Source organism: Ambystoma mexicanum, chromosome 11, assembly GCF_040938575.1.
Source record: "Ambystoma mexicanum isolate Mex_15411 chromosome 11, UKY_AmexF1_1, whole genome shotgun sequence".
Taxonomy (NCBI): Eukaryota; Metazoa; Chordata; class Amphibia; order Caudata; family Ambystomatidae; genus Ambystoma; species Ambystoma mexicanum.
In genome coordinates, this window is record NC_090934.1 from 36,663,530 (window position 1) to 37,083,588 (window position 420,059).

At 48.8% G+C, this 420,059-nt stretch overlaps 3 protein-coding genes across 5 annotated transcripts; 1 reads left to right on the plus strand and 2 right to left on the minus strand.

Annotated features, from left to right (window-relative positions):
• Window positions 1-209: 209 nt before the first annotated feature.
• EIF3I (eukaryotic translation initiation factor 3 subunit I) lies at window positions 210-64,444 on the minus strand. Its single transcript, XM_069622482.1, has 11 exons — window positions 64,264-64,444; window positions 36,422-36,514; window positions 35,716-35,803; window positions 30,070-30,135; window positions 27,129-27,278; window positions 25,060-25,187; window positions 24,410-24,520; window positions 23,821-23,910; window positions 23,249-23,322; window positions 23,036-23,128; window positions 210-973 (listed from the first exon to the last, which is right to left on the minus strand). Exons 1-11 carry the CDS (start codon window positions 64,264-64,266, stop codon window positions 892-894), a joined length of 978 nt encoding a protein of 325 aa, XP_069478583.1. The 5' UTR covers window positions 64,267-64,444; the 3' UTR covers window positions 210-891.
• A 51-nt stretch (window positions 64,445-64,495) lies between these two features.
• On the plus strand, window positions 64,496-148,451 carry TMEM234 (transmembrane protein 234). Of its 2 annotated transcripts, none has more exons than XM_069622483.1 (5): window positions 64,496-64,645; window positions 80,731-80,882; window positions 100,796-100,862; window positions 144,870-144,962; window positions 145,133-148,451. In XM_069622483.1, exons 1-5 carry the CDS (start codon window positions 64,633-64,635, stop codon window positions 145,195-145,197), a joined length of 390 nt encoding a protein of 129 aa, XP_069478584.1. In that variant the 5' UTR covers window positions 64,496-64,632; the 3' UTR covers window positions 145,198-148,451. The 2 variants fall into 2 exon arrangements, with proteins under 2 accessions (XP_069478584.1, XP_069478585.1); XM_069622484.1 differs by having other exon boundaries at window positions 64,551-64,645; window positions 80,736-80,882.
• A 563-nt stretch (window positions 148,452-149,014) lies between these two features.
• DCDC2B (doublecortin domain containing 2B) lies at window positions 149,015-333,582 on the minus strand. 2 transcript variants are annotated; one of them, XM_069622481.1, is made up of 14 exons: window positions 332,537-333,582; window positions 319,015-319,072; window positions 294,615-294,691; window positions 286,790-286,921; window positions 283,887-284,024; window positions 280,450-280,489; window positions 263,015-263,083; window positions 260,321-260,513; window positions 167,165-167,268; window positions 161,174-161,236; window positions 160,979-161,041; window positions 159,754-160,047; window positions 159,329-159,388; window positions 149,015-152,411 (listed from the first exon to the last, which is right to left on the minus strand). In XM_069622481.1, exons 1-14 carry the CDS (start codon window positions 332,812-332,814, stop codon window positions 152,073-152,075), a joined length of 1,908 nt encoding a protein of 635 aa, XP_069478582.1. In that variant the 5' UTR covers window positions 332,815-333,582; the 3' UTR covers window positions 149,015-152,072. The 2 variants fall into 2 exon arrangements, with proteins under 2 accessions (XP_069478582.1, XP_069478581.1); XM_069622480.1 differs by having other exon boundaries at window positions 159,329-159,391.
• Between the last annotated feature and the right edge of the window lie 86,477 nt (window positions 333,583-420,059).

The window sequence follows — 420,059 nt, forward strand, 5'->3', positions numbered from 1 at the left end:
AGGATGGGTGGGGGTCGGGGATTTCCTAAGAGGCCTATTGAACAATACCAATACATTTCTCACATAGTTCAAACCTGCAGAAGCCCGACCAGTGCACAATGATCAGAATGGTGTTTTCCTACAGCGAAGAGCAGCCATGTCGCACTCACTGACATCGCATTGGCCACTGTGTCGCCAGCAGAGGACAGACCCAGCACAAATGCCAGTCGCATCTTCAAGCTTACGATTTATTTAAGGTTTTTATACAAAAAACACATTATCCAAGGTAACTTTTTTTTACTGTGGTATGTAAAATTTCAACAAAATGGCAATTTATACTACTCCCCCCACAGCTCAGGCTGAAGTGTGTGACCTAACGCGCACTTGATCATGAATCATTTCATTTACAGGGGGCACAGTCGGTGAGCAGGCAAGTTGAAACAAAAGAAATCAAGCATAAAAGACGCTGGACAGCTACTCATTCAATTAGCCAGTTTCAAATAACCGGGTCACTAACTGCGGTGAGCAGAAGTACACGTTTTTATTCTGTTCACTGGATCTGGTAACCATACTTCCCATGATATCAGCCGCATCCGCCTTACTTCCTCATGATTCAGACGATGAGTCACAGCGTGAGGTCACACGAGAATTAGGGCATCAGAGAAAAGAACATCTGTGCTCCCACAAAACTCCCTCAAATTGGGGGGTGGTGGGACGGAGGGGTAGAAATGGAAAAAAGGCCACGTGGTGTACTGTGTGTCCTGTGTCCGCATTAACTTCATCCACGCTGCCACCTGCTCCTCGTGGCAGGCCAGTGGATGGTCCTTGGAAATCCTGGTAGATAAATAGGAAATTGAAAGCAGAGTGAGAAGTCATGTTGGGGGGGCTGGGAATTAGATAGTGAATAGACCTTCAAGCTTCAAATTCAAACTCCAAGTATTGGGGGTCAAAGCTGTGGATTCGCACGTAGCCATCTTCACCGCCACTGCTGTAACTGTAATGAAAAAAAGAGAGGTTGCTGAATTCAGACAACTGCACCAAGAGCCAGAATCCTGGACACTAGATGATGCTACAGGGTCAGAATCCATGACGCTTCCTATGGGCCCCTTCACACCTCCTCACCACAGCGTTACACAGATCCAACAGGGCTTGAGTACAGGACACATTTCAATTAGCGAACACTAGAATCCAAGACAAAAAGTGTTCCCACAGAACCAAGAGTCAAAACAACTGGCCATCCTGAAGAGCCAGGATGGTGGACACTTCACAGAACACCAAAGAGCGTCTACGGCAACAAAGAAGCCCCTAGAAAACCACAGGATCACAAAACCCAGGCTATTCCACAAGGAATGCTACCAACCTCAAAACGGATGTCACTGGGCCGGGTACCAACGCCCTATGCCAGAATCCAAGCATAGGACTGGGTACATGCACCCTATGCCCGAATCCAAGCATAGGACTGGGTACATGCGCCCTATGCCCGAATCCAAGCAGAAGACCGGGTACCAACGCCGTATGCCAGAATCCAAGCATAGGACTATCTCAAAGGGACAGAATTCAGTACACTTTCACTTAGCAGCCAAGTCCAGAAGCAGGATGCAATGATCGCACTGCGGCAGAGGAATTATCCCATATTTCAGAACCATTTCATAACATCTCAAGTCCAAATCCCAAAAGACCAAAAGAAAGGAAGCTGTGGGGAAAAAAATCAGTTACTTAGCTTCTGGAAATGATCTGCATTACTCCCACTGATGCCTCATCTAAAGAACTACCCCTCCAGATGCAGACTCACATGGACACAAGATAGCCAATCCGCAAGTGCCACATGGTTCCATACCCACCTGTTTACCTTCGTTCTGACCTAATCTCAACAGTGGATCTGCCATTAAGAGTCAGAGCAATACTGCATACATTATACATGGTGGCTCAAAATCTGGGAGATGGAAAAGATTACTGCCACCATAAACGACTCGCCCCAAGTTCAAGGACCTTGCTCCTGTGGGTGACATACTGTAGGGACAACTTCGGCGCTCTCCCCCGCCCCCAAAACCAGCTGTCTTTCTTCCTGCCTTAGAGTCCTAGTTCTCTGATCCAACCAGCCCCATGGTACTATGATCATAAGGCGTGCTCAAGTTCAAATACTTTGCCATAGCAATTGGACCAATCTACCTCACCTGCCCCCTTATCCTTCCCTTCCCATTTTCTCCACGTTGTCGTGAACTTATGACAATTTGATATCTTTGATTGTCTTATGTAAAAACAACACCACAAAATTATAAATAAAATGGAGTCAAACATTACCAAAAGCAAATTGTTCAAACGTGATACCTTCCTCCAAAAGTATAATCTCTTGAAAGACTCCTATAGCCATAGGGCAAAGGTCAGAAGGGGGGGGGGGGGAGGGACCCAAATACTCTACTGAAGGAAGCTCAGTAGGACCAAACACCCAATTCTTGCACCTCCTCCCCCAAAACGCCAGCCTGTCAAGACAGTAATGCTCTGGGAAAGGAAGCAAATTGGGTCATGAAGCTGTCAAACAGATTGGCAACAAGGCACTCCTCCCCCTCTGCACACGCTTGAAGTATGCATGCTCCTACGACAACGTGCTCCCATATCAAAACAGCACTTCTTTCATGAGCCTGTTCGTAACAGGTTTTGACAGGGGCAATTAAACAACTAGAAATAGTCCGCTTTCAAACGCACTTCCTCTTTCAAGTGCCAGCAGAGCCAATCAGCTGAGTTTCTGTAGTCCACACACACGTTCTTAAACCTTGCTGAGGGATAAGGCAGCAGAATCTCTCCTCTGCCCGGGAGGGATGAGAAAGAAGAACGAAACCTGGAAGGTGGATTCTCTGCTGCAAGTGGACTTCAGAAACCACTTAAGGTAAGAATGACTGACGTACCCTGAACGTTAGGGAGCTATAGGGTCAGAGTCTGAAGCAAGTCAACAAAAAAAGAAAAAAATAATAAACTACTCAAAAAGGAGCCCAAGTAAGATCACATTGTGGAATGCTCCATGCAGTTGGTAGAAAGGAATTCACCAGACCTTCCAAGAATTGGTCAACAGTAGGAATAGCCAAGTACGACCCTTCCTCAGAGGTTCTCTTGAAAACAGAGGGCTGCTAGGTAGTCCTTGAACAGAGCCAATGCCAACTCCTGCTTTAGCCAAAGACGGACTCCAAACATTCATGAGGGGGAATACCAATTAGTCTACTATGTGCCTCACACAGCAGCAGCATTAACATCATCGGTGCAGCTGTAGAACGCACGCAGAGGGGTATCTTTGCACTATTCACAGATAACAGGTGTGGTTACCCAACTCAATGGTACTCATTTTACCGACCTCAGAAAGAAGGGTTCTGTGGACCTGCGGGGATTTGTACCTGTGACCATGAGGTCAAATACAGGTCCCTGTAGTGGATGCATTAGTCCACTTAGCCACAAACGTGGTTATGTCATCTACAAGCATACATTACTTTGTGGATCAGACAGTAGTAAATCTTTACCTTGTCCGAAAAAATTATTCTCATAACTCAGCCTGACAAAGTCAGATACTAAGGGTCAACAGGGCAACGTTAGGATGAAGAATCTTCCAGCTCCCTGCAAAAGGAAGTCTGCTTTCCACAGTATTTTCCAGGATGGACACATCAGATCCAGCAGCACAGGAAACCAAGTTCACCCCCAACCAATCTTATTGAAATTGGCTCCCTGCAATGCTTCAGTTTCCACAGGGCCATCGGAACAAGTGAAAATGGGGGGGCGGGAAGCATACACAAGGCAGATCCCTACTGGATCATCAAGCATCGCCCAGGAGTTGTACCGACTGTCCAAGATGGCCACCAGGGTGCAAGACGTAAATCCCTGAGCTCCACCCTGGGCCTAGCAACATAACACAGGACTCGCTCGCTAAGGGAAGCACACGCCACCCCGTCCCCCGATGACGATAGGGTCCAGTATAGAAGCAAACAAATGATGAGGAAGGATTGCCCCCACCCCCAGAACACCCGGCAAATCAAGACACCAAGGACAGCAGTGAAGTGGCAGGCGAGCTCCCACCACAAGGTCTGAGCCCGGTGGCGATCCCGCAGTGGTGGGCAAATAAGAACAGCGAGGAGGAGCAACTGCGGTGAGCAGAAAGTGCACGTTTTTATTCTGTTCACTGAATCTGGTAAACATACTTCCCATGACATCAGCCGCGTCCCCTTACTTCCTCATGATCCAGTCGATGAGTCACAGGAGGAAGAGGAGCGAATTCCCCAGCACCTGCCCACGTTGGGCGGGCACTACCTATAAGATACCCTAGAGAGAGTAGCGTGGACGCTCTTTCCAGGGTGCGCGGGCAGGAACCAACGTGAAGACAGACCCCCAGTACAGAAGCGGCCCAGCAAGTGGCTGTGGGAGGCCAGACTCTGCTCTATCATAGGGCGAACAACCCAGCTGCAGACAGAGGAGCTGGCGGCTCTGTGGCGAGTGGCCAAGTCAGGTCATGCAGCGGAGCACGGAATAGCTGTGGCTGGCGGCACCCCTACAGCGAGAACCAGGCAGCCTGGTGGGTTGCGGTACCTTGGGCCCATAGCACTAAGGCCTAGGTAGGAGCAGCTGGGAGAAGAAGCAAAGTTATTGGGACCAGACCACCTTTGAAGGAAGGGAGACCTGGTGGCAATTATTGCAATACCGGAGGAACGGGCCCTTATGCAAAGAGTGGCATAGATGAGCCTGGGCTCAACCGACTCAGCAGCCTGCCACCGTACAAGCACCATACTGGGTCTCAGGAGAGCGAGCTGGTACCCGAACTCAAGGCACCAGGAAGACGGTATGTGGTGAGTGGAGAAGGCCAATTGAGGAGGAACCGGCAACAAGGATACACAGACACCCAGATGGCAGGTCAGAAAGGAAGGAGCACAGCGGCTCATCCAAAGCAGGAGCACAGCGGCTCGTCCAAAGCAAGACCCCCGGCACCAAGAAGAGCAGATCGAGAGCTCTGGACTCAGGGAGGGGAGAAAGCATCAGAGACAACCAGCGAGAAGCAGAACCAGGGACCAGTTTACATCAATCAGGGAAGAACTGCACAGCTCCCCCTAAAGGAGATCAGAGGAGAAATAAAGGACCTGGGGCACACAGAGTGGACACAATGGAGCATGGCCTGGCCAAGGTGTCGGAAGACACGAGACAGAACAGTGAACTCTTGGAGCAGCTAGCAAGGATATCCCATAACCTGGAGATACAAGCAGAGGACATGGAAAACCACTCGTCAGCCCGGTGGGTCCGTTGGCTGGGCCTGGGGTGTTTGCGGCCGGTAGTCGTCGTCTACTGTTGTGCGAGTCTATGTGTGGTTTTGTTTTGTTGTTGCAATGTAGTGAAGTCTTTGCGGTTTGTTGTGCTGTAGGTTTTGGTTTGGAGTTTGAGGGGTGTATGCAGAAGGGGAAATTGTTAGTATGGTTGGTTAGTTTGCGTCTCTATCCTGAATTGAGGCGCTCGGCTTGCGTATTCTCCCCTGATCTGGGTCCGACTGGCGTACAAGGTTCCTTACTCCTATGGTCCCCATCTCTACTCCTATGGTCCCCACCTCTAGCATGCTCTCTCATAGCTCCCCTTATCCTCCCTTCATCCGCCTGTGGCCAGTGCACCTGCCAATGTCAACATCTCAGGTAGTGTGGTGATTGCCAATATCTTGCAAATTCCACAACACTGTGGTACCTGGCGGTAACTAAGGGGCAGGGGGAAGTGTTGGTGGAATTATCTGGGGTGGTTGTCTCCGTGCGCGTCGCCTGTTTTCTAGTCTATCCAGTGTCACCCGTCTAGGTGCCGTGGGAGCTTCCCTGTCTGTTCGGGTTTGTCCGTGTCCTTTCCAGTTTAGTCATCCTTTTTCCCATTTTGGTTTTCAGATTTAGCCTGTGGTGTTGAAGAGCCAAGTTTTTAGTGATTTCCTGAATTTTAGGTGATCTTCAGTGTTTCTCATTTCTTTTGGAATGTTGTTCCAGGTTTTTGCGGCTAAGTGGTAGAAGGAGGTGCCTCCAAGTTTTTTCTTAAGGTATGGTTTGAGTTCCAGGCGGATTTTGTTGCTTGATCGGAGGGGTCTCGGTTTGTAGACTTATTTTCTTTTATAGGAATTCTGCTCCTTGTCCGCTGATTGCCCTATGCGTTATGCACATAAGGTGATGTGATGTTTTACTGGGAGCCAGTGTAGTGTTTTTAGGGCTGGAGTGATGTGGTCTCTTCTGGATAGTTTGAGGAGTAGTCTTGCTGCTGCATTTTGGATCCGTTGCAGTTTCTTCAGGAGGTATTCTGATATTCCGAGGTAGAGGCTGTTTGCATAGTCGATTTCTGACATGATTAGGGCAACGATAGTGAGTGTTGTGTGTGTGAAGGAGGGGACAGGTAGAATTCTTCTTGCCGTGTGGAGGAGGAAAAAGCATTTCTTCACTGTTGCATTTATTTGTGGTTCTAGGCATAGCGTGTTGTCCATTAGGACTCCCAGATTTTTTTCTAGCTTCGATGGTGTTGGTGAGTTTCCCATTTCCGTAGGCCATGGGATGGTCGTTTCGTTCTCTTGGTCTTTGGATACGATCATGATTTCTGTCTTTCCTGGGTTGATTTTCAGGTTGTTGGCACACATCCAGTTGAAGACTTCTTTTAGACAGTCGATTAGGGTTGAATGGTCGGCATCAGTGTCCTTGATTTTGTAGATGATCCGAGTGTCGTCTGCGTAGTTGTAACATGTAATGTTGTATTTTTTGAAGATTCTGATAACCGGAGTCTGAAAGATGTTGAAATATAGTGGAGATAGGGAGGATCCTTGTGGCACTCCAGTGTCGTTAACTCGTGGAGTGGATTTGAAAGGTTTGATCCATACGGTTTCTGTTCTGTCTGCTAGGAATGATTTGGTCCAGCGTAGTGCTGTGTCCATTATGTCTGTCTTCTAGTCTTTTGGTCAGGGTGCCGTGGCTAACTGTGTCAAAGGCTGCGGAGAGGTAGAGCAGAAAGGGCGGAGGTAGTGTTTGAGTCTGCGTTAGTTTTGAGGTTGTCCCAGATGGATGGATAGTGCCGTTTCCGTTCCTCTCGCTGGTCTGAAACAGATTTGAGCTTGGTCCAGAAGGTGGTGTTTTTCTACGTGTTCTTGGGTTAGTTTATATACGTAGGTTTCTAGAAGATTTGCTGGGTATGGGATGTTAGAGATCGGCCTGTAGTTGGAAAGGTCATCTACGTCACCACTTGTGTTTTTCAGGCGTGGCTTGATGTATGCTGATTGAAGATCCTCGGTACAGTCCCTGTTGCTAGTGATAGATTTAGAAGGTTTCTGTAGTGTTCTGCTGGCGATCCTTGCGCGAGGATTGATTTGTAGATGTCTGGGGGACAGGGGTCCATGGGTGATCCCGCTTTCTTGCTTCGTTTTACCAGCATTGGGAATGCCTCTGCTGATATTTCAGGAAAGCTTTGAAGTTTGTGCTGTAGTTCCGTTTTAGGTTCGTTTGGTTGTATGTTGTGGTTGGTCCCTTTTGTATGGTTTGTCGGATGTAATAGATTTCTTTTTTTTTTATTTTATATATTTTTTTTTTAAGTTGTCTGCCAGGTCGTTGCATAGTTTTTCTGAGGGGCTTGGGGTGTTATCGCAGCCTGGTGGGTTTCTCATTTCTTCAATGATGCTAAACATTTCTTTTTGTGTGTTGGTGGCATTGTTGATTCCGTCATCGTAATGTCTTCTCTTTGCCTTTTGAATTTCCTTCTTGTATGCGCGGATTTGTTTCTGGCACAGTGTTTTTCCCTGGGTTGTATTCTTTCCTCCATTCCAACTCCATCTTTTTGTTCTCCTTTTTCATGGCGTTTTAATAGTGGGGTGAACCATTTTGCATTGCTCTTTTTTTTGATGGGGTGAACGGTTTTTCTGGGGTGAGCTTGTCTATTGTATCTGCAATCCATTTGTGTAGTATCTCTGCTTTTCCGTCTAGGTCAGCTAGCTCTAGTTCTGTAGTTGAGGGTTTCGTTAATTCCAGTTGTTCAAATAGGTTGCTTTCTTTGGCGCGTTTCCAGTTTCTTTTGGTGGTGGTTGTGAGTTTCTGATGTTGTATGTAGGCTTGGGTAGGCAGAGTGATCACGAATGGGATAATGAGATGGTCGCTCCATAGTATTTGTATTGGAGGTGCCGTGGTGATGAGTTTTTCTTTGACGAAAATTGCGTCTAGGTTGTGTCCTGCCGAGTGTGTTGCTCCTTTGACTAGTTGACGTAGTTTCATGGTGCCGAGTTGTTCAATCAGTGAGTTTTGGGAGTTGGCGTGGCTGTCTTCAAACCAGATGTTGAAGTCCCCCAGGATGATTAGGTGTTCGTGGCTGATGGCTAAGTTGATGATGGCTTCTATGAAGTTATCGACGAATGTTGCATCATATGTCGGCGGTCTGTATACCAGGATGAATGTGATGTTGGTTTTTGGGCTTGCTGTTAGGTTTATTACCATAGTTTCGCAGTTGAGGATGTTGAGCGGTTCGTCAGTTTTTATTTTCAGGTGTTCTTTGAATGCTATAGCGATGCCTCCTCCTTTGTTTTTTCTGTTTTTGTGTAGGCCTTTTTTGGACGCATTTGAAGTCGGTCGGAAGGCAGCTTTGGAGTGCGACTATGGGTTGACAATGGGGTGGTCGGGGGTTAAAGGCAGTGTAGGTAAAGCTAAAGCAGTAGGCCTGTTAAGATTGATTTCTGAACTCTGACCTGGTGGGCAGAGGTTCAGAAGGCCAGCCTAGTTTCTTGAACCTGGACAAGCCAGACCAATCTAGGTAGCATTGGCGGCAGTCAAAACTAGGTCTCAGGAGGGGTAAGGGTGATCGAAGGACCCCAATGAGCACACAGTAAACAACTCCACAAATTACTGAGTCTGGTGTATATATCAAAAATACATATACATTTATTAAAGCCTTTTTAAATCAAACAAGATGAAACCACAGCAATATTAATACTAACGCAACCAAATACTAGGGAACATATATATACAGTGCTATTATCCTAAAGCAATATTTAAACAAGTATGGATCCACAAATTGTAACAGAAGGGGGGTCAGACAGTGCAAATATACTTTAGGCAATTCTTCAGCAACCCAAACACTAACTAATAGGCAGTCCAATCCCTACGAAGTGTGGAGCCTTGTGCTCAAAAGTACATTTAGCGCAGCAGCGCTCGAGCGTGCGTTAGTACAAAACTTGTCTCTTCAAGTGGTTGTAATGGCTCAGAAAGGTGGGTGAGATGATTAAGAATAAGGTTCCACTATTCAAGGAGGGTCTCCACAAGCTGGTAGAGCGATTTCCAGGAATCGGATGGTAGCGCAGGCTACAATAACAAAAGAGACGGACCCTTGGGGGGGTCACTCGTGCGTAAAGGTCTATGGATGCGCCAGGTGCCACCGGTAAGTGTTGTGCTCACTGACCCTCAATGCAGTCCTTACCAAAGTTCGCCAGTCAAGTCCAGTTCGCTCGAATGTTCGAGTCCCGCAGTTGCGCGTCTCTCTGGCTTTCAGGGGCTGCGTTCCGGGACATCAGTCCGTGGCGGGACAGTGGGCCTTTCTCCACTTCTGGGGAAGGGAATTGGGCCAGTTCCACTGAAGGTCGTCTTAGGGCACAGCAGCAAGGCACCCACACACCGTCACCACAGCAGGGCGACAGGCACCACGTAGGCTTGCGTTCAGGGAACCTCTTCTAATTCCAGACCTAGGAAAGCTAGGTGTACGAGATTTGGCAGGAGAGTGCCGTCTACCAAGAGCTTACAGTTTCCCAAAGTCTGAAGTCAAAACTCGAGACGGCAGCAATTCCAAAGCAAAGGTCCCGTACGAGCTGGTCAGTTCACTGGGCGGTCCAAGAAAACTTCCTAAGAGGCTGGTTTGCAGGGTAGGCAGGAGGTCCGAGAGTAGTTGGTCCCACTACGGGTCGAAGCGCCCTTGCAGGCCTTCTATGGTCGGTGAGAAACAGGCGGCTCCGACAGGACACCAGCGGGGTCAGGGTGCCAAACCTTCCAGCGGGTCACCAGCAGTTCCACAGATCCTTTTCCTTGGTTCAGGATACTTGGCTCCTTTATTAAGTTCGGTGTAAACTCAGAGGATCGAACTGGAATAGGTCTAGGGTGCCTTCTCTTATCCAAAATCTCCTTTGCGCCAAAATGAAGAGAAACCAATAGGAGATCTACTCAACCATTCCAGACGTGGACCACGGTGGTCCCAGTTATCCCAGCACACCAGCCATCCTGGCACCCAGGATGTGTATTGCCACTAGACAGTCCAGCCCACAACCTGGGTGTGCGCACACACAAGGCATGTAAAAAGCCTGTGAAAGCCTTCAGGTTTGCGCGGGGGTCCGTATGACCAACTAAGGAATTTCCTGGGTCTTCTCAACCTGGGGAAGGCTAAGAGACAAAATGGCCAAAGGACTTCGTGGCATGTCCATTTTAGGCAGTGGCCATTGTCCTGGGCCAAACACGGTTTGGGCCATTGAAAAGAGTCAAATGCTTTAAAAGCAACAGCTGCCACCAGCTCCGCCTGGGCACACTTGTACATTCACCAAAAATCCTTTGAGGGTGTCTAGGGCCATAAAAATGAAAGAGACCCCAGCGCACTGTACTGGAAGGTACATTGTGCACTGATAAAAAGTTATAAAGAAATGGCAACAAAGTGAAAGACTAAGGGAAACAAAGGCTCCCAGTACTGACAGTCTGAAGGGCATGTCAATTTCAAAATTAGCAAAAGCCCAGCGTAGTACAGCATAAGGCTGGGCGCCACTGGTAAAAGTCACGCCAGGAGGGTCAGACAAAAGCAAAAAGTTGGGGGTTCACAAAAAAATGACAACTAGAAATCTTTCCTAACAAAGCCCAGGGGGAGGGGGTAGAGAACTTGGATTATGGTGGGAGGTATGGAGGAACTCAGGGATATATGTATCCTAGGTACAAATACGGATGAGGCCGGTGGGGGTGGGTCGAGGAGGCTGTCCTCTCAGACCCCCGATTCAGACCCCCGATTCAGACCTGGAAGGCTAGGAGGCAAAAGGGGGCGGGGACCAGTTGGGGCGAAGAGGGGGAGAAGGTTGGAGAGAGGAGGGAGGGGGTTAGGTGGAGGGGGAGTTGGGTGAAGGGAGGGCTGAATGAGAGGGGGGGGACACTGCACCAGGGAAGATGGGGACTTCATCCATTTAGGATATGGCTCTTAAGATCTGGTCACATAATGTGGGGGTCCAAAATACCCCAGTAAAGCGTAAAAAAGTGGAAATGCAGATCAGACGTGGCCAAACTAATGCTGCAGGAAACGCATATACGGAAACAGTACAGAGCCATTATATGGTTTAAATAATTTGCACATCTACATAATGCTAATGCTCAGGGGGAAACAGCTGGGGTGCTAGTAGGGCTCAACTACTCTCTCTCAAAGCACAGGTAATTCGTACTCAAGCAGACACACAGGGAAGGTATTTATTCCTACAGATACAGGTTGGCTACAGAATGACTGGCAGCGGTTTACCGCCAAACACGGGACAGGACGGGGTTCTGATAGAAGTGGTGGCCAAGCTAGAGAAGTTGTGTGTGGGTCTCGTCAGCGTGATGGTAGGGGACACAGAACTTGGGGCGATCATGATATCGGGCCATACACCCATGAGGGTGACCTTGGGAGGGGGGGCACCGCACAGGGGTCTATGGTCGTGGACTTTACCTCAAGAGAGGTTGCAAGACGCAGTAAAGGTGGAGGAACTAGGCAATAAAATAGGCGAGTACTTTAAAATAAACGCCCAACATGAGATTTAACAAGAAGGCCTCTGGGATGCATTTAAGGCTGTGATACAGGGAGAGATTTTAACACTCAGGGCCAAGAAATCGATGCAGAGAGGGGCAATGGAAAAGGAACTAAAGACCCAGGTGTGTGAGGAGATGCAGGCCATGGCGGGGACAAAAGGGACAAAGCGCACAGCGCTGTACAAAAGACTAAAAGAGCTGAGAAAACAATTAGAGCTTCTGCCAACGGGCAGGGCGGAAAGAGCCTTGCTGGGATCAAAACAGAGGTACTACATCCAAGCCAACAAAGCTGCTAGGCTTTTAGGTTGACAGCTAAGAAAGAAGCCAACTGTACCATTGAGCGTATCGGATGCAACGACAGTGACTGATTCAGAGGCTATCACAGGGGCCTAGGCAGAGTTTTATAGTGCTCGATAGGCATCAGACAGTCCAGATTTAGGATCGGCCGAACAATATATCCGACAAGTACCCCTACCTAAGATATCACACAAACAGGGAGCGACTAGAGGAAGGCATAAGGGAGGAAGGGGTTGAGGCAGCAATAAAGGCCCTGCCTAAGAATAAAACGCTGGGCCCGAATGGAGCACTAGACTCCCTGCCCTTTTTAACACGATGGGGTGCAGCGTTGCGTGATGCAAACAATGGGGGAAGAAAAGGTTGTGGTATTTGAGAAGCTGAACAAGGATCTGACAAAGTGTGGGCTGTACCGGCCCATTGCCTCATTGAACATCGATGGAAAAATATAAACCGGCATCTTTGCATCGAGTCTGAACCCTGTGTTGCCGAGCCAGATTGTGACAGACCAGTCAGGATTCATTAGGGGCGGCTGGCGTGGGACCACACGAGGCGGATAATACACCTGGTAGAAAAAGTGACCATACAATGGGTTCCCTCAGTGCTCATCTTCCTCGACGCAGAGAAGGCTTTCGACAGGTAGAATGGCTGTTCCTATTTAAGACTATGGAACACACGGGAATGGGTGCGAAATTTTTGCACATTGGTCAAGTCAAATTTTCAAAATCCCTCGATGCGCTTCGCAATCAACTCTGATTTCCAGAGCATTAGTATCACAAGCGATACTAGACAGGGGTGTCCCCCGTCTATGCTTTTATACGCAGTATATTTGGATCCCCGGCTGGCTACAATCCGACGGAACTCCAGGGCATACCATTACGGAGGAGAGGTTCACAAAATAGCGGCATTCACAGACTACATGATTCTGTCCCTAACAAGTAGAAACAATGGTACCCGCACCCATTATGGAACTCACCAAGATGGAACAAGTGACGGGACTTAAATGAACATGTCCAAATCAGAACTTCTCAACCTAGGGCCCACAGAGACAGCGGGCTGACTTGCCTAGATACTCTCTCTTTGCAGTAGCTGCTGATAGTATAAAGTACTTGGGGATGAACATAGTTGACTCTGTATAGCTGACACGAAGTTGGCTATCGAGCGCAGGTTAAGGCAGACTTGGGGAAATGGTTGCCTCTACGAATTCCGTGCTTCCGGGTAGGATCGCTACGATAAATATAGTAACACTCCCCAGGGTACTGCATTACATCCAAGCACTCCCCATCGGGATACTGCGGCTCTTCTTTAAAGAACTCTGCAGGTTGGTGTAGCGATTCATCTAGCATAATAAGCACCCTAGGGTGGCCCTGGAGACGCAGATGGCGCTTAAACATAAGGGGGGCGTAGGCCTCCTGAATTTTTATAAATACTATGAAGCAGCTCAACTGCGGGTAGTCAGGGAATGGCTCTCGGGGGACAAAACAAAACCACGGGCAAGAATGGACAAGGCTGTAGCAGGTACACAGCTATTGGTATGGCTATATAGGCATGACAGACCCCAGAATACTTGTCTAAGTCAAGTTCTAGCAGTGACCTGGAACTGGGACCAGATCGTGGATCAGAGGTATATCCTCACGCCCGTCCCCCTTCAGACCGCTATTCGGAGACCCCAAATTCTGCCCGGTGCAGGATTCATTCAGCAAGTGGCACAATGTGGGATGTACGAAAGTGGGAGACATGACGGGACATGGCATGCGATCTTTTGAAGAATGCAAGAAAGAGTTGGGAGTGACTGAGGAAGATATACTGGGGTACTATCAAGTGCAACACTGGCTGATGCACCCGGCAATGAAGGGGGCTGCCACTCAAGAGGTGACAGCGTTTGAAAAGTTTGTCACCACGCACACAGGGGACAGACAAATGGTCTCAAAGATATACACGATTCAAATAGACATGGGAACAAACAAATCCCGAGAAATGTGGGAATACCGGTAGGGAAATATACTGAAGCTAACCAGATCTAGTCAACTCAGGGAGGCATGGTACAAGATTATGTTTATTGAGTTTATATAGCGCTTTACTCCAAAGCGCTTTACAGAATAACAACAAGGTACAGTAATGAAAGAAGCATATTTACAAACATGAAACAAACCAGTAGTACAGTATGTGGAACAATTTACTCAAAAGGAGGGGAAGGAGGGGAGTGGAGGTAGGTGAAGGGGGTATCAATGTCAGGTTTGAGGTCAGCAGGAGTGGGAGGAAGCCCCCGGTTGTCGTCCTACACCTCCTGGTGGTTACAGTATCCAGTAGGAGGAGGGGGTAGGAGGGAGGGGAGGCAGAGGGTTTGAGGGGGGAGAGAGGTAGGTAAGGAGAGTTGGGGGGGGTGGAGAAGGGCTTTCAAGGAGGAGCAGAAGGATGAATAGGTGGGGGTGGAGCGGATAGAGGTAGGGAGTTCCAATGGAGGGGGGCCAAGAGTTGGAAGGAGCGGAAGCGTGAGGCGGCACAAGGGGCAGGGTGTACAGTGAGAAGGTAGAGATCAGCTGATCGGAGAGAGCGGGAGGGAGAGTAAAATGAGAGGAGGGAAGAGAGATAGGGGAGGGCAAGGTCATGGAGAGATTTGTAGACAAGACTGAGGAACTGATATTCTAAATTGTGAGAGGAATAGAAGCCAGCCGAGTTGAGAGAGTGAGGTAGATCTAGAGTCTCGAGGGCCAAGAAGACAGTACAGATAGAGGAGCAGTAGAAGGATTTTAGGGGAGTCAGGTGAGAGATATGGAGTTCAAAGAGAATAGAGGAGCAGTAGAAGAGGCGGGAGAAAATTAGGAGTTTAGAAGTGTGGAAGGAGTGGATCTTGAAGGCTTCTTCAGGATAGGGATGATGGTAGTGATGGTAGCGTGTTTGAAAGCTGAGGGAAAGGTAGCAGAGGAGAGACAGAGGTTAAAGAAGGTGGTTAGGTAGGGGATGAGGAGAGGGTAGACTTTGGGGATGAGGGAGGTGGGGATGGGATCAGAAGGGGCAGCGGTAGGGTGAGTTTTGGACAGGAGACGGAGGCTGGGGTGATGGGAGAGACAGTGGACATTAGCAGGAGGTGGAAGAGGAAGGAGGGGAGAAGGAAGGAGAGGAGATGAGAGATGTTTTGGCGAAGAGAGAATTTTGGATGAGAAGAAGGTGTCAAAGTCAGAAGGAGAGAGGGGAGAGTTTGTGGAGGGTCGGAAGTAGGAGGGGGAAAGAAGACGAGAGAGGGTCTGGAAGATACGGCAGGGGTGAGAAGCTTGTGAGTGGAGGAGGTTAGAATAGAAGGCGCGCTTGGCAGATGTGAGGCAAGAGTCATAGAGAGTGATATGAGAAGTAAGAAAATTGGTTAGCCAGAGAAGGGGATTTGAGCCAGTGACGGAGGAGGCGACGCATTGACGGAAGGTGAGAGAAGAGCCAGGGTTGGGAAGGTTTGTGAGAGGGTGAAAAGGAAGTAAGAGGATAGAGTTGGTCAAGACTGGAGGATATAGAGGACAGCGAGGAGAGGGCGTCGTTGGCCGAGAGGGATGAGAAGCCAAGGAGAGGGGAAAGGGAGGAAGAACAGGAGTCAAGGAAGAGAGAAGGGTTGAAGTTGCGGAGATCGCGACGAGAGAAGGAGGGAGAGGGGAAGGACAGTGAGGAGGGGGGGAGTGAGGGAGAAGGCGAGTAAGGTGTGATCGGAGAGATAGTTGGGAACAGACGATACGGGGGAGGAAGAGTGAGATGAGAGAAAGATAAGATCGAGAGTGGAGCCAGAGGAGTGGGTGGGGGGGTTGGGGAGAGAGTAGGTAGGAGTCGAGTAAGGAGAGAAGAGGGGAAGAATGAGATGAGGTTGAGAGAGGGAGGTTGAAATCGCCGAGGACAGAGGAGTAGGGGAGGGAGAAATGAGAGAGAGATGATGGTCTAGGTCTTCATAGAAGGAAGAGAGGGGGCCAGGAGGTCTGTAAATGATTAAGAAGGAGATCGCGTGAGGTTAAGTGAAGGCCTTGTAGAGAAATTCAAAGGAGGAGAAGGTAGGGAGAGGTAAGGTAGGAGATGAGGAGACATTTAAGGTGAAAAATTAGGCAGACGCCGCCTCCGCGACCTGTGGGGCGTGGAACATGAAAGGAGGAAGAGGGGGTGGAGAGAGATGCAGGAACAGTGGAATTGAAGGGGGATCCAAGTCTCTGATGCAGAGGAAGTGGCGGTTGAGTCGGAAGAATAGATCAAGAGCCGCAGTGGCTTTATTGCAGATGGATCGGGCATTCCAGAGGGCAATGTTAATGATACTGGAGGGATTGACAGTGGGGAGGTGGATAAGATTGGAGCAAGAAGGGATAGTGCGAGGGGGAAGTGGGAGGGGGGCATGAGAATGAGCGGAAGGTAAAGGGGGAGGGAGATGGAGGGAGGGAAAGACAGATCGTGTGCATGACAGGAACAGGATGAGAGTAAGTGCTGGTGGCCACACGGCAGAGTGTCCACAATTGGAGTAAGTGTCCGGAGCTGTTGCAGGTTCAGTAGAGGGGTGGGGGGAGGGGAAGGTTTCAGAGAAGGATGGGGAGTTACAGCAGTGAGTGGGAGTCCAGGCAGTGGAGTGAAGGTAGCAGCAGCAGAGGGTGGATCGGTGAGGGTGGTGGGATCCTTTAGAGATCAGCAGGAGAGCGTAGGAGAGCTGCACAGGATGTATCCCAATGTATCACAGTAGTGCAGGAGGGAATGTCTGGGGAGAAGAGACTGGAGACACATATGGTTGGACTGCCCGGGGCTAAGGGTTTTTTGGAAGGAAGTGGGGGTCCAAATACAGTGAATGATCCCTTCTCCCTTGTCTCTTAGTCCCAGGGAATGGATGTGCAGTCTGTTTGTCCCAACATTTTCGCTCCTCTCTAAACACCATCGTAAAGCTTCTATAGTAATGCTTATAGCAGCATGGTTAGTATTGGCCAAACGGTGGAAGCAGAAAGAACCCCCAAATGGGTAGAGTGACTTAATAAGCTATGGGGAATACTTGCAATGGAATGGATCACCAAAAGGGTGCAAGGTGATGCCGGGCAATTCAGACAAGACTGGGGCTGTCCCTGTAATCTCTCAAATGCGACAATGGTGCCCGCAGAGTGTTAGGCAAGATTGTGTGCAGTATCCTTTGGAAGACTACAGCAGCCTTGAACTCCTGGCAATAGGAACCCTACCTTTGGTACAAGTCTGTACTACACAGGTTGGTAGTGTGGCTGAGCAGCCAGGCTTATCAAGAGGAGTCAAGGTGAGCAAAGGGGTTTTTACAGAGATTCACAGTGACAAGTATTCAAATAAACTTACACTCAATGTTTCTTTATTAAACAATTAATTTAACAGTCAGTTCAATAAGCCTTCTTCGGAAGGGAGCAATATATAAGCAAATACACAAATACACTTCAAAATACTTCCCCCAAGTTTCTCTAAAATCAGCAAGTACCCATTTGGGATGGCACACAGATGGTTCCTACACCCTGATGTGACTTCAATAACTATATCACTGGTACATTTAGAGCAATATTGAGGTTGGTGTCAAAGAAAAGGGTCTGGAAAGAAAACAAAAAGGTCACACAAATATTCTGAAGCAGGCAAGTACTTTTTAACCCCCAATGCAAAGTAAAGTAACCCTTTCCTGGAGGAAAGTTAAAACAGTCAGAGGTAAGTAGTCTCTTTCAGGGAGCCAGGCCAGCCAATGTCAATTGAGAAAAAGTTTAGGTTAACTGAAGCACTTCTTGCAGGTAAGTAAAAGACCTGCACAATGTTTTAGAAGTCTTTGTAGAAAAATAGAATCCCTGTAGGGCCACAAGGTAGGAGGCTTGTGAGGGGCAAAGTTGCAAGACACTCGGCAAAAGCAACCAAGACCAGTCTCAAATGAGAACCAGTAAGGGTATACAACAAGACAAGTCCCCTTAGTTTTACAGTACCTTTGGTTAGAAGAAATGGTTGCAGCTGGCTTCCGTTTCCATGTAGGTCAGCAGATCCTGTTGGTCCTGGGCCTCAGTCGTAGGGACAAGAGGGAGGAAGTCTGTGGACTCTGCACTACAATGGGAGGTGAGCGGCAGCAGTGGGCAAACTTCAATTCGGCAGCACTTTGCGGTTTCAGCTCCTTGCGTCTCTAGCAAATAGCAACACTGCGGTTCTCGGATACCACTTCAGACTTTACTCACATCTGGGGTCCAGCACTCCGTTGAGGTGGCTCAAGCTTGGTCAGTCCTGCTTCCTAAATCCGGAGGTTCTTCCTGGAGCTCGGGTCCAGCTTAAAGACACTCACTCGATTCTGGAGACTTCTTCTCCCTGGCACTTCGGTTCCTGCAGCAGCAATGCAAGTACAGCCAGCTCCGAGAGGCTTTCCAAATGAGCTTGTCTTGGGGTCGATTGGTCCCACCAACCCAAGAGGAGAAGTCATCCTTTGCTTGTCTCGTCTAGTCGAGGCGAATTCAGAGATTCATCACTGCAGCAGGGCTTCACTGGGCAAATCAACGGTCCAGGAGTTGCAGCAGGCGTCTCTTCCAAGTTCTTCATCGGATTCCTTCGCCCAGTGGTCGACTTTGCCTTCCAAGCCAAAAGCCTTGCCCTTTTATGCAGGTTTCTCCCATTTATTTGCAGCATAGCTGTCAAATACACAACAGGTGGCAGCCCTCCAGCCAGCCAATCACCCTTGGGTACATTCCTGTAATCAATAGACTAAGCACAGGGAGTTTCGGATACCTCCCTCACTCCCTGCCCCTGCCAGACATGCTGAGGTCAGAGGCGGGTTTCACTCGTGAATCCCGCCAAAGACAAAACGAACAAAGGGACCAAACCTGGTTTGGCATGCAGAGTAAATCTCAAGAAGGACCTTTCCAACAAGAAATGGCGGAAAAAAGACGACCAGGGCAGTTTTGACAAAATGGGCACCCATGGGTGTCTTACTGCAGCTGCAATTACAGCCCGCGGTAAAAACACACAATGATAGTAAAAGTTAAACCACTGCCATCAGAGATTAATTGTAGAATGGGTAACATAAAAATGTCACATGAGAAACTAGACAAAGTAACCCCTCCAGCAGCCCATTGTAAGATAGTGTGTGCTGGGTCTAGAAAGTTATAAAATGTAAGTAAAGTAAATTTCACTGCTCTTGGAAACAGTAGTTCAACAAGAGAAGGTATTCACCTTTGGGAAATCTAAGACACTTCCCTGTGCCACTGAACTGAAGGTGTTATGTGTGACAATGTAAAGATGATACCAATGGAGTTTGTCAGACTCCAAAATCAAAGAAACAGTCCAATCACAGAAAAATACATGAAAGTGGGAAAAAGGTTTCGCTCTCTCCAGGTTAGAAATGAAAAGTCCTTAAGTCTAGCAAAAAGAGCTGGGGGTCTCTAAGGTAGAAGAGAATTGGCACATTTCTGAGAATTCTTCCTAGCCCGACATACGCATGCTTGATATAATGTGAAGGGTGTGAGATCGCAGAGGGGTGGCGAATATTTACTAGCTCTGGGTGAAGCAAAGTGGTGCCGGGGGGGCGTCAACTGCACACAAAGTTCTACTTGGGGAGGGGGGGAGTGGAGCCCTACATGTAAACGCCCGGCAACTAGAACCAGAGGGACCTGCACTCCCTGCAAGGGTTAAGGGAGCCCACTCTGCCCCTCGGCCTGCTGTTAAGATCATGCATGGTGAGGAAGCAGTCAGTCAGGACCAGGACAGACTTGTCCTAGACTAGTGGAAAGAAGGCCTTTAATTCCAATACCATCGCACTCAATTCAGACTGAAGCAAAAAGCGTTTACCTGGCCCTCAAGGGATGCGGCTCCCTGTAAGACCTTGTATATTGGCACTGCAGCCCTGTAAGGATAGCAGTAACCAGGGATTTGAGTACCTGGTGGGCAATGTGGCTCCCCAAGAAGCAAACTGAAGTAAGGCCACCATTCCAGAACCCTGCAAACCTGAAGCTCACTGAAGGTTGTCTCATGCCACCCCGAATTGCCACCCCGGACTTCTCAATCTTGCCTAAGGACTGGGCAGACAGATGAGGTCCAGAAGATTGAAAAGAATCCCATCCAGGATTCCTTTTTGATGCGAGACCCACCATACTGCGTCTTGGATACTGTGGACCCTAGAACCTCAGAGAATAAATAACATGCCATGTCCTTCCCAAATTTCTGAGCACACTGTAATATGAAATTGCACATAAAGTCAATAGTAAAGGTATGAAAGGCCCTGATCTTTTCCACAAAGATGAGCCGCAGACGTCTATCAGAAAGTCAGCATAGTGAACAGATAATGGGTTTTACCTGCAGAGTAAAGGAGGCAGTAATCCTAGGGGAGGATTTGCAGAGCTGAATAGTCCGAAGTGTTCTTCTCCCCTTCCAAATAGACAGGTGAGGAATGGGATCAGTAAGTGGTTCTAGACACAAACAGCCTGGTTGCCTCAGCATGCACCCTTTTCCCTTGAGGGGGAAAAGTACAGTCACAGGCCTTAGCCAGCAAACCTCCGCCCCTGAAAAGGTAACATCCTGTAATGCTCCATCGCTGGTATAGATGAGGATGCAGCAGAGGAGGCCGACAAACCTAGTGGCTGTTGCTCTTTAAGCACTCAATTTGGCAACAAGTCATCAGTTTGAATATCAAAGAGGCTTATGCAGGCAAAAGGCCAGTAGCTGCTTGAATTAGACGCTGTGGCTAACGCACACATCCTCCTAATAATGCCATTCCCAAGCAGCAGCTTTATCGTTTCTTTCCATCAATAGGGGGCAGATACTTGCATACTTTACTTGTGTGCCTAGCCAGGATACAATATACTCCTCCACGATAGGCTTGCAGAAGAAAACCGTTCATTTAAGAAAGCATCCATAGTCTTCAGCTAGGTGATGGCATAATTTGGGAGTGGCTCACGCTGTAGAAGCCTAAACAATTACACTGGTCTGTACAATGGGTGGACAAATGATTCAACCTCTCACCCACCTTCACCCTGTTAATGCTGCACAAGGATTGTAGAGGGAAACAGAATGAAGGTGGCCTCTTCTGAAGTAACACGAAGAGATCAGGGAGTGCCTTACGAAAAAGGAAGGGGTTTATCATGCAAAACCTGCTTCTAAACTTTCTATGAGACGTGAACCTTGCCATCAACCTTGAGGGCTGGTATGCAGAAAGAACAGAACGCTGCCCCCGTCACCACACCACACAATGATCAGAATCTGGGGTTGCGTTATGTCCCCTTGCCTAGTGAAGCCCTTGGACTAGATAAAGCAGCTTCTGATCAATTGGGGATTCAGGAACATTCTTCAGGGGCGGACAGAACTCAAGTCGCATCTGCATGCCAGACTAAAAAAGGCACAGATCCTTCCTCCTTAGCATAGACTGAGCAAAGTCATGCCTGAAAGGGATCCTCAATGGGGACTCAAGAAGGGGCTCACAACCCAAAGGCTGCAAATAAACAATGGAGCTGGCAATAGGTTTGTAAAGAATTGTGCTGATGGACCAGCACTGAAGATGCAGGCTGCAAGTGGACCATTGCCTGAGGCCCAGCTCTGAGGTGGACATAGATGGAAAGATGGAGCTTGGGATCAAATCAGGAGGTATGCAGTAGCTTACCCAACCTTGGCCTTTGCCGGCCAGTGATGGATCACCGGGTAAGGATGGCACAAAGGCAAATCTCAAGGAGAGGCTGGGCCTTCTGAAAAAAATCAAGCATTTAACAGCCCAAATAATTCCAAGAGGGGACAGCTCACCTGTCGCTTGTTTGGAGGAACTCCACAGAGGACGATCGAAGTAGCACCCCTGAATCAATGGTGTTGCCAGAAAGAAATGGTGGCAGTGGGTAAGGAGATGTGACAAAACCTGGACAAACACTTTGTTCACTGCCATCTCCCAACAGAAAACACTATGTAACAGTAGTCTACACAGCGTCTCAAGCCAGACACTATCGCTTTGCTGTCAAATGTCATCTGTCTAACCAGTCTTGTAGCCCACTCTAACCCCCACTTTCAGGTGAATCCGCCTAAAGGCACACTCCTGCTGTTGTGGTCCCTTCCCAAGCACCAAATGCACCGGTGAGCCGGTCAGAGCACAACATTGGCTGGTCACAGTACTTATAGGATTTGATGCCGGATATAAAGAGACATAACATTGCTAGGAAAAAGTCTAAGCAGCTGTTTTGAAAACGAAAAGCAAGTCTTTCCATGGAAAAAAGGAAGCGGTAAGAGGGAATGAAAGCTTGATGCATGTACCAATGGAATCCCTACTACCATGCGGAGGCACCAGCAAAGCTGATCAGAACCGTGTGGGCCTTTATAATGACTATTAAAACATTCCAGACCAGTGGGCACCTGAAGGAGTATTTCAAGACATGAGTAATCTGTGGAAGGAAGACACTCATTAGAACAAATGCATACAGGTCAAAACAATCCCAGGGAAAGGAACAAGAGATCATGCACACTCAAGCTGCTTGGCACAGCAGGATACAACAGGGGCAAATCTGTGTGGAAGCCAGGAAGTAGATACACCAAGAGCTGTGCATGTACAATACTAGAAAAGCAGGTGTCATTTATGGTTGAGTTGCATGAACAGAGATGTGGATTAAGTCCCAGGGGTACAGGCCAAGATGAAGGTGCACTGGTTGTGCGTGATTCTTTGGACTAGAAAAGTATAAGTTGTGCCATTAAGGGATGAGGTACATTTCAGGACTTGGTAACATTGTGGTGCTATTGAGCACATCAGTAAACTCTGTGTAAGACCAGTAACAGGAAAACAGGTGTTGCAAGCCAAGGTTAAGGGGCACTGAAGGAGCAGCATCTTGGTACCAGGGCTAGGACAGCACAGGGTTCTCTTAGAGCAGCGTGGAGATGCCATGGCCATCATAGCATGAGGTGCTAAAGGTCAGGGATTGAGGTACACCATCAGAGCTATATAAATTTAGGAAAGACCAGGCTATAAAAACGCAGCAGAGAAGAAGATTCTCTCACATGAAGACAGGCTTGGATGCAAGAATGAAATGAAAACAAGTAATTGATAAAAGCATAAAAACAACCCATACCTCTTGCCATCAGGGTGGAATTCAGCACTGTTGATTGGTCCAAAGTGACCTTTAACCCTCCCAAACTCTTCTTCAAACGCCAAATGGAAAAACCTAGTAGTAGAAACTGCGTTAGTACCCGCTATTAACATGGACGTCATGCTAACAGTGACCAACCTTCAGAACAAACGTCCAACCCGAACTCAAAATTCATGATAAGAGTCTCGGACATACCTGGCCTCAAACTTCCCAATTCTGGTCGAAGTCGTGGTCACATCCATGGCCTCCTGACCACCGCCCAAAATCACCTACAGAGAGCGAAATGGCAAAGTGTCAGACAGGTATGGTATCATAGCTGAAGGTGCTTAGAGCTCACATAACCTGTTAAAAAAGAAATCTACAACTACATCAGCAGCAGCAACGGTTAGCACTTTAAGTTCCATAATGCATTAAGCATAGCCACTCTCCAACCCCAGCCGCACTGTGTTCTAGTGCTCAATCCTCAGAATCCTCTCTCTTATGCATAGTAAGAGGAGGTTCAGAAGCTCCAACCTCAAGAAGGCACCTTTAGGACCAACACACCACTCGAAAAGTCAGCCCTCTATGGTGGGAGGCATTGGAAAAGTAAAGCGCTCCCTCTGAATAGTAGAGTGAGGAGGGAAGGGACAAGGATGGGCTTTCAGCCCCACCAGCACGAAGGACTGACAGGTCGCCCTGCCAAAGCAAACCATGCTGGAAAAAATGACCAGCCCAGCAAGCATCAAGGATAAGCCCATCACCCTGCCAAGAAACTCCAAGCCACTCACATGGTCATAGATGGGGGATAGGGCAGCAGAGTTAACCGGGCGCTCTGTGCGGAAGGTCTTCAGGTGCTCGAGCGATGTGGCATCAAAGAGCTGTGGAGGAAGTGGCAAGAAACACAAGGTGAGCTTAAGGGATAGACCTAAGGCACGGAACACAAAATGTAAGCATAGCTGGCATTTTCTTACAGTTACCGCCATGTAAAATAATTATGTGGAGACATTTCAGCAACACAAAGCAGTCATTGGATAACCTGCAACCACCTTGCCCTAACACAAGAGATGCATGCTGCGGGTGACACTGAAGAGCAGGCAAGGTCTAGCTCAGGTCAGGGCAGACATTGGATACATAACCAGAGTAGTAGTACTTTTCTAAATTATGTACTGGGGCACTTCAAATGTCCTGTACACAGCAAAGGGCCACCCAGCTGGATATCTACTAAGCCAAGCCTCACACCATTCCTTTCCTACCAACAGCCATTCACAACCACCTCCCCTTACCCGGACACCTTCCCAAGACAGCCAGCCTCCCCACTGCCCTTGCCCAGTTCCTGCTGGGACCTTAAACCTCTCAATGGCAGCCACAGGCCCGTACCTTGGCAGTGTTGTCTTTGGAGGCGGTGATAAACATGGTCTTGTCGCGGGACGTCTGGATGTCATTGATCTGCTTGTGATGCTCCTTTATGTTGCCAACGATCTCACCAGACTATTGAAGGAAGATTATGGAGGGGTAGAGAAATATTGAGTAGAGGTTAGAGTTCAATGTGTGGAACTTACCTAATCAGGCAGAAGCATCCGACCCTGCAAGCAGCAAAACTAGCCTCAGATATCAAGCTTCACGGACACCCCCAGATATAAAATGTAATGCTAAAAGACAAGCGGACCACTGGAGGACATCATTAGTTGAGCACATTCTCTGCTCTTCCCTTTAAAACATGGCTTGATCAACCAAAGATTTATACCAAAAAAAGTGTAAGCCATCTTCCAAAACATGTACTCTGGACTGCAGCCCCAAACCAGGGGCGTCTTTCCCCAGACTCTCATTCCAGCTCAAATCTAACATCGCTCCAGATAGATATAGCCTAAGCTGGCAGTTCCTGCCACTCAGTTTGCATTCTTACCCGCTGCCCGCCTCGTGGGGCCCGATCTCACTCCTGCATACCCCCAATTCACTCGTGCCATCTCCCCAGCCCGATGACTACCCTGTGCACCTGCTGGCGAAGTGCATGCTTTCTGGACATGTACCTTAGCGCTGAACTGGTTCAGCTCCCCACTCTCATGTCCAGCGATGACGCACTCGCCCAGGGGACCCCATACAGCGCTTGTGATCTTGGAGTCATTGCAGGGGATCTTCATGTATGGTTCATTGTCCTCTAAAAAAAAAAAAGAAAAGCCGCTGTAGAACCAACACACTGACCATGCGGTTGACAAAGCCAATGCTTACTTCCTCTCAACTGTTGAACTGCATTACCCAAAGCTCACAAACATGAGCTCCTCTTATACAGCAAACATACACTAAAATCACTTCATCACAGGCACTTCAGCCAGAACCAACTTCTAAATATCGGGCGAACCCACCAACACCTCACCCGCCACTCCAAAACTGCTCAAGCCCACTCCTGGGCCGCCTACACTCATTCATTCATTCAGCTCAACCAAGTACTCAAATAGGTAATATGCACCATATACAACCTTCCTAGGTACTCCCAAACACAGTGTGCCATCACCGTACCAGGTGGCTCTTTACAGTGGGTAAAAAGAATTTTTAAAAAACAAAAAGAAAACATGCTCCATCTCTAGCTTTTCACTCCTATTCTTCAAAATCCATCCTTGGCATAGCCCCCTACTACCTTGCTGACTGATTTCCCTCTACTCAGGCTCCCTGCTCTATTCTCACATTCGGGCATCCTGCTAAATAACATTTCGTTCCACTGTGTCGCATCTCTGCCTCTGGGTGGCGCTGTCTGCAGACACACAGGGTGTTGTCAACCATCACCAGAGAAGATCCTGAATCATGATATAACGTTTCCTTTCATAAAATTCTATTTCCAAAAACATGGGCTTCCATGCCCATAATGCACCTGCAAAACCCGGCAGCCCAATCCAGAAACTCCTTTGGGCTCAACGAGTGGCATGCACAATGGTTTGTCCGCACTGGATCCTCTACTAAGTCCATGTCAGGGATTGTCATTAACCACACAATGTACTGTTTGTGAGCTGGTACAAGGTTACAGAGGCAAGGAGCTCCCTTGTGAGGCTCTTAGTGTCTCGTAAGTGCTTTATGGTGTCCGCATCCATGCCTCTCTGTATTTCTTTGTACAGAGACTGGCTCCTATAACCTCGTAGGCAATCTGTACCCCTTCCTTTTGTCTCATTGTACCGGTAGTCTATTCATATAACAAGTGTGCTGCGTTCTGTTCCCACAGAAGGCATCCTCTGTATTTTCCGGCTGGACCCATACTGGCTTGTCTCATGCAAGTACACTCCTTGTTTGTGCCCTAGGGTCCAGTCACAGAAGCCACTCTTGCTGCCTCCTTTAGACGCTTGCAGGGTGTGGTACCTCCAAGAGTCTCTTTCACAGAGGCATTGAACTTCCCTTTTTTCTGTGGGTAGACTTGAGCACAACTTGTGTGTATACCCCTAGTGAGATTCCTCATTGTTTGTCCAGTACATGGTCCCCATCCCCTCTTGTTCACCATCAAGGTCTGCCCTTTCTTGATGTTCCCAGATTTTCCTTCTCCCTGAAGGGTTGTCACCACTGGAATGTTCTGCCTCCTGGCATCAAAGCAAATGAAATCAGTGGAATTCACCAAGACCAGGTCAAAGCAGATATATGCAAATATGTAATAATTGCTAACCCAGGGCCTAAATGTACACTATATTAATGTACGCCTCTGTCACCAGTGTCCCCTCTATGACCCAAAGCATTACTCCTGCACTAGCATACGATCTGTAAAGTTCCACTGAAAAGGAATTGCCTCCATGGTCTGTATTTTTGGTATGTACGGCACTGTAGAATGTCGGACCACCCTAAAATACATATAAGCCGGGTTTACCTGAATTTAGGAGGTGAATGACAACCTGCCTGTGGTCACGCACGCAACACTGGATCCTCCATGTGGAACCTTACAGTCCAATTTACTTTGATTCCTATGCGGCAAAAACGGGGCTCAATGCCTTCCTCTAAACGTCAATACTGTTGCACAGCACCTGCTTTTGCAGCAGCAGGAGCACTGTTTGATCTGAACCTCTAACACGCTACTACCTGAAGCCCTCCACACATGCACACTCAAGATAGCAGCAGATGGCCTTACCGATCTGGCTAGGGTCTCGTAGGTCAAAGAAGTTAATAAAGCACTGGTATCCCATCTGCTTATCGGTGGAGAACATGATTATGTTTCCTCCAAAGTCAAAGCCGCAGGTTCGCACAGCAGAGTTGGTATTCACCAGTGCCAGCTGCTTCCCTGAAAAACAAGAAACAGTCAAACGACATCCAAGATGCATCAGCCTCGCAAGAAGAGCTCAGCCTCTGAACCCAGAGACGGACTCTGATCTAGCACTACAAAATGTGAAAAGACACGCCCTCGGACCCATTGGCTCCCATTGCTGATGCCACTTCCCATCTAATGTGAACATTTAAGGACAACTTAACCCTGACAGACATTGCCAAGTCACACGCTCTACTAAAGGAGCGAGTCAACCAAGCACAATCTTCTAATTCATAGTACACGTAAGAACTAAAAAATAAAAGCAACATCACAAGACAAATAATCAAGAGGAAATCTCAATATTCAGAGGCCCTCATCACCCCGAAAGCTCTATGCCCTTCACGTAGGACCCCGATCACCGCAGTAAACACAGAAGCCTCCAAAAGGAGCACGACCATCTTCAAAGCAGACACTGCAACAAGCCTCCATTAAAACCCAGAAACCATCAATCCCTAATGTAGACAAATCAATTACTTCATGGATTAAAGTGTCAATATTAGACTACCCCAAGAGCAGCAAAGTCACACCACTCACCACAGGATACGCCACAATGACACTTGAACGGATCAGCAAATTCACCGCGCTTAAGGCCACCACCAATGAAGAGTTCTTCCCCCGAGGCGTCGTCAACACAAAAGTGTCTGAAAAATCACGCATCCCACTGCTCTTCATCTATGCCTCCATTCACAACACATCTTTGCAGATGTTATTCGAGACTGTCCACCCCCAGAAGAAGCCTCCAATTGCCACAGATTACTTGGCAAACTACTAATTCAACATGAGAAAGAACAAAAAAGCAGTGGCCCTTCAGTTACACGTAAAGTGCTCCAAACAGAACCTCCTGCAGCTCCATCAATCCTGATCCCAGCAAGGATGCAGCACTAAGATGACCACAATGGCCTCATTATGGAGAGATTCGTCCCTTTCTACTTGTCTGCTCAGCCGATTCACTGCCTTTGTAATAGCAGACAGTAAAACATCTCAATATACTTACAAGCCACATGGGGTTTAGTAAACTCATGGTGGATGCCTACCGCAAAAAGCCAGCTCGCCAAGAGGGCCACCCACAAATCACACTATCACGTAAACTTCCTGTCCCAAAAAGCCCATCCTATCCCCAGTCTATTCACAGAACCAATGGTGGACAGAATGGCCAACCATGACATCAAGATCTAGCCAATAGACTAACACCAACCAGCTTTACCAAAAAGGGCAATTACATCAACAACATTCAGCCTCTCACTTCTACAGTAATGGATGTCAAGCACCTACCCTGAAATTTAACCCCGCTCAAACAGAATCCATCCTCCTTACACCCTGCACCAAACACCCTCAAATGCAAAACTGACTTCCAGGAATGAAAATGGATGACTTCCCTCCCCAGCTCGCATCCAGAGCCAAATCCCTCCGATTTATAGACGGCAACCTTTCCTTCAAACCACAACAATACAAAGAAAATGCACCATTCCCTTTGGAAAAACAATCCCTTCATCACAGCAGCAGACTTGGAAATCATCGTCCTCGCTCTGCCTCATTTAGACTGCGGACCTCCTTCCTGGCTTCCATGAAAGTGGTCGATGTGCTGCAGCCCATCTGACAGTACGAACAAATAGGACTATACCCCCCCCAAAAGTCAGAAAGCTACATTTCCCCCAACCAAAATCACATACACGTGACAAGTGACAAGTGTGTCTGGCTGCAAATACTCACCATTTCTAAAGGCAACTACAGAACTATTTTTTTTTCAACCCACTGCTCCACCTCCTTCCCCGATTCACTCCCCCAGTCTTTCCCATTCCTCCTCTGCATGCTCACCGCTTTTTCGCACAGTGCTGTATTGCTTGCTAGCTAGGTTTCTGCTATATTAAATCCACTTACATACAACTCCAGTGTCAAAGAGACTGCCAATCAGGGCTGCAGAGACGCAGCACCCATTTCACTCTGTACAATCAAACTTGTACTCCCAAGGAGGCCATTGGCGTTCATGTCTGGGGGGCGAGTGGCTTCTCTGGCTAGTAGAGATGTATTCGTCAAGTCATTTACAGACATTCTCAATTAAAAGAAAACCGATTAAAAACAAAAATAATCTTTTTCAAAGTTATGAATCCATTTTTTGTTTGGTAACTCTTTTGCTCCCTTAAAATTTACTTTTATCTCCAACATCCAAAAGTAGTACCTAACATATTGAAAACCTTAGAGCAATGACCCAAAGCCACCAACTGGGCGAGTTGGGACTTCCTTGAATACTAATAGATTACCAGACACAATTCGAGTGTAGGGGGGGAGGGGTTGGCAAAGCCCACCCTGCAGGAAGACCACCTCTGATCCATCCCTCTCGTTCTTCCATCCGTAGCCTTAATTCAAGGCCTTACATGACTAAAGGCAACATCTGCCAAACGAGCCTCTATCACTGACAAAGACAGTACTCTCGTCATACTCCAGCCACTGCACTAAGGGAAGAGCTTTGACCCCAAAAGACAGAACGCCCTCAGGGGAGACTGATACCGTACAGCACCTTCTTAAAAGGTACTCTAGCCAGAAAGAGACATCTCTAAGACTACCAGAGATCAATGAGAAACATTAATTCCTAAGCAGCAAGCCAGAAAGAGAATCTCCCCGACACAACCAAACCCGTTCTGCCAACGCAGCTCTAACAAAGAGGGAATTCACTTCTGACCAAATGCTCTCCTGCTGTGCAAGGAGAACATTACCCCAACACTGGCAGACTACTTGTCAAACTAATCAATTGCAATAAGCAAACACATACCTGTTTCACAATCAAAGAGTCTGCAGGAGTTATCAGCGGAGCCGGTGAGCACGTGCCTGGTATCCCCTGGTGCAAAGGTTAAGGAGCATGAGAACAGAGAACCCTTGCAGCACCAGTGTCCAGGAAGTGCATCTCTGGAGGGCAGGAACCAAGGTGAACAGTCACATTATAGCTGGCATTAAATTCCAGAGACCGAGGGTGAATCGCACAGAGTAGAGATGAGAAGCAACATCAATATCGGACATGCAGCAAGCACTGGGGGCAAGCCTACCGCTCATTCCCCAGGACTGAGGGCAATGATGGCCTACCGCTCATTCCCCAGGACTGAGAGCAATGATGGCCTACCGCTCATTCCCCAGGACTGAGAGCATGGCCTACCGCTCATTCCCCAGGACTGAGAGCAATGATGGCCTACCGCTCATTCCCCAGGACTGAGAGCAATGATGGCCTACCGCCCATTCCCCAGGACTGAGAGCAATGATGGCCTACCGCCCATTCCCCAGGACTGAGAGCAATGATGGCCTACCGCTCATTCCCCAGGACTGGGAGCAATGATGGCCTACCGCCCATTCCCCAGGACTGAGAGCAATGATGGCCTACCGCTCATTCCCCAGGACTGGGAGCAATGATGGCCTACCGCCCATTCCCCAGGACTGGGAGCAATGATGGCCTACCGCTCATTCCCCAGGACTGGGAGCAATGATGGCCTACCGCTCATTCCCCAGGACTGGGAGCAATGATGGCCTACCGCCCATTCCCCAGGACTGAGAGCAATGATGGCCTACCGCCCATTCCCCAGGACTGAGAGCAATGATGGCCTACCGCCCATTCCCCAGGACTGAGAGCAATGATGGCCTACCGCCCATTCCCCAGGACTGAGAGCAATGATGGCCTACCGCTCATTCCCCAGGACTGAGAGCAATGATGGCCTACCGCTCATTCCCCCCAGGACTGGGAGCAATGATGGCCTACCGCTCATTCCCCAGGACTGGGAGCAATGATGGCCTACCGCTCATTCCCCAGGACTGGGAGCAATGATGGCCTACCGCCCATTCCCCAGGACTGGGAGCAATGATGGCCTACCGCCCATTCCCCAGGACTGGGAGCAATGATGGCCTACCGCCCATTCCCCAGGACTGGGAGCAATGATGGCCTACCGCTCATTCCCCAGGACTGGGAGCAATGATGGCCTACCGCCCATTCCCCAGGACTGATCCCCAGGACTGAGAGCATGGTCTACCGCTCATTCCCCAGGACAGAGCAATGATGGCCTACCGCTCATTCCCCAGGACTGAGAGCAATGATGGCCTACCGCCCATTCCCCAGGACTGAGAGCAATGATGGCCTACCGCCCATTCCCCAGGACTGAGAGCAATGATGGCCTACCGCTCATTCCCCAGGACTGGGAGCAATGATGGCCTACCGCCCATTCCCCAGGACTGAGAGCAATGATGGCCTACCGCTCATTCCCCAGGACTGAGAGCAATGATGGCCTACCGCCCATTCCCCAGGACTGAGAGCAATGATGGCCTACCGCTCATTCCCCAGGACTGGGAGCAATGATGGCCTACCGCCCATTCCCCAGGACTGAGAGCAATGATGGCCTACCGCCCATTCCCCAGGACTGAGAGCAATGATGGCCTACCGCCCATTCCCCAGGACTGAGAGCAATGATGGCCTACCGCCCATTCCCCAGGACTGAGAGCAATGATGGCCTACCGCCCATTCCCCAGGACTGAGAGCAATGATGGCCTACCGCCCATTCCCCAGGACTGAGAGCAATGATGGCCTACCGCTCATTCCCCAGGACTGAGAGCAATGATGGCCTACCGCTCATTCCCCCCAGGACTGGGAGCAATGATGGCCTACCGCTCATTCCCCAGGACTGGGAGCAATGATGGCCTACCACCCATTCCCCAGGACTGATCCCCAGGACTGAGAGCAATGCAATGATGGCCTACCGCCCATTCCCCAGGACTGAGAGCAATGATGGCCTACCGCCCATTCCCCAGGACTGAGAGCAATGATGGCCTACCGCCCATTCCCTCAGAGCTGTGCCACTCTAGCATGGCAGGGTCCCCTCTCTGAGCAGCATGTGATTCATCCATTTGCCACGTTGGATATAATCCTACTGCCCATGCCCTCACAGCAGGGATGTGCCACTCGAGCACACCAGGGTCCCCACTTGAGAAGCAGGTCATTCATACATTTGCCACATGCCACTCAAGCACGACAGGGTCCCCCATTTGCCTGCTCGGATATAAACCAATTTGAAACCTAAAACTGCAACCAGAGAGTCCTTTCAATATACATTAGATTCTGCAACCAGAGAGTCCTTTCAATATACATTAGATTCTGCATACTTAATGTGTGATGTCAGCTGCCATTAGTAGATCATACAACCAAATTCATCCGTTTTAGAAGTTAAAGTGGCATATAGGACAACTGCAGTAACATGTAATGAAATGGGCATTTTTATTCTCACAAAGGCAAGACAATAGCATGGAAAATACAATACAAAATAAAGTTTATCCTGTGACCCCCAATTGAAGGGCTAACAGCAACATTCAGGTGTGGAAGGGGGGGGGAGGGAGGCTGCACCCGGGCTCTTTTTGCTTGTGGTGGGGTGCTATTTACGTGGTTGTGCACGAAGAGGATGGAAATGTCCTTATTCGACAATATACTGTAATTTAAAAAAATGTAAAGTAAATGCAACGAAAAACAGACTTGACAGTGTAGCTATTTGAACTAGGACTGTTGCAATATTTACAAAGTGACATCACACGTAAGCGCGTAATGACATCCCCCGCTAACATGTGGTGGGAAATGTTACTGCATTCAAAGTGGCTCAGTGGAGGACCAGAAACCAGACAGTCACTATGATAAAAGTAGGATGGGAATCAAGATGAGGTGCCAGGGGATAAACAGCTAACAGGTGTATTTTGTAGCGCCTAACAGTGCAGTGCAGGTAAGTGCAGGGCCGAGACAAACCACCCGACAGGCAGGTGTGGACCCAGAAGACAGTGCAGGCGGGGCTGGGAGTGATAGGGCAGAAGGCTAGGAACCTATGGGACTCTTGATGTACAAGGCTGACAATCTCAGTGACAGAAGGGAGGGTTAGAATGGGAGGGGAGAGGGAAGGAGATGGAAAAGAGAAAGGTCTCGAGTTCTTTGCAGAACTTGAGGTAGTGCGGTTCAAGATGGCGAGAAAAAGGGAAGCTGTTGCATAGGAAGAAGCCAGCTGAGGAGAGAGAGCTGCCCTCAGCTCTCTGCTTGGATGAGCTTTTGATCAGCAGAGTTGAAGCCAGAAGATTGAAGGGATCTGGAAGGAGAGTATTTGGTAAGAGAGTTGCAGGTAGCCTGGTCCCAGGCCCCAGACAGGCTTGTGGATAACGCAAAGGGTCTTTAATTTGATCCTTGCAACAACCGGAAACCAGTGGAGAGATTTTAGGGCTGGAGAGATGCAGCCGCAAGGTTTGAGGCCAAGGATAAGTCTTGCACCCCCTATTCTGGATTAGTTGAAGAGGACGGAGCGAAGACAGAGGCAGGTTCAGGAAGAGGCTGTTACAGTAATCTAGCCTGGAGAGGACCAGAGCTCTAGAGACTTTGAGCTTCTGGGGGGAAGGTGAGAAAAGGGAGACTGACTCTAAGGAGGTGAAGCTGAAAGTGGAACTTCTTGGCAATGTCCAAGATGTGAGGAGTACAAGGAGACAGAGGAGTCTAGATGACCCTAAGGTTTCTGGCCTCAGTGGAAGGAGACGGAAGTGAGCCCATAGAGGGCAGGAGGGAAACAGAAAGCAGGTGTCCCAATAGGAAGGATCTCGGTCTTACTGGCAGTACAGATCACTGGAGGTGCACCAAGACTGAATAGCAGATAAGGCAGTCATGGATGAGAGAGAAGGAAGAGGGGAGCTCGAATAAGAGTTGCGTCTCATCTGCGCAAGAGTGGAAATGAGGAGAGAAGGCAAGAGATGAGTTCAGCAAGAGGTGCAAGGTAGAGGTTGAAAAGCTAAGGCGAGCGGATAGAGCCCTGGGGAACACCACATGTGGAGAGAGTGGTGGAGGCAGCGAAGGCGCCCAGGCGCACTTGGGAAGGGCAGGCAACGAGGAAGGAGGTCAACCAATCTAGGGCCCGGTCTGAGATAAAAAGAGTATATTGGAGCCGCTTTATGAGGATAGAATGGATGACTGTGTCAAAGGCGGAAGAGAGGTCAAGGAGAATGAGAACAGCAGGAGAGTTGGAGTAAGATTTGCGAGCAGTGCTTCATGGGTGTTCAGGAGAGCAGTTTACGTGTCTCTGGATGCTAGGAATCCAGAGTGACGGTCATGTAAAAAACCAACAAACTCATTGTGTTGGGTCAGTTGGGAGAAGACCAACTTCTCCAGGAGTTTCCCCAAGGAAGGGTGTATTAGAGCTAGGGAGGTAGTTGGCCAGACAGGAGGGAGTCTGCAGAAGTTTTTTTTTTTTTAATAGTTTTTTTAGGAGGAGATGCACAAGGGTGTGCTTGAGAGAGGAAAGCAAAGAATATGGGTTAGGTAGAAGGAAATCCTGTAAGGCTTAAAAATGGCAATAGGCAGGACCTTGGAAGTATGATGTTAAACAGAAAATATATATTTTTTGTAATACCAGGTTTGTAGAGGAAAAATGAGAGATCACAACTTAATGTGCAATCATAACTAGAGCAGATCTTTGGACACATATCTAGGAAGAAAATGTGTGTGTTTTGATAAGAATGTCATCTGCTTGTGTACCACAAAAATAGAGTCGAAGTGGTACTTTCCGTTCCCATCTGCTAACCGCCCCATCTGACCAGCGTGTGAGTGACTAATGTCCGATGAGATATTTGCTCAAGTATTTACCACTCTGTCAACAGTGCACCTGTAATGGAATGGAAGGAAAGCTGCGATTCTCAGTGGCGAAATGGGTTACCCGTGGATTACCAGGGACATGAATCAGAACTGAGCCCCCAAGCAGGGAATGACAAATGCCATAATTGACACGTTTGGTTCTTCAAAGGTGAATGAAAAGACATGGGGGGGGGGGGGGGGGGGGGGGGAGAGCAGGATCGTTTGATTCCAGTACGGCATATTAGGATGGGCAATTTCAATAAATAATGTTCGTTCAGTAACTGTGTGGCAGTGATCATGCTACCACAAGACTGGTATTAGGCCAGTGGGGATGGGCTCCGGCATTCACGCAAGTGCTGTCCCTACATGAGACTGGGGGCAGGCACTCCGGCACAGTAACAGACTTATTATGGCAATAATCATGGCAAATCATAGGTTCCCGCTGCCCCTCTCAGATAGCTACTGTGCCGGCCTCTGCGTACGTCGATGTGGCAGAGGCCAGTTATAAGCCAGTGATCTTTTGCAATCTTCCTAAAGGTTTTCAGCAGCGTTTTCATCCAACATGTACTTATGAGACTAAGAGCCGCACTGGTCCCCTAGTCTTGCAGCCTCGAGGACACTTGGGACACCAGTCACCTGGTGCCTCCGAGACATGCTGTCTCACAGGTTACTGGGACCGATTCCTCAGGCTATGGCGGTCCATCGCTGGGCCCTAATCTCTGTTCAGCATAAGTTGAATTCTGTGAAGTGGGCAAGCTGCAGGCAGGACAGGCCTATAGTTCTCGTGCAAAAGGATACAGTCACAGTCGACGCACCAGACGGCTCCTGTATGCCCATTATAGGTGCCGAGCCGCTCCCCGTTCACCGAGTACCAGACATTGACAATCTGCAAAGATAAAGGGCCAGGTTAGAAACAGCTGAACAAAGAGACCAGAAGCAGAAAAGCACGGGCGTTATCTGACTACATCTCCCCAAAAAAACAGTGGTAAAATGCGGTGACCTACAGAAAAGAAACGGACTACCCCTCATGGTTTCAGTACTACGGGAACATATGTGCTAAATGCGTGCAAGCCCCTTTAGTGACAATGAACAAGGATTTGGATGGTACCTCTTACTGTCTCAGGTGTATAAACAGCGTGAAAATCCACTCCCAACAGAGAAGCTAAAGAACTATTGGGTAAGCTCCACGATGGCAGACTGGTCATAGGCATTCCCAGTACTTGCCTAAAAGGGAACAACCCATTAGCACGCATCCCTGCGCCCCAATCGCAGCGTCGCAATTAAACATTGAGCAACACAGCCAAGAATAAAACCCTGATGTATTCAAAATACGGTAGAATTGAATGATGCATAAAAGACCCACTTGCGCGCACTGCATCATAGGACCGAGACATCCCAACACACAGGAAGAGACTACTGGATCCTCTCCGTGAAAAGCAAGACACAGGATCAGACGGATGTCTGGGCAAGTTCCTGCGGCAGGGCTCGGAAAGCGTAAACCTACCGGATCTTTTGCGACGGTGAAGAGGAGATCGCCTTCTCGGTTATATTTGATCTGGGTAATGGACCTCTCGTGGCCCTGCAGCAGGATAGGTTTCTAAAGCAAAAAGATCGAGAAGAAGGCTTTAGTACTCGATAAGACCAGGGGCCAACACGCAGGTGATTAACACAAGCACATTACGCAAAAGGGTGGCCCCCCCACATCTGGCAGCGTTTAGGTTTTTTGAGGTTTGGCATTAACAATACAAGGGTATTCCAAATAACAACATGCAATGTGTTAAAGTAAGCAAGAAAAGCACTGTAGCAGAAGATCAAAACTTCATACGAGCACTGCCTTGCCTCCCCAACAGGAGTTATAAATAAGCAGATTGACACCCCCCCGCCCTGCCCCCCTTTGTAGGTTGAACTCCTCCCAGCTCTCCCACACCTTAAAACCAGGTCTTCCAACTTTCCCAATGCTTTCCTGACAACCTTGTTTAGTGGCAAAGAGGTCTTCTACACTGACTCATCTGCCAGCCAACCCACTCCTTGCCATTATGTGACAATGGCAGCCAATTACAACAAAGAGGCCTAGTCAGTGTCAGCATCGGCCTACCTGCTACAGCGTTGCTATTGCCCAATCTAGGATTTCTGGCGATGCTTTTTCAAGACTGCGGTTGGCAGTTTCCCAAACCATTATGGCTGTTTATCACTGCTTTGCTGTCAAGCGATTAGCTGCCCAGTGTAGAAGGACCGACAGTTGGAGGAAAGTCGTGTAGTAACACTTCTCTGCTAGTCAACACGCGTGTAGTTGGTTTTCATGAGTCTTGGTCCACTGATTGATTGGTTATCTTTAACGAGCTTAATACTCAGAGGTTTCCAAGCGTGGACCCGGGGATTGAACCTGTGGTGCTCTGTCTCGTCTTGCTTCCAAGGCGAGCACGTTGCCCCTGAGCTATCCTCCCAAGAGGACTTTAAGTAGTATAAAATTAATGTTGTCCTACATTATCCTTCGTTCGCCAAGTAAAGCTTTGGCCCACGCTGCAGGTTTATTACAGAGGCACCAAGAGAGGCGGGGAGGGGCAGGAACTGGGTGTGAATGGCCATAGGTGGACAATGGATGGAAAAATAACCAAACAACCAAAAAAGCTTTGTTTCCCGCCTCATATGCCTTTTCTCCCACCCCGTACGCCATTTCTCCCCAATCTGTACTCTAATGTTATCGTTTTGGCTTGTAGGTTGTGCAAGTAGCACCTAATAGACCAAACTAAAATGCTAAATTAAAGTTAATCTTGCTCTTCAGTGAATTAGTCCAGCTACAACAACAAAACGTATGACTCAAAGCATCTAGTTCAGGTATTGAAATTAGTATTTGTTCAGTATAAGTACGAAATTGCTGGGATCTGGGAGCTAACTAGCTCCAGGATAGGGCCTAGAAGAGCCTGGTCAGCTTGAAACCAACAGCTACTTTTGGCTCCCCAAGCCAATTGATGGCATACAAATATACTGATCTGAGTGACATGAACAGTGAATAGGAATTTCATTTAGAGGTACAATAGTATATCTCCAGAAGACACGTAAAGCATAAAGGGTCATATGTACTTGGCATAAGGTAAAGTTGTGCCTCATTTCTAAGTTAGATTCATGTATTAGGACTCAATTCGGCAGGAGCAGTAAAGAGAAAGGGAGCAAGCAAGGTCTGTCACATCAAGATGAAAAAAGTGGTGGAGCAAAGAAAAATAAATGTGGCAGGGTAGATGTAGTGGCAGTATCAAGTAGCAGCAAGCCGGGATAAAGAGTTAAAGGAGAGTTCCGGGACTTTTTTTTTTTATTGTCCCTACGGTTCGGCCATGTGTTTTTAAGCATAACTCGGTAGATCGTGGAAAACTTTCCTATGGACCTTACCCGACTTTTCGTCCATTAACGCACTCGAAATCAGCCGCCATTTTATGATAATCCTATCACTTGCCGCATCGCCCTGGCTCACCTGCTTTTGCGGCACTAAATCAAATCCCCCGCCCCCGAGCCTGACATCAGCAGACGCGTACCGCCCATTTCCCAACGCCAAAGCACGTTTCGTGTCAACAATCGCTGCGCCTCAGCTAATGAAGTGTCGCCATGGAAACGGCAGGACGCCTCTTTCCTCAATAAGTATAAACACACCGTTTCACAACACACAGCAGCAGATTTTCGATTCCATTACTCTCGCTGTGTTACTTTGAGTATTCTGTGACTCGTTTCTGTGCTCTGGTCAAATACCTTCGTTGATTGTAGCCCGTGTGAACAGATACCAGTACCACCGCTATAAATTATTTTACTTTCTTTACCACACAATGGCTACAATAATGCCGTATATGTACGAGCCCGAGTACACCGAGGAAGAACTACTGGAAAGGCAAGCACGCGAAAACGATGGGGATTCGGACGGCAGTTGGGAGGACCAGTCAACGGATGAAGAGCCTGGACCATGTCGCATGGACGGCGTCTCCACCTGGTGCACGTGCAATCGTTGCGAGCTAATGCCAACTGAGGAGGAGAACTGCTGCTGCCGTGAAAATTCCGGGTGCTTGGCCTACATTTCGGAAGGCGAGCCAAGTCCGCAATGCATCACCGAGCTGCCAGAGTTCAGGGAAGCCTGCCTCTCACGGACAGTGTTGAGGATGATGATGGTGCTTATGCACGAACTTTGCGGCACTGTTCGTCCGCGTAATCCGAGTAACGAGTAAGTATACTCTGGTTGTGATGTCAGTGATGCCACTACTATTTCATGGTCGTCTCCCACATATAAAACTACATCTACATATCATTCGAATGCATGTAAATTGGTTCCATGTTGTGCATTTTCTAGATAGAATTTTTTTCAAAGCAGAATGACATTTTTGTACCTGAATCGACAGTGATAAGAAAGTTGTCATTTTAATACAGTTTGCATCTTTCATTTTCACAGGTGGTACAGGCTGGTGGCCTATCGTTGCTTCACTTGGTGGCTTCACGGGAGGCTCGGACACCGCGTTCGGAGAGTAATACCTGCCTGTGCGGTACTTGCCATTAGACAACATTTCCCCAGCGACAGTGGACAATACCGCGGCTTTTCCCGGGATGTGCTGCAACCGCAACTTTACAATGTGTAATGTTTATTATTTATGTTCAATTGAAATTAAGATCTAAAATAAAACCCAACATATATTTTAACAATGGTTGTTTTGATTTTTTAAATGAATCTAGTGTGTCTCCATTGAATAGTCTTCCTGTGCCTTGTCTTGTCACACCACATGTCTCCGGCCAGCATCCTCCCTCACGCTGGCCGCCCACCTTCAATCCACATAACCGTTGAACCCATATGCAGCAGACATACATATGTTATTTTGCGGGTTGGCATCAAGCCTCCCGGCCTTGCCTCCTCCCCCAAAAATACTTACCACACCACTTTGTTCAGGGTCTCCAGGGTGAACTGCACCCATATATTCTCCTGGGAGGCTGAGGTATTTATAAACTCACCCCCCTGCCTTCCATGTACTAGATCCTGCAGCCTGCCTCTTACATGCAGTTAGATGGCCTCTCCTTGGTGAGGCCCTACGGCAAACGAGTCTTGTCTGCACGACCACCGCCCGCACGGGGGTACTTGCGCTGGCAAGTGGAGCTGTCAGGGAGCGATAAAGGCCAAGAGGTGCCAAAGACCATGTACACTTCAAAGTGGTCTATAGAGCATGGGTTGTTGTTCCCATGTCTACCGCCAGACCCCGTGTCTCCTGCCAAGCATCTCCCCTCACGCTGGACGGCCCCCTGCAATCCACATAAGTGTGTCTCCATTCACGAGTCTTCCTGTGTCTTGTCTGCACGACCACCGCCCCAATCCACCCCCCGCCCTATCAAAGGCAGTTCGCACCGGGGTACTTGTGCTGGCAAGTGGAGCTGTCAGGGAGCGATAAAGGCCAAGAGGTGCCAAAGACCATGTACACTTCAAAGTGGTCTATAGAGCATGGGTTGTTGTTCCCATGTCTACCGCCAGACCCCGTGTCTCCTGCCAAGCATCTCCCCTCACGCTGGACGGCCCCCTGCAATCCACATAAGTGTGTCTCCATTCACGAGTCTTCCTGTGTCTTGTCTGCACGACCACCGCCCCAATCCACCCCCCGCCCTATCAAAGGCAGTTCGCACCGGGGTACTTGTGCTGGCAAGTGGAGCTGTCAGGGAGCGATAAAGGCCAAGAGGTGCCAAAGACCATGTACACTTCAAAGTGGTCTATAGAGCATGGGTTGTTGTTCCCATGTCTACCGCCAGACCCCGTGTCTCCTGCCAAGCATCTCCCCTCACGCTGGACGGCCCCCTGCAATCCACATAAGTGTGTCTCCATTCACGAGTCTTCCTGTGTCTTGTCTGCACGACCACCGCCCCAATCCACCCCCCGCCCTATCAAAGGCAGTTCGCACCGGGGTACTTGTGCTGGCAAGTGGAGCTGTCAGGGAGCGATAAAGGCCAAGAGGTGCCAAAGACCATGTACACTTCAAAGTGGTCTATAGAGCATGGGTTGTTGTTCCCATGTCTACCGCCAGACCCCGTGTCTCCTGCCAAGCATCTCCCCTCACGCGGGACGCCCCCCTGCAAACCGCATAATGCCACGACATATACACGTCATTCATTCACAAACACACCCCTGTTTCGAATTCTTTATAACCCACTTCATATTTCTAATGAGAACTTCTTTGCGCTTTGCTAGTCAACCCGTGAAGGTGCTGGTTGTCTGCTCTTCGTCTCTGTGAACTTCCGTGACCACTTTGAGCAAACTCATCAGTTTGCAACCTGTGAACTGCTCCCTGTTCTACGACAAGAAACTACTCTGATCCCTGCATCTAACTGTTTGCTCGTCAAGGTAAGGCCATGTACCATACTCATTTTGCGTCCAATTTCTTTTCGTTCAAGACAGTACATGCAAGGAACTAGTCACATGTTCTGAGTTTAGTGAAATTATTTTTGTATTTTTTTAAAGTTATTCAAATACTTATCCGCATGTGAATAACGTGTATAGTTCCAAGAACCAAAACATACCTTGCATTGAACCTTTTATGTATTTAATTTTTTATCACAATGGTATTCATAGAGAATTGTTGATCTTTACTTTTCAGAACTTTCCACAATGCCTGCCTGTTCCATTGGCGGTTGTCCTTCGAAGACCCATAATAAATCTGAAGGTACTATAATGCATGTTTTCCCTAAGACAATAGATCAGATAAGAGAATGGGTCCGATATTGCGGATATCCACCCTCTGAGCTTGAAAGTAGAGTCCTAGAAGTCTTTGCGGACAAGAGGGGTGATCGATACCGCAATATTGTGTTCATTACTAATGAAAGTCCTATGTTTCAGGGAGTCGATGGAGCATTAGTCCAAGAAGAAGGGGGAGCGTGCAGTTACGGGTCGGCGCAACAGCTTGCAGAAGTGTGCACCGCAGTCACATCGTCCCTTGATGTTCTTATGCATTTCGAGGTATGGATACTGACAGCTCGATCAAGCGAGATCATATGACTTGATTACATCCGCTATACTTCCTTCTTTATTAACGCAAGTACTATGTTTCAGGGAGATGACGGAGCTTCTTCTACAAGAACATCACCCCTAGTAGTTGATGCAGATTTCTGGGTGGTGACACTTCCAACGATCGAGCAAATCGAATCATATTTAGATATCCATTATTTATTTTAGACAACTGATCATTTGTGCAGGTCTATTTAGATGAGCCGTTGACGCCTGCACAAACTTTATGTTCTTTTTATCAAAATAGAAAACCATACTAATGCAATTACTGTGTTTCAGGGAGTCACTGAAGCATCATCTTCAATAATATCATCAATGGAAGTCTATGAGGAGCCCGAGGTATGGATCTTGACAGTTCCATCTAACTAGATCAACAATGCGTGAATAATTGTCGTTTGAATGTTCTACACAAAGCGTTCATTCGTGTTTTGCTATTGAGATGTACGTGGGTATTGGTCCCCAAGTACATTTTGTGTTTTCAATATTATTATACATACTAATGAAAGTTCTATGTTTCAGGGAGTCGATGGAGCGTCAGTGCGTGATGGATGTGCTTATCATGAAAATATAGTCGTTGCAGCGCAAGAGGAAGTGGAGACATGCACACACGAGTCGGAGCAACAGCGTCCTGATGTTGAAGTTCGAGGCAAGAAAGTTTCAAAGAAAAGAAAGCAAAAGAAGGTTAGTGTCCTGGGCACTATATTATGTTGTTTTTCACTGTTAATAGTTCAATACTGTAAGTTGTGTTTAAACTGAACATCCCTTTTCCAATCTGTCCTCTAGTTGCGAGTGGGTGTACGAACTAGATCTACACAGACAGTGAAGCGAACGAGAGATGTTGCTTGTCAAACCTTTTGGCAGGGACTTGAGATGCATCGTGCCAATGGGAAGAATATGAAGTGATTGACAACGGAGCTATACCACCACCAGCCATTGATAGTGAATGTCCTCCTGGTAGTTCGGATGCAGTCGGAGATCAATTCACAGAATCCACACCCGCAAAAACTAAGACCGCGAGAAAGTTGAAGAAATTGTTTTATTCACCCATCGCCGGAGAAGGAACAGATGTTGCAATGGAAGAGAATGAAGTAGACGACAATGAAACACCATCAATATCACTGAACATAGCGGAAGACGATATCAGAGATTCTACCTTTCATGTGAGTGACATGTCCTCAACGTTACAGGCCGAACCAGCTGGGATGCAGAGTGACAGTATAAGGAAAGAGGCCAAATTCATTGTTTTCGATAGTTGTTTGATTGATATTATTATTCGGATGAAATGTGGGCATTTGGTTGGTGGGGAAGTATGTGGGGAGCCATTGATTAATGTGACTCGTGCAATTCGAGGCACTAACCTTAAAATACATGCCACCTGTACAAAATATCATCCTTTCACATGGTCTGCACAACCTATGCTGGGACAACTGCCAGCAGGCAATCTACTTTGTGCAGCGGCTGCACTTTTTAGTGGTTCAAGTTTTAAAAAATTAGAGTCGTTCTTTCAGTTTGTGGGAATCCATTTCATTGCGAAAACTCAGTTCTACAAATACCAAACCGATTATCTATTTCCAGCCATTAGCGAAGCTTGGAGAATGGAAAAAATGTCTATTGATAGTACATTCGCGGGCAAACGGTTCAGGCTAGCCGGTGATGGACAGTGCGACAGCCCAGGATTTTCAGTCAAGTACTGCACCTACCACTTTCAGGACATGGAAAGTAAGAAAATTGTGAGTTCGGTGGTCGTGCAGGTGTCACAAAGTACATCCTCAGTGGCCATGGAGAAAGTTGGCTTTGTAGCATCATTGCAAGAACTACAATCGCGGGGAATGGTGATCGACCTGATAGCCACGGACAGACACGTTTCAATTGCCAAGACAATGAGAGAACAGTACAAAAATATAAATCACCAATTTGACGTTTGGCATCTTGCAAAATCAATCAATAAAAAATTGTCGGCTGCAGGTAAAAAAAAAGAATTGCAAGTTATTTCACAGTGGTCCAAGTCAATCAGCAACCATCTTTGGTGGAGCTCAAAAACATGTGGAGGGTCGTTGGAAATTCTACTGGAAAAATGGCGGTCAGTAATGCCACACTGTACAAATGTTCACCGATGGAACACGAACCAACATTTCCACAATTGTGAACATGGCCATTTGTCCACAGAGGAGGCACGGAAGAAGAAGTGGTTGATTCCTTCATCACCCACTCACAAAGCCATTGAAAAGATTGTATTTGATAAAACTATAACAAAAGCTTTGAGTGGACTCACGGAATTCTGCCACACAGGAGATTTGGAGGTGTTCCACAATATGTGCCTAAAGTACAGGCCAAAACGATTGCATTTTGGCATGGAGGGCATGATAAATCGGACTCTTTTAGCGGTCTTGGCACATAACCATAATGTTGGCCGTCAACAAAGTAGGACGACCGGAACTTTAGGGACGCTTCGCTACAATAAGGCCTTCACTAAAAGAAGTAAACAATGGGTGATCAAACCAGTGTTTGAGGATATGCAATATGAGTTTATTGAGAAACTTATTGTTGACGTCCTAGATAGGCACATAAATGGAGCTGTGAACGAACCTGTGCAGGGGACAACTGCATTGCCACCCAACATTGCATCTGTTCCATGTCCACCTAAAGAAGAACTCATTGAGAAATACACATCACGGTTTAAATGATTGTAATTTGATTGTCTGTTCTCTCAAGTCTCCTCATGTCGCAGGCCCATTGAATATGTGTATCTATGTATTGTCTAAATAAAAGTGATTGCTCAGTGTACATGCAATGTGTCTCTCCACCCTTGTTCATTTGCGCATTAAATTAAACCAAACAGTAATATAAATCATTTTTCAATAAATATAGAATCTCTCCGTATTTATGGTTCTGTGTGGCTGCAAAGCACGCAGACAAAATGCAAAGATGGAGTGTAAATTTCAAGTCCTGTGAGAATGCCTTACACTGAATGTAGCTAACTTGGAATGTGTGCTCGTTCGAAGTGAAGGTCAGCTGCTTTGATTTTTTCTCGGGTGCCAGAATGGCCCACGACTCAGAATAAGGTTCTATTGTATTTTGACCTTGACAGGCCTGGACCACGTAAGAAACGATAATGAATATAATTTCAGAAACGAAAGCCATTTCATGTTCGTTCATTAGAAGAAATAACGTCGGCATAGAAGGAGTGGTATTTCGGGGCTGCCCTACGCACAGACGCAATGGAAAATGCAAATATAATGTAAGTAACTCTTTAGATGAGTTTATACCGCAATTTAATTACTATACAGTTGCTTTAAAGACGGGTTAAGTTGTACTTGTTCGTTCTATGTGGCATGTTGTTTTGTACCGCACACTATCTTGGGGAGAACCGTCTACTTTTACGGAAGCACCTCAAAACCTTTGCTTCTGCTTTCTCTCTCCCTCTCCCCTGCAACAACTGGTCCACTGTCTGCGATCTCGGTCCTGGGCCCTTCCACTCTCCACCTGCACTCCCTGTCAACCCCTGCACTGAGGGACTGTCTCAGTATCCTACAGCCCCCCCTTGACGTTTAAAACCCAGTTGCACTGTCCTAGCTATGAAAAAATTTACCGACCGAATATATAAAATGAATAATTTTAATAAAGATCTGATGGTGAGACTAATTTCATTGTTTATGTTTTTCAAACAGGTACATCATGCATTACTGCATGTGTCACGAGTACCAGACACCGGCGGACGGCTTCTTTAACCGCCAGTTGCTTCTCCGCGTGAACAACGTTACCACCCTGACCATTTTATGGGACGATCGCCAAGTACAAGTATGCCCTTACGCGGTACTAACGGCTAGATGCAACATACAGACCGTTGTGGTGGCCTAGTGCCTCGTTGTTGGAACAGCCATGCGATTATCAGTGCGACCGAAGAGCTTATTTTATCGTAAACCAACACCATGTCTACTGCACACGAACATCGCTTGCCTCAAGACGAAATATTTTGGATCGAGAGCAAATAAAAATTCATTTATCTAAGACCCTGTGTACAGCAAAGGAACATCGTGTGCCTCGAAACGAACTTTTCGGAATGTGAACAAATAAAAATGCAAATCGCTGAATATTCTCAAAACATTTGATGTCAAATAAATGTACTTTGCCAAATGTACAATCTTGCCGTTTGCTTTTAAACCACTGTTTCATATTCTGAATTGTGGCGCTGTATTGTGAGATGATCTAAGACCCTGTGTACAGCAAAGGAACATCGTGTGCCTCGAAACGGAACTTTTTGGAACATGTGCAAATAAAAATGCTAATCGCTGAATATTCTCAAAACATTTGATGTCAAATAAATTTACTTTACCAAATTTACAATCTTGCGGTTTAATTTAAAAGTACAGTTTCATATTCCCAATTGTGGCGCGCTGTGTTGTTTGAGCTCATCTGTGTTGATTTCCTGGTTCTGTGTGGAGTCGCGTAGAAGACGCCTGGGCGCGTTTGCCTACGCAGCTCAGTCACGTCACGGATAGAGGCGGGGAATATGAATGTTTTGATCAAGTCTGTTTCAGGGGCGGGGGATTTGATTTAGTGCCGCAAAAGCAGGTGAGCCAGGGCGATGCGGCAAGTGATAGGATTATCAGAAAATGGCGGCTGATTTCGAGTGCGTTAATGGACGAAAAGTCGGGTAAGGTCCATAGGAAAGTTTTCCACGATCTACCGAGTTATGCTTAAAAACACATGGCCGAACCGTAGGGACAATAAAAAAAAAGTCCCGGAACTCTCCTTTAAACGAGAGGTAGCAGCGCCAAGGCAGAACTGACAGAAAAGAAATACGGAAAGAAAAAGCAATGTAAAGAGAACATGAAAGTGAAGGCAGATAAAGCAACATGGCAAGAGGCGGGGGATTCAAAGTACAGCACTAGAGTACAAGACATAGCAACACAGCAATAGAAGGTGAGGGGTTGGGGGGTCAGGGAATGTGATTTTTTGGCAAATGCCCAAGTTTGTCAAAAAAGCTACTTCTGCCATCTTGCAGGTACTCCATTTATGTGACTGGACTAGCTCCTGTGTCATAATGGGCGACTCCTAGTTACATGAAAATACTGACACTCGGGAGCTACTTCTGGCTCCTGTTCATTGAATTCCAATTTCGACCAAGTAGGGTCTAAAAGTAGCTCCTGAGTACCCGGAGCCAGCCAGTAAGCAGAAGTTCCCTCTCAGGAACTCAGAGATAGTATATAGCGAATTGCAAATCCAAATTGCACATCAGAGGCAAACTATAATCTTTAGTCCATTATCTATAACCCGCTATAGTTTAAAAGTCTTCTAGATGTGTCCTAATGGGCACATTCCCAAACACCCAGAGTTACATTTCTACTACACTAGTTAGTCTGGTAGGACACAACTTCAGCTAGCTGTTGGTATCAAGCTAACCAGACTCTCGTGGACTACAACCAGGCGCTAGATAATCTCAAAACCAATCTTTGAAATTTATGATAATGGAGTGGCTATTCAAACATTTGCTGACCGATATAAAAATAAAATATTTTTAAAGAAAAATCAATTAAAAATTGCAAAACACCTTCGATTACTTCGAAGAGTTGAGAGTTTACATTTTTGCAGAAGTTGAATGTAATTAATCTGCAAGCTATCTCCAAATGTACACACACGTTAAATACTATTAATGCATAAAATAAATGTGCCTTCACAAAGTGCAAGGATAGAGCAGAACATGGGCCACGTGTCGGCGATTATGAAGGAGTAATTTAGGCGATAGAGACATTTTCAAGACTTTAGTTATGCAGTGAACTTTCCTAAATGACCCCAACATAGCCATCCACCAGTACGAAGACGACACTCGGCTGTATTTTAAGGTCAGCAGCCCCTAGGACATTGCTCACCTCTGCGAATGCCTGGTTATCAACCGAACATGGGGTGGGGGGAGGTCGGCCGTACCCCAAACGAAAGCCCCAGAAGGCCGAATTTGTCCTCCTCAGTCACCCCATGAAATAACTTGCGCAGCAATAGCTGGGCAACATGTGCCTGAAGGATTAACCCTGCAGCTGCCAAACTCAGCCAGTTCCCTTGAAGTAGCCTTTCCTACAAGCATGCTGCCAAAAAGGTGCAAAATGCATAGCTACAGATCGCCACACTGTGCAAAATCAAACTTAAACTTCGCTGTCCCCCCCCCCTCCCACCTATCATTACTTCCACACAGTGGTCCAAGGGGCTGTGATCTCTCACAATGAGAGAGGAAACGTCCTCCTCACTGGGTTTCCAGCCGTGCACCGCCCCCCCATGCCGCATGCCATCTCATTACAGGCGCCCACAAATTCAAACATATCTGTCCAACACTGTGCAGGCTTCAATACCCGCGACCCTTTCAAAACAAGGATATTCAAAACTGCAGGTATCACGACAAAGGAGCCTCGAACAGAACAAGTTGTGTGTGTTTAGAGACCACAAAGTGGTTGGTGTGTACTTTGCGTGACCCCAACTGCTCGCCCCCCTATTTCCTACAAGCAGTTTATATTGCTCACTCCCAGGCGGCCAACACATGCAACTGCTCAAGTTCCCTACAAAAACTGAATAACGCCACCCCCCTCTCCTGCCCTTGTACCCATATACCAATACCGTTCCTGTTCTCTTTTTCAGAGGGGTCCCACCACTGAACCATCCTTCCCATGCCCCCACTACTCTACTTAGAATCCCCCAGCCTCTACCCGTGTTGCACCCCCCCCCCCCCCCCGTTTGTTCCCTGACATCCCCATGTATCCCACCACACCTCACCCCTGCCCTCTCCACAACATTCAGGACTACCCCCATCCTACATTTCCCCACCCGCTTTCACGCCAGCCCCCTCCTCGCCTTGGATTAAGGTCCATACTTATCACTAAGTGGTTGATCAGTTGGCCAGGTCGACTTTTTTTTTTAATAAAGACTTTGTTTTATTGTGGGCTAAACCCGCAAGCCGCTGATTTAGCTACGACAGCTTTGTCAGCTTCAAGGGTCGAAATTGAAACTAATGGACCAGGAAATACCTCCAGGGTGTCAGGATTTTCCTCTGACCGTATGTTACTCATAGTGTCCTAGGAGCTATTAAAGTAAATCCTCATGAAAGTGTTCCTAGGATGGTGTATTTTAATGAATGGATCAAAATAAATCAGTAGAATAAGAAGATTAAAAGAGTAACACAAGATTAAAATAAACTCAGATTTAAAAAATGCTACTTTGGCAAAACAATTTAAAACTGAAATACCGGGATTTCAAAACAGCGACATTGGAGTGATTGAATGATTTTTTTTCTCCATACCATTGATTGCACCCAAATGTCACTCAGGCACAAATGTGCATGTTCGTATGACACCAGTTGGCATGGGGAGCTCAAAGCAGCTCCTCTTGGTAGCTGTTGCTCCAGCCTCTCGACCACTTGCCGATGAACACTTCCGCTTATAAATTGGGGATCGGGGAGAGATAAGGGGTTACCGATGAACACTTCCACTGATAAATTGGGGATCGGGGAGAGAGAAGGGGGTGGGCGGTTAGACCAGGTACTCGAACAGCAAAATAATTTCCAGCTAAACACCACACTGATGGAGGCTCTTGCAGCTCAAGTAGCAAAACTATCAAAACGTTGAAATCTAAACTAGCCCGCAAAGACAAGATTCGCAAGCAGCCCTTCTCCTGCCATAACCAGCCCATGTGGAACTGACAGCTGGCTGAGGCTTCAAATACCCAGACCACCCTCCACTTTTCAAAACAATAAAAACATGGCTCTTTCAACAATAACTGCCGGATTAAGATCCTGCCCTCCCCAACAGTACTGCGTTACTGTATAAAATCCAAAGCCAAATGCTGGCACCATACTGTTGAAAAGTGTTCTGCTACTCAAGCTAGGTTTGCACTGCAAGCACTAAAATATATAAAAATAAACAAACATCAAGAATCTCAGCAACCTAAACATCAGACAACACCACAGAAGTTTGACTCAAACAGGAATGTGCTGTGAAAGACTTCCTTTGAAAAGTGGGGATCCAATGGTATCTAGGGATGTACCGGGATAACGGTATACCGTTAAAGATACCGTGAACCACTTCATTGAACAAAAATAACCGTCACATTGTTTATACCGTTAAGTGAGCTTTTCAATCTGATTTGGAAAGGCTGCAGTAAGCAAGTGCTGCGCAGTCTTGGTCTTGCACTGTTGGATGTGCCGTCTGCCAAGTAGTTCAGTTGGAGCAGTTTTTAATGCCATTCCATAAACCACACGTGCCCGACACAAAATCAATATGTTAGCAATAGGAGGAATAAATACAGTGCCAAGAAGGAAAAGGGTTTACTTTGGATTGGCGGCTTTGGGGTTTATATATTTATAATGGATAATGTTTTCTAAACATAACAATGGGGAATTTCCCTGGTTCTATCATTGAATTTACATATATTAAGTCACACTGCGAAATTCACTCATCTCTGTGGGTATTCCCTGCTGCCATACCAAAGGGTAATATGTCCGTGATTACTGAACACCTTTTGGCCCGCAAGTAAACTAAAGGCTGTAACGTAAAAAGAGTGTGTGTGCGCGCGTGTATGTATGCACACAAGTGTATACTACCATCAGCCTCCATTGATCTCTGGCATGCAGGTTATCAAGATGGCAACATGTTCCTCTTCACCAGTAGCCAGTGGGGGAGCTAAAAGCCTAAATGACCTCTTAAGAAAAGCTATTCAGTTTGCTTTGCCAGTCGCAGCAGAGATCCCCCCTTCCTCCTCTCCACACATGTTTGTGTTTGGTGGAAGCAAGGGGTGGCTTTCAGTGGAAAGTATGTTGAAAAGCCCATATCTGGCCCTGGGTGCCTGGTTTTGTTTGCGATGATAAATCTGACAATTTATGACCTTTTAGAAAATATTTGTTAAGATTAGTTAACTCCACCTTCTATACCGCGATAACCATGATATACCGTCATTTGGCAAGAAGGTTATCGTACCATCAAAACCAATACTGTGACACCCCTAATAGTATCCAATTTGTAAATGAACCATTCTTGGTTAATCAGCTATATAAAGATGGTTTGGGATACATGCTCATTCAAGACAAAGGGAGAAACGCTTCCCAACAGTGACTCAGACGCTCACAAAGCCCCCCCTCGAATACAAGACAGGGACATGACACCGAAAAGACAAGGATTTGTTTCTAGAATCCGATGTGGAAAACTCGATATACAAGATCGCACAAGACTGGGCTACAACCAAACTTCCTCTGGTAGGTGCCATTACTGCAGCTTTGCTCTCAACTAAGGACAACTGATGTCCTTTATAGGCCTCACCAAATGTGTGGACAACTCCACAAGGAGAACAGTGAAGATGCTTACCAAAGAAGCAAACAACTTCAAGGTCTGAGCTTTGCCAGGACACATTGAATTCCATCGAGTAACACAGACACACAACAAGCCATTTTAGCCCAATCCTAGAACAATCCCTGCAGTGGACATCAGAGGCTACAGCTTAGGCACCATTGCGATGAAGAGCAGCATGGCAGAGCAAATGGTGCCATTTGATTCCGATGTGTCGCAGTACAACTACTCAGCTCAATGAGGACATTCTAGCGTGCCCTGCCTGACAGAGCACTTCAAAACCTACATTTTGGACGAACCAGTGAGAGGAACCAGGAAACATACATCTCAATTGGCTCACCTCGCGGCCAAATGGCAAGAATTATCCTTAGAAGAAAAGGATGTGACTGGATGTCAACTCACAGGCCGACTGCCTCTCAAGTCTGTCGCCATCATCATCAGGAACACAAACCTCCAAACGAGCCAGGGAGGGATAAGACTCAGCATTACAAAGCCTGATATCATATGCTACCTGAAGATGGCTAATTAAATGGTGCCTCAAACCCGGTCGCCACCTAAACTGGAAAGTGGCCTCCAAAATTAGAGAAGATTCTGGTCTGTTGGTTTGTAGTGACAAGTTCATCACATGGGAAACCCTTGTACAACGCTGTTAGGGTTAGCACATGAGAGAAATCTCATCATCACACCCCCAGAGTGTCAACTCAGGAAGACATACTGGCAGCTGGCCATGGATGAGACATCCTGGGTGACCAGTGTCGAGGGTGAAAACCATTCAATCAAGCACGCACCACAAAGAGAACTATGGAATGATCAGGAAGGTCTCTACTAGCATTGATCCTGGCTTCACAGGAACAATGCAACACGTGCCAAAAGAATGTAGTTGCACTCAGCGACTACACACCCAAGTGGACTGAGGCACATTTCCAGTAGGAAGTTATTATAGTTTCACCATTACTTTACTCGCTGGAGTTTTTCAATGAGATCGGGTTTGGGTTAATGGAGTCCAATTAGGTCTAGGGCAAAGGTCTCGGCGGGAATCAGCCCAGGTTCTCGCATACCACTGAATCCACAGACCTCTGCACTAAGAGGCTCTGAACAGTTAACCTTGTATAATGTTTCTTTGCTTGTGCTAAGCTCTCATCAGAACAAAACAGCCCACCTGTGTAAACAGGAGTCTATAAAACCTGGCCCCTTGCCTACATCCTTCATCTTGCAATGTCAACCGTCCTTGGGGGCTCATTGGCTACCATGAGTCGTCATGACTCATTCCTGCTGAGATTTGGGACCATGCCTTCAAGTGATCCATCATGACCTGCTTGCCCATCGCCCGATTTCCTCTGCCAGTATTGGGCACAACTGGACCACCCGCCTTGGTGAATGTGGAGTTATGCAGTGGGGGGGTGCAAGCACAGATTACTCTTTGCTCCCCTCCGAACCCTGCTGAAATTCCACTACCCAGCGAGCCATACCAGCCCTTCCTGCTTCCATGACACACACTTGAGGGAAGAGGCCCACTCCTGTCCATCACAAACGGTACCTAGCCCACTCCAATGCACCAAGTTATCTCCTGAGGAGGAGTTTAGAAGGGTGGTGGCCTCAAGTTGGTCGACACCAGTTCAAGTGTGATATGAGAGAGTTTAAAGCCCGACAGTTTAAGAGACCAACCTAATTCCGTACCCAAACTAATGGCACTCAACAATTAAGTGCAAACAGAGGTTGCAGCAGTAGCTAAGAAAACACAAGAGGATGGGAGGGGTATAAAACTAGCTTCTTACCATCTTCTGTGCCCAGCTTCAATCCAGTACACAGAAAGGCATCATATATGTTAGAGCAACACCTCTATGGCAATCCAAATAAGTATGAACTTTAACGCAAAGACTCTACATGCATGGGGTGGTGCATTAACCTGGGCCAGCTCATTAACAACTTTAGGCTATCCTAATCTTAAATAGTATGCTGCATCTGGTACCTAGTTTAAAAAATATGTTTTCTATCGGTGCAATATGCAAGTCAAGTGCATGGCAAATCATGACAATATTCTGATCTGTCAATCTAGGTGACCGAACAAAAAATGTATTTCAAAGCAGGAACAACGTGACTTGCTCAAAATTCAGCAATCCACTACAAATGCTGAAGCATAGAAGTAGTGAACCATGAACTATCACTGAACAATGGGGTCTGGCAAAACCGGGTGGCCGTGCTCCCTGTGGTATGTGCAAGTGCTGTGCACTACCGAAAAGTAGCACCTGTGTAGATATCGGCCTAGCAAGACCGTGGCAATAGAAGGGGTTCACCAATTGCAACACGAGCGGTGTTGTGTATGCCATTTGGTGTCTGTGTTCAAAATTGTATATTGGAAAAACGGAATGAAAAATTTAAGTACGAATAAGTGAGCATAAGAGATGTATCAGGAATACAATTCTAACAGCTCCTATGGTCAGACATTTTATAGCCAGTAACCATGGTTGTGACAAACTGAAGAGGTCTATTCTAACAAAAAAATTATGCACTTCTAACGGTATCAATACAGATTTTTTAAAAACCTGTTGAAGGAGGAAATGAGGCTAATATTTCTCACAAGAGCCTTCAAATCCATTTAAATCAGCAGTTAGATTGGGTTAACTGCAGGTGAGTAGATAACACCCACTTGTTGGATAGGAATTTTATCTTTTTCATCCTCCTGGCGATATAGATTGTCGCTCTGGTGTGGTATGTGGTGGCTATAAGTGCCTTCTGCGGTTTTGCTTTCAGTGAAGACAATTTGAAGTAATTCAAAGTTTTTCCTCCGTTCTGAAGCTATGTGTGAGACAGAAAAGACATTTCAACATTGCCGCCGTCAAACCAATTAGACTCAGCTAGTTGTGTCCAATTGAGATGGACTATATATAGAATGTGCTCGCGGTCCGTCCACTATTTCCTTGATTGGCGATGAATTCCTTCAAGAAGTTTTCTTACTGTTGCCGAGAGTGTGTTAATTTATTTGTAAGGCACCAGTTAGGCAAGATGTTGATATGCGTGTTTCTATGGTCCCCGATGCTAAATGGCAACTTGGGTTATGCATATTTGCTACACGGTGATGCCATAGCACAATCGTTAGCCGCACCGTTAAGGGAGGTGGTGTGCATACGTTTTAAGCAGCTGTCGGGAGCATTGTTTCGGGCTCCTTGAAGAGAACACGATGCCATGGTTCGAGACCGTCCCAAACTAGTAATCCTCTTAAGCACAGCTCAGTGAAAAGTTTTTGTATCCAAACCTTATTGGACCAGTTGTGGTGGTTTGGTTCACAATAGCGACGAGACTACATTGGTTTGGAGTTTGAATACGAGAACCACTGCCATTTGCCATTATGATGTGGAACAGCGAAGCCCAAGAATCTTGCTAGACTTACTAACGTTTTAATAAGTGCTTTGGATATCTTTTCGAATATGGCTTTTGCCCAGCATCACGATAATGGCACTTCCGTCTGTTGCATTTCCATTATTTACAGTCCACACCTGCTATATACCAGCCAATATACGCAGGGTATATCTCCTTTACCAACATTGGTATCTGACGATCTCGACATCAGTCCTAACCAACTACTGACAGACGGGTGACGAACATCCTAATTGCGGCAGTCTAAGTATCCGCTTTAGGTACATCACCACTATGGTGTCCACACAAAATCCTTGTGTTCCACATGACCCGGTTTGAAAGACAGAACACCACTAATGAGTCTCCTTTTCTAATTCAACATCTCTCTGGATTCTTATTTAATGCCTGGGATGGGGTGTTGATTTTTTTCTTACTTTTCCCACCCTTTCTCTCTCCCTCTCTCGTTTTGTTTGTTTGAACTAAGGTGTAGAGAGTTCTATTAATCACTGTGTTTGACGCAATTTCAGGGATACTTTTTTAACTCATGGACACAGTGCCCCGAGTAGGAATGAAATTGAACTATTTCCTCCTCATCCAGTTGCACCAGTAAATTGTCCAACTGGCCCAATGTGAATCTGGTGTAAAGGTCGAGCGACCTTCTGCTTCCGACTCTTTTACAGAGTCATGTTTTTGCAGAATGAACTCACTGATACAATTTTATATGAGTTCAGTAATGTTTGCTTCTATTGCAAATACAGTTGTAAATCCAAGGTAGAAGAAATCAGTGTACAGCAACAATCAAGTATTGCTTTCTCTTGAAGACTCCAGGCCATTCAAACCCTGATGAATTTCCGTAAAACAGATTGATAATGGATATGGAAAGAAATATGTTGGGTCTTCTTATTAAGAATAATTTGTATTAAGAAGAGACTAGGTTTTCCAGTTACCCATACCATTGTATTTAACAGTGTTTTTGCTTTTCTGGATAATTATGTTTAGTTTGTGTTAGTCATTTTTCCTGGTGCTCACTTATATAGTACAGAGAAGGTGTATGAGTGTAGTATGGATGGAGGTTGTTTTGATGTACACTTTAAATTGTAATGTGAATGAATTGGTTTAATCACATTTGTTATTTTTCATGTATATATCTATATCTATATATATATATTTATATATATATATATATATATATATATATATATATATATATATATATATATATATATATTAGGACTCAGGATACCCCTCCCTTCTGACACGTATAGGTGATATTAACCACACTTAACAGTTGGCATGTGGTTCCAGGATTGAACCGTCAGATTTTGTGTGTCTATAATGGTATATCATATTTAGTATAGGGTTAGTATTTTTGTGACTTAGAGTATAGCAATAATGTCCATACGCCTAAGTCACAAAAATACTAACCCGTTCACAGTGGTTTTTTATCAAAACTTGTGGGACATGTATGTAAATATATGATTAGCATTATAGGCACAAAAAATCTGACGGTTCAATCCTGGAACCACATGCCTACACATGGTAACAGCTAAATCATCCAAAAATAAAAATAATGTTGTGAAATGCAAGTGTGGCGATCTATTATATGTACAGATTAAATATGAATATCTGTTAAAAGTGTGGTTAATACCACCTATAAGTGTCAGAAGGGAGGGGTAGTCTGAGTCCTAATATATATATATATATATATATGCGCTGTTAATTTACCCTCATGACACAGGCCCCCCCACCTAACAAAAAAAAGAAGGTCCAGCACACCCCAAAAAATATATACATATGCATTTCTACATGACATGTGTTATGAGAGATTTTATAATCCAGGATTGATTTTATGATTAAATACATTTACTACAGTAAGAAGTTATTGGATGTGAAGTGAATTCTTTCACCTCCTATCCCATTAGCATATATGTGCTCTCCAGGTACGACCGGGGTTAACTATACCTGGTGTCCCTGTTCTTTTCTATATATTTTTTGTAGTGAAATGTGAGCAAAGTGGTACTGTACAAAACTACTTCTGACACTAATGTAGCACAGACAACTCGGGTTGTAGACCCGTCCAACCACAATAATCATTCTAGTACCTACAATAGTGCACGACAACCACTGAACACTCAGAACTGCCCCACAGGACACACAACAGATGTACAATGCTCTTCAGTTAAATCACAATGTCATGAGACTCATCAACAGCTTCACGCAACAGCTCAAAAAGAATACACCACACAGTCCATAATCAGGAGCGAGGAGAGCAAAAGTCAATTCCCGGCTCAAAGACCACCGTCAGCCAGCTTGGCTTTACTAGAAGCTTTGTCTGGCTATCAGCAGGAGGGCATCCAATATGATGATCTGGTTAGCAGCACCACAGCTGCTAAAAACTCTTGACCACACCTCAAGACCAACACAGAACCACAAGCCTTCACACAACAGCACATTAGTGATGGTTTCCATAAAGGTTCTGCCAGCCAATAAGGGAAGCTCTTGTCAGTTTTTATTGACATTTTTTGCTGGTCAAAAATACCCAAAACCCATACTTGCATTCCAATGATCGCCATCACTCACCTGTATGGTTTTGCATTTCCTTACATGTTAAGTTTTCCCTCTCTGACTTTCCACACCTTGGCCCCTTTTCACCCCTCAGAACAGACCTGGTGGACACCATGGACAGTGTTCACAATTTGCATCTACACGAACGAGTTTCAGCCCTTTAAGACTACTACACTATAGTGGTGATAGGCACTGTATAACAGACGCATTACATAACTAACAGTTATAAAATCTCCACTTAAGAGAGGCAGTGTTAGTGTGCTTGTACCGGTCTTACACGCAGCACCATTAGTACCTGGAATGTGTAAACTAAAAGGGCTCGAATTTGCTGGAAGCTATTTAGCTCCCGCTTGTGGCCTATAAACCTGGTAAGCTTGAAAGCAGCTACTTTTGGCTCCTCGTGTCAACTGGTGTCATACGAGAATGCACGTTTGTGTCAGAGAATTACACTTTTGGGTGCATGCAACAGTATGGAGAAAAAAAAAAAATAATCAGCCACTTCAATGTCGCCATTTTGAAATGTGGGTATTTCAGTTTTATATTGCTATTTCACACTAGCATTTATTTTAATCTTGTGTTACTCTCTTCTTATTCTACTGATTTATAATGATCCATTCATTAAAAATACACCATCCTAGGTACACTTTCATGAGGCTTTACTTTAATAGCTCCTAGGTCACTGTTGTGTTTCCGCCCGGCGTCCCGCTATGCGGTGACGCAGGGCGTATGAATAAAGGCCCCGCCCCCGAGCATGGGAGGCAGTTCTGGGGCAGACCGCAACATACGCGTGTGTCCCTCATTAACCTCTCCTGCTAAAGCTGCACCACTGATGTCTACGCACAGGTCCTCACTTAATGCAGGCCCAGGCCCACACTACGCCAGGCCTGGAGACAACACTGGCGACGAGGACGGCGATATCCTGAACACGTGTGAATAGCACAGTAAGGCGCGCATCACGACGGCGATAAAAGCAATTTTTGGACACCCGGTGGGGGGGGGGGGGTCACATAAAACCCCCCCGCCTTCAAAAAAAAAAAAACTATTCTTGTTCCCTCACACATCAATTATCCATGCGCGAATTTAAAAAGGGTGCCTATGATGTGGTGAATGGAAATCCTGAAGTTGGGAGACACCCATGTCAACAGGAACGCCCATGAGTCAAATCACACACCACAGGAGGCTGTAAATGTACCAACACAAAGGGGAGCAGGTCATACAACAGCAACTGGCCTCCAGAAGTGCTGGACATCACACAGAAGCCTTTTTCTCTACACAATAAGGGGAGGAGGTAATCCCTGCCAGGGAAAAAGGGAGTTTACACCATGGCAATGGGCACGTCTACTCCCAGGTCAAGCACACCATCCAGACTTGCCGCAAATTTGTCGGTATCAACACCTCAAGCCCGTCCACAAGGTGGCTCATCAATAATGATACAGCCTTTTGACACCTTCACAGATCCATCTTCGGTTGGCCCCCGATGGCAATTGTGGATTCAAAAATTTGAAATGGCTATGGAATGCAAAGACATCATTACTGACAGGAAACTGAGATCTCATTTATTGTTAAATGTGGGGGATGAGGTGCTGCGCATTTTCATCGCACTAACCATTGATGATGGCCTAGACGTCTATCGACAAGCCAAGGATGCCCTGACAGCCCATTTTCTCCCACAACTGAATCCGGATTATGAGATTTTCATATTCTGCACCACAATTCAAGCAGAAGAGGAGACTCTTGATGCATATCACACCCGACTCAGGAAATTAGCCATTTCATGGGAGTTCACACAAACTGAAAAAGAAATTAGAAGGCAAATAATAAATGGCATGCAATCGGAAAAATTAAGAAGAATGGTTTTGAGTGAAAGATACATTTTGCTAACACGAATTCTGGAATTGGGCCCCCAACGAGAGTTGGCACATGCTAGGGCAGCCCACATGGGCACCATGCTACACAAACTACAGCCCGCCGTAACGGCGGCCACCGTAGCCCATGTAAATCACTGTCAATCACCAAAAGAAGAGGTTAGAGAAAATGTTGCGCATACCCGATGGCAGCCACGAATCCCGGGTCCCACTGAATGCGGATGGTGTGGTGGACCACGACATGGACGACAAAACTGCCCAGCACAAGGAACCACATGCGGTGCCTGTGGCAGGAGGGACCACTATGCAAAGGTGTGTCGGTCGTCAGGAGCCCCGCTATCACTACCCAACACACGAAACGCTAATGAGAAAAGTGGGAACAAGAAAAAGAAACGAAGCTGGAGCCCGACGAGTGGAGGCCACAAACTCATCTACAGAGGATGAAGGAGACCACATGAATGGAACCCTACAAGAACCGATCAAGGAAAAATGGGGAAAAGGAAGAAAAATATACATGTCTCAGCTCTCCATCACCAACATGCCACGCCAAGGAAAGGCCGTAGGAGGCGGAAATGCCAAATCACGATCCAAGATCAGCAAATATGGATGACCAGCGACACGGGAGCATCCGTCAATGTGAAGCCCATAAGCACATTTCGGTCACTACAGCCTCAGCCAAACCTTAAAAACACGGACACATTGCTATTCGCATATGGTTGTAAGAAACCCTTACCTGTAGTAGGCAGATTCCGTACCACTCTCAGCCATGGGTTAAACAGTTTACCTTCCAAAATGTATGTGGTGAATGCTGGCATTGAATGCCTTCTGAGTGGCGATGTGGCAGAAGATTTGGGTGAATTTCATCTGCAAAGTAAATGAAGCACAAGAAGTGGAGAAACTCCTGGAAACATACCCCAACCTGCTGAAAGGAACAGGATATTTAAAAGGTAAATCAATCAAACTCCACATAGATGAGTCCATACAACCGAAAGCTGTTAGACACCGAAGAACACCATTCCACATGCGCGAACAAGTGGAAAAAGAACTGAGAACGCTAGAGAAGGCTGGAATAATAGAAGAGGTAACAGGACCAACACCCTGGGTTTCCCCGTTGGTTGTCACTAAAAAACCAAAGCAGCCGGGGAAGGTCCGAATCTGCATAGACATGCGATTCAATGCCGCTATCAAGCGAGAGCTACACATAACGCCAACACTTGTGGCTGATCTCACGGGGTCAAAGATATTTTCAAAAATAGACCTAAACGCCGGATATCACCAACTACGACTACATAAGGAATCCTGATACATAACAACGTTCTCAACACACATTGGGCTACGAAGATATAAACGTTTAAGTTTTGGGATTTCCTCCGCAGCTGAAGTTTTTCAACAGACTATTCAAGAGCTCATAAGGGACATTCCTGGAGTACTAAATGTGAGCGATGATATTTTAATTCATGCAGCCGACAGAGAGGAACACCTGAAAAGACTGCACATGCTCCTTGGCCGATTAGAAAGCGCTGGACTAACCATCCACAAAGAAAAATGTGAATTTTTCAAAACGGAGTTGTCTTTTTTTGGTTACACATTCAGCAATACGGACATCTCACCGGACCCACAAAAGGTTGCTAACATTCAAACTGCCAGCCCCCCCACAACGCCGACGGAGGTACGCAGTTTTTTTTAGGCATGGCCACGTACTGTGGGAGATTCATCAGGAATCTAGCTACAATATCGGAGCCATTACGAGAGCTCACCAAAACCAACACAGAATGGGGAACAGTGTGTCAAGAAGCATTTGAAAACATCAAGGATTCACTGTCAACTGACACCAAAATGGCATATTAGGATACCACGCTCCCCACAGAACTGTACGTAGATGCCAGTCCAGAGGGTTTAGGAGCCATACTCACAGGTGACAACAGAGGGGATACAAAGACCGATTGCGTATGCCTCACTAGCACTCACTGTGACCGAACGACGATATTCTCACATTGAGAAGGAAGCGATAGCCGTATTGTGGGGATGTCAATATTTTCATATCTACCTGTATGGCAGAAAGTTTACAACATTTACTGATCACAAGCCTCTACTACCCATATTCATGGGCACCTCCTCCCACCCACCGGCCTGAATTGCCAAATGGCTGTTGCATCTCCAACAATATGATTTCGAGCTGAAATATCGACCAGGAAATGAAAACCCAGCGGATTTCCTTTCCAGACATCCTAGAGAGGCGACCACACAGGAAGTCCAAGTGGCAGCGGACACAGAAGAACATATCTGCCAAGTGGTATGTGAAATGAGACCGAAAGCTGTCAGCACTGAAGAGATTGCGGAGGAAACACGAAAAGACCAATGTTGCAATTTGGTGGAAAACAAAATTGTGTCAGGAGAATGGAACTCATTCATGAAAAATATCCACAACAAAACACAAGAAGCAAAAGCATTTCTTGAGGGAATGTTCACTGTACGGCAAGATCTCTCCCTTACAGAACAGGGTTAAATCATCAGAGGAGACTGCATTATTATCCCCGTTAGTCTTCAGGAAAGAATAGTGGCGCTAGCCCATGAGGGCCATCAAGGCATGGTACGGACAAAAGCCTGCATCAGTTATCGAGTGTGGTTTCCACAAATAGATGCCAAGGTCGAAAAACTCATCAACACTTTTTTACCCTGCCAAATCACTGGTGCCCCACCAAACCCAGAGCCGATCCAGTCACCAGTGAGAGGATGTGGCAGATGGGAAGCAGTATTGATTTTTGCAAGCTGCAGGAAGGTTTTTATCTCTTAGTGGCTATTGATGACTACTCACACTACCCCGAAGTAGAGATCGTAAACTCCACGGTAGCGGAAGTGGTAATCCCTCGATTGAAAAAATGTTTGCAACACATGGTTTGCCCACAAGAATAAAGAGCGACAATGGCCCTCCATTTCAAAGCGAAGAATTCAAACATTACCTGCAAGATCTAAACATACAATACCACCACATTATGCCACATTGGCCACAAGCAAATGGAGATGTGGAACGATTTATGAGGACACTAAATAAAGTACTGAGAATATCGAGAGCAAGTGCTAGCCATGGAAACTCGACTTATACCGTTTCCTGCGAAATTATAGAGTGACACCACACAGCACAACTGGTATTCCCCCAGCAGACCCAATGTTTGGCACGTTACTGCAATCTTCCATACTGCACATCCCTAACAGAAGCCCGGACAGAATTGACGATGAACGAATAGAAAAACGGAGAACAGACGCTAATGAGTATATGAGCACCAGGAGAAGAGCGAAATCGTCGAATCTTCAAGTGGGTGACCAAGTGGTCATGCTGCGCAATCCTACTAAATCCAAACTGAACTCCCGATATGAGCCAGCCCCATGGATCTTCAGTGAAAAACAAGGAACCATGTTAACAACACAAAAAGGACACCAACGCGTGACACGCAATGCGGCATGGTTCAAAGCTGTGCCATCTAACCTATGGACAGATGGTGAATGCCCCAGAGAAGATGACACCTCCATACCAGACGGGGACGAAGCTGTATCTCGGCATGAAGAGGAAAGAGCAGATGACGGAGCGTGGGAGTTGTGGAGTGAACCTGAAATGGGTGAGCAGGACAGTGAAGGTGAGGCACCCCGTGAGACATTGGGAGCAAGGTCACAGGGTGGGGATTATAGTCGGAGAGGCGCCACCCGGCCACCAGCTCGGTTGAAAGACTATGTATGTTCAGTTTGGGCTCCCAAGGACTAGAACAGATGGGAGGCACCCTGTTAGCAGTAAATGTGTTAACCCATGGTTGATAGAGTCATTGATGCAATGTTGTTTTGTTCATTTTAGAATAAAGGAGGAATGTTATGTTTCCGCCCGGCGTCCCGCTACGCGGTGACGCAGTGCGTATGAATAAAGGCCCGAGCATGGGAGGCAGTTCCGGGGCAGACCGCAACATACGCATGTGTCCCTCATTAACCTTTCCTGCTAAAGCTGCGCCTCTGAGGCCTACGCGCAGGTCCTCACTGCATGCAGGCCCACACTACGCCAGGCCTGGACACAACAGTCACTATGACTTACTCCAAGTTAGAGGAAAATCCCGACAACCTGGAGGTATTTCCAGGTCCTGGTCCATTAGTTCCAATTTCGACCTCCCAAACCGACATTGCTGTCAAGTAACCAGCGGCTTGCGGGTTTGGCCAACAATAAAACACAAACCCCTTCAGGCCACAAAGGTGTTAGAAAACCCGCAAGTGGGGGGGAAGACAGAGAAAAAAGTTCATTAGGATGCTAAAGTGGGGATCCTTTTATATAGCAAGCCTTTCGTCTGCGTACAATGGCTTTACTGAGGTCTGCTTCTGCCAATCAGAGCTATGGCCAGTGACCTCTTAAAGTTTGCAGATTTCACAGTCCAGAACAAAAAAGTATCACCTGGCTCCCACATCTCTCCCCAAACAAACAAGCAATGATTTCGAGTCAGGTACACAAGTCATTGGTGGGGGTGGGGGGGATGTTGAAAATAATGCTCGTTTCTGAAAACAACCCAGAAACTACTGGGTTAATTCTTAGTCCAGATAATTGTGTTTGCTCCATCACTAGACACATGTTTTACTGAGGTTTTAGTTTGTCAAGAAAGTCACCGATAGTCAACACATGCTCCCCAGATCACGAGTCATACCAGTGCAATGCGACCACTTCTGAATGCCTATTAAAGTGTTAATAAGAAGTACAATGCGGTGCACAATTCCACTGAGTGATGCAACTAAGATGAAGTTCCTGTCTGTCACACATCACAATCCACTAAAGTGGGGTCACCTTTATTTGGGCAAATACTATTATTTACACTATTACACAAGGGTAAATAATGTTAAACATGCTTTTTTGTGACTCAATGTTATGGGGTGGGGTCACATCCCAGTTTCTCCTTTCAGTGAGGGTGGCTGGAGCTGTGCAAATGATGCAGCTCTTTGGAATGAGGGCCCTGGACGTGTTGGCAACCCGTAAGGGACATAGAACAGGGCACACACGTTGCTAGAGCATGCTAGAGAGGAGCGGGTGAGGGGGGCTGGACTGGGAAAGAGAGGGAGCTGTGCTTGAGATAAACAGTAGGTGCGTGCCCCGGCCAGCAGCCGCACTGCACCCCGTGGCCCCTCCTTCCGCTTCCGGCCCCCGGGTAACCCCGTTACCCCGCCCCACGATGTACCACCCCCGCCGCCTCGTCTACTCATCCTCACCCACCATGTTGCCGGCGCGGGATCAGCCAGGCCCCTCCTGGCAGATCAATCAACGTGGGGGAAAAGGAAGCCAAAAGTTGAAAGCACTTCCGGGTCAGCGTCATAGACAACAGAGACTAGTTTCAAGACCATCGACGTGAAGAAGGGACCAAATGTATAACGTTCAGCGCCATCTTGGGCAGGGAAGTGTCAGGAGCCGGTGCAGTTCCGAGTGCTGTCTTCTTTCTATGTTACTGACAGGCTGTCGTGGCTCTACTATGTGAGATCGCTTAGATGCCAAGGAGACAGGAGCGGCAGGAAGTGAGTCGCTGGAGGGCGGAAGTGAGTCGCTGGAGGGCGGAAGAAGCTCTTGGGGTGCAGTCAGTGGTTGGCAATGGCCTCAGCAGGTGGGTGACACCAGATGAAGAGAGTCTGGACTGTGTGAGCTGTGCACAGGTTCTATGTCTCCAGATGACTACTATATCACTTTATGTTTGCTGGAGTTTTTGCACCCCCCTACCTTCGACATCCGGGCATGACTACTGCTTGCCAGGAGTACTGGTATGAGTACTGTAAGTCTCACCAAGGTTCCATAAAACAGGATACCTGAGTGAAACTAAAGCCAACCATAACTAATAAAAAAAATACTAGTGACCTGGAGACTTCCCTTTGGTGGTAGCAGTGCGCGGTATAAATCAACATAACACTTTAAAGGAGACCTATTACATGCAGTCTTTGACACTAAGGGGCATTCTAGGTTTGAAGACGGATGCACAGGCATGGATTTTAGCAGCAAAAAGTTCACACAATATTTCTTTTAACAATAGAACATGTGGTAAAGGGGTTTTACTAGATACTGAAGCCCGTTGAGTTGCGCCAAACAGATAGAACCTCTTCAGTTTTCTTTTACTGCTTGCTCGTGGAACCCTGCAGTGTTTAGCCAGGCTTCTTGACGCTTTGCAATGGGCCGTGTTGGTGTCAAAGCGTTTTGATTCTATTGTTCCCAATCAATCACACTGGTGTTTGAGACAATAGAGTCCGCTCCTGATGGTCTGGCAACGCAACACGGTCCTGTAGTGGTTGGTGATCGTCTCCAGTCGGGTGAAGAAACAGGCAAACAATTCTCGAATCGGTCTAGTCCGCTAAAAGAAGTCCAATAGTGCAATGCAGTTTTTCAGTAGTGATTGGCTTGAGGTTAGGCAGGCGATGGGTTGAGCCTGCGGCTCAACAACAGATCGAGAAAGTGGTTGAGTGTCAAAGGCAACTCCGGATTCTCGCAGCAGCTCAAAAGTGGCTCACGGGAGTGGAGTCAGTTCAAAAGCAGAACAAAGCTTGAAAACAGGATACAAAGTGGATTCTTGCCTGCTGGTTGTTGGAGGACCCCTTCCAGGATTTCCAGGTGCAAGGTAAATCTTTGTTCTACACTTCCCGACCAGGAAGGTTTCTAGAGAGCACGTTCAGGGTTCTGTCACTTCCAGTGAGCAGGTTCCTGGGGAAGAGTGTTTTCGGCTTGCATTAGGCCTTCTCCAGTCAGAGGGTCATCCCAAATCTTTCCTCTGGGATGATTGATGGAAAAGGCGTTTCTTGGAGGTCTTTCGCCTCACTTCTATGGAGGAAATGTTTGGGGCAAACTGTATTACAACAAAGTTCCAGGTGGAATCCTTCCTCAGCAGTCCTAATGATTCAATAGGTAATTTCCTACAGCTGATTGCTTCCCTTCTCGTCTTGTGTAAGGGCCAAATCCTAAGTGCTGTGTTTAAAAGTCTTATTTCCCAAAGTGCTTATTCCACAGGAAGGGGGGCGTACAGGAAGATGGGAAATCCCAAGATGGTGGATCCCTTCTCTTACTGGAAAGTCTTCTCCTGAGCTACTCTACTCTGCCCCTTTCTCCTGTCTGATTATATCAAAGAGTCTTTGTTAATTGCCACTGTGGTGTGATTTGCTTTGGCTTGACAGAGCCTGTCCTTTGAAGCATTAGACCTCTCCTTGCCTCCTCAGGCGTTTCTCTTCTTGGAAGTTGACAACCTTTTCCCAGAAAAGACACAGGCTATTGCTGGAGCAGAACCCACATGCCCTGTTTTGGGTGTAACTCAGTCCCAGTGACTACATAAGACTCCCGGACATGAAAGTCACTAGTATAAACCAAACCGACAGTAGAATTACACCAATATGTTTTGGTCAATGTAATTGTGGAATCCCATAGACCACCATGTCAAAACCAGACATGGCTTATTCAGATTTTCATTAGCCACCAGGTTCTGGGATCACACAATAGTTTAATGTATGCTCTGGATTACCCATGGTTAAAGGCGGTTGTCGACTAGTTTTTTAGGTCCAACAGCTGTTGGCATGAATTAACGTGTCACTTTGTGACTGCCATGTTGCCAAACTACATGGGAGCTGTTGAGAGGGGTCAGTAGATCGACTCAGTAGAGTTACATATGTGCACTATGCTTTTTAGAATGGTGTTGTATAAAAGGTGTGACTAATTAGTTCACCGTACTTTCAGAGACATATTTGCACACCTCATTTTATTATTAAAAATCAGAAAAGCTCAGGGTGTTCTACCCTCACAGAGAGCGTTCTGTCACGTATCTTTTTAGCATTTTTTACAAACAAGATGGCATTGATTAGTGCTCTTAAATTATAGGCTTGCAGGTATCTGCAACCTTTGGTTATCTAGTTGTTTTGGACTACAATTCCCATCAGCACCACCAAGCCAGTGTATTCAGTGGTGATGGCTCATGGGATTTGCTGTCCAAAACATCTGAAGAGCCACCAGTTGCAGACCCATGGCTTAATGTACAGTAATACCCGTGCAAAGGAAGGTCTGACACTGCATTAGTCAAATATTAACACCAGACAAAATTGACCTGAGTGGAAGATCTATGCAGAGATGGATGCATAAGCTTTCAAAGTCCCATAAATTTCTTCATCTGATGCTGCAGAGAGAAAACCGGCATTTAAAGTAATACCCTCTATAATATTTTCTCTACGCCTTTCTTCAACATCCTTGAATCACTCTGCATAGTCTACACCAATTCTGCTGATGATACACAAAACCTCATCCCACTCTCTGGCAATTACATAACTGACTCTAACACAAACAACAACATCTACTCAACTATTCAGCCTTAGGTTAATAGTCGGCCTTCCAAATGCCTTGAAATCTCTGTACAAACAATACTCCTCTTTTAACATAGACATTTACACTATTCCCGTTTCCTCAACCATGAAAACCGTAGGAGTTTATCTGGATGCTTCACTTACCATGTCCAGGCAAATAAGCGTGATTGCTTCCTCGGCAGCCTACTCCTCCAAGGTCCTTAATGCAGCCAGATCCTTCCACAACAAAAACAATTGCCTCACAATTGCCCGCGCTATCAATGGCTCAAAGCTAGATTACTGTAATGTCCTTTTCACGGGCACCTCAGCAAGAAACATAAAAAGATTACAAGAGGTCCAGAACAACGCCTTGAGAGCAGCACCCCACATCTCTAAAAGAGAAAATATCACCAAAGCTAGAAGAGAAGCCCACTGGCTGCCCATCTAGGAGCGCATTAGATTTAAAGCGCTCTCCATTATGCACAAATGCCTATCAAACACTGCCCCCCATACCCAAGGTTCCTCGTGATATCGCTTGTGCCCCCACCCTCTGGTACCTGTGATATTGTTGTGTGCCCCCAGCCCCTCTGGTCCACCATGATGTCGCTGTGAGTCCCCTCTGGTCCTGTGATATTGCTGTGTGCCCCATCCCCCTCATGTTCCTGTGATGCTGCTGTGTACCCCCTGACCCCTAGTGATGTCGCTTGTGCCACCCAGCCCCCTCTGGTGCCCTGTGATATCGCTGTGTGCCCGAGCCCCACCTGGTTCCCTAATGTTGCTGTGTGCCCCTTCCTTCTGGCCTCCTTATGTCTTTCCCCCACCCCTGCCTTCCCTGATCTCTTCTCCCACCACCACCTCTTATAACTTTCCTCCATTCCCCCGTCCCATTCAAAGCAGGAGTTTTCTTGATTCATGAAAGGTTCACCATCAACCTTTTGCCAACGCTTGCATTTGACTGTTGGACACATTGACTTGTGGTGCTTCACCCCTCTACTCTCTTGCTGGACCTCCCCTGCATTGTGCACTCAGGTTGGCCCTGAATCATGCCGTGCACATCAGCGTGAATGTTCGCATACATTTTCTGTTCCCGTACAACTTTGTGTTTTACTGACCTCTGCATCTGTATTCGTTCTCGCCTCTGCTTCTCTGCTCTTTCTCCTCTCCTATCCCTCCGTTCCCCCTTCTCTCTCTTTCCTCCCTTACCTTTTCTCTGCACCTGCTCTATCAGAATTGTCCCTAGACCTAGTTTGAGTTAAATGGTTTGTCCCCCCCCCCCTTTACTTGTTAGTCCCCTCCACCCCCACCCCGCCGGCACCGCCTGAGTTGTTGTAGGGCCTGGTCCGATCGTCGCCTGTTTTGTTCCTCTCACTCCCTTCTCCTCCCCTCACCTTGTGTGATTCTCCGTTGATGTTGGCAGGCCTAGTGCGGTATTTGCCTGTCTGTTCCCATTTCCCTCCTGTCTCTGTCTTGGTACTTGCACTGTCCGGGGTGTCACCAAGCCAAGTGCGATGGTTAATTTTGGCAGTCTTGTTGTTCATGGCCTTTAGGCATGCTTTTGTGTTTTCTCTTGTTCCCTCCCTTGTCATGGGGCGCTTTGAAACGCACTGTATGTGTACGTTGTATAAATACACTAACATATCATATCACTATGCTTACTCTACTCTGCACCATCACACAATTAGAGTGCAGCTACACTCCTCAATCAATTTGGCCTAGCTGCTCACATACAAACTATCCCATGAGCACCTCATCATTATAATAAAACGCAGCTATACCCCACGACAAACCGACCTGGCTGCACACATAAGCGTCCCTCAGGCCTAACGCAGCCAGAACCCAGTCTTGGTGTCCACCTGCCAGACTGCACACATTGAACTGATATCAACATCACCAGACCTAATGCTAGGATGCAGCTACCATCAGACAATTACATCAGCTGCACACTTAAGTGGTGCACCCTTCGACACCCTACTCTCTGAACTGACCTGGACTGCGGTCCCCGAGGGCGTTCAACCTACCTTCGATTTGAGGTCATACCAATGATCTAAAGAGCGCTATATAAATGCCAAATAACATAACCTCACACACAGAATCACCAAGGCACGCTCTTCCAGACCCACTAGGTCCCCGTACACCGACCGCCTAGTCCTGCCCAAATTCAAACCAAGTTCAGCAGGAGGCACAAGCTTCTCTTGTCTTGCTGCAAAATTGTGGAATGAACCTCCCTACCCCCCGATCTTTCGCAGTGCTCTCAAAACACAGCTTTTCTTGTAACACACCACACTCCCTATAGTACTTAACTTACTGCACAACAATGTAACTTTAATGTAAAAGGTACTTTATTCAAGGAATCGTTTAGCACATACGAAGACCATTTTAAAGAGGACAGGTGATGGCAACTACATAGCCTCTTATCTCTGCTTCCAACAGGAATTTATGTAAAGACTCTCACCCTTGTACTGAAGCGCCCAGCACTTTAATTTACTGTTGACTCTTTCTGGACAACTGTGAAATCTTGAATATAAAAAGGTACTTGAAGGAAAACATTTAGCATGCATAAATACCAATTTAAAGAGGACAGGGCATAGCACTCTCATATTAACCTACTTTACCAACTCAAGGCTTTTTGACTTGCAGATACCTTCTATAGCGGAAGTGAGATCTACTCACAATGTGTGCCACAGTTAATCGGCTTTACTACCGCACTATGTGGGACTAAAAAGGTATTTAGCGCCATCCTCAACAATATAGAGCATAGCATTAGGACAACAGGATGATCAGTAGAAATGTATTCACAGAGAAAATGTTGATGCCTCGAGACAGCAGTCACTATCTGTACACTTGTAGTTATGCCTAAAGGTTAAATAATACAACTTATAGATATATATGTTGTCGCGCCTTGAAACACTTGTGTATAGGCGCGTTACAAATGCCATATCGTATCATGTATTGACAAAGGCTTCAGGATACTCGTCTTAAACAGCAAGATGATTGCCTGAACACTATAGTTGGCTCAATCAATTACTGATGAACCACAATAGATATGATAGGTTATTTATAACGCGCTTAATAAATAGAGGTTTCAAAGCGCGGACCCGGGGATCGAACCTGCGTTGCTCCGTGTCGTCTTGCTTCCAAGGCGAGCATGTTGCCTGAGCTATCTGCCTGTGGTCAAATAGTCACAGACCTAACATATATCCTCCCTTAATGTTCCATATATCCTCCCTGAATGTCCTTTTTTTCTTCTCCTACGTTCCTTTCCTCCACAGGTTTCATTGAAACACAGGTATTGAACCACTTTAAATGCATCTTGTGACAATACTTAGTAATCACCAACCAATGTGCAACACATTTGGTGATGTCCTTTATAGCATATGGAAAATGATCCACTTTGGGACTGAGCCAATAACCACTAAGATTGTGAATGAACTATGCTTTTGATGATCAAGGGGGCACTAGCTTGTATTTCTAGACATATCAATTGGTTTTGATATCTTGCTACGCCCTGACAAAGCCTGATGAAGGGAGAAACATTAGCCTGTGCCACCGTCTGGATGATGGTGGCTTAGGAAGGTTATACTATTAGCCTAGGACAACTTAGAACTGCTTCATTGCCCCTAGGGCAGAAAATTATTTTGAACAATACATTTACTTTGTATATATCTGCTTGATTTGAGTCTAATAACAACTGGCGCAGACCCTTACCTAAATATCCTGCACCACTAGCCTTTATCCACTTGACCTCACAGTTCTTTTGCTTTTACTGAAAGATGTTATCACTGTATTTAGGGTAAGTGGAGTCTGGGCCATTTCAATGTAGAGCAAAACTTTGGAAGGACCCACGCAGGGTCTGACGCCAATGGAAGCAAAATGGGAACCGAGAATTTCCTCTTACGTTGCGGAACTAGAACGACCCGTGCCGCCTCCCTCAGAATTTTGGTCCAGATTTGTGGAATGAAAATATTCGGGGGTTGAGGGAAAAGGAATAGCAACCTTAATTCCAGTGCAATAAATGGAGCATACCATCTGCAGGCCTTCTCTTCCCTCTGCCAGGAGAAACATCTGGCCAGTTGTGAATTTGCTTTTGAAGCCACCACGCCCATCCAAAGAACCTGCTTTCAAATGTAGGCCCATTGGAACTTTCGATTGTCAGGGAGAGAAAGAGACTGCTCAGTGAGTCTGCATGTACATTTTCTTCCTTGGGATGGAAGATGCAGAATGGGTGCTGAGGAGAACGTCCAACCAAGAGCCGGTGAATTGATCCAGGTCCACCAGGAATTTTATATAAGGTGCCGGCCTGTCTGTTTACATAGCATTTTGCCACTCATTTTTCTGTGCCGGCATGAACCCCTGACCCCTGGTGGAGAAGAGCAAACTTTCTCTCTTCCCCCTGCACTTTGGCGCTGTCACACTGGCACGATCTGCATGTCACAAGGCCTAGTATGATCGTTTGTATTGTCCCCTTCAGTCTTTCCTCCCTTGTCTTGTTGCGCCTAGAAACACTTGTGTACAAGTGCGTTATAAACGACACAACATATCGTACCGTATAGTTGTCAACTCCCTCAAGTCTGATGGGTTTGACTCCCCTGACAACCTCTGCTCCTGAAGCAAACTATGGTTGAAGGTTGGCCTCCAACCCAGTGGACTGGCATAAGATATGATCATCACAGGAGACCTTTGGAGATGTTCCCATCTGATTAACACCAATGGGGAGGTTAAGCTACAGCTAATGATGCTGCCATATGTATATATGGGTATATTAGACTTTGCCTGTTGCTGCAGGAACTATGCCCAAGGGGGAGTTTGAGAAGAACCCGCTTCCCCATCCATGAAAAGCCCATTATTTTCCACCCACGCGTCCTTAACTAACACACAAGCACTGTCCATTTTCTGTGTACATATGCACAAGGGAGGGAGGAGGGACTACACATTTATGCACTAGATTTCCCTAAATTCATGCTTGCCATCACGGTTAAGCGGAAGGAGAGGTGTTGTACTTGGATCCCCGCCTTACTTCCAGTTTCTGGACAGGTCACTATTCCTAACCGGTAACCGGGTGTCGTCGCGCTCCAGGCACATCCGATACTGTGAAGCAATTTTGCAGAGCAGCAGGAGGATGTGCTCAGACGTTCGTACTCCCTCAGTACCCATTTGACACAGAGGTTGCGTGTCCGCACGTGACAATCAATGGATCAGAGAGATGAATGCACTTCACGAATGCTCCTGCTAAGCAGCTTCCCCGTTCGATGCATGTTGGTGGCACAGGGCAGTGCATTTGTGCACAACAATCAACGAGGCCAGTCTACAAAGTGAACCGATAAATATTCCCAGTTTATTTTTTACATGCATACTCATACTGAAATAAACATACAGCAGCCTTGCACGTTCTGCCTAGCATACCACGGCTCTCCCCATACCACAGTCCTTAGGAGGCAAGGTGATCTACACAGGTTTATATGCTGCAGTGAGACTACATGATTCCCAAACTGTATGTGACAGAGCTGTATCACGCAATGAGGCATTTTGATGGCCACGTTCCAGATTTATTTTCCTTTAGGTTAGGCGAGGTACAGGGCTTAAACAGGCCCCCGATTGGTTTACTCAGACACTCCATAGCATTGCTTTCTCTAACTTCCTCAGCATGAAATCTCCTTCTGCAGGTGGATTCGTAGTGGTACAGAAGATTCTGGGTGGGCCTGGAAACCTGTTGAACTGGATGCGGGCAGGGTTCCAAGTACATCACCCTCATAATCCACCTTTTCGGATTTCACGTCTGCAGCAGGTGATGAAATGGGGGTCTGAGGTGCGGCCTGCCCAAGGGTACTGTAGACATACTGGCTGCAATCTACCCCTCGACGAGGGGGGAAAAAACGATCCTTATGGTGTCAGATAGGACTCTGATGTTCTCTAAGAAAGGATTGACTCCCGACTTATCCTAATCCAATACCCACCCCTGCCCTTTCAGGGACTTGCAGACGACCTTCACATCCACTTCTGTCTGGAAGGCCGATGGAGAATGGACCATTCAGTTGTACAGGTTGGATGGAAATGTCCCCTAATGGAGCCAAACTTAGATGAAAAATCTGGGCACGTCTTCAGCCCAAATGTGAGAGCAAAAAACAAATTGTGGTCTTCGCCCACTCCGTACTGTTGGTATTGCTGGCGAATGCCTGAAACGGGGATGTGAGAGTATGCGTGTCTTATTCTTTTGTTGCCATGAACTCCCCTAAACCTAGGAGGTTGAATATAGATTGGTCGGACTCCGGCAAGTTGTATGCTGGACATAGAAGTTCACAGCCATCAGATCTAGGATGGGCTGTAATCCTCCTGATTGATTCAACGCCAGTAAATGGATGGAACCAAACCCAGTGTTGCTTTCATGTAGAGGGACCCTGATCTGTAACTCCGCACAAGGGTGCAAATCTCTTCACCGGATTCTGCAGAGTGGGAGTTCAAGCCCCGTTGCTTCTCGAAGCTAGGTCCGGGAGCAGTAAAAACCATAATAATAATGACCATGTGGGGAATGGTGGTCTCCTGGAGAAAACCTTGCCTCACAATGTCCAGCAACCACACATCTAAAGCAGCATACATCCATTGCTCATAGAAACCCAGCGTCTGCTGCCAACCGGAATCTTCATGGGCGTTGCCGGGGGAAGATGCTCCCCAGTCGGGAAGGAAGCTGAGGCTCCAGGGAGTTCATTGGTATGGAAACGTATTGCCACTCCTCTTCCTCATGGGCGTTGCCGGGGGAAAATCCTGCCCAGTCAGGAAGGAAGCTGAGGCTCCAGGGAGTGCATTGTTATGGAGGGTAAGCTAGCCACTCCTCTTCCTCTGCTTCGCTGAGGTTTAGTGAGAAAGATGGTTGCTGCACCTTCCTATTAGGTTTTATTTCCAACTGGATAGCTGCTTTGGACCCAAGGCAATTGAGTGCTTCCTATCATCTTGTGCCTAGAATAAGAGGTCTCCCAACTTGGGGCCAAATGATTTCTTCCCTAATAAGGGCAGCCTAAGAAGAAAAACCGTTTGTGCTGTCCTCCTTCAGAACACGCATCCAGAAATTCTGGCAATGGAAAAAGCTGAAGTCAAAGCTGCAGATATGGTTGCTGGTTATTTCAGAGAGGAGCCATCCCTGTTTCTCTATGGCCTAGATATTCCCTGAACAATTTGACTACTCCTTAGCAGCTTTCCAGACCTCAGAAATGTACATGACCGATGGCAAAGTTAGTGGAGGCACAGGTTCTCTTGTCGTTTCCAGCTTTCCGTCCACTGGATTGTCTGGATCAGTGTCTTCTGAGACGACACAAGGTAGGCAGAAGCAAATCCATCTTTACTGAAGCGGGTTGTCCATAACGAATACCCTCGATGAATACAACGTGATAAACCTTGGCACTCCAGTTTTCTTAGGCTCCTTCCACTGCTTGTTGAGAGCCTAAACACTTTCTGGAAGCACAAGCAGGCGAGCTTTTGGAAGGGATTTAAGCAGTCGGATTTTGGCCTCTGCTGAAGTGGATGGCTTTGCACCAGCTAGAAAGATGGAAATCCTTTTGAAGTGGTTGTTTGGCCTCTGCTGAAGTGGATGGCTTTGCTCCAGCTAGAAAGATGGAAATCCATTTGAAGGGGTTGTTTGGCCTCTGCTGAAGTGGATGGCTTTGCTCCAACTAGGAAGACGGAAATCCTTTTGAAGGGGTTGTTTGGCCTCTACTGAAGTGGATGGCTTTGGGGCTGTTTGACCTCTACTGAAGTGGATGGCTTTGCTCCACTTCAGTAGAGGAAGATGGAAATCCTTTTGAAGGGGTTGTTTGGCCTCTGCTGAAGTGGATGGCTTTGCTCCAGCTAGGAAGATGGAAATCCTTTTGAAGGGGTTGTTTGCCCTCTGCTGAAGAGGATAGCTTTGCTCCAGCTAGGAAGATGGAAAGCCTTTTGAAGGGGTTGTTTGGCCTCTGCTGAAGTGGATAGCTTTGCTCCAGCTAGGAAGATGGAAATCCTTTTGTCAAGGCTGTCTTGTCTTGAGCACTCGTCGTAGGCTGCATTGATGTTTCCGGGAATGCAGTCATTGGAGTTGGCACGGGCTTAGAATGCTTTTGCTTGTACTTCCTGCGTTTATCATGGCACTTGTTCTAGCCATGGTTAGGAGAGGAAGGCATTGCACAGATAGTGGGGTAGAAACGCGGATAATCGCAAAGCAGTTTTAGCAATCATTTTCAATGCACCACGCACCTCGCCTTCCAAGCTCCTTTTAAGGAAGTGTTGTTGGCGCAAGGAGTGTGTTGCTAGACAAGGAATTTGTCATCTCATCTGAGACACACAAGTCAAATCTGTCCGACTTCAATTTTCCCATGGCACCTAGATTGTCTGTCACGAGGAAAAGCATTGCCGTAGCTCATCACGGGTTGGCCACATAACTTCTTACGCTTCCTATGGTAAGCGAGTCCTGTCTGTTGCAGCGCCAGCTCCATAATGTGAATTAGGAACTGGGTTTGCTCTTTAGGCCAACCTGTCCCGAATCCCACCTTCCTGAAGGCCCAGCATTTTCCTTCGTGGGGAAGTAAATCCGCATACTTCCTAAACCGAGCCTGTCTCAAGAGGGACAAAAAATAGGATGTCAAGGGTTGGACCTCGGTAATATAGCACAGCCCCTCGGGCATTATATGGAAACTTGTGTCATTTTACTTCAGGTCTGTAGACGTACAAGACCCTCGGACGGTGCAAAACAGCAGGCATTATCATAATGATGTAGGCAGAGCCGCAGGGGTGGTGATGTGGATCACGTACTGATTGGTGGCAAATGCACAGGTGCCTCTAAGGCTCTGTGAGGATGAAGTAAGCCACTGTCCCAGGGGCAAGCCCACCTACCTAAACACTGCACATTAGATTATGAAGCTGCCTGAGAACCGGCCCAAGACCGCATGATGGCTGAGTTTGCAGTTTTGGTAACCTTAGGTGCAATCGAAAGCTCCCAGAAAGGAGGAGCTCTGTGAAACTTAGGTGGGCCGAGCGATATTATATTGTACTTGGATGGTCCTGTAAAGTCATGCCCCCGGGATATACTGTTAAGAAGTCCATTGTTAATGTAACTGACTGCTACATTATTGGGACAGGATACTATGCTGGTTCCCCGACTCATGTCTGCTCAGTTGTATGGAAATCAACCCTGTCTCTGCCTTTGTGGCTTGTCTCCCTGTTTGATTATTTGATGAGGATATGCAGGTTTCTGCAGTGGGCGGGGGGAGGAAAAGCTATGTATTAAAATGTATGCTTATATTTAAAGCCTAGCTTACTATTAAGTGTCCACCCAGGCCTGACACACCTCACTGGCATTGACTGGGGCAATGATGCCATGGAATGAAGTCTTCCCATAAGGAAATGGCCCTAGTTTTCACTTGCAAGTCAACGCTTCCTGTGTCCATGGTCCAGGGAGATGTGCATAGGGTTGTACATTGCATTGGAACTTATTCTGCATTTCACCGCTCAGTGCTGAGTACTTGTACAGTCGAACAATAAAAACAGTGATTCTGCCTACTACCAATACATGCTGTGGGCCAAGTTAGCATCAAGTGTTTCGGTTTTCTTTTATCAAAACTCTTTGGAGCCCTCACTGTAAAAACGGAGGGCAACTCGGGTTAATGTAAGCAAACAGCAGATACTGCCTGTCCCCCACAACTAAAACATGTGCACATAATTACTATTGTATGCCCTTTGAAGGGTGTTTCCCTGTATGACGTGTCAGAAGAACATGGACTCTGATGTTCCAGCTTACTTTTACTTTTTTATTATGTAAAGGGAATAAATGCCTGACTTTCCCTATGCTATGGATTTCCCTACCTAACAAAACTAAAATAAGGTCCTCGTCAATGAGTAGCCTAAAATCAGGTTCAGTTCGCTGTCCAAACTAACCCACTCTGGCCCTACCGCTAATGTAACAACAAAAGTCTAGGAGACGTGACTCCTTTCTCTTGTGAGCTGGTTCTCCACCATATTGTATTCAATAACATAGTGTCAAATGGTTCTCGGTGACTACTTGTATCAAGTCAGAAAGTTCTACTACTGGGTTCGTCAAGGTTTCAAGTCTCTCCCTGTGTTGAATCGTCTTTCGTTTTTTCTTATGTCTTTTCCTTTCTTCTACTTGTATTTCTCCTTTTCCTCGCTTAGGGTGTACTTCTATCTTGATGTCTTAAATTCTTAATCTGTACTTTACACGCCTTGTCTTCACTTTGGCCTTGGCCCTTAGTCTCTGTTTCAATCTGTTCTCTTATATTGACTCTCTCTCTCTGTGTCTCATTTTCAATATTATCCGCTTGATCTCCTGGTTTATTAACCTTCCTGTTGGCGATATCACTCCATGTTAATCTCTCAACTTGACTGGGACGAGTATGAACGTTCTCCTCTGCATCCTTCTCTTCTGCATCTCTCACTTTTGATGTTTTGTACTGATGAGCAGGAGTATATGTCACTAATTACTTCACTCTATGTGAATGTCTTGCCAAAACTGGAACAAGTACGAGCGTGCCAGTCATGATTCCCGTCTTTCACCTTTTGGTGTTTTATTCTGACTGGCATGAGGATGAATGTGCCAATAGCGATCCTCTTTCTTTTTACCCCATGTGTACACTTTGTTAGGATTGGGACAAGTCTGAGCATGCCAGTAATTGTTCCCTTCATATTTACTCAATGAAAATGTCATGTCTTCACTGGGACGAGTAAGAGCATACCAGTAGTTATTCTCTCTAGTACCTCTCCCAGGTCTCCTATGTTCCCCGTTACGTCTGACACATGGGAACCATGTCACCAGTGTTTCCAGAAGCTTGGGACTTCACTTTGCAATTATCAGGTTAGCCTCTAGTAGTTTGTGTGCTTGTGTACATGAGCTCTGCGGTCTCGGCTTCACCGCCTCATTTCTTTCTCCTTTCAGGTAAGTGTTGCTGACGTTGTTCTCGGACCTCCTGGTCCACCTCCTTTCACCTTCATTCGCGCCACCACTGGGTTCTTGTTCTGTGCTAGAACGCACAGCCTGCTCTTCAGCTGCTCTCGTCCATTCGGTGCTCCCATGCCACTTGTTGGGAATCTCATTGTACTCTGCCTTTGCATAAGCCGCTTTGTCTACCACTTTCCCTCGGGACACCTTTCGAAGCCTGTTCGTATCTCACGGATTATCTCTCCCTCTCTTCTTGTCTCAGCCTACTTTTATCACGCTGCCTTGGGCCTTCCGCAGTGTAATGTCACAGTCCTTTCTCTCTATTAATGCCGTAATCTGCATTCCTCCAGTACAGCATTCTTTGGTGTCTATATGAACTGCCATTTAGTGTGATAGTACAGTTCTCCAGACACCCCGCCTTATCGCTCCACCCGCGAATGCACCTAAATTGGAGCAATCGACCTAGTAGGCTAATAACCGGCATTCCTCCTTGTACTCCCCATCCCAAGCCTCCAGAACATCTGTGGATGTCTAGTCCAGTCTATTGCTTTCAGAGGGTTCCACAGAGGTGTAACCCATTGACTACAGGTACACTCCACCTTAAGGACCCAACTCTTGTGAACTCTACAGGCTTCGGAGGACCCACCCCTTCTGCCCTGTCTGTGGCAATGAATCCACACTCCCAACCCACCCCCACTTGGGATCAGGGGAGGGCTCTCTCCCACTCCGTTATTGCGTTGATCCTACTCCAATGACTAGGTACCTACAAGCCCCCCCATCGCTTGTTCCAGGGTACGTGCGTGTAGTGTAATGACCAAATCATGTGCAGGCACGCAACCTGCTGAGCTAGCCACATTGTTCATAGTCACACAGCCTGGCGAGGACGGATATAGGGTTAATAGTTTATCGACGCACATACTCAATGCTCACAGCCTTTGGTTCTCTTTTGCTTTAGCAAGCAATGTTCCATGGTAAACAGGTACGGGTGATTATGGGAAATTCAAGCTGACCCTGGGCACTGATAAAGATGCATTCCAGAGAGGTACTTCACAGCCACGACTTGTCTCTGAGATGAGGGGGGAGAGAGAATGGGAAGGCAGGTGTCTACCAGTACCTTTCCCTAGACAACAAGTTAGCAAACCCTTGAAGAGTTTGAGTCGCGCCAGATTGACAAGCAAACCTAATATCAGATCTGCACCTACAGGGAGAGGGGGAAAGGGGGAAAGGGGCAGAGGGGCAGAGGAGCGAGAGACACTCTCTCAAACGAAAGGGGTCCCTGGTGTTAGCAGCTGATATCTGAGGAACGTAGGATTGTGTTCTTTGTAACTTGTTACTTGCAATCCTTTCTCTCATTGCTGACTAACCTGAAATTCATGTGCAATTTGTAGTGCTTATCTGTCATGTTATCTACTTGTTGCTAAATAAATGGCTAGTAAAAATATGTGCGTTCCTTGCTTCTGGAGAAGTGGAACCCATACTGTGTGTCTGTGTGTGTTTATTTTGAGCTGGTTCCAAGGGCACACACACACATAAGCATAGTACAATCCGACAACTCCTTTGACCCTCCCACTCATGCACAGATAGATGAACCCTGCGTCAGCTCAGGCTTTGCCAAACCAATTTAATTATTTTTATGTAATTTGCTGGACCATTTTGAAGAACATTTGTTTATTATTATAATTATAACATTTGTTTATTGGTCTCAAAAGGTTTATGCTCCCGGGGTGGTGTCTGTGTGCACTCTAGTAAGCTTGCAGAAATGACGTGTTCCTTCTTCCCAATGGAGGCTTCTGTACATGGTCCTCTGCTCCTTGATCCACACCCGGGGGGGTGTCTGTGTGAGCTCTAGTAAGCTTGCAGAAATGACGTGTTCCTTCTTCCACATGGAGGCTTCTGTGCATGGTCCTCTGCTCCTTGATCCAAACCCGGGGTGGTGTCTGTGTGAGCTCTAGTAAGCTTGCACATGTTCCTTCTTCCGCAGAGGAGCTTCTGTGCATGGTCCTTTGCTCCTTGATCCACACCTGGGGTGGTGTCTGTGTGCACTCTAGTAAGCTTGCACATGTTCCTTCTTCCGCAGAGGAGCTTCTGTGCATGGTCCTCTGCTCCTTGATCCAAACCCGGGGTGGTGTCTGTGTGAGCTCTAGTAAGCTTGCACATGTTCCTTCTTCCGCAGAGGAGCTTCTGTGCATGGTCCTCTGCTCCTTGATCCACACCCGGGGTGGTGTCTGTGTGAGCTCTAGTAAGCTTGCACATGTTCCTTCTTCCGCAGAGGAGCTTCTGTGCATGGTCCTCTGCTCCTTGATCCACACTTGGGGTGGTGTCTCTGTACACTCTAGTAAGCCTGCCCAAATGACGTGTTCCTTCTTCCGCAGGGGAGCTTCTGTGCATGGTCCTCTGCTCCTTGATCCACAGCTGGGGTGGTGTCTGTGTGAGCATGAGTAAGATCGCAGAAATGACGTGTTCCTTCTTCCGCAGGGCAGCTTCTGTGCATGATCCTAGTTGGGATCCTGTGGGGCGCCACCAACCCGTTCCTGAAAGCTGGAAGTGAAGGACTGGAGAAGATCAAGAAGGAGAAGTGGCTGCTGCAGCTGCTGGAAGAGATGAAGTTTCTCCTCCTCAACTACAAGGTAAGTAGTGTTGGGAGCAAAGCTAGGCACTTTCGAGGACAGTGGGCCATACCACCTGCAAACGTGGTGGCAGCGGCTTGGTTCATTACCTGCGGCCTGCGGTGTCCTTCAAACATACCCAATGCTATTTTCCGAGATGCTTACCGAGATCTGTTTCTTTTCTTTGCATTTTCAGACTTGTAGTTTTACTAGTGCCATAATAAATACAGTACTACATGTCCCAGAATGCAAGGGAAAATTACAGGACTGGATGAACAAATATGATGGGGCATAATGGCATATCCCCAGGTCTCTCTTCCTCATGCCAGTATGTACGTGTGAGTGGCCCCACACACCAAATGAGAGCTTTTTCTATTCTATGTTATTCATGTATATATCAGTAAAAAAATCTATTTTAAAAATAAAAGTACGCTTATTTATAAAAAAAAAAGATGAGCATGCAGGGATTAAGGGGCCTTCTGCGCAATTCCCCAGAATCACTTATCACCTCCCATTCAGGGTGTAGAATTTGCAATCGCCACTACCCAGTGATGTTTGATTATTTGCGTGTAAGAAATGGTGTGCTGTGTGTGTGTGTTTTGAATTGAGGTGGCGAGTGGCTGTATTTTGGCAGGCAAGTAGCTTGCAACTGGCATTTCTGCTCCATCATAAATCAGCCAACGATCACGCCGGGTAAGGGTAAATGACAAGGTAGTAGTACAGGGCACATGCAAGCTTCTGATGGCCTACCTTCTGGGTTGGAGGCAAGAAATTGGGTAGCACTATCCTAGCTCATTTGCCCCCGCCATGAGGCTCTGCTTGAAGCCCAAAGCCAAGTGAGACTCCTGGTACGACTCAGACCTCACCACCCTTAAATGCAGGTGCAGGGTGGCTGAGAGGAAAGGGCGTGCTTCTGGTACATCCTCTGATGCACTGGCCTGCCGCCTGCTCCAAAGGCAATTCCGGCTCTCTGGGTGCACCAGAAGAGAGCCCAAATCCAAGTCTGCGTCTCTGGGGCATCTAACAACTCGGCCAAACTCTTTAAAATCTGCAAGGAGCTGACCAATCCTGCTGCGGTCTCTACCTCTCCTGTCCCCTCCCAGACCCTCTGCACGACCCTGGCCTCTCATTTCACCTCTAAAACTCAGGTCAGCTTGTCCTCTCTCTCTTTCTCACCTCCTCCCTCTACTCCCCTCTCTTCCTCTAGACCTTCTTCGACCACCTCTCCTCCCTCCTTCTCTGCCTTTCCCCTGTTCTCCCCAGATGAGGTTTCTAGACAAGTCCGATCTATGAAAGTCTCGTCAAAACAGGCTCACCCCTGTTCCTCCAAAACCATCAAGCACCACATTGACACCTTGGCCCCTGCTCTGGCTGACTTCTGCAACCACTTATTTGCAACAGGAGTCTTCCCTTGTGCACCCTCTTCTTAAGAAACCCACAGCCGACCCCTCTTGCCTGGCTAACTATTGCCCAATCTCCATCATTCCTTTCCTGGGCGAACTCCTGGAAAATCTAGCCCTCTACCAGCCTAATCTGCACACTAAATCTGTTGGTTGTCTTCATGACCATCAGTCTGGCTTCAGAGCTGCCAGAAGCACGGAAACTGCTCTCCTGAACATCCGTGAAGACCTGCTCTCCAACCTAGATTCCAACACCCCCTGTGTCCTCATCTTACTTGATCTCTCTTCTGCCTTTGACACGGTCAACCATGCCATCCTGCTCAGCTGTCTCTGTGATTACCTGGGTATCACCGATCAGGCCCTGACTTGGCTGACCTCTTCCCTCTCCAATCGACCCTCCCAGGTCCAACTTAGGTCCTTCCTCTCCTCTATCTCCATCTCTACCTGTGGTGTTCCCCAGGGTTCTAACCTCTCTCCCTGGCTGTTCAACCAATACCTAGCACTCCTTGCCCACCGCATTGCCGGTCTCTGCCCCAACTTTCAGTGCTATGCGGATGACACTCAACTCAATTTCAGACTACTCTCTGCCACCTCTTCTCCTTCTCTCATCTCTGACTGTCTGTCTGCTGTCTAGGAGAGTTGTGCCGCCAATGATCTCTGCCTTAATGCCAGTAAGACCGAGATTCTTCCTCATCGGCACACCTACTCCCTCCTTTCCTGTCGCTCTCTGGCCGGCTTCTCTTGGCCCTCTTCCTGCTCCCACCTGTGAGGCTAGAAACCTCTGGGTCATCTTCGACTCCACACTCTTCTTCTCACCTCACATCAATGATGTCTCTAAGAAGTCTCACTACCAGCTGCACCTCCTCAGAGGTATTCTTCCTTTCCTCTCCTTCCCCCAGAAGCTCACTGCCTCCAGATCTTTGGTTCTCTCTAGGCTGGACTACTGCAACAGCCTCTTTCTAAATCTGCCTGCCTCTACTCTCCACTCTCTGCAACTTATCCAGAACAGGACTGTGAGACTTGTCCTTGGCCTCAAGCCCAGGGATCGTATCTCTCCAGGACTGAAATCTCCACACTGGCTCCCAGTGGCAGCGAGGAGTAATTTCAAAACCCTCTGCATTGTCCACAAGGCCCTGTGGGGCCTGGAGTCTCAATACCTTCAACTCTCTCTTCCTAAATATCTTCCTTCTCGAGCTCTTCGCTCATCTGCCTCCAATTCCCTCAGAGTCAGACGCTTCTCCAAGCAACGAGTTGGTGGTTGATCTCTTTCTTCAGCTGGGGCCTCCCCCTGGAACAGCCTCCCTGCCTCTATGAAACTTGAGGAGAACCATCTCCGTTTCTGGAAGCACCTCACAACCTTCCTCTTTGCTTCTGCTTTCTCTCGTCCTCTCCCCTGCTGATCTCCTGGCTGAAACTGCACTGGTCACCTGGCTACCCTCTAATTTTGGGTCCAGGTCCCCTCCCCGGCCGGTTGCACCACTGCACTGCCTCCCTGGCATCCCCCGCACTTGGGGACTGTTTTCTGTATCCCTACAGCCCCCTGCCAGCACTTGACACCTGATGTCTGCGCTTACCCTTGCATTTGCCACCAGCCGGCCGCACTTTTACTTTGCTTTTATTTATTCTATTTATTTTTACTGTCGTTCCCATGTACTGAACTGCCCTCTCCCTCTTGCACTTTTCCCCTTCCCCTGCACTCAAGCGATCTCAATGTCACCTGGCCTAGTAAGATCGTTGTCTCTGTCTTCCCTCTGTTCCCCTCCCTTGCCTCATTGCGCCTTGAAACTCTTGTGTGTAGGCGCGCTATAAATTCCATATCATATCATATATACCTAGGGCTGCTCGGCAGGTCGACTGGGTTATGGCAAGCACTGGAAGATGCCCTTTGTCCCACGCCAATCCTGCTCAGTTTGAGTTGCACAGGACTTGAGTATTGTCTATGGGTTCCCCAGCAGCGGTAGCAAGTGGCATGCCGCCACCACCCACCAGAAGCACCAGCTCGGGGGTTCCCAGACACAGCAAATGTAGAACACACTTCATGTGGTTGCTAACCGGCTGGGGGAGTAGAGAGAATTAAAGAAGTCCTTGCTTTCCTGGTGTCCAACAAGATGGGGCTCACAGACCTGGAGGAACAAGGTCCCTCTGGTGAGCCATCATCTGCCCGCCTAAACTGGATACCTGCTTAGCAATCCCAGTGATCTTAGCAGTAAAAATATAGGTCCCGAGGGAATGTCAGGATCCCAGCGGGATCTCAGTCCGAGAAGCATGACCACAATATACCCCCCAAGACCCTCCCGTGAAAGTATAGGTGGTCGTTATCCTGCAGCGTATTTATTAATTTTATTTATTGGATATTTGTGGCGCCATATACCAAATGCTGTTTCAAGGTATCATAGGGCAAAAGGAAGGGCAGGGGGCGAACAAGGGAGAAATATATGATGACATGATACAGCATTTGTAATGCGCCTATACACAAGTGTTTCAAGGCGCAATGAGGCAGGGGGGGGGGACAAGGGGAGACAGACAACGATCCTACTAGGCCAGGTGTCATTCAGATCGCGTAAGTGCAAGGGTAGAGGGGAAGGGAAAAGTTCAAGGGGAAAGGGAGAGGGGAAAGTGCAGTACAGGGTTAGTAGAATACAAGATAAATAATAAAGGCCAGCTGGTGGCAAGTGCAAGGTAAGTGCAGGGAGGAGGGGCTGTAGGGATACAGAGACAGTCCCGCAGTGCAGGGAAGAGTGGCTGGGCCAAGGACCGAGATCGGGGAGTGGCCCAGTAGCAGATTCAGTGATTTTAGCAGGGGAGAGGGGGAGCGAAAGCGGAAGCAAAGAGGAAGGTTTTGAGGTGCTTCCGGAACTGGAGATGGTTCTCCTCGGTTTCAGGGAGGCAGGAAGGCTGTTCCAGAGGGAGGCCCCTGCTCCGGAGAGAGATCTATCCCCAACCCGTTGCTTGGAGAAGCGGCTGACCCTGAGGGAGTTGGAGGCGGATGAGCGAATAGCTCGAGAAGGAAGATATTTAGGAAGAGAGAGTTGAAGGTATTTTGGGCCAAGGCCCCAGAAGGCATTGTGGACAATGCAGAGGGTTTTGAACTTAATCCTCGCAGCCACTGGGAGCCACTGTAGTGATTTCAGTCCTGGGGAGATACAGTCCCTGGGCTTGAGGCCAAGGACAAGTCTCGCAGTCCTGTTCTGGATGAGTTGCAAAGGGCGGAGAGTAGAGGCAGGCAGATTTAGATAGAGGCTGTTACAGTAGTTCAGCTTTGAGAGAACTATGGCTCTAGAGACAGTGAGCTTCTGGGGAAAGGAGAGGAAAGGAAGGATACCTCTGAGGAGGTGTAGCTGGTAGTGTGACTTCTTAGAGATGTCAGATGTGAGGAGAGAAAGGATAGAGTGGAGTCGAAGATGACCCCGAGGTTTTTTGCCTTGCAGGAGGGAGCATGAAGAGGGCCCAGAGAGGCCGGATAACAATAACGGTCCTACTAGGCCTTGGGACATTAGAATTGTGCAAGTGCAGTAACATGAAGTGTGAGGGAGACGGAGAGGGGAAGGGAGGGAGGTTCCCGGTCTGCGCAAAATGTGAAGTGCTAGGGTGGGAAGGGAAGTGAAGGACTTATGCCTGCACTCACCACCAGCTGGCCGTTCTTTATTTATCTTATTTATTATCCCATGTACTGCACTTCCCCTCCCCCTGCACTTTTCCTCCCCCCCCCCTTCCCATGCACTTGCACGATCTGAATGACACCTGGCCTAGTAGGATTGTTGTCTGTCCTCTCTTGTTCCCCCTCCCTTGCCCCGTCGCACCTTGAAAGACGTGTGTATCGGCGCGCTATTAATGCCATATCATATCATGGGTAAAGTGGAGAGAGTGCAAGTGAAGGGGGGGATGGTGGAGGGGGGCACAGGGGCTAGGCGGGTGCTAAGGAGTGGCCAGGAAGGCAAGTGCCAGGGATTGCAGGGGGTGAGGGTCCACATGCTGACTGCAAGGAGGGGGATGGACTGGGCAGGGGGGTCCCTGGTGCCCTGTAGAAACACAGAGGGAACACGACAGTCAGTCACTTCCGCAGATGGGGGTGTTAGCAGGGGAGAGGGAAGGAAGAAGAGAAGTTCCCACAACCCAAGGAGATCCGGCTCATGCCCGAGAGGGTCAGGGAGATCATTCCAAAGGGAGGCTCCTGCAGTGGAGAGAGATCTACCCCCCACTCGCTGCTTAGAAAAGCATCTAATCTGCAGAGAGTTGGAGCTAGAAGACGGAAGGGCTCTAGCAGGGAGGTATTTAGGGGGAGACAGTTGGATGTGGTGGGGTGCAAGGCCCCAGAAATACTTGTGGATGATGCAAAGGGTCTTGCATTTGATCCTAGCAGCAACAGGGATCCAGTGGAGAGATTTTATGGTTGGATAGATGCTGTACCTAGGCTTTAGGCCAAGGATAAGTCTTGCAGTCCTATTCTGTATTATTTGAAGGGGTGAAGGGAGGATAAAGAAAGATTGCAGTAGCCCAGCCAAGAGAGGACCAGAGTTCTGGAGACGTTGAGTTTCTGGGGGGAGGTGAGGAAAAGGGGAATGCCTTTGAGCAGGTGCAGGTGCAGCCGATAGTGGGCCTTCTTGGCAAAGTCCATTATGTGAGGAGAGAAGGAGAGAGGAGTCAAAGATGACGACAAGGTTTTTTGCCTCACAAGAGGGTGAGGGTAGGTGACACATAGAGGGCAGCCAGAGTATAGGCGGGAAGGATGGAGCTGGGGTTCCAATGAGAAGGATCTCAGTCTTACTGTCATTAAGGCAGAGATCATTGGCAGCACACCCAGCCTGAATATTCATGAGGAAAAGTGTGCATACGTTTAGAATTGGTGTATGCAAATGTATCTCATGAATAATAATGAGGGGTATCATGAAAACCCGACATGGATCTGGCCCTTGAGGCCTAGAGTTGGACAACCCTGACATTGCTGGGTGTACTGTCATCCTCAGCACCTTTTTTGAAGCCATCGATGAAGGTGCAGATTTCAGCAACATCCGGGTGGAGTTTCACTGCCAGGTGCAACTATTGACCTTGACCTTCCATTTGATTGGGTTTGTTCATCTGCTCTCACCATTGGGGCGCTGGGGCGAAGGCGGGAATCGGCTGCACAAGACCTGCCCACCCGAGAGACTGTAATAAGGTGATTTTACAAAAAGATTTCAGCCCTCATTCCAGTGTGCCAAGCTCTTCGGAGAGATGAGTGGTCCCCCCCACCCCAATCCTCCCGACCAGGAGGTAGAGTGACGTCTCTAATTTAACTACTGAGATGAGGAATTCACTTTTGAGGAACGGGTAGTCGGGAAGGCCATTCAAGAGTTCCACCAACATGAGCGAGGGAAGGGGGTCCATTTCATGATCTTTGGGGTCCAGAAGACCTCAGGAGGAATCTGCCTGGTGCTAGGCCTCAAGGCGTTGTATACCATCATCACAATAACAACACATCACATGTGCAGCGCATTAACCAAAATACTGCCAAGAGGAGCCTCTTGGCATCGAACGACCATCAAGTCCATATAAGGAAATCATGCCGCCAATACCTGCGGTTTGCAGTTTCGAGCACGTACTTCAATTCCATGTCCTTCTATTCAGGCTGAGCACGGACCTCCGGGTCTTCACAAAGATTGTGCCCTTCATTGAGGCCCTCCTTCATCAATGCAGTGTTCCCCTCTACCATTAATTGGACAACTGGCTAACTCGAGCATCAGAGAAGGATGTCCTGATGACGCGTTGGCAATATCTTGCCAAGCACTGAATGAATTTGGATTCATCATAAACTGAACGAAGTCGGCTCGGAGCGCTTCCAGGCCCATGCTTTGGAGGGTATATATGTCTTTACTTCCTCTGCATTCACTTTACCATACATTCACTTTGTCACTTTTACCTCTTCCTACCTATACTTTGTCTTTCACTTCTTCTAACATTCACTTCATTGTTGCAGGGGAAGATCACCTGTAACCACCCTTTTCTAACCCATATTCTTCCCCCTACCCTTACCTCACCCTTGGCCCCACCCTAACCTTACAGCTAACCTTATCCATATCCATTGCCACCTTGCTGAGGTGACATTGGAGATGAAGTAAATGTCTGAAGAAGGGAAAAACTAAGATGCAAGTGTATGTTGTCTGGGCGAAGGGATCATGTTCTTGACAGCTATGGGCCAAGGTCTCCTGCCACAGCCCAGGGTTCAACAGATAAAGCAGGCTTCTATACAAGTGTATTCGGTTTTACAGATGCCTGTCGGACAAATGCTCCGGCTACATGTCAGCCTTCATCTTTGTTGCGCTGCGGTTGGAACGCCACCTCGAGCCACGCCTAAGCTCCCTGCACAGTATTGAGATCCGGCTTCACGGGAGTACAATATCCTGATTCATATACCATAAAAGCTGAAATGATGACTACTACTTGGAAACACCCTTTGTGGTTTTCTCCTAGCCAAAGAGAACAGTGGGGAGAGGGGCACTACTTATTACACAGGTTCGTCCGGCTCCTCACGATACTAGGGCACATCCAGCTCCCTCTCACCGTCTCAGGCATTCCAGGCACTCAGCACTTGGACACAAATAATAAACAAAGCCAGAAGTTTGGTGTAAAAGCTCTGTAATGCTAACGGACACAGCAGGCTCTGGAGGGCTGCATTCGACTCTGCCCCCTCCCAGGCCTGGCTCATACTTATGTACAATGCGAAAGAACAGAGAGAGAGAAAACCTATTTCGTAACTTCAGATTATCTTTGCAAGGCAGTCTCTTATCGCCCTTGGGACTTGAGCCAGCAGCTTCAGAACCGTGTACATTCTCGAAGGGAGGGCTGTTGATGCCCATCTGCGAGGCCTGGACGGCATTCCACAGCTTGGCTGCAACATCTGCTTCCATGGCTGTTAGTTGTGAGGCCAGTCTGTATGCCAAATCAGTAGGCCAATCTTCCTGCTTCAGATGTGATGTATCTCAAACCAAAAGAAAGTGCAGAATCAGAAATGTACCAACGGATTTCTTTTAACCTTCTTCAGTCAATCTCAGACTATTTATAGTCCAAAAGAATTAAAGTAATTAAATATTTCAGGTGCCAGAAGGCGAGAGGTCTCTACGCCACAGGAGACCCTCGCAAAAAACAGCTAAACACAAAGGTAGCCCTCTTGCTCTCCTTCTAGGACGGTATCCTGATTGCGATTGTAATTAAGTAGTTTCAATTTTCAAAAGTAAAAACAAAAAGGTTTTGTCATTACAAAACAACTTTTCATTACCAAATCGTTAATCAGCAATTACTGTAAAAGCAAAGACCTAATCAATGCAAATTTGGAGTTTTTGGAGTTATCTCCCAAGAGCACATTCAACCCTCCCATACAGAATCACATCCTCACTACTTTTGAGAAAGAAGTCCTAGAAGAGTTGAAGGAATTGCAATTTTGTCAAAGGAAACGTGTAAACTTTTCGAAAGCAGAAAGTAGAGTGTTGAAGAGACTATTAGACAACCATGAAACTCGTCCTATTGGATAAAGTTGATCATCTAGAGGAAGTGAAAAGACAACTTGGAGACGAGGAGACGTGTAAGGAGATTAATTTTAACCCCACAGAGAAAGTACGTGACCGTATCAAAGAAGTATTGGAAGAAGCAGAGGAGAGAGGAGTGATCAGTGCAAGAACACATACATTCCTGGTTAATGAACATCCCATTATGCCAGTATTTTATATACTCCCAAAAATACACAAGAGCCTTGACAAACCTCCAGGTCGCCCTATTATTGCAGCAACAGAGCGCATTTTAAAATCGTTGGCGAAGTATCTTGACCAAGTCCTGCAACCCTTGATACAAAACAGCCCCACTTCATTTAAGGACACTATGCATTTCTTAGCCCAGCTGAAGGATATTCACTTTATGAAGGGTCGTGACATCCTATTCACAATGGATGTCCCCTCACTATAGACAAACCTTGTTCATGAAACTGGCCTGGATGCCGTTGAGTGGTTATTATTACATTCAAACTCATGCTTGGGAGATAGACTCCTCGTCCTGACGCTTCTAAAGCTTGTGCTTTTTCAAGTTCAAGGATAAATTCTACTTACAACTATCTGGCCCCCAGTTATGCCAAGGGGTTCATGTTATATCTTGACACAGAGTATGTCCTAAATTCCCCTCGTTGGCTAAGGCATTTGTCAATGTTCGTACGCTACATTGATGTCTTTGGCATTTGGACGGGTCCTAAAGTGGATGATTCTTTCCACATGATGAATAACATGAACTCCAGAATAAAATGTACGGCTCAAACCAGTGACACTACCATCAATTTCCTGGATGTACAAGTCTATTGGGGAAAAGGACCTGAACACCAGAATTTACACCAAATCTACAGACAGCAATAGTCAATTGCTGGCAACTAGTTTTCACCCGCAGCGTACCCTTGATAGTGTACCACTTAGCCAGTTTCTGAGATATAGAAGAAACATTTCGGACATGGAGGAATACAAATTTCAGTCCAAGACTTTGGTAGTCAACTTCCTGGAAAGAGGGTACAAGCCTTCCACAATTACCACAAAAGCAACAAAAGTAGAGGCAATACAACGTGAAACCTTTCTGGAGCCCAGAACCCATAGGCCAGAGGCACAACTGGTTATATGTAACCACTCATTCATTACAAAGCAATGAAATAAAGAACATCAAGAAGAATTGGCCAATTTTGCAATTAGATCCACAATTAGAAAACGTGTTCCCACGGACACTGATTGTTGCTCACAAAAACATCAAAGCCTTTCGCAACAGCTTGATCAAAGCAGAACCATTAGAAGATCGAACAAGGAGTAGGAAACACTGTGCCACTCAACCGTGCCACAACTGTCAACATTGTGGAATCATCATGACGGGAACAAAGATTACATACCCATATTCTGGAAGGATTATTGAACTCCAACATTCTTACACCTCTGACGCCATCAATGTGGTATATGCACTTAAATGCCCATGTGGGTTGTACTATGTTGGGATTACTACTCGGAAGGTGATTTTAATGTGCTTTGTGTAACATTTTTCTGTTTGTTACCAGAATGTAAGTTGATGCCTACCTATGAGATGATGTGAAGTAGGGATTAAATTCTCATTTCTCCAGCATGGGGTCTGGCATGGATTCACATGCTTTAGCTCTCAAACATGTCGGGCCCCGAATGATCTAAACCAAACAGGACGAGGAAGCTAAGCTGTACCGATCGCCCAGGTGAGCTGATAAAACGGAAACAGAGCATTGGATTGTGATTGTAAAGAAGTGCACATCTTTCTCCAGCATGGGGTCTGGCATGGATTCACATTCTCATGAATATTCCCTGTCGTCAGTCTGGGAATCCTCGGTAAAGAAAAAATCAGTTTCAGTTTCTGAACTGTCTTTCTACTAGTAACCAATCACTGGTCTCTGGGTCATACTGCCCCCAGCCAATGACTGCCCTCTACCTAAACCCCTCCTCTGGCAGCCATCTTTCTAAGACCTTTGAGGGCGCTCCGGCGACTGGGCCCAATAAAAGGCAAAGCACTGTGAGTCCGCGAGCACCGGGAGCGCCGAACGGTCGGGCTCCTCGGCTGCCAGGCAGGGCGCACTTTCACCAACGCCATCAATCACGAGCCAACGCTCTGGCTCGGGGAAGAGGAAATCGGAGAACCCGGGGAAACTTCGGGAGAAGATCCAACGGAGACGGCCCAGGGGGAGTGAGGCGGCAACCCTCTTCCCCCCCCCCCCCCCTCCCGAGGTGAAGGCCTCAAGCGCGCCCAAAGTCGTGAAGGCCTTGATTCACCCGGCTAAGGTCTCTATCGAGGGAGTCGTGGCGGCCCTGGCAAAGCCTGTGGAGGCTACCCAAGTGGAGGCGATCTCGGGGCCCAGAGTTTCCCTGCCACCACGGAGGGAATCCTCTTTTTTTTTTTTAACCCTTCGATAAGGCCCCCGTGATAGACCCGGTGGAAAAAGAGGGGGGGGGGCAGTGGCCATCACGGACACGGATACAGCCTCTGAAGAGGAGCTGGCTGGAGTCGTGAAGATCCTGAACAAAAAGTTCGAGGAGGTCCGGTCCCATGGGAGGGATCCCGACGAGGCGGACAATGAGAGCGACGGTGGTGCCGATGAGGTTCCCTTGGAGGCGGAGGATTCCACTCCCCAACCGTTGCGCCCATTGCAGCCGGTGCCTGGACCACAGGACAACTCGAGAGCGATCTTGATGGCGATCCAGGCCTTATGTACGGAGGTGGACGAGGTTGCCCTTACCCTCAACGGATGATCCAGATGAGCCTGGCCCGTCGGGGAGCCCTCGAAGCAAGCGGAGGAGAGTTCATCCCCAAGCCCCCACCCTTCCAGCCTTCGCAGCCCTCACAGCCTTCATCTCCTTTCCCTGATCCTAGGGAGGACACAGGAACAGAGACAGCCACGACGGGGACGGATGACGACGGTGGTGACAACGGGATGGGCCTTCCATCACCACCTCCTCGGGCCTCCCCGCCCGACGAAATTGGCTCCTTCCATGCCATGATCGGAAGGGCATCCGAGCTCTTCCAGCTCTGCCCCGAAGAACAGAAGAAGGAAGGCTTCCTCTATCAACGGCTTAAGGCCAAGAGGAAGACGGTCCTCGCGGTACCGTTACTTGACGACATCTGGGACGAGGGACTGTCGCTCCTGAAGAACCCGTCCACGACCCCTGCCAAGAGAGACCGGTACGAGAAGAAGTACCGGATCCTGGATTCCGCCCCCTTGTGCCTGAGGGCGCAGCCAACCCCGGATTCGGTCATCTTGGCGGCCAAGAAGAAAGCGGCAGGGGCGGCGGCTTCAACTTCAACCTCCCCGCCGGACGAGGGGAAGAAACTGGACGCCATGGGACGACGGGTCCTCTCGGCGGCGACGACGATTAAAGCAGCCAACGCCCTTGCGATTGTGGCCCGCTACGACAGGGAGCTGTGGTTTAAGATTGCTCCCCTGCTGGACTTCCTTCCGGGCGACAAGAGGGCTGAGGCCCTGGAGATACTGCAAGAAGGCGAGGTGGCGTCGGACCACATCAGAATGGTGGCCACGGACATTGCTGACACCGGTTTCACAAAGGATTCAGCGGCAGTTCCTCGACGTACCATCAGGCGGCCTGCTCCTCGTCGCAAGAGGCCTACAGAGGATGCAGCAAGTCAGGAGGATCTCGTTGTCGTCACCAAGGAGGCCAAGGCAGCAAGGCCTCTGCCCAGCAGGACTGAACCAGCCGTAGCTTCGGGCCCCCACATGAGCACCCCGGTGGGAGGCCGGCTGGCGAAGTTCGTCAGTGTGTGGGAGTCAATCTCCACCGACCCATGGGTGCTTGATGCCCTGGCCTGCGGACACACTCTCGAGTTTCTAAAAAAGTGCCACCACATCCCTCCTGTGGCCAGGAAGGAAAACCACGTCCCTCAACTGCTGCTGGAAGTAAGAGCGATGCTAAAGAAAGGAGCCATCAAGCTCGTCCCTGGGCTCCACAGTGTACTTGCGATACTTCCTCGTAAGAAAGAAGACCGGCAGTTGGCGACCCATCCTGGACCTTTGTCGTTTAAACAAGTACATCAAGGCCCAGAAGTTACGGATGGTCACCCTCCAGCATGTGCTAGGGCAGCTGGAGGAAGGCGACTTCTTATCGTGGCTGGACTTGGAGGATACCTACTTTCACATCCCATTCTAAAAGGACATCAAAAGTTCTCAGATTTGTGGTCCAATGGCGGCACTACCAGTTCAAGGCCCTTGCTTTCGGATTGAAGTCAGCGCCCAGGGTATTCACCAAGTGCCTAGCACCAGTGGCGGTGCGACTGCGCCTGCAGGGGATCCACATCTACCCCTACCTGGATGATTCTCTCATCCGAGCAGGGACAAGAGAACTCGCCGTCGGACACACAGCAAAGACCGTCCAACTGCTCACGGATCTGGGATTTTCCATCAACTTCTCGAAATCCCACTTGGTTCCGTCGCAGGTCGCACTGTTTCTGGGAGCCAAGCTCGACACGATGGCACGACTGGCCTCTCCGTCGGAGGAAAGGACGAAGGCCATCCTGGGCAAGGTGCAGCGGCTGTTGGCCATGGACGTGGCATGGTTGAGGTCCATCAAGTCCCTTCTCAGCATGATGTCCTTATGCATCTACCTAGTGCGCCTGTGCAGGCTGCGGATGCGTCCACTGCAAGAGTTCCTCGACGCCGTTGGATGCAAGCAACAGGCAGCTTTGATGACAGGATCTTGCTCAACGAGACCTTCTGCCAAGCAATCCGGTGGTGAGGCACCTTTGCGCATCTGGTGGCGGGTACAGACTTCCATACCCCGGTACATAAGGAGACGGTGACGACGGATGCCTCCCTGGAGGGATGGGGAGCGCACACCAGAAATCTCCACGCAAGAGGCCTTTGACTCCCGGAGGAGAGGTCACTACACATCAACGTCCTGGAGCTCTGAGCCTGAGATCTTCACTGACAACACCACCACGATGTTCTACATCCGGAAGCAGGGAGGCACCAGATCCCCAGCCCTATCTAAGGAGGCCCAGGATCTGTGGCCCTGGGCCGTCGCCCAGGGGATGTTTCTGGTACCCTTCCACCTGGCAGGAATAAAGAACACCATCGCTGACTCACTCAGCAGGGAGCTGCGCTCGTGCCACGAGTGGGAACTGCGGCAGGATCAAGTGGATCTGCTATTCCAACGATGGGGCAATCCCCAGATCGACCTATTTGCGACGCCGACGAACACTAAGTGCCAGAGATTCGCCAGCAGGTTTCCTCAGCCAGGGAGCATGGGCGATGCCTTCTCATTGCCCTGGGACGGCCTGTTCCTGTATGCGTTCCCGCCGTTGCTGCTGCGACTCATCAACCAACTCGGACGGTCCCGGTGCAGGATGATCCTCGTCGCACCGGCGTGGCGGAGACAGATCTGGTTCTCGGACCTTCTGGCCATGTCAGCGTCCCCCCCCCAGTCAAACTGCCGACTGGCGTGGATCTCCTCTCCAGAGAAGGAGGCGCCATCCTCCACCACGACCCAGGGTCGCTGAACTTGCAGGCCCGGCTCCTGCAGCACTAGGGTTTGGAGGGTATGATATCCCGGCGGACTGCAAGGAGATGCTTGCAAAGGCCAGGGCATCCTCAACTCTCAAGTGCTATGGACACAAATGGAAGAGGTTTTCTGTCTGGTGCCAGGCACAGAAGATTAACCCTCTGCGGATTATGGCCCCTCAAGTGCTGCCGTACTTGCTATCACTGGCCAAGGTGGGGCTGGCCCATGCCTCCATCAAGATCCATCTGACTGCGATCTCATGCTACACCAGAACTCCGGGGTGCTCATCCCATTGGTCCCATCGCCTGGTGAAGGAGTTCATGAAGGGACTTTTCCGATCATTCCGCCGGTGAAGGCTTCGGCCCCGGCGTGGGAGCTCAACGTGTTGCTGACCAGGCTCATGGGGCCGCCATTCGGGCCTCTGCAATCGGCACTGTTGAAGTTCCTGTCTTGGAAAACAGCCTTTCCTGTGGCCATCACCCCCGCACGATGTGTGGGAGAGATCCAGGCCCTCTCCTGCAAGCCCCTATACCTGACTTTCCACGAGACAAGGGTATTGCTGAGGACGCACCCCTCGTTCATGCCCAAGGTGCCGTCGGACTTCCATTTCAACGAACCTTTGGTGTTACCTGTTTTCTTCCCGCGCCTTCGTCGCCGGCCAAGAGGACTTTGCACTCGCTGGATGTAGCTAGAGCACTGAAGTTCTAGGTGGACCGCACAAAGAGTTTTTGGAAGACTTCACAGCTGTTTCTGAACTTTGGACCTGTGAACCAAGGGAAGGCCTTCTCGAAGGCTTCCATTTCCAGATGGCTCTCCGGCTGCATCATGCACTGTCAACGGTTGGCAAACCGACCGTTGCCTGGCCGTCCGAGAGCCCATTCGACCAGAGCGATCACTGCTACCACAGCGTTCCTGTCTGGTGTGCCCCTGCTAGACATCTGCAGGGCTGCTATGTGGAGGTCGACGCACACCTTCACGAAATTCTACTGCGTCAACATGGATTCCAGGGAGGAGTCCAGAGTCGGCCAGGCAGTGCTGCGCAACCTGTTCGCCTGAAGTTGGGCCTGGTGAGGAGGTAAGATATGCTTAATGTTGAGTTGAGGAAATGCTTAATGTTGAGCCTTGCCACCTCCCTTGGTTGTGCATGTGTGTACTGCTATGTATTCATGAGCATGTGAATCCATGCCAGACCCCATGCTGGAGAAGGAACAAGTTACTTACCTGTAACTGTTATTCTCCAGCATGGGTCTGGCATGGCTTTGCATGCAAACCCTCCCTCCTACCCCTCTGTGGCTCTTCACTTGGTCCTACTGCCACTTTACGTGCTACCAAATCTGAGGATGGCTGCCAGAGGAGGGGCTTAGGTAGAGGGCAGTCATTGGCTGGGGGCAGTATGACCCAGAGATCAGTGATTGGTTATTCGGAGAAAGACAGTTCAGAAACGAAACTGAAACTTATTTTTTCTTTACTGAGGATTTCCAGCCTGACGGAGAATATTCATGAGCATTTGCATCCATGCCAGACCCATGCTGGAGAACAACAGTTACAGGTAAGTAACTTGTTCCTTATCACAATTGACTTGTGTATTTTGTATTCAACTGTAAATTGACCAATTAGGGAACAGATTGTAAGGGGGTTTATCTGCAAGATAATATGTAGTCTGATGTTAAATACATAGGCATTTTGTAATTAGTTCATCAGTGCATTTCACCTTATAACCATGGTGGCGACTTGGGAATTGTGGAACTAAGCCGTAGTTTAGCTACATTTATACTTTGTGAATTTGATTACACTTATTTTGAAACCCCACATGGTTCTAACATTTCTTGAAGATACACGAGCCTCAGTCTCCTACTACCTTGCAATATGTGGCAATAACCAGGAGAGACATGGCAGCAGCGCTCCAAAGCGTGAATGCGCGCTTTGATATTGCTATACATTTAGTGTCGATACCATAAGAAGGTATTTACCTCATGATTATAACCAACGACCGAGGATGCGCTCGCAGGGCCCGGGGCACACCCCTGGTTCCCTTTCGATATAGCCGCACTCTAGGTCGTCACACTTACACCTACAGCTATAATCGACACACGTAGCATGTCGCGAGCGATGGGAAAAACACTTGCCCAAGTAAATAGCTCCACGGCATATAGCAACATAACGGCACATGAGAATACTGTATTCTGCACGATACCACAAGGGTATCTCTGCAACTACAGTTGCTAGGACATGGTATCTAGTGTTTGGCCCACACCAAGATGGAGACTGTGGGAGCCGTGCTAATCTATGCACGTGTGTGATCACCAAGGGAACCAACAAAACTTGCCCAAGCCTATATAGACGCGAGCTCTCGCTTCGCACACAGACGCTTCGGTTTGTGAGTGTTCCCCGGATTCCGTATCGATTAAGGCACTTTTTGAACCTAGATTTTGAAATGCTTTACACAATAAGAGCACACGGAGATGAACCAATGTGCTGTTAGTCGACAATGTTGTTTTTTAAGGGTGTCTTATCTCTGGCCGTATTAGTAAGACGCACATAACCATTACTTTGAGTGGAGGACATTAGGCTGGTTTAGCTATATGGGGTAAACTGTTTGGCCTACACTAGATATAGATGGGCAATCCAGTAGCTGCCGGTTACATGGTGTTTGGTGGGGCATGTTCGAAGAGGACACAAGTTATACGTGCCTACAACATGTCTATGGAAAACATCAAACATGATTGATAAACCCTTAAATCTTTTCTTTAATCTTAGCATCTCGTGAGCCCACAAGGATTTTTTCACCTACTGCCATAGACGCGTGCCCTGACCCACAATGAGGGTATATGTACAATAATTTACACTGACACCAAGGTCCGTACCCTTAATTAATTTTTTATCCTTCTCACTATTTTTTGACTGGGAAAGAGAGAGACTTCATGAATGGATAATATTCATTAGAAAATACACCTGTTGTATTTGCAGGATGAACAAACGGATAGGGAACACTTATCTCAAATGCCTTGAGGATGAACTAGTAGTTTGAAACGCGTTGGCTTTAGATGTTTAAACAACAATTTCAGTTTATGTGGACAATTGACTTGTTTGAGTCCCTATGACATTTTGTGGACTTTTTTGACTGAATGTTGCAGTAACACACCACACTATAACACACATGGGGAAGGAGACATTTACACTGATGTGAATAGTGAACATTGGATTGCTACTTTTTACAAGTTGTGTTTCTTTGAAATTATGTTTCCCTGTAATAGTTCACTTTGTTAAAAAAGCGGGTGGCTTAAAAATGTATTTGTACTTGGTGTAGAACCTGCACGGGATACCACGTGAGCCAAGGTTGTTTTATTTTCAAATTGTATTAAATACATGTCACACTAATTATAAATTTGCATTGATTAGATCTTTGCTTTTACAATAATCACTGAATAGCCATTTGGAAATGAAAAGTAATGACAAAAAATGTTTGTTTTTACTTTTCAAAATTGAAACTACTTGATTACAATCGCAATCAGGGCATCACCCTAGGAGGACTGCAAGAGGGTTTCCCCGTTGGCAACAGGCTACCTTTGTGTTTCTCATAGCCGCCCCACATTCATAACTACGAACGGCAAATCCCTCCGGGATTGACCGTCTCGGAGAGATCATCATTCCAGGGGAAATGGTTATTGTTCGAGGACGCCAAATCCTCCAATTGGAGGCAGTCCGACTGCGGTTCTGCTGATCTGGCTTGGATCACTTGTCACTGACCAAGGCCTGTCTTCTGTCCCAGGGAGCAGTCCCTAATCATGAGGATTGGACGCTCCTTATTGTATCTCGTTGCGTCTCCAACAAATGCCTTTCTGTCCTTCCTCTGCTCAGGAGTCTCACAGGGAGAGGCTGTGAACCTGCCCTGGTGTTAGGCAGAAACCTGTGCAGTTCCCTTGGGGACCACTGCAAAAGATTGAAGATTACAGGTGTTTGGCAGTAAACGCACTTGGTAGCAGTCTGTACCACACAGATTCACTTGGTAGCTGTGGCTGAGCAGTCAGACTTCCCTCAAGAAGAGTTAGGCAGTATGCAGAGTATACACAATAGGTACAGAGACGCAGTAGCACAAACAAACACAAATTATTTATTTAAAGACACACTTGGGATTTACACTAGCAAAAAACGAGGTAAGTAAATTCAGCACACTGTCACTATCATATATATACAACCCTATTCACTTATTAGACAAGTCTTAGTGAGAAACACCACTTATTTTCAGACAGAGGTGAGCGCTTAACGTAAGATGACACTCTAATAAGTTATAAAGAAAGGGAGGGAAAAAGGCAGAGTTAAGGAAGCACACAAGTTTCAATACTTTTAAAAAGAACCACAGTAAGGCAGGATAGGCAGAGTTCTACTGGAGAGCCAGGAAGTCAATTGCAAGGCCCACTCTTAATTCTCCCTAACACCTGGCCATAGGGGCTTCTTTCTGCATCCTCTCTTCCCCCAATTTCTGGATCCCGGTTTCCCCTGTGTCTGAGTATGTTGATCCAACCAGTCTGGAAGTTTCCCTGTTCATTCCTTATCCAAGGAACTTGGCCCTCCCCCTCCCAAGTGGCAGTGGGAGTTCTGGCGGCGAAGGGGTGAGGCTTGAAACATCAGGGCTTCTCCAGAGAGCAGCCCAGGCACCCATAGGTATCCTACGCAATGGGGGCATGTCTATTCCTGGGCGTGGGATAGTGGGGGGTTTGAGGGGACATAGGTGGGTGACTGAAGCCCCCAATAAAGGATAGATGTGCTAGGAGGATTGTGTATAGACCGAAGCATGAGGTAGGTGGGGTGAAGGGTATATGGAAGGAGGGACGGATGCAGATTGGTTGGTCGTTGTTAGTCATGAGCAACAGCACTTAAAGCAGGGCCAGTGTGGACCCAAAGGCAGGTAGTGTACAGAATAACTTTACATCGGCCAAAAGCAACCAACAGAATACGTTGCCAAATAATTTGTGGTCTTGTAGCTGTGCTTGAGGTGGGTAAGGTCTACGAGCTGAGCCTGAGCTGGCATTGTTTTTCAGAGTTGGGATAAGTCCTTGAACCTGAGCTAAGGTAATCTATCCAAGCTTCCCAGGAGGTCGCAAGGCTAGGTAAGAGCAGGAACACCTTTTGGAAGTCTTGAAGTTCTGCGATGGGAAGTCTTGCAGTTTGACTGAAACAAGTTACGGCCTTGGGGCTATGCATGAATCCTTCAAAAAGTCTCATCTCAAGACCTGATTATGGTAAGGTTTTAGAGCTGTGTCTGTAGTGCAGTTTGTGGATTGTGTCCATGTCAGGGTACATTTTGGGCAGTTTTGCTTAAATCAGGGTGAGTAATTGGGGCTTTGCCTGACCCATGGTAGAGTCTAGGAAGCTGGGGTAAAGTCTTGGAATGACGCTTGATCTGGAATCTGGTCGTGCAGGTGGGCGTTGGCTGGTGAAATGTAAATGCTGCATCTGGAATCGCTGCTTTTTGTATCGGAACCTAATCATTAACCTTCATCCATTCTTCTTGCAGTGCTTATTGCCATTCCTCATGAACCAGTGCGGGTCTTTGCTGTACTACTTCACTCTTGCATCTGCAGGTAGGTTGGACCAATCACGTCTCGGAGCATGATCCAGACACTGAAATGCAAAAGGTCTCTTGCTTCAGGCAAAGCATACCCCACATCGGTAACAGAAATATGCCCCTCTATTTACTGACTGAGAGGTGGCAGGGTTGGATTCTGGATCAACAAACCACCACATCTACCACCCTCTCCCTTCTGACTTTAAACATTTGCCAGTAAAGTCTTACAATCTAGCCCCTCACTTTTCTCACCCTCCTGTATTCCCCCCTTCCCCTGTACTCTCAACTTCCAACATTGCTGATCCTGTACCCTTACTAGAATCCTTGACCCCCGATTCACTGATTTGTGTGCAAGGGTGACTTCAACTTCCCAAATTGGGGGTGCCCTCCTGATGGCGACCTTAAACTTCTGTAGTTCATCACCTCCACGGACAACTGAGCGTCTTAATAATCCACTCAACTTCACCTTTCAGTCTGCTCGAACCCTGACTTCCACTCCGATCCTTGGCAGCCTGTGCCACCTGATTGCTCCAGATTCACCCATAGCCTCAAAACTGGCTTCATCTCTATACACCACTGGTCCCTCTGTATGTACCTTCTTCTGGCGACCTTTAAATATAACCATGGGGAGACCCCCATACCTCACTCTCCTGTTACATCGCTGCTCATCTTCTCCCCCACCCAATGTGAAGCCCTCCTTAAGTGCTCTGCTCCTTGCTCATCACGTTCCTTTTCCCTTCTGGCTTTCTAAGATTGGACTTGCCCCCCATTGTTCGTGGTTTTAGAATTTACCTTAAAAAAAGCACCTCCCATCTCTCGAAGGAACTCTCGATGCCTGCACAGGACCCTCCCCCCGCCCTCTATCCTTCTCCTGGGTAGAACTAATAGAATACATATAATCAAACTGTTGCCGATTGAATTTCCTGTGATGGGTCAGCACAGGAAGTACCGGTGGGAAATAACACATATTTTTATTTGCTGGAGGAAAGGATGCCTGATCCTCAGTGGGGTTGTTTCCTGTTCAGTTTTGGGCTGGTAGATCGTGCATCAATTATTAGTCATGCCCCATACATGCCCCATACATGTCGCTTGCCGTCTGTCAGGGTACAGTGCACACTTCTTCAGTTTTAGGCTCTCATCTGTCAAGTTGCAACGTAAGACTTGCTTCAGTTCGTTTAAACTTGAGTCGGAATTCTGAAACGCACTATTATGTAGGAGACAGTGGAGCCCAAAAATCAAAAAGGAGGCACCAAGTAGTGACCAAAAAGGACACCATTGCCTTGCGGTTTCTTTTGCTTAGTATATTTGGTATTCTGTACTGGGCGGCAAACAAAAAAGTAACTGGAAACCACCCATACAAAGCAAAAGTAAGAAGAATAATGAAGCAGTTGGGACGCTCTCATCCAGGTAAGCGTCTCCCCCACCGGGTGATGTAAGTACCCTGAACTCTGCAATCAAAGTTCCAAGTCATCTGAGCTCCTTGGAGGTTGCCACACCTTCTTCTTCCCAGGTTGTGGGGATTCCATAACCCTCTTCTTTTGCCAGTTCTAGATGAGTGCTTTCTGGGGTCCTCAAACCAGGTTACCAAACCTTCAGAGTGTCCGGAGGAGGGGGGTAATAATAGCTGGCAGGAGAAGCTCGATATGGGTCCCTCGAGAAAGGTGTACGAATCGTACTCTGCCTAACCCCCGTCTCATTTCATGCCCCGTAGTCTGGGCACGCCAGATCATGTCTATTGTGACTGGCTAACCTCCTCACACACTTCCTGGCTTCTAGCCCTGCCGCGCCTCTTCCCATGTGCCTCCGTACCACTCTCCTCTGTTTTTAGTGCTGATTTTGTACCACTCCTGAACTCTGGTATTCTCCCCCTGTTCTTCACCTGGATGTTCTGTCTCATTTGCCTGATTCTCCTCTTGCCAACCGGTAGCTTCATTTTCTACCACCTACTTGACTGTCACCGCCTCCTTATGCCCCTCTCCTCAAATATTACCACCCTCTTTACTAAGTTCCTACAATCCACTCTTCGCTCCTGATGTTCAGACCTTCAGACTGTCCACTCCTGATTTTAGTACATTCTTCATTTTCTCTTCTGTTGTTACCACCTCTTTACAGTCCATGCCTGAGATTATCACCTCCCCCGATCCCCACTGCTCCTATTGTTGCCGCCTCCTTCCTCTCCTGATATCACCAACTACTTCTCTGATGCCAACTCCTTCCTCACACCCTCAGCTTTTTTTTTTGTACTTGTTTCAATTTACAAACATTTTTTACAAGAGAAGAAATCAGAAATCCCTCCTTCCTCCCTCCTCTCTCTACTGAAAGGTTCCTTGAGTCCAAGCAAAACAAGATTTTCAAAAGTCTCCCCAATCAAAATCTCACAATCTCTTCCCAATTACAATCTTAAAGCTTCAAGTTCATAAAGAATTGGGAAACCGCTATCCCGTAACCAGTATTGTCCCCCTCTATTAAAGGGTTTCACCAATCCTCTTCTCCACATGTTCTTGACTCTTTAAATAAGTGTCCCAGATGTGTGGTTCTCAGCTTTGACAAGGTTGTATATGATAATAGTAAATGTCAAAGTTTCTCCGTTTGATCCTTATTTTTGCAGAAACGGCAGCTATTATCAGGTGTTATTTTTCTTATGGATCTAATCTCATTCGTTGGAAGGAGATTCATTTGAACTCGTAGGAAGGTGTCTCTCAAGGTCTTACTTGGGAATTTATTTAGATACTTTGGTAAGTCATTTAAGCCTTGTGTTGTTGGTGGCAAGTGACTTATCAATTTACTTCTCTGTTTTAAGGATGTCGTCTGTATCCAATCTTGTTCCCACAATTTTTGTTTTACTTTGTTTGGATTTTGGATGAGCTCTTCTTCAGAGCTGCCTATTTCTTCCAGAATTTGTTGTTTTTTTTTCGTCCAAGTCATCATAAAATTACTTTTTTGTTCTTTAATTTCTGCATGGATGATGGACATTACATTCGGATAGTTGCTAATTATGGTCTTCCTGTATAGCATTGGTGTATTTCTGACGACCATCGACTCTAATGATTGCAGACAGAGTTCCTGACGTATAGTCCTTACTGGTGTTGATAGCGGTAGATTCAGCGTATTTTTCCAAAACGGCCCTTCTATACGTTTCCAAAATTCTTGTGGTATGGTCAGCATTGCATCTGCACCATAAATTCAGGAGGGAGCTACCTTTCCCTTGTAGAATTGAATCAAATGGATTACTGTAAATCAACAGAATCTTCTGTCTATTGCTTTCTCCTGACTTGCCAATTTCCTCGCCTTTTCCAAGAGATGATTTTGCATTGGACGCTCTTGTTTGTTATGGTTTAGGATTACCCCCAAGTATTTAAATTCCTTTACTTGTTCAATCTTCTCCCCTTCCAGGGTCGAAATAAAGATCTCGGTGCGGTTGCTTCGTTTCTCCATAGTCATAGCTTTGGTTTTAACCCTATTGATCTCTAGGTTGTTCTTCTTTATATAAATCGCCAATTCATTTAATTGGCGCTAAAGGCCAATTGGGGTGTAAACCATCAAAATTAGGTCGTCCGCATAGAGCAATCTTGGGATCCTAGTCTTCCCTACTGTTGGAGGGAATGAACAGACCTCCAATTCGCTTTCTTCAATGTCCCAAAGCTATGAATTGAACAGTGTCCGTGCGAGGGGGCACCCTTGTTTGACTCCTCTGGCCGTAGGGATTATCTCTGATAACATCCCTCCTTGGTTTAAACATACCCTAATGGAGGTGTCTTGGTGGAGAGATCTAATAGGTCCTAGAATACTTTCCGGGCAGTTTCTTGTTCTTAGTGTTTCCCAGAGAATTTCACGGTTGACCTGGTCAAAAGCCTGGACCAGGTCAACAAAAGCAAGATGAATTTATAGGCTTCCTTCCTGAATCTTAATTTTGAAAGTGCTTAGTAGCAGAATATTTGGTGCGGTATCTGTGTCTTTTACAAACCCAGATTGAAGTGGGTCTTCATGTCCCATCGATCTTGCCCATTTTTGGAAGTTCTCCAACAGTAGCGAGCCAAACACTTTCCCAACAACATCTAAAAGTGCAATTGGTCGATAGTTCTTAGGTTGGTCTCTAGGACCAAGTTTATAGATCGGTACAATGGTTGCTGTCGTCCATGAAGAAGGTATAAATCTTGTTTCAGTACAGTTTTTTTATTGCCTCAAAAATTAAGTCTGCCCATTCTACCGGATGTTCCTTCAAGTCTGCGTTCGTGATGCTGTCGGGCCCCGGCGCCCTTGAATTGTTTAAACAAACAAGTTTTCTCTTAATGTCATCCAGGTCCCAGGTATTCTCCCAAGGTGTGTTTGACAGATCTTGCTTAAGAGGGATAGAATGGCCAACTTTCTGGAATAGCTTTGTAAAATGGTTCGACCAGGCTTCGTCTCCAACAAAATTATTTATTGGATTCATTTGCATCTCTGACGTTGTTCTGATTAGGGTCCAGAAGTCTCTCGTTTTCCTACCACACACTGTCTTTAACATTGCAGCTGCATCAGCTTGATTCATGTTCTCTTTGTTGTCTTAGCCAACTTTTATGTGTCCTTGTTGCAGCTTTTACCTGGACCATAAGATCCAGAGTATTTGCTTTTTTTTTGCCTGACGTTTTAATTTCCTCCGTTTTTTTCTCTCTTCAACGATGCATTTGTTAAATTCGTGTAGATGTATTTTTTTTTTTTTGGCCAGGCCTTTCTTTTAACTTCATAAACTTCTAGCAGAGGTTGGTAGTCGATGTTATTTTTTGAATCTGCTAACAGATTTGTCTTACAGATGTTAGTGTATGTATCAGTCAGTTCTACGACTGCGTTTGCGGACAGTCACTTTGTTCCTCCCTTACAAGCCTCTATCTCCACTGCCATGTTCGGTCTGGAGTTTCTTGTGCAGGCCCACTCTACCTTTAAAAGGTTATGATCACTATTAACAGTCCTCACGACCTCAAATTCAGTTAAAAACATCTCATTTGAGACAAATATATGATCTAGGTTTGCACTTTGGTTATTTCTTTCCCATGTCGGCCATGGGCCGTTATTTTCCCTTCTAGTTCTTTCCCCGCCTTTCGTCTTCCCGGCGAGTGCTGGCTGTCCACTTTTCTTTCAGCGGAAATCTTCAATAGTTTTTCCCGCCTTTCTTCCAAAGTGAGATATGTGCTCAGTTGTTGCATATCGTTATTTGATTTCCACAATCCTTTTACACTATCCTTGCTTGTTGTACCATTAGTGAGGTTTGTGGGTCTGAATTGTCTACCGAGTAAACCGACAAGTCCATGAGGTCTACACTTTTTTCAGGGTCATCAGTTTCCAGTTGTTGCTTATTTAAAGTAGCGTCTGCCCCGCTTTTTCTAGGTTAAGTGGTTCTAAAACCTGGAAAGTCACAGATCTATTTCTCAGCTCTTCTTCGGTATGAACTGCTTTACTCTGGTTTTCCGCTTGGCTCATTATTAGGTCTGAATGTGTTCGCTGATCTTCTACTGTTACCACTCGTTTTCCTAGTTTTTTCGTATGTCTCTTTTCATTTACAATAAGCGGGTATGATGTCCGCTCCTTCCCTTTAGATCCAGTGTTTCTTTGTTCCAGAGGGCCTGAAAGATTGACCCTGCAAGGCTCGATTTGAGACTCGGTTTCCCGTTCGCCTACAATGGTAGTCATCTCCGGTGCGTTTTTGCCCACAGTCATGATTACACATCCATTAGATGGTTGCTTCTTTGTTATAATCAGCTGATAGGCCCTCTGTTTTAATGTTTTTACTAGAGGGACTTTCTTCAGTACTTCGGAATCTTCAACTAAGGAGCTCTGTTTGGCTGTATCAGTTCGTAGTTCACTTAGCCGATAACCTCCCTCTGTACAAGACACATTTGGAACTGTCGTAACTAACTCCTGTCTGTACTTCGACCGAGGTTTTTTTCTGGATGGTCTTTACCACTTCCCACACCTCTTGTTGCTTTGATTCTCCGTTGGTATTATCCAGTGTCTTGTTGATTGTCCCGAGCCCTCCTCCCCTCGCTTCCAAAGCCGTAATATATCCTTCTATGTAGATCATTTTCATATGCAGCATAGCTGCCAGAGTTGTATGATCCTTCAGAGTATCATGAATGGATTCGTATAATTTACAGAAAGGTGTGAGGGCAATTGTTACGGCTGACATTACAGAGAAAATGTCCGCTTTTTTTGTTGGTGTTTCTTTCTCATTATTGGAGATCAAAGTTGAAGATCTTCTATTTAGAGTTGGTGAATGCAGGTGGGGTCAAGGCTTAGCGTTCGCTCCAAGGTCGTTATTCTTTGGTACCTTTTCTACAAGATTTCCCCCTTCCAGTATCTCTTTTGTCGATGTCTTTTGTTGGACTTCACCCATAAGGGAAGTCTCCTGTAGTGTAGCTTCCAAATTTATTTCACTCAGAGACAAGGCATTTTCACTTGTAATTGGTTCGTTTATTTCCTGAGGGGAAGAAGGGTATACGTTCTGATCTCTGTTCTCCTCAATATTTTCTTGTGAGTCAAATATACACCCTTTCAGCGAGTAATTCTTACTGACAGCAGGACTGTCTCTTAATTTCTCTGTTTTCTCCAATACTTGCTTGTTTATCGTGGGCAGAGCCTGAGTTTCCGGCCCAACTTGTGATTCTGGATCTTTAAAATACCGAATTCCAGTTTTTAAAGTTGTACATGGAGTATCCATTCTCATTCCTGACCAAACAAAACTCAACCCGTGTGAGCTATCATTTGTAGGCAGGGCTGTTCCTTCCAATAAATCCGCGTCCGACAATACCTCTATTTGAGTTCGCTCTTCCATTGTTGGTTTCTGGAAGAATCTTGCCACAGAATTTAAAGAAGAGGTTTTTGTCCTTGTGCCAGGAATAATCTTGACTAAAACTCTCTTGTTTTGTGACATTGAATTTTTTCTCTGATGTACTTCACTGATGTACTGTTATTATCCTTTTTGTTCTGCCCACACACTCTCCACAGGGGGGGGCAGCACTCCGCCCACAACCTCCCTAAAGTTTCCCCCCACCCGGATTTGCAGGAGTTCACACGTCTCCTTCCGCGCCTCTCGTGACTGCTCGATCACTCGCAGCCGCTTGCTGCACCCGCCTCAACGGTCCAAGAGCGGCAGCCGTCCCGCTCCTCCACCTCATCACCGTCCCCTCCATCAGGTAAGTGAAGCGTTGGGGCTGTCGGGGATATATGGGGAGGTTGGGGATTTTCTAGATCATTTGCGGTCACAGAATAAGTTACCAGACGCTTAGTTTTAAGCTGGGGGCATAACAAAGGGGTAGGCAAACTGAAAATGCCGGGGTTACTTGATTCCATTGACGGAAAATTAAAAATGTTTTGTTCCATACCTGTCTTTGACAGTATATTGAGCGATGATGCAGAAGCCAAGCATCGTTGCCGGGGTGCGTGTTTCAAGGGTCTCCTCAAGTCTAAGCCCGAGTCCTCTCGGCTTGACCGTTGACTTCGGAGGCATCGGCCCGCATCCTCCATTCTTGGGGCGTGCTCACTGCACCGTGCTGCACCGGACTGCAACAGACTGCTTCCACCTCAGCTTCCAGTTCCGCGGCCGCTCCGTGGTGTATGGTGGGTTTTGTGAAGTTGTCTCCTTCCACAGGCACCAGCAGCAATCGTGTACAGACTGCAAAACACAGGGGGACTGCAATAGACTGCTTCCACCTCAGCTTCCAGCAACCCATACTTCTGTGCTGGGCTTGCAGGCTTGCATAGGGCGATCTCCCTCTTCCATTGCTGGTACTCTGACTGAGTTTCTGGACCTGTGGCCCCAGCTTCCTGTAGGTCACAAGGCAGATGAGGTGGCCCAAGAGTGAAGCACTCCCACACTTTTTACCCCAGGTCAATAAGGGCAATACAGATCTGGAGCCCTTGCTCACTGAGCTTCAACTTCACCTTCCTGGTGAGACCCAACAGGGCTGATTGAAGGCCGCACACCAAAAAGACAGATTTTGTTTTTTTAATACATTTTGTAAAATTCTTTTTTTTTAATGTTGTGCACATTTGGTGCCACCTTCAATATTCAAAATGTATCACTATTTCAGGAGAGATTCACCCCACCCTCCGCGTCCCCCGAATCTCCCGAACGTGTGTTAAAATAAACAATAAAAAAAGCTAGTGTTAGCCCCCTGAGGCAACATAATGGGCCACCTTGCTCTCTCCCATTGGGCAGCATCTGCTGTTCATTCAAAGGTTTGAAAAAATGCTCACCCTCCACGTGTTTCTTTGGAGGGGAGGCGGGTCCTGGGACCCAGTTCTGCAAATGTCACAAGAGGGCTAACTGTCCAGTTAGTAATGTGTCCAGCTAACTGGTCAGTGTTGGGATTTCTCCCTCAGTTGCTTTTCTTTCCAGGCTGTACTTTTCTGTATCTGTCGGCATCTTGAGGAGGTCTGGAGGCTACTGTCCAATGGGTTGCATGACTTGAAGATGTGCCACTCCTTCGGCACTATTAGCTTCCTTCTTATGTGGGATCACGTAACACTGCGGGACAAATGAGTAGAGGATTTGTTTTTAGCCGGTATCCGATAGGAGCATCCTTCCTACTGGCCTTGGTCATGAGTCCAGATTCCCCACTCAAATCATAGGGCCTCATTATGAGTTGGGTGATGCAGTCAAAAGCAGTTAACACTGCATTACTGCACCACTATGGTTTTGGTGGTGAGGTGGAGGAATAACCTCCACTAAAATGCTGCCGGTAATTCCTCCACCTTACTGCCAGTGGAATTACTGCTGATGGTAATTCCGCCGAAATCCCCATGCAGCCCAAATGGGGACTAACCCTGCATACCACCACTTGTAATCCAGCAGTAATTCTGCTGGACCAAGTGGTGGTAATGGTAAATTCGTTTGGTGGTATCTCGGTGGATTTGCTGCCGAGATAGCACCAAACTCATCATTTATTTATTTATTTATTTATTTATTTATTTACATTTGTTAAGCGCACATCAGACCGAAGGCATTGTGGCGCTGGTTACAGTGTTTCTTAAACTTAGTTACACGCAGTTGTACCCTTGGTTACATTGGGCAATGGTTATGCTTAAGTACATGTACATAGAGAACACAGAGGTGGTCAGGTGCACAAGTTAGTTGAAGAAAGCAGTTTTAAGTTGTTTCCGAAAGGAGAGGAGGGATGTTTCTGCTCTGAGGTTGGTGGCCAGTGCGTTCCAAAGCTTTGGTGCCAGGTAGGGGAAGCCTATACCTCCTGCCTTGGATCTATTGGTGCGTGGTATGGTGAGACGGTTGGTGTATGTAGATCTGGTGGGTCTTGTGTACTGGGATCTAGACAGGGTGTCGGATAGGTAGGATGGTGCTGTGAGGTTGATGCATTTATGCGTTGTGGTGAGGATTTTGAAAGCAATCCTATCCTTGACTGGGAGCCAATGGACGGCTTTCCTGGCTAGGGTGATGTGCTCTCTTTTAGGTATGCTGAGTGCTGCTCTAAGAGCATTATTTTGGGTGGTTTGGAGCCTTGCTAGGTTGTTCTTGGAGGTGCCAGCTAGGAGCGCGTTGCAGTAGTCCAGTTTGGCTCCAATTGTGGCTCTTGCGATGGACATGCAGTTTTCTTTTGTTAGGAACGGTTTTATAGCATTGATGAGTTTAGTGCTCAATGCCGATGCCGAGACGATTGCGCTTACTTGTTTATCCATAGATAGGGTGGCATCTATGTGAACTCCTAGTGTTTTAACTGATGATAGGACTGGGATAGTACACTTGTCTATGCTAAAGTTAGTGTAAAGTGGGTTAAGGTTGGCAAGGGTGGGCTTCTGGCCTAAGATGAGGATTTCAGTTTTGTCCCCAATCAAGCAGAGTCCGTTGGTGGCCATCCAGGCTTGTATGGTGGAGTAGATTAGTTGGAGGGAGGTGGAGTCTTGATGATAGTTACCAGTCAGGGGCAGGAGTATCTGCGTGTCGTCAGCGTAGTTCGTGTAAGTGATCCCCATAGCGTCCAGTTTGTCGAATAGAGGCTTAGTAAAGAGGTTGTATAGCGTAGGGGCCGTGCAGGAGCCTTGAGGAACCCCACAGTGGATGATGGATGGCGCAGCATGAGCTGTGTTGGAGAAGACTTTCATAGCTCTGCCTTGTAGGAAGGAAGTTACCCATGAGGCCGCGTCCTTAGAAAAGTGTGCTGCTTGTGTTAGATGATTGGTGAGTGTGTCGTGATCTACTAGGGGGGTAGGGGGGAGGGAGTGTTGTGATCTACTACAGGGGGAAAGGGCTCCTGCCCTCTTCCCTTGGCGTGTGCGTCGGAGTGGGGTCGCAGGCGCAGGAACAGGCCTTTGTATGTACTCATAGTCCTGGTCCTCTGAAGCTCAAAGGCCAGCCGAATCATTGTCGTTCTTCAATAGGCTAGGTCATGGATCCCTCACTTGAGATCTGGAAGAAGCCCCTGAAAACCCTGCCTGGGCAGAGTATTGCTTTCAGGACCTCCCTCTCTGACTGATGGACTCCTATGTTTGTGAAGTAATGGGTCGGAGTACTGTTATCTACGATGGATCAGTGGCAAAGTAAATTCTTTTTGGTTTTATGGCAGGTCTGTCGGGTCTGCAGGACAAGAAGTGTTTTTGGCACTTGCCTCTTGGGTTGGGTGTCATATGGCATTTATAACACGCCTATACACAAGTGTTTGGCCATGATTTTGAGCATGCCAGTCCGGGAAGAATGCCAGTAAAACGGCCAGTAATACCAGATATGGCATTTTCCCCAGACCCGCACACTGAGTTTGCGGGAAGGGGCAGTGAACTATAGGCAGGCCTGACCTGCCAGGAGTTCAAGCGCCTACCGGTAGATATTTGCCCCCATCACTGACACTGTTACTACAGGTGCCAGGGATAGGGGCAAACCATTCCATGGACTCCATTGGACCATTACTGCCACCCGTAATATCCCGGTAACACCGGGATATCAGTTGCCGGTAATGGTAATGCGAGACTGCCGGTAAAGCGGGTTACCGGCAGACTCGTAATAAGGGCCTAAACCTTCTCGATCCCACTTTTGGCATACGCTTTTAAAACAGCAGAAACCAAGAAGGATGGTAAGACCTTGTGGTTCTTTCACTGGGTTTATTAGGTATCATCTGCAGTGAGATTAACTAAAATGTAACTGAAAACTTCCCATGCAATGGAAACATAATAAGAAACACAAAATGGGATGCTCTTTTTCGGGTAATTGCTCGGAGAGGTTTACATTGCCTCACTCGCCTCTGGCATTGCAGGTACCCAGGGTTGCCGAACCGTTTTCTTCCCAAGTCTTTTAACGGCCCATGGAGGTTGCACCTTTTCCTGCTGTTTCTGGTTCAGTGTTCCTAGACTCTCTGCCTCAACCAGTTCTAGTTGTGGGCTTTCCGTGGTCTGGTACCTTTTGGACAAATGTGGCTACCAAACATCATAAGTGCCTAAGTTGTTGATTGTATCTGGCAGGGAGACCAACTCCTTGTTTTCTTCCCTTTCTCCTCTCTGTACTGACTGTACTCTCCCTGAACCCCTTTCTTGTTTCACCCGCCACTGTCTGGGCCTGCCTACGGCTGATGTGGCTCACCAGAACCTGTCTATTCTGGATGACTAGACCCTGATATTCCTCACACTGTTCCTGACGTCTAGTTCTGCTCCGCCTCCTCCCCACATCCTCTGTACTATTCTCCTCTGTTTTTAGTGCTGATTTTGTATAACTCTTGGGCTCTAGTGTTCACCCTGCTTCTTCACCCAGGAGTTCTGTCTCCTGTACCTGAGCCTCCTGTTGCCAACTCTTACCTCCAGGTTCTACCACCCCTTGACTGCCACCAAATTCTTATGCATGCTCACTCTGTGTTACCTCCCCCTTTACTACCACTTCCTTCAAGCCACACTCCACTCCTGTCTCCATCCTGTCCACTCCAAATGTGAGCCCTTTCCTTCCTCAGCTCTACTCCTGATGTCACTACCTTCTTCCTCTCTACAAAAGTTACAACCGCCTTTCTTACCATTGCTGATAGTACCATATTCAACCATTCCACACTTGTTATCGCTACTTTTCTTATCCCTTCAGCTCTCACACCTTCTCCTGTTCTCCTCTGGGGTTACCCCTCCAGTCTCCTTCATTCCTGCAGCCTCCTGGTATTCCTCCTTCTTCCAGCCTCCACCCTTCAACAAACACTAGCCACCTGATCTTCCAACGCACACTGCTGGAAAGGGCTTGAGATCTTCCTTTCCCCATGGTGAGACTCTGAATGAGGGCCTGCACCTGTGAGTCCCAAATGTTAGAGGTCTGGGATCGATTGTGGGTCCCAGCATCACATGGGTCTGAATGAGGCTCAGGGAGGCGGCCGAAGTCCAGTGCTCCAGATAAGATTTTGAGGTGGGAGTATTTTACGCATGATTTTTCAAATTAGAGAGTAAATGCAATTTCAAGTGAGTAAAAGTGACTTTTCTCCTCTGCAAGAGAGTAAAACGTATCCAACACATATACCAAATGCATACGTAAAATCATACCCTTAGACCAAAAGAGTTGTAGATCGAAGTTTTTTTTTTTTTTTTTTTATTGTAGTTGTTTTTGATGATACATCTTTACAACATCCAATTTGTCTTCAAGGATAAAATTCAAATTACAAAGATACATAATAAACATATTTTTTCAATGTATAACATAGTTATTCTTAAAATATAACATATAACAACCAACATAAACAACATCATTTAAAATTAATGTCCAAACACTTCAAGTCTAACAGTATCATGAATGCTGTCAGTATATTTAGGTAATAAATTTGTAGAATTCACATCTATTTTTTTACTACAATTCTCAACCAAATCAAGTTTTTTTTCAATAATTTGTAGGACTTTTACTAATGCAAATATAAGTGAAATCCTGTTTCCCCACATACATTGTACCCATAACGATTCTCGGGTAATTCCCATGATACCAACTAGGAATTTACCCAAGTATTTTTGTCTGTCTTCCTCGAGAGAAGTACAGTATAATACTAGATGTTTCAAGGATTCATTTACATTGGTCATGCAAAATCTACAATTCAGGTTGTGCCGCTCGTTTTTATTATGTTTCCAAGATTTCATGCGGTCTTTAGTTAGCATTAGATTAAATTTGAATCGCATGTACGTTGCTCTTATCAGATTACTAGGTACCTGCCTAATGTATAGTAATAATGGTTTTTGGTTATGCATAAATTTAGAGTATTCTTCATACATTTTATATTGTCCAATTAGATCAGAAGTATTCGCCCAATCGTATATATATAGTTTTTTTTTTACTATTTGAGGCAAGGTAGCTAGATCTGTCGTACTTTGCGCAATCAACACTAATACCTGTTGTGTCTCCTTGTAAGCCTTCTGTAGAGAGTCTGGTTTACCCCTCTTAATCATAACTGCCAAATCTTCATATAGCGAGTTTTCCATTGGTTGGAGAATTTTGGCAAAGTTTGCCAACCTGCGCCATGTCATTTTTGACGCTAAAGATGACAGCCCCAGTTCATAGATTATTATGGGATTTGGCATCGAAAGGGGCAGATGTAATACCTTTTTCCAAATCATTCCCTGTAAGGAATTTAGAATGTGCCCCATCGCTAGTGTGCATAAATCTAAACCATATAATATGATTGCCTCTACTTTAAGCAGGTAAAACTCTATTAATGGAATGAGAGAAAATCTACAAAGCTTACGATGGATAATCTTCATTTGTGCTATAAGCGGCAGTGCTTTGATTGAAATTGCTTTTTGCCATTTTACCAGTGAATCAGAATTCGTTAAGTTATATCCCAAGTAAATCAACCCTAGTGTACAAGGAATCAAGTTTCCATTAATTAACCATTTAGTTGATATTGTTTTCCTTTTATTAGAGAAAATCATTATATTCGATTTACCAGGGTTGACTGCCAAATTGTGTTTTTCACAGTAGCCATAGAACAAATGTATTTTGTTTTGTAGTCCAAATGGCGTGCGATCTAAAAGAATGATATCATCGGCAAAAGCCAGCCAGTTTATGCTTAGATGTCCCAGTTTTGCAGCAAAGCTATTCGAGTGTTCCCACAACTTATCAATATCTGCTAAATACAAATTAAATAGGGTGGCCGCAAGATTACATCCTTGTTTTACCCCAATAAATGTATTTATTGGGTCAGTTAGCCGACCCGTACCATCAATTCTTACACTATAGCTTGTGTTAGTATGGAGCATGGCTATCATTGTTATTATAAGCGCTGGGATCTGCCAATTATGCATCTTTGCCCACAGTATTTCTCTAATCACACAGTCAAACGCTGATGACAGGTCCACAAATGCCATGTATATCGGACCATTAAGAGCTCCTGTTGAGCTCTTTAATAAATGCGCGAGAATAGTTGCATTCAGTTGTGTTCCCATGCGTTTTCTAAACCCTGTTTGAAAGCGTGAGAGAATACGTAAAGCCACTATGGATTCATTCAATTCTCTAAGGAGTAAGCTGGCAAAAATTTTTGCCGGAGTATCTATCAAAGCAATCGGTCTAAAATTTTTTGGTTCAGCTGTTCCTCCTTTTTTGTGTAGAGGAATAATTAAAGCAGATGTCCAGGAGACTGGTAGTTTTTTGGTCTTAAAGATATTATCAAAGCTGCGCATTAAGTGTCCTGCCCAGAATTTTGGGTCATCCTTCAACAAACATGGAGGAATTCCATCTGGGCCCGCTGCTTTTGAGAACTTTATGCTCTTAATCACTGACTCAATTATTTCGACGTCCCATGGACAAGTGTCAGGCAGCAGTGATACATTTACGACGTACTTAAGTGACTTGTACTTATCTGGTACTACATATTTATTAGTGTAAAATTCGGTCCATAGTTCGCCACTCACTGTGGAGCATTTCTCCGCTTGGCTTCTTTCCATAGGATCTCTTAGTATAGCCCAGATTTCACGTGTTTTCCTACCTATCATGAGATTAATCATATTTTGATTTTTTCTCAGATATGCCTTGAATTTAATCATTCTAATATCTTCTTTATATTTACTCAAAATTAATTTTTTCTTATGCAGTATTTGTTCAAAATGATTAATATAATCCTTTGTGAGATTTCTAATTACAGCATTTTTTTCTCTTTTTCTTTTCATTATCTCCAAGTTATAGCCTTCAACTAGAACTGTAGATGTTTCTTGCTTATTTCCAGTGCCAATCTGACTCAGATGGTAGTGAATCATATTCTCATTTATGAGATCTAATGAGCTACACTCTACCGTTGACAACTGTTTAGGATTATATTTTAATATGTCACGACTGACTAGACTGTTCAATAGCCTACAGGTTTTCAAGTTCCACCTTACTGATAACATCTGTCTGTCGGATTCAGGTAACGCCAATGGTTTATACATAGAATAAACACCAAATTTACAACTAAAAGTACATGTCAAAATCGAATGGTCACTCAGGGCAGACCATTCAATTGTACAGGGAGAGGCCATCGTGGCCAGGGTTTTTGATGTAACGATGTAATCAATGGAGGAGAAATATATTCCCCTACTCCAGGTCACTTTTGACCCATCACTTGCGAAAGGAATAACAGCCATATCCCATTCTTTAAAAAAGTCTGACCACAACTGGCCCCTCTCACATGACAAATTTTACATACTGAGCGTTTTGACATTCTTCTTCCAGATTTTCTTGTGTAAGGGTGGAATTGAAATCCCCACCCACTATAATTTCAATGTTGGGCATTTCATCCACCACCTCCAAGATTAAAGCATTCAATCTTTCAAGAATACCATCAATGTATGCTCCATTTGAGTTCCAGTATAGTCCTATTATCAACAATGGAGCATTCTGATTATTCCTTGACATTACAGTAATTGCTAGCATCTCTTCGGAGGAATATATCTGCCTTGTTTCCACATTGTATGCCAAGGAGACATAAATGGCAAGACCGCCCTTTGGGCGTCCAAGTTGGCCCTTTTGGGCATGACTAAAAAAGCTTGTAAAACCCTCCATAGGAATATCTATGGTGGCCATGGTTTCTTGCAGGATGATAATGGCTGGACGATTCTCACAGTCTAGCATCCGAAACCACGACTTTAGGTTTTTAAAGCCACAGCAGTTCCATGATTTTACTAAAAAAGAATCATTTTATGATTTGTCGTCTCCTGGGTTCTCTTTAAGGATTGATTTCATCAATGGTTCTAGCCATGCTAAACTTTTTATGATTTGTTCCACAGACTCTGCTTGTGAGTTTACCTTTGCCTGCAATATTGTAAATTGATTGTCATTGCGTTCACTTTGTATATTTTGCTGACTTTCTATTTCTTGAAATTCTAGAAACTCGATTGCATCATCCATTGAATGAAATACAAATAACTTGTAACCCAGAAACTCCAAGTCACCATAATGGGACCGAATCAGGGAGGCAAATATAGGTGATTTAAACTTGCATATCATCCGGTAATTACATGAGGATGGTAGTTTTATCCAATCAATATCATTTGATACCAGATTACGGAAAGCCGGGATTTGACAGAAAATCTTCATTACTGCACCACGATTTAAACTGGGATTGTCAAGCACTGCTTTATCAGCCCACCAGCCTAGCACAGATCTCATTTCCAACGGGATATCTTTTGGGGACGCTGCTATTCCTTGCTTTTCTATCTCATTGTTTTTTTTTTTTCTGATACTGCTGGGAGGAGTGCCTCTATTGGCCCTTTCATGACAGGAACATTTTTCTCCAAAATTGGCAACAAGTTGCCATCGTCGTTTATGTCTTGTGCACCCCTCTCAATATTCTTTATACTATAAGCCTCCTTCTCTACTATGCACTTTGATTCTTTAGAACCCTGAACAGTCATGGTGGTAAGTTTTTTTATCAATTTTATCGAAGAAACTTTGTAATTGTGTTTGAATTAACAAAGGGGCGTGATCCTGCAACCCACCCATGTTAGATATCTTTAAGGCAGATCTTGCATCATGTGGCGCTTCGGGTGCCTGGATCAAGGAGGGTAAAGAGGAATCTGCTTCGACAGCCTGTGAATTTTTTTCCTCCAACTGTGGCAGTTTTTCTTTTCCAATTCCTTTATCTCAATGCCCATATCCTCTAAATGCCTTTGGCCAAGACCTATAGAGGCGTTAGGACTGGAATTAGGACTGCATGATTTTATATTCTTTGTTTTTTTAGAGTTTTTTTTTGTTTGTTTTTCTATTGGCACTAGTGGGACAGTAGATCCACCCTTTCTTTTCTGAGCTCTTGCAAATGCTTTTTTTGCTTTTCTAGACATAAAAAACGTGGATTGTTGTAGATCACCTTTTTCAATATCATTGATAGATTTATCCACGGTTGACACTTGATTCGCTATATCTAGATCAATCAAGTCTGTCAAAGCCGTGGGACTATCAGGTCGTTCCGGCAGTTCTTCTACTATTGTCTGTGGAATTCCGTCATTTTTCATTAACTCTAAAGGTATTAGGTTTGCAGCTACTATGATGTTTTCAAGGACTAATATACGATCATGTTGAAGTTTTGCAATTTCTAGGTATTCGGAGGCAACAGGTGCAGATTTTCCGATACCCAATGGTGTATGCAAGTTTCGACCATTTACCGTTAAATCTGTATTCTCCTCTGTTTGAGAGGATTGATCATGCTGAGTGGTATGGATCTTCTCTACTTCCTTATGCCCCAGCTGTTTTACAATCATCAATTGAGATGCCCAAAAGTTGTTACACTTTTCTTGGGAGATCATGAACCCTTCCATTCTACATAGTGTATTCATAATTTCCGCATTAGAATTACTCAACGCATGAATTGCGCCATGAGTGTACTCATGGCCCTTATCAAGAAGGTTCAGAATTCTGGTTAGAACCGGCAAATTCTGAAGCTCGTGATTATTTAAGTCCATAAGAGTATCCTCAAGGGGAAAAAGTGGAAGAGATGAGTTTGGACGACGTGATGGATTATTTCTTCCCTTTTGCTGATTGATGTCCCCACCCAGAACCGGAGAAGGGACATAGCTAATTTCGTCATGGTTATTTCCAGACTCATAAGCAGGGGAACTAGCCTTAGGTGTTATGTTTTTTCCTAGAATCTTCTCATCCTTTTTTAGATTCTCTTTTAACTCTTTCAAGTTTACCTCTATTGCAGCATGAAAATGGACCTGATCCCTCAAGCCATGAGAACTTGCCGCGGGTGTAGATGGCCCATTAGACAGTCTCATTCGGCTGTGTAATTCTGCCAATACTGCAGGGGCTACCAATGATGTATCTGATGCCGGCAGAATAGACACGTCTGCAACCGCACCCAAAAGCGAATTATCATTGATTGGTATATTACATATGAAGTTCTTTGGGTGAGTAATAACATCAGACGCCTCAGTACATACAATGTTAGAAGCAACCGGTAATACTAGTAATTCGTCTGTGGACACTATACCTCTGTGCACTACAGGAACACCCAGGTGAGTCCCAACTTGTGATTTAACATGCTCAGATTGTGACATATTCGCATTGGTATTACCTATATTGCGCCCTTTTTTTTTTATTTGATACATAGATTCTTCATAGTACTCATCCTCTAAGATATTTTCCTCATTTGAGGCAGCTGGTGAGTTATTTAGACAACGTTTCCCACTCCGTAAATTTTTTACCATGATGGACTATTTTTCCAAATCGTGCCACTCAGTTAGTTAGACTTTACGGGAGTTCTCATACACTCCTACACCAGCGGTGTAACCACACAATACTACAGAGAAAATAGTCACAGACAGAAAGTAATAAAACTTGCAACTTTCTCCTACTTCTGTGTTTGTTGTTATCTACACTTTACAGTGTAGTAATTCCACAATTAGGTGTAAATTAAGAGGTGAGTTTTTTACCTGTAGCTGATCACAGACCCACACCTCCACACATCCAAACAGCCCAACAGCCACTTTGAAAGCCCACTTCGAATGCGCGCGCGCGAATGCGCGCGCGTTCCCTAGATATTAGAAGTGAGGCTTGGCTGGGCGGAGCGGGCCACGGGCGGGAGGCGGAGACAAGGTAGCACTTGAGGACTGTGAGGGGAGAGGAAAAGAGAAGGGAGGGACTCGGGTAAGTAATATTACTGTGTGCAGCCACAGCGCGTCGCGGCAAAGCCGCGATTCTTTGAAATAAAGTACACAGAATCAAGTTCCTTAGTTACTTGTTAGATAGTAACGGTGACACGTTACGACACACTTGTGATTCCTCTTGCAGACGGCTCGATTCGAAGTCCCTCGAGGTCCTCACTCAGCAGCAGACAGCAGTCAGTCAGCAGCCCAACGACAGCCCAACAGCCACTTTGAAAGCCCACTTCGAATGCGCGCGCGTTCCCTAGATATTAGAAGTGAGGCTTGGCTGGGCGGAGCGGGCCACGGGCGGGAGGCGGAGACAAGGTAGCACTTGAGGATTGTTAGATAGTAACAGTGACACGTTACGACACACTTGTGATTCCTCTTGCAGACGGCTCGATTCGAAGTCCCTCGAGGTCCTCACTCAGCAGCAGACAGCAGTCAGTCAGCAGATCGAAGTTGTCTGGCTTGCGCAGAGCCCTTCACTCCACAAGCAAACAGCACATCACTCCCCTTGATAATGGCATATATCCGCCCTGTACATGCTAGCTACACATCTCCTCTTGACACATACTAACGAGTACGGCACATGGTAAAGACGCATCTCCTTTCAGCATTTTCAGAGATGTGCTGTTAGCACTTGAAGAGCAAATTTGTGTCATTTGCATGTGTACATTGCACCTTTACACCGTGCGCATGCTAACAGCACATCTAAGCCCTGAGGAGAAAAGGGCTGAGGATTTTTCTCTCTGCTGTTTAGCTGTGGCGAGTGTGAGTGGCAATACTGAGCTACTCTATTTTCTTTTTCTTCTGTGCACTCTACCTGCTCTACCTGCTGTGGACAAAGAGGACAAAGAGGTGCGTGTGCCGGTACCTGTACCTTTAATTATCAACAACCAGTAAGGATACAGGGTACAAAAGGCCGCCTCTTGCGCCCTTGTGGCGCTAAGCCCTGAGGAGAAAAGGGCTGAGGATTTTTCTCTCTGCTGTTTAGCTGTTTGGCGAGTTGGGAGTTGAGGGACAAAGGCACGCAAAATCCATTAAAGAACCTTTGAGAAAGATGTCCTCGCCTAAAACTCGCGCTCAGAGGAAACGTGGAGACTCAGTAGCAATTCACCGAAGACATCAATGCAGTCGGCAAATCCAAGTAAGTAACTATCATTCATGTGTATCAACAAGTGAAGATCAGGAAGACACGGAAACACACACGCATACAAACATGCTTGCAAATTCTGCCGCTTTATCAAACTCTGGCACTCTAAATGATGATGTATTTTGCGAAGAAAGCACTTGTAATACACAGACTCAGCGGGGTGGGACAAAAACTCCCTATTTGATTGATGCACCGGAGGAACAAGTGCAAGCCCCGCCCCAAATTCCTGCTCCTGAGCCATACAGTGCTGTGGCAGACCAAGTAGCTCAACCCCCACATGACGTACTGGAGACACGGACAGTAAACAAAGCCATGAGTGACACAGGAACTCACTCTAACTTATCTATGGTGTGTTGTTCCCTGGCGGAGGCCGAGTGGGGGGCCGTGTTGTCGGCGGCACCGGAGGCGACGATGGGTGCCTCGGCCGCCTTGTCCGCGAGTGCGGCGCGGGGCGAGGGGTCGCTGCGCGGAGAGCGGGAGGCTGGAGCGGAGGATCGGCGAACGGTCGACGCGGGCACTCGTGTCTCGCTGCCTTCGGGTGACCATCGTGGATCGGGTTGCCTGTCTGCGTCTTGGACGGAGGACGGGCCTGCTTCTGGTGGGAGGGGCCGTTCCGGCGGCTCTGGCATGGACGCGCTCGCTGACGACGAGGGGATCGGCCCGCCCACTGACTTCTGTGTGGGCTCGCGGGCTTGCGCGGCGCCGACAGACGTGCAGATCGCTCAGAGAGCACGGCGGGAATCGTTGGACCTCGTAACAAATGTGCTACAAAAATTAATTACAATAAATAAAGCACAAAAAAAAAAAGACAATGGCGCCGACACAGTAACAACCTCAAACACCCCTAACAACGAAGGGGTTAAACATTCATTAAAACGCGACATCTCGAGATTAGCCTGTGGGGGCGGCTCAAAAGACGAAGGAGCTGTAAACATTCCACACAAGCGAGCAAAAATGTCGACAACAAGAGAGCGGGTGGATTTCAGCCCGGATTCGCATGGGTCGCCACCTCTGTCACAAAAAAGATCAAATAACACAATAAAACGTCAAACGACCATGATTTCTGCACACAAAAAAAAGACATTGTCGCTGAGTAGTAAAAACTCCGACCTTGACTCTGACAGTGATGAGACCACTGATTCTTCCTTTATTGAACGACCATTCCCTAAAATGAGAAGAAACAGAACTAATACTGCAAGAAGCCTCAACCAGTCGAAAGCACCCATTCACAGCTCCTTAGATAACACCGCTATGACGACCACATGCCTGCAAGAACTAGTTTTATCCACATTAACCATCTCTCTCGCCCCGTTCATAAAATGGTATGAACATTTACATGAGGCCACGCGAGATTTGACAACGGTAGTGGCTCTACTTAATTCAAAAGTAGTGAATGTAGAACAAATATGTGGATTAACTAATAAAACACAGCTGGTGGGAGTAGAAAAACTAGACGACCTACACAAGCTTGTGTCAAAACAAAGGACTAACGACGCAACTGACAAAAGACTACTCGCTGAAGTAGCCAAGGAAGCATTAGCCATATTCAAATGGGATGGAAAACGACCATACTCAGTACCAGGACAAAAGGGACCCCACGACCTATCACAACTGGCAACTGAAGAATCTATGCAAGGAACGGATCACTGTGGTGTCACCGCAAATTCATTGGGCCTTCATCCAATCACCAAATCTAACCCAACACAGGCGAACCCTGGAGTCTTGTCTGAAAAGACACTTGACCAGATTCCACCTGTGGACTCCTCTATGGCCCCCACTACCACATCAAAAAAACTCAGACCACAGCCAATAAGACTCTGTGCCTCAGCAAGTATAGCAACTCCAAGCCCTGAAGCCATTCCAATTATTGAAATTACTGACGTATCCTTCCACACTGCATTCGAACAAGCTAAAAACTCTGCAAATTTAGCTTTGAGGGATTCACAAGTTGAATCAACTTCTACCACACAGCCGCAGTGCGTGGAACCAAACTTGACCGAGCAGGGCTCCATTGAAGACTCAAATCGATTATTATTCCCTATTTTCAACAAAGAAGACGTGACATCATCACAAAAAAGTGTAGGCAAACAACTGACTAGACAACAACTAAAAAAAAAATCTAAAAATCTACCTGCTAAGAGAGGCAACAAACAAAATGGAGCACGCACATTTTTACGTAATATCAAGGTGGTCCACACATTAGCCCCGGGAATAATAAAGCAATCTGATAAGCAAACTCAAAAACAGGTTCCTGTCAGTCTACCTGACACTGACAGTGTCCCTAAGGAATCCAACAAAGTAGGTACAGAGCAAGAACCATCAATTGACTTACTAAACATGTCAATTTATGATGACAGCGTATACGAGGACTTGGAATCCAGTGCTGTACTTTGTGAAAAACTATATACTGGAAATGAGCTGCAAACGGAGTGCTCAAAGATAGGAGCACCCACGACGGGAAGAGTGATTTCCATTGGGAACAACGCCAAAGCGAGTGCTCCTACCATGTCATCCAAGGCTGACGTTGAGTATCCACCTGGGCGAAACTTCCAAACAAACGACACGGAAGTCGCCCTACCGAACAAGAGCAATAATTTTCTGACCATGCAAGATAAACGGCAAGAGCAAAATAGAATTTACCAATCAAAAAAGTGTATTGATCAAGTTCATTTACTCTCGGACCAGAGAAAGAGTCAAGTAGGAGCTTGTAATGAAAGAGTCGAGTTCCAACGCTCATTACTACCAGAGAGGAACAATAATGACCACACAACAAGATCCACAAACACAACTAAAATAACGAAAGAGATTCTAACATCCAGGGGATCCCAGCATCATCCCTTAGTTAGAATACTTGTCGAGCGATTGCAGCCTCATGACAACTTGATTTTAAATCGCAGGAATATTGTAATACTATTACATCACGTTCCGAGATTACGTGCCATCAACTCAGACGATCTGCTCTTAATCGAATTTCCTGAAGAGTCCCGGAACGATAAAGTGGTGCTTCACATAACCTCTCCCTTGATCGCTTCCTCCATTCTGGAGGAAAACGTGTCTCTTCTTTCTCTGGGCTTTGATGTCTACAAGTTGCAAGATGAATCACCTACTGCAGAAACACGCAACCATAGCCCTCAACTCAAGTCCTTAGGACACGTCTGGGACACCCAAAAAGCAACAGAGAGCCCGTCCGAGGCAGCTTCAAACGACTTTGCGAGACGGTTAAAGTCCCCGCATCAGAACTCAAATGATGAGAGTTCAAAAGCAAATATAACAAATAAAAAGTTTCTGCCTATTGGTAAGAAACACGTCTCATTTGATAACAGTCACTGCCAAGATGAAAGTGTACCTATAAAGCAGTTTTCCATAACAATTCAAGGGTATGGGAAAACAATCGACGAAGTGACAAATACTCACATTACCTCTCTTCCTCTTGGGGTGGAACAAAATTGGAATTGGGTAGCAGCAACATTGAACATCAATCAACCACAATAACGTCAGGTTGAGCCTCCACCCCAGACATGTTCATTAGGATCGTGGAACACACGGGGTTTCAACCACTTGTTCTACAGTGAGTGGTTGGGTGATTTGACAATTGCTTGTTTACAAGAAACATGGTTAACTGAAGCTCCTGTAGCGACGGGCTTTCAGATCGCCGTAAACCCTGCTACACAACATGGCAAGGGGCGCCCAATGGCTGGCCTGCTAACGATGGTAAGGAGTGCATCTGGGTTCAGGATTACAAACTCTGTGAATCGTTCTCCTTTTATTCAAGAATCAACCCTGACCAGACCAGACTGCGATAAACAAGCACCTGAACAAATGACGATTATAAACGTTTATTGGAACCATGCCAGTGCGGGGAAAGACGACTTCATCGATGCAATCTCGACCATCATAGATCGTCTACTTGTGAACCAAAGGAGCTCCAATATAATACTTTGCGGCGACTTGAACATCGACTTCTTCCATGCAAGAAAATCTTCAACAAAAAACCTGGGGTCAAAAATGAAGAAAGAACTAGGCGCTCGGAATTTGTAAATGCTGAACGGTCACACTCAAGGTGACATACCACCAGCGCATACATGGAAAAGTGGTTGTCATGGCTCAATAATCGACTATATATTTGTCTCAGCAGATCTTCACAAACAAGTAACCACACTAAAAGTGATCCCAAAGGAAATGAGTGACCATGACATGCTAATAATGAAATTCACTATTCAGACGCAAAATGTCAAGTCGAAATGGTCACAGAGGATCAAAGTTAAACCAAATAGAGTGAGGTTAAGGCTTGACGCCGAAGAAGTCGTTCACATATTCGACCAATATTGCACAGGAGAACCAACACCTGACTACGCAGGTCTATTAGTAAAATTTCAAACAAACAAAGGTGGGCTCAAACAACCTAGCATAAAACGCCTTCACTGCTTTGATCTCAATGTATTGCAACAAAAACGATTGATGAGGCGTACTATCCGACAAGCCCGGAACTGCGACAACGCCACACGCGTAACCTTGACCAAAGATGCCAGACAGCGGTACAAGAACTGGATTAAATCTCACAAAAGGTTAATGTTACAAGGTGACTCGGAACGAATGTTAAGAAGTCTCGGAAATAAAAATTCCAGAGACTTCTGGAACATCATTAACGATTCAGAAGCCTCTCAGTGTGGCATGCAAGCCGCGATGGTGCCTGAGTCAGTTTGGATTGCTCACTTCAGCGACTTATACAAAAAGAACTCTGAAATACCAAATCCGTGTGTCATAATCTCAAACAAATGGGACCTGGTATTCGACAAAGATGACATCATAAACATAATTAAGAAAGCCAACAACTCGCGAGCTCCCGGCCCGGATGGCCTTACAAACTTCACAATCAAGCAACAACCAGAGTTGTGGGCCGACTTTTGCATGACATTATTTCAGAGAATAAACGACCAAAGGCAAACACCAAGATCATGGAAATCAGCAGTAATTGTACCCATTTACAAAAAAGGTGACAGAACCTGCCCAAAAAATTATCGCCCAATTGCGTTACTTGACGTATTGGGAAAAATTTACGCAACCATGTTACAAACAAAGTTAGTGACGTGGGCAAACCAATCCAACCATGTCGACATGCGTCAAACTGGCTTTGTCAAACGTGTGGGATGTTCTTTGAATTTATTGCTGCTGAATCTATTGAAGATGGAGGCCATTAGATCTAAAACAGCTGTATACCTCGCATTTATCGATTTTTCCAATGCTTTCGATATGGTAGATAGAGAATTGCTATGGGAAAAACTGAACAAATGGGGGTGCCCAATCGACCTTTTAGACGCAATAAAAGACTTACATACTGGCACCACTGTGAGAGTAAGATTGGACCAAACTGGAACATTGTCTGCACCGATCGAAACATTTAAGGGGGTCAAACAGGGTTGCCCCCTGGCGGCAGCTATATTTTCCCTGTTTATTTCTGACATTGGAATTCCAATAGAGGCCGTAAGATCTTTTCCGCCGAAGATTCATGGGTCTCCCCTGAATTGGCTTCTGTATGCGGACGACCTCATATTATTGGATCGGACACCGATTGGTCTGCAAAGGAAAATCAATGCAGTACAGCAGTACGTGCTTGAAAATCATCTTTTCATTAACACAAAAAAATGTGAAATTCTTACGCTAAACAATTTGCAGAGTGGTCAGAAAAGAATGCGAAAAAACCAATCTTGGTTCCTAGGAACGGAAAAACTTCTGACATCGTTGAGTGTCAAATACCTTGGAATGATTGTTAGTTCCAATCTTAATGACAATCCTTGGGTAACAGAGTCAAAACGTAAATGTAAACAACTAGCAAACCAAGCCTTAGTCCTAAAGAAAAGATTCGGCAGGTTTTCACTCAAAGTGGTACTAAAATTCTATCAACAAAAAGTAATCCCATCCTTAACATATGGAGCAGAAAACGCCTTGGGGTGCTCTTGGAAAACTTGGTCCACGCTCGAGAATATTTTTTGGGTAAAAGTCTTGGGATTACCCAAAGGGACTGCGACAGCATTAATTAGGTACGAACTATCACTGATCTCCATGCATGCACGTGTCTGTTGGAGTTTGTTGTCTCTATATCGGAAAACAAAGGTCGGAGAAGGAATTCCGCAATTTGCCATTTTCAATAATGAAAGCACATCAACTTCAGGAGTATTAGAAATGTGGCTAAAGCGCTGTGAAAGCTTAATGTCGGAATACGACATCAAACCAGCCCTGTTAGAAGGCAATCCTGACGCAGCAAAACTAAAACTATGGCGCCGAGACTGGGAGCTGACTTGCTCTGAAAGAGGAGCCTTGAAACAATTGAACGAAGTGCCACCTGAGGCTTGTGCCTTTAATAACTTACAAAAATACATTGAACTATTCCCTGATCCGAACGCAAGAAGACTGTACATGCGTTTTCGGCTTAACACGTTCAAAACAAAAGAACGCCTGAGAACATGGTCAGCTAACAGGAACATGAATCCAATGTGCCGACTCTGCGATCAAGAACCAGAAACTTTAAAACACTTAGTGCTTTTTTGTACAAACCTTCGTACAGAAAGAACCCGACTTTTGGGTAATTGGAGCGAGAGCCATCCATCACTCAATGCTGAGGAGTGGTGGTCTCATATGTTCAGAGGAACGGATCAAAAACTGATACTACCACTGACAAATTTGCTAGCACTAATTGAGAATTGTTTACTGGATTAATGTGGTGGCTCAAAAGAATTGTAGATAACGTGAATGTAATGAAGAGCGATGTATGGTCTCATCCTTATGTTTTTTTCTTTTTTTTTTAAAGGTTTGTAAATAAACCAATAAAAACATAAATAAAAAAAACAGCACATCTCTATGCATATGCTAATCACAGACATTGTTTTCACGTATTGATAGAACACGTTCTGTTTGGCCAGCCTGATATTTGCACATGTTGACAGGACATATCTCTACCCATAGTGACCTCCAATCTCTTCTCTGCGCATGCTATTGGCACATCTCTTCTCGTCTACTAATGGTGCATCTTCTCTGCGCACATACTAGCGGGACAGGTCTCTGTACATGCGTGCTAACAGCGCGCATGTGGACAGAGATGTGCATGTTAATGAAACGCCTTCTCTACGCACATGCTAATGGGACATACCCTCTCTCTGGCACGTGCAAATGACACACCTTTACTAAGTACGTACTAAGGGGAGGTTTCGTCTCTGCGAGGGCTAACGTAGAATATCCTCTGCCCGTGCTATAATGGCACATCTCCTCTCTGCCAGTCTTAACGGCAGGGCTCCCTTCTGCACAGGCTAATGGTGGCAAAGCATATGCTAACGATGCATCCAAAGAAAGGGTGGAAAACTATCGGGCAGGAGGGTGGGCTGCACTTCCCAAGTTCCAATTATGTGGAGGGCTGACGCAGCCTTGATGGGTGTGGCACAGAGGGAAGACTGCAGAGGAGTCGCTTCTTTCTTACAAGAAATGCAACAATGAAGAATGACCGTTCACACAAGTTACTATCAGTGCTAGAAGGGGCCAAATGTGTACCCGATTTATTTTTTCTTTTTTTCTTTTCCCCCCTCACATTTCCTTATTCAGCCTGACTCGAACACGTCCTCGCCAGCCCCCACCACAATGCCCAACAGTGTGTTCCTGGCATTCTGCTCGTTTTTGAAGTACCATTCAAAATGGGATAATAACGGTTACCACAGTGCTTAAAGGCTGAAGGAATTTGGCTAAAAGCACTATGTAAGAACACATACTCCCTTTCCACGTTATTGGCATAGCCTTGGTACACATGCAGCAGCACATCTCTCTGCACATGCTAACTGAGCATCTCTTTTCTGCATGTGCCAGTGGCACATGGCCTTCCTGCATGTGCTTATGGCAAATATATTCAATTCCCGGGCTGCCCTGCATCTCTCGTGCAGGGTAATGGAACTGTCCATCCCTGCATGGGGTAACAGCCCATCCCTCGTGGTATAGCCCAACAGCAAGCGCACGTCTTACTACAGCCAGCATAACTTTATATTTTTTTAAAATCTTTATTTTAAAATTTGACAAGTGCATTTCAGTTACATGACATGTATTTAACTTATACAGTTTCACAATACAACAGTGTATGCAGTATCGATTATGGTCCCCTTTGTATTGTTCGTTCAGGTGGCTATTTACGTGCTCTCTGCATGATCTCAATAGTCTTCATGTAGGCCTATCGGTCGAATCATTGGCAGAGCAGGTTGATTCAATTTCTGATGTGTCGGGGGATTTCTCCAGATACCTCCTCAGGGGGGCCCATATGTCTTTTGGTCTACAGGTGGGCACAACATTTTGAATATATACCTCTTCAGTTTCTTGTACATGTATTAGGTCTCTCAACTAAGCTTGCCGGGTGGGGGGTAGAGGGGTTCTTTCTTTCCAGGCACGAAGGATACACCTTTTGGCGACCACCCCCTGCAATTGCCAACTAGTCGACGTGTTTTGATTGAGACCTTCCCGATGTTGCCAAGTAGTCCCAGTACATGTGAAATGAGTTTGCCCCTTGGGCCTGGCATTTAGGGCATTCTGGCTTTGACATAGGGTCATATTTGCAGATTTTCCTGGGCGTAATATGCAGACGATTCAGTATCTTGAATTGAATCAGTCTAAAGGGGGTGCATATAGAGACAGACTTGGGGAATTGGCAGCATTTTGCCCATTGGGCGTCATCAATAGAGATCCCTCGGTCCCTCTCCCATTTGGCTTTCATTGTTTTTTTGGATGGGGTATGTCGTTGGACCTCTTGATAGAGTGTAGAAATCCCACCTGTGGAGCCCTCTGGTGTTATGGTATCGGTTAAGAATTGGTGAGTGGGTGGAACTTCCGGAAAGGAGGGCAATTGCTTATTGCACACAGACTTTAACCTGTGGTATTGTAATGACGTGACCAACCCGGCCCCGTCTTTCGCCTTGACAGTTCCAACAGATGCAAACTTCCCATCTGGATATAGGTCTCCCATCGAGGGTGGGTTTGAGCTTTGGGTAATGCGATAGCGGGGTGTGTGGCCAGTATGGGTTGTCGCACCCCACTCTTTCTAATAGGCCAAACCAGGCTTGCACTGTAGTTCCCACCGGGTCAACCTCCTCCCGGTCTCTCTGCGCCTTAGAGAAGGGCACTGCCTGCAGGTTAAATGAGGCCGCCGCAATCTTTTCAGCCTGTATGTGTGCGTATGAGCATGCTTCCGTAGAGTCTGACCAATATTTTGCAAAGTGTGCTTGGGCTGCCTGAAAATATAGTAGAAAATATGGGGCTGCTAGGCCCCCGTTTCATACCTCTCGTTGGAGTCTTACGGTTGCCCCTCCACAAAACCTTATGCTAGTCTCTGTAGTTTTTGAAAGCACAGTCTGCGTGGCCAGATAGGGATGTTACAGAACAAGTATAATAACTTCGGGGCCATTACCATTTTGAGTAACGATATTCACCTATATAGCGATATTGGAAGTTTGTCCCATACTTTGTTTGTGCTCTAGGAGTACTAGGTATGGTTCGTAGTTATTAGTATAGAGGGTCTGTTTGTCTACGGCCATTATGATTCCTAGGTATCGGACGATGGTGGGTGACAATTTGAATTTTGCGATGGCCGGGGATTGCATTGTGGAGGGCATAAGAGGAATGATTTCTGATTTAGCCTGATTAACTCGGTACACCGAGTATTTAGCAAAGGTCCCGATTTCCTGCATTACCAGTGGTAGGTTGTTTTCGCGGTCCCTGATGTATAGCATTGTATCGTCAGTGTACAGTGAGATGAACTGGGGAAGTCCCCTGCCACGAATGCCCCTCCGTGAATGTACATGTCTCAGTTTGGCTGCCATGCCCTCTACGGTGAGTGCAAATATGAGTGGGGATTGCGGGCAACCTTGTCTAGTGCCTCTCCCGAGTGCAAAGCTTGGGGATAGGGATTTGTTCGTTCTAACCATAGCCCTAGGGTCAGAGTATAGGACACGAATGTATCCAATGAATACCGGGCCAAACCCCCTCTTGTCTAGCATGGCATACATGTAGTTCCAGGATACTGAATCAAATGTTTTTTCGGCATCTAGAGTGACCGCTATTGTCTTGGCTTTCGGGTTTAATTGAGAGGTGATGACGAAGAACCTCCTGAGGTTCAATTACGGTGGATCTGATGGGGATGAAACCCGATTGGTCGGGGTGGATAAATAAATTCATGTTTTTATAAGACGGTTTGCGATTGCTTTGGCATATATCTTAGGATCCAAATTGATTAGGGATAGAGGTTGGTAGGACGTGGGATCTTGTGGCTGTTTGTGGGGCTTGAGGAGCACTTTTATTATTGCTTCTTTCATGGTATTCGGTAGTGCCCCTCTGCCTAGAGCCTCCTCCCAGACCTCCAGTAGTATGAGGGCCAGTTAGGCTTTAACGTTTTTATATAAATCGACTGGGATACCATCGGATCTGGGGGCCTTGCCCGCCCGTAGGTCCGCTGTGGCTTGTTCTATCTCTAAGGTGGTTAGTGGGAGGTCCAGGGTTGCTTTTTCGGTTTCGCTCAGTCTGGGCAGGGTAAACAAGTCTAAGTAATCTCATAGGTCTTCTGGGGTTGCCTGTTTTTGTTAGAGTAAAGTTTCTTGTAGAACTTCTGGAATACCTTGTTAATGTTGGCAACATTATTCTGCACATTCCCATCCGCATCCGTAATGCTGGTTATGTATCTCATTCCTTGCTCGGCTTTAATGAGGTTGGCAAGTGTTCGGGTAGCTTTGTTTCCTTCGCCGTATCTCCTGGCTCTCGTGGGTTGTGTCGCGTAGAAGAGTTCACGTCCGGCGAGTGACCTGAATTTCGTCAGGTGTTCTGAGATATTTTGCACAATGGCTTCACTATGGCAGAGGGCGTGTGCGTTTTCCAGGTCTCTTGGTGCTCGTTTTGTGTGATCTAGTTCCCTCCTTATTGCTTTCAGCGCTCCGCGTGTCTGCGACATCAGTTGCCCACGCAGCCAGACCTTGAAGGTTTCCCAGATCGTTGCCTTAGATTTGACAAGTCTGTGTTGCATTAATGGAAGTCTATTATTTCCGTTCTGAGGGGTTCTATCGGTGCGGCGTCCTTCATTAGTGCGGGGGGGCATCCTCCAATTCCGGGAGTATATTCTGCGATAGCCGGTGTCAGTTCGAGAAGGACCAGGGAATGGACCGACATTGTGCAAGGGTGGATCGTACAAACGGTCACTTCTGCAAAAAATAATGTCGGGGGTACATAGCCAATAGTCTATACGTGAGCTGGAGCTGTGTACGGAGGAGTACAAAGTATATTCCCTCTCCTGTGGGTGTAGTTCTCTCCACGCATCTGCGAGGGGGAGTGTGGACATGGCCTGTAGTATGGTCAGGGTGGATTTGGAGTGGGTCCTGCTGCCACTAGATGTTCAGTCTAGGTCCAGGTCCAGAATAGTGTTGAGATCCCTGCCCACCAGCACGTTGACGTGACCTGCCGAGAGTATCAACGTAAGGATCTTTAGATAGAAACTCAGAGAGTCAGTGTTAGGGCCGTAAGTGTTGATTTATAATTGTTCCTTTGTTGTACATTGTACCCCAAATAATTACATAACGGCCCTCCTCCTCCGTTTCGGACCTAGTGAGTTGGAAGTTGGTTCGCTTATGCACCACTGTGAGCACTCCTCTGGCTTGTGTGGAATAGTTTGTGGCAACTTTAGTGGGGCCCCATGTTGTGGCAAACGCATCCGTCACTTTCCTCGTTGCATGGGTCTCCTATAGTATTAGGAAGTCAATTTTGTGCCTATTTGCGTAACTCAGTAATTTTCTCCCCTTGATCGGGTGAGCTAGGCCTCTAACGTTCCACGTTAGTAATCTCACCCCATGTGGTTTCCCTGGTGTGGCCATTGGTGGTGTATTTTCACTGTTTTCTCAATATCTTGCATCGATTCTGGCATTGTGTGGTCCTTGCACTTGTCGGTTTTTCCTGTTTCTCTCACTTTCCCAACTAGGCAACGTGCCCTGTACCCGACCCCCACCACCCTCACTATCCCCCCAACTGGACGGTGTAGCCCCAACGGTGAACATGAAAAAGGTGGGTGGCTCTGTTAGGTCGCTGCTCACAGAAACCTAACCTGACCGCCCTGAGGGCCGCTGCGCTGTGCTTTCTCAGATTGGAGTAAACGATTAGTGTATGGTGGTGTCATTGCATCCCTCTCCGTCACACATTCCGTTTAGCCACGGGGTCCTTGTCCTGCGGGGGCGGCAGGATGTTATGCTCTTTGTAGATAATGGCTTCTTCTGAGGACTCAAAGAAATGAGTTGCGGGAAATAACATCGCATATGGCACTGATCGTGTTCTGAGCGCTTTTTTCACCTGGTCAAAGGTATGGCGTGCCGACTGAACCCCGCTGGAAAAATCATGGTATATGTGGATTCTAGCAGAGTCCTTCAACAGTGTTCCTTTCTCCCTCGACAAGCGCAGGATTGGATCTCTGTCGCAGTAGTTTAAGAGGCGGGAAATTACTGTGTGGCGGCACCCCAGGTTTTGGGGAAGGTGCTAGTGCTCTAGGGGCCCTCTCGATAAGAAATTGCTGGGAGAATTGTGCCTCCGGCAGGATGGTGCATAGCACTTCTTCTAGATACACCTCCATTGGAACATTGAGAGATTTCTCTGCCAGTCCAACCACTCGGATGTTGTTCCGTCGAGATCTCGATTCTAAGTCATCACACGTCCCTTGTACCCGTCATAGACACTTCTTAATGTCTTCTATGTCTCTGCCGTGTTTATTTCAGGCATCTTCTACTTCTCCTATCCTGTTTTCCACTTCAGTGACACTGGTGTTCACTTGTTGCACATCAGCTCTGATAGAGGCTATGGTGTTGCAAATGTCATTGCCCGTGAGGGACCAGCCCCCTCCACCTCTAGGCCGGGGTGAGTGAATGCATCCATGGGTCCTTTCTTGTTGGTCTTGTTACCTCTGGGCATGATTGGAAGAGTGTAGTAGTCAGGAATGTGGGCCGGCACTGCTGACCGTATAATGTGTGAAGTTGTGTTTTATGCTGGTGCCACTCCACTGCCGGGGCCCAGTTATGATGCGCTGCACTTGCAGGGTTCAGCACCTTGTTGCATGTGGCGCCGGAGGGGGTCTTGCCGTATGAACCTTTAGGATCCACGTACCTTCAGTGTCTGGAACTCGCCGATGGAGGAGGGGCCTCCCTCGACCCAGGCGCACCTGCCGCTCGCACACGGTGGTCGCAGGGGAGGGAGGTCCGTGTTGGGAGACGAGGGTAGAGTCTGTTTAATGGGCACACACTCCCCGCTGCTTGGGGCAGTTCCGCTGCGGACAGCTCCGAGGCCCCCCACACCTCACCACCACAGCGTTTGCATCACTCCTACGGGGATACCAACTTCCATCCACTGTCTGGCCACGGGCAGGATGATGCAGTGGCACACACGGGAGCTCTCTAATGGCCAAGGGCTGGTTCTACAGCACTGGAGGGGGAGGGGAGACACGTCCTGTTTTCGCACCCACTGGACCTCAATGTTTCTCGGGACCCACACACTGCAGTAGGCTATCCGCAGCTCCACAGGCTCCCTGAAGCATCCGCATTCCGATTCCGGGTGGGCATTCAGTTGATTCACTCCCGATCTGCGGGATTATATAGAAGGATTTTGAGAGGCAGCGCAGCTACACACTCGGGCAGTCCTCTTGATCGGCGTCCAACAGCGCCCCCAGCATAACTTTATAAATGATACATTAAAGAGCTGGTTTGCAGCGGGCCATGGTGCAGCAAGTAAAGGAATGATTGCAGATGTGTTGGCTCCTGCCCGTTTATTTCAGCACTGTGAGGGCAGCAGTGGGGGTGGTTTAAGAGTGAGCCGACCTACCTGACCTCTCTCCCATGCAGGCCTGCAACAAAGCCTACATTTCGGGGAGGACAGGGGGGATGGGAGGGGCCTCTTCAGAAAATAGGCAGGGCAAACTTGGAGGCTGTGCCCCCACTGTTCTACCCACCTGCCCCCATGGTTTGGTGTGGGGACCAACTATCGATTAGTATATTTTAAAGCGCAATATGCAGAGAGGTGATGCAGGACTTAAAGTAACAGTTTTAAAGTTTTACTGCATTTGTTCAAGTACATTTTTCTGAACAAACACATTAAAACTTTTACGCTGCCAGTTTCGGGGACAGGCTTCCCTCACCTCTCTACCTAACAAAATGCAAGTGTGCACATCCAGGGGTGCACCTAGGCTAAAATGTAGGCATGGGCTAACCCTTCAAATGTTGGAAGAGGCACTAACTTCAGAGACTGTGGAGGAGTGGCAAACTTACTTGTGTAGGGGCATCTAACTCAGTAACCATTGTAATAAGACTATTCTAGTGCAGCTTCAATGTTACAATCAGTTAACTGCTCTCTCCTTTGAGTCTGAAACACCCACTTCTTGCAGATCCTGAAGGTCCTAGAAAGTGTGAAAATGGAAGATGGTGTGCAATGAAAGCCTCAATATCATAGCAAAACAGGAAATTGCAGAGTGTGGGGCAGTACTCTCGACGGCCCAAACAACTTCAGTAGCTGGGAGCAACAGGGGGAAAATGTAATGTTGGTTCTACCACAGTCCGTTATAGCAGAATCTCTGGTGCACTGACTGGCTGGTGAGACTATGTCTGCCTGTCCAATCCAGTGTTACAAGACTGGGGGAGGGCCAGTGCAGCAATAATACAATTTTATGCAGCAGTATTCGAGCCACTAGCAGATGAGCACCAGGATACACCAACTTGTCCCTACACTTATTAAAACGGGCCTATTGTAAGGGTGTAAACTTTAATCATTATAAGCACTCCAATTCTTGCAGTTGAAGTCAGGGTGAGATTACCTTATTTGCCCAGCATCACACACTTACGCTAAACAGCAAATCTTTGATTTTAACCCACTCTTCCATTTGGGCACGCCACCTTCTTCCGTATTTTACTTGGAACAAAAATAAATAAGTTTTGGGTGTCAAGATCTACAATAATACTGTCCTATAGAGTTTACTTACAAAATAAACAAATTGCATAGAAAAGCATCATGACAACATGTAAATCCTTATAGCAGCATGTTGGGCCGAAATAATATCACTATCTTTATTTTACACATCCTGAATGGAAAACGATAAGATGCAAAAAATCCTGATTTACCCACTTTATTTTCAGCGCTTTAAAAACGCACAAAAAATAAGTTCTGCCATAAACTCACTTAGGTTTGGAGATTCGTCACAAACCTCCACTGTGTTGTTCTTTTCGGTTAAAGAACATTCAACTAAAGACATCGGAGTAAACTTAACTTTTTATCATATGAATCTATTAGGCGTTATAGGTATGAACACATTTTATGGAACACCCCATTTGGGCGCGTCCGATTTGCCACGGCCAGTTCGGCGATGGGATGTTTTGGCGTGCCAGTACTGGTAGCTGAGTCGGGGGAAAGCTAGCACACAGAAGCCTGATCTCAGGGCTGAAAGCACTTTGGCCAGGGCGAGCTCCAGCTAGCGCACAGAAGCCTGATCATCTGGACTGAAAGGGCTGTGGTCAGGCCAGGGTGAAGCACATGCGTGGCTTTGGCGTCTGCAGGTGGTGTCTGCAGAATGTGGAGCAAAGCCCATGCATACGGAATGACGCCCCCCCCCCTGTGGAAAGTGATGTATGCTGGAATAATTGGGTAAGACCTTGTAACCCTCTTTTTGTTGGGCAAATTGAAACCTATGCAGCCCTCCCCACTATCGATTCTCGTTTTTCTTCTCTTTCCCTTGGTACTTTGTCTCCTTTTCTACTACAAATCATATTACAACGTGGCTTCTTGATTTATAACTAACTGCTATATGACTGTGTCTAAATTACCACACTCTGTCACTATCACTTACCATCACCCAACATGGTAAATCACCTCCCCTGGGTGTCACTATATGCTGTGATTTCGCATGTATTTTGTCTCAACTGGTTTTGTTTTCAAAAATCGTTTTTGAATATATGCATTATGTGTATGAAATGACCATTATCAAATACTGATTGACCTTGAAAATCAGCACACTGGGTACACCTTATCACTACCACACCAATTTCTAAAATCACAGCCTTAAAAGACTAAGGCTGAAACGCGCGTCGGCTGTGTGAAGTGCCATTATGTTACAAATGTATTTCATTAGTGCTGATTAACTAAGGAAATAAAACAAATCACGTGTTCAACACAAAACAAACTTGACTCATCCATTACCTGTGAAAGTTGCTAAACTAACAAACCCCGGACCATCTAATCCGACCAGCGCCTACAGGTCCACAGTCTGTCAACCCCCCCAAATATGCTGGAATACACTTGCAGATCCTTGCATAGGGTCTATAGGCATGGTGCTCTGTGCAGAGGCAGCAACGCCTTCCACCAGTCCCAGAGGCAATGATTCACCAGACCATTTCCGTTACATTGCTGTAAACAAAATGTTGGCATTATGCTTGCGTAAATTATGGTTGCATTTGGGTATTTTTTTTCCAACATATCTGCTACCATGACATAGGTTAACCCGTTTCTCCTTTTCCTGCACTTTTAACCTATATTCCCCTGTTTTCCTTTCCCGGATCTTTGGTCAAATATTGCACTTGCCCCCAAATTCACTTCGACATTTATGTGCGGCCAGTTCGGCATGGGCTCCCCCGCCGAACCGGCTCCCGCGTCGAACTGGCTGCGCCGAAATGTCCTGCTCCGCCCATTTTATGCTGCTGATGACAAAAACGCAACAGTGCCATCTAGTGGTGGAAAGTATGTTTTTTAAATGAATAAATACAGCGTAAACGGTATGCAGTAGAAAATAAAATCATCTGTATTGGCTACAATTACATGCGTAAAAAGGCAAGTTATGCATCCTATCTGGAGGGCTGCCTAAGTCTGTATGAACCATTGAGGCCATTTTGGAATTCCTATGTGTGTATGGTGAATCGGGGAGGTCTATGCCTGTGACAAACCTGCATTTGATGTCTGGGCAGTGTGAGGAGGCAGAATTGCGAATGAATACAAAGGTATAGTTTTCTCAAACATTGCCATATTGTTAAATAAAAAGGGGTGAGATAAACGCCTATCTTTCCCTAACCAAACAAGGATAGCCCTGCCTGGCAAAGTAAAACTAAAGAAAAAAAGACCAAGTGTCCAAAATGTATCTCACCCTCACATTAATACACACACTACAATTATACAAGGGTTGCCTGGCTGTTCTTAGTTCCACAAAATGAAGTACCAATTTAAATCCAAAGTCTTTAGAAAGTACTCCTTGTGACCAGGGTTGGATTCCTTTCCCCTGAATCAAGTCAGGAATACCTTGAGCAAAGTTCAGATTCAATAGAGTTTGGTGCAACAACAAAGTTCCATTCAACGTAGCACAACGTCTTTTGCATTCATTAGCTCCTTCCACTTGGCAAGAAAATGTCTCTTTCACAAATGCTTGGTCACAAAGATATTTTCCACAGTCTCTTGTTTGGCAAAGTAAATGTTTCCCCCTTGAAACACAAGCTCATAAACTAAGGCAATCATTCTATTCAATGAGGCCAAGTAATTATTACCACATCACACTTCTTCTTCAAAGGAAACACTTTAGTCAGGATACACTAGCAATACAACAGTTCATCAAGAAAGGTGATGGGGTTATCAAGTTCTTTCTAACACACCTTTTTTACCACAAAACCAGTGCTTCAAATCATCTTCTTTCCTGGTACACTCTCCTGCCAGGGCTAACTACTGCTGGTGCCTTTCCTGATATACTCGGCTGCCAGGATAAAACTCCTACAACTACAATTGTGTTCAGTGGTAATACTTGTTCCAAGATTCTCCACACCAGTAACCTATGTGAGGAGGTTGGAACAATAACTGCTTCTTTAAAGTCTCTTGACAATATGGGTTACAGCTCTCCCCAGATTGGTATTCCACAAAAGGGAAGTTGCGCCCTTGTTGTCTTTGTTTTATTCTTCTATGGCCTTTTGGCAATACAGGTTACAAGTTTCTCCCCATTGGCGTCCCATATAAGGAGAGTTGTGCTCCTGCAACTTTTGTATTACTTTCATGCAACCTCTTGACTGCTGGCAATGCAGGTTTCAATTATCCCCCAATTGGTATCCCTTATCAGGGAAGTTGCTCCTGGCTGCATTAGCTTTAATTGAGAGTTCTTTTCGGAGTGCCCGGGGCACCTGCCGTTTCAGGCGGGCTCACTGGTCTTCCTCTGCGTCTCCTGTTGACTAGCGGGTGCTGCAGTGGATCTCTTCGGGTCTGTTTACACTGCTGCCAGCTCTCATGACTGTTGCAGCTGGCAAATTCCTTCAGGGGAGCTCTGACCGCTCCAGGAGACCTCCGGCTCTGGTTCTTGACCGGAGCGGGTCACAGCGTGTTGGGAGCTTCTCTCCCACACAGTGTAGCTTTCCCCAAGGTCGCTTCCAGCTGCCTTTGCTCTGCACAGCCACGCAACTTCTCCCGCATTGGCATCAGCTGGTGCTTCCTCTGCATCTCCCATATTCAGTCCTGCTGCCTCCTCTGCCTCTACTCCTGCTTCTGCCGCTCTCTCCACCTGAAACTCATTCTGGCATTTAAATATCCCACTCAGGTGCTTCTTACTACAACAACTAGACTGCTCATTAAACTTCATGGTACTTTGACTCTTCCCTCTTCTTCGTCCCAGTACCTCAGGCATTCTGGGTTCTGAAGTCTGTAGCGGTTTTTATAGAAAAAACATCAGTTTGATTACAGTAAGCTAGCAAGGCGTTAGGAACATTAGGGGAATCATGAGTTAAGGAGGTCACCAACTCCCCCTGATATGAGTCCCCTTCCATGTAATCCTCCTGCATAATTACCACCTCTGAGGTGCAGTATCAGGTAACGGCCGTCTTTCCCTGGCTACATGAGAGGAGGACCATATCGGGGTCTCGTGACGATCTCACTAGATTCATCACAGCAGATAAATGCACTTTGGGCAAGCTATTGGTGTTTACATAGCCAATGCCATATCGTTGACATTGGTTGTGTGTGTTACAGACTTAGGAAACCCATGGAAATATAGATTTGCACTGTTCAAGGGCTAAGGTGCTCCCACTCAGCATCCCATTGGGGATTTCAGAAGTCGGGAAGTGTTTTCCACCGGGAATGGTTTGGGGAGGGGCGCTATAGTATTTGGCCTGCATTGGGGAGGTACTACCGTGACTAGCCCCAGCCATGCGATACAGACCGAGGTAGAGCTTCCTGTGGATCCTTGCCTTGATCCACCAACTCGGGGAGGCACCCATCCCCCTGGACAGCCCTCTGCAGCTTCGGTCAGGGGACTACCAGTATACAACATAAATAACTTGTATGATTTGTTCTTCTCATTTTATGTATGAGCTGGCCACCTGGACCTGATCCTTCCAGCTTGCAAAATGGTACATCTTTGTCTTTGTGTTATTTTTGGTGTTTGAAGTAGTTATCGTGACCACATCTACCAGTATGCATTCAGAATGACTCCTTGCTCCACTTATCTGTGAATCTCTGCTTCTAAACTGTACTTTTAAGCTGACCTTCTCTTGCATGCCGTGTAGCTCTTCTGCCCCTGTTGGGCTTTTGTGTTCTGATGCATGTCAATGTTGCACATCACAGCTAAAAAGTAGCTTGACAGATGTATATTTGGTGACCGCTTCATTAGGAATTTGGGTTAAAGAAATTCTGAGGGGAACAAACACACACTCTAAAACTACAGAGGGACTTCTATATAAACGGTGTCAGGATGGGGATAACGAAATGTGTGCTTCTCGCCTTCCAAATCTCCAGTATGTCAACTCCAAGTATTGGCTAATATTTTCAAGCACTTTTCAGTCCTGGTGACGAGACGCCCCTATGCTGCAATCTGATGTGTCCAACAGAAAGGCTTCAAAGCTAGTCTTAAGAGGCTTTAGTGTCCACACTACGCTAAGCTAATAAACCAATGTTCAAAGGATTGGCCAAAGCAAACTGTTGCCCCTAAGTTAATCAAACAAACAAGGTTTCCTGGGTAGGCGCCTGCATAAGGTACTCAGTCTGATTCCTTAAGTAGCTGTTCACTATTGGGCTTCTCCCCACTATCGAGTCATCAGGATTCTCATCCTGGACCCATCAGGATTCTCATCCTGGACTCTTAGAATTCATCATAGTTCCCTCCTGAATCATGGACTTGGGAGTCCCAAATGGGACCTTGGCTTTCATGAGGATTTCCTCCTTATCTTTCAGGGTCTTTTCAGGCTGCTGCAATTCTCTGGCCTTCCTATCACAGGCCTTCATATTCTACTTGGGCTCGCTGGTGGAAAACCGTTGGGCCTATCTGATCAGCCTTCCTCTTCCAGTGCTTCCAGGGCTCAACAGCTTCCCACCTCTCCTTCTTGTACTGGCTTCATCCGAGCAATGGCCCTTCCAGTCTTCTTTCGACAGCAGCCTCCCTGTGTATCAAGGGAGCATCAGCTGGTACGTCTGCCTCCTCCAAAGCCAAGACCCCGAAGGAATGTTGCCATCCCCTTCTATACCCATGAGGCTTTGGGGTGTTTTCTAAGACTAACTCTAATTGGATCTTCCACATGTGTTCTTGTATTCTCTCCTGGGATAGGCTATTCGCTTTATGAGTTTTTATTCCCCCTCATATCTGATTATTGGCTAAGGACAGGGATTGCTCCACGGGATAATGGTATATAATGGGGTTTAATTCAAACTTTAAGATGTTATAAGCATATGCGGCATGCAGCACCATCTTGGAAGTCCTTGGATTGAGTTTGGTGGCTCTGCAGGATTTCACGGATTTTCTAATTTAGGAGGTTTGTTGTTCCGTAGCACACTTTGTTCCTGCATGAAGTCTTCAGGGAACTGAAGCCCTGGGGTTGAGCGACGGGTTAGGTTCCCCTGGGAAGGAAGATACCATCTCTTCCTGGGATCTCTGGTGCATGTATATGATTTGTTGCCCTGCTTGCAAGAGAAAGACACCTCCTCAACTCAGTTGGTGGGTTGCTGGGCAATGTAGTCTGCCATAGCAGCAGCTACAGAATGCAGTGACATGGCCTCAGGAATTGAGCATGCTCGCTTTGAAAGGAAGACCGAGCACCCATGAGGCTCGCTACAATCGCCCTGCAGGTCCATTGTGTCTCAGAAAGGAGAAACCCGTGCAGAGTAGGAAATGTGTCTAAGTGGAGTGAATGTGGCAAAGAGTACAGTGTCTTTGAGTGTTAGGTATGGGGCTAAATAAGTCTCAAGTGTGAGAAACCGGAAGGTCTTCTTCTATCCCTTTGTATCCTCTATGCAGGTGGCCAGGGAAAGGCCATCGCTTTTGTATTCTGCCCCTGTGGGCAGACAATCGAGGGAGGATCACCTGGATGGAGGGTCCTTGGGGATTGGATGTGGGATGCCCATGGGTGCGACACAATATTTCTTTCAGAAAGGAACCCCTGTCCCAGAAGTGGCTATGGGATATTGTTAATCTTGTTCCCTGGTCTCTCAGAAGGGTAGGAGATATTATCATCCCAGCAATGTTAAATAGAGGATGAGAAAGAGTGGGGATGAGATACTTTGTAACAAATCATGGTATTCCATTATATCCTCATGATAACCAATATAATCTCCCTCTGACCTTTATGGATCATTATAAAAGTATTCCACTTCACCCCCCCCTTTGCAATGCATAACAGTACAGAGACGAGGAAGAAACAACTAGGAGCCATGAGGATTACCTCCTTTACACATTTGAGTACTGGGACGAACAAGAGGTCAGGCATGTCCCACAGGTTTGCTTAATTGTGGTCAGGCAAGCCAGGTAATGCAAAACCCAGATTCACACCTGCAGCCTGTTGGAGCCCAACACAGATGTATAAAAGGAGGAGCTGCTGAAACGGGATAGGGAAGGAGAAGGAAAGTGGAAGCCGTGAAGGAGTGAGAGAAACCAAGACGCCAGTACGCTGAAAGAGACCCTGGATGGTGAATGCAGACCAGAGCTCTCACGGAGGGGAAGGCCGGCAGTAGACCCTCCCGACAGGCGAAGCTACGCATTGCAGCCGGCGAGTACTTAGTGGAGTGCCTGGCCATCCGACTTTCCCTCAGGAGTTGCCAAGACAGGGTAAATATTGGGGACACTTAAAATTCCTGGGGCGCTCGAAGAACACTGTGAATACCGTAACGGTCAATGAAACAAGTGAAAGTAACTTATAGATTTGAATGAAACGAGGCAAGTTACTTCTATTGAATACTGCATTGAATGAAACGAGCAAGGAGGCATTGATTTGAATTCTGAATTGAAAGGAACAAACAAAGATATACTTTATTAAGTGAAAGCCACTGTTATAAGTGAAAACAACATCTTTGGACAAACTGAACTACATACCTGAATGAAAGAAACTGAATAAAGCCGAATCAAGATTAAGAAACAACATGTGATAAAGTTGTGAAGCTGTGGTTGAAGAAACTGCCTGTTGATCAACTATTGAACTCTGACAGAAACCTGTAAGTTCCTGGTTGCGTGGCCTGTACAGAGAGCTACTATTTGTGAAACAAAGGAAGATGAAAAAGTAAATGCTAAGTTCTTGGTTACATGTCATGTAATGGGTGGACCGTGTGGTCTAAAACTGCGCCAAGACCAGAGAACATATACATACCAACAAGGAAGTTTACTTTGATGAAAACAGGAAAACAACTGATTATGAATTGGGGAAGTGAACTGTCAGTTATAAAGAATTGCGAAAGTCCATTTGAAAGATAAAGCTACAAGTTATTTCTTCTGGTATTTACTTTAAGCTTGGGGAAAGGAACCCTAAGTATTGGTGCCTTGGAACTGTGTTGAACCTGGGGAAGGGCATCCCGATCGTCACAAAGATATATAACTGTATTTTCTTTCTAATATTCAAAGGAAGACAAATTGAACCCTGTGCTGAACTTATTGACATTTGGGAAAGGAAGCTAGAGTAAGCCAGTGCTGGAAAACGGCTCTGAACCTTATGTTTGGTGCACTGTTTTGGTTGACGCCCCTACACCTTGTTTTGTATTGGTTGGGAGGGAAAGTATAGGATTTGAATACAGACAGAAAGTTGAACACATGGGCACAGACTTTCCTTTAGGTAGGGAAATCCCACATTAGTATAGGGCAAGTTAGGCATTACTCCATCCCGACCTTTTCTTTAATAAAATACTATTTTTCAGCTTTGAATCTGTTGTCTGTCTCTCCTTCCATGATGCCAACCTCAGACAAGAGACACAAACACACAGAACTGTGAGGCAGATGGTGATCCATGTCGCTGGTGTATGCATGATGTCATGTCTGGCTAATAATGTGACATTGTTCGGTAACACGGGAAAGACACCAGAAGACATTCATGGCGAAAGAGAGGCACACTCTTGGTTTTACTAAACAACACACTTGTAGCAAAAAAATACTGCAGTCTTTCTGATAGATGGCAAGTAATCTCATCTGTTTAATGCTGCAGCACATGTCTGATGTGTGCCCATCATGAGTTGGGTTTGCGCGTTCATATGTTGGAAGCTTGAGTGTGCTGTTGTGTGATACATTCACAAATGTTGGGGAATGTCTTCATTGCCTGATTCAGCACCTAAAAATTGAAATTGATCGCCCTGTTTTCTGTGATTGAACTGAGCCTCAGGTAGTTGCCTGCTGTACCTTTGTTGTGATTTCCACATTGCGTGTGTTTGTGTTAGAAGGGTTTGGAAACACAAGACCCGATCATGTTTCTGTATCACTATAGTTTGTATTGTTTTAACCCTTTGTTCTTCATGTTGATTCTATTGTCTATTTGGTGTCTGCCCTCAATGAACAGTATGTTGATAGGGGCTCCAGGGCACTAACATTGTCCTTCTGGCTTGCAGACCTCTCTCTCGCCGTGCCCATCTGTAACACCTTGGCCTCAGTGATCACTGTGGGAACCGGGATGGCACTTGGAGAGGAGCTTGGTGGAATGAGTAAGTAAGCCGCATTTACCTCCACAGTGGGTGTCATGTGCTGCTTCCTACATCTGCTCTGTGGTGGGCTGATAATGGCGGGTGTCTTCCCTTGTCTGACCTCAGTAGTGCTGTTAATGCCTGGTGCCCTTCCTTGTTTTTGTGACGGTCTCCCACTGTTGTTTTTCCAGGAGCCATGTTGGGAATGGCCATCGCCACTATTGGGGTCACACTGTGCGTTATCGCCTCTCAGTAGTGGAGTGCACCTGCCATGTGCATTCGGTTTGGCGAACAGAAGCCTAAAAGGAGATGGTGTTCTCTGAAATGGCCCGTTGCAGTCACAGAGACCAGCGTCCTACAGGAGGGAACATGCAGACACACAGACTGAGCGACCCACTTGGGCGTGGGGACCAAAGACCTCAAGATGAGTTCAGAGAACTACAGGGGAGACCTTGAAGAGACCAGAGACCTATAGAGGAGAACTTGCAGCCACAGAGAAGACCAGAGACTTGGAGGGGAGAACTTGCAGACACAGGGGAAACCAAGAACCTGTAGCAGAGACCAGAGACCTACAGGGGAGAACGTGCAGATGTTGAGGAGCTATAGGAGCTCATTGTAGTCACTGCATCCACTGGAGTTTCCCGGACCTTAAGGTGATCCCTGCAGCCACTAGGAATGTCTAGGAGCTCACGGGGAGGGTGGTGGGGGAGGAGGATTACAGGTCAATGCAGCAAACAACTGCACATGGTACTGGGATGGAATCACTGCAAGGCATCTAGGGAGATTGCTGGCTCTAAATGAATCCTCTGCAGAAGTTAAGGGGATCTTTATTCAAAGATGGTGGAGAGATGACCAGGAGTGGGTGCTCTTTGAGGAGTACCTCAGTGATAAAAGGGATCCTGTGGTCTTGGCATATTTCTGTGGCTGGCAGGTGGACACTCTGGTCTTGAGAGATTTATGCAACCACCAATGGAACCTTATGGTGAGTGGAGGGGATCAATTTTAGGGCACTGTGATGTCACCAAACATATAAGATGCCTGCAACTGTGATGAGGACAACCATGCTCCAGGAACATTCCTGCTGCATGGAGAGCAGGACCCCTATGGTTCACAGACATTCCTCATGGATATTCCTGCAGGCAGAAAAATAACTGGTTCTGACTGTTTCTATGCAGATCTATAAGGGGACTGGTTCTTCAGGAAGAGCCCCACAGCCAGGGCTGGCATTTCCTGTTTTAGTGAAGTGTTTTGGCTTTCCTACTGAATGTTCTGTTTTGACATACTAAGTGGTGGGACCCTCTCCTTGCATGTACCTCCTGACTTTGTTGTGGGCCATTTCTCACTTATTTGGCCGTTCCCTATAACAGAGTATCATCCCTGTGAGTTTTCGTTTGATTGCCGCCCACATCAGTTAGACTGGTGGTCCCCAATAAATCTGGTGGCAGGTCGCCATCTCTGTACCATCCAGAGTACTTCTAAAGCACTTATTTCTACTGATGTGACAGAGGCCAGAAGAAACTGTTAAAGGGCTTGCAGAATCTATTAGCCCACTCGCATTGGCAAGTAGATTTTAGGAACGGCGAGTACCATTTGCATGGTACTCGATCTTGCGGGCGGGTATGGGGATTGTTAGGGAGAATTCTCTGTTAAGGCTAATTTTCCAAACCTAGTGAGTCCCCCAGCAGCTTTGCTGGATTTTTGGGGTTTATTTTTTTCTCCTGCTAAAAGGGACTCTTTTCCTCCCACTCTTAGACATGATTTGAGGTGTTCCTTTGACTTTGTGTGTGTTCTATGGGTTATGGGGTCCTTTACCCCATAGGGTTTCATGTGTTTTTGATATGTGGGTTACAAAGCACCCTCCGTGCAGGAACCCAGGGGTGTCGTAGCGACCCCCCAACATAGACTCCATACCCTGGGACTGACTACTGTCTCCCAGGGCATGTAAAGTCTCCATTGGATTTACTAGTCTTAAATTGTGAACAGAACCAGTATAAACCATCATATTGTGGACGTACTGGTCTGGGCAATTCGATTGCCCCGGGGTCTGTTGTTCAAGGGGGCACTGTCCAGTCCCCTCCGACCGAGTTTTGGCTGGTGGCAGTGGATACTACTTTTTATATTCGACCGCAAATATATTCCTATGGGATTTTCCCATTGTTCGAGGCTACGACTTTTTAATATAGCCTCGAACATACCGCCGGTTTATTAAATTAATATAAATTCACCGGTTGGTATTTTCTGCCGAAACTTGGTTCCAAAATGGCGTTTGTGTTCGCTTCTGTGACTCCAACCCAAGTCGAGCCCTTTGTTCCACTTTTTGGCGGGCTTCTCCACAGAAGCCTCCAAAAGTGGTGCCACTCTGTCTGGGTACCACAGGGTGTGTGGGAGGGGCTTTAGGCACCCTGGACTGAGTTGCCTCGGCAACTCAAGTCGCACTCTTGTGTGATTGGCCCAACCACTTAGCATGTTTGAGTGACAGCTAGGCTGAATGAATGGAGGTTTTCTGCATAAAAGCAGGGCTTTGGGGACTGGGACTTCAGACGTTGCCACAGGACCTAAAGAATCTGAGGAGGGAGAAGCCGAGCCGACCTGCAACGACGACACCACCGGTGGAGCCCTGCTGAACCGTCTCACCACTTTTCCCGACGACAGAGGAGATCTCCAGCCCGGAGAGTCTTCTTCCTTTGACTGATGGAGATAACCAGTTTGCCTGTCTTTTCGCCTTCCTGGACCATCTCGTGGCCACCTTGCCTGTGCCAAGCACCCCGGCAACCGGAATACCACGGTTTACCACTAACGCAAAGAAAAGGGTCGTACCTTGTCACTGGAAAACTCTGCGGCTGGTTTCTTCCCTGGCAGCGCAACAACCTTTAGCTTTCCTCCACGTCGAGACCTCCTCTTCCTCTGGACGAAACACTGACTTGCACCCGCTGCCAGGAACAACTGCCCCCGCTGGAGTGTTCTTCCCATTTTCAGGTACTGTCTCCCGCCTGGCTTCCCTTGCGACAGATCGTTCGGGGTGACAGTAAATCCTCGACTTTCTAACCTGGGTTGGCCTGAGGCCCGTTAACTAACTTTTCCTGACTTGATCTCAATCTTTTATGAACTATCTACAAAGACTCTTTGGGCATAACCCCACTGTGTGACCCTGGACACATTTTGCTTGCTCTCTGTAAGAGTGGGCCTGGCATTTGAACTTCCTTGCTCTCCAGTAGACTTTGCCTGACCTGCCTCACTGTGGTTCTTTGAAAAGTATTGAAATTGTGTGCTTTCATAACTTTGCCTTTTCCCCTCCCTTTTTCTATAATTTATTAGAGTGCCATCTTATGTTAAGCGCTCACCTCTGTCTGAAAATAAGTGGTGTTTCTCACTAAGACTTGTCTAATGAGTAATTAGGGTTGTATATATATACATATATAATAGTGACTGTGTGTTGAATTTACTTACCTCTTTGTGTGCTAGTGTAATTTACAAGTATGTCTTTAAATAATTATATACTTTTACACCAAAGCTCTGGTCAGTGTTTGCTTGTGCTACTGTATCCCTGTACCTATTGTGTATACTCTATATACTGCCTAACTCATCTTGAGAGAAGTCTGACTGCTCCAGCCACAGCTACCAGGTAAATCTGGGTGGTACAGACTGCGACCAATTGGGTTTACTCCCAACCACCTGTAGTCCTAAATCTTTTGCAGTGGTCCCTAAGGGAACTGCACAGGTTTCTGCCTAACAGGGATGTTTGAAACTTTACTTGACATGTACTGCAAACCATTTTGGTTTGCAGTGGCTGGCAAATAAAATGGTCGCTGTGCACCAAATCTGAAGTGTGCTTATGGCGACATGCTACATTTTACAGAAATGCTGGTAAATATTTTGTCACCCGTCACCATGGCGCAAGTGTATTTGTCATAGGTCGAGTATGAAAAATAAGGAACTCTCCATGCAGGTCTAGTGGGAATTTTGCAAATTTGCAAGGCCTGCGTTACCTGACAGAGGTGCTGGAAGGCCTGAGAGGAAGGCCTGAGAGAGGCCCAGAATGCAATGCCAGTGAAATAAAGCGAGTTCAACACAAGCATTGTAAAATAGTTTATTAAGTCTTATATGATGTGAATGAAAGGTTATTGATAAAACACAAAAGACATTGGTTTGGACTTCTTGTGCCATAAAAACAGGCTTCTGACAATATGCTGGTAACTTGGAGGGATTTATATTTACATATGATTTGCGATAACCAGGTATTTAATGCACAGAACTGGGCTATGGCAAAAGCCGGAACTTAACATCGATGGCATTAAGTGGCAGATGATGGTACCAGACATTTCTCATTGGCAAGCTTTTCTTGTACAGGCTCAGGCCATAGACAGCCAAGACATCCTACAAAGTGCACATCCTACTGGCTGGCACTGAGCAATGAAGCCATCGCCCACGTTACCAAAATCATTCAGACTCAAGCTTTGGGTGCCAAAGCGATCACTCAGGTTACAATTTCAGTCGTTGGGCAGCAGAGTTGTTGTTCTGGTTTTAATAATCGTGCAGGCCCTGGGGCGAGTCTGTGGAGCTAGCATCAGCAATCTTTCCATTGAACTCTTTCACATATCTACCATAAGCAGTATCTACTGTGGCCACAATGCACATTTGTCTCTTTTGGCCCCTTCTGTTGACTGAGTAATGCCAACCAAAACGTCACCACTGAAGCAGGATGTGGACCCTGAGAGTGCATTGTGTTGGTAGCCTGAATCCTATCCATTATCTAAAGCCCCACTCTTGGTGCCACATACCGCCAGCCTGCTGAAGGATATGAACCTTGGGAACAACAGAAGGTTGGACTCTTTCTTCTGCAAATCTTACATTTGAACCCCTTCCTATGGAGGGTGTATCCTTGGCAATCCCTCGTAGCTAGCTAGCTAGCTGCATGCATGGAGTTGGGTGTGCTCCAGGGGTGACCTCGGAGGCGGTGGAGCATCCCAGAATGTATTCATGTTACAGTGGGAACTAGTGAACTGCTTTCAGATCTGGGCCAATCAGATTGTGGAGCAATGCTCCAATCAGGCCCTGATTATATTCTGTAGGTCAAGCCTTGGCTTTATTGAGATCCGACATGGGATTACTGATTATTTCCTCAAATTAAATGTGATCCCTGGGAATGATGCAACTTGACATTTCTTGGACTTCTGGCCAGCAAAGATTAGGTGTTGGCCAGTCCTACAAACCTAGGTTCATTATGGGCAGCCACTGCTGGCTGGGCAATGGAAGACATTATGGGCAGCCATATTGCTGGCTGGGTAATGGAAGACATTATGGGCAGCCATATTGCTGGCTGGGCAATGGAAGCCATTAAGGGCAGCCACTGCTGGCTGGGCAATGGAAGAGATTATGGGCAGCCATATTGCTGGCTGGGTAATGGAAGACAGCTGTCTTCCATTGAGCAGGTTAACGCTATATCCAAGCCCTGCTTCCTCCACCATGAGGCTCTTAGTAGAGTCTTTCCACACCTTCCCACAGCCCAACATGAGGTGGTGACTGAAGGTCTTTACCTAACAAATATTTCTAAGGCCCTTCATTGGTGAATGAATTTCCTAGGTTATTGGCAATAGTGAGTCCAGGCCACCCTACTCATGGACAGGGTGCGCTACTGCAGTCGAAATACAAAGTGGGCCGCCCAGGCCAATGCTTTCACACAGTTCTTAGATGGTGGTCTAGAGAAGCTTCCACCCCTCTATTTTCACCAAACCGCAGAGTGAAGTGAAATATGAAGGTTTGTTCAGCTTTATTGATGCACTGTTGTTCCCTTTCTAGAGCTGATTTATCAACATGCTCTTTAACACCTGTATGAACAGGTAGGACGCCCCAGAGGCAACAATAGAGTGCTTACCCTATAGGTAACGAGGAGACTGACTGCAAGTGATCCCATGGAGGCAATGAGTGGTCCCAGGACTGATGGAAAGGTCACACAAGGATGAATGACAATGGGATGGTCTATGGACAGTTTGACGTGTACTGGGAGTGGAGATATGCAATTACCTTATGAACTGTTTATGCCGCACGCAGGGCGTATAGCTATGCAGTGATCTGATGAGTGGTCAGCAATGGTGTTGCTAGGTCTGGAAAAGACCCGGGGCTATGCTGATGTCAGAACTGTTGGGACTGGGGGGCTAGCTAGACTTTTGGTTGTAGCTCCTGAGATTCCATCCGGGGCTACAACCAAAAGACCAGGGGCTATAGCCCCCTTAGCCCCCTCCTAGCAACGCCTCTGGTGGTCAGAAGGGCTTCGCACCAAGCAAAAAGTAGTTGTGATGGCATCGAAGATCGACATTGGAAATATACTGGGCAAGTGCTTGTTGCTACAACCTGCTCTGAGAAGGTTTAGGACATTTTATTAAAGGTGTAAAACATACAAATTTAATTTGACTGACTAAGTAGCACAGACTGATCAAAGGATGCTTGTATCCCCATCAATTTGACATTTCTGCTCACAGGGCTCCTCGTATCCAGCAAGAAATCTCACAAATGCACCCCATGACCAGCAAGAGGCACGCTTTTATAATGAATGTTTTCCAGCCATTCTGCAACCGCACCCTGTTCCTGTGCCACCCGCACTATGTTGGTTGTTATTGACGGGGTTTCGGTTTTCCTTATTGAACCTAATCTGATTTCAGGAACAAAGCAAGTGTTTTTTGATGGTGTTGAGGGCGTTTCCAACTGTGGCTATTTGGGAAGTTATTTAATGTGTTCAGGAATGCATTAGATTCCAAAACCGGAGATGTCTAAGAACTCGCCCCTCCCCCTCGAGCAAAAGGAACGGAAATCCAAGAGAACCTTCTGTAAAACCCCTTGTTACTAACAAATAAAACACTTGACCCCCCAAGCACTCTCCCTGCCACCCCATCCCATATTTCCAGATTTTACATGCGAGGTTCTTGTGAAGCACAGGGGGGATTCTGATGTAAAAGCTAAAGAGCTTGGGCCTCTGAGATGCCCAGACGAGGCCTCGGAAATGGCTTTATTTCAGGAAGGTGGCATAAGCGGGTGGAGGTTGCAAAGCTGACCAGCCACTGAGTCCTAAGTGTGGTCTTGGTCCTTTTTTATTCCTCAGGACTGGGCGCTACCCCCAGAGGCTGCACTTGCCCTGCCCTAACCACCCTCCTCCTCCACTTCATTTGACGCTCCTTGGCCGTCGGCCCCATCATCATCATCATCATCGTTGGCTGCATCGTTGGACACTTTGTGGTCACCATCTGCTTCGATGTTGGGATCCCTTTCCTTCTTCACATCATGGGATGTTCCTTGGTCGTCATCCTCTTCGATGTCGGGGTCCATTTCCTCCTCAATGTCACGGGAACCTCTCCTCTTGCCTTTTGCTTTAGTCTCATGCAGTGCTTTCTTGTCTCCAGCTTTTATGCCCTTGGTATCTTTGGGTGCTTCGAGTTGGCTTGTCCGCGGTTCTCTCTGCTCCTGCGTCTTTCGAGGTGTCTAGAGAAAAAAAATAGAATGCCAGATTAGGATCATAATATAATGGGCTGGAACTCCAGTTCTCACTGTTCACTTTCTCATTCATCGCTCGGTGTCTGGAAAAATCCCAGCGGATGGAGCATCATAACATAAGACGCTGTGGTTGATTCCAACCCTGGAGAGCAGGGCAGTTGGCCCTCTGGCAAAGCAGGACAGTGCTTGCTCATGGGGGGGAGGGGGTGTGCTGAAGGGCATCCCACCCCACCGCCCCTCACCTTTGGAACTCTATCCTGAAGACCATTTGAGGCAATTCAGGAAGGCCTTGAAAACAGGCATACTGTCCCGCTGCTCTAATGCTAAGTCTTAGCGCACTTTTCTTCTTTAATAATTTTTTATTTGTGTCTTTAGCCAAATCATGGCTTTTCACAATAAAACCGCATTTACATACAGGAAACAGCAAATCTACAGCATAAAAATAGTCTATACACAATTTCATAAAAGTAATAAAAAGGCGTGAAGAAAAGAAAGAAAAGTGAAGAAGAGAGATTAAGAATAGACGCATTCCCTCCCCACCGCCCCTCATCTGAGAGTAATGGCGGATAGCGATGTTATGCTGATCATATATCGCCAGTTCTCCTCCTATGGCATAGATCAATCATAGCATAGATCAATCATATAATCGCCTAAAGGCCAGCCTATTTATGAACAGGCTTTGGCAATGAGACCTAAAGCTTGGAGCACTCGAATCCCTTGGATTGTTACAGCTGTTTCTTACTCGGCAATCAGTCTGTTTCAAAACATCTGTCTCATTTTTGGATTAGGGAAGCGTCTTGGGTACTTCGGATCGATTGCCATTTTTTTATCAATTGAGAGGAAGGATTTCGCTAGGACTTTGCAGTGTACAATTTTAATAGCGGCTCTAGAGAGAACTTGCAGTATGTTTTCAGATCTTGCCTCTTCTTGCTCGGCCACCTGCTGGATTTATCATCTAGATCCAGGTTCAGTTCATTCAACATCGGACAGGCACAGGCATATCATTTAATGCCCAGATAGGTTGCCTGGTTCACTATAGGTATCCCCTCTTCTCCTAAAGCCCATTTTAGGTGTCGGACCTGTTTCCCTGGCGTTTTGCAGATCATTCTGTTAGATTGTTTTGCGTTGATCTCTAATTAATTTCTCTGCGTAGTTCCACATCGCTTTTAAGAGGTGCTGCAAACCCACCGGAGAGTAGTCCAGCAAGACTACATCATTGGCATAAGCCAGCCAGCTGATGGGAGTACCACCTAATTTAGGGCTGACCAGTGCAGCAAGATCATGACTTATAAAAAGATCCGCCATATATAGGTCAAACAGAATAGGAGCCAGGAACAACCCTGCCTGACCCCTCTGCCCACCTGTTCCGGGACCGACAGCTGGCCTGCTGCATTCAGTCTGATCCTCAGGAAGATCTCTTCATGAAGGCTTGCCAGTATAGCTAGGAGGTGCCGGGGTATTCCCCAAACATCCATTTTAGCCCAGAGGCACTCTCTACAAACCGCATCAAATGCCTTCGATAGATCGATCCAAGCACCATACAGGGCAGGACCTCCTTTAACCCACAGGTTTTCACTGACTAAATTCAGAACTAGGCCATTTATGGAGGCAGATTAGACCCCTCCTAAAGCCTATTTGGGCATTTGCTAGTATTTCATATTTTGTTGACCAGGCCTCCAGCTCTCTCAGTAACAGCCCTCAGAAGATCTTACTCCCAGCATCCAGAAGGGCGATCGGGCGGGAATTTCCAGGATTCGACCGATCGCCTCCCTTATAAATCGGGATAATGCTGGAGGACTTTGAAGAGGTAGCAGGCTTTTTCCCCTTTAGGATATTCTCAAAGAGTATACCCAAAACTATGGACCAGGTTGCTACGTTACTCCTCATAATGACATCCGTAAGCCGATTCGGACCGGATGCCCTCGAAGGGGAGGATTTGATTATTTGTTCTCAAATTCTCTCCTCTGATCTCTAAATACCATAGGGCATCCCTCTGTTTAGTAGCATATACATTGCGGGGCTTCCTGTATACAGCAGCAAAGTGTTCACACCAATCCCTTTCCCCATGATTGGTGGCCTGACAGTGCACCTGGCATTTGTCCGTTCTACAGACCATAAGTCGGCTTGAATATGTGTTGGGGTGCATCCCTGGCCTAATTCTACATACCTCAAACCCCAACATCTATTATAGAGCTCTTCATTTAATCTTGCACCCCCTTTCTTAAAGCTTAGGAGTCTGTTCTTACCATCCTTAAAATCACGTTAGGGCATAGACCCGCATGGATTGTCGGGAAGTCCCAATTTATTAAGCCGGAGATTCTCCTATGATCACTTGCCCCACCCCCCACCAATATTTCTTCGCAAAGGGCGAATAGATAGGGGGACAGAAAAACATAATCCAATATTTAGCTTGATGAACCCAAACTCCACGTTGCAGCAGGAGGGATGTCTCCCATTATGGCACCATTTGCCATCACTAGATTCCACTCTGTTAGGAAGCTTAACCATTTTTCAACCATTACCAGTCCAAGAAGCTGCCCTTTATCACCCATCTGTCTATCTATGGGGTTGCACTGGGAGTTCAGGTCACCCGCTAAGAGAACTTTGGGAGACCCTTTGCTCATTCTTATTTCTAGGAGTAGTCCTGCCAGGCTATCCAAATAGGCCCGCCAGTTCGACTCCGGCTTCATTCCAAAGGGTCACGGACACTATGACGTTCTGCTCGGTTTTGTGGATTAGATTCAGCCTCGCTGCTTCGATTCCGCTCATGTTTGTGGGAATCAGCTCAAAGTCAATACAGCAAGAATTTCGGACTGCTATTGCCAGGCCTCCCGACGGTCTACCACAGTTTTTATGAGAGGCCAGTGTATGAAAGGTTGTAAATCTGTCTATCTGGAAAGAGTCAATCAACGACATCTCTTGTAGCATTATCAAGTCGTGCTGGTCAAAGAGAAAAAAAGATCCCTGTGGGGCTAGAGAGAGTCCTCCCCTACACCCTGTTTCTCAAGATTTGGTTTAGGATCTCGGGAAGCATAGACCAAGACTTTGATTTGGTATCGATTGGTCTGCAGCCGCTTTTCCCTGCTGTCTTGATTCGAGAGGGGCGGAGATACTACTGTATCGATACCCCCACTCCTCAAACTCCCTGAGGTGACTTTAGAACTTTCTCTGGCGGCTTCGTCAGGACTTCATAGCTCCTGTTGTTATTGAGGTCTGATTCTAACCGCCAAAATTGCTTCCGCCTCCAACTTAGACTTTAGACCTATTTGCACAATGGTCACACAGTCTCTATCCGGAAAATGTACACATTCTATATCTTCACTTGAGAGTAGGTAAAGATCTGGGATTTTCTTGAAGATTTCTAATAAAGCACTGCGGTTCAAAGCCCTCTGGCTTCCCCCTTCTTTGTAGATTTTATCCAGAGCCTTGGAATAGCGCACTATACGTGCACTTTGCCATATCCCTTTAAAATGAAACCTTACTTCCCTAGTGGCAGCTCTCTTACCCTCAGTGGCATAGAGATGATTTCTGCAACCGACTGTCCAGCACCATTCACCTTCCTTCCTGCCTGGCACAGCCTCGGCCATCCCCCCAAAAGGCCACCCAGCATTGGAGATGGGACTTTCCTTCTTAAAGGCATTCCATTTTCTGATCTTCAATGGAGTGGCAAGCCTGGACACGAGTGTTCAGCCTTCAAGCAGCTTAACAGGGGTGTGTGGACGTCTGTGAAGGAAGGTGACCTGCTTGTCACTTAGTGGACCTGATACCGAGACACGGGGACAAGCTGAAGGAACATCATCCTGTTCCCCCCCTGGAACTGAGATGGCATTGGTACCTTCCAGGGATTCACGTGCTGTGGCGCTACTGAGTCATGCAGAAGAACATGCATCTCCATGGAACACACCGACGCTGGAGAGCCACAGAAACAGGTCCCCAGTAGTCTTCTTTCTACTTCCTGCTGTAACCCAGGGGTGCAGTGCAGCTGAACGGACTCTGCTATGACATTGGCTAGCTGGATTCCATGACATCTGAGAGCATGGCTCGGACAGGAAGACTTTTTCAGGGTTAACTGAACCAGTCAAGAAGGATGGGAGGGGAATTTTGACCATGTTTTAAAGCTGAAGCATGCATGCTTGTCCAGCTCTCTTATCTGCTGCTTCCTAACCCAAGTAATGTGAGCCCGCTTTACACCTGTAATCCAAGCGCCTGCTATACCCCCTATTTCAATCCTTCCTGCTACTCGTGTTACTTGCATTTGTGTTGTGTCTTCTGTTACACACCTATGATGCCCATACCACTCTTACATGCACACTCCGGTTACTCCTATGTCTGGTGTACTCCTTACCTGTTACATGCACACTCCGGTTACTCCTATGTCTGGTGTACTCCTTACCTGTTACATGCACACTCCAGTTACTCCTATGTCTGGTGTACTCCTTACCTGTTACATGCACACTCCAGTTACTCCTATGTCTGGTGTACTCCATACCTGTTACATGCACACTCCAGTTACTCCTATCTCTGGTGTACTCCTTACCTGTTACATGCACACTCCAGTTACTCATATGTCTGGTGTACTCATTACTTGTTACTTGCACACTCCAGTTACTCCTATGTCTGGTGTACTCCTTACCTGTTACATGCACACTCCAGTTACTCCTATGTCTGGTGTACTCCTTACCGGTTACATGCACACTCCAGTTACTCCTATGTCTGGTGTACTTGTTACATGTTACTTGCACACTCCAATTACTCCTATGTCTGGTGTACTCATTACCCGTTACTTGCACACTCCAGTTACTCCTATGTCTGGTGTACTCCTTACCTGTTGCATGCACACTCCAGTTACTCCTATGTCTGGTGTACTCCTTACCTGTTACATGCACACTCCAGTTACTCCTATGTCTGGTGTACTCCTTACCTGTTGCATGCACACTCCAGTTACTCCTATGTCTGGTGTACTCCTTACCTGTTACATGCACACTCCAGTTACTCCTATGTCTGGTGTACTCGTTACATGCACACTCCAGTTACTCCTATGTCTGGTGTACTTGTTACATGTTACTTGCACACTCCAGTTACTCCTATGTCTGGTGTACTCATTACTTGTTACTTGCACACTCCAGTTACTCCTATGTCTGGTGTACTCCTTACCTCTTGCATGCACACTCCAGTTACTCCTATGTCTGGTGTACTCCTTACCTGTTGCATGCACACTCCAGTTACTCCTATGTCTGGTGTACTTGTTACCTGTTACATGCACACTCCTGTTACTCCTATGTCTGGTGTACTCGTTACCTGTTACATGCACACTCCAGTTACTCCTATGTCTGGTGTACTCCATACCTGTTACATGCACACCCCAGTTACTCCTATCTCTGGTGTACTCCTTACCTGTTACATGCACACTCCAGTTACTCCTATGTCTGGTGTACTCATTACTTGTTACTTGCACACTCCAGTTACTCCTATGTCTGGTGTACTCCTTACCTGTTACATGCACACTCCAGTTACTCCTATGTCTGGTGTACTCCTTACCGGTTACATGCACACTCCAGTTACTCCTATGTCTGGTGTACTTGTTACATGTTACTTGCACACTCCAGTTACTCCTATGTCTGGTGTACTCATTACCCGTTACTTGCACACTCCAGTTACTCCTATGTCTGGTGTACTCCTTACCTGTTGCATGCACACTCCAGTTACTCCTATGTCTGGTGTACTCCTTACCTGTTACATGCACACTCCAGTTACTCCTATGTCTGGTGTACTCCTTACCTGTTGCATGCACACTCCAGTTACTCCTATGTCTGGTGTACTCCTTACCTGTTACATGCACACTCCAGTTACTCCTATGTCTGGTGTACTCCTTACCTGTTACATGCACACTCCAGTTACTCCTATGTCTGGTGTACTCGTTACCTGTTACATGCACACTCCAGTTACTCCTATGTCTGGTGTACTCGTTACATGCACACTCCAGTTACTCCTATGTCTGGTGTACTTGTTACATGTTACTTGCACACTCCAGTTACTCCTATGTCTGGTGTACTCATTACCTGTTACTTGCACACTCCAGTTACTCCTATGTCTGGTGTACTCCTTACCTGTTACATGCACACTCCAGTTACTCCTATGTCTGGTGTACTCCTTACCTGTTACATGCACACTCCAGTTACTCCTATGTCTGGTGTACTCATTACTTGTTACTTGCACACTCCAGTTACTCCTATGTCTGGTGTACTCCTTACCTGTTGCATGCACACTCCAGTTACTCCTATGTCTGGTGTACTCCTTACCTGTTGCATGCACACTCCAGTTACTCCTATGTCTGGTGTACTCGTTACCTGTTCCATGCACACTCCAGTTACTCCTATGTCTGGTGTACTCGTTACCTGTTACTTGCACATCGCTGTGTCCCCTGTCCCCTTTTACTTGCAACTCTTAACCCGTATCCACGTTTCTTGAACCCTGTTACTGTCATCACCTGCTTCTCACAAACTGTTACTCATAGCCCCGTGGCCCACCCTCAGTTATTCAGGGTCCTGATGCTCGCACCCTCATTTCTTACACCTCCACTGCCCTCAGAGCCCTCACCCTCTCCTATAAATTGATGAATATACAGTGTATGATAACCCTGCCTTGTATGTGAAGAGTCCATGCTGTTAGTCCTGTTCTAAGCATGCAATACACTTGTGTCGTCAGTGCTGTCCCACTGTTGCTGCTAATGTATCTTCTGCTGCTGCTCTTGCACTAATGGAAGACCCCCTATTCTTAGTACTGCCCACCCAGCATTCTTGCTCATGTGCAGGTCCTCTTGTTGAATCGCGTCTTGCTGTGCAAATGAATACTAATGCTTTCATCGCGACCCCTCCATTACCCCCACCCATCACTCATAACTGTACCTTATTGGGAGGTGCTGGCTTCTTCTTGGGTGCCTGTTCGTCTTCGATAAAGTCTGCAGCCTGCTGAGGTGAAAAACAAGCAAGCTTCACTTACTGAGGAAATCTCGCTTAACCTCCTGTTATTTACCCCACTTTCACTTGCAGTATCATTTTTTGTCCACTTGTTGGCCCGTGCTCTGCTACTTATAACCTTGGTACCCACCCACCCTTTGTGGCACCCCCTTTACCTGCACACTCTTAACCACACGATTTTCATCTCAGAGCCCCCTTTATTTATGTCCCCAATATTCTCACTGATAGCAAGTTCACTCACACTCCGAGTCCTGTTAAACGCAACCCCATATAACTCCTACGAGTGAGTGACTGCTCCCCTACGCCTATTTCCTCACCTTCCCCCCAACCCAACTTGTTACCCATCACGCTACCTGATTGGGAGCTACAGCCTTCCTCCTTGGTGTACCTTCCACCTCGAACGTCTCTTCAGCGCCCTTCCTCCTCCTTGGTGTAGCTTCTGCCTCCATAGGCTCTGCAGCGCCCCTCCTCTTCATTGTAGCTTCTTCTGCAATACTCTCTTCAGCGCCGTTCCTCCTCCTTGGTGTAGCTTCTGCCTCCATAGGCTCTGCAGCTCCCTTCCTCGTCATTGTAGCTTCTTCCGCAATACTCTCTTCAGCGCCGTTCCTCCTCCTTGTAGCTTCTGCTTCAATACTCTCTGCAGCTCGCTTAAAAGGACAGAAAAACTTTGCTTACGGAGGACAGAACCTACGATGACTTCCCCACTACCCCGACAACCTAATGTATTGTTCTGATTATTTACATGCTGTTAGTAATCCCTATTTTACTCACATCTTCTGTAGCTTAAAAATCTGATAATCTCAGCAGTACGGCTCGCAAATATCTACTAGGCCACTTTCATTGTCGAGGAGCTTGAATGAAAGTGAGTGACATTTGCATGGTACTCGACCTTGCTGGCGGGTATGAGGATGTGAAACTTGTATTTGACGTTTACTGCAAACAAACTTTGTGTTCAGAAATTAAATGGCAAATAAGTTTCACTGTGCATGGCTGGTCTTTGGGTGGCAGCATTGCACCAAATTTGAAGTGTGCTCATTGTGACGTGCATCATTTTACATAAAGCACTGGTAAATATTTTGTCGCCCATCGCCATGGGGCGAGTATGTAAACCACGGAACTCTCCCTGCAGGTGTGGTGGGATTTTTGCAGCGCAGTTAATTCCATAACATTCAACCCCATCATTCACCCCACCTTTACCTGCTCACCCCGTTACATACCCCTTTTCCCAGCAGCTGCTAAATTCTCACTCCCACTACTCTCGGCTCTCTTTACTCACAGTCCTAATATTTTCACTCCAACTATTTATGTCTGCTGGTTCTCTCGTGTTATTAGCATTCATACCACTTCCCTGATTTCTCTCCCCGCTCTTTGATTTGTGCTCCGCACGCCCTCTTGTTATTTACTCCTTTGATCAACTCTCACAATCCTTTACTCTGACTTTTCCTCTTGCCATTTTGTTACAACTGACATCATTCTCAACCCCACACATTGCTCACTCCCACCCCCCCCCCAGTTACTGACACCTGCCAATATCTGCTACCCCATTCGTCTGCAAGCTTCTGTTGCCCATCCCTGTACCTGTTTTGGAGCGGGTGCTTTCCTCCTTGGTGTCGCTTCCTCTTTGATGATCTCCGTAGTTCGCTGTGAAGAAAAAATGAGATACGTGTGTCACTCAACAGTAGACTCTCCGCTCCTGAGGCACTGAAGGAGACCATTGGGAGGATTCCATGATCTGCAGCTTGCACTGCCACCCACTTTTCCACGTCACTGTACCTTATTGGGTGCTGCGACCGTCGTCCTGGATGTAGATTCCTCTTCTATGGTCTCTGCAGTGCGCTGAGAAGAACACAAGAGAGTATCACACGCTGCAGCCAGCCAACCTTCCCAGGAGATTTATCAAGGGTGGTGGGGTCTGTGGATGCAGGGCATGAGAGTCTGAGGCTGTGGGGGAGGGGAGGAGCATTTGGGGGTGAGGGTTGTGTGTGAGCCTGGTATCTTGGGGGCAGGGGTGGGCTGTGGAAGACATGTAATCTCAAGGTCTAGAGATCTGGATGGGCAAAGGGGATGTCTCTGTGGCACCCAGTTTCAGAGTTAAAGGGGTGGTGGTGGGAGGTCTCTGTGACTACCAGGTTCTGGGGGTTAAAGATGCAGAGGTGGGAGGTCTGTATAACCCCTGATGCTGTGGGTGCGGGATCCAAGTACGGTGAGGAATTATTTTTTACCCTGGTTTGGGGCGTGTTCATGAAAGGCCTGTGTAGTCCCGGGGTCTCAGGCTTCATGGTTCAGCCTGTGGCAGAACTAGGACAACCCAACAAACTAAAATACAAAAAAACCACCGGAGCAAAAACGTAAGACGTGCAAAATACTGAACTTGGGCAAAACTAATGCCAAAAGCACATGCACTGGAAATAGAGACACAGCTCAAACAAGAAGCTCGGAGAGGCCAGAATCTGTCAACCGTGGGATGCAGGAGAGGTATCCCCAAAGCACATGCACTGGAAATAGAGACACAGCTCAAACAAGAAGCTCGGAGAGGGCAGAATCTGTCAACCGTGGGATGCAGGAGAGGTATCCCCAAAGCACATGCACTGGAAATAGAGACACAGCTCAAACAAGAAGCTCTGAGAGAGCAGAATCTGTCAACCGTGGGATGCAGGAGAGGTATCCCCAAAGCACATGCACTGGAAATAGAGACACAGCTCAAACAAGAAGCTCTGAGAGAGCAGAATCTGTCAACAATGGGATGCGGGAGAGGTATCCCCAAAGCACGTGCACTGGAAATAGAGACACAGCTCAAACAAGAAGCTCGGAGAGGGCAGAATCTGTCAACCGTGGGATGCGGGAGAGGTATCCCCAAAGCACATGCACTGGAAATAGAGAGACAGCTCAAACAAGAAGCTCTGAGAGAGCAGAATCTGTCAACAATGGGATGCGGGAGAGGTATCCCCAAAGCACACGCACTGGAAATAGAGACACAGCTCAAACAAGAAGCTCGGAGAGGGCAGAATCTGTCAACCGTGGGATGCGGGAGTGGTATCCCCAAAGCACATGCACTGGAAATAGAGACACAGCTCAAACAAGAAGCTCGGAGAGGGCAGAATCTGTCAACAGTGGGATGCGGGAGAGGTATCCCCAAAGCACACGCACTGGAAATAGAGACACAGCTCAATCAAGAAGCTCTGAGAGGGCAGAATCTGTCAGCAGTGGGATGCGGGAGAGGTATCCCAAGCACATGCACTGGAAATAGAGACACAGCTCAAACAAGAAGCTCAGAGAGGGCAGAATCTGTCAACCGTGGGATGCGGGAGAGGTATCCCCAAAGCACATGCACTGGAAATAGAGACACAGCTCAAACAAGAAGCTCGGAGAGGGCAGAATCTGTCAACCGTGGGATGCGGGAGTGGTATCCCCAAAGCACATGCACTGGAAATAGAGACACAGCTCAAACAAGAAGCTCGGAGAGGGCAGAATCTGTCAACAGTGGGATGCGGGAGAGGTATCCCCAAAGCACACGCACTGGAAATAGAGACACAGCTCAAACAAGAAGCTCGGAGAGGGCAGAATCTGTCAACCGTGGGATGCGGGAGTGGTATCCCCAAAGCACATGCACTGGAAATAGAGACACAGCTCAAACAAGAAGCTCGGAGAGGGCAGAATCTGTCAACAGTGGGATGCGGGAGAGGTATCCCCAAAGCACACGCACTGGAAATAGAGACACAGCTCAAACAAGAAGCTCGGAGAGGGCAGAATCTGTCAACCGTGGGATGCGGGAGTGGTATCCCCAAAGCACATGCACTGGAAATAGAGACACAGCTCAAACAAGAAGCTCTGAGAGAGCAGAATCTGTCAACCGTGGGATGCGGGAGAGGTATCCCCAAAGCACATGCACTGGAAATAGAGACACAGCTCAAACAAGAAGCTCGGAGAGGGCAGAATCTGTCAACAGTGGGATGCGGGAGAGGTATCCCCAAAGCACATGCACTGGAAATAGAGACACAGCTCAAACAAGAAGCTCTGAGAGGGCAGAATCTGTCAACCGTGGGATGCGGGAGAGGTATCCCAAGCACATGCACTGGAAATAGAGACACAGCTCAAACAAGAAGCTCAGAGAGGCCAGAATCTGTCAACCGTGGGATGCGGGAGAGGTATCCCCAAAGCACATGCACTGGAAATAGAGACACAGCTCAAACAAGAAGCTCAGAGAGGGCAGAATCTGTCAACCGTGGGATGCGGGAGAGGTATCCCAAGCACATGCACTGGAAATAGAGACACAGCTCAAACAAGAAGCTCGGAGAGGGCAGAATCTGTCAACCGTGGGATGCGGGAGAGGTATCCCCAAAGCACACGCACTGGAAATAGAGACACAGCTCAAACAAGAAGCTCAGAGAGGGCAGAATCTGTCAACCGTGGGATGCGGGAGAGGTATCCCAAGCACATGCACTGGAAATAGAGAGACAGCTCAAACAAGAAGCTCAGAGAGGGCAGAATCTGTCAACCGTGGGATGCGGGAGAGGTATCCCAAGCACATGCACTGGAAATAGAGACACAGCTCAAACAAGAAGCTCAGAGAGGCCAGAATCTGTCAACCGTGGGATGCGGGAGAGGTATCCCAAGCACATGCACTGGAAATAGAGACACAGCTCAAACAAGAAGCTCATAGAGGGCAGAATCTGTCAACCGTGGGATGCGGGAGAGGTATCCCCAAAGCACATGCACTGGAAATAGAGACACAGCTCAAACAAGAAGCTCAGAGAGGGCAGAATCTGTCAACCGTGGGATGCGGGAGAGGTATCCCAAGCACATGCACTGGAAATAGAGACACAGCTCAAACAAGAAGCTCGGAGAGGGCAGAATCTGTCAACCGTGGGATGCGGGAGAGGTATCCCAAGCACATGCACTGGAAATAGAGACACAGCTCAAACAAGAAGCTCATAGAGGGCAGAATCTGTCAACCGTGGGATGCGGGAGAGGTATCCCCAAAGCACACGCACTGGAAATAGAGACACAGTCAAACAAGAAGCTCGGAGAGGGCAGAATCTGTCAACCGTGGGATGCGGGAGTGGTATCCCCAAAGCACATGCACTGGAAATAGAGACACAGCTCAAACAAGAAGCTCGGAGAGGGCAGAATCTGTCAACCGTGGGATGCAGGAGAGGTATCCCCAAAGCACATGCACTGGAAATAGAGACACAGCTCAAACAAGAAGCTCAGAGAGGGCAGAATCTGTCAACCGTGGGATGCGGGAGTGGTATCCCCAAAGCACATGCACTGGAAATAGAGACACAGCTCAAACAAGAAGCTCGGAGAGGGCAGAATCTGTCAACAGTGGGATGCGGGAGAGGTATCCCCAAAGCACACGCACTGGAAATAGAGACACAGCTCAAACAAGAAGCTCAGAGAGGGCAGAATCTGTCAACCGTGGGATGCGGGAGAGGTATCCCAAGCACATGCACTGGAAATAGAGACACAGCTCAAACAAGAAGCTCAGAGAGGGCAGAATCTGTCAACCGTGGGATGCGGGAGAGGTATCCCAAGCACATGCACTGGAAATAGAGACACAGCTCAAACAAGAAGCTCTGAGAGGGCAGAATCTGTCAACCGTGGGATGCGGGAGAGGTATCCCCCAAAGCACATGCACTGGAAATAGAGACACAGCTCAAACAAGAAGCTCTGAGAGGGCAGAATCTGTCAACCGTGGGATGCGGGAGAGGTATCCCCAAAGCACACGCACTGGAAATAGAGACACAGCTCAAACAAGAAGCTCAGAGAGGGCAGAATCTGTCAACCGTGGGATGCGGGAGAGGTATCCCCCAAAGCACATGCACTGGAAATAGAGACACAGCTCAAACAAGAAGCTCTGAGAGGGCAGAATCTGTCAACCGTGGGATGCGGGAGAGGTATCCCAAGCACATGCACTGGAAATAGAGACACAGCTCAAACAAGAAGCTCAGAGAGGGCAGAATCTGTCAGCAGTGGGCGACGCTGGAGAGGTATCAAATGAGAGACATTCTGCCAGAATAAGGAAACGTTCCCAAGTAAAACGGGACAAGAACAGCTCTACGCCATCCTCCGACGACCACGTGAATTAGCGAGAACCGCAAAATATGTCAATGCCAAAGAAGGCAAAGAGCATAAAGCAACATGGGCTTTTAGAGAAGCTGAACCCCCAAATGATCCTTGCTAGAGGGAGTGTATCCCATGCATTTCGTTTCTAAACCTTGGTTTAGCTTGTCATGCAATCAAAATGCCTCGCATTGAAGGGTGGTTTTATATTGATGGCGCACCTGTGAGACCCTACTGTCTGGGATGAGGTTTTTAGAGGTGGGATGGATACGCAACCCCATGCTCTATAGCAGGGTTGTAACTCCAGGCCTCAAGGGACAGAAACATGTCGGATTTTCAGGGTTCCCCTCAATAATATTCATGAGATATATTTGCATACAATGATTATAAATATATGCAAATTCTTATGAATATTAATGAGGGCTATCCTGAAAACCTGGAGGCCTGGGGTTGGACAACCCTGCTCTAGAGGTACAAGGTCTACAGATGAGGATGAATTGTGTGTGACCCTGGTATCTGGGGAGGCCTGTTAAATCCCTGGTTCTGGGGTTCAGGATTGCCAGTTGAAGCCCTATCTGACCTCCAGGATCTAGGAAGAAATCTGCAAAGGTGTGAGGCCAATGTGGGTTCAGGGATTGCAAATGCAAGGCCAGTGAAGCCCTAATGATCTGGGGGTGAAGTATGTGGGGGTGGGCAGGCAATATGACCCCTTCGCTTCCCGGTTTTCAGAGATTGGAGATTCATCGGCCTGTGTGATCCGCAGTGTCTAGGGTGAGGTTTGCAGAAGTGGAAAGGCCATGTTTCCCCAGTGTCTGCAGGGTGGCCTTGTGGGGCTCCACAGTCTGTGGGTGTAGAGTGGGTAGTAGGGGAGAGTGTGTGAGCCAAGGGATTGGGAGTAGAGTGGCAAAACAGTCCGGTGTGAATTGTGAAATGAATGGCAGACTATCTGAGATGTTGTGGCCATGTTGGGCAGAGTGGGACCCTTTTGTGTGCCCTCACTCGCTCCCCCACCCCCACCCAGGATGGAGAATGCATGCCAGGCTGTGTGAGGAAGTCTGCCACTGCCATGCCCCCTGTGGTGGCAGACAGTCTGCTTTTCTACCCCCCAGTCACTGGCGGGTAGGAGGGGGGGATGCCAAGCTATGTGGGGGGCTCTGACCATGCTGTGCAAACTGTGGTGACTGAGAGGGAGCGAGTCTGCCCTCTAGTGTCTGTGTGATGATGCATACCAAGCGGTAAGAGGAGGTCTCACCATGCCAGGTGGAGTATGGTGCTAAAGTGGGTAGGTGGGGCCATGTGCAATCCTCTGGCCTGGTTGGGGGGTGAATGGCAGGCTATGAGAGGAGGTCTTTCCATGCTGTACTGACCGTAGTGGCAGGTGGAAGTTCTATACCTTAGAATGTGTGTGCCCCCAGTGTCTAGGGGAAGGGGTTAATGGTAGGCTATGTGAGAAGGTCTAACCATGCCATGGTGACTGTGGTGGCAGGTGCCCCAGAATCTAAGTTGTAGAGTGGGTGGGGAGCCGCTTATCTGGCCACCATCAACGTTTGGATATCATGCTATGGGAGGAAGTAGGACCGTGTCATGCAGACTGCAGTGGCAGGGTGGGAGCTTCTCTGCCTATGCCCCCCCCCCCGTGTCTCAATGTCATGTTGTGTGAGGAGGTCTGGCCATGCGAACGGTGGTGGCAGAGTGACTTACCTGATCGAGCGGGAGTTCCACACGAGTGTGGTCGTCCTCCATTACCTCCATAGCGCCTGCCGTCTCCCACCTGGCTTCCTTCACCCTAAAGACCCTTTTGGCCTCTGTGGGAGAGAGAAGGGCACTTGTTAAGGAGAATGCTTGGCCGTGGCAAAAGAAGACACCCACTCAGAAAGTAAAACGTTGAAACCCTGCATGCCAAACTTTCTGCAATGTCCGTTCACATTTGGGGTACAACATGGAAGTCCCCAGAAGCACACTTAATCAGCTGCAGAGCAAAAATAAGCAAGAAACCACAAGAAATGTTCCAAAAATGATTTACGAGTGATCGGTTGCGGGCGAGGGAGGGGTCCTATTCAACACCTCAGATGCTAAGCTATTCTACCTTTGTATGGGGAAAGGAAGGACATATTCTCCTTTAGCACTTGAACAGAAAGGAACTGAAGCAGAGATGTCAAAACTAAAGAGGTGATGGCTGGAAAGTTTAGAATTAATTTTAACCTCCGGCATCGCCCTGGACAACCCTCCATACCCCCGTTCTTCGCCTTCTAAACCATTGGCATTTGCCAGCTCCTCAGGATTGTCTAAAGCCAAGAACAAGGTTTAAAGTTACACACAAGCCCCAGGGTGCAAGAGAAGGAAGAGGGCCGTATAAGGCAGATATAAACTCAAAATAATGAAGATTACCTATTGCCTCCTTCTGCAAGCTTCCTGTTCCCAGTCCTAACAAAAGTGAGGCTGTGGCAAGCGGTACACCTTGAAATACAGAACTAGAGTCTGCAGTGCAACCAGCTTTGTTCACGCATGACGGCCCCGTGTCTGTGACTGATGCCTCTGTTGGGTCTGATGTGCTAAAAAGAGACAGTCCTTGACATTGGGGGTTTATCCAGGATGTATTGGATGAGTAAGGTTAGACTGGAACAGTTAAAATGAAGTCTGCTTGTTTTTGGTACAAGAACCAAAGGTGCAGCGTGGACAGATTCTGAGAAGCATCCGCCTCCAGCAATGTTAACCAGGACTGTCTTCTGGCTCCAACTTGAGTCCTAAAGCAAATGCTACCACTCTTAGACTGTCACAGGCGATGTAGGAGAGAAGCAGAACAGGTTCCTCCATCATTTGTCTCGGGAGGATAGCTCAGGGGAAACGTGCTCGCCTTGGGAGCAAGACGACACAGAGCAACACAGGTTCGATCCCTGGGTCCGCACTTAGAAAACTCTGGCTATTAAGTGCGTTATAAATTACCAATCATATCATGGGCAGCTTCTCAGAACAGTCAGACCGCTGCCAGATTGCTGTGAAATCATCTAGCACAGACTGTGTTACGTATGTCATGTACGTTGCAGCCCTTATGGAGAAATTCTTTGAAGTGTAGGTTCTCTTTAGGGAAGACTGCATTTTCTTATCTGCATATCAGATGGGACAGTGTCCTCGGCGGCAACCTCTATTTTACTCTAAAGGGTGGGCCGAAAAGATTGAATCTTTTGTGTGGCTTCATTTATTTCCCCAAACTCCTAAAGGGAGTACATCTTACGCAGAAACCTGGCAAAGCAGGTTTTATCTGGACCATTCCATCAGGGATCTGTACTGTAACATGCTTCTTTAGCTGGCAGACCACTTCAAAAACAAAATCAACGATGTCTGACAAATCATACAAAACGGACCAATCAACCCTAACACTCAACCAATCAGACCCGACGAGGAGCCACAGCACAAACTCCAAAACTTCCCGGAAATAACAGTAGAGACATTCGTCAAGCTGGTTAAACACAGCAAGATCACCCATGGACCACTGCCCCGACATCTGCAAATGAATCCTCACACAAGGAACGCCATCTGAATACTACAGAAACCTCTTAAATCTGTCACAACAGGGACTGTACCACGATCCTTCAAATCAGCATATATTAAGCCACTCTAAAAAAACACAAGTGGTGACGTGGAAGACCTTTCCAACTACAGACCAATTTCAAACATTCCCTACCCGGCAAAACTCCTAGAAACATACGTATACAAATTAACCCAAGAATATGTAGAAAAACACCATCTGCTAGACCAAGCACAAGTCGGCTTCAGACTTTTAAGAGGAACAGAAACAGCACTAATATCCATCTGGGACGACCTAAAAACAAACGCAGACTGCAACTCCACGTCGGCTCTGATTCTGCTCGACCTCTCTGCAGCCTTCGGCACAGTAAGCCATGACACCCTAATCAAATGGAAGATATAGGTATAGCGGACATGGCACTACTCTGGATTAAATCATTGCTAGCAGACAGAACATAAACTGTATGTATAAAACCCTTCAAATCTACTCCACGAGTTAACGACTGTGGAGTACCACAAGGATCCTCACTATCACCACTATACTTCAACATCTACCAAACTCCAGTAATCGGGATCTTCAAAAAATACAACATTACTTGCTACAACTACGCAGACGACACTCAAATCATCTACAAAATCGAAGACACTCAAGCGGATTACTCAACACTAATAGAATGTCTAAAAGAAATCTTTGATCGGATGATCACCAACAACTTGAAAATCAACCCAGGAAAGACTGAAATCATGATTATATCCAAAAACCAAGAGGACACCACCTACATTCCATGGCCGACGGAAATGGGAACTACGCCCACATCATCTAAGGTAGTAAAAAAATCTTGGAGTCCTAATGGACAACGCCCTAACCTTAGAACCACAAGTAAACGCAATAATTAAGAAATGCTTCTTCCTCCTTCACACAACAAGAAGAATTTTACCTTTCCTCTCCTTCACCCACAAAACACTGACAATCATCGCCCTCATCATGTCAAGAATAGACTACGCAAGCAGCCTCTACCTCGGGATGCTGGAATACATCCTGAAGAAATTACAACGCACCCAATATGCAGTAACCAGACTCCTCCTCAGACTATCCAGAAGAGACCACATCACTCCAGCACTAAAAATTCTACGTTGGCTTCCAATCAAACATTCTATCACGTTAAAAAAAAAAATTGCATAATACACAGGGCAATCAGCGGACAGAGCAGAATTCCTACAAAAGAAATAACAATCTACAAGCCAACGAGAATCTTCAGGTCAAGCAATGAAATCCGCCTGGAACAAAACCATACATTAAAAAAAACTAGGGGGCTCCTCCTTCTCCCACCTAGCCGCAAAATCCTGGAACAACCTCCCGAAAGAAATAAGAAACACCAAAGACAACCTAAAATGGAGAAAACTTCTAAAAACCTTGGTTTACAACACCTCAGAAACAAATTGAAACTAAAACCATCAAACAGGAAACACAAAGAACAGACTGACTATATGATGACACAAACAACACCCAAGGCCGACTAAGGGGAACCCCTACAAGAACAAGACAGACGACGCTAGGTGGAAAAGAACACACGCAACAACCCCATGAGAACAGAAATGAGCATACATGCCCAACACTACCAACAATCTTACCCACTCAGAAAGGACGTAGGGTACAGGCGTAGCTCGCAAACAATCACTGCAAAACTAGGTCACAGCAAGGACAAACTGGGATAAAAGGGCAGACCAAATACAAAGATGGAAACACGAAAGTAGCTAACTTAGCATAATGACAGAGAGAAGAGACAGCCGCATGATGCTGAAACTTAATCACTGAAAGGAAACTACCTCTCTATAGCATGAAGGAGACACAATAGGAATATGCATATCTCCCAATATGCACAAGGATACTAACCAGTCCCAAAAACTACCAAAAACCTCACCGCTCCTCACACACCTATCGCACTCTAATCAAACACAACCAGACCTCTTAAAACCGCAGCAACCCACACGCACTTCACCACACCGCAACCACACCACACACACCTGCAAGCAACAGCACACGACGCATTTGGAACCCAAAAACACACCAATATGCTCGGCGAACGGTGTTAACCAAACCGAAGCTGCCAACATTACTTTACAGCTCCCTTGCTCTTCTCCAAACTTTATCCTACTAACACGCCTAACCTACCCTCCTTTGTTTCAGATCCGCCAGGGGACCGCTCCGGTGGTGATAGTGCGCGGTACAAATATCCTATATCATTAACATATCTTGGCTTCGGGCATGGAAGAGTTTTTTCACAAGGAACGTCCAGGTTTCTTCTACACGAGAGAGATATTTGCCCCCCCCCCCCTACTCCAGAGTTTCTTCAGTCCTTCCTGGAGCTCCCCAGAGGTGTCTACCACGGTCTCATTTGCCCTTTGTCATCTGGGAGGAGAAGGCTCAGCAGAGGGAGACTTTGTAGCCACACATTGTTTATTTTATTACTGTGTGTGCTTGCCAGTCGGGTTCTGTCAGGGAGGCTGATGCCTCTCTTCTGTTAGCACTGGGACGAGCAGGTTATTGGACAGAACCCTGAAGTGAGGGGTGGGAGACCAACATAAATGCTGGAGTAGGCCTAGCCTACAATGATTTCTTATGGCAATTCAGTAACAACATAGATGCCCTTAGCACTTAAGGGGGTTACCACTTTGCACCTCTAAATTGTCGGACCCTGGGACCATGTTTGCAGGTTGCTTCCTTGATTGTCTGCCTCTGTTTGCCCCTTGCAGGTATCTATTGATTTGAATGTCTGCTTCCTTGCGAGGGTATGTGTCTATTTACCATTGGCTTGCTTGTCTGCACATGTCTACCTTGTACGTACAGGTCTCTGCAGGCCCCTACTTAGGATGCCCTCAGCCTCCATGCCTCAGAAGGCCCCTACCTTGCTTGTCTGCCTCCTGCGTGGCTGCACATGTCAACCTTGGATGTGTAGGTCTCTGCAAGCCTCTACCTAGTATGCCTGCAACCTCCATGCCTCGGTAGGCCCCTACCTTGCTTGTTTGCCTCCTGTGTCTCTGCACATATCTACTATGGATGTCTTCCTCCCGAAGCCCCTACTTCGGATGCCTGCAACCTCCATGCCTCAGTAGGCCCCTACCCTGCCTGTCTGCCTCCTGTGTGTCTGCACTTGGCTACCTTGGATGTGCAGGCCACCATCTAGAATGCCTGCAACCTCCATGCCTCGGTAGGCCCCTACCTGGCTTGTCTGCCTCCTGTGTGTCTACACATGTCTACCTTGGATGTCTTCCCTCTAGAGGCCCCTACTTAAGATGTCCTCAGCCTCCATGCCTCAGTAGGCCCATACCTTGCTTGTCTGCCTCCTGTGTGTCTACACATGTCTACCTTGGATGTCTTCCCTCTAGAGGCCCCTACTTAGGATGTCCTCAGCCTCCATGCCTCAGTAGGTCCCTACCTTGCTTGTCTGCCTCCTATGTGTCTGCACATGTCTACCTTTGATGTCTTCCCTCTGGGGGCCCCTACTTGGGATGCCCTCAGCCTCCATGCCTCAGTAGGCCCCTACCTTGCTTGCCTGCCTCCTGTGTGTCTGCACGTGTCTACCTTGGATGTGGAGGTCTCTGCAGGCCCCTACTTAGGATGCCCTCAGCCACCATGCCTCAGTAGGTCCTACCTTACTCGTATACCTCTGGTGTGTCTGCACCTTGAATGTCTTCCTCCTGCAGGCCTCTCCTTAGGATGCCCTCAGCCTCCATGCCGCAGTAGCCCCTACCTTGCTTGTCTTCCTCCTGTGTGTCTGCACATGTCTAACTTGGATGTGCAGGTCTCTGCAGGCCCCTATCTAGGATGCCTGCAACCTCCATTCCTCGGTAGACCCCTGCCTTGCTTGTCTGCCCCCTCCCCCCCGTGTGTCTGCACATGTCTACCATGGATGTCTTCCTCCTGAAGGCCCCTACTTAGGATGCCCTCAGCCTCCATGCCTCAGTAGGCCCCTACCTTGCTTGTCTGCCTCCTGTGTGTCTGCACTTGGCTACCTTGGATGTGCAGGTTTCTGCAGGCCCCTACTTAGGATTCCCTCAGCCTCAGTAGGCCCCTACCTTGCTTGCCTGCCTCCTGTGTGTCTGCACATATCTACTTTGGGTGTACGGGTCTCTGCAGGCCCCACCTTCGGATGCCTGCATCCTCCATGCCTCAGTAGGCCGCTACCTTGCTTGTCTGCCTCCTGTGTGTCTGCACATGTCTACCTTGGATGTACAGGTCTCTGCCGACCGCTACATAGGATGCCTGCAACCGCGTGCCTCAGTAGGCTCCTATCTTGAGTGTCTGCCTCCTGTGTGTCTGCACATGTCAACCTTGGATGTGTAGGTCTCTGCAAGCCTCTACCTAGGATGCCTGCAACCTCCATGCCTCGGTAGGCCCCTACCTTGCTTGTTTGCCTCCTGTGTCTCTGCACATATCTACTATGGATGTCTTCCTCCCGAAGCCCGTACTTCGGATGCCTGCAACCTCCATGCCTCAGTAGGCCCCTACCCTGCCTGTCTGCCTCCTGTGTGTCTGCACTTGGCTACCTTGGATGTGCAGGCCACCATCTAGGATGCCTGCAACCTCCATGCCTCGGTAGGCCCCTACCTGGCTTGTCTGCCTCCTGTGTGTCTACACATGTCTACCTTGGATGTCTTCCCTCTAGAGGCCCCTACTTAGGATGTCCTCAGCCTCCATGCCTCAGTAGGTCCCTACCTTGCTTGTCTGCCTCCTATGTGTCTGCACATGTCTACCTTTGATGTCTTCCCTCTGGGGGCCCCTACTTAGGATGCCCTCAGCCTTGATGCCTCGGTATGCCCCTACCCTGCTTGTCTGCGTCCTGTATGTCTGCACATGTCTACCTCGGATGTCATCTTCCTGCAGGCCCCTCCTTAGGATGCCTGCAGCCTCCATGCCTCAGTAGGCCCCTACCTTCAGTGTCTGTCTCCTGTGTGTCTACCATGGATGTCTTCCTCCTGCAGGCACCTCCTTAGGATGCCTGCAGCCTCCATGCCTCAGTAGGCCCCTACCTTGCATGTCTACCTCCTGTGTGCCTGCACCTTGAATATCTTCCTCCTGCAGGCTCCTACTTGGGATGGCTGCAACTGCCATGCCTCAGTAGGCTCCCACCTTGCTTTTCTGCCCCCCTGTGTGTCTGCCCAGGTCTACCTTGGATGTCTTCCTCCTGCAGGCCCCTACTTACGATGCCTGTGTCCGCCAGGCCTCTGTAGGCTCCTACCTTGCTTGTCTGCCTCCTGTGTTGTCTGCACATATCTACCTTGGATGTACAGGTCTCTGCAGGCCCCTACTTAGGATGCCCTCAGCCTCCATGCCTCAGTAGGCTCCTACCTTGTGTGTCTGCCTCCTGTGTGTCTGCACATGTCTACTTTGAATATCTTCCTCCTGCAGGCCCCTACTTACGATGCCTGTGTCTGCTATGCCTCCATAGGCTCCTTCCTTGCTTGTCTGCCTCCTGTGTGTCTGCACAGGTCTACCTTGGATGTCTTCCTCCTGCAGGCCCCTACTTACGATGCCTGTCTGCTATGCCTCCATAGGCTCCTTCCTTGCTTGTCTGCCTCCTGTGTGTCTGCACAGGTCTACCTTGGATGTCTTCCTCCTGCAGGCCCCTACTTACGATGCCTGTGTCTGCTATGCCTCCATAGGCTCCTTCCTTGCTTGTCTGCTTCTTGTGTGTCTGCACAGGTCTACCTTGGATGTCTTCCCCCTACAGGTCTTTATCTTCGATCCCTGCATGTTCCTACCCTAGATGCCTGCCTCCTCCATCCCCATGTCATGGATTCCAGCCTCCTACATGTCTATGCCTTGGATGATTGCCCCTGCAGTGCTCTACCTTTGATGTCTGCCTCCTATGGCTCCCTACCCTGCCTTGGATGTCCTCCTCCAGCAGGTCCCTACAGCTGATGCCATGCCTGCCTCCTGCAGGGCCATACCTTTGTTGATTGCCCCATGCAGGTCCCTACCCTGGATGGCTGCCTTTTGCAGACCCCTGCTATGGATGGGTGCCTTCTTCAGGCCCCTACCATTGCTGTCTGGCTCTTGTAGGTCTCTTGGTTGGCTGCCTCCTGCAGATCTCGACATGGGATGCATAGTCTCTGCCTTAAATGGCTGCCTCCTGATTGGCCCTATCCTGGATTCCTGCCTCCTACAGGTTCATGCAGGCTTGGATTTCTGCCTTTGGCAAGTGCCTAACTACCTTGGATGTCTGCTTCTTGCAGGTCCGTGTCTTGGATGTCTGCCTCTGACAGGTTTAAGCCTTGGACGTCTGCCACTTGCAGGTCCCTACCTTGGATGTCTGCTGCTACATGGCCCTGCTTTGGATGTCTGATACCTCCCTACCATGGATGTATGCCTCTTGAAGGTCTATACAGGTCTCTGTCTTGGATGTCTGTCTCATTCAGGTCTCTGCCTTGGATGCCTGGCTCTTGTAGGTCCCTACCTTGGTGTGCTGCCTCCTGCATATCCCCCTCCTGATGCCTGCCTCCTGCATATCCCCCTCCTGGATGCCTGCCTCCTAAAGGTCTATGCCTTTGATGTCTGCCATCTGCTGGTCCCTACCTTGGATTCCTGGCCCCTGTCTTGAATGCCTCCCTTCCTGAAGCTCTGTACCCTTGATGCCAACCTCCTGCAGGTCCTTGCTTTGGATGCCTGCCACCTATTATTATGGTACAGAGGTCTACATAGATTTCTGCTTTCTTTCCTCTTTGCCTTCTCCTCTCTCCCTCTCCCCTGCTAACCAACTCTTTCTGCTCTCTCTCCTCTACTTCTGCTCAATCTCGCTGACTGGCTGCCTGGTGTACCTTCAGAGCCTTCAGAGCCTCATAGGTCCGAAGCATTCCTCACCAGTCTCCTGCACTTGCCCCCGGGCCTTGCACTTGCCACGGTACTACTGCACTTTGGTTACAACCCATGAGAGTGGTATCTCTCCGCTCTTAACCCATGTTCTGACGGAACTGGGCGCACTTGGTCCCTACTGCACCCCACGCACTTCCTGTTCTGTTCACCTGCATGATCCGAATGTACCGTGCCTAGTAAGATCGTTTGTCTTTCCGTCCCCTCCCATGCATGATTGCGCTTTGAAACACTTGTGTATAAGCGCATAATCAATAAACAAGCAATCAATCAATCAATGTGTGCCTCCTGCAGATCCCTACCATGTATCCCTGCCTCTTGAAGGTCTATACAGGATTCTGCCTTGGATCCCTGCCTCCTACAGGTCTATACAGATCTCTGCCGTGGATGCCTGCCTCGTGAAGGTCTATACAGGATTCTGCGGTGGATGGCTGCCTCCTACAGGTCTATACAGATCTCTGCCGTGGATGCATGCCTCTTAGGTATATACAGGTCTCTGCCTTGGATCCCTGCCTCTTGTAGGTCTATACATATCTCTGCCGTGGATGCCTGCCTCTTGTAGGTCTGTACATATCTCTGCCATGGATGCCTGTCTCCTGAAGGTCTGTACATATCTCTGCCGTGGATGCCTGCCTCCTGAAGGTCTGTACATATCTCTGCCGTGGATGCCTGCCTCCTGAAGGTCTATACAGGTCTCTGCCGTGGATGCCTGCCTCCTGAAGGTCCATACAGGTCTCTGCTGTGGATGCCTGCCTCTTGTAGATGTATACAGGTCCCTGCAGTGGATGCCTGCCTCTTGAAGATCTATACAGGTCTCTGCCTTGGATGCCTGCCTCTTGTAGATCTAGACAGGTCTCTGCAGTGGATGCCTGCCTCTTGAAGATCTATACAGGTCTCTGCCTTGGATGCCTGCCTCTTGTAGGTCTTTACATGACTCTGCCTTGGATGCCTGCCTCTTGTAGGTCTATACAGGTCTCTGCAGTGGATGCCTGCCTCTTGTAGATCTATACAGATCTCTGCAGTGGATGCCTGCCTCTTTAAGATCTATACAGTTCTCTGTTGTGGATGCCTGCCTCTTGAAGGTCTGTACAGGTCTCTGCAGTGGATGGCTGCCTCTTTTAGGTCTGTACAGGTCTCTGCAGTGGATGCCTGCCTCTTGTAGGTCTATACAGGTCTCTGCCATGGACGCCTCCCTCTTGTAGGTCTATACAGGTCTCTGCCTTGGATGCCTGCCTCTTGTAGGTCTATACAGGTCTCTGCCTTGGATGCCTGCCTCTTGTAGGTCTATATAGGTCTCTGCCTTGGATGCCTGCCTCTTGAAGGTCTGTACAGCTCTCTGCCGTGGATACCTGCCTCTTGTACGTCTATACAGGTCTCTGCCGTGGACGCCTGCCTCTTGTAGGTCTATACAGGTCTCTGCCGTGGACGCCTGCCTCTTGTAGGTCTATACAGGTCTCTGCCTTGGATGCCTGCCTCTTGTAGATGCATACAGGTCCCTGCAGTGGATGCCTGCCTCTTGAAGATCTATACAGGTCTCTGCCTTGGATGCCTGCCTCTTGTAGATCTAGACAGGTCTCTGCAGTGGATGCCTGCCTCTTGAAGATCTATACAGGTCTCTGCCTTGGATGCCTGCCTCTTGTAGGTCTTTACATGACTCTGCCTTGGATGCCTGCCTCTTGTAGGTCTATACAGGTCTCTGCAGTGGATGCCTGCCTCTTGTAGATCTATACAGGTCTCTGCAGTGGATGCCTGCCTCTTTAAGATCTGTACAGGTCTCTGTTGTGGATGCCTGCCTCTTGAAGGTCTGTACAGGTCTCTGCAGTGGATGGCTGCCTCTTTTAGGTCTGTACAGGTGTCTGCAGTGGATGCCTGCCTCTTGTAGGTCTATACAGGTCTCTGCCATGGACGCCTGCCTCTTGTAGGTCTATACAGGTCTCTGCCTTGGATGCCTGCCTCTTGTAGGTCTATATAGGTCTCTGCCTTGGATGCCTGCCTCTTGAAGGTCTGTACAGGTCTCTGCCGTGGATACCTACCTCTTGTACGTCTATACAGGTCTCTGCCGTGGACGCCTGCCTCTTGTAGGTCTATACAGGTCTCTGCCTTGGATGCCTGCCTCTTGTAGGTCTATATAGGTCTCTGCCTTGGATGCCTGCCTCTTGAATGTCTATACAGGTCTCTGCCTTGGATCCCTGCCTCTTGAAGGTCTATACAGGTCTCTGCAGTGGATGCCTGCCTCTTGAAGATCTATACAGGTCTCTGTTGTTGATGCCTGCCTCTTGAACGTCTATACAGGTCTCTGCCGTGGATGCCTGCCTCTTGAAGGTCTATACAGGTCTCTACAGTGGATGCCTGCCTCTTGTAGGTCTGTACAGGTCTCTGCAGTGGATGCCTGCCTCTTCAAGGTCTATACAGGTCTCCACCTTGGATGCCTGCCTCTTGTAGGTCTATACAGGTCTCTGCAGTGGATGCCTGCCGCTTGAAGATCTATACAGGTCTCTGTTGTGGATGCCTGCCTCTTGAACGTCTATACAGGTCTCTGCCGTGGATGTCTGCCTCTTGTAGGTCTATAAAGGTCTCTGCCTTGGATGCCTGCCTCTAGTAGGTGTATACAGGTCGCTGCCTTGGATGCCTGCCTCTTGAAGGTCTATACAGGTCTCTGCAGTGTATGCCTGCCTCTTGAAGGTCTATACAGCTCTCTGCCTTGGATGCCTGCCTCTTGTAGGTCTGTACAGGTCTCTGCCTTGGATGCCTGCCTCTTGTAGGTCTGTACAGGTCTCTGCAGTGGATGCCTGCCTCTTAGTTCTATACAGGTCTCTGCCGTGGATTCCTGCCTCTTGTAGGTCCATACAGGTCTCTGCCGTGGACGCCTGCCTCTTGTAGGTCTATACAGGTCTCTGCCATGGACGACTGCCTCTTGTAGGTCTATACAGGTCTCTGCCTTGGATGCCTGCCTCTTGAACGTCTATACAGGTCTCTGCCGTGGATGCCTGCCTCTTGTAGGTCTATAAAGGTCTCTGCCGTGGATGCCTGTCTCTTGAAGGTCTATACAGATCTCTGCCATGGATGCCTGCCTCTTGTAGGTCTATACAGGTATCTGCCTTGGATCCCTGCCTCTTGAAGGTCTATACAGGTCTCTGCCGTGGATGCCTGCCTCTTGTAGGTCTATACAGGTCTCTGCAGTGGATGCCTGCCTCTTGAAGGTCTATACAGGTCTCTGTTGTGGATGCCTGCCTCTTGTAGGTCTATACAGGTCTCTGCAGTGGATGCCTGCCTCTTGAAGGTCTATACAGGTCTCTGTTGTGGATGCCTGCCTCTTGTAGATCTATACAGGACTCTGCAGTGGATGCCTGCCTCTTGAAAGTCTATCCAGGTCTCTGCCGAGGATGCCTGCCTCTTGATGGTCTATACAGGTCTCTGTTGTGGATGCCTGCCTCTTGTAAATCTATACAGGTCTCTGCAGTGGATGCCTGCCTCTTGAAGATCTATAAGTGGTCTCTGACTTGGATGCCTGCCTCTTGAAGGTCTCTACAGGTCTCTGCAGTGGATCCCTGCCTCTTGAAGATCTATACAGGTCTCTGCAGTGGATGCCTGCCTCTTGTAGGTCTATACAAGTCTCTGCAGTGGATGCCTGCCTCTTGTAGATCTATACAGGTCTCTGCTGTGGATGCCTGCCTCTTGTAGATCTATACAGGTCTCTGCCTTGGATGCCTACCTCTTGTCGGTCTATACAGGTCTCGGCTGTGGATGCCTGCCTCTTGTTGGTCTATACAGGTCCCTGCAGTGGATGCCTGCCTCTTGTAGATCTATACAGGTCTCTGCAGTAGATGCCTGCCTCTTGAAGGTCTATACAGGTCTCTGTTGTGGATGCCTGCCTCTTGAAGGTCTATACAGGTCTCTGTTGTGGATGCCTGCCTCTTGTAGATCTATACAGGTCTCTGCAGTGGATCCCTGCCTCTTGAAAATCTATACAGGTCTCTGCGGTGGATGCCTGCCTCTTGTAGGTCTATACAGGTCTCTGCCCTGGCTGCCTGCCTCTTGTAGGTCTATACAGGTCTATGTCGTGTATGCCTGCCTCTTGAAGGTCAATACAGGTCTCTGCCTTGGATGCCTGCCTCTTGAAGGTCAATACAGGTAATACAGGTCTCTGCGGTGAATGCCTGCCTCTTGAATGTCTATACAGGTCTCTGCCGTGGATGCCTGCCTCTTGTAGGTCTATACAAGTCTCTGCAGAGGATGCCTGCCTCTTGAAGATCTATACAGGTCTCTGTTGTGGATGCCTGCCTCTTGAACGTCTATACAGGTCTCTGCCGTGGATGCCTGCCTCTTGTAGGTCTATAAAGGTCTCTGCCTTGGATGCCTGCCTCTAGTAGGTGTATACAGGTCGCTGCCTTGGATGCCTGCCTCTTGAAGGTCTATACAGGTCTCTGCAGTGTATGCCTGCCTCTTGAAGGTCTATACAGGTCTCTGCCTTGGATGCTTGCCTCTTGTAGGTCTATACAGGTCTATGTCGTGTATGCCTGCCTCTTGAAGGTCAATACAGGTCTCTGCCTTGGATCCCTGCCTCTTGAAGGTCTATACAGGTCTCTGCCGTGGATGCCTGCCTCTTGTAGGTCTATACAAGTCTCTGCAGAGGATGCCTGCCTCTTGAAGATCTATACAGGTCTCTGCCGTGGATGCCTGCCTCTTGTAGGTCTATAAAGGTCTCTGCCTTGGATGCCTGCCTCTAGTAGGTGTATACAGGTCGCTGCCTTGGATGCCTGCCTCTTGAAGGTCTATACAGGTCTCTGCAGTGTATGCCTGCCTCTTGAAGGTCTATACAGGTCTCTGCTGTGGATGCCTGCCTCTTGTAGGTCTATACAAGTCTCTGTTGTGGATGCCTGCCTCTTGAACGTCTATACAGGTCTCTGCCGTGGATGCCTGCCTCTTGTAGGTCTATAAAGGTCTCTGCCTTGGATGCCTGCCTCTAGTAGGTGTATACAGGTTGCTGCCTTGGATGCCTGCCTCTTGAAGGTCTATACAGGTCTCTGCAGTGTATGCCTGCCTCTTGAAGGTCTATACAGGTCTCTGCTGTGGATGCCTGCCTCTTGTAGGTCTATACAGGTCTCTGCAGTGGATTCCTGCCTCTTGAAGGTCTATACAGGTCTCTGTTGTGGATGCCTGCCTCTTGTAGGTCTATACAGGTCTCTGCAGTGGATGCCTGCCTCTTGTAGATCTATACAGGTCTCTGTTGTGGTTGCCTGCCTCTTGTAGATCTATACAGGACTCTGCCGTGGATGCCTGCCTCTTGATGGTCTATGAAGGTCTCTCTTGTGGATGCCTGCCTCTTGAAGGTCTATACAGGTCTCTGCAGTGGATGCCTGCCTCTTGTAAATCTATAAAGGTCTCTGCAGTGGATGCCTGCCTCTTGAAGGTCTATAAGTGGTCTCTGACTTGGATGCCTGCCTCTTGAAGGTCTCTACAGGTCTCTGCAGTGGATGCCTGCCTCTTGAAGATCTATACAGGTCTCTGCCTTGGATGCCTGCCTCTTGTAGGTCTATACAGGTCTCTGCCTTTAATGCCTGCCTCTTGAAGGTCAATACAGGTCTCTGCGGTGGATGCCTGCCTATTGTAGGTCTATACAAGTCTCTGCAGTGGATGCCTGCCTCTTGTAGATCTATACAGGTCTCTGTTGTGGATGCCTACCTCTTGTAGATCTGAACAGGTCTCTGCAGTGGATCCCTGCCTCTTGAAAATCTATACAGGTCTCTGCAGTGGATGCCTGCCTCTTGAAGGTCAATACAGGTCTCTGCCTTGGATGCCTGCCTCTTGAAGGTCAATACAGGTCTCTGCGGTGGATGCCTGCCTCTTGTAGGTCTATACAGGTCTCTGCCCTGGATGCCTGCCTCTTGTAGGTCTATACAGGTCTATGTCGTGTATGCCTGCCTCTTGAAGTTCAATACAGTTAATACAGGTCTCTGCAGTGGATGCCTGCCTCTTGAATGTCTATACAGGTCTCTGCCTTGGATCCCTGCCTCTTGAAGGTCTATACAGGTCTCTGCCGTGGATGCCTGCCTCTTGTAGGTCTATACAGGTCTCTGCAGTGGATGCCTGCCTCTTGAAGATCTATACAGGTCTCTCTTGTGGATGCCTGCCTCTTGAACGTCTATACAGGTCTCTGCAGTGTATGGCTGCCTCTTGAAGGTCTATACAGGTCCCTGCCGACGATGCCTGCCTCTTGATGGTCTATACAGGTCTCTGCAGTGTATGGCTGCCTCTTGAAGGTCTATACAGGTCCCTGCCGACGATGCCTGCCTCTTGATGGTCTATACAGGTCTCTGTTGTGGATGCCTGCCTCTTGAAGGTCTATACAGGTCTTTGCAGTGGATGCCTGCCTCTTAGTTCTATACAGCTCTCTGCCGTGGATTCCTGCCTCTTGTAAGTCCATCCAGGTCTCTGCCGTGGACGCCTGCCTCTTGTAGGTCTATACAGGTCTCTGCCATGGACGACTGCCTCTTGTAGGTCTATACAGGTCTCTGCCTTGGATGCCTGCCTCTTGAACATCTATACAGGTCTCTGCCGTGGATGCCTGCCTCTTGTAGGTCTATAAAGGTCTCTGCTGTGGATGCCTGCCTCTTGAAGGTCTATACAGATCTCTGCCATGGATGCCTGCCTCTTGTAGGTTTATACAGGTCTCTGCCTTGGATGCCTGCCTCTTGAAGGTCAATACAGGCTCTGCGGTGGATGCCTGCCTCTTGTAGGTCTATACAGGTCTCTGCCCTGGCTGCCTGCCTCTTGTAGGTCTATACAGGTCTTTGTCGTGTATGCCTGCCTCTTGAAGGTCAATACAGGTCTCTGCCTTGGATGCCTGCCTCTTGAAGGTCAATACAGGTAATACATGTCTCTGCGGTGGATGCCTGCCTCTTGAATGTCTATACAGGTCTCTGCCTTGGATCCCTGCCTCTTGAAGGTCTATACAGGTCTCTGCCGTGGATGCCTGCCTCTTGTAGGTCTATACAGGTCTCTGCAGTGGATGCCTGCCTCTTGAAGATCTATACAGGTCTCTGTTGTGCATGCCTGCCTCTTGAACGTCTATACAGGTCTCTGCCGTGGATGCCTGCCTCTTGTAGGTCTATAAAGGTCTCTGCCTTGGATGCCTGCCTCTAGTAGGTGTATACAGGTCGCTGCCTTGGATGCCTGCCTCTTGAAGGTCTATACAGGTCTCTGCAGTGTATGCCTGCCTCTTGAAGGTCTATAAGTGGTCTCTGACTTGGATGCCTGCCTCTTGAAGGTCTCTACAGGTCTCTGCAGTGGATGCCTGCCTCTTGAACGTCTATACACGTCTCTGCCTTGGATGCCTGCCTCTTGTAGGTCTATAAAGGTCTCTGCTGTGGATGCCTGCCTCTTGAAGGTCTATACAGATCTCTGCCATGGATGCCTGCTTCTTGTAGGTCTATACAGGTCTCTGCCTTGGATCCCTGCCTCTTGAAGGTCTATACAGGTCTCTGCTGTGGATGCCTGCCTCTTGATGGTCTATACAGGTCTCTGTTGTGGATGCCTGCCTCTTGAAGGTCTATACAGTTCTCTGTTGTGGATGCCTGCCTCTTGAAGGTCTGTACAGGTCTCTGCAGTGGATGGCTGCCTCTTTTAGGTCTGTACAGGTCTCTGCAGTGGATGCCTGCCTCTTGTAGGTCTATACAGGTCTCTGCCATGGACGCCTGCCTCTTGTAGGTCTATACAGGTCTCTGCCTTGGATGCCTGCCTCTTGTAGGTCTATACAGGTCTCTGCCTTGGATACCTGCCTCTTGTAGGTCTATATAGGTCTCTGCCTTGGATGCCTGCCTCTTGAAGGTCTGTACAGGTCTCTGCCGTGGATACCTGCCTCTTGTACGTCTATACAGGTCTCTGCCGTGGACGCCTGCCTCTTGTAGGTCTATACAGGTCTCTGCCTTGGATGCCTGCCTCTTGAAGGTCTATACAGGTCTCTGCTGTGGATGCCTGCCTCTTGTAGATGTATACAGGTCCCTGCAGTGGATGCCTGCCTCTTGAAGATCTATACAGGTCTCTGCCTTGGATGCCTGCCTCTTGTAGATCTAGACAGGTCTCTGCAGTGGATGCCTGCCTCTTGAAGATCTATACAGGTCTCTGCCTTGGATGCCTGCCTCTTGTAGGTCTTTACATGACTCTGCCTTGGATGCCTGCCTCTTGTAGGTCTATACAGGTCTCTGCAGTGGATGCCTGCCTCTTGTAGATCTATACAGGTCTCTGCAGTGGATGCCTGCCTCTTTAAGATCTGTACAGGTCTCTGTTGTGGATGCCTGCCTCTTGAAGGTCTGTACAGGTCTCTGCAGTGGATAGCTGCCTCTTTTAGGTCTGTACAGGTCTCTGCAGTGGATGCCTGCCTCTTGTAGGTCTATACAGGTCTCTGCTATGGACGCCTGCCTCTTGTAGGTCTATACAGGTCTCTGCCTTGGATGCCTGCCTCTTGTAGGTCTATATAGGTCTCTGCCTTGGATGCCTGCCTCTTGAAGGTCTGTACAGGTCTCTGCCGTGGATACCTGCCTCTTGTACGTCTATACAGGTCTCTGCCGTGGACGCCTGCCTCTTGTAGGTCTATACAGGTCTCTGCCTTGGATGCCTGCCTCTTGTAGGTCTATATAGGTCTCTGCCTTGGATGCCTGCCTCTTGAATGTCTATACGGGTCTCTGCCTTGGATCCCTGCCTCTTGAAGGTCTATACAGGTCTCTGCTATGGACGCCTGCCTCTTGTAGGTCTATACAGGTCTCTGCCTTGGATGCCTGCCTCTTGTAGGTCTATATAGGTCTCTGCCTTGGATGCCTGCCTCTTGAAGGTCTGTACAGGTCTCTGCCGTGGATACCTGCCTCTTGTACGTCTATACAGGTCTCTGCCGTGGACGCCTGCCTCTTGTAGGTCTATACAGGTCTCTGCCTTGGATGCCTGCCTCTTGTAGGTCTATATAGGTCTCTGCCTTGGATGCCTGCCTCTTGAATGTCTATACAGGTCTCTGCCTTGGATCCCTGCCTCTTGAACGTCTATACAGGTCTCTGCCGTGGATGCCTGCCTCTTGAAGGTCTATACAGGTCTCTACAGTGGATGCCTGCCTCTTGTAGGTCTGTACAGGTCTCTGCAGTGGATGCCTGCCTCTTGAAGGTCTATACAGGTCTCCACCTTGGATGCCTGCCTCTTGTAGGTCTATACCGGTCTATGTCGTGTATGCCTGCGTCTTGAAGGTCAATACAGGTCTCTGCCTTGGATGCCTGCCTCTTGAAGGTCTATACAGGTCTCTGCCGTGGATGCCTGCCTCTTGTAGGTCTATACAGGTCTCTGCAGTGGATGCCTGCCGCTTGAAGATTTATACAGGTCTCTGTTGTGGATGCCTGCCTCTTGAACGTCTATACAGGTCTCTGCCGTGGATGCCTGCCTCTTGTAGGTCTATAAAGGTCTCTGCCTTGGATGCCTGCCTCTAGTAGGTGTATACAGGTCGCTGCCTTGGATGCCTGCCTCTTGAAGGTCTATACAGGTCTCTGCAGTGTATGCCTGCCTCTTGAAGGTCTATACAGGTCTCTGCCTTGGATGCCTGCCTCTTGAAGGTCTATACAGGTCTCTGCCTTGGATGCCTGCCTCTTGTAGGTCTGTACAGGTCTCTGCCTTGGATGCCTGCCTCTTGTAGGTCTGTACAGGTCTCTGCAGTGGATGCCTGCCTCTTGAAGGTCTATACAGGTCTCTGCAGTGTATGCCTGCCTCTTGAAGGTCTATACAGGTCTCTGCCTTGGATGCCTGCCTCTTGTAGGTCTGTACAGGTCTCTGCCTTGGATGCCTGCCTCTTGTAGGTGTGTACAGGTCTCTGCAGTGGATGCCTGCCTCTTAGTTCTATACAGGTCTCTGCCGTGGATTCCTGCCTCTTGTAGGTCCATACATGTCTCTGCCGTGGACGCCTGACTCTTGTAGGTCTATACAGGTCTCTGCCATGGACGACTGCCTCTTGTAGGTCTATACAGGTCTCTTCCGTGGATGCCTGCCTCTTGTAGGTCTATAAAGGTCTCTGCCGTGGATGCCTGCCTCTTGAAGGTCTATACAGATCTCTGCCATGGATGCCTGCCTCTTATAGGTCTATACAGGTATCTGCCTTGGATCCCTGCCTCTTGAAGGTCTATACAGGTCTCTGCCGTGGATGCCTGCCTCTTGTAGGTCTATACAGGTCTCTGCAGTGGATGCCTGCCTCTTGAAGGTAATACAGGTCTCTGTTGTGGATGCCTGCCTCTTGTAGGTCTATACAGGTCTCTGCAGTGGATGCCTGCCTCTTGAAGGTCTATACAGGTCTCTGTTGTGGATGCCTGCCTCTTGTAGATCTATACAGGTCTCTGTTGTGGATGCCTGCCTCTTGTAGATCTATCCAGGACTCTGCAGTGGATGCCTGCCTCTTGAAAGTCTATCCAGGTCTCTGCCGAGGATGCCTGCCTCTTGATGGTCTATACAGGTCTCTGTTGTGGATGCCTGCCTCTTGTAAATCTATACAGGTCTCTGCAGTGGATGCCTGCCTCTTGAAGATCTATAAGTGGTCTCTGACTTGGATGCCTGCCTCTTGAAGGTCTCTACAGGTCTCTGCAGTGGATCCCTGCCTCTTGAAGATCTATACAGGTCTCTGCAGTGGATGCCTGCCTCTTGTAGGTCTATACAAGTCTCTGCAGTGGATGCCTGCCTCTTGTAGATCTATACAGGTCTCTGCTGTGGATGCCTGCCTCTTGAAGATCTATACAGGTCTCTGCCTTGGATGCCTGCCTCTTGTCGGTCTATACAGGTCTCGGCTGTGGATGCCTGCCTCTTGTTGGTCTATACAGGTCTCTGCAGTGGATGCCTGCCTCTTGTAGATCTATACAGGTCTCTGCAGTAGATGCCTGCCTCTTGAAGGTCTATACAGGTCTCTGTTGTGGATGCCTGCCTCTTGAAGGTCTATAAGTGGTCTCTGACTTGGATGCCTGCCTCTTGAAGGTCTCTACAGGTCTCTGCAGTGGATGCCTGCCTCTTGAACGTCTATACACGTCTCTGCCTTGGATGCCTGCCTCTTGTAGGTCTATAAAGGTCTCTGCTGTGGATGCCTGCCTCTTGAAGGTCTATACAGATCTCTGCCATGGATGCCTGCTTCTTGTAGGTCTATACAGGTCTCTGCCTTGGATCCCTGCCTCTTGAAGGTCTATACAGGTCTCTGCTGTGGATGCCTGCCTCTTGTAGGTCTATACAGGTCTCTGCCTTGGATCCCTGCCTCTTGAAGGTCTATACAGGTCTCTGCTGTGGATGCCTGCCTCTTGTAGATGTATACAGGTCCCTGCAGTGGATGCCTGCCTCTTGAAGATCTATACAGGTCTCTGCCTTGGATGCCTGCCTCTTGTAGATCTAGACAGGTCTCTGCAGTGGATGCCTGCCTCTTGAAGATCTATACAGGTCTCTGCCTTGGATGCCTGCCTCTTGTAGGTCTTTACATGACTCTGCCTTGGATGCCTGCCTCTTGTAGGTCTATACAGGTCTCTGCAGTGGATGCCTGCCTCTTGTAGATCTATACAGGTCTCTGCAGTGGATGCCTGCCTCTTTAAGATCTATACAGTTCTCTGTTGTGGATGCCTGCCTCTTGAAGGTCTGTACAGGTCTCTGCAGTGGATGGCTGCCTCTTTTAGGTCTGTACAGGTCTCTGCAGTGGATGCCTGCCTCTTGTAGGTCTATACAGGTCTCTGCCATGGACGCCTGCCTCTTGTAGGTCTATACAGGTCTCTGCCTTGGATGCCTGCCTCTTGTAGGTCTATACAGGTCTCTGCCTTGGATGCCTGCCTCTTGTAGGTCTATATAGGTCTCTGCCTTGGATGCCTGCCTCTTGAAGGTCTGTACAGGTCTCTGCCGTGGATACCTGCCTCTTGTACGTCTATACAGGTCTCTGCCGTGGACGCCTGCCTCTTGTAGGTCTATACAGGTCTCTGCCTTGGATGCCTGCCTCTTGAAGGTCTATACAGGTCTCTGCTGTGGATGCCTGCCTCTTGTAGATGTATACAGGTCCCTGCAGTGGATGCCTGCCTCTTGAAGATCTATACAGGTCTCTGCCTTGGATGCCTGCCTCTTGTAGATCTAGACAGGTCTCTGCAGTGGATGCCTGCCTCTTGAAGATCTATACAGGTCTCTGCCTTGGATGCCTGCCTCTTGTAGGTCTTTACATGACTCTGCCTTGGATGCCTGCCTCTTGTAGGTCTATACAGGTCTCTGCAGTGGATGCCTGCCTCTTGTAGATCTATACAGGTCTCTGCAGTGGATGCCTGCCTCTTTAAGATCTGTACAGGTCTCTGTTGTGGATGCCTGCCTCTTGAAGGTCTGTACAGGTCTCTGCAGTGGATAGCTGCCTCTTTTAGGTCTGTACAGGTCTCTGCAGTGGATGCCTGCCTCTTGTAGGTCTATACAGGTCTCTGCTATGGACGCCTGCCTCTTGTAGGTCTATACAGGTCTCTGCCTTGGATGCCTGCCTCTTGTAGGTCTATATAGGTCTCTGCCTTGGATGCCTGCCTCTTGAAGGTCTGTACAGGTCTCTGCCGTGGATACCTGCCTCTTGTACGTCTATACAGGTCTCTGCCGTGGACGCCTGCCTCTTGTAGGTCTATACAGGTCTCTGCCTTGGATGCCTGCCTCTTGTAGGTCTATATAGGTCTCTGCCTTGGATGCCTGCCTCTTGAATGTCTATACAGGTCTCTGCCTTGGATCCCTGCCTCTTGAAGGTCTATACAGGTCTCTGCACTGGATGCCTGCCTCTTGAAGATCTATACAGGTCTCTGTTGTTGATGCCTGCCTCTTGAACGTCTATACAGGTCTCTGCCGTGGATGCCTGCCTCTTGAAGGTCTATACAGGTCTCTACAGTGGATGCCTGCCTCTTGTAGGTCTGTACAGGTCTCTGCAGTGGATGCCTGCCTCTTGAAGGTCTATACAGGTCTCCACCTTGGATGCCTGCCTCTTGTAGGTCTATACCGGTCTATGTCGTGTATGCCTGCGTCTTGAAGGTCAATACAGGTCTCTGCCTTGGATGCCTGCCTCTTGAAGGTCTATACAGGTCTCTGCCGTGGATGCCTGCCTCTTGTAGGTCTATACAGGTCTCTGCAGTGGATGCCTGCCGCTTGAAGATTTATACAGGTCTCTGTTGTGGATGCCTGCCTCTTGAACGTCTATACAGGTCTCTGCCGTGGATGCCTGCCTCTTGTAGGTCTATAAAGGTCTCTGCCTTGGATGCCTGCCTCTAGTAGGTGTATACAGGTCGCTGCCTTGGATGCCTGCCTCTTGAAGGTCTATACAGGTCTCTGCAGTGTATGCCTGCCTCTTGAAGGTCTATACAGGTCTCTGCCTTGGATGCCTGCCTCTTGAAGGTCTATACAGGTCTCTGCCTTGGATGCCTGCCTCTTGTAGGTCTGTACAGGTCTCTGCCTTGGATGCCTGCCTCTTGTAGGTCTGTACAGGTCTCTGCAGTGGATGCCTGCCTCTTGAAGGTCTATACAGGTCTCTGCAGTGTATGCCTGCCTCTTGAAGGTCTATACAGGTCTCTGCCTTGGATGCCTGCCTCTTGTAGGTCTGTACAGGTCTCTGCCTTGGATGCCTGCCTCTTGTAGGTGTGTACAGGTCTCTGCAGTGGATGCCTGCCTCTTAGTTCTATACAGGTCTCTGCCGTGGATTCCTGCCTCTTGTAGGTCCATACATGTCTCTGCCGTGGACGCCTGACTCTTGTAGGTCTATACAGGTCTCTGCCATGGACGACTGCCTCTTGTAGGTCTATACAGGTCTCTTCCGTGGATGCCTGCCTCTTGTAGGTCTATAAAGGTCTCTGCCGTGGATGCCTGCCTCTTGAAGGTCTATACAGATCTCTGCCATGGATGCCTGCCTCTTATAGGTCTATACAGGTATCTGCCTTGGATCCCTGCCTCTTGAAGGTCTATACAGGTCTCTGCCGTGGATGCCTGCCTCTTGTAGGTCTATACAGGTCTCTGCAGTGGATGCCTGCCTCTTGAAGGTAATACAGGTCTCTGTTGTGGATGCCTGCCTCTTGTAGGTCTATACAGGTCTCTGCAGTGGATGCCTGCCTCTTGAAGGTCTATACAGGTCTCTGTTGTGGATGCCTGCCTCTTGTAGATCTATACAGGTCTCTGTTGTGGATGCCTGCCTCTTGTAGATCTATCCAGGACTCTGCAGTGGATGCCTGCCTCTTGAAAGTCTATCCAGGTCTCTGCCGAGGATGCCTGCCTCTTGATGGTCTATACAGGTCTCTGTTGTGGATGCCTGCCTCTTGTAAATCTATACAGGTCTCTGCAGTGGATGCCTGCCTCTTGAAGATCTATAAGTGGTCTCTGACTTGGATGCCTGCCTCTTGAAGGTCTCTACAGGTCTCTGCAGTGGATCCCTGCCTCTTGAAGATCTATACAGGTCTCTGCAGTGGATGCCTGCCTCTTGTAGGTCTATACAAGTCTCTGCAGTGGATGCCTGCCTCTTGTAGATCTATACAGGTCTCTGCTGTGGATGCCTGCCTCTTGAAGATCTATACAGGTCTCTGCCTTGGATGCCTGCCTCTTGTCGGTCTATACAGGTCTCGGCTGTGGATGCCTGCCTCTTGTTGGTCTATACAGGTCTCTGCAGTGGATGCCTGCCTCTTGTAGATCTATACAGGTCTCTGCAGTAGATGCCTGCCTCTTGAAGGTCTATACAGGTCTCTGTTGTGGATGCCTGCCTCTTGAAGGTCTATACAGGTCTCTGTTGTGGATGCCTGCCTCTTGTAGATCTATACAGGTCTCTGCAGTGGATCCCTGCCTCTTGAAAATCTATACAGGTCTCTGCAGTGGATGCCTGCCTCTTGAAGGTCAATACAGGTCTCCACCTTGGATGCCTGCCTCTTGTAGGTCTATACAGGTCTCTGCCCTGGCTGCCTGCCTCTTGTAGGTCTATACAGGTCTATGTCGTGTATGCCTGCCTCTTGAAGGTCAATACAGGTCTCTGCCTTGGATGCCTGCCTCTTGAAGGTCAATACAGGTAATACAGGTCTCTGCGGTGAATGCCTGCCTCTTGAATGTCTATACAGGTCTCTGCCTTGGATCCCTGCCTCTTGAAGGTCTATACAGGTCTCTGCCGTGGATGCCTGCCTCTTGTAGGTCTATACAGGTCTCTGCAGAGGATGCCTGCCTCTTGAAGATCTATACAGGTCTCTGTTGTGGATGCCTGCCTCTTGAACGTCTATACAGGTCTCTGCCGTGGATGCCTGCCTCTTGTAGGTCTATAAAGGTCTCTGCCTTGGATGCCTGCCTCTAGTAGGTGTATACAGGTCGCTGCCTTGGATGCCTGCCTCTTGAAGGTCTATACAGTTCTCTGCAGCGTATGCCTGCCTCTTGTAGGTCTGTACAGGTCTCTGCCTTGGATGCCTGCCTCTTGTAGGTCTGTACAGGTCTCTGCAGTGGATGCCTGCCTCTTGAAGGTCTATACAGGTCTCTGCCTTGGATGCCTGCCTCTTGTAGGTCTGTACATGTCTTTGCAGTGGATGCCTGCCTCTTGTAGGTCTATACAGGTCTCTGCCTTGGATCCCTGCCTCTTGAAGGTCTATACAGGTCTCTGCTGTGGATGCCTGCCTCTTGTAGGTCTATACAGGTCTCTGCAGTGGATGCCTGCCTCTTGAAGGTCTATACAGGTCTCTGTTGTGGATGCCTGCCTCTTGTAGGTCTATACAGGTCTCTGCAGTGGATGCCTGCCTCTTGTAGATCTATACAGGTCTCTGTTGTGGTTGCCTGCCTCTTGTAGATCTATACAGGACTCTGCCGTGGATGCCTGCCTCTTGAAAGTCTATACAGGTCTCTGCCGACGATGCCTGCCTCTTGATGGTCTATACAGGTCTCTGTTGTGGATGCCTGCCTCTTGAAGGTCTATACAGGTCTCTGCAGTGGATGCCTGCCTCTTGTAAATCTATAAAGGTCTCTGCAGTGGATGCCTGCCTCTTGAAGGTCTCTACAGGTCTCTGCAGTGGATGCCTGCCTCTTGAAGATCTATACAGGTCTCTGCCTTGGATGCCTGCCTCTTGTAGGTCTATACAGGTCTCTGCCTTTAATGCCTGCCTCTTGAAGGTCAATACAGGTCTCTGCAGTGGATGCCTGCCTCTTGTAGGTCTATACAAGTCTCTGTTGTGGATGCCTGCCTCTTGTAGATCTATACAGGTCTCTGTTGTGGATGCCTACCTCTTGTAGATTTGCACAGGTCTCTGCCGTGGATCCCTGCCTCTTGAAAATCTATACAGGTCTCTGCAGTGGATGCCTGCCTCTTGAAGGTCAATACAGGTCTCTGCCTTGGATGCCTGCCTCTTGAAGGTCAATACAGGTCTATGTCGTGTATGCCTGCCTCTTGAAATTCAATACAGGTCTCTGCCTTGGATGCCTGCCTCTTGAAGGTCAATACAGTTAATACAGGTCTCTGCAGTGGATGCCTGCCTCTTGAATGTCTATACAGGTCTCTGCCTTGGATCCCTGCCTCTTGAAGGTCTATACAGGTCTCTGCCGTGGATGCCTGCCTCTTGTAGGTCTATACAGGTCTCTGCAGTGGATGCCTGCCTCTTGAAGATCTATACAGGTCTCTCTTGTGGATGCCTGCCTCTTGAACGTCTATACAGGTCTCTGCTGTGGATGCCTGCCTCTTGTAGGTCTATAAAGGTCTCTGCCTTGGATGCCTGCCTCTAGTAGGTGTATACAGGTCGCTGCCTTGAATGCCTGCCTCTTGAAGGTCTATACAGGTCTCTGCAGTGTATGGCTGCCTCTTGAAGGTCTATACAGGTCTCTGTTGTGGATGCCTGCCTCTTGAAGGTCTATACAGGTCTTTGCAGTGGATGCCTGCCTCTTAGTTCTATACAGCTCTCTGCCGTGGATTCCTGCCTCTTGTAAGTACATCCAGGTCTCTGCTGTGGACGCCTGCCTCTTGTAGGTCTATACAGGTCTCTGCCATGTACGACTGCCTCTTGTAGGTCTATACAGGTCTCTGCCTTGGATGCCTGCCTCTTGAACATCTATACAGGTCTCTGCCGTGGATGCCTGCCTCTTGTAGGTCTATAAAGGTCTCTGCTGTGGATGCCTGCCTCTTGAAGGTTTATACAGGTCTCTGCCATGGATGCCTGCCTCTTGTAGGTTTATACAGGTCTCTGCCTTGGATGCCTGCCTCTTGAAGGTCAATACAGGTCTCTGCGGTGGATGCCTGCCTCTTGTAGGTCTATACAGGTCTCTGCCCTGGCTGCCTGCCTCTTGTAGGTCTATACAGGTCTTTGTCGTGTATGCCTGCCTCTTGAAGGTCAATACAGGTCTCTGCCTTGGATGCCTGCCTCTTGAAGGTCAATAAAGGTAATACATGTCTCTGCGGTGGATGCCTGCCTCTTGAATGTCTATACAGGTCTCTGCCTTGGATCCCTGCCTCTTGAAGGTCTATACAGGTCTCTGCCGTGGATGCCTGCCTCTTGTAGGTCTATACAGGTCTCTGCAGTGGATGCCTGCCTCTTGAAGATCTATACAGGTCTCTGTTGTGGATGCCTGCCTCTTGAACGTCTATACAGGTCTCTGCCGTGGATGCCTGCCTCTTGTAGGTCTATAAAGGTCTCTGCCTTGGATGCCTGCCTCTAGTAGGTGTATACAGGTCGCTGCCTTGGATGCCTGCCTCTTGAAGGTCTATACAGGTCTCTGCAGTGTATGCCTGCCTCTTGAAGGTCTATACAGGTCTCTGCCTTGGATGCTTGCCTCTTGTAGGTCTGTACAGGTCTCTGCCTTGGATGCCTGCCTCTTGTAGGTCTGTACAGGTCTCTGCAGTGGATGCCTGCCTCTTGAAGGTCTATACAGGTCTCTGCCTTGGATGCCTGCCTCTTGTAGGTCTGTACAGGTCTTTGCAGTGGATGCCTGCCTCTTAGTTCTATACAGGTCTCTGCCGTGGATTCCTGCCTCTTGTAGGTCCATACAGGTCTCTGCAGTGGATGCCTGCCTCTTAGTTCTATACAGGTCTCTGCCGTGGATTCCTGCCTCTTGTAGGTCCATACAGGTCTCTGCCTTGGATCCCTGCCTCTTGAAGGTCTGTACAGGTCTCTGCTGTGGATGCCTGCCTCTTGTAGGTCTATACAGGTCTCTGCCTTGGATCCCTGCCTCTTGAAGGTCTATACAGGTCTCTGCTGTGGATGCCTGCCTCTTGTAGATGTATACAGGTCCCTGCAGTGGATGCCTGCCTCTTGAAGATCTATACAGGTCTCTGCCTTGGATGCCTGCCTCTTGTAGATCTAGACAGGTCTCTGCAGTGGATGCCTGCCTCTTGAAGATCTATACAGGTCTCTGCCTTGGATGCCTGCCTCTTGTAGGTCTTTACATGACTCTGCCTTGGATGCCTGCCTCTTGTAGGTCTATACAGGTCTCTGCAGTGGATGCCTGCCTCTTGTAGATCTATACAGGTCTCTGCAGTGGATGCCTGCCTCTTTAAGATCTATACAGTTCTCTGTTGTGGATGCCTGCCTCTTGAAGGTCTGTACAGGTCTCTGCAGTGGATGGCTGCCTCTTTTAGGTCTGTACAGGTCTCTGCAGTGGATGCCTGCCTCTTGTAGGTCTATACAGGTCTCTGCCATGGACGCCTGCCTCTTGTAGGTCTATACAGGTCTCTGCCTTGGATGCCTGCCTCTTGTAGGTCTATACAGGTATCTGCCTTGGATGCCTGCCTCTTGTAGGTCTATATAGGTCTCTGCCTTGGATGCCTGCCTCTTGAAGGTCTGTACAGCTCTCTGCCGTGGATACCTGCCTCTTGTACGTCTATACAGGTCTCTGCCGTGGACGCCTGCCTCTTGTAGGTCTATACAGGTCTCTGCCTTGGATGCCTGCCTCTTGAAGGTCTATACAGGTCTCTGCTGTGGATGCCTGCCTCTTGTAGATGTATACAGGTCCCTGCAGTGGATGCCTGCCTCTTGAAGATCTATACAGGTCTCTGCCTTGGATGCCTGCCTCTTGTAGATCTAGACAGGTCTCTGCAGTGGATGCCTGCCTCTTGAAGATCTATACAGGTCTCTGCCTTGGATGCCTGCCTCTTGTAGGTCTTTACATGACTCTGCCTTGGATGCCTGCCTCTTGTAGGTCTATACAGGTCTCTGCAGTGGATGCCTGCCTCTTGTAGATCTATACAGGTCTCTGCAGTGGATGCCTGCCTCTTGAAGGTCTGTACAGGTCTCTGCAGTGGATGGCTGCCTCTTTTAGGTCTGTACAGGTCTCTGCAGTGGATGCCTGCCTCTTGTAGGTCTATACAGGTCTCTGCCATGGACGCCTGCCTCTTGTAGGTCTATACAGGTCTCTGCAGTGGATGGCTGCCTCTTTTAGGTCTGTACAGGTCTCTGCAGTGGATGGCTGCCTCTTTTAGGTCTGTACAGGTCTCTTCAGTGGATGCCTGCCTCTTGTAGGTCTATACAGGTCTCTGCCTTGGATGCCTGCCTCTTGTAGGTCTATACAGGTCTCTGCCTTGGATGCCTGCCTCTTGTAGGTCTATATAGGTCTCTGCCTTGGATGCCTGCCTCTTGAAGGTCTGTACAGCTCTCTGCCGTGGATACCTGCCTCTTGTACGTCTATACAGGTCTCTGCCGTGGACGCCTGCCTCTTGTAGGTCTATACAGGTCTCTGCCTTGGATGCCTGCCTCTTGAAGGTCTATACAGGTCTCTGCTGTGGATGCCTGCCTCTTGTAGATGTATACAGGTCCCTGCAGTGGATGCCTGCCTCTAGAAGATCTATACAGGTCTCTGCCTTGGATGCCTGCCTCTTGTAGATCTAGACAGGTCTCTGCAGTGGATGCCTGCCTCTTGAAGATCTATACAGGTCTCTGCCTTGGATGCCTGCCTCTTGTAGGTCTTTACATGACTCTGCCTTGGATGCCTGCCTCTTGTAGGTCTATACAGGTCTCTGCAGTGGATGCCTGCCTCTTGTAGATCTATACAGGTCTCTGCAGTGGATGCCTGCCTCTTGAAGGTCTGTACAGGTCTCTGCAGTGGATGGCTGCCTCTTTTAGGTCTGTACAGGTCTCTGCAGTGGATGCCTGCCTCTTGTAGGTCTATACAGGTCTCTGCCATGGACGCCTGCCTCTTGTAGGTCTATACAGGTCTCTGCCTTGGATGCCTGCCTCTTGTAGGTCTATATAGGTCTCTGCCTTGGATGCCTGCCTCTTGAAGGTCTGTACAGGTCTCTGCCGTGGATGCCTGCCTCTTGTACGTCTATACAGGTCTCTGCCGTGGACGCCTGCCTCTTGTAGGTCTATACAGGTCTCTGCCTTGGATGCCTGCCTCTTGTAGGTCTATATAGGTCTCTGCCTTGGATGCCTGCCTCTTGAATGTCTATACAGGTCTCTGCCTTGGATCCCTGCCTCTTGAAGGTCTATACAGGTCTCTGCAGTGGATGCCTGCCTCTTGAAGATCTATACAGGTCTCTGTTGTTGATGCCTGCCTCTTGAAGGTCTATACAGGTCTCTACAGTGGATGCCTGCCTCTTGAAGGTCTATACAGGTCTCTACAGTGGATGCCTGCCTCTTGAAGGTCTATACAGGTCTCCACCTTGGATGCCTGCCTCTTGTAGGTCTATACCGGTCTATGTCGTGTATGCCTGCCTCTTGAAGGTCAATACAGGTCTCTGCCTTGGATGCCTGCCTCTTGAAGGTCTATACAGGTCTCTGCCATGGATGCCTGCCTCTTGTAGGTCTATACAGGTCTCTGCAGTGGATGCCTGCCGCTTGAAGATCTATACAGGTCTCTGTTGTGGATGCCTGCCTCTTGAACGTCTATACAGGTCTCTGCCGTGGATGCCTGCCTCTTGTAGGTCTATAAAGGTCTCTGCCTTGGATGCCTGCCTCTAGTAGGTGTATACAGGTCGCTGCCTTGGATGCCTGCCTCTTGAAGGTCTATACAGGTCTCTGCAGTGTATGCCTGCCTCTTGAAGGTCTATACAGGTCTCTGCCTTGGATGCCTGCCTCTTGTAGGTCTGTACAGGTCTCTGCCTTGGATGCCTGCCTCTTGTAGGTCTGTACAGGTCTCTGCAGTGGATGCCTGCCTCTTAGTTCTATACAGGTCTCTGCCGTGGATTCCTGCCTCTTGTAGGTCCATACAGGTCTCTGCCGTGGACGCCTGCCTCTTGTAGGTCTATACAGGTCTCTGCCATGGACGACTGCCTCTTGTAGGTCTATACAGGTCTCTGCCTTGGATGCCTGCCTCTTGAACGTCTATACAGGTCTCTGCCGTGGATGCCTGCCTCTTGTAGGTCTATAAAGGTCTCTGCCGTGGATGCCTGCCTCTTGAAGGTCTATACAGGTCTCTGCCATGGATGCCTGCCTCTTGTAGGTCTATACAGGTCTCTGCAGTGGATGCCTGCCTCTTGAAGGTCTATACAGGTCTCTGTTGTGGATGCCTGCCTCTTGTAGGTCTATACAGGTCTCTGCAGTGGATGCCTGCCTCTTGAAGGTCTATACAGGTCTCTGTTGTGGATGCCTGCCTCTTGTAGATCTATACAGGTCTCTGTTGTGGATGCCTGCCTCTTGTAGATCTATACAGGACTCTGCAGTGGATGCCTGCCTCTTGAAAGTCTATCCAGGTCTCTGCCGAGGATGCCTGCCTCTTGATGGTCTATACAGGTCTCTGTTGTGGATGCCTGCCTCTTGTAAATCTATACAGGTCTCTGCAGTGGATGCCTGCCTCTTGAAGATCTATAAGTGGTCTCTGACTTGGATGCCTGCCTCTTGAAGGTCTCTACAGGTCTCTGCAGTGGATCCCTGCCTCTTGAAGATCTATACAGGTCTCTGCAGTGGATGCCTGCCTCTTGTAGGTCTATACAAGTCTCTGCAATGGATGCCTGCCTCTTGTAGATCTATACAGGTCTCTGCTGTGGATGCCTGCCTCTTGTAGATCTATACAGGTCTCTGCAGTGGATGCCTACCTCTTGTCGGTCTATACAGGTCTCGGCTGTGGATGCCTGCCTCTTGTTGGTCTATACAGGTCTCTACAGTGGATGCCTGCCTCTTGTAGATCTATACAGGTCTCTGCAGTAGATGCCTGCCTCTTGAAGGTCTATACAGGTCTCTGTTGTGGATGCCTGCCTCTTGAAGGTCTATACAGGTCTCTGTTGTGGATGCCTGCCTCTTGTAGATCTATACAGGTCTCTGCAGTGGATCCCTGCCTCTTGAAAATCTATACAGGTCTCTGCAGTGGATGCCTGCCTCTTGAAGGTCAATACAGGTCTCCACCTTGGATGCCTGCCTCTTGAAGGTCAATACAGGTCTCTGCGGTGGATGCCTGCCTCTTGTAGGTCTATACAGGTCTCTGCCCTGGCTGCCTGCCTCTTGTAGGTCTATACAGGTCTATGTCGTGTATGCCTGCCTCTTGAAGGTCAATACAGGTCTCTGCCTTGGATGCCTGCCTCTTGAAGGTCAATACAGGTAATACAGGTCTCTGCGGTGAATGCCTGCCTCTTGAATGTCTATACAGGTCTCTGCCTTGGATCCCTGCCTCTTGAAGGTCTATACAGGTCTCTGCCGTGGATGCCTGCCTCTTGTAGGTCTATACAGGTCGCTGCAGAGGATGCCTGCCTCTTGAAGATCTATACAGGTCTCTGTTGTGGATGCCTGCCTCTTGAACGTCTATACAGGTCTCTGCCGTGGATGCCTGCCTCTTGTAGGTCTATAAAGGTCTCTGCCTTGGATGCCTGCCTCTAGTAGGTGTATACAGGTCGCTGCCTTGGATGCCTGCCTCTTGAAGGTCTATACAGGTCTCTGCAGTGTATGGCTGCCTCTTGAAGGTCTATACAGGTCCCTGCCGACGATGCCTGCCTCTTGATGGTCTATACAAGTCTCTGTTGTGGATGCCTGCCTCTTGAAGGTCTATACAGGACTTTGCAGTGGATGCCTGCCTCTTAGTTCTATACAGCTCTCTGCCGTGGATTCCTGCCTCTTGTAAGTCCATCCAGGTCTCTGCCGTGGACGCCTGCCTCTTGTAGGTCTATACAGGTCTCTGCCATGGACGACTGCCTCTTGTAGGTCTATACAGGTCTCTGCCTTGGATGCCTGCCTCTTGAACATCTATACAGGTCTCTGCCGTGGATGCCTGCCTCTTGTAGGTCTATAAAGGTCTCTGCTGTGGATGCCTGCCTCTTGAAGGTTTATACAGGTCTCTGCCATGGATGCCTGCCTCTTGTAGGTTTATACAGGTCTCTGCCTTGGATGCCTGCCTCTTGAAGGTCAATACAGGTCTCTGCGGTGGATGCCTGCCTCTTGTAGGTCTATACAGGTCTCTGCCCTGGCTGCCTGCCTCTTGTAGGTCTATACAGGTCTTTGTCGTGTATGCCTGCCTCTTGAAGGTCAATACAGGTCTCTGCCTTGGATGCCTGCCTCTTGAAGGTCAATACAGGTAATACATGTCTCTGCGGTGGATGCCTGCCTCTTGAATGTCTATACAGGTCTCTGCCTTGGATCCCTGCCTCTTGAAGGTCTATACAGGTCTCTGCCGTGGATGCCTGCCTCTTGTAGGTCTATACAGGTCTCTGCAGTGGATGCCTGCCTCTTGAAGATCTATACAGGTCTCTGTTGTGGATGCCTGCCTCTTGAATGTCTATACAGGTCTCTGCCGTGGATGCCTGCCTCTTGTAGGTCTATAAAGGTCTCTGCCTTGGATGCCTGCCTCTAGTAGGTGTATACAGGTCGCTGCCTTGGATGCCTGCCTCTTGAAGGTCTATACAGGTCTCTGCAGTGTATGCCTGCCTCTTGAAGGTCTATACAGGTCGCTGCCTTGGATGCCTGCCTCTTGTAGGTCTATACAGGTCTCTGCCATGGACGACTGCCTCTTGTAGGTCTATACAGGTCTCTGCCTTGGATGCCTGCCTCTTGAACGTCTATACACGTCTCTGCCTTGGATGCCTGCCTCTTGTAGGTCTATAAAGGTCTCTGCTGTGGATGCCTGCCTCTTGAAGGTCTATACAGATCTCTGCCATGGATGCCTGCCTCTTGTAGGTCTATACAGGTCTCTGCCTTGGATCCCTGCCTCTTGAAGGTCTATACAGGTCTCTGCTGTGGATGCCTGCCTCTTGTAGGTCTATACAGGTCTCTGCCTTGGATCCCTGCCTCTTGAAGGTCTATACAGGTCTCTGCTGTGGATGCCTGCCTCTTGTAGATGTATACAGGTCCCTGCAGTGGATGCCTGCCTCTTGAAGATCTATACAGGTCTCTGCCTTGGATGCCTGCCTCTTGTAGATCTAGACAGGTCTCTGCAGTGGATGCCTGCCTCTTGAAGATCTATACAGGTCTCTGCCTTTGATGCCTGCCTCTTGTAGGTCTTTACATGACTCTGCCTTGGATGCCTGCCTCTTGTAGGTCTATACAGGTCTCTGCAGTGGATGCCTGCCTCTTGTAGATCTATACAGGTCTCTGCAGTGGATGCCTGCCTCTTTAAGATCTATACAGTTCTCTGTTGTGGATGCCTGCCTCTTGAAGGTCTGTACAGGTCTCTGCAGTGGATGGCTGCCTCTTTTAGGTCTGTACAGGTCTCTGCAGTGGATGCCTGTCTCTTGTAGGTCTATACAGGTCTCTGCCATGGACGCCTGCCTCTTGTAGGTCTATACAGGTCTCTGCCTTGGATGCCTGCCTCTTGTAGGTCTATACAGGTCTCTGCCTTGGATGCCTGCCTCTTGTAGGTCTATATAGGTCTCTGCCTTGGATGCCTGCCTCTTGAAGGTCTGTACAGCTCTCTGCCGTGGATACCTGCCTCTTGTACGTCTATACAGGTCTCTGCCGTGGACGCCTGCCTCTTGTAGGTCTATACAGGTCTCTGCCTTGGATGCCTGCCTCTTGAAGGTCTATACAGGTCTCTGCTGTGGATGCCTGCCTCTTGTAGATGTATACAGGTCCCTGCAGTGGATGCCTGCCTCTTGAAGATCTATACAGGTCTCTGCCTTGGATGCCTGCCTCTTGTAGATCTAGACAGGTCTCTGCAGTGGATGCCTGCCTCTTGAAGATCTATACAGGTCTCTGCCTTGGATGCCTGCCTCTTGTAGGTCTTTACATGACTCTGCCTTGGATGCCTGCCTCTTGTAGGTCTATACAGGTCTCTGCAGTGGATGCCTGCCTCTTGTAGATCTATACAGGTCTCTGCAGTGGATGCCTGCCTCTTTAAGATCTGTACAGGTCTCTGTTGTGGATGCCTGCCTCTTGAAGGTCTGTACAGGTCTCTGCAGTGGATGGCTGCCTCTTTTAGGTCTGTACAGGTCTCTGCAGTGGATGCCTGCCTCTTGTAGGTCTATACAGGTCTCTGCCATGGACGCCTGCCTCTTGTAGGTCTATACAGGTCTCTGCCTTGGATGCCTGCCTCTTGTAGGTCTATATAGGTCTCTGCCTTGGATGCCTGCCTCTTGAAGGTCTGTACAGGTCTCTGCCGTGGATACCTGCCTCTTGTACGTCTATACAGGTCTCTGCCGTGGACGCCTGCCTCTTGTAGGTCTATACAGGTCTCTGCCTTGGATGCCTGCCTCTTGTAGGTCTATATAGGTCTCTGCCTTGGATGCCTGCCTCTTGAATGTCTATACAGGTCTCTGCCTTGGATCCCTGCCTCTTGAAGGTCTATACAGGTCTCTGCAGTGGATGCCTGCCTCTTGAAGATCTATACAGGTCTCTGTTGTTGATGCCTGCCTCTTGAACGTCTATACAGGTCTCTGCCGTGGATGCCTGCCTCTTGAAGGTCTATACAGGTCTCTACAGTGGATGCCTGCCTCTTGTAGGTCTGTACAGGTCTCTGCAGTGGATGCCTGCCTCTTGAAGGTCTATACCGGTCTCCACCTTGGATGCCTGCCTCTTGTAGGTCTATACCGGTCTATGTCGTGTATGCCTGCCTCTTGAAGGTCAATACAGGTCTCTGCCTTGGATGCCTGCCTCTTGAAGGTCTATACAGGTCTCTGCCGTGGATGCCTGCCTCTTGTAGGTCTATACAGGTCTCTGCAGTGGATGCCTGCCGCTTGAAGATCTATACAGGTCTCTGTTGTGGATGCCTGCCTCTTGAACGTCTATACAGGTCTCTGCCGTGGATGCCTGCCTCTTGTAGGTCTATAAAGGTCTCTGCCTTGGATGCCTGCCTCTAGTAGGTGTATACAGGTCGCTGCCTTGGATGCCTGCCTCTTGAAGGTCTATACAGGTCTCTGAAGTGTATGCCTGCCTCTTGAAGGTCTATACAGGTCTCTGCCTTGGATGCCTGCCTCTTGTAGGTCTGTACAGGTCTCTGCCTTGGATGCCTGCCTCTTGTAGGTCTGTACAGGTCTCTGCAGTGGATGCCTGCCTCTTAGTTCTATACAGGTCTCTGCCGTGGATTCCTGCCTCTTGTAGGTCCATACAGGTCTCTGCCGTGGACGCCTGCCTCTTGTAGGTCTATACAGGTCTCTGCCATGGACGACTGCCTCTTGTAGGTCTATACAGGTCTCTACCTTGGATGCCTGCCTCTTGAACGTCTATACAGGTCTCTGCCGTGGATGCCTGCCTCTTGTAGGTCTATAAAGGTCTCTGCCGTGGATGCCTGCCTCTTGAAGGTCTATACAGATCTCTGCCATGGATGCCTGCCTCTTGTAGGTCTATACAGGTATCTGCCTTGGATCCCTGCCTCTTGAAGGTCTATACAGGTCTCTGCCGTGGATGCCTGCCTCTTGTAGGTCTATACAGGTCTCTGCAGTGGATGCCTGCCTCTTGAAGGTCTATACAGGTCTCTGTTGTGGATGCCTGCCTCTTGTAGGTCTATACAGGTCTCTGCAGTGGATGCCTGCCTCTTGAAGGTCTATACAGGTCTCTGTTGTGGATGCCTGCCTCTTGTAGATCTATACAGGTCTCTGTTGTGGATGCCTGCCTCTTGTAGATCTATACAGGACTCTGCAGTGGATGCCTGCCTCTTGAAAGTCTATCCAGGTCTCTGCCGAGGATGCCTGCCTCTTGATGGTCTATACAGGTCTCTGTTGTGGATGCCTGCCTCTTGTAAATCTATACAGGTCTCTGCAGTGGATGCCTGCCTCTTGAAGATCTTTAAGTGGTCTCTGACTTGGATGCCTGCCTCTTGAAGGTCTCTACAGGTCTCTGCAGTGGATCCCTGCCTCTTGAAGATCTATACAGGTCTCTGCAGTGGATGCCTGCCTCTTGTAGGTCTATACAAGTCTCTGCAGTGGATGCCTGCCTCTTGTAGGTCTATACAGGTCTCTGCAGTGGATGCCTGCCGCTTGAAGATCTATACAGGTCTCTGTTGTGGATGCCTGCCTCTTGAACATCTATACAGGTCTCTGCCGTGGATGCCTGCCTCTTGTAGGTCTATAAAGGTCTCTGCCTTGGATGCCTGCCTCTAGTAGGTGTATACAGGTCGCTGCCTTGGATGCCTGCCTCTTGAAGGTCTATACAGGTCTCTGAAGTGTATGCCTGCCTCTTGAAGGTCTATACAGGTCTCTGCCTTGGATGCCTGCCTCTTGTAGGTCTGTACAGGTCTCTGCCTTGGATGCCTGCCTCTTGTAGGTCTGTACAGGTCTCTGCAGTGGATGCCTGCCTCTTAGTTCTATACAGGTCTCTGCCGTGGATTCCTGCCTCTTGTAGGTCCATACAGGTCTCTGCCGTGGACGCCTGCCTCTTGTAGGTCTATACAGGTCTCTGCCATGGACGACTGCCTCTTGTAGGTCTATACAGGTCTCTACCTTGGATGCCTGCCTCTTGAACGTCTATACAGGTCTCTGCCGTGGATGCCTGCCTCTTGTAGGTCTATAAAGGTCTCTGCCGTGGATGCCTGCCTCTTGAAGGTCTATACAGATCTCTGCCATGGATGCCTGCCTCTTGTAGGTCTATACAGGTATCTGCCTTGGATCCCTGCCTCTTGAAGGTCTATACAGGTCTCTGCCGTGGATGCCTGCCTCTTGTAGGTCTATACAGGTCTCTGCAGTGGATGCCTGCCTCTTGTAGGTCTATACAGGTCTCTGCAGTGGATGCCTGCCTCTTGAAGGTCTATACAGGTCTCTGTTGTGGATGCCTGCCTCTTGTAGATCTATACAGGTCTCTGTTGTGGATGCCTGCCTCTTGTAGATCTATACAGGACTCTGCAGTGGATGCCTGCCTCTTGAAAGTCTATCCAGGTCTCTGCCGAGGATGCCTGCCTCTTGATGGTCTATACAGGTCTCTGTTGTGGATGCCTACCTCTTGTAAATCTATACAGGTCTCTGCAGTGGATGCCTGCCTCTTGAAGATCTTTAAGTGGTCTCTGACTTGGATGCCTGCCTCTTGAAGGTCTCTACAGGTCTCTGCAGTGGATCCCTGCCTCTTGAAGATCTATACAGGTCTCTGCAGTGGATGCCTGCCTCTTGTAGGTCTATACAAGTCTCTGCAGTGGATGCCTGCCTCTTGTAGATCTATACAGGTCTCTGCTGTGGATGCCTGCCTCTTGTAGATCTATACAGGTCTCTGCAGTGGATGCCTACCTCTTGTCGGTCTATACAGGTCTCGGCTGTGGATGCCTGCCTCTTGTTGGTCTATACAGGTCTCTGCAGTGGATGCCTGCCTCTTGTAGGTCTATACAGGTCTCTGCAGTGGATGCCTGCCTCTTGAAGGTCTATACAGGTCTCTGTTGTGGATGCCTGCCTCTTGTAGATCTATACAGGTCTCTGTTGTGGATGCCTGCCTCTTGTAGATCTATACAGGACTCTGCAGTGGATGCCTGCCTCTTGAAAGTCTATCCAGGTCTCTGCCGAGGATGCCTGCCTCTTGATGGTCTATACAGGTCTCTGTTGTGGATGCCTGCCTCTTGTAAATCTATACAGGTCTCTGCAGTGGATGCCTGCCTCTTGAAGATCTTTAAGTGGTCTCTGACTTGGATGCCTGCCTCTTGAAGGTCTCTACAGGTCTCTGCAGTGGATCCCTGCCTCTTGAAGATCTATACAGGTCTCTGCAGTGGATGCCTGCCTCTTGTAGGTCTATACAAGTCTCTGCAGTGGATGCCTGCCTCTTGTAGATCTATACAGGTCTCTGCTGTGGATGCCTGCCTCTTGTAGATCTATACAGGTCTCTGCAGTGGATGCCTACCTCTTGTCGGTCTATACAGGTCTCGGCTGTGGATGCCTGCCTCTTGTTGGTCTATACAGGTCTCTGCAGTGGATGCCTGCCTCTTGTAGATCTATACAGGTCTCTGCAGTAGATGCCTGCCTCTTGAAGGTCTATACAGGTCTCTGTTGTGGATGCCTGCCTCTTGAAGGTCTATACAGGTCTCTGTTGTGGATGCCTGCCTCTTGTAGATCTATACAGGTCTCTGCAGTGGATCCCTGCCTCTTGAAAATCTATACAGGTCTCTGCAGTGGATGCCTGCCTCTTGAAGGTCAATACAGGTCTCCACCTTGGATGCCTGCCTCTTGAAGGTCAATACAGGTCTCTGCGGTGGATGCCTGCCTCTTGTAGGTCTATACAGGTCTCTGCCCTGGCTGCCTGCCTCTTGTAGGTCTATACAGGTCTATGTCGTGTATGCCTGCCTCTTGAAGGTCAATACAGGTCTCTGCCTTGGATGCCTGCCTCTTGAAGGTCAATACAGGTAATACAGGTCTCTGCGGTGAATGCCTGCCTCTTGAATGTCTATACAGGTCTCTGCCTTGGATCCCTGCCTCTTGAAGGTCTATACAGGTCTCTGCCGTGGATGCCTGCCTCTTGTAGGTCTATACAGGTCTCTGCAGAGGATGCCTGCCTCTTGAAGATCTATACAGGTCTCTGTTGTGGATGCCTGCCTCTTGAACGTCTATACAGGTCTCTGCCGTGGATGCCTGCCTCTTGTAGGTCTATAAAGGTCTCTGCCTTGGATGCCTGCCTCTAGTAGGTGTATACAGGTCGCTGCCTTGGATGCCTGCCTCTTGGAGGTCTATACAGGTCTCTGCAGTGTATGCCTGCCTCTTGAAGGTCTATACAGGTCTCTGCCTTGGATGCTTGCCTCTTGTAGGTCTGTACAGGTCTCTGCCTTGGATGCCTGCCTCTTGTAGGTCTGTACAGGTCTCTGCAGTGGATGCCTGCCTCTTGAAGGTCTATACAGGTCTCTGCCTTGGATGCCTGCCTCTTGTAGGTCTGTACAGGTCTTTGCAGTGGATGCCTGCCTCTTGTAGGTCTATACAGGTCTCTGCCTTGGATCCCTGCCTCTTGAAGGTCTATACAGGTCTCTGCAGTGGATGCCTGCCTCTTGAAGGTCTATACAGGTCTCTGTTGTGGATGCCTGCCTCTTGTAGGTCTATACAGGTCTCTGCAGTGGATGCCTGCCTCTTGTAGATCTATACAGGTCTCTGTTGTGGTTGCCTGCCTCTTGTAGATCTATACAGGACTCTGCCGTGGATGCCTGCCTCTTGAAAGTCTATACAGGTCTCTGCCGACGATGCCTGCCTCTTGATGGTCTATACAGGTCTCTGTTGTGGATGCCTGCCTCTTGAAGGTCTATACAGGTCTCTGCAGTGGATGCCTGCCTCTTGTAAATCTATAAAGGTCTCTGCAGTGGATGCCTGCCTCTTGAAGGTCTATAAGTGGTCTCTGCAGTGGATGCCTGCCTCTTGAAGGTCTCTACAGGTCTCTGCAGTGGATGCCTGCCTCTTGAAGATCTATACAGGTCTCTGCCTTGGATGCCTGCCTCTTGTAGGTCTATACAGGTCTCTGCCTTTAATGCCTGCCTCTTGAAGGTCAATACAGGTCTCTGCGGTGGATGCCTGCCTATTGTAGGTCTATACAAGTCTCTGCAGTGGATGCCTGCCTCTTGTAGATCTATACAGGTCTCTGTTGTGGATGCCTCCCTCTTGTAGATCTGAACAGGTCTCTGCAGTGGATCCCTGCCTCTTGAAAATCTATACAGGTCTCTGCCTTGGATGCCTGCCTCTTGAAGGTCAATACAGGTCTCTGCGGTGGATGCCTGCCTCTTGTAGGTCTATACAGGTCTCTGCCCTGGATGCCTGCCTCTTGTAGGTCTATACAGGTCTATGTCGTGTATGCCTGCCTCTTGAAGTTCAATACAGGTCTCTGCCTTGGATGCCTGCCTCTTGAAGGTCAATACAGTTAATACAGGTCTCTGCAGTGGATGCCTGCCTCTTGAATGTCTATACAGGTCTCTGCCTTGGATCCCTGCCTCTTGAAGGTCTATACAGGTCTCTGCCGTGGATGCCTGCCTCTTGTAGGTCTATACAGGTCTCTGCAGTGGATGCCTGCCTCTTGAAGATCTATACAAGTCTCTCTTGTGGATGCCTGCCTCTTGAACGTCTATACAGGTCTCTGCAGTGTATGGTTGCCTCTTGAAGGTCTATACAGGTCCCTGCCGACGATGCCTGCCTCTTGATGTTCTATACAGGTCTCTGCAGTGTATGGCTGCCTCTTGAAGGTCTATACAGGTCCCTGCCGACGATGCCTGCCTCTTGATGGTCTATACAGGTCTCTGTTGTGGATGCCTGCCTTTTGAAGGTCTATACAGGTCTTTGCAGTGGATGCCTGCCTCTTAGTTCTATACAGCTCTCTGCCGTGGATTCCTGCCTCTTGTAAGTCCATCCAGGTCTCTGCCGTGGACGCCTGCCTCTTGTAGGTCTATACAGGTCTCTGCCATGGACGACTGCCTCTTGTAGGTCTATACAGGTCTCTGCTGTGGATGCCTGCCTCTTGAAGGTCTATACAGATCTCTGCCATGGATGCCTGCCTCTTGTAGGTTTATACAGGTCTCTGCCTTGGATGCCTGCCTCTTGAAGGTCAATACAGGTCTCTGCGGTGGATGCCTGCCTCTTGTAGGTCTATACAGGTCTCTGCCCTGGCTGCCTGCCTCTTGTAGGTCTATACAGGTCTTTGTCGTGTATGCCTGCCTCTTGAAGGTCAATACAGGTCTCTGCCTTGGATGCCTGCCTCTTGAAGGTCAATACAGGTAATACATGTCTCTGCGGTGGATGCCTGCCTCTTGAATGTCTATACAGGTCTCTGCCTTGGATCCCTGCCTCTTGAAGGTCTATACAGGTCTCTGCCGTGGATGCCTGCCTCTTGTAGGTCTATACAGGTCTCTGCAGTGGATGCCTGCCTCTTGAAGATCTATACAGGTCTCTGTTGTGGATGCCTGCCTCTTGAACGTCTATACAGGTCTCTGCCGTGGATGCCTGCCTCTTGTAGGTCTATAAAGGTCTCTGCCTTGGATGCCTGCCTCTAGTAGGTGTATACAGGTCGCTGCCTTGGATGCCTGCCTCTTGAAGGTCTATACAGGTCTCTGCAGTGTATGCCTGCCTCTTGAAGGTCTATACAGGTCTCTGCCTTGGATGCTTGCCTCTTGTAGGTCTGTACAGGTCTCTGCCTTGGATGCCTGCCTCTTGTAGGTCTGTACAGGTCTCTGCAGTGGATGCCTGCCTCTTGAAGGTCTATACAGGTCTCTGCCTTGGATGCCTGCCTCTTGTAGGTCTGTACAGGTCTTTGTAGTGGATGCCTGCCTCTTAGTTCTATACAGGTCTCTGCCGTGGATTCCTGCCTCTTGTAGGTCCATACAGGTCTCTGCCGTGGACGCCTGCCTCTTGTAGGTCTATACAGGTCTCTGCCATGGACGACTGCCTCTTGTAGGTCTATACAGGTCTCTGCGTTGGATGCCTGCCTCTTGAACGTCTATACACGTCTCTGCCTTGGATGCCTGCCCCTTGTAGGTCTATAAAGGTCTCTGCTGTGGATGCCTGCCTCTTGAAGGTCTATACAGATCTCTGCCATGGATGCCTGCTTCTTGTAGGTCTATACAGGTCTCTGCCTTGGATCCCTGCCTCTTGAAGGTCTATACAGGTCTCTGCTGTGGATGCCTGCCTCTTGTAGGTCTATACAGGTCTCTGCCTTGGATCCCTGCCTCTTGAAGGTCTATACAGGTCCCTGCAGTGGATGCCTGCCTCTTGAAGATCTATACAGGTCTCTGCCTTGGATGCCTGCCTCTTGTAGATCTAGACAGGTCTCTGCAGTGGATGCCTGCCTCTTGAAGATCTATACAGGTCTCTGCCTTGGATGCCTGCCTCTTGTAGGTCTTTACATGACTCTGCCTTGGATGCCTGCCTCTTGTAGGTCTATACAGGTCTCTGCAGTGGATGCCTGCCTCTTGTAGATCTATACAGGTCTCTGCAGTGGATGCCTGCCTCTTTAAGATCTATACAGTTCTCTGTTGTGGATGCCTGCCTCTTGAAGGTCTGTACAGGTCTCTGCAGTGGATGGCTGCCTCTTTTAGGTCTGTACAGGTCTCTGCAGTGGATGCCTGCCTCTTGTAGGTCTATACAGGTCTCTGCCTTGGATGCCTGCCTCTTGTAGGTCTATACAGGTCTCTGCCTTGGATGCCTGCCTCTTGTAGGTCTATATAGGTCTCTGCCTTGGATGCCTGCCTCTTGAAGGTCTGTACAGGTCTCTGCCGTGGATACCTGCCTCTTGTACGTCTATACAGGTCTCTGCCGTGGACGCCTGCCTCTTGTAGGTCTATACAGGTCTCTGCCTTGGATGCCTGCCTATTGAAGGTCTATACAGGTCTCTGCTGTGGATGCCTGCCTCTTGTAGATGTATACAGGTCCCTGCAGTGGATGCCTGCCTCTTGAAGATCTATACAGGTCTCTGCCTTGGATGCCTGCCTCTTGTAGATCTAGACAGGTCTCTGCAGTGGATGCCTGCCTCTTGAAGATCTATACAGGTCTCTGCCTTGGATGCCTGCCTCTTGTAGGTCTTTACATGACTCTGCCTTGGATGCCTGCCTCTTGTAGGTCTATACAGGTCTCTGCAGTGGATGCCTGCCTCTTGTAGATCTATACAGGTCTCTGCAGTGGATGCCTGCCTCTTTAAGATCTGTACAGGTCTCTGTTGTGGATGCCTGCCTCTTGAAGGTCTGTACAGGTCTCTGCAGTGGATGGCTGCCTCTTTTAGGTCTGTACAGGTCTCTGCAGTGGATGCCTGCCTCTTGTAGGTCTATACAGGTCTCTGCCATGGACGCCTGCCTCTTGTAGGTCTATACAGGTCTCTGCCTTGGATGCCTGCCTCTTGTAGGTCTATATAGGTCTCTGCCTTGGATGCCTGCCTCTTGAAGGTCTGTACAGGTCTCTGCCGTGGATACCTGCCTCTTGTACGTCTATACAGGTCTCTGCCGTGGACGCCTGCCTCTTGTAGGTCTATACAGGTCTCTGCCTTGGATGCCTGCCTCTTGTAGGTCTATATAGGTCTCTGCCTTGGATGCCTGCCTCTTGAATGTCTATACAGGTCTCTGCCTTGGATCCCTGCCTCTTGAAGGTCTATACAGGTCTCTGCAGTGGATGCCTGCCTCTTGAAGATCTATACAGGTCTCTGTTGTTGATGCCTGCCTCTTGAACGTCTATACAGGTCTCTGCCGTGGATGCCTGCCTCTTGAAGGTCTATACAGGTCTCTGCCGTGGATGCCTGCCTCTTGTAGGTCTATACAGGTCTCTGCAGTGGATGCCTGCCGCTTGAAGATCTATACAGGTCTCTGTTGTGGATGCCTGCCTCTTGAACTTCTATACAGGTCTCTGCCGTGGATGCCTGCCTCTTGTAGGTCTATAAAGGTCTCTGCCTTGGATGCCTGCCTCTAGTAGGTGTATACAGGTCGCTGCCTTGGATGCCTGCCTCTTGAAGGTCTATACAGGTCTCTGCAGTGTATGCCTGCCTCTTGAAGGTCTATACAGGTCTATGTCGTGTATGCCTGCCTCTTGAAGGTCAATACAGGTCTCTGCCTTGGATGCCTGCCTCTTGAAGGTCTATACAGGTCTCTGCCGTGGATGCCTGCCTCTTGTAGGTCTATACAGGTCTCTGCAGTGGATGCCTGCCGCTTGAAGATCTATACAGGTCTCTGTTGTGGATGCCTGCCTCTTGAACTTCTATACAGGTCTCTGCCGTGGATGCCTGCCTCTTGTAGGTCTATAAAGGTCTCTGCCTTGGATGCCTGCCTCTAGTAGGTGTATACAGGTCGCTGCCTTGGATGCCTGCCTCTTGAAGGTCTATACAGGTCTCTGCAGTGTATGCCTGCCTCTTGAAGGTCGATACAGGTCTCTGCCTTGGATGCCTGCCTCTTGTAGGTCTGTACAGGTCTCTGCAGTGGATGCCTGCCTCTTGAAGGTCTATACAGGTCTCTGCAGTGTATGCCTGCCTCTTGAAGGTCTATACAGGTCTCTGCCTTGGATGCCTGCCTCTTGTAGGTCTGTACAGGTCTCTGCCTTGGATGCCTGCCTCTTGTAGGTCTGTACAGGTCTCTGCAGTGGATGCCTGCCTCTTAGTTCTATACAGGTCTCTGCCGTGGATTCCTGCCTCTTGTAGGTCCATACAGGTCTCTGCCGTGGACGCCTGCCTCTTGTAGGTCTATACAGGTCTCTGCCATAGACGACTGCCTCTTGTAGGTCTATACAGGTCTCTTCCGTGGATGCCTGCCTCTTGTAGGTCTATAAAGGTCTCTGCCGTGGATGCCTGCCTCTTGAAGGTCTATACAGATCTCTGCCATGGATGCCTGCCTCTTGTAGGTCTATACAGGTATCTGCCTTGGATCCCTGCCTCTTGAAGGTCTATACAGGTCTCTGCCGTGGATGCCTGCCTCTTGTAGGTCTATACAGGTCTCTGCAGTGGATGCCTGCCTCTTGAAGGTAATACAGGTCTATGTTGTGGATGCCTGCCTCTTGTAGGTCTATACAGGTCTCTGCAGTGGATGCCTGCCTCTTGAAGGTCTATACAGGTCTCTGTTGTGGATGCCTGCCTCTTGTAGATCTATACAGGTCTCTGTTGTGGATGCCTGCCTCTTGTAGATCTATACAGGACTCTGCAGTGGATGCCTGCCTCTTGAAAGTCTATCCAGGTCTCTGCCGAGGATGCCTGCCTCTTGATGGTCTATACAGGTCTCTGTTGTGGATGCCTGCCTCTTGTAAATCTATACAGGTCTCTGCAGTGGATGCCTGCCTCTTGAAGATCTATAAGTGGTCTCTGACTTGGATGCCTGCCTCTTGAAGGTCTCTACAGGTCTCTGCAGTGGATCCCTGCCTCTTGAAGATCTATACAGGTCTCTGCAGTGGATGCCTGCCTCTTGTAGGTCTATACAAGTCTCTGCAGTGGATGCCTGCCTCTTGTAGATCTATACAGTTCTCTGCTGTGGATGCCTGCCTCTTGTAGATCTATACAGGTCTCTGCAGTGGATGCCTACCTCTTGAAGATCTATACAGGTCTCTGCCTTGGATGCCTGCCTCTTGTCGGTCTATACAGGTCTCGGCTGTGGATGCCTGCCTCTTGTTGGTCTATACAGGTCTCTGCAGTGGATGCCTGCCTCTTGTAGATCTATACAGGTCTCTGCAGTAGATGCCTGCCTCTTGAAGGTCTATACAGGTCTCTGTTGTGGATGCCTGCCTCTTGAAGGTCTATACAGGTCTCTGTTGTGGATGCCTGCCTCTTGTAGATCTATACAGGTCTCTGCAGTGGATCCCTGCCTCTTGAAAATCTATACAGGTCTCTGCAGTGGATGCCTGCCTCTTGAAGGTCAATACAGGTCTCCACCTTGGATGCCTGCCTCTTGACGGTCAATACAGGTCTCTGCGGTGGATGCCTGCCTCTTGTAGGTCTATACAGGTCTCTGCCCTGGCTGCCTGCCTCTTGTAGGTCTATACAGGTCTATGTCGTGTATGCCTGCCTCTTGAAGGTCAATACAGGTCTCTGCCTTGGATGCCTGCCTCTTGAAGGTCAATACAGGTAATACAGGTCTCTGCGGTGAATGCCTGCCTCTTGAATGTCTATACAGGTCTCTGCCTTGGATCCCTGCCTCTTGAAGGTCTATACAGGTCTCTGCCGTGGATGCCTGCCTCTTGTAGGTCTATACAGGTCTCTGCCGTGGATGCCTGCCTCTTGTAGGTCTATACAGGTCTCTGCAGAGGATGCCTGCCTCTTGAAGATCTATACAGGTCTCTGTTGTGGATGCCTGCCTCTTGAACGTCTATACAGGTCTCTGCCGTGGATGCCTGCCTCTTGTAGGTGTATACAGGTCGCTGCCTTGGATGCCTGCCTCTTGAAGGTCTATACAGGTCTCTGCAGTGTATGCCTGCCTCTTGAAGGTCTATACAGGTCTCTGCCTTGGATGCTTGCCTCTTGTAGGTCTGTACAGGTCTCTGCCTTGGATGCCTGCCTCTTGTAGGTCTGTACAGGTCTCTGCAGTGGATGCCTGCCTCTTGAAGGTCTATACAGGTCTCTGCCTTGGATGCCTTCCTCTTGTAGGTCTGTACAGGTCTTTGCAGTGGATGCCTGCCTCTTGTAGGTCTATACAGGTCTCTGCCTTGGATCCCTGCCTCTTGAAGGTCTATACAGGTCTCTGCTGTGGATGCCTGCCTCTTGTAGGTCTATACAGGTCTCTGCAGTGGATGCCTGCCTCTTGAAGGTCTATACAGGTCTCTGTTGTGGATGCCTGCCTCTTGTAGGTCTATACAGGTCTCTGCAGTGGATGCCTGCCTCTTGAAGGTAATACAGGTCTCTGTTGTGGATGCCTGCCTCTTGTAGGTCTATACAGGTCTCTGCAGTGGATGCCTGCCTCTTGAAGGTCTATACAGGTCTCTGTTGTGGATGCCTGCCTCTAGTAGATCTATACAGGTCTCTGTTGTGGATGCCTGCCTCTTGTAGATCTATACAGGACTCTGCAGTGGATGCCTGCCTCTTGAAAGTCTATCCAGGTCTCTGCCGAGGATGCCTGCCTCTTGATGGTCTATACAGGTCTCTGTTGTGGATGCCTGCCTCTTGTAAATCTATACAGGTCTCTGCAGTGGATGCCTGCCTCTTGAAGATCTATAAGTGGTCTCTGACTTGGATGCCTGCCTCTTGAAGGTCTCTACAGGTCTCTGCAGTGGATCCCTGCCTCTTGAAGATCTATACAGGTCTCTGCAGTGGATGCCTGCCTCTTGTAGGTCTATACAAGTCTCTGCAGTGGATGCCTGCCTCTTGTAGATCTATACAGTTCTCTGCTGTGGATGCCTGCCTCTTGTAGATCTATACAGGTCTCTGCAGTGGATGCCTACCTCTTGAAGATCTATACAGGTCTCTGCCTTGGATGCCTGCCTCTTGTCGGTCTATACAGGTCTCGGCTGTGGATGCCTGCCTCTTGTTGGTCTATACAGGTCTCTGCAGTGGATGCCTGCCTCTTGTAGATCTATACAGGTCTCTGCAGTAGATGCCTGCCTCTTGAAGGTCTATACAGGTCTCTGTTGTGGATGCCTGCCTCTTGAAGGTCTATACAGGTCTCTGTTGTGGATGCCTGCCTCTTGTAGATCTATACAGGTCTCTGCAGTGGATCCCTGCCTCTTGAAAATCTATACAGGTCTCTGCAGTGGATGCCTGCCTCTTGAAGGTCAATACAGGTCTCCACCTTGGATGCCTGCCTCTTGAAGGTCAATACAGGTCTCTGCGGTGGATGCCTGCCTCTTGTAGGTCTATACAGGTCTCTGCCCTGGCTGCCTGCCTCTTGTAGGTCTATACAGGTCTATGTCGTGTATGCCTGCCTCTTGAAGGTCAATACAGGTCTCTGCGGTGGATGCCTGCCTCTTGTAGGTCTATACAGGTCTCTGCCCTGGCTGCCTGCCTCTTGTAGGTCTATACAGGTCTATGTCGTGTATGCCTGCCTCTTGAAGGTCAATACAGGTCTCTGCGGTGAATGCCTGCCTCTTGAATGTCTATACATGTCTCTGCCTTGGATCCCTGCCTCTTGAAGGTCTATACAGGTCTCTGCCGTGGATGCCTGCCTCTTGTAGGTCTATACAGGTCTCTGCCGTGGATGCCTGCCTCTTGTAGGTCTATACAGGTCTCTGCAGAGGATGCCTGCCTCTTGAAGATCTATACAGGTCTCTGTTGTGGATGCCTGCCTCTTGAACGTCTATACAGGTCTCTGCCGTGGATGCCTGCTTCTTGTAGGTGTATACAGGTCGCTGCCTTGGATGCCTGCCTCTTGAAGGTCTATACAGGTCTCTGCAGTGTATGCCTGCCTCTTGAAGGTCTATACAGGTCTCTGCCTTGGATGCTTGCCTCTTGTAGGTCTGTACAGGTCTCTGCCTTGGATGCCTGCCTCTTGTAGGTCTGTACAGGTCTCTGCAGTGGATGCCTGCCTCTTGAAGGTCTATACAGGTCTCTGCCTTGGATGCCTGCCTCTTGTAGGTCTGTACAGGTCTTTGCAGTGGATGCCTGCCTCTTGTAGGTCTATACAGGTCTCTGCCTTGGATCCCTGCCTCTTGAAGGTCTATACAGGTCTCTGCTGTGGATGCCTGCCTCTTGTAGGTCTATACAGGTCTCTGCAGTGGATGCCTGCCTCTTGAAGGTCTATACAGGTCTCTGTTGTGGATGCCTGCCTCTTGTAGGTCTATACAGGTCTCTGCAGTGGATGCCTGCCTCTTGTAGATCTATACAGGTCTCTGTTGTGGTTGCCTGCCTCTTGTAGATCTATACAGGACTCTGCCGTGGATGCCTGCCTCTTGAAAGTCTATACAGGTCTCTGCCGACGATGCCTGCGTCTTGATGGTCTATACAGGTCTCTGTTGTGGATGCCTGCCTCTTGAAGGTCTATACAGGTCTCTGCAGTGGATGCCTGCCTCTTGTAAATCTATAAAGGTCTCTGCAGTGGATGCCTGCCTCTTGAAGGTCTATAAGTGGTCTCTGACTTGGATGCCTGCCTCTTGAATGTCTCTACAGGTCTCTGCAGTGGATGCCTGCCTCTTGAAGATCTATACAGGTCTCTGCCTTGGATGCCTGTATCTTGTAGGTCTATACAGGTCTCTGCCTTTAATGCCTGCCTCTTGAAGGTCAATACAGGTCTCTGCGGTGGATGCCTGCCTCTTGTAGGTCTATACAAGTCTCTGCAGTGGATGCCTGCCTCTTGTAGATCTATACAGGTCTCTGTTGTGGATGCCTACCTCTTGTAGATCTGAACAGGTCTCTGCAGTGGATCCCTGCCTCTTGAAAATCTATACAGGTCTCTGCAGTGGATGCCTGCCTCTTGAAGGTCAATACAGGTCTCTGCCTTGGATGCCTGCCTCTTGAAGGTCAATACAGGTCTCTGCGGTGGATGCCTGCCTCTTGTAGGTCTATACAGGTCTCTGCCCTGGATGCCTGCCTCTTGTAGGTCTATACCGGTCTCTGCCTTGGATGCCTGCCTCTTGAAGGTCAATACAGTTAATACAGGTCTCTGCAGTGGAATCCTGCCTCTTGAATGTCTATACAGGTCTCTGCCTTGGATCCCTGCCTCTTGAAGGTCTATACAGGTCTCTGCCGTGGATGCCTGCCTCTTGTAGGTCTATACAGGTCTCTGCAGTGGATGCCTGCCTCTTGAAGATCTATACAGGTCTCTCTTGTGGATGCCTGCCTCTTGAAGGTCTATACAGGTCTCTGCCTTGGATGCCTGCCTCTTGTAGGTCTGTACAGGTGTCTGCCTTGGATGCCTGCCTCTTGTAGGTCTGTACAGGTCTTTGCAGCGAATGCCTGCCTCTTAGGTCTATACAGTTTTCTGCCGTGGATGCCTGCCTCTTGTAGGTCTATACAGGTCTCTGCCTTGGATGCCTGCCTCTTGAACGTCTATACAGGTCTCTGCCGTGGATGCCTGCCTCTTGTAGGTCTATACAGGTCTCTGCTGTCGATGCCTGCCTCTTGTAGGTCTATACAGGTCTCTGCTGTCGATGCCTGCCTCTTGTTGGTCTATACAGGTCTTTGCAGTGGATGCCTGCTTCTTGTAGATCTATACAGGTCTCTGTTGTGGATGCCTGCCTCTTGTAGATCTATACAGGTCTCAGCAGTGGATGCCTGCCTCTTGAAGATCTATACAGGTCTCTGCCTTGGATGCCTGCCTCTTGTAGATCTAAACAGGTCTCTGCTTTGGATGCCTGCCTCTTGTTGGTCTATACAGGTCTTTGCAGTGGATGCCTGCCTCTTGTAGATCTATACAGGTCTCTGTTGTGGATGCCTGCCTCTTGTAGATCTATACAGGTCTCTGCCTTGAATGCCTGCCTCTTGTAGGTCTATACAGGTCTCTGATGTGGATGCCTGCCTCTTGTTGGTCTATACAGGTCTTTGCAGTGGATGCCTGCCTCTTGTAGATCTATACAGGTCTCTGTTGTGGATGTCTGCCTCTTGTAGACCTATACAGGTCTCAGCAGTGGATGCCTGCCTCTTGTAGATCTATACAGGTCTCTGCAGTGGATGCCTGCCTCTTGAAGATCTATACAGGTCTCTCCAGTGGATGCCTTCCTCTTGAAGGTCTATACAGGTCTCTGTTGTGGATGCCTGCCTCTTGAAGGTCTATACAGGTCTCTGTTGTGGATGCCTGCCTCTTGTAGATCTAAACAGGTCTCTGCAGTGGATGCCTGCCTCTTGAAGGTCTATACAGGTGTCTGCCTTGGATGCCTGCCTCTTGTAGGTCTATACAGGTCTCTGCCTTGGATGTCTGCCTCTTGTAGGTCTATACAGGTCTCTGCAGTGGATGCCTGCCTCTTGAAGATCTATACAGGTCTCTGCTGTGGATGCCTGCCTCTTGAAGATCTATACAGGTCTCTGTTGTGGATGCCTGCCTCTTGTAGGTCTATACAGGTCTCTGCCGTGGATGCCTGCCTCTTGTAGGTCTTTACAGGTCTCTGCCGTGGATGCCTGCCTCTTGTAGGTCTATACAGGTCCCTGCCGTGGACGCCTGCCTCTTGCAGGTCTATACAGGTCTCTGCCTTGGATGCCTGCCTCTTGAAGGTCTATACAGGTCTCTGCAGTGGATGTCTGCCTCTTGAAGGTCTATACAGGTCTCTGCAGTGGATGCCTGCCTCTTGTAGATGTATACAGGTCTCTGCAGTGGATGCCTGCCTCTTGAAGGTCTATACAGGTCTCTGCCTTGGATGCCTGCCTCTTGAAGGTCTATACAGGTCTCTGCAGTGGATGCCTGCCTCTTGAAGGTCTATACAGGTCTCTGCCGAGGATGCCTGCCTCTTGATGGTCTATACAGGTCTCTGTTGTGGATGCCTGCCTCTTGAAGGTCTATACAGGTCTCTGCAGTGGATGCCTGCCTCTTGAAGATCTATACAGGTCTCTGCCTCTTGTAGGTCTATACAGGTCTCTGCCCTTAATGCCTGCCTCCTGTAGGTCTATACAGGTCTCTACAGTGGATGCCTGCCTCTTGTAGGTCTATACAGGTCTCTGCTGTGGATGCCTGCCTCTTGTTGGTCTATACAGGTCTTTGCAGTGGATGCCTGCCTCTTGGAGATCTATACAGGTCTCTGTTTTGGATGCCTGCCTCTTGTAGATCTATACAGGTCTCTGCAGTGGATGCCTGCCTCTTGAAGATCTATACAGGTGTCTCCCTTGGATGCCTGCCTCTTGTAGATCTAAACAGGTCTCTGCAGTGGATGCCTGCCTCTTGTAGGTCTATACAGGTCTCTATTGTCAATGCCTGCCTCTTGAAGGTCTATACAGGTCTCTGTTGTGGATGCCTGCCTCTTGTAGATATAAACAGGTCTCTGCAGTGGATGCCTGCCTCTTGAAGATCTAAACAGGTCTCTGCAGTGGATGCCTGCCTCTTGAAGGTCTATACAGGTCTCTTCCTTCCTTGGATGCCTGCCTCCTGAAGGTCTATACAGGTCTCTGTTGTGGATGCTTGCCTCTTGAAGGTCTATACAGGTCTCTGCAGTGGATGCCTGCCTCTTGAAGGTTTATACAGGTCTCTGCCGTGGATGCCTGCCTCTTGGTCTATACGGGTCTCTGCAGTGGATGCCTGCCTCTTGAAGATCTATACAGGTCTCTGTTGTGGATGCCTGCTTCATGTAGGTCTTTACAGGTCTGTGCCGTGGATGCCTGCCTCTTGTAGGTCTATAAGGTCTCTGCTGTAGATGCCTGCCTCTTGTATGTCTATACAGGTCTCTGCCATGGACGCCTGCCTCTTGTAGGTCTATACAGGTCTCTGCCTTGGATGCCTGCCTCTTCAAGGTCTATACAGGTCTCTGCCGTGGACGCCTGCCTCTTGTTGGTCTATACAGGTCTCTGCAGTGGATGCCTGCCTCTTCAAGGTCTATACAGGTCTCTGCTGTGGATGCCTGCCTCTTGTAGATCTATATAGGTCTCTGCAGTGGATGCCTGCCTCTTGAAGGTCTATACAGGTCTCTATTGTGGATGCCTGCCTCTTGAAGGTCTATAAAGGTCTCTGTTGTGGATGCCTGCCTCTTGTAGATGTGTACAGGTCCCTGCAGTGGACGCCTGCCTCTTGAAGATCTATACAGGTCTCTGCCTTGGATGCCTGCCTCTTGAAGATCTATACAGGTCTCTGCCTTGGATGCCTGCCTCTTGTAGATCTAGACAGGTCTCTGCAGTGGATGCCTGCCTCTGGTAGATCTATACAGGTCTCTGTTGTGGATGCCTGCCTCTTGAAGGTCTATACAGGTCTCTGCCGTGGACGCCTGCCTTTTGTAGGTCTATACAGGTCTCTGCCTTGGATGGCTGCCTCTTGTAGGTCTATATAGGTCTCTGCCTTGGATGCCTGCCTCTTGAATGTCTATTACAGGTCTCTGCCGTGGATGCCTGCCTCTTGTAGGTCTATATAGGTCTCTGCCTTGGATGCCTGCCTCTTGAATGTCTATACAGGTCTCTGCAGTGGATGCCTGCCTCTTGAAGATCTATACAGGTCTCTGTTGTTGATGCCTGCCTCTTGAACATCTATACAGGTCTCTGCCGTGGATGCCTGCCTCTTGAAGGTCTATACAGGTCTCTACAGTGGATGCCTGCCTCTTGTAGGTCTGTACAGGTCTCTGCAGTGGATGCCTGCCTCTTGAAGGTCTATACTGGTCTCCACCTTGGATGCCTGCCTCTTGTACGTCTATACAGGTCTATGTCGTGGATGCCTGCCTCTTGAAGGTCAATACAGGTCTCTGCCTTGGATGCCTGCCTCTTGAAGGTCAATACAGGTCTCTGCGGTGGATGCCTGCCTCTTGTAGGTCTATACAGGTCTCTGCCCTGGATGCCTGCCTCTTGGAGGTCTATACAGGTCTATGTCGTGTATGCCTGCCTCTTGAAGGTCAATACAGGTCTCTGCCTTGGATGCCTGCCTCTTGAAGGTCAATACAGGTAATACAGGTCTCTGCGGTGGATGCCTGCCTCTTGAATGTCTATACAGGTCTCTGCCTTGGATGCCTGCCTCTTGTAGGTCTATACAGGTCTCTGCAGTGGATGCCTGCCTCTTGAAGATCTATACAGGTCTCTGTTGTGGATGCCTGCCTCTTGTAGGTCTATAAAGGTCTCTGCCTTGGATGCCTGCCTCTAGTAGGTGTATACAGGTCGCTGCCTTGGATGCCTGCCTCTTGTAGGTCTGTACAGGTCTCTGCAGTGGATGCCTGCCTCTTGTAGGTCTGTACAGGTCTTTTCAGTGGATGCCTGCCTCTTAGTTCTATACAGGTCTCTGCCATGGACGCCTGCCTCTTGTAGGTCTATACAGGTCTCTGCCATGGACGACTGCCTCTTGTAGGTCTATACAGGTCTCTGCCGTGGATGCCTGCCTCTTGAACGTCTATACAGGTCTCTGCCGTGGATGCCTGCCTCTTGTAGGTCTATAAAGGTCTCTGCTGTGGATGCCTGCCTCTTGAAGGTCTATACAGATCTCTGCCATGGATGCCTGCCTCTTGTAGGTCTATACAGGTCTCTGCCTTGGATCCCTGCCTCTTGAAGGTCTATACAGGTCTCTGCTGTGGATGTCTGCCTCTTGTAGGTCTATACAGGTCTCTGCAGTGGATGCCTGCCTCTTGAAGGTCTATACAGGTCTCTGTTGTGGATGCCTGCCTCTTGTAGGTCTATACAGGTCTCTGCAGTGGATGCCTGCCTCTTGAAGGTCTATACAGGTCTCTGTTGTGGATGCCTGCCTCTTGTAGATCTATACAGGTCTCTGTTGTGGATGCCTGCCTATTGAAAGTCTATCCAGGTCTCTGCCGAGGATGCCTGCCTCTTGATGGTCTATACAGGTCTCTGTTGTGGATGCCTGCCTCTTGAAGGTCTATACAGGTCTCTGCAGTGGATGCCTGCCTCTTGTAAATCTATACAGGTCTCTGCAGTGGATGCCTGCCTCTTGTAGGTCTATACAAGTCTCTGCAGTGGATGCCTGCCTCTTGTAGATCTATACAGGTCTCTGCTGTGGATGCCTGCCTCTTTTAGATCTATACAGGTCTCTGCAGTGGATGCCTACCTCTTGAAGATCTATACAGGTCTCTGCCTTGGATGCCTGCCTCTTGTCGGTCTATACAGGTCTCTGCAGTGGATGCCTGCCTCTTATTGGTCTATACAGGTCTCTGCAGTGGATGCCTACCTCTTGTAGATCTATACAGGTCTCTGCCTTGGATGCCTGCCTCTTGTCGGTCTATACAGGTCTCTGCAGTGGATGCCTGCCTCTTATTGGTCTATACAGGTCTCTGCAGTGGATGCCTGCCTCCTGTAGATCTATACAGGTCTCTGCAGTGGATGCCTGCCTCTTGGAGGTCTATACAGGTCTCTGCCTTGGATCCCTGCCTCTTGAAGGTCTATACAGGTCTCTGCCGTGGATGACTGCCTCTTGTAGGTCTATACAGGTCTCTGCAGTGGATGCCTGCCTCTTGAAGATCTATACAGGTCTCTGTTGTGGATGCCTGCCTCTTGAACGTCTATACAGGTCTCTGCCGTGGATGCCTGCCTCTTGTAGGTCTATAAAGGTCTCTGCCTTGGATGCCTGCCTCTAGTAGGTGTATACAGGTCGCTGCCTTGGATGCCTGCCTCTTGAAGGTCTATACAGGTCTCTGCAGTGTATGCCTGCCTCTTGAAGGTCTATACAGGTCTCTGCCTTGGATGCTTGCCTCTTGTAGGTCTGTACAGGTCTCTGCCTTGGATGCCTGCCTCTTGTAGGTCTGTACAGGTCTCTGCAGTGGATGCCTGCCTCTTGAAGGTCTATACAGGTCTCTGCCTTGGATGCCTGCCTCTTGTAGGTCTGTACAGGTCTTTGCAGTGGATGCCTGCCTCTTAGTTCTATACAGGTCTCTGCCGTGGATTCCTGCCTCTTGTAGGTCCATACAGGTCTCTGCCGTGGACGCCTGCCTCTTGTAGGTCTATACAGGTCTCTGCCATGGACGACTGCCTCTTGTAGGTCTATACAGGTCTCTGCCTTGGATGCCTGCCTCTTGAACGTCTATACACGTCTCTGCCTTGGATGCCTGCCTCTTGTAGGTCTATAAAGGTCTCTGCTGTGGATGCCTGCCTCTTGAAGGTCTATACAGATCTCTGCCATGGATGCCTGCCTCTTGTAGGTCTATACAGGTCTCTGCCTTGGATCCCTGCCTCTTGAAGGTCTATACAGGTCTCTGCTGTGGATGCCTGCCTCTTGTAGGTCTATACAGGTCTCTGCCTTGGAGCCCTGCCTCTTGAAGGTCTATACAGGTCTCTGCTGTGGATGCCTGCCTCTTGTAGATGTATACAGGTCCCTGCAGTGGATGCCTGCCTCTTGAAGATCTATACAGGTCTCTGCCTTGGATGCCTGCCTCTTGTAGATCTAGACAGGTCTCTGCAGTGGATGCCTGCCTCTTGAAGATCTATACAGGTCTCTGCCTTGGATGCCTGCCTCTTGTAGGTCTTTACATGACTCTGCCTTGGATGCCTGCCTCTTGTAGGTCTATACAGGTCTCTGCAGTGGATGCCTGCCTCTTGTAGATCTATACAGGTCTCTGCAGTGGATGCCTGCCTCTTTAAGATCTATACAGGTCTCTGTTGTGGATGCCTGCCTCTTGAAGGTCTGTACAGGTCTCTGCAGTGGATGGCTGCCTCTTTTAGGTCTGTACAGGTCTCTGCCGTGGATACCTGCCTCTTGTACGTCTATACAGGTCTCTGCCGTGGACGCCTGCCTCTTGTAGGTCTATACAGGTCTCTGCCTTGGATGCCTGCCTCTTGTAGGTCTATATAGGTCTCTGCCTTGGATGCCTGCCTCTTGAATGTCTATACAGGTCTCTGCCTTGGATCCCTGCCTCTTGAAGGTCTATACAGGTCTCTGCCGTGGATGCCTGCCTCTTGTAGGTCTATACAGGTCTCTGCCATGGACGACTGCCTCTTGTAGGTCTATACAGGTCTCTGCCTTGGATGCCTGCCTCTTGAACGTCTATACACGTCTCTGTCTTGGATGCCTGCCTCTTGTAGGTCTGTACAGGTCTTTGCAGTGGATGCCTGCCTCTTAGTTCTATACAGGTCTCTGCCGTGGATTCCTGCCTCTTGTAGGTCCATACAGGTCTCTGCCGTGGACGCCTGCCTCTTGTAGGTCTATACAGGTCTCTGCCATGGACGACTGCCTCTTGTAGGTCTATACAGGTCTCTGCCTTGGATGCCTGCCTCTTGAACGTCTATACACGTCTCTGCCTTGGATGCCTGCCTCTTGTAGGTCTATAAAGGTCTCTGCTGTGGATGCCTGCCTCTTGAAGGTCTATACAGATCTCTGCCATGGATGCCTGCCTCTTGTAGGTCTATACAGGTCTCTGCCTTGGATCCCTGCCTCTTGAAGGTTTATACAGGTCTCTGCTGTGGATGCCTGCCTCTTGTAGGTCTATACAGGTCTCTGCCTTGGAGCCCTGCCTCTTGAAGGTCTATACAGGTCTCTGCTGTGGATGCCTGCCTCTTGTAGATGTATACAGGTCCCTGCAGTGGATGCCTGCCTCTTGAAGATCTATACAGGTCTCTGCCTTGGATGCCTGCCTCTTGTAGGTCTTTACATGACTCTGCCTTGGATGCCTGCCTCTTGTAGGTCTATACAGGTCTCTGCAGTGGATGCCTGCCTCTTGAAGATCTATACAGGTCTCTGCCTTGGATGCCTGCCTCTTGTAGGTCTTTACATGACTCCGCCTTGGATGCCTGCCTCTTGTAGGTCTATACAGGTCTCTGCAGTGGATGCCTGCCTCTTGTAGATCTATACAGGTCTCTGCAGTGGATGCCTGCCTCTTTAAGATCTATACAGGTCTCTGTTGTGGATGCCTGCCTCTTGAAGGTCTGTACAGGTCTCTGCAGTGAATGGCTGCCTCTTTTAGGTCTGTACAGGTCTCTGCAGTGGATGCCTGCCTCTTGTAGGTCTATACAGGTCTCTGCCATGGACGCCTGCCTCTTGTAGGTCTATACAGGTCTCTGCCTTGGATGCCTGCCTCTTGTAGGTCTATATAGGTCTCTGCCTTGGATGCCTGCCTCTTGAAGGTCTGTACAGGTCTCTCCCGTGGATACCTGCATCTCGTACGTCTATACAGGTCTCTGCCGTGGACGCCTGCCTCTTGTAGGTCTATACAGGTCTCTGCCTTGGATGCCTGCCTCTTGTAGGTCTATATAGGTCTCTGCCTTGGATGCCTGCCTCTTGAATGTCTATACAGGTCTCTGCCTTGGATCCCTGCCTCTTGAAGGTCTATACAGGTCTCTGCCGTGGATGCATGCCTCTTGTAGGTCAATACAGGTCTCTGCGGTGGATGCCTGCCTCTTGTAGGTCTATACAGGTCTCTGCCTTGGATGCCTGCCTCTTGTAGGTCTATATAGGTCTCTGCCTTGGATGCCTGCCTCTTGAATGTCTATACAGGTCTCTGCCTTGGATCCCTGCCTCTTGAAGGTCTATACAGGTCTCTGCCGTGGATGCCTGCCTCTTGTAGGTCTATACAGGTCTCTGCAGTGGATGCCTGCCTCTTGAAGATCTATACAGGTCTCTGTTGTTGATGCCTGCCTCTTGAACGTCTATACAGGTCTCTGCCGTGGATGCCTGCCTCTTGAAGGTCTATACAGGTCTCAACAGTGGATGCCTGCCTCTTGAAGGTCAATACAGGTCTCTGCGGTGGATGCCTGCCTCTTGAATGTCTATACAGGTCTCTGCCTTGGATCCCTGCCTCTTGAAGGTCTATACAGGTCTCTGCCGTGGATGCCTGCCTCTTGTAGGTCTATACAGGTCTCTGCAGTGGATGCCTGCCTCTTGAAGATCTATACAGGTCTCTGTTGTGGATGCCTGCCTCTTGAACGTCTATACAGGTCTCTGCCGTGGATGCCTGCCTCTTGTAGGTCTATAAAGGTCTCTGCCTTGGATGCCTGCCTCTAGTAGGTGTATACAGGTCGCTGCCTTGGATGCCTGCCTCTTGAAGGCCTATACAGGTCTCTGCAGTGTATGCCTGCCTCTTGAAGGTCTATACAGGTCTCTGCCTTGGATGCCTGCCTCTTGTAGGTCTGTACAGGTCTCTGCCTTGGATGCCTGCCTCTTGTAGGTCTGTACAGGTCTCTGCAGTGGATGCCTGCCTCTTGAAGGTCTATACAGGTCTCTTCCTTGGATGCCTGCCTCTTGTAGGTCTGTACAGGTCTTTGCAGTGGATGCCTGCCTCTTAGTTCTATACAGGTCTCTGCCGTGGATTCCTGCCTCTTGTAGGTCCATACAGTTCTCTGCGGTGGACGCCTGCCTCTTGTAGGTCTATACAGGTCTCTGCCATGGACGACTGCCTCTTGTAGGTCTATACAGGTCTCTGCCTTGGATGCCTGCCTCTTGAACGTCTATACAGGTCTCTGCCGTGGATGCCTGCCTCTTGTAGGTCTATAAAGGTCTCTGCTGTGGATGCCTGCCTCTTGAAGGTCTATACAGATCTCTGCCATGGATGCCTGCCTCTTGTAGGTCTATACAGGTATCTGCCTTGGATCCCTGCCTCTTGAAGGTCTATACAGGTCTCTGCCGTGGATGCCTGCCTCTTGTAGGTCTATACAGGTCTCTGCAGTGGATGCCTGCCTCTTGAAGGTCTATACAGGTCTCTGTTGTGGATGCCTGCCTCTTGTAGGTCTATACAGGTCTCTGCAGTGGATACCTGCCTCTTGAAGGTCTATACAGGTCTCTGTTGTGGATGCCTGCCTCTTGTAGATCTATACAGGTCTCTGTTGTGGATGCCTGCCTCTTGTAGATCTATACAGGACTCTGCAGTGGATGCCTGCCTCTTGAAAGTCTATCCAGGTCTCTGCCGAGGATGCCTGCCTCTTGATGGTCTATACACGTGTCTGTTGTGGATGCCTGCCTCTTGAAGGTCTATATAGGTCTCTGCAGTGGATGCCTGCCTCTTGTAAATCTATACAGGTCTCTGCAGTGGATGCCTGCCTCTTGAAGATCTATAAGTGGTCTCTGACTTGGATGCCTGCCTCTTGAAGGTCTCTACAGGTCTCTGCAGTGGATCCCTGCCTCTTGAAGATCTTTACAGGTCTCTGCGGTGGATGCCTGCCTCTTGTAGGTCTATACAAGTCTCTGCAGTGGATGCCTGCCTCTTGTAGATCTATACAGGTCTCTGCTGTGGATGCCTGCCTCTTGTAGATCTATACAGGTCTCTGCAGTGCATGCCTACCTCTTGAAGATCTATACAGGTCTCTGCCTTGGATGCCTGCCTCTTGTCGGTCTATACAGGTCTCGGCTGTGGATGCCTGCCTCTTGTTGGTCTATACAGGTCTCTGCAGTGGATGCCTGCCTCTTGTAGATCTATACAGGTCTCTGCAGTAGATGCCTGCCTCTTGAAGGTCTATACAGGTCTCTGTTGTGGATGCCTGCCTCTTGAAGGTCTATACAGGTCTCTGTTGTGGATGCCTGCCTCTTCTAGATCTATACAGGTCTCTGCAGTGGATCCCTGCCTCTTGAAAATCTATACAGGTCTCTGCAGTGGATGCCTGCCTCTTGAAGGTCAATACAGGTCTCCACCTTGGATGCCTGCCTCTTGAAGGTCAATACAGGTCTCTGCGGTGGATGCCTGCCTCTTGTAGGTCTATACAGGTCACTGCCCTGGCTGCCTGCCTCTTGTAGGTCTATACAGGTCTATGTCGTGTATGCCTGCCTCTTGAAGGTCAATACAGGTCTCTGCCTTGGATGCCTGCCTCTTGAAGGTCAATACAGGTAATACAGGTCTCTGCGGTGGATGCCTGCCTCTTGAATGTCTATACAGGTCTCTGCCTTGGATCCCTGCCTCTTGAAGGTCTATACAGGTCTCTGCCGTGGATGCCTGCCTATTGTAGGTCTATACAGGTCTCTGCAGAGGATGCCTGCCTCTTGAAGATCTATACAGGTCTCTGTTGTGGATGCCTGCCTCTTGAACGTCTATACAGGTCTCTGCCGTGGATGCCTGCCTCTTGTAGGTCTATAAAGGTCTCTGCCTTGGATGCCTGCCTCTAGTAGGTGTATACAGGTCGCTGCCTTGGATGCCTGCCTCTTGAAGGTCTATACAGGTCTCTGCAGTGTATGCCTGCCTCTTGAAGGTCTATACAGGTCTCTGCCTTGGATGCTTGCCTCTTGTAGGTCTGTACAGGTCTCTGCCTTGGATGCCTGCCTCTTGTAGGTCTGTACAGGTCTCTGCAGTGGATGCCTGCCTCTTGATGGTCTATACAGGTCTCTGCCTTGGATGCCTGCCTCTTGTAGGTCTGTACAGGTCTTTGCAGTGGATGCCTGCCTCTTGTAGGTCTATACAGGTCTCTGCCTTGGATCCCTGCCTCTTGAAGGTCTATACAGGTCTCTGCTGTGGATGCCTGCCTCTTGTAGGTCTATACAGGTCTCTGCAGTGGATGCCTGCCTCTTGAAGGTCTATACAGGTCTCTGTTGTGGATGCCTGCCTCTTGTAGGTCTAAACAGGTCTCTGCAGTGGATGCCTGCCTCCTGAAGGTCTATACAGGTCTCTGTTGTGGATGCCTGCCTCTTGTAGATCTATACAGGTCTCTGTTGTGGTTGCCTGCCTCTTGTAGATCTATACAGGACTCTGCAGTGGATGCCTGCCTCTTGAAAGTCTATACAGGTCTCTGCCGACGATGCCTGCCTCTTGATGGTCTATACAGGTCTCTGTTGTGGATGCCTGGCTCTTGAAGGTCTATACAGGTCTCTGCAGTGGATGCCTGCCTCTTGTAAATCTATACAGGTCTCTGCAGTGGATGCCTGCCTCTTGAAGGTCTATAAGTGGTCTCTGACTTGGATGCCTGCCTCTTGAAGGTCTCTACAGGTCTCTGCAGTGGATGCCTGCCTCTTGAAGATCTATACAGGTCTCTGCCTTGGATGCCTGCCTCTTGTAGGTCTATACAGGTCTCTGCCTTTAATGCCTGCCTCTTGAAGGTCAATACAGGTCTCTGCGGTGGATGCCTGCCTCTTGTAGGTCTATACAAGTCTCTGCAGTGGATGCCTGCCTCTTGTAGATCTATACAGGTCTCTGTTGTGGATGCCTACCTCTTGTAGATCTGAACAGGTCTCTGCAGTCGATCCCTGCCTCTTGAAAATCTATACAGGTCTCTGCAGTGGATGCCTGCCTCTTGAAGGTCAATACAGGTCTCTGCCTTGGATGCCTGCCTCTTGAAGGTCAATACAGGTCTCTGCGGTGGATGCCTGCCTCTTGTAGGTCTATACAGGTCTCTGCCCTGGATGCCTGCCTCTTGTAGGTCTATACAGGTCTCTGCCTTGGATGCCTGCCTCTTGAAGGTCAATACAGTTAATACAGGTCTCTGCAGTGGATGCCTGCCTCTTGAATGTCTATACAGGTCTCTGCCTTGGATCCCTGCCTCTTGAAGGTCTATACAGGTCTCTGCCGTGGATGCCTGCCTCTTGTAGGTCTATACAGGTCTCTGCAGTGGATGCCTGCCTCTTGAAGATCTATACAGGTCTCTCTTGTGGATGCCTGCCTCTTGAACGTCTATACAGGTCTCTGCTGTGGATGCCTGCCTCTTGTAGGTCTATAAAGGTCTCTGCCTTGGATGCCTGCCTCTAGTAGGTGTATACAGGTCGCTGCCTTGGATGCCTGCCTCTTGAAGGTCTATACAGGTCTCTGCAGTGTATGCCTGCCTCTTGAAGGTCTATACAGGTCTCTGCCGATGATGCCTGCCTCTTGATGGTCTATACAGGTCTCTGTTGTGGATGCCTGCCTCTTGAAGGTCTATACAGGTCTTTGCAGTGGATGCCTGCCTCTTAGTTCTATACAGCTCTCTGCCGTGGATTCCTGCCTCTTGTAGGTCTATACAGGTCTCTGCCTTGGATGCCTGCCTCTTGAACATCTATACAGGTCTCTGCCGTGGATGCCTGCCTCTTGTAGGTCTATAAAGGTCTCTGCTGTGGATGCCTGCCTCTTGAAGGTCTATACAGATCTCTGCCATGGATGCCTGCCTCTTGTAGGTTTATACAGGTCTCTGCCTTGGATCCCTGCCTCTTGAAAGTCTATACAGGTCTCTGCTGTGGATGCCTGCCTCTTGTAGGTCTATACAGGTCTCTGTTGTGGATGCCTGCCTCTTGTAGGTCTATACAGGTCTGTGCAGTGGATGCCTGCCTCTTGAAGGTCTATACAGGTCTCTGTTGTGGATGCCTGCCTCTTGTAGATCTATACAGGACTCTGCAGTGGATGCCTGCCACTTGAAAGTCTATACAGGTCTCTGCCGAGGATGCCTGCCTCTTGATGGTCTATACAGGTCTCTGTTGTGGATGCCTGCCTCTTGAAGGTCTATACAGGTCTCTGCAGTGGATGCCTGCCTCTTGTAAATCTATACAGGTCTCTGCAGTGGATGCCTGCCTCTTGAAGGTCTATAAGTGGTCTCTGACTTGGATGCCTGCCTCTTGAAGGTCTATACAGATCTCTGCCATGGATGCCTGCCTCTTGTAGGTTTATACAGGTCTCTGCCTTGGATCCCTGCCTCTTGAAGGTCTATACAGGTCTCTGCAGTGGATGCCTGCCTCTTGAAGGTCTATACAGGTCTCTGCCGAGGATGCCTGCCTCTTGATGGTCTATACAGGTCTCTGTTGTGGATGCCTGCCTCTTGAAGGTCTATACAGGTCTCTGCAGTGGATGCCTGCCTCTTGAAGATCTATACAGGTCTCTGCCTCTTGTAGGTCTATACAGGTCTCTGCCCTTAATGCCTGCCTCCTGTAGGTCTATACAGGTCTCTACAGTGGATGCCTGCCTCTTGTAGGTCTATACAGGTCTCTGCTGTGGATGCCTGCCTCTTGTTGGTCTATACAGGTCTTTGCAGTGGATGCCTGCCTCTTGGAGATCTATACAGGTCTCTGTTTTGGATGCCTGCCTCTTGTAGATCTATACAGGTCTCTGCAGTGGATGCCTGCCTCTTGAAGATCTATACAGGTGTCTCCCTTGGATGCCTGCCTCTTGTAGATCTAAACAGGTCTCTGCAGTGGATGCCTGCCTCTTGTAGGTCTATACAGGTCTCTATTGTCAATGCCTGCCTCTTGAAGGTCTATACAGGTCTCTGTTGTGGATGCCTGCCTCTTGTAGATATAAACAGGTCTCTGCAGTGGATGCCTGCCTCTTGAAGATCTAAACAGGTCTCTGCAGTGGATGCCTGCCTCTTGAAGGTCTATACAGGTCTCTTCCTTCCTTGGATGCCTGCCTCCTGAAGGTCTATACAGGTCTCTGTTGTGGATGCTTGCCTCTTGAAGGTCTATACAGGTCTCTGCAGTGGATGCCTGCCTCTTGAAGGTTTATACAGGTCTCTGCCGTGGATGCCTGCCTCTTGGTCTATACGGGTCTCTGCAGTGGATGCCTGCCTCTTGAAGATCTATACAGGTCTCTGTTGTGGATGCCTGCTTCATGTAGGTCTTTACAGGTCTGTGCCGTGGATGCCTGCCTCTTGTAGGTCTATAAGGTCTCTGCTGTAGATGCCTGCCTCTTGTATGTCTATACAGGTCTCTGCCATGGACGCCTGCCTCTTGTAGGTCTATACAGGTCTCTGCCTTGGATGCCTGCCTCTTCAAGGTCTATACAGGTCTCTGCCGTGGACGCCTGCCTCTTGTTGGTCTATACAGGTCTCTGCAGTGGATGCCTGCCTCTTCAAGGTCTATACAGGTCTCTGCTGTGGATGCCTGCCTCTTGTAGATCTATATAGGTCTCTGCAGTGGATGCCTGCCTCTTGAAGGTCTATACAGGTCTCTATTGTGGATGCCTGCCTCTTGAAGGTCTATAAAGGTCTCTGTTGTGGATGCCTGCCTCTTGTAGATGTGTACAGGTCCCTGCAGTGGACGCCTGCCTCTTGAAGATCTATACAGGTCTCTGCCTTGGATGCCTGCCTCTTGAAGATCTATACAGGTCTCTGCCTTGGATGCCTGCCTCTTGTAGATCTAGACAGGTCTCTGCAGTGGATGCCTGCCTCTGGTAGATCTATACAGGTCTCTGTTGTGGATGCCTGCCTCTTGAAGGTCTATACAGGTCTCTGCCGTGGACGCCTGCCTTTTGTAGGTCTATACAGGTCTCTGCCTTGGATGGCTGCCTCTTGTAGGTCTATATAGGTCTCTGCCTTGGATGCCTGCCTCTTGAATGTCTATTACAGGTCTCTGCCGTGGATGCCTGCCTCTTGTAGGTCTATATAGGTCTCTGCCTTGGATGCCTGCCTCTTGAATGTCTATACAGGTCTCTGCAGTGGATGCCTGCCTCTTGAAGATCTATACAGGTCTCTGTTGTTGATGCCTGCCTCTTGAACATCTATACAGGTCTCTGCCGTGGATGCCTGCCTCTTGAAGGTCTATACAGGTCTCTACAGTGGATGCCTGCCTCTTGTAGGTCTGTACAGGTCTCTGCAGTGGATGCCTGCCTCTTGAAGGTCTATACTGGTCTCCACCTTGGATGCCTGCCTCTTGTACGTCTATACAGGTCTATGTCGTGGATGCCTGCCTCTTGAAGGTCAATACAGGTCTCTGCCTTGGATGCCTGCCTCTTGAAGGTCAATACAGGTCTCTGCGGTGGATGCCTGCCTCTTGTAGGTCTATACAGGTCTCTGCCCTGGATGCCTGCCTCTTGGAGGTCTATACAGGTCTATGTCGTGTATGCCTGCCTCTTGAAGGTCAATACAGGTCTCTGCCTTGGATGCCTGCCTCTTGAAGGTCAATACAGGTAATACAGGTCTCTGCGGTGGATGCCTGCCTCTTGAATGTCTATACAGGTCTCTGCCTTGGATGCCTGCCTCTTGTAGGTCTATACAGGTCTCTGCAGTGGATGCCTGCCTCTTGAAGATCTATACAGGTCTCTGTTGTGGATGCCTGCCTCTTGTAGGTCTATAAAGGTCTCTGCCTTGGATGCCTGCCTCTAGTAGGTGTATACAGGTCGCTGCCTTGGATGCCTGCCTCTTGTAGGTCTGTACAGGTCTCTGCAGTGGATGCCTGCCTCTTGTAGGTCTGTACAGGTCTTTTCAGTGGATGCCTGCCTCTTAGTTCTATACAGGTCTCTGCCATGGACGCCTGCCTCTTGTAGGTCTATACAGGTCTCTGCCATGGACGACTGCCTCTTGTAGGTCTATACAGGTCTCTGCCGTGGATGCCTGCCTCTTGAACGTCTATACAGGTCTCTGCCGTGGATGCCTGCCTCTTGTAGGTCTATAAAGGTCTCTGCTGTGGATGCCTGCCTCTTGAAGGTCTATACAGATCTCTGCCATGGATGCCTGCCTCTTGTAGGTCTATACAGGTCTCTGCCTTGGATCCCTGCCTCTTGAAGGTCTATACAGGTCTCTGCTGTGGATGTCTGCCTCTTGTAGGTCTATACAGGTCTCTGCAGTGGATGCCTGCCTCTTGAAGGTCTATACAGGTCTCTGTTGTGGATGCCTGCCTCTTGTAGGTCTATACAGGTCTCTGCAGTGGATGCCTGCCTCTTGAAGGTCTATACAGGTCTCTGTTGTGGATGCCTGCCTCTTGTAGATCTATACAGGTCTCTGTTGTGGATGCCTGCCTATTGAAAGTCTATCCAGGTCTCTGCCGAGGATGCCTGCCTCTTGATGGTCTATACAGGTCTCTGTTGTGGATGCCTGCCTCTTGAAGGTCTATACAGGTCTCTGCAGTGGATGCCTGCCTCTTGTAAATCTATACAGGTCTCTGCAGTGGATGCCTGCCTCTTGTAGGTCTATACAAGTCTCTGCAGTGGATGCCTGCCTCTTGTAGATCTATACAGGTCTCTGCTGTGGATGCCTGCCTCTTTTAGATCTATACAGGTCTCTGCAGTGGATGCCTACCTCTTGAAGATCTATACAGGTCTCTGCCTTGGATGCCTGCCTCTTGTCGGTCTATACAGGTCTCTGCAGTGGATGCCTGCCTCTTATTGGTCTATACAGGTCTCTGCAGTGGATGCCTACCTCTTGTAGATCTATACAGGTCTCTGCCTTGGATGCCTGCCTCTTGTCGGTCTATACAGGTCTCTGCAGTGGATGCCTGCCTCTTATTGGTCTATACAGGTCTCTGCAGTGGATGCCTGCCTCCTGTAGATCTATACAGGTCTCTGCAGTGGATGCCTGCCTCTTGGAGGTCTATACAGGTCTCTGCCTTGGATCCCTGCCTCTTGAAGGTCTATACAGGTCTCTGCCGTGGATGACTGCCTCTTGTAGGTCTATACAGGTCTCTGCAGTGGATGCCTGCCTCTTGAAGATCTATACAGGTCTCTGTTGTGGATGCCTGCCTCTTGAACGTCTATACAGGTCTCTGCCGTGGATGCCTGCCTCTTGTAGGTCTATAAAGGTCTCTGCCTTGGATGCCTGCCTCTAGTAGGTGTATACAGGTCGCTGCCTTGGATGCCTGCCTCTTGAAGGTCTATACAGGTCTCTGCAGTGTATGCCTGCCTCTTGAAGGTCTATACAGGTCTCTGCCTTGGATGCTTGCCTCTTGTAGGTCTGTACAGGTCTCTGCCTTGGATGCCTGCCTCTTGTAGGTCTGTACAGGTCTCTGCAGTGGATGCCTGCCTCTTGAAGGTCTATACAGGTCTCTGCCTTGGATGCCTGCCTCTTGTAGGTCTGTACAGGTCTTTGCAGTGGATGCCTGCCTCTTAGTTCTATACAGGTCTCTGCCGTGGATTCCTGCCTCTTGTAGGTCCATACAGGTCTCTGCCGTGGACGCCTGCCTCTTGTAGGTCTATACAGGTCTCTGCCATGGACGACTGCCTCTTGTAGGTCTATACAGGTCTCTGCCTTGGATGCCTGCCTCTTGAACGTCTATACACGTCTCTGCCTTGGATGCCTGCCTCTTGTAGGTCTATAAAGGTCTCTGCTGTGGATGCCTGCCTCTTGAAGGTCTATACAGATCTCTGCCATGGATGCCTGCCTCTTGTAGGTCTATACAGGTCTCTGCCTTGGATCCCTGCCTCTTGAAGGTCTATACAGGTCTCTGCTGTGGATGCCTGCCTCTTGTAGGTCTATACAGGTCTCTGCCTTGGAGCCCTGCCTCTTGAAGGTCTATACAGGTCTCTGCTGTGGATGCCTGCCTCTTGTAGATGTATACAGGTCCCTGCAGTGGATGCCTGCCTCTTGAAGATCTATACAGGTCTCTGCCTTGGATGCCTGCCTCTTGTAGATCTAGACAGGTCTCTGCAGTGGATGCCTGCCTCTTGAAGATCTATACAGGTCTCTGCCTTGGATGCCTGCCTCTTGTAGGTCTTTACATGACTCTGCCTTGGATGCCTGCCTCTTGTAGGTCTATACAGGTCTCTGCAGTGGATGCCTGCCTCTTGTAGATCTATACAGGTCTCTGCAGTGGATGCCTGCCTCTTTAAGATCTATACAGGTCTCTGTTGTGGATGCCTGCCTCTTGAAGGTCTGTACAGGTCTCTGCAGTGGATGGCTGCCTCTTTTAGGTCTGTACAGGTCTCTGCCGTGGATACCTGCCTCTTGTACGTCTATACAGGTCTCTGCCGTGGACGCCTGCCTCTTGTAGGTCTATACAGGTCTCTGCCTTGGATGCCTGCCTCTTGTAGGTCTATATAGGTCTCTGCCTTGGATGCCTGCCTCTTGAATGTCTATACAGGTCTCTGCCTTGGATCCCTGCCTCTTGAAGGTCTATACAGGTCTCTGCCGTGGATGCCTGCCTCTTGTAGGTCTATACAGGTCTCTGCCATGGACGACTGCCTCTTGTAGGTCTATACAGGTCTCTGCCTTGGATGCCTGCCTCTTGAACGTCTATACACGTCTCTGTCTTGGATGCCTGCCTCTTGTAGGTCTGTACAGGTCTTTGCAGTGGATGCCTGCCTCTTAGTTCTATACAGGTCTCTGCCGTGGATTCCTGCCTCTTGTAGGTCCATACAGGTCTCTGCCGTGGACGCCTGCCTCTTGTAGGTCTATACAGGTCTCTGCCATGGACGACTGCCTCTTGTAGGTCTATACAGGTCTCTGCCTTGGATGCCTGCCTCTTGAACGTCTATACACGTCTCTGCCTTGGATGCCTGCCTCTTGTAGGTCTATAAAGGTCTCTGCTGTGGATGCCTGCCTCTTGAAGGTCTATACAGATCTCTGCCATGGATGCCTGCCTCTTGTAGGTCTATACAGGTCTCTGCCTTGGATCCCTGCCTCTTGAAGGTTTATACAGGTCTCTGCTGTGGATGCCTGCCTCTTGTAGGTCTATACAGGTCTCTGCCTTGGAGCCCTGCCTCTTGAAGGTCTATACAGGTCTCTGCTGTGGATGCCTGCCTCTTGTAGATGTATACAGGTCCCTGCAGTGGATGCCTGCCTCTTGAAGATCTATACAGGTCTCTGCCTTGGATGCCTGCCTCTTGTAGGTCTTTACATGACTCTGCCTTGGATGCCTGCCTCTTGTAGGTCTATACAGGTCTCTGCAGTGGATGCCTGCCTCTTGAAGATCTATACAGGTCTCTGCCTTGGATGCCTGCCTCTTGTAGGTCTTTACATGACTCCGCCTTGGATGCCTGCCTCTTGTAGGTCTATACAGGTCTCTGCAGTGGATGCCTGCCTCTTGTAGATCTATACAGGTCTCTGCAGTGGATGCCTGCCTCTTTAAGATCTATACAGGTCTCTGTTGTGGATGCCTGCCTCTTGAAGGTCTGTACAGGTCTCTGCAGTGAATGGCTGCCTCTTTTAGGTCTGTACAGGTCTCTGCAGTGGATGCCTGCCTCTTGTAGGTCTATACAGGTCTCTGCCATGGACGCCTGCCTCTTGTAGGTCTATACAGGTCTCTGCCTTGGATGCCTGCCTCTTGTAGGTCTATATAGGTCTCTGCCTTGGATGCCTGCCTCTTGAAGGTCTGTACAGGTCTCTCCCGTGGATACCTGCATCTCGTACGTCTATACAGGTCTCTGCCGTGGACGCCTGCCTCTTGTAGGTCTATACAGGTCTCTGCCTTGGATGCCTGCCTCTTGTAGGTCTATATAGGTCTCTGCCTTGGATGCCTGCCTCTTGAATGTCTATACAGGTCTCTGCCTTGGATCCCTGCCTCTTGAAGGTCTATACAGGTCTCTGCCGTGGATGCATGCCTCTTGTAGGTCAATACAGGTCTCTGCGGTGGATGCCTGCCTCTTGTAGGTCTATACAGGTCTCTGCCTTGGATGCCTGCCTCTTGTAGGTCTATATAGGTCTCTGCCTTGGATGCCTGCCTCTTGAATGTCTATACAGGTCTCTGCCTTGGATCCCTGCCTCTTGAAGGTCTATACAGGTCTCTGCCGTGGATGCCTGCCTCTTGTAGGTCTATACAGGTCTCTGCAGTGGATGCCTGCCTCTTGAAGATCTATACAGGTCTCTGTTGTTGATGCCTGCCTCTTGAACGTCTATACAGGTCTCTGCCGTGGATGCCTGCCTCTTGAAGGTCTATACAGGTCTCAACAGTGGATGCCTGCCTCTTGAAGGTCAATACAGGTCTCTGCGGTGGATGCCTGCCTCTTGAATGTCTATACAGGTCTCTGCCTTGGATCCCTGCCTCTTGAAGGTCTATACAGGTCTCTGCCGTGGATGCCTGCCTCTTGTAGGTCTATACAGGTCTCTGCAGTGGATGCCTGCCTCTTGAAGATCTATACAGGTCTCTGTTGTGGATGCCTGCCTCTTGAACGTCTATACAGGTCTCTGCCGTGGATGCCTGCCTCTTGTAGGTCTATAAAGGTCTCTGCCTTGGATGCCTGCCTCTAGTAGGTGTATACAGGTCGCTGCCTTGGATGCCTGCCTCTTGAAGGCCTATACAGGTCTCTGCAGTGTATGCCTGCCTCTTGAAGGTCTATACAGGTCTCTGCCTTGGATGCCTGCCTCTTGTAGGTCTGTACAGGTCTCTGCCTTGGATGCCTGCCTCTTGTAGGTCTGTACAGGTCTCTGCAGTGGATGCCTGCCTCTTGAAGGTCTATACAGGTCTCTTCCTTGGATGCCTGCCTCTTGTAGGTCTGTACAGGTCTTTGCAGTGGATGCCTGCCTCTTAGTTCTATACAGGTCTCTGCCGTGGATTCCTGCCTCTTGTAGGTCCATACAGTTCTCTGCGGTGGACGCCTGCCTCTTGTAGGTCTATACAGGTCTCTGCCATGGACGACTGCCTCTTGTAGGTCTATACAGGTCTCTGCCTTGGATGCCTGCCTCTTGAACGTCTATACAGGTCTCTGCCGTGGATGCCTGCCTCTTGTAGGTCTATAAAGGTCTCTGCTGTGGATGCCTGCCTCTTGAAGGTCTATACAGATCTCTGCCATGGATGCCTGCCTCTTGTAGGTCTATACAGGTATCTGCCTTGGATCCCTGCCTCTTGAAGGTCTATACAGGTCTCTGCCGTGGATGCCTGCCTCTTGTAGGTCTATACAGGTCTCTGCAGTGGATGCCTGCCTCTTGAAGGTCTATACAGGTCTCTGTTGTGGATGCCTGCCTCTTGTAGGTCTATACAGGTCTCTGCAGTGGATACCTGCCTCTTGAAGGTCTATACAGGTCTCTGTTGTGGATGCCTGCCTCTTGTAGATCTATACAGGTCTCTGTTGTGGATGCCTGCCTCTTGTAGATCTATACAGGACTCTGCAGTGGATGCCTGCCTCTTGAAAGTCTATCCAGGTCTCTGCCGAGGATGCCTGCCTCTTGATGGTCTATACACGTGTCTGTTGTGGATGCCTGCCTCTTGAAGGTCTATATAGGTCTCTGCAGTGGATGCCTGCCTCTTGTAAATCTATACAGGTCTCTGCAGTGGATGCCTGCCTCTTGAAGATCTATAAGTGGTCTCTGACTTGGATGCCTGCCTCTTGAAGGTCTCTACAGGTCTCTGCAGTGGATCCCTGCCTCTTGAAGATCTTTACAGGTCTCTGCGGTGGATGCCTGCCTCTTGTAGGTCTATACAAGTCTCTGCAGTGGATGCCTGCCTCTTGTAGATCTATACAGGTCTCTGCTGTGGATGCCTGCCTCTTGTAGATCTATACAGGTCTCTGCAGTGCATGCCTACCTCTTGAAGATCTATACAGGTCTCTGCCTTGGATGCCTGCCTCTTGTCGGTCTATACAGGTCTCGGCTGTGGATGCCTGCCTCTTGTTGGTCTATACAGGTCTCTGCAGTGGATGCCTGCCTCTTGTAGATCTATACAGGTCTCTGCAGTAGATGCCTGCCTCTTGAAGGTCTATACAGGTCTCTGTTGTGGATGCCTGCCTCTTGAAGGTCTATACAGGTCTCTGTTGTGGATGCCTGCCTCTTCTAGATCTATACAGGTCTCTGCAGTGGATCCCTGCCTCTTGAAAATCTATACAGGTCTCTGCAGTGGATGCCTGCCTCTTGAAGGTCAATACAGGTCTCCACCTTGGATGCCTGCCTCTTGAAGGTCAATACAGGTCTCTGCGGTGGATGCCTGCCTCTTGTAGGTCTATACAGGTCACTGCCCTGGCTGCCTGCCTCTTGTAGGTCTATACAGGTCTATGTCGTGTATGCCTGCCTCTTGAAGGTCAATACAGGTCTCTGCCTTGGATGCCTGCCTCTTGAAGGTCAATACAGGTAATACAGGTCTCTGCGGTGGATGCCTGCCTCTTGAATGTCTATACAGGTCTCTGCCTTGGATCCCTGCCTCTTGAAGGTCTATACAGGTCTCTGCCGTGGATGCCTGCCTATTGTAGGTCTATACAGGTCTCTGCAGAGGATGCCTGCCTCTTGAAGATCTATACAGGTCTCTGTTGTGGATGCCTGCCTCTTGAACGTCTATACAGGTCTCTGCCGTGGATGCCTGCCTCTTGTAGGTCTATAAAGGTCTCTGCCTTGGATGCCTGCCTCTAGTAGGTGTATACAGGTCGCTGCCTTGGATGCCTGCCTCTTGAAGGTCTATACAGGTCTCTGCAGTGTATGCCTGCCTCTTGAAGGTCTATACAGGTCTCTGCCTTGGATGCTTGCCTCTTGTAGGTCTGTACAGGTCTCTGCCTTGGATGCCTGCCTCTTGTAGGTCTGTACAGGTCTCTGCAGTGGATGCCTGCCTCTTGATGGTCTATACAGGTCTCTGCCTTGGATGCCTGCCTCTTGTAGGTCTGTACAGGTCTTTGCAGTGGATGCCTGCCTCTTGTAGGTCTATACAGGTCTCTGCCTTGGATCCCTGCCTCTTGAAGGTCTATACAGGTCTCTGCTGTGGATGCCTGCCTCTTGTAGGTCTATACAGGTCTCTGCAGTGGATGCCTGCCTCTTGAAGGTCTATACAGGTCTCTGTTGTGGATGCCTGCCTCTTGTAGGTCTAAACAGGTCTCTGCAGTGGATGCCTGCCTCCTGAAGGTCTATACAGGTCTCTGTTGTGGATGCCTGCCTCTTGTAGATCTATACAGGTCTCTGTTGTGGTTGCCTGCCTCTTGTAGATCTATACAGGACTCTGCAGTGGATGCCTGCCTCTTGAAAGTCTATACAGGTCTCTGCCGACGATGCCTGCCTCTTGATGGTCTATACAGGTCTCTGTTGTGGATGCCTGGCTCTTGAAGGTCTATACAGGTCTCTGCAGTGGATGCCTGCCTCTTGTAAATCTATACAGGTCTCTGCAGTGGATGCCTGCCTCTTGAAGGTCTATAAGTGGTCTCTGACTTGGATGCCTGCCTCTTGAAGGTCTCTACAGGTCTCTGCAGTGGATGCCTGCCTCTTGAAGATCTATACAGGTCTCTGCCTTGGATGCCTGCCTCTTGTAGGTCTATACAGGTCTCTGCCTTTAATGCCTGCCTCTTGAAGGTCAATACAGGTCTCTGCGGTGGATGCCTGCCTCTTGTAGGTCTATACAAGTCTCTGCAGTGGATGCCTGCCTCTTGTAGATCTATACAGGTCTCTGTTGTGGATGCCTACCTCTTGTAGATCTGAACAGGTCTCTGCAGTCGATCCCTGCCTCTTGAAAATCTATACAGGTCTCTGCAGTGGATGCCTGCCTCTTGAAGGTCAATACAGGTCTCTGCCTTGGATGCCTGCCTCTTGAAGGTCAATACAGGTCTCTGCGGTGGATGCCTGCCTCTTGTAGGTCTATACAGGTCTCTGCCCTGGATGCCTGCCTCTTGTAGGTCTATACAGGTCTCTGCCTTGGATGCCTGCCTCTTGAAGGTCAATACAGTTAATACAGGTCTCTGCAGTGGATGCCTGCCTCTTGAATGTCTATACAGGTCTCTGCCTTGGATCCCTGCCTCTTGAAGGTCTATACAGGTCTCTGCCGTGGATGCCTGCCTCTTGTAGGTCTATACAGGTCTCTGCAGTGGATGCCGGCCTCTTGAAGATCTATACAGGTCTCTCTTGTGGATGCCTGCCTCTTGAACGTCTATACAGGTCTCTGCTGTGGATGCCTGCCTCTTGTAGGTCTATAAAGGTCTCTGCCTTGGATGCCTGCCTCTAGTAGGTGTATACAGGTCGCTGCCTTGGATGCCTGCCTCTTGAAGGTCTATACAGGTCTCTGCAGTGTATGCCTGCCTCTTGAAGGTCTATACAGGTCTCTGCCGATGATGCCTGCCTCTTGATGGTCTATACAGGTCTCTGTTGTGGATGCCTGCCTCTTGAAGGTCTATACAGGTCTTTGCAGTGGATGCCTGCCTCTTAGTTCTATACAGCTCTCTGCCGTGGATTCCTGCCTCTTGTAGGTCTATACAGGTCTCTGCCTTGGATGCCTGCCTCTTGAACATCTATACAGGTCTCTGCCGTGGATGCCTGCCTCTTGTAGGTCTATAAAGGTCTCTGCTGTGGATGCCTGCCTCTTGAAGGTCTATACAGATCTCTGCCATGGATGCCTGCCTCTTGTAGGTTTATACAGGTCTCTGCCTTGGATCCCTGCCTCTTGAAAGTCTATACAGGTCTCTGCTGTGGATGCCTGCCTCTTGTAGGTCTATACAGGTCTCTGTTGTGGATGCCTGCCTCTTGTAGGTCTATACAGGTCTGTGCAGTGGATGCCTGCCTCTTGAAGGTCTATACAGGTCTCTGTTGTGGATGCCTGCCTCTTGTAGATCTATACAGGACTCTGCAGTGGATGCCTGCCACTTGAAAGTCTATACAGGTCTCTGCCGAGGATGCCTGCCTCTTGATGGTCTATACAGGTCTCTGTTGTGGATGCCTGCCTCTTGAAGGTCTATACAGGTCTCTGCAGTGGATGCCTGCCTCTTGTAAATCTATACAGGTCTCTGCAGTGGATGCCTGCCTCTTGAAGGTCTATAAGTGGTCTCTGACTTGGATGCCTGCCTCTTGAAGGTCTATACAGATCTCTGCCATGGATGCCTGCCTCTTGTAGGTTTATACAGGTCTCTGCCTTGGATCCCTGCCTCTTGAAAGTCTATACAGGTCTCTGCTGTGGATGCCTGCCTCTTGTAGGTCTATACAGGTCTCTGTTGTGGATGCCTGCCTCTTGTAGGTCTATACAGGTCTGTGCAGTGGATGCCTGCCTCTTGAAGGTCTATACAGGTCTCTGTTGTGGATGCCTGCCTCTTGTAGATCTATACAGGACTCTGCAGTGGATGCCTGCCTCTTGAAAGTCTATACAGGTCTCTGCCGACGATGCCTGCCTCTTGATGGTCTATACAGGTCTCTGTTGTGGATGCCTGCCTCTTGAAGGTCTATACAGGTCTCTGCAGTGGATGCCTGCCTCTTGTAAATCTATACAGGTCTCTGCAGTGGATGCCTGCCTCTTGAAGGTCTATAAGTGGTCTCTGACTTGGATGCCTGCCTCTTGAAGGTCTCTACAGGTCTCTGCAGTGGATGCCTGCCTCTTGAAGATCTATACAAGTCTCTGCCTTGGATGCCTGCCTCTTGTAGGTCTATACAGGTCTCTGCCTTTAATGCCTGCCTCTTGAAGGTCAATACAGGTCTCTGCGGTGGATGCCTGCCTCTTGTAGGTCTATACAAGTCTCTGCAGTGGATGCCTGCCTCTTGTAGATCTATACAGGTCTCTGTTGCGGATGCCTACCTCTTGTAGATCTGAACAGGTCTCTGCAGTGGATCCCTGCCTCTTGAAAATCTATACAGGTCTCTGCAGTGGATGCCTGCCTCTTGAAGGTCAATACAGGTCTCTGCGGTGGATGCCTGCCTCTTGTAGGTCTATACAGGTCTCTGCCCTGGATGCCTGCCTCTTGTAGGTCTATACAGGTCTCTGCCTTGGATGCCTGCCTCTTGAAGGTCAATACAGTTAATACAGGTCTCTGCAGTGGATGCCTGCCTCTTGAATGTCTATACAGGTCTCTGCCTTGGATCCCTGCCTCTTGAAGGTCTATACAGGTCTCTGCCGTGGATGCCTGCCTCTTGTAGGTCTATACAGGTCTCTGCAGTGGATGCCTGCCTCTTGAAGATCTATACAGGTCTCTTTTGTGGATGCCTGCCTCTTGAACGTCTATACAGGTCTCTGCTGTGGATGCCTGCCTCTTGTAGGTCTATAAAGGTCTCTGCCTTGGATGCCTGCCTCTAGTAGGTGTATACAGGTCGCTGCCTTGGATGCCTGCCTCTTGAAGGTCTATACAGGTCTCTGCAGTGTATGTTTGCCTCTTGAAGGTCTATACAGGTCTCTGCCGATGATGCCTGCCTCTTGATGGTCTATACAGGTCTCTGTTGTGGATGCCTGCCTCTTGAAGGTCTATACAGGTCTTTGCAGTGGATGCCTGCCTCTTAGTTCTATACAGCTCTCTGCCGTGGATTCCTGCCTCTTGTAAGTCCATCCAGGTCTCTGCCGTGGACGCCTGCCTCTTGTAGGTCTATACAGGTCTCTGCCATGGACGACTGCCTCTTGTAGGTCTATACAGGTCTCTGCCTTGGATGCCTGCCTCTTGAACATCTATACAGGTCTCTGCCGTGGATGCCTGCCTCTTGTAGGTCTATAAAGGTCTCTGCTGTGGATGCCTGCCTCTTGAAGGTCTATACAGATCTCTGCCATGGATGCCTGCCTCTTGTAGGTTTATACAGTTCTCTGCCTTGGATCCCTGCCTCTTGAAAGTCTATACAGGTCTCTGCTGTGGATGCCTGCCTCTTGTAGGTCTATACAGGTCTCTGTTGTGGATGCCTGCCTCTTGTAGGTCTATACAGGTCTGTGCAGTGGATGCCTGCCTCTTGAAGGTCTATATAGGTCTCTGTTGTGGATGCCTGCCTCTTGTAGATCTATACAGGACTCTGCAGTGGATGCCTGCCACTTGAAAGTCTATACAGGTCTCTGCCGAGGATGCCTGCATCTTGATGGTCTATACAGGTCTCTGTTGTGGATGCCTGCCTCTTGAAGGTCTATACAGGTCTCTGCAGTGGATGCCTGCCTCTTGAAGGTCTATAAGTGGTCTCTGACTTGGATGCCTGCCTCTTGAAGGTCTCTACAGGTCTCTGCAGTGGATGCCTGCCTTTTGAAGATCTATACAGGTCTCTGCCTTGGATGCCTGCCTCTTGTAGGTCTATACAGGTCTCTGCCTTTAATGCCTGCCTCTTGAAGGTCAATACAGGTCTCTACGGTGGATGCCTGCCTCTTGTAGATCTATACAGGTCTCTGCTGTGGATGCCTGCCTCTTGTAGATCTATACAGGTCTCTGCAGTGGATGCCTACCTCTTGAAGATCTATACAGGTCTCTGCCTTGGATGCCTGCCTCTTGTAGGTCTATACAGGTCTCGGCTGTGGATGCCTGCCTCTTGTTGGTCTATACAGGTCTCTGCAGTGGATGCCTGCCTCTTGTAGATCTATACAGGTCTCTGCAGTGGATGCTTGCCTCTTGAAGGTCTATACAGGTCTCTGCAGTGGATGCCTGCCTCTTGAAGATCTATACAGGTCTCTGTGGTGGATGCCTGCCTCTTGTAGATCTGAACAGGTCTCTGCAGTGGATCCCTGCCTCTTGAAAATCTATACAGGTCTCTGCAGTGGATGTCTGCCTCTTGAAGGTCTATACAGGTCTCTGTTGTGGATGCCTGCCGCTTGAAGGTTTATACAGGTCTCTGTTGTGGATGCCTGCCTCTTGTAGATCTATACAGGTCTCTGCCTTGGATGCCTGCCTCTTGTAGATCTATACAGGTCTCTGCAGTGGATGCCTGCCTCTTGAAGGTCTATACAGGTCTCTGCAGTGGATGCCTGCCTCTTGAAGGTCTATACGGGTCTCTGCAGTGGATGCCTGCCTGTTATAGATCTATACAGGTCTCTGCAGTGGATGCCTGCCTCTTGTAGATCTATTCAGGTCTCTGCAGTGGATGCCTGCCTCTGGAAGGTCTATACAGGTCTCTGCAGTGGATGCCTGCCTCTTGTAGATCTATACAGGTCTCTGCAGTGGATGCCTGCCTCTTGTAGATCTATACAGGTCTCTGCCGAGGATGCCTGCCTCTTGATGGTCTATACAGGTCTCTGTTGTGGATGCCTGCCTATTGTTGGTCTATACGGGTCTCTGCAGTGGATGCCTGCCTGTTATAGATCTATACAGGTCTCTGCCTTGTATGCCTGCCTCTTGTAGATCTATATAGGTCTCTGCAGTGGATGCCTGCCTCTTGAAGGTCTATACAGGTCTCTGTTGTGGATGCCTGCATCTTGAAGGTCTATACAGGTCTCTGTTGTGGATGCCTGCCTCTTGAAGGTCTATACAGGTCTCTGTTGTGGATGCCTGCCTCCTGTAGATGTATACAGGTCCCTGCAGTGTATGCCTGCCTCTTGAAGATCTATACAGGTCTCTGCCTTGGATGCCTGCCTCTTGTAGATCTAGACAGGTCTCTGCAGTGGATGCCTGCCTCTTGAAGATCTATACAGGTCTCTGCCTTGGATGCCTGCCTCTTGTAGGTCTGTACATGACTCTGCCTTGGATGCCTGCCTCTTGTAGGTCTGTACATGACTCTGCCTTGGATGCCTGCCTCCTGTAGATCTATACAGGTCTCTGCAGTGGATGCCTGCCTCTTTAAGATCTATACAGGTCTCTGTTGTGGATGCCTGCCTCTTTTAGGTCTGTACAGGTCTCTGCAGTGGATGCCTGCCTCTTGTAGGTCTATACAGGTCTCTGCCGTGGACGCCTGCCTCTTGTAGGTCTATACAGGTCTCTGCCTTGGATGCCTGCCTCTTGTAGGTCTATATAGGTCTCTGCCTTGGATGCCTGTCTCTTGAATGTCTATACAGGACTCTGCCGTGGATGCCTGCCTCTTGAAGGTCTGTACAGGTCTCTGCTGTGGATGCCTGCCTTTTGTAGGTCTATACAGGTCTCTGCCGTGGACGCCTGCCTCTTGTAGGTCTATACAGGTCTCTGCCTTGGATGCCTGCCTCTTGTAGGTCTATATAGGTCTCTGCCTTGGATCCCTGCCTCTTGAAGGTCTATACAGGTCTCTGCCGTGGATGCCTGCCTCTTGTAGGTTTATACAGGTCTCTGCCGTGGATGCCTACCTCCTGAAGGTCTATACAGGTCTCTACAGTGGATGCCTGCCTCTTGTAGGTCTGTACAGGTCTCTGCAGTGGATGCCTGCCTCTTGAAGGTCTATACAGGTCTCTACCTTGGATGCCTGCCTCTTGTACGTCTATACAGGTCTATGTCGTGAATGCCTGCCTCTTGAAGGTCAATACAGGTCTCTGCGGTGGATGCCTGCCTCTTGTAGGTCTATACAGGTCTCTGCGGTGGATGCCTGCCTCTTGTAGGTCTATACAGGTCTCTGCCTTGGATGCCTGCCTCTTGTAGGTCTATACAGGTCTATGTCGTGTATGCCTGCCTCTTGAAGGTCAATACAGGTCTCTGCCTTGGATGCCTGCCTCTTGAAGGTCAATACAGGTAATACAGGTCTCTGCGGTGGATGCCTGCCTCTTGAATGTCTATAAAGGGCTCTGCCTTGGATCCCTGCCTCTTGAAGGTCTATACAGGTCTCTGCCGTGGATGCATGCCTCTTGTAGGTCAATACAGGTCTCTGCGGTGGATGCCTGCCTCTTGTAGGTCTATACAGGTCTCTGCCTTGGATGCCTGCCTCTTGTAGGTCTATACAGGTCTATGTCGTGTATGCCTGCCTCTTGAAGGTCAATACAGGTCTCTGCCTTGGATGCCTGCCTCTTGAAGGTCAATACAGGTAATACAGGTCTCTGCCTTGGATCCCTGCCTCTTGAAGGTCTATACAGGTCTCTGCCGTGGATACCTGCCTCTTGTAGGTCTATACAGGTCTCTGCAGTGGATGCCTGCCTCTTGAAGATCTATACAGGTCTCTGTTGTGGATGCCTGCCTCTTGAACGTCTATACAGGTCTCTGCCGTGGATGCCTGCCTCTTGAAGGTCTATACAGGTCTCTACAGTGGATGCCTGCCTCTTGTAGGTCTGTACAGGTCTCTGCAGTGGATGCCTGCCTCTTGAAGGTCTATACAGGTCTCTACCTTGGATGCCTGCCTCTTGTACGTCTATACAGGTCTATGTCATGGATGCCTGCCTCTTGAAGGTCAATACAGGTCTCTGCAGTGGATGCTTGCCTCTTGTAGATCTATACAGGTCTCTGCCTTGGATGCCTGCCTCTTGTAGGTCTATACAGGTCTCTGCCTTGGATGCCTGCCTCTTGTAGTTCTATACAGGTCTATATCGTGTAAGCCTGCCTCTTGAAGGTCAATACAGGTCTCTGCCTTGGATGCCTGCCTCTTGAAGGTCAATACAGGTAATACAGGTCTCTGCGGTGGATGCCTGCCTCTTGTAGGTCTATACAGGTCTCTGCCTTGGATGCCTGCCTCTTGTAGGTCTATACAGGTCTATGTTGTGTATGCCTGCCTCTTGAAGGTCAATACAGGTCTCTGCCTTGGATGCCTGCCTCTTGAAGGTCAATACAGGTAATACAGGTCTCTGCGGTGGATGCCTGCCTCTTGAATGTCTATACAGGTCTCTGCCTTGGATCCCTGTCTCTTGAAGGTCTATACAGGTCTCTGCCGTGGATACCTGCCTCTTGTAGGTCTATACAGGTCTCTGCAGTGGATGCCTGCCTCTTGAAGATCTATACAGGTCTCTGTTGTGGATGCCTGCCTCTTGAACGTCTATACAGGTCTCTGCCGTGGATGCCTGCCTCTTGAAGGTCTATACAGGTCTCTACAGTGGATGCCTGCCTCTTGTAGGTCTGTACAGGTCTCTGCAGTGGATGCCTGCCTCTTGAAGGTCTATACAGGTCTCTACCTTGGATGCCTGCCTCTTGTACGTCTATACAGGTCTATGTCATGGATGCCTGCCTCTTGAAGGTCAATACAGGTCTCTGCAGTGGATGCTTGCCTCTTGTAGATCTATACAGGTCTCTGCCTTGGATGCCTGCCTCTTGTAGGTCTATACAGGTCTCTGCCTTGGATGCCTGCCTCTTGTAGTTCTATACAGGTCTATATCGTGTAAGCCTGCCTCTTGAAGGTCAATACAGGTCTCTGCCTTGGATGCCTGCCTCTTGAAGGTCAATACAGGTAATACAGGTCTCTGCGGTGGATGCCTGCCTCTTGTAGGTCTATACAGGTCTCTGCCTTGGATGCCTGCTTCTTTTAGGTCTATACAGGTCTCTCCCTTGGATGCCTGCTTCTTTTAGGTCTATACAGGTCTCTGCCTTGGATGCCTGCCTCTTGAAGGTCTATACAGGTCTCTGTTGTGGATGCCTGCCTCTTGAAGGTCTATACAGGTCTCTGTTGTGGATGCCTGCCTCTTGTAGATCTATACAGGTCTCTGCCTTGTGTGCCTGCCTCTTGTAGATCTATACAGGTCTCTGCAGTGGATGCCTGCCTCTTGAAGGTCTATACAGGTCTCTGCCGAGGATGCCTGCCTCTTGATGGTCTATACAGGTCTCTGTTGTGGATGTCTGCCTCTTGTTGGTCTATACAGGTCTCTGTTGTGGATGCCTGCCTCTTGAAGGTCTATACAGGTCTCTGTTGTGGATGCCTGCCTCTTGAAGGTCTATACAGGTCTCTGCAGTGGATGCCTGCCTCTTGAAGATCTATACATCTGCCTTGGATGCCTGCCTCTTGTAGATCTGAACAGGTCTCTGCAGTGGATCCCTGCCTCTTGAAAATCTATACAGGTCTCTGCAGTGGATGCCTGCCTCTTGAAGATCTATACAAGTCTCTATTGTGGATGCCTGCCTCTTGAAGGTCTATACAGGTCTCTGTTGTGGATGCCTGCCTCTTGTAGATCTATACAGATCCCTGCAGTGGATGCCTGCCTCTTGAAGATCTATACAGGTCTCTGCCTTGGATGCCTGCCTCTTGAAGATCTATACAGGTCTCTGCCTTGGATGCCTGCCTCTTGTAGGTCTGTACATGACTCTGCCTTGGATGCCTGCCTCTTGTAGGTCGATACAGGTCTCTGCAGTGGATGCCTGCCTCTTGAAGGTCTGTACAGGTCTCTGCAGTGGATGCCTGCCTCTTGTAGGTCTATACAGGTCTCTGCCGTGGACGCCTGCCTCTTGTAGGTCTGTACAGGTCTCTGCCTTGGATGCCTGCCTCTTGTAGGTCTATATAGGTCTCTGCCTTGGATGCCTGCCTCTTGAATGTCTATACAGGTCTCTGCCGTGGATGCCTGCCTCTTGAAGGTATGTACAGGTCTCTGCCTTGGATGCCTGCCTCTTGTAGGTCTATAAAGGTCTCTGCCTTGGATGCCTGCCTCTGGTAGGTCTGTACAGGTCTCTGCAGTGGATGCCTGCCTCTTGTAGATCTATACAGGTCTCTGTTGTGGATGCCTGCCTCTTGTAGATCTATACAGGTCTCTGCAGTGGATGCCTGCCTCTTGAAGGTCTATACAGGTCTCTGCCTTGGATGCTTGCCTCTTGTAGGTCTGTACAGGTCTCTGCAGTGGATGCCTGCCTCTTGAAGGTCTATACAGGTCTCTGCCTTGGATGCCTGCCTCTTGTAGGTCTGTACAGGTGTCTGCCTTGGATGCCTGCCTCTTGTAGGTCTGTACAGGTCTTTGCAGCGGATGCCTGCCTCTTAGGTCTATACAGGTCTTTGCCTTGGATGCCTGCCTCTTGTAGATCTAAACAGGTCTCTGCAGTGGATGCCTGCCTCTTGAAGGTCTATACAGGTCTCTGCCTTGGATGCCTGCCTCTTGAACGTCTATACAGGTCTCTGCCGTGGATGCCTGCCTCTTGTAGGTCTATACAGGTCTCTGCTGTCGATGCCTGCCTCTTGTTGGTCTATACAGGTCTTTGCAGTGGATGCCTGCCTCTTGTAGATCTATACAGGTCTTTGCAGTGGATGCCTGCCTCTTGTAGGTCTATACAGGTCTCTGCTGTGGATGCCTGCCTCTTGTTGGTCTATACAGGTCTTTGCAGTGGATGCCTGCCTCTTGTAGATCTATACAGGTCTCTGTTGTGGATGCCTGCCTCTTGTAGATCTATACAGGTCTCAGCAGTGGATGCCTGCCTCTTGAAGATCTATACAGGTCTTTGCCTTGGATGCCTGCCTCTTGTAGATCTAAACAGGTCTCTGCAGTGGATGCCTGCCTCTTGAAGATCTATACAGGTCTCTATTGTGGATGCCTGCCTCTTGAAGGTCTATACAGGTCTCTATTATGGATGCCTGCCTCTTGAAGGTCTATACAGGTCTCTGTTGTGGATGCCTGCCTCTTGTAGATCTAAACAGGTCTCTGCAGTGGATGCCTGCCTCTTGAAGGTCTATACAGGTGTCTGCCTTGGATGCCTGCCTCTTGTAGGTCTATACAGGTCTCTGCCGTGGATGTCTGCCTCTTGTAGGTCTATACAGGTCTCTGCAGTGGATGCCTGCCTCTTGAAGATCTATACAGGTCTCTGCTGTGGATGCCTGCCTCTTGCAGATCTATACAGGTCTCTGTTGTGGATGCCTGCCTCTTGTAGGTCTATACAGGTCTCTGCCGTGGATGCCTGCCTCTTGTAGGTCTTTACAGATCTCTGCCGTGGATGCCTGCCTCTTGTAGGTCTATACAGGTCCCTGCCGTGGACGCCTGCCTCTTGCAGGTCTATACAGGTCTCTGCCTTGGATGCCTGCCTCTTGAAGGTCTATACAGGTCTCTGCAGTGGATGTCTGCCTCTTGAAAGTCTATACAGGTCTCTGCAGTGGATGCCTGCCTCTTGTAGATGTATACAGGTCTCTGCAGTGGATGCCTGCCTCTTGAAGGTCTACACAGGTCTCTGCCTTGGATGCCTGCCTCTTGAAGGTCTATACAGGTCTCTGCAGTGGATGCCTGCCTCTTGAAGGTCTATACAGGTCTCTGCCGAGGATGCCTGCCTCTTGATGGTCTATACAGGTCTCTGTTGTGGATGCCTGCCTCTTGAAGGTCTATACAGGTCTCTGCAGTGGATGCCTGCCTCTTGAAGATCTATACAGGTCTCTGCCTTGGATGCCTGCCTCTTGTAGGTCTATACAGGTCTCTGCCTTTATTGCCTGCCTCCTGTAGGTCTATACAGGTCTCTACAGTGGATGCCTGCCTCTTGTAGGTCTATACAGGTCTCTGCTGTGGATGCCTGCCTCTTGTTGGTCTATACAGGTCTTTGCAGTGGATGCCTGCCTCTTGGAGATCTATACAGGTCTCTGTTTTGGATGCCTGCCTCTTGTAGATCTATACAGGTCTCTGCAGTGGATGCCTGCCTCTTGAAGATCTATACAGGTGTCTCCCTTGGATGCCTGCCTCTTGTAGATCTAAACAGGTCTCTGCAGTGGATGCCTGCCTCTTGAAGATCTATACAGGTCTCTGCAGTGGATGCCTGCCTCTTGTAGGTCTATACAGGTCTCTATTGTGGATGCCTGCCTCTTGAAGGTCTATACAGGTCTCTGTTGTGGATGCCTGCCTCTTGTAGATATAAACAGGTCTCTGCAGTGGATGCCTGCCTCTTCAAGGTCTATACAGGTCTCTGCCGTGGATGCCTGCCTCTTGTTGGTCTATACAGGTCTCTGCAGTGGATGCCTGCCTCTTGATGATCTATACAGGTCTCTGTTGTGGATGCCTGCCTCTTGTAGGTCGATACAGGTCTCTGCCGTGGATGCCTGCCTCTTGTAGGTCTTTACAGGTCTCTGCCGTGGATGCCTGCCTCTTGTAGGTCTATACAGGTCCCTGCCGTGAATGCCTGCCTCTTGCAGGTCTATATAGGTCTCTGCCTTGGATGCCTGCCTCTTGAAGTTCTATACAGGTCTCTGCAGTGGATGCCTGCCTCTTGAAGGTCTATACAGGTCTCTGCAGTGGACGCCTGCCTCTTAAAGGTCTATACAGGTCTCTGCAGTGGATGCCTGCCTCTTGAAGGTCTATACAGGTCTCTGCAGTGGATGCCTGCCTCTTGAAGATGTATACAGGTCTCTGCAGTGGATGCCTGCCTCTTGAAGGTCTATACAGGTCTCTGTCGTGGATGCCTGCCTCTTGTTGGTCTATACAGGTCTCTGCAGTGGATGCCTGCCTCTTGAAGGTCTATACAGGTCTCTGTTGTGGATGCCTGCCTCTTGTAGATATAAACAGGTCTCTGCAGTGGATGCCTGCCTCTTGAAGGTCTATACGGGTCTCTTCCTTGGATGCCTGCTTCTTGAAGGTCTATACAGGTCTCTGTTGTGGATGCTTGCCTCTTGAAGGTCTATACAGGTCTCTGCAGTGGATGCCTGCCTCTTGAAGGTTTATACAGGTCTCTGCCGTGGATGCCTGCCTCATGGTCTATACGGGTCTCTGCAGTGGATGCCTGCCTCTTGAAGATCTATACAGGTGTCTGTTGTGGATGCCTGCTTCTTGTAGGTCTTTACAGGTCTGTGCCGTGGATGCCTGCCTCTTGTAGGTCTATAAGGTCTCTGCTGTGGATGCCTGCCTCTTGAAAGGTCTATACAGGTCTCTGCCATGGACGCCTGCCTCTTGTAGGTCTATACAGGTCTCTGCCTTGGATGCCTGCCTCTTCAAGGTCTATACAGGTCTCTGCCGTGGACGCCTGCCTCTTGTTGGTCTATACAGGTCTCTGCAGTGGATGCCTGCCTCTTCAAGGTCTATACAGGTCTCTGTCGTGGATGCCTGCCTCTTGTTGGTCTATACAGGTCTCTGCAGTGGATGCCTGCCTCTTGATGATCTATACATGTCTCTGTTGTGGATGCCTGCCTCTTGTAGGTCGATACAGGTCTCTGCCGTGGATGCCTGCCTCTTGTAGGTCTTTACAGGTCTCTGCCGTGGATGCCTGCCTCTTGTAGGTCTATACAGGTCCCTGCCGTGAACGCCTGCCTCTTGCAGGTCTATATAGGTCTCTGCCTTGGATGCCTGCCTCTTGAAGGTCTATACAGGTCTCTGCAGTGGATGCCTGCCTCTTGAAGGTCTATACAGGTCTCTGCAGTGGATGCCTGCCTCTTGAAGGTCTATACAGGTCTCTGCAGTGGATGCCTGCCTCTTGAAGGTCTATACAGGTCTCTGCAGTGGATGCCTGCCTCTTGAAGATCTATACAGGTCTCTGCAGTGGATGCCTGCCTCTTGTAGGTCTGTACAGGTCTCTGCAGTGATTGCCTGCCTCTTAGGTCTATACAGGTCTCTAGAGTGGATGCCTGCCTCTTGTAGATCTATACAGGTCTCCGCCTTGGATGCCTGCCTCTTGTAGATCTATACAGGTCTCTGCCGCTGATGCCTGCCTCTTGTAGGTCTGTACAGGTCTCTGCAGTGTATGCCTGCCTCTTAGGTCTATACAGGTCTCTGCCATGGATGCCTGCTTCCTGTAGGTCTATACAGGTCTCTGCAGTGGATGCCTGCCTCTTGAAGATCTATACAGGTCTCTGTTGTGGATGCCTGCCTCTTGTAGATCTAAACAAGTCTCTGCAGTGGATGCCTGCCTCTTGTAGATCTAAACAGGTCTCTGTAGTGGATGCCTGCCTCTTGTAGGTCTATACAGGTCTCTGCAGTGGATGCCTGCCTCTTGAAGATGTATACAGGTTTCTGCAGTGGATGCCTGCCTATTGAATTTGTATACAGGTCTCTGCAGTGGATGCCTGCCTCTTGAAGGTCTATACAGGTCTCTGCCGTGGATGCCCTCCTCTTGTTGGTCTATACAGGTCTCTGCAGTGGATGCCTGCCTCTTGAAGATCTATACAGGTCTCTGTTGTGGATGCCTGCCTCGTATAGATCTAAACAGGTCTCTGCAATGGATGCCTGCCTCTTGAAGATCTATACAAGTCTCTGCCTTGGATGCCTGCCTCTTGTAGGTCTGTACAGGTCTCTGCCTTGGATGCCTGCCTCTTGTAGGTCTATACAGGTCTCTGCAGTGGATGCCTGCCTCTTGTAGATCTATACAGATCTCTGCAGTGGATGTCTGCCTCTTTAAGGTCTATACAGGTCTCTGCAGTGGATGCCTGCCTCTTGTAGGTCTGTACAGGTCTCTGCAGTGGATGCCTGCCTCTTAGGTCTATACAGGTCTCTGCAGTGGATGCCTGCCTCTTGAAGGTCTATACAGGTCTCTGCCTTGGATGCCTGCCTCTTGTAGATCTATAGAGGTATCTGCCTTGGATGTCTGCCTCTTGTAGATCTATACAGGTCTCTGTTGTGGATGCCTGCCTCTTGTAGATCTATACAGGTCTCTGTTGTGGATGCCTGCCTCTTGTAGATCTATACAGGTCTCTATTGTGGATGCCTGCCTCTTGTAGATCTATACAGGTCTCTATTGTGGATGCCTGCCTCTTGTAGATCTATACAGGTCTCTGTTGTGGATGCCTGCCTCTTGTAGACCTATACAGGTCTCTGCAGTGGATGCCTGCCTCTTGTAGATCTATACAGGTCTCTATTGTGGATGCCTGCCTCCTGAAGGTCTATACAGGTCTCTGCCTTGGATGCCTGCCTCTTGTAGGTCTGTGCAGGTCTCTGCCGTGGATGCCTGCCTCTTAGGTCTATACAGGTCTCTGCCGTGGATGCCTGCCTCTTAGGTCTATACAGGTCTCTGCCGTGGATGCCTGCTTCTTGTAGGTCTATACAGTTCTCTGCCGTGGATTCCTGCCTCTTGTAGGTCTATACAGGTCTCTGCCCTGGATGCCTGCCTCTTGAACATCTATACAGGTCTCTGCTGTGGATGACTGCCTCTTGTAGGTCTATAAAGGTCACTGCTGTGGATGCCTGCCTCTTGAAGGTCTATACAGATTTCTGCCTTGGATGTCTGCCTCTTGTAGATCTATACAGGTCTCTGTTGTGGATGCCTGCCTCTTGTAGATCTATACAGGTCTCTGCCGTGGATGCCTGCCTCTTGTAGGTCTGTACAGGTCTCTGCAGTGTATGCCTGCCTCTTAGGTCTATACAGGTCTCTGCCACGGATGCCTGCTTCCTGTAGGTCTATACAGATCTCTGCAGTGGATGCCTGCCTCTTGAAGATCTATACAGGTCTCTGTTGTGGATGCCTGCCTCTTGTAGATCTAAACAGGTCTCTGCAGTGGATGCCTACCTCTTGTAGGTCTGTACAGGTCTCTGCAGTGTATGCCTGCCTCTTAGGTCTATACAGGTCTCTGCCATGGATGCCTGCTTCCTGTAGGTCTATACAGGTCTCTGCAGTGGATGCCTGCCTCTTGAAGATCTATACAGATCTCTGTTGTGGATGCCTGCCTCTTGTAGATCTAAACAAGTCTCTGCAGTGGATGCCTGCCTCTTGTAGATCTAAACAGGTCTCTGTAGTGGATGCCTGCCTCTTGTAGGTCTATATAGGTCTCTGCAGTGGATGCCTGCCTCTTGAAGATGTATACAGGTCTCTGCAGTGGATGCCTGCCTCTTGAAGGTCTATACAGGTCTCTGCCGTGGATGCCTGCCTCTTGTTGGTCTATACAGGTCCCTGCAGTGGAAGCCTGCCTCTTGAAGATCTATACAGGTCTCTGCAGTGGATGCCTGCCTCTTGAAGGTCTATACAGGTCTCTGCCGTGGATGCCTGCCTCTTGTTGGTCTATACAGGTCCCTGCAGTGGAAGCCTGCCTCTTGAAGATCTATACAGGTCTCTGTTGTGGATGCCTGCCTCGTATAGATCTAAACAGGTCTCTGCAGTGGATGCCTGCCTCTTGAAGATCTATACAAGTCTCTGCCTTGGATGCCTGCCTCTTGTAGGTCTGTACAGGTCTCTGCCTTGGATGCCTGCCTCTTGTAGGTCTATACAGGTCTCTGCAGTGGATGCCTGCCTCTTGTAGATCTATACAGATCTCTGCAGTGGATGCCTGCCTCTTTAAGGTCTATACAGGTCTCTGCAGTGGATGCCTGCCTCTTGTAGGTCTGTACAGGTCTCTGCAGTGGATGCCTGCCTCTTAGGTCTATACAGGTCTCTGCAGTGGATGCTTGCCTCTTGTAGATCTATACAGGTCTCTGCCTTGGATGTCTGCCTCTTGTAGATCTATACAGGTCTCTGTTGTGGATGCCTGCATCTTGTAGATCTATACAGGTCTCTGTTGTGGATGCCTGCCTCTTGTAGATCTATACAGGTCTCTGCAGTGGATGCCTGCCTCTTGTAGATCTATACAGGTCTCTATTGTGGATGCCTGCCTCTTGAAGGTCTATACAGGTCTCTGCCTTGGATGCCTGCCTCTTGTAGGTCTGTGCAGGTCTCTGCCGTAGATGCCTGCCTCTTAGGTCTATACAGATCTCTGCCGTGGATGCCTGCCTCTTAGGTCTATACAGGTCTCTGCCGTGGATGCCTGCTTCTTGTAGGTCTATACAGTTCTCTGCCGTGGATGCCTGCCTCTTGTAGGTCTATACAGGTCTCTGCCCTGGATGCCTGCCTCTTGAACATCTATACAGGTCTCTGCTGTGGATGCCTGCCTCTTGTAGGTCTATAAAGGTCACTGCTGTGGATGCCTGCCTCTTGAAGGTCTATACAGATTTCTGCCTTGGATGTCTGCCTCTTGTAGATCTATACAGTTCTGTGTTGTGGATGCCTGCCTCTTGTAGATCTATACAGGTCTCCGCCGTGGATGCCTGCCTCTTGTAGGTCTGTACAGGTCTCTGCAGTGTATGCCTGCCTCTTAGGTCTATACAGGTCTCTGCCATGGATGCCTGCTTCCTGTAGGTCTATACAGGTCTCTGCAGTGGATGCCTGCCTCTTGAAGATCTATACAGGTCTCTGTTGTGGATGCCTGCCTCTTGTAGATCTAAACAGGTCTCTGCAGTGGATGCCTGCCTCTTGTAGGTCTGTACAGGTCTCTGCAGTGTATGCCTGCCTCTTAGGTCTATACAAGTCTCTGCCATGGATGCCTGCTTCCTGTAGGTCTATACAGGTCTCTGCAGTGGATGCCTGCCTCTTGTAGGTCTGTACAGGTCTATGCAGTGGATGCCTGCCTCTTAGGTCTATACAGGTCTCTGCAGTGGATGCCTGCCTCTTGAAGGTCTATACAGGTCTCTGCCTTGGATGCCTGCCTCTTGTAGATCTATACAGGTCTTTGTTGTGGATGCCTGCCTCTTGTAGATCTATGCAGGTCTCTGCAGTGGATGCCTGCCTCTTGTAGATCTATACAGGTCTCTATTGTGGATGCCTGCCTCTTGTAGATCTATACAGGTCTCTGTTGTGGATGCCTGCCTCTTGTAGATCTATACAGGTCTCTGCAGTGGATGCCTACCTCTTGTAGATCTATATAGGTCTCTATTGTGGATGCCTGCCTCTTGAAGGTCTATACAGGTCTCTGCCTTGGATGCCTGCCTCTTAGGTCTATACAGGTCTCTGCCGTGGATGCCTGCCTCTTAGGTCTATACAGGTCTCTGCCGTGGATGCCTGCTTCTTGTAGGTCTATACAGTTCTCTGCCGTGGATGCCTGCCTCTTGTAGGTCTATGCAGGTCTCTGCCCTGGATGCCTGCCTCTTGAACATCTATACAGATCTCTGCTGTGGATGCCTGCCTCTTGTAGGTCTATAAAGGTCACTGCTGTGGATGCCTGCCTCTTGAAGGTCTATACAGATTTCTGCCGTGGATGCTTGCCTCTTGTAGGTCTGTACAGGTCTCTGCCTTGGATGCCTGCCTCTTGTAGGTCTTTACAGGTCTCTGCAGTGGATGCCTGCCTCTTGAAGGTCTATACAGGTCTCTGCCGTGGATGCCTGCCTCTTGAAGATCTATACAGGTCTCTGTTGTGGATGCCTGCCTCTTGTAGGTCTATGCAGGTCCCTGCTGTGGATGCCTGCCTCTTGTAGGTCTATACAGGTCTCTGCCTTGGATGCCTGCCTCTTGAAGGTCTATACAGGTCTCTGTTGTGGATGCCTGCCTCTTGAAGGTCTATACAGGTCTCTGCAGTGGATGCCTGCCTCTTGAAGGTCTATACAGGTCTCTGCAGTGGATGCCTGCCTCTTGAAGATGTATACAGGTCTCTGCAGTGGATGCCTGCCTCTTGAAGGTCTATACAGGTCTCTGCCGTGGATGCCTGCCTCTTGAAGGTCTATACAGGTCTCTAGCCTGGGTGCCTGCGTCTTGAAGGTCTATACAGGTCTCTGCCTTGGATGCCTGCCTCTTGTAGGTCTGTACAGGTCTCTGCCTTGGATGCCTGCCTCTTGTAGGTCTGTACAGGTCTCTGCAGTAGATGCCTGCCTCTTGTAGGTCTATACAGGTCTCTGCCGTGGATGCCTGCCTCTTGTAGGTCTATACAGGTCTCTGCCGTGGACGCCTGCCTCTTGTAGGTCTATGCAGGTCTCTGCCTTGGATGCCTGCCTCTTGAAGGTCTATACAGGTCTCTGTTGTGGATGCCTGCCTCTTGAAGGTCTATACAGGTCTCTGCAGTGGATGCCTGCCTCTTGAAGGTGTATACAGGTCTCTGCAGTGGATGCCTGCCTCTTGAAGATGTATACAGGTCTCTGTAGTGGATGCCTGCCTCTTGTTGGTCTATACAGGTCTCTGCAGTGGATGCCTGCCTCTTGAAGATCTATACAGGTCTCTGCCTTGGATGCCTGCCTCTTGAAGGTAAATACAGGCCTCTGCCTTGGATGCCTGCCTCTTGTAGGCCTATACAGGCCTCTGCCTTGGATGCCTGCCTCTTGTAGGTCTATACAGGTCTCTGCCTTGGATGCCTGCCTCTTGAAGGTCTATACAGGTCTCTGTTGTGGATGCCTGCCTCTTGAAGGTCTATACAGGTCTCTGCAGTGGATGCCTGCCTCTTGAAGGTCTATACAGGTCTCTGCAGTGGATGCCTGCCTCTTGAAGATGTATACAGGTCTCTGCAGTGGATGCCTGCCTCTTGAAGGTCTATACAGGTCTCTGCCGTGGATGCCTGCCTCTTGAAGGTCTATACAGGTCTCTAGCCTGGGTGCCTGCGTCTTGAAGGTCTATACAGGTCTCTGCCTTGGATGCCTGCCTCTTGTAGGTCTGTACAGGTCTCTGCCTTGGATGCCTGCCTCTTGTAGGTCTGTACAGGTCTCTGCAGTAGATGCCTGCCTCTTGTAGGTCTATACAGGTCTCTGCCGTGGATGCCTGCCTCTTGTAGGTCTATACAGGTCTCTGCCGTGGACGCCTGCCTCTTGTAGGTCTATGCAGGTCTCTGCCTTGGATGCCTGCCTCTTGAAGGTCTATACAGGTCTCTGTTGTGGATGCCTGCCTCTTGAAGGTCTATACAGGTCTCTGCAGTGGATGCCTGCCTCTTGAAGGTGTATACAGGTCTCTGCAGTGGATGCCTGCCTCTTGAAGATGTATACAGGTCTCTGTAGTGGATGCCTGCCTCTTGTTGGTCTATACAGGTCTCTGCAGTGGATGCCTGCCTCTTGAAGATCTATACAGGTCTCTGCCTTGGATGCCTGCCTCTTGAAGGTAAATACAGGCCTCTGCCTTGGATGCCTGCCTCTTGTAGGCCTATACAGGCCTCTGCCTTGGATGCCTGCCTCTTGTAGGTCTATACAGGTCTCTGCCTTGGATGCCTGCCTCTTGAAGGTCTATACAGGTCTCTGCCTTGGATGCCTGCCTCTTGTAGGTCTATACAGGTCTCTGCAGTGGATGCCTGCCCCTTTAAGGTCTATACAGGTCTCTGCAGTGGATGCCTGCCTCTTGTAGATCTATACAAGTCTCTGCAGTGGATGCCTGCCTCTTAGGTCTATACAGGTCTCTGCAGTGTATGCCTGCCTCTTGAAGGTCTATACAGGTCTCTGCCTTGGATGCCTGCCTCTTGTAGATCTATACAGGTCTCTGCCTTGGATGTCTGCCTCTTGTAGATCTATACAGGTCCCTGTTGTGGATGCCTGCCTCTTGTAGATCTATACAGGTCTCTGCAGTGGATGCCTGCCTCTTGTAGATCTGTACAGGTCTCTATTGAGGATGCATGCCTCTTGTAGATCTATACAGGTCTCTGTTGTGGATGCCTACCTCTTGTAGGTCTATACGGGTGTCTGCCTTGGAGGCCTGCCTCTTGTAGGTCTATACAGGTCTCTGCCCTGGATGCCTGCCTCTTGTAGATGGATACAGGTCTCTGTTGTGGATGCCTGCCTCTGGTAGATCTATACAGGTCTCTGTTGTGGATGCCCGCCTCTTGTAGATCTATACAGGTCTCTGTTGTGGATGCCTACCTCTTGTAGGTCTATACAGGTCTCTGCCTTGGATGCCTGCCTCTTGAAGGTCTATCCAGGTCTCTGTTGTGGATGCCTGCCTCCTGAAGGTCTATACAGGTCTCTGCAGTGGATGCCTGCCTCTAGAAGGTCTATACAGGTCTCTGCAGTGGATGCCTGCCTCTTGAAGATGTATACAGGTCTCTGCAGTGGATGCCTGCCCCTTGAAGGTCTATACAGGTCTCTGCCGCGGATGCCTGCCTCTTGTTGGTCTATAAAGGTCTCTGCAGTGGATGCCTGCCTCTGGAAGATCTATACAAGTCTCTGCAGTGGATGCCTGCCTCTTAGGTCTATACAGGTCTCTGCAGTGGTTGCCTGCCTCTTAGGTCTATACAGGTCTCTGCAGTGGTTGCCTGCCTCTTGTAGATCTATACAGGTCTCTGCCTTGGATGCCTGCCTCTTGTAGATCTATACAGGTCTCTGCCGTGGATACCTGCCTCTTGGAAGGTCTATACAGGTCTCTGCCTTGGGTGTCTGTCTTTTTGAGGTCCCTACCATAGATGTATGCCTCCTTAAGGTCCTTGTATTGGAGGCCTGCCTCTCTCAGGTCTATGCAGGTCTCTACGTTGAGTGCCTGCCTCGTTCAGGTTCCCGCCTTTGACTCACGCCTCTTGCAGCTTTCGTACCTTGGATGTCTACCTTCTAGAGGTCTCTCCCTTGGGTGCCTGCTTCCTTTAGGTTTCTGCCGTGGATGTCTGCTTCCTTTAGGTATCTGCCGTGGATATCTGCCTCTTGCAGGGGCCTACCGTGAATGTCTGCCTCCTGCACCCCTTGCAGGTGCTTACCTTGGATGTCTGCCTCCTGCAATTCTCTGCAATTTGCTGCCTTGTACATCCACCTCCTGCAGCTCCTGTCTTGGAGGCTTGCCTCTTGCAGGAGCCTACTTTTCATGTCTGCCTCCAGCAGCTCCCTGCCTGTGCTGCCTTCCTCTTGCAGGATCCTACCTTGGTTGTCTTCCTCCGATGGGTACAGGTCCGGGTTGGTCTTGGCATTTGTACGCACACGCACAGGCTTGGCATAGAAGATGGAGTCCTCCGGACCCTTGTTCCTTTGGGGCTGTCGGTGGACTGGTGGCGGAGACATTGGGTTCTTGTCGATGTCTGCATCTCCGGTGGACTGCACTCTGCGACTGACCAGCTGCAAGAATCACAGGGAATAACCAGTATTAGCAAAACCGAGAAGTCGGCCTTTCTGATACTAGTAAAATCTTTTACATGCAGAGCACAACAATGGATTCGAGAGATGTTCTTTAGAAGGTCTGGGCACTGGTAGTAAACTATGGTAAAAGTGTAGCATTTGTTGGGTGTTATGTCTTATGTTGGCCTTTCTCCGAAACATAGAAAGCTTCACAGATGTAAACTCTTTATGGCAAACGTTGCGTAGCTTTTGGATACCAAGGGTTCTTCTGTAGTCTTGCTGCTTCCAGTAGGAAGTGTACCTCAACTGTAACCCCTGTGTGAGTGTGCAAGATATCAAGACACTGTACAACCATTTGACTGCCCCTTGAGAGGGACTCTGGCTTCTGAGTGGCCCCCAAGCACCATCCTTACTTAGAATGCCTCCTAATGTCTTCCACTAGCCAGCCTCCTGGGAGGTCCTGACTGCCTCCTGCGAGATCCCCACATATGAGGCGGCCAGTAAAAGAAGTAGAGGATCCAGTTCCCCAACTCTTCAGAACCCGGATCCACAGCCCATACGATTCCGGGTCCTTAGAGGGTGGGTGCTAACAGTGGGCCATCTGTGGCCATACGCAAGTGGTCTACTGCCAAAGGACGGCTCACGTGAGCCCAAACAAAACGTGGTCTTATCTCTCCATTACAGAAGTGGGTAGGATTCCGCAGGTAGGACCTGCACCGTATGCACCTGGGCCTGGAGCTGGCGTACCTGTGGGCTTGCGGTCCTTGTGACTAAGAGGACAGGTGTGGCCCCTCAGGCCATCAAACATTGTTCTCCTTAGCCTAGCCTTCGGGAGTCTTGAATTAGTGCATTGTCCCCAAGTGGTCTCCTGGTGTGTACTCTGCATATACCCGTTAGGACAGGGCAGGGCAAAGACTTATATGTTTTAGATATTTCTCTTCTGTGAAAGATAGTGAGCTAAAGACTCTGGATAAGGCTCTCTTAACCAGGACTAATGTCTGGCAGAGGGACTACCAGGACCCCCCGCCCCCTTTGTTATTTGCATATTTTAAGTAACTCTGGGTCTAACCCTAAGTTACTAGGGGAATCCAGACGTGGACCCCTTGCTCACTATTCTTAGAGAGGCACAGCTTCCCCCTACTGACGAGGTTCAACCAGACCGAAACACGTGTCTGGGGTTGCTGTTGGTACTCTTGTTCAGAGGAGAATTGTCTAGAATTTTGGTGCTGGACTGCCCCAGGCAAGGACAAAGACTGATATGTTTTGGATATTTCTCCTCTGTGAAAGATAGTGAGCTAAAGACTCTGGATAAGGCTCTCGTAACCAGGACTAATGTCTGGCAGAGGGACTACCAGGACCCCCCGCCCCCTTTGTTATTTGCATATTTTAAGTAACTATCGGTCTAACCCTAAATTACTAGGGGAATCCAGACGTGGACCCCTTGCTCACTATTCTTAGAGAGGCACAGCTTCACCCTACTGACGAGGTTCAACCAGACCGAAACACGTGTCTGGGGTTGCTGTTGGTACTCTTGTTCAGAGGAGAATTGCCTAGCATTTTGGTGCTGGACTGCCCCAGGCAAGGACAAAGACTGATATGTTTTGGATATTTATCCTCTGTGAAAGATAGTGAGCTAAAGACTCTGGGTAAGTCTCTCGTAACCACAACTAATGTCTGGCAGAGAGACTACCAGGACCCCCCCACCCCCCTTTGTGATTTGCATATTTTAAGTAACTTTGGGTCTCACACTAAGTTACTAGGGGAATCTAGACGTGCACCCCGTGCTCACTATTCTTAGAGAGGCACAGCTCCGCCCTACTGATGAGGTCCAATCAGACCGAAACACGTGTCTGGGGCTGCTGTTGGTACTCTTGTTCAGGTTTTAGGAAACCCCTCCAGAATCACTGGTCTTCCATAGGCCTTTCTCGGACTACTCTGGAGTGAGTTAACCTCCTTGCCTTTTTAAGTGGCTAAAAGACCACCGTGCCTTTGCGTGGGCTGCCCACTCTCTTATTAGGGGGAGGGGTGCTCTTTTATTTCCTCCAGTGACTTCCAACATGTGTAGTAACTCGTTTCATCTCCTTTTGCCTTCACTAGCACGTTCTGCTTCTTCCGCTAATGCCGCTCGTAACCATCCGATTGCTTTGAGAAGAACTGACTGTGATCCCGTCTGTTGATGTTTCTGTGCTACGTGGTGCCTTGGAAAGGTCTGCCAAGACTCCGGCGGTAGGTAGAGGGACATACAAACTCATGTTAAACCCCAAGAGAGGCCTCGCCCAGCGACCCTAAGACTTAAAACTCCATTGCATTGCTGGATCCCATATCTCCCAACCGGGGGAGTCGCAAAGGCGGGTGAAATCAGATGTTTTTGGCAGGTGAGAGCCAACATAAGTCTATGGAGGAGTACTGGGCTTGCTGTGAGTGTGAACTGATACCAGGGCGGGCGACACCTGCCAAATGCGGGTATGTTGAGGGATATGGAAAACACCCCACTCTCTTACCTGCTTGGGTGGACTAATCAGGGCAGAGTCACTCACACCATCTTGGGACACACTGTAGTTTTTGGTAAACTAAAGAGAAGGAGAAATGTTAACAAGTTACATAACTGCACCAGTCCCAGATCATTGACCCTATTAACCAATCTCATCAAACATGATCACACAGTTCACCCCATCCATATCCAAGCAACATCCAATACCGCCCTGTATGAAAGCCTACGTCCCCAATCCATAGCCCATGTCTTCCACTGCATCACCCCACAAACCCATTCCTTCTGAAACTCAACATCATCCTTCACTGCCACCCTGTAGGAAACCCAACAACCTCCATCCACAGACCATCTGTAGCACTGCATCACTCCACAAACCCACTCCTTCTGAAACTCAACATCATCCTTCACTGCCACCCTGTAGGAACTCCAACAACCTCCATCCACAGACCATCTGTAGCACTGCATCATCTCACAATCCCATGCCTCCTGAAACTCAACATCATCCCCCAGTACCACCATGTATGAAACCCAACATCCTTCATCCGCAGTGCATGTCTACCACCACCTCGCCCAACAATCTCATGCCTTCCAAAACCCTACCTCATCCCCCCAGTGCCACCCTGTATGAAACCCAAGATCCTCCATCTATAGCCCATGTCTACCACCACTTCACCCCACAATCTCACGCCTTCCAAAACTCTACATCATCCCTCAGTACCACCCTGCATGAAACCACAGATCCTCCATTCACAGCCCATGTCTACCCCTGCATCTACCCACAATGCCACTCCATCTAAAAGTCAACATCTTCCCCCCAATGCTGCCTTGTTTGAACCACAACATCCTCCAACCGTGCTCCACGTCTACCACATCACCCTACAATCCCACTGAAACTCATGACAGGGTATGGGCCTGTCAATGGAGAGGGGTGTGTTGAGGGAAAGCCCCTTTCTCTAGTTCAATGCCTCTCACCGTCTATCTTTGCAGGAAATATGATGACCAGCATGCACATGACTCCTCATAAACCTGCTGTAGATCATGGATCTCAGGAGCAAGGTCAAACTAAGGGAAAGCCGGGACCGCAAGTACCAGCATGCACCTGAGCTCAACAGAGAAGACCCGGCCTGGAGCAGGAGGAAATGACTCATTACCCAAATGGGATTGGGCAGGGCTTTCATCCTCAAACGATGAATGGAATACCAACATCCACCCCACAACTCCCAGGACAGCAGTAGCCAAACTGGAACTGGCAAGGGACTACAAAGGGACAGGAGAGACCCATGAACCCTCCTCGAACCTTATTGGAACAGTTACTCACACCGAACTCGAGAGAATCAGAGAGCAAACGGCCCCTATGACCTTATGGCTGGCTGGAGGCATATGGAGATTGAAAAAAAGGGGTGGGTCTAGAGGACATTTTGAAGACTCATGGAAAGTCCCGGCCCTCAAGGGTATCGATCAACTACAGATTGGCACAGGGAGGAGCTGACTCAGGGATCCAATGGAAGCCAACGGAAGCTGCTAGACAGGAAAAGGGGGGCTATGAAAAGCCATTAGTTTCAGTGGAGAGTGGGAGAGTGTAGGTACCAATCTGATTCTGAGTAAGAGTAGAGAGAGAGAGAGAGAGAGAGAGAGAGAGAGAGAGAGAGAGAGAGAGAGAGAGAGAGAGAGAGAGGAGAGAGAGAGAGAGAGAGAGAGAGAGAGAGAGAGAGAGAGAGAGAGAGAGAGAGAGAGAGAGAGAGAGAGAGAGAGAGAGAGAGAGAGAGAGAGAGAGAGAGAGAGAGAGAGAGAGAGAGAGAGAGAGAGAGAGAGAGAGAGAGAGAGAGAGAGAGAGAGAGAGAGAGAGAGAGAGAGAGAGAGAGAGAGAGAGAGAGAGAGAGAGAGAGAGAGAGAGAGAGAGAGAGAAAAAAAAAAAAAAAAAATGTTGATTGATTGGCAGGCTGAGATAGGAGATATAGTAAAACCAGGAAACGGAGTGTAGTGAGCGGGGAGACACCAGGAAAGCCCAGGTGGTGGGTGGATACAGGAAAAGGGGGGAGGGAGAGAAGTCAGACCAGGAATTTGGATAGTGGAGAAAGTATAAGGGGTGAGAGCAGCAGCGATGAGAGTGGAGAAGAGAGGAGACGGGCGACTATGGCAGTAAGTATAGACTTAATAGATGGCCATTGGAAGGAGAAGAGGGACAGGACAACCAGACTCGCCCACTAAAAACCTTAGGAAGTCCTGAGTGAGTCAGATAGAGAAAGCTGCAGCCTTCATGCCTCCCTAGGGCAGGGAAGAAAATTGGACAGTAGGATACCCTGGCAGAAATGAGCAGATCTTCGAGCCAGCAGTGGGAACCGAGGGTGCCCGCGGTAGGGAGATGGGGGCCTCTTCAAGGGAGAAAAGATAACAGGAACCATCCCTAGACCAGGAACCCAAATTATTTTGTATACCTATTTTAAGAATAAAGGTTTACCTTTTGGTTGTCTTGGACCTCACTGAGCACCATCTCACACAACATCGTCCCTCATCGCCACCCTGCATGAAAGCCAACATCCTATCACCACATCAACCCCACAGTCCCATTCCATCTACAACTCGACATTCCCCAATGTCCACCCTGCATGAGAGCCAACACCCTCCATCCCACACTGTGTCTACCACCACATCACCCCAAAGTCCCATTCCATCTACAACTCGACATTCCCCAATGTCACCCTGCATGAGAGCCAACATCCACCATCCATACCCTGTGTCTATCGCCACATCACCCCACAGTCCTATTCCATCTACAACTCGACAACATTCCCCAATGCCACCCTGCATGAGAGCCAACATCCACCATCCATACCCTGTGTCTATCGCCACATCACCCCACAGTTCTATTCCATCTACAACTCGACAACATTCCCCAATGCCACTCTGTATGAGAGCCAACATCATCCATCCACACCCTCTGTCTACCTCTACCACCACATCACCCCACAGTCCCATTCCATCTACAACTCGACAACATTCCCAATGTCACCCTGCATGAAAGCCAACATCCTCCATCCACACCCTAGGTCTCCCGCCACATCACCCCACAGTCCCATTCCATCTACAACTCGACAACATTCACAATGTCACCCTGCATGAGAGCCAACATCCACCATCCATACCCTGTGTCTACCGCCACATCACCCCACAGTCCCATTCCATCTACAACTCGACAACATTCCCCAATGTCACCCTGCATGAGAGCCAACATCATCCATCCACACCGTGTCTCCCACCACATCACCCCACAGTCCCATTCCATCTACAACTCGACAACATTCCCCAATGTCACCCTGCATGAAAGCCAACATCCTCCAACCACACCGTGTCTACCACATCACCCACAGTTCCATTCCATCTAAAACTCGACAACATTCCCCAATGTCACCCTGCATGAGAGCCAACATCCACCATCCATACCCTGTGTCTACCGCCACATCACCCCACAGTCCCATTCCATCTACAACTCGACAACATTCCCCAATGTCACCCTGCATGAGAGCCAACATCATCCATCCACACCGTGTCTCCCGCCACATCACCCCACAGTCCCATTCCATCTACAACTCGACAACATTCCCCAATGCCACCCTGCATGAGAGCCAACATCCACCATCCATACCCTGTGTCTACCGCCACATCACCCCACAGTCCCATTCCATCTCCAACTGGACAACATTCCCCAATGCCACCCTGCATGACAGCCAACATCCACCATCCACACCCTGTGTCTACCACCACATCACCCCACAGTCCCATTCCATCTACAACTCGACAACATTCCCCAAAGTCACCCTGCATGAGAGCCAACACCCTCCATCCACACCATGTGTCTACCACCACATCACCCCACAGTCCCATTCCATCTACAACTCGACAACATTCCCCAAAGTCACCCTGCATGAGAGCCAACATCCACACCCTGTGTCTCCCGCCATATCACCCCACAGTCCCATTCCATCTACAACTCGACAACATTCCCCAAAGTCACCCTGCATGAGAGCCAACATCCACCATCCACACCGTGTCTCCCGCCACATCACCCCACAGTCCCATTCCATCTACAACTCGACAACATTCCCCAATGTCACCCTGCATGAGAGCCAACATCCACCATCCACACCCTGTGTCTACCACCACATCACCCCACAGTCCCATTCCATCTACAACATTCCCCAAAGTCACCCTGCATGAGAGCCAACACCCTCCATCCACACCATGCGTCTACCACCACATCACCCCACAGTCCCATTCCATCTACAACTCGACAACATTCCCCAAAGTCACCCTGCATGAGAGCCAACATCCACCATCCACACCCTGTGTCTACCGCCACATCACCCCACAGTCCCATTCCATCTACAACTCGACAACATTCCCCAAAGTCACCCTGCATGAGAGCCAACATCCACCATCCACACCCTGTGTCTACCGCCACATCACCCCACAGTCCCATTCCATCTACAACTCGACAACATTCCCCAATGCCACCCTGCATGAGAGCCAACATCCACCATCCATACCCTGTGTCTACCGCCACATCACCCCACAGTCCCATTCCATCTCCAACTGGACAACATTCCCCAATGCCACCCTGCATGACAGCCAACATCCACCATCCACACCCTGTGTCTACCATCACATCACCCCACAGTCCCATTCCATCTACAACTCGACAACATTCCCCAAAGTCACCCTGCATGAGAGCCAACACCCTCCATCCACACCATGTGTCTACCGCCACATCACCCCACAGTCCCATTCCATCTACAACTCGACAACATTCCCCAAAGTCACCCTGCATGAGAGCCAACATCCACCATCCACACCCTGTCTCTCCCGCCACATCACCCCACAGTCCCATTCCATCTACAACTCGACAACATTCCCCAATGCCACCCTGCATGAGAGCCAACATCCACCATCCACACCCTGTGTCTACCACCACATCACCCCCACAGTCCCATTCCATCTACAACTCGACATTCCCCAATGTCACCCTGCATGAGAGCCAACATCCACCATCCACATTCTGTGTCTCCCGCCACATCACCCCACAGTCCCATTCCATCTACAACTCGACAACATTCCCCAATGCCACCCTGCATGAAAGCCAACATCCACCATCCACACCCTGTGTCTCCCGCCACATCACCCCACAGTCCCATTCCATCTACAACTCGACAACATTCGCCAATGCCACCCTGCATGAAAGCCAACATCCACCATCCACACCCTGTGTCTCCCGCCACATCACCCCACAGTCCCATTCCATCTACAACTCGACAACATTCCCCAAAGTCACCCTGTATGAGAGCCAACATCCACCATCCACACCCTGTGTCTCCCGCCACATCACCCCACAGTCCCATTCCATCTACAACTCGACAACATTCCCCAATGCCACCCTGCATGAAAGCCAACATCCACACCCTGTGTCTCCCGCCACATCACCCCACAGTCCCATTCCATCTACAACTCGACAACATTCCCCAAAGTCACCATGTATGAGAGCCAACATCCACACCCTGTGTCTCCCGCCACATCACCCCACAGTCCCATTCCATCTACAACTCGACAACATTCCCCAATGCCACCCTGCATGAGAGCCAACTTCCACCATCCACACCCTGTGTCTACCACCACATCACCCCCACAGTCCCATTCCATCTACAACTCGACATTCCCCAATGTCACCCTGCATGAGAACCAACATCCACCATCCACACCCTGTGTCTCCCGCCACATCACCCCACAGTCCCATTCCATCTACAACTCGACAACATTCCCCAATGCCACCCTGCATGAAAGCCAACATCCACCATCCACACCCTGTGTCTCCCGCCACATCACCCCTTAGTCCCATTCCATCTACAACTCGACAACATTCCCCAATGCCACCCTGCATGAAAGCCAACATCCACCATCCACACCCTGTGTCTCCCGCCACATCACCCCACAGTCCCATTCCATCTACAACTCGACAACATTCCCCAAAGTCACCCTGTATGAGAGCCAACATCCACCATCCACACCCTGTCTCCCGCCACATCACCCCACAGTCCCATTCCATCTACAACTCGACAACATTCCCCAATGCCACCCTGCATGAAAGCCAACATCCACCATCCACACCCTGTGTCTCCCGCCACATCACCCCACAGTCCCATTCCATCTACAACTCGACATTCCCCAATGTCACCCTGCATGAGAGCCAACACCCTCCATCCACACCATGTGTCTACCACCACATCAACCCACAGTCCCATTCCATCTACAACTCGACAACATTCCCCAAAGTCACCCTGTATGAGAGCCAACATCCACCATCCACACCCTGTGTCTCCCGCCACATCACCCCACAGTCCCATTCCATCTACAACTCGACAACATTCCCCAATGTCACCCTGCATGAAAGCCAACATCCACCATCCATACCTTGTGTCTACCACCACATCACCCCACAGTCCCATTCCATCTACAACTCGACATTCCCCAATGTCACCCTGCATGAGAGCCAACACCCTCCATCCACACCATGTGTCTACCACCACATCAACCCACAGTCCCATTCCACCTACAACTCGACAACATTCCCCAATGTCACGCTGCATGAGAGCCAACATCCTCCATCCACACCGTGTCTACCACCACATCATCCCACAGTCCCATTCCATCTACAATTCGACAACATTCCCCAATGCCGCCCTGCATGAGAGCCAACATCCTCCATCCACACCGTGTCTACCACCACATCATCCCACAGTCCCATTCCACCTACAACTCGACAACATTCCCCAATGTCACCCTGCATGAGAGCCAAAATCCTCCATCCACATCCTGTGTCTACCACCACATCACCCCAGAGTCCCATTACATCTACAACTCGACAACATTCCCCAATGCCACTCTGTATGAGAGCCAACATCATCCATCCACACCCTCTGTCTACCTCTACCACCACATCACCCCACAGTCCCATTCCATCTACAACTCGACAACATTCCCCAATGTCACCCTGCATGAAAGCCAACATCCTCCATCCACACCCTATGTCTCCCGCCACATCACCCCACAGTCCCATTCCATCTACAACTCGACAACATTCCACAATGTCACCCTGCATGAGAGCCAACATCCACCATCCATACCCTGTGTCTACCGCCACATCACCCCACAGTCCCATTCCATCTACAACTCGACAACATTCCCCAATGTCACCCTGCATGAGAGCCAACATCATCCATCCACACCGTGTCTCCCACCACATCACCCCACAGTCCCATTCCATCTACAACTCGACAACATTCCCCAATGTCACCCTGCATGAAAGCCAACATCCTCCAACCACACCGTGTCTACCACATCACCCCACAGTCCCATTCCATCTAAAACTCGACAACATTCCCCAATGTCACCCTGCATGAGAGCCAACATCCACCATCCATACCCTGTGTCTACCGCCACATCACCCCACAGTCCCATTCCATCTACAACTCGACAACATTCCCCAATGCCACCCTGCATGAGAATCAACATCCACCATCCATACCGTGTCTACCGCCACATCACCCCACAGTCCCATTCCATCTACAACTCGACAACATTCCCCAATGTCACCCTGCATGAGAGCCAACATCATCCATCCACACCGTGTCTCCCGCCACATCACCCCACAGTCCCATTCCATCTACAACTCGACAACATTCCCCAAAGTCACCCTGCATGAGAGCCAACATCCACCATCCACACCCTGTGTCTACCACCACATCACCCCACAGTCCCATTCCATCTACAACTCCACAACATTCCCCAAAGTCACCCTGCATGAGAGCCAACACCCTCCATCCACACCATGCGTCTACCGCCACATCACCCCACAGTCCCATTCCATCTACAACTCGACAACATTCCCCAAAGTCATCCTGCATGAGAGCCAACATCCACCACCCACACCCTGTGTCTACCGCCACATCACCCCACAGTCCCATTCCATCTACAACTCGACAACATTCCCCAATGCCACCCTGCATGAGAGCCAACATCCACCATCCATACCCTGTGTCTACCGCCACATCACCCCACAGTCCCATTCCATCTCCAACTGGACAACATTCCCCAATGCCACCCTGCATGACAGCCAACATCCACCATCCACACCCTGTGTCTACCACCACATCACCCCACAGTCCCATTCCATCTACAACTCGACAACATTCCCCAAAGTCACCCTGCATGAGAGCCAACACCCTCCATCCACACCATGTGTCTACCACCACATCACCCCACAGTCCCATTCCATCTACAACTCGACAACATTCCCCAAAGTCACCCTGCATGAGAGCCAACATCCACACCCTGTGTCTCCCGCCACATCACCCCACAGTCCCATTCCATCTACAACTCGACAACATTCCCCAAAGTCACCCTGCATGAGAGCCAACATCCACCATCCACACCGTGTCTCCCGCCACATCACCCCACAGTCCCATTCCATCTACAACTCGACAACATTCCCCAATGTCACCCTGCATGAGAGCCAACATCCACCATCCACACCCTGTGTCTACCACCACATCACCCCACAGTCCCATTCCATCTACAACATTCCCCAAAGTCACCCTGCATGAGAGCCAACACCCTCCATCCACACCATGCGTCTACCACCACATCACCCCACAGTCCCATTCCATCTACAACTCGACAACATTCCCCAAAGTCACCCTGCATGAGAGCCAACATCCACCATCCACACCCTGTGTCTACCGCCACATCACCCCACAGTCCCATTCCATCTACAACTCGACAACATTCCCCAAAGTCACCCTGCATGAGAGCCAACATCCACCATCCACACCCTGTGTCTACCGCCACATCACCCCACAGTCCCATTCCATCTACAACTCGACAACATTCCCCAATGCCACCCTGCATGAGAGCCAACATCCACCATCCATACCCTGTGTCTACCGCCACAGCACCCCACAGTCCCATTCCATCTCCAACTGGACAACATTCCCCAATGCCACCCTGCATGACAGCCAACATCCACCATCCACACCCTGTGTCTACCGCCACATCACCCCACAGTCCCATTCCATCTACAACTCGACAACATTCCCCAAAGTCACCCTGCATGAGAGCCAACACCCTCCATCCACACCATGTGTCTACCGCCACATCACCCCACAGTCCCATTCCATCTACAACTCGACAACATTCCCCAAAGTCACCCTGCATGAGAGCCAACATCCACCATCCACACCCTGTCTCTCCCGCCACATCACCCCACAGTCCCATTCCATCTACAACTCGACAACATTCCCCAATGCCACCCTGCATGAGAGCCAACATCCACCATCCACACCCTGTGTCTACCACCACATCACCCCCACAGTCCCATTCCATCTACAACTCGACATTCCCCAATGTCACCCTGCATGAGAGCCAACATCCACCATCCACATTCTGTGTCTCCCGCCACATCACCCCACAGTCCCATTCCATCTACAACTCGACAACATTCCCCAATGCCACCCTGCATGAAAGCCAACATCCACCATCCACACCCTGTGTCTCCCGCCACATCACCCCACAGTCCCATTCCATCTACAACTCGACAACATTCGCCAATGCCACCCTGCATGAAAGCCAACATCCACCATCCACACCCTGTGTCTCCCGCCACATCACCCCACAGTCCCATTCCATCTACAACTCGACAACATTCCCCAAAGTCACCCTGTATGAGAGCCAACATCCACCATCCACACCCTGTGTCTCCCGCCACATCACCCCACAGTCCCATTCCATCTACAACTCGACAACATTCCCCAATGCCACCCTGCATGAAAGCCAACATCCACACCCTGTGTCTCCCGCCACATCACCCCACAGTCCCATCCATCTACAACTCGACAACATTCCCCAAAGTCACCATGTATGAGAGCCAACATCCACACCCTGTGTCTCCCGCCACATCACCCCACAGTCCCATTCCATCTACAACTCGACAACATTCCCCAATGCCACCCTGCATGAGAGCCAACATCCACCATCCACACCCTGTGTCTACCACCACATCACCCCCACAGTCCCATTCCATCTACAACTCGACATTCCCCAATGTCACCCTGCATGAGAACCAACATCCACCATCCACACCCTGTGTCTCCCGCCACATCACCCCACAGTCCCATTCCATCTACAACTCGACAACATTCCCCAATGCCACCCTGCATGAAAGCCAACATCCACCATCCACACCCTGTCTCCCGCCACATCACCCCTTAGTCCCATTCCATCTACAACTCGACAACATTCCCCAATGCCACCCTGCATGAAAGCCAACATCCACCATCCACACCCTGTGTCTCCCGCCACATCACCCCACAGTCCCATTCCATCTACAACTCGACAACATTCCCCAAAGTCACCCTGTATGAGAGCCAACATCCACCATCCACACCCTGTCTCCCGCCACATCACCCCACAGTCCCATTCCATCTACAACTCGACAACATTCCCCAATGCCACCCTGCATGAAAGCCAACATCCACCATCCACACCCTGTGTCTCCCGCCACATCACCCCACAGTCCCATTCCATCTACAACTCGACATTCCCCAATGTCACCCTGCATGAGAGCCAACACCCTCCATCCACACCATGTGTCTACCACCACATCAACCCACAGTCCCATTCCATCTACAACTCGACAACATTCCCCAAAGTCACCCTGTATGAGAGCCAACATCCACCATCCACACCCTGTGTCTCCCGCCACATCACCCCACAGTCCCATTCCATCTACAACTCGACAACATTCCCCAATGTCACCCTGCATGAAAGCCAACATCCACCATCCATACCTTGTGTCTACCACCACATCACCCCACAGTCCCATTCCATCTACAACTCGACATTCCCCAATGTCACCCTGCATGAGAGCCAACATCCTCCATCCACACCGTGTCTACCACCACATCATCCCACAGTCCCATTCCATCTACAATTCGACAACATTCCCCAATGCCGCCCTGCATGAGAGCCAACACCCTCCATCCACACCATGTGTCTACCACCACATCAACCCACAGTCCCATTCCACCTACAACTCGACAACATTCCCCAATGTCACGTTGCATGATAGCCAACATCCTCCATCCACACCGTGTCTACCACCACATCATCCCACAGTCCCATTCCATCCAAAACTCGACATTCCCCAATGTCACCCTGCATGAGAGCCAAAATCCTCCATCCACATCCTGTGTCTACCACCACATCACCCCAGAGTCCCATTACATCTACAACTCGACAAAATTCCCCAATGTCACCCTGCATGAGAGCCAACATCCTCCATCCACACCCTATGTCTACCACCACATCACCCCACAGTCCCATTCCATCTACAACTCGGCAACATTCCCCAATGTCACCCTGCATGAGAGCCAACACCCTCCATCCACACCATGTGTCTACCACCACATCACCCCACAGTCCCATTCCATCTACAACTCGACATTCCCCAATGTCACCCTGCATGAGAGCCAACACCCTCCATCCATACCTTGTCTACCACCACATCACCCCACAGTCCCATTCCATCTACAACTCGGCAACATTCCCCAATGTCACCCTGCATGAGAGCCAACATCCACCATCCACACCCTGTGTCTACCGCCACATCACCCCACAGTCCCATTCCATCTACAACTCGACATTCCCCAATGTCACCCTGCATGAGAGCCAACACCCTCCATCCATACCTTGTCTACCACCACATCACCCCACAGTCCCATTCCATCTACAACTCGACATTCCCCAATGTCACCCTGCATGAGAGCCAACACCCTCCATCCACACTATGTGTCTACCACCACATCACCCCAAAGTCCCATTCCATCTACAACTCGACAACATTCCCCAATGTCACCCTGCATGAAAGCCAAAATACACCATCCATACCTTGTGTCTACCACCACATCACCCCAAAGTCCCATTCCATCTACAACTCGACATTCCCCAATGTCACCCTGCATGAGAGCCACCATCCACCATCCATACCCTGTGTCTATCGCCACATCACCCCACAGTCCTATTCCATCTACAACTCGACATCATTCCCCAATGCCACCCTGCATGAGAGCCAACATCCACCATCCACACCCTGTGTCTACCGCCACATCACCCCACAGTCCCATTCCATCTACAACTCGACAACATTCCCCAATGCCACCCTGTATGAGAGCCAACATCATCCATCCACACCCTCTGTCTACCACCACATCACCCCACAGTCCCATTCCATCTACAACTCGACAACATTCCCCAATGTCACCCTGCATGAGAGCCAACACCCTCCATCCACACTATGTGTCTACCACCACATCACCCCAAAGTCCCATTCCATCTACAACTCGACATTCCCCAATGTCACCCTGCATGAGAGCCAACACCCTCCATCCACACTGTGTCTACCACCACATCACCCCAAAGTCCCATTCCATCTACAACTCGACATTCCCCAATGTCACCCTGCATGAGAGCCAACATCCACCATCCATACCCTGTGTCTATCGCCACATCACCCCACAGTCCTATTCCATCTACAACTCGACAACATTCCCCAATGCCACCCTGCATGAGAGCCAACATCCACCATCCATACCCTGTGTCTATCGCCACATCACCCCACAGTCCTATTCCATCTACAACTCGACAACATTCCCCAATGCCACTCTGTATGAGAGCCAACATCATCCATCCACACCCTCTGTCTACCTCTACCACCACATCACCCCACAGTCCCATTCCATCTACAACTCGACAACATGCCCCAATGTCACCCTGCATGAAAGCCAACATCCTCCATCCACACCCTATGTCTCCCGCCACATCACCCCACAGTCCCATTCCATCTACAACTCGACAACATTCCACAATGTCACCCTGCATGAGAGCCAACATCCACCATCCATACCCTGTGTCTACCGCCACATCACCCCACAGTCCCATTCCATCTACAACTCGACAACATTCCCCAATGTCACCCTGCATGAGAGCCAACATCATCCATCCACACCGTGTCTCCCACCACATCACCCCACAGTCCCATTCCATCTACAACTCGACAACATTCCCCAATGTCACCCTGCATGAAAGCCAACATCCTCCACCCACACCGTGTCTACCACATCACCCCACAGTCCCATTCCATCTACAACTCGACAACATTCCACAATGCCACCCTGCATGAGAATCAACATCCACCATCCATACCCTGTGTCTACCGCCACATCACCCCACAGTCCCATTCCATCTACAACTCGACAACATTCCCCAATGTCACCCTGCATGAGAGCCAACATCATCCATCCACACCGTGTCTCCCGCCACATCACCCCACAGTCCCATTCCATCTACAACTCGACAACATTCCCCAAAGTCACCCTGCATGAGAGCCAACATCCACCATCCACACCCTGTGTCTACCACCACATCACCCCACAGTCCCATTCCATCTACAACTCGACAACATTCCCCAAAGTCACCCTGCATGAGAGCCAACACCCTCCATCCACACCATGCGTCTACCACCACATCACCCCACAGTCCCATTCCATCTACAACTCGACAACATTCCCCAAAGTCACCCTGCATGAGAGCCAACATCATCCATCCACACCGTGTCTCCCACCACATCACCCCACAGTCCCATTCCATCTACAACTCGACAACTTTCCCCAATGTCACCCTGCATGAAAGCCAACATCCTCCAACCACACCGTGTCTACCACATCACCCCACAGTCCCATTCCATCTAAAACTCGACAACATTCCCCAATGTCACCCTGCATGAGAGCCAACATCCACCATCCATACCCTGTGTCTACCGCCACATCACCCCACAGTCCCATTCCATCTACAACTCGACAACATTCCCCAATGCCACCCTGCATGAGAGCCAACATCCACCATCCATACCCTGTGTCTACCGCCACATCACCCCACAGTCCCATTCCATCTACAACTCGACAACATTCCCCAATGTCACCCTGCATGAGAGCCAACATCATCCATCCACACCGTGTCTCCCGCCACATCACCCCACAGTCCCATTCCATCTACAACTCGACAACATTCCCCAAAGTCACCCTGCATGAGAGCCAACATCCACCATCCACACCCTGTGTCTACCACCACATCACCCCACAGTCCCATTCCATCTACAACTCGACAACATTCCCCAAAGTCACCCTGCATGAGAGCCAACACCCTCCATCCACACCATGCGTCTACCACCACATCACCCCACAGTCCCATTCCATCTACAACTCGACAACATTCCCCAAAGTCACCCTGCATGAGAGCCAACATCCACCATCCACACCCTGTGTCTACCGCCACATCACCCCACAGTCCCATTCCATCTACAACTCGACAACATTCCCCAATGCCACCCTGCATGAGAGCCAACATCCACCATCCATACCCTGTGTCTACCGCCACATCACCCCACAGTCCCATTCCATCTCCAACTGGACAACATTCCCCAATGCCACCCTGCATGACAGCCAACATCCACCATCCACACCCTGTGTCTACCACCACATCACCCCACAGTCCCATTCCATCTACAACTCGACAACATTCCCCAAAGTCACCCTGCATGAGAGCCAACACCCTCCATCCACACCATGTGTCTACCGCCACATCACCCCACAGTCCCATTCCATCTCCAACTGGACAACATTCCCCAATGCCAACCTGCATGACAGCCAACATCCACCATCCACACCCTGTGTCTACCACCACATCACCCCACAGTCCCATTCCATCTACAACTCGACAACATTCCCCAATGTCACCCTGCATGAAAGCCAACATCCTCCAACCACACCGTGTCTACCACATCACCCCACAGTCCCATTCCATCTAAAACTCGACAACATTCCCCAATGTCACCCTGCATGAGAGCCAACATCCACCATCCATACCCTGTGTCTACCGCCACATCACCCCACAGTCCCATTCCATCTACAACTCGACAACATTCCCCAATGTCACCCTGCATGAGAGCCAACATCATCCATCCACACCGTGTCTCCCGCCACATCACCCCACAGTCCCATTCCATCTACAACTCGACAACATTCCCCAAAGTCACCCTGCATGAGAGCCAACATCCACCATCCACACCCTGTGTCTACCACCACATCACCCCACAGTCCCATTCCATCTACAACTCGACAACATTCCCCAAAGTCACCCTGCATGAGAGCCAACATCATCCATCCACACCGTGTCTCCCACCACATCACCCCACAGTCCCATTCCATCTACAACTCGACAACATTCCCCAATGTCACCCTGCATGAAAGCCAACATCCTCCAACCACACCGTGTCTACCACATCACCCCACAGTCCCATTCCATCTAAAACTCGACAACATTCCCCAATGTCACCCTGCATGAGAGCCAACATCCACCATCCATACCCTGTGTCTACCGCCACATCACCCCACAGTCCCATTCCATCTACAACTCGACAACATTCCCCAATGCCACCCTGCATGAGAGCCAACATCCACCATCCATACCCTGTGTCTACCGCCACATCACCCCACAGTCCCATTCCATCTCCAACTGGACAACATTCCCCAATGCCAACCTGCATGACAGCCAACATCCACCATCCACACCCTGTGTCTACCACCACATCACCCCACAGTCCCATTCCATCTACAACTCGACAACATTCCCCAAAGTCACCCTGCATGAGAGCCAACACCCTCCATCCACACCATGTGTCTACCGCCACATCACCCCACAGTCCCATTCCATCTACAACTCGACAACATTCCCCAAAGTCACCCTGCATGAGAGCCAACATCCACCATCCACACCCTGTGTCTCCCGCCACATCACCCCAGAGTCCCATTCCATCTACAACTCGACAACATTCCCCAAAGTCACCCTGCATGAGAGCCAACATCCACCATCCACACCCTGTGTCTCCCGCCACATCACCCCACAGTCCCATTCCATCTACAACTCGACAACATTCCCCAATGTCACCCTGCATGAGAGCCAACATCCACCATCCACACCCTGTGTCTACCGCCACATCACCCCACAGTCCCATTCCATCTACAACTCGACAACATTCCCCAAAGTCACCCTGCATGAGAGCCAACACCCTCCATCCACACCATGCGTCTACCGCCACATCACCCCACAGTCCCATTCCATCTACAACTCGACAACATTCCCCAAAGTCACCCTGCATGAGAGCCAACATCCACCATCCACACCCTGTGTCTCCCGCCACATCACCCCACAGTCCCATTCCATCTACAACTCGACAACATTCCTCAAAGTCACCCTGCATGAGAGCCAACATCCACCATCCACACCCTGTGTCTCCCGCCACATCACCCCACAGTCCCATTCCATCTACAACTCGACAACATTCCCCAAAGTCACCCTGCATGAGAGCCAACACCCTCCATCCACACCATGCGTCTACCGCCACATCACCCCACAGTCCCATTCCATCTACAACTCGACAACATTCCCCAAAGTCACCCTGCATGAGAGCCAACATCCACCATCCACACCCTGTGTCTCCCGCCACATCACCCCACAGTCCCATTCCATCTACAACTCGACAACATTCCCCAAAGTCACCCTGCATGAGAGCCAACATCCACCATCCACACCCTGTGTCTCCCGCCACATCACCCCACAGTCCCATTCCATCTACAACTCGACAACATTCCCCCCTGCATGAGAGCCAACACCCTCCATCCACACCATGCGTCTACCACCACATCACCCCACAGTCCCATTCCATCTACAACTCGGCAACATTCCCCAATGTCGCCCTGCATGAAACGGAACATCTTACAAACACACCCATGTCCAACCCCACATATCATGCCACAATCCCACCCTGTCCACAACCCAACATCATCCCCACTCCCACATTCTGTGAAACTCCAATCCCACAGTTCTAAAACATCGGAAAACCCCCATTCATCCACCCAATTCATCCCAACATCTCCCCCATTAGGATCTTTGTACTCCAGTCCTGTCTCATCTAAAGCACATTGTTGCCCCAAACTAGACGTACCTATACCACAGCCTCCTCCTTCAATGACAACCCATCCAGCATCACGTGACCCGTTCGATAAGCACGCCTGCCCTTGAAATCCTCATCCCCTCAGGACCCCCCCATTAATATACTACCCTTTTAATAAGCCTGGCCGTTTCCTCAGAACATTCTCTCACAACACCCCTATCACTTGCTGCCCATTCCTAATACCACACTGGTCCTCACTGGCATTTCAAACATGTCCATGTCTAGCGCATGATGGCGAATCTGCCACAGAGCGTCGCGGTATCCTCTGCTCTTACCCCATCCTTCTGGAAACTTCGCCTGTTCTCTGGATGGTTCCTGCAGAAGGAAAAGAATGGAGTGTCTCATTTTTGGGGGAAGGATCCAGGATCTGCTGTTGACACTGAGGGTCTTGAGCACCCTAAGAGAGCGCAGGGGCTGCCAACCTCAGCCACCTGAGCTCCAGCTAATTCACATGGACTGGAGCCAGCCTCAGCCACCCGAGCTCCAGCTGATACGCAGTGACTGGAGCCAGCCTCAGCCGCCCGAGCTCCAGCTGATACGCAGGAACTGGAGCCAGCCTCAGCCACCCGAGCTCCAGCTGATACGCAGGGACTGGAGCCAGCCTCAGCCACCGTAGCTCCAGCTGATACGCAGGGACTGGAGCCAGCCTCAGCCACCGTAGCTCCAGCTGATACGCAGGGACTGGAGCCAGCCTCAGCCACTGGAGCTCCAGCTGATACGCAGGGACTGGAGCCAGCCTCAGCCACCTGAGCTCCAGCTGATACACAGGGACTGGAGCCAGCCTCAGCCACCCGAGCTCCAGCTGGTACACAGGGACTGGAGCCAGCCTCAGCCACCCGAGCTCCAGCTGGTACACAGGGACTGGAGCCAGCCTCAGCCACCCGATCTCCAGCTAATACGCAGGGACTGGAGCCAGCCTCAGCCACCAGAGTTCCAGCTGATACACAGGGGCTGGAGCCAGCCTCAGCCACCCGAGCCCCAGCTGATACACAGGGGCTGGAGCCAGCCTCAGCCACCCGAGCCCCAGCTGATACACAGGGACTGGAGCCAGCCCCAGCCACGCAAGCTCCAGCCTCAGCCACCCGAGCTCCAGCTTGTACACAGGGACTGGAGCCAGCCTCGGCCACCTGAGCACCAGCTGATATGCAGGGACTGGAGCCAGCCTCAGCCACCCGAGCTCCAGCTGGTACACAGGGACTGGAGCCAGCCTCAGCCGCCCGAGCTCCAGCTGGTACACAGGGACTGGAGCCAGCCTCAGCCACCCGATCTCCAGCTAATACGCAGGGACTGGAGCCAGCCTCAGCCATCAGAGTTCCAGCTGATACACAGGGGCTGGAGCCAGCCTCAGCCACCCGAGCCCCAGCTGATACACAGGGACTGGAGCCAGCCCCAGCCATGCAAGCTCCAGCCTCAGCCACCCGAGCTCCAGCTTGTACACAGGGACTGGAGCCAGCCTCAGCCACCTGAGCTCCAGCTGATACACAGGGACTGGAGCCAGCCTCAGTCACCGGAGCTCCAGCTGATACACAGGGACTGGAGCCAGCCTCAGCCACCCGAGCTCCAGCTGGTACACAGGGACTGGAGCCAGCCTCAGCCACCCGAGCTCCAGCTGGTACACAGGGACTGGAGCCAGCCTCAGCCACCCGATCTCCAGCTAATATGCAGGGACTGGAGCCAGCCTCAGCCACCAGAGTTCCAGCTGATACACAGGGGCTGGAGCCAGCCTCAGCCACCCGAGCCCCAGCTGATACACAGGGACTGGAGCCAGCCTCAGCCACCGGAGCTCCAGCTGATACACAGGGGCTGGAGCCAGCCTCAGCCACCCGAGCCCCAGCTGATACACAGGGACTGGAGCCAGCCCCAGCCACGCAAGCTCCAGCCTCAGCCACCCGAGCTCCAGCTTGTACAAAGGGACTGGAGCCAGCCTCGGCCTCCTGAGCACCAGCTGATATGCAGGGACTGGAGCCAGCCTCAGCCACCTGATCTCCAGCTGATACACAGGGACTGGATTCAGCCATGCGAGCTCCAGCCTCAGCCACCCAACCTCCAGCTTGTAAACAGGGACTGGAGCCAGCCTCGGCCACCTGAGCTCCAGCTGATATGCAGGGACTGGAGCCAGCCTCAGCCACCCAATCTCCAGCTGATACACAGGGACTGGATTCAGCCATGCGAGCTTCAGCCTCAGCCACCCGAGCTCCAGCTGGCACGCATTCTCAACAAAATATGATCCACAATTGTGTCAATCTGACCCCCGCGTATCTCCCACTGGTGTCAATCTGACCCCTGCATAGCCCCCACTGGTGTCAATCTGACCCCCGCTTATCTCCCATTGGTGTCAATCTGACCCCCGCTTATCTCCCATTGGTGTCAATCTGTCCTCCTTTGATCTCCCACTGGTGTCAATCTGTCCTCTGATCTCCCATTGGTGTCAATCTGTCCTCCTTTGATCTCCCACTGGTGTCAATCTGTCCTCCTCTGATCTCCCACTGGTGTCAATCTGTCCTCTGATCTCCCACTGGTGTCAATCTTTTCCCACTTGTACCACTCTGATCCCCGCTGACCTCCCACTGGTGCCAGTCTGACCCCCACTGATCCCTGACGGGTGTCAGTCTGACCCCCTCTGATCTCCCACTGGTGCCAGTCTGACCCCCACTGATCCCTGACGGGTGTCAGTCTGACTCCCACTGGTGCCAGTCTGACCCCCTCTGATCTCCCACTGGTGCCAGTCTGACCCCCACTGATCCCTGACGGAAGTCAGTCTGACCCCCTCTGATCCCTGACCCAGCCAACTTGCCTGTGATATCAGTGTGGCCCTATCTGACTAGTGCCAGATGGCCACCTGACACTGGCTGACCTCTGCCTTGGGTTAGTTGGACCCCTGCTGACCCATTTGTGGTGTTGGCCTGTGGCGGCCTGACCCCTCCCTGCTGCCGGCCTCTGCTTGGTGTCAGCCTCTCTCATTTACCTGCCTCGTCCTCCACAAGGGCCCCAGGACTCCCAGCCACTCTCATTGACCTATCACATCCTCCAACAGGGACCACAGGACTCCCTGACCTATCCCATCCTCCAGCAGGGGCGCAGGACTCCCTGACCGATCCCATCCTCCAGCAAGGGCAACAGGACTCCCTGCCACTCTCATTGACCTATCCCATCCTCCAGCAAGGGCTGCAGGACTCCCTGACCTATCCCATCTTCCAGCAGGGGCCACAGGACTCCCTGACCTATCCCATCCTCCAGCAGGGGCCGCAGGACTCCCTGATTTATCTCATCCTCCAGCAGGGGCCGCAGCACTCCCTGACCTATCCCATCCTCCAGCAGGACCCCCCTAGACCCTGTATCTCTTCCATTGATCTGATTTGGATCTCTAGCCTCTCCTGTTGACTTATCCCAATCCCAATATGACCTCTGGACCCCCAGCCACACCCATTGACCTGTCCTGGCCCCCACCAAGGGCCACAGTGCTCCCAGGTTCTCTCCTCAACCTCTCCTGATCCCATTAAGGACCCCATGTTTCCCACCTCTCAATGGCCTCTTCTGACACCCACCTAGGACCCCAGGATCACCAGCCATATTACCCTTTTCTGATCCCCACCAAGGGCCCCAGGATCACCAGCAATATTACCCTCTTCTGATCCCCACCAAGGGCCCCAGGATCTCCAGCCATATTACCATCTCCTGACCCCCAGAAGGGCCCCAGGACCCCCATACTCACAGTAAGGCCCCGCGCCTTGGCAGCAGGAGCTCCATGTACGGCAGGCTCTTGTATTTCTCCGCTCCCACCGCCACGTAGTACTCCCCATTGGTCAGCTCGTTGGCGCCAGAGATGGGGACCCCGTCCAGGGTGCAGAGCCTGAAAGAACCACAAGATACCTGCATGGATGTGTGTCCAGATAGTCTGATAGCTGGCGGGGTGTCCGGGGTACAGGGAAGCAGCCTGCTCCTCGGTTTAGGCGCCAGAGGCGCGTCAGAAATGTGGGGTCTCCAGCTCTTGCACCTCCTGATTTCTGACCATGAATCAGGAAGAGGCCGAAACTGCTACTTGGATCCTAGTTAGACTACCATCTCCTGGAAGGCCTGAATATAGACCCTCGCCCCTAAGCACTGGCTACTGATAAGGGGCTCCTGGCAAGGAAAGAATGGTGTGCTGTGTGTATGTGGCGACTTGAGGGGGCAAGCAACTTTTCATGCCTTGCTAATAGCCTGCAAATTGCAATTCTGACCCCTGCCCTATCCTAAACACTATGGGACGATTCTCGAAAATGCGCGCCTTTTTCATTGGCAGCCATTGCAGAAGCGCACAGGTTACACTATTCTCAAAGGTGACTCGCGCATTTCAGGAAGGACTGGACAGTAGCCCAAAGCTGACGCAAGTGAGGAAATGCACTAGAGCACGTCATCACTTCCCGCCAAAAAGGGGAAGTCATGTCTCTTCACCCCCTTCAACACAGGGGCCGTCTCCGCGCATTATAAAGCACGTCTCGTTCCACACATGGGAGGTGCAGAAAGCAAAGCCACACCTCCCCCCCACTCCATTATAGTACAAGCGCAGGTTCCTTTCTGATCCGGTCACTGCCTCCTCGCCTACCTGATCTCATCAAAACACATCACTACCAGGTCATTTACTTTGTGGGGCTAAAATAGACAGGTATGAATGTGGAGGGTAGAGGGTGTAGAGCTGTGAGGCAGTGCAGCGGTAGGGATGGGAGGGATACGACAAGTTCACCCCCTCTCCCTCCCCCCCATTAAAGTAAAAGAAAACAAAGAAAACTACCGCAAAGTAAATGAGCCCATAGAAATGTATTTCAATGAAATCATGTAGAACCGCGCTCCGCTGCCCCTAATTCCCCACCCCCATTGGATGGAGGGGAAACATTGTCTAATCACTCCTATGGGTGGGGTTGTGGGGTCCCGTAATGCTCTTGCGTTCATACAATATGTCTGACTGGTAATAGAACTGCTGGCCTGCCTTAATGTTCAGCAGAAAGAGGTTAAAAACAGGCATCCTTTACCCCACCGCAGGCCCCGGGATGCCCATTAAACCTGTGTTCCCCTCCTTAATATCTGTGGAAATGGTGAGAGAGAATACTGTATGGACTAAATGAGGTGAAGAGTGTCGCAGCCTATTGCTATCGCTGGGAAGCTCGGTGGAGGAACTTGAAACCAACCCACAGAAAGTAAAGAAACAACTTTGGGCACTGGGCTGGGTGAACCCTCTAGTGGGCATTAGCAAGTACCAGCTACATGGCAGAAGAACCAAGAAAACAAGGTGACCCCCAATCTTATCTAAAAATGCCCGGATCCGACTATCAGAGGCCGGTTTATGCGGAGTTTATTCAACCTTTCTAAAACTAAGGAAGTGATTGCCCGGAGAATATCTGTAAAATCAGAAAACTGGAGAACCCCTGCAGATTCTGCGGGAAAAACCAGAGACCGGAAACCCTTCCGCATTTGTAGACATCGTGCACTGCTGTAACTTAGGAAAGGACACTGAGTTATGTCCCCAGAGATATGGTGGGGACGCCTGCTGAATGGAACACAGGCTAGTTTGATAAGAGTGAAAAGAGAAAAAGCGGGCCCTAGTTGTGAACAATCCTACTCTAAGCTCTACCTTTCATTTGAGTTATCCTAATCATATATGCAAGGTCACAGGTTGCTGGAGGTGAAGCCCACACCTCTTGGTAAGGTTAGAGAGACAGTCCGGGCTACCTTGCAATGGTTTGATTTGAAAGAATATATATACACATTTCCATGCTGAGTGCGGTTGGTACAGTGTGTTTTTATTTCAGTGTAGACTCAGTCTTCGTGGTGGTCAGCCGACACGTGTTTCGACCTCGAGGGGTCTTTCTCAAGGCTAGCTCTGTCCAGGACAGCAACCGTTCTGCCGGGACTGTAAGCACAGCCACAGGCACATCCAGATCCCAAGACTGGGACCACACGGGACCTAATTAACCCCAAGGGGACCACAGCTGGCGCAGCACCCCCACTCCACAATATCAGACCTAACCTTGATAAAGTCCCACCGAGGTCGAAACACGGGTCGGCTGACCACCACAAAGACTTAGTCTACACTGAAATAAAATCACACTGTACCAACCGCACTTAGCGTGGAAATGTATATATATTTTCAAATCAAATCAAGCCATTGCAAGGTAGCCAGGACTATCTCTCTAGTTTTATAATAACAGTGGTGAAATGTTTTAATAACTGTCTGGTCTCTAGACTTGAGTAACATTCACTAACAAGATAGGGGTCTGAGCCTGGCCTGACCCTCAGAGCTGATGGCTTTGATGTTTTGCTAAAAGTTTATGTTTAAACTAAATATGCAAATAAATAAATAAAAAATGGTGAACATTATGAATACATTCTATTTTTGCACTTGAACAAAAGGTGAAACAATGGGACTCATGTTAATGGCCTCAGAAGGTTGAGCTTTTGAGTTGGGCCTGCTGGAATAGGAACCCATGACCTGGCACCACAACCACTTTGCTAGCGCATGCAGACAGCCCACTGAGCTATCACACCAGCTGTTTGTGTTTCTGATGTCCTCCCAACCTCAGCCCCACAACAATAGAGGCCCTATTCACCCTGAAGTCTCTGGGTTTCTCCGGTACTCACTTCCGGACTGCTCCACTGAGTAAGGAGGCCTTCTCGGTGAGTAGTCCTAGGACCAGATCCCACTCGTCCAGGATTCTCTTTGAGAGGAGCAGGCGGAAGGGGGGGCTGAGCAAGTCGCCGTTCCGGAACACACTGGAGCCAGAGAGAGAGAGAGATGAGATGAGAAGGCATTAGTGTTCACTGTAGAGACATCAATGTGTACACGTTATGACAGCGGGGTGGGGGATTCACACCATTGTACAGGGTCTGAAGGATGGTCTCAGCAGGACACACTCAAGGTAGGCCGCCTCTCCTCTGAATGGATGCACGGCTGGAACTCCCCAGACCTTGGGCACACCTTATCACGCAGGACCCCCATGCACTGTACTGGCTTTGAGATCCCACTTACAGCATACACACAACACGTGGTCCTGACACCCCGTGTTCACATCCTTGGAGCCGTACAAGGCACATCTGACTTAACCAACTTTAACGGTCCACATTCAGCCCACACAGTTCAGTCAATCAGCCAATGAAAGGTGGAGGGCTGAAGGAAAGAGGTCGAAAGGTGGAGGGCTGAAGGACCTTAAGAAGCACAGCTAAGGAAAAGAGGTCAAAGGGTGGATGGTGGGAGATCCTTCAGGACAAGAGCTAAAGGAAGGAGGTTGAAGAACCTTCAGGACCACTGCTAAGCAAAGGAGGTTGACTGGTGAGGGGCTGTAGGTCCTTCAGGACCACAGCTACGTGAAGGAGGTTGAAGGGTGAGGGGCTGTAGGTCCTTCAGGACCACAGCTACGCGAAGGAGGTTGAAGGGTGAGGGGCTGTAGGACCTTCAGGACCACAGCTAAGTGAAGGAGGTTGAAGGGTGAGGGGATGTAGGTCCTTCAGGACCACAGCTAAGTGAAGGTGGTTGGAGGGGCTGTAGGTCCTTCAGGACCACAGCTAAGCATAGGAGGTTGAAGAGTGAGGGGCTGTAGGTCCTTCAGGACCACCTCTAAGTGAAGGAGGTTGAAGGGGGAGGGGTTGTAGGTCCTTCAGGACCACCGCTAAGTGAAGGAGGTTGGAGGGGGAGGGGCTGTAAGGAGGGGCTGTAGGTCCTTCAGGACCACAGCTAAGCATAGGAGGTTGAAGGGTGAGGGGCTGTAGGTCCTTCAGGACCACCGCTAAGTGAAGGAGGTTGAAGGGTGAGGGGCTGTAGGTCCTTCAGGACCACAGCTACGTGAAGGAGGTTGAAGGGTGAGGGGCTGTAGGTCCTTCAGGACCACAGCTACGCGAAGGAGGTTGAAGGGTGAGGGGCTGTAGGACCTTCAGGACCACAGCTACGTGAAGGAGGTTGGAGGGGGAGGGGCTGTAGGTCCTTCAGGACCACAGCTAAGCATAGGAGGTTGGAGGGGGAGGGGCTGTAGGTCCTTCAGGACCACAGCTAAGCATAGGAGGTTGAAGGGTGAGGGGCTGTTGGTCCTTCAGGACCACCGCTAAGTGAAGGAGGTTGAAGGGCGAGGGGTTGTAGGTCCTTCAGGACCACCGCTAAGTGAAGGAGGTTGAAGGGTGAGGGGCTGTAGGTCCAGATGGTGGCCGTCACAGCTGATCTCCACCACACACATGATCGTACAAGGTGGGGGGGGGGGTCCTCTGGATTAACCAAATGAGCAAGGTGCAGGACAGGGTAACCTTGCAGTTGCCGGGTTCCAGTTTGTCAGAAAGGGATTGCACTTCTGAGGGTCTTTAAGGGATGAGACCCTGCACATGCAAGAGATGTGAATCCATCAGCATCCCCACATTGTGTGTAATGTCAGTAGGCTTCAGGCAACAGCCCATTCCAGCAGGTCATAGTGCAGGACATAGGGCCAATCAGTGGACCCCAACCACCATGATTTGTTGTTTAATTTAGGTAAGCACAACCATGCATCAATGTCTTTTAGAAAATGCCCCAAATCTGAAGCATTGGTGGTGCTGGTTCTGCTCAGATGAACAGGAATGCGGAATGCCGCGTGTAGACATGTGACAGCGCGGCTTATGATGTTCTTGGTTATTGGTAGGATTTAAAGATTGATGAGGAATAAGAACAGGGCCGAGCACTGAGGTTCTCCAGGAGCCGTAGCATGGGGCTCTGATAAAATGGAGGACTGGCCTGCCGTTGCGTATGGTCCATGAAGAAGGATTTAAGGGAGCTGCGGTTCACATTATGCATGCACAAAGCTGCTGGCCTTTGCTGTGCAGTGGCAGGCGTGGCTCATGAGTGGTGGTGACTGGTCCATGAGGACAAAGGCCACAATATCACCACCATCAGCATAAGTTTGGTGATCATCTAAAAGAGACCATTCCTGGCCTCCAGTAGGACTGAAATCTGTTTGGGCAGATCCAGAAGATTTTTTTCCCAAAAATATTTAAATCTTTGAAGTTGTTCCATAACAGTGGGCTCTAGCGGTTTGGTGCAATCGAGGTCCCCCCTGAAAGTGATCAGTGCCACACACCCCCCCACTCCTAACATCCATCCTGAGGGGTGAGGGCAGGAGCCCCCCCAGCACCCCAGCCCAGCAGAGGTTCCCGAGGAGAAAGAGGAAGCGAGCGCGCCGAGGGACAGGGCCTGCCTGACCCCGTCCCAACAAGTGCCTGACTTGCCCATGCCGGGCGCATCGCGGCACGAAAGCGAGGCTAAACCTCGTTTTCACTACAGGAACCGCCGGCAGGCGGATCGCCGGCCAACCCAAAGGCCATCCTAAGGCCTGTTGTGTGCCTGTTTGGAGCCTCAGGAGCCAGGGGCCACAAACTCTGCCCGTGCTGCTCCAGGTAAGCCACCTGCTGCATAGAAAGTCTAATTTTACAGAATATTACCTACGCTCTTGCCTAACCTAACTTGTTGCCACCTCACACGTTCGCATATATCTCTGCTGCCCCTGCCTATGAACGTGCCACCTGGCTACACCCTAGAACACTTTACACTGTGCCCAGCAAATTGCGTTGCACTGCTGCTGATCGCCCATCTGTGCCTCTTCGCATCTAGATGTCTCTGAACTGTACCTACCCCCTTGTTAACTTAATCTAGGTACCCATGATCCTATGCAGTGGTCGCTAACGGATTACTTGAACTGTGTTGTGCCTTATGGTCGCTAACGGACCACTTGAACTGTGTTGTGCCTTATGGTCGCTAACGGACCACTTGAACTGTGTTGTGCCTTATGGTCGCTAATGGACCACTTGAACTATGTTGTGCCTTATGGTCGCTAACGGACCACTTGAACTATGTTGTGCCTTATGGTCGCTAACGGACCACTTGCTTGCGCATGCCATTTTTCAACCTAAATGTGATTACTGTTCTTAGGTGAACCCCTTGCCTACTTGCATCTACTTGCACATGCCATTCTTAGCCTGAGTTGCGAATTCAGGTAAACCCCCTGCCTAACTACACATGCCAAACCATACAATGTACCTCAGCAAGAGCCAAACAACCACCCTACTGTATCTCCTCATACATATATTACACCTTACCACCTTCATTGCCACCATAACTATGTACCCTGCAGAAAATGCACCCTGTCCAACCCTAGAAAGAAACACTAGACTACGAGCCAGACTACCCCGTCTCTACGAGCCCATCTACCACAACAAGAGACCCACCCTGCAACACACCAAAATCCACCCGAGCCACATCACACCCTGCTACAACTCCACCCTACCCAAACTTATCCCTATAACAATCCAGGATACACCCAACACTACCACTATATCCGGAGCGTTGATCAACGCCAGATCAATAATGGCCCACGCCACAGAAATAGCAGACACCTTATCCTCAAACAACCTCGACCTCCTAGCTATCACTGAATCATGGCTGCATGAAGCAGCAGGCCCAGCACTCTCAATAGCCATTCCAGAAAATTACCAAATAATCAGAATGGACAGGCCCAACAACAGAGGAGGCGGCCTAGCCATCATAGCTAAAACAAACCTCGAGCTAAGACCACTGCCTCAAGCACCTCTCAAATCCTGCGAACTCCTAGCAGCCAAACTACCCATCTCCAACTGTCGCACCTTAACCATCCTTCTAATATATAGGCCACCCGGCCCCATTGGCTCATTCGAAGCAGACCTATCCAGCCTCCTAGCCAACAACATAAAAGACACCACCCAAATATTATTGCTAGGCGACTTGAATCTAGGACTAAACGACCCTGACGACAAATCAGCACAAGCCATAGCCAACATGCTAGATGAACACGGCCTAATCCAAAGAGTGCTCACCCCCACCCATAATAAAGGTAGGACCTTGGACTGGATCGCCACTCTAAACTGCGACACCGTCATTACCAAAACCACTCCCCAGCACTGGACAGACCATTACCTCATTGACTTCACCTTATCTCTCAATAAAGAAGTCATCAAAGGAAAAATCATGGCACCACCACTACCCACTAGAGCAAAAAAAAACATAACCCCCGACAACCTCCTACCACTACTACTGCCAACCCTCAATGCTCTCCCCGATAATCTAAAACCAGAACTCCTAGTAGAAAACTATAACAATACCATAAAAAAAGGACTAGACATCATTGCCCCTCTAAAACTGCAAAAAAGCAAACAGCAAGCCCACCTGAACACCTGGTTCACCCCACATCTGAAAGAACTTAGACTGCACAAAAGGAAACTTGAAAGCCAATGGCGCAACTCCCCCACAGAAGAGAACAAATCACAACTCAAACTTTGTGCAAACAACTACAAAAAAGAAATCCTACTCACCAAAAAGAAACTATTCAATGAAAGAATCGAAAAATCGAGCTCCAACACCAGAGAACTATTTGCTATATTAAGGGAACTAGAATCCCCGATACCCCCACCAGACAATATAATTAAGGATAAAGTATGGTGCACCAGCGTCCAAAACGCACTAACTAATAAAATCAAAAGTCTCCAAACCAAAATCGCTCTGAAAAAAGACTCTCTCACCACCAATGAAACATCTCCCAGCAACCACGATAAAACAGCCAACCGCCCAGGCCATAATCTCTTCAGATTTACCAAAATATCTATCCCAGAAACAGAAAAAATTATAGCCTCACTTAAACCATCTAACTGCAAAGGCGACAACTGCCCTCCCCAGATAATCAAGGATGCTGCTAGGGATCTAGCCCCCTTTATAACCAAGCTGATCAACGCATCTTTCTCCTCCAACACCATACCAAGCAACCTCAAAGAATCTTGGGTCCTGCCTCTCCTCAAGAAGCAAACCCTAGACCCCGCTATCCCCACCAATTACAGGCCCATCACCACGGTGCCATTCCTGTTAAAGATAATAGATAGAGTAGCATACCTGCAGATTCAGCAATATCTTGAAACTCACAAACTACTAGGCACCCACCAATCAGGCTTCAGACCGAAGCACGGCACCGAGACAGCCTTAATCGATCTTAAAACCCAGATCAATGAGATTAACGACAAAGGGAACACTGCCATGTTACTACTCCTCGATCTGTCGGCAGCATTTGACCTGGTGGATCACGCAGTCCTGTGCGAACACCTGGCCTCAGCAGCCCACTTCTCGAAAGAGGCTATAGCCTGGATCCAATCATTCCTGGACAACCGAACTATGAGGGTCTTCTCCACCCTAGCCTCAGCAGACCCCATTAAAATAACCTGTGGGGTGCCCCAAGGCTCCTGCGTCTCTCCCACCCTCTACAACATCTTTACCAAGCCCCTATTTGACAAGCTGGACAGACTGGGTGTCTCATATACCAATTATGCAGATGACACCCAGATCCTCATACCCCTTTCAGGCAACTACGCTTCAGATACGGCCTTGGTAAACAAAATATATCTCATCATTCAGGCATGGATGGCCACACACGGTCTATGTCTAAATGATGAGAAAACCGAAATCCTGCTCCTCGGATCCAATACCAATCTCAAAAATCTCAGTTCTAACTACAAGGCCTTCAACATTGATGGCAATACCATCACAGTGGCCAAAACAGTGAAAACACTAGGCTTTCACCTTGATGCAACCATGTCACTAAAAAAACAAGTCAACTCACTAGCATCCTCCACCGCCTACACATGCAAGCTAATTAGGGCAAGTAGAGCCTTCCTCACCCAAGCTAGCTGCATCATCATAGCCAACGCCCTAATACTATCCAGACTGGACTATTGCAACGCCATGTACCTAGGAGCCAACAAATGCATAACCAACAAACTACAGACACTACAAAACAACGCTCTCAGAACAGCCCTCAACCTACCCTCTAAGGAACACATCTCCAACAAAAGAAGAGAACACAAATGGCTTAAAATCCATGACCGCATCTCCCTCAAAACGGCATCACTCACCCACAAATGCTTAAACAACACAGCCCCCCCCTATCTCGCATCCAGAATAAAGAAAAAAACGTCCTCCCGCCCCACCAGATCGATCAATTCCTACTGCCTGCAAGTACCCAATTTCAGACAAAAGAAAACCGGCGGCAGCAGCTTCCCTGTCCTGGCAGCCCAACACTGGAACGCCCTCCCACTCCACATTAGGACTGACCAATCCTACTTTAGCTTCAGGCGAAACACCCTCACTTGGCTGCGGGACAATGATCCTCACGACTAACCCTGCCATCTAATCTGATCATGCCAGTGCTATAACCTGACTACCATGTACAGCCTTAATTTGTAAATATGTAAATGCAACCGAACTGCCCCTATGCACAGTATTAATATGTAAACTTGTAAGCTTTCGCTCAATTATATGTATATATGCACATCCCACACAATGTAACTGTAAATGCAATGCTCTTTTTCTCATGCCTATCTTATTCTGTAACCAAGTTTTTATGCAATCCTATCTTCCTGACCTCTGTTGCGCCCTGTTACCCCTGGGTTTTGCGCGCTATACTAAATAAATAAACAAACAAATAAACACGCACTGAGCGAGCAGCGGGGCATAGAATCCTGCGCGCTGGGGTTGGACGATGTGAAATGGGATTAAAACATGGCTGGTGGGCAGTGCTGAACATTTAGTTTTGGAAAGCAGTTTTCCTGGATCTGCAACTTATCAGATAGAGAAGCGTGATCAAGTTGGTAATTGCCCCAGCCCTGGGTTCAGGGAGGGCATTAGGGAGTTGACCGCCTCGAACACATACGGCCCTCCAGCGCACATTGATGCCCACAGGTAGGAGCCTCCTTTGGGACTAAAAAAAGCAGCTATCGAATTGCAAACATTTTAGGATGGTGTCAACTGCATTTCCAAGGGTGGGATATTGCAGAACTCTTCTGGAATGACCGGGAAATCCTTTGTGGTGGAAGAGTTGAATTGTATTTCAAGTGATATGGCATCAGTGATGGAGGTGTTGGTTCTCCATTGCTAGTAAACGGGGCGGGGGTACAGCACATGCTTGGCATAAGTGTCTTACGGGGGGATCCAGCTTTCACTTTCGATATCCAAGGCTGAAGGGTCATGTTTGAAATTTCCTTGCGCTTCTAAGGACCCAGACACAGGTCAAAGATGTACAGGTGCCCTATTCTCTGATTTCCTGTTTTGCTCTGTGTCCATCCTGTTCCTTGCTAGACAACAAACAGTTCAGACAGACCTATGGGAACACAGGGCTCGGCATCCAGGCAGGCCTTGGCGCCAGGAGAACACTACGACAGTAGCTGGGGAAGTATAAATGACTATTACATTAGAGGTTTCCAGAATATCTTACTGTGTGTAGGAATGAGGTTTGACCTGAGTGAGCCTAATTGGTTTAAGACAAATATTCTAATTGGGCAATCAGTACTTCCGACACCTCTCCCCTTTCTCAAGTGGTTAGTTAGTGTTCATCCTCCCCCATTAATGCCAAGGTAGCTCAGCGCAAGGCACAATGCTTACTGTATGACGTAGGTCATATGGATGTTCTTCTTCCAACGAGCAGAGACGTTCAACCTGCGATGCGTAGCAATTCCACCCTAAAATCAGAGAGAAACATATCAATGGCAAATGCTATGGAACCTTCTCTTGAAGTCCACCTTCACATCATGGAGTGCTTCTCATGGGTACCCTTTACCCCCCAAGAAGTTGCAATGCCCTTGTATTGCCCATTGGTCTGTCCCATTCTTCCTTCAACATACTCCTGCCGCAATACATTCCTATACATTTGTGGACTCTTCAGCTAATCGAATGGTTGTCTACTGTTGCCTCAACTGTTCTCATCATTAGAATTGCTCTTTAATCTCTGATTGACCAGGAAATACCTTTGTCCGTAGACATCTTCTGAAGGCAACCACATCACTGTTGTATATGCTCTGTGGTTTCTCTGGGATCCACCTTCCAAGCATCACCAGATGTGCTAATGATGCCTTCTAGATCCCACCATCCTCATTAGGTCAGCACAATGATCTTTTATATGCCCACCTATACTATCACCACCAGATGTGCACAGAAATCCATCATGGACCCCACCACCGTCAAACTTGCTCAGTGATCTATTCTGGATCCATCTATCCCATCACCTTCACACATGTTTTAGAATCCTTACTAGACCCCACCAACAAGCGCCAGAAGACCTGCTCAATAATTCATTGTGGACCAGACTACTCTGTCGCCGTCACACAGGTTTTAGAATCCATTCTTGACCCCACCACCAGGCTTCATGACAACTACTCAATGATCCATTCATGATCTGTCTATTCAGTCACCATCACATATGCTCTAGAATCCCTAATAGACCCCACCACCAGGCATCATCTGGCCTGCTCAATGCTCCATTCTGGACCTGGCTATCCCATCACATGTGCTTTAGAATCCCTCTAGACGCCTCCACTAGGCTTCATCACACCTACTCAATCATCCATTCTGGGCCTGTCTATCCCGTCACCATCACACATGCTTTAGAATCCCTACTACACCCCATCACCAAGCATCACTAGAACTGCTCAAGAATTTATTCTGGATCAGACTATCCTGTCGCCTTAACACAAGCTTTAGAATCCCTTCTGGACCCCACCACCAGGCTTCATCACACTGACTCAATGATCCATTCTGGACCTTTCTATCCGGTCACCATCACACATTCTTTAGAATCCCTACCAGACACCACCACCAGGCATCAGCAGACCTGCTCAACGGTCCATTCAGGACCTGTCTCTCCCATCACCAGCGCAGGTGTTTAACAATCAGTCTTGGGCCCACTAACCTGTCATCACCAAACCGGTTCAAAGATCTGGTCTGCACCCTTCAAATTAGCTCAAGAACCCCATCATCCAAACATCATCCGAACGGCTCATCATTTGTTCTAGACCCGTTGATCCCATTGCCTTTACATGTGACCAACAACCTCTTCTGGACTCTACCGTCCAAGCGTCATCGGGCCAGCACAATTATCTATTCAGTACATGTCTATACCATCACCATCAGACTTGCTTCATACGTCCTGGTCCCCACCAACTAGGCATCACCAGACCTGCTCTATGATCTGAGCTGGACACTTCCATTGAGTCCAATAAATCCTTCTGGACCCCAACACCCAAGAATAACCAGACCTGCTCACTGGCTTCTCTAGCCCATCGACCTGCTTAACAATACCCGATGACCTCTATCATGATAGCCTTGTTTACCGGGAGTGCCAGTTCCCTATGGGGCCTGTCACCATATTAATTATTAAGCCTGCACAACAATCCCTGATTGACCGATCACCATATCACCCTAATTCTTGCGCAACATTACCTTGTCAGACACAGCAACCCTATCATTCTTAAACTTGCTCAAAATCCCTTGCTGTTCCACACTCCTACGATCCCTAACCACTTAGATGGTCCTCACGTGAACCTCCACTTTCTCAGTCTCTCTATACAATGCTAAGATGACAGTTCACGTCTTTAGCCCAATAATGAATTCAAGTATCCAGCATTGCCGATGGCATCCCTCCAGCACTAAAGGGGGCAACCCTGCTCATTGATCTCAGGTGAACCCCACTAGTCTACAGCACTTTAACCTGCTCAAGAAACCCTGTTATACCACTTTGGTTGTAAAGCCGACTCATCCATCTAGAATGGTCCCAAAGTCATCTGACCTGCTCAACAATTCAGAAAGGATAACTTTCATCATGTGACATGCTAAACAGTCTGGAAAGGATAAATATCATCATGTGACCTGCTCAACATAATGTGACCTGCTCAACAGTCTAGAAAGGATAACTATCATCATGTGGCCTGCTCAACAATCTGGAAAGGATAACTACCATCATGTAACCTGCTTAACAATCTAGAAAGGATAGCTATTATCATGTGACCTGCTCAACATCATGTGACCTGCTCAACAATCTGGAAAGATAACTATCATCATGTGACCTGCTCAACAATCTAGAAAGGATAAATATCATCATGTGACCTGCTCAACAATCTGGAAAGGATAACTACCATCATGTGACCTGCTTAACAATCTGGAAAGGATAACTACCATCATGTGCCCTGCCTGTGACCTGCTAAAAAATAAAGGATAACTGTTGTCATGTGATCTGCTCAACAATCTGGAAAGGATAACTACAATCATGTGACCTGCTTCACAATCTAGAAAGGATAACTATCATCATGTGACCTGCTTAACAATCTAGAAAGCATAACTATCATCATGTGACTTGCTCAAAAATCGGGAAAGGATAACTATCATCATGTGACCTGCTCAACATCACGTGGCCTGCTCAACAATCTAGAAAGGATAACTATCATCATGTGGCCTGCTCAACAATCTAGAAAAGATAACTATCATCAAGTGACCTGCTCAACAATCTAGAAAGGATAACTATCATCATGTGACCTGCTTAACAGTCTAGAAAGGATAACTATCATCATGTGACCTGCTCAACAATCTGGAAAGGATAACTACCATCATGTGACCTGCTTAACAATCTGGAAAGGATAACTACCATCATGTGCCCTGCCTGTGACCTGCTAAAAAATAAAGGATAACTGTTGTCATGTGATCTGCTCAACAATCTGGAAAGGATAACTACAATCATGTGACCTGCTTCACAATCTAGAAAGGATAACTATCATCATGTGACCTGCTTAACAATCTAGAAAGCATAACTATCATCATGTGACTTGCTCAAAAATCGGGAAAGGATAACTATCATCATGTGACCTGCTCAACATCACGTGGCCTGCTCAACAATCTAGAAAGGATAACTATCATCATGTGGCCTGCTCAACAATCTAGAAAAGATAACTATCATCAAGTGACCTGCTCAACAATCTAGAAAGGATAACTATCATCATGTGACCTGCTTAACAGTCTAGAAAGGATAACTATCATCATGTGACCTGCTCAACAATCTAGAAAGGATAACTATCATCATGTGGCCTGCTCAGCAATCTGTAAAGGATAACTACCATCATGTGACTTGCTTAACAATCTAGAAAGGATAACTATCATCATGTGACCTGCTCAACAATCTAGAAAGGATAACTATCATCATGTGACCTGCTCAACAATCTAGAAAGGATAACTATCATCATGTAACCTGCTCAACAATCTGAATGGATAACTACCATCATGTGACCTGCTTAACTATCTAGAAAGGATAACTACCATCATGTGACCTGCTCAACAATCTGGAAAGGATAACTATCATTTGACCTGCTCAACAATCTAGAAAGGATAACTATCATGTGGCCTGCTCAACAATCTGGAAAGGATAACTACCATCATGTGCCCTGCCTGTGACCTGCTAAAAAATAAAGGATAACTGTTGTCATGTGATCTGCTCAACAATCTGGAAAGGATAACTACAATCATGTGACCTGCTTCACAATCTAGAAAGGATAACTATCATCATGTGACCTGCTTAACAATCTAGAAAGCATAACTATCATCATGTGACTTGCTCAAAAATCGGGAAAGGATAACTATCATCATGTGACCTGCTCAACATCACGTGGCCTGCTCAACAATCTAGAAAGGATAACTATCATCATGTGGCCTGCTCAACAATCTAGAAAAGATAACTATCATCAAGTGACCTGCTCAACAATCTAGAAAGGATAACTATCATCATGTGACCTGCTTAACAGTCTAGAAAGGATAACTATCATCATGTGACCTGCTCAACTATCTAGAAAGGATAACTATCATCATGTGGCCTGCTCAGCAATCTGTAAAGGATAACTACCATCATGTGACTTGCTTAACAATCTAGAAAGGATAACTATCATCATGTGACCTGCTCAACAATCTAGAAAGGATAACTATCATCATGTGACCTGCTCAACAATCTAGAAAGGATAACTATCATCATGTAACCTGCTCAACAATCTGAATGGATAACTACCATCATGTGACCTGCTTAACTATCTAGAAAGGATAACTACCATCATGTGACCTGCTCAACAATCTGGAAAGGATAACTATCATTTGACCTGCTCAACAATCTAGAAAGGATAACTATCATGTGGCCTGCTCAACAATAAAGGATAACTGTCATCATGTGACCTGCTCAACAATCTGGAACAGATAACTACAATCATGTGAGCTGCTTAACAATCTAGAAAGGATAACTATCATCATGTGACCTGCTCAACCATCTGGAAAGGATAACTATCATGTGACCTTCTTAACAATCTAGAAAGCATAACTATCATCATGTGACTTGCTCAACAATCAGGAATGGATAACTATCATGTGACCTGCTCAACATCACGTGGCCTGCTCAACAATCTGGAATGTATAACTATCAACATGTGACCTGCTAAACATCATGTGACCAGCAGAACAACCCTGAAAGGATAGCTTTTACCATGTGACTTGCTCAACGTCATGTGACCTGCTCAACAATCTAGAAATGATAGCTATTATCATGTGACCTTCTCAACATCATGTGGCCTGCTCAACAATCTGGAAAGGATAACTATCATTGTGTGACCTGCTTAGCAATCTAGAAAGGATAACTGTCATCATGGGACCTGCTCAACATCATGTGACCTTCTCAGCAATCTAGAAAGGATAACTATAATCATGTGACCTCCTCAACAATCTATAAAGGATAACTATCATCAAGTGACCTGTTCAACTTCATGTGACCTGCTCAACAATCTAGAAAAGATAACTGTCATCATGTGACCTGCTCAACATCATGTGACCTGCTCAACAGTTTAGAAAGGATAACTAGCATCATGTAACCTGCTCAGCAATCTAGAAAGGATAACTATCATCATGCGGCCTGCTCAACAATCTAGAAAAGATAACTATCACCATGTGACCTGCTCAACAATCTGGAAAGGATAACTGTCATCATGTGACCTGCTCAACATCATGTGACCTGCTCAGAAATCTAGAAAGGATAACTATCATCATGTGACCTGCTCAACAGTCTGGAAAGGAAAACTATCATCATGTGACCTGAGCAACATCATGTGACCTGCTCGACACTCTAGAAATGATAACTAACATCATGTGACCTGCTCAACATTATGTTACCTGCTCAAGAATCCTGAAAGGATAACATCATGTGACCTGCTCAACAATGCTGAAAGGATAACATCATGTGACCTGCTTAGTAATCTAGAAAGGATAACTATCATCATGTGGCCTGCTCAACAGTCTAGAAAAGATAGCCATCATCATGTGACCTGCTCAATAATCTGGAAAGGATAACTATCATCATGTGACCTGCGCAACATCATGGGACCTGCTCAACAATCTAGAAAGGATAACTATCATCACGTGGCCTGCTCAACAATCTAGAAAGGATAACTATCAGCATGTGACCTGCTCAACCATCTAGAAAGGATAACTATCATCATGTGATTTGCTCAACAATCTGCAAAGGATAACTGTCATGTGACCTGCTGAACATCATGTGACCTGCTCAGCAATCTAGAAAGGATAGCTATCATGTGACCTGCTCAACCATCTGGAAATTATAACTATCATGTGACCTGCTTAACAATCTAGAAAGCATAACTATCATCATGTGACTTGCTCAACAATCGGGAAAGGATAACTATCATCATGTGACCTTCGCAACAATGTGGAATGGATAACTGTCGTCATGTGACTTGCTCAACAATCTAGAAAAGATAACTGTCATCATGTGACCTACTCAACATCATGTGACCTGCTCAACAATCCTGAAAGGATAGCTATTATCATGTGACCTGCTCAATATCACGTGGCCTGCTCAACAATCTAGAAAGTATAACTATCATCATGTGGCCTGCTCAACAATCTAGAAAAGATAACTATCATCATGTGACCTGCTCAACAATCTAGAAAGGATAGCTATCATCATTTGACCTTCTCAACAATGTGGAATGGATAACTGTCATCATGTGACCTACTCAACATCTTGTGACCTGCTCAACAATCCTGAAAGGATAGATATTATCATGTGACCTGCTCAACATCATGTGACCTGCTCAACAGTTTAGAAACAATAACTATCATCATGTGGCCTGCTCAACAATCTAGAAATGATAACTATCATCATGTGGCCTGATCAACAGTCTAGAAAAGATAGCTATCATCATGTAACCTGCTCAACAATCTGGAAAGGAAAACTATCATCATGTGACCTGAGCAACATCATGTGACCTGCTCAACAATCTACAAAGGACAACTAACATCATGTGACCTGCTCAACATTATGTTACCTGCTCAAGAATCCTGAAAGGATAACATCATGTGACCTGCTCAGTAATCTAGAAAGCATAACTATCATCATGTGATTTGTTCAACAATCTGGAAAGGATAACTGTCATCATGTGACCTGCTCAACCACCTGGAAAGGATAACTATCATGTGACCTGCTTAACAATCTATAAAGCATAACTATCATCATGTGACTTGCTCAACAATTGGGAAAGGATAACTATCATCATGTGACCTGCTCAACATCACGTGGCCTGCTCAACAATCTAGAAAGGATAACTATCATCATGTGGCCTGCTCAACAATCTAGTAAAGATAACTATCATCATGTGACCTGCTCAACAATCTAGAAAGGATAACTATCATAATGTGACCTTCTCAACATTATGGAATGGATAACTATCAACATGTGACCTGCTCAACATCATGTGACCTGCAGAACAATCCTGAAAGGATAGCTTTTACCATGTGACCTGCTCAACTTGATGTGACCTGCTCGACAATCTAGAAAAGATAACTGTCATCATGTGACCTGATCAACAATCCTGAAAGGATAGCTATTATCATGTGACCTGCTCAACAATCTGGAAAGGATAACTATCATTGTGTGACCTGCTTAGCAATCTAGAAAGGATAACTATCATCATGTGACCTGCTCAAGAATCTGGAAAGGATAACTGTCATCATGTGACCTGCTCAACATCATGTGGCCTGCTCAGCAATCTAGAAAGGATAACTATAATCATGTGACCTGCTCAATAATCTAGAAAGGATAACTATCATCATGTGACCTGTTCAACTTCATGCGACCTGCTCAACAATCTAGAAAAGATAACTAGCATCATGCGACCTACTCAACATCATGTGACCTGCTCAACAATCCTGAAAGGATAGCTATTATCATGTGACCTGCTCAATATCACGTGGCCTGCTCAACAATCTAGAAAGTATAACTATCATCATGTGGCCTGCTCAACAATCTAGAAAGTATAACTATCATCATGTGACCTGCTCAACAATCTAGAAAGGATAACTATCATCATGTAACCTTCTCAACAATGTGGAATGGATAACTGTCATCATGTGACCTACTCAACATCTTGTGACCTGCTTAACAATCCTGAAAGGATAGATATTATCATGTGGCCTGATCAACAGTCTAGAAAAGATAGCTATCATCATGTAACCTGCTCAACAATCTGGAAAGGAAAACTATCATCATGTGACCTGAGCAACATCATGTGACCTGCTCAACAATCTACAAAGGACAACTAACATCATGTGACCTGCCCAACATTATGTTACCTGCTCAAGAATCCAGAAAGGATAACATCATGTGACCTGCTCAGTAATCTAGAAAGCATAACTATCATCATGTGATTTGCTCAACAATCTGGAAAGGATAACTGTCATCATGTGACCTGCTCAACCATCTGGAAAGGATAACTATCATGTGACCTGCTTAACAATCTATAAAGCATAACTATCATCATGTGACTTGCTCAACAATTGGGAAAGGATAACTATCATCATGTGACCTGCTCAACATCACGTGGCCTGCTCAACAATCTAGAAAGGATAACTATCATCATGTGACCTGCTCAACAATCTAGAAATGATAACTATCATAATGTGACCTTCTCAACATTATGGAATGGATAACTATCAACATGTGACCTGCTCAACATCATGTGACCTGCAGAACAATCCTGAAAGGATAGCTTTTACCTTGTGACCTGCTCAACTTGATGTGACCTGCTCGACAATCTAGAAAAGATAACTGTCATCATGTGACCTGCTCAACAATCCTGAAAGGATAGCTATTATCATGTGACCTGCTCAACAATCTGGAAAGGATAACTATCATTGTGTGACCTGCTTAGCAATCTAGAAAGGATAACTATCATCATGTGACCTGCTCAAGAATCTGGAAAGGATAACTGTCATCATGTGACCTGCTCAACATCATGTGGCCTGCTCAGCAATCTAGAAAGGATAACTATAATCATGTGACCTGCTCAATAATCTAGAAAGGATAACTATCAACAACAATCTATGAAAGGATAACCTTTCTTAATCTAGAAAGGATAACTATCATCATGTGACCTGTTCAACTTCATGTGACCTGCTCAACAATCTAGAAATGATAACTAGCATCATGCGACCTACTCAACATTATGTGACCTGCTCAACAATCCTGAAAGTATAGCTATTATCATGTTACCTGCTCAACATCATGTGACCTGCTCAACAGTTTAGAAAGGATAACTATCATCATGTGACCTGTTCAGCAATCTAGAAAAGATAATTATCATCATGTGGCCTGCTCAACAATCTAGAAAAGATAACTATCCTCATGTGACCTGCTCAGCAATCTAGAAAGGATAACTATCATCATGTGGCCTGCTCAACAATCTAGAAAAGATAGCTATCATCATGTGACCTGCTCAACAGTCTGGAAAGGAAAACTATCATCATGTGACCTGAGCAACATCATGTGACCTGCTCGACACTCTAGAAATGATAACTAACGTCATGTGACCTGCTCAACATTATGTTACCTGCTCAAGAATCCTGAAAGGATAACATCATGTGACCTGCTCAACAATGCTGAAAGGATAACATCATGTGACCTGCTTAGTAATCTAGAAAGGATAACTATCATCATGTGGCCTGCTCAACAATCTAGAAAAGATAGCCATCATCATGTGACCTGCTCAATAATCTGCAAAGGATAACTATCATCATGTGACCTGCGCAACATCATGTGACCTGCTCAACAATCTAGAAAGGATAACTATCATCACGTGGCCTGCTCAACAATCTAGAAAGGATAACTATCAGCATGTGACCTGCTCAACCATCTAGAAAGGATAACTATCATCATGTGATTTGCTCAACAATCTGCAAAGGATAACTGTCATGTGACCTGCTGAACATCATGTGACCTGCTCAGCAATCTAGAAAGGATAACTATCATGTGACCTGCTCACCCATCTGGAAATTATAACTGTCATGTGACCTGCTTAACAATCTAGAAAGCATAACTATCATCATGTGACTTGCTCAACAATCGGGAAAGGATAACTATCATCATGTGACCTTCTCAACAATGTGGAATGGATAACTGTCATCATGTGACCTACTCAACATCATGTGACCTGCTCAACAATCCTGAAAGGATAGCTATTATCATGTGACCTGCTCAATATCACGTGGCCTGCTCAACAATCTAGAAAGTATAACTATCATCATGTGGCCTGCTCAACAATCTAGAAAAGATAACTATCATCATGTGACCTGCTCAACAATCTAGAAAGGATAACTATCCTCATGTGACCTTCTCAACAATGTGGAATGGATAACTGTCATCATGTGACCTACTCAACATCATGTGACCTGCTCAACAATCCTGAAAGGATAGCTATTATCATGTGACCTGCTCAATATCACGTGGCCTGCTCAACAATCTAGAAAGTATAACTATCATCATGTGGCCTGCTCAACAATCTAGAAAGTATAACTATCATCATGTGACCTACTCAACAATCCTGAAAGGATAGCTATTATCATGTGACCTGCTCAACATCATGTGACCTGCTCAACAGTTTAGAAACGATAACTATCATCATGTGGCCTGCTCAACAATCTAGAAACGATAACTATCACCATGTGACCTGCTCAACAATCTGGAAAGGATAACTATCATCATGTGACCTGCTCAACAATCTACAAAGGGGAACTAACATCATGTGACCTGCTCAACATTATGTTACCTGCTCAAGAATCCTGAAAGGATAACATCATGTGACCTGCTCAGTAATCTAGAAAGCATAACTATCATCATGTGATTTGCTCAACAATCTGGAAAGGATAACTGTCATCATGTGACCTGCTCAACCATCTGGAAAGGATAACTATCATGTGACCTGCTTAACAATCTATAAAGCATAACTATCATCATGTGACTTGCTCAACAATTGGGAAAGGATAACTATCATCATGTGACCTGCGCAACATCATGTGACCTGCTCAACAATCTAGAAAGGATAACTATCATCACGTGGCCTGCTCAACAATCTAGAAAGGATAACTATCAGCATGTGACCTGCTCAACCATCTAGAAAGGATAACTATCATCATGTGATTTGCTCAACAATCTAGAAAGGATAACTATCATGTGACCTGCTCAACCATCTGGAAATGATAAATATCATGTGACCTGCTTAACAATCTAGAAAAGATAACTATCATCATGTGACTTGCTCAACATTCTAGAAAAGATAACTGTCATCATGTGACCTACTCAACATCATGTGACCTGCTCAACAATCCTGAAAGGATAGCTATTATCATGTGACCTGCTCAACAATCTGGTAAAGATAACTATCATCGTGTGACCTGCTCAACAATCTAGAAAGGATAACTATCATCGTGTGACCTGCTCAACAATCTGGAAAGGATAACTATTACCATGTGACCTGCTAAACAATCTGGAAAGGATAACTATCAGCATGTGACCTGCTCAACATCATGTGACCTGCTCAGCAATCTAGAAAGGATAACTATCATCATGTGGCCTGCTCAACAATATAGAAAAGATAGCTATCATCGTGTGACCTGCTCAGCAATCTAGAAACGATAACTAACATCATGTGACCTGCTCAACATTATGTTACCTGCTCAAGAATCCTGAAAGGATAACATCATGTGACCTGCTCAGTAATCTAGAAAGCATAACTATCATCATGTGATTTGCTCAAGAATCCTGAAAGGATAACTATCACCATGTGACCTGCTCAACAATCTGGAAAGGATAACTATCACCATGTGACCTGCTCAACAATCCTGAAAGGGTAGCTATTATCATGTGACCTGCTTAACATCGTGTGACCTGCTCAACAGTTTAGAAAGGATAACTATCATCATGTGGCCTGCGCAGCATCATGTGACCTGCTCAATACTATGTGACCTGCTCAAGAATCCTGAAAGGATAACTATCACCATGTGACCTGTTGAACATCATGTGACCTGCTCAACAATCTAGAAAGGATAGCTATTATCATGTGACCTGCTCAACAATTTGGTGTGGACCGTGCCATCCCATCATCATAACACCTGCCTGACAATACCTATTTGCCCCCAGCTTCCCTCCCATCCTTGGTACATTCCCATGTCAATTCCTCAGGGACCATCTGACCATCAGTGTATTCATGAAACATCCCCCACCCACCAATGGATGATATCGCCAGTAGAGTTATATTCAAAATCATACTTTTGCATATGCGTTAATCACCACCTGGCCACCTTACCACCCCTATCGTGCTCTCCACAGCCAGCACGTCTGCACAGCATCATGTGTGGTAGGACAGTAGATATAAACATATCCCAGGTGTGGAATTGCCCCCTCTTACACTTTTGGGAATCTTGTCACACTACATCTTTTCAGAAACCTCTTAAAACACTTTCTCTTTCCCAGTGCAATGCTGACAGGTGAGTAGCATACGGGTGCAGGACAGCGCCTAGTGGTGATTTAGTTTGCAAATGCCAATGCGAAACCCACCAACACACACACACACACCCTATCATCAAGATATCTGCCCACGAATGCCTCATGGGCTCAGCCATTGCATGTCTCTGTGGTTACCCGGGCGTGAACGTGGTCATTCGACATTGTATGTTGTGCTCGGCAATGCCCCAAAGACTTTTCATGAATCTTCATTATGACACCGGCAGGATAGGTCAGGGTCAATCGCTGGTGGTAGATCTGTAACTTCCTCTGGTGACCCTGTGCAAGGGGTCACAGGAGGAAGTTACAGTCCTCAGCCAGGACCCGGTTTATTTATTTATGCAATGTTTGTTGGATACACGGACCCAGATTATTTATTTATTTATGTATGCAATGTTTGTCGGATACCTGTATCCGACAAACATTGCATAAATAAATAAATAAATACCCCTATTAAAATTGAAACTATCACACACAATGCAGCCACCCAACTGCTTTCAAAAGGGAGCTGCAGGAGCTGTGCTGGGTGCGAACAGAAATCACCCTGTTTGAATATTACCCAAGGGGAAGATTTTTTTTGTAATGGGATGCAAATTGTGCATTTTAAAGAATATTTACTCAGCAACACTGGTCAAAACTATTATCCGCACAGTGAAGTAACTCATCACCAGTGCCATGGAAGTGGAATTGATAAATAGTTTGGAAACAAGCGGCATGAAAGAAATTGCGCCGTTTAAAACTATTATTTTTGATCGGTGGTGAACTGCCAGCTCCTCCCCCCTAACCCCCGCCTCCTTGGGCACCGCTCCCCCCCCCCCCCCCCCCCCAAACTCCGACCCTTGGGGGATCCCCCACCAATTATTTCCATTTCCACCACTGCCCGGTCCCAAACCTCCCTGCGGCCCTTCCCGCTTCCGCTGCTTCCCCCCCTCCCCCCCCCCCCCCGCCCGACCCCGGTTCTTCCCGGCCTCACGACACCTTGTGACAGCCCTGGTCTGGTGCGTGGCTTGGCATCGCTCTACCGCACATGGTGTTCTGCGGGTGTCACTGCCATGCAAGAGTTGCCCTGTGCTGAGTCGCAGGACACTGGGCGCTTCCCTTGTCCTGGGGCTGCTTTACAGTTAGTGTTGGGCTGTGACAGAGAGGCCTTACTGGTGAGTGATGGCCCCTTTCAGGACACAAAAGGCAGGAGCTTAGACTTATTAAAAGCCACTGGAAGTGAGCAGCGGCTGCCATCAAACACAGGAGCTGCCAACGCGCCATCAGCATTGCCTCTGCGCTCTGCAAACAGTGCCCTGGGAACGGGGGGGGGGGGGGTTGCTTAGAAACAGCGCAACGTGCCACAAATAAACACACCACTTGCTGTTTGTCTCACAGTACTGCTGCGACGTCACTCCCGTGGACTAAGGATGCCGTTTACCACTAGTGTGACATCCTCTGTCTCCTCTGGGCTCCCCCCTTAGAAACAGGTAAAGTCGAAAAGACTGTGTGTACCATTGAACAGTCGCCATGCTCGCCAACTGCCCTGATAGTGCCACACGCCTCCTGGCATGCGTGGCCCTGCTTCCTGAGAGTGCTCGACTACTGCACAGGTCCAAAACAAATGCCAGGACCGGAGGGAGTGGGTGCAGGCACCCGGGGTTGCGGAAGAGAGCGGCGGAGCACGGGTATATGAGGAGGGTGCCCCATGGCGGCAGCTCTTTTTTGATGGTGTGGAATCGTGGCACACGAGCAAGGTGGGGAGTGGTCACGCGACAGAGGTGTGCAGGGGCGACACATGACTGAGGTGGGAGAGGATGGCACGACACCAGGCTCTCTACATAAAACTGTAGATGGACAAAGTTGGGCATTTCACCTCTCGTGATTCATAAGGGACTAATCCATGGACGTCACCCCTTCTCTTACAGGGGGAGACCCTTCCCATGGGGCCAAGGCGGCGCAACCACAGTCCAATAGTTGCCCTGTGGGTGGTGCACCGTGGGGGGGTCCCCTGGGGAGGGCATCCCTCAATGAGACAGCGGAGGACATCTCAGGGAGAACACAGTATTTACCTACTCCCTCATCACCCCACTTATCCTCTTCCTTATACAGGCTACCATAGTCCCCTACACCTCCACAGTATTTACCTACCCCCCTCATCACCTCAGGTATCCTCTCCCCTATACAGGCTACCATAGTCCCCTACACTTCCAAGTACCTCCACAGTATTTACCTACCCCTCATCACCTCGCTTATCCTCTCCCCTATACAGGCTACCATAGTCCCCTACACTTCCATGTACCTCCACAGTATTTACCTACCCCTCATCACCTCGCTTATCCTCTCCCCTATACAGGCTACCATAGTCCCCTACACTTCCATGTACCTCCACAGTATTTACCTACCCCCTCATCACCCCGCTTATCCTCTCCCCTATACAGGCTACCATAGTCCCCTACACCTCCATGTACCTCCACAGTATTTACCTACCCCCTCATCACCTCGCTTATCCTCTCCCCTATACAGGCTACCATAGTCCCCTACACCTCCATGTACCTCCACAGTATTTACCTACCCCCTCATCACCTCGCTTATCCTCTCCCCTATACAGGCTACCATAGTCCCCTACACTTCCATGTACCTCCACAGTATTTACCTACTGTCACGACTCGCTCCCTTCGCTCCCGTTCCCGCCACTTGGGGGCATGTTTTGGGGTTTATTCCCTACTGGACATTTCCTCCGAACCTTATGCTACAGTGCTGTGATGAATTGGGAGCGCTAAAACCTTATTTTCCAAGTTACTTCCCTTCCGGATCCATTCCAGGTTTTTGGCAGCCAGCATGCTACTTTAATCAAATGACTATGCTTCCCAGAATGCCTGGCTCACTGCTTCACCTCCTCCCTTGCAGGACAAGGTTGGGTGGAGGATAGGCAACACCTGTGGCTGCAGGTGCAGCAGGCGGCACACCTGAGGGGTGTGCTTGTTAAGCAGTTTTAAAAGCCTCAGTTTGCTTCAGTCCAGCGCTGGTCATTGTTGCAGTGTTCCTGTTGTGACTGGTCCCTTGTTCCTGGTTCCTAGCTTTTGTGCCTAGTTCCTAACTCCTGTTTCTTGTTCCTCTGCCCTGGATTTCGGATTTATGTGCTTAATTGATTTCTGCTTTCTAGATTTCCCTTTCTGTCTTCCTCTGTCTGCAGGCAGCCTTTCTCTGTGCTTTACCCTTTGATGCAGCCCAATTTGCCTGTGTTTTCTGTTTCTTTGATGCTGTCCTTTGCTACTGAAAAACTTGATGCATTAGTCTTTCCCTTTATAGATTTAGCTTCCTGCCTTTTCTCCTTGGATGGGTGGGTAAGGTTTCCTTTTGTGATATCATTTTCCCAGCTCCTGATCCTTACTTTCTATTGGGATCCATTCCATGTTTTCCATTGCACTTCTGCATTTATTTCCCATTTGATTATTTAGGTGTGGGGTGCTGTTGTAACTAGTCCCTGTGTGAATGCCTTTTGTTTTCCTCACTATTTCTTTATCACAATTCCTACTTGCTCCTTGACTTAGGTCTTATGTATTTAGTTATCCTCCACCCATTGCTGTTATAGCCTTCTAGGTCCCTGTTTGATCAACTGGGTTCGTGGGTTAACTGACATTCAAGTGGTCTTTCCGGTTCTCGTGAATACTGTTTCTAAGTTCCTTATTCAGTATCATCCAGAGTGTCAGCACACAGATGCTGTCCTTGCTTGCCCTCTACGTGGGCTTAGCGCTGTCAGTATCTGTAATAGCATAGTGGGTTAGGAGTTTGCCGACTTTCCTTTCAGTCATAAGGAGGTTCTAAGTGCTTACCCCACATCCCTTTTCATATATTGGTATTTTTGTTTCACTCTATCTGCACTCCTGGGTTTTAGTATATATGAGTCGTGGTTCTTGTGTGCACGTTGTTTGATTCAAGGTTATTCACTGTGCGATTTTGTGCACATTTCCCTTGCCATATTCGCTGCCTTTGTACTCAACTGATTAATCCTGACACCTACCCCCTCATCACCCCACTTATCCTCTTCCTTATACAGGCTACCATAGTCCCCCACACTTCCATGTACCTCCACAGTATTTACCTACCCCCTCATCACCTCACTTATCCTCTTCCCCTTATACAGGCTACCATAGTCCCCTACACTTCCATGTACCTCCACAGTATTTACCTACCCCTCATCACCTCACTTATCCCCGTCCCCTATACATGCTACCATAGTCCCCTACACTTCCATGTACCTCTATAGTATTTACCTACCCCCTCATCACCTCACGTATCCTCTCCCCTATACAGACTACCATAGTCCCCTACACTTCCATGTACCTCCACAGTATTTACCTACCCCCTCATCACCTCACTTATCCTCTCCCCTATACAGGCTACCATAGTCCCCTACACTTCCATGTACCTCCACAGTATTTACCTACCCCCTCATCACCTCACTTATCCTCTTCCTTATACAGGCTACCATAGTCCCCTACACTTCCATGTACCTCCACAGTATTTACCTACCCCCTCATCACCTCACGTATCCTCTCCCCTATACAGGCTACCATAGTCCCCTACACTTCCATGTACCTCCACAGTATTTACCTACCCCACTCCTCACCTCACGTATCCTGTTCCCCTATACAGGCTACCATAGTCCCCTAAACTTCCATGTACCTCCACAGTATTTACCTACCCCCTCCTCACCTCACGTATCCTATTCCCCTATACAAGCTACCATAGTCCCCTACACTTCCATGTACCTCCACAGTATTTACCTACCCCCTCATCACCCCACTTATCCTCTTCCCCTTATTCAGGGTACCATAGTCCCCTACACCTCCATGTACCTCCACAGTATTTACCTACCCCTCCTCACCTCACTTATCCTCTTCCCCTATACAGGCTACCATAGTCCCCTACACTTCCATGTACCTCCACAGTATTTACCTACCCCCTCCTCAACTCACTTATCCTCTTCCCCTTTACAGGCTACCATAGTCCCCTACACTTCCATGTACCTCCACAGTATTTACCTACCCCCCTCCTCACCTCACTTATCCTCTCCCCTATACAGGCTACCATAGTCCCCTACACTTCCATGTACCTCTTCAGTATTTACCTACCCCTCATCACCTCACTTATCCTCTTCCTTATACAGGCTACCATAGTCCCCTACACTTCCATGTACCTCCACAGTATTTACCTACCCCCTCCTCACCTCAATTATCCTCTTCCCCTATACAGGCTACCACAGTCCCCTACACCTCCATGTACCTCCACAGTATTTACCTACCCCCTCCTCACCTCAATTATCCTCTTCCCCTATACAGGCTACCATAGTCCCCTACACTTCCATGTACCTCCACAGTATTTACCTACCCCCTCATCACCCCACTTATCCTCTTCCTTATACAGGCTACCATAGTCCCCTACACTTCCATGTACCTCCACAGTATTTACCTACCCCCTCATCACCCCACTTATCCTCTTCCCCTTATACAGGGTACCATAGTCCCCTACACTTCCATGTACCTCCACAGTATTTATCTACCCTCTCATCACCTGACGTATCCTCTTCCCCTATACAGGGTACCATAGTCCCCTACACTGCCATGTACCTCCACAGTATTTACCTACCACCTCATCACCTGACTTATCCTCTCCCCTATACAGGCTACCATAGTCCCCTACACTTCCATGTACCTCCACAGTATTTACCTACCCCCTCCTCACCTCACTTATCCTCTCCCCTATACAGGCTACCATAGTCCCCAACACTTCCATGTACCTCCACAGTATTTACCTACCCCCTCATCACCTCACTTATCCTCTTCCCCTTATACAGGCTACCATAGTCCCCTACACCTCCATGTACCTCCACAGTATTTACCTACCCCCTCATCACCTCACTTATCCTCTTCCCCTTACACAGGGTACCATAGTCCCCTACACTTCCATGTACCTCCACAGTATTTACCTACACCTCTCCTCACCTCACTTATCCTCTTCCCCTATACAGGCTACCCTAGTCCCCTACACTTCCATGTACCTTCACAGTATTTACCTACCCCTCATCATCTCACTTATCCTCTTCCCCTTATACAGGCTACCGTAGTCCCCTACACTTCCATGTACCTCCACAGTATTTACCTACACCTCTCCTCACCTCACTTGTCCTCTTCCCCTATACATGCTACCATAGTCCCCTACACCTCCATGTACCTCCACAGTATTTACCTACCCCCTCATCACCTCACTTATCCTCTCCCCTATACAGGCTACCATAGTCCCCTACACTTCCATGTACCTCCACAGTATTTACCTACCCCCTCATCATCTCACTTATCCTCTTCCCCTTATACAGGGTACCATAGTCCCCTACACTTCCATGTACCTCCACAGTATTTACCTACACCTCTCCTCACCTCACTTATCCTCTTCCCCTATACAGGCTACCATAGTCCCCTACACTGCCATGTACCTCCACAGTATTTACCTACCACCTCATCACCTGACTTATCCTCTCCCCTATACAGGCTACCATAGTCCCCTACACTTCCATGTACCTCCACAGTATTTACCTACCCCCTCCTCACCTCACTTATCCTCTCCCCTATACAGGCTACCATAGTCCCCAACACTTCCATGTACCGCCACAGTATTTACCTACCCCCTCATCACCTCACTTATCCTCTTCCTTGTACTGGGTACCATAGTCCCCTACACTTCCATGTACCTCCACAGTATTTACCTACCCCCTCCTCACCTCACGTATCCTCTCCCCTATACAGGCTACTATAGTCCCCTACACCTCCATGTACCTCCACAGTATTTACCTACCCCCTCATCACCTCACTTTTCCTCTCCCCTATACAGGCTACCATAGTCCCCTACACTTCCATGTACCGCCACAGTATTTACCTACCCCCTCATCACCTCACTTATCCTCTTCCCCTTATACAGGGTACCATAGTCCCCTACACTTCCATGTACCTCCACAGTATTTACCTACACCTCTCCTCACCTCACTTATCCTCTTCCCCTATACAGGCTACCATAGTCCCCTACACTTCCATGTACCTCCACAGTATTTACCTACCCCTCATCATCTCACTTATCCTCTTCCCCTTATACAGGCTACCATAGTCCCCTACACTTCCATGTACCTCCACAGTATTTACCTACACCTCTCCTCACCTCACGTATCCTCTTCCCCTATACAGGCTACCATAGTCCCCTACACCTCCATGTACCTCCACAGTATTTACCTACCCCCTCATCACCTCACTTATCCTCTCCCCTATACAGGCTACCATAGTCCCCTACACTTCCATGTACCTCCACAGTATTTACCTACCCCCTCATCACCTCACTTATCCTCTTCCCCTTATACAGGGTACCATAGTCCCCTACACTTCCATGTACCTCCACAGTATTTACCTACACCTCTCCTCACCTCACTTATCCTCTTCCCCTATACAGGCTACCATAGTCCCCTACACTTCCATATACCTGTGTAAGGTAGACACGCCCCCCTCCTTACAAGTACTGGGATGAAGAAGAGTAGGAACGAGGCATGTGAATTATGGAGGGAGACTGAGACAAGGAAGAAGTCAATTTACCCAGTTGCAAATAGTAACCTAAACACCAAGACAAAGAAGAAGCACGTAGAGATGAAGAACCCTCCGTGGAACCATCAGCACTCTAGTCAATACGAATCATCTATCCGTGACTGGAGTATAAAAAGGGAAGAAGGACTGAAAATGGAGTTAGTTTCTCCCTGGTGGAGCCGCAGGTCCGGAGAACGTCCGACTTCATGCAAGGAAGAGGAAGCTGGCCGGGACGCAAGAGTGGAGGCGTCCCTGAGCGGACCACTGGCGGTGGCTTGTAGAAGAAATAGGAGAAGCAGGTGCAAGGTGGAAGCAACCCACCTGACCGGCAGGACGGAGAGGGAGCTTCTGAGCACCCAGTGCCCTACGCTGCGTGATGGCTGTAGTGTGTGTAGACCGCGCCGGTCACCCGAAGAGAAGAGAGGCTTTGAGGAAGGCACGGAAGACCTGATAGGCCCAGTAACTCCACATAGCAACAGAAACACGGTCTGGGACCCACCTGAAGACCGGGAAGGTCCGGTAACATTGAGAAGCAACAATAACAGGGCCTGGGACCCATACGGATACCGGAAAGCCCGGGAATCCCAAGACAGCCAAGAAGCAGTGCCTGGAAGCCTCGCACAGATGCAGAGACTGCAAGCCCTGAGCCCCAATCTACAGGTTACTGCTATTAAGCCATTCCCTCATCACTGTGTCTGGCAGGTCAGGGAACCAGGCCTGTGGTGTATCCAGCTGGAAGTTCCGAGTCCTCCCCTTTGCTGTGGAGTGACACTTTGAAGAAGCCAGGCGGAGGGAGTCATCCTCTCTGGTGTGGAGAGACACTTTGAAGAAGCCGGGGGGAGGGAGTCATCCTCTCTGGTGTGGAGAGACACTTTGAAGAAGCCGGGGGGATGGAGTCATCCCCTCTGGTGCGGAGAGACACTTTGAAGAAGCCAGGCGGAGGGAGTCATCCTCTCTGGTGCGGAGAGACACTTTGAAGAAGCCAGGGGGAGGGAGTCATCCTCTCTGGTGTGGAGAGACACTTTGAAGAAGCCAGGGGGAGGGAGTCATCCTCTCTGGTGCGGAGAGACACTTTGAAGAAGCCAGGGGGAGGGAGTCATCCTCTCTGGTGCGGAGAGACACTTTGAAGAAGCCAGGCGGAGGGAGTCATCCTCTCTGGTGCGGAGAGACACTTTGAAGAAGCCAGGGGGAGGGAGTCATCCTCTCTGGTGCGGAGAGACACTTTGAAGAAGCCAGGCGGAGGGAGTCATCCTCTCTGGTGCGGAGAGACACTTTGAAGAAGCCAGGGGGAGGGAGTCATCCTCTCTGGTGTGGAGAGACACTTTGAAGAAGCCAGGGGGAGGGAGTCATCCTCTCTGGTACCATCGTTTACACAAAAGGCTTTAAGCAGGGGAAGATCACTTTCAAGGAACCTTTTCAAATCCTCTGTCTAGAAGGAGGGAGTCATCCTTCTGGACTCAGCAGAGATATTTTCTTTAGTTGCCTATAAGTGTTAGGGGTGAAGTAGGATAAGACACGACTGAGAATTCTATTTTCATTTGGACGCCCTGACAGACCCTGCTGTTCATTATCTGAGACTGGGAAACCCCTCTTAGCATCAGGTATAGTGAGGTGTTCCCTTTTCTTTTATATAACATATGTCTATAGCAATCACCAGCCATCACTGTGTCGGTCTCTTGCTTCTACACTCTTACAGTGGGCTTTGTCTAGTACTGATGATCACCTCAATTGATCACTGTGAATGGGAGGGTCCTGAAAAGGAGTCATAGGCCTAGAGGGTCTCCTTGTCGCATTCCAGTCTGTGCATGGTGCAGCATGGACCTAGCAGGGGCCATCACCTTGCCCAGAAGGCCGGGCTTGGTGCGTGGCTATTCCTGTGGATAGGCATGGCGTTGATGAAATGCGCATGGTGATGTGGCGTGTTTGTGTCGATGTAGAGTGTGCCTGGGGATGTAAAGGTTGGGCTTGGTGCTGAGGCATATGGGTAGGGAGGTGTAGTGAGTCCTTAGTGTGGTTCAACTGTTGTTTGGTATTGGCATTGTGGGGTGGATTGTGGTTTTGGTCAGGGAGCTGTGTAGCCTGTGTGCTGTGTTTATGGGTGTTGGAGGTTGCAGATGATGTAGGAGTGTGAGGGTTCATGTTGTATTGGTGTGCATTCACTGCATGTGGAGTATATATGCTGTGTCGTCTGCATTACAGTTCGTGTTTTATGCTATGTGTGTTGTATTTATTTATTTATTTCATTTGTATAGCGTGCATACAACCCAGAGGCATTGAGGCGCTATTGCAGGTCAAGCTAGTGTCATACAGACATTTCTTTCATGCACTATCAATACTAACACAGGTACAATGATCATACATGAACAACAAGCAGTAGTAGGTGTGGCATGGGGAGAATCCTGGTCAGTAGAGGGGAGATAAGGTTTCATTGAAAAGCTGAGTTTTGGGGGCGTTGCAGAAGATCCAATGAGATGCATCTGCCCTCAGGGAGGGTGGCAGCAAGGAATGGGAAGCTGGAGCCTCCTGCTTTACATTTCTTTACATTGGGAACAATTAGTCGATCAGTGTAGGGGGTCCTAGTGGGTCTAGATGAGTGGGGGTTGGTGATTCTTTGGGAGAGGTAGGGTGGCGCTGTAGTAGAAAGGCACTTATGGGCAATAGAGTGTTGTAAAGTGGTAGGTGAGTTGTGAGCTAGGTAAATTGGCAGCTAGGAGCGTGTGCTAGGAGCATTGCATGCCAGCACACATGTGTTCTTGAATGCGTGTGTGGTGCCGTTGTGCGTCTGTTTGTATATGTGTTGGTATGTGACTAGTGTTAAATGTGTATTGTGTGGTGGGATGTGCCTATGGTTGTGGAGAGGGATCTGTGTGATTTGGCCATGGCAGAATTGTTCGCAGCGGAATTGGCTAGAGTCAATTTTGCCACAACATAAATTTTGCTGCCGCCAAAATCCACAAATCTATGCACCCCCAAAACCCAATACACACCGCCACTTACCTTTTCCACGTCCGCTTACTTCTGACCCTGCACCGTCAGTTCTGTCCCTCTTAGGCGGGGCAGGTCCGACGCCGCAGAGTCTGCTTTTCTCTGTATTTTCATTCTTGTTACACCCGTCCCCTGCCTCCAATCCCCAGGAAGCGGGGGACACCCCTGCTACCCACAAAGGCCATCAATACTAAACATGGGGAGCGGGGCACACGCCTGCAACCCCTGCTCCCCATGTTCAGTAGTGATTACCCAATTTGATCGATTTTAATCGATCGAATGGTACTGGCCGAATTCAGCCTGATGTACCATTCGATCAATTAAAATCGATCAAATTGGGTAATACTGTGGAGAGTGCACTGTGTGGTTTGTTTTGAAAGTGGTGTGGTATGAGATATTGTTTTGTCTTTTGGTACCTTTACTGTGTGTGGCGAATGTTGCAGTATTTACAAGGTGTTGTCTGTGGTGGGCTATATGCATTGAGGTAGCAAGGACATCTCACGCCTGAAGAATTGCCCTGCCTGCTTCCAAGGCTGGATGATAAGCTCATGCCTGAAACTCAATCCCACGCCGGCGGAATTAATTTTACTCAATCACCCATCTAAGCAGAATACCATTCTAGGGGGGACTTCACGTCATGCACCTTGACGGCTTCACCCACCCCTCAATTGGCCAAATCACTTGGGTTCACTACAGTGCTGCATAATACTGTACTTTTGTATATCTGTAAAGTACTTCTCTTTGGTTTGAGGCACGTGCATGCCTAGGTAAGCCATCGATTTCTTAGATTTTGCTGTTTTGTTTTGTCCCTGATCTATGTTGCACTTTGTTCACATACTCCTAAAACGGCTCGGCACTTAGTCTCGTCACAGACGCGCATCGAGGAAATGCCTCCGCCATCTGTAAATGTTTTATTGTTCTGATCGAAATTGACATTCCTGTTCTTCAAATAAATACAAAAACTGCAGACAGCGCCAACATACCCACAAAAAGAGCCAAACCGCCTGGTATCATCCAACCTTCCCCTGGAAAATGAAACCTTTCCTTCCACCAGAGGACTTCAGAACCACAGTGCAGGCCCTGGGAATCTCCCACATTGATGGCCGAAACGCCCTCCTCACCGGCTTCCAGGCTCGTCAACACGCCATTGCATGACTCATGACAGGAAACAAGAAATTCACCCATATTTCTCCCATCCCAAGGGAGCTAGACAGACTTCCCATCCCAGCCAGTCTTTAGGGCCGCCCACATTACCTATAAGGCAACCACTGCTCGCACACCTGCCTAACTAACTGCAAAAAACCTCAGATCCCCCAGGAGGCAGACCAGGGCTAGGCTCGAGACGAAACTGGCAAGCAAGGAATACAACAGGAAAGAAGCCTACTCTTGGTCCACGCCTGCCTACTGGACCACCATCCTGGTGGCAAGCCGGAAGGCGGCAAAGCACTTGTAGATCAGGAAGGAACTCCCGATCTTAGTCACCAGTCCATACCTAGGTGCTACGTAGCCCATCACATCCCACTCACTCACACGCGCCCTTGGCACTCACCTCTGCTGCACCTTTACTCCGGTACTCGCCGGGCGGTTTCCTTCCTGTGTGCAAGTAGCTGAAGGCAGAAAGAGAGGACCGGTCACAGTCTAACAAGTTCAATCACACACATAACAACAGGCTCGTGTGCATCGGAAGAACATCACACATTGCCAACACCAGCGACTTGACCACACTGTGTCCTCCCAGATATCACACAAAGTAGACACCCATGCAGGACACCCAGAAACCATAAGGACACAGCAGGCACATGCAGAAGGGCTCCTGCTGCCGCAACCCTCCCATGACTGTCCAGCTCCCCCCACCACACACTTACCCCATGCCAGCCATCCACCAGCCTGTGCCCCAGCAGGACCTCCTAACAGCAGCAGCAGCGATCTAACACCAGGGCCAGTGATAGGGGGGAGGGACGGTTGGCCCAGACCCCAAGCGCTTTCGGATGAGGCAAAGGCCTAGATGTGTGTAGTAGGGGCTCTGGGAGTTTATAGAGGGTAGGGGGTGTTAGCAGGGGCTCCAGGGTGGGGAGGGTAGTGAATGCTTTAGCTGCAGAGTGCACTGGGAGTTAGACGCCATCTTACATAATAGAAGCCAGGCCTAGCTTTGCGTTGCAGTCCGGGCCGCAGGCCTGAGCCACATGCACATGGAAATAAGAGTATGTATGCGGGAATTGGATGTAGTTTGGACATCAGTGAGGACGGCCAGAGCTACAGACATTCATAGGTCCTGCATTGTTTCATACTGCCAACATTCGTTTCCCAGAAGGAATGCGCCCTGCAACGCCATGAGAGGGATGAGAGCTTTCTGCAAGAAGCGAGCCCGCGAGAAGGAGAGAATGAGCCTGCGACCTTTCCCCTGCCCGCTCTAAGAATTAACACGCTGATGCCCCCTTTCTGAGACCAGTGACGTCACTAGGGTAGGTGACACCCGGTGTGGTAACTCACGGTGTCACCCATCCTAGTGACGCCACTGCCAACGATCCACACCCTTGCAGACATAAGCCTGCCATTCCATCCACGTTACCAAAATTGGATAAGGGGGTTTATAATTTGCTCATTATTCCAATCTGTTCAGTTCGCTTCTGGTGCACTAGAGGGGTGGGGCTGATTGATGGTTTAGAAACCGATATTCATCCCTGGACCACTGGGGCTGAGGGAAGTTGATTCGTCATACTCACAATATTAGAATATTTTTATTATAGCACAAAATAAATGCATAACCAAAATATGTTTTAACTATATATTTTCTTTAGGAGAATGGCAGGAAATGTTGCAGGTGTATCTAAGCAGCGGCAGCTGTTCCTGGCTAAACAGGGCTTGCTTCTCACCAAATGGCAGTGAAAGTATTGCCAGGTTCATGACCTAGCATCTCTATATAGCGCTTTATGCCAGATTCCTCCTCCTCCTAAACACAGTAAACATAAGAGCTAGTATTCCCCACTTTCATCATACCCCTGCAGGCTGAACACGGATAGTGAACGGTTCACTTTCTGTCTTGCTGGCAGCTTTATAATACACTTAGCCGAATATGTTTTAATTTGGTGGATGCCAGTCCTAGAGTGCCTCCTTTAACATTAATTAAAAAATGCACTGCTATGCACACGCTTATTCCAAATGTTGCTGCTAGGAAGGTCTTCTCCTGTAGCCCTGATCCCTTCCGCCATGCCCCACTGCTAGGAAGGTCTTCTCCTGCAGCCCTGATCCCTTCCGCCATGCCCCACTGCTAGGAAGGTATTCTCCTCTGCCCTGATCCCTTCCGCCATGCCCCACTGCTAGGAAGGTATTCTCCTCCGCCCTGATCCCTTCCACCATGCCCCACTGCTAGGAAGGTATTCTCCTGTAGCCCTGATCCCTTCCGCCATGCCTCACTGCTAGGAAGGTCTTCTCCTGTAGCTCTGATCCCTTCCGCCATGCCCCACTGCCAGGAAGGTATTCTCCCCTGTCCTGATCCCTTCCTCCATGCCTCACTGCTAGGAAGGTCTTCTCCTGTAGCCTGCTCCCTTCCGCCATGCCCCACTGCTATGAAGGTATTCTCTGCCCTGATCCCTTCCGCCATGCCCAACTGCTAGGAAGGTATTCTACTTTGCCCTGATCCCTTCCGCTATGCCCCACTGCTAGGAAGGTCTTCTCCTGTAGCCCTGATCCCTTCCTCCATGCCTCACTGCTAGGAAGGTATTCTCCTCTGCCCTGATCCCTTCCGCCATGCCCCACTGCTAGGAAGGTCTTCTCCTGTAGCCCTGATCCCTTACGCCATGCCCCACTGCTAGGAAGGTCTTCTCCTGTAGCCCTGATCCCTTCCGCCATGCCTCACTGCTAGGAAGGTATTCTCCTCTGCCCTGATCCCTTCTTCCATGCCCCACTGCTAGGAAGGTCTTCTCCTGCAGCCCTGATCCCTTCCGCCATGCCTCACTGCTAGGAAGGTATTCTCCTCTGCCCCGATCCCTTCCGCCATGCCCCACTGCTAGGAAGGTCTTCTCCTGTATCCCTGATCCCTTCCGCCATGCCCCACTGCTAGGAAGGTCTTCTCCTGTAGCCCTGATCCCTTCCTCCATGCCCCACTGCTAGGAAGGTATTCTCCTCTGCCCTGATCCCTTCTTCCATGCCCCACTGCTAGGAAGGTATTCTCCTCTGCCCTGATCCCTTCCGCCATGCCCCACTGCTAGGAAGGTCTTCTCCTGTAGCCCTGATCCCTTCCGCCATGCCCCACTGCTAGGAAGGTATTCTCCTGTAGCCTTCTCCCTTCCGCCATGCCTCACTGCTAGGAAGGTCTTCTCCTGTAGCCCTGATCCCTTCCGCCATGCCCCACTGCTAGGAAGGTCTTCTCCTGTAGTCCTGATCCCTTCCGCCATGCCCCACTGCTAGGAAGGTCTTCTCCTGTAGTCCTGATCCCTTCCGCCATGCCCCACTGCTAGGAAGGTATTCTCCTTTGCCCTGATCCCTTCCGCTATGCCCCACTGCTAGGAAGGTCTTCTCCTGTAGCCCTGATCCCTTCCTCCATGCCCCACTGCTAGGAAGGTATTCTCCTCTGCCCTGATCCCTTCCGCCATGCCCCACTGCTAAGGGAGGTATTCTCCTTTGCCCTGATTCCTTCCGCTATGCCCCACTGCTAGGAAGGTATTCTCCTCTGCCCTGATCCCTTCCGCCATGCCCCACTGCTAGGAAGGTATTCTCCTGTAGCCTGCTCCCTTCCGCCATGCCCCACTGCTAGGAAGGTATTCTCCTCTGCCCTGATCCCTTCCGCCATGCCCCACTGCTAGGAAGGTATTCTCCTGTAGCCTGCTCCCTTCCACCGTGCCCCACTGCTAGGAAGGTATTCTCCTCCGTCCTGATCCCTTACGCCATGCCCCACTGTTAGGAAGGTATTCTCCTGTGCCCTGATCCCTTCTGCCATGCCCCACTGCTAGGAAGGTATTCTCCTGCGTCCTGATCTCTTCCGCCATGCCCCACTGCTAGGAAGGTATTCTCCTGTGCCCTGATCCCTCCGCCATGCCCCACTGCTAGGAAGGTATTCTCCTCTGCCCTGATCTCTTCCTCCATGCCCCACTGCTAGGAAGGTATTCTCCTCCGCCCTGCTCCCTTCCACCGTGCCCCACTGCTAGGAAGGTATTCTCCTGTAGCCTGCTCCCTTCCACCATGCCCCCCTGCTAGGAAGGTATTCTCCTTTGCACTGATCCCTTCCGCCATGCCCCACTGCTAGGAAGGTATTCTCCTCTGCCCTGATCACTTTCGCCATGCCCCACTGCTAGGAAGGTATTCTCCTCTGCCCTGATCCCTTCCGCCATGCCCCACTGCTAGGAAGGTATTCTCCTCCGCCCTGCTCCCTTCCACCGTGCCCCACTGCTAGGAAGGTATTCTCCTGTAGCCTGCTCCCTTCCACCGTGCCCCACTACTAGGAAGGTATTCTCCTCTGTCCTGATCTCTTCCGCCATGCCCCACAAATGGCCACCACCCTTGTGCCAGGTAGAAGCAGTAACTTGCAACCAATGTTCCCTCTAAGCTGTGCGCATGTGCGCTTGCCCAGCTGCCTTCTGGGTGCCGCTCAGAAGGATTTTAGCAGCGCACAGAGACAATTCCCACCCATTCAAAAATATTTAATAAGGCATAAGCCACAGCAGGTAACTAATATTAGCTTTCACTCAAAACCCCAAAAATAGAATACAAGAGGTTAAAATCTATGAAAATGTGGCTCCATGAACAGAAGGTATAACTAAGATATGTCTGCACACTTTAACCAAATTATCTTCCCTCCGCAACCATGACTCCTATACTTGACTCTACATCATGTATACCTTATGACTTGTATTTCCACCCCAGGCCAAATTCAGATATTACCAGACAACCTTGGCTCTACCATACTTCTGTAAAAGGTTACCAGACTTTGACCTATAGCCTCTTGTTTTAAATTTGTTATAATGAGAATGATTTTCGAGCAGATGACTTTCTGTTACGCATGGTGCCTTAGTGGTATAGGTATGTTACATTGATTATTTATTTTCTTTGTGTTTTTTTCTTCTTTGCACACACCATTACTACGTGTTTTCTATAAGTGAATTATCTGCCTATCTCATTCATTGCATATAATATTTCCTACATTAAAATGCTTCATTTCAGGCACAGTCACTCATGCTTCTACTTAAATGTGTCTCGGTCGCAGTCCCTCCTGCTTCGTCTTCACTGACTGCTTTCACTGTGAGAAGGGGTGTATTAGGAAAAGGGGATTGTGTGGGTGTCCCTTGCTTGGTTAAAATCTATTGTGTTGAAGGTATGCTTTTCAAATCTTTTTTCCCACATTCCTGAAATCTCACGAGATTTTGTGCAAGTCACAAACACAGAAATCACGTTTTTCCTAAACATTCACTGATCCTGCAAAAAAAGGTAATCTCTTCATCTAATACCTTTTTTGTGCGCTATTGCGCGACAGTTGTCTGTTACCTTTTAACTCAGACAGTATATTATTGCGCTATTGGCTGTTTGAGCACTTTGTTCCGTTGAATTCACTTTAGATGTAATCATACCCAATGTAATCACGTATATCCGTTTTAGCAAAAGCGCCACCCAGACTATGCAACCCAACGGTCAGCTCAAATATCAGATACTGACTTTAAGTAAGCAGGTTGCTTAGATGTGTAAGCTCATCCCATGCTTCCTATTCTTTGTACATAAGCCACACAAGCACTTTGAAGTGGCCCCTTGCAAGTTAGCAAATTACAAAACTCAAATATTAATTTGCCCTCTAAGGATTTGGAGTAGGCAAACGTCATGCTCTGTGTCTCCTACTTTAGCATTGCTAATATTACCCTATAAGTGGAGAGCAACATTGCAACATCATTTACTTGGCCTGCAAGCGATTATCGGTTTGGACTATGGCTGGCATTATTTGTATATTTCCATACATATGCGTTCTTGCATTTGTGCTCAGGTTTCTGCTCTTCTTAACCCACAAGCCGTCCTTTGCACCTGTAACTATGTCACATGCTTGCAACAGCGCCTCAATGCCTTTGGGCTGCAGTGCCCTTTACAAATAGAAAAATAAATAAGTATATACTATTAGGGCAATTGGTATCCAGATAACTAGAATGCTTTTCACACAATCTGCGGCCTTTCCAGGTTATCAGAGTTCCATGGGGCATAAACCTTAACAAATTGTATGGTAACATGCTGCTGCAAAAGCGGTTTCACTGGGCACTTGTATAATTCTACCCAACAATTTAAAGATGAGGTATGTTGCAGACAATCTTGTATGCACTTCATAGTAATTGCACACATACAGATTCATGACATTTTCTTAAACTGCACATAATATAATTGTGTGGCTTTACATATGTTATGCGTGCAAAGTATTGTGGGTATGCAAATATCCCAGTAAGTGTTTTACTGCTAAAATCCCTCACCTTTTACAGAGCCCTCTCAACTAATATTGGATGCTAGAACACGAGACGTGGAGGGGCAGGGGTGGAAGGGCACAATAGAACACTTCTTTGGATTGAAGTACAAATCAGCAACTTTCGAAGAAAAAAAAAACAAATCTGAGGATTTGGCAGTACAGTGAATGAAATGTGGTGTTTATATTAAAATGCATCTTGTTCAAGTGATAGTGAATTTCAGAGTCGTCGTCCCTAGTTGAAGAAGAAGGTTCTCAATCTGTTGTACCTCTGAGCATTGCAAATAAATGTGATTTTCTTCAATGAGGCTTCAGAAGAAATTTCAGTAAAGCTCTTGTTGAATTTTGTCTAGGGTGTGGTGAGGAAGGGTGGGCAAAACTATAAACTGTATTATGTGTCCTGTCATTTTACTTCCTATGTAAGGGTTGCAAGCATGGCTCTGATACGATTTTACTTGGAATCAAATTGGACTAAAAAAGTCATTAGCTTTGGCAGTAGAGAGGTGTCATTCTTATTAATAAATGTTCTTTCCCCTTAAAATTCCTCTGGAGATTGGACAGTAATATTATCAGAGTTCCTACCAATGCCACTGCTCTGCTGGTTGCCGATTCGAAAACATATCAGTGGAACTTTGTGGGTAGAAGCAGGGAGTAGGCTCCCATATGTTCATGGTTTCCCGTTTTTGTGGAGCACATTTTCCTGTTTTTAGGCAGTACAAAATGGATTGTACATATGCCTCTTAGCTGTAAGAATGGTTGTCAGAAAATGTTGGCACAACTCACAGGACAAAAGTAATGTGGATAGAAGCAGAGGCCCAGGAATTCTAAAAATTGTATTCTGTGGTGCAGTTATTAATATTCGCCAGTACACAATTTATGAGAGGCATGTTCTCTTGGCTCTTGAACTACTTCATTAAAGTCGCACATTAACTCGTATTGTTTTCGGACACATTCCTTTTAGTTGCCATTATTTCATTTGCAAAAATGGTATCCTGTCTACATCTTGTGACAGCCACATCAGCGATAAGAGATATTTGTTTTCTTTATTAAACAATTGTTCTTTTCTAATGGCATTAGACACTTTCTGCAATGTCTCTGAACTAAGGATATTGTTTATCCTGGACACACAAAGCTTTTTTTGTGCATACACGTTTCTTTCTCTCTACAGGAGTACTTTTGGCAGGTACTAGGGAATATCTTGAAGTCTTGGACTGAATGATGAGCTTTCCCTATAAACAAATAAAAAAAACTTTTTTTTAAGCCTACATGTTTGGAAGAAGTGTTGTAAGATGCACATTTTACACTGATTTGTAAAGAATTGCAGTAGTTGGGAAGGTTAACTTCCCTTCGAAACTCTTTGAGATGTTGGCTTTCTAACTACACATGCTCACAAAATGGCTTACCTTGTTATTCAATTGCGCAAATGGAAAATAATGTGCGCACAAAAGCTAACCATTTCTGCACTTGGGGAAAAATAATTAGAGGGAACATTGCTTGCAACTTAAGAAACCTTTCCCCAAATGTTTGATCCTCTAATTCAATAAAAACGAGATGGCTGCTCGCTTCTTTAAACATAAACCACATGTTTGCATATTTCTAATCTCTGTGTGCAAGTATTTCTGTGTGTACATATTAAATATACTGAGGTATGTGTTGGGGTGAAAGGGAGATCCCCACTCCCACTATAACGCAGTTTCCGAAAGCACGGCTAGGCTGGCCTAAAGCGAAATCATGGGAGTCTCGCAGAGGTGGGTAGAACTGAGGGCCGTGTCATTCACGTGTCTTCGCATACCCCTGTTAGTAACCCCTGTTTCCTTATTATCTAGGCCTGTGCCCCAGGCCCCGTGCGGCACAAAGTGCGGCACAATAGAGGGCCTGGGGGGTTAGGCGCGGGGTGGGGGAACCAAACGGCACGAATTGCAAGGGGAGGGGCAGCCAAGCGGCGCCCCCACCCGTGGCGTTGCCAAGGGAACCCAAACACACATGGGGAAAGGTGTGAGGAAAAGCAACAGGGGGGCAGGAGGAAGTCCTGCCCCCCAGTAGTACAACAATGGGCCAAGGGGGTATAAATACCCCAACGAAAAGAAGGATGAGCACAACCAGGTAAGGAGCTCACCTCTGATGGGTAAGCTCCCAGGGCCTGGAAAAGGGGGAGAAGGAAACGTTTTGCCTCTGCGGGCTTTTCGTGACTCATTTTCCCCACAACACACAGCATTCTGTTAGGGGAACGGCAGCGTCGGGGCCGTGTGGAGAAGATTGCAAGAGCGGCGGGAAGTGCCGGCCTAGCTCGACGTCGGGGCCGTGTGGTGAAGATTACAGGAGCCGCGGACGCCGAAAGGAAGTAGCCACGGGAGACGGCGATTACAGTAGAAGAACGCTGCAAAGAAGTCTGCGGCAAGTAAAGAAGTCCTCCGTGGAAAGAGCCGGCGGCCGCAGCCGAGGAGACAGCCTACAGCGAAGAAGTGAGGGGCAGCGGCCATGCTGGTTGCAGAAGGATGCTGCGAGGAAATCTTCGGCGAACAACGAAGTCCTGCGTGGAAGGCGCCGGCGGCAGCAGTCAGAGTGATATCGGCAGCAAAGAAGCGAGGAGCAGTGGCAGCGCAAGTTGGAGGAGTCAGGCTGCAAAGGAGCACCGCCCGCAAAGGAGCAACGCGTGAAGAGGCCCGGCAGGGCAGGGAAAGGCGCCGGACGAAGCCTGCGAGTGCCGGATAAAGGAACGAGGGGGCGTGGCCGGTCCAGGCACACGCAAGCGAAGGGAGCGGACACACTGGGAAGTTTTCTTAAAGGTGCAGGCGCCCGGAGCACGGAAGCCTAAACTAACTGTGCGCCTATGCTACAAAGACGACCGGCATCAAGACATTTACAATAAAATCACCGGGTGATACGCTGGGGGCCTCAGTGCTAATCCAACGACCTTGAACTCCAGCAACAGGGCATAAACATTAAATCCACTGGGTTTGATACGCAGGGGGCCGAGTTCTAATCCTAATTTGGAGCAATGGCGGAAGAAAGGGCAAGAAGAGCGCAAGAATTTAGCGCATGGGCAAAAAAAGCAAAAAAGGAATACGGAGCACAGTGGGTACTGGAGCTGATGCAGAAGGAGGAGAAGGCAAGGGCAATGTCACCTTTGCTATTAGAGGAGTCCAGCAGCAGTGAGGAGGAGGTAGCATTACCACAGGGCCAGAAGAGGGCAAGAGAAGTGGCAGGAGGGCCACAGGAGCAGCCGGAGGAGCCCAGGAAGAGGCAAAAGAAAACCAACAAAAAAGGTAAAGAAAAAATTAATAATAACATTGGGGACAAAATTGTTAAAATGTTGAAAGAATGCATCACGGTTCAGGGTAAGTCGCCCAGAACCCAGGAAGAGAAGGAAAAGAGGCACAACAAACACAAGGGTGAACAATTGGCACTGACATCTGATGAGGAGGAAAATAGCGAGGACGAAGAAAGGGAGCACTTGAAGGCATGGGTGAAATGGAAGGGGGTAATACGTAAAGATAAACAGAGAAAAGCTAGGACAGAGGAGGCAGGTGATGGTCAGGGGGCAGGTGGGCCAAGTCCAGCTGACAACGGGGGACCCATTCCACAAGGGGGGGGGGGACAAGGGGTTACGCCAGGGTCCACTCCCCAGGGGGCGAACACCAGCCTACCAGCAACGCCGGACGGGCTTACAAAGATAGCAGCACAAGTACCAGCCACAGTTATGACAAAATATGGCAGGCTCACGGTCGGCAAAGATGCTTCTTTAAACATAAGCCACATGTTTGCATATTTCTAATCTCTGTGTGCAAGTATTTCTGTGTGTACATATTAAATATACTGAGGTATGTGTTGGGGTGAAAGGGAGATCCCCACTCCCACTATAACGCAGTTTCCGAAAGCACGGCTAGGCTGGCCTAAAGCGAAATCATGGGAGTCTCGCAGAGGTGGGTAGAACTGAGGGCCGTGTCATTCATGTGTCTTCGCATACCCCTGTTAGTAACCCCTGTTTCCTTATTATCTAGGCCTGTATGCCCGAGTGTACAGTAATGTTGCATGTATGAAAAAGTGCAGGCCTCATGCCCCCCTCCTCGCATTATTACTGAGCACCCTCCTCTGCCACACCTCCTCCCCACCCAAACACAGAAACCCAAGCAGCATTCACAGACGTCCCTCGCTAGCCCGAAAAAGCCCCATGCATTCATATTCTATCCTCTTTTCTGGCTTCCAGGGTCTGTGTTTTTTCGCTTCAGTGCAGCCTGGCGCTCGGCTCCTGTCCGGAGCTCCCCTCCCCCGCTCCTGCAGTGACTAATTGGCTGCCCCTTTGAGCAATACAAACGCATTGTGCGTTTGTATTGCCCAAAGGAGCAGCCTACAGTGGCTTCACTAGGGGTTGAGGGGGCGGTGGCGTGGGGAGGCATCCTCGGCCTCCCTGGTGTCACCCCATATGAGGGGAGTCTCCCGGTGCGGTCTGTATCACCCCCACATTCCTAGTGACACCCTGTCTGAGACCCTTAGAATTCCAAGGTATCAGTCAGTCCCAGGCCACCAACCATAAACCTGTTAGACCTCCAATCGACGGGTCCATTTGCCTTCACTGAAGGTCACGTGATATGTGCTGCGAGGTGCCGGGAGAGTAAAAAAACAACAGATCTAAAACGAGGGTGGGGAGCTTTGGACGGGCGCCGAGTTGTCTGGAATCAAGCTGCAGCCTGGTAGATGCACTGACCTCGAAGTATCCTCTTAGGCCATGTCTGCAGTACCAGGTGCACATTAGGCCAGAGATAAAGCATGTATTGTTTTTCTTCGCAAATAACCAATTCATTGCAGCTTCATGCCTGATGATGCGCAAGGAGGCACCCACGTGGACGAAGATGGACTGAAGAGGATGGGACCAATGGCCTGGCATCCCCTATGGAGCAGGTAGCCTATGTATAGGGTCTCACCAACCAGCCACGTGGATTTCTGCATTGGGTAACTTACTTCATTGATGATGCTGTGTGCCTTCATAAAGTGTTTCTCATGCAGATTTTGCCAGAACGTGAAGTGGCAGCAGAGTGCTTTGCTGGCGCATTTCTGATTTTGTGGAAATAAAACCTTGTTCTTCTTGCAAGAGGTGTGCTGGGCCTTTTTCCCTACCGGGTTGCATTTTTTCTGGTGTTAGTTTTGAGGGGTTTTTCTACATAGTGGAGGCCCATGGCTTCCTGACCTCCTGCCAGGGCTACAAATAAAAAAACTCACAGCATCACTGAAAAGGCCCAAATACTGACCACCCTGAGCCAAGAACCCACACTCGACATCCTCTCTAAAAACTGTGGAAGCAGCACCTCCTCGTGTGACCTCCATGAGGCCAACCCAACTCAAATTCACTGTGCCTTGTCCACAGATCCTACCAACAGTGCCAAGAAGCCATGCAAGCAATGAACGTTGTGCTATACAAAAACCACACAATCATGCATTTAAGACATGGGCTTTGGGAGAGAGATGGGAGAGGGATGGGGGGGGGGAAGAGAGAGAGAGAGAGAGAGAGAAAGAGAGAGAGAGAGAGAGAGAGAGAGAGAGAGAGAGAGAGAGAGAGAGAGAGAGAGAGAGAGAGAGAGGAGAGAGAAGAGAGAGGGGGTGGAGAGAGAGGGGGGGGAGAGAGAGAGAGAGAGAGAGAGGGGGGGTAGAGAGAGAGAGAGAGAGAGAGAGAGAGAGAGAGGGGAGGTGGAGAGAGAGAGAGAGAGAGAGAGAGAGAGAGAGAGAGAGAGAGAGACTCCCTGAGATGTGAGACAGCTATCAATGCAGGAGGGAGAGGCGTAAGGCTGGTGCAGGACTCCTGCTCTGCCCTCTACTGACCCATGGCTCAAGTGTCTCCCTTGAATCTCTCTAAGAGATCAACAGGTCCCCGCTCCCAGAAACCCGCAGGGATACTTCAAGAAATAAGGGGGGGTAAGGGGTGCTACCAGATTCCCCCATCGTCGCACACTTCACTACTGACTCCCGGAGATTCAGAAAGGAACTCGTTGCGGGCACACTTTATCCCTTTAACTGCTGAGCTTTAATCAAGTCTATGCAAAAAGGACGAGCCATACTCGATGCACCCTCCGATTATGACTTCAGAATCTCACTCCAGGTACATAATCCGGTGCACACTTCATTCAGACACACTCATACTGACCTCAGCTGCTTGCGGTTGCCCTCTTTCCAGGTGATCCTACTCCGAGAGGTGGTGGGAAAGCCAACCTTGGCCGTTCATGGCCTTGGACACCAACCCTAACTCCACTGGGACGCACAGAGGCGAAAGCCAGCGATGCAGCCCCGCGCCGCTCACTCCAGCTAGCCACACACTTCTGCCCCCTCCAGTCGCCCCCTCCAGTCGCAAGCATCGATGCTCACGCCAGAGTAATGTACATCCACGCTGACTCCTGTGGGATCCCTCAAGAGCCCTTTAATTACACACACATCCGAGAAAGAATTTAATATCAAAAACACAACACAGGACATCAACTCAGCACAAGCACAAAGAAGCCCAGCACCACTGCCCACAGGTCACCCAATACTGGTAGTTGTGAGCTCGCACCTAATATGGAAAAACTGGAGGACAAGCCAATGCCCCACCGACGAACCCTCAGTTTCCCCACCTTACTCGCCAAAGGTAAACTCAAACCCGCCGCCCAGCCCCCGGCCAATGGATGCCCCCACTGCAAGCACGGGGTTTCCTCTCTGGACACAAAGCCCTCTAAGCTCCCAGCGCATTACCCCTAGAAAGCTATCACGCAGGCAGAGCTTGAGGTACTTCCGATCTCCACATCTCCACGCATCGATGCTAAGCACGCAGTTTTGCTTTTTCCCTCTCCTCCTAACTAACCAAGCCATACCACCCACTCCCTTTCAGGTCCACCAAAGCACCTGGGGAACATGCAAAAGGCAGAGGCCTGCGGTAGACAATCTCACAAAATAACCTTCAAACTCACTCCAGCTGGACATAGAGGGAGATGGTGGATGAGGCAGCAAGAAGGAGTTCACTCCAGCTGGACATAGAGAGATGGTGGGTGAGGCAGCAAGAAGGAGTTCACTCCAGTAGGACATAGAGAGATGGTGGATGAAGAACCAAGAGAGAGTTTGCTCCAGTTGGACATAGAGAGATGGTGGATGAAGAACCAAGAGAGAGTTCACTCCAGTTGGACATAGAGAGATGGTGGATGAAGAACCAAGAGAGAGTTCACTCCAGTTGGACATAGAGAGACGGTGGATGAGGCAGCAAGAAGGAGTTCACTCCAGTAGGACATAGAGAGATGGTGGATGAAGAACCAAGAGAGAGTTTGCTCCAGTTGGACATAGAGAGATGGTGGATGAAGAACCAAGAGAGAGTTCACTCCAGTTGGACATAGGGAGACGGTGGGTGAGGCAGCAAGAAGGAGTTCCCTCCAGTTGGGCATAGAGAGACGGTGGGTGAGGCAGCAAGAAGGAGTTCACTCCAGTTGGACACACACTTGCACTCACTCCAAGTACACGCATGCTCAGAGGAGGAGGTCAGGTGATACTTACTAAACATACATTACACACTAACACGCCGGGCTTGCCCCAGTTGTACACACCCACAGCCACTCCAGTTGTAAAGATGGCCATCTCACACCAGTTGGATGCAAACCGAGAGGTGAGGTGCAAGCATTCTTGGGGTACTCACTCGATTCCTTTGAACTTCTCGAAGCCGGCTGCCACATAAGGGTTACCACTCTGAAGCTGGCCGAGCTCAGTGACCCGGTGGCCCTGCCGCGGAGTGTAAATGTTCCTCACTGCTGTGGAGGCCTGGATGTTGCTTGTAACCTCATTGAGGAAGGCCTCAAAGGTAAGGAACTGCCGCTTGTTCACTACTAACCGTCGCCCACCGTGGAAGGGGTCCCCGTTCCGGAATACCAGGATCCGCTTGGCCTGGGGGGCCAGGTCTGTGATGCTGGACGCCATTCTAGGAGGCTGGTCCCCACCCTGGAAGAATGTGCAGGTCCAACAGGAAAGGTTGGCGAGACCCCTGGGTGAGGTATGTTCGGACCCCTGGGGTGATCAGGGCAACTTGAATGCAAGGTGGGGATAAACTACCAGGGCGATGAGCAGAGAGGTCTCCTGGGTAAGGCCCAGAGACCCCAGGGTTCAGGAGAGCCTCCCAGTCAAGGCGCAGAGAGAACCCCAGGGATGAGGGTAGGCAAGACTCCAGGTTGATCAGGGAACTGCAAGGCGAGGTGGGGAGAACCTACCAGGGTGATGGACAGAGAGGTCTCCTGGGTAAGGCACAGAGACCCCAGGGTTGGGGAGGGCCTCACCTCTGTGATATGGTGTGGCGAGAGCCCTCTGGACAGCTCAGAGAGGCCCCAGACGAGCCAGGGAAAGAGAAAACAGGGTGAAGCACACGTAGAAGACCCTGGGACGAGCCATAGCTCCTCGGGCAGGTGCTGAGGGACCCCTGGGTGAAGTGTGGAGACCCCGGTGTGGTCAGAACCCGTGCACTGAGATACACAGTGGGGAGGAACACAGCCTGGAGGCTGTCAGTAGAGACGTGGAGACCACTGCCTGGAGCAAGGCTCGAACAGAAGAAGGCAGGGGGTCCTCAGCTGAACTTCAGAGGCAAACAAGCTGTGGAGAATCCTTTGAGCGAGGGGTGGAGAGGGACTGGTGGGTGCAGCGGGTAGAGCAGGTGGTGAGGGGGTTCAGCCCGTGAGGCACGGTGCGGTGGGTCAGCCCGTGAGGCGCGGCGGGCGGCGAGGGGGTGAGGCGCAGCAGGTGCTGTCGCACGGGCACCTCTCGGTGTGTTACTCGCACAGGCAGCCCGTGTTGTGGTATCCGAGGCCGGGAGCTCGATGACTCTCCCGTTACCATGGACTCCGGCCGTCAATAGTAGCCCGGGCCAGTGGCAGCTCACGCCTCCTGCAACCAGAGTCCGGCGCACCCCTGCCTCCCCTGCCCTTGCGCGAGAGGAGAACCCTGCGGGGTGAGGGTGCCCCAGGGTGTGAATGACTCCAACAGTATCCAAAGCAGCACTTCAACCAGGGCCAGGCCCTGCCGCCTGCTCCCCAGCTCCCCACCCCCTACCCCCGCAATGCCGCACACTGAAGTGTGAGAGAAACACCTCCCACATGTAACCAGGGGCAGCGCCCCACCCGCATTTAATCAAGGAGAGAGCCCCCGCTGCCAGTTTCCCCCTGTAACGAGGGAGATCCTCCACCTCCCACAAGTTACCTTATCTTGCATTTGTCTAGCGCCTTCTGTCATAAATGATGCCATCGAGAAGCTGTAATCATGGCAGAGACCTCACCTCTCACATGTAACCAGGAACAGCCCCCACACCCACAGTGTGATCAGTCACAGACCCCTCATGTTATGTTATGATAGCCAGTTTCGATAAGCGCAACTATGACCCAAAGGTATCTTGGCGCTATAAAACCTAAAGCCAGGAAGGGGAGTAGTGGCCAGGAAAACAAAACAGAGAAGCAAAGGAAACACTTATACAATCCATATGTTTACAGAGAAGCAAAGGAAAGACTTAGCCAATAGATATGTTTACAGAGCAGCAAAGGAAAGACTTGGCCAATAGATATGTTTACAGAGCAGCAAAGGAAAGACTTAGCCAATAGATATGTTTACAGGGAAGCAAAGGAAAGACTTAGCCAATAGATATGTATACAGAGCAGCAAAGGAAAGACTTAGCCAATAGATATGTTTTTAGTGCTTTCAGAAAATCCAGATAATCGTCAGTGGCACGCAAGGTCAGGGGAAGAGAGTCCCACAAAACTGGGGCTGCGACCGAAAAAGCGTGCCCCCCAATAGTAGCATCAAAAATCGGGGGACCCGTAGAAATAAATGATTAGCAGAGCAAAGGTTCCGCAAGGAGCATGCTTAATACATTTCTCGCGTATGTACTGCGCACCATAATAGGCCCAGTGACCAAGACACAAGCTTACCAGCACCCTTGGTTCTGGGCCGCCACACTATGAGTCTGCCTGTCGGGCGCATTGGCCCCGGTCGGCAGAGTCTTCACGGAAGCACTGGTGCCGGTGCTTCAGTCTCCCACTCCCATAAGTCCCATCAGACTCTATGGGAATGGGGACATACGAAATCCGGCACCTGACTTGCGGCGCCGCAGTGACTTGTAATGTCCCGGTGGCACTGGAAAGTCAGGCGCTGGATTAGGTGTTACGGGGTTGGCAGCAACCTGCCGGTTGCACTGACGGGTTACCATCAAACTCGCAATGAGGCACACGGTCTTACATATAATTCTAGCCACAACCGGCAGCCAGTGGAGGGAGGCCCTGAAGTGCTGGGGAAACATGAGTGAATTTGGGGCAGCCGACAGCCAAACGGGCAGCGGATCTCTGCACCTCTTGTAAGCGCTGTATTAAGAACTTAGGCTGGGCAAGCAATGTAGCGTTACAGTAGTCAAGGGTGTCTGAAATGGACGCTGAGACGACCAGACTCCAGAGTTCAGATGGAACAATTGGACACATTTTCCTCAGCATTCTGAGATTTGCGTGGCCCGAGCTGCATCTCGCCTTATCCTGGGGTGATACTGAGAGAGATGATGCAATTTTGACAATTTTGCCAGTGGAGTACTTAGTGATGGCCAAACCCTGGGGGACTCCACATGTCAAAGGAGAGGGGTCAGAAAGAAAGGGAGGAAGAGACGGCACGTGCTTCCCATCAGGCAAAAAAGACTTAAAACCATTCAAGGACTGAGCCCTCTATACCAATTTCTTCCAGGCGACGACACAAGATAGAATGGTCAATTGTGTGGAATGGCGCAGAGAGGTCTAATAAAAGGAACAGACCAACTCCACCTTGATCCAAAATCATGGTCACGTCATCGATCAGAGGTGGGAACCGATTCAGGCCCCCGATAGTGTAATCCGGGACAGACTATCTCATCCTCATCTAAGCCAGATCCTGGCAGTAGCTGCAAAGCCACAAGAGAAGGAACTGTGAACCACCGATGTGAGCGCCCCACATCAGCCTATAACGGCATAGGATTGCAGCACTGGACTGTGGGTGCAGCATTACTGCAGGCTGAAAGTTACCCAGGCGTGTGGGTGGGGTGGGGAAGGGGAGTATTCTACTCATGGTGACCCCTATGGCAAGAGAGGAAAATGGCATGGTGTTGCCCAGGGACGGCGTCAGGGCTTTTCAACCATTTCAAATGAAAGGGGCCTCGAACCTCAAGGGGGGGCCCCCCATAAACTGGCCCCATGTTGCCCGTCAGCAGTCTTGTAACACAGCAGTATATTAATTCGTCTATTTTTGTTCTGGGGCTTAAAATGTGCGCTTTGCAGTGTTCAAGTCATAAACTGTTTTCTCTTCCCATGCGATATACAGAAGTGTTGTTACCTCATTGCCTTCTAACACTGGTTCCTCCACATCAGACACTTACTGACAAAGAAGGGTTTATAGCTTTTCGGTGGGCATTTAGTCTTTAAGCTCCCTGCTGGCTGATTGGCTGGCCGTCTCGTGATGATCGGCTGCGATTAACTCCCGGGTTTATGGTTTTGTCGTCATTGTAATGGATGAGTTTACAAATTTGGGTAAGGGGACCCTCTTTTTTATTCTCGGGAGGCCTAAGTCATGAGGTTTTACACAAAGTATATATAGAAAGGACTTAGGCTACCCCCCCTTTTAACACTTGGAGCTATGTTATACACCACATCAAAAACAGATTGTCACATTAATCTGCATTTAACATTCAGTAGATCACCATTGTTTTGTTTCACAACAATTAGCATTTTATTTTACAAAAATAGTTAAAATACGCCTATTTATGATGTGGTGTATAACATACCTACAAGTGTTAAAAGGGCGGGGGTTGCCTAAGTCCTTTCTATATAGTCATTGTAATGTATGTACCCTATGGGTGCCTTAGACTACTTCAACTCGAAGCATAAGGCCCCCAACTATCATGTTAAAATGGGCCCCCACAAATCTTCAGCCAGGCCTGATCTTCCCCGGTTAAACCTAAAAGGGGCCCCTAAGGCAAGAGGGGGGAAAGTGAGAGCTTTTGCCCCATTCAGAGTGCATCAGTCCTAGAGGATGACCTCGAAAGCCAAGTAGCGGGTATGATAGAGAGCCATGAGATGTGAGTGCATGGAAGGACGCTTTCCAGGGTACAAGTAGAGGGCCTCGCTAGAGAGCCATGAGATGTGAGTGCATGGAAGGACGCTTTCCAGGGTACAAGTAGAGGGCCTCGCTAGAGAGCCATGAGATGTGAGTGCATGGAAGGACGCTTTCCTGGGTACAAGTAGAGGGCCACGCTAGAGCCCTGTGAGATGTGAGTGCACGGAAGGACGCTTTCCTGGGTACAAGTAGAGGGCCACGCTAGAGAGCCGTGAGATGTGAGTGCATGGAAGGACGCTTTCCTGGGTACAAGTAGAGGGCCACGCTAGAGAGCCATGAAATGTGAGTGCACGGAAGGACGCCTTCCTGGGTACAAGTAGAGGGCCACACTAGAGCCCTGTGAGATGTGAGTGCACGGAAGGACGCTTTCCTGGGTACAAGTAGAGGGCCACGCCACAGAGCCGTGAGATGTGAGTGCATGGAAGGACGCTTTCCTGGGTACAAGTAGAGTGTCACGCTAGAGAGCCGTGAGTGCATTGAAGGACGCTTTCCCGGTTACAAGCTAGAGAGCCGTGAGATGTGAGTGCATGGAAGGACGCTTTCCTGGGTACAAGTAGAGGGTCACGCTAGAGAGCCGTGAGATGTGAGTGCATGGAAGGACGCTTTCCTGGGTACAAGTAGAGGGTCACGCTAGAGAGCTGTGAGATGTGAGTGCACAGAAGGACGCTTTCCAGGGTACAAGTAGAGGGCCACGCTAGAGAGCCATGAAATGTGAGTGCACGGAAGGACGCCTTCCTGGGTACAAGTAGAGGGCCACGCTAGAGACCTGTGAGATGTGAGTACACGGAAGGACGCTTTCCTGGGTACAAGTAGAGGGCCACGCCACAGAGCCGTGAGATGTGAGTGCATGGAAGGACGCTTTCCTGGGTACAAGTAGAGTGTCACGCTAGAGAGCCGTGAGTGCATTGAAGGACGCTTTCCCGGGTACAAGCTAGAGAGCCGTGAGATGTGAGTGCATGGAAGGACGCTTTCCTGGGTACAAGCAGAGGGTTGCTAGAGAGCTGTGACATGTGAACGCATGGAAGGACGCTTTCTTGGGTACAAGTAGAGTGTCACGCTAGAGAGCCATGAGATGTGAGTGCATGGAAGGACGCTTTCCTGGGTACAAGCAGAAGGCCACGCTAGAGAGCCGTGAGATGCGAGTGCATGGAAAGGCGCTTTGCTGGGTACAATCAGAGGGCCACGCTACAACGCCGTGAGATGTGAGTGCACGGAAGGACGCTTTCCTGGGTACAAGTAGAGGGCCACACTAGAGAGCCGTGAGATGCGAGTGCATGGAAGGGCATTTTCCTGGGTACAAGTAGAGGGCCACGCTAGAGAGCCGTGAGATGCGAGTGCATGGAAGGACGCTTTCCTGGGTACAAGTAGAGGGCCATGCTAGAGAGCCGTGAGATGTGAGTGCATGGAAGGACGCTTTCCTGGGTACAAGTAGAGGGCCACGCTAGAGAGCCGTGAGATGCGAGTGCATGGAAGGACGCTTTCCTGGGTACAAGTAGAGTGTCACGCTAGAGAGCCGTGAGATGTGAGTGCATGGAAGGACGCTTTCCTGGGTACAAGTAGAGGGCCACGCTAGAGAGCCGTGAGATGCGAGTGCATGGAAGGACGCTTTCCTGGGTACAAGTAGAGGGCCACGCTAAAGAGATGCGAGTGCATGGAAGGACGCTTTCCTGGGTACAAGTAGAGGGCCACGCTAGAGAGCCGTGAGATGCGAGTGCATGGAAGGACGCTTTCCTGGGTACAAGTAGAGGGCCACGCTAAAGAGATGCGAGTGCATGGAAGGACGCTTTCCTGGGTACAAGTAGAGGGTCACGCTAGAGAGCCGTGAGATGTGAGTGCATGGAAGGACGCTTTCCTGGGTACAAGCAGAGGGTTGCTAGAGAGCTGTGACATGTGAACGCATGGAAGGACGCTTTCTTGGGTACAAGTAGAGTGTCACGCTAGAGAGCCATGAGATGTGAGTGCATGGAAGGACACTTTCCTGGGTACAAGCAGAAGGCCACGCTAAGGAGCCGTGAGATGCGAGTGCATGGAAAGGCGCTTTGCTGGGTACAATCAGAGGGCCACGCTACAACGCCGTGAGATGTGAGTGCACGGAAGGACGCTTTCCTGGGTACAAGTAGAGGGCCACGCTAGAGAGCCGTGAGATGCGAGTGCATGGAAGGGCATTTTCCTGGGTACAAGTAGAGGGCCACGCTAGAGAGCCGTGAGATGCGAGTGCATGGAAGGACGCTTTCCTGGGTACAAGTAGAGGGCCACGCTAGAGAGCCGTGAGATGCGAGTGCATGGAAGGACGCTTTCCTGGGTACAAGTAGAGTGTCACGCTAGAGAGCCGTGAGATGTGAGTGCATGGAAGGACGCTTTCCTGGGTACAAGTAGAGGGCCACGCTAGAGAGCCGTGAGATGCGAGTGCATGGAAGGACGCTTTCCTGGGTACAAGTAGAGGGCCACGCTAAAGAGATGCGAGTGCATGGAAGGACGCTTTCCTGGGTACAAGTAGAGGGTCACGCTAGAGAGCCGTGAGATGTGAGTGCATGGAAGGACGCTTTCCTGGGTACAAGTAGAGGGTCACGCTAGAGAGCCGTGAGATGTGAGTGCATGGAAGGACGCTTTCCTGGGTACAAGTAGAGGATCACGCTAGAGAGCCATGAGACGTGAGAGCATGGAAGGGCGCTGTTAAGAAGGATTTCTGAACTCTGTCCAGGAGGGGCAGAGGTTCAGAAGGCCAACCTAAGTTCTTGGAACAGGGTAACCTCTGGACAAGCCAGACCAATCAGGGTAGCTATGGCAGGCGGTCAAGACTAAGTCTCAGGAGGGGTGAGGGTGACTGAAGGACCACAATGAGCACACAGAGCAAGGACCCTTACAAATTACTCCAGACAGGTATTATAGTAAAAATATAGACACATTTATTACAAGGCCTTTGTAACACAGACTATAGCAAAGAATCACAGTAGCACTAAGTAAACCAATACATCACAATCAATACAATATATATACAAGACCAGGAGGGTCTAAAGAGAGGACTGCAGGAAATATGTTAACAACCTAGAGGGGAAGGAAACAGGCAGTGCAGTTAATCTTTAGTCCCAGGTCAACATCAGTTAATCACCTAACTAAGAGGCAGTCCAAGCCCTAGGAAGAGGGGAGCCTTGTGCTCAATCTGTGCCAATGCACCCGGTTGTTCCAATGGACAAAGCAGGGCCTCTTTAGGGTTCTCTAGCAGTTCGGGAAGGTGGATAAGGCGATGAAGAATAAGTTCCCACTATTCAAGAAGGACCTCCACTTGAAGGCAGAGGCAGTTCAAGAGTTCGGGATGGAGTCGCTATTTCGCAATAGCAGTGGACAGGAGAGTGGCCTCCAGGGGCCACTCATGCGTAAAGTTGGGCTCTGGTGCTAGGAGCCACCAGTTGGGGTAATGATTACTCAATGGTCCCTCAGGCAAGGAGACCCAAACTTTGGCAGGTTAGTCCAGTTCGGTTTCAGGTTCGAAGGTGGCAAAAAGGACGGCTCAGCACCTTTTAGTTCCTGAGTCCTAGCGAGGATTCCCAAACGGGACAGTGGCGATTTTTCCGCTCCGGGTGGATGAATCGCCCCAGTTTCACTGCAGCAGGCTTCAGGGGCAAGTTGGTCACAGATGCAGCGGGCTTGCAAAGGACGTTGCCACAGCAGGGCAACACAGTAACTGCGGATACTCCGGTCCGGGCGCACTCGTCTCACTTCAGACCTCGGAATGCCAAGTGTACGAAATTCGGTTTGAGGGTGCCCTGGACACAGAGCTAGCAGTATACCAAGTTTCAAGGGCCTGCTCAAAACGACAGCAGAGACAGAGGAAAGGTCCTGCATAAGCTGGTCAGCCCACTGGTTGGCCCAGGGACACTTCAGAGAAAGATTACTTACAGGTTTTGGTGAAGTTGCCGAGAATAGTTGGTCCCACTATTCCAATGGGTCAAAGCGTCTTCGCAGACTTTCTAGGACGATCAGATGCAGAGGGGTCCCACGGGACGACAGCAGGCTCAGAGTGCCAAACCTTCCAGCGGTCACCAGCGGTTCCTCGACTCGGCTTCGTAGTTGCAGGATACTTGGATCTTATCCTTTGTTCAGTGAGAACTCAGGAGATCGACATGGTAGTGGTGTTTTCAGCCTCCTCTTATCCAAAGATGCCTTCGCGCCAAAATGGAGAGGACCCAATGGGAGATCTGCTCACAAACACTCACTCAATATGGGAACCAATCACAGACCACGGTGGTCTCAGGCATTCAGGGCACTCCACACTCTCTGGCACCCAGGATGTGTATTGGGACCAGACATCCCAGTACATATCCTGGAGGCACACACACAGGACATGCAGAAGCCTGCGAAAGTATTGGGATTTGCGGGAAAATGCATGACCAAATAAGGACTGGCCTGGGTCGACTCGACCTGGGGAAGGTGAAGGGGGAAGATGGCCAAAGGACAGGACAAAGAACCTCGTGACATGGCCATTTTAGAGCCAGGCCACCTATTCGTGCCAAACGCGGTTAACGCGGTTAACATGGCAGGAAAGGGTTAAGAATAATGCGAAAGAGAGAGCAGTGACATGGAAGGATGCTTTACTGGTTACAAGTAGAGGGCCCCTCTGGAGAATAGTGAGATCTGAGTGCTGGAAGGACGCTTTCCTGGATACAAGAAAAGGGTCACGCTAGAGAGCCATGAGATGTGAGTGCATGGAAGGACATTTTCCTGGGTACGAGTAGAGGGCCTTGCTAGAGAGATGTAAGTGCATGGAAGGACGCTTTCCTGGGTACAAGTAGAGGGTCACGCTAGAGAGCCGTGAGATGTGAGTGCATGGAAGGACGCTTTCCTGGGTACAAGTAGATGGCCTCGCTAGAGAGCTGTGAGATGTGAGTGCATGGAAGGACGCTTTCCTGGATACAAGTAGAGGGTCACGCTAGAGAGCCGTGAGATGCGAGTGTGTGGAAGGGCGCTTTCCTGGGTACAAGTAGAGGGTCACGCTAGAGAGCCGTGAGATGTGAGTGCATGGAAGGGCGCTTTCCTGGGTACAAGTAGAGGGTCACGCTAGAGAGCTGTGAGATTTGAGTGCATAGAAGGACAGTTTTCTGGGTACAAGTAGAGGGCCACGCAGAGCCGTGAGATGTGAGTGCGTGGAGGGACGCTTTCCCCGGTACAAGTAGAGGGCCACGCTAGAGAGCCGTGAGATGCGAGTGCAAGGAAAGACGCTTTCCTGGGTACAAGTAGAGGGTCACGCTAGTGAGCTGTGAGATGCCAGTGCATGGAAGGACGCTTTCCTGGGTACAAGTAGAGAATCACGCTAGAGAGACGTGAGATTTGAGTGCATAGAAGGACGCTTTCCTGGGTACAAGTAGAGAATCACGCTAGAGAGACGTGAGATTTGAGTGCATAGAAGGACGCTTTCCTGGGTACAAGTAGAGTGTCACGCTAGAGAGCCGTGAGATATGAGTGCATGGAAGTACGCTTTCCTGGGTACAAGTAGAGGATCACGCTAGAGAGCCGTGAGATTTGAGTGCATAGAAGGACGCTTTTCTGGGTACAAGTAGAGAATCACGCTAGAGAGACGTGAGATTTGAGTGCATAGAAGGATGCTTTCCTGGGTACAAGTAGAGTGTCACGCTAGAGAGCCATGAGATGTGAGTGCATGGAAGGACGCTTTCCTGGGTACAAGTAGAGGATCACGCTAGAGAGCCGTGAAATTTGAGTGCATAGAAGGACGCTTTTCTGGGTACAAGTAGAGAATCACACTAGAGAGATGTGAGATGCGAGTGCATGGAAGGACGCTTTCCTGGGTACAAGTAGAGTGTCACGCTAGAGAGCCGTGAGATGCGAGTGCATGGAAGGACGCTTTCCTGGGTACAAGTAGAGGATCACGCTAGAGAGCCGTGAAATTTGAGTGCATAGAAGGACGGTTTTCTGGGTACAAGTAGAGAATTACGCTAGAGAGACGTGAGATTTGAGTGCATGGAAGGACGCTTTCCTGGGTACAAGTAGAGTGTCACGCTAGAGAGCCGTGAGATGTGAGTGCATGGAAGGACGCTTTCCTGGGTACAAGTAGAGTGTCACGCTAGAGAGCCGTGAGATGTGAGTGCATGGAAGGACGCTTTCCTGGGTACAAGTAGAGGATCACGCTAGAGAACCGTGAGATGTGAGTGCATGGAAGGACGCTTTCCTGGGTACAAGTAGAGGATCACGCTAGAGAGCTGTGAGATTTCAGTGCATGGAAGGACGCTTTTCTGGGTACAAGTAGAGAGTCATGCTAGAGAGACGTGAGATTTGAGTGCATGGAAGGACGCTTTCCTGGGTACAAGTAGAGTGTCACGCTAGAGAGCCGTGAGATGCGAGTGCACGGAAGGACGCTTTCCTGGGTACAAGTAGAGGATCACGCTAGAGAGCCGTGAGATGCGAGTGCACGGAAAGACGCTTTCCTGGGTACAAGTAGAGGGTCACGCTAGAGAGCCGTGAGATGCGAGTGCACGGAAAGACGCTTTCCTGGGTACAAGTAGAGGGTCACGCTAGAGAGCCGTGAGATGCGAGTGCACGGAAGGGCGCTTTCCTGGGTACAAGTAGAGGGCCTCGCTAGAGAGCCGTGAGATGAGAGTGCACGGAAGGACGCTTTCTTGGGTACAAGTAGAGGATCACGCTAGAGAGCCGTGAGATGCGAGTGCACGGAAAGACGCTTTCCTGGGTACAAGTAGAGGGTCACGCTAGAGAGCCGTGAGATGCGAGTGCACGGAAAGACGCTTTCTTGGGTACAAGTAGAGGGCCACGCTAGAGAGCCGTGAGATGCGAGTGCACGGAAGGACGCTTTCCTGGGTACAAGTAGAGTGTCACACTAGAGAGCCGTGAGATGTGAGTGCACGGAAGGGCGCTTTCCTGGGTACAAGTAGAGGGCCTCGCTAGAGAGCCGTGAGATGAGAGTGCACGGAAGGACGCTTTCTTGGGTACAAGTAGAGGGCCACGCTAGAGAGCCGTGAGATGTGAGTGCACGGAAGGACGCTTTCCTGGGTACAAGTAGAGTGTCACGCTAGAGAGCCGTGAGATGTGAGTGCACGGAAGGGCGCTTTCCTGGGTACAAGTAGAGGGCCACGCTAGAGAGCCGTGAGATGCGAGTGCACGGAAGGGCGCTTTCCTGGGTACAAGTAGAGGGCCACGCTAGAGAGCCGTGAGATGCGAGTGCACGGAAAGACGCTTTCCTGGGTACAAGTAGAGGGTCACGCTAGAGAGCCGTGAGATGCGAGTGCACGGAAAGACGCTTTCCTGGGAACAAGTGGAGGGCCTCGCTAGAGAGCCGTGAGATGAGAGTGCACGGAAGGACGCTTTCTTGGGTACAAGTAGAGGGCCACGCTAGAGAGCCGTGAGATGTGAGTGCACGGAAGGATGCTTTCCTGGGTACAAGTAGAGTGTCACGCTAGAGAGCCGTGAGATGCGAGTGCATGGAAGGACGCTTTCCTGGGTACAAGTAGAGGATCACGCTAGAGAGTCGTGAAATTTGAGTGCATAGAAGGACGGTTTTCTGGGTACAAGTAGAGAATTACGCTAGAGAGACGTGAGATTTGAGTGCATGGAAGGACGCTTTCCTGGGTACAAGTAGAGTGTCACGCTAGAGAGCCGTGAGATGTGAGTGCATGGAAGGACGCTTTCCTGGGTACAAGTAGAGTGTCACGCTAGAGAGCCGTGAGATGTGAGTGCATGGAAGGACGCTTTCCTGGATACAAGTAGAGGATCACGCTAGAGAACCGTGAGATGTGAGTGCATGGAAGGACGCTTTCCTGGGTACAAGTAGAGGATCACGCTAGAGAGCCGTGAGATGTGAGTGCATGGAAGGACGCTTTCCTGGGTACAAGTAGAGAATCACGCTAGAGAGACGTGAGATTTGAGTGCATAGAAGGACGCTTTCCTGGGTACAAGTAGAGTGTCACGCTAGAGAGCCGTGAGATATGAGTGCATGGAAGGACGCTTTCCTGGGTACAAGTAGAGGATCACGCTAGAGAGCCGTGAGATTTGAGTGCATAGAAGGACGCTTTTCTGGGTACAAGTAGAGAGTCACGCTAGAGAGACGTGAGATTTGAGTGCATAGAAGGATGCTTTCCTGGGTACAAGTAGAGTGTCACGCTAGAGAGCCATGAGATGTGAGTGCATGGAAGGACGCTTTCCTGGGTACAAGTAGAGGATCACGCTAGAGAGCCGTGAAATTTGAGTGCATAGAAGGACGCTTTCCTGGGTACAAGTAGAGGATCACGCTAGAGAGCCGTGAAATTTGAGTGCATAGAAGGACGCTTTCTTGGGTACAAGTAGAGGATCACGCTAGAGAGCCATGAGATGTGAGTGCACGGAAGGACGCTTTCCTGGGTACAAGTAGAGTGTCACGCTAGAGATCCGTGAGATGTGAGTGCATGGAAGGGCGCTTTCCTGGGTACAAGTAGAGGGCCTCGCTAGAGAGCCGTGAGATGAGAGTGCACGGAAGGACGCTTTCTTGGGTACAACTAGAGGGCCACGCTAGAGAGCTGTGAGATGTGAGTGCACGGAAGGATGCTTTCCTGGGTACAAGTAGAGTGTCACGCTAGAGAGCCGTGAGATTTGAGTGCATGGAAGGACTCTTTCCTGGGTACAAGTAGAGTGTCACGCTAGAGAGCCGTGAGATGTGAGTGCATGGAAGGACGCTTTCCTGGGTACAAGTAGAGTGTCACGCTAGAGAGCCGTGAGATGTGAGTGCATGGAAGGACGCTTTCCTGGGTACAAGTAGAGTGTCACGCTAGAGAACCGTGAGATGTGAGTGCATGGAAGGACGCTTTCCTGGGTACAAGTAGAGGATCACGCTAGAGAGCTGTGAGATTTCAGTGCATGGAAGGACGCTTTTCTGGGTACAAGTAGAGAGTCACGCTAGAGAGACGTGAGATGAGAGTGCACGGAAGGACGCTTTCTTGGGTACAAGTAGAGGGCCACGCTAGAGAGCCGTGAGATGTGAGTGCACGGAAGGACGCTTTCCTGGGTACAAGTAGAGTGTCACGCTAGAGAGCCGTGAGATGTGAGTGCACGGAAGGGCGCTTTCCTGGGTACAAGTAGAGGGCCTCGCTAGAGAGCCGTGAGATGAGAGTGCACGGAAGGACGCTTTCTTGGGTACAAGTAGAGGGCCACGCTAGAGAGCCGTGAGATGTGAGTGCACGGAAGGACGCTTTCCTGGGTACAAGTAGAGTGTCACGCTAGAGAGCCGTGAGATGTGAGTGCACGGAAGGGCGCTTTCCTGGGTACAAGTAGAGGGCCACGCTAGAGAGCCGTGAGATGCGAGTGCACGGAAAGACGCTTTCCTGGGTACACGTAGTGGGTCACGCTAGAGAGCCGTGAGATGTGAGTGCATGGAAGGACGCTTTCCTGGGTACAAGTAGAGGATCACGCTAGAGAACCGTGAGATGTGAGTGCATGGAAGGACGCTTTCCTGGGTACAAGTAGAGGATCACGCTAGAGAGCCGTGAGATGTGAGTGCATGGAAGGACGCTTTCCTGGGTACAAGTAGAGGATCACGCTAGAGAGCCGTGAGATGTGAGTGCATGGAAGGACGCTTTCCTGGGTACAAGTAGAGTGTCATGCTAGAGAGCCGTGAGATGCGAGTGCATGGAAGGACGCTTTCCTGGGTACACGTAGTGGGTCACGCTAGAGAGCCGTGAGATGCGAGTGCACGGAAAGACGCTTTCCTGGGTACAAGTAGAGGGTCACGCTAGAGAGCCGTGAGATGCGAGTGCACGGAAAGACGCTTTCCTGGGAACAAGTAGAGGGCCTCGCTAGAGAGCCATGAGATGAGAGTGCACGGAAGGACGCTTTCTTGGGTACAAGTAGAGGGCCACGCTAGAGAGCCGTGAGATGTGAGTGCACGGAAGGACGCTTTCCTGGGTACAAGTAGAGTGTCATGCTAGAGATCCGTGAGATGTGAGTGCATGGAAGGGCGCTTTCCTGGGTACAAGTAGAGGGCCTCGCTAGAGAGCCGTGAGATGAGAGTGCACGGAAGGACGCTTTCTTGGGTACAACTAGAGGGCCACGCTAGAGAGCTGTGAGATGTGAGTGCACGGAAGGATGCTTTCCTGGGTACAAGTAGAGTGTCACGCTAGAGAGCCGTGAGATGCGAGTGCACGGAAGGACGCTTTCCTGGGTACAAGTAGAGGATCACGCTAGAGAGCCGTGAAATTTGAGTGCACAGAAGGACGCTTTCCTGGGTACAAGTAGAGAATTACGCTAGAGAGACGTGAGATTTGAGTGCACGGAAGGACGCTTTCCTGGGTACAAGTAGAGTGTCACGCTAGAGAGCCGTGAGATGTGAGTGCATGGAAGGACGCTTTCCTGGGTACAAGTAGAGTGTCACGCTAGAGAGCCGTGAGATGCGAGTGCACGGAAAGACGCTTTCCTGGGTACACGTAGTGGGTCACGCTAGAGAGCCGTGAGATGCGAGTGCACGGAAGGACGCTTTCCTGGGTACAAGTAGAGGATCACGCTAGAGAACCGTGAGATGCAAGTGCACGGAAGGACGCTTTCCTGGGTACAAGTAGAGGATCACGCTAGAGAGCCGTGAGATGTGAGTGCACGGAAGGACGCTTTCCTGGGTACAAGTAGAGGATCACGCTAGAGAGCCGTGAGATGTGAGTGCACGGAAGGACGCTTTCCTGGGTACAAGTAGAGGATCACGCTAGAGAGCCGTGAGATGTGAGTGCACGGAAGGACGCTTTCCTGGGTACAAGTAGAGGGTCACGCTAGAGAGCCGTGAGATGTGAGTGCATGGAAGGACGCTTTCCTGGGTACAAGTAGAGTGTCACGCTAGAGAGCCGTGAGATGCGAGTGCATGGAAGGACGCTTTCCTGGGTACACGTAGTGGGTCACGCTAGAGAGCCGTGAGATGCGAGTGCACGGAAAGACGCTTTCCTGGGTACAAGTAGAGGGTCACGCTAGAGAGCCGTGAGATGCGAGTGCACGGAAGGACGCTTTCCTGGGTACACGTAGTGGGTCACGCTAGAGAGCCGTGAGATGCGAGTGCACGGAAGGACGCTTTCCTGGGTACACGTAGTGGGTCACGCTAGAGAGCCGTGAGATGCGAGTGCACGGAAGGACGCTTTCCTGGGTACAGCCACCCTGGAAATGTGCCGATTATGCTATGGACTCAATTAAGGACATCGGGCCTCATCACCAGTTTGGCGTTGCAGGAAAAAAACAGAATGGTTATTCCGTAAAAGAATTACCACTGTGTGCACGCACTGCAGACTACACCTTGGGCCTTCTGAAGAGCTTGTAACAGAATATCTTAAAGCAGAGTATTTTTCTGGAGGTAAATTCGTGACTTTAACAGCACATTTCAGCAGAAATACCACTGCAGAGTTACCGCTCACGGTGCTTTTGCTGAAATCCCCACATAATCCTATGAACTCCAAAAAATAGGGATTAACACTGCCTACCAGCACTTGTAATCTAGTAGTGTACCCACAGGACCAAGTGGCCATAACAGTAAACAATGTTGCCAGTAATTTGCCCGTTTTACCGCCGAATTACCACCAAGCTCGTAGCGTGCTCCATTACGTCCTCTCAGCTTGGACCCTTGCGCTTTGCACCTTCATCCGGAGATTGTTACAGTAGAGTCTCCACTTCCGGATTCCACTGTCCACTGGCCACTCCTGTTCCCAGTCCACATCAAGGGGAAAGGAGTGGAGCCGGCACCTGCGTCTCCAGTGTCCCTTTATCGACAGTGGTCCCGTCCAAGCAGTGCTGGTCACTGGGCCTGCTCTCGGCAGATCCGAGATCCGGCACCAGACGTGTAGCCGGATCTCGGGATCCGGCCAGAGTCAGCGCCTAAGCCCATGAACCACGCTGGAAAAAAGAAAAAAAAAAGCGTCCGCGACGGCAGCCTTGCCGTTTACCGCGGCTTTGGCACTGATGTGTAATTCACAATGCTCACTACATGTACAACTGAAAGGAGTCAGTTGTACATGTAGCGAGCATTGTGCTTTACACACCAGTGCCAGAGCAGCATAAAAGGCAATGCTGCCCTCGCAGGCGTTTTTTTTTTCGTTTTCTTTTTTTGGCACAACAAAAGGAGCCAGGGCTCATCAAGGGGGCCTGGCCTAACTGCAGGGGTCCTGCTGGCCCGTTAGGCCACGCTCCCCCGAGGAGCCCCGGCTCAATGGGCCACTGGCACCCCTGCCAGGCAGCCTTTTGTAGTGATCAAGACCCTCTCCCCTTTGGGGAGAGGGTGTTGATCTCTGCATTCATTTTCTATAGGCTTGCCTGGCAGGGGACAGCGCCTGCCTATTCAGCCTTAATGGTGGCGCTGCCCTTGCCAGCTGAGTAGGGGCAGCATCACCATTAAGGCTGAAAAGGTGAGGCTCCTGGAAGCAGAGGCCCTGTTCCTTAAGACTGCAACTCCCGCGAATCCGCGGAGCTTCAGTATTTAGAAAGCAAGGCCTCTGCTTCCAGCGGCCTCACATTTTCTCCATAATGGTGGCGCCGGCCCACGGGCATCCCCTGCTTAAAGGGATGCCTCACAGATGCGGCGCCACCATTACGGCTGAAAGGCATTTTTTTCTGGAGCCTGAAGCTTTCGCACACGAGGGAGAGCTTCAGGCTTCAGAAAAAAATCCTTTTCGTGCTGGGGCTGGCAGGGGAGATTAGTGGGCCCCACAGGGCCCCGCCTCAATTCGAAATTTCGGGCCTGCTGTGGCTGAGCCCCGGCAGGCCCCATCCCACTTAAAGCCCTGGCCGGCAGTAAAAGGCAATGTTGCCTTTGTGGGCGCTTTTTTTTTCTTTCTTTTTTGAAGTATTTATCTGACCGGATGGCCACTACCAACCCCGCCCCCTCTAGACCACGCCCCCTTTGCCCCCCCCCAACTCTTCCCCCACCCTGGCACTTGTGGGATCCCTCACCACATTTTTTCCATTTCCACCACTGCTTCCAAGGATGAAGCCCGAATACCACCCAACTACTGCGCTGGCCCCCGAGTGCATGGACATTCTTTGACAGGATTGTGTGTGTTTGTGATGAGCCAGAGTGTGTCGTGTTTCTATCAGGGCACTGCACAGGGCACCTGTCCCGCTCTTGGCCGCTGCTGCTGCAGTCCCTTTGGCAAGTGACCTCGTGTGATCCCATGGCAGGGATCACACGAGGTCCTGGAAGAAGAGTGGAATGTGGATCGGCTGCTTGATGTGGAAATCAGACTCTACGGAATCTTGGCAGGTGGGAAAACAAAGCAACAGAGCGAGCGTCTGAGGCGGAGGTGCCTGAAACTACCTCGCTCGCCCTGATGGGATTAACGCCATGACTCTAGTATGCAATTATAGACCACAGACCTGCCACTGCAGTGCCTCTTGAATGCAAGGTGCTGCCATTATCAAACCCATGACCTAAAGGCGGGCGACGCACACAGCGCTCTGCAGCCAGCACTCAACACACTGAGCCACCTCCCCAGCGCACAACAGGTGCTGAATGGATGAATAGGGCATGATTAGCGCTAATCGCGGGCATTCTTTTAGGCTACTAAACTATCGGGCATCAGGTTATAAACCATAAATGGCTGCAGCGTAATCACCGCTTTGGCAGACGGGGGTTAGGTGCCAGTCCGAGCCACAATAGGCCCAGCAGGGAGGGAGCGGAGGCCAGTTACCGGCCGAGGCCACAAGCCAAGGCTGCAATTACCCCTATCAGCACCTGGCATGGTCTCACGCGCTAACAATAAGCAGGTAAGGACCAGTGCAGGGGGCACGAGCAGGATGGAAGAAGAGATCAGGGCGTGGGAAGGGAGCAGTGACAGGTGGGTGTGGGTGGCCAGGGCAGTGGGAGGGAGCAGGGACAGGTGAAAATGTGTGTCCAGGGCAGTGGGAGGGAGCAGGGACAGGTGGAAATGTGTGTCCAGGGCAGTGGGAGGGAGCAGGGACAGGTGGAAATGTGTGTCCAGGGCAGTGGGAGGGAGCAGGGACAGGTGGAAGTGGGTGGCCAGGGCAGTGGGAGGGAGCAGGGACAGGAGGAAGTGGGTGGTCACAGCGGAGAAAGGGAGCAGGGACAGGAGGAAGTGGGTGGTCACAGCGGAGGAAGGGATCAAGGACAGGAGGAAGTGGGAGGTTACAGTGGAGGAAAGGAGCAGGGACAGGAGGAAGTGGGAGGTTACAGTGGAGGAAAGGAGCAGGGACAGGAGGAAGTGGGAGGTCAGGGCAGTGGGAGGGAGCAGGGACAGGAGGAAGTGGGTGGTTACAGTGGAGGAAGGGATCAAGGACAGGAGGAAGTGGGAGGTTACAGTGAGGAAAGGAGCAGGGACAGGTGGGAGTGGGAGGTCAGGGCAGTGGGAGGGAGCAGGGACAGGTGGAAATGTGTGTCCAGGGCAGTGGGAGGGAGCAGGGACAGGTGGGAGTGGGAGGTCAGGGCAGTGGGAGGGAGCAGGGACAGGTGGAAATGTGTGTCCAGGGCAGTGGGAGGGAGCAGGGACAGGTGGGAGTGGGTGGCCAGGGCAGTGGGAGGGAGCAGGGACAGGTGGGAGTGGGTGGCCAGGGCAGTGGGAGGGAGCAGGGACAGGTGGAAATGTGTGTCCAGGGCAGTGGGAGGGAGCAGGGACAGGTGGGAGTGGGAGGTCAGGGCAGTGGGAAGGAGCAGGGACAGGTGGAAATGTGTGTCCAGGGCAGTGGGAGGGAGCAGGGACAGGTGGGAGTGGGAGGTCAGGGCAGTGGGAGGGAGCAGGGACAGGTGGGAGTGGGTGGCCAGGGCAGTGGGAGGGAGCAGGGACAGGTGGGAGTGGGTGGCCAGGGCAGTGGGAGGGAGCAGGGACAGGTGGAAATGTGTGTCCAGGGCAGTGGGAGGGAGCAGGGACAGGTGGGAGTGGGAGGTCAGGGCAGTGGGAGGGAGCAGGGACAGGTGGAAATGTGTGTCCAGGGCAGTGGGAGGGAGCAGGGACAGATGGGAGTGGGAGGTCAGGGCAGTGGGAGGGAGCAGGGACAGGTGGGAGTGGGAGGTCAGGGCAGTGGGAGGGAGCAGGGACAGGTGGAAGTGGGAGGTCAGGGCAGTGGGAGGGAGCAGGGACAGGAGGAAGTGGGTGGTTACAGTGGAGGAAGGGATCAAGGACAGGAGGAAGTGGGAGGTCAGGGCAGTGGGGGAGAGCAGGGACAGGTGGGAGTGGGAGGTCAGGGCAGTGGGAGGGAGCAGGGACAGGTGGAAGTGGGAGGTCAGGGCAGTGGGAGGGAGCATGGACAGGTGGGAGTGGGAGGTCAGGGCAGTGGGAGGGAGCAGGGACAGGAGGAAGTGGGTGGTTACAGTGGAGGAAGGGATCAAGGACAGGAGGAAGTGGGAGGTCAGGGCAGTGGGGGAGAGCAGGGACAGGTGGGAGTGGGAGGTCAGGGCAGTGGGAGGGAGCAGGGACAGGTGGAAGTGGGAGGTCAGGGCAGTGGGAGGGAGCAAGGACAGGTGGGAGTGGGAGGTCAGGGCAGTGGGAGGGAGCAGGGACAGGTGGAAATGTGTGTCCAGGGCAGTGGGAGGGAGCAGGGACAGGTGGGAGTGGGTGGCCAGGGCAGTGGGAGGGAGCAGGGACAGGTGGGAGTGGGTGGCCAGGGCAGTGGGAGGGAGCAGGGACAGGTGGAAATGTGTGTCCAGGGCAGTGGGAGGGAGCAGGGACAGGTGGGAGTGGGAGGTCAGGGCAGTGGGAGGGAGCAGGGACAGGTGGAAATGTGTGTCCAGGGCAGTGGGAGGGAGCAGGGACAGGTGGGAGTGGGTGGCCAGGGCAGTGGGAGGGAGCAGGGACAGGTGGGTGTGGGTGGCCAGGGCAGTGGGAGGGAGCAGGGACAGGTGGAAATGTGTGTCCAGGGCAGTGGGAGGGAGCAGGGACAGGTGGAAGTGGGAGGTCAGGGCAGTGGGAGAGAGCAGGGACAGGTGGGAGTGGGAGGTCAGGGCAGTGGGAGGGAGCAGGGACAGGTGGAAATGTGTGTCCAGGGCAGTGGGAGGGAGCAGGGACAGGTGGGAGTGGGAGGTCAGGGCAGTGGGAGGGAGCAGGGACAGGTGGAAATGTGTGGCCAGGGCAGTGGGAGGGAGCAGGGACAGGTGGGAGTGGGTGGCCAGGGCAGTGGGAGGGAGCAGGGACAGGTGGGAGTGGGTGGCCAGGGCAGTGGGAGGGAGCAGGGACAGGTGGAAATGTGTGTCCCGGGCAGTGGGAGGGAGCAGGGACAGGTGGGAGTGGGAGGTCAGGGCAGTGGGAGGGAGCAGGGACAGGTGGAAATGTGTGTCCAGGGCAGTGGGAGGGAGCAGGGACAGGTGGGAGTGGGTGGCCAGGGCAGTGGGAGGGAGCAGGGACAGGTGGGAGTGGGTGGCCAGGGCAGTGGGAGGGAGCAGGGACAGGTGGAAATGTGTGTCCAGGGCAGTGGGAGGGAGCAGGGACAGGTGGGAGTGGGAGGTCAGGGCAGTGGGAGGGAGCAGGGACAGGTGGAAATGTGTGTCCAGGGCAGTGGGAGGGAGCAGGGACAGGTGGGAGTGGGAGGTCAGGGCAGTGGGAGGGAGCAGGGACAGGTGGAAATGTGTGTCCAGGGCAGTGGGAGGGAGCAGGGACAGGTGGGAGTGGGAGGTCAGGGCAGTGGGAGGGAGCAGGGACAGGTGGAAATGTGTGTCCAGGGCAGTGGGAGGGAGCAGGGACAGGTGGGAGTGGGAGGTCAGGGCAGTGGGAGGGAGCAGGGACAGGTGGAAATGTGTGTCCAGGGCAGTGGGAGGGAGCAGGGACAGGTGGAAATGTGTGTCCAGGGCAGTGGGAGGGAGCAGGGACAGGGAGTGGGAGGTCAGGGCAGTGGGAGGGAGCAGGGACAGGTGGAAATGTGTGTCCAGGGCAGTGGGAGGGAGCAGGGACAGGTGGAAATGTGTGTCCAGGGCAGTGGGAGGGAGCAGGGACAGGTGGGAGTGGGAGGTCAGGGCAGTGGGAGGGAGCAGGGACAGGTGGAAATGTGTGTCCAGGGCAGTGGGAGGGAGCAGGGACAGGTGAAAATGGCGGGCGAACGCGCCAGCGAAGGTGGCATGGCGGGCGCCGCCCCTTAGTGGGGGCTGCCCAGCCGGCCTTCTCCCCCCCCTCTACTCAAGCAGGGCAGGGGGGCAGGGGTGGGGGAGGAACACGGAGCGCGCGAAATGTAAGGGGCGGAGCGGGGAGCCGAGGGAGAAGCCGGCCTCATAAAGGGCACGGGTTTTTTCCAAACACATTCTCCCTCGGTTTCCTGCCCCCACCGGATCGTGGATTTTGTTTCGTTTCATTTTTGTTTCCAGTGGGACGCCCGCCTGCCTGCCTTCAGAGGACTTCGTTTTGGTTCGAGTTGATCCTGCTGCCGTTCCGGGATGGAAGAGCTCCGGGTGCAGCGTTCGTGGAAGGAGGGTCCGTCCATGCGTGAGCGGAGCGAAGGAAGAAGGAGAGGATACGATGGAGCGTTGTGGCGAGGGGCGAAACACCAATGAGCCAGATCAGGGTAAGGAGTTGTCGGTCATACAAGAGTGCAGCCGTGGCAAAGAGTAGGAGCGGGGAACAGGTAGTAAGCATATTCCTCGGCGCTACCATTAAGTACGGCCTTGGTTGGGTAATAATGATAATATAATATGGGGGCGGCGATGGAGTGGAAGGATGAGTCAAGTTTTGATATTACACATCCACCCCCGGGACTACATACACCGAAATGCAGTGGGCAAAAGCGCCAAGGCACAGGTATAATGTGGGTAAGGTAAGCGAATGAAGTGGCAATAAGGTGCCCAGCTGGCGAGTCTGTTTTGGTGGCCGTAATACGGTGGAAGTAACGGGCGGATGGGTGACGGGAAGTATGTGCTCAACGGGTCCAGCGGGGCTGGTCGGTGTTGTTGCAGCGGTCGCCCTACCGAAATTCTGGAGACCCCTGTGCGGCTATAGGTTAGGGGGCGAGTGAGGTGAAGCCACGCGGCCAATGGCGGCGAGGCAGTAGGCTGTACGGCAGGTACAAGTTCGTCACAAGTGTGGCATTGTACTATGAATTAGGTTTTTCCCAGGAACGTGAACGTGGCGATTCGTTAAAGATATATATATAAATAATAACGACGTTGAATATATATGTAACGTGTAGAGTATACTGCCAACAAGGACACGAGTAGGTAGTAACAAGGGGCTCTTAGATCAGAAGCCACGGGAAGTAGGAGATGTGCAACGGGACATCAAGGAGATATTTAAACAGTTAGTGCGCGATTTCGGCCTTCACTGGACACGGATTTGGGGTTTACTTGGAATCGCCGGCATCGAAGCAATTTGGGTGCTGGCGCCAGAGATAGGAAGGGGGAGGCGGGGAATACCGCATCCTGGTAGATGGGTGGGGCAAATGGTGGGACACCCCACCGATCGCGTTTGGGGACCTCTGGGCGAACGACGTTGGGCGCAGCATTCAAAACAAGGGCGCGCTCAGGTCGACAAACGGGAACAGGAAAATGCGCGCGATGGGAGTGGGAATTGCTGTTACAGGCAATATTGAGGGTTAGGAGGAAGCGTTCCAGGGAAGGAGATGGCCAGTTGCAGTGAGGAGGGAGCGGAACTCACCAGAGTGTTGCAAAGAGAAAGGTAAATACCACTGCTAGGGAGTTATGGTGCTGGACGCGGGTGCAGTCACTGTAATCAGGCAAGGGGCGTCTTAAAACGAGGTGAATATCTGAAGAAGTGGATGTTTTGTCTGAAATGTATAGCGTATTGGGCTCTCTCTAGTTTGTTCAGGAATCAGCACTGGGGGCACGCGTGACGGGGGCTTAAGTATAGCAACGTTACATATTACCTAAGGTTTGACAAATTCCACGGTGTGGGGCAAACCGTTCTTGCAGGGGTTTTCATGAATAGCAAGGGGTTTAATAGAGAGGCGCGAGGCGACCCCAGAGCCCTGTCTACATGCACAGATTGCGGTTCCCGCGGGCTCCTCAAGGGAATGCAAGTCTACAGGCGAACGCAATGCGGTCGTGCGAGTTGTATTGTCTAATTGCCTGCAAGTTACATATTGAAGGTATTTGCCGTTTATTACTAATGGGGAGCGGTCGGCATGATGGGTGAATTGGAATTATTTGGTTCAACGTTGGCAGTGCAAAGTAAGGGGTGGCCTAGAGATATTCGGCGCTCTGGTGTGAGCTTCAGTGTCACGGCTTATGCACTGTATTAGTGTCCCGCGTGGGGAACGCAGGCTAGGTCGACCTAGTGAGTGTCCCCACTTTCAAACGGGACATTTTGGATGCATTACGATTAGATTGCAATCTCTTTCTCTCAACTTGAATGACAAAGTCACAATGCCCCACCCCAGCCACCCGCCCAGGAACTCCAGTTCCTTTATCTTTTCAGTTCTAGACGAAAGTGATTACTTTGGAGTGAGCATTCCCTCGTGACCGGAATGGTGTGATCTTGGACAAATCCCATTGGGGTCATTTGAAACGGGCTGCGGGGAATGGGTGGAGGAAATACAAAGGGCAATGCTTTATCGCCTCGATTTGAAGCACGCTTCAGTTCATTTTCCAGGACAGAAAAAGCTGAGAATATTCGAGGGGCAGGGTTGACATGTTTCTTTGAGCACTACATCTGCGTTTTACGTAGCACGGAAGGGTAGACAGGGTGCTGTGGCTGTGCACTGCTTTCTTGGCGGCGTACCAAGAGAACAGGCACAGCAGAAAGGATAAGGTAATAATGCGGTGCTGAGTACCCATAGTCTATGTCCCAATGGGCTTCGGGCGCTGCACATTTGAATTGATTTTAATGGTAGGCAGAGTTCTCCCCATTGCCTCGCTTTATAGGTCTGAATCCCCGAATGCATCAACAAGCATTGAAAAAGCCTGCAGGTTGGGCTTCGGTGTAGCTAAGGGGTGGACCTTTTCCATGCAATGCCGCACCATTATGAAGGATAAAGAGTTTTTAAAGTGGATTTATTTATTTGGCGTAGGTTATTGCGGTCAACACTTGCACGCTTCCCGGCCGCCGTGCCAGTTTAATGTGACAATTAAGGGTAATTACACTCAGAATGACTCAGAGCTGCCGCCATAAGCATAAGTTTAAGGTCTAAGATTAGGAACCTTTTGTGGGATAATACGGTTTCAGGCTTCAAGGCTGAAAGACAATGGAGCCCGGCAGAGGCAAACTCATCCTTTTTATCCTTCCGAGGTCGATAAATGAGCACCACACACTGGTCAATAATAAGCAGCGCTCACACACCGGAGGGTTTGTAGCGCTGTATAAATGCTAAATTAATTTAATTTTTATTTTTAGGTTCAGCGTCCTCTTGGTCTTTGAAAATTCAATGGGTTTGATGCGGGGAAAACGAGAGCCAGGCACAATCTTTACATCAAGTGATAATTTTTCAGACACGTGATTGGTTATCGCTCTTGTGTTAGATGAGAACAGTGCTTAGACGCTGACTAATTCTACTGGGGCATAAAAGGTTTGTGGTGCATACATGGTGCTCGTCTCAGTGAAACGCTTTCATGCCTCACACAGGCCCATTTTAGGCAGGTGCAACCCACCCAGCCCCGATTCTCTTCTTTACATTCTGGTTGAGGTGGGTCCATCTGACATGGGTCCGATTGAGGTCTCTACTTCTTAATGTTGCGTTGTCGTCGTCCTTGCACTCCTTGGAAGCAAGACGACACGAAGCAACACTGTTACGAGTCCGCGCTTAGAAACTTCTGGGTATTAAGCGCGTGATAAATACACAACTAAGCCATATTCCTCTAACAGCGCCTCAATGCCACCGGGCTGGGGAAGCGCTATAAAAATGCTCATTAAAAAAAAAAAAAAAATGTTACATCGGTGCTATTTGATTATGTCTCCTGAGCAGGCGACTGTTCCTGCGGCTACATGTGTTATATAAAGCTGATGCAGTTAGAAATGCTGAAGATATTTCAAAGAAGTTGAGACAGTCCATTTAGAAGTCTAGAAAACGTGGAAGACATGCTTTACTGTGCACAATGGGCCCAGCCCCCTCCCCGCCTCCCACCCTTTTCCACTACCAGGGCAGAGTCTCTGCCAAGCCCACCCGCTAAATGTTATGTAGATTCAGACCATCCCAGGTTCGGCGAATAGGAAATATTGTAGGTGGGGGGGGGGGGTGCCTCTCAAAAAGGTGGAAGAGCAGGGCAGGAGAGGTTCAGGCGCACAGCAAAGAGGACAAGCCGTGTATGGGCAAAGGGTCGGAAATGACTTACATAAAAGTTGAAGGAGAGGAGAATTTCGGTAGGATCATGGCTGTCAATGACCGCTAAAGGTCAGGCCGCATCGCGGTTACTACGGGTCAATACAGGTTGTAACGGGGTGGAGGACACACACGGGTACCCCAGAGCTGGACATGCCGGCCGGGGCCTTTACAAGGTAGTGAATCAAAGGGACTACAAATACCAGAATGCAATGGGACAAGAGGGCGAAGCATGGAGCATTCTTGCGTGTGAGGAGGGCCGTGTGGGGGGGGCCCATGGAGGAGTGTGAGGCCAAGATAATAAGTGCCCCACCCCCCTTTATATATTGGGCGTGAAGATGGGCTTCGTGTTGGACAAACGCTTTGCAGGTGTCATTAGGGGTTAAGTATGTTACAGCCGGGTTCCCATTAAGTGTCGGGCAAGTGCATATGGCCGTTTCAACTAGTTACCGTAGGAAAGGAGGGCGTGCGGAACACATTAACACAAGCTGCTGCTCCAAGAAAGGGAAGCGAAGTTGTTTTTCGGGTCTCTTCTTTGGGGCCTCAACTGTCCGAGTATTACATACGGATTAGCCACGGATAGGATGTTTTAAAGTGATGGAGATTGTTTAGAGATACTGTATGAGATTACATGTACCAAGGATCAAACAAGTCATCACAAATGCAGGGTATCAATAGCAAACGATTGTGCAAAGGGGGAACAGGTCATATGGTAATGTTTTGTTAACTGGGCGGTTCGGGTTTTTCCAGTCGGAATGCGGGGTACAGTGAGGAAAGGAGGTAGCACTGGCTTGCAGAGGGTGGCTAATATGAGGGGGAAGTAAATTAACATCGCATGACCTATACTAACACAATTTGTTTTGTTTTCAAGGTGGCCACGGGTGGGAACAAAGACGACGGTCCTGGGTACTGAAGGGCAAATGCACTTGCGCGCAGTGAGTTAATAATAGGTTTAGGCAATAGGACGCATATGGGTCGGAAGACGAAGAGACACAACAGCCCAAAAACAGGTGAAGTAAAACAGGAAAATAACTGCAGTTGCCCAAACGGAGCTGTTAGATATTACAATGGTGAGTAGTACTCAAACAGCTAGGACAATGGCTGGCCATAAAGGACTAAGGTAGTAAGGTAGGGCGCGCAATTGGGATCCTTTTCTCCCGAAGGTCCCTGTTGGAAACAAGACCACACGCTTCGAGCCCCCTCACCCTGAGCAGAGTCTCTGGGGAGTGGGGTGCTCGGGGTGCCGCACCGGGGACAGAGGGCTAAGGGACGTGCAGGGTATAGGAGGGTAGAAAAATGTCATGTCATGGGGAAAGACGAGGGTATGAGGTGGGGGGACAAAGAGCTGGCAATGCCTCGTGGGTAAGTGTTAAGACTGAATCAAGTTGACCTCCAACCAAAGGAAATGAGGGTCGGCTATGGAGCGACCTGTGCAGGTTGGGGGAACTCTCTGCCGCCGGCAACCAGCAGAGAGTCTTGGAGGAGTCACAGGTCGATCCCTGTAGCGAAGTACTGGCAGGCCCATAGGGGAACGCTCAGCCAACAGCTTAGATCTTACGGCGCCCCAAGAGTACTAGGCTCAGGGGAGGCCCTGGAAAAAAGGGGAGGGACGTAGGGGACTTGGGAGCCAATTCCAAGCCCAAAATTGCGGGGGGGGGGGGGGAGGAATCAACATAAACTTACAATCAAGGCCATCAAGGGAAGTCGGTTGGGGGGGAGCAGGTGGAGACTACGGGGGCTCAGGTAACGGGGAAAAAATCAGCAAGGGGAAGTCTTCACGGAAGGAGGGGGGCATGAGGGGGAGGGAGGTGGAGGATCCAAGATAGTGCAGCTAGGCGAATAGAGGGAACAGGGGGGAGGTAGCCAGCCCCAAGGAATAAGGGGGGGGGGCAAGGACCAAAAGCTGGGGGACAGGAGACGGGGTACGGAAGAACAGGGCTGGGAAGTCTGCCTCCGGGGGGAAAGGGAGTTAGGAGATGGAGGGGCAGAAATGGCAGGGAGGGGGGGGTTGGCGGGACCCAAAAACTGGGGACCTGGTGAGTGGAGGAGCAAGCGAGGGAAGGGAAGGAAGGAGATGGGATAGGGTACACCTAAGAGATATTACGCTGGCAGGGGGGGCACTGGGCCAGACTCCACAGGGAGGCCTGGGGGAGAGGGAACTGGGAGGATTTAGGGGCTTGGCAAGACGGATGGGAGACATGGGGGGCAGCATAGATAGGATAGGGCTTCCGGTACAAGCGGCACTTGGGGGATGGAGGGTGGGGGCAGAGTAGAGTAGAAAGGCCAATATTAGACGGGCATCGCAAAGCGATGACCATATAGGCAGGCAGAATGTTGTGGGCCGGCACCGGAGGGCGGTGTAATACGGCTTTAACGTACGGATGTGGGATATGTGTAACGTTGGGGCACTTGTGGTGGTGCCGGTATAGGAACCTGATTACTAGCGAGGCACCGCGTGGCTGCCGGTTTTACCTAGACCCAAACACAGGACACGGTGAAGTGTCGGGGGGGGGGCAGGGGATTCACAACAAAGACCTAGAGAAAAAAGGGGGGCCTATGTCAAAAGTCGCTCAAGGGAAATCAACAAACGGCCAGGGGCAGAGAGAGGTTAATAGCAAGGGCCGGGCTCAACCTGAGGCGTCCACCGGACGAGGAGGGTAAGGGAGAGGGGGGAGGGCAAGGGATGCCTAGGTAGCCGCACACAGAGTAGTATACCTGTGGTGGTGAATTACGGATCGCCTGTAAGATAACTCCAAGACTTTATGCAAAATAAAGCTGCTGAGGCATGTTACCCTTCCAACTTTATAAGGTGTCTGAGTTGTTTTTTCAAAGTGTGATGTATGACATGTGCTGGGTGGTATGAGGGAAGGATGGGGGGAGTGAGGGGCCAGGGCATGGAGGAGGGGGGGGAGGTCAAGGCACTGGGGTGCCCACGCTATGTGTGTCCAGGGCAGTGGGAGGGAGCAGGGACAGGTGGAAGTGGGTGGTTACAGTGGAGGAAGGGAGCAGGGACAGGAGGAAGTGGGAGGTTACAGCGGAGGAAGGGATCAAGGACAGGAGGAAGTGGGAGGTTACAGTGGAGGAAAGGAGCAGGGACAGGTGGAAGTGGGTGGTTACAGTGGAGGAAAGGAGCAGGGACAGGTGGAAGTGGGTGGTTACAGCGGAGAAAGGGAGCAGGGACAGGAGGAAGTGGGTGGTCACAGCGGAGGAAGGGAGCAGGGACAGGAGGAAGTGGGAGGTTACAGTGGAGGAAGGGAGCAGGGACAGGAGGAAGTGGGTGGTCACAGCGGAGGAAGGGAGCAGGGACAGGAGGAAGTGGGAGGTTACAGTGGAGGAAGGGAGCAGGGACAGGAGGAAGTGGGTGGTCACAGCGGAGGAAGGGAGCAGGGATGGGTGGAAGTGGGTGGTTACAATGGAGGAAGGGAGCAGGGACAGGTGGAAGTGGGAGGTTACAGCGGAAGAAGGGAGCAGGGACAGGTAGAAGTGGGAGGTTACAGTGGAGGAAGGGAGCAGGGACAGGAGGAAGTGGGAGGTTACAGTGGAGGAAGGGAGCAGGGACAGGAGGAAGTGGGAGGTTACAGTGGAGGAAGGGAGCAGGGACAGGAGGAAGTGGGAGGTTACAGTGGAGGAAGGGAGCAGGGACAGGAGGAAGTGGGTGGTCACAGAGGATGAAGGGAGCAGGGACAGGTGGAAGTGGGTGGTTACAATGGAGGAAGGGAGCAGGGACAGGTGGAAGTGGGAGGTTACAGCGGAAGAAGGGAGCAGGGACAAGTGGAAGTGGGAGGTTACAGCAGAGGAAGGGAGCAGGGACAGGTGGAAGTGGGAGGTTCCAGCGGAGGAAGGGAGCAGGGACAAGTGGAAGTGGGAGGTTACAGTGGAGGAAGGGAGCAGGGACAGGAGGAAGTGGGTGGTCACAGCGGAGGAAGGGAGCAGGGACAGGAGGAAGTGGGTGGTCACAGCGGAGGAAGGGGGCAGGGACATGAGGAAGTGGGAGGTTACAGCGGAGGAAGGGAGCAGGGACAGGTGGAACTAGGCGGTCACAGCGGAGGAAGGGAGTAGGGACAGGTGGAAGTGGGAGGTTACAGTGGAGGAAGGGAGCAGGGACAGGAGGAAGTGGGAGGTCAGGGCAGTGGGAGAGAGCAGGGACAGGTGGAAGTGGGAGGTCAGGGCAGTGGGAGAGAGCAGGGACATGTGGAAGTGGGAGGTCAGGGCAGTGGGAGGGAGCAGGGACAGGTGGAAGTGGGAGGTCAGGGCAGTGGGAGAGAGCAGGGAAAGGTGGAAGTGGGAGGTCAGGAGGTCAGGGCAGTGGGAGGGAGCAGGGACAGGTGGAAGTGGGAGGTCAGGAGGTCAGGGCAGTGGGAGGGAGCAGGGACAGGTGGAAGTGGGAGGTCAGGAGGTCAGGGCAGTGGGAGGGAGCAGGGACAGGTGGAAGTGGGAGGTCAGGGCAGTGTGAGGCAGCAGGGACAGGTGGAAGTGGGAGGTCAGGGCAGTGGGAGGGAGCAGGGACAGGTGGAAGTGGGAGGTCAGGGCAGTGGGAGAGAGCAGGGACAGGTGGAAGTGGGAGGTCAGAGCAGTGGGAGGGAGCAGGGACAGGTGGAAGTGGGAGGTCAGGGCAGTGGGAGGGAGCAGGGACAGGTGGAAGTGGGAGGTCAGGGCAGTGTGAGGCAGCAGGGACAGGTGGAAGTGGGAGGTCAGGAGGTCAGGGCAGTGGGAGAGAGCAGGGACAGGTGGAAGTGGGAGGTCAGGAGGTCAGGGCAGTGGGAGGGAGCAGGGACAGGTGGAAGTGGGAGGTCAGGAGGTCAGGGCAGTGGGAGGGAGCAGGGACAGGTGGAAGTGGGAGGTCAGGGCAGTGTGAGGCAGCAGGGACAGGTGGAAGTGGGAGGTCAGGGCAGTGTGAGAGAGCAGGGACAGGTGGAAGTGGGAGGTCAGGAGGTCAGGGCAGTGGGAGGGAGCAGGGACAGGTGGAAGTGGGAGGTCAGGAGGTCAGGGCAGTGGGAGGGAGCAGGGACAGGTGGAAGTGGGAGGTCAGGAGGTCAGGGCAGTGGGAGGGAGCAGGGACAGGTGGAAGTGGGAGGTCAGGGCAGTGGGAGGGAGCAGGGACAGGTGGAAGTGGGAGGTCAGGGCAGTGGGAGAGAGCAGGGACATGTGGAAGTGGGAGGTCAGGGCAGTGGGAGGGAGCAGGGACAGGTGGAAGTGGGAGGTCAGGGCAGTGGGAGAGAGCAGGGACAGGTGGAAGTTGGAGGTCAGGGCAGTGGGAGAGAGCAGGGACAGGTGGAAGTGGGAGGTCAGGGCAGTGGGAGAGAGCAGGGACAGGTGGAAGTGGGAGGTCAGGGCAGTGGGAGGGAGCAGGGACAGGTGGAAGTGGGAGGTCAGGGCAGTGGGAGGGAGCAGGGACAGGTGGGAGGTCAGGGCAGTGGGAGGGAGCAGGGACAGGTGGAAGTGGGAGGTCAGGGCAGTGGGAGGGAGCAGGGACAGGTGGAAGTGGGAGGTCAGGGCAGTGGGAGGGAGCAGGGACAGGTGGAAGTGGGAGGTCAGGGCAGTGGGAGAGAGCAGGGACAGGTGGAAGTGGGAGGTCAGGGCAGTGGGAGAGAGCAGGGACATGTGGAAGTGGGAGGTCAGGGCAGTGGGAGAGAGCAGGGACAGGTGGAAGTGGGAGGTCAGGGCAGTGGGAGAGAGCAGGGACAGGTGGAAGTGGGAGGTCAGGGCAGTGGGAGGGAGCAGGGACAGGTGGAAGTGGGAGGTCAGGGCAGTGGGAGGGAGCAGGGACAGGTGGAAGTGGGAGGTCAGGGCAGTGGGAGGGAGCAGGGACAGGTGGAAGTGGGAGGTCAGGGCGGAGTGAGGGAGCAGGGACAGGTGGAAGTGGGAGGTCAGGGCGGAGGGAGGGAGCAGGGACAGGTGGAAGTGGGAGGTCAGGGCAGTGGGAGAGAGCAGGGACATGTGGAAGTGGGAGGTCAGGGCAGTGGGAGAGAGCAGGGATAGGTGGAAGTGGGAGGTCAGGGCAGTGGGAGAGAGCAGGGACAGGTGTAAGTGGGAGGTCAGGGCGGAGGGAGGGAGCAGGGACAGGTGGAAGTGGGAGGTCAGGGCAGTGGGAGAGAGCAGGGACATGTGGAAGTGGGAGGTCAGGGCAGTGGGAGAGAGCAGGGATAGGTGGAAGTGGGAGGTCAGGGCAGTGGGAGAGAGCAGGGACAGGTGGGAGTGGGAGGTCAGGGCGGAGGGAGGGAGCAGGGACAGGTGGAAGTGGGAGGTCAGGGCAGTGGGAGAGAGCAGGGACATGTGGAAGTGGGAGGTCAGGGCAGTGGGAGAGAGCAGGGATAGGTGGAAGTGGGAGGTCAGGGCAGTGGGAGAGAGCAGGGACAGGTGTAAGTGGGAGGTCAGGGCAGTGGGAGGGAGCAGGGACAGGTGGGAGTGGGAGGTCAGGGCAGTGGGAGGGAGCAGGGACAGGTGGGAGTGGGAGGTCAGGGCAGTACATTTTCTTTATGTCTATGAAAAAACACGTGCCACTTTCCACCAGTCAGGACACAATATGTTCTGTCTCTACATTTCTGTGTCCTTCCTATTTCTTCGCTGCTTGGGCAGCCAGATAAGTACTTTTGAATTCGATTGATCTATTCTAGACTGTCATGGGGGATGCAATGGTTTTAAAGTATATTATATGTATAGAAAGCGCGTGCGTGAAAAATGGGACTTGTTTGGCGGAGCATAACCACAATCATTCGAGGATTATACACTTTGAAGCGAACCCACGACGGGGCCTAAAGCTCCGGCGGGCACAACGTCCACCTCCTCTGGGATGGGGCACTGAGTGCAATCGGACACTTTGAGGGTCCGGCGCTCAGTAGTCCTAGTAAAAGTAAAGAAGGAGCAGATACCAACGCTCGGCGAGGCATATGGAATTAATCCGACACCGACATCAAGGTCAGAACGAAATCAGGGAACGCACACAACACAACCCAACACAACAGAGTATAAGCTGATCTTAGCTGACACAAGTCAACAGATATTCACTGAAGCCCACCACCTAGTGGCCAATAAAAATGCAAAGAACAAGTCGGTGGAGACTTCCCCTACTAGCATCCAAAGAGGCAGCAGCTGTCATTGTAGAGAGTGCTAAACACTGATACACGGGCACAGGCCCAAGTTAAAGTGGAACATTGATTAACCCCGACCCACTTAGCTTTAACTGTGAGACGGGAGCAGGCCCAAGATCCCTGCAAAGAACCCATCGGCCTCACAATGCACATCTCCAGTGAAGAACGCAAAGAATACCATACCAGCAGGCAGTGGACAGCGTCCAACAAAGGCCGAGCAGTACAGTGCCTACTGGGAGCAGGTTTGGGGGGATTATCACAAGTATTACTTTCTCCCAAGGGATCGAGGCCCTAACGGGAGAAGCCCCGCAGAGCTACCGATAGGGCTAAGGGGAAAGAAAGAAGGCCCAAAAGGTCCGCAGCAACCAAACCCCCCAGGGCACACCACAAGAAGAAAGGTGGTAACATGAGAGTGAGGTCAGGGGAGAGGAGAGGCACAGGGTACACAGATGAGTCCTACTCAGAGGACGCAGAGGAGGAGGAATGGGACGTGACGTCTGAGGAAAGCTCAAAAGAGCGTAATACGTCCTCCCCAAGGCCTCTGGACAGGTGTAAGGCTGTTAAGAAAAGAAAAAGACAGAGATATGAAAAGGAGATGGGCGAGGTATTCAACGCTGACTCCATCATACATCTCGGGTCAGCGGAATGGGAGCCCCCTGCCAAGATTGCTAATTATATCAAAAAAGAGACTCGATATTAGCAGGAGAACCAAAGACAGGTATCAAAACAGTGTCATACTCAGGTGTCTAAAGAAATACGAAGAAATGGCAAGTACGCTTAGGCCAGCAGGCACCACTTTATATCACTGAGGAAACCATTCAAGGAGGTTGCGGGAGCAGCACTAGCCAGATGGGTTAAATGGTCCATGCTACAGGCAGGCATTGACACGTGCAGGGCGCATTCCAATAGGCGAGCTTTGGCATCTAAGGCTGTTAACACAAGAGCTAGGTTGGAGGACATCCTAAGGGCAGCACACTGGTCTAAGTAGTCTACATTTAAACAATTTTTATTTCAGACCAATAGAGATGTCTGCGTTGGTGGTAGGTGTGCTTTAAACAAGCATAATCCGAGCCTCCATCTTGACATAGAATACTGATTTTCCATACTAACGTTACAGAGAGTCAAGATTCTATTAAACACACAGAGGCAAAGGATTATCCCGCCCGAGTAATCGTTATATGGAAATATAATGTTGTTTAGCATTGTTGTCAGTAAATTGTGGCAGAATTGTGACGCTTATGTTATAAGACATACTATAGTGGTGCAGATTAATGGCGACTTAACAATTACCCACGCTACTACAGCTAGACTCAGCTTGTTTTTTGGATTACTTTTCAGCAATAGATGTGACGAATACAGGAACATGAGGATAAACAGAACGTTGAGGGTAAAGACAGCGTTTACCAGTTGGGGGTATGAAAACTTAAAGTTGGAGACAGACAAAGGAGGAAGGACACAGAAATGTAGAGGAAGATAAGGAACCAAGTGTGTCATGACTGCTGGAAAGTGTCACATGGTTTTTCATACACCTTAAAAAAATGAACTACAAAAGAAAAAAGACTTTATTCTGGGAAACGTAGTTTTTTATTGTGGCATTTTATATAGGAGTTGTAACTATTATATGATGCTGCTCGAGTTCGAAGTAAAGGGAAAGCATAATCCTTCGCCTCCGTGTCTTTAATAGAATATTGACTTGCTATACAAGGTTAGTATGGAAAAAATCAGTATTCTCCTTGTTCTAAATATTTAACAGTTTGGGGTTTTCCTGTCAGGCATCTGGCGGGCCAGTTACCCAACAGGAATTATTAGTGTTCGAGTAGAGGAAGTGGTTCTGAAAAATGTAGCGTTGTGTAAGAAAATGCATTTGTTCACACTTGGTGTACATGGTGTGATTCTGTATGTGCATGAAGGGTGTAGTAGGTATTGTGCATTTCTTAGAACAACTTTTGGAGGATTTGCAGCATATCTTTGCCAGACTAAGGGTGCAGCCTGGACTTTCAGGTGGTGTTTTGGGGCGAATACATGAAAAAAAAAGATATATATATATATATATATATATATATAGTTGGGAATTCAGTGGGTCACTGAGGGATTTGATGCTATGCAAAGAGCTAACCATTTTGAGGATTTTCAGATGTTATGGATGTTTCATTAAATGCTGCATTTGAGCATTTAATGGAGAAAGGTTACGTTCTGCGGAATTTTAGGAGGTTTTTATTTTGTTGACAATTTGCCATATGCTGCTAGGAGGTAGCATTGCACGTTTACTGTTTACCTAGATGTGATGCATTAGTTATGTAAGACAGGGTGGGGGGGGCTGTGGCAATTGTCGGTTACTCAGCATTGATCTGTTTAGTTTATTACTGCGGAATAACCCAACTTGAGGAGCTTCAGATTTAAGCTACGGAGAGTTTGAGCAGCATGGACTCTTAGCTAAGGGCCTGACTTGAACTTCATACATGTTAGTTCAGCTGTAGGGACTCGTAGCTAAGGGCCTGACTTTAACTTCATACATGCTAGTTCAGCTGTAGGGACTCTTAGCTAAGGGCCTGCCTTTAACTTCATACATGCTAGTTCAGCTGTAGGGACTCTTAGCTAAGGGCCTGCCTTTAACTTCCTACATGATAGTTCAGCTGTAGGGACTGTTAGCTAAGGGCCTGCCTTTAACTTCATACATGCTAGTTCAGCTGTAGGGACTCTTAGCTGAGGGCCTGACTAACTTCATACATGTTAGTTCAGCTGTAGGGACTGTTAGCTAAGGGCCTGCCTTTAACTTCATACATGCTAGTTCAGCTGTAGGGGCTCTTAGCTGAGGGCCTGACTAACTTCATACATGTTAGTTCAGCTGTAGGGACTGTTAGCTAAGGGCCTGCCTTTAACTTCATACATGCTAGTTCAGCTGTAGAGACTCTTAGCTAAGGGCCTGACTTTAACCTCATACATGCTACTTCAGCTGTAGGGACTCTTAGCTAAAGGCCTGACTAACTTCATACATGTTAGTTCAGCTGTAGGGACTCTTAGCTAAGGGCCTGACTTTAACTTCATACATGCTAGTTCACTGTAGGGAATGTTAGCTAAGGGCCTGACTTTAACTTCATACATGCTAGTTCAGCTGTAGGGCCTCTTAGCTAAAGGCCTAACTAACTTCATACATGTTAGTTCAGCTGTAGGGACTCTTAGCTAAAGGCCTGACTTGAACTTCATACATGCTAGTTCAGCTGTAGGGACTCTTAGCTAAGGGCCTGACTTTAACTTCATACATGTTAGTTCAGCTGTAGGGCCTCTTAGCTAAAGGCCTAACTAACTTCATACATGCTAGTTCAGCTGTAGGGAATCTTAGCTAAGGGCCTGCCTTTAACTTCATACATGCTAGTTCAGCTGTAGGGACTCTTAGCTGAGGACCTGACTAACTTCATACATGCTAGTTCAGCTGTAGGGACTCTTAGCTGAGGACCTGACTAACTTCATACATGCTAGTTCAGCTGTAGGGACTCTTAGCTGAGGGCCTGACTAACTTCATACATGTTAGTTCAGCTGTAGGGACTCTTAGCTAAGGGCCTGCCTTTAACTTCATACATGCTAGTTCAGCTGTAGGGACTCTTAGCTAAGGGCCTGACTTGAACTTCATACATGATAGTTCAGCTGTAGGGGCTCTTAGCTGAGGGCCTGACTAACTTCATACATGATAGTTCAGCTGTAGGGACTGTTAGCTAAGGGCCTGCCTTTAACTTCATACATGCTAGTTCAGCTGTAGGGACTGTTAGCTAAGGGCCTGCCTTTAACTTCATGCATGCTAGTTCAGCTGTAGGGGCTCTTAGCTGAGGGCCTGACTAACTTCCTACATGATAGTTCAGCTGTAGGGACTGTTAGCTAAGGGCCTGCCTTTAACTTCATGCATGCTAGTTCAGCTGTAGGGACTCCTAGCTAAAGGCCTGCCTTTAACTTCATACATGCTAGTTCAGCTGTAGGGACTCCTAGCTAAAGGCCTGCCTTTAACTTCATACATGCTAGTTCAGCTGTAGGGAATCTTAGCTAAGGGCCTGCCTTTAACTTCATACATGTTAGTTCAGCTGTAGGGACTGTTAGCTAAGGGCCTGCCTTTAACTTCATACATGCTAGTTCAGCTGTAGGGACTCTTAGCTGAGGGCCTGACTAACTTCATACATGTTAGTTCAGCTGTAGGGACTGTTAGCTAAGGGCCTGCCTTTAACTTCATACATGCTAGTTCAGCTGTAGGGGCTCTTAGCTGAGGGCATGACTAACTTCATACATGTTAGTTCAGCTGTAGGGACTGTTAGCTAAGGGCCTGCCTTTAACTTCATACATGCTAGTTCAGCTGTAGAGACTCTTAGCTAAGGGCCTGACTTTAACTTCATACATGCTACTTCAGCTGTAGGGACTCTTAGCTAAAGGCCTGACTAACTTCATACATGTTAGTTCAGCTGTAGGGACTCTTAGCTAAGGGCCTGACTTTAACTTCATACATGCTAGTTCAGCTGTAGGGACTCTTAGCTAAAGGCCTGACTAACTTCATACATGTTAGTTCAGCTGTAGGGACTCTTAGCTAAGGGCCTGACTTTAACTTCATACATGCTAGTTCACTGTAGGGAATGTTAGCTAAGGGCCTGACTTTAACTTCATACATGCTAGTTCAGCTGTAGGGCCTCTTAGCTAAAGGCCTAACTAACTTCATACATGTTAGTTCAGCTGTAGGGACTCTTAGCTAAAGGCCTGACTTGAACTTCATACATGCTAGTTCAGCTGTAAGGACTGTTAGCTAAGGGCCTGACTTTAACTTCATACATGCTAGTTCAGCTGTAGGGACTCTTAGCTAAAGGCCTGACTAACTTCATACATGTTAGTTCAGCTGTAGGGACTCTTAGCTAAGGGCCTGACTTTAACTTCATACATGCTAGTTCACTGTAGGGAATGTTAGCTAAGGGCCTGACTTTAACTTCATACATGCTAGTTCAGCTGTAGGGCCTCTTAGCTAAAGGCCTAACTAACTTCATACATGTTAGTTCAGCTGTAGGGACTCTTAGCTAAAGGCCTGACTTGAACTTCATACATGCTAGTTCAGCTGTAAGGACTGTTAGCTAAGGGCCTGACTTTAACTTCATACATGCTAGTTCAGCTGTAGGGACTCTTAGCTAAAGGCCTGACTAACTTCATACATGTTAGTTCAGCTGTAGGGACTCTTAGCTAAGGGCCTGACTTTAACTTCATACATGTTAGTTCAGCTGTAGGGCCTCTTAGCTAAAGGCCTAACTAACTTCATACATGCTAGTTCAGCTGTAGGGAATCTTAGCTAAGGGCCTGCCTTTAACTTCATACATGCTAGTTCAGCTGTAGGGACTCTTAGCTGAGGACCTGACTAACTTCATACATGCTAGTTCAGCTGTAGGGACTCTTAGCTGAGGACCTGACTAACTTCATACATGCTAGTTCAGCTGTAGGGACTCTTAGCTGAGGGCCTGACTAACTTCATACATGTTAGTTCAGCTGTAGGGACTGTTAGCTAAGGGCCTGCCTTTAACTTCATACATGCTAGTTCAGCTGTAGGGACTCTTAGCTAAGGGCCTGCCTTTAACTTCCTACATGATAGTTCAGCTGTAGGGACTGTTAGCTAAGGGCCTGCCTTTAACTTCATACATGCTAGTTCAGCTGTAGGGACTCTTAGCTAAGGGCCTGCCTTTAACTTCCTACATGATAGTTCAGCTGTAGGGACTGTTAGCTAAGGGCCTGCCTTTAACTTCATACATGCTAGTTCAGCTGTAGGGACTCTTAGCTGAGGGCCTGACTAACTTCATACATGTTAGTTCAGCTGTAGGGACTGTTAGCTAAGGGCCTGCCTTTAACTTCATACATGCTAGTTCAGCTGTAGGGGCTCTTAGCTGAGGGCATGACTAACTTCATACATGTTAGTTCAGCTGTAGGGACTGTTAGCTAAGGGCCTGCCTTTAACTTCATACATGCTAGTTCAGCTGTAGAGACTCTTAGCTAAGGGCCTGACTTTAACTTCATACATGCTACTTCAGCTGTAGGGACTCTTAGCTAAAGGCCTGACTAACTTCATACATGTTAGTTCAGCTGTAGGGACTCTTAGCTAAGGGCCTGACTTTAACTTCATACATGCTACTTCAGCTGTAGGGACTCTTAGCTAAAGGCCTGACTAACTTCATACATGTTAGTTCAGCTGTAGGGACTCTTAGCTAAGGGCCTGACTTTAACTTCATACATGCTAGTTCACTGTAGGGAATGTTAGCTAAGGGCCTGACTTTAACTTCATACATGCTAGTTCAGCTGTAGGGCCTCTTAGCTAAAGGCCTAACTAACTTCATACATGTTAGTTCAGCTGTAGGGACTCTTAGCTAAAGGCCTGACTTGAACTTCATACATGCTAGTTCAGCTGTAAGGACTGTTAGCTAAGGGCCTGACTTTAACTTCATACATGCTAGTTCAGCTGTAGGGACTCTTAGCTAAAGGCCTGACTAACTTCATACATGTTAGTTCAGCTGTAGGGACTCTTAGCTAAGGGCCTGACTTTAACTTCATACATGTTAGTTCAGCTGTAGGGCCTCTTAGCTAAAGGCCTAACTAACTTCATACATGCTAGTTCAGCTGTAGGGAATCTTAGCTAAGGGCCTGCCTTTAACTTCATACATGCTAGTTCAGCTGTAGGGACTCTTAGCTGAGGACCTGACTAACTTCATACATGCTAGTTCAGCTGTAGGGACTCTTAGCTGAGGACCTGACTAACTTCATACATGCTAGTTCAGCTGTAGGGACTCTTAGCTGAGGGCCTGACTAACTTCATACATGTTAGTTCAGCTGTAGGGACTGTTAGCTAAGGGCCTGCCTTTAACTTCATACATGCTAGTTCAGCTGTAGGGGCTCTTAGCTGAGGGCCTGACTAACTTCATACATGTTAGTTCAGCTGTAGGGACTGTTAGCTAAGGGCCTGCCTTTAACTTCATACATGCTAGTTCAGCTGTAGGGGCTCTTAGCTGAGGGCCTGACTAACTTCATACATGATAGTTCAGCTGTAGGGACTGTTAGCTAAGGGCCTGCCTTTAACTTCATACATGCTAGTTCAGCTGTAGGGGCTCTTAGCTGAGGGCCTGACTAACTTCATACATGATAGTTCAGCTGTAGGGGCTCTTAGCTGAGGGCCTGACTAACTTCATACATGATAGTTCAGCTGTAGGGACTGTTAGCTAAGGGCCTGCCTTTAACTTCATACATGCTAGTTCAGCTGTAGGGGCTCTTAGCTGAGGGCCTGACTAACTTCATACATGCTAGTTCAGCTGTAGGGGCTCTTAGCTGAGGGCCTGACTAACTTCCTACATGATAGTTCAGCTGTAGGGACTGTTAGCTAAGGGCCTGCCTTTAACTTCATACATGCTAGTTCAGCTGTAGGGGCTCTTAGCTGAGGGCCTGACTAACTTCATACATGATAGTTCAGCTGTAGGCTACTTATTGTTTGCATGCATTTTTAGCAAATCTTACTGCTTTAAGGGTTTATAGAATTGCTATTTAGGGAGTAGCACTATATGGTCTGCCCTCATATGACATGTCGCTTGGGCGTGGCATTGTTCAATGAGGAGTTTCTTACTGTTGAGGAGTGAGTGTGTGTGTGTGTGTGTCTTGGAGTGTATTATGATCACATTTGCTTTTGGAATTGCAAGTAATGATTCATGTTGGTTGGGGACGCCCGCCTTCATCTGATTTGAGTTAAGGACTTGTACACATATCACTATGGGTGGAGTTGTGATGTGTGCCAGTACGTTGGGTGTAACTTGTTCCTGGCAGAGTTTTGCCTGTGTGTGGCATACTCTGTGATGGGGCTCAGATGCATGCCGGTGATGATGTGTGGTCTTCCTGGGAGTGTCTCTTGAGCCTCATGTAGGGGGTCTTCCATTCTATGTTGATCACCCCACCTTCTCAGCATTATGTTTGGAGCGTTTCTCTGGGTGGTCTACATGGAATTCTTTCTCAGTGGTTATATGTAGAGATTTAAGTTGGTTACCAAATTGTCTGGCCAGTTTTTTGGGTTTGGTGGATGCGAACGTTATTTCTTAGAAGTGGTGATTTGCCTGCTGTATTGCAATTTGCGAGAGTGTTTAGGAGAGAGAGAAAGAGAGAGAAAGAAAGAGAAAGAGAGAAGGAGAGGGAAAGAGATGGAGGGAGAGGGGGAGGGTGGGAGGGGAAGTGGAAGGGGGGAGAGGAAGAGGGGGAGAGGGAGTGGGAGAGCGTAGTGTATGTGGCTACGGTTATGTTCAGTTGGTCTGGTCTCTGCCTCATGTTGTGGACCGCTGTGTGGTGTTAAAGCGGAGATTTGTTGTCACTTAGATGTTGGTCAGTATTTTAAAATGTTCCAGCAGGCTCGCGTGGTAGCTCAAGGAGGGGCTCTGTTTTGTGCTCAGGCCTGAAGTTTGCCGGTGGCAGTGGCAAACGCGAAGTGCAGGGTCTCATTGATGGTTTATGGAGGTAGTTTGTTGCCCAAGGTGGGGCCAGAATGCACTTGGGTGTGGCAGACTCGAGACCCGCTGGTGGCGGCAGTGTGTAGGATACAATGGCTTTGGAAGTAGAGTTGTGGTGCGGTCTTTTGGTTGTATGCGAGTAACGCCTTAGTGGGACTACCAGACTCTCCAGTTACGCAGGTTATCATGGTTCGAGATGATGCTGGTTGAAATGTTGGCATGAAAAGGTGCTGTATTCTTAGCTTATCTGATTGTGTGGATGAGTTGTGCCGCTTGTGTTGTATCTTGCGACTCATAGTCTGGGGTGATTGGAGACCAGGAGGTGGTTGAACTTCGGAAGTTGGTGAATGAGAGGGAAAGTGATCAGAGAGGTTTTCCAGGAATATTTGCTGTAGGTGGGAGATGCAGTTCTGGTGTGCTCCAAATAACCCAGAGGGAAGCTCATTCTCCCTCATGAACCTCGCCCGTTCTACATGGTCGAACATAACCAAACCCTACTCACCTTTCCTTCACGCTGTGTCCCTGCAGCGCCAGTTCCCTTTCACTTCTGTGGCGCCGCAGGGTCCTTTCCTTTTTTTTTTCGGAAGCTGCAAGGGTTTAGTCCGCAACCCCCCCCCCCGCTCACTATACTATAAAGTATAGTGAGCGGGGTGTTGCGGGGGACACCCCGCTCACTATACTGTATAATGTAGTGAGCGAGGTATTGCGGGGGACACCTCCGCAGCCCCCGTTTTCTTTTTTTGTTGGCATGAGGCTGGGGATTGTCCCCCGCAACACCCGCTCACTCTATTGAGCGGGGTGTTGCGGGGTACAACCCCACAAAACACCAAAACACACACCACAAAGGGTTCAGACTGTTGGTAGTCCGAACTTTTCGTGGTGTTTGTTTTAGGTCTTGAATGTGAGCGTCCCCCAAAAGCGCAACCCCCCTTAGTGAGAGGCAATTAAGGACACACCCCAGGAGGGGAATGAGACCAGGACCAAGTGCAGGTAGGATCAAAAGGGTTTTATATAATCAATATAGGGCATTCAAAGGACTCTGCAAACTCCGAGAGTGCTCTGTCTGACAATAGCAAAGACAGACCTACTTATTACAGAACTAACGTCACACATGACACAAGCTATAGGGGGCACATAGTCTTAGGGATTGGGTGGTGAAGGCTATGCGGTATACAATGTATGCTTTTGCTGTTCCAGGATTGGTGGACGTCCGTGCGGTGCCACGCGGGGTTGACGGGTCAGCTGGGCTCTTCGGGGTGGAGCTGCCGCCGGACATAACTTGTATTTGATGATTGGTGGCTGCTCTAACACTTGCCCTTGTGGCCACACATTCACAATCATTTGTCACATTCTACAATGTCAGGTATCTGATACATCCTGTGACACATTGACCTTATCTCAAGGAGGAGACAGGGACATGGATATGTGATAGGGGGTATCCCTATCCATCTGTTGTAGTGACATTTAGGTTCAGGTATGGTGGTCCCAAGAGTCCATGTGCAGGGTCGGGGGTACAGAGTGGAGGGGTTATTCGATCGCCCTGTCCTGGTGGTTATAATGAAGGACGGTATTATGATCTGTTAGTAAAAGGGGGCCATTAACTTGGGGTGAACGTGGATACCAATGGGCCGTGGGGGGCATGTAACCGGTGCCCGGGAGATGGTGGGATTTAGGACCAGGTAGCTCGTAATTCATAGAGTCAGGCTGTGGCGGACCTTTGGCATGGGGGAGGTGAATGCTTTAAGTGGGTCCAGCAAGATTGGGAGGGGAGGCGAGGCTGTGCTGTACGAACACCAGCTATCCCTGGCGGGCCTGGGAGGGGGTGGGGGGGGAAGACGACCTTGCCGCTCTGGGCCTGTTTCCCTGCACAGGGCAGCTTCCCGCACTAATGGCAAGGGTGGGTGACAACACTTGGAGCTTCTGGTATTATACACATAGGTTTACATTAATATGGGAACACAGGCTGGAGAGGGTTTTGCCATTTAACACAGTATTTCGCATCAGTAGTTGACATACGAACATGAGGTAGCATTAGGGTGGGTTGTGTGTATGAAAGAGCACTGCATATTTACATCACAGTACAGTCTGGCTCTACTGCCTCGGCTGATCATCGTGCATTACAAATGCGCTTTGTTACATCATGTACAGGAGTGATCACATTTTACTCTTAAATCACATGTCCCCAGAATAGCAGCAAACGTTAGTCAACACGACATATATTACACAAATGCTTATTTTGTTATGCAAGGTATCTCGGGGGTTGGTGGGGGTGAGGGGTGCCACAAAGTCCAACTGTCCAACTTAGAGGGCTTGGTACGGGGTCAGGGCATGCAGGATTGGGCTGGTTTCAGTTACCTTCTAAAAAGCCTGGTCACGGCTGGGGCAAATGATGTACTGCGGAAGGCCAAGTGATACAGTGTTTATTTTCTTGTTTGTTCGTGTCTGGTTGCTCGTGAGAACAGGCCTTCAGCGGAACTACCATGAGGTGGACGCTGGGGGGGAAGTGTATGGTCCTGTGGGCGCAGTCAAGCAGGGGTCAGGCTGCATCTTTCTGTGTGTGCGAGTGTGTGAGCAACTTTGCAAGAACTGGATTTTAGCGTCTTTTTACACAAAATGGAGTTGTCTTAATACAAAATGGAGTCTATGTTATGTCTTATCCTTTAGTCGTGCAGCCTCACGTGTCGATCCGCAGCCCCCCGCCTCCTGGGCCCTTAGGGTGAGAGGGCCGCCGACGAGTCATGAGTCTCCACCTGGGTCGGAGATGTGAGGGGGGCCACTAATGACCTATCCTCTCCTACATCTCCCCCCTTTCGTTACTTAAGTAACGAATAACGCAGCTCCCCCAGCCGTTCACGTTACTTCTCTTCTAACACTGCCTCCTCCCATGCTGGTGTTCCTTTTATAGGCATCCAGGCTCTGCATACTCCCCGGAGGCTTTCCCCCTTTCCAACGTATTCATCTGATGTGCAGGTCATATATATATATATATATATATATATATATATATATACAGTCCCCAGTTCCCTCGAGGTCTACCCATACCTCCGTGTACCATTCTAGTTCCAAAGGCTCCTTTATCGTAGTGTGATATAACCTATCCACTATATCCCCATCATAGTACATTGGGACCATTCTATACTGTGGCTCAGAGTCCTCGCCAGTCTGCACATGTGCCTCCTGTTGTGGTCGTGCCACTCATATAGCATTGCCCACTGTCACCATCATCATTGCTCCATTGGGGACTGCGCCTGCGTAGCGGCGAAGACCCAGCTGGCACACACAAAAAATCAAGAGGAAAAACAGGATGAGGGGCATCAGCATTTTGACGGCGAGTCCCATCCATGAAGGCACCCATGAAAAGATGTCGAACCATGTACTTGCCTCCGCGCCGCCGCCCTTCTTCATGCGTTCCCCTAAATTGTGCACTGCAGTGATAACGTGCCATAGTGTCCCATTATCTGCGTCTTCAGAAGGCACGAATGTGCAACACGCGCTCCCGATTTTTTGGCAAACACCTCCATCCATCGCCGTCAACAGGTCTAGGACATACCTGTTCTGCATCGTCATTAGCCTCAGAGCCCTTAATTCCACCTTGATCACGTTGAACCCTTCTTCAGTGTCGTTGGCTAGTTGGATCAACTCCCAACGTATGATTTGGAGCCACTTTGCATTCGTTCGTGCCTGGATGCTTGGGACAAGGGATGCAAAGAAAGTTTCGGCAGAGCTGAACCGTCTGTACCGGTCTGGGATCTGTGTCAGTAGCTCGGATGAAGCCTTGGATATGTAGTTAGACAACCTTAATTTCCTGGATACGACCCCCCGGATGTTGTCCTTCGACAGGGCATACACTGGTGGCTCTTCAGTTGGTCGTACACTCTCCGTGTCTCGAGCTGCTGGTGTTCGCCCTTCTCAGATTGGCTCTCTGGTATTACCATTAGAGCAGAGTGCAGCGTCGCAAGAGAGCATGTGCCCCTCCAAGATGGCGGGAGGTGCAGGTATGCTTGTTTGCCGCACACCCAGTTAGTGTCCATGAGTGCTGCTGTTCCCTTCAGGAATCGTGAGCGTTTTACTGCAGTTTTTGTTTCTTCCCATGTCCATTTTTCCTTGCCCTTGGAAGCACAGTTCGTAGTCTAATTCTTTTTGCAGTTTGAATGGTTTTTCGATTGCGCGCACCCATGTTAGCTTAGAGATATGTTTGGCCCAGACGGGGTGCATGTTCTCTCGATCCACTGTAATTCCTCTGCTGGCAATCCTCGCAGCGCTTCTGCCTTGCATGTTATCACATCATCTTTCCATTTGTTTTCAGAAAACAATGTTCCTTGTATGACGAAAAAAGGTTCTTTCATGCACACCACTCGTTTCGCTCTGGAGTAGCATGTTTTCTCATTTTGCATCATTTCAAAAGATACCGTGTGTGCCTGGAAGGTGTTCTTAATTCTGCACAGGGAAAGATGAAGGAGAAATTGGGCATTTGTGAGAGGCAATTCTTGTGGCACTAAGACTTTAGGTGTACCTGAGGCATGGGGGATCAATGAGCACACATAGCAACTCTCATTTGTTGTTCGCTTTGCTGTGGAGCTCATGTCTGCATACCATTTATTAGACTGGTGTGGGTGTCTGGGGTCCTCTATTGTATCTAGCCCTAGGCCGGAGTATTCATGTATTCATCATACCTTCCCCACCCCGCTTCTCTCCTCCTTCTATTGCTTTTAAGTAATTTCTTTGCATTTCTGGCTGCTCGTAGTAGTGTATCCCTTTCCCCCGCACCCCCCTTTTCCCACTCGTCGTACAGGGTTATGAAGGTATTAGTCATTTCTGCATTTTCCTTCGTTCTATCTGTGATGTAAACATTTTCTGTTGGTTAATTAGCTGCTGGAGTGGGCAGGGTAGCAGTGGTGTCATATAACCATGATATAGCAGAGGGATTGCGATCATTTAAATCATATACACTAAAAAAATGTGCATTGAGTTGGGGTTTTGGGAGCATAGTCGGGCTGTTACTGGTAACATTTTGCTTTTTAGCCTGGTCGGGGTGAGGGCCGTACCCCCATACCAGCTGGAAACCATACCTTATCAAATAATTACCCTCCTTAAACGGCTTCGTTGCATTCTCCATAATGGTTCCATTACCTCCCCCCTCATTTATCTCAATGGAGATGAATGCAACGGCCAAGTAAATGACAAGTCCGAACATTAGTGTGAAAAATATAATTGCACAAACAGTCAAGCCACACTCATATGAATAAGTACGCAGATTAAATTGTACATGTCCATTCCTAAGTTCCCTATCTCTAGTCATTGCAGGCTGCCTGTTCGCTGCCATGGATTCTCCTACATATTGAAACATAAAGGGGTATTAAGCATTTTGTCATAAAAAACTTGCATTTCTAGAGAGAGAGAGAGATAGAGAGAGAGTGAGAGGTGAGGTAAGGGGGGGAGAGAGTGAGAGGTGAGGTAAGGGGGGAGAGAGAGAGAGAAAGAGAGCATTATTTCACTTATTTACACTTTTTTTAATGACTGGCACACATACAATAACTACATATATAACATTTATTTATGATTTTCTTTTCAACCATTTTTAAAAAAAAATGTTACTGGTACTTTTCGTCATCGTATATCAGCATTTATTTTCATGTGCACACTTATGTGAATTTTCATGCAGCTGTCCCTTTGCCCTTCTATTCTTGTTTGTCCTGAATCTGATCTGTTTCAGTGCTGTTAGTTGTGTTCACACTGTCATAAGCTTTCCTTACGTCTGTTAAATGTATCTAATATCTCAGGTCCTTCACTTTTACTGCCGTCGGCGTACAATAAATTACCTCATATGGGCCATGAAATCTTGGGGCATTCCACCTAGGTACAAAGCTTCTAACATGCACCATTTCTCCTGGCTCTAGCTGCCCTGTTGGGGTTTCTTTTTCTGTATTTGATGTGTCTGCTTCTCCCTCGCCTGTGAATGGCGGTGCGAGCTGCCTTGCTATCATACGGCTGCTTTAGTGAGTTTTGTCAGATACTCATTGAATTTCTCTCCCACCACGGTTGCGCTCCTGTGGGCGTCGGAGTGTCTGCGAAGGGGTGAGTTTGCTGTGTGCATTCGTCTTCCTGTCACAATCTCATGGGGTGACAGATGGTGGTCATTGCTGGGCTGATTTCTCAGCTCGAATAGGGCCAAGGGGAGACAGTGCACCCAGTTTTTTTTAAGAGTGAAACAAAGCTTGGAGAGTCTTCCTTTAAGCAGGCCGTTTATTTTTTCTACCACGCCGTTGCTTTGCGGGTGATAAATCGAGCACAGTTTGTGCTTAATGCCCAACATAGAGGTCACTTCTTTAAAGAGGTCATTAACAAAGTGGGTGCCGTTGTCTGAGCGAATTACGTCGCAAATTTCCCAGCGGGGGAATACCTCACTCACTAGAAACTTTGCAGCGCACTTCGCATCAGGGCGTGCACATGGTCTTGCCTCCACCCACCTTGAGAATGGGCACACTACCACTATCATGTACCTAGCTCCATTGCACCTCTCCCCCATGTCTGCATAGTCAATATGCAGCTCTCTGAATGGGCCTATTGGCTTGGGTATCGTCCCTCTTAATGTTCTTAGAGTCATCCCTGAATTGTATATCTGGCAGGTTGTACATTCCATTGCCAATTTTGAAAGTTGTTCTTGCACCCCGGGGACGAACCAGTGTTCTTGTATTTCTGTAGCAATGTGTTGCTTTGCATTGTGTGCGGGAAAATGCAATTGCTGGAAGGCCACTTCTAACAATTTAGTTGGCATCACCACCTTCCCTGTGTTGTTTTGTCGCCACAATAAATCTGTTGCTGACTGGCTGCATCCCCTCTTTTCCCACAATTATTTTTCCTCTTCTGTTGCTCCGTCTTGTAGCTCTAATATTTGTGATATGGGCATAGTGTTGTAACGGTCTGGGATGTCCTCTACTGTTTCCTTCCTCACTAAGTACTCACCTGTCTCTTTTACAAAATAGGATGCTTCTTTCTGCCGCGTTTCCCAAAGAGACAAAATCGGTGTTGGTAGTATGGGCCTGGCATTTGACTATTCCTACTGCAGTGGGGGGGTCTTTCAAGGCTTCTATGAGCTCCTTCAAGAGTTCTGCATGTTGCACCGGGGACCCATCAGCCCTGCTAAATCCCCTTCTCCCCCACCTTGCAAGTCCACCATGTATTGTTGTGGTCATGTATGCTGAGTCCGTGTAGATTGTGACTGCACACCCCCTTGCAGCACGCAGTGCTTCAATCAATGCTATGAGCTCTGCCGCTTGTGCTGAGAAATGGGCGGGCAGGCACTGCTGTATTAGCACTTCGTGCTCACCTTCCTCCAATTGCACGACAGCCACCCCTACATGTTTTTCTCCCGTTTCTGAGTTTATGGAAGCTGATCCGTCTATGAAAAATATTTCACCTTCAGCTTGTGCGTTTTCACTCACTATTGTTGCTCCTTGTTCCTCTCCTTGATATGTTGCACAGTCATGTGCTTGTACATCCTCCAAAGTGCATGGTTCTGAAATGAATCTTGCGGGGTTTACTACCTTACACCTTACCACATGTATGTTGGCGCTTGATAGAAATTACCTAGTATGCAGTGGCTCTCTGTGTGGTCAGTGTGCTTGTTGATCGCTCTAGTATGGCGAACAAAGAATGTTCCACATATAGCGTCACTGAACATCCCATTACTATGGTGGCACTTTTCTCCATGGCGAACGCGGCGGCTGCGAGGGCCTGTTCACACGCGAAGTGTCCCTGCATCACTGTGTCTAGTGTCCAGCTGTAGTATGCCAGAGGCTTGTGACCTAGCAATGTTTTTTGTGTTAGGACTGCTGTCATGAGTGTTCCCTTGCAGTGCGAGAACAGGTAGAACTCGTGTTCATAATCTGGGTTCGTGAGCACTGGTGCGCTTGAAATTAGTTCTTTGAGTGGGGTGAATGCATCACACAATTCTGAGTCCCACTGTATCTCTGTATTTTCCTTCTGGGCTTCTTTGAGTGCCTGGAGCAATGGGCGTGTGTATGCAGCATAGTCTAATATCCATGCACGACAGTAGTTGCACATGCCTAGAAATGTTTGCATATCCTTCACTGTTTTTGGTCTTCCTACAGCTGAAATGGCTGCCACCCTGTCTGGTATTATTTTCTTGCCATCTTTCGAAATCAGTTGCCCCAGGTACAGTACTTCACGTTGACAATATTGCAATTTTTCTCTGTCTACCTTGTACCCCTTTTGAGCCAGCAATGTCAAGAGGGCAATGGAGTCTTTTCTACATTCGGCTTCGTTTTTACTGCAGATCAGTAGATCATCCATTTACTGAATTATCGTGCTGTCTGCTGTCATTTTTCCAAGGTCTTCATGCAATATTCTGTTGAATATGCTGGGGCTCTCACAGTAAGTAAGCCTGGGGCATCTGCAGTGTTCGTACCTCCTCCCCCTAGGGTGAATGCTGTCAGGTATCTACACTCTTCTGCGAGTGGTATGGAAAATAATGCATTCTTCAAATCCACCACGGTGAAGTGAGATGCATCTTTTGGGATACTGCATAAAATAGATGCAGGATTTGGGACCAAAGGGAACTCTTTCTGAATGACGTCATTAAGTGGGCGTAGATCTTGGATCATCCTCCTTTTGCTTTTTTGATGGGGTAAATGCATGTGTTACATGGGGAGTTTGAAGGTACCATTATCCCCTGTGCCAATAGTGCATTGATCGTTTCTTTTATCTCTTCTTCCGCTTTCCGGGACAGAGGGTATTGTTTTACTCGGGGCAGTATGGCTCCAGGCTTGAGGTTAATTTTCACTGAAGTGACCCCGTGCAGTAGCCCTACGCCATGGGGTCCTGATGTCCATAACTGCCAGGGTACTGATTGCATGTCGTCATTAAAAAATGACAGTGGGGCCCCCACTACCGCCATGAGCTGTACTGGCACTTGTCCTTGTTGTATCGTTATTTCACAAGGGATTGCTATCTCCACTATGATTTCTCCATCACTCTCTGAATCTGAAAAAAGTTCCTCATCTGACAGTTGTTATAGTGCAATGTCGGCGTTTATGCGTTATACTGTACGCGACTCACATCCGTGTACGTCCATTGCAATTACAGCTATTCTTTTGGCCTGAGATTTGTACTGCATGTATTTCTAGCGACATGACTGTCCCTGGCACTATTTCTGGGCGGGCTATTGGACGAAAAACAAATTCTGCTGGTACCCTCCACTCCAGTTTTTTCAACTCTGGGACCACCCGTGCCAATGTTTTTAACCCATGGATGAACATATCTGGGTCCACTGGTATGCCGCGCACCTCTGGGCATGTTGCTCGCGAATATATCACTAGCATCACACGCATAGAGCACATCCCTGGGGTTGAGCAAACAATCCCTCCTCTCCTGGTAAAATAAATAGTCATGTTGAGCTTGCTGAGGAGATCCCTCCCCAGCAGGTTGACAGGGGATTGCTCATAATACAATAGGGGTGCTCTTAATGTTTTTCTCCCCCACTGCCACGTCCAAATCTTCTCTGTAAGAAACTTCAACCACCGCCCCAGAGAACCCTTGGGTCTCTAATATACGATTAGATAGCGGAAACCGACCTTCACATATACATGATTTCTCGGCTCCAGAATCTACCATAAAGATGAACTGCTTATTCCCTATCTCTGCCCCTATCAATGATTCCTCATTTGCATTGAAGGTTGTGGATAGGATTGGACACGCAAGTGCTCCCTGTGGGCTGTCCTATGCTGGGTGTCTTGGCGTTTCCCCTTGACTGAAAACATTACCTGACACTACCGCTACTCCCCCATATGGGCCAGGTGCGGCATTTGGTGTCGTGGTGAAGGGGTTATTTTGTGTGTATGGGAGGTGTTCGCTACTTTGTGGGTGTTGTTGAACATTATATGGTCGTTCCCTATTTTGCTCTTGCCCTCTGTAGTCTTGCTGTTCTCTCCCCCTGTCCCGGGGCAATCCATATGGGCTCCCAGGATGGGGGTGCCCGCAATACTGAACATCTTGGTAAGCTGTGTTCGGTCTGCTTCTACACTCACGTGAGAAATGTCCCCACCTCCCACAATTCCAACAGTTTCCTTGGCCTCCTCTGGGACCTGGTCCCCCCCTTTCCACCATTACCTCCATATCCCTGTCCACCTCCCCCGACGCCCCCTGTACCCACCTCTCCTGTTGCTGGGGCACTTGCCACTGCTGCCCTCCGTATTCCACCTGTCCATTCCACTGCCTTTGCCCGTTGTCTGCCCAATTTGCATCCATCCTCCCCTGTATCGCTACCAGTCCCTCCTCCTCCTCTGTGTCCCTATCGTGGGGGAGTGCTGCTACAGATGCAGTGACCTTCACTAGTTTTGTTTGTATTAGTTTAGCTTCATCTGCCAGCCTTTTTTGTATCACCTCCTTCTCCCTTTCTTTGATTCTTTTGCAATGGTGGACTATCATGCTCTGTATTTCTGGCCATCCCTTTGCCTCTATTCCTGCTATTTTATCAAGAGCTTTTTGAACTTCTTTTGGGAGCCCCCTTTTTATTATGAAGTAAAATAAGGATGTTGATTGGTCATACGGCGTACCCGTTTCAGCTCTCCACATCTCCTGCACTCTGAAAATGTAATCCATAGCCTCTTCCCCATCATTCATGGTGCATTGCATCACCGACTGTAAATCTGGCGTGTCCGGGAATGTTTCCCTCAACGCATCCCAAACTCGTGCTCGCACTGTATTGAAAGCAGTGCCATCATGTCTGTCTCTGTCCATTGTTATTCCCGGGAAGCCTGCTTTTGCCCATACCCGGTCTGATTGGTCACCTACTGCTGACACAAGTAAACTCTTGACATCTCCTATGGCCAGGGGTACTCCCGCGGTTTGCTTCTCGAAAGCATATATCCACTTACTGGCTCCTCCAGATAACGTGGGTAATAATTTTAGTAAATTAGTCTTATCCATTTGTGCCCAGGGTATGTAATTTGGTCTTCCCGCCCCTCCGGTGTATCAGTGGGAGTTGTAGGCGTCCCTTGCTTCCTTTCCCACTACTCACCTTCATCCCTTTCTTTCCCACCAGGGCCATCCTTCCCATCCTGTTCATTAATCTCCCTGTCCATTCTTGTTCCATTGTTCTTCCTAATGGTGTCTCCCCAAACTCTACTGAATCACCTCCTGTGGCCGTCCCCAACCTCCCAGCTTCTTGCTCTTCCTCTTCTATATCACACCATAACTCTTATCTCTCTTCGTCTGCCACTCCTTCCTCCCCTGCACTCCCTCCAAGGTTGTGTGCTCCCAGTTCTGCTATCCTTGTGGGCTCCTCCTGTATCCTGAATAGTATTTCCCCCTTTTTCCACCCCTCCTCATTTGACTGATCTAGGGTGTGTGATCGGGACAATCGCTCTGATCTTGTCGTGCCCGGCTCACTTTGTTCACATATGCCTTGTATCCTGGATAGCTCTTCTCTAGCTATTGTGAGTCGTGTGTCTAAGTCTTCTGTTAGTTTACATATATTTACTGATGGCATACTCACCTCCCCACTTGTTCGGGGGCAATCATATGGTGGTGGTGCTGTTGGCTGTGCAGTGGGGGCAGGGGTACTGGTGGGCACGTATGTGGGATCACTATATCCTTCAGCAGGTGGGGGCTTATTCAGGAGTGGGTACAATCGGGTCACCTCTACCACTCCCTCTTTCCCCCGTCCTCCTTACCACCTTCTGCTCTTGCTGATGGGGTAGCCGTGAGGGCAGGTTGATCTAGTGTGTTGTCTATTTTCTTTGGTGGAGGTATTTCCTCGAAAAATCGCCACAGATCTAGTATCTCTCTCCTGTTTTGAAAATGTTTTCCTTTGTATTTTAGGAATGTGCAGGTGGTTACCATGTCAGAACGCTTTTATCAAAGGACCCTCCTTGTGGCCAAACCTGGGGGAAACCCTCCCCCTTCAGTTCCGTGACCCACTTTTGAATATATAGATTATATAGAAATATAGAAATATTTGAATATAAATGCTGAACTATATGTGTTTTTACAAATATGAGCTTTTTTATTATGACGATTGTTTACACCTTTGAATCATGATATGTATGTTGCTTAGATTTATGTATACCATCACTATGAGGGCATCATTGAACTATTTTCGATATCCAGGAAGAGTTCCACAATTTCTTGTTGCACACTTGTTTATGGGTAATTCCTTGTACTATATGATCGATTGGTTATCAGGCTGTCTCCCAGAACTGCTTCTAGGAGGGTATATAATGATGTACTGATTTATTTATACTATGCCCATTGCACTACCTTTGTTAAACATTTAGACATCTCTTTACTGTAATTCATTCAGTTGCTGATTTATTGAATTAGGCTGCTATCCCCTTGTACTGTATTATTGACATAGGAATTGTTATTTGCACATGGTAATTAATCTAGTTGCTCATTTATGAAATTAGGCTGCTATTCTTTTGTACTGTTATATAGACATAGGAATTTCTATTTGCACATTGGGAGGAGTTATACTATGTAACGTTTTATCTTTTCTCTTGACTCCGGTTTTATCTGAGCACGTGTATAACACGGAAGATCCCATATGTCTGGAGCATTATTCCTCCATGAAATATTTACCTGGGAAAGGGGCACTTGCCCGGTGTTACAGTACTGATTATAGGTACGATTTGCACAAATAGGGCATTTGCCCACTTACGATTTGGTTGCTGCCCTTTTGCTCGTAGCCCTTGGCTTGGAAGTACTTGCCCTATGTGGGGGCGTATGTCTAATAGCGGCCATCTGAGCTGCTTTTAGTCATCAAATGAAGAACAGGCACACTTGTGCACATATGTTACACATCGATTGTTATTTAATAATAATTTTTAAACTAGCAGTTTCGAGCGTCTTCACTGTCGAGTTTTCATTACGGTAGTCATTAAATGTGTTTAGTGATTTCCTAGCACGAAACCTTAACATAACTTGCCATTATACGTACCTTAGTCATAGGTGTTTGACCATTCCAATATGGAGGTCATTGCATTGGAAATATATCACCACTCTTACTCGTAGCAGTCACACGACCATTGTGCACGTGATGAGACTTGAGTGGGGACGCTCTGGAACTGCCTTTCTATTTAAACTCTATGATGTGCATGCTGCATTTGGATTTTATAGGTCTGAGGAAGCCTGAGCATTCAGGCGGAACGTGTGACTTTCTTCCACCCGTGGGGTGAGTGCTTTGTGCAACCTTACGTCTGTCACAGGGGTGAATGATTTCACCTGTGTTTTTTTAAATGTGCTGTATTATGCAATAATAAACATGACATTTTAAATAGCTAGGTCTTGTGTGCTGGAGTACTTTTATACATGCCCACTGGGTGGTTTTTTGTAGTGTTACAACCGCGCAGGCGCTTGTGTGTTTTTTTCATATATTTCTTTTTTATACCGACCTTATTTTAGCCCAGATAAGAAGAATAAGAGAAAGAAAAGCTAGATCTAACGTATTTTCCGTGTATCTTCACTCAGACACCCTCAACTTATTTTTTCACTGTTTTTACTTATTTCCAGCACTAGTCGAGATAGCACTATGCGGCGCCGCCTTCTACCCCCTTGCAGAGTTAGGTTCCCGTCCTCTTCTCCCTTTTTCACTTTTGTATCCTAATGGCCATATGCAAAGAAAGAGAAAGTATTAGAAGTTAAAAGTCCCCTCTATGTCCCCAACTTATTTCCCCTTGTCCTCTCGATTTTTTCCCCTTTTAGTATCGCTCGCACTTAATACTCACGTGCCGTCTTGATCCGAGACTCTCCGGACTTGGTCCGTCCAAGCGGTGCTGCCTCGCACTCAGTGGCCCCACCCGGCTCCGGCGAGCGGTACTAAGGGTTTTTTCAAACGGGACCCATACCCTCTCGCCCTAACTGTGTGCGCATGTCTCTGCGTACCAGTTGCCGTAGGTGGGCGGCTCTGTTGAGCGGGCGCGTCGTGCGTCTCCACTGTGACCGGGGCTGTCTCGTGCCAAGGGGACAATTATTAAAATATATCACGTCTATGGGGTCACCACTGAATGTGAGCGTCCCCCAAAAACGCACCCACCCTACTGAGAGGCAATAAAGGACACACCCCAGGAGGGGAATGAGACCAGGAGCAAGTGTAGATTAGATCAAAAGGGTTTTATATAATCAATATAGGGCATGCAAAGGACTCTGCAAACTCCGAGAGCGCTCGGTCTGACAATAGCAAAGACAGTCCTACTTATTACAGAACTAACGTCACGCATGACACAAGCTATAGGGGGCACATAGTCTTAGGGATTGGGTGGTGAAGGCTAGGCAGTATACAATGTATACTTTTGCTGTTCCAGGATTGGTGGACGTCCGTGCGGTGCCACGCGGGGTTGACGGGTCAGCTGGGCTCTTCGGGGTGGAGCTGCCGGCCGGACATAACTTGTATTTGATGATTGGTGGCTGCTCTAACACTTGCCCTTGTGACCACACATTCGCAATCATTTGTCACATTCTACAATGTCAGGTATCTGATACATCCTGTGACACATTGACCTTAGCTCAAGGAGAAGACAGGGACATGGATATGTGATGGGGGTATCCCTATTCTTCTGTTGTAGTGACATTTGGGTTCAGGTATGGTAGCCCCAAGAGTCCATGTGCAGGGTCGGGGTACAGAGGGGAGGGGTTATTCGATCGCCCTGTCCTGGTGGTTATAATGAAGGACGGTATTATGATCTGTTAGTACAAGGGTGGGCGCCCCCCTTCGAGGGCCATTAACTTGGGGTGAAGAGGGATACCAATGGGCTGTGGGGGGCATGTAACCGGTGCCCGGGAGATGGTGGGATTTAGGACCAGGTAGCTCGTAATTCATAGAGTCAGGCTGTGGCGGCCTTTTGGCATGGGGGAGGTGAATGCTTGAAGCGGGTCCAGCAAAATTGGGAGGGGAGGCGAGGCTGTGCTGTTCGAACACCAGCTATCCCCGGCGGGCCTGGGAGAGGGAGGAGGGGGGAAGACGACCTTGCCGCTCTGGGCCTGTTTCCCTGCACAGGGCAGCTTCCCGCACTAATGGCAAGGGTGGGTGACAACACTTGGAGCTTTTGGTATTATACACATATGTTTACATTAATATGGGAGCACAGGATGGAGAGGGCTTTGCCATTTAGCACAGTATTTCGCATCAGTAGTTGACATACGAACATGAGGTAGCATTAGGGTGGGTTGTGTGTATGAAAGAGCACTGCATATTTACATCACAGTACAGTCTGGCTCTACTGCCTCGGCTGATCATCGTGCATTACAAACGCGCTTTGTTACATCATGTACAGGAGTGATCACATTTTACTCTTAAATCACATGTCCCCAGAATAGCAGCAAACGTTAGTCAACACGACATATATTACACAAATGCTTATTTCGTTATGCAAGGTATCTCGGGGGTTGGTGGGGGTGAGGGGCGCCACAAAGTCCAACTGTCCAACTGAGAGGGCTTGGTACGGGGTCAGGGCATGCAGGATTGGGCTGGTTTCAGTTACCTTCTAACAAGCCTGGTCACGGCTGGGGCAAATGATGTACTGCGGAAGGCCAAGTGATACAGTGTTTATTTTGTTGTTTGTTCGTGTCTGGTTGCTCGTGAGAACAGGTCTTCAGCAGATCTACCATGAGGTGGAGGCTGGGGGGAAGTGTATGCTCCTGTGAGCGCAGTCAAGCAGGGGTCAGGCTGCATCTTTCTGTGTGTGCGAGTGTGTGAGCAACTTTGCATGGACTGGATTTTAGCGCCTTTTTACACAAAATGGAGTTTTCTTAATACAAAATGGAGTCTATGTTATGTCTTATCCTGTAGTCATGCAGCCTCACCTGTCGATCCGCAGCCCCCCCGCCTCCTGGGCCCTTAGGGCAAGGGGGCCGCTGACGAGTCATGAGTCTCCACCTGGGTCGGAGATGTATGTGAGGGGGGTCCTAATGACCTATCCTCCCCTACAGTCTTTTGGTGGGGTCAGACTTTTATCAGTAAAATCGTACAATACCGCCCATTCGGCACTTGGAATGCTCCAGGTGCTATTGCGAATTTTGGTAGCGATGCGGATGGTTCAGATCCAGACTCTCAGATTTTTCAGGACCTCCATTATTAGCCAGAAGATTGCAGAGTTTCCTGTGGAAAGCAGAGAAAACACGTGTGAAACGTGATGGTCGGCAGGTGCCTCTGAAGAAATTCCTGTCCGGTCCCCACGGACGCCGCACGGACTGAAGGCGAACTGGTTGATTGGGGAAGAGTTGATACCAAAGGCCTCGAATTGAGCAACGGTCAGACATAGAACATTGAAAGTGGCAAATAAAATGAAAGGGATTGTATTATGAGTGCATATAACTAAGGAAATGGAATTAACAGGATTTAATTTAAGAGAGAAAGTTTACCTCGATTCCTGTTCTCATGGAGACAGAAAGCCGCAAATTAAACTCCCAGAGGGGGGTATTTTTAGAGACGACTCCCGAGGCAAGGCTGATATGAAGAATGCATGTCATGCTCCAAGATGGGGTAAAACAGATGAGATACATTTACTAGAGAAAGTTTAAAAAAAAAGAAAAAGACGATTGTAGAAATTGTACACATTAGTTTGGGGTTATGAATATGTCTGTGTAAGAAATTGATTTGTTCGACTAAAAATATAGAACAATAGGAATAATTTAGCTGTTTATCATATCTTAAAAACAAGCGGTTGATGCCAATCATAGAGGCGTCACAGTTGCGGGAAGAAATATAAGTAAAATAATATTCTTAGATTGTCAATAAAACAGCAGGACAGCGAGAATCAACAGACTTATAAATGAAGGAATAAAGAGAATATTATTGCGTAGGCTTAAGAAATTCAAGAATTGTTTTTGGGTAATTGGCCGCGATTGATGGTGCTTGCCCGAATTGATTGTTGTGACATAATTAAAGTAACAGCAGAACAAAAAGGTCCCTAAAGCACTCCGCTCCCCCTACCTCCAACTCCCTCAGGGTCAGTCGTTTCTCAAAGAAACGAGCTGGGGGTAGATCTCTGTCTTCGGCTGGGGCCTCCCTCTGGAACAGCCACTCTAAAACTTGAGAACCATCTCCAGTTCCAGAAGCACCTCAAGACCTTCCTCTTTGCTTCTGCCTTCTCCCCTCCTCTATCCTGCTGATTCTACTCTCCCTCGGCACCATGCACCTGGCCACCCTCTGTCCTCCGGGCCCAGGTACCTGCTCATCTTGCCACCTTCACGCACTGCCTCCAGGCCACCCCTTGCACTGGGGTCTGTATCTGTACCCATACAGCCCTCCCCTTTTTCTTCCTGCACTTTCAGACCTACCCGGCCTGCTGCCATAAACCCAGCACTTGCCACTTGCTGGCTGCACTCCTATTGTTTGTTGTGTTTCATTTATTAATTTATTATTATTATTGTTGTTTTTTTCCCCCCTCGCTCCGCACTATCCTTTTGCTCCCCCTTCCATGCACTTCTTCCCCTCCCCCTCTACCCTGCACTTACACGTTCTCAATGTCACTGGGCCTAGTAAGATCGTTGTTTTTGTTCTCCCCTGTCCCCCTTCCATTGCCTTGTCGTGCTCTGGAACACTTGTGTATGAGCGCGATAGAAATAAAATATCAATACTGACAGTAAAAACAACTTGTCATTATGGAGGACAATCCTCTTTTACATTTGTGAAAAGCGCTACCGAGGTATGCACCTAAGATTAGGAAATCCCATGCTGAGTGGGTAAGAGGCACGGCTGACAAAATGTTCCTGCCTTGGCTTCAAGAGGGTTCCCTATCAAGAACAGTATTGTAACACATGACAACATACATGCTGTGTGAACAGGGAAAAATCTACAAAAAAAAATTAATCTATCGTAGAGCTATGGAAAATGTATCAGAGCGAGAGAGAAGACCAACTGGAGAAGGAGTGGATGCTTAACCAGCATAAAGGGGACGGTCGAAGCGCCCTCGGTTCCTCTTTCTCCTCCTGAAGACAAGAGTACAGATACTGTGAAACAAGGATTCTACCCTTTGAATGCGTTAAAAGCAGCCTCACAGTAAATAAGAAAGAAAGATAAAAGAATTCGAATACATGTCCAGAAGTAGTAAGTGAGGAACGCAACGAAAGAAGGGATAGATTGATAGAGATAGAAGAAGAGACCAAGAGACAAAAATAAGAGAAAGACAAAGCTAGTGAAGTGACAATTGTACAGAATGAGTGGATGGGAGGACAAATATTACTCAAATTAGATGGAAGGGGAATCGACGAAGTTAAAGAAAGAAGAGAGGAATGGGAAAGAAAGGAAAAAGAATGAGAAAGGGTACATAAAGATGAGAGGGAAAAGACGAAGCAAAAAGAACAAAGAAGGTATGAAGAGCATAGAAAAGAAAGAAAAGATGGGGAGAAAAATAAACATCAGGAAATAGAAACAGATTGAAAGAAAGACAGCTGCAAAGGAGGCAAGAGGGAGATGAGAAGAGGGAGAACAAAAGGAAATGAGAATAAGTAGAGGACAAAGGGAAAACACAAGAGATCACATTAATAGATGTGTAATACCAGTTGGAGAACAAGAACGATGGAAGGAAGAGAGAGGGTCGCAACAGCCCCGTAGGGAGCTGCACGACATATCTAGAGCACTGACATGGGCTGATGAGCATGAGGCAGAAGGCATAGAGAAAAGGATTGGGGAATTATATAGACAGATGAGGAAAAAAGATGGTTACAAAACCAGAGGAAGTATCAAAGGATCTCCACCAAAAGAAACAAGGGATAGATCGGATGACGTAATGATGAACAAGAATAGAGCGTGGTCCATAAGCAGGCTAGATCTTGATGACGAGGAAAGGGATATTAGCCATACCAGTTGGGTTATAATGATGTCAGACGAAGAAAGGGAAGAAAACGAGAGCGCGAGGAGAGGGCACGTGTGGTTCTTCAATAGATCAAGACGTAGGAAAAGGGGTAAAATGTTCAGATTTAGAAGAACCAGAAATAAAAACACCAGACCCTACATCTTATCTAAACGACCACAAGGACAATCACTTATTGTAGGGGATATATCCCCACCTTATGTAAGTAGATTGAGGTCATTGCCAGGACGAAGACGAACGGGCGAAAGTAGCCCCACCTGGAAGACAAGGAGCATAGGTGGATATAATTGTAGAACAGGGTTCACACAATTTCCATCATTAGAGAAAGGGGGAAGACGAGGTCACGATCCTGTTCGCCTGCCACCCAGCACCACTACATGCGCCGCTTCCTTTATTTCCTTGTTTTACCGCTGCAGTTTTCGACTAATCTAATTGCATGTTCCATGCCGGCTTTTGCGTTAAACCAGCAGATGCATTCTGGGACGTGTATGCTGTCCAAAAGGCAGAGGGCTGGAGGAGGCATACTAAATACATTTGTTTGCAGCAAGCTACTAAGAGCTGCAGAGGGCCTGATTGCATTCACCTGTTCCAAGCTACTGCAGGCTAGGCTACAGAGAGCTGGAGAGCACTTGATTAGAAACCCCTGCTGCTACTGCTGCAGGCTACTGAAGCCAGGGCTGGACTTAATTGAACACAGCTGCCAGAGTCTGCAATCCGCTCCACCCAGCTGGCCTGCTGGCTGGGAGGGCCTTTATAAGCTCACTTTAAACAGAAGCAGTTGTCAGTCAACTGCTTCCACTGCGAGTTTGTGCTGGTGCTCCTGTCACCAGTTTTTGACCTTTCCTGGAAATCCTCTTTTGGCCTTTTGATTCCTGTTGCTGTTGATGCTTGCAGCTCCCTTTCCAGTCTGCTGCAGCCTTCTGCCCTGCTCCGCTGGGCTCCCACCTGACGGCTCTGTCGCACTCCGCTGTCTTCTGCCCTGCTCCTCTGGGCTCTCACCTGGCGGCTCTGCTGCGCTCTCCTGCATCCCGCCCTGCTCCTCTGGGCTCCCACCTGGCGGCTCTGCCACACTCTGCTGCCTTCCGGCCTGCTCCTCTGGGCTCCCACCTGTACCTTCTGCCCTGCTCCTCTGGGCTCTCACCTGACCGCTTTGCCGCACTCCGCTGCCTTCTCCTCTGGGCTTCCCTGCCTGGCAGCCTTGCCACACTCTGCCTTCTGCCCTGTTCCTCTGGGATCACAGCGGAAAGAGGGGACATTCAAGACCCTCCCCACTTATTTCCGTGCTTCCCACATGGGCCCAGTCGTGGCTGCTTTGAGTCCAGGGCCCCGGACTTGAGGCACTCATGCGAGAATACCTCAGGAAACCATCACCCCTTTCGTACAACCATATCCATGGCCGCTGCCATATCCCCATATATACTTTTGTGTAGCAAAATCAAGACTCCATTTTGTAACATACAAACTCCATCTTACAAACAAGCGAGAAGCCATCCAAATTTCACCCCAGCCTGCAACCGTCTTTGTTAAAGCGCACAGCCAGCGCAACCCCCACCCCCTGCCACCTCCCCTCTGCCGTCCATATAATTGCCTGGTTCCCATGAGAAGGCTGACAGCAGAAACTCAACAATATCCACACTGTATCACTTGCCGTCCAAACTCCCTCCATTTGATTCAGAGGAAGCGCAGGGGGAGAGAGCGAAGGCCAGGGCTATCTGTCTCCGTAGACCTGCCTTGAACCCCTCAGACCTGAACCATAGAAACCTAATCTCTGTGTACCCCAGAGCAGAGTCAACAACGAAAGAGACCTTTAAATCAGTGAATGTGTTTTCCCTTCTGGCTTGTATGTGAAAAAGAAGGCCCTCTCATAGTGTGAAGAGTTCATATAAACCCGCTGATACCTTAAGCGAGTTGATGGGCAAAGCAGTGTAAATACATATTTGTGTGTTATTAAAAGTTCTCATGCTAGTCTGTTATAATGATCGTAGAGTGTATGCTGACATATAACACTGAAATATGTACACAATTAGTCGTACTCCCATAACAAGCAAACAGACCGTAGACCTATGCAAGCTCGCACAATGCTACCTCACTATCGATAATGTAGAATGGAATTGCATGTATATCGTTAGACAATGTCATGTGAACCGTCGGTCATACTCAGAAATTCATGTCGTGTGATTGAGTGTCAGCTGCTCCTCTCTTACTGCCCCCGTCTTAGTATTATGATATTGCTCAACTTGTATGAAGAATGAACAATGCTATATGTATATTTCTCCCAAATAAGGCTAAAATGCATATGAGGCGGTAATCTACTACGTGTAAATGCAAAAGACCCCAGCCATTATGTGGCATGAGACCATAAGCCATGAAAGGGGGGGGGCCTAAGCCCATCCGTGAACACTCTGGCCCAATAGTGAGTTGTTGTTTGGACACCTAATCAGTGAAACCCCTCCAAGGAAGGGCACGTCTAAGATGAAATGTATTTCTTGAAATCCAGTCGCAACAACCATATACCCCCACCACCCCCTGTCTATATTGAACAAATACCTCCAACCCAATATCCAAATGTGTTTGGACATGAAAGTGATATCCTTGATAAAGACATACAACTGATGTTCAATAATGGAGAATCATGCCTCGTTTTTACATGTGCGACCTACTGGCCTTGCTGCCAAAAGAAACAATCAAATGTATGAATGGATGGGAATGTGTGGCCACAAGGGCAAAATGTGACAGTACCAGGATATTCATGTATCTATCTACTCATCGGATGTCGGACAGATGAGCCTAGCTGAACTGCTGACCCCACGTACTACATCATGACTTCAACTCACCACGCACCCGTGGACCAATCAGCCATCACCGACCATATAGTACCCATACATGCCTCCTGTTAGCAACCAATCCCAATCCTTCATGTGCCCCCTAGGCCTTCCCACAGTTGATGATGTTTTTTCTGTATATAACTGAATTGTAACATGTTTCCTGCAGAGTGCTCTTGGTGGGAGCAGAGTAGATTCTGTTAGCCCTAACGTTAGATAAAAAGGCCTTCAACCACACTCTCACTTGGTCCTGGCCTTATTCCCTCCTGGGATGTACCTTTATTGACTCTGTTGGTAGTTCACCAGAAGGCCTGTGGGGGCCTCTCACCTTCAGCTCCTTGCCTTGCAACCTGCCTGTTCTAACTTCTGATATCCTATCCTGTCCTTTACCTGGTTATTTCTTTCAACGCTGCTTTCTACCTGTATACATCTTGGTCCACTGTGGTGTCTCCACTTGAATCCGTTTTACAGTGTGACCCTGGGTTGGTCTCTGGTCAGATCAGATAAGGGAAGTCTTCTGTTGCCTTCACCTAGTCCGTTGAAGTCGTACCTGCCTCAGTATATGGTGTTTCAGTTTTACCCTTGCACAGAGTACAACAGTTTCCTCGGCACGCCCAAGTCATGACGTTGATGTATAACTGTTGTTAAGAGTAAACTGCTGGTACATATCCCAAGGGCTTTCCTTACTCCCTGCAGACCACTTATCATATTCCAGTACACCCTTATTTCTGATCTATCCAAGTTGCCCAGTGTACTTGCTTGTCTTTGCCTTTTCTCTGTCTCTTTGTTTACAGCCTGCAGTTCCTGTGAATACCTGTTTCAACTAACAGCTTTGTACGTACCTTTAATCTGTTATATTCTAGCATTGTCTCCGGAATCTCCCTTAATCTACTTGCATACAGTGAGAGATAGCCTCTGCCCTGTACTCTCCGCCTAGACTTGTGACAGACAACCACAATATATACCGTAGCTGCAGAAGGATAAAGAATTTAAAATGCAAATTATCTAGTTTGACCGCACGAGCGGATAAATGGATTTATGAGCTGGAGAGAGAATGACGGCGGGAATTACATTAGCAGTGGGTAACATAACAGCTATTCCAGGGTAGAGAGCCGACGACTTTGTGAAACGAGCAGGATATGCATGTTTAACAGCACAAAACACTGCACATGATGGTGAGACGTTTAATAATTGCAGAGCAGAATTATGGATGGCACTTAGCGTACAATATCCTGATATGTCAGATATGGGCGCGATTATGACAAGGAAAATGGGAAAGAACGAAGATCCTGTTGCTTTTATTCAGGAGATTCAAGAACACTGTTGTCTTGAGCAGGGAACCGTGGGATAAGACTGTAGCATTATTCTATAATATTTTATGTCAGGAACTGTCTGAGCCAGTGCAGCAAAGGTAGATGAAGAAACAAGCAGGGATGTAAGCAAAGCCATGGCCAGAAATGCATTTGACTATCGTACATCATTGTCAATTGTTACAAGAGATGTATAACAATAAAGTCGAAAATAGGAAGAAAAGTTAGTTCAGATTTGGAGCAGTATTGGCAAGCGGCAAAGGGGTGGTCACACAAGAGTTGCAGCCTACCCAGCCAATCAATGCAGAGTACCCAGTAAATCAGGGAGGGTAAAATGTTTGCCCACACGGTGGAGGGAATGGACCTACAGGATGAGGTGGCAGATTTCAAAACCCTGAAGGGGGCAGAGTATTTAATAGAAGACAATCACAGCAACGCTGGAATTGTGGGAAAATAGGACATATGGCCCACGTATGTGGAAGTAGAGGGGGCATGCAGCAGAACTGGCAGGCTCCAAGAGGGGGACGGGCTATTTCCCACAGTATAGTACGAAACCAACTGAATACTATGCCCAAGATCAAACGCAGTATCAGACGTGTGTACCTCAAATACAGCAAACACAGATGATTCTGCTGCAATCACAGTCGCCACAAGGGCAACCACAGCAAGCGCCTATGCAAACACAAGTGCAGACACAACAGGCAATGATGCCTCAATGGAATGCGAATACAGGAGTCCCACAAACACCCACACCCAGGATAGTGTGTGTGACAGTGGTGGGAGGAAATCCTTTTACGGGTACAATAGGTACGTATAATAACCCATGGTATTAGCACATGAAGGAGGTGGGAGAGAGAACATCAGGTGAAAGCTGCTATGTCTGTTCCTTAATACTGTATGCCATGAATGCAGTGAGCACATTTATTGCCAAAGAGATGCCTGCACACGATGCAATTATTATTATTATTTTTTTTATTTTTTTTATTCTTGTTTACAACCTCAAAGGTTTTTACAAAAAGTTGCTAGTTTCCGTTTAAATCCTTGGCAAGCTACGTAGCAACACCACTGTCAGAAGAAGAAGAAGGAGCGGTTAGAGTGTTGGTGGATTTTGATGGATTTGAAGTATGCTTAACGTGCCACTTTAGTCCGCAGAGACTTTTTTTAAGAGCCACATCTAGGAATTTGGCCGCTGCCCTGGACCATCTGGCTGAGTCTCCTGCTATCATTCGACACCAACAAGTTTCTTCATCGAGGCTCGACGACTGGCCGCTCAGTGGTGCCAAGAAGGCGTGCCTTTCCACTGTTAAAGCTGGGCATGACATGAGGAGGTGGCGGATTGATTCCACTTCGTTTGATGTTGCACAGAAACGGCAGTCTTGGGTCGGCGCAGGTGCTCTGATGTAAAGAATTTCTCTTGTAGGAAGTACAACCGGTTGTGCGATGTCGGTAGATGTTTTAGCGATTTGTAAGACTGGGTTTTTTCAACTGAGTTTATCCAGTCTTGTTGCTCAAGTTTAACCTTTACTCGCCCTGGATTGTGTATTAGAGTTTCTTCATCGCACGCTACCTCTTCTAATTTCACTTGGATTTTTGAGACCCACTGTGATGGGGAAACAGTAGCGGCCAGCATTGCGGGGAAAAACAGCAGTGAAGAGGACAAGCCAATTGTCCCACAAGATACCAAAATACTAAGTATAAGAGTCAACAGTGGAAAAACTACATATCGCAGAATGCCCCACCAGCCAACTACTAGGCAAAATAGAAGGGACACGAGTGAACAAACAAAGACCCAATCTACATATCGCAGAATGCCCCAGCCGATGCATGTTCAACATAAAAGCCTGAAAAGGGGTAAAGAAATGAGATGAGGAAGACGGAAAACCACGTTTCCATATAACGAGGAACGCTTGCAGACAGGAGTTAAAAACAAGGCAGGCTATGCGAGGGTTAAGCAGGGAGGAGGAGAATTAGCCTCAGGGATGAGAAACACATGGCTGGGAACGCCCGATGTTAATTGCTGGGGAGGAGTGCCACGGGAGTTAAAAACAGGTGAAAACAACTCAACTTGTCTCTCGCCTTGCAGGAGTGGAAGGAGGCTGACGGAGCGAACTCGGACTGGTATGAGTCCAGTTCCCCATATCGGTGGGCATATTAGAAGGAAACGAAAAACACACCGAAGTGCCCCATACCTGGTTTGCAGACCGAATGCTCAGCGGATGAAGGCTCCTGAGTAAAAGGAGATTCCAGTGTGAAAATAGACACCGGACGTTTTTGTTTGTTTAAGTGATTCCCAGCCCGAGGCCAGCAAGGAATGACTGCATCCTGGAGAGCCATCAGCAAGCCGGGGAAAGGTTATGAACCAAGCACTGGAGTAGAAGGCGTGCGGAGAAAAACGCTCTAATCCAGTACAAAGTACGTTTGGCTTCCAGGAGGTTTTCCATCCATATTATTAAGGTGCGAATTGCATTATTTTATTTTATTTATTTTTTTTTCAGGAAATGCTTTATGGACTGCATTTAAGTTGAAACCCGGCTCGCTCTAGTTTGCCCTTGACGAACTTTGTTGAAGAACGTTGAAAAGGATGGAGAAAGTCCTCCATTACTGATTCTGCCTTATGAAATATAAGTGACATATTTAACTGAGCGTAGTGATAACTGCTGGCATTAAATAAATATCTGTTACCACTCCTTTCTGTCTCTGGCTCACTACATAACACCCACTCAACTAGTGGTTTACAGGATCCCTTGTCGATCTCAGAGGAGACAACCTGGAAAATTGGAGGTGAGCCAGGGCTCAGGATTTTTCAATACAACTGTGTAGCACTCTGAGTTACCGCCACCGCTAGTGATGACAGGCCCAGGTCTCTTCTAATCGCTGGCATCGGCGCTGCTTATGGCAAACCCAATACTGATTTCCAGTATAGACCTTCCAGCTGAGTCCATAGTTCCTCTTCAAGAGTCAAATTTGCCGCCATCCCATAAGTTACGGCAGGTACTACTTTGGATTTATAGAACAGGATTGTAGGGGTCCACGAAAACTTACCAAACTTTCTGTTTATTGAACGTGCTTGTGCAGTTAAATTTCTCATTTTGTCCCAGAGTAATTTTTGTTGCGAGTTCTCTTTTAAAGAGTTGTCGAGCTGGATTCCGAAATATTTGTATTTGTTTACTTGCTCAATTTTTGAGTTTTCCATGGTCCAGGAGTTGTTAGTTTGTTGTTTTCTCGCTACTTTAGTCCATGTTAGGATTTTGGTTTTTGATATATTGACTTTTAAGTTGTTACTTTCCATGTACGTTGCTAGGTTTGTTAGTTGTCTTTGTAGACCTATCGGTGTCTGGTCCATAAGAACCAGATCATCGGCGTACCACAGTCTTGAAACCTGATGAATGCCTACTTTCGGCCGAAAGGATCGCAATGTTCTTTCTGAGACTTTGAAGTCTCCAATGAACGCTATAAATCGCTGGTGCAAGAGGGCATCCTTGTTTGACCCCACGATCGGTTTGGATCTGGTCCGAGAGCGTGCCTTGCCGGCTGAGGCGGACCCGTAACGATGTTGAGGTGTGAAGGGCTATTATGGGCTCGAGTACCGGGCCTGGGCAGTTCCACGTTGTTAGCTTCGACCAGAGTCGGTTCCGGTCTACCATTTCGAACGCTTGGGATAGGTCCACCATCGCCAAGAAGACCTTAGGCGCTCCACTTTTTACTTTTATGATGTTCAGGATCAAAAGGTTTATTGTTGTTCCTGCACCTTTTTGGAAGCCGGTTTGGAAAATGTCTGCTGAGGGAGAATTTCTGGCCCAGTTCTTGAAATGAGGCAACAGAAGCGACGCAAAGATCTTGCCGATGATGTCAAGGAGCACTATTGGTCTATAATTTGCCGGAGTGCTTTTGTTTCCTTTCTTGAAAATTGGGACTAGGACTGCCTCCGTCCAGGTTTCTGGAATCTGCCTCTGGGTTTGGCAGTGCTTGAATAGTTTGCTGATGGCACAGGCCCATTCCATCGGATGTTCCTCGAGATCTAGGTTTGACAGCCCGTCTGGGCCTGGAGCTCTCGATGCTTTTAAGTTTGAAATTATTCTGGAGATGCCTTCCACCTCCGTCAAGTTGATCCATTGGTTTGTGTTCGAAAATGCGGTCCGTGGCTCCCATATGAGAAGCGCCCGGTATAGATCTTTAAAGTGCTGTATCCAGCTTGGTTCGGTTACTGACTTTGAGATCAATGGTGCGATCTGGCCGTTAACTGACTTTAATAGTGTCCAGAGGTCTCTGGTGTTTCTTGAGGCAAGGGAGCGTAACATGGCTTCTGCGTCATTCCGATACAGCTTTTGTCGTTGTGTCTTTAACCATGATTTATAGGATTTCGCTAAGGTGTCATGGGCGGTCCATAGTGCGGACGTTTTCATTTTTACTGCCAGTCTTTTTGCTTTTTTTACTTCTCGCCGTTTTTCAGCCACCGTGTTGTTAAATACGTGAGTGTAAGGTACCTGGACTCGTGGTTTCCCGTTGAAGGGCACTTTATGGGCCACCAGCAGGGATGTGTATTCAGGTCTTATTGTCTGCGTAGCTTCCCGGTCGTGGATCCTCTTTAGGTTTTCCCGAAAAGCTATGATGTCTGATGGAGTGAGCCGGAGATGGTTTTGTTGTTTGTTTGTCTCCACATCTGGTAAGTACTCAGGTCTTTCGGGGAGGGCTCCATTCCATGACATCTGAAGCAAGTTGTGGTCGCTTTCTGCCGTTTTTTCGACTCTATAGTCCACGAAATAGGGGATGAGGCTTTCAGAGATAGATATGTAGTCCAATGTGGCCGAAGATTCAAGCCTTTCCCACGTTGGAATTTGGAAGCCACAGTCACCTAACTCCGCCGCATTGTATAATTTTCTCGATTTCATTAGGTTTCCTCACGCGCGGCCCCTTTCGTCGGCTTGGTATGTGGCCGTTTGTGCTGCACTCTTCGGTAGGTCAACCTTACATTTCGCGTTCAGGTCGCCACAGATTATGATGTTTTGAACTTTCCTGTCAATCATTATTTCATCAATGCTCTCGGCTATTTGGTTACAGAAGTCGTCAGTTGATGTTCTTTCTGGATTCCAGTATAGATTTAAAATAGCCAGGTCGGTGTTTACCCAGCCCTCTTGGACGTGATTGTAGTGGAGCCAAGTAGCTAGTGACGCCAGTTTACCATAGCTCGCTGTGAGTTTTCCCTTTGGGGTGAGTGCTGAACCCACTCGGATGGCAGTCAATATGCCCGCTGAAGGTCGACCAATGTTACTTCTGGTTGCTGGGGATATTTCAATTGCGTACCCGTCTAAGGATGGTTTAGCCGTTAGCCAGGTTTCCTGCAGACAGATCAGGTCAAAAGCAGCCAAATTTAGGTCGTTTTTTCTGGTTAGATGACGGTGTCCTCTGGTGTTCCACAATGCCATTTTTAGGGTGCTGTTGTGGCACTGGGTTAATGGAATAGTGCTCATCTTTTTGGCTTCAGAGGAACCCACCGGTCGTTGCTATTTTTTTTGTTGCCGGGAGAAGGTGTTTGTAAGCCATCTCCATGGTTTTGAAGCAGATGCTTCTTTAGGTTCTCTTATTGTCGGAGTCACCCATCTTTTTGTGTCGGAGTTCTCATGTCGAGTCTCGTCGCACCTAAATTTGCTGGTACTAGGTGCTGTGGTTCTCCGGTTCCATTTATTTGGATATTCTGTCTCAACTTTCATGCCCTCCTTCTCCACTCTCCTCTCAGGTTGTCTAGAGTTGGTGGGTGGGCCTGCCTTGCCACATCAGATCTCCGAATGCTCTCCATTTTCTCTCTCTCTAAATCCCAGGTCTGTTTTAGGTTTGGAGAGCAGTTGAATTTTGAGCCCTAATCGCTGAAGGTCTTTTATTATTTCTGGAGTGATTACACTTGTCGCCTTGTTTCTGATTTGAAGAAAAGCCTTTGCTCTATGTTCTCGATGGTAGGGCTCAATTAAAGTGAGATCGTCAGATGTTATATGTCGGAGGTTTTCGGTTTTTCCTAGGGGTCTTAGCACTGTTCTTCGATTGAGGACCATGTAGCTGTCTTTGGCGGACGTTTGCTCTAATTTAAAGAGCGCTGAGTCCGCCAGATTCAAATTTTTCCTTGTTTCTGCCTCACGTGTTCTCGTGGAGTTCTTAAATGAGTAAACTCTGAGACTCGACTGACGTGGATTCTGACCTGATCTCTCTTCCCGTTCTCTCTTTGGTCGATCCTCCTCGGTTTCGTTTAATTTCTTTGCCGCTTCTAGGGCTGCGCTTGGGGAGTTTGAGCACGTCCTTTTCTCACTGACGCCATGCTCTCTAGATGGGCGCCCAGTTTCGGCCATAGAGGCCCTTATTTCATGCTCTATTGGGGAGACCAAGGGATATTTTTGGACGGTCACTGTTTTTGAGATCGGCGTGGTGGCGGTAGTTTCGGTTTCCAGATGCTGAGAGATGTCCATTAGTGTGATGGTTTCTAATGTGCATTTCGCCTTCCGACCTATTTCCAACATGGCCGCCACTTCTGCACCAGGAAATCGTCCACACCACAGTCTAGTTGAAACTGATTCCAAGATGGCCGCCACAACGGTTACCATCGCTAGCGTACAGTTCAGGCTAGTTGTTAATTCACAGGAAGCCTCTCAACCTTCCACCATCACTTCCTGTTCACTCTCTTATAATCCAGCGACAACAGAAGGAAGATGCGTTGCTACTCTCTCACGAGCCGGCACACGCTTCGTAAGTTCGCCTCGCTAGGATTACGAAGACCTTTTCTCTCAACCATTTTTGACTACTTTACTCACCTTCTTGTTCTCCATTCCTCCCTTTATTTTCAGAAGGCATTACGGAACCTTTCATTTTTATTTCCGGGATCGATTCTACTTCTAAGCACGCTTAGACCCGGAACCTCCTCCATACCTCCCTCTAGGGAGTCTCTAGGTAGTAACCTATTTTCCATCTCACCTCTTCGATCGCTCCCGGCGATCAGACTTCTGTTTCTAACTCCTCATCCTTCCTTTGTAGCAATACTTTGTTGGGAACCTCCAGATTCTCCTCATCCACTCAGGCTGGCTCAAAAAGACTTGGAAGTGAAAGGGTAGGCTTTTCTCCTACTTCATCCTACTCTTATAGGACTAGATACATCCACCCTAAATCTTACGGGTCTTTTCTTTCCCTCATCATAGTGCCATCTTACTTTTGCAATACGACGGAGATTCCTTACCTCTCCGCACTCTTCATGTTTAACGCATGGTAAGCTCTTAGAACCTTCTATAGGAACCTCTCCTTTCCTTACTTTAAGGAATAACTGTGTTAATTTTACCCACTATATTTAGCTCAGTTTCAAAGGCCACTCGTCTTAACAGCCAGAAGAATACCCAGACCAGCTTTCTCACCGGGTCTCCGCAGGAAGACAACGCCCACCAGCAGCTCTTCCAGGGTTTTATTCCCCACAAGGGTTTTTCTCAGAGTTTCACGAAGGACAAGCTCTTGCAGGTCCTTTGAGAAGTTCTCAGGGGGATTTCTCTTACTCTTCGAAGGTTCACGCCGAATTCGAAGAAACACCAGGGATTCTTCAGACACCTGTTCATCCTATATAACCCCAGGTAGGTGGTCTTTTGTTTCTTCCCAGTGTATTTCGGAACAAATTTGTTGTCTATACAAAACAGTTAACAATTAGGTCAGAGGACACGTCTTGGTCATCACTTATTATTAGTACCATGGCTTGGCTCTACTTTTCCTGTATGTTGGACAGTATCGATCTACTGTTGGTATGTTGATTTGATAGTGTTTGTTCTTTGTTATTAGAGCTCAATTGGGGATTTGGTTCTTTGGACTTTGTGTGCCTAAGTTAGAATTTGAAGGGTTTTTTGCCTTTCTTTTGGGACCAGTTTTTGACTGCCTGGTTACTAAGTCCACTGATGTGAGCGTGGAGGGTTTATTTCCCGTTTTGGCAAAAATTGGGGCCAAGTCCGTTTCCTTCTCCTGCTCTTCCGTCTGAGTTGACTTTGAGGGGGCAGATTTCGTGTTTTGGGCCTGGTACGTTCTGGTTTTAAGGATCTCATACGTCAGTTTGTCTATTTTTTCTCCCCATATGGCCGCTCTAGATTTGGAGATCTGGTCAACAGCAGTTAGGTACAACAATGCAATAGATGGGTACCCCCGACGTCGCTGGCAAAAGGGGAAGCAACCAGCAGTTGGTAGCCTTCGATATAGGACAGTTTATCTTTCATGTTGCTTATCATAGCGGTGTTGTTTGTAAGGGCCTCGTGGATGACTTCATACAATTTACCGAAGGGGTTTAGGGCGATCGTGAATGCCGACATGATGGACAGCAAGTCAGTTTTCTTTTTTGAGGGAGTCTCTTTTTCTGTGAAGCTTGGAGTTTCACTTGGTCGTCGTGATTTAGTTGGAGTTTTTGTGGCTCTGTCAAATGATATTTGGTGAAATCTGGGAGGATCTTCTTACTGTGGATGGTGTTTCCCCTTGGCTGTTATGTGGGGGTTCGCCCGAGAGTGTACCAGGCTTTCCCAGGATGTGCGGCTGCGTCCATGCGTAGTGAACCTCGACCTGGGCGTTCTTGATATCAGTTTTAGACCTTTCTCTTGTTGTGACTTCCTGGAAACTCGTAGCCACAGTGGGCATGGGAGGCATGGTGTTGCAGGTGTCTTTTGATGAATCAGTGTTATTGCCTCCTGGGAGTCTTTTGTCTCGAGGAGGCAGTGCACCATTTGTCTCGGAGTCAGGTTGATTGACTTTGTTTTCATTCACCACGTTTTGCCCCCGGGATGGGTTTTGTTGTACTTGTGGTGTGTCATTTGGGTTCAAAGTCGGCAAAGTCGGATCTGTTTTTCGTGCTTTAGACCTCTGCGGTGGCTCTATAATCGCCTCCAAGATTTCCGCATCGGACAACTCTGGGTCCTGGTCTAATTTTCTCTTATGTTTGGTTATAAAGTATTCTTTTAGGGAGGCAGATATTAGGGGGCAGGCAGATATTTTAAGCCCCCCTGGTTTTTCAATGTTGTTTTCCTCTGCTTCTTCATCAGTGATTTTTCTAGCAGCCGACGCGGCTTTGGAGGCACTTTTATGTGCGTGCTCTTTACGACCTTGCTCGTAGTTTCAGATGGATTATCATTTACTTCTTGAGCCAATTCCAATGGTTCATCCACTGACAGAGGCTCCACTTCGCCTACGTCGCCTGTGGCTTGTGGAGATTCTTTAGCTGGTTTTGGGGGCGGTTCTGCACTGTTTAGGTCTTGGTTATCATGCCGCACCGGTGAGGCCCTTTGATCTGAGGTACCCGACTCCTGGGAAATTTCGAATACTGAGTCGTCTGGGGAAGAGTGTTTGCTCCTCATTCTCGGTTTCCCATGAGTCATTAAAAATCGTGCTTGTTTGAGTGATGTTCTGTCTATTCGTTCAGCTGTTTTTTTTGCCGCCTTTGAAAATTTGTCGCGTTTATTGCTTGGTGGACTTGGGCTATGATCGTCGATCCCGTTCCGATTGAGGCCGCTGGCTTCGTCATGGTGTCGTCAGACTGCTTTCTCCCAGTTGTGGCGTGGAAGCGCAGTGGGCCTGCCGGTGGAGCATTTCACTCATTGCCGCAGGGGATAGTGTGCGAGCCGCGCCCGGCCGTTCCGGGCCCAGCCGAGACCGTCCTCCAACCGTCAGCGGCGTGGACTCTCTCGTCAAAACGGTCATACTGCTGGGAGCAGCGCATGGCACAGATCCCTGTAATCGCTGAGAGGATTGTTCAGAGGTAAGTTCTTTTGGTGGAGGTTCCCGAGTTTCCCACTTCCCGGTTAGGGGAAGCCGGGAGGAGCGCACCTCCGCCACCCGCCCTCTCCTCAAGCACCCCCACAGCTGCCACGGCCTCGTCCACCGATGTTCGTGGATTTAGGGGGTACAGTACCTCACTCGGGGGCAGTGGGGACTTTGCAGGGGCCGGGAGAGGAGGGCGAGGGGGGCACGGGGCACTCACCACAGGATGCCAACTCTGTGACGGTATTTCCCTTTGCTGTTTTCCGATTCATCCCCGACTTGATTTCTCTGGCGTCCTGAGAATCTTGTTGGGAGTTCTGCTCGTGTGCCACTTTGCTACTACGAAGGCAGCGACTTAGATCGTCATCAGTCGTTGATGGTGGTGCCATGAGTACTAATTGAGGCTGGTTGTTGTGAGATAAGGGTGAACACACGATGAGTATGCAAGGGGAACCGCTTTACCTTTTACCGGCGGCCGCCGGACACCAGACACACTGCTTCGCGCTCTGCGCCTGCGCAGTGTATTTGTAGGAAGTCCTTCTGGAAGTAGAGGTAGAACTGCAGAGGAGAGGTCCAAACACAGTTTCAATGTGGAAAGCAGGAGAGTTCAAGCAGCGGTCTGTTCTCACAGTTCTCACCAGACACACTGTTTCACACACCGCACACATGTCTCAGTCATCTAGCAGCGTGTACAACCAGAGCTCCAATTTGAAGGAAAATGGGCAACTTTATGATGGTGATAAAGAGGAACATTTCCATATGAAGATACTTATGTGAAGACAAAAAGGACGGAAAGTGGGATGGGTGGGACAAGCAAAAATAAATGTATCTGTCCATCGCAGATTGGAGAAAGGATAAAACCGGTTGAGATGAAGAGAATGGACTGCTCATATGACTGAAAGATCAGGAGAGCCAGGATGCTTGGAGAGACCTCAGCCATCGGTGTTTGGACCGGTTTCCACCAGTACCAGGTTGGAAGATGGACCATTAGCTTGCCATGAACACGTATTAAAGAAGGAACAAGTATGCTTAGTGCAAATAGTGAATGACAGATGTCCAAGTCATGGGCCAATCATTCCAAGCTACTAACATGGGTCAACAATGAAGCACGACCAGCATTTATATTATCTTTGAAGAATACAACAACATTCTTCAAGAATGGAGGCTCGGTTCTGGTTGGAGAGAACAAAGCTGTGGACAGAAGCTCGAGGTCCCAGGAATGAATGGCGGAACTGCCATACTGATGGATCGATATTGGGTCTGCGGATACAGAGCTTACATGCAGTTGCCTAAACATTGGGAAGGAATATGCTCTATTGTAATGGTACATGATCCAGCATTAGTGAGTCCCCAGTGATCTCAAAATTGATGGATTTCCAAAGATGAATGAACATCAGAGAAGGAAGAATTCAGTTAACCTCCGCCGGCTGAAGAGCAAGAATTATTTCTCATCATAAAGGCCTATGAAGACATTCCAGATAAACATGTTCAGCAAAACAGCAATGACCATGACATCTATATTCATGCCAGGACTCCAGACTGCAGTGAACACCAAATGGCTGCAGATTACAAGATGGGAGCTGGTGCAGACGATTAATGCGACAATCAAAGGATTCAATGCAATCCGAGAAGAATTGAGAACCATCAGGCTGATGACTCTCCAGAACAGGTATGTCTTGTACTTAATTACAGCAATGCAAGGAGGCGTGTGCACCAAGATCGGGCATTCTTGCTGTGCATTTTTATACCAACCCATGATGGAGAAAATGGGACCCTGACAGAAGCAATAACTATGCGGACGACCCTGCATACAAAAATGGGAGATGAATTTGATGAGAAAGGAGAGGACTGGTTCTCATTTCTACCATCATGCATTCCAACCTGGTTGGTAAATGCTTTCAAAATACTCTGAGCAATACTTGTGTTGATATTGCTAGGATTCTGTCTTATAAGGATCATCTTGGGACAATGCCAGAAGACAGTCAAGAAAGTAATTGGGATGAAGATAATGATTGACAGATGCAGGGACCAGTGAGCAGATGCAAAAATGAATTACCCATGAGAATATAAAGAGAAGTACCCTTGCAATTCCACTAACGATGTTTTACTATCCCATGGATCATAAAAAAATATGTAGGACTTTGGATGTTCTGTCCACCATCAGGAGAATGCCGTCACATGACCTGGAGTGCGGATGAACATATAAAAGATACAGGTCACCTGAGGGGGGAGTGACAGATTGGGATTCCAAAGAAAGTAAATTATAATAATAATTTAGCATTTATATAGCGCTACAAACCATCAGGCATCTGAGTGCTGCTTATTATCACCCACGGTGTGTGGAGCTCATTTATTGACCTCGGAAGGATGAAAGGCTGAGTTTGGCCCTGCCGGGATTCGAACCTGCATCAGCTGACTCTGCACAGATGTCAAAGCGACCGGCTTATGAATAGAAGATGAAGGAGATTCAAGAGGAGAATGTGGTCCAGGACTCGACCAAAGGTGGGAATACACCCGCCCTGTCACCGCCATCATATTGGAACAGCATAAGGCAGAAGAGCCCTTATGGGACTTGTGTTATGCCTATACTGCATTGAGTGTATGAGAGACTATATGCACTCAGATAACCATATCGAATGTATCCTCTGACTGAGAGAGAAAGGATATCAAGTGGAAGGATGTCGGCACGCACCATTGGACATCATGTAGTGCTGAGTGAAATCTGACAAGGGCAGAGTGATGTCCTAAAGAAGATATGCAAAGACATACTAAAACGATGTGAAAATACTAAGAATGACGATGTAACTGAAGCAACAAGAGAAACATGTACGAAATGATAAAGTGATTATATACAAAGAAGACAAAGTAACTTGCTTATCAATATGTGTAAATACGCAGCAACGCAAGGTAGATGAGACATATAGAAGCTTGCTATAGAGGAAAACATACTGTGGCGAGGATGGGCATGACAGGAAAATGGATGTCGGCTCTTTTTAGATTCAATTCAGCTACCTTAGAGATAGACCAGGGGTGCAGAGTCAGGAAACGTTGGAAAACAGCTTTGTGTGCAAAACAAAGAGGAGTCTATGTTGGCCTGGGATCAATGATGCTATTTTTAAGGAATAGATGCAAAGCACAGAGAGGAAGAAGGATACATCATTGACATGAGACATGTTTCTCTTAGATTAAAGAAGAAAACATTCACAAGAGCCAAGTATTGGATAATTAAAAGTGTATAAAGTCTATACAAGTTCAACTACAGACAGGCAACTGTGGCTCATGGCCGGACTGATGAGAGATGATGGACTAATTGCAAAAGTGAGGAGTAATCTGACATGACTCAAGCATCTGGGGTTCGTTTCACTTACGTGCTGCTAGCAGAGCCGAAAGTCCAAGGTTGGGTGGGGATGGCAATCTGCTATACAATGTTGCATAGACCAGTCTGCTGCCATTTTGTCCACTATAATCACTATTATACGTATTTAGAGGTAGTTCGGTGCGCGTCTTACAGATAAGATATCCAATGGTGTACCAACCCATATGTGTTCTATATGTAGATTTGGTCCCCTAACCAATCCCTCGCTTCAATGGGTTTTACAGTTTGCCACTTAGAATGACATCATAGATATCGCATATTGGGGTATACAACCTCCTTGTAATCAAGTTTATGTGAGTGTGCATGCATCAGACATATATGTGCCAGTTCACCCAGCTTTATCAAGCTGAGAATAAAGTAGTTCTTTGACATATTCTTTGAGTCTGTCCGGTTATTTGGTCTGAGAACTTTATTGGCAATTCAATTTAGCACAAGAGATGATTCAATGTGCTAGTGTACAGTGCCCAGGGATTAGTTGATTGATTTGTAGAGTGCATTATTTGATGGCTGTGCCCAGGGATTAGTTGATTAATTTGTAGAGTGCATTATTTGATGGCTGTGCCCAGGGATTAGTTGCTTGATTTGTGTAGAGTGCATTATTTGATGGCTGTGCCCAGGGATTAGTTGATTGATTTGCAGAGTGCATTATTTGATGGCTGTGCCCAGGGATTAGTTGCTTGATTTGTAGAGTGCATTCTTTGATGGCTGTGCCCAGGGATTAGTTGATTGATTTGTAGAGTGCATTATTTGATGGCTCTGCACAGGGATTAGTTGCTTGATTTGTAGAGTGCATTATTTGATGGCTGTGCCCAGGGATTAGTTGCTTGATTTGTAGAGTGCATTATTTGATGGCTGTGCCCAGGGATTAGTTGATTGATTTACAGAGTGCATTATTTGATGGCTGTGCCCAGGGATTAGTTGCTTGATTTGTAGAGTGCATTCTTTGATGGCTGTGCCCAGGGATTAGTTGATTGATTTGTAGAGTGAATTATTTGATGGCTGTACCCAGGGATTAGTTGCTTGATTTGTAGAGTGCATTATTTGATGGCTGTGCCCGGGGATTAGTTGATTGATTTGTAGAATGCATTTGATGGCTGTGCTCAGGGATTAGTTGCTTGATTTGTAGAGTGCATTATTTGATGGCTGTGCCTGGGGAGTAGTTGCTTGATTTGCAGAATGCATTTGATGGCTGTGCCCAGGGATTAGTTGATTGATTTGCAGAGTGCATTATTTGATGGCTGTGCCCAGGGATTAGTTGCTTGATTTGTAGAATGCATTTGATGGCTGTGCCCAGGGATTAGTTGATTTATTTGTAGAATGCATTTGATGGCTGTGCCCAGGGATTAGTTGCTTGATTTGTAGAGTTCATTATTTGATGGCTGTGCCCAGGGATTAGTTGATTGATTTGTAGAATGCATTTGATGGCTGTGCCCAGGGATTAGTTGCTTGATTTTTAGAGTGCATTCTTTCATGGCTGTGCCGAGATTAGTTGATTGATTTGTAGAATGCATTTGATGGCTGTGCCCGGGGATTAGTTGCTTGATTTGTAGAGTGCATTATTTGATGGCTGTGCCCAGGGATTAGTTGCTTGATTTGTAGAGTGCATTATTTGATGGCTGTGCACAGGGATTAGTTGCTTGATTTGTAGAGTGCATTATTTGATGGCTGTACCCAGGGATTAGTTGCTTGATTTGTAGAGTGCATTATTTGATGGCTCTGCACAGGGATTAGTTGCTTGATTTGTAGAGTGCATTCTTTGATGGCTGTACCCAGGGATTAGTTGCTTGATTTGTAGAGTGCATTATTTGATGGCTGTGCCCAGGGATTAGTTGCTTGATTTGTAGAGTGCATTATTTGATGGCTGTGCCCAGGGATTAGTTGATTGATTTGTAGAATGCATTTGATGGCTGTGCTCAGGGATTAGTTGCTTGATTTGTAGAGTGCATTATTTGATGGCTGTGCCCAGGGATTAGTTGATTGATTTGTAGAATGCATTTGATGGCTGTGCCCAGGGATTAGTTGCTTGATTTGTAGAGTGCATTATTTGATGGCTGTGCCCAGGGATTAGTTGATTGATTTGTAGAGTGCATTCTTTGATGGCTGTGCCCAGGGATTAGTTGATTGATTTGTAGAGTGAATTATTTGATGGCTGTACCCAGGGATTAGTTGCTTGATTTGTAGAGTGCATTATTTGATGGCTGTGCCCGGGGATTAGTTGATTGATTTGTAGAATGCATTTGATGGCTGTGCTCAGGGATTAGTTGCTTGATTTGTAGAGTGCATTATTTGATGGCTGTGCCTGGGGAGTAGTTGCTTGATTTGCAGAATGCATTTGATGGCTGTGCCCAGGGATTAGTTGCTTGATTTGTAGAGTGCATTATTTGATGGCTGTGCCCAGGGATTAGTTGATTGATTTGTAGAATACATTTGATGGTTGTGCCCAGGGATTAGTGTCAAGGTCCAATCTTGAAAACTTCCTGCAGGAGTGATGCTGGCCCACCAGACCCCCCCCCCCCCCAAGTGTGCCAACTCAACAATCTCTCAAAAGATATAATTACTAAATTGGCAAACCCAAGGGGAAAGTGGAATGGATAACAAAACAAAAGCAGATTTTCACTGGTTTTTATGTTGACCTCTCGACTACTGGTTTTCCATCTGGAACTGGATTACTGGAATTGTTTTCGTCAGTGTCTTGTCTGTGAAAATCTAAACACAAATAATATATAATTATACCTTTATACAATATTAAACTTCTAAATCTTTATATGTTTTCAATTGTAGAAAGGTAAATACCTGCAGCCTATGCTTTATAGCTGATAGGCTAAAAATAATTATTGTTCAGTCTCTTTCTTACTGAATCTTTAAGTTGCCTTTTGGAATTCTATTACTAACTTATAGCCACACGAAAATGTGTTATGGTAAAGAATTATTAGTCCAAAAAATACTTCAAAAATGAGTTCTTGAATGACTCTTTATGATTAATTGTTGAAAATGTACTTAAAGAATTGAAGCAAAACTTGACACCAACAGATCAGAGCTCTGAAGGAAAAAATGCGTGCACTAAATGAAATAACAGCGCACCAAAAAAGAACTGCGCTCACAGATGATCAGCACTCACTTTAAGGAGAACCGCGCGCTAGAAGAACGGCGCTCTCAGAAATCCGCGCACACAGGAGATGAACCGCGCAATAGAAGAACTGCGCGCTTACTTTCAGATGAAATGCGTGCTTACTTTTAGATGAACCGCGTTCTCCGAAGAACCGCGCACACAAGAGACGAACCGCGCAATAGATGGACAGCGCTTGCTTTCGGATGAACCGCGCTCTCAAAACAAAGACCGCGCACTACTAAGTTTACACGACGCCACGGAAAACTCAAAACTCCAACTCTAATATTACTTCCCTGGTAAATTCACACCAATCGAGACGCGAATACGACACAACCAGGAAGAAGGAATACACTGAAGGACGCACGATACACGCCAACAGGTCCTTTACTCTAAAGTAACTATAACGAATTCACACGCCCGCAAACTATGTTAATCTGGATCTAGAAAGGTTAGTTTTTTGCCTTTCTTTTGGGACCAGTTTTTGACTGCCTGGTTACTAAGTCCACTGATGTGAGCGTGGAGGGTTTATTTCCCGTTTTGGCAAAAATTGGGGCCAAGTCCGTTTCCTTCTCCTGCTCTTCCGTCTGAGTTGACTTTGAGGGGGCAGATTTCGTGTTTTGGGCCTGGTACGTTCTGGTTTTAAGGATCTCATACGTCAGTTTGTCTATTTTTTCTCCCCATATGGCCGCTCTAGATTTGGAGATCTGGTCAACAGCAGTTAGGTACAACAATGCAATAGATGGGTACCCCCGACGTCGCTGGCAAAAGGGGAAGCAACCAGCAGTTGGTAGCCTTCGATATAGGACAGTTTATCTTTCATGTTGCTTATCATAGCGGTGTTGTTTGTAAGGGCCTCGTGGATGACTTCATACAATTTACCGAAGGGGTTTAGGGCGATCATGAATGCCGACATGATGGACAGCAAGTCAGTTTTCTTTTTTGAGGGAGTCTCTTTTTCTGTGAAGCTTGGAGTTTCACTTGGTCGTCGTGATTTAGTTGGAGTTTTTGTGGCTCTGTCAAATGATATTTGGTGAAATCTGGGAGGATCTTCTTACTGTGGATGGTGTTTCCCCTTGGCTGTTATGTGGGGGTTCGCCCGAGAGTGTACCAGGCTTTCCCAGGATGTGCGGCTGCGTCCATGCGTAGTGAACCTCGACCTGGGCGTTCTTGATATCAGTTTTAGACCTTTCTCTTGTTGTGACTTCCTGGAAACTCGTAGCCACAGTGGGCATGGGAGGCATGGTGTTGCAGGTGTCTTTTGATGAATCAGTGTTATTGCCTCCTGGGAGTCTTTTGTCTCGAGGAGGCAGTGCACCATTTGTCTCGGAGTCAGGTTGATTGACTTTGTTTTCATTCACCACGTTTTGCCCCCAGGATGGGTTTTGTTGTACTTGTGGTGTGTCATTTGGGTTCAAAGTCGGCAAAGTCGGATCTGTTTTTCGTGCTTTAGACCTCTGCGGTGGCTCTATAATCGCCTCCAAGATTTCCGCATCGGACAACTCTGGGTCCTGGTCTAATTTTCTCTTATGTTTGGTTATAAAGTATTCTTTTAGGGAGGCAGATATTAGGGGGCAGGCAGATATTTTAAGCCCCCCTGGTTTTTCAATGTTGTTTTCCTCTGCTTCTTCATCAGTGATTTTTCTAGCAGCCGACGCGGCTTTGGAGGCACTTTTATGTGCGTGCTCTTTACGACCTTGCTCGTAGTTTCAGATGGATTATCATTTACTTCTTGAGCCAATTCCAATGGTTCATCCACTGACAGAGGCTCCACTTCGCCTACGTCGCCTGTGGCTTGTGGAGATTCTTTAGCTGGTTTTGGGGGCGGTTCTGCACTGTTTAGGTCTTGGTTATCATGCCGCACCGGTGAGGCCCTTTGATCTGAGGTACCCGACTCCTGGGAAATTTCGAATACTGAGTCGTCTGGGGAAGAGTGTTTGCTCCTCATTCTCGGTTTCCCATGAGTCATTAAAAATCGTGCTTGTTTGAGTGATGTTCTGTCTATTCGTTCAGCTGTTTTTTTTGCCGCCTTTGAAAATTTGTCGCGTTTATTGCTTGGTGGACTTGGGCTATGATCGTCGATCCCGTTCCGATTGAGGCCGCTGGCTTCGTCATGGTGTCGTCAGACTGCTTTCTCCCAGTTGTGGCGTGGAAGCGCAGTGGGCCTGCCGGTGGAGCATTTCACTCATTGCCGCAGGGGATAGTGTGCGAGCCGCGCCCGGCCGTTCCGGGCCCAGCCGAGACCGTCCTCCAACCGTCAGCGGCGTGGACTCTCTCGTCAAAACGGTCATACTGCTGGGAGCAGCGCATGGCACAGATCCCTGTAATCGCTGAGAGGATTGTTCAGAGGTAAGTTCTTTTGGTGGAGGTTCCCGAGTTTCCCACTTCCCGGTTAGGGGAAGCCGGGAGGAGCGCACCTCCGCCACCCGCCCTCTCCTCAAGCACCCCCACAGCTGCCACGGCCTCGTCCACCGATGTTCGTGGATTTAGGGGGTACAGTACCTCACTCGGGGGCAGTGGGGACTTTGCAGGGGCCGGGAGAGGAGGGCGAGGGGGGCACGGGGCACTCACCACAGGATGCCAACTCTGTGACGGTATTTCCCTTTGCTGTTTTCCGATTCATCCCCGACTTGATTTCTCTGGCGTCCTGAGAATCTTGTTGGGAGTTCTGCTCGTGTGCCACTTTGCTACTACGAAGGCAGCGACTTAGATCGTCATCAGTCGTTGATGGTGGTGCCATGAGTACTAATTGAGGCTGGTTGTTGTGAGATAAGGGTGAACACACGATGAGTATGCAAGGGGAACCGCTTTACCTTTTACCGGCGGCCGCCGGACACCAGACACACTGCTTCGCGCTCTGCGCCTGCGCAGTGTATTTGTAGGAAGTCCTTCTGGAAGTAGAGGTAGAACTGCAGAGGAGAGGTCCAAACACAGTTTCAATGTGGAAAGCAGGAGAGTTCAAGCAGCGGTCTGTTCTCACAGTTCTCACCAGACACACTGTTTCACACACCGCACACATGTCTCAGTCATCTAGCAGCGTGTACAACCAGAGCTCCAATTTGAAGGAAAATGGGCAACTTTATGATGGTGATAAAGAGGAACATTTCCATATGAAGATACTTATGTGAAGACAAAAAGGACGGAAAGTGGGATGGGTGGGACAAGCAAAAATAAATGTATCTGTCCATCGCAGATTGGAGAAAGGATAAAACCGGTTGAGATGAAGAGAATGGACTGCTCATATGACTGAAAGATCAGGAGAGCCAGGATGCTTGGAGAGACCTCAGCCATCGGTGTTTGGACCGGTTTCCACCAGTACCAGGTTGGAAGATGGACCATTAGCTTGCCATGAACACGTATTAAAGAAGGAACAAGTATGCTTAGTGCAAATAGTGAATGACAGATGTCCAAGTCATGGGCCAATCATTCCAAGCTACTAACATGGGTCAACAATGAAGCACGACCAGCATTTATATTATCTTTGAAGAATACAACAACATTCTTCAAGAATGGAGGCTCGGTTCTGGTTGGAGAGAACAAAGCTGTGGACAGAAGCTCGAGGTCCCAGGAATGAATGGCGGAACTGCCATACTGATGGATCGATATTGGGTCTGCGGATACAGAGCTTACATGCAGTTGCCTAAACATTGGGAAGGAATATGCTCTATTGTAATGGTACATGATCCAGCATTAGTGAGTCCCCAGTGATCTCAAAATTGATGGATTTCCAAAGATGAATGAACATCAGAGAAGGAAGAATTCAGTTAACCTCCGCCGGCTGAAGAGCAAGAATTATTTCTCATCATAAAGGCCTATGAAGACATTCCAGATAAACATGTTCAGCAAAACAGCAATGACCATGACATCTATATTCATGCCAGGACTCCAGACTGCAGTGAACACCAAATGGCTGCAGATTACAAGATGGGAGCTGGTGCAGACGATTAATGCGACAATCAAAGGATTCAATGCAATCCGAGAAGAATTGAGAACCATCAGGCTGATGACTCTCCAGAACAGGTATGTCTTGTACTTAATTACAGCAATGCAAGGAGGCGTGTGCACCAAGATCGGGCATTCTTGCTGTGCATTTTTATACCAACCCATGATGGAGAAAATGGGACCCTGACAGAAGCAATAACTATGCGGACGACCCTGCATACAAAAATGGGAGATGAATTTGATGAGAAAGGAGAGGACTGGTTCTCATTTCTACCATCATGCATTCCAACCTGGTTGGTAAATGCTTTCAAAATACTCTGAGCAATACTTGTGTTGATATTGCTAGGATTCTGTCTTATAAGGATCATCTTGGGACAATGCCAGAAGACAGTCAAGAAAGTAATTGGGATGAAGATAATGATTGACAGATGCAGGGACCAGTGAGCAGATGCAAAAATGAATTACCCATGAGAATATAAAGAGAAGTACCCTTGCAATTCCACTAACGATGTTTTACTATCCCATGGATCATAAAAAAATATGTAGGACTTTGGATGTTCTGTCCACCATCAGGAGAATGCCGTCACATGACCTGGAGTGCGGATGAACATATAAAAGATACAGGTCACCTGAGGGGGGAGTGACAGATTGGGATTCCAAAGAAAGTAAATTATAATAATAATTTAGCATTTATATAGCGCTACAAACCATCAGGCATCTGAGTGCTGCTTATTATCACCCACGGTGTGTGGAGCTCATTTATTGACCTCGGAAGGATGAAAGGCTGAGTTTGGCCCTGCCGGGATTCGAACCTGCATCAGCTGACTCTGCACAGATGTCAAAGCGACCGGCTTATGAATAGAAGATGAAGGAGATTCAAGAGGAGAATGTGGTCCAGGACTCGACCAAAGGTGGGAATACACCCGCCCTGTCACCGCCATCATATTGGAACAGCATAAGGCAGAAGAGCCCTTATGGGACTTGTGTTATGCCTATACAGCATTGAGTGTATGAGAGACTATATGCACTCAGATAACCATATCGAATGTATCCTCTGACTGAGAGAGAAAGGATATCAAGTGGAAGGATGTCGGCACGCACCATTGGACATCATGTAGTGCTGAGTGAAATCTGACAAGGGCAGAGTGATGTCCTAAAGAAGATATGCAAAGACATACTAAAACGATGTGAAAATACTAAGAATGACGATGTAACTGAAGCAACAAGAGAAACATGTACGAAATGATAAAGTGATTATATACAAAGAAGACAAAGTAACTTGCTTATCAATATGTGTAAATACGCAGCAACGCAAGGTAGATGAGACATATAGAAGCTTGCTATAGAGGAAAACATACTGTGGCGAGGATGGGCATGACAGGAAAATGGATGTCGGCTCTTTTTAGATTCAATTCAGCTACCTTAGAGATAGACCAGGGGTGCAGAGTCAGGAAACGTTGGAAAACAGCTTTGTGTGCAAAACAAAGAGGAGTCTATGTTGGCCTGGGATCAATGATGCTATTTTTAAGGAATAGATGCAAAGCACAGAGAGGAAGAAGGATACATCATTGACATGAGACATGTTTCTCTTAGATTAAAGAAGAAAACATTCACAAGAGCCAAGTATTGGATAATTAAAAGTGTATAAAGTCTATACAAGTTCAACTACAGACAGGCAACTGTGGCTCATGGCCGGACTGATGAGAGATGATGGACTAATTGCAAAAGTGAGGAGTAATCTGACATGACTCAAGCATCTGGGGTTCGTTTCACTTACGTGCTGCTAGCAGAGCCGAAAGTCCAAGGTTGGGTGGGGATGGCAATCTGCTATACAATGTTGCATAGACCAGTCTGCTGCCATTTTGTCCACTATAATCACTATTATACGTATTTAGAGGTAGTTCGGTGCGCGTCTTACAGATAAGATATCCAATGGTGTACCAACCCATATGTGTTCTATATGTAGATTTGGTCCCCTAACCAATCCCTCGCTTCAATGGGTTTTACAGTTTGCCACTTAGAATGACATCATAGATATCGCATATTGGGGTATACAACCTCCTTGTAATCAAGTTTATGTGAGTGTGCATGCATCAGACATATATGTGCCAGTTCACCCAGCTTTATCAAGCTGAGAATAAAGTAGTTCTTTGACATATTCTTTGAGTCTGTCCGGTTATTTGGTCTGAGAACTTTATTGGCAATTCAATTTAGCACAAGAGATGATTCAATGTGCTAGTGTACAGTGCCCAGGGATTAGTTGATTGATTTGTAGAGTGCATTATTTGATGGCTGTGCCCAGGGATTAGTTGATTAATTTGTAGAGTGCATTATTTGATGGCTGTGCCCAGGGATTAGTTGCTTGATTTGTGTAGAGTGCATTATTTGATGGCTGTGCCCAGGGATTAGTTGATTGATTTGCAGAGTGCATTATTTGATGGCTGTGCCCAGGGATTAGTTGCTTGATTTGTAGAGTGCATTCTTTGATGGCTGTGCCCAGGGATTAGTTGATTGATTTGTAGAGTGCATTATTTGATGGCTCTGCACAGGGATTAGTTGCTTGATTTGTAGAGTGCATTATTTGATGGCTGTGCCCAGGGATTAGTTGCTTGATTTGTAGAGTGCATTATTTGATGGCTGTGCCCAGGGATTAGTTGATTGATTTACAGAGTGCATTATTTGATGGCTGTGCCCAGGGATTAGTTGCTTGATTTGTAGAGTGCATTCTTTGATGGCTGTGCCCAGGGATTAGTTGATTGATTTGTAGAGTGAATTATTTGATGGCTGTACCCAGGGATTAGTTGCTTGATTTGTAGAGTGCATTATTTGATGGCTGTGCCCGGGGATTAGTTGATTGATTTGTAGAATGCATTTGATGGCTGTGCTCAGGGATTAGTTGCTTGATTTGTAGAGTGCATTATTTGATGGCTGTGCCTGGGGAGTAGTTGCTTGATTTGCAGAATGCATTTGATGGCTGTGCCCAGGGATTAGTTGATTGATTTGCAGAGTGCATTATTTGATGGCTGTGCCCAGGGATTAGTTGCTTGATTTGTAGAATGCATTTGATGGCTGTGCCCAGGGATTAGTTGATTTATTTGTAGAATGCATTTGATGGCTGTGCCCAGGGATTAGTTGCTTGATTTGTAGAGTTCATTATTTGATGGCTGTGCCCAGGGATTAGTTGATTGATTTGTAGA

What these genes read in the sequence shown, in the direction of transcription:
- EIF3I (XM_069622482.1), bottom strand. An exon ending in CCAAAGACAACACTGCCAAG is followed by an intron (nt 23,911 to 24,409) that starts GTACGGGCCTGT and finishes CTTCCTCCACAG; the next exon opens with CTCTTTGATGCCACATCGCT. An exon ending in TATCCCCCATCTATGACCAT is followed by an intron (nt 23,323 to 23,820) that starts GTGAGTGGCTTG and finishes CGCTCTCTGTAG; the next exon opens with GTGATTTTGGGCGGTGGTCA.
- TMEM234 (XM_069622483.1), top strand. An exon ending in TTCTCCTCCTCAACTACAAG is followed by an intron (nt 80,883 to 100,795) that starts GTAAGTAGTGTT and finishes TTCTTCTTGCAG; the next exon opens with TGCTTATTGCCATTCCTCAT. An exon ending in CTTCACTCTTGCATCTGCAG is followed by an intron (nt 100,863 to 144,869) that starts GTAGGTTGGACC and finishes TCTGGCTTGCAG; the next exon opens with ACCTCTCTCTCGCCGTGCCC.
- DCDC2B (XM_069622480.1), bottom strand. Translation starts at nt 332,814, where the DNA reads ATGGCGTCCAGCATCACAGACCTGGCCCCCCAGGCCAAGCGGATCCTG. An exon ending in GGAGTAAAGGTGCAGCAGAG is followed by an intron (nt 294,692 to 319,014) that starts GTGAGTGCCAAG and finishes CTCTGATTTTAG; the next exon opens with GGTGGAATTGCTACGCATCG. An exon ending in ATCGGAGGAAGACAACCAAG is followed by an intron (nt 167,269 to 260,320) that starts GTAGGATCCTGC and finishes TCTCTCCCACAG; the next exon opens with AGGCCAAAAGGGTCTTTAGG.